This window comes from Microplitis mediator, chromosome 1 (genome assembly GCF_029852145.1).
Source record: "Microplitis mediator isolate UGA2020A chromosome 1, iyMicMedi2.1, whole genome shotgun sequence".
Taxonomy (NCBI): Eukaryota; Metazoa; Arthropoda; class Insecta; order Hymenoptera; family Braconidae; genus Microplitis; species Microplitis mediator.
The window spans coordinates 26,707,103-27,263,044 of NC_079969.1; the positions used below are offsets into that span (position 1 = coordinate 26,707,103).

The following is a 555,942-nucleotide window of genomic DNA, read 5'->3' on the forward strand; positions in this document are numbered from 1 at the left end:
TTGACCCAAGAAATTTTTTGTATTATAAAGTGAAAAACAAACTTTTCTTGGAGTAAGAAAAAATTTTCTCGGAACAAGAAAAAAATTTTTCAGGCGAGAAAAAAATTCTTAAGCCAAGAAAAATTTTTGTCTTCAATTCATAACACAAAATATTTCTTGTGCCAAGAAATTCTTTTTTTTTGTGTAGTCTGGGATTAAAAACAAAAAAAATATGTAAATATACTGATTAAAAATTATCTACTATTTATCTAGGCTGAAAAATCAGAGGTCATGCATCTGCTCGCGTAAAAAAAATATTAGTGATCTTTGTGTCTTTGAGCTAGAATCAGATGGACTGATAGACATTGTTGAGACGGAAGTGTTACGAGAACTTTTGATAATCGATTGATAATTTTTTTTTTATCGCGAGGAAAAAATAAATGGAATGAAGAGTGTAAAATGTAATTTACTGTTGTTTTATCTTTTGTCTTTGCATATGTTTTATTTAGCAATAACATCCTCGGGCAATAAATTCTTCACGCATTATTTAAATGTCATGACATCTAATAAATATAATCTTTAAGTCTCTACGGTTTTTTTTTTGTTCGCATGTGAAAAAAATAAAATTGAAATGGAGGATTTTATTTATAGATAGATGCGTAATATTCCCGAGTAAAACATTGTCCGTGTTTTCTATCGACAATTGAGTTATTCGAGCAACAAAGGTGAATCTATATAAAAAGGTCTTGCACATATGAGCGAACGTGTAGTATATACACCTACGGTATAAGCGGGATTTGGAGTATTTGAGCGCACAAACACAAAGAAATAGACTCGGTAATCGTCGGCGGAACTCGTGGGTACTCGGCCGTGGTCGCGCGCAACCACTTGGTGCTCTGCGATCGAGCAACCCGGCACGACTTTTCCATTAGCGAATTTTCCTTTAATAAAAAATTCCCTGAATTACGGTGGGAAAAATTTGAAAATTTGAATGCATGTTGACGGTGATGGTGACGATGATGACGATTGTCAGGTTTTTGGATCTTTGAGGTGGAAAAAGTACCCTTGGAGTGTTAAGCTCGGCGCGCGGTTATCCACGATTAATTACGAAAACGCACGAATCGGCTCGCGGCTCACGAACGCGGGGCGAGAGAGTCGCTCGTGGTACGCTCGAGGGAACGGTCGGAGTCGCGAAACCTCTCGTTTTTTGAATAAAATAAATAAATGTCGATTATAAAAATCACTAATTTATAATTGGATGATGGAAAAACCTTTGAGGTAGTGATTAAAAGTGTTTTTAAAGTGAAGTGCAATAAAAACTAGTGACTAAGTGACCCGAGTGCGAACAATTATGTTAATGACAGTGTTAGATTTATGTGAAAGGTTAAGTGTTATCGAAGGTGCGTGCAATAAATGTCAGTAGCTTATAATATTATTAAGTATTGTTGCTGTACGCGTGACATTATTTGGAGGGAAAATTTTGTATTCGTAGGCGGAGCCTCCAGCACGGGGACACGTGACACGGAAACTGTCACGCCGCCCTTGCCTCTTTCCCCTACTTCTTTGACATCAACAACAACAACATCTACTACTACTACTACTACTACTACTACTACTACTACTACTATTACTTCCACATTTACTACTACTGGTACACTCTATCATCACTCTTCTACCTCACTCTGTCCCGTCAGTTCCCTCTTTGCCACCCTCCTGGACAGAGACCCCACTCCGACGAACGAAAACGACCGAGTGAGTCGTCGCGTCTCTCCGGAATCACCGCAGCGTCACATAAAATGCGACCACGGGACTCCGAACCCCTTTGTCACCTCCGTCGCAGCCGAGCCAGCTTTTAATAAAATATTTTATTCGGACAAAAACAAATTTATTTAAATCAGGAAATGCGACAGGCACAGATTGGCCTCGATTGCAGGCCAGACTCACTAGCGTCCTTGGAAAACAAAGAGGGAGACGTAAAAATAAAACAAGAAGTGATAGATGTCGCGGAAATAAGTCCTGGAGTGAGGATCAAACAGGAACTGGGGGTCTCGAGAATAAAGACTGAGGAGGAAAATTACAATGAGCTCAATGGTTACAATGCAGTAGCTCCAGAGCCGAAGCACTTCGATAGAAAAGGAGACGAGAGCATTGGGAATTTTGGCCGCGTACCAGGTCAGTACCCGGTGATGCAGCATCCGGCTTATCGAGCCGTCGGCGGACCGGGACCGCCAAATAGTTTTGGTTTTCCCCATTTCTTTCCTAATTCGCTGACTTCTTCCTCGGTCCCCACGTCGCTTCACTCGTTCCTCGATCCAGCGCAGACCCAAAACCTTTCTTCGGCAACAGATCACGAAAAACACCTCAGCGAGATGAACAAGCTCCAGTACAACAGTCACAAGTCCAATTATCTGTATCATCAGCAGCGTCAAGACAAATTGAAGGACCTAAATGAGTCACTCAATCGCGAGTACCGGAACTATCACGAGCATCAGAAATTGCTCGAAATGTACCCGCCGTTTCGTGCACCTCCCGAGCTCTCCCATTTCATCCAACAGCAGCAACAACATCAGCAGCATCATAATAACATGAGAAGTTTGTATTCGGGTAAACATTCGAGGAAGTGGAACAACAATTTAGCCACGAGATTACTGCAGCCGACATCCGTGAGTTTGGAAAATTGTAAACTTTATTATTTATTTTTTCTTTGCTTACTCTAACGCACATCAAAGTCTAGAACCAACTCTAGAGTCAAAAGCTAAGTTGGGTAATTTTTATTATAGTTAACACGAAATTTTAACGTCTGTTTACTTGGCACAGTAGAATTTTTACTTGTAAGTATTTAAAACCGCCGACAGTTTGAATTATTCAGTGAAGTCGTAACACAAAAATTAAACTATGAAATGCGCGTATGCTACAGCCATTTATTATTATTCTTCGGTAGTAAGTTTAAGTGCACGCGGACAATTCAAAAGGTTATTCTGGAATTTACGAACTTTAAACGGTCTTGTCTTGGAGCTGGTGGCTGCATACAATGCAATATATTTATATACATTTTCTGGGCTTCTGCACAAGAGAGTTAAGGCCTCAGAAAAGTCTCTCTGAGCAAGTATGCAGTAGCAGCAGAGCAGTCCAGTCATTTAATGTTATTCTCCATCTTAGTATCAGCTCTTGCATGGGAACGCTGTCCGTCGAACTGAACCGTTACGTCGTAATACGCGGCCGAACGATCTCTCGCATTTCTGCGTTATTTATTCCACGAAATGGTTTCACTGTGAAATCGCGTCCACTGCGTACAGAAGAAATACCTAAGCAAAGAGAAACAATAATAATCACGAGTGCAAAACCTCCAGATGACGTTCTGTCCATATAAATTTTCCCGTAATAACAGGCTCTGGTCTTTGCATCTCCAGCTCCAGCTCCAGCTCCACACTTGGCTTCGTCGGTCTCTTCTTGTACTTTTTAAAGCTTAAAATTTAAAACCGTAACGACTGTCACTGAATTTAGTGCCCGAAACACACCTGTACGTCAAGATAACGTCACTGACTCGCGACTTCTAGACACCGAGCGAGTCCAATAAGGCGATGAATCGAACGCCGATGTGCATTCAGGTGCTCTTCAGCACCTACAAGGCACATATAACTACACATACATGAGTACACATAATTTTTTATGGTTTATTTTGTTTATCGGTCTCGTCCTTCCCTAAGAGGGAACATAAATTTTCGTTGCATCCGTGATGCCGGGATAAGTCAATGGCATCCCGTCCAATTTGGAAGGCCGCTCGGATCTCCAGGTGATTCATTTGCCTTCGATGAAATCACTTATTCCAACACATCCCGTTTCGCTCTCAGCCTTTTCTCTATGTGTCGCACTTGTAAATTTATATAAACTGATTAATGGCATCATCGGGTCTTTTTATTCATAATTCATAATTCATCACAACTCTCGTCTATGATTATCTATCCTACATACAAACATTCATACTATTTTATTTTTACTTAACCGTTCAACGACCTCGTCCATCGGTCATTATTTATCACTGATTTACTACTTAAATAAATTTTATTTATAAAAGAACTAAATTTATTCAGATTTTTTTTGAATTATTGAGAGGTTTGATGAGAATTAAATGACGAAGATTAATAAAATCCATTTTTCTGTCCTGACAATGGGACGATGATCACACGACGTAGTTTATATTTTATATGTATGTGTAGGTATATATATGTTAGCACACGCCCCCTGGCATCACATGATATGAGTTTAGTTTAGAACCGCTCGCCAGATGCGTGGCATCGACATATAAAACTTTTGTTGAGTTGAAGGTTTTTCTACCTGAGGGGCGCCCAATAGAGCACACATGTCATGTTCGAGGGCGCGAGTCCCTGATCTCACTAAAAAAACCATTTTATGCCCCAGCAATCCTACGCCGAACTGACCCAACTAATAACCTTCATAATGTAATTGTGTTTAAGTGTATCAATTTTTTGAGTACACAAACTCTGATTGTGTTTTTTATTAAAAATAAAAACCCAGAGAAGACAAATAAAAAAATACTCATCGTTTATTTCCACGAGGAATTACACAGAAAAAAGGATTTCTTACTCTAAGAAAATTTTTTCTCACTGTTGCAGCAACAAGATTTTTCCTGTGAAATCAATAGAATAAGGAACAAATTTTGTGTACTAATTTTTTTTGTCCGTATAATAAAATTTCAAAATTTATAAAAAGATTCAAATTTTGAACGAAAATTTCAACTTCGGAAAAAAATTCTAATTTTAAAATTTGAATTTTTTTCCAAACTTTGAATTTTTTTACAAATTTTTAAATTTCATTATACGGACAAAAAAAAATTAGTACATGAAACTTGTTCCTTATCCTATTGAAATTTCAAAATTTGAAAAACAATTCAGTTTGGAAAAAAATCCAAATTTTTATTCGAATTTTTTTTTTTTTTCAAAGTTGAAATTTTCGTTTAAAATTTGAATGTTTTTAAAAATTAAAAAATTTTATTATACTAACCAAAAAAATCTGTACGTGAAACTTGTTTTTTATCCTATTTATTCCACAGGAAAATCCTATGGCTGCAACAGAATTTTGTCCTGCGCAGCGCCTATTTATTTTTTTCTTGCATCCAAAGAAAATTTTTGTTTTCAATTTATGATGCAAAAAATTTTTTTGGGGCGAATAAAATTTTTTTTGCGCCAAGAAATCCATTGTTTCTGTGTACATATACATTTAGTTTGACGATAGATAAATATATAAAAATGAAATCATAGTTTTCTAATTTATTGCAGACTTTCTAATGCTGTGATTTTAAAACTCATCGCTTCTGTATACGGAAGGCATAATTTTTTCCACATCGTAAAGTCCTCTAACAATCTCGCTGGCTCTAGAACTGAAGTATTAACAATCAACTAAATGGAAAAATAAAAAAAAGAGGATCAATAATTTACACCTGCGCGATATTATTTTATTTTATTTAATATACGACGGAATTGCGATGATATTTTTTTCTATTCCACGGGACCTCGATGAGTTGGAAATTTAAATACTTTGTAAACTAATGAATGCATGAGTGATGTCATCGGTGTCATTGGGTATTATTTCCGCGTCGGTGGGTTTGAAACGTGTCATAATATGTATAATTCTTTACACTCTGCGTAAAACGTTACAGATTGCATATCGGGTGGAAAATTATACATGAGTAACGATGACAGTTGTGATAATTAATATTAAATGCGTTGAGTTTTACCTGCCACAGTTACATATGCCGAGCATATATTGATATTAATATTGATATTCATATAAATAAATGTATATATATTGCGTTATGTAAATGAGGAATGTTTACATCAACTCATTAGTTATTTACGATTCAAATGCTTTACTATTTTAGATTATATTTTATTATCTCTTTAAAATATATATACTCATTTAGTACAATAACTAGACATTAAAAGTACGTTATTGCTAAATGAGACTGATAATGAACTGGTCTAATTGATTTTCAAAGATTTATTCTGATATAAATGTCAAAAAATCTGATTGAAAATTGTCATGCAAATTTTTTACGTCGCTCTGTTTTTACGTTCGGTTATCAAAAAATTTTATTAAATTAATTTATTATTTTTTTTTAATTCACTAAATTAGTCTGAGTCATAGAAAGTCGTCTGCGTTCTATACCCGACCAAAATATGTGTAAAATTTGAATTTTTCAGATAAAATATTTTGTCACTTAGAAGAAAATTCTAGACCTAATTTCGTGCACAGAAAAAAAGAATTTCTTAGTACAAGAAATTTTTGATTGTCCCAAAAAAATTTTTACTTGCCTCAAGAAATTTTTTGAATTATAAATTGAAGACTTAAAATTTCCTGGAGCGAGAGTAAATTTTTTTAGAGCAACAAAAAATTTTTTGAACCGAGAAATTTTTTCTTGTCTTAAGAAAAATTTTGTTTTCAATTTATAAAACAAAAAATTTCTTGCGCCAAGAAAATATTTTTTTCTGTCTATTTGAATTATTTAATAAAAAATGTCTCGAGTGCCGGATAAATTTTTTCCACGCGTAATTTCGCGGTATCGTTGTTGGTATTGAGCTGTTCTAATAATTTATTTACTAAAAAAAATTTGTACCCAATAGAATAATTTTTTATTCAGATATTTTTTGAACTGTAATTGATGCTCTCATTTCATCACAAAAGTCCGAGGTGTTGAAATTTGTAAGGAAATAATATCCGGAAGCTTGTGGTTCTTAAAAAATTTCCAAATGTCGGTGACACGTGGCACATGGGTAACGCAAAAAATACAATAAATGAAAGCACAATATATACAATTGTAAAAATCGACAAAGGGACAAAAGATAGTTGAGAGAAATTTTTCACACAGTTTCCTTAGTAGCATATATTCGGGGCAAGCGGGCTCGAAAAGTGTCGGACTATTTATAAAAGTGATGCCTACATATTTATGCGTATTGTGTATTCGAGGATACGAGGACGCGTGCGCACGAAAACCACGGGCTAAAAAACCGCACAGTAATTATTCATTCTTCAGTTATCTCTTTTTTATTTTTAGTATTTTTTATCTTTTCCACTCTAGCGTGACGCACGTTACTCTCTGTCATCGGTTTTTTCCTCAACAAGGGTAGACCCGTTTTTAGTCCATCCTGCGGTCACCATTAAATTTTTTCCCTCTACATTTTCTCCCGTCTTCTTACTTTTCGAAAAAAGTATTAAAAAAAATATAAATAACATAATCGAGTAGACTAAAGTCGATTACAACGTCATATACAAAGGAACAAGACTCGACTGGCTGGTGTTTTACGACCGCTGACACCTTACCGACCTGCACTACACAGCTCCGAGGTTCGACATTGCACCCTCACTCACCAGCACCAGTACCAGCACCAGCACCAGCACCAGCACCAGTACCAGGATCAACATCAAGCTCGCTCGCCTTTCTTTATCACTTTCATTCTCTCTCAAAACCCTCTATTTCATTCTCCTGCCTCCGCTCGCGTTCTTTCCGTCCATATACTGCTAAACCAAAGTATATATAATATTCTCCCGGTGATATTACGACCGTGAATATTAAAGTAATTGATGCCTCCATAAAACAGTGAACAGCACCTTCGATGTCTCAGCAGCAACACACTCACACTCAACACTCACATACTCGCGCTTACAAAATATCCTTTACTATCGTTCTCCCAGCGAGACTTACATCCACTTGGAAAATATATACCCACAACACACTCATTTATACAGATTATTTAAAAAGACATTCTTGCCGCAATATTCCGCGCATATAAACCTCCATCTCCATGTCATTCGGCCCCAAATGATCCCGGCTGTTATAAAAACTCGCTACTGTCTGTAACAATAATTTAAATTTAATTTGCGGGTACATAAGCTTCGTAATACTTTCGCCGCTTTGATTATCGCCGTACGCAACCAGTTGTGCTGATATTTATCAGCAGAGTCACAAATAATTTAAATGGATTGATGGGAGTGAAGAAATAACAAAGACAACCTCGGACACGGGATAGGTAACGGCTCGGGCTCAGTTCGGGCTCGGGCTCGGACTTGGACTCGGGTACGACGAGCTGGTGTGCAGGGTACAGTGGGAATAGCGTGTAACGATGTATCAAGCTGTTGCGCCCCCGGCGTGTCCGGCAACATCGGAAAGAGCCAGCCTGAAAATGTGTTGCATTGTATATACAAGTGAGGGAGAGACCCCGAGCAAGGGAGTAAGAGGGAGAGGGAGCTAAAGATATCCTCGGCTTTGTGAGAAGACCGACAGAGCCTCTGCATCATACCTTTACACGCTCCCAATGGGCAAACGAGCGACGGTAATGCTGGTTTGAGAATCCAGTCCTGTTGCCTCGACCCCTGGACACTATTAATTTTATCCACATGTATCCCGACTATACATATATAATATGACTTTGCTTGCTCGTACTCTTGGACTCTGCAGCTCCGATATCTACAGTGTCTCAATAATATTATATCCTCGATGTTGTTATATACAAGCGGTAAGGAGAATAACCACTCGAGAGTTAAAGTATTCCTCTCGATTGAATCATCTCGTACTGCTGAGATTCACAGACGTTATGGCTCCTGTGAATACACTCTTCTCCTCTTGAATTTTTAACTGAGTGCGCTGAGGTGAGCTCGCTCCTAAGTCTGGTTTCTATTCCACGCTGTCGAGTGTTTTTTCGAGAGAAAGAGGGAGAGCCAAGAGGGGATAGAATTTCTCGGAGAAACGGTTGCGGATGTAACCCGAGCGGGTCTTAGGGCACCTTGGAAAGGGTTGAAGCTGGGCAGGGGAGGACAGATAGCGAAGGGCTGGAAAGTATCCAGCGGACTCTAGAGCAGCAAGGCACAACCCTTGCCCGGGGGTCCTGTGAGACACTGGAACGCTCTGAGAAAGGGTAGTTGGGTAGTATCTGTTGTCATGGTCCCTGTGATGCTCCATTATTGATTAAAGATGGCTGAGCGTGCTCTCAAACTCTCGTACACTTTGTGCTCTCACTCTCTTACCGGATGGCTGCTCCATCCGCCTTCCAGCCTGTATACGCCACCGCTCTCCTCTCTCTCCTTGTCCTTGTCTTTGTCTTTATCTTTATCTACATCGGCGACGCCATTTTAATATGCGCAATTATAATGTGTACCGTCGACGGAAAACCCACCGCTACTGCCATCAGCACCCTTGGGTTCATGACGAAACTTTCCCTTCAAAGCCCTCTCACTCGGCATCATCATCACCAGCAGCAACCGTATCACCCTAATGCTCTTTGGGCTCTTTGTTTGTTTGCCGAGTCGTCAGGGAAGCCGCGTAATCGACGAGTTAATTAGGACGCGTTTGCCGTTTTAATTGGCTCATTGTAAACACTCACTGGCTCTGACTCTGATTTCTTTCAGAATATTTTAAATTAAATTAATAAATCGCCGCCGATCCGCAATAAAAATAATAAATATCCAGTGTCGAGTATTTAATTAAACCGTTATAGTTACCCAGGCAAGATAATATCTGTAACCTGGGTAAATATATGCAAGCAATAGAGTCTGACGTCCATGTATTTATTTAGGCTCGATGGTGGGCAGAGGCACGAGCCAGCCAAACGGGAGGGGTAACAACGTGAAAAGCTATCTACACCATTCTACACCCAGTCTGCTATAGAATATATACATAGACATGGACATATATATATCTATATATATGTATATAGCCTAAGACTGTATAATACCACCGAGAACATTATAACAGCAAACACTATATATAGGTATATAAAAGGGTCGTGGGGTGGGAAATATCGCTGACGACAGCTCGTTAGCACCGAGGCACTACAATGGCGTCGCGACGCCGATACCCGATAACCCATAGTGGGCGTCCCTCTTCCCTCTTGCTTTGTTATTCATCACATCACATAATCAAAATGTTTGAAGCTGGGTTCGGGTCGTAGTTCTGCCAGCTGATGCGTGTGGTCCGCGAAAATCAGATATCGTGTAACGAGCATCGATGGATTTGTAATACGGCTTTCATACCTCGGTCATACCCAATGTCCAATTAAATATTATTCCGACAAATCTGTTAATCCTGACTTGACTACGAGTTCAAATCTCAATATACTTTTTAGTGATTTCATAATAATAGTCGGTTTTAGTTGACTGAAAGGTTAATTGTCAAGGTGATAATTTCGTTAATTAATTAGCCGTCAGATTCTGTTGGCCGATTGCGTCATAGTTTGTTGGATTGGTGAAGTTAAGGTCTTTTGTCGAGCGACACTGGTCTTTGGTATGTAATGTTAATTTATTGTTATTATTGTGGACTGAAGAGAGTAATTAACGGTGACGTCATCTCCTGAGAAGCTGTAGCCAGAATCAAAGTGGCTATCGCGAGAGCAGAGGTCGATTACTTTCTAGGTAAAGACTGGTTTAAAGACAGGTTTAGAGGCGCTCGTAATGAGCGATAGCGCTCGTTACTCCTTACTGGACGTTCTAATCACGACCAAGGATTGCCTAAATCATTTAGATCATTCTTTTGTGAACTAGCCTAGGCTATTTTTCTAAAATCAGTAAAGTAATAATATTTTCTATTTGCATTAGATTGTGATGACAAACAACGTAATGAACAGAAAGACTACAAATCAAGCAGTGATGAAGATGAAAATGAAGATTTAAATATATAAATAACATCCTAAGAAAAATGTAAATGTAACTAATATTATTCTAAAAGCTACACTATATGCAAAATATTCATTGTTTTTGAACTGTAGTTTTAATTTAACAATAAACATGCGTCATAATAAAGTGAAGAATTTATATTTTGTAGAAATATATATATGTAGAAAAAAGTAAATGAAATGGTATGGGGCTAAAGAAGGTTGTATGAGGCTCAAAAATTTCACCCTCATATCGTCCTCACTATGGTATTTTGTCCGATAACTACTACATTGAGGGTCACATGAGGAGCAAAATTTGTATGTGATTTCATCCTCATTCGACCCGACACAACCTCACCAAAGTTGGTTATTTGAGGTTGAAATGGGGGCCAAAATTTCGACTCGGGCTTCGTCTGTAATAAAATAAAAAAAACATTTTTTTAATCACGGTAATACGGAGACGCAGACATGACTTTTAACTCTGATGGGTGGAAAATAAGTCTCAAGTCTGCGTAGTGGGACGATTCGGACGCGGAATCGATCGTCCACGGAAGAGCCGAGTGACGTCGCGACAAAGAAAACCCGGTGGCGAAACTAATGCGCGTAAGCAGCTTGAATTGTTTGGAATTTAAGAGCATGAGGCGTTTGTTTGTTATTTATATAAATATGTCGGGTATAGAATAGAGTATAGGGTCTTAAAGAAATGAATAAGTGATATGAGTGAATAGTGTGCGGTAGGTGAGGGCATTTCTGTTACGGCCACTTTGTCTCCATTTGCTATTATACTGTACACAACACATGATCGCTGTCGCATGTAATTACGCGGACGACAGTGGAACAACATGGAGAACTTGCTAGACACACGATGGCGTGTCGCACGCGTCAAACTTTCCTGTATAATGTGTAATACGTTAATAAAGAGACATTTTACACGTTATGTTTAGATGTCATGCTCCGCTAATTTTTTTTTGTCTATTTAAAAGGCAAACGTCTTAAACTATATAATTATTTATTTTTTATACATACATTTTTTTTTAATAAAAAATGAGGCTTGTGGGAGGTTTATTTAAGTTTTTAAAGCTGCCCTCAAAATTACTGTGTGACCATTAGTTGCTGAGGTATCGATAATCAAAGACAAAAAGATCCTTTTTTATTTGAAGGCTGATATCTCAGCAGCAAATTGTCGTATAAGAAAACAAAAAGAAAGCAAATTGTAGCTGAATAAATCTCCTAAATGAGCCATTAATTGATTTTTCTCAAAAAAATTTTCCTGGCCCCGTAGACCCAAAAAACAAAACCAAAAAATTTTGTCTCGAGCTATTTCTTATGATTCCGCAAAACCCGTGGCTCCAAAAATTATTTTGCTGGAAGATCTTCAAACTAGAGATTTCAAGTTTCAATTTGCTTTTTTTGTTTTTTCGATACAATCATTTTTCACGAAAATACAGCCTTCCAAAAATCATTGAAAAATTTTGAAAATTTTCTTGTTCCTTTAATTTTTTGGATGTGTATTTAAACATTTTTTTTCCGTCTCATTTTACTCTGCCTTCACCTATCATTAAAAAAATATACAACAGGGTGTAAAATGACCCTAGATCATGACTTAAAAAAACATTCAAAAAATTTCATAGGAAAAAAAACAATAGCCCAATTCATAAGTTAACTAGACACAAACCAGAGACAAAATTAGTGTTGAATTTTTTTCTCATGCCAGTCAAACTCCGAAACCCAATACCCGAGTGAATGACTCTAGTGTCACCAGGATTATTTTAAAATAATACAAGAAATATCATAAACTCATATGATAGCTGATCAAAAGGTCTTTTATATTATTTTCTCACTCGTGTATCGAGAGTTAAAAGTCTATTCTTTTTCACTCGGGTCTTCGCTTATAAGCTCAGGAAACTCTTAGAGTCATGTGCATGTATGCAGTCAGAGAAAGAATAAAGTGGAGAGCAAGACCACACGCCTCGAGCGAGCCATCCATCTTAAAGAGTCTCATATTCATGCAGTGACACTAATGCTCTTCTATAGTACGGATCTGCATCAGATTCTCCTTTATATTAGCGAGTCCTTTAAATGTCCCTTTACGAGCATAAGCCCAAGTGCCCTGTTGACATGCCGACTATTTTCTCATCAGCTAATTTATTATCTCCTCCATCTCTCACCAGTTGTATACATTTTATTATCTCCTCATGATCAACATTATTATCCTTGTACACAGCTCTGGGATCTTCACAATCTTGTAATTGATTTTTTTTTTTTATTTTACTTATTTATTTATTCACTAGATTATATTTTTTATTCAAATTGCAGGTGGGCTCGTGGTTCGCGCGCCCAGAAACTCCAATAAACTCATCCTCGTCTCCAGCCTTGGCCGCATCCTCGCTGAGAAATCACGTCGATCTGACGAAAGCCGCAGAGCCGCCAATTAATGGACGAAGTATCCACGGACAAATACCAACAATTTGCACAGTGAGTTATTATAATATATATATTTTTTTTTTCATAAATTTAAATTCATAAAAATTAAATTACGCATACATAAATAATTATCTGATTCAAAAAAAAAAAAAAAAAAAAAACTATATTATTATATTTAAATCTGAAAGGAAAAGACAAGTTCGCTTTTAAATTAAATAATGAGGATTTTATTTTATGACGATGCCGTGTTGTCTCCTCCAGGTGACACCGTAAATTTGTGTCACGAAATACCGTCGAATTGCCGCCACGTAAATTCTCAAATTTATACATCCACACATTTTTATATATATGTATATATATGTGTATAAAGAATTGAAAAAAAAGTGAATACGTCGTACGTAGAAAACATGAGGCGAGTGGGAATCGTGAACATGCCGCGGGCCTGTAATTTTATTTCTTTATCGAGGGGACGTGGTCGGGGCTTCACACTTTACAGTCACGCCATTGCCATTCGATGTTAAAACGTCGCCGGACAACCGTCCAAAATAAGAATAAAAAAAAAACACGAAAATAAACCGAGTCCAAAAAGGGTATCATAATAATAATGATGATGATGATTCAGAGCTCAATTGATATGAGCTATCGAGAAAGTTTTATCGTACCGCGGAAATTCAAGGCGTGAAAGTTTCGAGCCTATGACTATTGACACGACATCAAATGTATACGTATATTAGTAACAGGGTCGATATTCAATTTGCAATTTTGTCGCAATAACGTTTGCTTTTGACGTTATCGTCATATCCAAGGCCAAAGTTATTTAAATCTACCCGGGTCAAAAATAAAACTTGATTCAGACTCGCTTCACTTTATTTTCTTTTGAAGTTATCGATTTGCCGACGATTTTGTGATAAGATCTCGACTTTTTCGACTTAAATTAAATTTTTTTCATCTTAGTTTCAACTTATTTCAACTTATTTGTATTTTTTGATCTTAGTTTGAACTTTTTCGTCTTTGTTTCGAGCACGATAGTCATTCGCCTTACTTTCGCCTTAATATATAAAAATTTTTTCACCGTAGTTTTGATTTTTCGCCTTATAATTTCAGTCGAATAAGTCTAAACCAAGTCAATTTCGACTTGATCTTGACTTTTTTGTCTTGAAATTTCAGTCGAATAAGTCAAAACCAAGACAATTTCGATTTGATTTTAACTTTTTCGTCTTAAATCATGACTAAGTAAGCCAGTTAAGTCTAAACCAAGGCGAAAACTCAATGTATTTCATATCTCCGTAAAAAAAAGTGGAGTTTGTCTTATAAAAAACAGCTCCAAATTTCGACTTAGTAAGCTAAGTCTAAATCAAGTTTTATTTTTGACCCGGGAATCTATTTAAAAAATTTATTTTCATTGTATTTGTCTTTGTCTTGGCTGTATAATTAAATTAATAGTACATTAACCTCAGCTAAAAAACATAAATTTAATTGAGCATGTAGACTGAAGGCTGGACACTAGACTAGGAATTGACCGTCTCGGTACTGATTTCACGGATTCTTTATTTTCTCTTCCTCGTATTAAATCCTCAATCCAGCACAATGCTCATGCCAAGAGTACTCTAGTATAGAGTACTCTTACAACTCGCGGACCCATAAATGAATTAACTAACCACGTGCCTGAGTAGGTTAATAACTTTGCCCATATCAACAGCTCTTAGTGTTTTCACCATGGGCTAGGTGATGGTGGTCACTCCCGCTCTCTCCTCACATGAACACGTAAACCTCAACGTGCTGGTGATGGATAAAGACCGTGACTGCCAGGACGATCGCGAGTGATCAACGGCTAATGATGATGAACGCGGTATCCACAAAACGAATCCAGGCAAAGTGCCAGTAAACTCCGAGTACACATAACGGTCTCCTTAATACCCCATACTACTTGTTCTCTTTATTCGATACCGGGGAAAAGGCATCAGGAAATACTCGGATGATAAAATAATTTCGAGTCTCTCGTTTGGCAATTCTGAGGATGTATTCAAAACTTCAGCACCGCGGATTGAAAGGACGCGAGTGTGTATACCGAGGATTAAATTATATTTTTTATTCACCGATCGAATTAATAATCCGGCTATTCAACGGCGAGACGTATTCGAGTCAAAGCAAAGCTAAAATACCAGACAGATGAGCAAAAGACCTGAACGCTATGCCACCATCATCATCATCATCATAATCGCGCTCTCATTGATCGGTTCTCTCTCAGTCTCTCCGACTCTCTGGCGACTGAGGCAGATGAATTTGCACGTACCTCGTGTTATTATGAATTATATATTATGTATTACCTTGTTTATTTGTATATACATATATATAGATGAATGTTTTTTAGTGTGAATGGTTGTCGAGTAAGACAAGCAAGCTCGTTATTAGCCGTCGAGTCTCGCAATGCCGAGTAGGCTGAGAAGAAGCTGATAAAAAATGGAAGTCGATTCATCGAGTTGAACGTTAACGACTGCTCTTACGGTTATGCTGGACAAAAAGGACGATCTATCAAATTGTCACTGGGCTTTCTATTTCATAGTACCGCGCCTTGCCCAATAGCCATCAGTAATCTACTACAACGACCTGAATGCTTGTTGCTGTTGCTGTTGATGTTGTTGATGTTGTAGATCTTTGAGCACGGGATTTTATATTTTATTTTTATTTATATTCAGATTTTTTTTATGTATGTATGTTTGTATGTTGTCGAGTATGTAGCGTATTACTTGGACCGCCAACGTCGCGGTGACCGTGTATAAGCAGAGAGAAAGACCGTATTTTACTCTCGGCTACCAGATGCTATACACTCCGACAAAACGGGAGACAATCTCCAGCATTCGTTTATATTACGTTGGTTGGTTGGTTCGTTATTCGGAGTTAATAATGCCACGTGCCTACTTTCAAGATTAAGGAATTACTGTGTTTGACCAAGAAGAAAATAACCGAGCCACTAAACAACCAATTGGTCATTTCATCCGAGGGAATATTTTACTGGGGCTAAGACTAATAAGTATCTGCGTATGTGTGAGTGAGTGTGTGCTTGGGCGAATAGATGGACGGTTGTGTTGAATTTTAAGTCGTTTCCTTTTCCTCAATACGATTACTAGGCTGTCGTCATTACACCCTGAAAATAATGTACCAGAGGCAGAGCCACCGGTTACCAGCTGTTGGCTCCGGGACAATTGAGCGGTCAAATCTTCGTCAACTTGATGGGGTTATTATAGATATTAAGCTTAATGCCTGTTTACAGTGTTTAATAGCAATGACGTCGTGACAGAGGACTATTATTCAAAACAATATTTTTATGGGATTCTAAAAAAATATTTTTGTTTTTTTATTTTTAATAGTAAAATTGAATTATTGTTTTGGTAGCTTTCAAATGCTGGGAGTCAGTGGAATTGTTGTAGATAAATGAAAACAAAAATACCATCTGGCAGCTAGAGTAGTAAATATTTCTCAAAAAACGGAAATTGGTATTTTTATTTTTTTTATTTTTCTTCGAAGGTTTAGTCAAATTTTTTTTTAATATTGACGTCAGGATACAACTCAATTAATTTTTTTAACCCGTCAGTTTTTCGGTATACTTTACGCTCGTGATGAGAGTTTAACTCACGCTCAACGCTTATGTGCGTAGGCACCAAACAAATTTTAAGCAAGAAAATATTTTTCATAAATTACTTTATGTATTATAAGAATAATAAAAAATAAATAAATGATAATTGTAATTTATTTACGATTAATAAACGTAATTTAAACTTTAACGAATTCAACCGAATAACTCCGCACACCGCAGACTGCCGGAGGTATACGAGCAGTCACGAGAGTAACCGAACATAGAATTTTTTTACTTACGCCTTGACGCCCGTGATGAGGAAAATGCTCACGTTTTTTGAGCATAAAAAAAAATTTTTACAATTTCTATGGCAACCAAAAAAATTTTTTTTAAGTGGAATCTGAAAATATATGAAACTATTCAAAGATAGAAAAAAATTTCAACTATTCCATTTGAAAAAAAAAGTTGTTCATGTTCAAAATCGAGCGTGAGCAAAATGCTCATAACGGAAGTGCTGACGAATTAAAAGAAGATTTTTCTTCAAATTATAACTCAAAGAAAATGAGTTTGAATGCAGCAGAAATCAGACAAATTTAAAATTATAAATAAATAGAGTAAATAATTAAAAAAATAATATTTGCAAAAAATGGACTCATTAGTTTCAAAATTTTTTAAATGCGTATTATTTAAAAATTTTATTTTATTAATTATTTACTCTATTTATTAATAATTAAAAATTTGTTTAATGTCCGCTTCATTCACACTCATATAAAAAATCATATTTTTGACTTTGATAGCCAATAACATGAATTAGCTGTCATAAAAAAATTAAAAATATTGTGAAGCTTTCAAATATTCAAATTTCTGTATTCTAATTTTTTATTCATAATTGAAAAACTCTAAGCATTACTCAATTTTTTATTACGACTGAAACCATAAAAAGAATTTTCTATTTCAATAAAAAAGTTTAATGATCAATAATTTATTTGATCGGTAGTTGAATCATAAATGAAAAAAACTAACATAAATTATCCAAATCAATACATAAATAATAATTATGATGCCTCAGAATAATAAGAATATTCTTGCGTGAAAGTAGATCGATTACATATACGATCAGTACGGCGTGAGAATGTAAACGTTGTATAGATCGACGAGTGCCGGATGAACCTGGATCTCGAGAGATCACTGACAATTATCGTTAACAATTATCCAACTATTAATTACAAATTGATTGACGTCGGCAGTAAGGTGGATTTTATAACCGATCCACAGCATCGCCGTGCATTATCATTTATCACATAGTACAGAACGAGATGCCTGTACCGATGGCAATAAAAAAAATAAAACAAAAAATATAAATTAACGAGTCACGCGATGGGAATTGAATCTTTTGCAATCGGGTATTTTCCGTGTGTCAAAACCCCGCGTTCCGTTGATACTCCTGTTAACTTTTTTTCACCTTTTGTTTTATTATCATTATTACTTTATATTTATTATTTTTTTTTTTTATTGTGTATCCCTTGACACAAAAGAGCTGCGAAAAAGTAACGCAACGTATTACCAGTGAGTACGGAGCGAAAACATCTGCGCCCTTAATTATTTTACGGATTTAGTAGATCGTTATGGCTTGTAAAATTACTGGCAATTTCACGCCTCTAAACTTATTTTATCCCCACAACCTATCGGTTTCCATCGCATCGCATCACATCACACCGGCTTCCTTCAACGCGGCTTATTCAACTCTTTAGTCCTCGTTCTCGCTCTCGGTCTTCCCTCTTGTCCTTCTCCTTCTCACTAAAAGAGCGACTGGCCATGGGCACACTGAGGCCCGAACTCAAACTCAAACTCAAACCCAAACCCAAGCCCTTATTGGGCCCGGGCAAATTAATGGGCACCTTGTTTACGACTGGATCCGACCGCGGTCTGCACGGTGGACATGGAATCGCGTCGCGAATCCACTTGAGGACGACTGATAATAAGATTTAGCAGTAAGATGGATCGAGGCCTTACCTCGGAACGACCCAACTTGAACTTGTTTCGGTGAAACTTTTTATTTTATTAACTCAGTCGGGTTGTAAGACATTTTAGCATCCGCGGTCGTACAATAACCGACCGTTATCCGTAAGTATTCTTTAGGCCTCTTCGCGATTATTAGTTCCACCTTTTCTCTGCTTCTCTTGCATTAGTATATAGGCAGAATAAAGTATTAAGTGTATACTGTGTACAAGAGTTCGTCTCACTACCGTAAGCGATATAACGAGGGCCCTCTCGACCCAGGTAGCCGATGACTACTCGTTCGTTTCACGCCCGATTTCATTTTTCATCTTACATATCCTCACTCCTCACTATTTATCTCCACGAGATCCATACCCACTACATCATATTATGCACGGTATTATTTTTTAATTACTTTTACAATCTATTATTTATTTTTAAAAAACTATCGATTGACTGCAGGCGATTCTTCGGACTTCCTGGTGATCAAATTTTATAGAGTAGACTAGTGATGTCAGGCTGAGAAATTATCGGACAGTTGACGTCAATTGACCACCGGTCATTTTTTAAATTTAATGCCGAAAAATCACCGAAATTTTTTGACGTCAATTGACAATAAATTGTCATCATTTTTTTTCACCTGGAATTTAGTCGCCCAATCAATCGATGACAGTTTCAAAATATATTTTTATACTTTATGACTCGAACAATTTTTGATCCTTACAAATTTTGATCTCTGGAGGTCAAAACTCCTCATAATTATTTTTTCAACAGCAAGTAATTAAAAAATAAAAGCTAAAATCTCGAGTAAAGACAATGAGACTACTGGATACATTAAACGTGCAAGTTGTATATAAGAATCACTGTAATTTAATAAATTGCGCTAGCTCCCGGGGCAAATTGTAGCATAATCATTCATTAGTAGGTCGTGACTCGGCGTCGAGTACTCGCCGGGATCGTGATGCTTACCGACACATCGATGGCCCCGACTTTTCTACCCAGTCTTTTCATCATCATCATCCTCATCCTCATCACCATCACCATCATCATTATCATCATCGTCAGAACAAGTCCGCAATAGTTTATATGTGTCTCATTCATCGTATGCGCATTATTTTTTTAATCATAAAAATGTCCATAATAAATAATAGGATCAGCGAGTACGCGGAGTCGCTCGGTTATTGCTCACCATAGAAATCCAAAGGGTCAACGATAATTTACCTTTTATTAATCAGTAATTAAAATTGCCAATAAGCGATTACATTGATCGAAGTTTATGATAGTTTAGCCAATAATTCTGATGCTTACGAAACGTTGCTGCTGATTTCTGTTGCGATGCCTCAGTCCACTGGATACCGAGTACTCAGTACCAGGTACGTAGTGTTATGATGTCTGTTTTGAAACGAGAGTATTTAATTCTGAAATATGCAAAGCAGAGCAGAGGAGGCATCGCCAGCATCAGGATCAACTTGGCTGGATCACGTATCTGTAGATTACGATGATGACGGTTGTAATGGAGGCTTATGCAGCGTAGATCGATTAAATCTCGATCGAAAATAAATACTGCGAACTCTGTAAGCACGGGCTCGCAATTAACTCCGCTAATTTACCCGCAATTAGCCGCTACGGGGTAATGAAGTTATCGCTTTGGGATTCGTGTCCCCGATTACACGGCATTTACTTGAAATCGCGTGTGTCCCGCTAAGAGGTAAAGAGTAAATGCATGTGTACTTTGCTTAACGTTACGTACAGTGTTACTACAGCACGACGATGACAAAGCGTGTACTTAAAAAGTAAAAAAAAGATTTTAAAAATTGGAATAATGTAATATAAGGGATAGCACGGTGTCGTTAGGTGGGTGATTAACGGCACACGCTTCTTACCTAACGGCTTATCTCAATTGTTAACATGAAAAGTTGTTACTGAGTGTCACGCCTCTGTGTTTGTTCGATAAAATACTATATACTCGGCTCTTTTACACATTTGTTACCTTGTTTATTTTATTTTCTTTAAAAAAAAAAAAAAAATCGTTTAAATACTCCTATTTACTTGCTTGTTAACTGTTTTATTTTCTGTTTTTTATGTTTTTTTTTAATTTAAAAATTTAATGAACTTTTTAGTAGAACAGTACTAAAGTTAATTTTAATTGTAATTTATTTACTGCTGTAATGCAGACGTTAAAAATAAATAAAACATTTTGGCATTGACTTAAAATTTTTAAAAAAGTCATTGGAAGAGTAAATTTTTTTTTTCATTAAATATCCATTAAAAAATTTTATGATCAATAATGAAATGGAGTAAATTTTATGATACTGAAGTTAGCAGACGTCTAATAATTTTTTGATTTTTTTTTAGACGACAAAATCATAAAAAAAAAATTGCACCTGTAGTTTTTTAAATTTTCTACATGTGCATATTTTTATTTTATTTTTCTGCAATTGATTTGTTGAAAAACAAAAATTAAAAAATTTTTAAATATCTGCTAACTTCAGGATCATTAAATTTTTAAATCATTTTTGATTTTTTTTTTTTTCAATTTAAATTCCTCATATTTTTAAAAGTAAGAATGAAACTTTGAAAGTAAATTAAATGAAAAAAATTTAAATTGGCTTCGGTAAATCTCATTGACAATCAATGAAATAAATCATAGAGTAATTTTTCATCGTAATATCAGAGTAGAATAAAATAATTAATTAAACTCGATCACATTGTTGCTGACTTCACCCACCTCGGTATCCCTTGCACAATAAAATATCTCTTTGTGCAGCACCAGAGCTAACCGATGCCAGCAATAGTCTATAGATATTTTAAGTACAGCAAACAAACATGTGCCTTGGGGTCACTTCTAATCAAACTCCTAACGAGTGATCGCCCACATGGGCGTGGTGCTGACTTGCTCCTCGACGCACCTTTGATAACAATAATCCCAGCTCGAAATGTAACGCTCCACTCGGACACTAAACGAACGAGCCTCTACTCTCTACTCTCCTCAAAAAAAAAAAAAAAAAAAAATATATATTTATATATAATAAACAAAAAAAATATCGCCGGGAGTAATTCATTCCCCGCGTCCACGCATAAATATCGCACATCCATACATCCATGGATCCTCACACACAAACGTCCATATAAAGACTCGATATGTGATTTATCATTCTCGCGCGATCGCCATCGTCCGCGAACAAAGAATAATAACAACAGCACTAAGTAACAATACAGGAAAAATAATAAAAAACAGCAACAATTTCTCACCAAGGGATCGATAATTTATTCATTTTTAATTCCGCCTCAATTCTCATATTTGCTGTTATTTTTATTGTTTTATTACAAAAATTGGCAGCACTAAGTACAAGTATTTATCGCGTTGCATGGATCCCGCGATATCGAGTTAAAACGGTACTGGAACCTACGCGATTCCGCGTGAGCTCGTCACGATGCTAAAAAACTCGATGATCTTTCAAGCTCGCGAGTCCTTACCTTACATTAGCCCGCAATAGTTTCATTCGTGCTGGGAGTTTGTTACAGCCCTCGGGGATTTACATCAGCAGGTGTACCAGAACTATGTATGTATAAGTAATATATATATATAAATATATATTACTGAGTTTACCCCGAACCGCGGAGGCGTGGCTCCTCCAGTAAAGAAAATAAATCGGACAGCTACGAACCGTGAAACCGCGGAACTATGAGACCTTTTGTCTATTTTATAGTGACTCGAGCCCCATCTACAGCTCAGCTAACGATTATGTTGATCGCTGTCATAGCAGTTACAAATGTGCGTTGATCTTATGTATATATATATATGCAGATACAGATAGATATGAATAATAACCCGTGGATTTAAAATATAATTAGAGGCAAAGGCATACAGATATTTATTATTTATAAGCCTTTTAAATATTATGCAACGGCCACATCATATTGTCGAACCACACAGAGAGTTGAGATTATATCTTTACGATTACTGATTACTGATCGCGTGGGAATTACTCTATCGGTTACCTTTCGACTCGCGAATGCCGGGAAAAATTTCGTCGAAAATATAAAAATAAATAGACATGAGGAAGTGAGGGACTAGGAAGAGACGCGGTGCAGATGGACGAGAGTCTGGGCTGGGTTAATTGCAGTCAGAGTCGGAGCACGCAATTAGGTGCCGGCTTGGACATCTGGGCTGATTTCAGGGAGGGGAGAGAGAGTTAGAGGATTTATGCAAAGAAAGATTGAGAGAAACGAGTCTGAGGCTCTTCCGCGGCTCGTCGGGGATAATTACCACATTGGAATCGACCGTCATACGTTGCCTTGTATCGAGACTTGCTCATCAGGTAAAATGTAGACTGCCGAGCATGCGTGTCCACTTAGCGAGCTCACCGGTTTTCACTTTTTATTTATTTTTTAACTTTTATCACCTCAGTCCCAACTTCTTTGTCTGCTCGTCATTTTCGACTTGAGATTTATGACCCTACATAATTCTATCATATATGTGTATGTATATAGTATCCTTTTTTGTATCGTAGAGGGAGAAAAGAATTTTTTTTAATAAAAATTTTGTTTCTAAATATTTTCAAAATTCTGACATCTTAAAATTAATTGATGATGATTTAAAAAAAAAATTCAAAATGTGTAGAATGGCCGATTTTTAGGTCACTAACTTAACGACAAATTTTGAAAGGAATTATTTTTTTTTTTTTTCTATTAAAATTTAAAATTTCCGGGACTTAGTTTTTATTTATTTACCCAAGTATTTTAAGTATTTTGTTAAATTTAGTTTAGTGTTTGCTCAACTACTTAGATCGTAAACCGAAATCGGTGAACTAAACGGAAGGAGAATTTTTCGTCGCCGGTGCAATTAACACCTCAGCGGCATGGCGCGCATACCTTTTGCCCCCTCATTCTCAATTTTCCTGAATCGATTTTTCCTAAAAAAAAAATCTCTCAGAGAGCTCGGAAACATTATTACTTGTAAATTTTTGAGTTCTTCGAGCTCAAAAATTTGTTAGGCCGGTAAAACATACCTTCACTGAAAAATTATAATTTTTGTCCGACGATATCTTTGGATAGTATGAACCGATTTGAAAGTTCTTGGTGGCAATTGAAAGGGATCAACAAGACTTAAAACTGATTACATTTTGAGGTGAATCGGGCAAGTGGTTTATAAATTATACGCAAAAAACCAAAAACAAAAAAAAATTTTCAATTTGTATTCTTCGAATAATTCGTAAACTACATGACCGATCTCCCCCAAAATCTAGTCAATTCTAAGTTTTGGTTAGCCCTTTCGATTGTCACCAAGTAGGTTCAAATCGGTTAATTCGTTCCAAAAATATCGTCGGACAAAAAAAGTTTACACACACTCACATCCACCCGGAAATAGTCAGAATAGCTTCCTAGGACCTCAAAACGTCGACATCTGATGAAAACTCGAAACCAATAACTTCCCATTTTTTGAAAATTTGAAATTCTTAGCGGGAAATTTAAAAAATAAAAATAATTTACGACAATAATAATAAATAAATAAAAAATAACAACAGTTTAAATACAAAACTCATGTGTGATCACGCGACGTAGTATCGTTCAAGTTTTTTTTATAAAACCACCCTGTCCTCCATCCTCACACTGGCAACATATTAGCGGTGGGAGCTCACCAGCTGGGGATTCACGATAGTCAAAATCGACTCATGCGTCATGTATATAATACATCACGTGCACTCTTATCAATCCACGTGTCGACATTGTTCATACGTTTTTAAATAATTGTACATAAATTTACAGTCACACGCAAATAAACGGTATCCATTTTTTTTATTTATCTTTTTTTTTTTATTACTGTTGTAATAAGCGGGGCAAAAAATTCGATAATCGGATTGAAATTAATGAGTCGTTATTCGAAATTATTAAAAATAAAATGAATGGCGAGTGGAAAACAATTGATCAGTTAATAATTAACGTCGACATTGGCCTCATCGTAAGGTAATGTCTCAATTAACCATGAGAAAATAATCTTACAATCTTAAGGCGTAAACTCTGCGTTATAAAGCAACACACGTCGCTATACTACGAGAAATAATATAATATATAATATTAAAGGTACGATGCGTTTTAATGTATCGCGTAGGCAAACCCCTAGAAGGGCGATCCTTAGATCCAATAAGACAAGACCGATGAGACAGCTGTGGGTGGACGTAGATTGCGAGCTGCCATCGCCTTCAAACCAGTCTCAGGCTAAAAAAATTAAATGAGAATAAATTTTATTTTTTTATACATATATTAACAAAAAGAGACGTGGAACGCAAAATGGGGTCAAATGGACCGTTTCAAAATTTGCCTCCAACCAAAAATTATTCATTTCCAATTTCTCATCTTTTTTTTGTAAATTAAGTGGGTCCATTTTTACCTCCCATTTTATTTAATTAAAATTTTTGAGAGGATTTTTCCGGCGAAACTATCAGTCGTATCAAAAAATATCATAGAAACATTTTTGTAGATAATTTTATTCCTTACAAATTGTTACGAATAAAGTTTTTCGAAATTCTGCGTTGTTTTCAAGTTGTATCCATTTCAATGTCAAGCTCTTGAAAAAATAAGATTTCTGATTAATTTTAAGAGCTTGACATCGAAATGAAAATAAATTGAAAACAATGCGGAATTTCGAAAAATTTTATTCGTAATAATTTGTAAGGAATAAAATTACCTACAAAAAAGTTTCTATGACATTTTGTAATAAGACTGATAGTTTCGCCGGAAAAGTGAAAAGATCTCAAAATTTACTATAAATTTGACTTGAAACTTAAATAACTTTTGAACAGTGGGATTTATCAAAAAATGATAAGAGACTTTTTTTGTAGAGCGTTCAATTTCCTACACAAAGTTTCATTGCGCATAGAAATCCGTTGAGTGGTCTGTAAGCTAGAAAATTCTAAAAAAAAAAAAAAATTTTTCCTATGTTATTTAAATGGAAAATAGACAAATGGATTGAGGCAAACCTTAATATTATTATTAAGAGCTCGGATTTGCACCAAAATCTTTATTTTCAGGTATACTTTCAATTTTTGAATACAAAAAAAAAATTTGTTTTTTCTGAAACACCCTAGTATTCACCCTCCATCTTATTCAAAATATATATAAATATATGAAAAAAATTCAAATAAAATTAAAGCCTGCGATCGCGACAATGGGCCGGTTAAACTTCTGACCTCCATTACGTCACAGATATACTTGGATAAAAATAATAACTCGTCAGTAAATAATTACTAATAATTAATAACGCAAAGGATATATATATATACAAGTCCGTACTTGAAACAATACAATTAACTCGACGTATTTTTGAAGCCATCTTTGTTCAATCGGCAGTTATGATTCATAGATTAATACACGCTGTAGCTTCTCCACAAGAACACGGGCAGGAATATAAATATAAATATAAATATGAATACGAATATGAATACTTAAATTAATAGCCTGTCGACGCTCGCATGCGCAAATAAATACATCTATAAATATGAATATAAATTAGCAGTGCACTTGTTTGCGACGGTCTTTATAATTAACCAGAATCAAACGAGTCACTTTATTTATATGCGCAGGTACATTATAAAAAAGAACCAAAAACGACACAAGTGTTCGATGAAAACGAATACAACCGGAACAAAAAACCTTCATATATGTTCGTACGTCTAAATTGAAATAAATATATAATATTATTACGGTTTGTTAAATTGAATTGAAAAGACGATTGGGAGAGCGAGATCGGCCAAGTGTGCGATTCGTCGAAATCAAACCGCGGCTATTACTTATCTGCGATCTTCTATTAACCTTTAGTAACAAAACGCCGTTGTGAGTGTGACGCAATAATAGTAAAGCTTGAGAATTACTCGTAGGTAACTAGTACTAGTTAAGTAAAAGCAATTCTACATACATACATACATCCATACGTTGATAGTAAATTAGTGGTGGTACAGATACAGATGGTAGAGTACAAGAGCTAAAACTAAACGAGAATGAGATCTAAAGTCTGTGGGATCGATCAGCTGTTTCACGTAATTACACATACCTATCTCAACGGATTGTGATTTATTGTTTACTCGATTGCTCTACACGCTTGCTGGCAATGGCTCGCGCTAAACAAAACAATGCTATCATGTTTGGTGAGGCGATGAGTAATTATATATGATTGAGAGCGAAAGCCTTTTAATACGCTGACTAAATATATATATACATATATCTTCATACACAATACCTTACATACATATTTTTATTTACCTGGCTATCATGATCTACTTGGAATTAAAATTCACTTCGCGTTCCACGTGTTGACTCTAATAATAATAATGATAAATTATTTAAATAAAAAACCATACACAAGAGGTAGATAATTAAAAATATGTCGTACAAGCAAATTAGTTGGGCAGTTATTGCTGGTGGTTGCTGAGAGTATTGATATTAACGCAGGTGCTCACCTTCGTATCATATCATATTATATATAAAAATGTGTAATGGTTTGTTTAAATTGAATTTCTTGAGTCTATTATGCTGGTGATTGAAAATGTGTGTTAAAAAAACGGTACGACATGTGCCGAACGGTATATCTTTGGTGGGTTACTGCTGTTTTACAGCGACATGCCGTCATATAGTAATGACGATCATAAAACAAGTATTTTATATACATTTATATATATGACAATTTATACAAGAGCATGAACATTTAATACCAATTACCGTGACATCCGGATCCCTGACTCGTCATGCCGATTTACGAGCTGACTCTAGAACCGGAGACCCAATTCGAGTGCTGAGAGCTCACGAATTTACGATCTTGTGATTCTGTCGAGCTACGATTTTTCCCAGGTGTATCGAGGGCTTTTACTGTGGGAAGTAAGTCGCAGGTTACTGGTTACTGTGACTAGTGTCTTTTACTCACATATTAATTTATCTAGACTCAGAGCTGAAAGTGATCGATAGGCAACTTAAGACATTCGCCGCACGCCCGTATAATTTATTTTTCACGGTTCTAATTACTTTGTAAAACTGCTCTGATGACAGTTATTTAGATAATTATGGGTCACTTCAGTTATTATTTGCTGTAATAATTTAGTGATCGGTTTGGTAGCAGGAGTGGGATGCGTGACGATAGGGCGTATCGGTCTCGTTTGGTTTCCGTGGCACTTTGGCACCTGCAGCTGCGTTATAAAACGTCATCGGAGCATAATGTGTGTAAAGAAGCGATGAGAAATAAAAGTGAATTTTAAAAAATGCAGCAGACAAAGTAGCAGCCAGCATCAACACTACGCACCTGTCATCTTTCACGCCCTAAGAATAACAATTGCGGTTGACCCAGGATAGTTCTGCCGGACGGTGCTCGATTCCTTGGCAACTAAATTCTCTACATAACACTCTCTCAATATTTTAAATTATTAAAATAAGTGTGACTACTGATGACTCATGAAAAAAATAGATCGCTGAGATATTTATTTATTTATTCACACTACAAATGTCTCTGGCCAGAGTTAGGTCCTTGAGAAATCTCGCGGGTAGGTCTTTATTGAAAAAAATAAAAAAAAGAAGAAGAAGAAGCTTGTGGCTATTCTTTTTCTTCTAGTATTTACACTGCAAACCCTAAATAAAGATACCACCATAGTGTTTTGTCGACTTATGTTGGTTTTGATGGCTGCCGTTGGTGTATATCCCGGGCGATGGCGAATCTGCGCGACCTGGAGGTGAGAAAATCAACTTCTGTCCTCTTGTCTGTCTTGTGGATTGGGCCCAGGCGTGAGACACTGTGGATTCCGTCATGAGGATTTTATTTGTGGAGCAAACAGAAAAAGGTCAAGGCGATACAAAGAATTCGCCCGGAGCTGGATGATGTTTTAATATTTTAATATTTGCCCTCTGGCATTTCTTTCAATGGAAGACAAAAATTGTGTTAACTGGCAACTGTTTACATCAATCTGTTTGACTTAGATTCTTGGATTCTTTTCAATACGTTTACATATTTATTATATATAATATTGAGTGAAAGCTAAAGGCTGACTAGATATGGCGGGTGGATGACAAATCCGAGTGAGCATCTGTCTAAAATTATTTACCCGGGGATGGAAGGGCTTCGGCGAAGGTGTGCGCTGCTATTGATAATATCTCCATGTCAGTGGAGTCCGAGTATCCTGGACTTTTGACTGCATCAGTCTGCAGTGAAGAGCTCCTAGCATATTCCAGTTAGCAGACGCAGGAGTGTGAGCGAGAGAGATTAGCCGGTGTAGATGTGTAGGACGTCGTTGTCGAGGTATTAACGATCCAGCAGTGTCACTGGTGTGCTGAGAGGAGAGTCAGCCTGCTACCAAGTACTGTCGAGTAGCCACTCGAAAGAGCTGGGTGGGCTAATTAGTGAGGTTGCCTAGCAACCAGATATATGCACAGTACACCGATTTATACGAGACGCCATTTCTGTATATCACTCGACCTCTAAACTCGATTGCCCATTCAACAACACAATTACACCATAAATCTATTTTATTTTATTTCAATTAGGGGAAGGGGGGAGGGGGCAAAACGGGATAGGCCGGCAAAATGGGATACCCTCAAAATTTCGTCAAAATTTTGTTTTTCTCGAAAAACTTTCGAAAATGGTCAAAAATGACATCTAGTATCATTTTACACTATTAAAAGCTAAAAAAAACATTTTTATATTTTTTGCGAAAAGTATAATATTGGCGCCAATTTCAAATTTTGAAAAGAAATAACAAGGAAAAACTTCGTTAAAAATATGTTGAAATAAATTTTATTACTTACATCAATTTAGAAAGACATTATTACATCAATTTTATTCACTTGAAAAAAAAAAAACAAATTTACTTTTTTTTGGGGTATCCCATTTTGCCCGCAAAAAATAAAATTTTTTTTTCTGATGGCAGTCCAAAATTCGTTATATTTATTTCAAATAGAATCAAAATGAAGCCAATTTACGATATTTATGTCCCTAAAAACTAAATTTTTTGTTAAGTATCCCGTTTTGCCCCCCCCCCCCCCCTTCCCCTATTAGTGTCTCGGAGATTTTTTTTTCGGCTTGAATAGCTCAGATTTTTAGGCCCAGAGGAAGTGGAAACGTCATTTTACTGACAGACTTTTTGAAATTGCTACGACTTATCATTGTGGCTAACGAGTTCTCAACCTTCTTCACACAATCTGTCGAGTTTTTTTTCTAAATGTCTAATAATTGTTTTTTTTATCCAAGTCCTGAGTTTTTTTTATTTATCTCCTGATTCACGAAAATTTTTGGAACTCTGAAAGGTGACGGTCTAAATTTATGAACTTCCATCAACTTGAGGGTTCACTACGTCAGACTTTTCGATATCAGACTCATCTCCCAACTCATAAAAATTTTCCTAATTTTCCGTATTTCGAACTTTGAAGCCCGAGGCTCAGTTGTATTTCGCATTTCTGCACCTGACTAAAAATACCCTTAAAAAATTCAGTGTTGCCTCGAATAATTGATATTCAAAACTACAAAATATCTAGATCATTAAGCGTCTAAAAAAATTCCCCGTTAACTGAAACGTCCTTTCAAGGTTTCAATGCCACCAAAATCGCCGAAAAACCAAAAATATTTGGAAGTATTTTTTTTTTGAATAAAAAAGTAAAACCACAGTACGCTATATGACCAGGCAGATATCTCCCTGTCACCCTTTTGAAGACACAAAAAATAAAAAAGGGGCGAAAATGAGAACGAGAAGCAATCGTCTGTAATTTGTGTCCCAAACCGCCTTATATTCACTATAACTCGAGACCCCGAAATCATTGACGATACGTTCATTGTTATTTCATCGTACCACTTGTTATTCACAGCACTTTGTGGTCCTTGATCTTTAGATTCTTACATATTTTTTTATTTATTTATTATTGCTATCAAATGACGATGCAACGCCCAGACCAGAGACCAAAGAATAGGTGACTTGGAGACTCGAAAGAACTGTTGATGGACGTGTCACGGACATGTTTCAGAATCCAATCCCTTTTTTATAACGTCATCTTCAGTGGCACTTGAAAAGATACCTTTGAGAATATCACGATACTTTATTTCTATTAAAAAATACCTGAATAGTCGGTGTCACTCTGGTCTCTTGATGCTGACTCTTACTCTTACTCTTACTCTTCACTCTCACATATTTTATATATCAGAGTCAACTGCTATTCTATTCAGCCTACGATTTATTATTTAAACCAACAATATTTTTATTACGTTATATATTAATGATGTTTGTCATTACCGTCTGTTTGTCTTTTGTCATTTATACGCAAGTGTGTCAGATTTTATTAAACTGATATTCAAAAGCTAACATATCTAGTCATCTTAGTTAGTCTTGGTATATATATTTATTTTGTTAAGGTCATTTTAGATTTATTGTCGTGATTAAATGTCATTCAGTTTGTTTTGTTGCATTAAATGCTACAAAGGTGATATGACAATTTAACCATTTGACAATCGGCTTTCGTAATAAGGTCAAGTATTTTTTGAATGCTTATTTTGAAATTTTTTTTCAATTACCTTGACTTTTCTTACAGTTGTCATAGAATAATAAATTTCGTTATTAATTTTCATTTCGAAATAATTCATGCTGTTAAATTTCAAATTTATATTCGACTATTTCGTAGTCGAAAAAAAATTCCCGGGTCAAAAATAAAAATTGATTCCGGCTCGCTTCACCTTATTTTCTTTTGAAGTTATGGATTTGCCGACGATTTTTCGATAAGATCTCGACTCTTTCGAGTTAAATTAAATTTTTTTAAACTTTTTGACCCGGGTCGAAAAATTAGATCTGATTTTAGTTTAACTGGGCTGCATTTGGACTATTTGAACTAGTTGATCTATTTTTAAATTTTAATAAAAATTCTAAGCGGTTTTTGACCTAAAGACAATCGAAAGACTAAACAAAATAACACGCAGAAAAAGTCTAATTTTGATCTGAATAAAAGTAAAATAAGGCAAAATATTTTGAGAAACAAGTCTGATTCTGATCTAGAGGCGACCAAAACTAGACTAAAAATGATTGAAAACACTGGAAATAGTCTAAATAAGGAACAGTACGGGCAAAATTTGATTAAATTTTCCATGTTAATTAAATAAAAATAAAAAGTAGAATTTAATAGAAATGACTCAAATTTTCATTTTATTTAAAAACGATCAAATTTTTCGACTCAGGGAACTTTTTTCATCTAAATTTCAACTTATTTGTATTTTTTGATTTTGGTTTGATGTTATTTGTCTTCACTTCGAGCACGATAGTCATTCACTTTACTTTTGACTTACTAAATCAAATTGAAAAAAAGTTCATTATTCGCCTTATAATACATTCAAATTATTTCACCTTAGTTTTGACTTTTTCGCCTTATAATTTACGTCGAATAAGTCTAAGCCAAGTCAATTTCGACTTGATTTCAACTTTTTCGTCTTAAATCGTGACTAAGTAAGCCAGTTAAGTCTAAACCGAGGCGAAATCTCAATGTATTTCATATCTCCGTGAAGAAAAATCGAGTTTGTCTTGTGAAAAACGGCTTCAAATTTTGACTTGGTAAACTGTTTTATTTTTGGCCCGGGTTTTGATCAAAATTTAAATAAAAATCTTAACAAAATTATGATCCTGAAGTCAACAAACAGTTAAAAATTTTTGGATTTTTTTTCAATAACTCAGTTACATAAAAAAAAAATATGCACATGTAGAAAATTTAAAAAACTATACGTGTAATATTTTTTTTTATAATTTGTTGTTTTTAAAAAAAATCAAACGTCGGCTAACTTCAGTATCATAACAAAATTTCTATTTTAACAATGCAGTTATTTATTTATCGAGTAAAGATTTTGTTAATGTAAAAATCTAATTAAAAAGTGATTTATATAAAATAAATATTTCAAAAAATTTTTATATTTAACGATCTGCTATGTAGTTATTATATTAACAGCATGTGCTTACAGTGTGTTAATAAAAAGCAAAGGTAAAGCAGAATCCAGCCGATGGTGAATAAGAGTAGAGGAAGAGTAGAGGAATGTAAATGTAAGATGACTGGCCAGATGATTCCACATGTCGAGAGACACGATTAGAATAATCATAAAGAGGTAGATAGTGATTTAAAACGTTTAGAATAACAACTCGTTCTGTTTACCATAATGGGCACATAGTGGCGAAAAGATACCGGAGTCGAAAAATCCTCTGCTGAGGACTGAGAGACTAAACGAGAGGGAGGAGACTCGACCGAAGAGATTAAAGAAAGAGAGTCTGAGTTATTTAGCGACGCTGGGATCTCGCGTCCTTTCGCTAATGTCAACAGATTAGCCCCGGTAATGCTGAAATTACAACGTTCCCGGTCCTCACCAGCATCAGATACACTAAATTGTCTTCCTCTAAACTCTTTTTATTTCACTTTCTATCTCTTTTAATACACGGATATTATCTACACTCATCGTTGTCGTCATTCTCGTTTCCTCCGTCCCAGTCGCTTATATCGTAATACTCGTAATCGCGAACGAGAGCCTCGAAAACGGATTTTCGGTAATTCTAGGGTTAGAATCAAGCATTATATATCTATATCTATATACATATATATATTTATATACTCTCTTAGCCCTCTCGTCCAGACACACGAGAGGTCAAACGGGATTTACCCCATCATAGCGAGATTACACGAATTATTTTTGCGCGCAAAAAAATAAGGACGCGGATTTATGCCGGTTAATTTATAAAACTAAATTCAAATTAAAGGTTTTGATAAAATTTTCGAGTCAGTGTGACAATTAAAATTTTTTTTTTTATTATCAAATTTAATTTAAAAAAAAAATTGAAACTGGTTATTTTTGTAAATTGGACGTCAGAGACAGAAATTATTAGCTGGTTGATTCAGGACTAAAGTTCCAAAGGGTAATAACCCTCTTCTGCTTCCCTAGACATTCTTTATGCTGATTGGTTCCCTACTCTGGTGACTGCATCAACCGAAATTCGCAATGAATATAAATTCTCAGGTATAACAATTGAAAACAAAACAATGAACTAGTTGATAAAATTTATGAACAATAACAAATAGTTATTGTGTGTAACTAAATGAATAATTACTTTTATGATAAATTTTCAAATTATTTAATGATCTAACTTCTGCGGGTATGTAAAATAATATAAACTTATAGAAAGCATTATTCGTGATGTAATCAATGTTTCGGTGTTTATAACTTTGTTTTCATCTGCGAGAATAAATTAAAACAATTTCGTTATCGCGTAAAATGTTTGGCAATAGTTGAATCTAACCACTTGACCGTAAGAATTTTCACAAGTTAATTATTTAAATACGAGCATTTATTAGTTAAATTTTATCCCAGCAAATAATTCAACTAAAGTTGACTCCAACTAATTTTCATATGAAATTTTTTCAATCAATTTTCTATAAAAATATTGATACATTCGAATTAACCGGAAATTTTCTAATTATTCGTCACTTTTCGTGTTGTTTGAAAGTTTTCGAATAACTCGTCAATTATTTGAAAATTTTTTGGTTATTCGATTCGAATCTGAAAATTTGGATCAGCTCTCAAATATTTGATTTTTATTTAAAGATGAGCTTCATTTTTTAAAATAATTATCTCGCAAATTAGTGTCTGAATACTATTTTTTTCTATTTACCCATACAAAAAAAAAGAATCGGCCTATTACTGGGTCGTGAATGGCTGCCAATTTTCACGCATCGGCCGAAAATCGGCTAAATATCGGATGATAACAGTATGCCAAGCATGGCAGTCGCAAGCATTGGCCAATTGTGGGAACCACTCGATCAAACTGTTGGCCAACGAACGGCGGTTAATTGTGCACCGTTTTTATATGCAAAAAGATGGCTGCCAATGATTCACCATGCACGGGCCAGTATAGTTAGCCATTTATTGGCCAATCATTGCAAACCAGGCATCGGCCGATCTATGGGAAAATTTCGAAGCTCGGCGACTTTGAATGAAAAAGTATCACGATTTTAAGTCGTTCAAAAAAAAAATCCAAATTTTCGATTCAAGGCTCGAATAGTTTGATTCGATTCGATCCGAATAATTCCTAAGTTCATTTATCAATACTGTAGCCACTTGACGAAATTCATCAATCTCAAAAAAACACAAAATTCGGAAATCGATGAAAGAATGATAAGTCGTATGAATGACAAAGAAGACAGAATATCTCTAGGGAACGTCAAGGAGGTCGATCCATTGTCGACGTATCTACATATATATTCATATTCCCCTTAAAATAGTCTCTACATTTAATGCATAATCTATTACAGGCTTTTAACAATGCCAACCACAGCGACTCTACATCATATCAGGGCTCTCAGGGAATTACCATCTACCCTCATATTTCACAGATGTTTTTACGTCTGCGCACTATTTTTCGTTACACTAAAAGTATCTTCTTACTAATTAAGACATAAAACCACGACGTGCAAACTACAATCTTCCTCTTCCTTTCCCCCCGTCCTTTCTTTTTTAACTCGAGTCCCATAAAATATCTTTATTAAATAAATTTCCTAACTAAAAATTCCATAACTACGTCATCAGAGCCCAGAAAAAAATCCCCAGTCACTTTCCGTAATGCGATCTTTCCTTTTTATTCACTTATGTATGAACAGGGATCGCATCAGTAAAAGTTGGAGCATCACCGTACAACTATTAATCTATTGGCGGCACTCCAAGGCTATTGCACTTCCTATTCGATGATATACATATTCAGCATAGAGAGTACACACCATTATAGACCGAACACCGCTAACCGGAACGGGTAATTGCGCGAAAGAGCTTTCTCCCTCATTTAATCGATCAGAAAAAAAAACCTACGCTCTTTCCGTCTTCTGTATACTTCCGGTTTGTCAAATAGAAAAAAAACAGAGACAGTCAAACAAAAAAATTTTTACAAGACTCCGGTTTTCATAATTTATATAAATCATCAGAGCAATTGACCACTCGGGCAACGGGATTTAATGTCCATTAGCAGTTGGATCACATAATTGTATCAGATATCACGTAATTTTTTATTGCACCGTTAGCGCTGTTTCTGCAGAAACTTTAGCATTTTCCTCTTCTCTTTCTCTGACTAGTGGCAAGCTGAGTCACTTACTCTTGTGTTTGTACACAGCACGTCCGGTCGATCGTGCCAGTACATTCAACCCTTTTTATCAGAAACCCCCGAGTGGGGATGGGCTATGGGGTGAGCAGTAGCTCTCGGTCAGCCCCCAGTTGTTTGAAAGCTGACGGGATTGCTCGCTAAAGAACAATGGCGTATTCTTCCTTCTTAACGAGCTTCTATTCCATTCAACCAGCATTTAAATATCTTTAAGAAGTTCAAATGAAAATATGTACATTGTCAAAAGAGCGGTGTTAAAAATGGACTCATTTTAACTCCGCCCGGTGTTAAAATAAAATTACACCGGTGGAGGAGGAGTAATTCACCGGTGTTAAAGAAACCGGTGTTGAATCGGGGTAACCGATGTAAAAGCGGAGTAAAATCGGTGTAAAAGCGGGGTTAACGGTGTAAAATCGAGTAAAAATGGTGTAAAAGCGGGGTTAATGGTGTAAAAACGAAGTAATATCGGTGTAAAAGCGGGGTAACCGGTGTAAAAGCGGAGTAATACCGGTGTAAAAGCGGGGTTAACGGTGTAAAGGCGGGGTTAACGGTGTAAAAACGGGGTTAACGGTGTAAAAACGGAGTAAAATCGGTGTAAAGGCGGGGTAACCGGTGTAAATCGGAGTAAAAGCGGGTTAGCGGTGGAAAAGAGGGGTTATCGGTGTAAAAATGGGGTTAACGGTGTAAAAACGGAGTAAAATCGGTGTAAAGGCGGGGTAACCGGTGTAAAAGCGGGGTTAACGGTGTAAAAACGGAGTAATATCGGTGTAGAAGCGGGGTAACCGGTGTAAAAGCGGAGTAATACCGGTGTAAAAGCAGGGTAAACTGCGTCCGCTTGGAGTATTAATTTTAAAGATTATAAAACACCAAAAATGTCAGTTCTTTATGAAAATTAATAAAAAATATCATTTGTTTACAAGTATAGTGATCGAGTAAGTAAAAATATTCACAAAGTAAAATATTTTAACACCGGTAAAGAATATTTACACCGTCGGCGGTGTTATTTTAACACCGGCAATTTTTTTTAACACCGGTACAGAATATTTACACCGGTAGCGGCGTTATTTTCACACCGCTTTCGGTGTTGAAATTTAACACCGCCGATTTTAACACCTACACCGTTTGGACTTACTCCGGTGATTTTTTACAGTGTATTTATCATTATCACAGATAATATTTACTATCAAGTCATCTTTAAAAATAATAAACGATGAGCTTTCGGTAAATAATTATTTTGGACAATATTGATTTTTATTTGAAAGAAAAAAGCTGGTAAACTAGTCACGTTCGATTAACTTATGGGTAGATTTTGTGGACTAAGGGATCAACTTTAAGTACACTGTCTTCCCAAAGTTAAGTCCCATGGGAAGTCAATCAAGACGTCTATCGTGCTTTTGTGTCTGGTCCAGAGACCTGATGGACTGGACGTCATTCACGCTCCAAAAGTTAACTTGATAGATCTATTAATTACCCATCTCTGTAAATCAATTATATGCAAGATAAAAGTTAACTCGTTAACGTTATTTGATTAAAGTAACGATTTATTTTTTATTTTTCCATAATAATTACTAACATGCGTAATCTAATTAAAATAAACAGAGAATGTATTCCATTATCATCCCAGGTAAAATATTTAAATAGATACGTGTAAAATTTTATCAGGGAATAAAATTGAAACACGGTCGCAATTAATAGGATTCATGAACAAAAATCCTCAGAATGTACATACTTTCATACATTATTTGGTCGTAAAAAATTTTTGAAATTCACTGGGTCCATGGTAACAGCAACAGCTATCACAACAATAGCGATAACAATAATAATAATGATAATAGCAACAGTAGAAGAGAGAGGTTGATACACACACGATACACATGACGAAGCGTCGTCGCATACCGGCGCAATTTAATACAGGAGTATGGAATGAAACAACGCGGGCTTAATAACGAGGCACGAGCTGGTAAAAGTGGAATGAGAATCGCGACGACGACGGCAAGTCGATGGGGGTTGCTACTGTACAGAAGAGCCGTGATAGGAGCGAGAGCACTCGGGACTCGGATGGCGGAGGCTCGAGTTCGGGGGATGAAGCTATGAGACCAAGAGCAAGAGACGGAGGAGTCAGAGGTAGAGGCTCGACGATTGGCATTTAATTAGCGGCCGGATGACCGCCGCCTCTGGATCAATACGCCGCCCCCGGGGCCAGAGTGTGCAGGAGGCAGCAGCTTCTCTCAACCCTCTTCCCACCTCTTCCTTCTCCTACAACTTTTGCTTCTCATCCTCACCCGCAGTTGCTGCTTCTCTATCATAAAATTTGCTTTTTTAACAGTGTCGATTACTTTAACCCTTTGACTTCTTTATACTTCTTTCAAGTATTTATTTAACTTATTATTTATCATTCATTAGCATACTTTTTTTTACCATTCAAATAAACGTTTATTTTTCATTGACTTTTAGATTCAAAGTGAGGGAAATAATTTTTAAATTTTTAAAATAATTTGTGAAAAAAAATATTTTAATTGAGTGGCGAGAATTTTTTTATATCAATCAGGAGTCGGGAGTCAGGAGTCAGGAGTAAATTTAAAATTAGATGCTGTCGATGGTGAAATACAAGTTGAGGATAAAAAAAAACCAAGCGAACGTAACCGAATGGATTTTTGCTTGGCTGCACCTACCAAACCCTTTTCCCGTTCCACTGTTATACGCTACTACCACTTTTCTATACTCCACTACCCTCGTCGAGTGTTTTCTCGGTGCGCGTCCATTGCCGCGGACGTGGACTTGGACATGGACATGGACGTTGAGCGGCACACCAGCGTACAGAGTACACTGTACAGAGAAAAGAGAAAAAAGAAGACAGAAGATAGAGGATAGAGAGCATGCCAACCCTTGTAGAGAGCCTTCATGAACTGAACCTTCTGACCGGACCCCCGCGTGCCTGAAATATCCGGAAGCACTCGTGTAAAATAAATGGAGAGAGGCATGTTATAAAGCGACTTTTTCCTCCAGGATTTTTCATTTACTTTTTTTATTTTTTCATTTTTCCTGCAGACTGCTGCTGGTACTTTTTATTTTTTGCTGCATCGCAACATCCTTTGAGAATGCCAGTAGAATGCTACGGCCATTATATATAAATACGCAGACATATACGTCGACTGTTAGCTCGCGAGTTCCTTTGAAATTTAACTCAATTTTTTTCAATCAATTTTTCAGTCTTTGTTTATTCCGGATAACATTTAAGAGGCAAAAAATCCCTTTGGGTTTTTTCAGCTCCGGCGGGGGTTGCCCGGCAACGCTCAGAGAGTTGTTTTTTAAACAATGAGTGGGCATGAAATACGCGACTCGTTAACAATGTTCGCACTTGTTCCCGCCGGGGCTCTTTCTAGGTACAGTGTGCTGGTGCTGGTTGGATGGCTACTCTTGTTTCGTACTCGTATTCGGTAGATTCTTATATATTCCGGCTGCTCTCACATCATCTTGTTCTCGAGTCCGACTGGCGCGTATTTTCTCCACCCACCGAGTCTCGATCCGAGGCCCGCGGAGAAGTGGAGGGCCTTTCGGCGACCGCGACCTTTCACCCGAGATCCTGCAGAGATATTTTATTCCGTTGGATTTTTTACGACCCGATATATCACACATCGAGCGATTTCACCCTCTTTCTCTCTCTCGGACTCTCACTCTCAACCGTCCTTTTATTATCTTTATCGTATTCCTTTTTATACATATCCACGCCCCCTTCGTCTGTTGAGTTTCTTCCAATAATTTTTTAAATTTATAATTCACTTAAATTTATTATTATCCGTAAACTTTTTTTAAATAAAACAAATTCATTATTCATTTTATTATTTTTTTTTAATTTCCAATAGTCGTTAATAAAGTTTTTATTAAATAATTTTAAAAAAATGCTGCCAATGACTCATAAAAATAAATTTTACGGTAAAAGTGATACCAATCAGCCTAAACTCTTTTGAATAATTTAAAATATTTACCGAGAAAAAATGTCCCGTGTTAAGAAGCCATCAGCGGGTTACGTAAATCGCCTGGTAAACTTTTCCCTGAACTAAACTTAAACCGTCCATACATTACTATTTCCCACATCAGCAGTGTAGTCACCTGCACCCTCAAGTCCTCACAGCGAGTTCTCATAAATACCACCCCCGAGTCATCCCATTACTCTATTACGGGTGGAAATAACGGCCGCGAATCGACCCGAGCAAGGTGTGTCCATTACACGATGAAGAGTCAGCCTAGACAATAATATAAAAAACTATCGGTATATATATAAGACATCGACATATATATATATCTTACACGAAGGGATCGAGGTTCATCTGCTGTCGTCGACAACGACCCAATCGGAAATTGACGTCGCGCCCTTCCTTCCTTCCTTATAGTTACTGTAATATACTTACCGTAATAGTCACGAGACATTAATAAACTTCTATTCTAACGATACCTTTTTTATTAAATTACATTTTTCATTCCACTGATCTAGGTCCCTGTGAAAAAAAGGCCTTTAATCTCCCTCACGCTGTGAACGTCATAAAAACTTTCATTTCATTTTAAATTTTCTTTATACACTCGTGTCTTGCGATGACGATCTCTCGGATCATCCAGGATTGTGTTTATTCTCATGGAAGTCTCAACCCTTAGTTACCCCGGAAGCCTAAAAAGATTTAAACTTTATACTTTTTCTCCCACTGACTTTTTTTTACCGCAACCAGGACGACTCGGGCATCAGCACGAAAGGAAGACACTAAAAATTAACCTCAGCATACATTTATATAAGAGGAAAGCGGGAAAAAGCAATTTTCCTTCCGCCAAAGCGGTCATTTCCCACCGGACAAGTTCAACAAAATTTTACCTAAATAATTTAGAATTACGGGTTTACTTTTTTTACTCATACATTTTTTATTATCACTAACAAGTTTGTCTTCATTTCTTTTATACACAGAAAAAAAAAGTTATCTTGAGTCAAGAAAATATTTTTGAAGACAAATGTTTTCGGGAACCAAGTCAAGATTTTCTTGAGCCAAGAGAATTTGTCTTGGTTAAAAAAATTCGTCTTAGTCGGAAATTTCTACTTTATCTGAGAAAATTTAGGTCTCCAAAAAAATTTTTTTGAATCAAGAATATTTACCTTCAGTCGAGAATTTTTTTTTCTGTGTATGAGGGCACGACAGACCCCCCAAAAAATTTTGAAAAAACAAAAACTTGTACCCAGTGTTCAAAAGCGACAGAAAATAATTACCGCCTTAGAGGGGGGGGGGGGTCGTACCCCGGTTTCCCCTACTGCAGTTTGAAAGAATTTAAAAAAAAAGATCTGAAATTTTCGAGTTCCCATTTCGCCCAAACTTTCCCTTCGCAGAAATCAATGGCGAGCAATTCGGTCCATTTAACGATGTATACTTTTTTGGGCATGCTCGTTTTACATGCCAGGGAATTTCACGGTACACGGGTCAGACAATCGCGGGGGCGCCAGAACGATATTATTTCGTCGGCCTCTTACTCTTACAACCGGCCGTCGAGATCCGAGGCGCGAGAAAGAAAGAGTAGATGTCCGTCATAACGCACGAGAGCGAGCGCACGGGCGATAAAAAAAATAAAGGCTCGGGTTAACGTAAGCCATGACTTAGTGGTCCTGCGGGTGTCGTCCGTCAACAGCCCTCACCGGAACCTTTCTTACATTACATATACCCGCGATATTTTGTCGCCTCAAGATATATTTATCGCCACTTTCACGTCCCCCCTTTCATACAACACATATACCACATAAATATATACAACACCGACAACATGATATAAGAATCACACGTTATTTCTTCTATATATGTATATGTGTATGCACGTCGCCGCTCAACGTGTGCCCACGTTATTATCGTCCTCGTTTTTCACCCGCAGAACGACGCCGCGTGCCGTACAACAAGCCGTTAAAATAATCCCGCTCATACAGGCATTAAAAAAAATACTTATATAGAGACGTAGCTTAGCAGTTATGTTGAAATAGCGACAAGTTAATTCCAGTACATTTAAACTCGTCGCCAGAGCCGACCCGTAATGGCGAAATACATCACCCAAATTGCCATTGTGGTTGCGACAATGTGCTAAACGTTTCCATCCACATATATACATATATATATTTCAAAATTTACTTTTTCCCCCTTTTTAAAGCCACTCGAAGCCGTTAACGTTTAAGTACTACTTTATTCTGTGTTGACTTATTCCGCGGATTCTTAAATATATTTAGAGCAATACATATATGCATACAAATATATATATATATGAGTGTTTAACAGCCAGTACTCCTCGGGTTCACCCAAGTCGCGGAGTCTTGATACAAAAATATATTTAAATGTTTATAGATGTATAAATATAAATGTATGTATATATATCTATGCATATATTTATCTGGATCAAACATAATAACACGATTGAGTGTTGAAGTTTATGATATGTAGAGCTGGGGATATTATTTTGTATCTGGTTTATAATGCGGTGGACCTGGAACACTACAAACGATTATTAGTTCGATCGTGGGTGTGGCAATGGCGCACCTAAATCCCGTAGCTCATTAATAGCTTGTTCGTACGTCCGTACGCTCGTTGGATATCGTCCACCCGCGGTACATCCACACACGATCGGAGCTTTATACTTGAGGTTTAATTTCGCCCGTATTAATTTGCCCCGACGAGCACGTGAGCTTTCTCCCTCATATATATACAATATGTGCTGTATAAATCTGTGTGTGTGTTGGAAGTGTGCACTGACTCCAGCAAGCATCATCAGCGCAGATTAATGGCGTTTATTAAACACGAACGTACACACGTAGGACTAATCCGTGGAACCATGCGGCTCGAAACTAGTAACGTATTCCGAGATTTTCTATTGATGATGCTGTTACTGCTCGTGTTTGTTGATCCTCGCTGTTGTTGCACCTGTATCAATTCAATATGCGGATCCGATAGGCCGAGGTCTAATTTTACTGGGGCGTATGCATAGACCGCTCTAGCACATTAATTTAACGGTGTGAGAAAACTACTTGAAATATTTACGATAATGTTATTCAAAACCTCGACTCTATACTCTTTGGATTTCATAAATTTTCCCTGACCGTTTCATTAATTATGTGTGATTTTATAATCATAATTATTTAAACAAGAGGATCATTATTTATTACTTAATAATTCGTGTTTTACTATTTTTTATTTTTATCAACTTTATTAGCCATCGATTTATAAATTTTATTGGGATCGGAGCCCTGATTAAACAACTGAATTCGATCGAATTAAACAGAATTGAATTTTTAATTCTATTTAATTCAGATAAATTCTGTTAATTCGGTACCTAACTTAAAAATGAATTCTGTCTAATTCGGCATGAAAACCAGAATTTGTTAAAATTAAAACGAGTTTAAATAATTCTATTCGGTTTAATTCGAAAGTAATTCTCCAATTTCTGGTTCTGAATCCGAATTAAACTGAATTAAAACGAATTTGAAATTTTTAAATCGCTTTTATTCTGTTTAATTCAAATTCAAATTTTCAATTCAGTTTAATTGCGTTTTGCATAATTCGACAGAATATAACAGAATTAAAATTTTTAATTCGCTCGAATTCAGTTGTTTAATCAGGGAGGCTCTGATAATATAGAGAACTGAAATTTTTATTTTTGATTTTTTAGGTTACTCCAAATTAAAAAATCGGTCTATCAGTTGACCCTGCGGGCCAGCCCTAAAACTTCCCGCTATTTTCGAGTTCAAGAACCTCGAAAACATTATAGTGAATACATTTTCGAGCTCTTTGAGCTCCAAAATACGTTTGTATGCTGTTGTTTTCGAAAAAAAACGTTTTTCACCATTTTTTCTCCAACGATATCTCTCAAACGAATTGACCGATTGAGACGGTTAAGGTGGCAATCAACGTGTTTTATCAAGTTCTAAAGCTGATCAAATTTTGAATCCGATTTATCTAGTCGTTTTTGAGATATTTCAGAAAAAATAAAAAAAAAGTTTTTTTTTTAATTCTTTCGACAACGGTTTCTCTTGAACGAATGAACTGATTTTGATGGTTGAGGTGACATTCGACGCGGCTTATAAATCTTTAGAGCCCAGTCGATTTTGGAATCATCCCATCGAGCACATTAAAAGTTATCCAAAAAAAACATTTTTGAAAAAATTGTATTTTTGGAATATCTCTGAACGAGCCCTACCGATCAAGCTAAATTTCTCTCAGCTTCAAGATATTGACAAGCCGCGTCGAATGACACCTTAAAGTTCAAAATCGGTTCATCCGTTCAAAAGATACAGGTATTTATATACATACGTACGTACGTACATACATACATACATACATTCACTCGGACATCATCGTGAAATTAGTCAGAATAGCTTCCTAGGACCTCAAAACGTCGACATCTGATGAAAATTCGATTTTCGTAAATCGGACCGAAACCAATAACTTCCCGAATTTTTGAAAATTTTCAATTTTCTTAGCGGGAAGTTAAAAATTATTTCATAAATTTTGGGTAAAAAATTTGTCAGATATTTTTTGTTCATTTTATTTCCAGATGAACATTTGTCCAACTATTTATTATTTTTGTAGTTCACAACCAAAGACACCAATCACTATTTTCACCCTCTGGTATTTTATACTATAAAAACAAAATATGTAAAGCGATAATAAACGAAATATCTCCTTAGAATTCCCAAGGGGTTAATTTCAATTTTACGAGGGCGATATTCGGTTCCTTAAAATCCGTTTTCCTCTGGGTCTTATAACCCCGGTCACTAATTTTCAGGATGACCACACCCCATTACTGCCTCCCAGCATCGCACACATATATAAAGATATATATAAAATAATATATACAATCCGATAAAACTGACAATTTTTCTTATTGCAGTCCATCAGATGCACGCTGACCGGCTGCACCTGCGACTCGTTCACTCCCGGGAAGCGTCACCTCCGCTACTGCGACAAGTGTCACCACGGCTGGGTCCTCCACGGTAAGAATTCAATACTATACTACACTATATCCACTGAATTACACAAAATTATCTCCAGCCCTGCCCGCCATAAATTAACAAAAAATAGAGGTCTTTGTTTCGAAATGTCGGCATAGCTCATCCTAGTCCTCGGGGACGGAATTCAATTTTCTACGGATGACCAGTGGCACCCGCACCCCTCGACCCTTACAGCCCGTCCTTAAAGTATGCTTTATACTTTATACTATTATATTATACCCCATACCTCATATATATTTATGTATCCACCATTCACCGTCATACATTTAAACTAAACTCCGCGCAACCTGGACCTGGACCTCTATTTTTTATATGCGCTCGTAAGTTTTACAGCCGATCGAATAAGATCTAGGTGTATATATTGTCGATTCAAATTGTATAATATCACATTCGCTGCACTCGTGTGTTGCCGAGAATTCACCACAACTGTGTGTTGAATTCGTAAGCCAGTGGAGGTGAAAGAATAAAAAAGCGGGATAATATTGAGGAGTCGCGTTTAAAATTCCGTCTGCTTGACCCGATAGATTGGAACCACTACTTCAACTGTGGTATGGAATACATATCAATTTTACTGGGTTGTCTCCTGGGATTTTTCTTTGGCCCTCTCATGATTATTATATCCATACATAAGTACATACACATATATATAGACGTATATTTTTTTGTTCTCCCATGTCCTCGAATGAAGGATTCGCTACTTATCTCCACGCACTTATTTATAGTTGACGCTACTTAAAATGTCACTCATGTCAAAAGTTTATTTATTTTCATCGACTCGGGCACGATACCGAGATACGGAATCATCAGAGGCTTTTATTTGGCCAGAGCCCGAATTGAGAGTGAACGCTGACAATAGGGTTTTATATATTTTTTTTTTAAATTGTAATGAGCTGCCAAAGAATGAATTATGTCCCGTCCAACTGGCATCGGGTCCTTGACGGGCGAAACCCCATCACGGCACCCTCGTACGTCTGTGTGAGCTCGGATAAATGTGAAGCATATAGATGAGAGTGAGTAGAGTGAGAGAATGAGTAAGAGACTACCCGTTACACCCCACATCATGAATATATTTACATTGATCGTCTGGGCATTTTTCATTTGCCATCTCGCGCTCATGCATGTCTATATTGTATTTTATATAAATATATATATACATATACATACATATATATATATGCTTGTAGATGAAGCGTGTCTATATCCCTCGATATTTTATTTATCGTTCCTCCAGTTACTTTAGAAGAAAAATCAGCCTCAGGGTCCAGTCGTGCAGCTTTCAGCCTCGAGAGATCTTAAGAGTGTTCATATGAGTGATGAAGTCTCTGTTCTTAATGATTTTTTTTTTTTTTTTATTATAAATTTATAATACGTAAATTATTCACAGTATTTATTTATCTATCTAATAAATTATAATCAGTAGATAAAATTAAAAAAAAAATTCTATAGATTTTTTGGGTAAAAAATATGAATGAATATTTATTAAAATAATTACAAGGCAATGGGATATTGAGTTTAATAAAAAAATTAAGGATTGATGGATTAAAAATCTAAAGCATCTGCGCAGCTCCATCTGTACAAAGGGCAGCTGGTCTGAATGCCGACACCCCTGGCGACGGGTTGAATTTCGGTGTAGAGAAGACAAAAATACTAGCGGGTATCTTATTATTTATTATTATATATTTTAGAGGTTTATAAATCAGAAGAGGCGTTACCGAAGTGACAACCTCACTCCCTAAGCTAATAAACGGCGGGGTGATGGGTGGGTGGTGGAGGAAAAAATGAGCCCGAGCTTTCCCGAGGCTCAGTAAGTAGTAAGAGCACCTCGGGCGACGGTTTTAAATCGACAGGGGGTGCATTAAAGGCCCGGGTTTTTAAAACTTTTTCTTCGAAGACTATTTGTTCTAATATGGAACTAATGCTAATGACGATATATCATATAAATGCGGTTATGTGGATGTAGGTGGGATATGATTTTCTCTTGTTCGTGAAACTCAGTCCCTTCGAACCAAAGAAAGTCCCTCCGTTGCTAATGCGTCGATTCATCTTGTCACTTTATTAAGACTTATTCTTTACAACTTTTTAAGACGGCATTGATTATGTGGCGCTCGACGGTCTCTCTGATAGGTCGATAGATCGTTATTTAATTATGTAGAAAGTCAATAGATTTTTATTTTTATTTTTTATTGACCATTCGTTGAAAAGTAATCAGGAAAAAAATGAAACTCTGTTATTTTTGTTCAATTTAACAGATAAATTTTTGTTTAAAAAAAAGTAAATTTTGTGGTATGTAATTTTTAGTAAAAAAATAGAATATAATTTTTCACGAGATAGATGTTTGTAAAAAAAAGTAAATTGGACAATTTTCGGTTATTAATTTTTTTTACAAAAATAATAACGTGAGGTCTCAATATGTAGTTTTAGTTTTTAGGAAGCGCGTAATTCGAACGACATTAAATCGAACCGCAATTTAAACCGTTGAAAGAGCTGTTCTGGTGCGGTTTAGCTCGGCTTAGCCAGCAGCATGAGAATGACGTCAGATTAAAAATAGACGTGGATATATAAGCTAACACACTGCTAACATAATACCGTGAATCCGTGCAAGCACATATCGCAGCGAGGTTGGTGGGCCGGGCTGTAAACAGTGAGGCGCCGCGGCGCTTTACGACGCCACGCGTCTGTTCCCCTTCTTAATCTGCTGAATCTGTTTAACGCTTTTCCGTCATTATCCTATCACTCTTTTAATTTTTTTCTCTTTTTTAACTTCCCGCTAAGAAAATTGTAAATTTTCAAAAATTCGAGAAGTTATTGGTTTCTTGAAGCCGTAAAAATTTGAACTTAATCGGTAGGGTGCGTTCAGAGATATTTCAAAAATAAAATTTTTTCAAAAACGTTTTATTTGGATAACTTTTAATTTGCTCGATGGATTGATTCTAAAATCTAATCAGCTCTAAAACTCTATAAGCCGCGTCGAATGCCACCTTAACCATCAAAATCGGTTCATTCGTTCAAGAGAAACCGTTGACGAAAGAATTCAAAAAAATTTTTTTTTTTGGTTTTTTCGAAATTTCTCAAAAACAACTCGATAAATCGATTTCAAAATTTGATCAGCTTTGGAACTTGATAAAACACGTCGATTGCCGCCTCAACCATCAAAATCGGCTAATTCGTTCGCGAGATATCGTGAGAGGAAGAAATGCTAAAAAATGGTTTTTTACAAAACAATGGCATACAAAAGTATTTGCGAGCTCAAAGAGCTCGAAAATGTATTCACAATAATGTTTTCGAGCTCAACGAGCTCGAAAACAGCGGGAAGTTTTGGGGCTGGCCCGCAGGGTCAACTTACAGACCAATTTTTTTTTATCAATTACCGACCAGCGGAAATCAAAAGTGAACATGATCTTTTTTGCGCGACGGGACAGACGAGGTCCGGTGCCGGTACTTGACTATTTCGCAATTTTCTCGAGTACGATTAAACATTGATGAGAAGGCTGATACAGATTAATGTTTGTCCGGAGATCGATTCGACGCTAGAAAAGATATTTGTCCCTTCCAGGACCTTGCGATCCCAAAGAACGGGGGGAGAGACACTAGAGGATAGATTTGATGAAGAAAAAAATAAAATGAAAATCTTTTTGCCACCTCACACTGATTTTAACCCCCGTTATCTATCTTCATCTACACTCGAGTCTAGTGTCTGTATTAACTGGCATCTTAAATAAATGTCCAAGTCGATGTATATGACAAACGGTGTCGCCATGAGGGTGATAACGTCCCCTGAGAATTTATTTAATTTTTACTTACTCTTATTCTATTTATATATTTACTATATATTTTTCCGATAACGACTTCTTTGGAGAAAAAAAAATTTTCTCCAAAATTTCAATTTTTTTTCTCGTACCATAACCTAGTAATTAAAATTCAAAAAAGCTCTCAAAATATTTTTCTTTACACAGAAAAAAAGGATTTCTTGGCACAAGAATTTTTTACTCATCCCAAGAAAATTTTTGCAGTATGAATTGAAAACAGAAATTTTCTTAAGGCGAAAATAAAATTTCTCAAAGCAAGAAGAAACTTTTTGAGTCAATAAATTTTTTCTCGTCCCAAGACAATTTTTGTGTTCAATTTATGATACAAAAAAACTCTTGCGCCAAAAAATCCTCTTTTTCTGTGTACTCCAAAAAAAAAAAACGTGTTATTGCAGGCAAAATTTCTACTTTTTCTTCGTTCATAAATTGCATAAAATTACTCATTAAAAAAAAATTAATTCTCTACTCCTATTTAAAAACCGATTTCTTACTACATCTTTACTGTAATTAAATGATGTACTTAATATAAAAACTGATAGCTTTTTTTTTAATATTTATTGTATGATAAATGAGTAATAGTCAGTAGTGATTGACATAAAGAACTATAAAACGTAATGTAATAATATAGATACATAAATAATGTGAGTTGAAAGTGCGGGTATTTTCAATAGATATATATATAAAAACGGTAATTAATTACCAACAAAACCACAGCGATCAGAGTACCGACACACCGTGTAATAATCGGTAATTACTCAGGTTAATTAAATAATCCCAGTATATATATACATATATATATTTATAAATATAAATCCCAGCGATGATCAAACTATATGGGTGGGCTTGTTTATAATCATCATCCTCTTGCTCTCATATTTTTCACCGTAATCACTGCTCCAGAATAAATGACGTGAAAATGTTTTCATGAACATATGTTAGCTGTAATGCACACCAATATATTTATACATATATGTAGAGTCTACATACAAGAGCCATCAGACTAACTCTTGTATCCCGTTCTGGCCAGCACTTGTATCAACTATTACCGCAGTATTTTATCACCGCCGGAATTTAGCGAGTCCTCACACGTGACTTGTCTAGCTACTCTCGGTCTCAGACTTTTCGTATACATCACCTACGAATAAACGGACGTCCATTTCGCCTGCTGTTATTTTACCAGACCGGAAAATGGTTATTTATTTTCCGTACGTGATACTAAATAAAAACTCGGATAAATCTTTGATTGCTGCAGGTAAATTTTTAAATCCACCATTTGAATGTGTCTATACCTGCTATAAAGAATATATGACCCGTGGTCTTTTGTGTCCAATAAAAAACCAAAGGTCGGAAGGTTGGTTTTTTTTTTTTGAAAACCACAATGTGGTCGTAAAGCAATAAAATAAATTTTAATTAATGTGTCGTCTTGTATTGTATATAGTTGATTGACAGTTTTGTGACCACGACAAAGTGCCGACTTTGTTAAATTATTTTTACGTCTTATTTAAAACTCCGCGTCTTTACTTTTTTATTTACTTGAATTTTAAATTTATTTTTATCAATCAAAAATTTGTTAATTAAAAAAAAAAAAAAATAAAAATATGCACATGTAGAAAATTAAAAAAACTATAAGTGCAATTTTTTCAAATATTTTTTTTCTAATAATTTGTCGTTTTTGAAAAAATCTAAAAATTATTAGACATAAATTTAACTGGTAATTATTTTTTTATAATTTAAAAATTAAAAAAAAATCTTAAATAAACAATTATACATGTCCAGTGAGAAGAAATAATTAGATAAAGCTTTAATTGCAACAGGCTCATTGTGCCTTGAGCATAAAAAGCTCGTCTGTCTCCGAGGTGCAGTTCAAAACGCGTATTTACATCTCTCATGGGAGACAAAGGGACGTGAATGGGGTCCAGATCGCTCTTTCCACCTTTGGTACACCCAGTAAAAGAGCTGCGAGGGCTCTGAGGAAGGACCTGATGGCTAGAACCCCTTCGTAACAGTTTACCATTCCCTCCGGTCGTCTTAAAAGAAAGGGTTAATTAAAAACAACAAAAGCTATCCGCGCCATTAGCGCCCGTTTGTATGCGAGCCAATTACACTATTTTTTTATTTTTCTTAAACCTATTCCAAGAAAGCCGTTTACACCCACCAACAATTTCTGTGCAGCAAATTTACTAATTTTTTTTTCTTCTATAATTAATCCACGACAAATTCACATAATTTTAATATATCTCTCAACTTATATTCTCTGCAATATATTTATTTGCACAGAGAAAAGTAATAAGTGCCGGTCTGTATTTCGAGCATAATGAAATGGAGAGAAAGAAATAATAATGATTTGCATATTTACATTCTCGTAGTCGACATCGCAATCTAATTGGATCGCAGACGGGAGTTTATAAACCGTGGCTTATACCCTGTATTTCGTGACTCGCGATATCATCGTCTTGTATACCTAATACTCGTCCACATCAACAGCAACAGCAACAGCAAAATTTCTAATAGCCCAAGTCCATACAAACCTAGTGTCCGTCTATCCTTCTAAAGCTGATACGGCGACGGGCTACCAACTAAACACGAATATACAAATACAAATACCTATTTTGCCGTCAGCCATATATATATTTATATATATATACTTTTTAGTCCTCCACTCGCGGTTATGTCCGTAAAGGTATATTATTTATTTAAATTATCTTACTATTACCCTATCGTATAATTATATTAACTCGAGCACGCGGACCCTTTTGCCCATTTTCCCCCACTAAATAATAAAATACTAACTCACAACTATTTATTATAGGCGACTGAAATAAGCCAGTCGAATAGAAGGTTACAAAAAAAAATATAAAATATATTTTTTAATTTAAAGACGTTCATCCATGAGACTTGATAGTAGATCAAAATTTTTATTTTTTAGTTTTGATAAGTTCAAGTATATACCAATTTTTCCTATAAATTTGGAAGCTCGTTATGGATCATTTTGAAAAGTTATTAACGATTGAAAATTAAATTTTTAACATACAGTCTTATGGCAGAACAGATTTTTTTTTTGTTTTAAATTTTATACTTAAATCATTTAAGTATAGATACCATAATAAATATTGTTTTAAAACCCTAGTCGAAAAATAGAACCTTGTTTGAACCTCTATAGTGCAAAAATGGAAATAAGCGCAACATAGAGGTTCAAATGAGGTTCTAGAATACGTTTATTTGCAGCCGCAATTCGAGGTTAAAATCGAAGTTCATTTTTTCGACCCGGGAATATTCTTTGAAATATATAGTTTAGAGATTTGTTATAAAAAATTAGTGTTATCGAATGATTTAATTAATTATTAATTTTTTAAACTGAGATACTGAAAATAATTTAGATGAACTTTCCACCATATTGAAAACTGGCAACAGCGCACTGCACCGAAAGCTACACATCCACATATACACACATTGAAAGTGTCAAAATATTACATAGGTTATAATCAGAGCTGTAAGAAACAAGTATACAATCTCCAAAAAATAATTTTAATAACGTTGAATGAAATATATCGTCAGCTTAGATAGTTCCGTTACTAAAAAGTTGATAATGAGTTAATTCATAATCCAAAAGAATTCTTTAATTTGTCAACAAAATGACATTACTTAGACTCTACAGGGTATATGTGCCCGGGTCAAAATATGAACTTCAATTTCAACCTCGAATTGCGGCTGCAAATAAACGTATTCTAGAACCTTATTTGAACCTCAATGTTGCGCTTATTTCCGTTGTTGCACTATAGAGGTTCAAACGAGGTTCTATTTTTTGACTAGGGCGTGTTTGCCAGCTGATGAGAGAGGCGTTGTTGCCAAATTTATTTAGCTGTTAAAATTGAGTCAAATCAGTCATCAATTTAAATTTACTGATATTTGCAAATAAGTACTTGAAAAATATTTGATATACATTAATAAAATTGATAAATCATTGTAATATTTTTAATATAAATTGAAAATTTTTTCAAGTGCTAAATAAATTTCATCAAAATTTAGTAATCATTTGACTCTAGCGTAGCGAATGAAAGTCCTTAAAACCGGGAATTTTGAAAAAATTAAGCGAACTTTTAAATAATGAATGCGAAAGAACAACCTCGGCTGTTGGAAATCAGTCACGGAGAAGTTTTAAAATAAAAAAAAGTAGAGGAATTAAAGTCAAAGGGTACCGTGTGTGCGTATGTGTGCATGTGTGTGTGGAATACATCGGCGACGACACTGACCCGATAGACGCTGTCCAGAATATCTCGACAAGCGGTTGATACGACGGTTTAATTACCGTCGGGTTGCGGAACGAGCTCGCCGGTAAATCTCTTTGATGATTCATAAAACCTCAAAACGCAATCGCATCGCGACGTACGTTCTTGCTCTTGACGTTGTTGCTTTATCGTAACTTGTACTCGCATTTTACACTATTACGCTATTAGTTACTGCAGTTATCAGCAGTATTTATTATCAATCACAAATAATTACCATGCTTATTAAAACATTTTTTTAATTATTTAATTTATAGTTCTGCCCTAGTAGAAATGTTCAATTTTTTACTCGATTAAGTCTAGTATCTGGCTAGCGTTCATATCTAGTAACTGGCCAGCAATCTTATCCAGTAACTGGCTAGTGAAACTAGGTAAAAACTGGAAGTTGCGCCACCTATAACTGAATCGTAAACATTGGTCACACTGATGTTCTACTTATACTAGTGTATGTGTATGTTTATTTTTTCACTTTAACCTGTAAGTTGAATAATATTTAGTAAACATCAAGAAACAATACAAATAATTAACAAAAAATAAAAATTGTGTCTTTCAAAATAAAAATAATCGGTAATATATTTTAAAAAATGGATGAAGTTAAAAAAATCGACACAATAAACGAATTACGGTTGTGGGCAATCAAAACAAATACTCCAGATTGTCATCTGGACGAATTATTAAAAATTTTACGAGGAGTTATCCCAGATTTGCCAATGTGTGCAAAAACATTTCTAAATAAATGCAGTGTATCATTTGAAAAAAATAAATATCATTTTTATTGTTTTATGTTATGAATGTTTCTCGTTTTATATTTAAAAATATAATATAATAAATTAATAAATAAATTTTATAACTTTTCCGTGTATTATTATTATTATTATTATTATTATTATTATTATTATTATTATTATTATTATTATTGTTGTTGTTGTTGTTGTTGTTGTTGTTGTTGTTGTTGTTGTTGTTGTTGTTGTTGTTGTTGTTGTTGTTGTTGTTGTTGTTGTTGTTGTTGTTGTTATTATTATAATTTTTAATTGTAATAAAATCAATATTTAAACTCAATAACCTCAAGATCAACAAGAGTCGCCATGTTTTATTTGCTATCTAGTAAAACTGGCCAGTTACTAGACAGTTACTGGATATTATACTAGCCAGTTCCTAGCTTAAGTCTAGTTAAACTAGCCAGTTACTGGCCAGATACTTGATAACGTTTCTACTAGGGTGGTCAGCAATCGCTTCCTACTGACGGAGAATTTCAGGCCAAGGTCAATTAATTAAAATTTATTATTCAAGTTCAAGTTTTCTAATTAACAGTTTTTTTTTGTTCTCTGAAATTTGGCTTTGGTAAAAAAAAAAAATTCGGTGACCGTGTAGTTTTTTCTCGTACGTAAAGACGATCGGAACGAGCGACGTTATCTCCCCCGCAAATATATATTAATGCGCGGTGATATATCAGGCAGCGGTCGCCAGGGACAAAACCTTAAATATTGTATAAGTTGGTCCACGTTTTCCACTGGGACTAAATCTCAGTGATAGATCGTCTACCGCTGACTGTCATAACAACTCACAAATGTTTTTCTTAATAATATACCAACACATATCACTAATAATTTATATATAACTTTATCAACATTTATATAGAATAAGATATTTTTTCACTCCACTCGCAGTTTTTCCTCAGAAGATAGAAAAAAAAATTATCTTGTTAACCTTTCGTTACTCGCGTCCACTCGCCCGACGATTTTCATCGCGCGGCGAGCACTGTGCCGCCCATGCTAAAGGAAATGCGACGTTGCCAAATTATAATGCTATAATAAATTTCTTGTGACAGACACTTGAAATCTACGACATTTAGCGCCTATAGCCGGCAGCTAAAAATATTAGATAAGATACAGCTGGTAAAAAAGATACCTAATCGTTCTAATAGTGACGTCATCATCGGATCAAAAAATATTTTTTGGTTACATGTGCGATAGCTAACGACCAAAAAATATAGAAGTAACTTAACGAGCCATCTTGTGACAAAATTTATCATCATTTTAATTCGTCCACTTACTGACTTTTCTCTAATTTTCAATAAATACTCAAAACAATCTTACCAAATTAATAAACGCGGATTTATAACCTGCCATTTATAGGCACTAAATGTAGTAAATTTCAAATATCTGTCACAAAAACTAATGTATTTATCTAGTACAATCGAGTCTAAGACGCTCGCACTCGATAGATAAACTACTAATTTCTCACAGTAACAACAGTAAGTTTGGCAACGTGGTCACAAAAATTGAATCGACGATTTAACTCGCATAATGAGCGCTGTGCCGCTTTTTTACATTCTTGTAATACATAAATATACTTTTTTTATATTTAAAATGTATATTTATCAATTATAATCATATTTAACAAAAATATAGATTTCAAAAAGAGAATTGGTTAAGTATAAAGTCACAAATACCCATACAGTAATTTTTATTGCAATTTTAGTCAAAAAGGCGGCGTCACGCTCATAGCGCGAGTAACGAAAGGTTAATGTAAAAAAAAAATAAAAATGTAATTACCCAGCCCTTTTGGTACTAGTATATGATCAAACAGGGAGCACTGGAATACTTATATACTCCATAGCCGTCGTCGGGGACGCCTTGATCTTAATTTGCCGCGGGACAAATTTAGCGGTACGCGTTATTGGATTCGTTCTGATAATTCTCTAGTAAATCATCGCGGATGAAGTAGACACGAGTAAGCAAACTCCTCGCTCCCTTCCTTTCTGTTAACCTACAGGTTATGTATAATATAAGATAAACGTTAGAGGGTTTTGAATATAACCTGGCCTCTAATTTTCGCCTAGTCTCTGTGGAGTCGTGGATTATGCACGACCTAAAGGGTTGATATTCTCGCGGGACGTGTGCGTCGACGTGACACTACTTGGCCTTTGTACATATTTCTCTACTCTATATGTATACATATATAAGTAAAGTTAACTCTGATAGAATATATACCGTATAATATTAGACACTTTAGACTTTAGCTCACAGCTTCCCTATGAACGCAGCCCTCATCTTAATCTTTAGATTCGATAGTGAATTTTTTCGTCCCAAGCCATTGAACCGTCTGTTAAGTTATATATTTATATATGTATGTACGGTAAATAAGCATGAGAAATATCGGTAAATACGAGAAATTTCGTGGAAAAGATAAACGCAGGAGATGATACGACTCATGTGAGTGAGAATGCGATTTAATGAAGGAGGTTATCGACATGACAACCGGCCTATGACATCGATCAGTCTATGTCAAGCCGTTATATTATCGTTAAACATTAAACATTAATTATTATTGCTTTCTTGACATATTCATTATCATTAATGCCTTTATAAAACATCATCACTCATTACTCGATGTTTTTATTTTTTTACAAGATATCCTCGTTATTAAATTGTCAAGACAAAGTACAAGTCAATTTATTGATTATTTTGTAATTTATAAATTATTGTTTTATTATTAATATTATTTATTAATAATTATTTTCATAAGCAGGTTGGTTTAATGGGTTTTTATAAATAATGCGGGTGTTGATAAAATTAAAGCGCGACTGATGCAACGGAAATTTAACGGTTTTAAATCTAAACATCGAGTCGCCAATAGTGTAAACTATTACTGACAAAATCCAGGAGCTGGCTAAAATACTGGAAATACTTAAAAATAATTTTAGATTATTTTTTTTTTACGTTAAATTTATTTTTGAAATTCAAATTTTATTTTTTTCTTATGCGTTGTGCTATTTGTGGCACAAGTTTTTTTTGACAACGAAAAAAAAATTGAAAAATAAATCATTTTTTATTTATTATTTTTTTTCATCAATTTGTTAAATTATCAGGCTCTGATAATTTTTTTTAATAACCTACATTTGTATAGATAAGATAAAAAAATTGTTCTGAAAAATTCCATTAAGAATATTTTTTATTATTAAAAATATCGAGACTCAAAATTCAAAATTGTCAAAAATTATAAAATTTAAATTTTTCAAAAAACAAGACTCTAGCGAATACTGGGCATAAATTCTAAAATGCGTAGAAAGGGTTTAGAGAAATAAAATTTAACAAGTCTATTTTTTATGACCAAAAACATGCAGAGTAATTATTAATAATGACCAAAAATGTATATAAATTCTGGGTGATTATATTAAGAATTCTAATGAAGATTGACCTCGGTGGCTCATATATTCTCATTGCTTGTAACTTAGTGGGCAGTTATATATATATGTATATATATATATACAGTGTATATGTTATATATGTTATGAATGGAGCCCAGTGATCGCGTTGAATGCGTGCGAAGCGTGCGTGAGGTTAGTTACGCACCGCTTGCCGTGCCCCCAGGGGTGTTTCGTCGGCATGTAGTCCACACGTTGATGAGTCGATAGACTTGGAGAGACCCGAGCCAAATAATAATCAAGTACATTTACGAGCCAAAAATTATCAACTTACAAAACCTCATCAGTTGCTGAGAAAATTTTTGAGAATCGGGCTCGCGGCGGGAATTTTCGTATGGACTTTGACATTCAGACGGGATTTTTTTTTGACAAAGATGTTCAGTTTGAGATGATACGAGATCTTAAAAGCACACATATAATGTATATAAAGGACCGCTTTGGACTTTGGGCGGACAAAGCTCCGGTTGTCTCGGTCCTACGGCACACGAGACGCCGCAAATCGGCTTTTGATTATTTTTTTTTTTTAAGGTCATCGAGTCGAGGACTCGCACGTGCTGGTTCGAGATAAGACGAATCGGCTAAAATCAGACGCTAATTTTTAAATTTGTTTTTTTTTTTTTTTTTTATATTCAATTGAAGTCGGGATCTTGAATCGTTAATTAAATGAAGCTTTGTAATAATATATATTTGATATTTGAGAGCAATGAGAGTTTATTTTAGAGATTATTTTGTCGATTCTCGTTCTATTCGTTTTTCCATGTCTCGAACCCGTTAAAAGTTTGTTAACGATTGCCCGATAAAATTTCTGAATAGCCTCGTTGAGACTCTCGCTGACTCCTCTGACTCAGACTTCTCGTTTGTACTTTTTAGTTTTCTCAGAGGAATCGAATGTTAAATAATTAGTTATGAAATTTAATTAGATTTCCCAGAGAAACTTTCAAGTACTTTTTTTTTTCATATATTCCAAAAAAAATTTTTCTGCTCACTAATGGTTTTATAATTAGCGATGAATTTATGTCTCGACATCTGGAGACGGGAGAAACGGGTTCCATGTGTCGGGGCGTTTAGCGAAGAATTTAAAAATTTTTTTCGGTCGCATTTTGATTACAAAATATATCACACCCATTCCAGTTAACGAAAACAAACGCAACTTCTCAGTACACATTTTTGCGATTGCTCTATTAATAATTCTCATAAAATACATCTTTTTTTGGTATTTTTATATTTTATTTTTTTTACGTCTTCGGATCTCATAAACACCATTTATCATCAGTCCGTATCGTTTTCTCGGGATAGATACCGCTTATGCGTGATATTGATGATGATGCGTTCACGAGTTTAACGAGACTAAGATTTTAAAGTCTAAGAAAAATTTTTTTTTCTTAATTTCGATAAAAAAATTTTCTACATAAATTTTTTTCGGGTTTTACTATCGAGGAATTTAAAGAAAAAAAAAATATTTTTGGCTAAAGCGGGTCTCCAACTATTGAAATTTATGACAAAAATTTGATTAATTACATTAATTAGTTTAATGAATTAAGAATTAATTTTTTTAATGGGTTACAAAAAGGAAAATGTTCTAAAATTGTAGAGTTAAAATTGAGTCAGCCTTGAAAGGGTAAAAAAAAAAAATTAACCTGGAATATTAAATTTTTAAATATTGTTACTGTTAATTGTGGCTCGACTCTCGTTTTTCTCGAACAAAAGACCTCTTGGACAATTAGCATCCAGTAATTAGCACACTTGGATTAGCGGTAGACAAAGTCTGCTCTTGATCTTTTTTATTTAAATTTTTATGTATACTTTTGAATTCTTCTTCGCGTCTTCGCGTCTCTTCACAGCACGTGCTAACAGCAGGACGCGCTCTCATACTTGCATACACTCATAATCCGTAAACAAAACATGAAAAAAAAAAAAAGGAAAAGAAATAACAAAATTAACGCCGGCTCGATGATATTTACGAGTTAAGGTTAACAAAAACACGACAGCGAAATAGGCGCGACGATATCCGGTCAATTTCACTTTCACGCACGACATCATCAGACATGCAGCGTTTTTGGAAAAAAAACTTCTTTTATTTTCTACCGCTGGCTGGTCCACAGACTTGTCGCCAAATCTTTCGAGACTCGTCTCTCCTCACAGGGGGTCGAATTTTATTGCCATTTTTTGAAATACGGCCGATCAAAATTATGCTAGACGATAAAAATTTTTTTGTTTATTTATAAATTATAAATATAGTTTTTTAATTTATTTATTATCACGAAATAATTATAATTGTATTTTTTAAAACGATACTAATTGATGTAAGAGAACACGCGACACAATTATATCCGAATTTATAATACGATATCGTTTTACACGCGTGCGGATATAGACCGCGCGGTATGGGACGTATGATTACAGCCTTTTATCGTTAATATGCAAATACCGTCGGTCGATTTAATGATATCTTAATTGAACTAGTCGTTATAGACTCACCTATTTAAACTTTACCCTAAATTTTTTTTAAATTTTATTAAATTTAAAAACATAAAAACTTTTCTTCATTTTCATTCTAAAAGAAAAAATCTGAAAAATATTGAATAGGGGAGGAGGGGGTAAAGTGGGCCCCTGGGGGCAAAGCAGGCCCCTTAAAATTTTCAAAACTTCAAAATACATGGGGGCAAAGTGGGTCCCTCAAAATTTTCTATACGCTAATAAATTCGGACGGATAATAATAATAAGCTTATCGAAATTCCTTATATAATGAGGGCTAAAATGGACCACCAAAACTGTTCATTAAGGGGATACGCTACCGGACCTCTTTCTCACACTCAGAAACATAAACGGGACTGTCTTTGTTGCACTCGTAGAGTAAATGAGAATTTTAAAACAATTTTTCTCGGAGACGAATTAGAATTTTTGAAAATACGAAATTTCTAGATATTTGTTAAGGCTTTAAAAAACGCTGAAGATTCTCTATTTTAGATTTCTAGTGTTTGTCCGTAAATTAAATTGAATTGAAAATCGGTTACCGTTACCCCTTAAATATAATTTATTAAGAAAGTTAAAGATAATAAAATTACGTTTTAAAGTTATATCGCAGCAGACTATTAATATGACTTTTATATTATCAAAATACAATTGTTTTTAGTTATTTGCAAATATCAAACGCGTAAAGAATAAAAAATATCAAATCCCAAAATTTTTTGGAGGGCCCACTTTGCCCCTAATTTTCGATTTTAAAATTTTAATGTACGCAGCATAATGAAGTGAAAATAAGTATCAAGGGTCTAAAAAGAAGTAAACGCTCTTAAGGGGCCCACTTTGCCCCCCTCTCCCATACATTTTTGTAATAAAACAAAATTTGTTTCAACTTTGGAATATCTCTAAGTATTCAAAAATCATACATTACAATTTATAGAGAATTTTTTAAAAATTTTTTGAAAAATTTCGGATCAATTCTACCCTCGCGTAATTGCAATTGATTGAAGTCTAATAACGTGACTCGAAATACCCGAGTAATTTATTTTCAATAGAATGCGCTCTCATTAATGAAGCTGAGGTTATCGATAAAAAAAAAATAAAACAATCTAACGAAAATAAAAAGTGATGACCAGAAAAGTGGGATTGAAAAACGGGATTTGGTACACCAGTTATGATGAAGCTGGTCCGGCTTCCCGCGGGGGCGGCGGCTTTGACCCGGTAATGGCGCGCCGAGAAGAATGGGAAATGTCACCAGGGGGCGAACTCTCTTTCTATTACTCTACATCACAAATACAATCATCTCTTTCTCGTTTACTCTCAAGAGTCAGTGCACATTATTTTTATACACATGCCTATACACACACACGCGTACAAGACTAAGACTCACCGCGGAGTCAACGTATATTTTATATTTCTGTTACCTACGTAACAGACAGACGCCACGGGGTCGTATAGAGCGAGCTTAGAGTCTCGCGATGTTATTAGTCCTCTACATTCTACTATACGTCCACTGAGGTTTCTATAACCACAATAATAACAGCCATATAATTATAACAACATTCAACACACAATATACATACACAGATATATTTTTGAATGATCAAATAAAATATACCGCAATTTCAATTTAAAATCATGATTTCGGTAAATTGGTACAGTGTTAAAATAAATAATTTATTCTGTTGTTAGATTGTGATCAAATGATGCTTTAAATCAATGATTTAATATTTAAATCCCGGACAAATCGACAAGGCCATGTAGATCTTTATCATGACTGTAAACACGCGTCTAAAAAAGACATTAGATTAAATAAGTGTGTCTCTATATATATATGTATATATTAGACTGGGCCAAAAAAATCGACTATTTTTTTTTTTTAACGATACTGTGAAAATATTATTTGGGATGACAAAAAAAAATTATTGTGAAAATTTGAGCCCTTAATTTTGATATTAAGAGGTGTATCATTGCAATTTTCGATTTTTTTTAAATGAGCGGGTTTTTGTCTCATAACTCTCAATCCATCGAGATAAACAAAATCGACTCGGATACATTTTTTTAAGGAAATTTGATGCTCTACAAAAAAAATCTGATTGAAATTTTTCGTCAGATGAACCGTTTCCTTATAGTCATGCTTTGAACGTTGGTATGATTTTAAAATTTGATTGTTCAACTTTGGAATTTTGTAATTCATGTAAAAATAAGTTTCCGGAAAAAGACAATGAATTTTCTTGAAGGAAATTGAATGCTCTACAAAAAAAGTCTCTTAACAATTTTCGCTAAATTCACTCCTTCAAAAGTTATTCAAGATTATTGAAGTCGTTTTAAATAACTTCAACCTTGAATAACTTTTGAAGGAGTGAATTTAGCGAAAATTGTTAAGAGACTTTTTTTGTAGAGCATTCAATTTCCTTCAAGAATATTCATTGTCTTTTTCCGGAAACTTATTTTTACATGAATTACAAAATTCCAAAGTTGAACAATCAAATTTTAAAATCATACCAACGTTCAAAGCATGATTATAAGGAAACGGTTCATCTGACGAAAAATTTCAATCAGACTTTTTTTGTAGAACATCAAATTTCCTTCAAAAAATGTATCCGAGTCGATTTCGTTTATCTCGATGGATTGAGAGTTATGAGACAAAAACCCGCTCATTTAAAAAAAATCGAAAATTGCAATGATACACCTCTTAATATCAAAATTAAGGGCTCAAATTTTCACAATAATTTTTTTTTTGTCATTCCAAATAATATTTCCACAGTATCGTTAAAAAAAAAAAATAGTCGATTTTTTTGGCCCAGTCTAGTATATATATATATATTTGTACGTTGATTGTGAAAGAGGTTTTAATAGTCGAGAAATGATTGCTTATATTTACGTTTTTAAAATTCTGGTCTCAATGGTTCTGCTCTGGCGAGTAATTGGGGGAAGGAAACTCGTGTTTTCTCGAGATGATATTTAATGTTGACGAGAAAGGACAGAACTGATGAGTCTATACCTGGATATATTGCCGAGGATGATGAGTATTGGTCTTTATCTTGTGGAAAATAAAAAAGACCCGAGACAATGAGACCGACTGAGGTAAAGTCCTTTCTCCCATCGATGAGACGCGATGGACAAATGGTCCGTCGACTTTGAATAATCGATCTGCCACAATAGACCGAGAGGAGTTTCAAAAAATATTCTATTGTTTATCCTCGGATCAATCTCTTTCATTTATTTTAAGATTTTTTTAAATTTTCGGACCGCAAAATAATTACTGGGTGCGGAAGCCGAGTGCCAAGTTGCGTTTTCGGAGGTGAAAGAATATTTCATGGGAAATTTTTTTTAATTACTTTAAACGTTTTTTTTTTTTTTTTCCATTTATTTTCTTTCAGAATTCAGTAATTTATTTGTCTCATTTCAAGTTTTGTTAATTTTTTTCCTGGGTTTGTTGTTTGTTATTAAAAAAAAGTTATCCAATTAAGATAGCGTGTAAAGGAAGATAATTGCGCTGAGGACCAATTATATCATCGGATAATAATTTAAAAACACAGGTTACCGCACAGTAAATAGTCTACTTTTTTTTCCCATGAGTTATGGCCGTAAATGACCACAGAATTTTTTTTGCTGCCCAAAAAGTTTTTTCCCATAGACCTAGTGTAGGCGCAAATTAAAAAAAGATGAAGACTAGCGAGAGCTGAAAAAAGGTTAGAGAAAGATGAAACAAAGGAGAGAAAAAATATATGCAGGCGTGCTCTAAAAGCCAATCAAAGAATGACAGTCTTGGGACTGGGGATCCGCCTTGTAACCTTCAAAGGACTATTGCCAGAGGGCTGACTAGGTCGTCTGTATAATATATATGGTAAACCACATATACATACACATACATATGTATTTATGTACCTATCTGTATCTATATCTATATCTATAGCTGTAGCTGTATCTATAGTCATGTTGTAGGCTACTCCATATTGATGAGTGACCTACCAACCGGATCCCCGCGCAATTCTTTAACTCTCTTACGAAAATCAATGTAACTATTGTTGTATCGTTAAATGTTTGTTACGAAAATTTTGTGAAATCGATTTCCTAACTAAGAAAACAACAATGAGAATAATAATAATAGATAAGATTATTATTAAGAGAATAATTAAAATTTGTGACAGCTGGAAATTAATAATCAGTGGGACTACTGATTAAAAGTAGACGCTATCGATTGCGTCGGTGGCAATTATTGATAGTATCAGTTATAATTACTGATCAAAAATCAGTTGCGATTAGTGACGAAATCGGTAATTGAAGCGGATTTTTAGTCAGTAGTAATCACCGACCAATTGCGACACGGAAAAAAACAATTTGAAAATTAGTGTTGGAAATTGTGACCCGGAACCTGGGTGTCAAATGGGAAATTTGGACATTCCAAATAATAAATTTTATAATACGTGTCAATTTTTTAAGTATCCGTTACACGCAGAGAATTTTACGGTTTTTTTTGCATCAAAAATTTATAGAAAAATTACTATGTCATAGTAACATGAGGACAGTATGGAATCATTGTACAAATTACTGATACTGTAGAAATTTTTAAAATACATCGAACAGAATTTACAAGGTGAATTGTAATTTTGACAAAGCAACAGATAAAATTTATACCAACTGCATAGTAAAATTTATTAGGTTAAATCAGAATATTTAGTATGCAGTTGGTATAAATTTTATCTGTTGCTTTGTCAAAATTACAATGCACCTTGTAAATTCTGTTCGATGTATTTTTTAAATTTCTACAGTATCGGAAATGTGTACAATAATTTCATACTGTCCTTATGTTACTATGACTAGTAATTTTTCTATAAATTTTTTATGCAAACCGTAAAATTCTCTGCGTGTACGATTTTTGAAGTTCCAATAGTAATTTTTCTTGCATAGACAATAAATTTTCATACTTGTCCTGTAATTATTCACGTTTTAATTATAAATGAAAAAATTACTAGTTAGAATGATAGTATTTTCTGATCACTTTATCATTATATTACTTGTCGTTTTCAATGTAGAGGAAGGGGGGGGGGGGGGGGCAAAAGGGAGTACCCCCAAAATTTTATAAAAAAAACTTGTATTTTTTAAATATTCCAAAATCACTTTTGTAAATATAATTGAGCATTATTTTGAATATTTTTTGTTAAACTTTTTCAAAAATCGAGTGTCAGTCGAAAAATGTTAATGGCTTGTTGTATGATAAAAACCAATAAAATTTTTTTTTTCTTCCTTTACATCCAATAATTGTATATAATGTAATTTTTCTTTATGTAAATTATTTACAAAAAAATTTAATTTAGTCTAATTCATTTCAAATCTTTGTTTATTTACTTTGAAATTTTTGTTTATTTACTTTGAATATCATTAAAAACAAAGATTTAGTGTTTTTGAGTCCTCGAAAACTTGGTATTTCCATAAGTACTCCGTTTTGCCCCTCCCCTATATATAGTTCATTTTGTTCCATGTAGTCACTTATTAATTTTTTTTGCCGTTTTATAGCTTCAAATTGACATCAAAAAACTGAATTTTGCAACACAGAAATAAATAAAAATTTTCGAGTGCGAAATTATGTTTGAAATTTGAGACTATTTTCGATTCATTACTAGACTTCTTGATCGCAGAAGTCAAATTAATTATTTTCAAATATTAGTGAATACAAAAAAATGTGGAAAAACTGATTTTCATAAGTTTTTTGAAAATTTTCATTGTAACAAAGAAATTGTAAGGAAGAAAAATTAAATGAATTTATTTTTCATACTCGAGCAGTTGCGTTATACTGCAGGTGGCTAATAATAATAATAATGAAGTAGATAATAATGATGATGATGATGACGATAATAATAATAAGACGAAACTTTCATTAAGCATCTGTCAACATTGATAGAACCCCAATACTAAGACTAATACACAAGAGCTTCGTCATCCGTCCGGATTTCTTGGCAATCCGCGATGTCATCGCTCGACGATAGTAGCGATCCGTAACTTGTACGTCATCATCATCCTAGTCGATATATATTTCCTTTGTCTACGCGTCTCGTGTCATCGTTCGCGGGCGTGACGGAAGTATTGGTAAAGCGATGTGTAATGCAATGCAGTAGAGCTCCATCAGTGATAAAGAACTGCATTAAATATATATTTATTATGTTGGCCGGAGAAAATAATAATTGTAATGAAATAAAAGGAGGAAAATGAGAGAAGAGAGAACGGAAAGAATGAGGGTCGTGTCGCTGAAATCAAAGTCAGCAATAAATCGCGTGATAGAGACACAAAGGATACTGTGTGGATTATAATATACATATATGTTTGTAATCCCGAGAAAGCAAATTTAAATTATATTTAAATTACAATTATCTACCATATCTGCTGATGATTAAAAAATAGAGGAAAATTTAATGACATCAATTTACCATTTTAATTGTCCTTGAGCTAAATAATTTTTTTTTACCCAGTACCGCTACACTGTAAAATATTCGCGGAGTGAATGCGGATTAAATCCGGAGAGAATGCGGAGTGAATAAATTTTTAATTATTTACTCCCCTCGGAGTGAAATTCACTCCGCAGGGAAGTTTTCGCGGAGTAGATAATTTTTTATTAATTTAATCCCTCCGGAGTAAAATTCACTCCGGAGCGGAGTTTTGAAAATATGATTAATAAAATATAACTCCACTCAATAAAATCGAAGTAAAAATTCGCGTATTACATTATTGATCAGCTGATACACACATACATATTTAGGCACACACGCGCACTCGCACACATTTGCACACACATTGTTTAGCAGTTTAATATAAATCAATATAAATTTATTTAAGTATTAAAACTCCGGACCGGAGTGAATTGGGAGTGAAATAAAATCCACGTCACTCCGAGATCACTCCGCTAAAAAAAAACTCCCAATTCACTCCGCATGCGGAGTGATTTTTTTTAAAACTCCGGAACTTCGCGTGGCGGAGTGAATTCGGATTTTATTTCACTCCCAATTCACTCCGGATTTTTTACAGTGTATTTGCTCCTAATTTAAATAATTAAAAAAAAATATTCCATTAAATTTTATCAGTAATTAAATATTTATCAATTAGCGAAAATTATGTAACAAATATTTTTTTAAATAACGAGTGCGGTATTAATTATTCGTAAATGAAACGAATTTAAAAAATTAATTAATACAAAATAATTGAATAATATATATCGGTATAATAATAACAATATGCAAATAAATATTATATATCAATTATCAATTTCTCGTTAATGAATAACAATAATTATTAAAACAATCAATGAACACGCTAAGCAGATAAATAAACGACTAGAGGATTCGAATTTAAAAAACCGCGGGACTGATACACGCAAATGGTTCCGAGTATTATAATATTAAATATCTCATGGGAGTTTATCAGCCCCCGGGGTTATCGCGTAAAGACAAAACTAACGGCATGTTCTCGTACGATCGTCAACCGGCTGTCGTGTCATCGTTTATCGTTTTATGACCAGCTAATTAGCGTCCCCGGGGTTTATTAGCCCGTTAGTGCACTCACCGCCACACGGAATGTCTTACACGCACTTGTATTTAATCCACACATTCAAATTTTCATCTACATTACGCTACACCGCACACATTGCCGCGATCGAGCTCAATCGAGAATGTCTCCTATAAAATAAAATTAATAATCACGTCTAAATAATTACATACAGAAGTAAAAATCATTGGTCATTAAGGCTCGTTTTTCTTTCCTCAAGTACCAGGAAAAATAAATAATAATAGTCTTGTCTTGATGACATTTTGAGTGGCATTAAATATTTTAAATTCCTCAACTCGCCTCTTCCTTGACGATTGATCTCCGTCTACTAATCATTTTATCATTTTTCCCAAGACAAAGACTCGTCTCAGACCGAGGCCTCGTCCAATAAATAAAAAAACTCCACTCTTAATTCCTCACTCACATGTTTATAAATCTGTACACATTTATAGTGAGTTTAGAGACTCTAGAGATAAATGCTAAGAATCATCTGACATAATATTCCGTCACAATTGTACAGCGCCTTGAAAAAAGGTAATTTCTTATAACTTATAACACACGGACACAATGCTCCGGTGATTGTAGTGTAGGAGAGAAGCTGCCCGGATGACGAATCTCTGGCCTCACCTCGTGAAAGTCACAACAGTGTTTGTTACCAGTCGGTTATACATGTTATATTAGATATGACGACGCTGTGTATCCTTTTATTATTATTATTATTATTATTATTGTTTCTCATCATAATTCTCGTCTCTTGACGCCAGCAGCCAGCAGCCTTCCATCAAGTTTCATAAACTAATGTTGGCTCATCAAACGCCCGGGACTTGGACTTGCCTGGACTTCTTAACTTATATTCTATACTGATGGCATGCTATATGTTTATGAGACTATGGATAGTGGCCCTCAAAACACCGCATTTGTTATACTGTCGAGTTCGTTTCACTCTCTCCCGTTACCACTCATTCCTACTCTGCCCGTCTCTGTATATTCATGAGAAGAAAAATAAAAAATATTAAATACATATGATAGGAGGATGCACCTAAAAAAAATATATATACATATATACAATAAAAAAAATATGAGAGGATAAATCAAAACTAACCAGCCTCTTTTGGAACCCTCAATTCATATCATATATGACGGGGACTGGGACCCGTCTAAGTCAAAGTCTGGGGATCTACGTCTAAGGGCTTGGGTTTGATCACTGAAAGGGTTCGCTGATGAGGGAATGAACCTTCGGGCCCAAACTTGATAAGTAGGGGAGGGAGGGGCAAACGGGGTACTTAAGGAAATACCAAGTTTTCGAGGACTCAAATACGCTAAATCTTTTTTTTTAATCCCGAGTCGAAATTTAGAGCCCATTTAGAGCCTTCTAAAGTCGGACCTATTTCGGACTTGGAGGCTTTAAATAGAGTCTGTTTCTATGTTAAATTAGGTCCGATTTTGGTTCCCGAGGTGCTACAAATTTCCGTTTTCGGTACTTGCGGGCTCAATCTAGGACCTGATGAAAATTAAAATTAGGTCCGATTTAGAGCCTGTAAGCCCTGGTTTATTGTAATAATAATAATATTAATAATAATCATCATAAATTATTCAATTATAATGAATCGAAATTTATTACGGGACTAATATTGTCGGACTTGAAGGCTCAAAATCGGAGCTCTGCGTGAATGTTAGGACCTCCGGGTTCAAAATCGGAGCTACAGGACTACAGGGCTCTAAATCGGATCTATTTAAGGCTAGAGGGACCTATATAGGCTCTAAATTTCGACGGGATGATATTCAAAGTAAATAGAAGAAATTTTCAGTTACCGTTAAAAAAAAAAAATTTTTCATTTCTGCGGGCAAAGTGGGGTACCCCCTAAAAAAGGTAAAAAAAAAATTTCTGGATTTTAAACGAATTTGATTAAGTTGAATTTTTTTGTAAGTAATTTACATGAAGAAAAATTATATTTTACATGTTTATTAGATACAAAAAAAGAAAAAAAATTTTTTAATAGTTTTTATCATAAAACAAACGTCATTAATATTTTTCAACTGACAATTGATTTTTGAAAAAGTTTACCAAAAAAAATTAAAAGTAACGCTTAATTACATTTACAGAAGTGATTTTGGAATGTTTAAAAACCATTTAAAATATTAAATTTTTTTTTTATCAAATTTTGGGGGTACCCCCTTTTGCCCCCCTGTCCCCTATTTGAGAGCGACCGCCGGAAAATAAAAGTAAAGTAAAAGGTGACCCGTTTTCGACGGTGATTATGATTACTAATTACTGTTATTACTTAAGGAAGGCGACAGCAGGACAATTTTTCGAGATGGGTGGACCGATGAGCTCGCATCCGGTTGGGTTTCACTGTCGTAATTACAAGGAAGTGCTTTGCGGGAGACGCGTTACGCGCGAGCGGCGTCGGATATGTTAAATTAATTATTGAAATTAAACTGAGGAAGAGTACGGAGAGAATAAAGAAATGGGTTTATAAGTATCTGCGAGCGTCCGGTAGCAATTTATTCATCGCGAGCGCAAAGTGCCAAGTGCATTGAAAAACCGACACACGGTAATCTGCATTAATTTGAATAAATAACCGATCAATAACCAATAATAAGCTCGCCGGCTATCTTGTGATGATAAAATCCTTTATGGAGGTTTTATAGATGATGTAGATTGGAGAATATGCGGGATGTAGGTCGCAGTTGTTGGCGTGATCGTGATAGTAATGTTTGTTTGAATCGAGATGACTGAAGAATTGAGATATAAAGCCGTCGAGCCAATGGAGCTCGGGAATTTCTCGTCAACGAATAACACGAAGACTCAATTTCACTGGTTAATATTTTTCATCTTGAGTTTGAGTTTAAAGTCTGATGATTCGTGCTGGTGTCCTTTTGCTGGAGAGCGCAGACGTGCTCAGAGGCCTCAAAAAACCAATTTGTGACCATCAGACGATTGGTAATAAGCTCGAGTAAATTTGCTTGAGTATTTCTGCGGTCATTGGATCGTCTGTCGTCAGCATCAGATGAATTCCTACAAGAGTAGCCGGAGAATTAGTGCCAGTAATAGTAGTAGTGGGCATTATATAGTTGGGAATCTGACTCCTGGGTACGCATAACCCTACAAGAGTAAATTGAAAAAATACAGAGCAGAGAGTTTAAAACGAAAAGATCGGGCTTCTTCATTTGCCCGATGAGTGTGTGGAGAAAAAAGGGCAACAGCGATTTCGAATGAGATGGAATGAGATAAGTCGGCGATAAGTTTCATCTGAGATGTGCTACTCACTCGTGGATCGAGCGAGAGGGGACGATCCCCGAGACCGAGAAGAAGATGATGATGATGAATAATAAGGGGAATAGGACGAGCAGCTTCTATATTATAAACAGCCATCCGAACGTGTTGTAATCTTCTCGAGACAATAGCGGCCTTCAACGATTGGTTCGTCCCGACTGCTGTATCTACGGCTTCTGCAAAAAGACCAGGGGCCGATAATAGGGCCGCAGTCGTCGCCATATTGATGCTTTGATGCTCATCATCTTCCCGGTGTCCGATGGCTTATTTTTTATCCCTCCATATTTTTATTTGAACTTTCATTCCCGGCAGAATATATCTGCCGGTACCTCCCCAACTTACGTCCGGCTGGTCCGAATCCTTGGGAAGATTGAATTCCTGGAACAATTTAATCGGAATTAGTACCACGAAAAGTGACATTAAATTCTGGGCGATCACTGATTTTGACACTGCCCGAAAGGGTGATAATAAAAAGGAGAATACGCGAGTGTTGTGATTCACGAGTGTCTTCCGAGAAGCTAGAGGGCTAATTGGCCAGGAGAGCCTGGCACACGAATCCAGGAGAGGATAAGACCATAAACTGTCGCCCGCGATCGAATACGCGCGACGAGGCACTCTCTTTTCGCATCATCTACATCACGTCTTGCCTCGAGCCACTTTAACCTGATGCCGCTTTTTTACTCTCTTTATTCCTCTTCCTCTCACACATTCGTCTGTATATTTATTATATATATAGCCACGTATAAACGTATGTATATATGGCATACATGGTCTAATACCGCGGCAGTTTTACAAGTCCCCAACGCGCATGAGTCGCCCCGGGGCCTTTGGTCCCAAACCGCTCGACGAGAAAGACAGACTCGCCGGGACCCGTGTACGAATTTACATTTAGAAAATATAATGAAGCAGCGTGAAGCAACCATTAGTCGTTGGGAGATGACAGACGGTTTCGGACCCCTGCAGGTCCTTTTCACCCCTCCTTCTTCCCACTTCTTTCTCTCCTTCGTTTATTCCTCTCTTACTCTGTTCTAGAGTATTTTAAATACAGACTACAAGGATTCGCGAATAATTGCCTTAGCTCTGTAATTTCTATCATAGACTTTATTTATTTTTACTGTAAAATGAATTCGCGGATTTCCTGCTCGGGTCCCATAAAAATAAAAAAACGTGAACCAGGTAATAAAAATAATTGTCACATATATATTATATTTATTGCTGTGAGATTCCTTTGTCCGTCAGTGGATTCTTGTACCCTTTCATATTATCTGGTCCTCGTGTCTCTAATACCAGAAATCCGTCCATCCATCTCTTATGGCAAGTAGGCGTGTCTTTAAATTATTGTAATTATTTAAAAGCTAGTGATGAGCGAGACAGAGAGTACGAGGAACCGTAATTAACGCAACGACCGAGCAGGACATCTTGACAGATCTAAATTCTTGGTAATGATTTAAAATTGCTGACGTTAAAGTCCAGAGGATCAATTACCCTATACCAGAGTTGAGTTAAGAGTTACCTATTTTTTGTCCACCGGTTCTAAATCGTAGTGACTGAGCCCAATAAAAAAACGTGGGAAATTTTTTTACTTGCGCTGGAATTTTTATTTACTCTTATTAATAAATATTTTTCTTACTTTTTTTTTTTTTTTTTATCGTCATTACTGTTATTGCTGCTGAGGCGGTTAATTTTCCATCATTACTGTCATAATACTTAGGATGGTGTGTTTTAAAAAGGATCGATAGTCTGCTCTCGAGCAGATAATAGCCGTCGATCGGTAATTAAATCAGAGAGTTATTCCCGTCACGCGCCGCGCAATTATAATTAAGGATTTATTAGCGGGTCCGTGGCCGGCCTGCGGGCGAACCGACCACAGAAACGCCCCCCGTCCGCCTCGTCCTGCTCCTACGGATGTGGTCCTAACACACATAACAGTTAACAGGGCCACAACAGCTTAAAGACCGGCAACAAGAATAACTGAGCCGAAGATTTCGATCCTACTCATTGTCTTATTTTTGTTTCACCCCTTCCTCTCCTCGTCTTCTCAACCCCCGAGCCCTTTTACCTCTCGAGGAGACCCCGAAGTTGTACCAGAAACAAATTAAAAACTGTCCCAGTGACCGTAAATAAAAATACGAGTAAAATAAAAATATCCGACCCACGTCTCCTCTTGTTTATCGTCGTTCCCACACTGGTGCCGAGCTGCCCGAGAACAATTTGCCGAGTAAATGCTCCAAAAAATTTATTCCCCGTCGTAAATCAACCGGACAAAGCAAAAAAACATACAATAATAATAAATAAGAAGCAGATGAAGAATAAAAATAATCCAATCGATAGGAAGGATTTTAATAAAGCGCCTACACTAGGCCCTCGTTCAGGTTTGTGGCCAGAACACCCGGTAGATCGCGGTCTTTTTAGTGGAACAAGATATAGTGGGTCCTGGCGCCGCCGCGCGGTTCAAAATATAATGACACCGCACGGGGCCTGGGGACTGAGCTGCTGCGGCGGGGATCTCTGAGGGCCTTGTTCTCCCTCCACCCCACGGTCTCGCATCACTCGGTCGTCGTGGGGAACTTTTAATTACAAGCTGATGACCGAGCCAAACCCGAAAATATTGTCTTCGGGGTCGTGTTCCGTGTGTTCCTGGGATCCGATGCATTATGGCCCTCTCTCTCTCACCAAGGATCCAAACCGGTGATCCCAATCGTTTATTATACTTTCATTTTATTTTTATTAATACAATCTATATAAATATTTTTTTATTTATAACAATATTTTTCCTTTTCTCAGCGACTACACGCGGCCAGTCTGATCGCATATAAATGCGCCTTAATTAACATGATTTCATATTTTTTTAAATAATTAATCGATAACAACTTAGACCGTCTCCACATGCATAAATTATTTTTAAAACACGGCCATAATTATTTGCATCATTGATTTACTTTTTGTTCAAAATCTTACTACGTCCCCTATTTGCATCATATCAGAATCTTCTCTCTCCTTCTTATATTTTCTTCCGTCTCTGTCTCTCCTCTCCTCAACTTGAGCCCATCAATGCACCAGCATTTCACGCGTCCGATTCCTGTTCGGAAATAACTACCACCGGGACACGCACCTGGTACGCGACTTCTCTCATTACTATCTCGAACAGTTAGGCCAGCGATCAATCGTGATTCGCGATTCATGATGTGTTGATGTTTTGTGTTTGATGTCTATAGAGCCTTCTCTTTATCAGAAAATACACCTAGTTAACCTGAGTAACATAAACCGAACGCGGTGCGATTAAATCGTTTCTATTTAAAGGATCATCGCACGCTTATTCGCTCAAACTCACCGTCAACTATTTGGTTTAAACCTTTTAATGTAAGCACACAAAGGAGGTGAGTGGGCGCGTCTTGTTCTTACACTCATATATATATACATATATTGATACCGCGGATCGTGATGGGCTCTACTCTATCCGCTACCAATTGTACCAACTTCGAGGGGTGATAATGACGATAGGGATGGCGTCGGCAAGTCGGTTAATATCCGACTTGAAATCGTTCTGTAAATTATCGCAGCAACTGCGTGCAGCCTTAGAGCCGCCTTGGCTTAGATTATTTTCACGAATTGCCGCAATTATTCCCGAGTAATTATCGAGGACTTTGGTGATGGATTCTTGTTTAATCTGCGATCTGTTTAGGCCTCTGTCTATACATACACATTAGGGTGCTTCATTTCGGAGCCAGATTTTTTTTTTTAAGTGCTTGTGGAAAAAACCATAGTTCAACACAAAAAAAAAATTTTCGCGCAAGAAAAAAAATTGTATGTCGATTACAGACCTAGCTCATTGAAAAATTCGATTTTCCCATTTAAATAACATGAGCTAAAAGCAAAGTTGGAAATCTTTTTACTTTTCCGGTGAAACTATCAGACTTATCACAAAATTTTACGAGGTCTTTTTTATTGAAAATTTTATTCTCTACAAATTATTATCAGCAAAATTTTTTCAAATTCCGCATTGTTTTCTAGTTATTTTCATTTTAATTTCAGCTTTTAAAAAAGTGGTTCTGATCGATTTCCAAAGCTCGACATTGAAATGACAATAACTAGAAAACAATGCGGAATTTGAAAAAATTTTGCTGATAATAATTTGTAGAGAATAAAATTGTCAACAAAAAAGACCTCTTAAAATTTTGTGATAAGTCTGATAGTTTCAACGGAAAAGTAAAAAGATCTCCAACTTTGCTTCTAGCTCTAATAACGTTTGAATCAATGGATTTATCGAAAAATGATAAGAAACCTTTTTTATAGATCGTTCAATTTCCTACAACAATATGTATTAGTTTATTCGATCTATTGATTTGTTAACGAGGTTAAAAATACTTAAAGCTAAAAACAAAAATTTCTCATGTTATTTAAATGGGAAAATCGAATTTTTCAATGAGCTAGGTCTGTAATCGACATACAATTTTTTTTCTTGCGCGAAAATTTTTTTTTCGTGTTGAACTATGGTTTTTTCCACAAGCACTTAAAAAAAAATCTGGCTCCGAAATGAAGCACCCTAATACACATATATATGAATATTTATCAGAACCCATAGATGTATATTGCTGTTGTTTGTATAGACGGTGGGTATAAAAAGGATTACGTAAGCGCAAGATTGCCGGTGGGTTTGCCCGCAGGCACCGATCAACGCGACTCGATCGTGATTTTCACAATAATTATTTAACCGAAACGCGGCAGCCGGGCGATCGGTCTCTAGCTATCGTTTTAATGCCGATCACGAGAAGACACTAAATCCTTCAGACTTATTTATTTTATTTAACTTTTGCTCAAACATCTGGATCCATATTTTTCCTACCGATCTATCGTCACGATGTTGCGGACTGTTGCTGTCTGCAGAGGTTTTTTTTTTTAATTGACCCAAAGGAATGCCGGATAAATTGGTGTCTCTGCTGGCGGAGCATCGCGGGAATGTATAGAGATGACGGTAAAACGCTCGTAAAATCAATTGAGCCGACAAGAAAACGTTTGTTAGTAATAAGAAGCTGTTACGCTTTGAGAAGTATTCATTGTTATTATGTTATTATATATATAGAGACGATGTTTTCCGGGTGGGCACTTAAAAGCAGTGACGTGCAACACAATTGGACGTCGCAATTACAGAAGCCGACGATTAGGATCCCGTTTTCTTAGGATAATTCGGCGGTGAGTCTCTGCGAGAGCGTATTAAAAAATGTATCATAATTATAATAATGATAATAATAATGGTAAGACTTGTTGCTGTCTCATTGGTTTTCTCGAGCATTTGATGCCGAGGACTACACATAACACACAAGTTTATACACTAGTTTATACACAACACACTAGCCGGTTTAGATCTTTCACTTGGTTTTAATGCAGAGAACTACAACCCGCGGGTGGGCTCAACGTGTAATCTCATTCGTTCGCGACTACACGTATGCCCTAGAAGCATTAAAGTCTCGACGTCATCCCCGACGCGATTTCCAGCAGTCCCGAGACTCATCGAGAGAAAACAAAGAAAGCATCATCATCAGGCAACCATCTCAAGTGCACACGTGGAAGAGGACCGAGAAATAAAACCCGGCGACTGCGAGGCTGGAGAGAAAAGGATACGTAAAACGTGTGTGTGTGTGAATGTGCATGAGTATGGTGGATGTATGGAGAAATAATATAAAGGTGAAAAGAGAGAATAGAAGCGAGGTATAAGAGTGAATGTACGTTGGATTATTGCGAAGGATGGGAGTAAGAAGGGATATGTATCGTGAGACACAAGGGAGACGAATAAGACTGCATATGAGCCTGGACCCGAGAAGAAGATGCTAAAGAAAGAGTTGAATATAAGAGGCCGGGAGCTATGCGTGCTCCGCCCCGCCCACGCTTTCAGAGACCCAGGACTCAACTTGTCCACCTTCTTCGCGAGTGCAGCCCAGGGCAAGAGTACCACCGACCACCCTGCTTTTCGTATACTCTACAAATTCTCCTTCAGGGGTAATATGTATATCAAGTTGGGTAAAAAAGACCGAAAGAGAGAGGGAGAGAAAGGATCGGTCCCCTTGATTACCGATTCGGCGTCGTCACCCAAACGACCACGACGACAAAGATCCCTCTGAAGCCTAAAATTCCCAGCCAAGTAAGCAGACTTATCAGCCAGAATCTTGCATTCAAAATTTACACTATATCTGATTGTACTCCGGGATCAGTGGTTAAATCGGAGTGCCCTGGAATGCATATTCCAGGTCGTAATGCCCCAGCTCATCAAGATGATGATGATCCGACCTCGCCTCCTCCTTTTGACTCCACCGGTACCCACGCGTGGTGCCCACGGGACCCGGAGGCGCCATCTTCTGGAACTTATTCAGGTATACACACCTCTATGATCCCTCTTGTTGGGCATCCAAACCGAGTCGTGGTCTCAACTCTACTCTGATGATGCTCGGGTGCTTGTATTGTAGCTAAAGACTGGATACGATACTGGGCACAAAACCCCGGGAGGCTGGTTCGCTGAGAGACCGTGTTCCATGTACTGTTCCATGTACCGGTGGAAGATGAGTGTGTAACTGAAGACAGACGGGGTGCATGAGCTGAAGACAGCTCATAAGCCATCAGCGACCGGGGAATGCATAATATCAACGCAAAAAGGCAACACTTACATTATGCATGCCACAGATCGAGAGCTATCGCAGCCTTCCCAACACACTCTCACTCGGTTTGCTTTCAGTTGTAACGTTTTTCGAGATGGGAGAGTGGGTTAGACCGTGACTGTACTGCGATGATGGAGTGAGCGAGTCTGAAACAGAAGAAAGGGCTACCAGCAGTGGCCATTCAGTTAATTCAACTACAAAACCCGGACGTAGTCCTCTACTCAGCAACGCAAACACAAAACTACTCGGGATAGAGAAAGTACCACTGACGAGTTAGTAAATAATTTTATTCTACCCAAGGCCAAATGGTCAAATGTCAAACCGAGTCATTGGCTGTTTTAATAATAAACCTAAAAATAATTAAGAGAGATATAGAGAGTAAGTATTGTTTGATAAGTGATATGAATTTAAAATGCCCGGGTTTTGATTACGTCAAAACGTCACGAAAGTAGAGGGTTGGTTCTATTGTGTGCCTTACAAAACGAGAGGAAGAGGGTGAGCCGCCCTGGGCGTACGTCCTTTTCTGAGCGATGCTGCTGTTATTACTGGTCCTGGGTGCTGGGTGCTAACCAGAAAGTGCGAGGGTAAAAGAAAGAGCCTTTTGTCTTTCAATCGTCCGGGCAAATGAGCCGCGAGATTGGCCAGCTAGAGAAAGAGTCTGCCAGGTGGAAACTGCCGGCGTGTGTTGTTAGGGTACGTGAATTAGTCCTTTGTCCTAGCCATTATACATATACATATATACCCAGAAACGTATACATATATATATACAAAGTATAATAGACTCTCACAGCATCACGATTGGCTTTTTCAGTCCTGTCCCTTTTGACTGTGTATTTCTCACTGAAAATAATAGTCGACACGTATCAATCAAAACCCAATGGCGTCATTTGTAAACGAGAGATACTAAAATAAATGATAAATTTTATCATAACTTTTTTTATGAGTTGATTGATGAACCGGGTTCGGCGACCAACAGCACAAAGGCCGTCCTTGCCCGTGGGATGGGTGCCCAATAAAATAATTTCAACGGCGTCTCCCCAGGTGGCGCGCGGTCTCAATTCTCACAGTCGTATCACTTTATTATAAATAATGTCATACACGGCGAGCGGTGATGCGATCTCTCATTAAAATAATAATAACAACAATTGGCAAACAAGTTTTGTTGATAATTTAAATATCCTCATAAATGCCCGAGTCTTGTACACAAGACGTGTTCAAAACCAAGTGGGTGTATATTCATGGAAATATGTGTTAGCAGACGCACTTGTAGTCTTCGGATACATCCGAGATAATCCCCAAGCAATTGAGGAGTCTCGAGAGGACTCCTCGTCTTCATCTCTATCTGCATCTCTACATTTATAATTATATATACATTATATATATACACATACATCGAATAAGTATGTTTACGTTTGTCTTGTCGTTCGGAGCGATGGTAATAAGAAAGGGGGAAATAAGAAGCTGATGCTGATGCTGATGGTAACACAAGTTAACGCAGTATACAAAGAACGTTTTATAGTCTGCCGGACGTAGTTTAAATTATTTTTCCCTCGTCACGGCTTGTCGTTAATGGCGACAAAACAGTACAAAGCCTGCTCTTGTTGATTCCAAACCGAACAGGGCCCACGTCTCGAGAGATTACTCATTTATGGATTTTGTTTAAAAATATGCGCACACATATTTTTTTTCCTGAGCCAGTGTGGACTGCGAACTAAGCTATAAACTAACTACGGACTTAGGCATTGCTTATATATTGATGTTCTAAAGTAAAAGTTGTGAGTATAGTTCTGCGCTGGCGGTCACATAGAGCTATATTGATGTAAGTAGCGATGTTATTCCTGGATGCCGATCACTTGAGGTTTGTTTATGCTGAGTGGGACAGAAATACAAAAGTGTCGCGACTAAAACCCGACATGAGACGTGGACCATATGGCGGAAAAAGGTTGCAGCTCTTGTTACTCTACAGCAATACTGGCACCAGTTAATGCAAGACAAGGCAAGCCAACACGTTTTACGAGAATATCAAACTCTATTTTAGACGTTTTTCGGTACTGAGCAACGACACATGACTGGTTTATGCCGGTTGCTTGGTGACAAAGTTGTCGGGTTTTCTTGGAACATAACTTTCTATGATGACGACTATGATGGCGATAGTTGGATGCCTGTAGTGTATAAGAGACGACATTGATGACGAGCAGAGACACCCGGACTTCCTTGAACATTAACTGAACCACATTTTAGATAAAGGTCTCTTTGAAAGGTCTCCGTATGATACTAAAAAAATAAAGAAGACAGTCTTTGATGGGACTAAAAATAGTTGGTTTATTTTTCCCATCGTAAAATTGACTTAAATAAAAATATCCACAATTAATAAATAATGAAATAACAAAGGCCTTGAATTTGAAATGCGAAAAGTAATTGATACACTGTAAAAAATCACCGGGGTAAGTCCAAGCGGTGTAGGTGTTAAAATTATCGGTGTTAAATTTACCCCCGAAAGCGGTGTTAAAATAACGCTGCCACCGGTGTAAATATTTTGTACCGGTGTTAAAATAACGCCACCACCGGTGTAAATATTCTGTACCGGTGTTAAAATAACGCCAGCACTGGTGTAAATATTTTGTACTGGTGTTAAAATAACGCCGCCACCGGTGTAAATATTCTAGACCGGTGTTAAAATAACGCCGCCGCCGGTGTAGATATTCTTTACCGGTGTTAATATATTTTATTTTGTGAATATTTTTACTTACTCGATCACTATACTTGTTAATAAATGATATTCTTTATCAATTTTCATAAAGAACTGACATTTTTTGGGTTTTATAATCTTTAAAGTTAATACTCCAAGCTGACGCAATTTACCCCGCTTTTACACCTATTACCCCGCCTTTACACCGGCATTACTCCGTTTTTACATCTATTACCCCGCTTTTACACCGGCATTACTCCGCTTTTACACCTATTACCCCGCTTTTACACCGGTATTACTCCGCTTTTACACCGGCATTACTCCGCTTTAACACCGGTATTTTTAACACCGGTGTATTACTCCTCCTACACCGGTGTAATTTCTTTTTACACCGGACGGAGTTAAAACGAGTTCATTTTTAACACCGCTCTTTTCACAGTGTATACTAAAGGCTGTTTAATTTAAAAATAAATTGGTCACTAAATCGAGCAGCTGTCGCACTAGACGATATTCCCATGGACTCGATGTGTGGCTTTTAAATTACACCGATCACATCGGCTAGTCTGGTTTGCAAACTACAATCGTCTTGTCAGAGATTGGCCCGTCCGAATGTGCTGCACGAGGTTAACATAATATATGGTATATATTTGGGATGGGGGATCGGTGATCGTGCGACAGAACCGATCGTTATCCAAAGTGTCGCCTGGCGGGCTTGCGTGCAAGAATGCAACAGAATATATTCTTCCCAGCGATACGATGGGACTTTTATTCTCATGACCACGACCATTACGGCTCGATGTCACCGATCAGGTAAACAGAGTAATTTCTTAAAGAAAGTCCGCCGTAAGTGTATTCCACAAAAAGGGCGACGGATAATAAGATCCAGATCAATTGGGGCGACCACGCCGACAATGAGTCTCTGTGCATTTTACATCTCACGTCTCACATTATATATTTACATTCATATGAAAATATATAAATTTATATTCTACTAAAAGAAGCCTCGCGCAATTTAGGGCGCACTTACTCTTTGTGAGCTGCTCCAGTTTGCGGCTAGAGGCGAGAAAATGACTGCACTCGCATTGACACTGGGTGTCGGATAAAATTGATGACCCCGACCACATTCTCTTTCAAAAAGAACAAACCCCTTCCTGTTGTGTCGAAACGTTCCAGTCACACGTCCGACCAGATAAAAGAAAATAAAGAGGAGGATATTGTGTGTATATTTTAAACTTTATTTAACTTTCCATACTCTAATAATGCCTTCGATATTTTCTGAAGACGCAGGCCTCGGCCACATAAACATGGAGCCGATGTTACGCAAGCTAACATCGGATTGAGGGTGAGAAAAATTTAAAAAAACATTCGCAGAAAGGAAGTAAACATATCTTATTCCCAACACCTCTAGCAAAGAGAGAGTGGGGCCACGTGCGTTTCGGGCCAACTGGACCGCATCGTAACTGCAGACGAAAAGTCATCTGGCGCGTCCATCAATTTTCACCTAAAATTTCATCATCCCCATAACATATATTCCATCCAACCTCACCCACATCCTCATCCTCATCCTTTCCTCTGAAAATCCCACAGTTTTTTTTTTTTTTTTATTGTTGGAAACAAAATAATACAGAATATTATAAACAAAACATGACTTGAATTTTGTACGCGTTCTGCAAATAGACAATAGAAAAATCAACAATTTATCATCAGGGTCCAAAGTTTTTGATCTGTCGATAATTATTTAAGAAAGAAAGGAAGAAAAAAAAAAGATTGACTTTTAGAAACAAGAGGCGCCTGCGGTCACTCGAAAACAATCGCATTCCCTTGACGGCATTACATTACGGTGTAGCCGTCGTTTAGCCACGTAATTTTTCGTCGGCCATCAACAACATCTGAGTAGATATCTTGTCTCGAGTGGTATCTCGAATATTGAAGGCGTGGCAGTCAGTCACACCTTTAGACGGGCGAGGCGCGATTTTCACGGGACCTTTTCGGCCTTTCTCTCCGCGGGTGCGGGTGCGGTTTTGTTTTTGCAGGAAAAATGAAACGTCATCTTATGGATGAGGACACACCAGTCACCCGACTGCCAGCCACCGAAACAATAAAACCACTCCGAGAATCCAGCCCATGGGAATTCGGGCCCAGCAAAGCTGAACCCAGGCCCGGAGCCAAACCAGACGCCAGCCTTCAGGTTTAAAGAACTTTTTAACTACAACTCGTGTGATATTTTTTATTATACATACTTTTTTTCTAACGCCAAAGCTCGTTAACGGGCTCAATCAGTTGCGATGACGCATCAACTATTTCGACGGCACATCACAAAAGGTGGGCCTTCGTCACATTTTATTTTTTGTGCTCCTATGTATTATAGTTAAGAGCACTGTGTAGTAATTGACAAAAAATAAATATATATTATATATACACAGTATAATAATAAAACATACATATATATAAATATATAAATATACAAGGATGCTGGGTCGCAAAAATCCGTATATGAAAAATCTACAGTGGCCTAGATCCGAGCGATTCTCTCCGGTCGTTTTTATTTCAAAGGAATCATAATTTCAGTCCACATATATAATATATATATTATATTCTATTCGAGCACATATATGTACATGTGTTGTGCGCACGGTTTACTTACAAAAGGTTGCTGGCAGTGTTGTAGCTCTTATGAGACTAAAAACGACAAAAGATATATAAGAACATTGTGCGGAAGGGGGGGGGGAAGAAGGGGGAGCGGGAGCCAGTGAAGATGATACAAAATATTAATATCTCAACGTCCCTCATAACTCACGGGCGGTTGGATCTGTTACGCACGCTCGACGTACCATCCCGAGGGAAAACCTCGGGATAAGCGGCCAGGATACGCAATGTATGAGACACGTATAAGGAGAGCTGGCAAATAAAAAGATAAAAAGATAAATAAGGATAGTCGGATGTGCTGGTGGTGTCTTTGTACTCGTCCGCGGGCTCACGAGGACCTTCTATATATGGGCATTGTCCCGGCGAATTACAAGGGAGCATGTGTTTAGACCCACGTGAATGCACATTTACTCGATCGTCTACTGCTTCTTCTCTGGATGAGGACTCCTTCTTCTAGGCCGATGCTTTATCCAATCTCTGGGCTCTGTCAAGAGTATTTGGGCCCCATTATGCTGACATAACTCGTCAAAAATATTGTGATTGGTCGGCATTGAATATGACGTACCTGGACCTAAATATGACGTTACCCAAGTAGTAGGCCAGATCGTCGAGAAAATATATATTATATATAAATATATAAATGGGTATGGGGGACGGTTTGCTTCGAGAACGGGCCTCTTACTAGTCTAGTATGATGAATTATAAATAAAAGAAGAAAACCGACCGGGTTTCAAAATAATGGACAATATTACTGGGGATGAGAGCCGAGAATACGTTTGCTAAACACTACATTCAATTATTATATTATATTATATATATATTTTTTTATGGATTACGGATACAGGAAAAGCTGGTGAACAAAAATAAGGAAATATGATATAATTTTAGTGACAGCGCTGACATGTCCGATCCAGTTGTTATTTTTTTTAGTATAAATATTTTTATGATTTGTCGGTTTAAAATGAAATTTGAAAATAAAAAAAAAAACAAGACGTCATTTGAGGAAGTTGAGATGACGGAAAGAAGAGAACCGAGAGATGAGAGTAAATTTATGAATTACGTCGTTGTCTTATTGGGAGAGTGAGTAGTCTGTGATCGAAGAAGGGGTCGGAGGTCTTTTGAGCATAATTGGGTTCCATCCTCGACATGCCACCCGCAGCCCCCGCGCTCTTTACGCGTAATTGGCCAATCGTCTCGATTGGCCCGAGTTACTTTGTCTGGTCCAGGATAATGCGGACGCACACCTTAAAACATTATTATTTTTGTTTATTTATCTTTGATTTTAAAAATCTTTTGTGTCTTTTTTAATCCCGTTGAGAAAATAAATAAGCCAGATTCAAAAGACTGGATGCTCAATTGAGAAATTAAGAGAAGCTGTTATTGTGCCGAGTACCCGGTATCTAGTCGGGTGGTTGGAAAGCAGCACAAGTAGACAGAATATATGTATTATGTTGTAGCGAGACTGTGTGCAGGTCTTTGGCAGACCGCGAGTCAAACTCCCGCGGAGTATCTAACGACCCCGGAATTGCTCTGGCCTCTGCTCTCATCCAGCCCCTCCTCCCCTCCAGCCTTATCCTTTATCTCCGCGCTTTAGGGTTGCCGCGATGATGTTGCAAATTTAATCATCTGCATACTTGCCGATTACACAGACCACCGATCACAGAGGTCGTGGATGCAGGATTCCCAAACCCTCCGCTTCCGCCGCCGCCGGCATAAACTCTGCTCTAAACTCTTGGCTGCTATGCCAATCGAATCTCATCGCCGATTGCCGTCGACAATTTTTATAATTAAATTTAGGGGAAGGGGGGGGGGCAAAAAGGGGTAGGGTAGGCAAAAGGGGGTACCCCCAAAATTTTATAAAAAAAAATTCAATATTTTAAATGGTTTTTAAACATTCAAAAATCACTTCTGTAAATATAATTAAGCGTTACTTTGAATTTTTTTTGATAAACTTTTTCAAAAATCAATTGTCAGTTGAAAAATATTAATGACGTTTGTTTTATGATAAAGACTATTAAAAATTTTTTTCTTCTTTTGTCTCCAATAAACATGTAAAATATTATTTTTCTTCTTGTAAATTACTTAAAAAAAATTCAACACGGAAAGAAAATTATGGGAAGTTTTGCTATGCATTATGTGAATGGTTCTCATAATGGTATGGGAATGGTTCCCATATTGGTATAGGAACTATTCCTATAATATTATGGGAACTGTTCCCATAATGTTATGGGAACCATCCCTATAATATCATAAAATTTTTTTTTTGCACAATAGTGTAGAAATTTCCCAAAATTTGAATTTTCTTGGATGTTTTGTGCTGACAAAAAATTCTTGTTAAAAATTTTAATGTTTTTTTGCCGAATACGATTTTTTTTTTCAATGTTTGAATTTATGTTTAATAATATTTCTGTGTATTGTAGAAGTGATTACCACACTTCTTTAAATTAATTTTTTCATGATAATATGGGAACCATTCCCATACTATTATAGGAACTATTCCTATAATTATGGGAAACATTCCTATAATTATAGGAACCGCTCCCATAATTTATGGTCGTAATTTCTATGATGGTGTAGGAAAAAATTTCACAAAATTATGGGAACCGCTGCCATAATTTTCTTTCCGTGAACTTAATCAAATTCGTTTAAAATCCATAAATTTTTTTTTTACCTTTTTTAGGGGGTACCCCACTTTGCCCGCAGAAATTAAAATTTTTTTTTTTCAACGGTAACTGAAAATTTCTTTTATTTACTTTGAATATAATTAAAAAAAAAAGATTTAGCGTATTTGAATCCTCGAAAACTTGGTATTTCCTTAAGTACCCCCTTTTGCCCCTCCCTCCCCTGCAAACGACAATTTTTTAAACAAATTTTCTTACTGACAGCGGAGCTTCCGATCCATCAAATAAATTCAGAGTAAAAAAATATTCGCCTAGTATAGATTGAATTGAAAATTTAAAAATTAATCTGTCAAGTGGAAATTTCTGGAGCATTTTAAAACCAGGCTCAAAGTGACACGTGGCCTTGGGTCTCGTGTCTCGCCCCATTTGACATCGGATACATTTCGATAGAATAACTATAACTATAACTGTACGGACATATGCACACGAGCCCCTGGAGTAAACCAGAGGCATGTGTATGTGTAGCGTTCCCCGAGGCTGACATAGCAGTTGAGTTATCACATCATTGGCAAGCGCCACCAGCAGATATGCGCAGTTCGCCGCGATATATCTCTGATCACAATCGACAGAAGCATTCCCGGGTAATTGGTTTTTTACGTAATGCTAAGCAGAATCGTTTAGACGTATTTGCTTTTCCGTTGACCCTCTGTACATATCACACGGGTCCAGGGGCTGACTGATGCCGGGCTTCAAAGCCGAGGAATTAATCCGCGTGCTTTTTGACCCGAGCTACCTACCGGACTGCTGATGCCAGAGCACTGACGTCTCTGCTCGAGTCAATCGTTTCCAGAAACCCAAAGGGGTTTAACTTTTTTCCTTCCCGGCATAATAATAATAATAATAACCGTAACAATAACAATAGTAATGACAATAATGATAATGATAATCACTTGGTAGATGAAAGTATAAGAGCCAGCAAGAGAATAAAGAAACGTCCATGGAGGCAAAAGCGTACGATAAAATTCTATTGTGTCGCCCGAGAGCGTTTAAGCTGCCTATCTTCGCTCCCCAATTTTTTATCTTTCACCCCACGGCGTTATTTCGCCCTCTGAGGAAATCGGCTCTGCTCCCCGGGACCGTCACCGCTATCACAACTCCCGTGTTCTTTTTTTTATACTTGTCGCGCGATCCTTTATTAGCCTCGTCCTCGACTCGGGACGAGGGCGGATATTTTTTTCCTCGGCTTTGACATCAGCGCGACTTTTTTCCCACCCTGTCCCTGTCCACTTGTTGCATGCCTCGTCACCCCAGTTGTTTTTTTGGTTGTAGTGCTGTAAAAAAGTGAATTTGTCACGGTGTCATTTACTGGCTCATTGGAACGGTGAATAAAAAATTTATTGATGTCTTATGAGAATGTTGTTTATATTTTTTCGATGGTAATTGCTGATAAATAAATAAATGAGTCAAGATGAACCGTGCAATTTTGCGTGGCATCCTTTGTTTTCGTGGCACAACTCCTTGAATTCGCTGATGGAGCTCAGGAATGATAATAATCGCGATCTATTACTGGCAACCGAAAACGACGGACTCGAAAAATTCCACTTAGCGTACGTCTTTCTCACTCGGGTCGCGATATTTTGGCGTCTCTCTCTCCGTTATGAGGCTTTTGGGCCGGCCCGGACCTCTGGATCACGGCTCGGACAGCGTATATCAAAACCACAAACCACAGCCCGATATAATGAGATTTAAATTACTGTGAGACTGTGACAAAGGTGTCCGCATATATTTCTACGTTTGTTACGTGCCCTTTATTACGTTTCGGGCAATCATATACTGTTATTTCCTTATATTGGATAGACTGGGGTAACATGGGCATCCCACAGAATGTAATCGGGTGAAGGGGAACAAAATGGGCCTCGAAATTTTTAAATCTAAAATTAGTTTCATATTTTATCTGGAATAATTTCGTTTAAATTTTCTAATGAAGAAATTTTTTTTTTTTTTCAGGGGAGGGTGGGGCAGAGCGGCCCCCCTAAGCCAATTATTATTTTTTGTGACTTTCAACCATAAGATCACTTTACTTTTGTCCTATTTCGAACAAATTTATGGACTTTTTGCCAAAATTCTGAAAAAAAAAATTTTTTTTTGTGAGGCAGAGCGACCCCCCTCCAAAAAGTAATAAAAAATTTTTTTTTTCGTTTTTTTTTTTTTAAATTGTTTTCATCATTAAGAATGTATTTCTTTCTCTTGACAACTATTTTTGGTTTTATATTACTCGAAAAAATTTTTTAAGGTGTAATAAATCGTTCACTCTCGATTACCTTAATTACTAATTGTTATTTAACAAAAAAAAAAAAAAACAATTCTATAGTTTTACTTTATATCAAAAATTTATCAACTAAAAAAACAATTTTATTTTTATAAATTTTTAGTGACCAAATTTGCCTCTTACATAGAGAAACGGCCAAAAAATATGAAAAAATAATTTTTTCGGAAGTTTCGGCTGGTCCATTTTGTCCCAAATGTCATGCGTAGGGGTAAAAATGCGCAAACATATCGGATTTATAGTAATTAGTCGAAAAAAAAAATTTTTTTTTTTATCAAAATTTCAGGGGGGCCGCTCTGCCCCACCCTCCCCTACGGTCATATTTCTCCATATTCAATTTTTTTCGAGGTCTATATTCTGTTGTATGTAAATTTACGGTTTTAATTAATTATATTTACTAAAAAATGTCTCTAATTAATGCCAGTAGAGTTAGCAGACATTTAAAATTAAAATAAATTTTTTTAACAGATACATAATAAAAAAAAAATATTTCTAAAAAAATGCACTTGTAGAAAATTTAATAAACTATACGTGCAATTTTTCAAAATATTTTTTTTATATTTATTTTTTTGTTAAAAAAAATTCAAATATCGTTAAATGTCTGCTCACTTTATTGTCATCTCTAATTAACCAGCAATTAACTATTTAAAAAAAAAAAAAAATTAATTTACTGTTTACTTAACAAGAAAAAAATGAACCTCGTCCACAATAACGAGAGTTAATTTATACTTTGTCGCGCAAAAGACCAGAAGCCGAATGAATCACGCGACAATATCAATTGCCGGTCAGAAAATAACACAAAAGATATGCGATCATGCGACATGTTTACTCATGATACTTATTGTCACCCGTCGTCACTCATGACGAAGACTTGAGACAGAAGTCCGGACACTCGAGTAGCAAATAAAAAAGTTAAATAATGAACTAACTCAAAGTGAGTGTGTCACGCGACTTGTCTTTACCCGCGATTAATCGGCGTTCCAGCAGCCAGTAACCAGCCACCAGCCACCAGCTAGCATTGAATCTCGTGTATTTCGTCACGTCAAGTTTGATCGATCGCCGCTACTTAAACGTCTTGGCTCGTAGTCGTTAAATAAAAATAACAATTTCGTGACTGTTTTAGTCCGTATCCGGATCTCAAGGAGGCATTACACGGATAAGATTCTTTGTTCGGTAGCTTCTGAAGCAGTCGTCTTTCTTATTCGAGTGTCATGAGAATAAAAAATAATATAAAACTGGACAAAGTACACTTGTCACGGCACTCTCGCTTATACTCGCTCGGTTCCTGGATTAATCACCGGGTCTCGTGACCGTCAAAATCTTACGCTTCGTCTTCCTCTTTGTCCGTAGCTTCTGTTACTTTTTTTTTATCTCCTTACATCAGATCTAAACGATTAAATATTTTTTTTAATATAATAGAAATAAAAAAAAAAAAAAAAAAAAAATGCTCACATTGTATTCAAAATTATTACATAAATATCCAGGGTTTATTTTCGTAATTAATAATTTGTATGAGATTTGAAAAATGTGGCAACATGTTTTCGAGTATTTTTTGACGCTGCAGGAAGTCCTGAGATTTGTCGTCTGTTGACGCGGAAAAATAGCCGTAAAGTTTGCATGGGATTTTTTGTCCCAAGGGTCTGACTGTGGCTCGGTCTCGGCCTCGAAAAACTGTCAGCGTGTCACCTGTCTCAGGTAAAGCGACAGAGATACAGTAGATGGGAGCATAATGTAAGATGTAAGAAGTGGACGATCACTGCGGGGTACGATCCACTGCCTAATAACACGACCGACCAGGACAATATATAAATATATAGGACCGAGTATTGTGGTGACGTTTCGTTCCACCCTGACCGCAGAAACGACCTGCCTCTATTGTACCGGCGATTTCGAATCTCTCGACTTTTCGGCTTTTCGACGACAACTCCCTCTCGGTCAGTACTCTCTGGCTGTTGTAGTTCTATAGTTATTGTTGTGCCGAGTGACATTGAGGTAAATACAGATTTGGAGCAGAGATCAGACGGGATAAAAGAGAAAAGAAAGAAAATAAAAGCTACATGACAATATCTTTTTACATCATCTTAAGTACCAATTATTGTGTTATGTTAAAGGTCTGAGTGGTTTAAAGTAATCACGACTTGCAATAATAATAATATTTTTAACAAAATTCAAAGGTTTAAATTCACCTGAATTTTTTTATTTATTTATTATTTTCTCTTCAAATTTTTTTCACTAAAAATTTGCTTTGACATCCAGATAGAATCCAAAAATACACAGACCCCATGCCACACTGAAAATAGAATTTTTGGACCCGGTGTAGTGTAAATAACTCGGTGTAAAAATTTCGGTGTGAAAATGACACAAAATATCGTGTTAAATTTAGGCGTGAATTAAAAATTTTTACACCGTCAAGTGTGTAAATGTGTAATTTATCACACTGTAAAAAGAGCGGTGTTAAAAATGGACTCATTTTAACTCCGCCCGGTGTAAAAATGAAATTACACCGGTGTAGGAGGAGTAATACACTGGTGTTAAAAATACCGGTGTTAAAGCGGGGTAACCGGTGTAAAAGCAGAGTAAAACCGGTGTAAAAGCGGAGTAATACCGGTGTAAAAGCGGGGTAACAGGTGTAAAAACGGAGTAATGCCGCTTTCGGGGGTAAATTTAACACCGATAATTTTAACACCTACACCGCTTGGACTTACCCCGGTGATTTTTTACAGTGCATAATTTTGCGTTATTGTTGCTCGTTAATCAAAATTACGAGTACCACGGAATGGTGTAAAAAAGTAGATTACACCGTGTTAAAATTACACGGATGGAAAATTTACACCGAGAGAATTTTACGCCGTTATTTAACACTCCACGGCTGTGTAAAGTTCTCCTGGTCCATTTTTACACCGAAATTTTTTCCAGTGCATTATTAGTAAATCTGCAATTATTAATGAGCAATCATTTAAAATTTTTTTACTTTCCTCAATTATAAATTAAAAGCAAAAGATAACCCGCAATCAAGATCACTCTCCCGTAAAATGAATAAATCCCAAAAAAATGAATTTTCTGATAAAATTAATTAAAATTTTTTTATGTTGCAGGTAAGCTACGACAAAGACGAGGGTAACGAGGTATTTATAAACTAAGTCGACAAATTAATTTATCCGTTCAGGTTACACTCGGTTAACATTTAACACACGTACTTTTTACATGTGTGTTATGTGGAGCCGACACCGATCGGGTGAAAAATCACACTCGGTATGCCTGAGTCACGCCTAGCCTTTATAAACCTCAGAAACGTATATAATATCTGAGAGCGACTAATTATCCCGCGTTGGTTAATGCATTCGCTTATCTCGTCCGGATAACTATGCGTTATCTGATTTTCACTCTACTCTTCTCACTACACAGTACCGTACTCTACCCTACACTATTGGCAGTTTGCTACGGCGCTTCTCTTTCACTTCTCACTATCCTACACAACCATACAAAAAAAAAAAAATATATATATAATATATATAACGATCTTAAGATCTTTGGGGGCACTCGCCGCGCGCCACTGAGCATCCTGCCAGATAAGACACCCGATACCCGCGATCCTATTCACCGTGTAACCGACTACTAGGTGAAACCTCTTAAAAAAAGTTCCTCAGAAAATGACATAACAAAAAAAAAATTAAAAGCATTTTTAAAAAAAATTAATACGGAAAATTATTCATTTTTTTTAATAAATAAAGTATCGAATGTTAAAATAAAGTGATTAATGTGCACGTATAAGTATAGACAAAAGTTAATGATTTCTCTAGTATACATAATGTATGAACGGAAGGTCATCAAGTAATTGAATTAACGTGATCACACTTTAATAGCAACCGTTTCTCGGTTTTTACCGCGCATACATTGTAAATAATACATATGTAATCTATACAGTTGGTTATTCACCAGCTATACATTACGTACATGCACATATATCTCTTAAAATATAGCTTTACATGTGATTTATTTATTGCGCTCTAGAGAAAGTGCTAAGGATACTTGGATTAATTATCAATTCGAATCTTTCAATTAAAAGTTAACGCTCCCGCTAAAAATTCAAAAATTGTTGAGAAAATGAATTTTTAAAGGTCAAAATATTTTCTATCAACAAAAACTCAAATTCTAGATAAAGATTTTTTTTCAAACTCATATTGAAGTGTCTTTATTTGAAAAAAAATTCTTTACATGGGTAAAAAAAAGTGGGCGATCGGTAGTAGATTTTAAATTAAAAATATAAAATGTCATATATTTTTAAATTCTCACTGTTGGCTAAAAAAATAGCGTTGACTAATAACCTAGTGAGAATGATTGCGGATGCAAATGAAGGTCATCATTGAGCGTAATTGTGTCTATTCAATGGCAATAATTACTATTGTTCAGGCAGGAGTAACACAACACGACATATTATCGTCGCTAGTGATGCTTGTTAATGTCTCCTGTTTTATGTAAATTGCTGTCGTGTAAAAAGTCGCATTAAAATACAAACATTGCATTTATATTATCATCGGAATAAATTCCCGTGAATGCTATTAACTTTAATTTCAACGATATCTGCTTATTTAAATAAATTCTCAGTGTTCCGAGAAAAATCTTCCATAATTTATGAATTTTTTATTTATTTTTTTATTGTCGGTTTTTTTATTTTTGTCCCGAAGGATTTAATCCAGCGGTTTTGAAATACTTTGTAGTGGCATAGACACAGGATCGATAGCGCGATCGTGGGGATGAAGATATTTATGAGGAGGCGACAGACAGAAACGATTTTCGGGGGTGCACTCTGACGGGGCGTTAAGAGAGTAGCAGAGTCATCCCCGGGCCGGTTTTGATGCTACGAGGATCAGAGTGAGTTGAGGATACTGTAGTCGGGCTCGAATGGATCCCAGAATTACCATGACAAAGAGACGCTGGGACGCGGTTCGTACGCTTCAGATGTGATGGTTATACACGACTCACAAGTCGACGAGATATCACGGGGGACGTGGTATCGTGGCACCCGGGAGAAACGAGCTAAAGAGGGAGTGAAGAGGGATGCTGCTGCTCCTGCTTCTGCTGGTGCTCGTTCCTGTAACTGCTCACTGCCGCCTCTCAATTCAAATGCGATGGGCGTATGCTATGCTAATATTCCGATTCACCGGCGTTAATGTATTATCAAACGCTCAGGAGATATGCCGCGAGTACCAAGGTGTCTGCCTTCGTCTATCCCTTGTGGTATTATCTGACTTTCCTCGGATCTACTGTTGACGTCTTCATACTTGTACTTGCTCGAAAACTTGCTGTTATTTTATTTTTTTTTTATTTACTGACTACAACTTTATTAATAATTTTCGGACAAGAAATTTTCTAAAAAAATATTTAAACATGAGTCAGAAAATTATTCAAATTATTTTAATTAGGGGAGGGAGGGGCAAAAGGGGGTACTTGAGAAATACCAAGTTTTCGAGGACTCAAATACGCTAAATCTTTTTTTTTTTAATGATATTCAAAGAAATAGAAGAAATTTTCAGTTACCGTTGAAAAAAAAAATTTTTCATTTCTGCGGGCAAAGTGGGGTACCCCCTAAAAAAAGTAAAAAAAAAAATTTCTGGATTTTAAACGAATTTGATTAAGTTGAATTTTTTTTTAAGTAATTTACATGAAGAAAAATTATATTTTACATGTTTATTGGATACAAAAGAAGAAAAAAAATTTTTAATAGTTTTTATCATAAAACAAACGTCATTAATATTTTTCAACTGACAATTGATTTTTGAAAAAGTTTACCAAAAAAAATTCAAAGTAACGCTTAATTATATTTACAGAAGTGATTTTGGAATGTTCAAAAACCATTAAAATATAAAATTTTGGGGGTACCCCGTTTTGCCTACCCTACCCCCCTTCCCCTACTAATTATAGAGAATTCTGATGCGTCAGCTTTAATTGTCAGTCTGATCCCTACTTTATTTACTTCGTTAATTATTTATATTGTTAATCAGTACCTAGAATTTTTATGAGTGACAACAGACTTCCGGAACGGCTAGAGCTTTAATATCAAAGTAACCTCGCCCTTGTAAGGACGTACTCAGAAAAAAAAAAAATTCTCGACTGAAGGTAAATATTCTTGATTCAAGAAAATTTTTTTGGAGCCCTAAATTTTCTCAGATAAAGTAGAAATCTAAGACGAATTTTTTTTAACAGACAAATTATCTTGGCTCAAAAAAATCTTGACTTGGTTCCCAAAAACGTTTGTCTACAAAAATATTTTCTTGACTCAATTTTTTTTTCTGTGTAGACTAAAACGTTGATAGAAAAAATTTCTTAAAAAGGTCAACCAAGCAACTCTGCAATTAATTTATTCTCAAAGTAATTAAATATTTAGTAAATTACTCGGAATGAATTCATGCTGATAATAAAAAAAAAATTGAATTGCATGTGAAACTTTTTAAATTGTCATCTACATAGCAGTGGGTATTTAAAGTAAATTATCTAATCAAACTGCATGACAGGTTATCTTCACACATGTGTGTAAAGTCCATAGACTAAAGCATTTATTACACATCGAGTCACACTAAATAATTCAGCGACATGTGTCATAGACAAGTGCAAGTGAATACAAGTAGATATCTCTGGGCAAAAGGCGTCGGGACGCCCTAGTAGCGTATATAAGCACCAGACGATGCGAATAAACCCAACAACAGCTCAAGTAAACCCACCACCACCACCACCACACTCTAAACTCTAAACTCTGAATACTGAATACTGAATACTGAACACTGAATACTGAATATAAACGGCAGCACGCTCGCGCGAGCCCGCACAAGGACGCCAACGCTCGTTCGCGTCAAATATAACGTCAACTGTCAACCGGACACGTTCGTGTAGGCGGAAAACACCATACCGTCAACTTATATATGCATGGATAATTGTTTCAAGCTTTTTATTCAATTTTCATTTCATTTCTCCCTATCATCTTCATATTTATAATGGGTATATATAATATGTATATAACATACATTTTTATTATTTTTATACCAACAATTTCCGACCGTGTCTTTATTTTAAATTACGCAGTACACAAAAAAAAAATTTTTTTGGCGCGAAAAATTTTTACTGGGGCAAGAAAATATTTTTTTGGTGAGAAAAAATTTCTTGTGCTGAGAAATTTTTTTTTTCTACGTGTAAAAAATTTTCAGAGTGAACGTGGAGTGAATATGTATATAATATACATTTTTGTTATTTTTATACCAACAATTTCCGACCGTGTTTTTATTTTAAATTACACAGTACACAAAAAAAAGAATTTTTTGGCGCGAAAAATTTTTACTGGGGCAAGAAAATATTTTTTTGGTGAGAAAAAATTTCTTGTGCCGAGAAATTTTTTTTTTTCTACGTGTAAAAAATTTTCAGAGTGAACGTGGAGTAAATATGTATATAATATACATTTTTCTTAATTTTTTACCAACAATTTCCGACCGTGTCTTTATTTTAAATTATACAGTACACAAAAAAAAAATTTTTTTGGCGCAAAAAATTTTTACCGGAAGAAGAAAATATTTTTTGTGGTGAGAAAAAAATTTCTTGTGCTGAGAAATTTTTTTTTTTAAGTGTAAAAAATTTTCAGAGTGAACGTGGAGTGAATTTTTATTCATTTTCCTTTGGAGTAAAATTTACTCCGAAGGGAAGTGAACGCGGAGTAAATGATTTTTTATTATTTTCATACCAAGACAATGTCCGACTGTCTTTATTTAAAATTACACATATATGTATTTTATTTTAAAACTTTTTTATATTTTACTCGCTCGTACGGTCATGGAAATTCCAGAACGGCCATTAAATCTTTAGTGGTTATATTTGTTGAGTGCATGGAAGTTTATGTAAAATTTAAATGTTATGGATAATAGAATAGACAGCCCTCAGTATGTTAATAGGCAAAAAATATAAGAGGATTTCTCTGAATTATTTTTTCTACAGTTTAACAGTTAGACTTAAATTTACTTTGACCACTGATTACTGATTTTGCAGAATTTTTATCTAACACTTTTTGTTACAGTCAGATTTTTTGGTTAAATTACAGTAATTACTATTTTATTTTTTCTGGTAGTCAACATGAAACCGTTTCCTCAAGATATTTTATGTCTTCATTTTTTTTCAGTCCACTACATATATTTATTTTCAAATAAATCCATAGTAATTTAAAAAAAAAATATCAAACTTCCATGAACCCCCATGACAAAAAATTTACAAAATTTTTATTAATTATTTTTATTAAAAAATTTATTAAGTCATTTGACAGTGACAGTTTTTGTTTGGATTTTACCCAATCAGAAATTTAAAAGTGCCGGTAAAATTTATTTAAATAAATATTTAAAAAAAGACGGCAAATATTGTTAATAAAAAAAATGTTATATGACAAAAAAGATATGATATTAAATATAAATCCGACAGTAAAATACTGGCATGGTCTTAAACAATATCTCACGGTCTGATGTGAGTGGGATATCAACGGTAGAGACCAGATACCTCGAATGGCGCAATAACCCATAGAACAGAGCATAATACCCAAGTACTGCCGATCGGTCTTAGGTCGACGCAATTACCGAGCGACATTTATCGTATCATTTCCAATAGTTCGACACCTCTGTTAAATAACGGCACATATACACTTCACCCTTCTCCTCACACCCCTCGCCCTCTTGCCATCCAATCAATTTATTAACCTATCTTTGTACATGGATAAATTAATTGGAGAATCGTGAAGTATTTTCCAGATATTTTTTAATGAGATTGCTCTCATGCTTACAGCCATCAGATCAGATAAACAAGATCTAATAAATATATCTATCATCTGTCTGCATATATACGTTTATATAGATATATTATAAATACATATACGTAATCATCAGGTTGCTATTTTTATCACCAGGACATATTCGGGTCGCGCTTTATGCCAACATAGTCATGAGAAATATTTATACATATATATATATATATATATAGGGGAGACTGGGGTATGACGGCTCTCAAGTCGATATTTTTTTTTATCGCTTTTGAGTACCGGGTTCAAGTTTTTTTCATCTATTTCTAACAAATTATTCATAATTTTGTTATAATTGAAAAAAAAAATTTTTTTGGGTATGACGGACCCCCTCCAAAAAATGGGAAAAACAATTTTACTTGTATTGAAAAATTGTTAAAAAAATTCAAAAATATTTTTATTGAAGAGAAAACTTCTAAATTAAATCAAACTCATAAGTCTATAAGGGATTTTACAGTTTCCGTGGCGCTGCTAAATGACCGTGAATTGTTGTAGAACTCGACGAAATAAGACTTTCTTAAAGAATAAAATTTTTCGATATCTCGCTTAGTTTTTGAGAAAAATGGATTTCGAGAAAAATGCAATTTTAAAAAAAAAAAATTAAATATTTCATGGATCTTAATATCTTTAATTTTTTTGTATTTTTTTCTGGAAAGTGCATTTGAAGACGAAAATTTTGAAAAAAAAACGTCTGAACTAGTCTATTTTTGAAGAAGTTATAGCTATTTTAAAAAAAGTCTTATTTCGTCTTCTACAAGAATTCGCGATCATTTGGTTGCGCCACGGAAACTGTAGACTTCCCAGTCTATAGATTATGGAAAAAAAAAAAAATTTTGTTGACAAATTTTTAAGAAAGTCCGTCGTGCCCCGATGCCCCCTATATACAACTCGGGTAAATATTATATCTATATAAATTTTTTTAAATACTCCAGTTAACTTTCGTGCCACCCCAACTATCACACGTTATTTAATCGCTGCGCGAAAAAAAATTTCATCCCTTCCGCGAACCCGCCCAATCTTAAATCTCCGGGTACTCGTAAATCCGACTTGTGACGTTGTACTACTTGGTTTATGACTTTAAACTCTTTAGCGTCTCACGATCTACGGAAGGAAGTAAACACCGCGAAAACTCGTGTATATCGATCGTTAAATCCATGAAGCCGTAAAAAAAAAAAAAAAAAATTTAACATTTAATATCTTCTATTTTTATTATTATTATTATTATTATTTTTTCTTGTAAAATAAATTATAATAAAATCCAGCGACGTCGGGATCCCGACAATGAGCTGACGTTTAACGAGCCGATAAAATCGGGCGACAAGTGTCACGACAAAAATATGCTGGATAAAAAAATAAGAGAGAGTTTTATTTTTCAAGTTGCCAGAATACAATAGAGGGACAAATCGACACCGCCCGAGGGCGCGTCTCACGGTCGTATATTAAAAACGAGTCTCGAATCTAAACTTTAAAATTATTCTATCTATATTTTTTATTTGTGAGTATGTATTGTATACTCATATATATATAAACATAATATATGTTGGCTGTATTATTAAAGCGAGAGCCTCTGATTAGTCTTTTATCGCATTGGTCACGCTCGTTTCGCTACTGCCTAATAAAATTAAGCTGAAAAAAAAAATGATTACGACAAAAATTATAGTCGACCATCGCGATTAATATTTAAACTTTTATTATTTAAAATTTTCGTGTCAGAGATATTCCAATAGAGATATAGTCTCAAGTGAAAAATGAAATTATGAGATCCCTTTATTTCACATTCACCCTCAACTCAACTCAACTCGGACTCGTTTTACTACGTATTATCCTTCATCCACTTTGCCACCCCCGTTGCTACGGACAAAAGGACATATTCGATTCAGTCTTTCCCTTCCCATCTTCTCTACTCTTAACCACACGTCGCGACTTTGGGATTTAAATTTTTGTCGCTGTCGAAATTTACCGGCAAATCGGATCATCGCTGCTTCCGATCCTTCCACCTTTTTTACTACCATCCACTTCTCATCATCGTTATCCTCGTTAGTGCTCTCATCTTCATTTTATTTCCTACTCTCTTCTGCTTTTTTATTTTTCGCCGATGCCCAATTGAAAAATAACGAGCAATCTAATATATATTTTCATTCATATTTTAAAACTTAATTACCATTCAATTTATTTTTACACTAATTCTTATTCATACGTTAAATAAAAAAATATATACGAGTTGAAAAATTACACCCGCAAGTTCATTGAATTTTTTTATTTATTTAATGAGGTCATTAAAATTTTATTTTCACTCCGTATTTGTTCAGCGGATGTGGGGAAAGAAATCAGATAAATATTTATTTTGTGACACTGATCTTAATCATGGACATGACCACAAATTATTATTATTATTTAATTTTTTCTTTCACTTTAACGACCGAAATTGAAAGAGTAAATAAAAAAAAAAATTTCTTTGTGAAAAATTGAAGAAAATTTATATAGGATACAAAAATTGAAAAATAATTGCGGCGATACTAAAATAAAAAAGGTTTAACGAGCCCTTTGCGATGATCGAGAACTAAATTTGAGGCTCCCTTTTGAGGGAGTTCTGCTGCTGTCGGTTATAGCTCGCGGCTAAAAATGTACACTATGTACTCACACCAATGAACACAGTATCAATTCTGTCAATTGTCAATTCCGGTTGCGTCCTAGTTGTAAAGCCTTTTGAAGTCTCCAACAGAAGTAATTTTATTTCATCAACACTTACCCCCTCCCTCGACCCACTCATCCACGGACGTTAATACGATTTTCAAAAATTCCCGCCCAAAATCATTTAAATATTTTCCATTTTTATTTATTTTTTACACGATAATTCTTAACACTCGAGTTGCCACTGGAGAAGCTCCGAGGGAATTTTGATATGAATTTCGAAGGGTAAAAAATATTCGTATCGAGGGGACCACAATAATGAGTCACTCTCCGGAGCCCGGAACTATCGCTCCCGTTTTTATTTATTATTTTTTATTCTATATTATTTTCTGTCTTCATCATTCTGGTGTATGGACTCGGGGGTTCGAGGCCGGATTACACTCGGATCCGCGTAAATGTGGCTCGTATTGAAAAGAAGAATCAATCCAGCAGATCCGTTCGGTCAACCACTCTAGAGTAATATCCAACCGATTGTCGATTCATTGTGCTCGCGGTTTATCTTTTCATTATTCTGCAAATAAACAGCAACAGCAGCCCAGATTTTTCTTTTAATTTTTCTACCCCTCCCTCCTCTTCCCTCTTCTTATTCTTCCCCTTTCCCCTGGTTTTTTACTAAAATTGCCAACGGACATGTTAACATCGGTATTAATTTTTAAAAATTATCCAAGGGTGCAACCCAAAAAGGCGGGTACATTTCGCATATACACGAATGAACAACCTACCTCGTGAACTCTGCTACCGACTAAACTCACAAAAGGGTTATAGAGAACTACTGAACAGCTCCCCCTTTTCAAGGCATTCAAATGTGATGGGTGATATTCAATGAAATTAAAGAAGCCGAGCAGGCTCTCAAGCCGATCTTCAGTCTTACGTGCGCGAGTCTCTGGTCCACTTCTAAATACAATTTTAAGTCCCAGAATAATTAATTTGTTTTAAACTTAAATATTTTTCCCATCCGATTTAAAAATTTTTTTACCTGTGAACATTTTTTTTTTTTTTTAATTGCGAGGTTGCGTTTGTCACGACTTTGAAATACGGTTTTATCTTGAAAAGATTATTTGATGGCCCATGTGCACTTCCTGTTACTGCATTAAATTGGACAATTGTGACTTGCGTGTACTAAAATCAGTGCCAACTTAATTGCCACCGGTTTTAATTATTTTAAATAATTTTTATTATTTTTAAATTCAAATTAATTTTTTGAAATTGTTTTCACGGTTTCCATTATAAATAATAATAATAATAATAATAATAATAATGGCTGGAGAAATAATAAAAGTACTGAATATAGATAATAGTCTCGAGTCTGGATCGAGTCTTAACGATCGAATCACGCGAGAACCACTCGGCAAGTCCGCGATATCAACGCATCATCTTCATTCGAATATAAGAGTTAAGTCCTCGCCGTAGACTTCTCGGACGAGAGAAGTTGCGATCGATTTTCATCCTGTCGGCTCCTTACTCAGGACTCTCTCCTTCTCACCCGCGGACTCGCGATGTTGCTGCTGTTGGTGCTGCTGCTGGTACTCGGCTATCCGAGTCATATCTTCACACTTAATGTCCGCGTGTTTCTCACGTACGAGCTGAGTGAAATAATTTCCGAGTCAAAAAATCCGCGGTCTAATTAACTAAAAATTCTTTACTTTACTTATTCACTGGAGATTTATAATTATTATTTTTTATTTTTAAAATACGCTCAGCCAAGTTGATATTAATCGAGACACTTGTTGTTAAATTATCATTAACGAGGCGAACAAAAGTAATTAAGGTTTATTGTTACTTTGACGGTTTTTATTTTTGAGAAGATAAAGAGCTGGAGCAAGAGCAGGAACAAGACGTTTGTTGGCGGGGTGCAAAAAAAGAGATAACGGTCGGAGAAATCCGTTCAGTTTTGTTATCCAGTCCTGGCTAATTTGCGTCTACGAAATAATAAACGGCATCGTATCGCTTTTATTTGGCGATGGCTGCTGTTTTGAGGCCGCTGGAATAAGTAAAGACGATTGCCGGGCGTACGGCTGTGCCTGTAAGAGACTTGTGCAGTTCGTGATCGGGATAATTAACGTAGTCGAGGATATAATTTGGGGGCGAATCAGTCGGTTTACGTTTGAAATAGAGAATCGGGAGGAATAAAAGAGTAATAAGGACGGAGTGAGTTACTTTTTTCGTGAGAGAGTGATTGGTCGTAATTTAATTGCATCAACGCGTGTCTTCTACTCGTTTCTTTTCTTTTTTTTTTGAACTTTTTTTGGAATAAAAGTTTCGAGCATGGAATTTATTTGAGTTTTGTTTTTTTGGATTTCGCCAACAACTTTTCGGAGAACCGTGAGAAATCTACTCACCTGGATCCCCGTAAACAAGATATTACGTGTTGAATCCTGTTTATAATCATTTCTGACTGATAGTCGATACTTTTTTTTTGACAATAACGAAATTAGGGACTTTTTGGGAAGCGGATAACAATAGAGTATGGAAAGTTTTTTTAATTTATACTATTGAAGATAAATCGGAATTTGTTGTTCTATAGAAATTTTTTGACTGAACTCGAATTTTTTTTTTGGTTTGCTATTTTCATATTTTTTTTTAATTACTAGGGAACAGAATGGACATGGGCAAAATGAACCGCTGTCAATTTTTATCAAATAATTTTTAAATTTGAAATCAGCTTGAAAATTTCATAATTTCTGTTTCTCTAGAAATTTTTTGACTGAACTCGAATTTTTTTTTTGGTTTGCTATTTTCATATTTTTTTTTAATTACTAGGGAACAGAATGGACATGGGCAAAATGAACCGCTGTCAATTTTTATCAAATAATTTTTAAATTTGAAATCAGCTTGAAAATTTCATAATTTCTGCTTCTCTAGAAATTTTTTGACTGAACTCGATTTTTTTTTTTTGGTTTGCTATTTTCATCTTTTTTTTTAATTACTAGGGAACAGAATGGACATGGGCAAAATGAGCCGCTGTCAATTTTTATCAAATGATTTTTAAATTTGAAATCAGCTTGAAAATTTCATAATTTCTGTTTCTCTAGAAATTTTGTTTGTCACGCGACAGCAGACCGAAAAAAATTTCTAAACTTAAAAAATTTAGAGTTTGAAAAAATTTTTCATAGATATTTCTGCATTTCTGATACTTTTATAAAAGTAAAAATAAAATAATTCTATTGAAGTTAAAAAAATGAAAAAGTCCAAGATATGAAAAGTATGAAACAAGGCGCGCGTCCAAGAGTTTACGAGCGTTGTTGTAATTATCTCCAATAAATATCTCCGCGGCACGAGAACGTATATATCGAAATAAACCGAGACGGAGGTCGAGGGTCACTTTCGTCCTTTTTTATTAAATTTTATTTTTATCTTTATTTCTGTAACTTCTTCCCCTCCCTCCTTCCACGAGCGAGTACTTCATCTTCTTCCTCCCCTGGACTCTTTTTGGTCGCCGTGCTGATAAATTTATAACACCCGAGTACGGGGGGCTCAAAGAGGAATGTGGCTGCTTAATAAGTTTTCCATCGCGTTGACCAGCACAGCACACGCGAGAATATGTATGGGGTATAGAGATACGATATTCGCCCCCTTGGGAGACTCCACCGCAAACGACGAGCTAATTTTGCGATTCGAATCTCGATTAGCTCAGCTTTTAACCTCAACCTTATCTTAATTTCTCATTATTACATTTTAAAGCCACCTTCCCTCGCCTCATTCACTCCCCATATCTCCGTCTCCACCTTCACCCCGCGCCCATCTCCAGTCCGTGTCCATGTCCATCCAAAAAAATCACAATTAACATCAGCAAAAAAATAAATTCATGTAATTAGCATTAAAAAAAAATATGTATTTTAATGTTAATTATTTATTTAATCGGTGGACTGCTTCGTAAGCGAAGCGTACGTGAGATGAATCGTGTGACCTGGCATCCGGCAGCGGAACACTCGAGTCTCGGTTGTCGCGCGTGAAATACGCGTGTCTATTGCGGAAGTCTACACGAACGCATCTGACATCTCGTACGCACACCTCTAAATCTACATATATATGTGGAAATGCGTATCACAGTACATGCATGTTAGTTTAAGTCAAGATTAGGGAGCAGAAAAAAAAAACTAAACCCTTGAAACAGGAGCGCGCGATTAATCGCAACACGACGTCGCGTAATATGTAAAGCGTCTTTGCGACGACAGTTGTGATACAACACTACACTACACACTGGTAGTTACTTGGTGCGTAACTTCTTCCTACGCACTCTGGATTCGCACGAGTGTGTATCTGTGACGTCTACGTGCGCATACGAAACGCAGAAACTCAAGTTGCGGAATAACAGTTAGTTAAGGACGTACCTAAATTGTATATTCAAATGTGTGTGCGTGTGTGTGTATGTATGTATGAACATATGTGGGTTTTGTAGTTAACTGTGAGAGATACTTTTACGCGGATCATGAGAGAAACAACGTGGTGATTAAGGGGAGCTTGTTTAAAAGATAACAGCGTCCCGGAATGTCATTAACTATTATTTTATCATCGCCTCTATGCTGCTTCTTTCTCATTCAATTTACTTTAATTTTTACCACTTATTTATTGCCTCCGGTTAATAATTATTTGTGGTTAATCAACATTTAGATAAAATTGATGAAACAATTAAGAAATTGACCGAATTTTTTTTTACTCGTCATCTTGCCCAGCCCTTGTTGAAGGAAATAAAAAGCAACGGGTTTCCCCGAGTCGAAATTTAGAGCCTATATAGGTCCCTAAAGCCCTAAATAGATCCGATTTAGAGCCCGGTAGTCCTGTAGCTCCGACTTTGAACCCGGAGGTCCTAACATTCACGCAGAGCTCCGATTTTGAGCCTTCAAGTCCGACAATATTAGTCCCGTAATAATAATAGGCCCTAAATCGGACCTAATTTTAATTTTCATCAGGTCCTAGATTGAGCCCGCAAGTACCGAAAACGGAAATTTGTAGCACCTCGGGAACCAAAATCGGACCTAATTTTACATAGAAACAGACTCTATTTAGAGCCTCCAAGTCCGAAATAGGTCCGACTTTAGAAGGCTCTAAATTTCGACTCGGGTCAGTTCAGGAGCTGAAATTTCGAGGCATTGATGTGTGAAAAGTTGCGATCAACAACGTAGACGATGACGAGGATGATGCTAGATATTATACCGTCTAGAGGTCGTGTCCGGTGGACGAAGGGATCGCTTTCACGTCACGATACGACACACAATACAGCTATAGAGAGTAGACTGGACTGCACTAGGATTGCAGCGTGTAAGTGGAGTAGTTGTCCAGGTTGAGACATCGGGCTCCGACACGCTCGACGAATTCGCCCGGACACGTATAAACCAAGAGCCCTCAACTATCCACGGCGGATAGATACAATGGACGATATGCCAGCCGACTAACCTATGCTAATTCGCTTCCTATTTCCCGAATAAGGAGACACCCAACGATTGCGATAGCCTTGTTCGCTACTAAAGTCCCAAGGGGAACTTAAATTGCTCCCAGTGATATACGTCCAATTAAATTTACTCCAGGTAATTACTAAATTTTTTCCATTCCTCCTTTCCTACCCACACCAGCCGGCAACCCACCAGCCTTCCGTTGCCTCTTATTTTATTTTTATTTCATTTTATTATTAAATATATATAAATTTTTTTTATTTCTCTGTGGTTTTATATTTTTTGTCCGATGCACTGTCTCGTATATTTTTTTACCCTCGGGTCACGTAACAAATGAAGAGAACCAGAGACGATGAGGTACCAGATTGTCGCCGCAACAAATTTCGTTCGCTGGTAGCGGTGACTTTTATTCCCGATAATAACAGAGAACGAGAGCCCCAACGCCGGGGCACATCCAAGCTACGTGATCAATTTCGGAGGTCCCTCGAACACATACGAATACGTACTCCTTTCTCTCTTGCTCCCAAGTCCCAGTGTCCGCGAGTGAACCAAAGTAACATCCAACGGGCGTCCACGAGCACACACTCAAACATCAGCGGGTTTCCTACGATAGGTGTACGCTACGATTTTCGGGCATAATTACATACATCCGAATCGTCTGTCCCTTTGCTTCCACGGGCAATCACGGGCCCCATAACTCGGGACCTCTTTGTCATAAAACAAGACATGTCATAAAAAAATTTTTAAGTCACTACTTTATCTGAGGCTTGATACAGGCTCTGGCTGTTATTTAAAAACGTCTGGTAAGGTGGTAAGATGGTACAGTGGTGAAGAGTAAGTCACGGAGGTTTTAATTTTCAGCTGAGTCGGTCAGGAGGCCGATGAGGATCCCGGGGCTCGGGGGCAGGATGCTCTCCAGCGGGAGCGATGATGTTTATAGTGAGGATGCTTCGGCTGCAGAGAAGCAGATGGCTTCGAGACGAGCGTAATTGGCTGGGCATCGAGCGGAGTAGATTATTGCCTTTGGCCCTCAGAGGACGACAAGCCCCTAATGTAAGAAGCGGAATGTGATGATGTTTTTGCTTTGGATTTGGGTTTGGTTAATTTATAAAACCTTTTATGCGCTCATATTCCGTGTTAGTTTTATTGGCTGCTCCTGTCATATCGTGATTTTGGTCAATCATATCCTAGACTATTCCGAAAACTATTTTATACAACAAAAGACAAATTTGCACAATATTTAAATAAAATTGTCTAGGCTGAAATTAGATCAAGTCACGAATGAAAGACTCGGGTCTGAGAAATAAATGTTTTTTTTTTTTTATATTAGTGGGTTTTAAAAGAGGCCATAAAGTCTCGTCTGATTATAGAATTAGGTAATTTAAAAAATCGGAGATGTCTAAGAGCAACACTGACACAGCAACATGTCTCCTGCCAGTCGAGGCTCGAGAAAAGGCGAGGCGAGATGTGCGCTGTACAGCACACATCTTAACTTATATTTTTTTATTGTTCATTTTAATTTGTTTGATTTTTTCGCTGCTCTGATGACGGTACAGCGCACGACGAAGGCCGTTGGATATGAGTCGAGAGCGGGCTGACGCGGATCCGGTCACCTGTCCCTCCGTGAGACCGTGTAAAATGACTTTTACGAGATGAGCGTCAGGCTCGTCCTCATATTCCACCTCTTCGCTCTTTGCTGTACTCTTCATTCTCCGCGTACTCGGCCTGTCCGCAGGAGGTCTCTCTCACGAGGTTTGACCTCACTCGCACATTTCTCTACTTCAGACATCTCCACATCTCTACATAATATATAAATATATATATGGATATACATAAACGTATTTTGCCGCAAAATTAGTAGAGTTAAAGGTGTCTCGTTCGATTCAAACTGACACCAATCTACTCGACTTCATAAAACGTCAGATAAATTTTATTATATATTACATTTATCACATTTTGTAATTTATGATCTAATTACAGTAATAATTTTATAATTTAATTGAGCGAAAAGAAATTAAAAATTTTTGCGGCTCATTTTACCCTACACTGTAAAAAATCCGGAGTGAATTGGGAGTGAAATAAAATCCGAATTCTCTCCGGATTCACTCCGCCACTCGGAGTTCCGGAGTTTTAAAAAAAATCACTCCGCATGCGGAGTGAATTGGGAGTTTTTTTTTAGCGGAGTGATCTCGGAGTGACACGGATTTTATTTCACTCCCAATTCACTCCGGTCCGGAGTTTTAATACTTAAAAAAAATTTATATTGATTTATATTAAACTGCTAAACAATATGTGTGTGTGTGTGTGTGCATGTGTGTGTTTGGGTGTGTGCAGATGTTTGTGTGCGTGTGTGCAAATGTTTACGTGTGTTGGAATGTGTGCGTGTGTGCATATGTGTGCGCACGTGTGTGTGCGAGTGCGCGTGTGTGCCTCAATATGTATGTGTGTATGTGTGTGCATATCAGCTGATCAATAATGTAATATGCGAATTTTTACTTCGATTTTATTGAGTGGAATTATTTTTTATTAATAATATTTTCAAAACTCCGCTCCGGAGTGAATTTCACTCCAGAGGGATTAAATTAATAAAAAATTATTTACTCCGCGAAAACTCCCCTGCGGAGTAAATTTCACTCCGAGGGGAGTGAATAATTAAAAATTCATTCACTCCGCATTCACTCCGGATTTAATCCGCATTCACTCCGCGAATTTTTTACAGTGTACCCAAATTTCTACTAAAAATTCTGAAATTATTTGAATATCAAATTTTTTATTTTCATTTCAATAAAAAAAAATGTGCAAAAAATTTTTAATTGATTTAAAAAAAAGACAATTAATTACACGTTAGAAAAAATTTTTTTTCTATTGAATATTAATTCAAAAAAATCAATATAACCGAGTAATCTTATGAATAATTAATAAGTATCATAATCAGTACCAATTAACTAATTACTTAATAACTCATGTTACTTTAAAATAAACCTTATTATTAATATATTTATATTTTTTTTTTTTTTCTACTTTATGTATAAAATGTAAATATCTTGTTGATTAGCACTGTGCGCAAGTAGATAAATACCAGTTAATATAAATTTATAATAAAACAAAACCATAAGAAAAGAGTACGCGTGAAAATAATTGCCATTTTCTCGGCGTACATATAGATATATATGTATATATATAAAAAAATATTTTAACTCGTTGGTTACACGCACATCGACACGGCTGTGATTAACGCGAACGTCGCGCGTAACTGCGCATACTCGTTATCATTATATCGCGATCATAAACAAGTCAACAAAGTGCAATGTAACTTAACTCGTATCCCCAAGTACTTTTTTTTTTAATACTTTTTTATCCTGAAAAGAAACATTGAGGCAAAAAAAAATATGTTGCATCTCAAAAAGACAATTGAGCAACCCGTCAATAAGATGTATGACTTTTGTTCTGGTCAATATGACTCAGTAACTAAAGTCAGCACTAGGTGCTGTGCGTCATGTGCAACATGTCAGTCTGTCACGGTGAGAATAAAAACCCGCGTCCGGCTTTTACGAGGCCTCCTGGCTTTTTCAGAGCTAAACCTTTCTTACTATCACGATCTCTTGGGTCTGCTCATCTACTCATCCTCTGCTGTGCACTGCAACCACCTAGTGCTTGCATACTAGAGTATGTGCAATGCAACTAATGTGTAATACAAAGTAACAAAAACTCGATACGAAAAAAAAGACAAGACAAGACAATTCTATACTCATACTTATAGTTGCAGTTATAGCTGTTACAGTTAAAAGATATTCTTGACAGGGGCATTAAAGAAAAAGAGCCAGTAGGGAATCGGCATCGTGAAGAAAAAATACAAAGCTGAAAATTAAACTTGCAGCTTGTAGACACTCGACAACAGTGGCTGTTATGTGCTACCGTAAAATAAAATGTATATTGTATAAACATATATGGATATGGATATAACGTCCTGCATGTATATATATGTGTGTGTGTGTGTGTGTGTATGAATACTTGCAAGACTTGCTGAAGTAACTGCTACCTTTTCCCTTACTATATCGACTCTTTTCTCTTTTGGATCTCCATACAATAGCCAGTACGTCGGGCGCCATTACCATAAGCCACTCTATTCAGTACGTTCACACGACGGATATTTTGCAACGTGTCACGCGTTTCTTCCTCTTTGCTCACCATTTTATATGCATAATATTATTTCGTTATTTTTAATTTTAAAAATACTTTCATGCATGAACATTTTTTTCAAACAACTTATTTGAGCGAAAGCTAAATTTTTTTGAATCAAATACTTCAGACCTCGATCCCCGAGTCAAAAAACAAATTCGGATTTAAGACGGAAAGTTCTCAATGAGGTTTTTGAGGATCAATTTAGAATTTTGAGATTGACTACAGTATAAAAAGTTATTTTAGATTAGTCCTCAAAGTAGTAGTTATGACCAATTTTACCATTTTGAGGTCTGAACTGGAATAAAATAATATGGAGTAGAGCCTCAAAATACTCAAAACATACAGGAATAATTTTATCCGCATTTGAATCTGAAAAGTCTCATTCGACGTATTCTCTCCTCTCCCTTTTCTACCTAAAATTTTTCAAAATCCGAAGTGTAACTTTTCATTCGTTGAGAATTTTGAGGTCTTAGTTGTAATTCAAAATCGATAAATTATTCGCATTTACACCTCAAAGTTCTCATTGAGGATTTTGAGTACTGAAGTACACTGTAAAAAAAATTGTTTGAATTTTCGAAGATTGTACATAACGCAATAAACACATACATTTGTGCTTGAAATTAATTCATTACTAATTTCATATAGAATTTAAAATACACGTTTTTGAATTTTCAAATTAACACTTTGGATTTTCGAATACTTTTTTTTGAATTTTCAAATAAGTATTATGAAATTTCAAATAGAATTTTTACAATTCAATATATGTTTTAGAATTTTCAATACTTGCTTTGAAAATTTTAAAATCAAATATAAATTTCAAGTACGTTCATTAAAATTCATATTTTTTTCTTAATTTTGAATACCAGCTTGATTATTAAATTACGTATATTAAATTTAAATCTTTTTTCATTGAAAATACAATTCAAATATCTAGTTATGAAAATTCAATTCCTTTTGTATTGTAATCTTCAAATTATTTTTAACAGTGTAGAGTTACTTTCTGGGCGGCAAATAAATCATCAAAGAAATTGATGCTTTTGAGGACTAAACAAGAATTTGTTTTTTGACTCAGATCGACTTGTAAGAAAATAAATTTTCTGCAATTTATTTGCGAGCAACTTTAAAAAAAAATACTTAAACGACAGTCATTTTGATTGGATTAATAAGTTTACGGCGGCTTTTTGTTAGCAGGAGTCAAAATTATAAACACGTGTGAAGTCTTGAAAACGCGATGGAAAACGCCAACGGCCAAACGTCGCGGTCTTATCACGGAGACTATTAGCGATCACGAATGATTCCCCTCTCATCAGTAATCCCCTTCTGCCCTCAGTACCTCATACTCCCATATATACTTTTACATACATATACATATATATTCTTGTCTACCCACAGCGGGTGAACAAAACTCATTAAACGTCTGTCCGTCGTTACATTAGTTTCGATACTAGCATGTATGCATACACAAAACGTCACGGTCGTCTAGAAACTACATCCAGCACTCATTTTCACTCTTTACATACTTTATATACATACATATATCCATAGGTAATAATCACGTGTGCGTCTTTCCGGCATAATTGCAAAACAAAATCTATAAAATTGTCCTGACTCTTGATTGCCATTAATTACTCGTTTTCTATATCCGCAACAAAAAAAAAAAAAAAATAAATAATGATAATAATGGACCCAAGTTAACACAGTACTTTTTTTGCCTGTTGATATTTCAAAATATTGTACGATAATAAAATAAAAAATAAAAAAAACTCCGTGGGAAAACATTTAACGAGGATAGCAGCCACGAAAGTGAATAAAACAACTTGAATGAGATGTTTGTGCATAAAAATTAAAAACGCGTTTATCCCTCCTCTATCGTCGTCTACCGAGACGTTAAACTATCTCACAATAACAACAAACAGTGAAGAAAAAATATAAAATGAAAATAATAAAAAATAATCCAACTGGCGTCACGCAATCCGGCGACCGGCAGGGTCCATACCTGGCTCCTTCGCGGAAATCTCTTTTAGTTTTTAAACTTGGTACTGAAAAACGAAGCATCCTGACGCTACACTACCGTAATATGTATCCAACCTTTTCCTCAATTCGTCGTCGTTTAGCTCTGGATAATTTCAGCAACAAAAAAACACGATTTGGGTCAGGAGCGATAAAACGCCCGGGCTATAAAATTAAATATATAATAACAATAATAATAAAAATAATATCTCCGTCTTGATACATACTTTTGTTGGCGCACCTGTTTCAAGACTAATTATTTAACGTAACTAAAAAATACACTTAACTCCAGTGATACCGAATTTATTTTAAATAATTTATGCTATAAAAATTTACTCCGATATTCAAAAAAAAATTTAATCAATTATTTATACAAGCAACCGGACACGAGTCTTCAGTTACGGGCACAACAAACTAACGGTCGTGATCGGCAAGCGAAGACAGGTGTAACAAAAAATCCCCGGACAATTAAAACCCTTTCGAAACCCGAAAGCGGTGGGCGGAAATCCTCGGCCTCCCACATAAAATTTAAATCCTCCCAAAATCGATAGCCCTTATTATTAATTTAACGATCGACTGTCGTGCCGTGCATTGTCCGGAGCGTTTAAGTGCTAGATATATATATATATATATATATATATATATATATATATATAAAAATATGTATAAAATATATAGCTAATAATACATATAGATAATACGTGGGACGAGCTCGTAAATATCGAGGACACGCAATAATATAACGGGGGTTGGACTTGACAAGGGTGATGATGGCGAGCCCCTTGTAGATATATATAGCTCTCATATATAGCAACCCCAAGGTCTTTCTAGCCGTTTTACTCGACTATTTTATTTATTTTTTTTTTTATTATTTTCCGACAATATTAAATCGTCGCGGAAGCGTGCGATTGGTCGTCGACCCGAGCTCTCATGTGATGCCGTACATAAATATATATAGACATATATATATATATATATATATATATATATATATGTATTTGTTAATGTATAAGTAAGGGGACCATGTCGAAAAGCAACGGGGGTGAAAGCGAATGAAAGCAAGCCAGCTAAAGAGCTCGAGGACTCTGGAGGCTGTCGTACGAGTTTTATAGTAAATAGGGCACGCGAAGAGACACACGCCCTCTGTATTATATGGAACGCACACCCTACATTCATTATATTTTTTAGGGGGCGCCTCAAGCCCCTGACAAACCGGACACACAAAGGGTTACTAAGCTCACTCGCTCTAAAAATATATTTTTTTTCACTCTATCATGATGGAAAACAGGCAGTCACCGCCGATTCCCATTCATCTGACGGAGTTCACATGACGTGACATGAATGTGAGCTAGAACTTTGTCAATCATATTTTTACATTGTGCTGGCAACAAAGCTCCGAGCATTTTTTGTCCTCAAGATGGCTGATGTCTGTAAGAAGAAATCGAAAAGGTTTCAATAATGGTGGCCCGTTACATATCCACTCGACGCCCCCAGCAATCTTCCCCTAGCTTAGTCCTTGGAAAACACTCCACTCGACTCTGCATACTACAGTCCACTGTACTACACCACGTGAATTAATAAAATCGTGTGGTTTCAAATAAGCATGCACGCGTATATGCCAAGAGGGCTACCAAGAACTTGCCTCGCTAGAAAATATACACATCTATCCATCCATATATACATCCATATATATAAATATATACAGCAAGGGGCACTCTTGGATCTATCTGCCGTAAGTTATAGTGATTAGCGATATTTTATTTCGCATGGGAAACCGGACAGATGAGAAGTTGTTGAGTGGGAGCTCAGAGCTCTTTCATTAGGGTAGACTATTTTCACCCTTGTCGTCGATAGCTCTAGACATACATCTATATATACACGGATAAAACTATAGCACGTGCATTTTCAATATATTTTACGATATGACGTTCATCCCTGGCCTCATGGGTCTGTCACGGTGTTACGTCCAATATTAAATGGCTTAAACTCGAGACCGTGGGCCGACGAGGTAAACAATAGAATCCTCAAAGTTGCCTACTGCAGTTATCTTAAAAAAAAAAATTCAGTGCCTAGGAGATAGTTGATATGTGAATATAGGTAAAATATACTGCACGGATGGACGGACGTCGACAAACCCGTCCTCGTTAGCAGCTGCCAGGCATCCCCCACTTGTTATACAATAAAACCCTCCCGCCTCTTGGTTGATGCTTGTATTGGATGCACACATATGTGTGCTGATGCGCTGGTGTGTGTGCTTATAAGCGGGGGATAGATATAAAGCGAAAGAAAAATGTGATGGGTGGATTAGTGACGTCATGAGCAAAGCACCTGGCAAAGTTGTCAGTTGGACCGCCAATGATCGTACGTTCTCTTTCATGTCAACTTCTACTGGTCGGCCCCTCTTTTGGTGACACTACAAAGACATTTCGACAAAATGGACACGTTGCTCAATATGTCGCAAACTCCTTTTGCTTTAGTTTTTAAGCACTTCTGCAAATATTGTAAAGATAGGAATTGTTTATTTTTTTTTACGACCCTAATAGAGGAATTTTTTTGGTTTCCACGCCTCGGAAGGCTCGAGCTGAGGCAACAACGGGAGTTGAGAGCAGAATGGAATGAGGAAAACGCAAAGAAGGGTCTTATCGGCAAAGCGGTTTGTTTCATTGCAAGTAACGTCACTTTGCCACGCGATCCCTGCAACGCCTTGGACGAGATCGGAGGAGACCGAGGAAGAAACAAAGAGAGATAGGACTTATTTCTCGCGCGTACCAACCCTCGAGGATAATACACCACCTGGCTCTCATTTCCACTGTTTCGGAGAGAAAAAACTCGATGAAATACTGCTCCGATACAGTGAATTATTTTACGAGATAAAAAAGAGGAAGAGAAAAGTTTAGTTTTTTTCATGTCCTTGAACCGAGTTTCTAAAACAGCGAGTAGATTTATGTGGGACGTCGGGGGACTGGAATTCCGGTTTTGTGACGGTTGACATCGAGGACATTTTTTGAAGGATTGGGAGCACGGTTATTTTAGAGCTCAAAGGAGTCTTGAGAAACTTCGGATACGGGACGTAATTAAGACGCGGGAGAAATCTTTTGAAAAGTTGGTTTTCGGAGGTGGAGGGAAGGGAAAAGGGAAGAGGGTTAGAAGATGGGTAGTATATTTGAAAGTATTGGAAGACGAGAAGGAAAGGGGTTTTGTTAACTTGGTTTATGCATAAATTAGTAACGCTAATGGGGCGCCCGGAAAACTGCACTATTGTCTTTGTAAACTTTTGAATTTACTTTGGCTCGTTATACTTGAGGTGATCCGATCACTTTTTAATATTTCATGTTTTTTTTTTTTGAATAATAATGTGATTTATTTTAATTAGTTTTTTTTAATTAGTTCTGATTTTAAAACTTATTAATTGAAAGCTTTTTAAAAATTTTGAATCGAAGATTTAAATGGAATTAAAAATTTGAAATTTGAAAAAAATAAAATTGAGCAAAAATTTTTTTTTTTTTTTTAATAATAATGTGATTTATTTTAATTAGTTTTTTTAATTAATTCTAATTTTGAAAGTTATTAATTGAAAGCTTTTGAAAAATTTTGAATCGAAGATTTGAATAGAATTAAAAATTTGAATTTAGAAAAAAATAAAATATAGTAGAATTGTTTTTTTTTTAATAATAATGTAATTTATTGTAATTAGTTTTTTTTAATTAATTCTGATTTTAAAACTTATTAATTGAAAGCTTTTTAAAAATTTCAAATCGAAGATTTAAATAGAATTAAAAATTTGAATTTTGAAAAAAATAAAATTTTGCTAAATTTTTTTTTTTTTAATAATAATGTGATTTATTTTAATTAGTTTTCTTAAATTAATTCTGATTTTGAAACTTATTAATTGAAAGCTTTTAAAAAATTTTGAATCGAAGATTTGAATAGAATTAAAATTTGAAATTTGAAAAAAATAAAATTGAGCAAAATTTTTTTTATTTTGAATAATAATGTGATTTATTTTAATTAGTTTTTTAAATTAATTCTAATTTTGAAACTTATTAATTGAAAGCTTTTTAAAATTTTTAATCGAAGTTTTGAATAGAATTAAAAATTTGAAATTTGAAAAAAATAAAATTTCGCAAAATTTATCCATAAATAAAAATAAAAAAGAGGAATTACAATTAATTTAGATTTAAAAACCCGCTAATTGTGGGCTATTCAAAAATTAAAGATCAAAGACCTTAAAAAATAAATTTTACTTAAAAATCATTAATTTAAAAATGAAATTAAAAATTTTATATTTTTTAAGTAACTTAAAAAAAAAGTTAATCCATTGATAAATGACGTACAATTTTTAATAACAAAAAAATCTAAAACTTTCGTCTCATATAAATCAGAAAAAAATTTCAAAAAAAAAATTATCCCGCGTTATAATTATTCTGCAATTATCTCTGTAAATTCCGAAGACATTTACTGATGACTCGAGCTCACTCGTCAAAAAACTACAAATATAAAACACGAGCCACTATAATATCCAGACGCACATCAAAAGCCCGTAAAAAAAAGTTTAAAAAATGAATCAAGAAAACAGTTATCAAAAAAAAATGGAACGATAAATTTCGCTGGCAAAATTAAATATGAAAGGATATATGTAGCGTAAAAAAAAAATTAAAAAATAAACGTCTTTATGAGAGATAAAAAATTGTAGCACAAGGATCAAAGGGGTCAGCGAACGCGCGAGTTATTCAGCTGACGTTTAAGCTACACTAGAATTTCTCTTCTCCAATTGAGTCAACGCTCAATCACATCCGGAGAAAGATGATGTATATACTACACAGGATTACTATTATAAATATATGTACATATATATGTATATTGTATATATATGGACAGTTAGCTGTTATAGCTCCAGAGTAAGCACATAGAGCGTGTCGTGTGTTTTACCGCAAGACTCAAGAGGCGAGAAACGCAACCGCACGAATCGGCTGCTGCTCTTGCTGCTAAGTCCTGCAAAGAGAATCCCACTCAGCACGTGATTATTATATGGATAGAGATAAAGATAACGTGGAGAAAGAAATATAATGAGTAGTAGGAATACTCTTGATATCAAAGACTCTAGAGTGTGTGTTGCCTCCTCGAATAAGTCTCTCCTTCCCCCATAATTACCAGAGACTCAACCTTCGCCTCGGCAATTTGTCAAGGCTGTAATATTACTCTCTGTATGCCATTGTATATATGTATCGATCAGCTTACGACCTATACTACTTTAAATGTATCTATGTATTTTTTTTTGTAAATATTTACCCAGTGGATTTTGTCGGAAGATTTAAATTATCGGCGGGAAAATGGAAATTTGAATTTTAAATATTTGCATTCATTTTGTATTTTATTTGTTTGTTTTTTTGTAAGAACTTCTGTAAATATTTGGCGACTGCATGAGTGATAAATATGTGTATTATATATGTGTATATATATATATGATTGCATGAGCAGTGATGACCGAAACGCGAGCACATATCGTGTATCTAGATGAGATCTTGCTCGAAACTGCTGTAAGAATAATAAAGGGGAGATGAGACTTTGTTACTTAGCATCCCGCGGTGCAAACGCGATTCGTTACGAACACTTTTCTGCTCGGTCGCGGGAAAATTTACGTTACACGCAGATCAGATTTTAAATTGCATAAAAACCCTGTCAAATCACTTTGTATACATTTTTTTTATTTAATAAAATTTTAGTAACAACAACAATAAATAAAAAAAAAATTTTCAGTCATTGAATTTTTGAATTTAATATGTAATTAAAAATTTTAATTATTTATTTAATTTTCCTAACATATTTTATTTATAATAAAATATAAATAATTTATTTATATTTTCGAAAGTTTTAAAAATATTTACCGTCATTTTAAAATTTTTATCTGTCGGAAAAAGTATAAAAGAAGATAATCTCAAAAGACAATTTTATGACGAGCTAATTGAAATAACAGAGACATGAATGAACCGAAAACCGTCGCCGCAATCACCAAAAAAAAAAAAAAAAAACCTCAAATAGATTCCGTGGTTACGGGTGTTCTTATATTACATCTATACTGTCACCGGTCACCGCATTGATATTTTTTCGGTAGGTCGACATGCCGACTAGTGACCAGTGACCCAAACCTATACCGCAATATACAACCTCGTGTTTATGGATGTCGCCCATCGTCATCGCAATATTACACAAAAAAAAATGTTAAGAAATAACCATAAGCCCTATCATAAACGTGTTACCACTTTATCTCTGGGTTCTTATTATATATTATTTTAGCTCGTCTCAAAACCTTTTTATTCGCCGCCACGTGGCTCTACCTGCCTCCCACCGTGTAAACAGAAAAAACAATCTATTGTATTTATTGTTCGTCGTCGAAAAAATTTCAGCCTTCAAAAAGTTCAAACTAAAACACGAATTTTCCCTCAGAAATTTTATTCCTGTTATGTGACAGACTGGAGTAGACCGCAGCCCATAAACCAGGACCCAAAACCCATACCGAGACCAGACTAAACCCTAGATCCTAGAGTTTTCGCCACTTGGAGAGACCTTTCAACACTCGTGTATTATCTCATATCTTTACCTATACTATACGTGTTACAACATTTAAGTTACAACTATTATCAGCAGACAATACTCATGCCATGGATGTTGAGGATAAAGATCAAAGTGCATGCGTGCTACACGCGCGTTTGTTATTTTAAATCTACACGCGTACTCACTATAAAATATATATTTATTTATTTATATATTTATACATCTGTATATATATATTTGCGCCTACTCCTATCGTCATCGGATTTAATTAACGCGATTTATGACATTCGACGTCTCGAAACCCACGCGAGTGCATAACTCTTTGTCACTTTATAGCGAGAGGTAGAAAAAAAATAAGTAAATAAATTTATAAAAATAAGGACGTGTGAGTATAGAGAAGCAATTTAAGATGATAAGTGTGAGTTATTATCTATTATTTTAATTGTTCGATTGTTTATGATTATGACAAACCGGGATCGAGTTTGAACTTAAGCGGGAGTTAAGCAAACATATATATTTTAAAATGAAACAATTATATACGATTTATGTATGTGTATAAATATTGTAGATTTGTTTAAATGTCGCAAGCTTTTTAACCTCTGGAGCAAATGATAATAATAATAATAATAATAATAATAAGAAAAACAGAGATACTTATTTAGCCTTTGAATTTGTGCAGACGCGTGCGAGTTTGCGTGCAGAAAATTACGATTGCGTACCAGGAAAGATATCCTCACTTTGTGAGAGACCTCAAGTTGCTTGTGTGATATGGGGTGTGTTTGTGTGTGTGTGCATGTGCAAAGTGATTCGTATCTCCCGCGTCGAGCGAGAGTGCAACTTGACGTTCGATCTCTCTCTCCTCGTATATATACGTCGTTTCCGCGGTGGAGTTGACAGCTTGACAAATTGCTCCTTGATTCACGTTTTCGCTGGAATCAATCATCCAAGGTCTTGGTTGTGCCCTCACTTGCCGTCATGCACTCCAACTCCTTAATAATCTACTGGAAATCTAATCTTGCTTATTTTTTAAGCTTTTATGTTGCCAACAATTATAAATTATTTTTTAACTCTTTATTTTACCGGCGTTTAAATCCGAAAAATTTATTATAACATTAATTTTTTTTTAATTACTCATACTTGTCATCAATAATTAAATTTTTTTTTTAATTAAACAAAAAAATTTCACTAATTATTTTTTTTTACTTTGTTGAGAAAAAAATGATACTGAAGTTAGCAGACGTCTAATAATTTTTGGATTTTATTTTAGACAGTAAATAATAAAAAAAAAAAAAATTGAAAAAATTGCACCTGTAGTTTTTTAAATTTTTTACGTGTGCATATTTTTATTTTTTTTTTTTTTTCTGATGATTTGTTGGAAAAAAAATCAAAAAATTTTTAATTATCTGCTTTAATTATCATGAGAAAAAAATGATCCTGAAGTTAACAGACAATCAGCAATTTTTTTATTTTTATTTTCAATAAATCGATTACAAAAAAAAAAAAAAAAATATATGCACATGAAGAAAATTTCAAAAACTATGAGTGCAATTTTTTTGAATTTTTTTTTTTGTGATTTGTCAAGTTTAAAAAATCTAAAAATTATCAGACGTCGGCTAACTTCAATATCATGAGAAAAACACGATCCTGAAGTTAACAGACATCCTGGTCAAAAATAAAACTTGGTTTAGACTTGGTCGTCTTACTTAGTCACGATTTAAGACGACCAAGTCTAAACCAAGTTTTATTTTTGACCCAGGCGGTTACAAATTTTCGTATTTTTCTTTTCAATAAATAAATTACAAAAAACTAAAAATATACACATGTAGAAAATTTGATAAACTTTAGGTGCAATTTTTCAAAATATTTTTTTTTATAGTTAATCGTTTTTGAAAAAATTCAAAAACTGTCAGTCGTCTGCTAACTTCAGTATCATAAGAAAAACTCGGTTTCAATATTAAATTACTGATTTATTTATCAAAAAAAAAAAATTGCCGTAAAATTAAATAAAATCAGGCAATTTTCAAATCAATGGCAATGAGGTTCAAAAAAAAAAATAATAATGATTGAATATTTATAGTCTGCAGTTTAATAAAAATTTAGTAAATGCATCTCTGATGACGAGGGTATCGCGATACGATTCGGATCTTTCTATAGGCCTATATATCCTGCCGTAAGGATAGATATTATATATCCAAGCGTGTCTGACGACAGGCAAACAAAAGAACCGCGCCGTGGGCACTTTAGTGTTTTCCAAATTTCATATACCAGCAGGCAGCGGCGATTGTCTGCAGCGGGGGGCTAAGGTAGGCCGTCCCTCAAAGACCCACCGACACGCCAAAACCTCCGAGCAAATGATTCGAGAATGATCAACATTAATACCAATACCACCAAAAATTATAAAATAACTATTTTTCCACTAAACTTAAGAACAAACAATTTTAATTGCCGGTTAAACATTCCCACGGTTTTTTAAAAACGCCAATCGCTCGGGATCACGCGATCACAAATTTACGCTACGAGTTTATCTAAACAAAGAAACAGTTGAGATAATCCAATAAAAATTTGTTTCATTTGTTAATTCAGTAATTGACTTTAATTCAATCAATTAAATACAGATATAGATATAGATATAAATATAAATATATCTGTATCTATATCTATTTATTAACTCGGGTGACGTTTTAATGCGAAACACTTGTAAGAATACTCAGCAAATGACGTCATTCTTGTATAGAACTAAAACCCTCGACCCGATAATTATAACTTACGGGTATTAATAGAAATGTCTTTTTTTATTCAATAAAAAAATGTTATATAATTATAAGATGGACCAGGCAAAATATGAAACGCGAAAATTTCGATAAAAAATTTTCCTGTTTATTTTTAAACCGTTAATTTTTCGTAATTATTCATGATACTGAAATTAGCCGACGTCTAATAATTTTTGGATTTTTTAAAAAACGATAAATTATGAAAAAAAAAATAAACTTGTAGTTTTTTAAATTTTCTACATGTGCATATTTTTAGTTTTTTTTTTTCTTAAAATTTAATTGTTAAAAAAAATCAAAAAATATTTAATTGTCTACTAACTTCAGGATCGTAATTATTAGTTAGCAGGCAATTAATAATTTTTGGATTTATTTTTTAACAAATCAATTATAAAAAAATAGAAAATAAAAAAATGCACATGTAGAAAATTTTAAAAACTACAGGTGTAATTTTTTCAAATATTTTTTTTTTTATAATTTATCTGTTAAAAAAGAATCCAAAAATTATTGGAGGTCGGCTAACTGCAGTATCATATTATTCTTACACAGAAAAAAAAGATTTTTAGGCCCAAAAAATTTTTACTCACTCCCAGAAAAATTTTACTTGTCCCAATAAATTTTTTGAACTACGAATTGAAAACGAAAATTTTCTTGGAGCAACAAAAAATTTTTTTTAGCCGAGAAATTTTTTTATTTTCTGTAATTATAAGGAAAATAAAAAAAAATAAAAATTATTGAGGATAAAAAAAAATAAGGATATTATTGACGTCCTTACTGACCATCTCCTCAAAATTATGTTGTCAGCAATTGTCAATTGTCAGTTTAAATTATTATGTATTTATATTTTAAAAACTGGCTTAAGTTAATCTGAACAATAGTTGTTTATCCACCTGCACAAAGCACTGACTTTATGTAAATAAAATAAAGCTATAGCCCTCTATTATTCGTTTCCTTCAGCAGAAACTTATTTTCATTAAATATATTTATTTATTTATCTAAGAGAATAAAGACTATACATAAAATAAATAATAACAGCAACCAGCAGACTGGACACTAAGCCCAAGTCGAACGGCGATTTAAAAAGGCGGCGGCTCAGAAGATTTGCAAAATCTCTTAGTCGCTGTAACCGTCTGGTGGACACGAAAACAACCAGTCATCCATTAATGCTCAATATAAGTTTTGTAATTTCGGTCTCAACTAACTCGGGATATAATTTTCATAATTTACTAAAAAATATTTAAGTGCTCGGAAAGGTTAAACTGATGCGTGAGTCGAGGGTGAAGGTAACATATATTATATAGAAATATAGAAACGAGAGTAAAACATAAAAAAAATACAACAAAGACACAGAATATTCACGGACAATTTAAAGTGGACACAAGCAAGACAATCTTATTGACGGTAACGAGAACAAGTTAAACCCGACATTATCATACCTCGTATCCCGTTGTGAAAATGTCAAGCGGTCATCTCATATTGTGTTGTCATCTCTACTGTCTCTGTCTCTGTCTCCGTTTCTGTTTCAGTATTTGGTCTTTTCTCTTAAATTCGTCCCCTCTCTCTTCCACTCACATTAGTCGTAAGTAATCCAACGTGGCGTCTCCTCAGTATCTTTTTTATCCAATGTCCAAGAAACTCTGACTGTCTCCCAACAGCAGCGGCGAGGATCAAAGAACCGAAGACCGAAAACGTCACGCGACATGATACAGTCGTGTCATCTCGGGACTCTTTCTCACCCTCCCAAAACACATTTAATATTTATTTTTTATATCTATCTTCATTTATACCTGGCTTTAAATATTTAAGATTCCTACGTAATCTCACAGTCGCTTTTTATACGTGACTAATTTTTTATGACGGAAAAAAGATTAATGATTATGTTATAAAAAAAATAAAATAAAATAATATTAGCTGACGAAACTTAAAACTGGCCAGTAAATGTTACCACGGATCCGCTTTTCTCCAAATAAATAAATAAATAAATAAATAAATAAACAAGTACCTCAGCAGCGTAATCTATTGAATAAATATTTAAATCAATATGATATGAGGTAAAGGGCGGGCGGGAATTAGATCGAAAGTACAAGAATCTAGTTATATAATTCGAGTTGAGTGTGTGTTATAATGGTTGTTATTATAGTTTGCCGGAGCTGGATGCCCGAATATGATTTTCCGAGGGCATTGGGACGTGCATAATGTTTTAATGGAGTTTGCGGAGCTGGTGAGAGAGGACGGAGGGTCACAGGGGTACGCAAGCTCCGACAGGGCGCATACCAAGTACACCGACACAGTTTACATACCATTTACTCGCGCCCTTCCCTCGACCTCGCCATCGCCCTGGCCCTCATCTTCTTCACCCTCAGTCGTACCACCGCCCCCTGGTGTTTGCAGTGCTGTACAAACTGACTCGGTGTTACTTACGATCTAAGTCCTGGGTATATAGGAAATACATACCCACACATTTACCTCCGATGTCTTTGTTCAGACTTAAGAGATCCATTTTAGGTATTTAATGTTTATAAATTTAATTACTGGGTAACTGACAATTATAATTATTACAAAAATAATAATAATAATTATGATGGTGGTTAAGCTCAGAAATTTATAAGAGAATTGATAAATCGTTGGAAATTATATAACACGGCTGTAATAAAAATAAATGGCCCTCGGTCTGAGGTGGACAAAAAATGTAACTAATGTGTTTTTTTTTTTTTTTCTTTCTTTTCTTTTATTCTTACGTGATTTCGAGAAATGGGATAATAATTCAGGGGTAGGCTGGGTCACACAAGCCCAAGTGAGAAGGGTCCGTACCCCGTGACGAAAATGTCGGGCTTTTTTTTTTTTTTTTATAAATGATAGTTTTATAATTAGCGGCTTCTTTCCGTAGTTTTTTAAACTCTGATGAGTTTACACGGTCACTTCGGCATGAGTATCGAAAATCTTGAGTACCTATTTATAGATTGTCCGACCGGCAGGTGCATTCAATTGTCTGTACATTTACCAGGAGAATCGCACGCGAAATTGTAAACCGTGACTGGGTTGACGTGGGTATCATTTCTTAGGTCTGTTAAATTTCTATAGACTAGAATTTCTATTGCTCGGCACAATGGTGCATTAAGGACAAAAGACAAATGGCGCCAAGTTTAAATTGGATAGTCCCCAAGGAAAAATTTTAAATTTTAAATAACCCGAAAAAGGACAAATGAGCTTTCTTTTCTTTGGGTCCTTTGGTGACAGATAGCTGGCGTTTGCAGGTTTCCTTTCAATAGACGCCAGTATCATTAGTTTCTATTTTACATTTTTTTTACTGAGCACAAAAGCCACTTTTTTCACAATAGGATTTCAAAAAGTCACCAAAGGCTTGTTTACGTTTCTCTTTATAACGAATTTTATTTTTGAAAATATTGTGCCCGATAGTCGTGTCAATTTAAAAACCGTCAATTAACACAGTTATTTTTTCAATAAATATTCAAAAAATTTTTTCATTAAAAAAAAAAAAATATTTACAAAGTTAATTAAATTAGTGACTGACATGTAACGCAAACCACAAGCTTGTGAAAAATTTTCCATTATATTCTGTATGAAAATATTTTTTATCGTTCACCAAACCTTCATTGAATATAACCGGATTCATCGAAATATCGATGCTGCACCAGTACAGTATGCAGCCAGCCGAGGGGACGGGGGTAAAAAGGGACTGTGTGTACAGGGCGCCAGTAAATCCGATACAGTTTCCCTAGAGCGTCATCTGCGACGACCGTGTTTTTAAAAAACAATAATAAAAAAAAAAAAAATTGGTTAGTTTATTTTTGACTGGAAAATGGCAGCAGTGCATGACGGCTAACTCAATGTATCTGGTAAACAGGAATTCATTGAAACCGAACACTGTGTGCTCTGCATGCACAGGACCCGGGCTTACAAATAAAAAAAAATAAACCGAATAAAAACGTGAAGCAGAGCAAGAGGGAGAGGGAGAGACAGAGGCAGGGAAAACAGTGGGCGAGAGGCAGAGGTAGGGCAATCCGCTAAATGACAGAGGGTGAACAAGCATACGTCGGTTATAATCCTGTTTGTTTATTACACGACCAGAGAAACAGAATTTCGCCACCACATACGCTGTTGTATTTTTTAATCCCACATTCGACTGTTACCCACATACCCGTACTTCATGACTTGTGACGATTAAATGCAGATAAATATCAAGGAGTAAAAATAAAAAGTTATGCATATATATGTATATTAGGGTGGGTTGAAAAAAAAACTTTTTTTTTGTTTTTCTTAGCATGGGATAGAATTTGTACCTTATAAAAAAAAATTTTTCAAGAAAAAAAAAAATTTTTTACTCAACATTTTGAGGTGACCCACTCGTTTTTTAAATAAATAATTGATTAAACGAGTTCCAACGAAAAAAATTTTTTTTGTCCAAAATCGTGGAAAATATCTAATAATTGTCGAATGTGATTTTTTTTACTTCACTTTAATTTTAATTCAAAAGAAAATGCTTTTCATTTTTGAATTTTTTACTTAAATTACAAAAATAATAGGAAAAAAATTTTTTCAACTCCTGACTTTCAATTAGCTTTCAAGGGGACACCCTACAGATTCTAGAACACCATGTAATTTTTTTTCGTTGGGACTACCCCGTTTGATCAATTATTTATTTTAAAAACGAGTGGGCCACCTCAAAATGTTGAGTAAAAAAATTTTTTATTCTTAAAAATTTTTTTTTATAAGGTACAAATTCTACCCCCATGCTAAGAAAAAAAAAAAAATTTTTTTTCAACCCACCCTAATATATATATAGCTCACAATGAAACCTTTTATTTATAATGTAATTATATTTATATTATTTTTCGTCGACAACAAAACGCGGCGAGGTGGCACACAAGATGGTCATCGGGGTTTAATTAAATCGAAAAAATGTTCAAGTCATTAATGACAAGTGGCGCCCAATCGGGATGACTGCATGATTTCTATTCAACTCGGACTTATTGCGTCTCCGTCTGACTTGGTAATGAAGAACATAAAGGACGTAGTCTTTGGGGCTTTGGCGATGCGTCAAAGGGAGACAAAGCGTCGAGTCGAGGTGAGAGGTGGAGAAGTTTCAGCTACAAGAGAGATAAATATATATCTATATCTGTATATATTATTTGGGAAGATCTCCCGTTGAGGATCGTATACATTATGACAATAAGAGCGGCCACTAGAGACGTTCTCGCTCGTGTTAGACACGCCGGCTCTCGGGTATCGATCGAGCAACGCACGAGAAATAATGACGAGACAGAGACTGAGTAGATGAGATGAAATGAGACGAGGCTGGACCGAGAAAGATACACTGCCGAGAGAGAAGTCGTAAACTCGTTTTTTCGACGTCTCCGTCCGAATATATTGCTGATGGATATGTGATGCCTTCTTATTCTGGCTCTATCTCTGATTTCGACTCTACTTTAAACTTTCTCATCGTCCTCACACACTCACACGTCACATAAATATTATCTGTAGCATGTGATCCACAAATAGTCACGCCGAGGCTACCGTAACTAAATAAAATTATTAATAAATAAATAAATACTAATAAGGAACACAAGTTTCGCGGAACGCGGATCCTGGGAGGATAAAATCGCGGCTGGCAAAAAGCGTGACCACTATCACGGGAAAGCGCTTTCTTCATTATCATTTACTGTGTGATCATTAGTCAAGGCCGTTTAGATGCCATTTATCAAACCTCTAAACCTCGAAAATCATTTCGTGTACACACATGGACTGACTACATTTAATTACATACCATAAAAAAAAAAAAAAAACAATAAAATAAAATAATAAATAAAAAAAAAAAATAGCCATTGGATAGATCGGTGTAAAGTGTAGCAGGTGACTGGGTAGTGGGGATGCGAACGACAGTCCGCATCCCCACTGCGGGGGTGGAGGTCGGGTGGGGGAATCGCGATTTCAGTAGTAGTAGTAAGTAATAGTATCTAGTAGTACGACTACTACTACATTACGGGAAAGAGAAAGAAAATAGTAAAGTATCTCTATATAGATGATGATCGCGACGGCGACGGCGCTCGCGATTTACCACCAGCACTAGTCTGTCTTTATTTGATACATTGAATTTGCCATTAGCAAGTTGGCAAGTAGGGGTATCGTGAAAGTGAGACAGGTATTAGTTGTAGTGGGGGATCTGAGCCGTGACACTCGTCCATGGTAGAGTACACCAGGACGAAATGACGAGATGAGAGTATATTAAACCCCACCAGACACGCGTTTATGTATTTATATATACATATATATATATAAATATAGTTGTTAATTTGGTGTGTGAGTATGTAGAGATGAACAGCAGCAGAAAAACATTAGCTTACTTTTGGTTGTTTACGTGTGTTGCAGCGCTCGCGCGACTGTCAAGCCTCCAGCCGACTCCTCTTAGTCCAAGCAGTGGTGCAGCGGCAGCAGCAGTAAGAGGCACCGACGTCAGTGGAGGGGATGTCGCCACCAGCCCACGATGTCATGGTAGGGAGGACAAAAGCGCCGGAGGGAGGGTAGAAGTACGCGACGGCGAGCGTGGAGGTGGAAGCGGCGACTCCGGTGGTGACGGTGACGTCGGTGGTGGTGGCGATCGCGGTGCCCATGGTGGGGACACCGCTCGCGAGGTCGCGGAGAAGGAGGAGAGTCCACCGGCTTCAGAGACTGTCGAGCCGACGGCCGTGTTTGACGTCGCATCCCTCGTCCTTTACGGCTCACGCGCGCTACCCATTCGACTTAAGATTTTGCTCGATCAGTTGTTTAACCAGTTGCCTCACGCGAAAGTGACACGACTTCTAGCCGCTTTCGGCTGGACACACGAGGATTACTCCAGAGGATACATACTGCAGGTGAGTGTCTTGTGCTTTCATTAATTAATCATTATACAAATTAATCAATTAATTAACCAACACCAACACCAACGACACTCACACTTAACACAACTAACACGTGCGCACATTTTTTTTTTTTTTTTAATCAACAATCGGACGTACTTGTTATCAAACACGAGATTAGACTGACCTCATGCGACACTCGCTCTAGTAAACATGTCACACTCATACATTATAAAATCAAAGACACTTTTACTCAAGCTGCGATAATTGTGATCATAAAAAAAAATAATTGATTATAAAATTAAAATATTTATAAAAGTGATTGTATGTGTCGTGGATCAGAATGACAGGTGCGAGTTATCGATTACACAAACGTGTGACAATTGTAAAGACAGACGTATACAAAACGGAGCATTGTCAAGTACTGTCAGTCGTGATTGTGACACGTTGTTAATTTATTTGTTTGAAATATTTAAAGTTGTCAGTTGTCAATTGACGGGTTCAAGTTTAATTACAATTTATAAATAATTGTACTATCGAAATATAATTAAATGATACGGCATCCGGTGATCGTCACGTCAAGATCGTTACTCAAAAGTACTCGAAATAAAATAACGTATGTAGATATTTATACATTGTGGGTGAACTCTAAAAATAAAGTTCATATATGTATATATATTATATTTGTTATTGCCACAGATAGAGTAAGAGCGACTTATTTATCTAGCCATACGTCATTGACATCAGAGAAATGTCACATATTTAAATACTAGTGATAAAAAATCCGTGGTCCAACTTGTGATTTCGTTATATACAATATATATGTAGACATCACATTAGTAACTGACGTATCAATATGATAGCGGCTTTAAAAAAAAATATCAGTGCTGATGAGTGACAAAAATCAAGACACCGACGGAGTAGTGAGTGATAAAAAATTGTGATTCAAATTTTTTTACTCCGAAAATATTCAACGAGTGTTTTATGTTCAATCATATCAATGATTGGGTAAAATACGGAGACAGTAAAATTAAACGCGGAACTCATTTCGGCCGCGTCCGACTCGCGGGTAATCGGTTACGGTTTGATCGAGATGGACTCCGATGCAGTAAACTCACATTTTTATGTATATATACATATATATAGAGATTGAGAGATGTAGAGAGAAAGTATATAAATAATAAGTAAAGATATATATAAATATATGAAGGATAAAGTTGATTGCGTGCGTGAAACTCGGTTCGAAAAATTTCGCACGGGGATACTCGGAAGAGCGAGTCGAAGGTGACCAGTGATTATTAATGTCTCTCAGTACTTTTTCTTATATTCTTATCTCGATATTATTATCATACACATCTAGACTCCGAGATGAGAGCCAGCAAAAGAGTTTAAGTCCAAGTAGAGAGGATTCGCGTAGAAAATGGGGAGTATCCATGTAAACTGAATTGCGCCGACGTTAGCGTGAAATTAAAAGTATGGAAAACCGGTTTCTCGCGGTATAATGCTTGAGTTGTGTATACGGTTTATACAAAAATATATATGTATATGTATGTATGGTACATGGAAAAGATAGTCTTTTAAACTCTCGTGTGAGTCTTTTAACTCCGCGATAGTCGGTTAAGTCCGCGGATATGTTATACCTGTGCCAGATGATTCTCGGCGGTCTTGCAAAAATTAACTCGCTATTTTTGTTATTATTATCCACTAGTACCGCAATAATTGTGACCGTTTATTGAGATCTTATTAAGCTGCAATTTACTTATAAAATATTATTTTAATCACCGACTTTTGTTGCTGCAAACGTTTTGTAAAAAAAATTTATTTATTTCCCATCATATATTTATTTATTTAAGTAAATTATTGTCTTCGAGTCGTTTATGTCGAATTAATGTCCGATAAAAAAAAAAAAAATGTTCATACGGCAGTTTATCAAGTTTTATGTTTCAATTCTTATCAATTACGTATCGTAAATTTATGTCATTTTTTATGTAAACAAAAAAATGATGATCGAGTAAAAAAATTTGAATTAACGAGATCTGAATCATTTCCTTGGGCAACGAAAACGAGTTTCGGTAACCATCGCTGTCAATCGATTTTTATAAAAAATTAAAAAAACGTCATCTATCATTTCCCGTACTTTGTATATGTATGTATATATATATATGAGAGCAAAATAAATCCTAGAATCTGAAGCTTAAATATTTTAAAATAACATACTATTATTTTTTTGTCCCGCGAAAGATAAACCCGTGGGCAAATTATACGTGTCTGTAAAATAATTTAAAAATCGACTAGACGTCAATGCATGAGAAATAAAACTCAATAACCTTTGAGTCATTCTGATATAAACTAACCGCGACACGCGGAATGCTAATCGATAGCTCCTTTATTTTTTTATCATTATCATTATTTTTTTTTTATAATAATTATAATTTTTTACGTTATTTAACAGTCGAGGATCATTAAATCGATTTTCCGTCCTCGCTCACCCAGTCATTACACAAACCGATTACTCTTTACCTTCGACGTAAAAAATTAAAGACACTGCTGTGGTAATCAGCGTTGATAAATTTATCCGCTTAAAATATTGTTAGTTTACAGCAAATCCTGCTTATAATTACATGTACGAAATTAAAGTCCAACTGTATTTGCAAACATTGTCGACAAAAAGTTGCCCGCGGCGCGGGTTTAAAAAATGACATTTCATATGTAAATTGTCGTGAAGCAGTTGAACAGCATGGGAAAGTAATACCGATACTCAAAAAGCTGCTGTGCATGTTTATGTCTCATATATGTATATATATGTATACAATATTTAACTTTTTTATTTTTAATACAACCTTCCTCATTGAAAGATCGCCTGCGGACTGTCAAATTATAGTTAACTTATGGTAATACTCTGATATTACTCAAGTAGTTGCCGCCACGAATCGGTTGCTACACATACGATTCAAAAAACAACAAAAAAGTAAATAAATAAATAAAATAAAAACGTCGACAATCATTATGACGTCCTCATATTATAATGATAATAAATGTGAGATTCACACAAAAGACATAAAAAATTTTTTGCTAAATATTCATGGCGGAAGTACTTGAAATTATTCTGTCAATTTAACTAAAACCGTTTGCATAATGATATTATAGAGGAAAAAATAATAATTGTTGTTGTTGTTTAATTTTGTTGGCTCATTAGTATGCATATTTTATCACTCGGAGACAAAATTAATTACAGACAAAGAATAGTGGGTAAAAAATAGAAAATAGGAGGTCGTGCAGTAGCTGCAATCCAATTTAAAAGCGGATACAATCCGCCTTGAGATCTTCACGATTTCTACACACGAATAAGACAGCGCCGCGGAGCGTGAAATCATATGCGCTGTCCAGTCACGGATGGCACCTTCTTCGATACCCGTTCTGTGGATAGAACCGCGTAAGTCTTTTAAACTCCTCCGCCTAGTGTAGTCTCGTCGTCTACTCAACTCACATGTCACCGATCGTAATCACACTTACTCCTTACTCCTACTCATTACATATTTTTATAAGCCTTACTAATAAATTCTACACATATATATAAATATATATGTATTGAGAGAGAGAGAGACAAAGGTACGAGTTCAAGTATTGAGCGAACGGTGGCGCCAGTTACCGCGAGTCTATACGACAACTCGAGTCGCAGGTGGAGGCGGACGTCCTCGAGAAGTGGGAGACCCGTAGGCCGCGACTCGCATGTGCAGTCACATATTACAAGACAACACTAATAAAGAAAAAAAAAAAAAATTTTAATCCAACGAATCAAACACTTGATATGAAAGTATCTAACACGCGATATTTATACACATCCGCAAATTAAAAAAAAAATTAATAAATAAAAATACTACGTACGGTTGATTATAATTATAAATTAATGGAGTTAAGGTATTAATAAAAAATATTTTCGTCTTTAGAGATCTCACGGTAACCTGTCGACACGCGACCCGAATTCCACGTCGCGCGTGACGAGAGTGCGAGTAATATGGAGTAGCAAATAATAACTAGACCTAATGTAATTGTAACATACCAGTACATGTATGTATGTATGTATGTATGTATGTATGAGCACAGAGTAGAGTAGAGTAAAGAGTGTGTGTTGAAGAAGAGTAGATTATTAAAATAAAAATATGGGAGTGAGAGAAAAGGTGTGCTCTGGTTCGCGTGCGAGGATTAAAATTCGGTCTCACGGTCTCAGGCACGCGGTAGCCTTTTATTTAGCATTCTCATCAGACAATTTAGCTTACAGCTTACAGAGTAGGCTAGATCCTTTTACGTAACACGAGGTTTAGTCATTACTGCTCCTCTATCTCCAGCATGAGCATCTGAGTTTTATTAACGCGCTCACACGTCACGCATCGACTTTAATCACTCATATTCATATAAATATCATACATACATATGGCTCAACTATCATTTTTGTCTGGCATAATCACCAAAACCGATACACCGTTTCTCCTGTTCTCAGTCTCATATCGCGGAATAGAGAATCGATTACGCGGAGGCCGAGTTTGAGCGCTCAGATTATGGCCTGTGATTAAATGTTTAGGATTAAAATTAACTTAATGGACGGTATGACGTATAGCGTTACGACGCCTTGGAAGATGTTGGAGCAGGTATGTACTTAAATCCTGCGCACTGACTCGGTACCGGGACTTGAGATACTACCGTGTGTGTCCGTGAGGGAACATGCTCAGATGACCTATGCCACCGAGATCTAGCTTTTTATCATTTTACATCCTTTTTTTTATTATTTTTACTATTTACTGGCACTATCATTATTATTATTATCATTACACTGAATGCACGGATTGCATTCTCGAGCGAGGCACTTGAACACATGCTTCCGTGAGCTTAATTCCCGATGATCATGATGGACGCTAACGGACCGTGACGAATTTCCACGTAGCCCTGGTTCATAGGTTACACACGGAAGAGAGAGCTAAGGTATCATATGATACGTCGACGTATATATTTAGTATTATATATATATATGTAGACGAGAAGTAGTGGTGGTGGTGAGTGGAAAAGAGGAACACGAGTGGCCACACCGGGCGGTCTTCTCTTAACACGTTGAAGAAAATATACAAGAGACGTATGAGCGTCGCGGCGTCCTGCGTTACCTCCGTCTTGTCGGCATAAGTAAATAAACAATCTCACGATGTGTGTAGATATTTGTGTGGGGAGTGAATGAGAGGGAAGGAAAGAAGAGATAGAGAGGACGGGAGAAAGACAAACTGACAGAAATTTGTATACACCGTCACCCTAAATTTATAAGAAACGGATTTCGCGAGAGCTTATGTATATATATTACTGTTAATTTCGAAATAGGATTATTTTAATCCAATGACGAGTTTAGTTTACTCAAAGTGTCCTATTTTATTTCTAAATAAATAAATCCATTACCAAAATATCTTGTAAAAATAATTTATAAATTTTACTTTGATTATTATTAATTTAGTTTTTTTATTTTTTGTTGATTGCAGGACTCGCAGAACGGCCCACTGCTGGACCGATGGAGTATCTGTTCAGCTGAGGAGGAGCCGCTGGTGCTACAGCAGTTCCTGAGATTTCCCGAGACGCGGCCTCTAGTGCAGCAGCTACTGCTGGCTGCTGGAACAACTTCGTCTACGGATGCTATGTCACCGAGTAGACGACCGTCACCGCCGACTATGCCATTAGCACACTTGCCACCATCGATGCACTTATTACACTGCCGATTACCGCATCCTGGTTCACGATTAGCGCCCTCGCTGCCACCAACAACTTCATCTCATCTCTCCATGTCGCCGTCCGCACAGACAAAACACTTTACGCCAGCATCAACCGCATCTTCATCAGCTGCCAACACTCCGGGCAACAATTGCATCACCACATCGCCGCCTCGCAGCATCGAGTCTTCGCATTTGGCTTCGCCTCTAAACAGACTCCAGAACATGCAGCCCTTCGATTTGCGTGAATTTGGTGGCCTCGGATTGGCGGGATTCCCGCCGTTGGGTCCACCACCTCTAGATCAGCTGATGCAGGCCAGAAAATCACTGCGTCCGCACCCACAGAGTCCACACAGTCCGCCGCATCATTCTACTGCTCAACTGAGGCCTCCGATGCCAGTAGCGCCGATCTCCACTACTGCTCTGGCATTCGGTCATCCTCTAGCTGTTGCGGGATCATCTGGAGCTCTGCCTCCAAACTTCCCAGTCAATTTTTCTCATCACGCGATGGGAAAACTCAACACCGTGTTAACGGGACAAGCTAGTGCTGATGTATTCAGCGGCGGTGAGAAGAGCATCAGTGAAGTCGGCTCCGAGACAGAAGACGACGATGAGAACTCCGGCAGCGCATTGAATTTAAGTAGAAAAGATTCTGGAAGACATGACAAGCGATCCAGACCTACAGTATCTATGCAAGGAACTCCGGCTCTCAGCAGACCCCAGGGAGTTCCTGGCAGAAAATCACAATCTCCTGGCAAACGCAGCCAGTGGGGAACTACGTCAAACTTACCCCCAAACCTGGGCACGCCTTTCATAAACCCTGCAACGGGTAAAAAACGTGTCCAGTGCAATGTATGTTTGAAGACTTTCTGTGACAAAGGAGCACTAAAGATTCACTTCAGTGCAGTCCATCTACGAGAGATGCATCAGTGCACCGTCAAAGGCTGCAATACTAAATTCAGCTCGCGACGATCACGAAACCGTCACAGCGCAAATCCAAATCCTAAACTACACTCGCCTCATTTGCGTCGCAAGATCTCTCCGCACGACGGCCGCTCATCAATGGCCCACGCTCTGGTGCTGCCGCAACAAATAGGGCTGCCCGTGCCGGCGAGTGGACTGAACCATCTTCCCTTCGGTTCATTTCCTCTGCTGACTCCGCCACCAGATCTTCGGTCACCCGCGTCGCTGTGCGCGCTAGACTTCAAACACCTGGATCTGTCGTCGACCCAAAGCCAAGTTATGTCTTACGACGAGGCGATTCATCAGCGAATGATAACCACCACTGCAGCCACGACCATCCCGTCGACTGGCCCCTTCTCGGCGTTCTCAAACACCATCACCACCAGCACACACAATAATATGAGAGGGTCATCCAGCACTGCAAGTACTACTGGCGGCGCGTCACCGTCATCACAAGCGCCGTCAATAATACTCGAGGGCGAAGAAGACGAAGACGATGAAGAGGGCATTGTGATTGTTGGAGATGAAATGGACTCAATGGACGCCACAATGGTCGGTCGTTCATCGCGAAACGAGGACGACCGAGAATCGACAACTCAACCATTCAATCTGGCAACAAAACGACCGAAACTATCAATCGGCGAAGCAGGCGATGAAGATCTCGTTAGTAATGCTGACAGTGTAGATGACACCGACTCAATGGGTGCTACTGATCACCACTCAGTGTCTTTCAACAACAACGGCCCTCATTTCCAGCATCAACATCAGCAGCAGCCACAGCAACAACAACAGCAGCAGCAGCAGCAACCCAATGCCGCTGCAGCTGCGGCATTCAATAATCGTGGAGTGAGAAAAAGAAAGTCTCAGCATCCAACGAGGTGCGCAATGCCCACAGAAATACACTCGTCCTCGACTGACGGGGATTCTTCAAACGACGCGGTCTTTCAAGACCAACCAGAAGACATGTCAATGTCCCGACTGGAGGCCGAGCAGCAACGCAAGGCCTCGCTCTCACCAAGCATCTCCAATGCCACCGACAATGAGTCGACTCAAGTGGCCGATATCAAGGAGGTGAAACAAGAGAGAACCTCCGAGACTGATAACAATCTAGACGATCAACATCAACAGCAAGACGAACCGAGAGACTTGAGTTCACGAGCCAGCAGTGTGAGGTCACCAAAAAGATCTCACTCACCTGAACCTAAACGTGAGCCTCGTTCTCCATCAGCGTCGCCGACTGCAGCAGACGAGTCTGAGTCTGCTCAGTCAAAGTCCAGGCGCTTGAGCAGCGAACCCGATGATCCAAAAGACGAGAAAGACTTGAGCGGCACCACAGCCGAGTCCACCAGCTCTCACACCACCAGCATCGCCCCTGTCCAGGTCAAGGAGGAGCGCTGCGAAGAGTCAAACGCCGAGGGGTCCAGAGCAACAACCGATCCTGAGGAGGAGGACGACGACGATGTTGAGGATGAGTCGAAGGACGAGAGCCGTCTTAAAAGAGAAGGTGAGCGTCCCGATGTATCCTCCCGTGCCCCGAGCTCGGTCGACAGCTACCCGACTGCTAACGACGAACTCTCCCTCGACTCCTCGAATGCTTTGCGTCAACTCGAGTCCTTGTCGCAGGGTCGCATGATGATGATGGGTCCATACACCGCCGGTTCTGGGAGCCATCAGCACCAGCAGCACCACCACCAGCAGCAGCATCATCAGCGAGGTTCAACATCGAGGCCTGGCCGCATCTCCACCAGCCCTATCAACATCAGCAGCCTCTCTACCAACATCACCACCAGCAGCAGTCCGCCATTGATGATGCAGCAGGACAACAACAGCAACATGGACAATTACTCTCGTGGCTCGCGCTCGTCCAGCGCCTCGCCCTCCACAGCGGCTACGGATACGGACAATAGTCTCATCACGTACGCAAGGTACGAAAACGGTGGGTTTGTTAGTACCCAAGAGGTACCATTAGACAGGGACAATCCTCGGAGGTGCACTGCCTGTGGCAAGGTCTTCCAGAACCACTTTGGTGTTAAAACTCACTACCAAAACGTCCATCTGAAGCTGATGCACCGCTGCAGCGTGGACGGCTGCAACGCGGCCTTCCCGTCCAAGCGCTCTCGCGACCGACACTCTGCTAACCTGAACCTCCACCGCAAGCTCCTGTCCACGTCATCCAGTCCGCCGACTTCTTCAAGTCTGCCACCGAGCCTGTCACCGCGCATGGACGAGCAGATGAGCCCGCTCCTGCACAACGACTTCCTTGCGCGACTGTACGCCGACGCGAGCATCAGTAGTCTAGGCGGCTATGGTCTCCCCTCAGCAGTTGATCTCGCCGCGAGAATTCCACCGCCACACCTTCTGATGCCGCCGCACTTGAGCCCTTTTCCCGGGCTCTCGTCCTTCGCTAGCCACCTCGCGGGCCTCAACGGTCTCACGCACCAGCACCTCAGCCAACTCAACCAGCTAAGGCTCAATCAAGAGCCTCGCAGTCCTTCGAAATCGCTGTCATCACCCGCCACCTCTCCGATCGGCTCCTCGGACGATAGATCCACAGAGGAGGCCGTCAGGTGCACGATAGCCGGATGTGATCGCGTCTTTGGATCCCGTGCAGTACGAGATGCTCACTCCCGAGATCCTCAAGCTCACCGAGACCTCCCAGTTATATCGACGAGTGCCAGTGGCTCGTGACCAACGTCCGCGTATCCGCTCGCGATCTCCCGCCGCGGCTACGAGCAACCTTACCCGTAATCCCGAAATCTGACGTGGCGAATTCAATATATATATAAATATAAATATATATCTACATATATATATAAATATCCTTAAACACTGTGGGATGGACTGGATCTACTCGTTCTCACTCACACCCCGCGCACAAGATCGCAGCCCGATTACGATACATCAAAACCATTTGTATTTTTTTATTATCTTACTTTATAACTTATGTATTATTATTATTATTATTTTTTTTTTTTTTGACCTTTTTTCGTAAACTTTTACTCAGTCTTATCGTACTTTAATGTTCTCCGTACGTACTCGATTCGAAATAACGATACGCGGAGTTGTGTTTCATCACCCCACGTTACAACAAACTCAAGCGTGATTAATAAAAATATATATAAATATATATATAGTGTTTTAAATACTTGAAACTATCTTTAATGAAATAATAATAACAATAATAATAAATGTTTTAAGATGAAGTAGCGAGAGATATTTATTGTATTAATTCCGAGAATCGGAATTATTGAGATAAGAATTTTATCATCGTTGTGATTACGTACACTAGTGTACGCTAATATATATAATCATGCTTAGCAATACTCTGTATATACTTAATCAATGAATATTATTAATTATTAATTATTAATTAACATAATCGCGAAAAGTTCTCATTAAAGTATCTCGCGGTTTTTGTAAAGAGTCCGGAAAAAATGGCAGCTAAGATTTTAAAAAAATAAATAATAAAGAGAGTGGGTATTATTGCAATGAGATTTAAAAGTTTTAAGAGACTGGTGCCACTTCTCTGGTGTAGATTAATTTAATAAATGAATAATTAATTAATTAAGTGACCGAGGAAAATTATATAGATAATTATTTATTTGTTTTCTTTAGGGATCATAATTAAAATATGATCTGCGTATAACAGGCGGCCAGTAGCGGGCACTGCCGCACTAATAATAATAATTATTAATTAATAGATAAAAAAATATAATAATACACTTCCTACTGATAAAAAATTCAGTCATGATCTTAAAAAAATTTAACACTAGATAAAAAAAAAATTATCCTGAAATTAACAGACTAACAATTTTGGGATTTTTTTTTGCAACAAATCGATGATAAAAAAAAAAAATATGCGCATGTAGAAAATAGAAAAAAATACAAGTGCAATTTTTTAAAATATTTTTTTTTTTATAATTTATCGTTTTTTAAAAATTTTAAAAGTTATTGGACGTCGGCTGACTCACGATTCTGAAGTTGACAGACTTAGAATTTTGGGATTTTTTTTTTCAACAGATCAATTCCAAAAAAAAAAAAAAAAAAAAAAAATGCACATGTAGAAAATTGAAAAAACTATATGTGCAATTTTTTAAAATATTTTTTTTTTTATAATTTATCGTTTTTTTCAAATTCCAAAAATTATTGGACGTCGGCTGACTCACGATCCTGAAGTTGACATGATACTGAAGTTAGCAGACGTCTAATAATTTTTTGATATTTTTTAGACGATAAAACATAAAAAAAAAAATATTTGACAAAATTGCACCTGTGGTTTTTTAAATTTTCTACATGTGCATATTTTTATTGGATTTTTTTGAAATTTATTTGTTGAAATACGAAAATTCAAAAATTTTTAAATGTCTGCTAACTTCAGTATCATGAAGTTGACAGACTTAGAATTTTGGGATTTTTTTTTTAACAAATTAATTACACAAAAAAAAAAAAAAAAAAAAATTGCACATGTAGGAAATGGAAAAAACTATATGTGAAATTTTTTTAAATATTTTTTTTTTATAATCTACTGTTTAAAAAAAATCCAAAAATTATTAAACGTCGGATAATTTCAGTATTATAAAAAAAGGCGTGTAATAATTACTCGATATTTTAAGTAAACTCTCGCGATCAAAACTAATTACACTCTTTGCACTGCCTGTCAAAATATATCACCAGTTTTTTTTAAATTTTCAAAAAAAAAATGTCGCCTTTGAATTTAAATAAAAAAAAATAAATAAATAAATAAAAAAGCTTCTGCAGTTCGCTATATTTTTCCTCGACTGTATATATGTTGGTTAATTTTATTATAAATAATAAGTTATTGAAATAAGATGAAATTATTTTTTATTTAAATTAAATGGTTTTTTTGCTATTAATGTGTTCGCAAATAAGTTGTTTATTTTTGTGGATTTAGGATTAAGTTTTAGATTTGATTATTTAGATATCGAAGAGTATGGTATATATAGATATATATATCCATATATATGTAATTTAAAAGTTATGATATTATAATATAATATAACGTGTACTCTAGATGAAGAAATTATGCGAGACGATAATTTAACCATTGTAATTATGTATAAACCAAACGCTATGATGTATATTATAGATCAATTATAATTATAAAAATAAACAAAATCACTCATCATTATTAAAATAAAAATATCTATACGGAAAATTATATTTGTGTTATTACTTTACTCTCATTTTTATTATTATCTTTACTCATTTAGTTTATTAGCTATAAGTTAATTATAATATTTTATTTTTAGTAATTAAAATTTTTTTAAGAATTTTAATTAAAGTTTTTTTTTTACCGGAATCATTAGAAAGGTAATTATTATTATTATTATTATTATTATTATTATTATTATTATTATTATTAATTATCAGATATTTTTAAATTTTTAAATTTTAAAGTAAATCTGAGATAAAAATTAAATAAATTTTATATATGAATAATTTGCTAATTATGATAATTGAAATTAAAAAATAAGTGTCATTCAGATGATTAGTAGAGCAATTTAATTAACGCTTAGATCTGACTTGATAATGAGACTGAATAAATTAGGATACAAAATTTAATTATAAATAAAATTGTAAGTGTTTATTCATTGAAGTCATTTTTTTAATTAACAAAAAAAAATATCGGTAGCGAAATGGAGTATTAGGAATTTTAATAAAAAATTTAAAATTTATAATCAGTTTAAAAATTTAGTTGTTAAAAATTCTATTAAAGTTTCTATAAAATATATGTTATATATTGGGGGTAAAAATAAAAGCTTAGAAAAATGCAAAATTTTTTTTGGAGCCCATCTTGCCATTTGCAATGACTGGGTCATATTATTACGTATTATAAAATAATTATCTGCCGGTTAAAAAGTCAAAAAATGAATAGACATTTTTACATGGCCCGTTTTTCCCTTTATTTTTTTAAATCATAAATTTCTCAAAAGTCAAAACAGAGCTAAACATTATTTTTGACATGAATACTTAAAAAAAAAAAAAAAAAAAAAATAAACTAAATGGGAGAGCACAAGTCTGAGAGTCTGTTCCCGTCCAGCAAAAGTTGTCTCACTGTATCACATATCCACAACGCAGACTCAGGTGCCCCGCCCACGCTCTTGTTCCCTCGGTACCGACTAAAATTCTCAACTCGGTATACGAAATGAGAAACGGCCGGTCGTTTATCAGAAAAATCTCTCGCGTCTGCTAGTCTACAGCGAACCGCCTACCGATCCGTCCTCATACGTGATATTCCAAATTCCCATTTAGTTTCTCCACATAGACCGCAACCGAGAGCATCTAATCACAATCTTAGCTTTCAAATAGACATCACCAGCCATCACAACCAAAAAATTCTCCATGCCCTAGTCGCCACCGTCTCCGTCTCTCCCTCTCTCCCTCTCTCCCTCTAGTCCATCACAGACATGGACATAATTTGTTCCCAGTAATTACACGTAACTCGATAGCACCACACAGCCAACCCGAGTCTCAGTGCACCAGCACACTTACATTCACACCAGCAAGTAAAGTACCAAGAAAAATATTCCACAGCCGGCCTTTGATCGCTCCAGAGCTCCAACAAGGATGAGATTAGCACCTAGCATTTGATTTTACACGACCTGCTACAAGTAGTAGTACAAACTACGGCATACATGGACTGCACTAGTGGTACCACTAAGTACTGAGCCAACTTCTAATGTAACGAGTAACAAGTAACAAGTAACGAGTTACGAGTAACGAACGACCCGGACGCGTGATAATAACAGGTGTGCAGTAACCAGCTACACATTACATCGCAGTTAAAAAAAAATCTAAGTTAGTCGTTTATAATTTTTTTAATCCATACGAAAACACCGGATTAATAGATACAAATAGCCCGATCGTCAATATTCTGTAATCGATAGTTGCAATTATTTATGTTTTTAAATTGTTGTTTATTACCGCTCTTAAAATACATAACGCTAGTAAACATTTTTGCTCTTACTTTTATTTTAATACAGCAGGTGGTAGCGTGGGAGCGGGAAAAATAATTATTTTAAATTACTAGGCCATTTTTTTTATGCGATGACAAATATTTATATTACTATTGACCCGAGTTAATTTGCCGGGAAAGATAATGGCGGGTAATAAATCCTTAAAATTTTAAAATAAAATTTAAAGGGGATTTTGTGTATTAAAAATTTTAAATTAAAAAATTAATGACATTATGTGGGCAAGATTTTTTTTTGTCACTGTCCTTGTGGACGGACGGAATGAGAATGTGTGTAAGGCGCGTCAGTTGGTTGAAAATTAGAAGGGCCTAATGACGGGGGAGGCGTGTCCGAGCTATAAAGAATACGTGGGCTATAAAAGTACATCACGCATCGAGACACGAGCCTGCAATAAGTCTGGGTGAATTTAATGCTGAATTCGCGGTGCTGAGGTAGACTTACTGAGCTCCACGTACCTGACCCTAGACTCGGGGCCTTCAGCATCGGCGGCAGAAATCCTATCGACATCAATATCCGTTTGGATAAACAACTAACGGCTAACAACATAAACAAAGTGCTGGAGTTTTTTTAAATATTATTATTTTTCACACACGGGAATAAGGGCTTCGGAGTATCCAGTCCATAAAATCTTACTGTCACGCGATAAGGGTTAATGGAGCATCTTAAAACTCGGGTATAATCTCACTCACAGCACTCGGCAATATATTTATTGACTTAAATTTTTAATGCCCAGATATAATTAAAGACAACCTGTTTAAGTCATAAATTTATTTTTGAAGGAAATTCATTTTTATTTTAATTACGCAGAAAAAAAAGAATTTCTTGGCGTAAGAAATAATTTACCCTATGAATTGAAAATTTAGTGCAGTAAAAAATTTTTTGTCGCTTTAAGAAAATTTTTTTTTCAACTCATGATTCAAGAAAATTTTTTTGGAAACCTGAATTTTCTCAGATAAAGTAAACTTTCTCCGACCAAGAAGAATTTTTTTTAACCAAGACAAATTCTCTTGACTCAAGAAAATCTTAACTTGGTTCCCGAAAACGTTTGTCTTCCAAAATATTTTCTTGACTCAAGATTTTTATTTTTTTTCGACTAATTACTATGAATCCAATATGTTCGCGCATTTTTACCACTACGCATGACATTTGGGGCAAAATGAACAAGCCCAAAATTTCGAAAAAGTGATTTTTTCATATTTTTATCGTCAAATTAAAAAAAAATTATTATAATTCCACATTTCTAGCCCTACGCATAACACCTGGGGCAAAATGGACCAGCCGAAACTTCCGAAAAAATTATTTTTTCATATTTTTCGGCCGTTTCTCAATGTAAGAGGCAAATTTGGTCACTAAAAATTTATAAAAATAAAATTTTTTTTTTTAGTTGATAAATTTTTGAAATAAAGTAAAACTATAGAATTGTTTTTTTTTTTTATTAAATAACAATTAGTAATTAAGCTAATCGAGGGTGAATGATTTACTACACCTAAAAAAATTTTTTTCGAGTAATATATAACCAAAAATAGTTGTCAAGAGAAAGAAATACATCCTTAATGATGAAAACAATTTAAAAAAAAAAAAAACGAAAAAAAAAAATTTTTTATCATTTTTTGGCGGGGCCGCTTTGCCCCACAAAAAAAAAATTTTTTTTCAGAATTTTGGCAAAATGTCCATAAATTTGTTCGAAATAGGACAAAAGTAAAGTGATCTTATGGTTGAAAGTCACAAGAAGTAATAATTGGCTTAGGGGGGCCGCTTTGCCCCACCCTCCCCTACATTAATAATCTTTTTTTTTTAGATAAATAAAATTTTTAATTTGAAAAATTTTCTAATATAAGAACTAGATATGATACTTTACTGACTGAGCAATAGTATAATTGAATAATTATAAGTAACACACGATTGCAACTGCTACAAAATGGTCGCCTAAGGGCTGCTAGTAATAATAGAGCTGGTGAAAAATAAAATGACTTGGCCACTTAATTCGTCCAATCGTTGATCTGTATAAGCGTGAATATCGGCTGGGTATCTGATGTTAGTCCTCAGAGGTCTAAACGATAAACATCTTACGGCAATTTTGACATCGCACACATGTCGCACATCCGGTTGCCAGAACTCCGAAACAAAACAACTTAAAATATGAGGATTCGGCGCCACCGACCTACACTCTGATTCTTATCAACTTTTTACATCTGTTTTATCGTCAGCTTCATCTAGCGAATGTTTTTAGGATACTTTGGTTGTTGCTTCTGTTGAGCTGGTACTGTTTTACGGTTGCCTATCTACTCTAATTACCTGCACGACCGTCACGCTGATATGACTATCTGATTATTATACCGTGTCGGTACACGCCCTCATACAAGAGGCCAATCACTGTTTTGTATAAAACGCGAAATATGGTGGGTTTAAATCACGCTAACATTTAAGATTTCAAATACGTTTAATTAAATTTTTTTTTGTTGCGATATAAATAAATATAGACAGAAAAAAAAAAATTCTTGGAGCAAGAATTTTTTTGTATTATAAATTAAAAACAAAAATTTTCTTGAGACAAGAAAAAATTTCTCGGTTCAAAAAATTTTTTCTTGCTCTAAAAAAATTTATTCTCGCTCCAAGAAATTTCAAGTTTTCAATTTATAATTCAAAAAATTTCTTGAGGAGAGTAAAAATTTTTTTGGGACAAATAAAAATTTCTTACACTAAGAAATCCTTTTTTTCTGTGTACACTTATAAAATTTATTAAAATATTTACACCATAAAAATTTTTATTTTACGGTGCAAAATTTAAAAAAAATTTCTACGGATGTGGTAAAAAAATTTGTGTCAAAATCAGAACAAATCGAGTGTAAAAAAATTTTAATTAATTTAATTCTTGTAGAATTTTGAAAAATATCAAAATTTTGATTTTTGAAATAAAAATTAATGAATATTTGCTGTCAAATATTATTTTAAAAAATCCGATGTCAAGTAAAAAAGGATTTAGTAACAAACAAATTTTGATTTTTGAGGTTTTCCGGTGACGTCAGGTGTAGCGATGACAAGAGGACACAATAGATTACAAAAAAAATAAGAGGACAAAGCAAGTGGTTGTTATTACATTATATTGATCTCTTTGTTGTTATTTAGGATTTCGTTGTTCAGTAGTCAATAGTAATTCGCCGAAGCCAAATAAGCGGACGTGACAACTTTTCAAGGGCGAATTTTGGCTGCGACCGAACCACGACAAACACGCCCCGTCACCCGTAAACAGACACGCAAGGATCCGCGTCGATTACTATTCGGCTATTGCTATTCGATTTTATTTCTCAACACACGTTTTTACACAGACCAAAGACTAAAAAACACGATGACACCTGCCTTCGAAGACTCGCAGCAATCATCGAGATCGAGACAAAGGGAAGCAAAGACAAGCTATTTCGACAATTGAGTTCTAGACAATTCCGGCACCTGTTTCTACCTCGAGTCCTTCAGATTCGAAGTCTCCTCTAGTCTCAAAGTTTCCTCGATATTACAAATGCCCAAGGACTAAATAAAAATAAAGCAGTTTCATTTCGAGGATCGCATCAAGATTTCTTACGTCAAAGGTCGAGAGATTAAATGCTTGATTTAATTTTATTCCCTCGCTATCATCATCGGCTACAAATTGAACCTTCAATCGGTTTAAAACATCGCCCATGAATTTATGTACCCGACACAATCATTTCTTATCGTCCATCTTTAATCCATTTCCATCTACTTCTACTTCTCTCACTTCCACTTCCACTTCTGCTATAAATTTTAATAAAAAAATGAATCAGTTTTGAAAAAAAACTCAAATATTTTACTGCTGGCAAAAATTTAATGTCTCTGTAATTTTTTGAGTCACACGAAGTCTAGCACAAAAGAACCACAGCCTCGGGAATTTCTCTCACACACGAACAAAAATAAAAGCGAAAGCAAAAGCTAAAGGGAAAATAAAATAATAGATCCTCGCCTTATTTCCTTGGTCATAAAACGATCATCATCCTCTTTCGTCCTTGTCTTATGTGGCAAAATTGGAAAAGTACACCTATATAAAACCCAATGAACATCAACAACAACAACAACAACAACAACAATAACAACCAGCAGAAAGCGAAAGGAAATAAACCTCATGGCCTCCCGTAAATGCTCGAGTTTTAAATTCTCCAGCTTCAATACTCTTCTTCACTTGACCAAAGATGTAAACAAAAATAAAAATATAAAGTAATAAAAACTATAGAGATAAAAAATAAAAATGGGTGAAGAACAAGAAGAGAACTAGAGACAACTGCCGATGGCGTCTCTAACTATTTTAATATCCACAACCCCCACCAGAAGGGACAGAGGTTTGGAGCAAAATTTTTTGCGCCAAAAAATTTTTTCTAGTTCTAAAAAATTTTATTTTTCAATTCATGTTCAAATATTATATTTTTTGTGACAGGCACTTAAAATCTACGACATTTAGCGCCTATAGCCGGCAGCTAAAAATATTAGATAAGATACAGCTGGTAAAAAAGATACCTAATCGTTCTAATAGTGACGTCATCATCGGATCAAAAAATATTTTTTGGTTACATGTGCTATAGCAAACGACCAAAAAATATCGAAGTAACTTAACGAGCCATCTTGTGACAAAATTTATTATCATTTTAATTCGTGAACTTACCGACTTCTCTCTAATTTTCAACAAATACTCAAAACAATCTTACCAAATAAATTAACACGGATTTATAAACTGCCATTTATAGGCACTAAATGTAGTAAATTTCAAATATCTGTCACAAAAACTAATGTATTTATCTAGTACAATCGAGTCTAAGACGCTCGTGTGTTGAAGCCTAAAATTTGTATGATTTTGTTTACTCTAGACTTTGATGGCCTGTTAGTATACGAAATATCAAGTTTACAAATTCGACTCCCAAGACTTTCTTTTAAGAAATTTAGTGCCCTACAAGAATATTCTAGAGCTGAATTTTTGTCTCCAATGGTTCGAAAGTTATAATATTTTTAATCAAAAAAAATTTTTTTGCACGTTATTTAAATGGGAAATTTGGGCTCCCTGCCTTTATAAATCCGGAATAATTTCTCATGCAAAAATTTCTCAGCAATAATTACTCAAACAAAAATTGATCCGTCACAAAAATTTCTCGCTATATATTATTTGCCTTGAAATTCTTCAAGAAAATATGCCTTGAGAAATATTGCTGAGAAATTTTGTCGCAAGAAATTATTGCATGAGAAGAAAAAGACGGTCGCCGGAAATTTGAAATGGCTACCGACGCCTTTTAAAATTGAGCTAAAAATTTGGCCCAATGGGAGAATTTTTTTCTCGATATATAGGTCCTTTTTAAGACATAAATTCGATAGTTTGGTTTTTTTTGGCTCACCCTAATATATAAATGTATGAAAAAAAATTTTTTTGCATTGAAAGTTGATTATATAGAAAATAAAAAAGCCGTTAAAGTTTAACTCGCGGAATGTCACTGAATGATGGACCAGGGGATCGGCCCGCGGTAAGTAATTCTTCGGCAATTACATAATTACTCGTGCGGTTTGTGAGATGCCAATGGTAGTAGTAACATAATGGGTTTGGTTTGTTGCTATGTATATATATATAAATATATAGCGATATGATGCGAGCAGAGAGCAGAGGCTACGTTAATATAATGTAAGAAGTGAGCCGCGACTTGGTCGTTACGATATTTACTACTACATAATGGCTGCTGTTGCCCCCCTTGCCCTGAGGAAATCCACGACTCGACTCGACTCGGGACTCAACTTGGGACTCTGGGTTCACTTGCATTGTAACAGCTACGGCCACGGCAATTGCACTAAGGAAAACAAGTGACCAATAAAAGAAAGAAACGAGGAGAGAGAGAAGGAACGAGAGAGGGTAATAAAAAATAAAGGAGCGGGGCTGGTGTACTAGTGAAGGTCGGACCCGCAGGTGAATCCGTCTATATATGTGCCATGGACCCGTTTTTGATACGTCTTAAAATCAAACGACCGATAAACATCTGCCTTTTTTATTTCACACCCTTTTTTTATTAATGTAATTTTACGGAGTTAATTAATTTTAATGCTATGAAAATAAGTAATGATTCAAAAAAATTAATTTTTAATTTATATATCGCTGTATCATGCATGCTAAATCATGCATTAACGACATGACGGCTAATAATCTTGATTAAAAAGTTTGTTAATTGTTTTTTATTTTTCTTGGGTAAATAACTTTTATATAAATTTCATATATTATTTTGTATAAAAATATAATTACAGAGAAACGAGGATGAAAAATTATCTCCGCAAGTGCCGATAATTTAATTTAAAAATTAATTACTTTCTGACAACAACTTTGACAATATTTTTATTCAGTAAATATTCAAAAAATTTTTGCAGATATTTGCGATCTATAAGAATAAAAAAAATTAAGTCCAAAAACTAAAAAGTCGGGAGTTTTTTTTCAGCTGTCATTTTGAATTGATGTGAATTTTATTCAACTTCAAATCCACTCCAATCCAGAGTTTTGATGTCAAAATAAAATCTCTGAATAAATTTCACTCGAATTTAATTCGTGTCCACTTCGAAAATTTTTCACAATGACGAGATCTATGGATCTGAATATCCATTGACAACGACGCAGATCTATACAATTTAGAAATCAGATCCCGCGAAATTTAAATTTTTTTTCTGAAGACGTGAAAATTCAAAATTTCCCGCAATTTAAAAAAATAGATAATTTTTAGTTTAATAGATGTTTGAACTCTCTAAACATGAATTCCCATACAAAAAAAAAATCAGCCCATTACTGGGTCGTGAATGGCTGCCAGTTTTCAAGCATCGGCCGAAGGTCGGCTAAAAATCCGATGATAACAGTATGCCAAGTATGGCAGTCGGTCAAAGCTTGATATCAAGAGCTCTCGATCAAACCGTTGGCCAACGAACGGCGGTTAATTGTGCACCGTTTTTACAAGCACAAAGACGGCTGCCAATGATTCACCATGCACGGGCCAGTATCGTTAGCCAATCATTGCAAACCAGGCATCGGCCGATCTATGGAAAAATTTCGAAGCTCGGCGACTTTGTATGGGTTAATGAAAATAAGTGAATATTCACTAATTCAAAGTCCAAACCGAACCACTAATTTCAAAAAGTGGTTCGGTCGGCACTCAGAATTATCGAATATTCACTTATTTCACTTATTCATGTTTAGAGAGAAAGAATGCGAGTAAAAGATCTTGTTAGCACATTTATTATCTTGAGCGATTTGTAAGTTCACATATACCCGGGGGAATAGATGACGATAGTAAATGTATGTGGTATGTAGTATATAATAGTATATAGTATAGATTATTATGAAAGAATAAACGACGAAGGAGGATCTTGAGCGATAGAAAGAGCCGCTCGTAGGCGCACATATCGTTACGGCGCGTTAACGCCGATAGGCAATTAGTGACTCTCTCATTGTTGGGTGATGTCAGTCGCACATGATTACGGTATAGGTGGTTCTGGTTAGAAGTATCGCGTATTCTAAACAACCTTAAGGATCCCAGGCTTTGTGTGTAATAATAAAAGACGCGAATAAGTAAAAGATAAATAAATAAAAAAGTGAAACGACGGTAGGAGGAGTCGAAAGAAAGGTCTGGAAATAAAAATAAATGAAGAAAATAAGACAAGTGGGCAAGGTATATATACTGCAGTGGTCTCTTATTCTCCGCAGAGGAATCTTCTAACGATAACTCTTGGCGTGGACGAGTATAAGGCATAACCAAAAGTATATAAGGCACTGCAAATATCGTGCAAAGTGCACCACGGACGCATCACAGTCTGCGTGACCTGTGTTTAAGGTAGTCGGGGGCCGTTTGGGCCGGGCCCATCCACAAACACCATCCCGGCCTACTCTTCTTCTCTCGCGCTCTGCCCCGATCTCAGGGTAACAGCGTAAACTTTTAATTCTTTTCTTTTCTTTTATTATTATTTTGATCCAGGAGATGAGGCGGCATTGCCTCCCGCGTGCCAGATCAGCTCACGCAAACGTGAGAACCGCGGGATTTTTCGGTGATGCTACAAATCCCTCCTGCCTCCCTTACTATAAATATATACAGATGTGAATGTGTGGTATGAGTAATTTCATCACGATTAAATAAGATAATTCTTGTCGATTATTTCATTTTTTATTTATCGCGCACTTCAAACGCCGAGACCTTGCCTTCAATATTCACTGATTCGCTTCTTCAAAATCATACCCCACTTTTCCTATTCCTCTTTATTTATAAAGAACACTCGCTGGTAAATGTCTAGTGCGATTTAACTTAAGCTTTACTAGCATCCGGGAAATTTAGGAAAAGTACAGAATTTTTCAGTAATGATTTACGATCCTGAAGTTAGCAGATAATTAAAAATTTTTGGATTTTTTTTTGAACAATTAAATTTGAAGAAAAAAAAAAAGTAAAAATATGCACATGTAGAAAATTTAGAAGACTACAAGTGCAATTTTTTTAAATATTTTTTTTTTCATAACTTATCGTTTTTGAAAAATCCAAAAATTATTAGACGTCGGCTAATTTCAGTATCATAATAATTTGATGACAGGACTAAATTTCACGTCAAAAAAATATCCATGCACAGAAAAAAATAATTTCCTGGCGCAAGAAATTTTTTGTATTATAAATTGAAAACAAAAATTTTCTTGAGACAAGAAAAAATTTCTCGGTTCAAAAATTTTTTCTTGCTCAAAAAAAATTTATTCTCGCTCCAAGAAATTTTAAGTTTTCAATTTATAATTCAAAAAATTTCTTGAGGCAAGTAAAAATTTTTTTGGGACAATTAAAAATTTCTTACACTGAGAAATCCTTTTTTCTGTGTGAGACATGAGACATAAAATTAATGACCGAAATTTTGCCGCGGATATTTAGGGGGAAAATTTCTAAAGTACAGAATTTTCCACAAATAATTTTTCCTATACAATAAATAAAATTTCTAAAACCGATAAATCAGAAGTTTCTGTAAATCAATCAACTGATTGATTGAACTGTTTAATTAAATAAATAAAATTAATTTATATATTTTAATAACAGCTTAGAATGTTTGAAAAAGCACTCAAGATATCTCGCGCCATTATTTGAATTATTAATGAACGATGACTATTAAAGTCAATTTGATAAGGAAAAATAAAAATTAGAGTGCATATACATATCATCAAACGATATATTACTTACTCATGGTGAATTTTGACCTTGCAGACGATACGTTGAGTAGATGCACGTATGATGAACGCCTGCACGTGCAAAACATAACGCCTCTGATGATTCTTTGCTGGATGATGCTGCGGTGCCGGGTATAGAGTCGCGAGATCTCTATTGGATACATACATATATAAATAAATATATATAGATATATATATTCAGGATGTATAGATATATAGTATTACAACTACTATATACTTCTCTCCTCGCAGCTTCCTCTATCGGTCATCGGTAATAAATTTTGAAATAAATTGCAGCCGCGAGGGCAGCCCGGCGACCCGCGAGATCCTCAAAGCAAACAACAATAATAATTATTCGATACGGGCAATAACTTAGAAGAGGCCTGCCTCTTTTTCCTTCTCACATGTTGACTCTGCCCGTGCAATATCCACTGCAGAGCAAGACGAGAGAAATAAAATAATAATAAAAGTTAAAAGTTTAAGTTTAAAAAATAAAAATGAATATAAAGAAAGAAATTGTTCGAGCATGTAATATCTATAATGGCCACGGTGTTCTACCCGAGTGACCTGTCAGCTCCATCTGAATTAATGGCACCTGAGATTTCACGAGAAATGGACTCAAGTCGCTAGCGCACTTCTCTCTAAAGCATCCACTGTCTTGATGTACCCACCATGCGCATCCAATCTACTCTACGTTTTAAAGCGTTACGTACAAACGCGTTATACTCTACTGTCTATAAATACTTTTTTTATTTCATTTTATTTATTTATGTTTATACGTCTTGTAGGCTGAGACCAAGACCAATACTCAGACTTGAGCTCCTAGTGCGGGTATTCGGAAAAACTATCAGACTCGTGAGCCACGATTTGCCATTACCACCAACTCGATTAGTACTACTAGAAAATTTTTAATTCGTGCAGCATGAACACATTAATTAATCCTTTTCAGCGTATCCAGTATCTATGACTTGAGTAAATGACCTCGTATATTAACTGTGCCTTCAACAAATATTCATTTATTTTACACGGAGATATTATATTCTGGGTTTAAATGCTATGGTGTCATAGTAAAGCCGGACACCTGCACTGTAAAAAATCGGGAGTAAATCCGGATTTTATTTAAACTCCGTCACTTGGAGTTTCGAAGGTTTTACAAAAAATCATCCCGAGTAAAAAAACAAATTCGGATTTAAGTCTCAAAGTTCTCAATGAGGTTTTTGAGGATCAATTTAGAATTTCAAGATTGACAACAGTATAGAAAGTTATCGTAGTTTAGTTACGACCAATTTCACCACTTTGAGGACTAAACTGGAATAACAGAATCTGGATTAGAGGCTCAAAATACTCAAAACATGAAGGAATAATTTTATCCCCATTTGAACCTCAAAAGTCTCATTCGACGTATTCTCTCCCCTCCCTTTTCTATTTAAAATTTTTCAAAGTCCGAAATATGACTTTTTATTCGTCGAGGATTTTGAGGTCTTACACGGAAAGAAATTTTCTTTAAAAATGACCGTTAAATTCACTGTAATCGTGGGACATAATGCAGCGCTTTTTATTTATTACCATTTTTGAAATAAAAATTGTAAAAAAATTTATTTATATTGTGGTAGACTTCATAAAATCTACCGAAAACCGAACAAAATTTACAGTAGACTACGGCAAAATTTGTTGAAAAAAAGTTTAAAATTATCTCACTTACCGACAATTGTTTAGGTCGTGCTATTCGTCCCACGATTATAGTGAATTTAACTGTAATTTTTAAAGAAAATTTCTTTCCGTGTACTTATAATTCAAAATCGATGAATTATTCGCATTTAGACCTCATAGTTCTAATTGAGAATTTTGAGTAACTAAAGTAGAGTTACTTTCTGGGCGGCAAATAAAACATCAAAGGAATTATGATCCTGAAGTTAGCAGACAATTAACAATTTTTGGGTTTTTTTTTTACCAAACCAATATCGAAAAAAAGAAAAAAACTGAAAATATGCGCATGTAGAAAATTAAAAAACCTACAGGTGCAATTTTTTATTTTGATCGTTTATTATTTTAAAAAAAATCAAAAAATTATTAGACGTCCGCTAACTTCACAATCATAAGGAATTGAGACTTTTGAGGACTAAACTAGAATTTTTTTTTGACTCGGGCACTCCGCATATGCAGTAAATCAGAGTGATTTCGGAGTGATCTGGATTTCACTCTGATTCGGAGCTTTAATATTAAAATTTAACTCCGAGGGAATCAAATAAATAAACAGTCACCCGTTTTTTTTACATCATTTCAAATTTTTAATTCACAGAAAACAAATATTTGTTTAATAAATTGTAATTAAAAATTTGTAAATACACATTTATCTTTTTCACTAACGAGACTAAAAATAATTTAAAAAAAAAAAATGTATTCTTGTGACAAAAGCACGAGACGCCGGCGCTAATTTATCATTCAAAAAAAATATTAAAATAAGCATTGTAGCCGAAGACGTATTATGGTAATAATAGTGGAACTTGGACTAGGGATCGATGAGATCCTCCCGCAGCTAATTAAAAATTCGCCGATGGAATATATTATGAGGAGTAAAACCCCAAATGTATATTTATTTCTATCATTATTATTATCGGTGTGATGGTGGTGGTTTTTATATATATATGCATGAAGTATAGAGACGAATGTATAAGCAAAAGCATGACAACGATGAGGACGACGCCCACCAGCGGGCGATTTGACACTTCATTATTCGCCCGGCCCCGAAACCCAACAACCCATCATTAAAATGAGATTAGTCCGGTAATCGTAAACGAGAGGAAGACCCAGCGATGAATTCAATAGCTTTACCTGGGCTCTATACCCGTTAATATATAGATATATATACATATGCATCAGGCGAGTGTTGGTTAACGATGGACAAAAATAATTTATCAATTTAATAAAACAAGTAAGGGAGGGTGGGGCAGAGCGGACCCCTAAGCCAATTTTTAATTTTTGTGGCTTTCAACCATAATTTCCCTCTACTTTTGTCCTATTTCGAAAAAATTTATGGACATTTTGCCAAAATTCTGAAATAAAAAAATTTTTTTGTGGGGCAGAGCGGCCCCCCTCCAAAAAATGATAAAAAAATTTTTTTTAAAATTGTTTTCATCATTAAAAATGTATTTCTTTCTCTTGATAACTATTTTTGGTTTTATATTACTCGAAAAAAATTTTTTAAGGTGTAATAAATCGTTCACTCTCGATTACCTTAATTACTAATTGTTATTTAATAAAAAAAAAAAACAATTCTATAGTTTTACTTTATTTCAAAAATTAATCAACTAAAAAAAATTTTATTTTTATAAATTTTTAGTGACCAAATTTGCCTCTTACACAGAGAAACGGCCGAAAAATATGAAAAAATAATTTTTTCGGAAGTTTTGGCTGGTCCATTTTGCCCCAGGTGTTATGCGTAGGGTTAGACATGTGTAATTATAACAATTTTTTTTTAATTTGACGATAAAAATATAAAAAAATCACTTTTTCAAAATTTTGGGCTTGTTCATTTTGCCCCAAATGTCATGCGTAGGGGTAAAAATGCGCAAACATATCGGATTTATAGTAATTAGTCGAAAAAAAAAAAAATTTTTTTTTGATCAAAATTTCAGGGGGCCGCTCTGCCCCACCCTCCCCTAAATCTAATTTCGGGTATGAATTATTTAGGAAATATAAAAATCCCGCGGTCTCGGGTCTTAGTCTGCTCTTGGCCTCTGGTCTTTGGATAAAATATTTGAATATAATGCGAGTGAAATATAATGGACAGATATAGGAAATGATTTTCATGCGGCATTAAGTACGAGATGTTGAAGGAGACAGGCTAAGAAGCATGTGTTGGAGTTTGAGATACATAAAGGCCTTTATCACTCGCGCCGATGAACATCGGGATCGGTACGTATTCTGTGAAATCTCGCGAAAAGGAACGAGGGTGACGGTTTCATCCCTTTTAACCTCGGCAATGGGGAATTTAAAGTTTCTCTTGACAACATATCTACACATCCATGTCTACACAGCCCCTGCATACGTAATTCTGGTACGCAGACCCTCGGTAATGCTCCCACTGTCCGGCTTACCGAGGATAAGTGTCATGGTCAAGTATGGATATTTTTAAAGGCTAAAAAACCAAAAGTACTGCAGTGCTTGAGGTATTACTTTTGTTTTTATATTTTTAAAGACAATGTTGATATGTAAGTATCCATGGGCAAATTCAAATTCGAGTGTCTTTAAATTTTTAACGATTCAAAATCATGGTGCGCAATACAGTGAGTGCGGCGTATAAAATATCTGACAGCTTGTGCTGCGCAAGTAGTTTAATTTTTTTACTTTCCGAAAATGAGAGTTTACGGCCTTCCATGGCCGCGAGTTGAATGTTCCTTTGTCTCTTTATGGCTCGAAAGTGGCCTAAGCGTATATATTTATATATATATATATACAACTCTGGTACGGCAACTCGTCAAGGGGTCGCTGATGTGAGACGCAAAATGACCAAGAACAAGACGAAGAAGGTGTAGAGGAGAGAATGATGAAAAAAGATAGCTCCGGGGCTTAAGGACCTTTAGGCGCCCCGAGACCATGCACAATATATATATATATATATATATATATATATATATATATATATATATATATATATAAATATAAAGTTGAACGCTTGCTCGCGGGGATAATAACGAGTTTTAAGGTTTCTCTACTGTCATCTTATCCACGGACAGTCATAAAAATTCACCCCTTTTTTGCTTCGTCGCCTCGGCAAAGTCGAAAAAATTTCGGTAAAAGTATCAACATATATTTTTACATGTTCATTTATATATTAATCTGTGCTCCATATATCTTAATTCTCATTATCTAGCCTAACAATAATTGAGATCTAAAATTAGATCAATATAAATCGAATTTTTTCCAAATTTTGGCTCTCAAAATTTCTAGATCAAAATTTCGAAATTAGAATTTTTGACAGTTTCGGTCTGCGTCGACCAAACAGAAAAAAATACTCAAATTCACGTCAATCTTTTGAGATCTAAAATTAGATCAACATAAATCAAATTTTTTCCAAATTTTGGCTCGCAAAATCTCTAGATCAAAATTTCGAAATTAGAATTTTTGACAGTTTCGGTCTGCGTCGACCAAACAGGAAAAAATACTCAGATTCACGTAAATTTGAGATCTAAAATTAAATCAACATAAATCAAATTTTTTCCAAATTTTGGCTCGCAAAATCTTTAGATCAAAATTTCGAAACTACAATTTTTGACAGTTTCGGTCTGTGTTGACCAAACAGAAAAAAATACTCAGATTCACGTAAATCTTTTGAGATCTAAAATTAAATCAACATAAATCAAATTTTTTCCAAATTTTGGCTCGCAAATTCTTCAGATCGAAATTACAATTTTTGATATTTTTGACCTGCGCTGCAAACAGAAAAAAATTACTCAGATTCATGTAAATCATTTGAAAACAAAAATTTTTTTCTCATAAATTTCTAAAATCTCTCGAAAAAACTTTAAATTTTGTAGTTTGATAACTTGAGTTGTTTCTCAGTCCAGATAAATTCTTACAGATCTAAACAATAAAAAAAATAGATCTAAATAGAACCCAAAATTTCGGTCTCCACAGAACTGGAAATAATTTCCCAGACTAAAAAATTTATAAGCGTTGTAAATAAACTAATAAATGCCCGGAATCTTTGTGAATAAAATGTAGATAAAATAGGATATAGAATCCCGAAGCTAGGATGGATATTCGAGTGTTTAAATTCTATTCAACTGCGACGCATTACCAGATTGGCTCTCACGCGGTTAGTATTCACCGGTCCTTTACATTCATGAAGCTTTTATGCGGCTGATTTGACTACGCTCTTCCTCTATAAAAATGTATACATATATATTCACGGCTCCGCGATTTGATTTGCATTGATTGAAGTGCACGGTTTTGCGGCAGCGCTATTTCTATGCCCAATAAAAGTTACACTATTTCTTTGGCTTTTACGAGAAAGCACAAGCATTCAGCTACTCGCTGATGCACTTTGGCTACGTAAATATACTAAATAAACATAAACACAGCGCACATTACCCAATGTACATGTTAACAGATGTACACACGAAAAAAAAAGTAAATTGGAAGGTTAAATGTGTGGCTGTGATCATTGAACTCAATCTCATCAAGCACAAGAGCTAGATACTGATACTAAAATACACCAGAGTCAATTAATAATTGTACTAGGTTAATTAATTAATGTCTGGATGAAGAAAAAGTATCAATGCTCGAACTCCTCACTTAAGATTTATTATTTAACAGTAAATATTAATTTACTTTTTATTAATTAATTAATTATCATTTTTTATTTTTCAAATTAAAGAAAGGAATCGTTTTTTGGCATTGAACCTCGTATTCATTCTTCAACTCCACTAGCTCTGAGTACTCGCGTAAAATATTTCTTATCAATCTTGACCTTTTCATTAAAATTTTGATCCTCTGATCATGAAATTTTTCGGGTCGCGACCCGCTTTCCAAATTCCCCGTCGATTCCAACTCCAACTTACCCGCATTCATCTGCGTGATTTTTTTATCCAGTCGCTGGTTGTCTTTTCTCACGGCCTGGACTTTAGCTTCGATCTCTCGGACCCTCACCAGAGCCTGCTTCAAAAATTTATCGTGGGTATTTTTAATCGCCGCGAGTTCCCTCGCGAGCTGCTGAGGAGTTTTGTCGTCTTTCAAACCCTCGAACATCCTTCTCAGCAGCACCCTCGTGTCCTTGGTGACAACGAAGGTCTTGACATCCCGAAGCTCGGAGAAAAAATCGTCCATCCTCATACGCAGAACTTTGTGCTCCCACTCCTTCATAACTAGGCCGCGATTGAAACTTGTGACCTTCTGCAAAATTTTTAATTTATATTCAGCGGCCGCGATGACTTTTTTAATGACCTCCTCTACTCGCTTACGCGGAATTAGGTCTGAATTTTTAGCGTCTTCTCTGCTGGCACACAAATCAATCTCCACTTGCCTCATTTCCATTACTAATTGAATTTCGATATCTAAATCAAATTCTATCAGTTTATCTCGCAGTCGTCGCACTTTATCCTCCAGCTTGCCCACGTCTTCTTCCAGCCTACGTACTTTTATTTTATTATTACTGACACCTACCTCAATCTCACTTATCTCAATTGAATTAGCACGCAACCTTAATTCTATTTCTACTTTCTTCCTCTTAAACCCAACAAAATAATTCCAATGCTCAGGTGAAATAAATTCCGGTAAATCTTCTGGTTCTTCCATCAATTCAATCCTCTTTAAATAATCCACGCAATCGTCTTCAAATAAATATTCAAATTTCTCACCTCTCACACACTTTCCAAGCTCGCGTAAGTCATTAGCACTCGCCCGCGCTGGAAACTGTGACTTCAAATATTTTTTCAAAGCTTCGAAAATTAACTTCCCATATTTTCCCACCAATTCCTTTCGCGCCTTTTCCAAAAAATTTTTTTCTTCATCTTCGATAATTCGCCTCTTGTCCTTTAGTTCAAAAATGAATTTCTGAAGCTTTGAATTGTTTTCAAAAATAGTTTCAATAGCCGCCTTTTTATCGTCAATTAATTTTTCAATTCTCTGAATCTCATCCTGCATTTGAAATTTTTTAGCAAAAGAAATAAACCCGCGGTAACGAAGTAAATTAATCTGGCAAATAGCCGCGTCGATTTTTATTTTAACTTCAAAAAAATCATGGCAGCGTTTATTGAAATCGCTTATTGTCTCTTTCATAGCTTTCGCAGTGTTCTGAAAATCGTTTTCCAAAATCCTGCGGTACTTTTCCCGCTGAAAATTCAATTCAAACACTTGTTTTTCGTATTTTTCAACAGCCAATACATCTTGGACGTCATATTGCTCAGGACTCTTCACTTCCATACATCTAGGTCGCGTTATTTCCTTTATGAAAAGATCCTCCCAGCGCATATCAACGCCGTCCATCATCGCCATCGTCTTCTCACGAAACTCATCAGTCAACTCCTTCAATCTGATTCTCTCAGCTTCTGCATCTGCATTAACATTTACATACTCCTGCTTATCCTCATCCATTCCCACTTCACTTCTAACTTCCTCGAGTCCTCCCAGTCTAATGACCGACTCAGGATTTTCTTCCCCCCTCCACTGGTATTCAAAATCATCAACCAAAAGGGTTTTGTCAAACATCAGTTTCATCTCCGTGCTTATGAACTTCAACTTCCCCTTTAGTTCTTCGATTTTAGAAACGACTTTCCGTTTGTCATCGAAAATCTTCCCGAACATGTCGTTGAAATAGTCTTCGAGTCTCCGAATATCTTGCAGAAGACATTTATTGACGAATGAAAACTCCTCAAGACAGTAATTGTCAAACTGGGAATGCTGAAAGTGAGTCTGAATAAATCTGTAGGTCGTTGTCCCCTGAGTGGCTCGTTCTTCTCTGAGCCTCAGCTCTTGGTCTTCAAGTTCGTCGTCATCAATCATCAGACTCTCTATGACTGATTTCTCATCTTTACTACTCTTGTATGTACTTTTCACAAGAGAATAGTGTTTTGATTCACGGCCGACACTATTTATCCGGGTATTAACGTTCATTTTTACACTTTCTTCGAGCTCATCAATCCACTCAAGCACTCCTTCGTCCGCGGGATCCTCAATTGACGGATAATTTGTTATCTCAGTGTCACTAAACGAGAAAACTGACTTGGGTTTAACTTTGTGTGGATCCCAAAAGTTCATTTTAATCCACTTGGACACTTTGTCCATTGCGTCGCATTCAAATTTGAATTTCAGCCTCAGATCTTCGCGCTCTTCTTTACCGGCTTTGATCTTTTGCTCCCTCGGAAATCGCGCGAGATCAAAAGACCCAATAGGCAATCGTTCTATTTCCTTGGAGTTCTGATTCTCATCCAACATCTTCTGGATTTTATTTTTCAATTCCATCAACTCGCTCTTGATTTCAATTTTTCTTTCCCTGCACTCCAGCTCCTCTTTTAATTTTTCCCGCTCACTGTTCCACTCTTCCCAGGTCTGATTACTGTCCACAGGAATTTTTATGCCCTCTTGCGACAGCAGTTGATATATCCCAGGATTCAAAGAAAAATAATCATCAAAATTTGTATTATTTTTAGTTTTATAACTCGAAGTAACGGGAGATTTTAAACATACCAGAGAACCATCACGTCCTAAGGCAATTACCGAGTCCACAGAGACGCTACAAATTGCTCTAGACACTCCCAGATCCTTTCTGTGGTGTGACAATAAAATAATATACTTGGAATAATCTTGTTCACTAAAAATAGTTATCATCCCATCAGAGCCAGCTGCAGTTACACAAAAACGATTGCCGTCTAGTTTTAAGTGTCTCAGCTGATGCTCCGTCACCAAAAAATCAACTAAACACAGTCTGGACCCTTCCAACCTAAATACATTTATTTCCCGTGATAAATACGGAGTAGCTATCAGCTTCAACTCGTTGCCAACAAAATTCAAAGCCTGGTAGGACTTTGGCAGCTCAATTAATTCCTCGAAGCCTCCGGGGACTCTGTGGATCATCAGACAGTGTCCTGTCTCAGCTTGGGAGGAGGTCAGGATCAGAGCAATTATTTTGATGTCTCCAGTGACCTTATCGGCAAAGCAGTTGATGTCTATGACTCGTTGGTTTATTTTTAAACAGGCGACATTCGACGGATTCTCACCAATGGAGACGCAGAAGCAGTTACCGGAGGCTTCAGCAGCCACGACATGTCTTCCGCAGGCGGAAAATTTGATCAAGTCTAGGCGCTGTCTCTGCAGATGGTACTTGAATAGCAAAGAAGGACGGTCGGGAATAGGGACAGCAACGAGAACAAGTTCTCCAGCGTCAGAAGTCATGGCTACGAGCGGAAAATCTGGGTGGGACTTGAGATTAGTAACGAGGCCGCTTATTTCTAGAGTAAGGCTGCCTACTGCACTGCCGTCTGTCAAACTAATGATTGATAGGCGATTATTGTCAATGAGAGCTGCGTGGTGACCCCACGGATAAATCAAGTCGACGAACTGATAAATTCCGCCGTAGTATAATTTTACATGAGTCGTTAACTCTTTGTCATTCAAATCCAATTGCATCAAGTAGCCTTCGGTGGTGAAATAAAATAATTTTTGACTGTCAGCTGGGTGGGAAAGAAGGATGTGGGGTTTCAAGTTGGACTTGAGGTACTGCTGCCGCTGCCAAACGTTCTGCTGATTTTTTTTGTATAATCTCATTTGGCAGAAGGTCGTTTTGAGCATAAGTCCGCCTTGAAACCAGCAGACGGAGGGAACTTCGTACACTGAACAGATTCCGCAGTGTTGGGAGAGTACGACACGATTTATTCCTGCTTTGTTGGAGATGTAGACATGTCCGTGTCTGTCTACGATTGCCAGCTCAGCATCTGGTGACCAGTCGACGTAAACTGGGACAGTTTTACTAGGCAGGATTACTTCTTCTTCGGTCATTACTATTTTTGAACCAGATATCAGTTTCCACACGAATAATTTCCCAGAGTCTCCTAATTGGGCTATGGAAATTGATGGAGATTCAGAAACTCGTATCATCTGGCTCTTGAAGTCCCTGATCGGAGTTTCAGTTTCGTATAATTTTTCTCCGGTTCTCCAGGCCCAGATGACCAGCGAATAAGTGGGGGAAGATGTTAGAGATACTAAATAATCTGCAGCAAATGCAGTTGATAGATAAGCAAGCTCTGTACCTTCTTGGCACTTGGCCAACAACTTCATCTCTGGATACTTGTAGACAAGTATTCTAGGCCTCGAGCATCTCTCGGCGAATGCCAGTATCTGAAGAGAAACTTTTCCGGCGATAGAACAAACCCCATCGGCCTCTGAGCACAAATAAACGGTCTCTCGGTTCCTCTCAACGTCATAGAAGACCAGGTGAACCCCCGAGCACCAGACGAGGACTTGTGTATCGACCCAAACGGCTTGAGAAATCTCTCCACCTCGTATCCAAGCAGATGTCCAGTCTCCATGTCTAGTCTCAGTCATTATAAGTTAAATTTATAAATAAAGAATATTAAAAAAAAGGCCACGTGGCCAACTTCACATTATTTAAAAACTGACACTTGAAGGTTGGAGACGAAGACTAATGATGGATACGCGGTTACAGTTGGTCCCAGTGAGTATTTAAGAGACAGGGCGCCAGAGAGTGGGCAGTGGGTAGTGGAGGATCTGAGAGCTGAGACAAAGCCGATTGGGTTCGCTCTCAAAGTCTATCTTCTTGATGGCGGCTCATGGGGACCCCCAGTAGAGCCCCGTGATGAGGTCAACCAGCAGGGGGTAGTCGTGTGGTGAGAGGCCCGATCAAAAAACACCACGTTATCTTTACGCGTGATACAAACCGGCAAGTGGTTGACTGCTCACCTATAACCTATCTTTTCTTCTTCTCCTCGATCTTCACCGTCTCTTCCATCTTGGTCTTGGTCTTGGTCTTGGTCTGGTTCCTCTTCGTGTCGTGGTCCTCTTAGGCTCGGCATTATCAACGGACATCGATAAAGTAACGCCCGCTGTGAGATGAATATTTGCAGTGAGACACGTGGATTGCGCTGAATTTATGATTGTGTGTATACGTTGTTATTATTGATTCACAGAAAATTAATTGAGCCATTTATAGTATTGCAGCAACATATTATAATCATCATCGTCTTCTTGTACGCGTTGTTTTTGTTCTTGTTCTGGTTCTTCATATTCATTTAATACTTCTTAAAAGTATTAAACTCTCAAGTTATACTTTTATTTGATAAGTTTTTTACTCTTATTTAGCTGTCCATAGTCGTTGGATTCCACGAGTGTGGGAATCAGCTTGAAAGACGCGACGTGGTAGCATTTAATCAGAGCTTACCAAGAGTATAGAGGTATATGGTTCGGTTAGTTTTTTCAGCGAGAGAAGTTGCTTGGAAATTGGCGCCAAATTAGTAAGGAGACGAGCGAACAGAGTGAGGGAGCGAGTATAAATGAGAGAGAAAAAGTAAAAGAGAGGCGAGGCATCGCGCGTTCTCCGCCTTGGGCTGCGTGACGCGAGACATTAAAAGTAACCTCTGCTCTCTTCATGGCGCCCCCCTTGATTCTCTTCCCTACATCCTCTTAGTCTTGGTCTTGGTCTTGGTCTTGGTCTTGTTCTTGTTGTTGGCCGCATCCCAATCCTTCATTGCCGAGAACCGCGACCGACATCGCTGGCTTAGAACCCAGCAAAAGAAACAAGAGCAGCCTCCTCTTTCTACCATCAGTAATCACGATATCCGCAGCAAAGAGTAAAATAAAAGCACAATAATCACAGCATCGTGTATGCAATTACCCTGTGTGTCTTCTAACTCGATTTATAACCGGGCCAATGAGGTGTCTCTGGTTTATAGAAATTTAATCACAGATACCAATCAGCCAATCATTATTTATGAATGAATCAATGAAAGAATCAAGTGTATCAAGAGCTGAATCATCTGCCGGTGAAAGTGTGCAGCCGCGTTCCTGTTGGTGTTGATGTTGATGTTGATGTTGCTGTTGCTGTTGTTTGGTATCGGGCTCAACTGGCAATAAAAAAAAAGATAAAATAAATAAAATACTATTTCATTCCTTGCTCTACGTCATGGTTCTCACAAGAAATAGTTGCCCAGCACGCCAGCAGTAGGAGCAATAGCAGCAGCTGCATTTTCGAACGTTGCATGTGTCCTGAATTGCCCGGAGATTATAGATGCGTCCCGGCGATCACAGACAAACGTTTATATCTCGCTAAACGCCAAATTACTCTCGGGCTTTGGCTGATGGTCTACATAGTACCCGAGTCCAGGCCTCAAGAAACGCTATAAAAAATAATAACACGCTACGGTCTCGAGTCTTGCAGCCGTAGATATGTATGGGATAGCTGCAGCTATCGTCTTATTATATAAGCGTCTCTTCTCTATATTGCTTGTATTTAGGAAAAGAAAGCAGAAGCTCCAATCACCACCACCGCCACCAGCTCTCAAATAAAACGGGATCGAGCACCAGCTGTCCGCTGAAATCGTTCACTCAAAATTGTCTTATTCTAAATCTGTTGCTAGGAAATAGCAATAGCCCACGAGTTTCCACGAATTTCATTAAATCTCTCACGTGAGTAGTCGTGAGGAAGGTCATTGCCGACAGTCTAGCATCACATCAATAGCATTCAGTTCGCATGGGAACTAAACGAGCCCATTTACTAGGGGATAAATTCCATTTATCAATATATATATATATATATACAACAATAGTCATTAATAACAGCCTAATGAGGATTAACCCCTGGTTGATGAGCGCATGATGAAAGTGTCCATCACTTTCATTTATTTATTATCTTTTTATGTTTTATTGTCTGAGACGTTGCAATTGTTGCTGTTGTTCTTGTAGTAATTATTATTGTTGTTGTTGTAAGTGTAAATAAAAGTGCAGCACAGGCTCGATTTCACGGGAACAAATGGGGGAGAAAGAGACAGAGGAGAGACAGACCGGCAAATCGCGTGGACTATAATTAAATGAGAACCTCTGGTTACGAACGCAGGAACGCCCACGCCATGCATCAAGCATCATGACGTAGATAGGTAACGCTGGCTGCAGATGGAGAAGAAGATGGTCCTCGGAGATATACCCATTCCCGGTTCCAAGCCTTACTTAGGGTCAGCTATCTCGCGCGACCCATCTCCGCCTATCCAATCACACACTCACACACTCAGACTCCACACTTACGTGCACTTAAACTCGTACTCACACGTGTCTTTTTAACGTGTCTTGTGTTCTGTGTGCATATAATGCACCCCGCGCGTTATATGGCACGCAAGCGATAATGCAGTGTCCCAATTATCCTCCAACACGACAGCCCATACCGTGAGAGTACTTTTTCAGCTCCTCCCAACTCCCTCCTTAACATTTTCACGTCTTGTCACTTGCTGTACACTGTACACTTACATACTACTCATATCATGTACTGCCTTCTACGCTCTACGCTTATATATTTTTTAATGCAACTGGACACCCGTGACCTTATGACGACAATTAACGTACACGCGATATTAAATTTCTCATATAATAAATATTATTTTAATACACTTAGTATACATATATATTTGTATATTATTATTTATATTTTATGAAAATTATCGTGTCTTTTGATTGCAGTGCAATACTCTGGTATCTTGATGACGGTGAGAACACATCGACGTCGACGTCAATTTTAATGCTAATGTTGATGCACTTTTACGACGGGTTTAATTATAAATAAAAGTTTGAGTTAAACTTTAAATTTATATGCCGGATAATTTTGTTAAGAGTTTGTCGCGACGCCATCCAATTATCCTGACTCGCGATGGTGGAAAACCACGCCTTTGTCCCCGCGGTCGGCCAATCCACGCTGTCGCGCGTTTGTCCCCCCGGCCAGAACGACATTCCAAGTTGGATCTCGATACCTCTCACTCCCTCGTACTCACTCCCTGCTAGAGAGCTCTCGAGGCTGGATCTCGATGAGAACGGAATGAGAGATAGCTGAGGAAATGTCATCATCCGATTTTTTTACCCTCTTATATTTTTTTTATTTATATTTATTATTATTATTATTATTATTAAATAATTAACTTTACGTTAATTACATCATGCTCCGGAAATTGAGTTTCTTATCTGATTTATCCCATCAGAGATGCATGTTTTCGGCGGACAAAAAAGCTCATTGATCATTTAGGGACGTCGGGTCTTAAATCCTCATCTATACTAATCATCATCACAATCCGATTGTTATCTGCTTAAAAAGTGTTGTGTCTGACTCTTCTGCTTGATCTACTTGCCCGTCGAAATAATTTAAAATTTAAATTATTTTTTTTAAAACTAAACACCAGCGCAACTACAAAAACTCTACGTGATTAGAAATAATAATAATGAGAAGTTTTAGGGCAGGTGTGGCAGCAGGAAGTGAGTGGAAAAAATAAAAAAAGGGATTCAAACACCAGCCTTGAAGGGCGTAGAAGAGGGTGTAGTCGAGTGTCACCACGAGTTGGTTGGTGACACGTAATCGAGAGAAGGGATCGCGGACGGTGACAAACCGTGAGGACTCCCAGGGTGTTTCGACGAATCAGCAGCGTCTTCGTGGGAGGACAAGAGGACAAATCGAGGGCGCAAGCGCCCGCGAACTGGACACGCTGCGACACATCGATCCACTACGGGCTCTTTCTCCTCCACCTCAACCTCTTTCCTCTATTTTTTTATCTCGAAAAATTTCCATATTCCGCTTGCCGACATCTCAATTTACCTGTACTGTGCTGTGCCTCAACATTCGCTTTAGTTTTGGCATTTTGCTTTCCCTTTAGATTTACATTCACAATGAACCCAGTGGAAAAAATAATCAGAGTCGGTAATAAATCCAGACAGGAGTAATCCCGTTGACAAAGCTGTTATTAGAGTATTTATGAGTTAAAGATTGAGGACACGGGTGCTATTCTAGGTTCACACGCCCAGCTATCGATTGCCGGGCGAGAGAGACAGCCGCTGTAAGGAAGGAAGCGAGAGCGGGGAAAAGGTGGGCACGACATCAAGCTTGCTTGCGCGTCTCACGGAGGACAAGAGGGTGGTGATATATTGCCAGGAGTAACCTACCAGTCATCCCTCACCTCTCGTGCAGCCTTAGACCGACGGGCTCTCGAACCACCCCCGGTTTTTATCCCCAAGTGAAGGAGATCTATCTCCATAATAACCAACAGTTTCCCACACGTTTCATCAGAAACATCAGCATCATTCCGACATCCTTTCTTCCTTCCTTTCTCTCCTTTTACCAAAAATGACGTTAATATCCAGCTTTATGTCCACTTCCTCTAGTACTTTCCTTTCTCATACCGACCTTGCAAGGCTGGTTATTAAATTCCTCAGCTTCCTAGAATGCTGCTCCTCTCGTGCTACGCCACAACAGAGAAATCCACGGGTCAGAAGTACCAGCACCGGCAGCAGGCTCATCTCCACCTGGTTCTCACGCCACGGGATTCGTGCAGCACTAAGCCGTCTACTGCGACCACACACATCAGTTGGCTCTCTCGCTGTTTTACTTGCTTGTAAACATAAACATACACATCCACGTCCATATACATCCACAGAGGGTGCAATCTTCGCTGACAGGAGTCAGGGATTCAGCGTAATTTTTGCTGCTGCTGCTGCTGCTTCACTAAGACCGAGTGAGGATAGAAAAGAAGAAAGAAGAAGAAGAAGAAGAAGAACCGAACCAATGGCGTGTCACGGATATGGCGTGCCAAGTTGTAGCTTGGAGATTCCAGCAAAGCAGGAAAGATGTGTCCCTTAAGACCAAGGAGAAGATATGCCTCAGCAATGTTAGTAATATCTACATTTCGAATTTCACGCGAGCATCGGCAGCAGTACTACTGCGAATAAGGAGCTTCTTGACGTTCCCACGGATCGTATGGTTGATGATGCGTCTCCTATCTTCTCTTGTCTCCACACACCCCTTCCCACGCCCCATTTCACTCTCATTCTCATTCTTATCCTCTTTATCCTCCTCCTCCTCCTCCTCTTGTTTATGATGATTCTCGTCCATTCAGTCCCACGAAGACCCCCTCGAGTTCTACGAAATCCGCCACGTACTTGTTAAAAAAATTCTGCGGTTATTAAATAGCACGCTTTCATTTTTAACGATATTAACATACGTGGGTTGTTATTTTGTGTTACCCCAGGCCTCATCATCGTCGAACCGGGAATCAGCGTTAGCGCTAAAGCTTTTTGAATTTAAATTTACGGATGAAGATGAAAATAATGAAAATCCCGCAGCTGCTGCCACTGCCAGTTTTTGCCCGAGTTTTTGAAAATATAATTATTTTAAAATTATAATATATAATAGATATATACCGGCAAAAATAAAATGAGACGATATAGAGATAGCGACGTCGGTGAACAGATTAAGCTTAGGAACGAGAGATTTATGGAAGTACCAGAGTAACAAGCAACTTTTTCCGATCCTCGTCCAGGCCTTCAGTTAGGCTCGGGGGCGGGATTAGCATAAGACAGCAGCTGCAGAATTTTATATTAATCCAGCTAGGTGCCGACAGGTTTCTGTCCTGGTCATTAAACCCAAAACTTTATTATTCCCTGGTTATTTTTTATTTATTTTTTTAAACTATTTACATTTTATTTACTTTTTTCCCCGCGAGTCGAGATAAAGTTGATAGAGGAACTAAAGTGGAAGTAGGTGGTGGTGTCGGGTCACAAGGGCGAGGACCCAGGGACGAGGACGAGGACGAGACGAGTAAAGAGGTAGAGAAAGATCTGGACGGCGCTGCTGGAGACGTTCAATACTCTGTAGCAGCGACGCTGAGCCAACGCCATTGGCTACCATTTTCTCTCCAGTATATATGTACATCTGTAAATATATATGTACATATATATATGTATAATATAAATGTGTGCTGAGTCCTTGTATATATATAGAGTGGAGATACCGAGTTCCAACTCCTACTCAGTATACTCTACTTTGCTCTCTTGTACCTGAGCACTCTCTCGACGTTACTGCTCTTCAGGCCAGTCCTTACCCGCGCTGCATGTCGGGACAACCGAGAGCCTTCGCAACAAAACCATCCAGAGCAACCGTCTTTCTCATCCACTCGAACCCGGCAACTGCTCTCTCGTCTTCCCAGAGCTCCCGGAGAATACTCACCCTCGGCAAACTCTCCTCCACCCTTCACCCTTCACCCATTCCACGCGCTCCAACTCAACTTCTAACTCCCAACTCCTATGGACGCCGGAAGTTCCGGAGACTGCAGGTACGACTGCAGATCAAGCGTAATTGGACGACGAGCTTTACCCGTTAGGAGTTTCGGATGCCGGAAAAGCATGTAAAATACCCTTGTTGTTTGATCACAATGTATGAGAAATACAAGAGCGACCTAGAGATTTGAGAAACCATCAAACTCTTTCGCCTCTCTCTCTCTCCCGCTATCAAACGAGCTATCAACCTTCAACTCTGAATCAAATATCCGGCTCCTACAAATTTATGATGAAAACTATGAGATTTTAGTCAATATCAACTTACTAATCAATTTACTGTTATATGCAAACCTCATCAATACTTTTTCCTAAAGTTAACGGACCATTGACAATTTTCGGAGTTTCTTTTAATGCATAAATAACGAAAAAAAAATAAAAAGAAAAAAATGCGCATGTAGAAAATTAGAAAAACTACAAGTGCAATTTTTTAAAATATTTTTTTTTTTTAATTTACCGACTAAAAAAAAATCCAAAAGTTATAAGATGTCAGTTAACTTCAGGATCATTAAACTCAAATCTAAAAATGATCCTGAAGTTAGCAGACAATTCAAAATTTTTGGATTTTTTTTTTAAAATTAAATTTGAAGAAAAAAAAAAACTAAAAATATGCACATGTAGAAAATTTAAAAAACTACAGGTGCAATTTTTTCAAATATATTTTTTCTTCTGGTTTATCGTCTAAAAAAAAATCAAAAAATTATCAGACGTCTGCTAACTTCAGTATCATATCTAAAATGATACTAGTGAGCCGACGTCTAACAATTTTTAAATTCTTTTAAAAACGATAAATGTAAAAAAAAAAATATTTTAAAAAATTGCACTTATAGTTTTTTAAATTTTCTACATGTGCATTTTTTTATTTTTTTTTTTTTTTTAATTTAATAGCTGAAAAAAAATTTCAAAAATTTTTAATTGTCTGCTGACTGCAGGATCATGATCTGAAATACGACCCTGCTGTTTCTAATATTTAAAAATATCAAATTATCATATAAATATAATTCGAAGCATCGGGTGGACTGATTTGAGCGATGGTCATTATCTGGTGATCATCAAAACTCCGTGACAAAATCTTACTCGTTACCCTGCTGACCTGGACCTCGCTGGTAATTTTTATTTATCAAACTCCAGCATATTTATGTAGACCAAACTGTTACAAGTCATCGAGCATGAAGAATTTCGTGAAAGTAAATGCAGTCGCTCTTGACCATTACTTTAAATATCGACAAAATAAAAGCGTCAAAGCTGTCAGTGGCCTTCGGTGTCGACCTTCGTCACATCAAACAACAAACGTCAGCTTCGGCCTAAAAATTATCATCATTATTAATTATTGCTCACAATCACCTGATCCTATCACTGCCTCATTATCACATAAATAAAAAAAAAAAATAATTTACATACGTAATTTCTATAAAAATTTATTTTGTTGTTCAACAATTAAGATACTTTTCATATATATAATTCATAATTTGTAGATACTTATTAATAAATTATCAAAATAGACGTAACGAAAAATCGAGGCACTGTCGGATATCAAAATTTATATTTATATATTTATAAAAACTTATTCGTTACTATATTATACTACTGAATAATATTAATAAAATAATTTCAACGGTATTTAATAAGCGGATAATAAAAGCGATATAAAAAAAGGCTTAGTGGTGAGGTCGGAGAAAACGCACCAGAGTATCAATCTCACAGGATTGTTGAAAAGGAAGAACGAGTGTAAAAGCCATAGCCATGAGAAAGGGCGAGACTGCTTTTGCCTTTATCTTTATCTTTGATTTTGCTTCCCCCTCCCTTTGATTGTCGGCCCCGCGCACCGCGTCGCGCCTCGATTTATTACTCGATTATCGTGTACGATAATAATCGCATTGATTCCCACCAATGCCACAGTATGCTGCAGTTGTTATGCCAAATGCAGAAGTAATAGTAGCAAATAGTATAAACTAAGTAGTAGTAGTAGTAGTAGTAGTAGTAGTAGTAGTAGTAGAAGTAGTGGTAGCAGTGGCAAGGAACGAGTCATCGGTTTCTATTGCAGTCTCACACGCAACGTGTTAAGATTCAAAAGTTTCGCTTAGATCTCAACTCACGGCACGGCATTCAACAATTCTAATTTTTTATACAACTGAGACTATTATTATACCGAAGACGGGAGTTTACTCTTTCGCATCATCGACAACGCTAACGATCGCAACATCATCATTTTTATCATCTGTTTTGCTATTTTTATCAGCAGTACTGAGATTACTCGAGACTTTAGCAGTTTCGCTGGGTTGACTCGGCGCTGATTCACTTTTCCTGGGACTCTGAGATGAGTCGTCGATGGTGATGGGCTTGTCAGCGCAACCGGCTTGTGAAGCTGCTGGAAGAGTCGCTCTAGCGTTTACTTTAGAGAAAGCGGTGATGATGGAAGATGGAGATGGAGATGAAGATGAAGAAGAAGCCTTGGGAAACTGCTCGCCCCTTGCGACGGAAATCAGAGCCACCCTCTTTGGTGGTTTGTTCGTCGGAGGAGCAACCGAAGGCTTCGGACTCGGCACAGGCTTCGCAGACAGTTGCCTCTTCATCTCCTCCTGAGTTATTTTCTTGGTAAACTGGGTAATCAAGGGAGTACTCTTCTTCTCCTTCTCTTTGTCTTTATCTTTATCTTTATCTTTATCTTTATCCTTGTCCTTGTCCTTGTCCTTATCCTTCTCACGATCTAAATCCTTATCGATTTTATCAGACTGCTCGGCCGCTTCATTAACTTTCTTACGTTTGGGTGTCAAAATATACTTCCAGGTGTTCGGGATCGTCAATTCTTCAGTGAGATATTTTTTCCTCGTGTTTTCAGGAACGTACCAGCAAGTCTTCAAGTGCATCGGACCCTCTTCTGGGCAAGACATCCGTTTAGCCAACTCCCGGATCTTCTTGCCGACGGAGATTTTCGACAGACGTCGCTCATCGTTCGGATACTTTCGGTTCCAGTATGTGATAAATTCTTTTATCAAGAAAACGCGAGCGTTAACGTTCCCGTGTATAAGACGAATCAGGTCCGGCAGAGCGTCTTCCGGTACTGACGTCTTCTTGGCACCAGCTGAGCTGGACTTTTTATTTGACACCGACTCGTCGCAGTCATCAGACAGCTCTGCTTCTGCGGTGCTCTGTAAAATAACTGGAGTTTCCCGCACCCATATTTGCCGCGCAGTTAAAAAATTAACCAGCTTCGGTGGAGCTAAAATTTAAAATATTTTTATCAGTATTTCAATTCCTTCATTAAAAGTAAACCTCCAAAAATACTCACTGTTTTCAGGATAAGAATTAAGAGGACCCAGCCAAATACAACCAATGACTCGAGGTTTTATTTTAGAAGTTTTTTCACTCCTTTCTTCCTCGAATCGCTCACCGAGAATTTTTAGTTTAAATTTCTGTGACTCCTCAGACTAAATAAATTAAAATAAAATATAGTAATTTATTTAATTTTCTATAATTAATTAATTAATTAATTAAAATAATTTACCATGTGTTCTTCTTCTTCGCCGTCGGCTTTAGCTTCTTCGTCGGACAAGTATCCATGGGGTACCATAAACTCATTGTCGACATCGTACTCATTGTCATCAGGGTCTTCTTCCTTCTCGTCATCAGAACCGCGCAGCGATTCACCCGGTTCCTCTTCTTCCCATTCGTCATCCGAATCCACTTCATAATCGAAGCACTGCAATGAGACAAAAATCCATCAGTACGAGTGTCAGTAAGTAAAAAAAAAATGGAAAATCCAGGAGCGCAACTCACTCGCTCATTCAAAAAAAAAAATTAATAATAAATATGGCAGCTAAATTTTTTTGATGAATTGACAATTTTTTTTTCCAAATATTATTTTAAAAATGACAAATTGAACAAATTTGGACGAGTGTGAATGTTTTTTTAAGTGAATGAATCAGCTGGGACAGAGTGAGTATTAGTACGCAGAAAAAAAAATATTTCTTGACACAAAAAATTTTTTTCAAGACAAAAAATTTCTGATCCTGAAGTTAGCAGTCAATTAAAAATTTTCTGATTTTTTTTTTAACAAATAAATTACGAAAAAAAAAAATAAAATAAAAATATGCACATGTAGAAAATTAAAAAAGCTACAGGTGGAATTTTTTATAATTAATGATTTTTGAAAAATTCAAAAATTATTAGTCGGCAAACTTCAGTATCATAAAAATTTTTATGAGTGTGAATGTAGCAGACATCAGACAAATTTAAAATTGTAAATAAATAGAGTAAATAATTAAAAAAAAATATTTACAAAAAATGCACTCATTAATTTTTGAATTTCTTAAATACGTATTTTTTTTTAATTCCCAAAATTAATTGTTTACTCAATTTATTTAATTTTAAATTTGACTGATGTCTGCCACATTCACGCTCATAAATTTTTTGTCTTAATTTCACAATGAAAAATTTCAGCGCCAATAAATTTTTTTCTGTGTAAAAGGCATCTCATGCTCGCAATAGAGTTGCGGAAAAAAAATGTAAAATAAAAATAAAATATAATTATTCAATGTCAGTTTAAATATAGCGAGATTTAATTTAAATGAAATGTGGTGACAATGAATAAGCAGGACGTCGGTCACTATCAGGCACTTCCTCGAGTCGAGTGATATCACTCTCTCTCGAGCGGCTTACATTATTATGTGCACTATAGTCGAGACTAGAAACAAACTCTTTATAGTTAATTCCTCTATTCAATCATTAGTCACACAAGAGAACCCAAGAGTACGGGGTCGCGATCCGTCGGACCTCATCTGCATCGTTCCACTCTTTTATACTCGTCCGCGACTCACGATAATCCATTAACTATCCGCTAAATTAATGTGAGGTTCTACAAAAGTATAACAAGATCAATGAGATCTCCGATAAATTAGCGGCCAAAAAAATGATAACAACTATCACCTTGCTCGCGGAATCGTGTAGAAAAATTTTCAAGGGCCGCGTATCAGTTCAGTATCAGCCCGACAGGAAGAAAGATTTGATAAATATATAAAAAAATAATTAAACAAAACATTTAAGTGAGCGAGTGAACAAGCAAGTTCGCGGTGGGTCTCTGTCTCTCATGAATCAACGTCGATTTGATCAGTACGCGGGCATCAATTACGAAGATGCTCGCCGAGTTATTTATTTATTATCATCATCGGGCGCGAACCCCACAATCTTACCATCTTACGATCGATTGATTCGACGGACCCCCTGCGTCACGTTAACTCACTAAAATTTTTATACAATACCAGTGATATTATTTACTCGAGCAGCTCACGGCAGCGTAAGTATTTTATTTTATTTCATTTATTTAATTACTTGCTTGCTGTGGAACTTTAAATAAATCGTTGACGCATTAAACAGCCTACAGCTTTCCGGTACTCGAAAAATTTTATCTTATCGCTTCGTGACAGGATTCTTCCTCACTAGATGAGACTCTCTTCGCACTCTCTTTTATATTTAAATATCCGACTACCAGCATCTGGGCACAAGTGTCATACCCTTAGCACACACTTCCATATATATATTTATGAGTGTCTCTTCTCAACACATTAAACTCATCTGAAGCAAACCAGGATACTGATAAAAAATCGTGTTAAATCTAACGATTAAAGGTGATAAATTATTAACGACATGTGTAATACTCACACCACGACCGCTACTTATATTAATATGAGTAAACTATTTAGTACTGATACTAATACTAATGCTGGGTACACTGACTAGGAAGACGGGCCATGTGTAATGATCTGTTTTATGCCCAATCGAGATGATATATCGAGTTCCGCAGCGAGCACGCAAGATTACGCTCGGACTAATCGCCCAGAATTTATCCCCCAATCGCGATAAATCTCGAGTGCGTGTACTGGGGACGTCATTACTATTACGCTGCGGCGAGGCACAATCGACTAATGGATAATGCTCCCAGGGCTAATCCAGTTCCGCCTACCATTTATCTACTAAATAAACAACTTAAAAATCCCCATGTAAATTAAACCAACAACAACAACAACAACAGCGACGACGACGACGGTCTCGATATAAAAACCTGGCGGCTTTATCAGATATAAATCATTATTCATTTACTCCGGGCATGGCAAATAAAATAAACGAAACTGAATAAAAGTACGGGATTATAAATTCGATAGAATCAATCACACGTCTGATATTATTAATACCGGTGATTATATTTACTCAGATGCTTTTACTCGACGATGATTTGTCGTTTGGTAATAGAAAAATTATCAGGTTTGTTGTTGTTTTTTTTATGTGTAAGCGACTTGAGAGTTGGACTGTAATGTTTAATCAATCATGTCATATGTGAGATAGAAATACGATCGATCGATAATCGATTGCGTCTGGTTATGTGTGATGTTAATGTAAGTCGTTATTATAACGAGTTGAGTTTAGTTGTCTCGGTATGGATGATGATCATCATTATTGTTGTTATTATTGTTATTATGATGATGATGATGATGATGCGAGCAGCATGCGCGCGTGATAAAACCCCGAAGCGATTTAGAACTGCATATGCGGCATTGAACGCACGTGGATGCTGATACGTGCGTGAGGCAACATATATTTATATATTTAATAGAAAAGCGTCATCAATTGAGCACAAGCAAGATTAATTATTTATTGACTCATTTAATCTTTAGAATTATAGAAAAAATTATTCAAATGATTTAAACTTCCCGCGGAAATTTAAAATTTTTAAAATTAGGAAGTTGGTTTCGGTCCGATTTTAGAAAATCGAGTTCTCAGATCTCGATGTTTTGAGATCCTAGGAAAATTTTCTGACCATTTCCGGATGGACATCCGTCCGTATGTGAGCTCGAAGACCAATAGTAAAATTTTTGAGTTCCCTGAGCTCAAAAAATAGCGGGAAGTTTTGGAGTTGGCCCACAGGATCGACCGTTTTTCAAATTTTTCTATCAGATACCGATGCTCCAAAAAAACGTCTAATTTTTTGCAGTAACTCTCAGCGGTGACGTAACACAATGAAACAGGAGGGAGATTTGTAAATGGAAAATCCATCGCATGTTAACGCTGTTCCGATGGCGTACTTGGATAAGGAATGAGTGACTCTCGAGTTTAACGCGATCGGTTTCAATTTCACAAGCCTAATGTGTGTAAAATAAAATATCGTTACAATATATTTAACAGATAAATTAAAATCCCATGTGTGTGTTTCTCTTCATGATAATTTTCCATTTAATATACTTGTGTATATTTATTTATCAAAGTCTGTTTTATTTTAATTTTTTCTCCCTCTACCTCTAATTGTAGATAAAGAATAATTCAAAGTTGTAAATATCGTGCGGTTTGATAATTCGATTCTCTGGATCGTGATACTTGAACTTAACCGTTGTCTGTCTCTATACTCTGTTGTGCCGAATAATGCGGATGTTGAAGAGCACTCACGCAATTTCCGCGTGCTTAAATATCGCACAAATCTATTCCAATTATTTGGAGATGGTTAGTAGACATGCTGATGCTTTGCCAGCGATATTAATCCTACTCAACGCTCGGCACATTGTCCGAGGTCATGCTTTTATTTAACTCAATTCTTTACCGCCAATTCCCGTAATTTTCAAATCATTCCCGAAAATTGACGTTTTATTTACGGATCTCGAGCCATAAATAACTTAACAAATATTAAGTGCTGGTTGTCGCACAAAAAACAAATAAATTCGAGCCATGTGTTGCTCAATGTCGCATTTAATTGATCAGAAATAACTTATTGTGCCGTCCAGCCGCAACTTGTACCCAGATCCCGACAATGATCTAGGCGTCTGGATTGCGGAGCGTCGATCGATGGATCCCCGGGGAACCACCGGCGAGCCGTCACCGAGTGGCACAGAGCTCAGATATCAGAGCCTCGCGACGCCGTACCACTCTCGCACACGCTGTCCGATCAACCGAAAGCTAGTTATTATTTTGTCCCATATCTTGGTCTCTTATCAGAGTCCTCTTGTTCGACCATCCAGCACACAAATGTATTATCTCTGGTCTCTCTCCACTGGCCAGATCAACTAAAATAATTCTCGCACGCGTTGGCGTTTTAAATCCAAGTGGAGGGATCATTATCACCGACTCTTCGCACTCGCTCTTCACCTTCTTCTAAATGTCGCTACATGCTCTGGATCAGTTCCGGACAGTCATTCGTCCATAACGGTCTATCTTTTGACAACAACCAGTGACTATTCAATTAAATTTCCTTCAATAAATTAAACCACGAGCCAAATTACTCGTTAATTTGCTAAAATAATTATTTACTGTAATTAAAAAATTTAAATCATAGACCGCAGCTTAAAAATTAAACCGGTAGTTTAAAAAAAAATAATATAATTAAAAGTTGAGATGATTGAAGACGCGACAATGTTTGATGTGAGTACACGTGGCCGAAGGTCAAGGATTAATTACTATTCAGTCATATAAGTCATGTTGTAAATTATTGGTCAGTGGTCTTATCGACTGGTTAAATTATATAAACTATTTGTTAACGATTATAGTAGCCGCTGTAGTAATGAGAGTAGTAAAGCATTTGATAATTTAAATGATAATTAAAACTAAACGAAACGCGAGCATCCAGAGGTCATCTTCTTACAGATAGCGAGTACAAGTTAAGAAAGATTGTAACTAACACGAAACAATTTGCCATCGAGTGCATATAAATATATATTTATGAGTAGTCATAACGCGTCGCCGGGGGTTACAGGCTGAGTTAGTACCCGGGATGACTTGCCGGAAGACAGGGCATGAGTAGGATTTTAAAACTAGCGATATTAGATTGACTACATGAGCGTGATAGCTGATACGAGAGACAAACTCGTAGTTTTAGATAGATAGATAGTAAAAGTCGCGTGTGCGATGCTTTTGTTTAGCGTGCCTTGTCAACATGCCTGATTGAAACGTCCGGGAGAAATTGAAATTGCATTGGGGGAACCAGATAAGAATCTTTTAGGTGCGCCAGAGGTGTAATGCATGTGCGACGAGGACACGAGATATCATCAAACTGTACAGTCATTATTCATCCGCTGATTTATTTATTTGTCATTTTTTTATAGCCTCGACTTGTAGTCATCCTGCAAGATTGCTAATTTATTTATTTATTTTTTTATTTATTTTTCTTTTCAGAAAATGACAGATGAATTACTTTTCTCGGTGCTGGGGTTGAAGATGGATGAGACGGGAGAAATAGCGCCCACGACTCTGCCTTGCGACTACGAGATTCCTTGCAGTCTTGAGAACTCGGACTTCATGGACCTGAGCAGTTTTACCAGCCCGGCTGCTGATAGCTTGGAGTGTTACACGGACTTGAACTCTAGCTATCAGACAGAAGCCTGGAGTGATTACACGCCGACAAGTGTCTCCGAGGCGTCGCCGTGTCTGAGCGAGCTCAGCGAGTTGGACTGCGAGCTGGACTGGTGTCTAGACAAGACCTGGAACTCGGGGTTGCCTGAGAGAACTCCGATGTGCACGCCGGGGTGCGAGAGATTCCTTCACTTGCCGCCGCCGAAAGTCACCACCGAGTCGCCGGCGAGTTTACAACACGACGAGCCGCTGCTGGTGCTGGGAATTGATCTCAGATCACTGGAGAACAGCATGGATTTAAACAATAATCCGTTCGATGGCAACATGATGTACTCGACTTCAGCCAATGCAGCTTTGGCGACTCATGATTACACTAATCGTAGCATGGAGACCAATGACGATCGCTGTTTTCCTTGTACTTATCAAGGATGTTTGAAAGTAAGGACATAAAATTATTTTTAAATTTACCAGTGACCAGTGGAATTTACTAAATTTTTTTTTCAGGTTTACGCCAAAGCTTCACATCTGAAAGCGCACTTGAGACGTCACACAGGCGAGAAACCTTTCGCCTGCACTTGGGCAGGCTGCGGCTGGAGATTCAGTAGATCGGACGAGTTGGCCCGACACCGGAGATCTCATTCAGGGGTGAAACCTTACCCCTGCGAGATGTGTTCCAAGAGATTTGCGAGGAGCGACCACTTGGCTAAGCACCGCAAGGTCCATAGAAAAAACGCGTACACTTTTCCTGGCGGCAGAGGCTACCGAGGGAACAAGATCAACGTCCAAGTTTGATGAGTCAACTCCCAAGACGGCAGACGAGCCTCCTCAGTATACATTTAATTATTAATTAATGATAAGATACTATTTTTAAAACAATATATAATAATATTGTAGGCTTAATCTTTGACTAATTGCAACTAATCGACAGCTGATTGTTTTTGTATTTTAAATTCAGTTTTTAGTTATTAATTAATTTTAGTTATCGGCTGGAGAATTAATGGGTTTTATGACCCGAATTTTCGCCGGCGCACTTACTATTTTAATACTATTGTATACTTGTATTGATAATTATTATGTTTGGTAATTAATGTTGGTAAATAAATAAATACTTAATTTTACTCACCGAGTCTTTGGCGAATGGTCGCCGGGGAGTTACCGAGTTGCTTTTTTTTCTCCAAGTACCCCAATAAGGCGGCCGACGGTTTTCGCTGAAGAAAAGTAATTTTATCCGGTGCTTTTCGACCGGAGGAACTTCATCAATGCAATTTAAATTATCGTCATCTTCCTCTGTTTGAAAATAAGAAAATTATAAATATGAATGATTTAAAAAATATAATAAATTGAATACAACAAAATAAATACCAAGAATAGTGACATCATCTCTGGCTTCAAAGGGCCAAGTTTTACCGGATCTGCGTATTTTAGTTCTATCACTTTTTATTTCATGTAAATACAGTTTCTCTATCGTGGGATCCTCCAGTTTGTCAAAAAACGATTTCTCATCATCGGTCAGAGTCCTCCGAGAAATAGGAGCGACTTTCATGTAAGCTTTCACTTCAAAAGGCTCAAAATTACAAGCGCCGACATCAGTTTCCTCGACTGTGGACTTCGCCTCCTGTTTCTTGGCAACGAAAAAGCTGGCGAACGTCGACGCAGCTTTTTGTTTCTTGCGCTCAGCTTCCAACTTCTCTTCCTCCTTCTTACGTTTCTCCTCTTCCTTAGCTTCCTCCCGCTTGCGCTTGTCCTCCTCCTTGGCTTTTTCCTTCCGTTCCTTTTCTTTCTGCTTCTGCTCGATCTCCATCTGCTTCTTCAACTCCTTCTGCTCTTTCTCCTTCCTCTTCAACTCTTTCTCAGCTTCTTTCTTCTCACGCCTCAGCATTCTCGCCTCATTCCTCTCTTTCTTTTTCTCAGCTTTCAACTTTTCTCTCTCCTCGCGCTTCTTTTCGCTCTCCATTTTTCTGAACAACTGCTTCGGGGTCAAAGCCTTGCGTTTTTTGGCCAATTGCTCAGTAGATTTATTCGTCGGCGTCCTGTTGCCTTTTTCCGAGTCCTTCTTATCGTCTTCATCATCCGATTTCTTATCATCATCTGATTTCTTGTCATCCTCATCCTCGGAGGTCGTTGTCTCCGACTCGGTATCACTGTTATCCAGAGTATCAATCGATTTATCATCAGCTTCTTTGTCTTTATTTGAACACGAACCCGGTTCATCATCAGCTGTCGAGATGTCCATCACATCAGCACTCGAATCCTCTTCCTTCGCTTCCTTCTCCTCTTCCGCTGGCAATTCCACTCCAACTTCATCAGCTGATTCATTATCACCAGTGTCTTTATCTTTCACGGCATCATCGCACCTATTGAGCACAACGACAGCTTCTGGATCCAGTCTTACCCGTTTTTCAGGTTTATCAGACTCTGCACTGTCTTTGGAAGTAACTTCTGATGATTTCTGTAGATACTTCAGCAAAGTGTTTGGTTTCATGACACCTCTGTCATCGTCACCGCGTTTTTTAGGATTGATAACGGTGTCAGTATCATCAAGATCATCAAGATCAATAACTTCGGCAGTGTCATTGTGTTTATTATTCTTGTCATCAGTTTCAAAGTCACTGACCTTTGATACCGTGTTTTCTTTTCTTGCTATTTTTGGCCCTTTGTCAGATTTGCAGTTACTGGGTGATGGTGATGACAATTTACGCTTTTTATTGTTTGATTTAAAACTGTTTGGAGTATCCGGTGAGGACAATATTTGAAATGGTAACCGTGCTATTAAAAAAAATAATAATTATAATTATTATATTAATTAATTAATAAATAAAACAGGTGTCATAAATAATAACAATTATTTTAATTACCTTGGACTAATTTTTTCGGCTTCGGAGGAATTACTTTAGTGACAGTACAGACTTCAGATATTTCTTTAGTGTCATCCATCTTCATATAAATTTATGGAGCTGGAAATTTCGGAATACCAGAGGATTAAAAAAAATAAAACAGCAAAGCCAGAGCATAACCTCTTAGTTGCTGGAGAATTTTATATGGATACTTACCTTTGATGCCAGTAATTGTCTTACGAATTAATAACAGTATCACATAACATTTAGTTAAAATAATAAATAAGTTATTTTTGTTAAAAATAATATTTAATTGATATCATGATTAATAGCCGATTGACAGAGTAATTAAATTCGCGAACACTCGGTCTTTGTAATAAAATCCGCGGGAAAATTACCTGGAGTGGGGGAAATTATTTTTATTCCACGGAGTTTGGTTTTTTAGGCAGGGTAGTCTGTGACATGATTTTGTTCTCAAAGAGGCTTCACTAGGTGGAAATACTGACAAATTCTTCAACTGTCTCTCTCTTACCGACTTTATTCTTAAATTTGCATTCAAATTTTAAAAATTTTAACTTTTACCTGATTTGAAATTTAAAATTTTTTGATGGAATATTTTCTGTCCGTGTGTCCGTATTACCCCTTGGTAAGTTAAAAAAAAAATTTAGTCTGTTTCTTCACTTGTAATTTTAATTTATGGAGAAAATAAAATGGCGGCAGAATATGATAGAAAAATATTTGAAATATTAAATAAAAAAAAAAACACTTGAGTGTTTAAACAAACCTTGGCGGGGAAATAATGTGCAGAAGGGTGTCCTAATACACTTGGAGATTTGAATTAAATTGCTCCGAGTGTATTGCAGCTAAAAAACGTCACTTAACTGCTATTTCCCCACCAGACGATGCCAGATGATTTTGCTCAGGAACTTGGAAGTTGTCAGCATCAGCATCAGCAACACTTTACACTAGCACTGAACACTTAACACTTTACACTAACACTCAACACTTAACTACACCATAATAGTCACTTTGTACAATTTAAATAAATTTTACAATCACTGCACAATTTTACACAACTTGACTGCAATATTGAGTTTCAATTCAAACGTAAAGAAGGATCTGGACTACTACTGACGTCGATGATACTGACTGCCGCTATCGAACCGTCAGTTGATTACAACGCAATCGATTTTGCGATTCATTCGACCGCCCCACTCTAGCAAAAATTTGAACGTTAAAGCGACGCGCAGTAGCGCCAACGGCGCGAAATTTCAAAATTGAAATTTAATAATTGTATTAAAATTTATTTATGTCAATAATTATATTAATTTGACTAAAAAATATGGTCTACATTTTTATTTTTTTCATCAATAGTTTGTTAATTATTCTCACTACTTGCGCGGTAAATTTAAATATTCGAAAAATAAATTATTAGAAATTGGAGAAAAATTAAAATTCGTAAGTCAAAGTAAAATGGCGGCAGAATATGATAGAAAAATATTTTTAAAAAAACACGCAAATGTTTGAACAAACCTTGGCGGGGAAATAATGTGCAGAAGGGTGTCCTCCCAAGTGGCCAAATGTTAACTTTTTCGTATCGAAAAAGTTAACAAAAAAAATGTTAACATTTATATTGAGATGTAAAAAGGCAAATTTTTATCAACAAATATCACTACTAATGTCCAGCAAAATGTTAACTTTTTTCTGTCTCAAAAAGATAACTTTTTGGTAACAAATTGTTAACTATTTATTGACATTTTCATAACTTAATGTTGACATTTTTCAACTTTTTGTTAACAAATCACAATGTGTTTTTGGTTACCAAAAACATAACAAATTGTTAACTTTTTATTGGTAACAAGTTGATGGAAAAAAGTTGACTTTAATTTAACAAATCAGTCTTATTTTAGTTGATTTAATGTTAACAATTTTAAGGATCATTAGAGGTTAGGGGTAGTATAAACCGCGGGAAATTTGAAAATTTACAAATAAACAAACATAAATTCTAAAAATATTCTATCATGAAATGAAATATTTATTTTTTCTTGTTTATATACATATATTAAACAAGAAAAAATAAATATTTCATTTCATGATAGAATATTTTTAGAATTGTGTTTATATTTATTTGTAAATTGTAATCACTCGCAGTTTATTGTGACAAATATACAATTTTTTATAATTGGAATGCTTAAATTTATTAACAATTTCTTTACAACATTCATAGGTTTTATATTAATAACAATAATAGTAATAATAATTGTGAGCTTAATATCAAGACTAGTTGTTGTGACTAGCGCACTGGTGACACTAACTTATAGTTTTATTTTTATCTGATAAGCTTACTTTTATGTTTTGAGATCATTAATTTAGGCTTAGAGAACAGAAAACTCTTTATACTATTAAAAAAAAGTTTTTTGAAAACAACTTGTAAATATAAAGATCGTAACTACAAATTATTTGGCAACTTTTTGCTTTTTGACAGAACCATTTGTAGGATCGGTATTCTTATTGGCTCGGTCACTACCGCGTTGAAACCAGGCTTTCATTTGATGTTCAACATCAGGTTTTGTAACGTTCAAAGTGCTTAATAAAATTTCTAAAAAAGAAAAAAAACGAAGAAAAATTAATGAACATAATAATTTAAATACAGCATTTATTTATAGCTTGTTTGGTTGTAAATTATTTTACTTTGACAGTAGAAAGATCAATCAAAGGCTTCAAAAAGCAAGTTATTGCTAGAACTTGAAGAGTAGATACCTTGCTTAAAAAATCTCATAGAATCCAATAGATTCTCATGAATTCCTAGAGAGATTTTATAAGAATAAATTTGTTCTATGAGAAGTGCTATAGTTAAGTATAGGGCCTTATACTTACAGCTATGAGAATCTATCGGATTTTTTAAGCAGGATAGTTAATCTTACAATATTATTTATCGCTCTATTACCACTAATAATTTCTACGAAGAAACATGCTGAGATTTTAATCTCACTGTGTAATCCGGACCATGTCACTTGTTTTGCCAACTCATCAGAAATGAATGATTCCAATGCAAAACGAGTGGCTTTTTGTACATTGCGACCACCAGCTTTCCGTATCATGTCTTTCTGTAATATTTTTATGATAGTTATTCAAAAATTATGAAATATCAACAGCTAATTAGTACTTACAAATTCATTTTGCATAGAAACATTGTTCTTGAGACTATGATTGAAGTTTGCGTAAAAGTTCGTCAGTCGCTTCACGTGTGATTTTATGTTTAACATGCCACTCTTTTATGAACTCAGTAAGAATCGAATCATTATCACCACTAGCAACTTGATTGTTCACATGGAAATTAAGTAACTAATACTCTGATCGGGTTACTGGTTGATCAAAAAAGTTAAGCCCATCAATCAATGGCAAAGGCTCATCATTAGCTTGATCGACAGCTCCTGAAAAACGGCTAGGATCATCTGAAACGTCTGAATCGCGGCTACTGTTATCGTCGTCATGGTCGTTGTCGTTATTGTTATTGTTGTAAATATTAATGTTAGTGTTATTATTATTATTATTATTTAAGTTAGATAACAAATATTCCAGTGCAAGTATTTGTTGCGTACGTCGTTTTAGTTGTCGTGGTCCAAGCAAATCAAGCGGTTTTCGTATCCGCTGTCGAAAATTTTCCATACTTATATATAAAATTTTACCTTTTATGAACCGTTGAGTATTGTTAATCAATAGCTATAAATTATATTATAAATTATTTCACAGTAATTAAAAGACAAAATAATATTAGGTTATGTTGTTCACATCACACTCGAGCGTTTATATATATATATATATATCCGAAATGGCGGCTTGTACAGCGTTTACCGCCTTTTTTGTGGTTGAAAACATCTAAATGTCAACAAATTGATAACAAAATGAAATACTATAATATTAGCAAAATGTTAACCCAAAATTGTTAGTAAAATGTTAACAATAAAATGCTATCTTTTGAATAATACTAAAAAGTCAACATATATGTAACATTTTAGCGATGATAAATTATCAACATTAAATTGGTAACTTTTATTTATCTCTAAAAAGTCACCATTTATAACTACATTTTATGGTAACATTTTGCTAACATTTTCATATTATATTTTGTTAACATTTTTATGTTAACTTTAAGACAACTTTTAAAAGTTATCTTTTTCAAAAGTACTTTTTGTTACCATTTTGATAACATTTAGAAATAGCAAAAAGTTGACTTGGAATAGATAACTAAAAGCCAACAAAAAGCTGAGCTGGCCACTTGGGCTAATACACTTGGAGATTTAATTTAAATTGCTCTAAGTGTATTTCAGCTAAAAAACGTCACTTGACTGCTATTTCCCACCAGATGATGCCAGATGATTTATGATACTGAAGTTAGCAAACGTCAAATAATTTTTGGAATTTAAAAAAAATGATAAATTATAAAAAAAAAAATATTTTGAAAAATTGCACTTGTAGATTTTTTTATTTTCTACATGTGCATTTTTTTTTTTTTTTTTTTTTTTTTGCAATTGATTTGGTGAAAAAAAAATCCAAAAATTGTTGATTGTCTGCTAACTTCTCGATCATGATGATTTTGCTCAGGAGCTAGGAAGTTATCAGCATCGGTCATCAGCAACACTTTACACTAGCACTCGACACTTAACTACACCATAGACACTTGCACAATTTAAATAAATTTTACAATCACTGCACAATTTTACACAACTCAACTGCAATACTGTGTTTCAATTCGAACGTTAAGAAGTTATGATAATATGATCCTGAAGTTAGCAGACAAAAATTTTAGGATTTCAATTTGAATGATCAAATTTGAAGAAAAAAAGAAACTGAAAAAATGCACATGTAGAAAATTAAAAAGACTAGAAGTGCAATTTTTTTTAAATATTTTTTTTTATAATTTATCGTTTTTCAAAAAATCCAAAAATTATTAGACGTCGACTAACTTCAGTATCATTATGATCATACTAATTTTACTATAGAGTTCTAGTTTATTGACTGAAGTTATCTCTCCCTTTTTTTTTTCGGGCATTTTATAACTTTGACGAATCGTCACTTGTTCCGTGAAAAGAATCGATATTCAAATAGTCGAATCGCTCAAATGAATAGATCGATTCTTCACAGAATCGATCTTTAACCGTACATCCTAGTTGACACGACAAGCGAGTGCTTGTATTGGTGCTGGTGTTGGTGAGCAGACAAGTAAGACTGAGACAGACCTCTAGCTCCAGAAGATAGTGATGTGGAACAATGTGGTGTAGCAACATAACTGTAGTGAAAACTAGTCGTAAAAAAAATAACAACATGATAAATAATAAATTAATATATAAATTAGTGCCGAAATTTTTATTTATCACAATTATTTTTCATGCAATATCTCCATCTACGTCTGTAATATCAAACAAACGGCTGTGCTACGACCCTGAGTGCTCTGGTAATGCAAGAAGCCGTACTTTAATCTCTGTTAAAATTTAAATTTAAATATTTCTTTTTTTTACTCAACAATTTTTTATTTCAGTGCCAATTTCCTTGGGCAAGACGGTGGTGGTCTACAACTCCAATGACCCCGATATTTTATCCTTCGGTCCCAATGAAGATGTCACAGTATTCAGTAAAAGTGCTGGTACCCGTCAAGATTTATGGGGTGTCCAAGTAATTACTTTATTTTCTTTAATTTAATTAATTTATGTTTTATATATATTTTATATGTATTTTTAAATCAATAGATTAATGGACGTAGAGGATACGCTCCGACGAAATTCATAAAAGAAAAAAAAATACTTAAGAAAGATTTGGAACATGAAGTGCCTACGGGAGTATCTCTGCCGGAAGTTAAATCATCAGGACATCAAGGAAATGGAGATGTGATTAAGGACTCGGTGATAAATAGTAATCCTAACCAAGAGATACGTGATTCTGCTGAGTCAATGTCGCCGGTCATTGATAAAGTCTCGCCGTCTTTTGAAGTTATTGATGGGACGACATTTAATTTCCAAGATGACAGATCAGCTGAGAGCTTTGCTACGAAAATTATTGAGTCTGCGGATAAGGAACAGCCTGTACTGACAGTTCATCCCAATTTGATGACCACGCAAGTCGGTTTGGACGACAGGTTGACTTTGGAGACCGCGGTGCGGGAAAGCGGCCAAGAGAAGGGGAAAATTATAAATGACAACCAGAATGATAGGGAAGAAAAAGCAGATAATGTTGAGAATAATTTAAATACGAGGGGCGATAGACCGCATGTGGAAAATAACCCGGGAAATTTTGAAAAGAAAGAACCTGTGGTTCAGAATAATGGAGATGCTAGAGATGGAAACAGGATGGAGAATAATAATGGAGACAACAAAGCAGGAGAATCTAAAGCTCAGGAAAATATCAGCAAAGATTTAGCTACTGATGAACCACGAGCTGAACGAAAGCATGTTGAGGAAAAAAATGGTGGTAGGGAACAAGTTGGAGTGTCTACTGATGAAGCTACGAATGGAGAGGACAAGAAAAGTGAACCTGCGGATACTTTAACTCAAGTTTTTAATAAAGTTTCGTCCTTGTTTGAGAGTTTTACTGAGTCTTCGGACTCGGTGCCGGAAGAAATACCTCCGACTGTTGCACCAAAGACTTTTGGTTCTGTTTCTGCAGCAGAACAAGCTGTTACTGAAAAAATGGATAATGTTGAAGCTCCGTCGACCCCTCAAGGACTTTCGGTAGGACCTGAACATCAGTCAGGTGCTCGAAACAGTCGGACGGAGTTGAATAATTTTTTTGGAAATAAAGAAAACCGGGTGGAGGCAAATATTCAAGTGGAGAAACGGGAAAATAATGCAGAGATGAATGGAAATTCTGGAAATAAAGAAAGCAAAGAGTTGAATAATCAATTGAGAAATGAACAAAATAAAGTAGAGCCGAATAATGTTCCAGCAAATCAAGAAAATCGGGTGGAGATGAATAATAATTCTAGAAATGAAGAAAATAAAGAAGTAAATAATAATTTTAGAAAGGAGAACAATCAAGTAGAGTCGAATAATGGACCGAAAAATCAAGAAAATCGGGTGGAGATGAATAATAATTCTAGAAATGAAGAAAATAAAGAAGTAAATAATAATTTTAGAAAGGAGAACAATCAAGTAGAGTCGAATAATGGACCGAAAAATCAAGAAAATCGGGTGGAGATGAATAATAATTCTAGAAATGAAGAAAATAAAGAAGTGAATAATAATTTTATCAAGGAAAACAATCAAGTAGAATCAAATAATGGACCGAAAAATCAAGAAAATCGGGTAGAGATGAACAGCAATTTTAGAACTGAAGCAAATAAAGAGATAAATAATAATTTTATCAAGGAAAAAAATCAATTAGACTTGAATAATGTTCCAAGAAATGAAGAAAATCGGGTGGAGATGAATAATGACTCTAGAAAGGAAGAAAATAAAGACTTGAATAAAAATTTCCGAAGTGAAACAAATCAAGACTCGAATAATCTTTCAAGAAATCCAGACAACCGGGTAGAGATGACAAATAATTCTGGGAATGGAGAGAGTAGACAGATGATTAATAATTTTGGAAATGAAAAAAATAAAGTAGAGTCGAATACTGTTGCGAAGAATCAAGAAAACCGGGTAGAGATAAATAATCATTCTAGAAATGAAGAAAGTAAAGAGACAAATAACAATCTCGGAAATGAAAAAATTGTTGAATCAAATAATCTTCCAAGAAGTCAAGAAAATCGGGTAGAAATGAATCACAATAATTCCGGAAATGAAGAAAATAAAGAGCGGAATAATAATTTTGAGAATCAAGAAAATAGAGTAGAGTCTAATAATTTTTCAGGAAATAAAGAAAATTTAGTAGAATCAGAAGTTTCTCCCATGACTCAAGAATTTCCTACCACGACTTTTACGCCAGAGATTCCTGAAGAGAAAATTAATGAACCAGTAACTCCGGGACACCATAGTGATATTACATCGAACGATAATAAAAATAATGAGAACAGTCATGTCGAAAATATTAACAGCCCAGAAAATCTTAGTGATCATCAAGAATTAAATGGTCAGCCTGGCATCTCTAAACAGGATGAAATTACAGGCTCGAGCCCCGAATCAACAGTCGATCAGCCCTCGAGCTTCAATGGATTTCCGTCAAGCGAAAATTTGTTGAATGTTGAGAATGTTGAGATTCACTCTCCCACCGATCGTGAGTAGTCAGACATCTATTTTATTTTACTTTTCCCTGATAGTTAAGCTGAGAATTTTAATGACCCACTGCTGCAATTTGTCGCCAAGCTGAGCTAAAATTGGCACTTCCATAAGTTGACAACTGGACGTCAACTTGCTGAGAAAGTCGGCAAAAGTTGACGTTCTATTAGTCGCCTTAAATTTTCACAGAGTTGATGACAGGTTCCGGCAGTAGATTGCCGCCAAGTTTCTGGGAAAGTTGGTGTCAACTTGAAGTCAAGTTATAAAGGCCGAAGTTATCGTCAACTTGATCGCAGCATTGACACCAACTCTCTGACTATAAAGTTTTGCTATCAGGGTTACTTTCAATAAAAAATATTCACAAATAATTTTTATTTGCAACAGAATCTGCTGAAATCACAGAATCCGTAGAAAATAAGTCAGAAGAAATCGAATTTACGAAGGAAGTTTACGAGGAATTGATAACCACCACCAGTCCACCAGAAGAAATTCAAAATATTCCAGAATATACGAATCCCTCAATTGATTCAGAGGAAGAACAAGACGAAGAAGAAGAAATAGACACGGCAAATATTGAAGACTCGAAACCAGGTATTAAAAAATATACTAATTTATTTAAAATAAATATTTAATTTGAAATTTCGATTACAGACATGTCTTCAGATGTTTGCCATGTCGATGGAGATTGCGATCAACTTGAAAATCAAAATCTTTCTTCAGAAGTATTATCATTATCTCAGTCAACATTAATTTCTTTTCTGTTTATTATTCTAATTAATAATTTTATGTTCAGGATCCCGCCGAAGAATATTCGATACTCAGTTCCTTCGGAACTCAAAACTACTGGGAAACTTTATCCTATTTAGCTTTGACGGCCTTTACCACTTTGCTCTTTTCCCTCGGATACTTTTACATCGAAGTGAGTTAATTATTTATAATAATAAAAATAAAAATTTCTAATTTTACAAAAATTACAGAATTCCAGACGCGATGGACAATTGATTGCTAAAATAAATAAACTGGAAAAAGAATTATTGATATCCACAAAAGAAAATTCAGTCCTAGATGATTCATTAAAATCAACTAAAACTAGAGTAAGTTAATTATTTATTTTAATTCAATAAATTTAATGAATGATAATAATAATAATAAAAATAAATTAATAGCTGGGTTCAATCGAAGACGAGTCATTTGGTTCCAATGAAATGGTTACGTCTCTAAAATCCGAATTAGAAGCAGCCAATGTAATTATTTTAATTTACAAAGTAAAATTTACTGTTAATTAAATCATTTTTAATTAATAAATTAAACAGAACACCAAGATGGAGTTGGAGATGCAAATATCAACTTTAGAAAAAGATTTAGAAAGCGCAACAGAAGCTGGCCTAGAATTAGAACGAATGTTAAGAGAAGTACTCGCTTCAAATAGCCAAGAAAATCCGCTGACTAAATCCATCGAAGATTTGCAGACTCGTTTGAATACTCAGCAGACTCTCAATGAGTCTTTGAAAAACGCGCTTTTGCTTAAAACTCAAGAGGTAAATTTTTTTTTTTTAATTTGAATAATTATGTATATTTATTTTAACATTTCTCGCCGCAGCATGAATTTGATAAAGCGGAGGTGACTAATAGACTTTTTATTTCTTTATACATTTATTTATTTATGTATTTATTTATTTGAGAAATTTGGTAATTTATTTATTGACTAGTAAAATATTTATTTATCATAGAATGAGTCTCTGATTATTGAGGTTGCCGGTATGGCTAAAAAATATGAGCAAGTGGAGGTTGATTTTACTCGAGTGAGTGGACAATTGCAGGAAGTAACTGAAATTAAGAATATGATTGAAGAAAAGATGACGAATAAAATGAAAGAAATTGAAAAAAAATTATCTGATGTAAGTGATATTTTTTTATGTTATAATTAGAGCCAGGATTTTTACTTTGATTTAAAAATAACAATTAATTATTAATGCTGTCAAATTTTTGATATTACGGCGGAAGTATTGGTCGTATCAAAAAATTTTTCAAATAAAAGTTGTTCAAAATTTAATTTTATAAAAAAAATGTCTCTTATAATTTGTTCTTAGGACCAATAAGAAAGCCGTAATTTTAAAATTAAGATTTTCGTAATTAACAGAAATTTGAATTACTCATTATGAATCTTAATTTTGGAATCACGGTGCAAATATTGATCGTATAAAAAAATTTTTCAAATAAAAGTTGTTCAAAATTTAATTTTATAAAAAAAATGTCTCTTATAATTTTTTCTTAGGACCAATAAGAAAGCCGTAATTTCAAAATTAAGATTTTCGTAATTAACACAAATTTGAATCACGCATTATGAATCTTAATTTTGGAATCACGGTGAAAATATTGGTCGTATCAAAAAATTTTTCAAATAAAAGTTGTTCAAAATTTAATTTTATAAAAAAAATGTCTCTTATAATTTTTTCTTAGGACCCATAAGAAAGCCGTAATTTCAAAATTAAGATTTTCGTAATTAACAGAAATTTGAATCACTCATTATGAATCTTAATTTTGGAATCACGGTGAAAATATTGGTCGTATCAAAAAATCGTACGATAGATTTTTTTTGTAAAATTAAATTTCCAACAACTTTTGTTTGAAAACTTTTATGATAAAACCAATATTTTCGCCGTAACATCAAACATTAGAACCATTCATTTCAAAATTAAGGCAAAAATCTTGTCCTTAGTTACAATTTATATCAATTAATTAATTAATTATCGTTTAATTGACAGGTATCAGCAGAAAAAGTGGCCCTTCATAAAAAATTAAAAAGAAAAGAAGTGGAATTAAAAGATTTACTGCAAGTGGTAAAACAATCTAACACTGGTAACATCGATCTTTCAAAATTGTCAGACATATCGCGGATTAAAGCAGAAGCTGATTTGTTGAAAGAAGAAAGAGATGAATTGAAAGCTAAATTGAGTGATGTAGAAGGCGCTCATCAGTTACTTGAAGGTAAGTCATTTATTTAAATTAATTGTTGCTAATTATTGTGGTGAAGAAGGCGGTAGAGTAATCTAAAATATTTTTTGTACGTAGAGCATGTGAAGATAATTAACGAAGAAGTTGTGTCATTAAGCGAGCAATGCAAAGTTGCGATGAAGGAAAAAGCTGAGGCTGAAACTCGTTTGGAAGTACTCAGTAAATTCTTTAATGAGAAAGAAGCCGAGCGGCAGAAAGAAGAGTCGATGTGGTTGCAGCAGCAGGGAGAAGTCTCAATTGGTGTTGAGAAATTACAGATGATGCAGAGCGAAATTCAAAATTACAAGTTAATATTTTTCTATCAATAATTTTAACTTTAACTGCAACAGAAATTTTTATATTTAATTTTTTTTAGACAACAAATAGAGGCACTAAAACGTGAGATATTGGATCAGGAAAAAGAATATAAAAAGCAAATTGCGGATTTAGAGGCTAAATCTCATGAAAACTGGGTTGGTATTTTATTTATAGAGCGATAATTTATGATAAATTTATTTATTAATATCAATCTTAGGTACGCGCGCGTCAAAATGAACGTCGTCTTGAAGAATCAAAAGCCGAAGCTGGACAGCTGCGTAACAGACTAACGCTCTTAGAGAAGAACTTCAGTGACACTGATTCCGACATAAAAACACATCGTAAGTATAAATATATTTTTGTATTTAAAAGATTTTCAGTTTGTAAATTTGCAATTTATTTTAAATTACTGATTAATGCATGACCTGTTGAACGTTTCGTTCCTTAATTTATTTATTTAAAAAAAAAGTAACCGGTACGTATAAAGATGAAATACAAAGCAGATTACTAAAGATAATTCTCAAACAGGGATGGAAACAAACGGGGAGACGGCGACGTCACCGCAATTATTCTTAGGAGCCGAGTCATCAAGCTCGCCGATAATGTTTGGGGGTCCATCGAGTATTCCGCCGCCTCCTTACTTACACGGACCGCCACCTTTGCCACCGTTTATGCACACAATGCCCATGCTGCCAGGATATGACGTAGGGCAACGACCGCCGCCACTCGGTGGCCGTCTATCCTCACCTCCGCCAATGCCACCAGGGCCTCTGCCACCAGGTCCACCTTTGCCACCCAACACCAGTAACAGTAGGTTCAACCATTCAGGTTCCTCGCCGCCATCACCACCAATATCACCCGGTCTTCCATTACCTCATCATCCTCATTCTTCTCATTCTCTACCTCCAGGTCACTATCGTCCCACTCAGCCGCCACCGCCACCGCCGGTTTCCTTTTCCAGTGATCGAATACCGCCGGTACCTCTGCCTTCGATGTTGCCGCCACCAGGACCAGGAGTTCCCCTGCCAAGTCCGTCTTGGAACGACGACAAAATGCCACCTCGTAATAATAATGTCGGGAGTTTTCATCCCTTTCAACGTGACCACCGCGAATTAAATAACAAAAATTTGAGTAACGATAAACGCCAGTCAAGCTTTGATCAGCATCGTGACAAGTACTCATGATAAGAGACTAAATATTTCTACGATTTTCCTTTGATAATAAAAAAATTATTTATAAAAATAATATATACGCAATTATATCTTAATTAATTAATTAATTATCTTCACATGGCGTTTACTTTTTCTGGTTATTTTTTTACTTTATCTCTGCCGCACGACAAGGACGCAAACGTTTTTCTAAAGTCAGGCAGTTTTGGAGTACTATGGAGGGACATAATAACAACTCCCATGCTATTCACACTATTATTGACAACGAGAATTTAAATGAGTAGCAGGTTAATAAATAATTGATATCTTGATTGTTTATCTTTATCTTTATCTTTATTTTTAGAATAAATGTATGTAGTGTTAATTTATTAAAGAAGTTGGTAATTTAATCAAAGGTGTAATTTAGTGGGTAAATTTGTAATTGGTTTGTAAATTATGTACTTGTTTTCGTTGTATAAAATATTTAATTATTTTATATTTGCTGTAGGTTCCTTTAAATGCTGCATAGTCTGGGTGCAACATAATGGATACCATAAATATTTTTTAATTGTAATTGTCATTGTAATAATTCCAGTAGATAGTTAAGACATTAAAAATAAATAAAAATCTTTGTAAGAAATTATATATCAATTTCAGGTGCTCGGCACCTTCCGTAAATGCAAAAATATTGAGTGTGAATGTAGCGGATATGAAACAGTATAAATTTTGAATAAATTTAAGTAACGAAATTTAAAAAATGCGCGTTCTAATTTATCAATTATCCGAGTACGCATTTTTTAGTTTTCATTCTTTTCTTAAATTTTATTTATTCAAAGTTTAAAAAATTTGAATTGTCAGGCAAATTCACGCTCATAAAATATTATTTTATTGTTAATTTATATAATTGTCTAAATTTTTTCTTAGCACGATGAAGAAAAATATTTTATTGTGTGACGAGAGATGAAACGAGACGATTTCAGATTAAGTTTGTGGACTGGAGCCGAAGGCGAGTGCTGCCATCACAAAATTTAAAGGATTCTGAAGCCAGCAGACAATTAAAAATTTTTGAATTTTTTTTCTGCAAATTAATTACAAAAAAAATTTCAAACTGTAGCAATTATTTGATTTATTTTTTTTTTATAATTTATCGTTTTGAAAAAAATAAAAAAATTATTAGACGTCGGTTAACTTCAATGTCCTGATTTGAAATCGTATTTCATCACTAGTCACACAATATACTATTTTATAATTACCTGCATTGAAATTTAGTCTGAAGTAGGACACGACAGCTCATTTTTCTGCCCAATAAAAAAAAAACTGATTATTTGAAACCCGGTAAATTACCTCAGTTTAAAATTAATTAATTAAATTCACTAAATAAAAACTTTATTGAGCTCGTGGTTTCAAGGCAGGTGATAATAAAAATACTAAAATTGATTTTAATAAATAAATGACCGATTGTTGATGATAATTTGTGTATGATAAAATAATAATAATATATATTATTTGTTATTGTTATACAAATAAAAAAAAATAATTCAATTTTGTAATTATGTATTTTAGAAAAATTTTTCTCGGTATAAGGAATGCAATAAATGTATATTTATACAATATTTATATGAATTATAATTAATTAATTAATTAATTTACATTTAAATCGAAAATCTTTAACGATATTTTTAATAATTTTTAAATTTATCTAGTGGCAGTGCTTGTAAAAAAAAAAGAAAACAATAACTATGCCAAGAAAATAACGAAAAATATAAAGAAAAATACAAGCACTCCGAATATCTTAATCATTAGCCAACGATTGTTGGTGACCGATTGAAAGTATTTGAGGATCTCGGTGTGAGCGGCCTCAACATTTAATTCCGTGTCCTCGATGTTGGTGTCTATCCTGAATTAATGCATTAATTAGTTTATTTATTACAGTAGACATTATTGACAAAAACTATGTACCTGAAGTTCGGAACGTTTTTCGTGAAACGAAAATCAAAATCAAAATGAAAAATAAGAAATCTACTGGATCCAGAGTTTTGAAATGTTTCGTACATGCGCTAGTATGTCAGCCGAAAATTTCAGGCCACCCCCGACTACTTCTTAAGCAGTCAAATTATATAAACTTTTAATTTTCGTTGCGCGAAAAACGTTCCGATCTTCAGGTAGATTAAAAACTTTCAATACCTTTCGACCATCTCTTCTTGTTCTTTGACCATGTGAGCCAGTTGCTGAAATATTCCGCCGAGTTCAACGATTGTTGACTCAATATTCTGCATAGTTTCTGCTCTAGACATCACATAGGAATCCTAGAACATAATTTACCGTCTGTTTATCAAATCAATTATTTCATCAACCCGCAGATGTCGACAAAATTTCATAATTAAAATCAATAAACTAATTAAGAAAATCATTAGACTGTTATTTGATTCGGAAGTCCACAGACAATTAATAATTTTCGTATTTTTAAATTTCCCGCTATAGTAATTTGAAATTTAAAAAAAGGAAGTTATTGGTTTCAGTCTGATTTTCGGAAATTTAGTTTTTGTTTTTAATTCATCGCTTTTAAAAAAATAAAAAAATTATTAGACGTCGGCTAACTTGAGCGTCATACTATTTTTATGAATTATAAAATAAAAACAAACCGTATCATCTCTCATTGCTTGTTGCATCATCATTTGACCCATAGGTTCAATATTTACACTGACAGTATTGCTTCTATTATCCTGTTCTTCAAGGAGCAGTGAGCTCTGATGTCCACCAGTTAATGGTAACTTTGTATTTACACGGCCTTGGGTAAATTGCTGTCTTCTATTTTGCTCTTCTCTCATATTCTAAAAATTAATTACCAATAAAATTAGTGTACCTGAAGATTGGAACGTTTTCTGCACAACGAAAAAAAAAAAAAATTGGAAAGTAAAAAATCTACTGAATAACTAGATTTTAGAAATTTTGCGCATATAAATGCTGGTATGTCAGCCGAAAATCTTCGGCCAACCCCAACTTCTGGAACCACCTCTTAAGCAGACAAATTACATGAATTTTTTTCATTTTCGTTGCGCGATAAACGTTCTGATCTTCACTTACATTAAAATTAATTATTTAATCCATTAGTACTAAAATATGAGTGTCAATGTAGCAGACATTAGAGAAATTTTAAATTATTAATAAACAGAGTAAATAATAAATGAAATAAAATTTATAAAAAATTCGCATATAAAAAATTTTGAAATTAAGTGCATTTTTTATAAATATTTTTTTTTTAATTATTTACTCCGTTTATTTGTAATTTTAAATTTTTCTGATGTCTGCTACATTCACATTCATCTAAAAAAAAGTTTTACAGTTAATTGATAATTGATAATTTATGATACATACTTCAGATCGTACTTCAAGTACATTCTTAAAGTGATTAGACATATTAGCAAGCTTTGACTGGAGTGTAACGACCACTGATGAAGAATGTGATGCTATGTGATGACTCTTAGATGACGATTCTCTCTGCTGCTTGCTCAGTTCCTGGAGCTGTCCGATTTGTTTATTCAAACTACTCAAGTCTGTCTTGATGATATTTGTCAGCTCGTCTATTTCCAACTGTCTGTCATCGAAAATCGACTTTTTCTTTGCCACTGCAGCGAAAATTACCTCGTTAATTTAACAAAAAAAGTAAATTAAATTATGATACTAAAGTTAGCCGACGTCTAATAACTTTTGGATTTTCTTTTAGACGGTAAATTATAAAAAAAAAAAATTGAAAAAAATTGCACTTGTAGTCTTTTCAATTTTCTATATGTGCATATTTTTATTTTTTTTTTTCTTCAAATTTCACTGTTAAAAAAAAATCAAAAAATTTATAATTATCTGCTAACTTTAGGATCGTAATTAAATTCCCTGATTAAACAACAGAATTCGATCGAATTAAACAGAATTCAATTTTTAAATCTGTTTAATTCAGATAAATTCTGTTAATTCGGTACCTAACTTAAAAATGAATTCTGTTTAATTCGGCAGGAAAACCAGAATTTGTCCAAATTAAAACGAATTTAAATAATTCTATTCGGTTTTATTCTGATTAATTCGAAAATAATTCATGATCCTGAAGTTAGCAGACAATTAAAAATTTTAGGATTTCAATTTGAATGATCAAATTTGAAGAAGAAAAAAAACTGAAAAAATGCACATGTAGAAAATTAAAAAGCCTAGAAGTGCATTTTTTTTTAAATATTTTTTTTTTTATAATTTGTCGTTTTTCAAAAAATCCAAAAATTATGAGACGTCGGCTAACTTCAGTATCATAAATAATTCTCCGATTTCTGGTTCTGAATCCGAATTAAACTGAACTAAAACGAATTTGAAATTTTTAAATCGTTTTTATTCTGTTTAATTCAAATTCAAATTTTCAATTCAGTTTAATTCTGTTTTGCAAAATTCGACAGAATACAACAGAATTAAAATTTTTAATTCGGTCGAATTTAATTGTTTAATCAGACTTCCCCACTTACGTATTGCGAGTTTCTCTAGTTTGGCATAAGTGCTGGCGATATTTTTTCCAATATTTTTGGCGATCATCATAAACTGGGAGTAGCTCTGAAAATGTTTGCCCTGAGACGGACTCCTGGCAGACGTTCTCGTCATGGTTCTGCCCTGCATCGTCTTGATGGCATTCGCAAACTCATTGCTCCTGTCACGGGACGTCATGATTGGAATATAATTATAATTTGAATTTGAATTTGAATTCTCTTTATTGTCACTGTCTATTTGCCAGTTCTCTGTCTTCCCATTTCCTGATACCTGCCCGTAAAATGTCCCACCAAATTTACGTTGATCGGTAGATGATGTCAATGGAGCATCGTCTAGGTCTCCAGTAACTCGTCTCCTTCGTGCTGACATTTCATGCTCAGTAACCTACAAGTCAATCGTAGGAATTAGATTAAAAAATAACGTACTGCGTATTATCAATTAAAAAGATTTTGATTGCTATTGGAAAGTGACACATCATCATCGTCATTAGGTTAGACGTTGATATTTATCTGGATTAAAATTTATACATTTATGTTTATGTGCTTATAATAATTTGTTATTAAAAATGCTGTCGAATTACTTGTAAGAGACATCAGTTGTTGGAATGAAATGTCTGGTATTTGGGTCAAACTTGATATGATAACAGCTGCTGATGTCAGCTCGCTAACTCTCCATGATGACAGTTCTCTCTCAACTCCATCTTATTTTTTTAGTTCCTATTTATTGGCATTGATGGCGCCACGATTTTTTCAAATAGTCGGCATTTAAATTAAAAATTTAATGACTGTGGTGATAAATAATTGCGATGGTTGTCACGAAGGGCCAGTTTTTCAAACCGAGTTTATTTTTATCCGGGTTTTAATTAATATTGCTAGTATATTAATAATATATAGATATACCAGCAATGATAATTAAACTCGGATTAAAAATAAACTCGGTTTGAAAAACTGGCCCTAAAGTTTGTGGCAGCACTAGATGTCTTGTCTGATTCTGTTTTTCTGTTTCTAATTTGCAGAGTATCAGCTGAAATGAAATCACGTTGAAAGTTTGAGGTTGGAGATAGGACATCAAGTTTGGTAATAATTGTTTACTGTCAATCGTTAATTTAAATAAAAATAATTGTTTTTATTAAAATTAAACAAAAGAAGAATTGATAGAATAGAAGATTTGAAAAAAAAATTCGCGGGCTTTAAGTGAAATTTGAAACTGAGGTTAATTTTGGAAATGGAGGACAGTTTCAAAGAGTTTGCTAATGATGTTAACATCATTAGACAATTGAAAAATTTTAATGAAGCTATTGTTAATATTGAGAAAGTTTTAAAGATGACGGAGGATCCAACTTTGTATGAAAAATTGACAACCGAAGAAAAAATAAAATATAATACACTGATGTCATTTAATTTGAATAGTTTGTTTTGGATGCACTTGAGAGTACAAGGTTTGTTTTTTTATTTCATTCAAGTCCTAGTTGATATGAATCCTAGTGAACTGAATTAGACACTTGTCATTTTTAAAATTTAAATTATTTTCCCATAAAATTATGAGTGTAAATGTAGCAGACATAAGACAGTTTTTGAATTACATATAAAAAAATTAAACAATTAAATTGATATGATAAAAAAAAATGCATGTACTGATTTTAGAATTTTCTACAAGCCCATTTTTTAATTTTTTTGTTTAAAAAATTTTATTTTAAAATTTTAAAAATTTTCTGATGTCTGCCAACTTCACTGTCATCATAAAATTTCATTCGGATTTTAAATCTGAATGAGATTTTTTGATACCAGGAATTCATATTTTTTTTATAAATAAGTGGACTACCTACATGGTGTAATTTTTTATTGATAAATTTTTTTAGGTGCTGAGCCAGGAGTTCACGAAATAAGAAATGAAAATGACAGATTGAAAAAAGTTATGGGAAGAGCGCAAGAATTATTTAATTCTAAAACACCAGGACCTCGTATTGATGTTGATGCTGCCAAAAGATTTATCAGAAGTAGTTTATGGACACCTAATAATAATGATATTGGTATTGATGAATCTGCACCTACACAAGATGACCTTGATGACGATGATTTTGAAGTTGTGTCTTAAAATTTACTTGTAGACTTTTTTTACATTTAATATTTACTATATGTATGATACTATGATTTGTTGATAATTACATTTAATAAAGTATTTAATTACTACATTATGTAAACTTGATTATAATTTTAATTATTTGAATAATCACCTGGAATTACTATTAAATTTATAATAATTAATTTTTCAAAAACTGAACGTCAGCTGTCACTAAAAATTTGTTCCATTCGAATGAGTGTGAATGTAGCAGACATCACAAATTTAAAATTATAAATAAATCGAGTAAATAATTAATAAAATAAAATTTTTAAAAAATGCGCATTTTTTAAATATAAAAATTAATAAGTGCATTTTTTATAAATATTATTTTTTAAATTATTTACCCTATTTATTTATAATTTTTAATTTGTCTGATGTCTGCTACATTCATACTCGTCTATTCGATTGTAATTTTTCTTTAATAAAAATTTAATAGTGACAGCAAATTTTTTTCGATTAAATTAAAATACAGTATTGCAGTTAATTCGCAGAATTGTCCATAAAATTTATTGTTCGTTATTATAGTTTAATTAAAAGAGGCAGTGTTTGTAAAATTCAAATTGTGCAAAGTGTTTGTGGTGTCGTTAAGTGTTCAGGAGGAACCCTTCTGCATATTACTTCCTCACGAAGGTTCGTTCAAACACTTGCGTGTTTTTTTTTAATTTTTTACATAATTTTTTAATGATGCTGAAATTGGCTGACGTCAAATAAATTTTGAATTTTTTTAAAAATGATAAACTTGAAAAAAAAAAATTGCACTTATAGTTTTTTTAATTTTCTACATGTGCATATTTTTAGTTTTTTTTTTCTTCAAATTTAATTGCTTAAAAAAAAAAATTCAAAAATTTTTAATTGTCTGCTAACTTCAGGATCGAAATTTTCTATCATATTCTGCTGCCATTTTATTTTGACCTACGATTTTTAGTTTTCTCCAATTTCTAATAATTTATTTTTCAAATATTTAAATTTACCGCGCAAGTAATAAGAATAATTAATACGGGTGCATTTAGTTAGCCAACGTCGAATAATTTAAGGATTTTTTTTAAAAGCGACAAATTATAAAAATAAAAAATTTCAAAAATGCCACCTATACTTTTTTTGATTTCCTACATGAGCATATTTTTAGTTCAGTTTTTTTTTTTATTGATTCAGTGCAAAAAAAAATCAGAAAATTTTGAATTGTCTGTCAACTTCAGGATCATAATTTTGAAGTACACCCGAAATTTTTATTATCGATACTTGTAAGATAGTGATAAAAAATATTTATTGGTAAAGAAATTTATGATCCTGAAGTTAGCAGATAATTAAAAATTTTCGGATTTTTTTTTTAACAAATCAATCAGAAAAAAAAATAAAAATAAAAATATGCACATGTAGAGAATTTAAAAAACTACAGGTGCAATTTTTTCAAATTTTTTTTTTCTTATAATTTACTCTCTAAAATAAAATCCAAAAATTATTAGACGTCTGCTAACTTCAGTATCATGAGAAATTTTTGAGTCTAACGAGTAAGTAAAATTATTTTTATGTTTCTTTAAAAGATGGCTGTAGTTGCGAAGTCTTATCAAACATCAAGAAAAGAGAACATATGATATTTTTTTTTGTTTAAGTTGAAAGACTTGGAGTTGCATGAATTGGATTGGAGTTTTTCTGGAACAATAAAGAAAGGAAAGAACGTAACAGTAAGTGCGTAAGAGCACGTAGTCCCCCATGACAAGCACCAGTAGGAACATGCCAAAAAATTTGGCGACAAGTTTAAAAAAAGTTTTAAATCAATAGAATTTATCAGTCAATAAAATAATTTACTGCTACCAAGATTTCTTGATCGTAAATTTCACGCCACAGTTTGGAAAACAAAAATTTCTATAATTAATTTTGTCGTGAGTATTTTTAAATTTTCATTAATGAACTAAATTATTTGTTTAGTTCAATATGACACCTGACATTTTTTGATTTTTTTATTCTTGCGAACAAATTGCTGATTATTTAAAAAAAAATGTCGACACTAAAATTGATATTAAATTGATTTATGTGTAAATAAAAAAATGATGAAATGTCTGATGACTCCTGTCATAATTTATTTATTTCTCAGGTTTAATAAAAAAATAAAAATGATGTCCATACAAAGTCGGTACCTGGTAATCAGCAAAAATATATTTTGCACTCAATTTGCAAGATCGCGTTACAATTATCCCAATAAATTCAATAATAAGAATAACAGTAATAATAATATTCGTCGGGAACAAGTGATTCCAGTCCGGGAGTTCAAAAATTTCGGTCATGGTATCAACCGAGATTTATCTAAAGCCAGAACAATTTTCCTGGGAATTCTTTTATTCTCGTTGACTGGATTTTTTATCAACTGGAAGCAGTGAGTTTTGATGCCTGTTTAGTCACTCTAGCAAATCGATTTCAGACCAATACTTTTTAAGATTTAAAATTTATTTAATTTTTTTGTCCAGAGTTAAAGCTCCCGCCGTCAATACAAAAAAATATTCAAATCTATCAAATTATTTACGACTGAAAGTTTAATTTAAATTACAGGTGTGCCGTCAACTGATCCCAACAATTTTATACCACAAGTGATCCCTACCAATTGATCCCACCGACATCTGATCCCATCAACAATTGATTTTTATCAACAATTAATTACATGATTTAATTTTTTATATTTGCTACAGTGAATTTTTATTACGCATGTCATAGTAATTAATTAATAATTAATTATTTTATGTATTTATCAGTGGGATCAGTTGTCTGTGGGATCAATTATCGTGTGATTACTTGTCTGGGATCAGTTGTCATGGAACTTAAATTACAATCGACCTCATTATCGTCTGAAATCGTTTTGTTTCATTCCCTGGCACACAATAAAAATTTGAATTTTCAAAGACCATATTTTCAAAAATTAATATCACAAATATTTAAATTTAAGACTCTTCAAGAATATTAAAAAATCAATCACAGTCGATGCCGCCGAAATGTTGATGGAAGAAAACGAAGACAAAAATAATACATCCGTCGAGCAATCGGAGTCAGAGCCCAAGAAGAAGAAGAAGAAACAAAAAATAGGATTCCGCGATCGCAAGGTAATTTTTACTTTTTTTGAATCTCATTATTTTTTTTGTTATTTAACTCTACTCAATATATTTTTAATTAATTAACAATCACTAATAAATTGTAAATAAACGCTGGTAATTAATTAATTATCGTATTTAATTTATGAAAAAAATGGTAAATTTATTAAGAGAGTTGAGAATTTATTTTTCAGATAATAGAGTACGAAAATAGAATGCGAGCATATTCAACACCAGATAAAATATTTCGTTATTTTGCGACAGTAAAGATTACGAGTTTGGAAGGTACTGATATCTACATGACACCCGACGATTTTTTAAGAGCCATTACACCTGGCATGCAACAACCAGACGGTAAAATAATAAATAAAAAACGCTAACACGTTTATTAAAATAAAATCTATCGGCAATTACCTGAAACTTGAAATCTTTAACTAACCATCTGATCCTAATTGCAATAATTTTTTATACCTTACAAGTATTTTACTGCGTGCCAATTTGTGTGGGTGCCTGGGCTAGAGTAATTTTTTTTTTACCCTAAATTAATTGCTAGTACTTTATATTTGCATGCGACTAACAAATTGGACCGCGACTTAAATATCAAGATTATTGAATACGAAAATCGTATACGTCATTACTCAACTCCCGACAAAGTATTTCGTTACTTTGCAACTCTTCAAGCCTATATTAATGACACTCATCATGAGGTTTTTATGACGCCCGATGACTTCTTGAGAGCAATGACTCCTGGTGTTAAACAACCTGACGGTAATTTTTTATCTTCCCCAGTTTATTTTCGTCTCATGCTTTTTTGCTTTTTATTTACATTCATTTATTTATTCTCCCCTCCCATTTTGATTATTTATTCATTTTTTAATTGTGCATTTATTTTTTTAGTACCAAGCGAAATTACAAATAAAAATATCGATTGTAAAAAAAAATTTATATTTTTGTCTGGATTATTGTCTTGGTACTTTTTTACTTTTCATAAATAAATAAATAAAAATAAATTTTGTTTTAGGTTTGGGATTAGATCAATACAAGCGGTTTGACCCGAAGGTAAATGAGTTATTAATTAATAAAATTAATTATTTAATAATTGACGTTGATTAATTTTTTTTAGAACGTCCATAATAAATTGGAATTAGAATTAGATGAAAATAGTATCTTCTACAAACTTGGTAGCGCTGGGTTAATAAGTTTTTCAGATTACATTTTTTTACTGACTGTTCTTTCAAGTAAGTATTTAAGATCATTGATATTTTTGAATTCAATGAGCTATTGAGGTATCGGCAGTGTTGCAATTCTACTCACAACATTTCTACTCAAGGGAAAACAATTTTACTCAGCCTCAACCTTCTCACAGTTTTTTTTATTCAGGTTTAACTCTACTCACTTATATCTTTACTCGAGTTCAAATAGACTCAGTGACAACTTTACTCAGCTACTACTCTACTCACAAAGAATTGATATTTTATCGATAGGCTAAAATATGTCGCGTTACAAATGCCATAAGGGCGTACCAATAAATTTTTTTCGGGAATCGACGGAGTTATGCCTGAAACGGGAAGAAATGCAAAAAAAAATTTGGTATGCCCTTATGGCACCCAGGGTACCCACAAGGGCGTACAAAAAAAATTTTTTTTTTGGGAAACAACGTATTTTAAATTGAAATGCATAGAAATTATGAAAAATTTTTTTTTTAATTTGAAATTAACTTTGATCATTTTATTTGTGATTGAGAGTGATCATTTTGAATAAAAGTAGGTTTTTTGATTTTTAAAACGAGTTTTAACAAATGATTGTCTCAAATAATTCTTTATTAACTTCAAAATTTAAAATTATCCATAAAAATTTTTTCATCATTTCTATGCATTTAAAGTAAAAATACGTTTCCCGAAAAATTTTTTTTTTGGTACGCCCTTATGGCTCCCGGTAGGTACCTTGGGTACCATAAGGGCATACCAAAATTGTTTTTTGCATTTCTGCCCGTTTCAGGCATAACTACGTCGATTCCCGGAAAATTTTGTTATACGCCCTTATAGCTTTTCAAGGGTATTTTTTTCGGGATACACCCTTATGACATCAGTAACGCGATGTGAGTAGAGTTGAAGCTGAGTAAAAATATAACTGAGTAGAGTTGTAGCTACTTCCTTGAGTATGAGATCGGCTGCCCAATTTCAAAACACAGTAACTCACAAATTTTAAAAAATCGACTTCTTAGTATTTTTAGTTCCAGTGGAGTCTAGTGAACATGATTCGATGCATATTTCGAAAATTTTATTTTTGTCAGTTACTGTGTTTTGAAATTGGGCAGCCGCAGCTGTTGTGAGTGAAATTGAAACACGGCAAGATATCGGCGATAATTAATAATTAATAAATTATAGCATCTAGAAGACATTTCGAAATCGCATTTCGTATGTTCGACTTCAATGGCGACGGAGACGTTGACTCTGACGAGTTCAGCAAAGTCGCGACTCTGATAAGACAGCAAACGAGTATCGGAAATCGTCACCGCGATCATGCCAACACTGGAAATACTTTCAAAGGCGTGAATTCTGCATTGACAACATACTTTTTCGGATCTAACATGGATCAGAAATTGACTATTGAAAAGTTTCTCGACTTTCAGGAACAATTGCAAAAAGAAATTTTGAGTCTTGAGGTAAATTTCATTACGTGATTCATTTTTTTCATTTAGACATCAGTTTAAATTTATTTAATTGATTTCAGTTTGAGCGCCGGAATCCTGATGCCAATGGCAACATCACGGAGACGGATTTCACTGAACTACTGTTAGCTTACGCGGGTTATCCGGAAAATAAAAGAATCAAAATGATTAAGAGAGTCAAAAAACAATTCAAAGATAATCCACAGGGAGTTAACAAAGAAGACTACTTGAAATTTTTCCACTTTTTAAATAACATCAATGACGTTGACACGGCCTTGACATTTTATCATATCGCCGGTGCGTCAATAGATCAAGCGACTTTGAAACATGTCGCGCGTACTGTAGCACACGTTGAGTTGAGTGATCATGTTATTCAAGTTGTCTATACTATTTTTGATGAAAATTGTAAGCAATCTTTCTATCGATTTATCAATTAATTATTTCATTAAGAAAATTCTTAGGCAGCCCCCCTTCCACTTTTAAAAAATATTTGATCACTTCCAACTGTCAACTGGATTTTAATTTTTCTAATTAATTAAAAAAACATTAAAACCTTAATTGATACAGGACAATTTTGCATGATACTGAAGTTAGCAGATGTCTAATAATTTTTTGATTTTTTTTTAGACGATAAATAATAAAAAAAAAAATATTTGAAAAAATTGCACCCATAGTTTTTTAAATTTTCTACATCTGTATTTTTTTAGTTTTTAGTTTTTTGTAATTTCTCTAAAGAAAAAAAAAATTCGAAAATTACTAATTGTCTGCTAACTTCATAATTTTGGCCAGATACAGATTTGATAAAAAAATTACTTGCAGTTGTTATCAATTAGGAGTCAAATGAAATTTGGACAGTAAATTTTAGCGAAAAAAATTTAAAATTTGAAATTATGTAAAATATTGACATGAATATTTTACTTAAATTTCTTTTAATTTCCAATTAATATCAACTGAGTAATTTTTTTTAAAATCTACATCTGGGCAAAATTTAAATTTGTCTTTTTTTCAATTAATTCTTTAATTAATTAATAAAATTTTAATACGGTTATGAAAGTTCCAGTTCTAGTTCACTGAATTTTTTTAAAAAATGTGGAGCTGGGGTATTGTCTAAGAATGCAATTAAATTTATATCCATAAATTTCTTGTTTTTTTTTTAGTGGATGGGCAGTTAAGTAACCGCGAGTTTGTAGCAGTGATGAAAAATCGTGTATTGAGAGGCTTAGAAAAACCCAAGGACACTGGATTTGTAAAATTAATGCAGTCTATGATGAAATGCGCTAAGAATAGTTACTCATTTGATAAATAAATTTAATTATTTATTTATTTATCTATAAATTAATTACTAATACATTTATTACTGTTTTCTGTATATATCTCAACGTGTGATATTCGTATTAATATTTAACTGTCTTAAATAAATATAAATTACAATAGAAATAAAAAAAGTGGATTTATTTTTTTACTTTATTTACTTTCTTTAGTGAAAGTTTGATTGTTTGAGCGTAACAGAAAGTTTAATTGAGCAAATATATAAATATATGACAAACATTTAGCTCTTAGTATCAATTGAATTGATTTTAAGATAAACGTCACTTGGTAATTTAATAATGAATTTATTATTTTTATTATCTATTCCCGCGTACGTTAATATTTTGACAAGTGTGCAGGCTGGTTCGCTACGTAAGACGAAAAGTAATTAAATAATTATTTATTACGTCAATTAAATTTATTTGTGTTCAATATTTACGTATAAATTTAAATTTTTGTTTGTAGACTCGAATAAATATAATTCAGGTCAGGGCAATAGTCAGACACCAGCAAATGATTTTTATAATAATCAAAATTATTTCCAGTAAGTGATAAATTTACTTTTTTTTTTTTTTTTTTTAGAGCAACCGCGGGAATAAATTTGTTGATTATATTTAATATTTATATTTATAGAGACATATTTATGGAGCATTCAAAGCCGCTGGAATTAGAATTCGGTCATGTGTTTGAGACTCCTAGTAAGTGGGAGCAGAGATTTGAAAAAAATGACATTGAAAATAAAAGATTTCAAGGCAAAGTAAGAATATTTATTTTTTGATTCTTCAGCACCCGCGCTGTTTTTTCTTTTTTTTTTTCTTTTTATTTTTTCACCCATCGAGACTAGTTTTGACCGAGATCGCGGTCTAAGAAAATCCATAGAAACTCAGGACTTGTCGATGTACAAGAAAATTTTGAATTCAAAATTTGGATTCCCCATTTTTTTGTTTGATTTAAAATCTACGGTCAGTAAGCAAGAAAATCTGTCATCAGGATCTAGATCATTAATACATTTGTGTAATCCGCCCACATTTTCTATTAGAAGTTTAAAATTTTCCCGCGATTACGAATGCGCTGAAACGCGCGACTTTTATCACGCGGTTATTAATTTTGTTTTACGATTTACGATTTTCTGACGCAGGTGCTGAAGACTAGTATATTTAATTATATTTTTTATAAAAATATGATATATATTTTATGGATTTTAGGTACGATGGGGCAATAATGAGGGCAGTTATGGCGAACATTATTGGGATCTCAATCACAGAAAATAATAAGATGTGTCATTGCTTAATGACGTCAGCTTTTATGTCAATTTATATGACCAAATAAAGCGTTAGATTGTAATAGCACTGGTAGTTTAGTGGTAGAATACTCGACTACATCTAATGTGAGTGACCCAGGTTCGATTCCTGGCCGGTGCAAAGTTATTTTTTTCTTATTAATTAAATTCTGTTGTGATGTTATATTATAAATGATCTAAAATGTCAATTAGATCAATAGCACTGGTAGTTTAGTGGTAGAATACTCGTCCACACATCTAATGTGAGTGACCCAGGTTCGATTCCTGGCCGGTGCAAATTTATTTTTTTCTTATTAATTAAATTCTGTTGTCATGTTATATTATAAATGATCTATAATGTCAATTAGATCAATAGCACTGGTAGTTTAGTGGTAGAATACTCGTCCACACATCTAATGTGAGTGACCCAGGTTCGATTCCTGGCCGGTGCAAATTTATTTTTTTCTCATTAATTAAATTCTGTTGTCATGTTATATTATAAATGATCTAAAATGTCAATTAGATCAATAGCACTGGTAGTTTAGTGGTAGAATACTCGACTACATCTAATGTGAGTGACCCAGGTTCGATTCCTGGCCGGTGCAAATTTATTTTTTTCTTATTAATTAAATTCTGTTGTCATGTTATATTATAAATGATCTATAATGTCAATTAGATCAATAGCACTGGTAGTTTAGTGGTAGAATACTCGACTACATCTAATGTGAGTGACCCAGGTTCGATTCCTGGCCGGTGCAAATTTATTTTTTTCTTATTAATTAAATTCTGTTGTCATGTTATGTTATAAAGGATCTAGAATGCTAATTCTTTCAATAGCACTGGTAGTTTAGTGGTAGAATACTCATTTATTTCTATCCGAGTGACCCAGGTTCGATTCCTGGCCGGTGTGAAATATCACTGGTAGTTAAGTGGAAGAATACTCACCTACTATTTTAATAACCGAGTGACCCAGGTTCGATTCCTGGCCGGTGCAAATTTATTTTTTTCTTATTAATTAAATTCTGTTGTGATGTTATAGTATAAATGATCTAGAATGTCGGTGCGTTCAATAGCACTGAAGTTAGCACACAATTAAAAATTTTTTAATTATTTTTTTTAAACAAATCAACTACAAAAATAAAAAATAAAAAATAGGCACATGTAGAAAATTTAAAAGAATACAAGTGCAATTTTTCAAAATACTTTTTTTTATAATTTGTCGTTCTAAAAAAACTACAAAAATTATTAGATGTCAGCTAACTTCAGTATCATGTAGAATATTCTTCTAGTTTTTCTAAACCAAGAGACCCAGGTTCGATTCCTGGGCTGTGTAAAATATCACTGGTAGTTAAGTGGGAGAATCCTCGTATAGTTTTTTGAACTGAAGGAAAGACCCAGGTTCGATTCCTGGCCGGTGCAAATCAATTCATTACTTTTTGTTGCAGTCCTAATGCTATACATTTGTATGTGTCTGTGTATATTTATATATGCATCATATGTCTAGTTTACTTTTCAAAGAAGGGGCTCGATACGTCAGAATTTACAGAAAATTTCTGCTCTTCCGAAGACTAACTGACGCGTTAATGGATTCGATTATGATCATATTCGAGTTAAGCTATTAATTAAATATATGTCAAGTAGTGCTGGTAGTTCAACGGTAGAATACTCGCCTACATTTGTAAAGAGTGATCCAGGTTCGACTCCTGGCCGGTGCAAATATTTTTTTGTTTTTTTTAACTTCTTAAAAAAGTATTGCAGGCGCACTTTGAAAAACTCAATTAGAAAATTACAAAATATATTTTGTTTTAAATAATATTAATTAATACAACAAATAAATAATAATTTTTGAAAATTTAAGTCAACACTAAAGTTCTTTCCTTTGACCTCCAGTTAAATCAATCATCGAATCAACATGTAGAACTGGGTTATTGGGTAATAATTTGCACCTTAATAATGAATGGAGATTACTCAGTTTAAATTCGGCTCCTCGTAGTCCCTGGTGACATTAATTAGTATAAATTTACTGTATCGTAATTAAATTATTTAAATAAAATAAGTTACTCACTTGTCTCAATTCCTTCTCGACTTCGGGGTTTGTCTTCTTTAGTTTTTTCCTCGCTGAAAATTCCGACAGACTAAAGCCAATTAGTCTTTTCAAAATCTGCATAAAAAAAGTCAATTAAAATTCTATTTCCATCATAAAAAATATGTGATATTATTAATACTGAAAAAATAATTACCGAAGGTGCAAAAGCAACACTAATACTCCCGGTATTATCAGAAACAACTCCTTCCAAGTACCAATCAGAATTCCTTTTCTCAAGCTGCTTAAGCGACACGATGGTGCCTTTTATTTTTTTATCCATTTCCTTACTAACAGGCATTATTTTTTCAATGTCTTTTATCAAGTCATAGTTATCTATTGCAGCAGGACTTGATTTTTTTTCATCAGATAATTTTTTTTCAAAAAAGTTTGTGATTTTTCGTTCGTTTTTCGGATTCGTCTTGGGCGTTTCTTTCCTGGCAGCCTTTGGCGGGTTTTTTGATGGCGTAGCAAACGGTTTCTGCAACAAGATTGAAAAAATTAATTAATTAATTAATTAATTAAACAATACCTTGAATAATTTTTACCTCAACACTTACGGCAACTTTTTGATTTGAAGGACTGACTTTATCATTTTTCATTGGAGATCGACTTACTACGCTACCGGAAAATAACGGAACTGGTTGAGTTTTATCAGTTATTTTAACAGCAGTTTCGCTACTTCCTGTGGCTTTACTACCAAAAGTGTTTGAAGATTTTAAATTGAAAGTACTTTTGGTATTAACAGTCGCATTACTTTTAGTACTATTAGTAACTGTGCTACTTTTCGCATTAGCAGACGTATTCTCTTTGATTTTATGGCTCGTCTCTTCTTTGATATCCATATAATCCATCTCAAAGTCGTCGAAATCTAAATCAGTTGGAAAATCATCGATAGACGATAACCGTTCAACTTTTTTTGCTGAATTTATTTTCGTATTTTCTGGTTCGGCAGCTGGAGTCTCACTACTGCCGACGACATTCAAATTCGTTTCATCAATTCCGATGAACTCATCGTCGAAATCATCAGCGAAATCATTTTCAACCTCTGGAATTGTATCGAAAGCAACAGGAAGACTGTCCAGCATGACACTCTCTCTTCTTTTGGATCCGCTGCTCGGATTGCTTGGAGTTTTGCTTGTCGAAGAAGGCTTGGCATCATTTTTACTGCCATACTTTTTTTCGATCTCCTCAAGTGCGTCGATGTCGATGTCCATGCACTCGTCGAGTGATTTAAGTTCATTATCACCATCATCTTTTGGCTTATCGTTGTACGGATCTGGATTTTCTTCAACTTTTCTGCATTCAAAATAATTATTCATAAAAAAAAATCAAAGATCATTAAAAATTACGGATGGAATAAATAATTTTTGTAATAAAATTCTTACAGAGCACGTGCTAGGACATTTTCAGTTGCGTTTTTAATCAACAGAGCTTCTATTTCACCACCGACATGAGAGCAGTTGTTACTTTCCAACATAATTACTGATCTGCGGCAGACAACCGGTCCCTTGATCATTATTTTGTATCCCGGCAGAATGTGATCCTGTAGAAAATTTTATTTTTAAAAATTCTATCAAAAAAATTGAGCACCTGTAATTTTTATCTAGAAATAAATCAAAAGAACCTTGAGAAAAGGTATAGGCTTGTGTTCTATGGCAGTGACATCTTGGATCCCATCAGTCAGGTACAGATTCATCATCCTCTTGGTCTTGGGCTCCCATGTAGGATTTCTTTCGTTCTCGGTCACTTCGATATTTTCACTAGAAACTTTACGAATCTTCTCCAGTTGTTTGTATTTAGATGTTGATATGTCGTACCCTTTCTCGACCTGTCAGAGCAAATAAAATTAATTTGTTTTTTATAGTCTAGATTCTAGGTGGCCATGATTATTTTTTATTAGAATTCAAGATAAAAAAAAATTACCTGCAAAATATAAACTCCAGGCAATGATGTGACTTTTTGCTGAGCAAGATTTTTTGGTAAACATCCCCGCTGGTTATTTATTTCTCGCAAATCGCTTAAAATCCATTGATCCTTGACAAATTTTACGATTTCTGCTTGGACTGCCTGTTTTTAATTCATAAAATAATATGATACTGAAGTTAGCAGACGTCTAATAATTTTTCGATTTTTTTTTAAGCAATAAATTATAAAAAAAAAAATATTTGAAAAAATTGCACCTGCAGTTTTCTAAATTTTCTACATGTGCATATTTTTATTTTATTTTTTTGCAATTGATTTGTTGAAAAACAAAAATTCAAAAGTTTTTAAATGTCTGCTAACTTCAGGATCATAAAATAATTATATATAAATAACTGATACTTGAAATACCATACGTCTGATAAATTTTAAATAAATAAATACATTAATAAAAATAATGAAATTTAAAAAAATGCGCGTACTGATTTTTTAAATATTCAAATACGAAATTTTAAAATTTTAATTCCACTGACATTTTAATTATTTATTCAAAAATTAAAAAAATTTAAAAGTTTCAATTTAAAAAGATAAAAAAATGACATTTTAAAAAACTTCAAGTCTACTCTTTTCATTTTCATGAATAAATTTAACCTTAAAATGAACTTTCAAATAAATTGATCACTGAGTAATTGATTGTTATCATTAAGTAAATAAATTAATGACTTACTTGTGGATTTACTTCTGTTGTATAATAATCAACACAGTCTTTTAACCAACAATCATTCATCATATAATGCTCGGCATGTAATTGGATTCTCACATTATCAAAATTAAAAGGCATTTTTATATTTATTGTACGCAAATATTCTCATTTATATTAATTATTAAATAAGATTAAAAGTTTGAATTTGAGTAAAAAATATAATTATGGTTTTTACACTGAAGCGCAACAACAATCACATGCTTTTAGTTGTTTGTAAACACGGATAAAAAAAAAAACAAAAGCGCGCCATTTTTAAAATTAAGGGCTTACCCTCTCCCTTCTGAAGCAACGAATGTAAATATATATAGGGTGCATTCGGAAATGCTCTAGCTCTCTAACTCTAGCCAAGTGTTGTCATAAAATGAGAGCTAGATCATTTTCGAATACACCCTAATTAATATAATTATTAAAACAAACAATTTTTAATAAATTGATTAAATTTCAATTTTGAAATTTCGCGCCAAGTTGCCGCTACTGCGCGTCGCTGTATTCGACGTTTAAATTTTTGCAAGGGGGCGGTCGATGAATCGCAAAATCGATTGCTTTGTAATCAACTGACGGTTCGATAGCGGCAGTTAGTAAAATCGAAAATGGCAGCAGTAGTCCAGATCCTTCTTTACGTTTGAATTGAAACTCAATATTGCAGTCAAGTTGTGTAAAATTGTGCAGTGATTGTAAAATTTATTTCAATTGTGCAAAGTGTCTATGGTGTAGTTAAGTGTCGAGTGCTAGTGTAAAGTGTTAAGTGTTCAGTACTAGTGTAAAGTGTTGCGAGTTGCTAATGCTGATGACTTCCAAGTTCCTGAGCAAAATCATCTGGCATCGTCTGGTGGGAAATAGCAGTTAAGTGACGTTTTTTAGCTGCAATACACTTGGAGCAATTTAATTCAAATCTTCAAGTGTATTCGGACACCCTTCTGCATATTATTTCCCCGCCAAGGTTTGTTCAAACATTTGCGTGTTTTTTTAAAAATATTTTTCTATCATATTCTGCCGCCATTTTATTTAGACTTAAAAATTCTAACGATCCTGAAGTTAACAGACAGTTACTAATTTTCGGATTTTTTTTTTCAACAAATAAATTTAAAAAAAAAAAAACTAAAAAAATACACATGTAGAAAATTTAATAAACTATAGGTACAATTTTTCAAAATATTTTTTTTTTATAGTTAATCGTTTTTGAAAAAATTCAAAAACTGTCAGACGTCTGCTAACTTCAGTATCATAACGATCCTGAAGTTAGCAGACCATAAAAATTTTTTTGACTTTTTTTTAACAATTAAATTTGAAGAAAAAAAAAAACTAAAAATATGCACATGTAGGAAATTTAAAAGACTACAAGTGCAATTTTTTAAAATATTTTTTTTTTCATAATTTCTCGCTTAAAAAAAATCAAAAAATTATTAGACGTCGACTAATTTCAGTATAATATCATAAATTTTAATTTTTCTGCAGCTTCTAATAATTTATTGTTCAAATATTTAAATTTACCGCGCTAGTAATAAAAATAACTAATAAAGGGGATTAAAATCTATTCTCCTACCGATTTTCAAACCGATCCATCGATTGTTGGATTTTTTAGACCCATTCAAGCCACCGGACTTGCGGTTTTTCAAATTCTCCGAGGTCTGAGGCTCCTGTAGCTGCCCCTCCGCATTTTAAATCCCGATATAATTTTTTTTCGATGCATGGAAAATAAGGAATTCGGGAATCGGGTAATGGTTTGATTAAAATTTGAAATTTAGTTTAAATTTTTTATTTAATAAATTTATAATTACATTAAAAAAAAAGATAACTGGTAAAAAATAAAATTACACATTCAGATAATAAAACAAAGTACAAAATATAAAAAATAAAATTTTAGTGCATGCACTAATTAACAAAAAAAAATAGTAACATACAAGTGTATAATAAAAATTAACAATTGGATAATTGTTATTATTTATTTTATTATTATTATTATATTTAATTATAATTACTTATTATTTAAAGATAAACGTTATTGATATAATGATAAACTGTTGACGTGACACATTCATTTGGATATAATTATAAATTTTAAATTTAAAACAATTAATTAGTATCGTTAGTGTATTTATTACACGAATCAATTAAACAATTTTTTGATTTTTGTAATTAAAATTAACGTTGCATTATTAAAAGTCGTACATAAAAAGTTAAAAATAAAATATAAAGAGTGAGATATATCATCGATAATTGATAAAAATGTCGATTAAAAAAACAGAGAGCGTAGTATCAAAAATAAAGACACATTATGTTAATAATAATTATTAACGGTAATTATAATAATAATTAACTAAAAAAAGTAATAAATCTTTTACATATCACCATCATTCAAATAGTATGTGACAAATATTAACAGTTTATATTTATTGTGTTTTAGGTATTGTATTGTATTGTATTATATTTATTTTTATTATTATTTTTTTTTGGTTCTTCATAATTATTATACTCGCATTTAATTTTTTAGTAAAAATTATCGTGGAAGTTTCGTATTGAAATGACATCTAGTGAGTTTTTTAATTTTTACCAATGGTTAAAATTTTAATTAAATTAGAGCTAACGGTAATTGTTCTTATTCATTCTCTGAAAAGTTAACGGAACAATTTTTGTTCTATGGTAAAAGATCTAGTACCCAATCAGGGAACTAGTACCTGATCTAGGAATTAGTACCTGATCTGAGAATTAAAAACTGATCAGGGAACTAGTACCCGATCACTCCATGTATTTGTATGTCTGTACTCAGTAAAATTCAGTATATATAGATTAGGGAGCTTCATTTGAAATGAACATTTTTTTTTTTTAGCGGACACAAGAAAATTTTGTTGCTTATGTTGAGAGAAAAATTCCCTGAAAACTTCAGCTATTAATTTTAATTTTAAATACTTTCTATCGAGCATCAAAGTTTTCTCATTTAAAAAGCATGTAAATCGAATAATTTTTTTTTTAAATTACTATAACTTAGCCCGATTTTAGGCTATCGTTTTGAAACCAGTTTTTATTTGTAGAGTAATTGTTGCTTTTCAAAAGTGTATGAAACGGTTTTGGTCTAACTTGATCCATGTCGATTGTATCAGCTCCGAAAGTCAATTTTTCACTTTTTTCATTTATTTTTGTTAATAGTGAAGAAACGGCTCATCTTACAAAAAATATGCATAGGACCAATCTTTTAGGAAATTTTGTCCTCTACAAAATTGCTCATGATACTTATATTGCTAAAGTGCACTGTTCATGAGATACATGCATTTTAACATTTTACAGTAAAAAAGATTAGTACTATAGTAAGCTTACAATTTTTTTTACTGTAAAATGTTAAAATGCATGTATCTCATGAACAGTGCACTTTAGCAATATAAATGTCATAAGCACTTTTGTAGAAGACAAAATTTCCTAAAAGATTGGTCCTATGCATATTTTTTTTAAGATGAGCCGTTTCTTCACTATTAACAAAAATAAATGAAAAAAGTGAAAAATTGACTTTCGGAGCTGATACAATCGACATGGATCAAGTTAGACCAAATCCGTTTCATACACTTTTAAAAAGCAACAATTACTCTACAAATAAAAACTGGTTTCAAAACGATAGCTTAAAATCGGGCTAAGTTATAGTAATTTTAAAAAAAAGTTATTCGATTTACATGCTTTTTAAATGGGAAAACTTTGATGCTCGATAGAAAGTATTTAAAATTAAAATTAATAGCTGAAATTTTCAGGGAATTTTTCTCTCAACATAAACAACAAAATTTTCTTGTGTCCTCTAAAAAAAAAAAAATGTTCGTTTCAAATGAAGCACCCTAATATAGATGTACATATACATGAGTGATCGGGTATTAGTTCCCTCATCGGGTAGTAGGTCTCTTACTTTACTTGTAGAGTAATAGAAAATTTAAAAACAATTTTTTGCAGAGATGACGGATTACAATTTTTGAAAATACAAAATTTTTAACTCTCTGCTAAAGTTCTATAATAGTATATTACGGTTACCTGACCGTTGATCCAAAGACGATTGATCCTCGACATTTGATCCTCGACAATTGATCCTTGCGACGATTGATCCGCCGACAAAATATACTCACAAACATATAAATGTGAAAAATTACGCCCTTTTTTCACTAATTTTGTGTGCGTGTAACAAAAAATATACTCACACACAAATTTTTCACATTTATATGTGTGTGAGTATATTTTATCGGCGGATCAATCGTCGCAAGGATCAATTGTCGGGGATCAGTTGTCTTTGGGTCATCGGTCGTGTCACCGTATATTACACACCTAGGAAAGTAAAGTAAGAAATGTCTCAGATCACATGTAATTTTTATTCAGCTTCGACTCGGTCAACAAACATGTGATCTGAGGCTTTCTTATTTACTTCCCGAGGTGTGTATACTCTTTTTCTCCTCGACGGAGGCGGAAAGCGGCAACTTGGTTTTGCACAGCGGGACGAAAGTTGACGCTTTTCGCCCGAAGGCGAGAAAAATGTTTGAGATTTTCCATTTTTGAGCTTTCAATTTTTATCTGTCCTCTTTATCTGATTAAAAGCTCTAATGGAGACAAATTCAGTCAATTGGTTCTAATCGAAACGCTTACGCCGCACCCTAAGTCCCAATTGAATTAATTAGAGTTTTTACTCTAAAAGTATTTTAAATTGAATCAAAAATTGTTTACCGTCACCTCTGAAGGTTACTCAGAAAAAAAATACTCATATGATCATACATGATTTCCTATATCATATAAAATTAAATATTATCAGATATGAGCAAATTTATTAAAGAATCAGATATTTTCTTCCGCAGTAAAAATGTGGATGGTAAAAATTTGACACTAGATGTCCTCAGTAACTTTAAATCTTTTACTAAAAAATAACCAGCGTGTACTAAAATCGATGATTACAATTGATAAATTAATACTGTATTGCATTTGGTATTCGTCAGTTACTTAATTTAAAATAATTGTTTACTATACGTAATTATTTATCTGTTAATTACAACAAAATAAATCGAAATAAAAATCTTTAGTTTGGAACACGATTTAACATTTAATTCACAGTTTCATTGGTAACTCGAGATATCTACTGGCATTATTACTATTATTGTTATTATAAATTATAATTATTCAATAATTATAATAAAAAATAACTAGTAAATATTTAATTAATAATCAACAACTTAATTTTTTAAAATGGCTTACGATTATCGAGGAAATTATTTTCAAAAAAATTAATAAGTAAAATTCTATATATAATAATAATATATCTAATTATTAAAGATTATTAATAATTAATAATTATCCATAAGTAAGATCTATGATATTCCGTTTGATGGTGATTTTTTTTTATCAGACGAGTTTATTGTTTCGAACATTATAATAATAATTTAATTATTATTCATTTATTTATAATAATAATAATTCATGTTCGTGATTATTATATATTATTATTATTATATTGTTATAATTAAATATCTATATTCACATTCATCGACTTTTTGTGCGCAAAATTTAATACCGAGTTTGATTATTATTATTATTATTATTATTATTTACTTTTAATAAAGTCTCAATCATAAATACAATTATCCAATTACCCACTCGGTAATTCATTTTTTACTTAAATTTTAAGTAATCGTTTACAATCACGACTGGTCATATTTACTAAATTATATGTGATAATTAAAATATAAGTCATTTTTATACGGAAGCTTTACTTTGGAAAAATCTGACTTTAATAAAACGAGACGATTTCAGACGAGGGTAAGATTATTTGACTGAAACCAAACAAATCCTCAGTATATTTTTTTTAACCCTAATCCGGTGTCGCTGTTTTCAGTAACCGTAAACGTTGAACATGGGTCATTAGCGGCCGCCGCTTATTTAACTCTGTTATTCTGTAAAGAAAATCTGAATAAATATGATCCTGAAGTTAGCAAACAATTAAGAATTTTCGAATTTTTTCAACTTCCCGCTAAGAAAATTGAACATTTTCAAAAATTCGGGAAGTTAATGGGCTGAAAATCGGGCTCGAAAATGTATTCACAACCATGTTTTCGAGCCCAAAGAGCTCGACAATAGCAGGAAATTTTAGGGCTGGCCCGCAGGGTCAACCGATAGACCGATTTTTTTTTTTTTTATTATTGATCACTGATCAGTTAACCTTCTTTAGCAAAAAATTGTCTATAAATAAGTCTATTGAATTAACTGAATCTTTCGTCGATTTTTTTTTATCATGTAAAGTAATTTACGAGCCCATAAGACGATAAAAAGAAACTAATTTTTTTGTTTTTGGAACACCCAAATGTATATATATGTATAGAAAATTTTCATTCACAGACCAAGAAGAATACGAACGAAAAACTAATCGTCATCGACATGCCGGATCTCGACAGACGAGAAGTGGAGGCGTCTCGGCCAAGTGGATTTCCATCTGCTGCTGCGAATGTGTCAAAGAACTCCGAGCTCAGTTATTCGAGGCTCGTTCAGAAAATATTGAACTGAAAAGACGGGAAGCTGCGTGCAAAAGCTTCATCGCTGAGCTGGAAAAGGAAATGAAAGCACTACAAAACTACAGGATTGGAAAAACAACGACCAGTACGTCTACAATATTGATAAACAAGACAATCTGTTTTCAACAGATCATCAATCGGCCCTAGCGACTGACGCCTTTAAATCAACTATGGAAAGTTGTCGGTGAATCTCTACCAAATAATTCAATCTATTTTTTGGTAGCGTGCGCAAAGTCACCTCATGAAAATCGGACTATCAGGTCAACATTCGACTTTCTATGCCTCTGCCAATACATAGTTATATACCATTCACATGATTTTAATTATTACGTAGAGAATCGATAAAGTTTTAATTAGAATTATTTTTTTTTTAAAGTTCAAGTTTTATTTCAAAGATAAATTATTTATTGAACCATTAACATTAAATGTTAATGTCTTGATGTAATATAGGACGTACTATATTTCAATTCAAAAATGTAATTATAACTTAATCTAATGACAAGAGAACGGATGCCGAAAGTGTTTTTCACTTTAGAATTTAACAGTTCTGAGATATATATCTTGCCAGGGACACTGCAAGGGGCTGGGCGCGATCTCGTGGCGAGCGTCGAACTACTCCCGCTGCTCATTGGCCCAACTACCTTGGAATTAGTTCCAGTCAACGACGCTCGTGGTTTTAAAGATTTTGACGGAAGTCAACACATGAAACGTTTAAATAATTCCGTCGCATTTTTTCAGCAAATCGATTACAAAAAAATATAAACTAAAAATATGCACATGTAGAAAATTTTGAAAACTACAGGTGCCATTTTTTTTTTTATAATTTACCGTCTAAAAGAAAATCCAAAAATTATTAGACGTCGGCAAACTTCAGTATCATGAATAAATTCGTAGATTTTCTTTGGACTTCTAATTATGAAATAGAGATGTTGCCAGCTCCGAAAATCCCTTTTTCAATAAACATTTTCATCAAAATTCGGAGGTATGTCGGCTGTTTACAGTAGAATATTTCGACACAAACGACCCATGTTCTACCGATTAGAGTTAATTACTTACATTTAATTTTGAATTTAAATGTCTCGAGACCGACGAAATTAAAGGATTTGTAACCAATGCCGGTAAATTTATGATTGAAATAAAATTACACTTAAAAAATCGGGAGTGAATTCAGAGTGATAACGGATTTTATTTAAATTCGAATTCACTCCGTCACAGAGTTACGGAGTTTGAAAAAAAATTACTCCGCATACGGACTGAAGGGGGAGTTTATTTTTCTCTTTTATTTAAATTCGCATTTACTCCAGATTTAATCCACGTTCACTCCGCAAATTTTTAGTGTATGATTTCAAACCTGATCTTCGTCTGAAATCGGCTCATCTCCACCGATTAAGGAACATTGAAACTAATTTCAATGCAGGTAAAAAGAAGGCTGACTTATATGACCAGTTGTGATACCAGACTATTACCCAATTTCTGATATTTGTAAGAAAAAAAAATAATCTTACACGTCCTTTAATATTAATATTTGTCATTTAAATCCGTCAATTTAGCAGTCATGAAATGTCAATTTTAATTAATAATTATTAATAATTAATTATATGCATGTATATCTCGTTAATACTTACAGTATAATAATCAGGTTGACAAAAACATCGCACAGTAAATTTGAGACAAAAAAAAGTTATATAATTAAGACTTTTTTTAGTTAACTTTTAATCATTATCGGAAGATTCTGTTGAACTTTCTGGCATAGAACTAAACCAATTACCTCGGCCGCCAGTGCTCCTAAAAATTAATAACGAATAAAGTTTCATAAAAAAAAGTCAGCTATACTTTTTTACGTCGCCGCTCATTAAATATCAATTAATTAAATTTCCCCGTGTCAAATGCATTGACTTAAAAATCAATCACCCCGATAATAGATTTAATTAATTAATAATTTAATAATTACCTAGTACGCTGGCGAGTACTCGTTGGCAGTGTCAATGAAGTCCTGTAATACTGAGGTGTAATACTTGCGGCAGTTTCTTCAGGTCTTCTGTGAAGTGTCATCGTTTCATGTGGCGACGTCACTAGTTCATCCTCATTATCTAGATAATACCGCGAACCAGTTGCACTTTTACAATTTTCGCACTCACTACGATAGTCGTCAGTGTCGTCGTGCAACGTTGGAAGGACTTGGGAGCTACATGTACACGTTACCGAATCAAAACTACCGTCTTGTTCAGCGCTATTGCTAAACATTAATGATGGCTGAAAAAAATGACAATTATCAATTTTTTTATTCATAAAAAATTTCAAATTTAAATGACTTACCGCCTTATCACGAGCAGGCGTAGTAAAATTATTTTTAGCCTCCGAGGAGGGTTCAGCAGCAAGTCGCTGCTGGTTATCACGTGTCTCTATATGTCCATTGTTTATTAGTGATAAATTGTTGTCATTACTACTGCTAGCACTAGTGCAATTACCGGCATTAGCACTAGCACTAGCACTAGCATTGACATTGACATTAGTGTTAACGTTTGCAGGATTTAATGAAGACGTTGTAGGTCTAGGAATGTGTTCCGTCGATTTAGCATCTTTTGTGGTACTGCTGGTATTTATCGGCAAGACTGTCGGCTGCTGATGATTAACAAAATCACGTCTTAATTTAGCATTACTTGTAGTTAAGGTACGCGGAATAGTACGATGCGTTGATATAGTGTTTGGATTTGGCACTGTCGCTGAAATGGTAAACGCACTTCCTTGTCGAGGTAACGCTGAGTGGCGCAGAGACTCGCGGTAGCTTTGTAAGTGCGTCGGCTCATGAGTACTATGAGTATTATGAGTACTGTGTGTACTGTGAGTAACACTGGAATGTTCTGGTGAACGCTGCTGATTTGTCATGGACACTGGCACCGGTACTGGGACAGTATTTTCATAAATATTTGTCTCGACACTAAAATTTGTTACCGCGGAGCCGCTGTAGTAGCCAGCAGATATATTTTCATCTGCGGGCGGAAGTAATTGCTGGTGACACGGGTGCTGGCTGGGGTTCATTTGTCTCGCGTTGACAGAAGACGATGGACTTGTTGCGTTGTACGCCACGGGAGCTGGTGCACTTGCTGGCAAATTATTTTGCGTCGGAATGGCCGCAGACATCGAGTGGTGCTGGGTTGTGAGGTACGAGTTTGGAAGATTCAATGATGACAAAGCGTTCGGGTTCATTGTCAGCAGAGCCTGCTCGGCACGTGCGGCTGCCACAGCTTCTTCGTAAGGCGGCGGAGCTTCTCCACGTGGAAAATAATTACCCGGGGGTTTCCAGAGCGAGTAACCACCCCCGCAAGCCATTTCGTCCATTTGCATTCCATGTGGCAGCCCTCCACGTTCAAGGTAACCCATGCTTCCAAGACTACGCTGCTCTTCCGTTAGCTCTCGGTTCTGTCTGCCTGCTATGCAAACTTATTTATTGACAAAAATACATAATTAACATTTAATTGTTAGTAATTAATTAGTGTTTGTGTTAATTACCAGTATGAGAAATTAAAACAGAAATTACTAGGGCATTGTACAGTAAAAGAAAATGCTGACTGTCGTTAGGACAAGACCGTAGGTTTTGAAAGAGGAAAAATTTTTGGTAGTTATCTGTAAGTATTTCTCATACATGCCCCAGAGCAAGCGATAAAATCTTTATCCTCTTTACTCACCTCGTATTTTTCTCTGTCGCAATCGATGGATAAGAAAAAAGAGGAGACTCAGGGAGAGAATAGCCGTGATGCAGCTAGCAACCAGCCTCAAACCTAGATCATAACTGGCACTCGAGTCACCATTATTACCCTCTATTCCATCTGTCTTGTCATTCGTCACTGACGACAAAGTGTCATCCAAGCAGATAAACTCGCAGCAAGGTGTTCCAATTCTGAACGACTTGCAGTCCTGCTTAGGTATCGATTTCTATTGAACGTAATACAAATAAATAAATACTTATTTAATGTTACTCATTACGCTTATCACCAGCCAGACAATTGTCTGCCCATGGAACTCAACCAAACAAAAGTAGACTGGTTGTTTATTTAAATACCTGCGACAGCCGACAAATGACAGCTTTGCACCACTTGGGATTCCCATTATCGCATACGCAAAGTGTACAAGGCTCTGGAATGTAATAAAATCCACTGTCATAAGTCTGACCCTGCAGATCTTTGCAGACTCCTCCTCCTCCTTCGACTTCATCTGAAAATTATCAAATTTTTAAAAATTCATTCCTACACAAATTCCTGAAGTTAGCAGACAATTAAAAATTTTTGAATTCTTTTTTTTTACATTTAATTTAAAAAATAAAAAAATGCACATGTAGAGAATTTAAAAATCTGTATGTGCAATTTTCCGAAATATTTTTTTTTTAAATTCAAAAATTATTAGACGTCAGTTAATTTCCGTATCATACAAAAATTTATGATTCTGAAGTTAGCAGACAATTAAAAATTTTTGGATTTTTTTTTTACATTTAATTTAAAAAAAAAAAAACTAAAAAAATGCACATGTAGAAAATTTAAAAAATTACAAGTGCAATTTTTTTAAAAATTCAAAAATTATTAGACGTCAGCTAATTTCAGTATCATGCAAAAATTTACGATTCTGAAGTTGACAGACAATTAAAAATTTTTTGATTTTTTTTTTTACATTTAAATTAAAAAAAAAAAAAACTAAAAAAATGCACATGTAGAAAATTTAAAAAACTACAAGTGGAATTTTTTTAAAAATTCAAAAATTATTAGACGTCAGCTAATTTCACTGTCACACAAAAGTTTATGATTTTGAAGTTGAGGGACAATTAAAAATTTTTGATTTTTTTTTTTACATTTAATTTAAAAAAAAAAATTAAAAAATGTACATGTAGAAAATTAAAAAAACTACAAGTGCAATTTTTTAAAATAATTTTTTTTAAAATTCAAAAATTATTAGACGTTAGCTAACGTCAGTATCATAAAAGTTTAAATAATTTATGATAAAAATTTACCGTAAAGATGTAAAATTACGAATATAGAATAACCAAATAGGTTACATCCTTTAAATCTCATTCTCACGTCGTTATCTCATGATAGTCATAAACTTTTATTTGAATAATAACACCCTGACATCGAGTTGCTTTATTTCCAGCAGAGTTCTGTCATCATTGACAGCTGCACTACTTGCTGTTGATTTACTTTACATGAAGAAACATGAGATAAAAAATAATTTCGGCAGCACATTAACATTAACAATCACTTCTCACTGGCCATTCACATATCAATCGGTTTTATTTAGTGAGTTCAGAAACGCATTAACATCTCGACTGCTCCATTGATGTTATTGATGAAATTCACTAAAACTATTTCAGATAATTATTTTTATTATCTGTAATATTTGTTAATTATTAAATTTTTTTTATGAGTAAATTTAGATCACAGTGCAACAATAATAAGTGGCTTAAAATATATAATAATAATCGATTTATAAATGCGCGGATAAATATATGAGTTAAGTCTAGTAGCTGAGTGCTAGCAGCAGATTATAATAGAACCAGCACAGCCCTACTTCTATTCCTTCCTTCATTCTGTGCTGTCCTATGTATATATATGTATATCATATATATGTGTGCGTGTGTGTGTGCCCCAGTCTTGTTTACACAATCTCACACATTGAGTCCGTAAATTCGTGTGAGTTTCTGACGTCATGAGCCAATAACCAATAGTATGATTTTTGAATTTTGCCGCTAGATAGCGCGCGAAAGTTTGAATTTTAAAAACCCCGCGTTTTAATGGTGATTCTTTTTTTAGTAAAATTAATTTTTTTTAATTAATTTTGAATACTTTTTAATGAAATTAACAAAAAATAATTGATTTCTTATGGATTTAATAAAATGAAATAAAAATAAAATATTTGAAATTTTGAATAAATTGAAAAAGTACAGAGAAAAAAATTTTATCATGACAACTAAATTTTAGTGAGGACAAGAAAATGATTTGATTGCCCATTGCCAATCATATATTTGGTTGTTTTAACTGAATATTTTATAATCCACCAACAAAACAAATTATTAGAAACTATAAAATATTTAGTAAAGATAATTACGCGTTTTGTAACAAGCATAAAATCAAATTGATTACCTGTAGAATTTATAAAGTAGTCATAGTGAAATATATGAGTGATCATTATAGAGAATGAGCTATTATTAATAATTAAATATTATTTTAAAATGACAGAATATTTATTTAAGAGTTAAATGAATGCATATTTAGAAAAATAATTTATTTCCTTCACGTACTTTTTTTCATACTATGGCAAAAATTGTTCAGGAAAAACATTGATATTAAGCATTAATGTTATATTGTAATACAGGATAGCTCTATATTACTGTCAAAAATTTACAGCGGACAACCCGTCCCATACAGTTTCAGTTCAGTTTCAAAATTCTCTTTATTTCTGATTAGGTTGAATAAAAAAAGCTGTTAGTTTTGCTGTTATCTTATTTAAGACTTTTACAAAAATTAATATATAAGTTTCGTTTATATTTTGTTTTATACTTGTAGTTTGTACTTTTTATTTGTGGAAAAATTTGAAAAATAAACCACTTTATCATTTTTGCCGTCCCATTTATTTCATTTCATTTTCATTTTTAAATCTCTTTATTTGTCAGCTTAATGATTAACATACAAGTTTTACAATTGTGATTGCATATTGGTGTTCCCAATTATGAAAATTTTACACTTTGAGTTTATTTATCATGGTATATAACTTATACATATAATTGTATTATTTTGTTTTTTATGAAGTTGAAGGAAAAAGTTGAAAAAACCTTATTAGAATTTACCATCCCATTCACGCTTTAAGTTAGAAATATAATAACTCTGAAATAAGTTTCTTACCAGGGACACTACAACTGGTGGGCGCGATCTAGTGGCGAGCAACGAACTACTCCCGCTTCTGCTGCCTAACACCATAACTTTTAAATCAATAATCATTAGGTTCAAAAATATATTTAATTTTCCGAAGAGAAATTTTTTCTCAGTGTAAAAATTAATTATGAGTAAAAAATTTATGATACCGAAGTTAGCTGACGTCTAATAATTTTTGGATTTTTTTTTAAATCATAAATCACAAAAAAAAAAAAATATTAAAAAAAACTGCTTTTATAGTTTTTTAAATTTTCTAAATGTGCGTATTTTTATTTTTTGAAGTGAAAAATTCGAAAATTTTTAATTGTCTGTTAACTTCAAGATCATAAAAATTTAATGGCGGATAAAATAAATTTAAAATTTAAAAAATAATTTGATTTGTAAAATTAAAATTAACGCATTAATTTCTCATAAAAAAGAAATTGAAGTGTCAATAGATGAATAGTAAAAATAATCAACTCTAACCTTTTCAAAGTTGTCATGAGTTGAATTTATTATTGTCATTATTTTTTTTTGGTTGAAAAATTATATAAAAATTATACAGTATGGAGAATGAAGAAGAAGCGGAAATAAAAAAGGAATCTCTGGAAGAAGAAGTACAGAAAGGAATAATCGATGAAAAATCTAATAATAAAGTATCAAAATTAGCGTCTGACAGTTTGCGATCTAAAAATAAATCTAGAAGAGTGATACCACGTGAGTGCTTGGACAGAGAAGACTGGATAAATTTATTGGCGACTCCGCGGTACTAACTAATTAATTTTCAATATTTCCTCATTAACTATTCACCAAAATAAAAAATTTTCAGGCGCATACGCACTCCCCCTTGCGTGAAAAACGAAAAAAAACGCGTTACTCTAGTGCGAGATAAATTATCAGAACCGCCTCGTCATCGGATAATTTCTACTCTGCAAGACCGCGGAAAAATTTTACCAGCTCCGTTAATTGATCGTCTGATAAACATTTTGGAGTTCGAAGATTCTCTAAGCCCAGAGTAATTAATTCCAGCTTCCTACTGTAGTATAAAATAAATAAATAAATTAATTAATCAATCAATCAATCAATCAACGATTTTTCAGACAAGCAGAAGAATTATTTTTCGATACGACCAAGAAGAAGAAGAAGAATAAATTAAAAACAATAGTGTGTCGCGGCAAAGCGATAAAAGCAGTAGCAGACAGCAGTGAAGACTTTGATAGAGATGCTGTTCTCTGTCAATATAAATTAGCAGAAGCATTAGTGCGAAGTATTCTTCAATGGGAATGCCCGTTACCCCGCGAAGAATTCAAAGACATCGCGGATGTTATGTTCCAACGTTTAAAAGGCGTTATCACTAACGGCACACACTCGGCCTTGGATGAGGACGAGAAAGTGTATCAACAAATGCGAATTATTTCCGAGATCGTGGGCTGCTGGGTCGCGGGAGTCCTCATCGAAGTCGCTCAGAATAACGAACAGCTGCTCAAGGAAGAGTGCGAAGAAAGGAAAAAGGCCGCGGAAGAAGACTCTTATGATGACGACAGCGATAATGTTATCGATGAATATTCAACGGACTCTACTCTGAATTCCGCCCACCAATAAATTACTTACTATTATATTAACTATTTACTCACTACAGATCATTATCTTTTTTTTTTTATTTCATGTAGTGAAAGTCGGGTATATCATTTCTCTCTTGATTTAAAAAAAAAAAAAAAAAATTTAATTATTAATTTTGTTTTTGCTGCGGTAACAGGCTTTCTAGTCTATAATCCACTTAAATTTAAATATTCGCGATATCTGTAGTGTGAATTTAAAAATAAAAGTCGGTGACAGTCTTTGGTATCCACGCTCTCGTTTCCTCATTCGATCGGTATAATATATTATAACGCAAACGTAAAAACGTGTAACGGAATATCTGGTTTCATGTTGTGGAGAAAGCGACAATCATTTTATACATTTAACCACTCATACTGCCGGAAGATATCATTAATACTCTGTACCTATACAATATTTTTACCATCAATAAATTATAATAAAATTTATATTTTATTGACAATAAATAAAATAGTATTCTAAAGAAATGAAAAGTTTTATTTTATTACTAAATTTTACTATTTAATTAAAAAGTCATTTTTTTTATCATTATTACTTTTAGTATCTTATCAAGTATAATTAAAAATAGATAATGAGCTAAATACAAATATATATGAGTATGTTAGTATGGAGCTTAAAGTGAAGCAAAAAGCAGGTATCGAACAACCTAGTTCAGATGTTTATGCCCAAAGCAATATCATAAGTGTGCCAAAGAAAGAGCGGCATGGAAGTATGAGGTAGAGGTAAAAGTTGATGGTGGATATGGAAGTAAAGGTAGAGGTAGAGGTAGAGGTAGAGGAAGTTGGTATGATCGGTGAACTGGGAGTTGTATACTCGGTACTGATTATAAGAGAAAGAAAGAAAGTGCGAGGTATAACGGAGAGAAATTGTAGAGATAGTTTTTAGTCGGTGATACCGCGACCGCTGGTGGGGTTCCATTCCCGCGGAGGTCTACTGCTCGTAGTCTCTGGCCATGACATTGCGCGCGCGCGAACCGCCAACTCCACTTACCTTATCCACCTCGTCCACGAGTAGTGAAAACGTATTGACAGTCTAGCTCTGTTTATTTCCTAGTTGACCATAGTCTTCCTCATTTAAATTAAATGTTTTTAAATTTATTCCGTCAACTTTAAATATTTATTTTAAATTATGTTACGAATATGCTGTGATAATATTTAATCAATAGTTTAAATAGTTTTTTTTTTTTTATCAATGAATCTGCTCTAAGGTAAATATTAAATAAATAAATCATTTTACTAGATAATTAAATTTTTCATCCGCGGATTATTTAAAAATTAATTTTCGTTTATGTAACGCACGTAAATTCATTCAATGATAAGACAATTGTTATATAATTTATATATATTTAGATTAAATAATAAAATTACACAACTAAAAATAAACTTACATTTCTTTTTTTATTGTAACGCATTAATGAGTGTAATTACAAAATTTTTATTTTAGAAATTTCTATACATTTATATACACTAATGAAAAAAATTAAAGGAGCAGAAAATTTTTTAAATTTTTTAGTGATTTTTGTAAGGCTGTAACTTGGTGAAAAATAATCGTATCGAGATTTTAAAAAAAGTTTTTTATAGCTTAAAATCTCTAGTTTTGGTGAATTTTTTTCAAAATTTTTTAAAAGCTCCAGTTATTGCGCAAACATGAGAAATACCGTGAGACAAAAAATTTCTAAATTTTTTTTTTTTTTTCCGAAGAGCCCACGGACCGCGGAAAAATTCTTTCAACTGAACAAATGCATAGCTCGTTTAGCAAATTTATTCAGCTTCAATTTGGTTTTTTTTTTAACCTCGTAGAACGATTTGTCGCAGAGATATCAGCCTTCAAACAGAAAATGATCCTTTTGACTTTGATCATCGATATTTCAGGTACCAACGATCGCACAGAAAGTTGAAGGGCGGCGTTGAAAATTTGAATAAATTCCCTATAAGACCCTGTCATCATTTTTTGGAAAAAAAATTTTTTTTATTTTTAACATCCATTAGAATTAAGTACAAAAAAATGACTTTTTTAGTAAATCAACCGCTACTCTGCAAATATCGATAAAAAAAATAATGTTGCCAGGGACTTTTTTAGCTTAATGTACCTCCAAGACCCCTGTAAATTTTTGCGCAATCATGTTTGCGCAATAACTGGAGCTTTTAAAAAATTTTGAAAAAAATCCACCAAAACTAGAGATTTTAAACTATAAAATGCTTTTTTTAAAATCTCGATACGATTATTTTTCACCAAGTTACAGCCTTCCAAAAATCACTAAAAAATTCATAAAATTTTTCTGCTCCTTTAATTTTTTGCATTAGTGTATTATATATATATATATTGGTTTTGTATGACGGATGACTACTTATCATTCATTTATAACAATAGATTCTTTTATAAAACAATAAAACCCTTCCGCTGATTATTCTAGAAATTGAATGCTAATTTAAATTATACAATAAATTGTGGTGGGAGTTCATTAATAAACATCAAATCACGTTAAATGTACAGCACCGTTATCATTACAGTATCAAAGTTCTACGGTAGTAGATCACTTTAACCAGGTGTTTAAATATTTATTTTTAAAATTTACTCGACTGTTTATTAAATAATTAATTAATTTATTGTTAATTATTTAATTAAATTTAACAGGATGGCATTGACCTGCTGGGAAAAACTGGCATTAGCGGCACTAGCTGCAGTAGGATTACGTATATTACTTCGGCTATCAGTATTTACGTGGAAAAAAATAATAGCACCGAGTCTTGGCCGCGGAATAAACGTCGCGACTCAAGGAAAATGGGCAGTAATCACTGGTGCGACTGATGGTCTTGGTAAAGCTTACGCACAAGCACTTGCAGCTAAAGGCCTGGACATTGTTTTGATATCCAGAACACAAGCGAAATTAGAAGACGTTGCTAAAGAAATCCGCACGAGCTATGGGGTGGAAACGCGGGTTCTCGAAGCCGATCTCACTGAAGGCCAGCCCGTGTACACAAAAATCGCAAAATTAATCGAAGGCCTTGAGGTAATTTTTTGTAAATGTTAAAATTTACATATGACAATAAAAGAACTTTTTTTTAACAGGTAGGAGTGCTGGTAAATAATGCGGGAATGAGTTACGACCATCCGGAATTATTTACAAATATTACGGAAGAAACTATCACGAACATTTTACAATTAAATGTGGCGGCGACTACCGCTATTGCCCGAGCGGTACTTCCGGGCATGATGGAACGCCGTAAAGGTGTAATTATAAATATAAGTTCTACGGCAGCAGCTATTCCGAGTCCTTATTTGTCTGTTTACGCTGCGAGTAAAGCGTTTGTTGATAAATTAAGTGCCGACTTGGCGGTCGAAGCCGCGCCGCGTAATGTTACGGTCCAATGTGTTCTTCCGGGTCCAGTTGCTACTAAAATGTCCAAGATAAAGTATGTCAGATATTTTTTTGTGTAATATTTTACCCAGGGAAAAATAACCGGGTAATTTATATTTACGGTTATTTTGCCCGCCGGTTATTTTACTACAGATGGAAATTACACGGAGAAATGATTCTTGTTGTCTATTCTATTGCTATGCTATGGTGTCATTGCAAATCCGGACCATGTTGGTCACCTACACAGAAAAAAAGAATTTCTTGGCGCAAGAAATATTTTGTATTATGAATTGAAGACAAAAATTTTTCTTGGCTCAAGAATTTTTTTCTCGCCTAAAAAATTTTTTTCTTGTTCCGAGAAAATTTTTTCTTACCCCAAAAAATGTTTTGTTTTCACTTTATAATACAAAAAATTTCTTGGGTCAAGTAAAAATTTTCTTAGAACAAGAAAAAATTTTTTGCGCCAAGAAATCCTTTTTTTCTGTGTACGGAAATAAACACATGCGAAAATTACTATGGCCACAGTAATTTTCACCTCAAACGCGGGTTCAAATCCCAGTGAAGTCGAAATAATTTTTCACACACAGTGTGAGGTCTTTTGGTTTTAAGATTTGTCCCGGCCGACCTTTGAATTTGATTTGGTTTAAAAAGAGATTTTGAATTCGACAAAATTGGCGGGAAATGGGATTGCCTGAGACCCAATAGCATTTCAAACAAGAATAATTTATCCGTCGCAGTTTAAATTATTTTTCACCATACCCGCATCGAAAGTTTAAATTCCTGCCCTGCTCATAGAAAAGGAAATCGTTCTTTTCATATACGAGCAAAAATTTAAACTTTCAGCTGCGGGTCTGTAAAAAATCTTATACACACCAGAAGGTAGGACCAATTCGCGTGTTTTCCACCCTGCATACACGGGTCAGAATGTCCTACTTTCCTCCCTAGGTGTATAATATACTAATTAATAATTCTAATTAACAGAAAAGCCTCATGGATGGCACCGACACCGGAAAAATTCGTCGAAGCCTGTTTGAAAACAGTCGGAATAGAGTCAAGAACGACTGGATATCCGCCTCATTGTTTAATTATCGGAACAATAAATGCCTTGCGATGTGTTTGTGAGAAAGGTGCTATTTGGCTGGTATCAAGGACAATGTTAAACGTTCGCGGTCGCGCGCTGAAGAAAAAAAAACAGGAACAAGACTCCAGTACACACGAACATATAACTGATTTACCATCCAGACGAGAAATTCCGGTTGAGTGATATTTTAATCATTCGTTTTTTTCTGTTTTACTATTAACTTTTACTATTAATAAAATATATCTTGTTATATAGTTGTATGGGTTCGTTTTTTTAGCAAACTTTACCATCTTTATTTAATACTTAATCACTTATCATCATTGTCATTGTCATTAATAATTTATAACTTATTACTTATCGCTACTTACAACTCGCTACTTAACTAACCCGATTATTTTTTAGCTGATTTATATTTTTTTTTGTACTTTGTTGCAGTGTGTCGTATTAAATGCAGGCGAGTGAACATATATCATTGAATATTCATACATAATAGTGCCAAAGGTCGACGACGTGCTATATTATTCATTAGCTTCATATGTATAATGCATATAATCATACGTCATTGATTTGCTTATTTGAATTTATTATTTTTTTATTTTTTTTAAACACATTGTTTCATTCATTCAATTAATATAAATATTTTTATACTGTTACATAACTATTGTTCTTATTTTAATTGTTAGTTAATAGTAATAGAAATAATAATAATATTTAAAGAACAAGGAAACTTATTTACCGCTGTGTAAAACTGGTTTGTTTATATAAATTAATTAATACAGACGTTATATATGATAATAATTTTTTTCTTTATATAGTGGAAGACAGGATGCGTTGTGGCAGGGTCTAATTTTATTAAGTATTATGTTACGAAGGTAAATTAATAATGGAGGATAATTATAGATCGATAGTTATGATAAATCATGATCTAAGTCGAGGGAAAAAATTAATGACGGCTGATGGTCAGCAACAGATATTTATTTTAATTAAATCAATACATTTTTTGAAATCACCATGAGCGTTTTTTTATGATGTGTGTTAGACTTTTGTAGGCTCTTTCTTTGATGAGCAAGGAACTTTTTCGTCACCGTAGGCCTGAAATATCGGATATTTTTTAACTTTGAGATTTATTTAAATTTTACACTAAAAAATCGGGAGTGAAATCGGATTTTATTTGAATCCAAAGTCACTCAGTCACTTGGAGTTTTGGAATTTAAAAAAAATGACTCCGCATACGGAGTAAAGGGAGAATTTTTTTCAGGAGTGGTCTGGATTTTATTTAAATCCGGGTTCACTCCGATTCGGAGTTTTAGAATTAAAATAAACTCCGCTTCAGAGTAAATTTCACTCCTAGAGGAGTAAATAAATAAACAGTCATCCACTCCGGATTTAATCCGCGTTCACTCCGTAATTTTTTAAAGTGAATTATGCTGTCGACTAAAATTGGAACAAGAAGTTGAGTCACCACCCTGATTAAACAACTGAATTCGAGCGAATTAAAAATTTTAATTCTGTTATATTCTGTCGAATTCTGCAAAACAGAATTCAACTGAATTGAAAATTTGAATTTGAATTAAACAGAATAAAACCGATTTAAAAATTTCAAATTCGTTTTAATTCAGTTTAATTCGGATTCAGGACCAGAAATCGGAGAATTATTTTCGAATTAAACCGAATAGAATTATTTAAATTTGTTTTAATTTGGACAAATTCTGTTTTTCCTGCCGAATGAGACAGAATTCATTTTTAAGTTAGGTACCGAATTAACAGAATTTATCTGAATTAAATAGAATTAAAAATTTAATTCTGTTTATTTCGATCGAATTCAGTTGTTTAATCAGGGCAAAAAATTACCATACTGTACTATCCCTGGTGGAAATTTTTCGGACTTTTCGCTGAAAAACTTTGAAAAAGTTTTTAGAACTTTAGAATTGAGTTTTTCAGAGAAAATTCCGAAAAATTTCCACCAGGGATAATTATTATTGTGAGCCTTTGAAAATTTTTAATTCTCTACTATAAAACCTATTTTAGACAAATAGTTTAAATTTCCACTACAATTTATCAATAAGTTTTAACTTTATGACATTTTAATACCGCGGCGTACTAATAATTTGACGACTCAATTTCCTGTTTCAAGCTTCGTCGACAACATAATAAAAATACGTATATCTAAAAATATTAACTTTTTTCATTGAAGATGCACGACGACGTCTACTAGAAGGCGTCATAAATTTCCCTGCCATGTCTTGTACGGTTTTGTAGAAATTTTGCGCCATTTCAGGAGCTTTGGCAAACAGTTCTTTTCCAGCATTCATAAAACCTTCAGCTACTTTTTTCATAGCGGACGCTGCTTGGTCAAAACCAGGTATTTGTCGGGTCATCTAATTAATTCATTTATTTATTTATTTATTAAGTAAGTTTCGTTTAAATGCACGGGGCAGCTGAATAAATAAATAATAAAACTTACGCGGTGTAATTCCACTTGAGACCGAGCATCGACAGACTAAAAAATATTAAGTTTTGTAACATTTGACATAACAGTAAATTTACCACTTTTATTTTTTTTCGCGCGAAAATTCAAAAATTTGAATTTATTAAGAAATTACAGTTTCAAAATTTACAATTATCGTTTATGTAATCTCATATATATAATATATAATTTATATTTGCGGTTATTCAGTCGACCGGTAATTTTACCACCGGGTTAGTCGTGTTACCACGAAAATGTAAATATATATGAAATACAAAAAGTAAATGAAATAAAAAAATTTAACCTGGATTTCATTAAAAGAAGGGACAGCACGACGACTTCTATTAGAGTGACCTCCCATTTTCTCATGGATTTTCTTGCCCATTTCATGAGCTTTTGCTGCCATATCCTTTCCATGATTCATCCCATTTTCACTCATGTTTTTCATAGCCGACATTCCTTGATCCATACCAGGTCCTTTGCCAGACCTTTCGAACGCTTGGCGAGTTATCTAATAAATTAATCAATTAATTAATTAATAAATTAAATAAATAGTTAATTTGATAATCAATCAATAAAATTTTTCTTACACGATGCAAAACAGATTCAGTGTACTGAGCATTGACAAGCTAAAAAAAATCGGTATTAAAATTTAAAAATATCTACAAGTTAAAAAGTCTATTGAAAAGCGAATCCTACCAGTCCACTGCAGAAAATGATAAATAGCACCGACATATTTGTGGAATTCATTTTGTCACACAAAAATGAAGACTTTGGTCCCTCTGGGCTTACTGTGGTATCTTTTGGCCTGAACTTGTCATTTTATATGAAGCTACAAGTCCAATTAAAATATAACGTGAAGATAATCGGGTGTTTCTGAATGGCAAAAGATTTTCATCAAAATTATTTATTTTTAGATCCAGGAAATGATAATTTATTATTCTTATTTATTGTAACGAATACAATAATTTATTTTTTGTTAAATATATATAAATAATTACCTTAATTACCTAGTTTCTAGATTTAATTATTTAATATATATAATTATGTAACAAATTATGGATCATTATTTTGAGTAATTAAAATGTATACAAATTAGTGTATATTTTTTGTTACATAACTATGGTAATTTTTTAGTAATGAGATATTTAAATTAATAATTTTTAGAATTTGAATTAAAAATTATTTTTCGTGTAATAAAATTAATAATTAATGCGGACATATTATTTGTACTGTGATACTTTTTTTAAAATAATTATTAGATCCTATAAATATGTAAGGATTTTTTAATTAAACAAAAAATTCATAAATAATTAATTACTTATATTTAAATTAATAATTTTTTGAATTTGAATTTGAATTAAAAATTATTTTTCGTGTAATAAAATTGAAAATTAATACGGACATATTTGTACTGTGATACTTTTTTTTAAAAAATAATTAGATTCTATAAATATGTTAAGATTTTTTAATTAAACAAAAAATTCATAAATAATTAATTACTTACATTTAAATTCATAATTTTTAGAATTTGAATTAAAAATTATTTTTCGTATAATAAAATTAATAATTAATGCGGACATATTTGTACTGTGATACTTTTTTAAAAATAATAATTAGATCCTATAAATATGCAAGGATTTTTTAATTAAACAAAAAATTCATAAATAATTAATTACTTATATTTAAATTAATAATTTTTTGAATTTGAATTTGAATTAAAAATTATTTTTCGTGTAATAAAATTGAAAATTAATACGGACATATTTGTACTGTGATACTTTTTTTAAAAAAATAATTAGATTCTATAAATATGTTAAGATTTTTTAATTAAACAAAAAATTCATAAATAATTAATTACTTACATTTAAATTCATAATTTTTAGAATTTGAATTAAAAATTATTTTTCGTATAATAAAATTAATAATTAATGCGGACATATTTGTACTGTGATACTTTTTTAAAAATAATAATTAGATCCTATAAATATGCAAGGATTTTTTAATTAAACAAAAAATTCATAAATAATTAATTACTTATATTTAAATTAATAATTTTTTGAATTTGAATTTGAATTAAAAATTATTTTTCGTGTAATATAATTGAAAATTAATACGGACATATTTGTACTGTGATACTTTTTTTAAAAAAATAATTAGATTCTATAAATATGTTAAGATTTTTTAATTAAACAAAAAATTCATAAATAATTAATTACTTACATTTAAATTCATAATTTTTAGAATTTGAATTAAAAATTATTTTTCGTATAATAAAATTAATAATTAATGCGGACATATTTGTACTGTGATACTTTTTTTTAAAAAATAATTAGATTCTATAAATATGTTAAGATTTTTTAATTAAACAAAAAATTCATAAATAATTAATTACTTACATTTAAATTCATAATTTTTAGAATTTGAATTAAAAATTATTTTTCGTATAATAAAATTAATAATTAATGCGGACATATTTGTACTGTGATACTTTTTTAAAAATAATAATTAGATCCTATAAATATGCAAGGATTTTTTAATTAAACAAAAAATTCATAAATAATTAATTACTTATATTTAAATTAATAATTTTTTGAATTTGAATTTGAATTAAAAATTATTTTTCGTGTAATAAAATTGAAAATTAATACGGACATATTTGTACTGTGATACTTTTTTTAAAAAAATAATTAGATTCTATAAATATGTTAAGATTTTTTAATTAAACAAAAAATTCATAAATAATTAATTACTTACATTTAAATTCATAATTTTTAGAATTTGAATTAAAAATTATTTTTCGTATAATAAAATTAATAATTAATGCGGACATATTTGTACTGTGATACTTTTTTAAAAATAATAATTAGATCCTATAAATATGCAAGGATTTTTTAATTAAACAAAAAATTCATAAATAATTAATTACTTATATTTAAATTCATAATTTTTAGAATTTGAATTAAAAATTATTTTTCGTGCAATAAAATTAATAATTAATGCGGACATATTTGTACTGTGATACTTTTTTTGAAATAATAATTAGATCCTATAAATATGTAAGAATTTTTTAATTAAACAAAAAATTCAAAAATAATTAATTACTTATATTTAAATTCATAATTTTTAGAATTTGAATTAAAAATTATTTTTCGTGCAATAAAATTAATAATTAATGCGGACATATTTGTACTGTGATACTTTTTTTGAAATAATAATTAGATCCTATAAATACGTAAGGATTTTTTAATTAAACAAAAAATTCATAAATAATTAATTACTTATATTTAAATTCATAATTTTTAGAATTTGAATTAAAAATTATTTTTCGTGCAATAAAATTAATAATTAATGCGGACATATTTGTACTGTGATACTTTTTTTGAAATAATAATTAGATCCTATAAATATGTAAGAATTTTTTAATTAAACAAAAAATTCAAAAATAATTAATTACTTATATTTAAATTCATAATTTTTAATTCGACAGCCGGTAAAATAAATTTCTAAATTAGCATCCAAATGGTAAAATGTTTTATACAAAAAAAAAGTCTGAACTTTGTTTCTGGCAATAAAAATATAAATAAAATATTATGATAAGATTATTTATTTTTCTGTTTTATAAATTAAGTAATTAAATTATTTATAAAAAACAAAATGGCTTCTGGTATATTGAGAACTCCTAGAATAATAAATGTACAGCCAACAAAAAAACACACTGCCAGTTTATTTATTTTCCATGGCTCTGGTAATTACTTAATTCAATGATTTTTTTTTTTTTTTTATTATATATATTTATTTTGTTAATACCAATAAATTATTTTATTTTTTTTTAGGAAGTACTGGGAAGGATATGAAGGAGTGGATAGACATATTGACTAGGGACGAATTTAAATTTCCTCATATTAAAATTATTTACCCAACCGCACCAGCTGCACCTTACACACCATTAGGGGGAATGGTGATAATTTATTATTATCATTATTAATAATATAAAATAAAAATAGGAATTGGTTCAATTGAATTTATTTTTAGCTGAGTAATGTCTGGTTCGATCGTAATCAAGTGAATATTAAAGCGCCCGAAAATAAAGAATCAATTGATGCGATAGCTAAAGCAACATCAGAACTGATAAATGATGAAATAAAAAACGGTATCCCGGAGAGCAGGATTGTCGTGAGCGGATTTTCGATGGGTGGTGCCTTGGCGATGTACATGGCGTATAATTACCGACCATCGCTGGCTGGTTGTGTTGCTATGTCATCATTTCTTAATGAAAATTCACTAGTCTACGAGGTATTTTTGACTTGGTGACCCGAGTAGCACAATTGGCTGTGACATCTATAGAATAGAGAAATATGATCCTGGAGTTAGAAGACAATTAGCAATTTTTGATTTTTTTTTCAACAGATAAATTTGAAAAAAAAATAAACTGAAAATATGCACATGTAGAAAATTAAAAAAACTATGAGTGCATTTTTCGAAATTTTTTTTATTTTATAGTTTGTCGTTTTTAAGAAAAACCAAAAATTATTAGACGTCGATTAACTTCAGGATCATGACAGAAGTTGAGGCTGTTTTTTTATGATCCTGAAGTTAGCAGACAATTAAAAATTTTTTGATTTTTTTTTGAACAATTAAATTTGAAGAAGAAAAAAAATTAAAAATATGCACATGTAGAAAATTTTAAAAACTATAGGTGCGATTTTTTAGTTTTTTATTTTCTTCAAATTTAATTGTTCAAAAAAAAATCAAAAAATTTTTAGATGTCTACTAACTTCAGAATCATGTTTTTTTGACATTGATCAGAAATTTTGTCTGTATTAAAAGACTTGACACAAGTGACGACAAAAAGTAAATTATTAATAAGTCATCTAAAGAATTTTTTAACTGCAATGATTTTTTGTAAGACGGGAAAAAGAAGACAAATTTCCTGTGAGTCCGACACAGAAAAGAAAATTTCTTGGCACAAGAAAAATTTTTCATTACGAAGTGAAAATAAAAATTTTCCTTTTTAATTTATAATGAAAATTTTTCTTGGGGCGGGAAAAATTTTTTGCACCAAGAAATCATTTTTTTCTGGGCAGGATCAACATCTGTATGTCTTATTTACATAAAAAAAATGGCTTTGAAACAATAAAAAAAATTTATTGACCTTTTAAAAGACATCTTAGTCTCTGTGCTACTTGGGAACTTAGTAATCCATTTACCAGATGATTAATTAATTAATAAATTTATTTATTTATTTTACAGGCTTTGAAAAATAATATCAAAACACCTCCGCTGTTACAATTTCATGGACAGGATGATTCACTTGTGCCTTTTTCATGGGGAGAAAAAACTCATAATAATTTAAAAAAATTAAATGTCAATTGTAAATTAATACCAGTACCTAATATTGAACACGAAATAGTTAAGTCTGAAATAGAACAATTTAAAGAATGGATTTTAAAAATTATTCCTGATGTATAATTTGTGATTAATTTTTTTCAAATATTTTTATTATTAAAATTAGTAATAAATATTTTTTAATTATTTTACAATCAATGTATAAATATTTTTAAAAAATCCCCCAATTGACACATAAATATTCGGCCCTAAAATTAATTTTTTAAATTTAAGATCGATAATAAATTTTTACAAGTTTTATAAAATATTTTTTTATCAATAAATCTGGGGCATTTTATACGAGCACTTAAAGTTAAATAGAGCAAAGTGTCAATAATTGGTACCTTGTAAATAATAATTAAGTTCCCTACTCTACATATATTTTGTTCTCTGCATAAATGTCCGCATAATTAAAACAATCAATAGTCAAAATCTTATACAAATTTTATTCTTATAATTTTTGAATCCGCCTCGCCCTTGAACCAAGAGAAGATTTAATTATTTTTAGAATAAATAAAAACTATTAATAGCAAAAATAAAAAATAACATCCAGCAAATCTTATTATTCATAACTAAAACCCAAACTCGATTAATTAATAAATTTATTAAAATACTAATTTACGTAATGGCACCGAGCCTCTAAATATTTAGTAAATTTAAAATTAATTTATTTTAAAGTCCATCCAACTTCACCGTGATCGTGACTTGAAATCCATCGCGTAAAACAATGACGTCATTCCTCTAGTAGACCTGCATATATATAAGAATATACATATATAATAAACCAGCTCAAGTCCTTTTTAATCAATTTAATTTGAACTTTTGTCGTTCGCCAGGATGCCGATCAATCTGTGGCTGTTACTCCCATCCGTCTTTCCTCAGATTTATGTCCTCGGAAAAATTAACGTTTTCCCAACAACGAGAGGTCACGCTAAAAAAAAAATCCACAGCCAGGGTACGACAGGGTAAAAGTAAGACGACCCCAGACAAAATTACGTAGTTGGCGTTGCGCATTGGCGCAGTTGGTCTACACCCCCGACACACATCCTCGTGGGGGCTCGTGCTCTACGTGGGGGCTATACCTTTCACTTTTTTATCTTTATCGCGCCCTCGCAGTCGACATTAGTTTTGATCTCGCATTATAAGACTCAATCCTTCGTCCAAGTGAAGTTTTCATTCATAAATTTAACTTTCCGTACTTAGACTTCATACGTAAAATCAACTTTACTTTAAAATAAACAACTGTTTGTTCAAACAAGTTATGAAGCTCCAAAATATGATATGTGATAAATTTAAATTCGCTTGTATCCGCGATTCCAAGTTACTCACTGGTATTTTCTTTGTACCGAGAGACTCAAACTACCGTAAACAATTTTGTATGTTATGGTTTTAATTACTTTTATGTCAGTAATTTAATTTTTTTAGTGGAGAAAAATTATTTATTAATAAATAAAATATTTTTTAAATTAAACTTCATTAAATGTCAGTCTTAAAATAACTAAACAGTTAATACTGTACGTTTATCTTTTAAATTTATTCGTTGACGAGGAAAATCAATATAGAGTATGTGTTAAAAATGGATCAAATAAACTCAACTAACGCGCGGAATATTTTTAAATCGCTATAAATTTGTTAATATTATTATTATTGAATAGATAATCTGTGATATTTAAAAGTGAACAAAGTGATAAACGTAATATTTTATTGAGCAACTATAAATTTCTATTGTATTTTATTTAATTGTATTGAGTAATGATGTGATAAAAAATTACTTATTCCAGTTGAATTAACGGGACAATCTATTGCTTTTGTTACAAATTATAGATATTTTTAAATCTGGATATTTAACTCGCTATCAGTTTAACTGTTGGTTTTATTTATTTATTGTAATAAATTACGGACGGTAATTAATTAATTTATTAATTAATGTTGTTTGTAGTCAGATGAATTACTGAGTGAAAAAAAATATTTTGAATGACTCGTCCGTCAAATAATTTTCAGTACCCTAAAATAAAGCGTAAGTTTTTATTAATTATTAATTAGCAATTTAATTAATTATCAAAAATATACGGAAATATTAAGTCAATAACTTTTGAATTTTTTTTAAAACGATAAGTTGTGGAAAAAAAAATATTTTAAAAAATTCCACCTGTAGTTTTTTTAATTTTCTACATGTGCATTTTTTTTTTTTTTTTTTTTTGTAATTTATTTGTTGAAAAAAAAAATCCAAAAATTTTTTAATTGTGTTTACTTCAGAATCATGAATTTTGCCGACGTCTAATAATTTTTGAATTTTTTTTAAAACGATGTTATAGAAAAAAAAATATTTCAAAAAATTCTACCTGTAGTTTTTTAAATTTTCTACATGTGCATTTTTTTTTTTTTTTTTTTTTGTAATTTATTTGTTGAAAAAAAAAATCCAAAAATTTTTAATTGTGTTGACTTCAGAATCATGCATTTGGCCGACGTCTAATAATTTTTGAATTTTTTTTAAAACGATAAGTTATAAAAAAAAAATATTTGAAAAAATTCCACCTGTAGTTTTTTAAATTTTCTACATGTGAATTTTTTTTTTTTGTCATTTATTTGTTGAAAAAAAAAATCAAAAAATTTCAAATTGTGTTTACTCCAGAATTATGAATTTGGCCGACGTCTAATAATTTTTGAATTTTTTTTAAAACGATAAGTTATAAAAAAAAAATATTTCAAAAAATTCCACCTGTAGTTTTTTAAGTTTTCTACATGTGCATTTTTTTTTTTTTTTTTTTTGTAATTTATTTGTTGAAAAAAAAAATTCAAAACTTTTTAATTGTATTGACTTGAGGATGATTGAGATTTTAAATGAAATTTATTTAAATTAAAAAAAAAAATTGGAGGAATAAAAAATAAAACTTTCTCTGGTGGATTAACACCCATGTGATTTCAAAAGCAAACACAACATTCACATTCGCACATCGATTTAAAAAGTATGTGACACATGTGGAAAAGAAAGTGAAGGACTTTTGAAGCGTTGACCAGTGAAAATATCCGTTGAATAACAATTTATATGATAATTATTACGTAAAATTATTATGATGGCTTGTATACAAGTCATTTTATTAAGTAACTCCTTAATTTATTTAAGGAAAAGATTTATAGAACCAAAGATTGAGTGGCGCAATAGCTAATGAATTTTTTTTTTATTTAAAGGAGAAATGACCGGTGACACGGGATTTGGTCTTGGGGTCGGAGTGGCAAGTGGCTCAGGACTTGCTGCAGCACAACAAGGTCAGGGTGTTGCAGCCTTGCTGGTGATGCTGGCCGTTCTCTGCTTTATATTTGCGTACTGCTGCTGGGGCGCGCCTTTCTGCCGATCTCTCTGTCGCAGGCACTGCTGCTGTCGACTGGAGGATCCGGAGCTTGACCCGCGGTTTGGTAACAGCGATCAAGCGATGGTTGCTACTCCGACAATTATTTTGTTACCTCACGGTAGAATGCTGGTTGTTGATGGAAATATTTTTAGTCAATTTCAAGCTGATACTACTGGTAAAATTTATTATTATTAACGCGGAGCAGATGACTGTCTATTTATTTAATCCCCTCACAGTGAAATTCACCTCAAGGGGAGTTGATTTTTATTTTAAAACTCCGAATCGGAGTGAATGCGGATTTAAATAAAATCCGTGATCACTCCGAATTCACTCCCGATTTTTTACACTGTATTGTAATTATTATTATTATTATTGTAGCCGAAAAATTTCATAGTAAATCAAGTACTCTGACTACCATCCAATCAAGATTTGGACTAGAACCAAAAATTTTATTAATCAATATGATACTGAAGTTAGCCGACGTTTAATAACTTTTGGATTTTCTTTGAGATGGTAAATTATAAAAAAAAAAAAATTTGAAAAAATTGCATCTGTAGTTTTTTAAATTTTCTACATGTGCATTTTTTTAGTTTTTGTTTTTTTTTGTAATTTATCTGTTGAAAAAAAAAATCCGAAAATTTTTAATTGTCTGCTAACTTCAGGATCATTAATCAATAGACAAATATTTTTCAAAAATTCGTTTAAAAAAAAACGCAATTTAATTTTTCTTTCTATAAATTAACTCCGGAAAATTTAATTTTGAATTTTTAAAAAAATTTAATCTTTAGACTTTATAAAAATTAACGATACTGAAGTTAGCCGACGTTTAATAACTTTAGGATTTTTTTTTAGATGTTAAATTATAATAAAAAAAAATTTGAAAAAATTGCACCTGTAGTTTTTTTAATTTTCTACATGTGGATTTTTTTAGTTTTTATTTTTTTGTAATTGATTTGTTGAAAAAAAAATCCGAAAATTGTCAGCTGTCTGCTAACTTCAGGATCATTAATCAATAGACAAAAATTTTTCAAAAATTGGTATTAAAAAAAACCCAATTTAAATTTTCTTTCTATAAATTAACTCCGGAAAACTTAATTTTGAATTTTGAAAAAAATTTAATCTTTAGACTTTATAAAAACTAACGATACTGAAGTTAGCCGACGTTTAATAACTTTAGGATTTTTTTTTAAATGATAAATTATAAAAAAAAATATTTGAAAAAATTGCACTTATAATTTTTAAAATTTTCTATATGTGCATATTTTTAGTTTTTTTTTTTTTTTATAATTTATCGTTTGGAAAAAAATTCCAAAAATTATGAGATGTCCGTTAACTTATGATCCTGAAGTTAGCAGACATTTAAAAATTTTTGAATTTTCGTTTTTCAATAAATCAACTGCAAAAAAATAATATAAAAATATGCAAATGTAGAAAATTTTAAAAACTACAGGTGCAATTTTTTCAAATAATTTTTTAAAATTTTTTATCGTCTAAAAAAAAATCCAAAAATTATTAGACGTCTGCTAACTTCAGTATCATGTTAACTTCAGGATCATAAAAATTACTTAGATTTTAATTAACTTTCGCTTACTGTCAATAGTCAATAATTTATCGCAGCTTAAAAATTACTTAAATTTTTTTTTCAGGCCTAGACCTAGTGGAATTGGGTGAAAATGTCTTAAGAGCACAACGTAACTCTCGATACGTAAATCGTCATCATTTGTCGCACAATAGCCAAGGGAGTATGTTAGAAATGGACGCGGAAACTCCAAGTAAAGACAGCATTGGATCTGTCGGGTGTTTTCCACCGCCGACATATGAAAGTATTTACGGTAAAGAGGAAGGCGATATGCCGCCATCATACTCAGACATTATTTTACACAGGTATTTTAAAATAATCCAAAACAAAACCAACATCTTCCATAATATAAATCCTACTACATAAAAAAAATTTTAAACTGCCCACAGATTTGCGAATCTCCCTTACGAAATAGATTTGCAAGATTACTGCAACGACAAAGAAGAAATAGAAATGCGTAGTCTCGATAATTGCTCACATATCATAACGAATCCAATGAACACTGTGACTTATCATCCTTACGCAACGATAACGTCATTTTCAAGTCAAAATTATTCCCGTAATCTTACGATAAATAATAATTCAAGGCACAATCAACCCGGGACAACGACCGACAGTTTTTACATTGAAAACGAACTAAATAATATTTACACGATAAACAGTAACATAAATAATAACAATCAACAAAATGAAAACATAAATAATAATAGTAACCCGACCAATGATAGAAATTTTTACGTAATGACCAATGGAAATCTCTATCGTCAAAACGCATCACGTGGATTTATTTCAAATGAAGAATTGCACAGACACTTCAGTGATACTAATAATTTAAGCAATTTAAGTGTCGCATTGTCCAGTGAGACTGTTGACACTCGAGCGCAGACTGCGATCGTTGATGTCAATGCTACTGAAAGGCGGGCTGCTGATGAAACCGCTAGTGGAGTAGACAATTTAAATAATTCAAATTCTAACTCTAACTCTAACTCTAATTCTAATCCTAATCATAATTCAAATTCTAATCAAGTTGTCAATGTAATTAGTGATAACGTTAATCCAAATGCACGCAATCATCCTGAGAATGGAGCTAGAGCTAATCAGAGACGTGATAGACACCGTGATATTGATATGGACGAAGAGAATAATAATTTTGTAACACTTGCTGATATTCGTGAAAGCCGCGTGTGATTTGTAATTATAAACTGTAATAAATAATAATAATAATTGTAATGTATGATAATAAATATTGCTTTTGATAGCAGCACTCTGTAATATTTTCGAAGCCTTTTGTACCTTAGATCGGAAAAAAATGTTAAGTAAAAACTCTACTGGATCTACCCTGATAGAAAAGTTGGCGTCAAACTAACAGCCGCAATTAGACGTTAAGTTGGTAATCCATAAGTTGACGGAAAGTTGCTTTCAATTTTCTCAGAAACCTGCTTTCGAAGGGCAGCTTTTCCCTGGCGTAAACTTTTTCAAAAAGTTGGCGGCAACTTGTAGCCAAGTTGGTCGCAAACTTTTTGACGAGCAACTCGTGCTATCAGAGTAGATTTCTTAAATTTTTCCCATGAGTCCTAGTATGTCAGCCGAAAATTACATGATAATGAAGTTAGCCGACGTCTAATAATTTTTGGATTTTCGTTTAGATGGTAAATTATAAAAAAAAAAAAAAATTGGAAAAATTGCACCTGTAGTTTTTTAAATTTTCTACATGTGCATTTTTTTAGTTTTTATTTTTTTGTAATTGATTTGTTGAAAAAAAAATCCTAAAATTTTTAATTGTCTGCTAACTTCAGGATCATGAAAATTACAGCTGCCCCAATTACCCCTAAGTTACCTTTCAGCAGAAAAATTGCTAATTTTTTTTCATTTTTGTTGCGTGAAAAACGTTACGATCCTCAGGTAAATCCTCAAGTGTATGATAATTAAATATTAAGTTTAGAGATTAATTTTTTTGGTAAATAATTAAAATAAATTTTATTATAAATAAGTCATTAAATATTTACATGCGCTGGCGATTAAGTCGTTATACTTTTGGTACCACCCATAAGATGGTCTAAAAATGAATTTTTGTCAATACTCTCGAGGACTTTTTCTTGCTTACGCATCAGTGGACCAGCATCTTCTAGCTTTTGTTCTATTTCCATTTGCTGTTTGTACACGATATTAAATAACTGGACTACGCCTCTGTAAAATTATTTATTTTAATAATTAGGCGCTCATTAATTTAGTAATTTAAATAAATATCAATAATTACTTGGTGGCGATCTTCTGCAAAGTCCTTTCGCGCCCGCGACTTAGCACTGATGGCTTAACTCTGAGGGAAAGATGTTTAGATTTTTTTTCTTTCTTTTCTGGATCTTCTATAGATTTTTTTACTTCGCTTTTGTCGTCAGTCTTAGCATCGGCACCAGCATCAGCCTCGGTCGCAGATTCTTTTGGTTTTATCTCGTTTAGTTTTTTTGCACGTGACAGCACCAGAGTTTTCTTCTTCTTGGGTTTGTTTGTTTTTAATATTTTACGGAAGACATCAGCCAAGGCTGGATTTCCGTTGAATTTTGAACCTGCCTCCTTTGATTCTGTCTCACTGTCACCCATTTCAGAATCTTCACGCTCGCTGTCATCGGAGGAATTTTCTGGGCTCATTTCTTCAACGCTCATTTTTGGATCTTTGAATAAATTTTTTTATTAATTAATATTTATATTTTATTAATTACTGGGCTGTATAAATTATATAAATATATAAAATTAGATGATGCTAAAAGTAGCTGACTTTTGACAATTTTATGATCCTGAAATTGAAAGACAATCAAAAAATTTTTGTATTTTTATTTCAACAAATCAATTAATAAAAAAACTAAAAATATAGACGTTTAGAAAATTCAAAAAACTATAGGTGCAATTTTTTTATAATTTATCGTTTTGAAAAATAACAAAAAAATCATTAAACGTCAGTTAATTTCAGTATCATTTTTATGAGTGTGAATGTAGCAGACAGACAAATTTAAAATTATTAATAAGTAGAATAAATAATTAATAAAATAAAATTTTTAAAAAATGCGCATTTAAAAAATTTTGAATTCGTCTGATGTCTGGTACATCCACTCATAAAATTTTAGTGTTTTTAATTACCAAGTTGTCAGACAAATTTTAAAAAAATATACACCAGATAATTTTTGAAAATTATTTCCGCGCATTTTTTTAAATTTTTGCCTGTCAGTATTTAATTTGTTTATTGAAAACGAATAAATTTTTTTACTGCTGCTTTCAGGATCATAAAATTAGAGGTTATTTAAATTTATAACAATTAAATTTCTAAGTTGTAATACTTACAGTAAAATTATTTGAATTTTTAATTTAACTAATTATTTTTAAATCAAATTTATAATTTAAAAAACGATATATTATTTTTAATTGCAAAGTATAATGACAACCACGTGAGTGATGAAAGTAAATAAACTAATTTATATTTCAGGTTAAGTCAACAGTCAACAAGTAATAATATTTCTTTATGGTGGCGCGAGTTTACAATTTTAAAATCCCTCCCCCCTCCAGACAAATTTCAAATTATACCCAGGCGGCACAAAAAAAAATTGTTAACTTTATGTTAACAATTAGTTACACTATACAAAATTGTTGCCTTAAATTTAACAAAAAGTCAACAATTTTTTTTTGTGCCGCCTGGGTAAATAAAGAGAGTAAATAATCAAAAAAATGTTGGAAAATCCAAAAATGCACACCTCAATCACTCATTTTATTTTTAATCATTACTTTTATTTTATAATTAATTTTACAATCGAAACTGATTTACGTAAATCAAGTACTTGATAGAAAAAGTTTATAAGTAATTTACGAATTGATAGATTTGACAAATTAATCAATTCAGTAAAAACTCAGGCAAGTTTCTATCGAAGTCATCCCAAGTCCAATTCAAAGACATATTAAATTAATTTTATAATTGATACTGATTTACTAGACGAAAAGTTTGAGTAAATTCATGATGAAAGTCATCTAAATTTATTATGAACGAAAATTTTTTTTACACGGGCATGACATCATGATTTTTGATAGACTTTTTATATAATTTCTATAGAATTCGTCGTAAGTAATAAAGTAAATCTGTATCATCGGGAATTTCTTCAATGGAAACCTGAATATTTGGGATCTGGATCATCAATACATCGGGATCTATTTAATAAGCACTCGCTCAAATGCGCGGTAAAATTTTACGGATTTAATTCCGAGCAGATGGCGCCGTATCTTGACATATATTTGTAAACACTGACCACGTGAGACTGAAAGCTAAATAAAAATAAACCTACTAGGTTAATTTCACACTTATTTTCATAAAAAAACATTAAAAACAAGTTAAATTACTCACTACAATAACTTTTGTCTCAACAGATTCAAAAAATAAATTACTTACTAATTTAAAAAGTAATATTGATTTTAAAAAACTAAATACCATCAACATGTACGTATTCAAACCCTTTGTTTTGACTGAAGTAAATTACCAGGGCAGGATAAAACCATCAGCAAGAAGATGGCCAAATATTGTTAACAATGACAAGTATTTGTATCTGTACTGCGGCACGACGCGGGTCGAGAACGACGACAAAGAAAAAGACTCGGGTGATGGCTTTGATGATTCTGACGGTGACCTGAGTGACGAAGAATCTTTCAGCACCGAGTACACAGTAAAGTATCTCCAGGACATGTGGGAATTAAACCTGGCCACAGAGACTTGGAGATGTCTTCCTGACAGAAGTTATCCCAGTGATGAGGAGAACATTATCGGAGTAGGACTGAACGAGTCGACGATGGTCGCGACCACGCAGGGGGTAAACAACGAGAACAATGTCTACGTTTATGACTTAGTTGACAGTACCAAGGACGTCAAAATCAAACTGACCCAAGAGTGGCCTAGTAGATTGTTCTGCTTCAATCTTATCAGTCACGATAATTATTTTTACACTGTCGCCTACGGGGAGTATGGAATCAACGTCTTCAAACTGGACTATGGAACCGGAAGCTGGACGAGAATCGACCGTCAATGTTTGAACAGTTTTACTGAAGTTCTGCCGTTCGGCGAATTCAATACTGCGTTTGATGGAAAGATTTTTGTTTTCATAGTTGACGACTGGCGGCAAGATCACAGGAAACCTATCAAGGTTTTTATTTTATTGATTTAGTTAATTAATTGAAAGATTGTTTTATAATTTTACGTGATTTTATTTGCAGAAAACGGTGGCTTTTGATTTGGAGAAGAGACAGTGGGAGGATATTGAGACCGTTGGAGATGATGATGGGAAAAATTACCCGGAATTTAGGACTGGATTTAATTTGTGCCAGTATACGGACCCGGATAGTGCAGAGGTCAATGTAATTCTCACTGGAGGTGTAGCGGATACTAAATACTATGATGATGTTTGGCGGCTTAATTTGCACACGCTCCAGTGGACATGTTTGAATAAATTTGGATCTGTTCTTCCAATACCGATTACTGATCACGCGGCGACTATTACTGATAGTGGTAAACTGTACGTGTTTGGTGGGATAACTGGAACTCAAGATGATAAGGTTCATTTATTTTTATATTGTCATTAATAAAATATATACTGTGAAAAATCGGGAGTGAATTCGGAGTAATTACGGATTTTATTTAAATCAAAATTCCCTCTGTCACTCAGAGTTTCAGAGTTTGAAAAAAAATGACTCCGCATATGGAGTAAATTGGGAGTTTGTCTTCTCATCAGAGTGATTTTGGAGTGAACTTGATTTTATTTAACTCCGCATTTACTCCAATTCGGAGTTTCAATATTGAAATAAACTCTCCTTTGGAGTAAATTTCACTATGACAGTAAAGTTAGCAGACATTTGAAATTCAAATAAATTTTTTTAATAGATAAATAATAAAAAAAAATATTTCTAAAAAAATGCACATGTAGAAAATTCGATGAACTATACGTGCAATTTTTACTCTGAATAGATAAAATAAATAGACAGTCATCCATTTCGCATTGACTCCAGACTTAATCCACGTTCACTTCGCAAATTTTTTTACAAAGTACACTGCGAAAAATCGCAAGTGAATTACAAGATACTGAAGTTAGCCGACGTCTAATAATTTTTGGATTTTTTTTTAAACAATAAATTACAAAAAAAAATATATTTAAAAAAATTGCACCTGTAGTTTTTTAATTTTCTACATGTGCATATTTTTAGTTTTTAGTTTTTTTTTTTTTTAATTGATTTGTTAAAAAAAAATCCGAAAATTACTAATTGTCTGCTAACTTCAGGGTCATAGTGATTACAGATTTTATTTAAATCCACATTCACTTCATTACTCGAAGTCACGGAGTTTTAAAAAAATCGCTCCGCATACGGAGTAAAAGGGGAGTGATCACTCCCCAAATTTTGTTACCGTGTATATTTACAGCAATGCGTTTTTTTTATTTTTCAGTTCACTAGAGTCGATGCTCTCTACTCAACCTGGCTGAGGATCCCAAGACTGACAGACATCTGCTGGGAAGCTGTAATTTATTACTACCGCGACCTGAGCACTAAATCAGACGAAGAATTTAAAAAAATGGGTTTGCCTCCAAAATTTGTAAAATCCAAAATAGAATAAATAATACGATACTGAAGTTAGCCGACGTCTAATAATTTTTGGATTTCCTTAAAAACAATAAATTTGAAACAACAAGAAATTTCAAAAAATTGCACCTATAGTTTATTAAATTTTCTACATGTGCATATTTTTATATTTATTTTTTTTTTTAAATTAAGTCGTTGAAACAAAAATTCGAAAATTATCAACTGTCTGCTAACTTCAGGATCATATAAATAATAATAGATCTGTAAGTACAAGAGTACATATTTTTGCAAGTACTGTAAGAAAGTTTTTTTTATAACGATGTAAATATTTTATTGATAAATCAAGTGCTATATTTATCAATACTTAAGTTTAAATAATTAAATCAATAGATTTAATATTTATAGATCTGTGCTCATACAATAGTTTCGCTATCGGGTTTGTACAAATTAGTAATCAAAAATTAAGTTATGGTTTTTTTGTTTATGATATATTTAAGTATAATTACAATATGGGCAAATATATAACATTATCTTAGAGACTCAGTTACAATTAATATTAAATTTAAATTTATTAATTACTTGGTAAATAATTAATAAAATTTTGTACGATAATTCGTAATTATTGTCGTCTATTTTTATTAATAAACTTATTAATGACCTTTAATTAACTCTACTGTATGCAGAAATACCATTTTTTTATAAATAATATTCAAAAACAAATGGCGCGAATTTTGAATTTTAAAACCCCGCCGTTTTAATAATCAGCGAACTTCACGTTTATTTATTGTGATCAATATGGGCCAGGATTAAAGTGTCAAAATAAATATATTTATATGCATATATATATATAAAAATATATTAATAACAAATATAAATAGTAAAATAAAATGTATGCCTTCAAACCGTTTGTGTTAACGGAATGCGACAGTCCAAGTGAAACTAAACCGACACCCAGAACATTTCCGACGATATTTTGCAATGAAAAATATCTGTACTCATTCAGCGGGTACAAGTATACGTTAAATAGATACACCGCCACTGATTATGACGACGCGAGAATAATTAAAGAAATTTGGAAATACAATTTGGCAACAAGGAAATGGAGCTGCTTACCAGAGCAGCGATTTTTGCCCAGCAACAACGAAATAATTCTCGGCATGACATTCAAATCAGACAGACTTATCGTAATTTCTTGGAACAAGTGCCAGTCAAAAGGTTACCTGTACACTCACAATTTAAAAAACGAACACGAGGTAGAAAAAATGACCACCAAGGGCCCACTGCCCAAGCGATTCTTCTCCCATAATTTTATAAGCCACGGGTCTTATTTGTACACCATCGGGAATGATCGTGGGTTGGGAGTCTTCAGGATAGACCCGGAGACTGGGATATGGGAAAAGTTGTCTCCGGAAAATGGCGATGACTTCCCTGGGTATTATGATGACATCGAGCTGGCTTATGATGGCATCAAAATTTATGTGATATTTGTAAAAATACGAGGGGAAAAAATCCGCGAACTCAAGGTATCAGTTTATATTCTGTACTCAATTAATTCTCTGTCAAAAAATCCATGTGGGATTGCATGGAAACCATAGGAATCCATAGAGGAAAGTATGGATTTATGTAAGAATCCATAGAAATTAATACAGGAGTCTATGGATTTATATAAGAATCCATGTAGGAAACTGGGTATCTAGATTCTCATATGGGAAATCCACAGGAAACTGCGGGTACCTGGATTTTCATGTAGAAACTTGACATAGAAATTTGGATGCATGGATTTCTTACTGAGAAGTTTATACAGGAATCTGTGTTCTTATAGAATCCGGGATATCTGGATTTCTATGTCTGTCTATTGATATGGGTACCCTATCTAAAAACTCCCATAGAATCCACTCAACTGCGACAAAAACCGCATAGAATCCTATAGACCGTATTGGTTTCTATGCGGTTTTTGTCGCAGTTGAGTGGATTCTATGGGAATTTTTGGATAGGGTATGTAAATCTATGCTATGAAAATCCCCATATGCTATTGGGACCCAGATAAGAATCTAGGCTGGATTCCCATATAGATTTTTTAAATAGGGTTTAAAATAAATAATTTTACCAAAGTAATTAATTAATTAAAATTTTCAGACAATACAGGCCTATGACATTGAACAGAATCGCTGGTATATTTTGGACACCACTGGAGATCCTGATAATGAGAAACTCTTTCCTGATATCAGGATTAATTTTGGAATCGCTCATATCGTAGATCTGGAAAGGAGAGACACAAATATTGTTATTTCTGGAGGAACGATGGACAAGAGAATTTATAATGACATTTGGCGGCTGAGTTTATCTACTCTGCAGTGGACTTGTCTGAATAAATTTGGGTCCATTCTACCCCAAGCTATTTGCGAGCACGACGCGACCACTTCCCTTGATGGCAAGATGTACGTTTTCGGTGGAAGGACCAAGAAAAAAAATAACAGAGTAATTGATACTTTATTCTATCATTCTATATCAATTGTATTAATAAAATGTATACGTTTTTTTTAGTTAAGTGAAGTAAATAATCTTTACTCCACTTGGTTGCGGATACCAAAACTCGCGGACATCTGCTGGGAAGCTGTTAATTTTTATTACAGAGATTTAAATTCAAAAACTGACGAAGAATTGTTTGAACTCGGATTGCCTATTAAATTTGTGAAGTCTAGATGCCAGTGAATTTATTATTTTGTATATAAAAACTAGGGGTGTGCGGATAGTTCGAAATTACGAACTTTATTCGTATCGATTCGAACTATTTGATAAAAATCCGAATCGAATAATTCAAATTATTTTTAAATTTACGAATACAAAAGTTTAAGAATAATTTCAAATTTTTTTTCTGCAATGATTTAAAATTGGAATATTTTTTCTCACAATTCAAATTTTTACCAGAGGTAAATAAATTTGATACAAATTATTTTTATTTACTTTAGAAAAAGTAACTGACGTCTCTATTAAATGAAAATTGAATTTTGAAAGTTGATTAAAATTTTCACGATTAGAAAAGTTACAAATAATTCGAAAATTTGCAGAAAAGTCGAAAATTGATGATCCCGAAAATGGCAGACAATTTACAATTTTTGAATTATTTTTTCTACTAATTAATTATGAAAAAAAAAAAGCTAAAAAATGCGCGTGTAGAAAATTTAAAAATCTATAAGTGCAATTATTTGAAATATTTTTTTTTATAATTTGTCGTTTTTTAAAAATTCAAAAATTAGTAGACGGCCAAATTCAGTATCATGAAAATTGACGTAATTCAAAAATTTTCCATGGTTCGATTTTATTTAATTATTCGATTCGAATGATCCTGGAGTTAGCAGACGATTAACAATTTTTGAATTTTTTTTTCAACAGATCAACTATAAAAAAAAATAAAAATAAAAATATGCACATGTAGAAAATTTAAAAAACTACAGGCGCATTTTTTCCAAATATTTTTTTTTTAAATTCATCGTCTTAAAAAAAAACCAAAACCTATCAAACGTCGACTAACTTCAGTATAATTTCGAAAACACCCCCAGTAAAAATCCAACTGTTTTGTAAAATAGACTAAAAAAAAATATATATATATTTATTTTTATGGATTTTAATAAAATATTTATTACTAATATATGTCTGTTTATATATAAACATAATTATAGTGAACAATAAAAAGTTTTTTAGTAAAAAAAGTTTAATAATTATGACAGTAAAGTTGGCGGACATCAGAAAATTTTTAAAATTTTAAAATAAAATTTTTTAAACAAAAAAATGGGCTTGTAGAAAATTCTAAAATCAGTCCATGCATTTTTTTTATCATATCAATTTAATTGTCTAATTTTTTAAATTGTAATTCAAAATGATCCTGAAGTTAACAGACAATTTAAAATTTTTGGATTTCTTTTTTCAACAAACAAATTACAAAAAGCAAAAAATAAAAAAATGCACACATAGAAAATTGAAAAAACTACAGGTGCAATTTTTTCAAATATTTTTTGTTTTAGATTTTACCGTTTAAAAAAAAATCAGAAGATTATTAGACGGCGGCTAACTTCAGTATCACAATTTAAAAATTGTCTTATGTCTGCTACATTTCACTCATTAAATATTTTGAAAAAACATTCAAATTAAAAATCCCACCCTGCAGATACTCGACTAACTTCATGTGTGTTATCATCATATGATCCACGTGCAGACAAGTGTTGGTACAAGAAAGTAAATAGTGAAAAATATATCCGACAATTATATAGATTTTTAGAAATATAATGTACGTTTTCAAGCCCTTTGTTTTGACTGAATGCTCAAATCCATCTAGTGCAGCTAAACCTTCTCCTAGAACCTTCCCGACGATATTCACCGACGAGAAATATCTCTACTCATTTAGTGGTTATAAGTACATAGTAAACAGATTCACAATCACGGACTACGACAACCCGCGAATAATAAAAGAAATCTGGAAGTACAATTTGTCCACCGGAGTGTGGTCATGTCTGCCAGAGCAACGGTACTTGCCGACAAACAGCGAAATAATTCTTGGCATGACATTCAAGTCTGACAAATTAATCGTCGCTACTTGGAACGAGAACCAGTCAAAGGGTTACCTGTACACCCATCATCTCAAGGACGAAAATCGAGTGGTTAAAATAAAAGCCAAAGGACCGATACCTGAACGCTCGATCATTCATAATTTTGTAAATCACGGCTCATATTTATATACTATTGGCAATAATCATAATTTAAGTGTCTACAGAATTGATCCGGAGACCGGGATATGGGAGAAGCTGTGTCCCGAAAACGGCAATGACTTTCCTGGGTACTATGAAGATGTCGAGCTGGCCTATGATGGGAAAAAGATTTACGTTTTGTTTGTAAAATTGTACGAAGAGAGAATCCGGGAGCTTAAGGTATCACTTTATTTTTTTTCACTTGATAAATTTAAATTACAGGCAATTATATAGAAGCGGGCTGCCTGGTTTTGATAAGCGGAAATTTAAAGATTTTTTATTGTGGTAACAGTAGCAAATATTTACCGAGCTCCAATTGAGGACCAGACACTTAAATGTCAATAAAAATTAAGGAATTGCTGAATTTAATTCATGAAGAATTTATAACGAGGTAGGAGACCCAGTACCTGATCACTCATGTATTTTTATATATATATTTACTAAATATAAATATACAAATATATGGAGTGATCGAGTACTAGTTCACTGATCAGGCACTGGGTCTTTTACCTCAATTTCATATTTTTCATGAATTAAATTCGAAATTTCTTAATTTTTAAAGACTTTAAGTGTCTGGTCGTTAACTGGAGCTCGGTCATTATTTGGTACTGCTGCCCCATATGTCGGCGGATTGAAGATATTTTTGCTTGATTAGATTTTGCTTACATATAAGTGATTTATAAATTTATACACTAAGTATCAAATATTCTAATTTGAATTTTATCATTGAAATTTTAAAGTCAGGCAGCCGTACACAGAAAAAAATAATTTCTCGCCTCAAAAATTTTTTCCTGGTACAAGAAAATTTTTCTTTTCAATTCAAATGCCAAAAAATGATTTTTTTTCTGTGTACACTGCGACATAATTTTCTGATTTTTCTCTGTATGGATTTCTAAGCCAACCACAAAAACTTGAGGCTCGGCAGTACAGCCGAATTTCCGGATTTTATATTTCTAATTAGAATAACATTTTAAATATTTACGGAACACGAATGATTAAAATTTTCCGAGGAACTTCGTCTCCGGCAGCCGAAAAAAATCAATTGAACCCGTGGAAAAATTTTATAGATACTGGAAATTTAAGTACACGGAACTGAAAAATCTGCAGCCCCTTCTGTATAACTGCCAAGATAAATAATTTTACAAAAGTACTTTACTAATTTATTTAAATTTCCAGACAATCCAGGCCTACGACATTGAGCAAAATCGCTGGTACATTTTATCAACCACCGGAGACCCAGATAATGACAAACCTTTTCCAGATATCAGGACCAATTTCGGTAATTCATTGTACGTTGATCCCGAAACCAAGGAAGTGAGTGTAATTATATCTGGAGGAAATATGAACCATACGATTTATAATGACATTTGGCGACTGAATCTCCGTACACTTCAGTGGACATGTTTGAATAAACTGGGATCCACTCTTCCGCAAGCTATTTGCGAACATGATGCGCTGGTATCACTCACTGGGAAAATGTATGTCTTTGGTGGACGGATTAAAAACACAAATGACAGAGTAATATTTTATTTACTAACTACTGACTGTTTTTTATGAGTTATTGAATTGATTACTTATTTAGTTAATTATGAATGTGGTTTTTTACAGTTGATTGAAGTTAATAATCTTTACTCTTCTTGGCTGAGGATACCGAAACTCGCAGACATATGTTGGGATGCTGTTAATTATTATTACAGAGACTTGAATACTAAGACAGATGAAGAATTATTTGAACTTGGACTACCCGTTAATTTCGTTAAGTCCAGATGCCAGTAAATTAATTATCATAATAAAAATAATAATAATAATAATAATAATAATAATAATAATAATAATAATAATAATAATAATAATAATAATAATAATAATAATAATAATAATAATAATAATAATAATAATAATAATAATAATAATAATAATAATAATACTCGTAATTATTTTTAAAAATAATTTTTATTTAAAGCAATTGTACAAAAGTATTTTAAAATTAATCAGTTATGATTATTTTATACATTTTCAGTTTTACATTTTTATATAAGTGTAGAAAAATTTTAAATCTTCACTTAATATAACAATTTAAAAAATTTATTCAATCTATTTGACATTCAAATTATTACTTTTTTCTGTGACGTTCCCGCTGATTTCATATTTTTACAATTATCTGGTCATTCCGTTGGAAAAATTTTATCCAGCAGATTCCACGAACTTCATCGCAGCCCAAGACGAAACTCATTACGATGCATGAGACTCGGGCCACGTGATGATCACCAGAGTAACCTGAGTGCGACATTTAATTTTTATATTTCATTGCACTGTTGATGAAAATACAGACCAGCCAGTCAGCCAATGGAGATCTTAGGCTCTGGACGTATGTTTGGAGACCCGTTGGCTCCTTAAAAAACCTCCAAAACAATTATAATTTTTACAGCAGGAAGCAACAGGGGTCGGAGAGACCCCTCAGCAGTAGGGTGGGCCGAAAATCCGCTTTTGAAAAATTTTCATTATTAATACCAAAAATATTTTTCTTTGTACAAAAAAAAAATTTTTCGGAAAACAAAAAAAAATTTTAGGTCGATATCAAGCTCGCCAAATCCCGCTAAAGTTAGAAGTTGTTTAAAATTTTTTTTCCAATACGTTTTGATCGGAAATTTAATTCTCTACAAAAAAGGTCCTATAATAAAATTACGTAAAGTTAATAGTTACTGAAATAATTGCAATTTTGCTCAAAAAAATGAAATTTTTCAAGATATTACTTTTTCAGGGTAAAAAATAAATTATATCATAAAAATTTCATAGGAAATTCAATTTTCAACAAAACAGACTTAATAAAAATTTATTCAAAGTTGATAGTTACAAATATAATAGCGATTGTTGGTGAAAGCCACCAAATAACGAGAAACTGACTATCTAAACATAAAACTGCCATAATTCTGATTAACTATAAATTTCAAGTTTTTACCACAAGGCCAATTTTGTAAGAAATTTGATTTTCCATGAAATTTATCTGATAAAATTCATACTTTACCCTGAAAAAGTGATAATATTTTGAAAAATTATATTTTTTAGAACAAAATTGCAATTATCTCAGTAACTATCAACTTTACGTAATTTTATTATAGGACCTTTTTTGTAGAGAATTAAATTTCCGATCAAAATTTGTTGGAAAAAAAATTTTAAACTTCTAACTTTAGCGGGATTTGGCGAGCCTAAGATATCGACCTACAATTTTTTTTGTTTTCCGAAAAATTTTTTTTTTTGTACAAAGAAAAATTTTTTTGGTATTAACAATGAAAATTCAAAAAGCGGATTTTCAGCCCACCCTACTCAGCAGCCTGGTAATCAAAATCTGTTGGACATAGTACAACATTGACACTTATATATTTACTCTTACACACATACATTCGTACACATTTATCCCTAGCGGATCCGAATTACGGTAAATACAATGATTTACCGTAATTTGCCGTAATTTACGGTGCCTAGCAAAATTACCGCAAATTACGGTAATCTACGGCAAATTACGGTAAAATGCCGTAATTTACGGCGAAATGCCGCAAATTTACGGCAAATTTGCGGTGAAGCTGCGGTAAATTTGCGGCAATGTTGCGGTGAAAGTACGATAGTTTACGGTAAAAAGGCCGCATTTTCGCCGTAAAGTTGTGGTAACAGTGCAGTACTTTACCGTAGAAGTTTTGTAAAATTGCAGTATTTCACCATCTAATTGCGGTAAATTTGCTGTATTTTACTGTAATGTGAAGCATTTCACTGGAATGTCTGTTGATAATCGGATATTTGACTGTAAACAACTGTCTTTACTTGACACTTCGGTACCGTGTCTTTAAGATTTGGTATTGTGTAGTGCTGGATATTATTCAAATCCCTAGCAGATCCGAATTACGGTAAATTGCTGTAATTTACCGTAATTCGGATCTGCTAGGGATATTTACACCTATCATACACACACAATATAGTACACATCATACATTACATTCATATATTATATTCCTACTGTAATTATTAAGTTAGTTCTGTTCAATAAACTGTCTAGCGTAGACGTGTTCTCTTTCATTTTCAAAGTCACGTATCAACGCCTACCTATTCATTTTTACCACCAAAATCATTAGTTTGTAATTTGCAGAATGTAAGACTTCTATTCTATCAAGCAAAAAATAGCAGTTCCATTTTTAATCCAATGGATACTCGATAAATCACTTGATAAATTTACATCCATGATATTATTAGATAAATTACCATCCTGATCAATCAAATCGCGTTCACTAGTCGACTTATAAAGTGGACATGCATACGAACCATCCAATAATTTTTCTTCCCTAATTTTCGGTGTCCACCGAATAACATCAATGCAATATAGTGATTGTTTCGGATTACTATCAACTAATTTCTTGTTAACTTGATCCCAGCGCGCGCCCGATAAATATAAGCTACAAAAATCCAAAAATTTATCATCCTGCGCAATCGAGTCTTGCGAAGTCAAAATTTCGAATCCGAAATCTAAATCACCAGCGGGTATTTTTAATTTTCTTGCGAACATACATCCTGCCGCAGAAATTAATCTCTTGGGAAATTCAAACGCGCCGAGCCAAAGTTCCCTACAGTTTCCTTCTATCGTTTTTTTGAAAAATTCAAAACGTCTGTTAAGATTTTTAATGAATTGCGGCAACGATTTTCTGTGATTTTTACTATTCCCCAAATAAAACCACGAACAGGGAACAAGATTGTTAATTAATTTTGAATAATCTTCGTTAATTAATAACGATTTGTTTATACAGTTAATTGTTTTATTGTAAATTACAATTTCTTCTATAAAAACGGCGTTCAAAAATTCTAAATCCCAGTTTTTTTCCCGCGCTAGCACAATATCCAGCAACGCAGGGATTTTTTCTCGAATTTTTTCAATTACGTCATCCTGCGAAGTTTCATTATCGACTTGTTCGTTTAGTTGTAAAATACAACCAAAAAAATCATTAACAATAAAAGTGTCTCTTCTAATTTCCGCGTTTACGTCAACGCCAAAAACTTCCGCGGGCGTGTAATTTTTTAATTTATTTATATGCTTAACAAAATCCTGATATTCGCAGCGATTCGGTATAATGTAGTCCGTAAAAAATGAGTAATTAACTTCATTTACAATCTTATCATTACAAAAGTCATCAAATATCGTAATCAAATATTTTTTGTCAAAATCATCCAAAATTTTACCCCCGTAATTACAATCGCACACAATATACTTCAGTGCTTCGAAAGGTACATAGTCATTGTCGTTCAAAAATGTCTGCAATTGTTTAACAGAAATCGATAAATCGCAGTGACAAAAATCGTAATTTACATTCCAACCCTGCAGTCCAAAATAATTTCGCTCTCGTACCGCGGCGTGGAAGAACGAGAATGAATAGATTAATTTTGAAAAAATTTTGTCTTTTCCAGGACATCCGTTAAAAAAATTCGTGTTCAATGGATCGGAATTGTAAGAATTGATCAAAGTTTGTTTCAAATTTACTGGCGCGTCGTAAGTTATTTTAACAGCATCCTGGAGAATATCGATTGGGAATCGATCAGTGGGGAAACTCGATAACCAAAGCCGGAACTCAAGATCGGTATTCGTTGTGTCCAATTTTTCGCGTATTTTTTCCAACTGCGGCATCCAATCTATCGCTAGATGACAGTTTTGTAAAAATATCCAGCCCCCGTTTCTCTGCGCTTCGGATATCAATTTTTGAACTCGACTTTCTTGATTCGCGCCTAGAGAAACTGTAGTCAGTTTCGTCGAGTATCCGGATTTGGTTCCAAATTCTTTTATTAATTTCATAGGTTCCAAGTAAGAGGGCAAAATAAATATCAGAGGAATGAAATAACTGGATTCTAAGTATGATTGATATAAATTTATCGATGATTGCGTCACCAAAACTCCTTTTCCTACTGAAGAAATCAATTTTGATATTTTGATTACTGTTCTATCTGGCCGTATAATTTTAAAAATAATCAATTTTTGGAATTCCGTGCATTGATCTTCCCAAGGAAATGGAAGCAAACTATTTTCAGGATTTCTCTCGTCAAAAAATGCTTTCCAAGATGACTGATTGTCTTGAATACTTACTGGGAGATTTTTGAAAACCTCTAGAGTCTTAGATAATTTTATTATTTCTTCCCAAGATTTTTCGGGTAAGGAAAACATTTTCTTATCCTGAAAATCGTCAACATTCACTGGAGTTGATATAAAAAATTCAAATTCTTCTTTCGAAATTCGTTGGCTGTCTTCCAGAATTTTCAAATAAAGTAAAAAAGAATAAACCAGTTTATGTTTTTCAAAAAGCGCGCTTAGAACACTAGAGTGAAGAGTTTTCGTGAAAGATGTCTTCAAATATTCGATTCGTTTTTTAAGATCAACGCTTCTGTTTGAATTGGCAATTGATTTTATGAACAATTGTGTGAACCAACTGAGAGAAAATTTGTACATACAGTTCAAGTTCGGCAGAGCTGACAATGTGTTGTATAATGTCGCGCAGTAGTACGTGAATTGGTAATAATTTGTGCGAAAACTGTCGATTTCATTTTTTGCCGCCAAAACGGCTTCTTCTTTTTCCCGAATTTGAACAGATAAATTTTTAGAAGAGTCTAGAACTTGAATAGCTGCTTCATCTTCTAGAATATTAACTGTAGAAGTAGAAAGAGTTGTCAAAATATTTTCTTCTTCTTCTTTGAGAACTTTTTTGTTAGAGGCACTTTGTATCAACAAAAGATTGAATTTTTCTTGAAGCTCTGGTCGTTCTCGCGAGATTACGATATCTAGAAGACTTTCCTGAAGAGCATCGTCGGGTAACAGAAAATTAATCACGGTTGTTTTTCGGAAGACATAGGGATCAAAGTTTGGATTGTGAAGCCTCGTTGTCAGGTAGAGCCGGAAGTTTGAATTGTAATTAATCACTTCATTATTTATTTCTTGATGCAGTTGATCGTTTATTTTGTATATGTTTTGTGATAAAATACACTCGAGAGAAGCTATGAAGTCTTCTTCGATGTTTTCTAAAAGCACTGGCTGACCCAATTCAATGCTTTTTTGAATTTCGATCAAAAAATCTGCGCTGACTAATTTAAGAATTTTTATTTTATTTTCTTTTTCCATTTCTCTGATCCAAAAATTTGCTTGATTTTGTGGGTCGATGAACAGACATGGCTGCAAAGATTTTTTTGCAATCACGGCATTTTCCACGGGAAAGCGATTTTTCGGCAGACCGTAGAAATGCCAATTGCTGACAGTAATTTCAGATTCCGCAACCTTAATAAAATTAAATTCACTTGAGCATGAAATTTTCAAATTTTCAATGTAAATCTTCCACGCCCGTAAATTGTTATCACGGTAAGCTGGATGATAGGGGGCAAGATAAGCGATGATACCAGTCATCAAAAGCAAGTCTCCGGATAAATTATCGTAGTACATCTTGAGACAATCAGCCGCCGCCATCCACTTGTTTTTTTCACCTCCAAGACTTCTGATCAGAGCTTCCGCCTTCCTGAGCTTCTGCTCGCAAAGTTCAACCTCGTTTTCCAGCTCCAACTTTTTCGCCAAAGTCGCTCGCAGGCTGTCATTGAGTGCCGTCAATTTGTCGTTCAAAGCCGCCAAAGTTTTCTGCTTCTTTTTCAAAAATTCCTGGGCTTCATTGCACTCTCGTTCAGCAGTAGCTAATTTCTCTTTTTTCGGCGCCACTACCTTAGCAACCTCATCGTAAGACACCATCGCGCGTACCCACTTGCAAAGTCCTTCAGCAGCACTGGACGCTTTCGCCACAATATGCGGCATGAAACTTTTGTCAGTCATGTAAGTTTTTTTGACAACTTGCATCAGAGCCGGCGGTATGTTGTCTTTCTCATAGTCTTTCAAATTCTGTAGAAAATTCATGTCGCCTAGAACTCGTTTGCTGGGTCCCCAGAAATCCATAGACTTTCTACCAGTGATAGGATCGATTACTCGTTCGGCTGGGACTCCTAACATCACGCAAACAGCAGCCATCACGAGCTTCACAGTATCTGGTGGATTCTTCATAGCCTTTACCAAAGTTATATCAGTCGGTTTCAAAGTATTAAGAGCAGCGATCGCGTCTTCGAGGATGGGAATGGCCACTGCCAGTTCAGCTTCACACTCCGATTTCAATGTAGCTGCTACTTTAGCGGCTTTGTTAGCTATTTCTTCATCTCGCGTGACTTGGATGGTGGCATTTTCCACGCTCACATTTTCCGTTTCAATTTCCAGCATCGTTTCTTCAGTTTGTCGAGCTGACCATTCGAGTTGTGGCCGCAACACCGTCAAGTTGGCTTTCATTTGAGTCACTTCCTGAGCTGCTAACTGTAACTTCTTCAAACCACCTAGATAACGATCCTTGGACTCCATCAATTCTTGCTGTTTTTTGGCCATAAGCTTCGCAAAGAGCTTCATCATATGTATAAACGCCGAAGGACTTACGTGAGTCGATCGACCCAATTCATTTCGGTATTTAACGCTGATCTGTTTAGACTCGTCATACAAATATTTACTGGCAGTAATTATATTTTCTTTGACACTACTGTCGATCTTTAGATCCTCGATGAACGCATGGCCGAGTTGAACGAACGCGTCGAGAGGCCAAGGCATGAAACAGTCGACGAAGCAGCAGTTTAATAAATTTGGAAATGACTTTAGTTGCTGACGTAAATTCTTATCGGACATGTTGTAGTACAAAATGAAGTGCAATTTTTCACGGCATTGATTGAAAAAATAGTCCATGACTTCTGTAGTCGCGATCTCAAGATTCCGATCGCCTTTTTGGGCGGGCAGTCGAGCAATCTCGATGATACTCTGTCTCTCCTCAGCAGAAATCAAATCTGGAATCTCTCCGGTACTCATCAGACTGCTGATGTCTTCTAGGTATTTATCCTGAACAAATCTACCGACTACAAAATATGTAGAGTCTTTTCCACAGCCTCCGGAAGTCTTCAGAACCTTCTTCAAATCATTTCTCCATTTACTTAAACTGTAATAAGGATTCACGGTGAGTTCATGGAAATTCTGCTTCTCTATGAAGGCTGCCAATTGAGTTAGAGATTTTCTTCCAGAACCGCCGGTGCAAAGCATCAATAAATGGCCGCCGGGTATCGCCAAAACGCGGCAAACTCTTACCAAATGTTCCAATACATCGGATAAAATTAAAATGTCCAGCTTTTTATCAAACTTCTGATTGAATTCATTCAGATAGTAAGCGACTTTATTTTTCAATGCATCTTTGGATGTTATTTCTTCATACCGACGGCTCGAAGGCTCTTTGTCTGCGTCCATAAAGTTAACAAAAATAAGACTTTTGAAACTCTTACGAGTCAATCGATCATTTTGCTTTGGCAAATGGTCAAAAACTGACTCGAAAGTGTCTTTGAAATTATCTTTCACTGCTTCCTTGATCTTCAAAAACAACCAATCGCTGTCTTCTGTATTAGTAATGCGATCTCCAAAAACCCTAAGGGACTCATGAACCCACAATCTAATTAAAGTTATTTTAGTTTCTGCAGATTCTTTATGAATGAGACTGCATCCACTGACTACCTTCGAGATATCTCGGAGATTAAATTGATGCACTAGATCAGAGGGTACCAATTTACGTTGCATTAAATGATTGTAGACATAAATAGTCGCATTAATCATACCATTAACGCTCCCAATAACGTCCGCGGAAAATTGATTCTTTTTAAAATTGAACAGCAGAGTGTTAGTGAACACTCGAAAAATATTTTCTTTGGTTGGAGAACGCATTGTGTATAAATTAAAGTGTCTCAAAAACCTCGAACACAAATTTTGACGTTCATGTCTCAGCGTCAGTGCACACAAAAATATGACTCTGTCGACAAATACTTTATCAGGTTTTTCTAAGCTGTACCAGTAGCCGTGATCGATGTACTGTCTGATCAAATCCAGCAGAGAGTGTCCTGGATAATTTTCTCCAACGATTATGTTCAAATCATCAACGAAATTAATGCAGAATTTGTTTTTCGGCGGTGCGTAATGCCCTTCTTTAATTTTATTAATTTTGAGCAGAAAAATTCGCTGAGCAGCTTGAGCTGTTATTGTTGATGGGAAATTGAAAGCATTTGTTAGATATTCTGTGTTGGATAATTTATTTTTCAGTAGTAATTTAATGCATGATGTTTTCCCAGTCGATTGGTCGCCACTTATGACAAAAGGTATCCGATGCTTGATGTGATTTTTGAAAATATTTATATGCTTGATTATGTCTACTGTTGGAACGACCGTAAATCCAAAGCCACAGGTTTCTATATTGACGTTTTCAGTTTTCAAAATATCGCTCCAAGTTTTCCAGAGCCCAGTGCCTTTGAATATGTAGGTGTTGTCTTGAATCATCCCTTCGATGGGCAATGAAATTTCGAACTGTTTTATTTCCTCAGGACGGGGATACAAGTCATTATTAGTCCACATCGATAAGCAGAATTCATTGAAAGCTCGTTGAGAGTCTGAAGACAAGCAGCTTCCGACGCTCCAAACTATCGCGAGAATCAAAGCAACTTGAGACCAGATTCCAAAATGATCTTTTTCTGTTTCTTCTGAGTTTTCGATAGCGTCTTTCAGATACATGCCCACTAATTTTAATGTCGAGTGTATGACGTGGATTCTACTGACGTTGATTGTAAATTTGCATGTCTGGTAAGCGAAATCCAGAAATGCGTCCAGAGACCAGTTGAGCAGGGTCATAAAAAATGAGCTATGATTGGCTGGAAATTTTTGGCTTAGAAGCCACGAAGTTGCGTGAGGTTTCCAGCCAACTGACTGAGGTTCCACGTAAATTATTCCACATCGTGATAAAACAGCCGGAGATGCTTGTTCTAGATTATCGGTTTCAAAAATAACAGAAATCGATCTAGTCAACTGAATCTTTTCTCCTGAAGGAAGTAAGAGAATTTTGTTGTCATCCAAAAGAGTACTCAAATTTTCCATCCACGCAGAATTAACCGGTCCGTCGAATATCAACCATTTTCTTACCAACTCTTCATCCTTTACGTACTCACGAAGCAATGAAGTACAGACTCCATCGTTCCACTTCATAGTCTTATCATCCAAATGTCCAAAAAGATTGTCCAGAGTCATAGAATTCTGGTTTATTGAATTGACAACCACATCGACTCCAATTTCGTGTTTTTCAATCTTCAAAAGCGCCAAACATTTTGCTAATGCACGTAGAATTGTCGTCTTTCCGCCGAGAGATTCACCGACGACTACGAAGGCATGTCTCATGTACATCATTTCGAAAATTTGGATTATCTTGAGCTGAAATATTTCGTGGACATGAAGAGCTTCTGTTTGGGCAACTTGGTCAAGAGCTTTCATCAAAGGGCCGTAATTTGGCGGTGGTAGTGAAGTAGGAAAAATGTCTTGAAGAAATTTTTGGAAAATGGTGATGTCTTTTTCTAATAACATGGGTAAAGTGACATCTATCAATGATCTAAGTATCAAAAAATCTTCACTTTCTTCTGGGAATTCAAATTTCAAACCAACAGCTGTCTTTATAATTGCATTTACCGCTCGATAACCGAAATTATATCGTCTACCAGGTGACAGTTGATCCGTGCAAAGTTTCAAAATCTGCTGGATTTTAGTGACCAGATTTTTTGGATCTTCAAATCCAGCAGCAAACAGATTTATTTCACACACTTTATCAATATCTGATCGAGTAAATGCTACAGTCCGAAAGATAACTTTTAAATTGTCGGGTAAATTATTGTATGATGGACACTGCCCTGGATTTATGGTGATCGCTATAAATCCGCCGGGGCGTAAAGGCAAATGGGTGCCTTCAAAATAAACGGATCCAACTTCAGAAGATATCATTCGAGAAATCGAATACATTTGATCTAATGCTGGTGATAAGATCGATAACGCCGCGGCATTTATGTCTTTGAAGCAAACCCACGCCCCGCATGCAATCAATCCTTTAAATATTTTGTAGAGCCTATCAAAAGTGAGTTCCTTTGTGCAGTTTATCAACTGAAACTGCGTTGCTAGAGCTCGTGATAAACTTTTTATCGTCTGGACTTTTCCCGTTGCGGCGGAGCCGACGAGTGCACCGAAAAAGTGGTGACGATCTGCTTCGAAAATAGTGCGGTAGCATCTGTCAGTTAGGGGAGTATTGATAAGAGACGGATAGTCAGTAGTACAAAATTCATACCCGTAATTTTTTGATGCGTTCACCATATGGACTTTGATATTTTCTTGCCAGTAGAATCTCATTTGAACGATCCAATAGAAATCCGTTTCTTTGATTGTCTTGGTGTCGATCAGTTGCTGGACTATTTCTTTTTGGTTACAGAAAATTGTGATAAGAGACATTAGTATTAATCTTTGCCTTCTGTTTGCGAGGTTTTTCAAATCTGCAATTGTACTTGCGATCAAAATATTTTGGTCATCAAAAATTTTATGCAATTTTGTGGGAGTGAAGTCGAGGAAGCATTCTTGAATATTTGAAGTCCAAAATAATTTTGCGAGACACTCAGTAATCATCGCAGGTGACTTCAATTTCGTGAGAGCCATCATGTCGATAGGAAATAAATTATTGACAATTTCTTGCCGTACTGAATCTGTTATTTTTGATTCAACAGACTGTAGCCAGTTTTCGGAACTAGACTCTTTTGGGATGCAGGAAATTCTTTCTTTCAAAAGTAACTCTTCTCTATGATCACTTAAAATTGACACGATTTCGTTACTTCTGTTTACTTTAACATCTTTTATCCCTTGAAAACATTTCTGCATCAATAATTTGATTCTTTCAAAATGACTTTTGTTAAATAGTATCTTTACTATTTCATTATTGGACAAAAAGAAAAACCGCGGGAAAATTAATCTCACGTTATCCAAATGCCTCGAAATCGCTTCGTTAATAATTTCAATTTTTTCCGAAGCTACTATCAACTCCTCATAATACTTCGTAGACTTTCCAATATTTTTGAAAGTGGGTCTGTCCAAAATACTGTCTCTGATCGTGTTCAATGTCTCACCAACTTCAAAGTACAAGTCTGCCTTCAACAGTTTGGTGGCCGACTCATTAGCAAAAATAGGTGACAGAATAAAACATTCGTCCTGAAGTTCATTCCACTTTTGAATGACATCCCGAACACGCATCAATGACTGATAAAAATCCACAACTGCTTCTGCAATCGGTTTTACAAAATACGAACCCTTCATCTCTTGGATCATCACCAAATGTTCCTCAAGTCGTATCTGAATTTCCTGATAGTTAACAAAAATCAATTTATTACTAGCGTCACTTTCTATTACAAAACTGATCCCATCCCATTCGCAAGTCATCATTTCCAATTGCTTTTGCAGTGACAGCTCTTTATTCGCGCTGATACTAATCACCTGGTACTTATCAATATCTTTCATCAAATCTAGTGCGATTATTTTTCGTAAAGTTGTTCCAGCATTTGGGGTAAAGTCTTCGCCGTAAATTGACGACATTTCGGCCCAGTGCCTTCGAGCCAAAGCAGGATTGCACATACAATTTACTAAAGGGACATATTGTTTGAATTCTTTTACGTGTTCCAATGCTTGGAAGCACAATTTGAGCGGCGCTGGCTGTTGCATTGGATCCGGATCGTCAATGACACCCGAAAATCTGAACGGTTTATTAGAAGTCATGTCTTGTTTTATTTTCGTCTTCATTGATCTATTCAACTCCGTAAATTGGTCTAAATAATAAAACGTTATACTGCTAACTTCTTCCGCATTTATGTACTCAAAAGGTCCGTCGATCCATACAGAATTGTGTCTTCTCCACTGATGTATCATCCGAATCAAAGAATAGAATGGCAAAATAATATCTTTCATTTCGTCAACTTTTGGAAAAGCAGTTTCGGGAAATTTGAACAGTTTTTCTTCATTATTTATTGACGATATTTTCTCATCTATGTCGCGAATTTTTATCACAAGAATTTCCAAATATTCGATGTATTCATGGACGCGTTTTGCGTCATCCATGTCGTCAAGAATAACGAACTCAGGAAGAATACTATCGACTTCGATATTCAACGAATTTATTGTTTTTTGCAGCTCGTCTTCTAACTCGCTCTTCATTGCTTCGCACAATGTATTGCTTTGATTGAAAATTGACTCTATTAATGACAACCAGTTTATAGTTTTCTTATTCAGCTCAATGTGTTCTTCCCTCAAGCTCGTGATTTGCAAAAGCGCACTCAGCATTTCTACGGATTCAAAGATTTTATCTTCCAATTTTTCAACGGTAATTTTTGAAGCCATGCCCATATTCTCTGTCAGTTCAAAAAGTGCTTTTGTATTGTTTGGGACATCGAGAGCTTTGCTTTCCAAAATTTCAAACTCCTGACAAATAGACGCATTGAATTGCCAATGATACGAGACCAGTTTATTTACCAAAATGCCATTTATTTCTGAAATTATCTCTTTCAAAGTTTCTTTAGCCTTTAATTGACTCAATCGCCCGATTTCATAATGAACGTACGAGTTCATCGCGTTTGCTTTCTGCAAGTATTCATTGAAAACTCGTACTTTGTCGCAGTAAAAATTGAAATCATTGTCCTGCGATACCAATTTAATTATATTCGCTCTTGTTTCTCCAGCACAAACGAAATTAAATTCGTCGTTAACTTTTTTGAAGAATTTGCTCAGCGGCTCAAAGAGATCAATTATTACGAGACTCAAATGGTCGTGAGATTTTTTTATAAACCAATCGGGAACTTTGACATCAATGTAATTTTCTTCAGGATTTGAATTTACGCTGCAGTTGAATGGCAACAAATTTCGGGCGATATTTTCGATGTCTGTGATAATTTGATGGTAAATTCTGGCGACTTCTTCGATCGACGGGTCAATCAACAGACGGCCATTTCTACAAACGAGTTGGAAATTTATCTGCGGACAACTGCGAGTATCTTTGATTGTCTTTATGATGTGTTCGATTGTTTGCATGACTGTGTACAAAATTTGCTGGACAAATAAATTAGTAATGCAGCTCATAAACTGAGGAATTTTCTTAGCGGAAATATTTTTCAACATTTTTGGATTCGATACCGATTTTATCACTTCTTTGTAGTACTCGTGTTTTATTTTTAGTGATCCGCTTCTTATATTTTTCGCGACCATGTCACTGAAATCTGATATTTCCAACAAACCGAGGCTTCGATAGTCAGCTAGATTTACAATAGTAGGAAGTAATGATGAGCGCGCGGTTACGATAACAAATTTTATTAAACTGTGAGATAAAAAATAATTTTTCATAAGAGATTCGCGGTTTTTTTTAAACGATAATTTTCTGGAATTGTCTGCGCTTTGGTATTCATTGGTGGCAACTTCTGGCTGCTCTTTTGAATCGCTTACGACGATAGATTCTATTGCGAAAGTTTGCATATCAGCAAGATAAATTTCTTTTACTTCGTGCAACAAATTTTTGAGGAGTTGCGGATAACGCAGACGGTATTGAGCTGAGATCAGAGCTAAAATGTTGAGTTCCCATTGGGTAGAAAGCCCGCTGACGGGAATTTCTTCCGCCCAGTCGCGTAATTTTGTTATATAAAAAGACTTTGGCAACTTTGGTTTAAATACTGCTTCTTGTTGGTAATTTTTATTTTTAGCAGACGATGTTTTGTTACGTCTTCGTTCGGAAATGTATTTTTTTATTACATTTGTTTCTTCGATTAAATTTAATGAAGGTACTGGTGTTAATTGTAGATCCGTTGGTTTGTAATCCGAAAAAATGTGAAAATCGTTGGCCTCGTCGCCCATTACCGCTGAAAAATATAAAAGTAAAATAGATTGAAATTTTATTTTTACCGCAAATTGTCGTTTTTATCCGATAAAGTCAAATTAGATCTACTTTCATTTCAATCCATTTTCTTATTCATGTAGACCAGACCTAAAATTTTTTTTCTATACAAATTTCGAAATACTTTTGTGATATGAGCTGTTTTTAAATGATGTAACTCATCTCGAGCCACCTGAAAATTTTTTACGACGACGACGGATTGATTTTACTTATTTTTGAAATTTTGAAATCTATTTTTGAATTTTTGAAATCTAGCCCATTACTAGCTGATTTTTAGCGAGATTTAGATCATTATCAGATTTTTGAGGGCTTACGGGTACTTATTCAAAAAAAATAGATAAATCTAGCCCATTCTTAGCTGGCTTCTAGCCAAAAGTGGCCCATTATTAGACTTATAAGGGCTTACGTGTACCTATTCAAAAAAAATAGATAAATCTAGCCTATTCTTAGCTGGCTTCTAGCCAAAAGTGGCCCATTATTAGACTTATGAGCGTTTACTTGTACCTATTCTAAAAAATAGATAAATCTAGCCCATTCTTAGCTGGTTTCTAGCGAAAAGTAGACGAATCTAGCCCATTACTAGTTGACTTTTAGCCAGATTTAGACCATTATTAGATTTTTAAGGGCTCACGTACCTATTAAAAAAAAAGTCGACGAATTTTGCCCAATACTAGTTAAATTTTAATGATAATGAAGTTAGCCGACGTCCAATAATATTTGGATTTTTTTTTAAACAATAAATTAAAAAAAAAAAATATTTGAAAAAATTGCACCTATAGTTTATTAAATTTTCTACACGTGCATATTTTTAGTTTTTTTTTTTTTCAAATTAAGTTGTTCAAACACAAATTCAAAAATTTTCAACTGTCTGCTAACTTCAGGATCATGACTTTTAACCAGATTTAGACCATTATTAGCGGATGATCTAGAATGCGGATGATCTAGAATAGATTTTCAGTCAATCGATCGCCGTAAAAACAAATAGATTTCGTCTGTGTGCCTGAGAGGAGAAATTTCGAACTGAGTTAACTTTTGCCGCCACAAAGCCATCTATTTATCGAATTCAAAACTACTTTGTATGTTCGATAACAGTTTCGACCTATCGACCCGACCCCCACTTTACTCCGGTCGATATTTTCCACTTCTACTTTTCAACCCACATATTTATTTTCATACGAATTTATAATTCCAACCTAAAAATTCAAAGACGTATAAAATAAAATCATTCAACTTCAAGAAATTAATAAAAACTGTTTGTTTATTCATTCCATGTTTTTTTATTACCAATTTTAAAAAATTATAATCAACAATGAGTAATATTTACATCCTAGAACCTCCGTCTACTGGCAAAGTGAGTAATTTTCCAGAGTTAATATTTTAAAAATACTCTAATTAATTTTATTGATTCGTAAATTATTTTTCAAGGTACTTTTGAAAACTAGTGTCGGCGATGTCGACATCGAACTATGGACCAAAGAGGCACCGAAAGCCTGCAGGAATTTCATCCAACTTTGCATGGAAGGATATTACAATGGAACGATTTTCCACCGACTTGTCAAGGGTTTTATTGTCCAAGGAGGCGACCCCACTGGTACAGGTGAAGGCGGCGAAAGTATTTACGGTCATCCATTCAAAGTAATCTATTCAATTATTTCATTTTTCTCGATCTAGTCTAGTCTTTGAAAACTGATGTGTGTTTTGTCATTTTCCAGGATGAGTTTCATACCCGGCTACGGTTCTGTCGCCGCGGTTTGGTCGCGATGGCAAACGCTGGCAAAGACGACAATGGCTCACAATTTTTTATTACACTTGGAGCGACACCGGAGTTACAAAATAAACACACGATATTTGGTAAAGTCACTGGGGAAACGATCTATAATATTTTGAAATTAGAAGAAGCTGAAGTCGATCACGTAAATATTTTTATTTGTTTACTTATTAATTAATTAATTTTTAAAACTGAAACCTTTAATTATTAATGATACTGAAGTTAGCAGACGTCTAATAATTTTTTGATTTTTTTTAGACGATAAACCAGAAGAAAAAAAATATTTGGAAAAATTGCACCTGTAGTTTTTTAAATTTTCTACATATGCATATTTTTAGTTTTTTTTTCTTCAAATTTAATTGTTTAAAAATAAATCCAAAAATTTTGAATTGTCTGCTGACTTCAGGATCATTAATTATTATGAGAGTGAATGTAGCAGACATGAGACAATTTATAAATTTGAATTAAAATAATGAAATGTAAAAAAATTGCGCGTACAGATTTGGCTTTTATCTATACATGTATTTTTTTATTTTTACTCCACTTACATTTTATTCATTGATTGTAAAATTTAAAAAATGGACAATTGTCTGCTATAATCACATTTATTAATTATTGAGGGCATTCTCAGACAGTGACTCCTAATTTTTAAAAATATGTGATTATTCTGAACTGTCATTGGTATTAAAATTTTATTAGTTGGTTAAAAAAAAAATTTAAGAATTAATTGAAAAAAGTTCAAGTTGGAATTTCGCTATGATCCTGAAGTTAACAGACAATTTAAAATTTTCAGATTTTTTTTAAACAAATCAATTAAAAAAAAAAATAAAAAAATCCACATGTAGAAAATTTAAAAAACTACATGATACTGAAGTTATCAGATGTCTAATAATTTTTGGATTTTATTTTAGACAGTAAATTATAAGAAAAAAAAAATTTGAAAAAATTGCACCTGTAGTTTTTTAAATTCTCTACATGTGCATATTTTTATTTTTGTTTTTTTTTTTCTGATTGATTTGTTGAAAATAATCCCGAAAATTTTTAATTATCTGCCAACTTCAGGATCATAAAAACTACAGGTGCATTTTTTAAAAATTTATTGTTTAAAAAAAAATCCAAAAAATTTCTGACAGTTGACATTAATTAGGAGTTTCATAAAATTTGTAAAATAAATTTCAGTAAAGTCTTCATTTCAATTTCGTAATTCGAATTTTTAAATTTGGTAACCGAACATTTCAAAAAATTTTTTTTGACTCCTAATTTATAAAAACTGTGAGTAATTTTCTTAAATTATTTTTTTACTTAAGGTATTAATTTATTTTAATTAATTGATAGAATTTTAATACGGATATGACAGTCAGGTCATTGAAAATTTTTAAAAAGTGGCCGGCACTCTAAGAAAAGACTTGAGAGCCAGTTTTTATTTTCAAAATTCTCAGTTTCCTTTAATTTATTCCATAATATTTTTTTTTTAGGATGACAGGCCAACGTATCCACAAAAAATAATAAAAAGTGAAGTTTTATTGAATCCATTCAAAGATATTGTACCCCGAGTATTAAATACTGTTGAAGATAAACCAGCCAAAGAATCAAAACCCAAAGTATCTGGTGTCAAGTAAGTTTTTGATAAAAAATTTCCTGTTTAAAATTACTAATAAATTTTTTTTCTCACTCAAGGAATTTTAAATTACTATCTTTCGGCGAAGAAGCTGAAGAAGATGAAGAAGAGTTCACTGTTTTAAATAAACAATTCGGTGGAAAAAGTAAATCCGCTCATGACCATTTGGATGATCCGAAGTTGAGTTCTTCTGTTACCGTCGAACCAGCGGGACCGCCGAGTAAAAAGAGGAAAGAAGATCGCAGCAGCGATTGGGAGAGTAGTGACGATGAAGCTAACGAAGAAGATCGTTCTAAAGCTCAAGAAAAAGCCCAGTAATTATTTTTATTTTTTTTCTTCATCTGCTGCTCAGTTGGTTCATTTTTTTTTTTTAATTGACCGATTTTTTATTTTTTTACAGAGAAATGAAAAAGAGGATCATTGAGAAGTTGAAGGAAAAAAAAGAAGAGAAAAAATTGAGTGACAAAAAGAAAAAGGAAGTGAGTTATGAAGAAGCTGATAAAGAATCCAGCGAGGAAGAATATTATCTAGGGAAGGAACGTTTTGATGAACGTAAAAAGCAGGCGTACGTATTTTTTTTTTTTTAGTAATTAATTAATTAATTTAGTATGAAGTTTTTCTATCGATTATTGATTTAAAATTAATAAGTGTTCGTTTACAGAGATGCGATTAAAAAAGAAATACGAGACTTGAAACGCGGCGTGCAGCGCGAAAAAAAAGATAAAGAGACTAAAGAGCAAGAAAAGTTGGCCGAGGAAGAAAAGAAAGCGAACAAAGGAAAACTAATTGAAGAATTTGTCGAGATTCCGAAGTACAAAGAGGCGTCGAAGAAAATTTCATTGACTGGAGCGTCGCGGGACAGTTTTACCGTCCAGATGTTGAACAAATTCCGTAGTAAGTTACACACCGTCAAGGAATCGACCTCCGATGGCAGCACTAGTGACAGCAAAACGACCAAACCCAGAGTCGACGATGATGACGATGATGATGATGAGTCATGGATGACCCAGACCCTGGTCTGCGAGGACAAGAATCCGACTCTAGCCAAAGACGCCAACACCAAAAACGACGACTGGTTCGAAATTTACGACCCGCGGAACCCGCTGAATAAACGCAGAAGAGGTGAAAATTCTGATGGGAAAAAGGGCCAAGGGCGCCATCACTATCGAATATAATTATTATATTTTTATATTTAATTACCGCTTGTATATTTGTGAATATATGTAATAAATTTTTTCTGCTAGTATTTAAAATTATATATTTTGTATTTTTCACAGACGTTAATTTTAATTAGTAATTAATTATAAATTTAATTTTACTCTAAACTTTTTTTTAATTTTATCAAAAAATTTTTATTGTCACGCCAGAGTTCATAATTAAGACTACAATTTTTAATTAAATTGTTTAATTTTGACATTTAATTTTTTTTTTTATTCAAATTAATAAAGAAAATTTATGATACTAAAGTTAGCCGACGTCCAAAAATTTTTGGATTTTTTTTAAACGATAAATTATTAAAAAAAAAAAAATTTCAAAAAATTGCACCGATAGTTTATTAAATTTTCTACACGTGTATATTTTTATTTTTATTTTTTTTTTAAATTAAGTCGTTGAAAAAAAAATTCAAAAATTTTTAACTGTCTGCTAACTTCAGAATCATGAATTTAGCCGACGTCTAATAATTTTTGGATTTTTTTTAAACGATAAATTATTAAAAAAAAAATATTTGAAAAAATTACACCTATAGTTTATTAAATTTTCTACACGTGCATATTTTTATTTTTTTTTTAAATTAAGTCGTTGAAAAAAAAAATCGAAAATTTTTAACTGTCAGCTAATTTCAGGATCATGAGAATTTTATTTGCAGTAAATTTTTTTTTTTTAAAAACCGGGAGTCAAAAATTCTTATCACCCGATACAATTTTAGTTCATAACTCCCGGAAGGAAAATAAATTACTCCCAAACTGCTATTGTAAAAAAAAAAAATTGAATAGTCTAATTCGGCGGCTTACTCTCTATGTAAAAGCCAATTAAGTAATACAATAAAATTATAATCGAGATAAATTATTTAATAGCAAAGATGCTCTAAGATCTCATGGCACACATAATAAATTGATAAGGTACCGATATAAAGAGACATTAAACAAATTAAATAAAAGATAGACGCATTAAATCCGACAGTCAGTACGTTGACAGCAACTGTCGCGGATCATATTTATTTATATTTTTCTCAACACAATCAAGTACCCAGTACATAAAAAAAAACAACACTTGTTACTTTAAAAAATAGTAGATAAAAAAAATAAAGTCGCTACTAATTTATATATTTTTTAATGATAATTTATTTCTTTTATCATATCGTTGAGTCATCGATTGATATCACAGCTCATTTGAATTCTAATGATACATGTCTTTGTATGTCTCAACTTCTGGGCACACGGCCAGAAGAATAAATTAATAACGCACTTGCTTATATAATTATTTATATTTATATATATTTATAAACAATTGTGAAAACTTTTGCGCATATAATTTTTCATATTTATTAAGACTGTGATTTTTTATTTGTTGTTTAAATACTTCGCAGTGTATCAGGTGATTTTCGGTGATAAAAATGTCAACAGTTCCATTAAAATTAGACATGTACGGTAAGAAAATATATTTTAATTATTAATTGTTTATATTTATTTTTTATTAATAAAAAAAATTTAATAATCTTCATAATTTTTTTATCGAACTATTAGTTAATTATTTTTTTTTTATTATTTAAATTTGATAAGATAACATTTGACATTCAAAATAATATTTATATAAATAATTAGTATTAATTTTATTTGTTTATGAAAATTAAATAATTAATTTGCTGTTAAGAATTCAAATAATTGCGAATTAATGAATTATTTATGTGGAATTTAATTAGAATTAAATTGTCAGTAGAAAATTTTCCGCTGCATATTTTTTTAATCAACGTCTAGATGTCTGGATGTATATCTTTTATCGTAAGATATGAGAAGTAATGTGGAATATAAATATAATTGATTATTTATCTAGATGAAGATTCACGGCCCCGGGACTGGGACCCGAAGAAAACGGAATGTCGGGGCCCGTTGAAAATCGCACGCTTGTGTATCTTAGGAATTTTTCTGCCCGCGGTTTTGGTCGCGGGTCCGGTTTATTTGCGGTATCGCGTGTATTCTGAACAACTGTACCCGCTGGCTGCTTCTGATCAGAGGTTGATTGACGCACGTGTCTCGACTACTTGGTGTCAGGTGGGTTTTTTAATAATTTCACTTTTAAACTGATAAATTAATGTCTGATTGTTGGGTTAAAGAAAAGTTTTATTGACTTGCAGTTTAATTTTAATTACCAACAAAAAATATGATCAGGATTTTGAATTGAATCTGAATTTTTTTGTACCAAAGTTTAAGAAATTTGAAATTTTTCGCGGGAAAAATCTATACGCTGAAAAATTAGGAGTGATTTTGAATTTTAATTTAATTCGAAGTCATTCCGTCACTTGGAGTTACGGAGGTTAAAAAAAATCACTCCCCCTACGGAGTAAAGGGGGAGTTTGTTTTTCCCTGGGTTCAATTTTACTCCGGATTAACTCCGCTAATTATTTACAGAGTAATTTTTCTCAGTGTATATTAGGGTGATTGTTAAAAATTAAATTTTCTCAGGCGGCCATAAAAAGCTTCTTTTTAATGAAAAAATACGTGGGGAATTTGGTTTTTTTATTTTAAGTAAAAAGAACACGTGCCGCAGGATGATCATAATTTTTTGATACAATCGCGGTTTTTTTTAAATATCTCATAAAATATGCAGATTAAAGGAAAAAGTCATAGGAACAATTGTGTAGGAAATTAAATTCTTGACAAAAAAGGTCATGTTTATTTTTTTTATAAAATGAGTATTTATGAAGATATTTTAAAAAAACTTTTTTAGATCTTATCAATTGAGCATTTTAAGGATTACGAATGTTAAAAATAACATTTTTTCTTAAATATAGACAACTTCGTAACTCGTAACATATCAATCAATGTTTGTTGTAGTTTCTACATCTATATACTTAGAAAAATGTTATTTTCAAAATTCGTAATCCTTAAAATGCTCAATTGATAAGATTTAAAAACGTTTTTTTTAAATATCTTCATAAATACACATTTTATAAAAAAAATGAACATGACCTTTTTTATCAAAAATTTAATTTCCTACAAAATTGTTCCTATGATTTTTTCCTTTAATCTGCATATTTCATGAGATATTTAAAAAAAACCGCGATTGTATCAAAAAATTGTGATCATCCTGCGGCCCGTGTTCTTTTTACTTAAAAAGAAAAAACCAAATTCCCCAGGTATGTTTTCACTAAAAAGAAGCTTTTTATGGGCCGCCTGAGAAAATTTAATTTTTAACGACCACCCTAGTGTATTTAAAATTAATAAATAAAATTGTTTAATTTATCGAATAAAAAATTCCACTCCATAAATTAGCTGATATGATTATTATTTATTATAGAGACAAGTTGTTAAAGTAAATACGACATTCAATGCATATTTGATTAACGGTGAACCCAAGATTAAAGTTGAAACGACACCAGTCTCTATGACGAGACATTTGGTCTTGGAAGATGATATGAAAGAATACTGGGGCTTTTATCTTTTGCGTGGGAGCAGTGTCACTGTTTCTACTTGTGTAAGGTATTTTATTTATTTAGCTAATTTATTTTTTTTTAAATTCACTAACAGCCATTCAAATTAATGATCTTGAAGTCACCCGACAATTAGTAATTTTCCGATTTTTTTTCAACAAATCAATTACAAAAAAAACAAAAACAAAAAAATGCACATGTAGCAAATTTAAAAAACTACAGGTGCGTTTTTTTCAAATATTTCTTTTTTATAATTAACTATTTTTAAAAAAATTCAAAAACTATTAGACGTTGGCTAACTTCAGTATCATTTTAAATTAACGTCCATTAAGTCAAAATTAAAAAAATTTTCGGAGTGAGCCGAAGCGAATGACTGTCAATTTAATCCCCTTGGAGTAAAATTTACTTTTAATATTAACTCCGAATCGGAGTTAATGCGGATTTTTAAAAATCGTTTACTCCGAAATCACAAATAAAATTAACGAATGCTTTAATTAATTAATTAAAAATTTTAAAGCGTAAATTTAATTGATAAGAATTATAATAAAAATTAATTGACTTATTTTGCTGATTGATAATTATTTTAGATGGCCCGGAGCATCGCTGACAATAATCCGCGGTCATAAACACTTACATGAGTGCGCATTTATCGGTGACAATAGTAGTGAAGAGTTGGAAGAATTATTAGAGATAGCTGAGGAAAAAGGAATATTAAACGGCACCGGCTTATCGCAGCTTAAAAACGTAAGATTTACTGTTTAATCCACCTTATAAAGTACTCGAGATAACACCAAACTATTTTATCTTCTAATTACGTTGATAGCGATAACTATTTTCATTATGTTTTACTATTTCACGTCTTATGTAATTTTTTTTAGAACGCTCGGAGTAATTTACCAAAAAATATGAAGCGCGTGCAGCCGGGGGTCCACTTCCATCACCAAAAAAATACACTCTACAGTGCTACGAATATCGCGAATCATTACAACAGCCATGAACTTGACGCTCCGGCGATGCGGGAAATTTTGAAAAATCTTTTTGCCAAAACTTTGGAGACCAAAAACAAACAAAAGTCCAATCCGCATCATCACTACGAAGGAGTTTACAGAGACAGCGTTAATATCGACAGACCGCCAGTTAGTTTCGACAATTTTTCCTGGATTTCCGAGCAACTGAAGTCTTTGGAGAAGATGACCGAGAGCCCGGTGTTGGAAAACGTTAAAACCACGACGGAGTTACCGGAAACCGGAGATGAATTTGTGGAGAAAAAAGTAAACGGTGAGCAAACTTCGACGGAAGTTTTCAAAGATATTTTAGAAAAAATAAATTCACTAGGCGACCGCGGGAAAAGTATCATTGGGAAACTGATAGCGACATTGGATGAGTCGAAAAATAAAACGCGCGACTGGACCAAAGTTTTGCACAACGCGATTCAAAATTCGACGATAAATCCCGCGGTGAAGAAGCGTCTCAAGCGGCAATTGGTCTTGTCTTCCCCATTGCAAGAGGCTCTGAATGCTGAAGCCGACGCCGAAGACGCGGCAGTTGAAGAAGAAGACTTGAATCCCGACGGAATCGCCGAAGACCGGGGTTCGGTAAACGAGTCGACGTTAAACGACCGCAGCAATTCGGAATTCTGGAGCTCCTTCAGCAGCTCCGAGGAACGTTTACTAGACTGCAAAGGCCTGATCCTAAATCTCCCCCTGACTCCCCATCATTTCTGTTCGCCCAAATACGAGAGCCAGCACTCGGCAGCGTCGATGGCCAACGCCGTTACCTATCGCGTTCCCATTGACGGCTACTACTTTTTCGTCTTCAGTTCTGAAAACGAAGTGCAGTCCAATTACATCCGCATACAATTTGATTTGCTGAAGACGGCCTACAATACGTCCCAGCCGATTTTCGAGTGCAAAAATTCAACCCAGGAATGCGCGTTGCCGTTCAATTTCTTCAGCTGGGAACGGACCGTTTTGGAGCTTCCCGTCACGAGCAACGATTCTCAGTGGAATGAAGAGTACGTCGTCGTATCTCAGTGCGAGCCACGTACTGCTATTTATCTTGTTTGCATGATAACAGTACCACTACTTATTCTTTTATTTGCATTTCATTAATTCTATAAATAAAATTTAAAAAAAAATTCTTGCCGTCAGTTTAAAAACGGGGAAAAGTTTACAACAAAAGACTAGATATCAGTATTTTACTCTCATTTTGTTATCAATACCTCAAAGGCGCGTGATAATTAATATTGTAAATAAATAATAATAATAATAATTATAGTGATAATGTACCTGTAAGACTGTTAAGCTGTGCTAAGTTTATTGTTTTTGATTCTTTTAATAATAATGATAATAATGATAAGAAGAAGAAGAAGAAGAAGAAGAATTAGTTGTTACGGTATTAAATTCACAGGAACCACTAAAACAAAAGTCGTGATTTCTTAATTGATAAATCTTAATTACTTAAATTTAAAAACCTCTTTAAGTATAAAGGATAACAGTTTTTGTGTTTAATTAATATCCGTGCTGGAGGTGAATCCGTTTCGTTTAATCCATAATATTTTTCGCTGGCAACGCTCCCCCGAACCACCAACTGAACTATACTTTGCTTTACTACAGTAATAATAACAACTGTAGACCCTACGGATACATTTGACCTCCTGATACTGTGTATATTCTACACTAATGCAATAATCACGGTATATGTATATATATGTATAAATGTAGTTATTACTGTAGATGTAGGTCCACAGCAAGTGAAAGATCGAAGGGCGGAGCATCCCTTATCAGTGAGAAACACTCCTCAGTTGATCCTTTAACAATTACTGTAAAAAACACAATTACTTTATTGTAATAAATAAATAAATTTTTTAAAAATATTTGTTGGTAATTCTGTAATAATTAAGATTTTTTTTTATTTTTATTATTTTAATACAGGGTAAAAAATCGGGAGTAATCACTCCGGACGGATTTTATTTAAGTCCGGATTTACTCCGTCACTCGGAGTTTTTGAAAAAATCATTCCGCATATAGAGTAAAGGGGAAGTTTTTTTTTCTAGGAGTGATTTTGGAGTGAACTAGATTTTATTTAAAGGTGACCGACCAAATGAACTTTGAAAATTGAACTTGAAAATTTGAACTTTTATGAATTATGAAAAATTATGAAAAAAAAATTATTTTTGATGAAAGAAATACTAAATTATTCAAAGTTCAAACTTTCTTGATTCAGAACTCTAATTTGAAATAATTCAAACACGCTCCGGAACAATTCAAAGTTGTCAAAATTGACTATATATAGATATACACTTCAGCATGGATTGAATTATTCCAAATTAGATTTCTGAATCAGGGTTACCAAAGTTCTAATCGCCAAAGTTTAAATTTACCAAAGTTCAAATTTGCAAAAGTTCAAAGTGTAAAAGTTCAAATTTTCGAAGTTCATTAGGTATAGAACCTATTTAAATGCATTTACTCCGATTTGAAGTTTTTATATTAAAATTAGTTCTTCTTGGAGTGAATTTTACGCCAAGGAGATTAAAGAAATACAGGCTTCGACTTCGCATTTACTCTGGATTTAATTCGCGTTGACTACGCAAATTTCTTACAGCGTATTGATAATTAATTAATTATGTGTACGCTGTCGAAAATTATCAGAGGGAATGCGGAGCGGATGACTGTATTTTTTTAATCCTCTCAGAGTGAAATTTACTCCGAATAGGCTTAATTTTATATTGAAACTCCGGTTTGGTGTGAAATCAACCCCTACAAGGAGTTTATTTTAATCTTCAAATTCTGGATCGAATGCGGATTTAAATAAAATGCAGATCACTCCTGGAAAAATAAACTCCCTTTTACTCCGTACTGGAAGTGATTTTTTTTACTCCATAACTCCGAGTGACGGAGAAAATTAGAATTTAAATAAAATCCGTAATCACTCTGAATTAACTCCCGATTTTTTACAGCGTGGATGTGAATGTTGATTTAGATGTTTTGTAATTTAAAAAAATGAAATGATTGTCAATAATAAGACAAACACTTGTGATGGGATTAATATGGTGTGGCTGGTGTGTTGCGATAAGGAAAATTGATTTCACCCTCACTTCTCACCCAAATGTATATGTATATGGGGATGAATGTTGAATTGCGTTGACGTTCATGGGACACTGCGCAAACTGGGTTTTGTTACGCCTCTTTTTTATTGACACACCCTTTTAAATTATTTTTTAAATTATTTACTACTGCAAATAATTCTTAACTTCGTCATAAAAAATAAAAAATATCAAGTACTTAATTAAATTAATCAGTTGAGAAAAATTTTACTGAGTTCAAATTTCTGGCGGCAGAAATTTATGAAATTTGAATTTTTGTAAATAAATATACTGACATTATTTTCCCACAGTTAAGATTATTAATATAACAGCTAATTTAAGTCAACACAAACTAAGTCAAATATCTTATTCATCGTCACGTGTGTGGGAAACCACAGTACCCTCAAAAAATCCCCAAGGGCCACCACGCAGACCGCGGACCCTTTGCAGAAAAACGATTAAAAAAAACTTCATTCGGACTTTATTTCCACGCACGTATTTTTTTTATCGACTACTGGATAATATAAATATCGATCAGATCTATTATGCGATCAGAAAGGTGATATAGATTGAAGTAAGTGTATGGTGTGACCTTATTCCAGTGTGGACCCCTGGAAACGGCCCCAGTGGTGACGGCACGCGCCAATTGAGCAGAGATTAGCCCGCAAAAGGGTGCCGGTATAAAAAAGTGTTTTATATGACTTATTAGTCATATTAAATATTTATTACGTCCGTATAACTTATCACCGGGCATTTTTTACTAGAAAAATTTATCTGACGTTGATTGACGTCTCTTATCAGCGCATGTGTACTCAAGATTATTTTTAATTTTTTTCTTGAATATTTTCATTCTTCTGAACCCTCGAGACAAAGAGTAGAGATTTTGGGAATACCGAAGATTTTACTTGAAGATTTGGGTAAAATTTTGTACATATGTTGCATTGTCTAGATTTTAGAAGGAAGTCGAGGTTGGTGTTGATGAGTCAGGACGGGAAAACTGAGTGTCCTGGAATTTTTTGTAATCCGGAAATAATATAAAAAAAATTACTTAAGCCGAAGCAGATGTTGGAAATTTATTTTGAATTCCATATGATTTTGGCACTAGGTTGCTATTGCAGCAAAATATAAGACAATTTTCACTGTTAACCCAATGGCTGTCTATTATAAATTGAAGTTAATTACAAAGGAACAAACTTCCAGTCATACACGAGTATTTTAAAAAGTCACTAGGAGATAGAATTTTGAAAAATTTTTTTCTTTGTCACTTGAAGTATGAGTTTCAAAAAATTATTTTTGTCGTTTAGTTTTTCAAAAATTAATTTTTTAACTCACGTAAAAATTCAATTTTAAATTTATGACGCCACTAGTTTATATAAAAGTAAAAATTTTTTTTAAATTCCCCACAATATTTTGAATAAAAATTTCATAAAATTAAATCTATTCAAAATTTATGACGTCACTAGTTTATGTAAAAGTAAAAATTTTTTAAAAATTCCCCACAATATTTTGAATAAAAATTGAACAAAATAAAATCTATTAAAAATTTATGACGTCACTAGTTTATGTAAAAGTAAAAATTTTCTAAAAATTCCTCACAATATTTTTAATAAAAATTTCATAAAATTAAATCTATTCAAAATTTATGACGTCACTAGTTTATGTAAAAGTAAAAATTTCTTAAAAATACCCCACAATATTTTGAGTAAAAATTTAACAAAATAAAATCTGTTAAAAATTTATGACATCACTAGTTTACGTGAAAGCAAAAATTTTTTAAAAATTCCTCACAATATTTTCAATAAAAATTTAACAAAATAAAACCCATTCAAAATTTATGACGTCACTAGTTTATGAAAAAGTAAAAATTTTCTAAAAATTCCTCACAATATTTTTAATAAAAATTGAAGTCAAAAAAATGATTTATAAATTATCAAAATAAATGACTAAAATAATTGAAATTAATAAAAAAATCTCTATGACAATTTCTCACGCAGCTTTTGCTGGTAATTACGGTCGAATGAGCACCGATGACACTCCCTAATAAAATCCGTAGTTGCCTATACAAACTTGTCACAATAACTAAAAAGCCACACGTGACTAGTTGGCCACTTGACAATCATCATAGGGAACTAAAACGAGATCATCTAGTCCTTAACAAAAACTATCTCGTCACTTTATATTGATACACTATAAATAAATCCACTATTTATTATTCTCGACTTTTTTTATTCATTATACTACCAGGATCATTATTCTGTATCACTAATACAGCTTTGATTGCTCCAACAAAAACACCGCAAAATTTAACAATGGGGTGAATGTGTCAGTCGACAGGGATGCTGTATGGAGCATGGGATGTCCCAGTAGCTCCACCCACGTCTGCTCCGCCTCGCTAAATTAAATTTAAACTCACTGCCGGCCAGTGCTTTTCGATTAGTGAAATCACGACATTCGTCACGACACGTCGTCTTTTAAATTTTATATTTTATCACTTAATTTTTGAAGTCGCGATACAGCGAATTTAAATTCCCCAACTATTGGAAAATATCATTACGTATTCAAATATTTTTTTTTAATGGTAAGTGTTGAAAATATATAAAAATATGAGTTTAAGTATTAGTGTAAGCATTGATAATAAATTATTAAAATGATTAAAAAATAAATGATATCTGAACAAAGTGTGTATTTATAGTTGTGAACAAAGTGCTGGATGTTGGCTGGCATATCTGACGAATGTCAGGGACAATTTAGTCAGGGTGTGATATCAACTTCCTCTTTAACGCAATGTAGGCTAATTTGTTTAGTGATTATCGACAAGAGAATCCTTCGAGAGAAAAAAATTTTTTTTTATTATATTATAATTATAAAATAGAAGTGATATAAAAATAGTGACGGTGTATAGATGTATATATTTTTTTTATAATTAAACTGATAAAATAATTTATAATTAGCCGATGCTGACGTACGGTACGAATAATGGAGCGACAGATGCTGAGGATAGATCACCAGCTACGTCACTCATTTCTGGAGACGGCGAGCTCGTCGATGACTCGGGAGATTCTCCAGGAACTACCAGAGACACTGAGGAAGAGGCCATGCTATCTGATGAATTTTATTCTCATGATACTGACGATGAGGAGGACCCGCTTAGGAAGAGAAAAGAATCTTTGTCTGTATGTTATATTTGTTTTTTTTTTTTATACTAAATAAATATATGATAAATATTTATTTAATCGGGTTCCGTGGGCCATTTTATGACCCTGAAGTTGACAGACAATTTTTGGAATTTTTTTTTCGACGAATCGATTACAAAAAAAAAAAACTAAAAAAATGCACATGTAGAAAATTCAAAAAACTATGGGTGCATTTTTTTCAAATATTTTTTTTTTTATAATTTATCATTTAAAAATCAATCCAAAAAATTATTAGACGTTGTCTAACTTCGGTATCATAATTTTGAATTTTTTTTCTCCAGTTTAATTAAAATAAAAAAAAAAACTAAAAAAATACACGAATAGAAAATTTCAAAAACTATGGGTGCAATTTTTTCAAATATTTTTTTTTTTATAATTTATCATTTAAAAATCAATCCAAAAAATTATTAGACGTTGTCTGACTTCAGTATCATAATTTTGAATTTTTTTTCTCCAATTTAATTAAAAAACAAAAACTAAAAATATCCATATGTAGAAAATTCCAAAAACTATGGGTGCATTTTTTTCAAATATTTTTTTTTTATAATTTATCATTTAAAAATCAATCCAAAAAATTATTAGATGTTGTCTAACTTCAGTATCGTAATTTTGAATTTTTTTTCTCCAATTTAATTAAAAAAAAAACTAAAAATATCCATATGTAGAAAATTCCAAAAACTATGGGTGCATTTTTTTCAAATATTTTTTTTTCTATAATTTCTTGTTTAAAAAAAAATCCAAAGATTATTAGACGTTGTCTAATTTCAGTATCGTAATTTTGAATTTTTTTTCTCCAATTTAATTAAAAAAAAAACTAAAAATATCCATATGTAGAAAATTCAAAGAACTACAGGTGCATTTTTTTCAAATATTTTTTTTTTATAATTTTTTGTTTGAAAAAAAATCCAAAGATTAATAGGCGTTGCTAACTTCAGTATCATAATTTTGATTTTTTTTTCTCCAATTAAGTTAAAAAAAAAAAAAAACTCAAAATATCCGTATGTAGAAAATTAAAAAAACTACGTCGCATTTTTTTCAAATATTTTTTTTTTTATTATTTGTCGTTTGAAAAAAAATCCAAAGATTATTAGCCCGGCTAACTTCAGTTTCATGCCATTTTCCGTCAGTAAAAATAATTTTTTTTTTGTGTAAAATTTTGAAAAAATTTTTTTAGTTTGATGGTTTATGTGGTGGCCGTCATTTAAGTTCTCCGACGGGTCAAATTGGCACGGGAGTCAGAAAATTATTTACAAACAGTCGGGAGCGTTGGCGACAGCAAAATGTTAGCGGTGCGTTTGCCGAGTTACGTAAATTGGTGCCAACACATCCGCCGGAAAAAAAATTATCGAAAAACGAAATTTTGAGGATGGCCATAAGGTAAATTTTTATAGATTTTTATAAGAAGAAATTGAGTAATTAAAAAATAAAATAATTATTTTCCAGGTACATAAGGCTGCTGACAAACGTTCTAGAGTGGCAGAAAACCCAAGAGCGCAATGGAACACTTCATAACCACGTGAAAATAAAATGCGAGCCAAATTTAAATCATTACCAACTGAAAACTCAGATATTGAAAGAAGAAAAGTCGGAAATAACCCGTCGATTTGACCGTTCGCGGGTTCAATCCCACTGTGATAAAAATGGCAATGATTTGTTGATGATCGCGCCTCTGGTCGCGCCCAATGTCCCCCTCAAACACGCGGCCTCGCAGAATCAAATAAATAATCAGTCGCATCCCAACCACAACCACAACCACAACCACAGTCGCAGGCTGTTCCAAAAACACAATACTCTTATCGTTACAAATGTTATGTCCAACGGTAACTCGTCATCGACGGCACCGTTGGTTTCCATAAATAACAACGTCCGAAGTCCCAACAAACGTTTCAAAGTCGAGCGGGACGAGGAGGAAGGAAGCGTCAAGTCGCCAAGGAATAAAAGGTCTAAAGTCTTCAAAGACTGCAAGAACTCTGAATGAATTGTTTTATTTTAATTATATATATTTATTATTAATTAATTAATAATTTGTTATTTATATTGCATCCGTTTAATTGTGCAATTTAATACAGATACTGTAGCTTCCGCTCAGTGTACATGTACATACATAGTAATTTTTTATTTTAAATTTAATTTATTTATTTATATATTTATATATTTAATATACTTAATTATGTAAGATAAACTTTGTACCTAGTGCTCTTGCGCTTGGATCTCAACATCATCAACTTGGACGGTAGATCATCGTTGATTTCGTCGTTAGGTGGGACCGGAGTTGCCGGTCGTTCCTCGCCCTGACTCATCGCCCGTCTCGGTGGTAATTCGATTATTTTCTCCGAGGATTTTGTTTCGACACTCGGGCACTTGCCGATACTGACGTAACTTGCGTCGCTCGTGCGCTTGGAAATTACTTCTGCGTAACTTGATCTCGAGCTTCGGGATTTGGTGCTCACACTGACGTCGGAATCTCTTTTCTTGCTGCAATTATTGTTAGAAGAGACGGTATTTATATTTGAGGAAAGATTGCCGATGGTTGATTTCTCCACATGCCAGCTGTGGCGATTTCTCGTTTCATGATCATCTGAAACTGTTCTTCTTTCCGGGGCAATCGGTTTGTGTTCGGGTGTGAAATCTTCGCTGAACCTCAGCCGTTCATGCAAACGCTTCATTTTCACATCTGAATTGTCTTCATCGAGGATTTCGTTTTCGCAATTTTGCCTCCGGATTTTCGGCCGAGTCGTTCTGTCGTTGAACTCAAGGTCTTGGCTGTTGCGACGCACGACTTCGGTATGTTTGTCATGTTTGTCATCTTCGCTGCTGTTGCTGATCCAGGTGTAAGCATTTGAAGCGTCGGAGGCTCTTTTCGGCCACTCGTTTTCAGTTTTGAAGTCGTAGAGCTCGCGAATACGTTGGCTGATTCGCGCTATTTTGTCAATGGGGTCCAGTTTCTTGGGCAGCTCGTTAAGAAATTCATTTTCGTTCTCGCTTTTAGAGTTTTCTGAATGAAATTTACGCACTGGCCACTTGGGGGTCTCTTGCAGCTGCATCGAAGCTTTGCGCTCGACGGACAAACTTTGCCGAGGCAAACTAGAGGGCAGTTGGTATTTAGCAAAAGTCATCCATTTGCTGGCAGCATTTTTGGCCAGTCTATTGGCAATTTTTGGCGGATCTGAGGGATCGCTGATTTTAGGAATCGGTACCCAACGAAAAGACAAAATTTTTTCATGACCTACTTCGGTATTTCGACGGTCAATCCGCCGATCTCTTGAATCGACGTCAGAGCTCATGCTTCTGCAAGTCGTTTTAATTACGCGCGTTTCTTCTTCGAAACTCGGCATGCGACGACATTCGACGTTGGGAGACAATTTTTTCGGAGAGGCTGGCTCTGGCCAGGCGGGGTCCAACTTATCATTGGCAGCTGGACTCAACTTTTCTGCTTGCGACTTACGTTCGGCTGAAGGACTCCGCGAACTTGACCGCGATCTGGGAAGCCAGCGAGATGGGTTCAGTTTGGAAGAATCGGCACCCTCGGTGTTGCGACGTTCTCCGATTCGCTCGGCGTACTTTCGTAGACGATCGACATCTGCGCTGCGGCTTCGTTGACTGCGGGGTGAACGAGATGGTCTCCGTTGACCGGCGCCCAGTGGGCCCATCCTGTCCTAAGCGAGGTGAAGTTTAACGTAGTCCGATATGTGCAAGAGACCGTGCTCTGGTGACGCGATGTGCAAACTCGTTCCGCAGATACGGGAATTTATCATGGGGTTGTGCAGTTCGGAGATTTGGCTGCTGCATGCCGCTGCTGGGTCACCACTCGCTGCTAAATATCCGCTCCAAAATTCATTACCCGGGAATGCGTTTCCGTCCCATGCGTATGTTACTACCAGAAGTTTGTCTGCGTCCGTCGAACGGACTAGTTTACTGTGTGGTTCTCTTAATGCAAAATGTATTCTAATATCTGTTAAAAAAAAATTTGTTGATTATTTTAAATGATTACCGACTACTGAATAATTAGGGGAAAGGAAAGGAAAAAATTATCTCTCTAAAATTTTTCCAAAATTGGATTTCAAGCTGCGAAATAAATTTTTCAAAATTGTTTTCTAAGGAGGTAAGATAGATCAGGGGCACTTTGGGTCACTCAAAATTTAAATAAAATTTCAATCAGTTCTCAAAAATTTTAGTCTCATAAATTTAAAGTAATTTCGCTCAAAAAAAGTGGCGGCAATTTTTAAAAATTACAAAATTATAAATTTATTACGAACCTCCTAAATAATCACCATTGCCAGCACCGCCACATTTTTGTTGACTAAAATAAGCGAACATAATATCCGATACATATTTTAATTTTCTATTCATTTTTTTCAATGCTATTTCGAATGTTTTCAAAAAATACATTTCTTGATCGTGCATTATTCTCCAGACACCTAGAATTAATTAACAACTTTGCTAATAAATACTTTTCACATTAAAAAAAATAATGATTATTGATTGGGAGTAAAATCACCTAGACCAAAGCCAACGACGTGGAGAAATGCAGTAGTATTTTGTTTCTCAGCCCGAGTGTTAGCTTCCAACAGAATTATTTCGACTGACAGCAGAGTTCGCTTCATATAATTTTCTACGTCAAAAATTGTCTGGTTCGTCAAAGAAATATAGCGTTTGTTTTCTCTGGACCTAATTCGTCTCACAGCTTGCTCGTAAAGAGGGTGATAGTCCTCACCGTAAAACCGCGACCAGAGGGTGCGCAGTTCTCGTATTTCCGGTACTCCGTCCACAGAAGGCCCGTAACTAGTTCCAATAAACAAATAAATAAAAACGACGGTAATTGTTTCGAAGTGGGGTCAACCACATTTTTGGCCATAAAAAATCAAAAATTTTTTTCACAAATTTTGTGTGTGCACGATTATAAAAATATACCATCTTTCCAATTATTAGTATTTTTTTTTTTTTTCAAAGTGAATTCTCAAATCCGCCGTGAAATAGAACAATTTCAAAAAAAAAAACATTTGAAAATATTGATTTTTCGATTTTTTATCATCGAAATTGTGATCGATCTTATTTTCGATTATTTAAAAAAAATTTTTTTTTTCTAAAATTCATAAAAAATTCTGTAATTGCCCTATCATAAAAAATTTTTTTTTCAAAATATTCAGTTTTTTATGTTTTTTAAGAAAAAAAATACTAGCAAGCTCAAAAAAATGTTACCACAAAAATTTCGATGAATATGATGAAAAACATGAATTTTTTATACTTTAAAATCGGAAAAACTCATCGAAATCTGAAGAATTTCGAATTTATGATGGTGAATTCTTAAATCCGCCGTGAAATAGAACAATTCAAAAAAAAAAAAACGATTCGAAAATATTGATTTTTCGATTTTTTATGGCCAAAAATGTGGTTGACCCCACTTGTAAATAATTACCAAAATGACAAAGTAAACAAGTAATTAAATTACCCATTGTCCATATTATTTTGCAACGGAGTGATGACGATATCCTGAAACTCCATAAGACGCGATCGCTCGAATCTGGATCCAATCACCCCCATGATAACTCCCCTCGGTTGGAATCCGTCCGGATCATTGCAGACGACTCCGCGGTTTTCGCGGGCTCCGTTATTTATGAACTCAGTGTGCGAGGACACGGCCATCATGGCCGACAATTTTATTTCGTCATAAGACAGACATTTTGACAGAACAAGCGGTTCCTTTTCTTGATCAGTGCCGACAAATTCCCAGCCGCCTTCGCCAGTTTTTTTGTCTATCAATTTCCATCTGTCATCGGAACCGTAAAATGCCACCGCGCGTTTCTCCAACAGCCTCTGGGTAAATTGTATCAGGCCCATATTTTTGTACACTGATTTCTCAACAGCAGTCCCATGTTCCCGTTTGTATTTCAACCAGCCAGCTATCAAAGGAAGCATGGCCTCATGGATTATTGGATACGCCGAGTTTGAATTGAGCTGAAAAAAAAATTAATCGATAAATTATAATTGTAAAAAATATATATAATATATAAAAGACTTTTACCTCAAGTATGTCAGCTTTAATTCCCCTTTCTTTTAAAAACGAACACCTGACAGTCTTTATTGGAAACTGAATCGGAAATATTTCACTTCGCTTCATTAAAGTCGACAGAGTTACTGGCGGTGGCATACAAACATGCAGGCAATTGTTAACTAATTCTTTGGTGTCGTCATCAAAGGGAACTCCATTAGGAGATCCCAGAGTATTTTCCCAGGATATTTCTGGCGGCTCCATTATAATCGGGATCTTAGGGTCGTCAATTCGCAAATGCTTCTGCAATTTTAAATTTAATCATTTTTGGTATTGAATTTGCGTTAAAAATAAAAGCTACTTATGGAGAAGGATTCTATCAACTACAGATAATCTATTAATAACTAAACTGTTTAATTACACCAAGGACGTACGGGCCTTTGATAGTTGAGCATGAAATTGTCTAAAGAGTGGAAAATGCAACCGTTCACCCACAAACGCTTAACGTGTACTACGTTATTATTTATGACTTAGTAGTAAGTAGTAAGTAGTAAGTAGTAATAATACAGTATTGATATATTTATATATATTAATAAACACAACTGAATAAATAAATCTGCTTAAATAAAAATAATTAATAATTAATTACACAAATGGATTTTTAAATTTAAAAAAAAAATCGCAATTTTCTATTTTATTTTTCACTTTTATTTTTTTTAGTAAAATAATTTGTCAACTCACCCGACGAAAGCAACAAGCGAATATGGACATCACTTATTTTTATATTTAATATTTAATATTTATATTAATGATGTTAATTAAGTAATTAAATTACTTGGTATTAATTTGGTAGATTATATATTTTAATTTGAGTAGACCGTAATTATTTTGTTGGTGATTAAATAATTTAGTTGATTGATAACTGACAGGAGAATGAGCTTTCGAACGCCGCGGTTTCGACTGACGCTCGCGGAGCAGAATTTCGCGAGTGCGCAGAAGGGTCAAGTAAAAAAGTTGTTATCGACATTCAATAGTTTTCTTTTGTAAAAAGTAATTGAAGATTTTAATTGTACATTTTTGAGTTCGTAAACTCACTCGATGTAATAAATTTTGATTTATTTCAATTTTTTTGAAAATCTTTTTCTACTTGACCTCGACTGCATACGCGCCGGTAAAGTCGATCCCTTAATGACCGTTCGCAAAAAATACCAGCATCGGGTTCGAACACTGGACCTTAGTCACTTTTTAAAAATTTAAAATTCACTGACGAAATTATGCGCGTTTTTGAAAAATGAAAATAAAAAAAAAATGAAAAATTATTTTATTTATACATAAGATTTTTTTTTAATCGATTGTTGGTGAGAGTTCGACTGATAGTAACCGCCCACCTCTTAATCAGTTGATAAAATTTTTTTATTTCCTGTAATTTAACGCGTAATTAAATTTCATTACATAAGAAAATTTTTTTGAATTTAATTAAAAATTCCATTGGTTTGAAATAAAAAAATAATTTTCTGTAACAAAATACAAAAATTAGATTGCAAATAATAATTATAAAAAACTTACGTATGTTTTTTAATTGCAAAATCAATTAAATGGAATTAAAAAACTAAAATAACTTTTAGATAAAAAAATAAATTTACTTGGGTTAAAATTTTTTTAAAACTTGAGCGTAAATTATTTTGAACTAGATGTTGATTTATTGACTGCGTGTTTCACACTGCAGTTGCGATTATGAGTCATCACTTAATTTTTCAAGGAATTCATATATATATTTATCTACATATATAAACAAGTTTATTTTCATTTAATGTATGGAAATTACTCGGCATCGGAAATTCAGATTTTCTTATAATTACCTCATATCATAAATATTCTGACTAAACATTCGCTGATAAAATGCAGCAGCACTTTTACTTATTTTTTTTTATAAATTTTCTGATGCCTGTATTCGAATAATATTTTTTTACTAATTAAAGTAATGAAAAATGATGGTAATTTAAATGAAAGAAGGCAGTACTTTGCAGAGTACAGTGTAGTAGAAAATATTTATATATTTCCCATGAGAAAACCGAAGTAAAGTAGGTAGGTCGTGTCTGACCGAGAGAATGGTATGCGGACCATCTTCATCCAGAGAAGACGTAGTGTAGAGTGCACATAAAAAAGTCCCTCTCTCTCGAAAAATTACCAGGAACGTAAAAGCGGGCCGCTATTAGGCCCTCCCTACTCGCTTAATATTCAAGGGAGATAATAACATTTGCCTGAAACTATTATATGATTAACGGTACTCGTAACAGAATCACTGGCTCACAAGCTAAGTACACAATATACCCAACGTTCATACAGTCGGTCATACATACAAACACACACGCAAACTTATCAACCCGAAGGCTCAATGTTTTATTTAGCGTTTTCTGAAACTTTTAAGTCGCGAAATCTCTTACGAGTATTTTATACTTAACTTGACACTTATCACATCTTGAGCATCGAAATTTGTACCAACGATTTTGGTATAAAAATACCGGCTTAGGAGACGACAAAGTTGCTGAGGAAATTTTTGAAACTTTTTTTATGTATGGAAAAACGGAAGTCATGTGAATTTTATTTACTGAATTTACTCCGACCCAAGCTATGGAGTTTGAAAAAAATACTTCGTGTATATTTACTGCTGTAAGATGGACAGCGGAGGTTAATTTGATATTTGAAATTTCGGGCGCCGAAAATTTTAACCCGCGTTCACTCTGATGGAAATTTTGAAGTTTGAAAAATTTTCCAATGGAGTAAATTTTGTTCTGAGAGTAAATTGATGAGGATTTTATTTACTGAATTTACTCCGGCTCAGAGTTATGGAGTTTGAAAAAATTACCCCGCGTATATTTACTGCTGTAAGATGGACAACGGAGGTGAATTTGATATTTGAAATTTCCGACGTCAGAAAACGGAAAATAATCAAGGAAATGGATAGCAAAGTTTCTATCCATTCCATACTTCAAAACAGTTTATTTCTGATTCTTTTTTTTTAATATTAATTTTTTTTTTTTTTGGAGTGAACAGAACTTTTTTTTTTACTTAAGTAATTTTTATTTTAAACCGCGTTCACTCTGATCGAAATTTCAAAGTTTAAAAAAATTTATTTTGGAGTAAATTTTGTTCTGAGAGTAAATAATTAAATCATTAAGTCCGCAAATTTTTTGCAGAAAAATTTATAATATATATAATTATTATAATCGTCCTTGGACTTAATTTAAAAAAAAGTAAAAGTATCAAAATTCATCCATCGATTAGACAATTTAATTATTTATTATTTACCTAAAAAAATTAATTAAAAGTAAAAGTATAAGAATTAATTAATTCCCTATTTTAAATAAATTTTTACTTATAATTTATTCCATGCAAATTTCATATCAATTATTAAAATTAATTAATTAATTTTGAATAAATTATAGATCAATGAAATTTTTCTCGTAGTATAAGTAAAATTTAATAACTGAATTTTTTTAAAATATGCAGAGGATGGTATTAAAAATAATAAATAGCACGATGATTAGTCATATAAATAAACAATGATAGTTAATATCAAAAGTGAAGGGAATCAGATAGATATATTATTACACCAGCAAGGTTCCCGCAGCATACCCGCAGCATAAGTCAATCATAATTCTTTCCACCATAAATAAAACCTGTACGAGGAAGTCTTGTGTGTAGAGTTGAGTCAGTAGGCCTAAAGTCTTCCGGTCTATCATAACAAACCGGGGTTCAGGTCTCGTGAACACGTACCTGAGGTGGTCTCACCATCGAGGCTCCTTTCAAACTCGTTTGTATACCGTTTCAGTCTTCGGCAAGGTGTGGTTCTCCAAGTCTTGTTCAGGACAATGTAAACTGCGTCAATCAGTGTCGGGTTTTCGCGGTCTTGTAAAAAACAAAATTTCGAATTTTTCGCCCGAACTAAATCCGCGACTCAGTAAAAAAAAAAATAAAAATTACGTCTAAGACGCGGGTCGCGTCTTGTAAAAATCTCGGAGACTTCAACGTCCACTATCTGTTTTATCGGCAGTATAAACATTTAATTTAAAATTTAAATTGTTGTAAAAATAAATATTAGCTTACACGAGTCTTTAGACTGATGATAATCAACGTGTTTGCTTGAAGATAATGCACACTGTGGCCAAGTATTAGTAGTTTAATAACTTGTGTGTGACTAATGACTTGAACAGTTGGCTTTAGTGACAGCTCACGAATAACTTAAACTCTTAAGAAAGTTGTTACTCCGTAAAACGTATTATTTTTAATTCAAATTATTGTCTGCGAGCCAGTAAACGTCGAGATGAATTACCGTAAGTTTAATTAATTATTTAGTGTAAACCAAATCGGATTTTTTTTCGATAATTGACAGCTTGATGTCATTGTTGTTCGCTTTGGTTTTTTTTTTAAATAAATAAACACGTTGTTAAAAATATTCGAGCATTAATAATTAATGGTGATTACTATGATTACACAAGTGAGGATCAGACAACTGGGAAAAAAAGTTCAATGTACTGTTTCGCGTGCATGCGCGTATTCCTCGTGGTGAAGAGTCGATATATATTTTTATGGTTGTTATATATACATATATTTATTTATTTATATTTGTGTTCGTATGGACAAATATGAGGGAAATAATTTAATATGGAATTAAAAACTTATTTGCTGAATTTAATCCTTAATTTTTTGTATCAAAGTTTCATAAAAATCCGTTTGATGCAGTTTTATTTTTTTTAAAATTATGTAATTTATATAAAATGAAAATATTTTAGTCACCAGGGATTTTTTGGTTGATAATAAAAGTTAATTAATTATTTTTTTGTGGGATAATGAGTAGTGAGTAAGCGGGAGAATAAATGGGGAAATTTAAAAAAATTACTCGTCTCCGGTGACAAAATTTCTCATGAAATCATGACGATTTATATAATTATACATTTATATATAATATATATATATATATATATATGTACAATTATATTAGAAACGTTTGATATGTTGTGAGATATACGTATTTATTTTTTTTATGTAGAAGTAGTGGTGCTATTATATGTATATATATTTCCATATGAGTATATTATAAATATATATATAGATATATACTTGTTAAAAAAACCTTGTACTCGTTTTTTGCTAACAATGTGAATAAGTTCGTTGAAATGTCAAGTGGTTAATTTTTTTCCTTTTTTTACATTTTAACAGTCATCAGGATAATTTTTTTTTACTTTTAAAGTAATTTGATTCATACTAATGACACAATTTTTTGCTATATAATAATTTTGAAAATAAATATATACTTATTTTTTTTAATAAAATTATTATTAAAAATTTTTTTCATAAAGTATTAAAAAAATTTAATAATATGTTGCAGACCTCATTATTGAGGGAATATAAAAAAATTTTTTGTAAAGTCCATTATTAAAAAAAAATAAATAATGAATTTTCATATATATAGAAAATATTTAATCTTTATTGCATTAATTATTATTATTTTTCTAACACATAATAATGAAATTTACTTTAAATGTGATGGAGTAATTTAATTTTCCATGTTATGAATAATTAAGCTCGAAGCTAGACGAGAGAATAAATACCAAAAATATATATATATAAACACTAATGTACAGATACATATATGTAGCGTTATTTAAATTCAATAAAATTCAAAGATTTATATATGAAAATAAAGTTGAGGATGATCAGCGTCTTGTCGTCGTACTGTAAAAAATCACGTCTCCTCATCTGAAGTAAATCGTTTGGAAAATAAAGTTAAACTTACTCTCAATATTCCACTAAATTTATCTCAGTACATCGCATAATAATAAGCATATAATAGTAAAACCTACAAATATATATTTCAGATTGATTTAGTACACAGAAAATAAATTTCTTTATGCAAAAAAATTTTTGCTCGCACGAAAAAAATTTTTGCGAGTTTGGATTCGAAATAAAAATTTTCTTATGGCGAGAAAAAGTTTCCCGGAGTCAAGAAAAAATTTTTTGTGCACTCAGAAAATTAAGTAATTGTGTTTATTATGGTAAACGTTTTTCAATGCAAAGATAGTTAGTGTTATAATTTTTTTAAATAGAATAAATAATTATTGGATGATAACTTCTGCAATAAATTTCGTAACAGTTACTATCAGAATGGTAATATTTACTATCATGATGATAATATTTACTTCTGCAATAAATTTCGTAACAGTTACTATCAGAATGGTAATATTTACTATCAGAATGGTAACAATTACCATCAGGATGATAACAGTTACTATCAGGATGGTAATATTTACTATCATGATGATAATATTTACTTCTGCAATAAATTTCGTAACAGTTACTATCAGGATGGTAATATTTACTATCATGATGATAATATTTACTTCTGCAATAAATTTCGTAACAGTTACTATCAGAATGGTAATATTTACTATCAGGATGGTAACAATTACCATCAGGATGATAACAGTTACTATCAGGATGGTAATATTTATTATCAGAATGGTAATATTTACTATCAGAATGGTAATATTTACTATCAGGATAATAACAGTTACTATCAGGATGGTAATATTTACCATCAGAATGATAACAGTTACTATCGAGATGGTAATACTTACTACCATGATGATAGTATTTACCTGCAATAAATTTCGTAACAGTTACTATCAGGATGGTAACAATTATAATTTCTGATGGTAACTGTTACCATCCGAATCATAAATATAACTATTTAGAACAATAATAATAATTAACTCTAGTAAACATACAGGATCGTAACAATTATTATAAATATGGTAAATATTACAATCTAGATAATTTATACAATTATCTAGATAATATTCACTACTATCAGATTAATGGTAGAAATTTTACCATAACTAGATAGTAGTTTCTATTATTTAATTTTCTGAGTGTAGCAACAAATTTTTCCTTGTTATAAAAAAATTTTTGTTTTCATTTCACACTGGAAAAAATTTCTTGCGCCAAGAAATTATTTTTTCTGTGTATTTAAAATTCGGCTTTAAATTATTTTTAAGATTTAAATTAATCTGCTTACGTTATTTCAATCGTTATTATTATGACATTCCATTCAAAAATATTCAATTTCATATATATAATATAATAATAAAATAAAAACATATTTCATAACATTATTTCAAAAAAATAAAATTTTTGTCACGTGACTTTTATTTAATTTTACATTCCGTGTAAATGGAAAATTTCATTAAAAATTCATAAATATTATTTTCTCTGTTGATTAAAATAAAAAAAAAAAATACAACAGCGACACATTGCATGAATAGTGAATTGCAAGAGAAATAAATGCGCTGAAAGAAAACGCGAAAGACACGATAGCCTGCCGCTGCTGCTTTCACTGGCAGCGTCGCCAAGTGATTTCCTAATTCGCGCATTCCTAAACTTGAGCCTCAACAATTAACGTACATACTTTTACTGTATGAAAATGAGGATTTCATTCATTTCATTCATTAAACTTATGTTCAATTACATATTTATATATATGCGCGTTCGTGAGAGGAGTTATCAAATTATTAATAATAATTATTCATTATAATTTTAATCATTACTCTTTTTTTTTACATTCAATTGTCATTGAATTCAGGTCAAAATATATGTCTAACAAGGTCATACTTTTTAAATTTAGATTAACACTGTACTTATGCGCACGTATGACAAGGATAGAAATTATAATGTAAGAGAGAATTGTGTCACTTTTCAAGGCTCTTACTTCTAATTTATACTGAAATGTTAATAAAAAAAGTTCATTTAAATACTATGTGATAGTTTTGTTATACTTATATATTTAATTAGTGTCGAGTTATAAATTTTCTTTTTTTTCCTGCACTTGCGTTAGAGTCGAGTGTCTCAATTAAGATTTATATTAATGATTAATATTTCGGCTCTTAGATTTTATTTACTGATTAAATCTGACGACTTTTTTTGGTTCGAGATCGTGATTTGAATAATTATTATGAAATTATTGAAACATTGATAAAAATATAATTGAGTCATTTCTTTATTGTATGAATATTTATGTAACTTGAATATGATTATTATTGTTCATACATTTTTATTAACATCGATTGCGTTATTTATATTTTTACATTCGAGAGAATTTCATAAATTTTAATTTTTATTGAGTAATTTTTTTGTAACAAATTTCGATAGTTAAATTTTTCGGACAGGCGTAGGTTATTATCAATGTCAAAAATTGATAAGTAGTTAGTGATAGTGATAGTGATCGCTAATGTCGTTTGACATTGACGTCAATGAGTAATAAGTTGGAATTTATTGTGATAAGCTTTTGGTTCCCGCACGGAAAAAATATATGTCCGTATATATTCGGACAAATTTGAATATATGCCACATATATGAGACATATATTCCGTTTTGCCCATATATATATGGATATACTTTTTTCATATGGGTTATGAGGAAAAATTTTTTAGACAAAATTTTAAATTCAAAAATGATGATTTTTTGTTGAAATAATATCGGAAAATTCTTGTCACATAAATTTTTTTTTAAAATTATGAGCAAAGTAAATTCTTGAAACAAGAAACAGTTTGTTGTTAAAAGTATTTTTTTTAGTTCAGTGTAGTTCGGAATGTAGAGCAACTAATTACGAGGCAAACAAGATTCTGTGCATTGAAATTAGTTGATTAGTATTTGAGTTATCATGTAAATTTTTTTTTTAAATAAAAGTTTTTTTAGGAACTACTTCTGAGTCAACGGAATTTTTTTTTTTATCAAAAGCCCGCGGAAAATAATTTAAATTTACAAAAACTAAATTTGTACACTGTAAAAAATTTGCGCAGTGAATGCGGATTAATTTTTAATTATTCACTCTCCTCGGGGTGAAATTCACTCCGGAGGGGAGTTTTAAAGATATTATTAATAAAACATAACTCCACTAAGTAAAATCGAAATAAAACTTCGCGTATTACAGTACTGATCAACCGATACGCACACACACGCACACGCACACGCACACACCCGAAAACACACACGAACACATTCACATAAATGCACACACCCAAACACACACACGCACACTCGCACGGCGCACTCACGCACGCACACACATCCACAGATACCCGCACACACAGACACTCGCACTCGCACACACACGCTGTTTAACAGTTTAATATAAATTAATTTAAATGTTAAAACTCCGGACCGGAGTGAATTCGGAGTGAAATAAAATCCGCATCACTCTGAAATCACTCCGCTAAAAAAAAACTCCCAATTCACTCCGCATGCGGAGTGATTTTTTTTAAAACTCCGGAACTCCGAGTGGCGGAGTGAATCCGGAGTGAATTCGGATTTTATTTCACTCCCAATTCACTCCATATTTTTTACAGTGTAACATAATGAATTTTTTAAATATATCTAAAGATACTTTTATCCCACTATTAAAATGAAAATTTTACTTTACACTTTTTCATTAATTAAAATAAAGAATTAAATGTCCAAAAATGGAGCAGTGCCCACAAATGGTACCTCTACCCTATAATAATTGTGATGCAGCATAATAATTTTTTACAAGAGCATAATAAATTTTTGGATGCTTCACTTCCTGTTTCAAGTTTGGTCGACAGCATAATAAAAATTGATAGGTTTCGAGCCAACATTTTTGCCGTGTATTCCTGAAAATTTAATAACAAGTAGATTTAATTAGACTTAAATATTTATTCCGCGGTCTTTTATGAATTTTTATTAAAAATAAAAATTAGCATAATTATTTTTTTATTTAATCAGGTCCATAATTTTTTTTCAGTAATTTTAAAGCTAATCTTAGTATGTATGGCCACAAAAATCCTCGGATTACCTGATGGCGCGCCGTTAAAAGCATGCTTCGACTTAATTCCGCACCACAGTACGACAAGTAGTCTGGCGTCATATCCGCCTTACGAAATACGAGCCATTGCAGGACAACACAGGATCCACATGACCCTTGGAAGTCCCCAGGGCTTTGCATTTCAAGGATTCATTATTAACGCCCGAGATGTTGAGACCGGTGAATTAGTCGGTGAATTTATAGATTTGCCGAGTACTGTCCAAGCGCTCCAATGCACTCCCGGCATAAACGTAAGTAACGAATCCCTTTATAAAATAATACCAGAGCCCGGACCCTTATCATTAATCAACTTTCCAATACCGGCGAATACTGAATAATAAATGGAAATATTTACAGAACACGGTGACCCATAAAGACAAAGTGGAAAAGCGTAATTTGGAGCTCGATTGGATAACGCCTGAGGATTATGAAGGAACAGTTATTTTCAAGTATGTTAAAATGTCTTATGAAAATTACTGTTTAATTATTTATTTAATAAAAAAAGTAAATCACGATTGTACAGTGATAATAACAATTTTTTTTTACTGCAGTTCCACTTTTCTCCAAGATTACGCAACATACTGGGTCGGCGTGGAATCACCGCGAATAACAGTTTTAAGAGATTCTATCCAAGTGATGACGACAATACCACCACCAACAACCGAAAGGACAACTACGACACCGTATTATGAGCTTGATACCCAGCAATCGGTTGGTATAATTTATCCATTTATTCTCCCCCTTTTTCATCACATTATTCATTGTAATAAATGATAAACTAACATTTATTTGTCTTGACACAATCTCATAAATTATTTACAAATAAAAACATCCAGCTAAAAATTATCCTATTGGCAGGGAGCGCAACGAAAACGACATCTGATGGCTACAAAAAATCATGCTCGAGAATTATAAAAGATATATAAAATCAGTGTAAAAAATAAAAATTCGTTATAAAATGAAAATATAATAATTTATAATGATATAAATAAAAAAGTGTAATTGTATTTTTGATAGAGAAAATTAAATTGAATATATTTCGATAAAAAAATTAAGTAGGGGAGGGTGGGGCAGAGCGGCCCCCTAAGCCAATTATTATTTTTTGTGGCTTTCAACCATACGATCACTTTACTTTTGTCCTATTTCGAACAAATTTATGGACATTTTGCCAAAATTCTGAAAAAATTTTTTTTTTTTTTGTGGGGCAGAGCGGCCCCCTTCAAAAAGTGATAAAAAAATTTTTTTTTTCGTTTTTTTTTTTTTTAAATTGTTTTCATCATTAATAATGTATTTCTTTCTGTTGACAACTATTTTTGGTTTTATATTACTCGAAAAAAATTTTTTAAAGCGTAAAAAATCGTTCACTCTCGATTACCTTAATTACTAATTGTTATTTAATAAAAAAAAAAATCAATTCTATAATTTTACTTTATTTCAAAAATTTATCAACTAAAAAAAAAAATTTAATTTTTATAAATTTTTAGTGACCAAATTTGCCTCTTACATAGAGAAACGGCCGAAAAATAGAAAAAAATAATTTTTTCGGAAGTTTCGGCTGGTCCATTTTGCCCCAGGTGTTATGCGTAGGGCTAGAAATGTGGAATTATAATAATTTTTTTTTAATTTGACGATAAAAATATGAAAAAATCACTTTTTCAAAATTTTGGGCTTTTCCATTTTGCCCCAAATGTCATGCGTAGGGGTAAAAATGCGCAAACATATCGGATTTATAGTAATTAGTAGAAAAAAAAAAAATTTTTTTTTTGGTCAAAATTTCAGGGGGGCCGCTCTGCCCCATGGGGGCCGTTCTGCCCCACCCTCCCCTTGTTGTACAGGGAATCACCGTATAGCGCGAGTAACGAAGGGTTAAAAAATAATTTTTAGGCAATGATAAAAATCATTATCCAAACCGGATTTGAATCAATAAATTATAAAATATTGTTTTAACCTCAAACGATGAGCAAAGGTAAACATTAACGACACAATAACTATTATGAACTATTTTTAAACTTAATTTTTACGTGTTTATATTCAAAGAGAGCATGATTTAACGAAATTGTATCCACAGCGAGCGCTGCGATCGTTTCAGTCGTCCCCACCATATACTAGGCTCCCTGCCAATAAAATATTTAATATTTTGAATACAAATTTTTTGTTTGATTTAAAATTTTCAGTATATTTTTTGTAGCCAGGGTAAAATGGGCAATGAAATTTTTAATTTCCCGCACTAGGAACCTGACCGAGTTGCCTCATACTTTTTTAAAAATTACTTTCAAAAAAATAAAATTTTTGCTCGGGTTAAAGTTTCCAGTAAATTTTTTTGTAGCCAGGGTAAAATGGGCGATGAAATTTTAAATTTCCCGCACTAGGGCCTGACCGTCTTGCCTCTTCCTTTTTAAATACTTTTAAACAAATAAAATTTTTTGTTCGATTTAAAATTTTCAGTAAATTTTTTTTGTAGTCGGGGTAAAATGGGCAATGAAATTTTAAATTCCCCGCAATAGCAGCCTGACCGACTTACCCCGTACTTTTTTAAAAATTATTTTTAAACAAATAAAATTTTTTGTTCGGCTTCAAATTTTCAGTAAACTATTTTTTGTAGCCAGGGTAAAATGGGCAATGAAGTTTTAAATTTCCCGCACTATTAGTCTGACCGACTTGCCCCGTATTTTTTAAAAAATTGTTTTTTAACAAAAACAAAATTTTTTTTTTCAAAAATCTAGGTCCGTTCTGCCCTATCTTCCTTAATTTTGTAAGACAATAAAAATATAGAAGAAAGTATAAAAGGATTTAATGTCACGGTACAAACAGCAAAGGTCTATTGTAATTTATTGAATAACATTGTAGACTCGTAAAGGAATAATTTCGTCATTGAACCAAAACATGACTTTCTTAAATCCATTTATAAGTATATATATTTATATATAATACTAAATACTACTCAATGTCAGTCTTCCAAGGCCTTCTCCTTAAACTGACAATCGCGCCCATTCACGTGAATAATCGCGTGAGAAAATTTAAAACTGATTTCTTACCGTATTTACTTTAATTTCTCGTGCTTCCCTTGTTATCCTGCGGAAAAAAAAACAATAAAAATAAAAATAAAAATAACATCATAGTTGTAGTTGGAGTAAATTGACTTACATCATTTATAAACTCGTCCAACATTGACATTAAAATTAATAGCCGGTACTTTTTTTATTTGCTCGTTCATTTTTTTTCCTCTCGGTTAATATTTTTATTGTTATTTTGCTTTTATATAGACTGAGTCAACAAAACGACATCCAATATACGAGGGCTGTGGTTCGACGAAAAATTGCTTTGGTAGTTCCGACAGATGTATCGAAGAAGGACTATGCAATGCTGTTGTTACGGTTGAAGTCAAAGGAGAAAAATATATTTTTGAATTATTGGGCATGTCTTCGAAATACGTTGCCGTTGGTTTATCTGATGATCCTAAAATGGTAATACATTTTTATATAAGGGCGTTTAAAAAAAAACAAGAATTTTTTTTTCTCGGAACTAGGTTCAAAAATTTCGTTTCGATCCCAAAATAAGCCTCTGAAAATATGAGCCATTAATATTAATATTAAGGTTGTCCGCATCCCACTTTTCGATTTCCCATAAGAATAATAGAGGAAAAAAATTTTTTTTCTTCTGATTTTTGAAACTAATGAACCGTAAATTTCATTGTAATGCCCATCAAAAATTTTGTAGAGAATTGAACGCTCTACAAAAAAGTCTCTTATCATTTTTTGAGAAATCCAATTGTTCGAAAGTTATTGGAGCTGGAAGTCAAATCTGCAATAAATTTCGAGATCTTTTTACTTTTCCAGCAAAACTATCAGACTTATCAAAAAATGTCATAGCACCTTTTTTGTAGACAATTTTATTTCCTACAAATTATTTTTAATAAAGTTCATTCAAATTCCGCATTGTTTTCTAGTTATTTTCATTTTAACGTTAAGTTCTCAAAATTGATTAGAAGACTATTTTTGTGAGCTTGGCATTAAAATGAAAATAACTAGAAAACGATGCGGAATTTGAAGAAACTTTATTGAAAATAATTTGTAGAGAATCAAATTGTCTACAAAAAAGGTTCTATGACATTTTTTGATAAGTCTGATAGTTTTGCTGGAAAAGTAAAAACATCCCCTGATTGAACAACTGAATTCGATCGAATTAAACAGAATTAAATTTTTAATTCTATTTAATTCAGATAAATTCTGTTAATTCGGTACCTAACTTAAAAATGAATTCTGTCTAATTCGGCAGGAAAACCAGAATCTGTCCAAATTAAAACGAATTTAAATAATTCTATTCGGTTTAATTCTGATTAATTCTCCAATTTCTGGTTCTGAATCCGAATTAAACCGAATTTGAAATTTTTAAATCGGTTTTATTCTGTTTAATTCGAATTCAAATTTTCAATTCAGTTGAATTCTGTTTTGCAGAATTCGACAGAATATAACAGAATTAAAATTTTTAATTCGGTCGAATTCAATTGTTTAATCGAGATCTCGAAATTTACTGTAGATTTGACTTCCAGCTCCAATAACTTTCGAACAGATGGATTTATCAAAAAATGATGAGAGACTTTTTTCCGCAGCATGGTGTGAGTAATTTGGTGTTAAACTTCACTCCCAAGGAAGTGTATTTTAATACTAAAACTTCGAATCGGAGTGAATGCGGATTTAACTAAAATTCGAAATCACTCCCGATTATTAGACTGTATATTTTTTAAATTCTAAATGAATGCAAATAAAATAATAAAATAAATTAAAGGGAGAAGACAGCGTAGTAGAGTGTACTGATGAAAACGGACGTGTGGAAATACACATGTCCTGGAACAATGGGAAGACTAATTCAAGAATAGCTACACCATCAGGAACATTATCTCTCCTAAATAGATCAATCGTAAATGGCGCGCTTTACTGCAAGTTCACCAGAGATAGAACAACTTTAGTACAGGGACGTGAGTTTGATTTGGCGAACAGAGCTTACTGTCTGCTTCTCGCATCAGGAACTTCACTTAAATGTAAATACAATCAAACTAGTCCTAGTATACTTCTATATACATATACATACATATATATGTATGCTACTTCAATCAATTATACTAAAGTAAGCTCCCAAGTCTAATCAGTCAATAATAATTATCAGACGTCTCGTTTGATTTTAATTGCAGCAAATGGTGTAGGATTCCATGATCTCGAGTATCGTGGCTCGGATAAACCAATAAAATTAGCTGACATACGTGAAATTGTTGCATCGAGTGATTTACTTATACGAATTCACGGCGCTCTGATGATTGCATCCTGGATTGGTACCGCGTCCATCGGGATTCTTATGGCGCGTTATTACAAACAGACGTGGCTGCGGTCACCACTTTGTGGCAAAGACCAATGGTTTGCTGTAAGTATTCATACCCAGAAAAAAATAATTTATTCTAAGTCCCAACTATTCCTTCTAGTCTGGGCCACGTTGGCCACCCAACGGAAGTTGGATTAAACACATAGAAAAATTTATTGCCATAGTAATTTGTCCATGCGTTCATTTCATCTTCCATTAGGTGGCTAACATGGCCCGGGTTTACTATGACAGCATTAAAAAAAATAATTTATCACTTTAGTGGCATAGATTCTTCATGATCCTGACCTGGTCAATGACAATAGCAGCCTTCGTGATAATATTCGTCGAACTCGGTACCTGGAGCACAGAAACGCTTCATGCATCTCTGGGACTCGCTACAACTGTATTAGCATTCGTCCAACCATTTATGGCTGCTTTGAGGCCGCATCCCGGTACACCTAGACGACCACTTTTTAATTGGGCCCATTGGTTTATTGGCAATGCTGCTCATATTTGTGCCGGTAACTTTACTAAATTTATTTACTACACGGAAAGATTGGAACCCGTCTGGTTACTTTTCTGTACCCGACTCAGTACGGTGCTGGAAAATGCTGGAAATGCTCGATTGTGGTGCAGTATCACAGTGATTACTGTGCGGGACCTGACTGAATCGTGTGCGCATATCACTCTGTCAGGTTCCGCACAGTACTACACCACAACCGCACACAAAAAAAAAATTCTCGACTGAAGGTAAATATTCTTGATTCAAGAAAATTTTTTTGGAGACCTAAATTTTGTCAGATAAAGTAGAAATCTTCTTCAACCAAGACGAATTCTCTTGGCTCAAGAAAATCTTGACTTGGTTCCCGAAAACGTTTGTCTTCAAAAATATTTTCTTGACTCAAGATATCTGTTTTTTCTGTGCGAGCATTTTCTTTCAGCATCGTACTGATTTAGGTGCTGAACAGTAACCAGTTGGGTTCTAATCTTTCCGTGTATCCACTCCCTTATCAATTACAATCTTATTTACTTACTTATATATTTTTTTCACAGTAATTGCGCTGTTCTTTGCGGTGAGACTGAACAAAGCCAAACTTCCAGACTGGGTGGACTGGGTTCTTACGGCCTACGTTGTTTTCCACGTCCTCACGCACATTATACTCTCGGTAAAGGGAATTTATAAATTTATAATTAAATCTGACGACAGTAACACGTGTAATGACACTAATTGCTCAGTCTTGTGCGAAATAACTCGGTGGCATTTAGTCACGTGAAGGCACGCGTGAAATAGTCTTTGATGTAACGTAGTATTTTTGAAATTAATACGATAGATTTGGTGTCACTTGAGGTTCCATGCCTTTGCACAATAATATTTTATCGTGGACGTTTATGTAATTGATTGATAATGATAATAATTTAAATCAATAAGTAGGCTGGTTAACGATAAGATGTGTCATTAAGGAGCTTGGGTTATTTAAGCCGCCTTTTTTCTCGGACAATCAATAAATTTTTTTTTTACAGTTTGCCGGTTGTGCTGCGGACAGACAAGATAATCAGAGTATCAATGCTTTTCCAATGAAGGACATGCATGTCAGAGGGTCTATAGGTCATACTGATTTAAAAAGAGATGCGCCTGTAAGTTTTATTCATTAAAATTAATTCATTATTTTTTTTTTTATTTTTTTTTTCTTTAAAATTGAACGCAATATAAATTTTTTATGCAGAGTAAAGTGAGAAAAATAGACCCGGTAGAATTTTTTATCATTTTTATGGGGCAAATTGGGTCATATAAAATGGAAAAATTTAAAATAAATTGAAAAATTATCCAGGAATAATTTTATGGAAATTTTGCTTGTAAAGTTTACGAATTTACGATCCTGAAGTTAGCAGACAATTAAAAATTTTTTGATTTTTTTGGAACAATTAAATTTGAAGAAAAAAAAAAAACTAAAAAAATGCACATATAGAAAATTTAAAAAACTATAAGTGCTACTTTTTGAAATATTTTTTTTTTTTAATAATTTACTGTCTAAAATAAAATCCAAAAATTATTAAACGTCAGTTAACTTTAGCATCATAAATTAAATTATAAGACTGAAGTTTTTTTTATAATTTCTCGCTTAGAAAAAATTCAAAAATTATTAGACGTCGGCCAAACTCATGATTCTGAAGTTAGTAGACAATTAACAATTTTCGGATTATTTTCCAACCGATCAATTAAAAAAAAAAAAAAATAAAAAAATGCACATGTAGAAAATTTAAAAAACTACAGGTGCATTTGTTTCAAATATTTTTTTTTTTATAATTTATTGTTTAAAAAAAAGTCCAAAATTTATTAGACGTCGGCCAAATTCATGATTCTGAAATTAGTAGACAATTAACAATTTTTGGATTATTTTTCAACAGATCAATTAAAAAAAAAAAAAACTAAAAAAATGCATATGTAGAAAATTTAAAAAACTATAAGTGCAATTTTTTGAAATAATTTTTTTTTTTATAATTTCTCGTTTAAAAAAAATCCAAAAATTATTAGACGTCGGCTAACTTAAGTATTATTACGAATTTTTTTTTTCTTAATAAATTTAATTTTTGGTAAAATATTTTAAATATTGAAAATAAAAAAATTTTTGAGATGACCCATTTTGCCCACCATTTTTTTTTAGACCGTAAAAATTGAAAAAAATTTTGCGTATTTCCCAGAATTTTTTTCGTTGGCTCATTTTGCCTTTTTCTCATAATTATTTACTGAGTAATGAAACAATAATTTATAAATAATAATAATAATTATTAATTACAGTTGGGTGGATTAAGAAAATTAGTATTCGGTGTTTACTTTGTAATAATTGCCGTATTTGCCGCAGCATTGATAGTAATCACCGTAATGGCGCCTATCGGAGAATCATGGGACAAATTTACTCGAACAATATCTACATATTAAGCTCCACCATCCCCATAAACACCGACTCAACTGAGTAATTAATCTGTAGTAGAGTAAAGAAAAGTAATTAAAATAAAATATTAAAACTAAGTAAAGCATTTATGACAGCAACAATACGACAAGCCATTTGGGATAATTCTGAAAGCTGTAAATTAGGGAGTTCTGGTGGCTCTCGGATAACAGGAGCTACCCTATCGAGTTGCATTCGCAACTAGCGTGAAACATGTGATTATCGGAGCTTTGGCTGGCGAACGCCCAAGAACTTGGTTTCCTTCCGTCCTTCCTGCAGTAGGCTCCGTCCTCTCACTCAGTCTCAGTGTCTACCACATAGTCCTCCCATCCTCGGTCCCGCAACTAGTACCAGTACTCCATACGATGCATACTGCTAATCGAAATTACCCTTCTAGTCGCTTGACTACGCGAGTACAACCCATCCATTGTGCCTACAATCTATACATATATACCTTCGACAAATATATTTATTGGTCATATCGAAAATAAAGAAGAATACACTGAGAAAAAATAACTTTGAAGTATTGAATTTTCTGTTGATAAAAAATTGTGCTGTTGGAAATTTCTAATCTGATATATTTTTAGTACAAAAAATTTAAGATTTCATTCAAAATTATTTTCTTAATCGAAGTCATCTTAATACATCCGAATTCACTCCATCACTCGGAATTCCGAAATCAAAAAAAAAAAATCACTCTGGATACGGAGTAAAGGGGGAGTTTGTTTTACCAGGAGTGATTTTGGAGTGAACTAGATTTTATTTGAATCTACATTGACTCTAAATTGGAGTTTCAATAATAAAATAAACTACGATCCTGAAATTTGCATACAATTATTAATTTTTGGATTTTTTTTTTCAACAGATCAATTAAAAAAAAAAAAAAAAAAAATGCACATGTAGAAAATGTAAAAAACTACAGGTGTATTTTTTCAAATATTTTTTTTTTAATAATTTATTGTATAAAAAAATATTCAAAAATTATTAGACGTCGGCCAAATTCATGATTTTGAATGAGACTTAAGTTAGCCGACGTCTAATAATTTTTGGATTTTTTTTAAGCGAGAAATTATAAAAAAAAAAAATATTTCAAAAAATTGTACTTATAGCTTTTTAAATTTTCTACATGTGCATTTTTTAGTTTTTTTTTTTTCTTCAAATTTAATTGTTAAAAAAAAATCAAAAAATTTTTAATTGTCTGCTAACTTCAGGATCGTTGATTCTGAAGTTAGTAGACAATTAACAATTTTCGGATTATTTTTCAACAGATCAATTAAAAAAAAAAAAAACTAAAAAAATGCACATGTAGAAAATTTAAAAAACTACAGGTGCATTTTTTTCAAATTTTTTTTTTTTAATAATTTATCGTTTAAAAAAAATCCAAAAATTATTAGATGTCGGCTAAATTCATGATTCTGAAGTTAGTAGACAATTAAATATTTTCGGATTATTTTTCAACAGATAAATTAAAAAAAAAAAAAAATAAAAAAATGCACATGTAGAAAATTTAAAAAACTACAGGTGCATCTTTTTCAAATATTTTTTTTTTTATAATTTACTGTTTAAAAAAAATCATAAATAAATTTCCCTTCGGAGTGAATTTCACTCTGAGGGAATTAAATGAATAGACTCCGAATTTAATTCACCTTCACTCCGAAAATTTTTACAGCGTCAAAAAAATTATTCTTCAACTTAAATAAAATTTAAAAAAACATTTTCATTGACTTGCTTAAGAAAAATCATTTTTACAAGTTATTTTTTCCAGTGTAATCCGAAAATAATTATTTTGTTATCTTCCTTCTTGTGTACTATTTTATTTATTACGTGTGCTATATTTATATGGATACACTACCATATATATTCGAATATATATTATCGTGTTATCTGCTACGAAAATGTGGACTTGCAGAAATACACGATACTGTTATAAAAAAAAATATTATTAATTATTAATTTAACACTATCGTTAATTAGATTTAGGAATTGTTTAAATTTTTTCCAGTATTAGAAATACTTAACTAGTTTTTTTATTTTGTTACGATAAATCCGAGTGGCTCGGTAATAATTAAGTAAATTTTGTTTATAAAAATAAATTATTATTATATTATTATTGTTATTAAATAATCGCGTTCACTTGGTTAGATTTAATTGGCGTAAAAAATAATTTAATTAAACGAGTAAACAGATGCATTCTAGTAAAACAAAATTAATTATAAGAAATTACAGAGATAAAAAACTTTTTTTCTTTAAAAACACTAGAATGAATAATTAATTTATGTATAATTAAAAATAAAATTTTTCCGGTCCCTAAAAAAAATTGTAAAAAAAAAATCGATTTTATTTCCGCATTTATATTTAATTAGTAATTAATTTTTTTAATAAACAAATGTATAAATATTGTGAAGTTAATAAAAAAAATTAACCCATGCAAAATTTTTTTTTTTTAATTTATATTTTATTTTGTTCAAAAAATAATTAAATTGATTTGGAGGTCAAGGAACTTGGAGTAAAAAAAATCAAAATAAAAACGTAAAACTCAACAGAGTAAACTCTTATCCCTGTCTGACCATTGAGAGATATTTGGTCGCGGACGATAGTGAATGTGCGCATAAAAAAAGATGGCTGCCGATCGAAGAGACGCAAAGGCGTCTGTTATGCGACGCGTACGCTGAGCTGTACTACTATGCAGCACCAGCACAACTACACCCCCAGGGCGAACATTAATATCAGACTGTAGTAAAACCGAGGGTAACTTTACTCGGGGTTACTGTTAAACGTGAGCTTGTGAGAGTATCAGAGTATGGCGGCGCCACATTCGAGCATCCCCTCAGTTCGATTGAAGACACCGGCCGGCTTCGACGTCAGCCTCTGTCCCGCGGTCTTCATATCGCGCTTTTTTACCTCCATCGTACTCTACAGGCTACGCAACTTTACATGCAACACAAGTGCCCTCGAGTAACCCGTGTACAGATAAATAAGTCGAGTATGATTAGACACCCCCGAGTCCTACTGATTATATCACCCGCTGATTCAAGTGTTACACAATCGGCGACGTAACTTTACTGTGCTGTGCTACGTGTGTTTCATATATTTATTTATATATTTATTAGTTTGGTAGTTGGCTCAATATATTTTTCGTATGTTGATAATAGTAATAATAATGGGGAGAGATTTAGTGGGAATTAAAAAGTTATGAGAAAGCTTTATGATGTTTTAAATGTCAGCATAATTAATGAGAATATTAAAACAACAGGGGACGTTGTTAATGAACACGAGCTTTGATAAATAGTGGGTGGGTGGAATTAAGGGTGGGTAGACGGGATACATTGTTATTCCCTCGGCGTGATCAGTCGTGAATTGAAGGCTTTAAATATCAAGTGTTGATGAGTGAGGAAAAAAAATATATAAATATATATATATGTAATTTTATTTATATATAAATAAAATGCTGAGGAAGCTGATAGTATTTACACCAAAGCTTATGGAATCAGTCGGTTATTTAAATTAGATTTATTTAGAGTCGTGACTTATAATTAAATTAAATATTTTAAATAGAGTTGCTTTGGAATAATAATTAATTTAACTCATTTACCTGGTGTTGGATTTTTTAAAAGTAATTTTTTTAATTTTTATTATTATTATTTTGTAGAATATAATTTTTATTGAGGAAATTGAAGTTCGAAATTAGGAGTGAAAATTAATTTTGTTGAAAAAATAATTATAAAAAAAAATCAGTATTAGAAAAATTAAAAATTGCACCGTAAAGAATCGGGAGTGAATTCGGAGTGATTACAAATTTTATTTAAATCCAAATTCATTCTGTCACTCGGAGTTTTGGAGTAAAAAAAAATCACCTCTTACGATCCTGAAGTTAGCAGTTATAAATTTTTGGATTTATTTTTCTTAATGAATTAATTACAAAAAAAAAAAATTAAAAAAATACACATGTAGAAAATTTAATAAACTATAGGTGCAATTTTTCAAAATATTTTTTTTTATAGTTAATCGTTTTTAAAAAAATTCAAAAACTGTCAGACGTCTGCTAACTCCAGTATCATCTTCTCTTACAGAGTAAATAGATAGTTTTTTTTTTTTATGAGTTATTTTGGAGTGAACTAGATTTTATTTAAATCCGCATTGACTCCAATTTGGAGTTCAAATATTTAAATAAACCCTCCGGAGTAAATTTAACTCCAAAGGAACTAAATAAAAAAATTAAAACACACAGTCATCCACTCCTGATTTAATCCCCATTGACTCTGCAATTTTTTACAGTACGGGTAATTAATGAGTTAAACAAAACTTGTAAATAAAAGTTAAAACAAAACTTTATCAATCACCAGCTGATCGTTTTTTGTTTAAAAATTTCCTGAATTAGATTGCAGAAAGTTAGATTGAGTTTGTAATATTTTTTGCTACAAATTTTTGATACCTATTGATATTTAGTTGCCCATTTCGCGTGATTATTTTCCCGTGAAAAAGTTATACCCACTCGACAATATGCACGATAATACGGGCCGCGATCCGAAAATCTAGCGGGTATGTTTCAGGTCACGCAAAGAACCCCAACTAAAAATAAAATAATAAAGATAAAAAAATTTCTTTCGCCAATAAAGAGTTGGTTTATAAGACGAAATAAGTTTGCTAACTTGTCCGTATTTTTTTCTATACCCGACTGCTCAATTGCTGAACCCGCCCGTATTTTATTTCATTTAATGCCTGACAAATGGAAACCTGTATAGCGTACACTTGAATTGGAAAATGTTTTTGTTAAATCCTGAGTAGGTATATATAGATCGTGACATATACACATATATATGCATACACACATTGAGCATTGAGTATATTTCGCACACCTCTCAATTGAGAACACTCACACACATGCACACAAAACGTTTAATCGCAGGGAAACATACTTCTCTTATAATGCGTCCGCGTCAGACTTGTACCAGCTCTCAGTTATTCAAAGTAGAACAATTGAAATTAATTGTCAATTGTCTTTAAATCATTTGTCAATTATCTAAAAGCTTTCTCATTAATTAATGTAATAATAATAATGATAATTAATAATTTAAGTTAAATTAAGTAATGCAATAGTTAATACTCAAACGAATTATTTTTTTGTCCAGCAGTGAATGAGTTTTTAAAAGTGGACATAAAAAAGTGAGTGAAGCAATTCGGCCGGGAGATGTTGGAGTGAATAACGAGTATATCAATCAAGTGTCCGACGGTTTAGCAGTGAGAGTGTATGTTGAACGATGGCTGTAAAACAGTGCTATTACTTAATCGTGACTGTTGGATTGGCCGCAGTGGTTATCTCGCAAAATCCAATTGACGAACGGACCACCTTCGAAGCTGCGTTCCAGGGTAAATTTCATTTATTTTACTATTGGTTAAGTACTCAGGTATATTTAATAAAGGTGGCTGGTAAGGCTACAAATCAACGGGTTTTAATAGATGTAGATTTATGGTTGTGGTGACAATGCGGGTATTGTTATCAGTGTAAGTGCGTCGTAATAACACCCCAATATGCTATATAGGGATGACTAGAGTCTACTCCTACTACACTCACTATTACTTTTACTCCTACTACTACTACTACTACTACTTCTACTACTACTACTGCTGCTGCTGCCTTGACTAATAATAATAATACTAGTGTCACTGCTCTGTTGTTGTTGTTAGCATGTATATGTATATTCATATATGAAAAGGGATGCGTACATTTACTCAGCAATAATGTTAATGGCAAATGCCACACTGCGTTGTCAGGTTCACTTTGTCTCTTTGCTTTTACCAACTCACTAATGGCCAAGGTAACAATTAATAGGACTGCTTACAATAGTGGCGAGGTAGGAAAAAGAAAAAAAAAATTGTAAAATGAAATTTAATGGACGTTGACTTGAGTGGAAAAAAAAGTTTTGGGAAAATGATTAGCTTCCAGCCCGTTGTGAGCAACCCCTATCGCGCTTTTCGTTACGACTTTAACCCCACTCTGTCGGTGAAGACGCTCGTTATAGGCATTGGTCATATTTTTAACTTCCCGCTAAGAAAATTGTTAATTTTCAAAAATTCGGGAGGTTATTGTTTTCACCCCGATTTTCGAAAATCAAGTTTTCATCAGATGTTGACGTTTTGAGGTCCTAGGAAGCTATTTTGACTATTTTCAGAAGGATGTCCGAGTGTCTGTATGTATATGTGTGTGTGTGTGTGTGTGTGTGTGTGTATGGATGTAAACTCGTATTATCTTTTTAATGAATTGACCGATTGAGATGGTTGAGGTGGCAATCGAAAGAGTTTGTTGGCCGTCAACTTTTCTGAAAATTTAAAATCGATCGATCAAATAGACTCTAAGATATAGAAGGAATACAAAAAAAAAAAAAAAAATGTTTTTTCAGTTTTTTTCAAATTTTTCAGAAATGGCTCGATCGATCGATTCCAAAATCTACTCGGCACTAGAATTCAATAAAACGCGTCGATTGCCGCCTCAACCATCTCAATCGGTTTATTCGTTCGAGAGAAATCGATCGAGAAAGAAATTGTGAAAAACGGTTTTCTTCTATTATCTTCAAAGGGATTCATCCGATCAATTCCAAAATTTAATCAGCTCTAGAACTAAATAAAACGCGTCGATTCCCGCCTCAACCATCGAAATCGGTTAATTCGTTCGCAAGATATTGTGGGAGAAAGAAATGCTAAAAAACGGTTTTCTCGAAAACAATGGCATACAAAATGTATTCACGACAAAGTTTTTGAGCTCAAGGAGCTCGAAAACAGCGGAACGTTTTAGGGCTGGCCCGCAGGGTCAACCGATAGACAGATTTTTTAAAATAAAATAGTAAATTATTGGACTTTTTAATGCAATTTAAATCGTTGCTTATAACGAGCGAGTTGGAAAATTCATATATATTGGATTTTTTCAGAGATTTTTAACGACAGCCTCTGATGGTTCCTTATAACGAGCTTGTATGGCTGCGAACTAAAAACCAAAAGCTAGTGGTTCATTTTTTCAATTTTTCAATTTTTTCGTAGGAAATAAATATCGCGATCGTAAAAATAAAAATTTCAGTTTTTTTATTCTGAAAATAAATATATTAATTAAAGTAAAAGGTAAAATAAACGGCGAAGCTCATGTGCGGACACGGAAAAAAATTTCAAAAATGTACGAGGTTGTAAACTTAAATATCGTAACTTTTTTCAATTTACTTTTCATCAAATAACAAATCCCAATCTAACGAACTGGCTTTCATACGATATAATTATCGTTCATTTTGTCGAGTCAATATGTATATATATATATTTTTTTTTTTATTCGATCACACATTTTTCTTCCTCTATTTGCCTCCCGTTAAATAGAAGAGAAAATTTTTTCCATTTAAGCTAAAAGGTGAATGTAATAGGTCACAGGTCTGACCTTTTTGTCATAAGCTTTGAAATACAATATTTATTATTTTTTTTTTATTTAAAAAAAGGTCATTTGTTGTGCACAAAGAAATATTCGTGTTGGTTTGAGTGTTAGTAAAATAACGCGAAATTACAGAAATGCTGGGGTAGGAAGTGGACGATGGTAGAGACGTTAAGTTGTTCCGGTATGCGTTATATGCACTCTTCACTATTTACTCGAGAGCTTTGAGTACTTTTTTTTATAAATATTTTTTTTTCTTTATTTTTTATTTATACACCGACTTCGCGTATTTTTCGAGTAAATAGATTTTTTTTCTCTTATATAAATGTAAATAATACTATTCCCGAAGAAGTATATAAATCTTATTGAATTTCACGCCAATTAAATTAATTTCAGTACTTGAATTTTTTTTGGCATTGAAAAGTTGTCAGTATTTATATAATTGGATTCCGGAGGATATATTTTCCCAGGAATATATTATATCACATGAATATAATATATATAAAAGAATTCACAGAATACATTTTTTTCGGTAGAAAAATATTGTGGATTTTTTTTTGCAATTTAAAAAAATTAATTATAAAAAAAAATTTCTGTTTAATAAAAAAAAAGTTAAACAGTTTGGATAAATATATGACTGGCTCTTAATTAAAAGGTTTGTTTGGAAATATGAAATTGCGTGATGTAAAAAGTAACCGTAAAAATGGCCACGGAAAATGGGTTTATGATAATTTAAATGACTTTCTTTTAGGTCTTTGTGTTTAAATTTTAAATAAATTTTCCTGATGAGTTTCCAGAATTTTTTTGTGAATTATTATTTCATTTTATGACTGAGTTAAGTCTTGTTTAAACTTTCGGACAAAATAATAAATCGTGCGCATTAATTATTTTATACAACTCAAGTTCGTGCTTTGAACACAGCTTTTCAAAGAAAATACTTTCTCGAGATGGAAAACTTGCTGCTTCGTATCATCAACTTTTCATGTTATTTTTTATTTATATATTTGTTTATTAACGTGATAATGACTATTATTATTTTTATTTATGAAAACTGTAATAATTAAACATATTAAATATGATAGCCGCCTAATTTTGAAAATTCATCGCAATGGGCGATTTTAATTTATGAGGTCGCGTTTTTTTGGAAATCAACAAACGGGTGTGACATTTTTTTACTCAAAAAATTCTTTATATAATGAGATTGTTGTTCTTATATGATATTATTGATGTTTGAAATACGTTCAGTAAATATCAAGTAGAATATAAGATATGAAAACTTATGGCCTGTCATATTTTTAGTCGAGGAAATAAATTCTTATATAGGGTCGGGAAAATAGGGAGCCTACACTGAAAAAAATAATCGCTAGCTGCTAGCGATTTTTTTCTTTAGCAGCTAGCGATTTTTAATCGTTAGCTGCAAGCGATTATTTCGCTAGCTGCTAGCGATTTTTTCTTTAGCAGCTAGCGATTAAAAATCGCTTGCTGGAAGCGATTATTTCGCTAGCTGCTAGCGATTTTTTCTTTAGCAGCTAGCGATTAAAAATCGCTTGCTGGAAGCGATTATTTCGCTAGCTGCTAGCAATTTTTTCTTTAGCAGGTAGCGATTAAAAATCGCTTGCTGGAAGCGATTTTTTCGCTAGCTGGAAGCGATTTTTTCGTTAGCAGGTAGCGATTAAAAATCGCTTGCTGGAAGCGATTTTTTCTTTGGCAGGGAGCGATTAAAAATACTGTTTTTATCATTGAAATAAATATATAAATATACATATTCATATATATTTATACATATATATAAATATATATATATATATTTATATTTATATATATTTATATATATATATATATATGTATATATATATATATTTATATTTATATATATATATATGAATATATAAATATATATATATATATATATATATATATATATATATATATATATATATTTATATATTTATATATATGTATAAATATATATGAATATGTATATTTATAGATTTATTTCAATGATAAAAACAGTATTTTTAATGGCTCCCTGCCAAAGAAAAAATCGCTTCCAGCAAGCGATTTTTAATCGCTACCTGCTAAAGAAAAAATCGCTACCTGCTAGCGAATAAATCGCTTCCAGCAAGCGATTTTTAATCGCTATCTGCTAAAGAAAAAATCGCTTCCAGCAAGCGATTTTTAATCGCTAGCTGCTAAAGAAAAAATCGCTTCCAGCTAGCGAAATAATCGCTTCCAGCAAGCGATTTTTAATCGCTAGCTGCTAAAGAAAAAATCGCTAGCAGCTAGCGAAATAATCGCTTGCAGCTAACGATTAAAAATCGCTAGCTGCTAAAGAAAAAATCGCTAGCCGCTAGCGAAATAATCGCTTGCAGCTAACGATTAAAAATCGCTAGCTGCTAAAGAAAAAATCGCTAGCCGCTAGCGAAATAATCGCTTGCAGCTAACGATTAAAAATCGCTAGCTGCTATAGAAAAAAATCGCTTGCAGCTAGCGATTATTTTTTTCAGTGTAAAAAAAAAACATTTTTTTGACTAAATCTTTTACTTTTCGCGGATATTAGAAATTTCCGATCGCCATTAAATTTTTTTTGGCGCGAAATGGCGCAGTTTGAAAAGTTTAAAATTTTTATTTATATTAAACGAATATGATGTGTAAATTTATGAGTTTCAAGGCAATTTATAAATGAAACCATAAAAAAAAATTGCAAAAATAAATTAGGAGTTAATTTGCAAAATTTGAATTTTTAATTTTAATGGCCGCAGATAAAAAAATTTTCAAAAAAACTAAATTAAAAATTTTTTATTGATGCTCATTTTGTATTCCAGTTTACATATGTAACATATATTTAAATTAAAAAGTTAAATATTTATGAAAACAGAACAGGAAAATTTGAAAATGTAATGACATTCGTAAAACAATAATGTACTTTTCATCGCGTTAGTAAATATTAAAACTAGACGTGTATAAATGCACATAAACTTTCCTAACTGTAGAAAATGATTTAAATTTTAAAATATCCACGCTATTTCTTTGTGAATATTTCACTCACACCTTTACCGTTACAACTATTTTTTACATTTACCATTTCCACATAAAAACTCTAAAGAATTTTCATGTCACGGATTTCGCTGATCCAATTTGATATCGAATTTTTCCATCGGCCTTTTTTTATTTATTATTATTCATTTTTTTTATAAAAAATCGCGAGTGTAATAAATGATACGAGTACATGTTTCGTACGATGAATAAAAAATATCTAAACGTCAAAATTTACGGTAAAAACCGGCGGTAAATTTAGTTGCGGCAGAGCTTTTTATGCATAATAGATAAACTACGCAAATAGTAGAGCTCATCTGTACATGTAATTTGAATACTAGTCAGTATTTACAGCATCGCGATGGTAATCGAGTCTATTTAACAGAAATAAATATGTCTGCGAATTGAATTAAACAGATTATTGGCAGATGGCAGATCAATAAATTTGTTTCGTGTCTTATTTAACTTTAATCCATTAAAAGATAATTTAATTATTATTTACAGAATACTTAATCAATGTCAGTAAATATAATAAATTTATTGAAATATGGAATTTAATTATTGTTAATTATTAATTAATTATCACATTCAAAATTTATGATTGTGAGAACACTTTTTTTTTTTTTTTTTTACTACCCTTTAAAAGGGAAGGGAAATTTCCTCTCATTATTTGAAAATAAAAAATATAAAAAATAAAATTTTTAATGTGATTTTTTTTCTATTTTTCATTAGAAGCTTTTTAATATATTTTTTGTATTTTTTAGCGAGTTCAACTCTTGAGAAAAAAAATAACAAATGTAGAGTGAAGTAGATCAAAGGAAGAGTGTGTTTAATGTTTAGAAGAGATAAAAGAATAAAATGAAAATTAAATAGTAAAAAAGTTTAAAAAAATTCATTGATCTTTTTTCGTCTTCGTTTTTATGTCAATAAGTATACATATATATATGTATATATTTTTTTTTAATTCCTAGTGAATTTGAGCTTAAAACCTACTCGAGGTTTTAAGCTCAAAATTTTGAAAATCATAAAAATTCGAATTTTTAAAAAAATTTGATACGGTACTTTTAGGGGAGGAGGGGGAAAAGTGGACCGCTTAAAATTTTCAAAAATTCAAAAAATATGGGGCAAAGTGGGCCCCTCAAAATTTTCTATACGCCAATAAATTTGGGCGGATAATAAGTTTTCGGATCAAATCCGAAATTTTGTCCCATACGAAAAAAATATATATCCGGATATATCCGGGCAATTCTGCATATATGAAACATATATTTATATATATGTTACATATTCCAGATTTGCCTGGTTATATATTTTTTTCGTATGGGATTGGAGGGCCCACTTTGCCCCTAATTTCGATTTCGTAAAAAAAATGAATGATATTACAATTATTTTCCTGAAGGGGCCCACTCTTCCCCCCTCTCCCCTACTGCATAAAAAATAAAATATCTAAAGATTTTTGAATAAAATAGAAATTTTATGTCACTCAAAAACGATATTTTCTGAGTTTTCCAATTTTCCATTTCTAATACAGAATTTTTTTTTCATAATTTAAAATGATATGAAAAAAGGAAAATAGTAGATTTTTTTGAACCACCGCCCAATGGAATTTTAACTCATCCCAAGAAATTTTTCGCATAATGAAAAGAAAACAAAAATTTTCTAGGGGTAATAAGAAATTTGTCCGGCTACGAAATTTTTCTCGTCCGCTGAAATTTTATTTTTCAATTCAGAAGCAAAAATTGTTTTGCGCTCAAATGTCCTTTATTTTTTGTGTGTGTATACAAACAAGCCAAAGAAAGGGTAAAAATTTAAAAGGGATTTTTGTCAAGTGGAGAATCGTATATAACGAGTTTATTCTATTTTATTGCTAGCTTTTCCCATTGTTCATGCATTATAAAAGAAGACAAGATAAAACAGATTGTCACAGAAAAAAGATGCTTACCTATTTTCTCGTTTCATAAGATATACATCTTGCTTTCATTCGCACACCCTCGACTACTCCTTCAAATAGAAATAATATTCGTCCTATATTTCATTTATTGTGCATATATATCTCTCGAGACATAAATTTATTCATTCGTACATATAATATGTGCATGTGTTCATATATAAATATTTTCTTCATAAATGTTAAACAGTTGTTTAGAAGAATTGACAAAATTCAGCTCCAAAATTATAATAGAAAATTCTATAGAAAATCTAGACCAAGGTCTCGGTATGGAAACTATTCCTATATATTACGGGAACCATCGTTACACGGAAAGAAATTTTCTTTAAAAATTACCGTTAAATTCACTGTAATCGTGGGACATTATGCAGCGCTTTTATTTATTACCACTTTTGAAATAAAAATTACGAAAAAATTTATTTAGTTTGTGGTAGACTTCATAAAATTTACCGAAAACCGAATAAGACTACGGTAAAATTTGTTCAAAAAAAGTTAAAAATTATCTCACTTACCGACAAATGTTTCGGTCATGTCATTCATCCCACGATTACAGTGAATTTAACGGTAATTTTTAAAGAAAATTTCTTTCCGTGTAATACTAGGGGTGCAATTCCCATACCATCATGGGAACAATTCCCATAATGTATAGCAGAAGTTTCCATACCCATACAAAGTTGCCAAGCTTCGAAATTTTCCCATAGATCGGCCGATGCCTGGTTTACAATGATTGGCCAATCAATGGCTAACTATACTGGCCCGTGCATGGTAAATCATTGGCAGCGACTTTTTGCTTATAAAAACGGCGCACAATTAACCGCCGTTCGTTGACCAACGGTTTGATACCAAGCTTTGGCTGATGATTGATTGCCACGATTGGCCAATGCTTGGCATACCGTTATCATCCGATATTTAGCCGGTCTTCGGCCGATGCTCGAAAATTGGCAGCCATTCATGACCCAGTAATGGGCCGATTCTTTTTTTTTGTATGGGTAATTTTATTTCCGTGTAGTTAAATTTAATTTCTGAATCTTGAAGTTCATTTTTTTGAGTTAAATTATGAGGAAAAAATATTTATTTCTTTACTGTTGCAATTATAATGGTACACTTTTCAAATACAAAAAGTGCGGACAACAATTTCCAATAGTTTTTAAAAAGTGTCCAGGTTCTGTAGTTAAATTGCTTGGGGCTATAGGCCAGAAATACGTGAGAAACTTGCGCACTCAAATCGCAATCGATATTTAAGGCCAGTAGGTGATAAAAACAGATTGAAAAATTTAATAAAATGTATTGAAGGATAATATAGACTTTTTTTATTCATATATATATATTTGATTTAAAATGTGAGTTGGAAAAAAGTTTAAAGATATGAAATACTTGATGTGACTTTCAAAAGAATAAAAGATTTTATGACTGAGTTTTTCTCTGATAAATTTTCAAAAGGTCACATTTTGAAATTTTTGAAATTTTTATACTATAAAACTCAAAAGATAAAATTTTTCGTTAATTAATTTTTGAGTATGCGATAAAAATAAAATTTTCCATAAAAAAAATAAACATTTTACATTGACTACTTTATGTATAATAAAAAGTACTTACATGAAAAAAAACTCATACATTTTTATTAAAAATTTAAATAAAAAAAATATTTAGATTTTAATAATCATTTAAGTTTACTTACTACAAACGTTTAATATTTAAATTATTTTTCATGTATGAAGAGAGTTGCTGATATAAAATATTTCGAATGAATAATTAATGCACATATATATTTATATATATTTACATATGAACTAATATTTAAAAATTCTATAGAAAACGGATTTGGAGAAAAAAGTTCAAATAAAAATTCTAGTTTATTACTATCGATTTTGTTTGTTTTTTTTTTAGACATGTCATGTTTTACTAGTAATTTAATTGTCCGCATGAAACGTCTTTTAAAAATATCTCGGGACATTTAATATTGATGACTAGAACGATAACAAGATATCGTGTCGAGTAATTTATTTTTTAAAAGCCTTGAAAAGTTTAAACATGCAAACAAAATGCGATTTAAACAAAATTTCGCTGATTTATCACAAATCTCGTCACTTGATCCTTTAAATCAAAATTTTTTATTTTACCCCCTCCCCTCTATTTATGAAATTATTGGAATGATAGAACTATTTATCATACCCGATATTAAATACGTCCTCGTTAAATTATTTACTGCAATAATTATTTTGGTTGGTCATTAAATGTGTGTTCATACCCATCATTGATTGGTTTTGTCAGCTTACATATATTTATGGATAAAAATTCGAATTATTAAAGAGATTAATTATATTATCGATTTATGATGCTTCCAATTGTTTGCGTAGAGTATTATCAATTATTATTTACCGATTAATGGAGCCATTATCCGTCGATTGAAAATAAATATCTAAATTTACGGGATGAAAAAAATTTATTGTCAAGCCTGATGGAGATTTGGCATTTTTTTTTAAATTAACGGGGAACAAATTTCGAAATTAGTTACTATGGAAATTATAATCTGGAGTCTTCTTACGACAGGCCATGACTTGGACATCGATGCAGTATATGAGTAGCTTTATATCAATGATTTAGCGAATTTAAGGCAAGTTAACATTTCGTTCTTCTACAAGGTAATCAATGGGTACATTGACTCCCCAAAAATACTTGAACGCTTTGAATTTACCTGCCCCGAAATGGGCCTACGATATAGCCGGCTGCTAAATACTACAAAATCCTCCAAAAACTATGTCCGTTTTGGGCCTATCAACAGAATATCTAATTCGGTCAATGCTATCTGCTCGGATGCGAACTTCTTTGGTCGTCCCTACCCACCCGGGTCACAATATCTAGCCTTAATCTAGCCTCATCAAGCCCAAGTAAGCCTCAATTCAGCCTCACTGAGTAAAAAAACGCATTTTGAGCCTCAAATGATGTTCAAAAAGCATCAATGAGCCTCAAACAATGCTCAAAGAGCTTCAATGAGCCTCAAATGGTTATCAAGGAGCCTCAAATAATACTAATCGAATTTAAATTACATTTTCGAGTAGTAGCCTTGATTAAACAACCAAATTCGACCAAATTAAAAATTTTAATTCTGTTATATTCTGTCGAATTCTGCAAAACAGAATTAAACTGAATTGAAAATTTGAATTTGAATTGAACAGAATAAAACCGATTTAAAAATTTCAAATTCGTTTTAGTTCAGTTTAATTCGGATTCAGGACCAGAAATTGGAGATTTATTTTCGAATTAATCAGAATTAAACCGAATAGAATTATTTAAATTCGTTTTAATTTTGACAAATTCTGGTTTTCCTGCCGAATTAGACAGAATTCATTTTTAAGTCAGGTACCGAATTAACAGAATTTATCTGAATTAAATAGAATTAAAAATTCAATTCTGTTTAATTCGATCGGGTTCAGTTGTTTAATCAGGGAGGTTTATTTGAGGCTCATCGAGGCTTCTTGAGGATCTTTGAGAATCATTCGAGGCTCATTGAGACTTTTTGAACATCATTTGAGTCTAAAAATGCTTTCTTTACTCAGTGAGGCTGGATTGAGGCTTACTTGGGTTTGATGAAGCTAGATTGAGGCTAGATATTTTGACCCGGACCTTTCGAACGTCTGTCAAAAAGCTGGTTTACGAGCCCCTTCACGTGCAATCTTTTTGTCTTCATTATTTTTGTATATCTATATTACAATCCATCGCTTAAAGCGTTCTTCCGCCTGTTCCTCTTCTTTCATATCGTATGTAAATTGTTATCGTACATTGCCGATTGGCGTTCAATAAATAAATAAATAAATTTGGATTGAAAGCTAATTCTCTTGAGTATTGAGATCTAATTAACCCGAAATTAATAAATTATCAGACTTGAATTGAAAACTATTAGACTTGATTTCAAAAATTTATATTTCAAACTGTAAATGATCTACTGTAACCTGAAGATTTATGATCAATGTAGACTTGGAAAAAAAAATTGTATTGGTCTAATTTGATCTTGTTAGATCCCAATTATTTTTTTCCAGGTCGTCGCGGGAATAAGAATATTAAAAAACGATGATAGTTGTAGAATCGTTGAATTATAAAGAATTGGTACGTGAGATTTGATAAATCTAGGTTTCAGGTAGATGCAGTTCGATTCGGTATTTCAGCATTTCCTGTCGCGGGAAACGCCGGAGGGAAATCTCGGAATGGAAGCTCGGATAAAACGCTCTGAGACTCGGAGACAAAATTATATTAAAAAGTAACAGTAAGAGAATCAGTTGACGTCACATGATACAATAGCTCCGGAATTCATTTTAATTCCATTTACTTTACAACTATATTTTTAATCTCTAACTTTACTTTATTTGTTTACCATTACACCATTTTTTCCCCAATTAAATAATCATTTTTTATTTTTTTATTACAATTTGCAATAAATTCTCGTACTATAAATGCAAATCAAATTCAAGTTATAAATAAATTTTCCATAGAAATAAATTTTCCACAGTCGGGGAATAAAAAAAAAATTTTCGCGACACTTTTTCTGAATAAAATAAAAGAGAAACGGTAATGAGTGGTGTACGCGTCTAGAATTGCTGAATAGTTTTGTATGCCTTTGATGTAATATTCGCACAGGTATCACCCCAGGATATATGATATAGGGCATTACGTACATTTCTGCAAGCATTCATCCATATACATCCACACAGACACATACATAAAAATATATACATATATATCCTCATTCCCTTTCGCGCTTTATCTTGCTTGCTGATTCAATGTTATCTGGAACGTGAGTTTTGTCAATGAATCGGATATCTATTCAACTCTTATGAAGTCACACGTGATTGCTGGGTAAATCAATAGTACATACATATCAAAGTTTCGTATTATTTAGTATACACAACTTTTAAATAATAATTATCCGCGTAATTAGTGACAGATATCATACCAGACGTCATTTATGCTGTCTATACCCAAGTATCAATTTACCGAATTCCCTAATAATTTATTTATCAGTTAATAAATCAACAATTACTCTCTATATATTTTTATCGAAAACAGAACCCATTAGTTACTAATTATAATTATTAGTATTTATTATGAATTATTCGGAATGTTCACGTTAATTATGCAATTTAACGCTCATTAATTTCGGATATTTATTAAAAATTAAATTATTACACGGAGAAAAATTTACGGTAATGATTACAATATATTATGGGAATGATTCCATGTCGTATGGTAACAAGTTTTTTTAAATGTCGGTTATAGGAATGGCACTCATAAAAATTACGGTAATTTTTACTGATATAAGTTTTATTCCTATACGAGATCTGAATAGTTCTTATAAAATTATGGTAATTATTCTTATGTCATTACAGTAATCGTTACCATGCTACACGCTGAAAAAAAATGCTAACTATCACCATCTTGTAATAGGGAATGATTATCATGCCTTTATGTTATCGATTTGATTCTCATATAGTAATGATTAGTATTGCCGATAGTAATAGTTACCATCTAGATAGTAGTATTTCTTATGTCTGAAAAATTTTTTAATTTTGCCTTCTCAGATAGTAATGATTATCATCACGGATAAGAATGGTTACCATTTAGATAAGAATGATTACCATCTCCGATAGTAATAGTTAACATAAAAGCATGATAATGATTATCACATACAGATGGTAATCATTCCTTATTACAAGATGGTTATAGTTGGCATTTTTTTTTCAGCGTGTACTATGATAACCTTTACCAGATACTATGGTAAACTTTACCATAGAGTAGGGTAAAATTTATCAGAATTTATGGTAACGTTTACCATCGTAGTATGGGAATGATTACTATAGTAGTATAGTAACGATTACCAATCATATCATGGAAATATTTCACATATATTATGGAAGAGTTTACATGATGTATAGGATTTATCCCCATACATACCTAGGAACTATTCCAATATAGATGTAGGATTTAGTACTGTGCAATTATGGGAACTATTCCCATGAGTATCATAATCATTACACGCTGAAAAAAATCGTAATACTTGCCATCTTAACGGAGTAACTATTCCTATCCTTATATTTTAATGATTCTTATTCTTTTACGTTAACTTTTTCTATCGGAGATGGTAAGCATTCTTATCTACATAGTAACCATTCTTATCCGTGATGATAATCATTACTATCTTAGAAGGCAAAATCAAAAATTTCTCAGACATAAGAAATATTACTATCGACATGGTAACTATTATTATCGGCAATAGTAAATATTACCACACGAGAAACGAATAGTTAACATAAAAGCATGATCATGATTATCATATCCAGATGGTAATCATTCCCTATTGCAAGATGGTAATAGTTAACATTTTTTTTTTCAGCGTGTACTATATGATACAGGAACATTTACCCTAATTATGGATTGCTTACTAGAAATGATGGGCGTATATCCCATAATCCCAAGTAATTATTACCGTAACGTTACCACAAGTTTCTCTCCGTGTAATTGTTTTTAATTTAAAAAAAAAGTATGTTGGAAATTAATGTAATTTTTAATAAAAGTTAGTAAAGCATAAAACACTGCGGATCATTAGAATCTATTGCAGTATATTTTATAAAAAGTTAAAGTATGTACATAAAAAAAAAATATTTACGCGCGGGGTGAAATTTAAAATTCTATTAATACATAAATTATTCATTTATAATTTCCATAGTCGTATTAATGTTCGTTTTTCTCTTTTGCTTACGCATTGTTAGTTTTAATTTTAATTACATTTTTCGGTTTTTATTTTCTACCCCCTCATGGCAAACACCGGTAAGTATGGAAAGTAAACATAGGCGCCGCGCTGTTAGCTTCTACTGGTGTATTATACGCGGTAGCGGTCAAAGTACTTGCAAGTGCACCCGCTGCAGTCGAAAGACTCAAAAGTTGGGGGTTTTAAAAATAAAAACTCGTGTAACACTTGTTGAGTTTTAAGACAAAAACTTTTTGGTATTTAAATATTCGCTATTTTATTTTTGAATAAATTTTATATTTATAATTTAGTTGTTTTTTTATTTTTTATTTAAATTCAAAAGTTTTGCAAACTACAGCTGAGTTTTATTTTATAGACAATTGGGCGCGCAATCAAAATGGTTACGGTTGAGTTTTTTTGGCGGATCGAACCTTTTGTTTTTCTGTTTTATTCTTTTATGGGAAAATGTTTCGGGAATATTGTCAAAAAAAATTCGAACCGGAAGTCTAAAAAGTTTAGGTTCTACGGCCATTTAACTGGTACGCGTGGGTGGAAGTCAATGGAACAATAAAAACGCGGGATTTTTCGTAGAACGAGTTTTTTTGAACGAGTAAAAAATTCAATTATCAATCGCTTTACAAAACTCGTTTGACATTTTACTTTTTATTAGACTTTATTCTACCCCATTTACAATTATTAGCTCAGTCTTGTTATAAATTTGAAAAAATTTGTATTTGAAATCTGAGCAGATTTTCGATACAAAAAAAAAAAGGCCATTCGGCATCCGAAATGGAAGTAGATTTCTATATATACATATAATTTAATAATCACCCATCAAAAATTTTCAAAGATATAAACAATGGCATTATGACCATAACACATGAGTCAATTATGTAATTTTGAACCCTTATTAAAAGTGGAACAATTATCGTAAAACAAAAAATAAAAAAAGGAAAACATAGCTTTGTCTATCGGCTATCAAGTTCTTTTTACATAATGAGGATAGATATATCCGTTAAAAAGTTATTTACGAAAAACGCTGAAAAAGTAGGATTTTCCGTTATTTTTGGAATTTCAAATGTCCACCATTTCTAATGTTCAAGGTACGGTTACAAGGAAACGGCTCGTTTTACGTCAATTTACTAAGAGACATTTTTTGTAGGGAATTCAATTTCCTGTAAGAATATATATTGCTCAAATTTTTCAGATAGATAGTTTACAAGTTTTGGGTAAAAAATAAAATGTTTGTTAAAAAACTAATAGTAGTAACGATACACCTCTTAATATCAATATTAAGGGCTCAAACTTGCACAACAATTTTTTTTGGTCATCAGGAATAATATTTTCACAGTATCAAAAAAAAATAGTCAATTTTTTTGGCCTAGTCTATATATACATACATATATAAATTTTTGAACCAACGGTATTTTTGGAACTTACTCGATGAATTATGATAGATTATGGCAAAATTCTTCGAAAATTCCACCATGAGGACAAATGCAAAAGATTTCTATGAAATCTACCAAAAATGAAAATGAATAATTTGCTATCAAGAAAATAAAAAAAAAGAATTTGAATTTATTTTTTTAAAGTTTTGCAATAATGTTGAGTGAAACATGTAAATCCTCAAGCAAATCCTAAGCGTTAGTCGACTCTGTGATTCACGGATTAACATTGGAGGCTTTCAAAACAAATACTCATTCCAGTCACCCTCTAGACAGCTGCGCTAGGAATAGAGTAGAGGACGCTTCGACTCAATGGACAGTTGACTAGAACGATTTAGGTGCTTTTCCTTTAGTGAGATGCTTGTTCTGTCACTGCTATATATATATATATATATATATATAGCAAAGTAGTATTTGAGGTTCTTATATTTCTGTGGGACGACGATGTGTCCCAGTCGGAGGGTTGCTATAGAAACCCACCCCTATTTCTTTAGCTGGCTCAGCGATTCTCAACCTCTTCAACTGTAATCATTTGTCCCGACAGATGTAAAAAGTACAAAAAATATAATTAATAATAACTACAGCACAAATAAATAAATCACAAAAAAACCATTCATTCCATCGCTAATGAGATTTTTTTTCCATTGACCCAGTTCGATGATAGATTCTTTTTAAAATTAATTTCGTGTTATCTAAGGTAAAAATCTATATAGTGTACAAACGAGAGACGGGTGATAAAAAGGAAAATAAAAAGTTGTTGGAGAGTAATCAGAGCGAATCGATTGATATTGGAGTCTTATGTTCATCAAGCAAAAACTTCTATCTTTAGATTTATTTTATTTATAATAAAAGAATGAGATTAAAAGTTATATTTAACAACAAAGTATCCGCGATTTAAAGAGTTGATGGGTAAAAAAAATAATATAGGGGAGGGTGGGGCAGAACGGCCCCCCTGGGGCAGAGCAGCCCCCCTGAAATTTTGATCAAAAAAAATTTTTTTTTTTCGCCTAATTACTATAAATCTTGATATGTTTGCGCATTTTTAGCCCTACGCATGATAATTGGGGCAAAATGTACAAGCCCAAAATTTTGAAAAAGTGATTTTTTCATATTATTATCGTCAAATTAAAAAAAAATTATTATAATTCCACATTTCTAGCCCTACGCATAACACCTGGGGCCAAATGGACCAGCCGAAACTTCCGAAAAAATTGTTTTTTCATATTTTTCGGCCGTTTTTCTATGTAAGAGGCAAATTTGGTCACTAAAAGTATATAAAAAAAAATATTTTTTTTTTTTCGTTGATAAATTTTTGAAATAAAGTAAAACTATAGAATTGTTTTTTTTTTTTATTAAATAACAATTAGTAATTAAAGTAGTCGAGAGTGAACGATTTATTACACCTTAAAAAATTTTTTTCGAGTAATATAAAACCAAAAATAGTTGTCAAGAGAAAGAAATACATCTTTAATGATGGAAACAATTTAAAAAAAAAAAACGAAAAAAAAATGTTTTATCATTTTTGGAGGGGGGCCGCTCTGCCCCACAAAAAAAAATTTTTTTTCCAGAATTTTGGCAAAATGTCCATAAATTTGTTCGAAATAGGACAAAAGTAAAGTGTTCTTATGGTTGAAAGCCACAAAAAGTAATAATTGGCTTAGGGGGGCCGCTCTGCCCACCCTCCCCTACTGAACAAAAGCGATTGAATAGTTTATTTGGTGTATTGTAAAAATATTTTGTTGATTTTGCATTTTAGTTGCGGAAAATTTGTTTGAAAATTTCTGCCGGGAAATTGAAGCATTCAAATGCCTGGAAATCTTTTCCGCTTGAGTATCACGGCTATGGAATTATATGTTCATACATGTATACATACATATATATGTATATATATATATATATATAGATAGATAACCAACGTGACAGGTCGTACGACCGACATGACCACAATGTGAAATTGTATTGCGCGAGTTAAAAAACGTTGGATGTTACACTAAAATTTATTGTCAGTACATGTTATATTTATTTTTAACAATTAACACATAACCAAGTGATAATTAATATTTATAATAACGTGTTAACTTTAGAAATAAATTAATTTCCACGTCATAGTTGAAAAAAAAATTAATAATTTAAGCTCTCGCCATTTATTTATTCAGCCAATTACTCACATTATACTATTTGTCAAAAAAATATGTGGGTAAATAATAATATAAAAATATTTAAAAAATAATCCAACGTGATTTATTGCAGGAAGATGCGGTCACAATTCACCCTGCGAGCAGCTGTGTTACGAACTTCACGATGGGATGTATGAGTGTGATTGCAAAGATGGATTTATCCTTCACAAAAATGGATACAGTTGTGCAAGTAAGTTATTTCATACTATTTTTTTCGTAATATTTAATATAAAAAGCTGAATAATGTCTTTTTTTATTAAATTTAGTTTATTTGATAAAATAATAATAATTGAAGTGTAGAAATATAATTAATTTAATTAATTAATTATACAGACATGTGACAATTATAAATTGTTTATCAAATAAACCTCGGCCACTCGAGTAATTCAAGAGCCCGACATCCATTTATTCATCGTCCTCGGTCTGGGTCCCGGTGCGTCAATTTGAAAGTCGAATATGACTGTTAGCAACCAAGCAACCATAGCTCTCTATGAAAACTTTATTGAGGAGTCCATTAAATAACAGATACAGAAGTCCTTAGAAATTCGAAATTTATCTCATTACATTAGCACAAGTGCCACATGAAAGTTTATCAAAAAGTGTAGACGGATAGACAGAGAGTGGGAGAATAAATAAAAAAAATTTGAAAACCGCCTGACCCTGCGGACCAGCCCAAAAACTTCCCCCTGTTTTTGAGCTCAGGGAACTCGGAAACATTATTAAGTAAATTTTTGAGCTGTTCGAGCTCAAAATTTGTTAGGCCGGTAAAACATAGCTTCACTGAAAAATTATAATTTTTGTCTGACGATATCTTTGGAGGAATGAATCGATTTGAAGTTCTTGGTGGCAATCGAAAGGGCTCAACAAGACTTAAAAATGATTACCGTTTGAGACGTATTGGGCAAGTGGTTTATAAGTTATACGCAAAAAACCAAAAACAAAAGAAAATTTGTATTCTTGTTCTTCGTATAACTCGTAAACTACATGACCGCCCAAGTCGAAAAACAAATTCGGATTCAAGTCTCAAAGTTCTCAATGAGGTTTTGAAGATCAATTTAGAATTTTAAGATTGACAACAGTAGAAAGTTATCCTAGTTTAGTTCTCAAAGTAGTAGTTATGACCCATTTGACCACTTTGAGGACTAAACTGGAATAACATAATCTGGATTAGAGCCTCAAAATACTCAAAACATACAGGAATAATTTATTCACATTTGAACCTCAAAAGTCTCATTCGTATTCTCTGCCCTCCCTTTTTTATCCAAAATTTTTCAAAGTCCGAAGTATAACTTTTCATTCAAGGATTTTGAGGTCAGTTATAATTCAAAATCGATAAATTATTCGTATTTGGACCTCATAGTTCTAATTGAGGATTTTGAATACTAGAGTTACTTTCTGGGCGGCAAATAGAACATCAAAAGAATTGAGGCTTTTGAGGACTAAACTAGAATTTGTTTTTTGACTCAGGTGATCTACCCCAAAATCTAATCAATTCTAAGTTTTGGTGAGCCCTTTCGATTGCCACCAAGTACGTTCAAATCGGTTGATTCGTTCCAAAGATATCGTCGGACAAAAAAAGCTTACACACACACACACATACACACGGTCCATCCGGGAATAGTCAGAATAGCTTTCTAGGACCTCAAAACGTCGAAATCTGATGAAAACTCGATTTTCAAAAATCGGACCGAAACCAATAACTTCCTTTTTTTAAATTTTAAATTTTCTTAGCGGGAAGTTAAAAAAGCTCTTACCACTATAAGAAATTTAAGTAATAGAGTGTTATTAAATTGTCTCGTAAGGTCTATTTTATCTGAGGACTTTCAATTTTTATTATCTAAAGTTCGGGGTAAAATGTCAAGAGGAAAAAATATGAGAAACACTTCTTAAACACTTTCGATCTCTCCCTCTCTCTCCGTCTATCTACACAACATATTGGATTTTTTTGTTATTCTCGAGGTGTCGAGATAGCCGCTTATCACATACAGACACACATGCACAACACGTACATATTGTAGATACTTCGAGTTCCGGGTTAAAAAATTTTATAACTCAAGTATCAACTATATAAAGCGAAATGTATTTTTGCTAGTTCAATAGTTTACTTTTTTATATATATATCAAATAATTTTATCTACGTCCATATTTACGTGTGTGTGGGTGTGTGGGTGGGTGAGTGCCAATGGCAATGGACGACAATTTTAACGTAATAGAGCATGAGAGTTTTCAGTCACGACAGATGGTCCTTTATCAATTGTCATGAATCTCTGTGTACATACACATATATAAATATATATACATAGCATATATGAAGTGACAAATGATATCGTAGAATCGTAATAGCCATCTCGAAACTGAGATCCCTATGCACACTAGTGTTCCATGATAAGTCTCATTATAAATCTGTCATATATTTATCTGCATTTATTATTATTATCAGTAATTACTAAAATTTATGTTGAATTCTTGTATAAAAGAACGCGTTTCAAAAATCGTCACCGTGTTGAAGACAGCGTGAAACTTCGAGAAGACAATTTTAAACTTTCTTAAACTTACTGAAGTTCATTGAATTTTAATAATATTGGAAAATATTTTGACTTTATGCATAATTTTTATAACAGCGTCTCCGAAAACTTGTTTTGAATTTTGTCTGATCGAGTACACAAGTTTACTTATTAATTTTTAATCTAGATATTGGGTCACATGAATTTCAAATCAAGCGACTTCACAGTTTTAGAATTTTGAAATTTAAAGTTGTCAACAAAGTTTTTCATATTTATCGTATGTAGGATTAACGAAAAATAAATTTACTTTATTTCCAGTAGTAAGGATTCAAAAATTCGTCTTCAAAAAAAATTAAATTAAGTTCTATAAAAAAATACCTCGGACCGGAATCGAACCGGCGACCTTCCGCTTCACGGGTGATTACTTCGATCCTTTAGAATCCAATAAAATTATTCGTAGAAAATGTCAGGATTTTCTTTACCGGATTCAATGACTTCTTATCAATTATTTTGAAATTACAAATTAAAATTTACTATCCAAAATTACAAAATTTTGAAAATAATGACAATTGATCCAAATCTCAAAATTGATTTACAAAATAATTGCCTAAAATATTTGTAATATGATTGAATATGCAATTGAAACTGGACAGTATGAAATATAATTATTGAAGTAGACGTCAAAATATCTTATATATTTGAAGCCTTAGAGAAATAGCTAGCGATAACGTATATATCTCTTGTATAATTAAAACGAGGTGGATTGGTGGAAGTGAGAAAACAGAAGCTTATAAACGAATGGTATTTAATTAGAGAAACCGCTAAATTGTGTTAGTGATAAATGTTGTATGACTTAAGTATATATATATATATATATATCTATATATGTGTGTAAGAGATAATAAATGTAAGGGAATAAGGCGGATTGAAGTTAATCTAGTTGACACTAAGACATATGTACAACTTACCCTCTGTTAATTAATTAACTTAGCTTACATTTGTTGACAATGGCTCTCATAACTATTGTAGTTAATTGAGACACAATATTTTTAACAGAAATTTGAATAAAAAGCCCGTTAGTTTTAGGGGAAATCGCTTACTTCCCTATCTGAAACTCCAATCTCCTTTTAATGTTATACTACTCCGGGGAGATGTTTAAATAGTTAATAATACGACGACTTAATTTATACTATAAGATGTAAAGTAAATTTTTGAATTTTATGTGATCAAATTTACCGGCTTGGCTACTTAGTATTATTGATGATGCAATTGGAATTAGCTTTTTAAGTGAAAGTAATTAATTTCAGTTTTTCTTTACCAATTTATAAACGTTCGGCAGTAAATCTTCCCTACAATCGCCACTTGGAGGATAATTCATTGGATTTACAGTTAGATCATTGTTTCTCAATGGATTTATAATACATGCCTATAAATTCTCACTTGTTGGTTTTACACTTGCGGAAACGACCGGTCCAATAAATGTTCTATTTTATCACATAAATACCGTTTTTTAAAATCGCTCAGAACTTTTTTGGAAAATGTGTAGCTGAAGATCGAAACGTTTTTTGTGGAACGAAAATAAAAAACAAAACGAAAAGTAAAAAATCTAGTGAATCTATTTTTGTAATGTCTCACATACAAGCTAGTATGTCAGCTGAAAATTGCAGGCCACTCCTAACTACCCTTTAAGCAGTCAAATTACATAAATTTTTCATTTCCGGTACATAGAAAATTTGAAATTTTTAGAAATTTTTACCAAAATTTTTTTGTCGCTTGTTCATCGAAATTACGTCATATTTTTTTTTACTAAATTTATAAATTTGGCAGGAGTAAAAAAAATATTTTTCACTTTTTTGGAGACACCCAATTTTGTCCAAAAATGAAAAAATAATTTTTGCTGCGAATAGAAAATTCGATTTATTTTTTTAAATTCAAAAACCGATAATTAAAAATCGTATTGATGACACTGATTAATTTTTTCATGAAATATTTTCCAAAAAATTGGAAAAATTTTTATCGAATCTTCTAAGCCGTTTTCAAGCCACCCAATACGGAACGGCTTCCAAAAAACACAAAAACATCTTACAGTAACAGATCAGCTGTATATTATAAGAAGTGAATCGACTGAGACTGACACTGACAATATTTAATTAAAATTTGAAAATAAAAATAATTTATAATTAATTTTTTCAACGAGCTGATGACAGACGAAATTAAACATATTATAAAACAAGCCACTTTATATTCCGTTTGTGTGTAAATGCAATCACACATACACTTGTGATCACGTTGTGTTGACGATTGTTAATTGGACTGGTGGATGAACTGAGTAATTAAAATACTAAATTGAATATACACATACATATATACAATATATATAAATTCAAATTTTTGGAAAATTATAAAATCCATAATAAGTTTACATTCATTATGGAAATTTTTATTACTTTGTTCAACCAACAAGTTCATTTAGAAACTCAGGGTAAAATGTGACACCAAAGGAAAAATTTTTATGTACCAGACCCAGAGTTGGGGGCAAATCGATCACGACGTGCAGTGATTTCTATATAAATTAGAACCAAATTTTTTTTATTGATTCAAATTACCCGGTCAATTTTTTCACTAAAAATTTTGACTGCGCTACCGGAAGTGGCCAATTCGCTCTAGGATTTCTGTTACCGTAAATGTTTACAAACAGAGAAACAATTTTCATTAAAGTGGTGTTTCATTTTCCCCTGGCTCTCCCTTCTACTATTATATACATATATATTTTGATGCATAATGTATAGATGCTAAGTTATATAGACACAATATTACAGAGTATTAAACTATCAGTACATTTGTCAAGTACTCGATTGTCTGAAAAGTTTAGGTAGCTATCAAGTCTTGAAATTTCTAAAGTCATCCAAGTTTCAAATTTATGTATCAACCGATTTTGCTTCCATCATAGATACATATATATATAGATACATATTCTCTTACATAAGACTTTACGATACCATCATTGTGTTTCCCTGATATATAACTTTATACCAAAAACTTTAGCCCACACTCTGAAACTTAATACTTGTTCCCTTTCTTTACATCTTCACAGTATGAATGTAGATTTTATTTTATTTTTCCCGCCTTATCTCTAATAAACTTCAAGGATCGTTAACTCGATATTTTAATAACAATCACGCTGTCAAAAAAAAAGATGAAATACCCCCCCAAAAAAAAAAAAAAAAATAATTATAATAATTAAGAATAGGAATTTTTTCATCAAACCCTTAATTTTTTCATCCCCAGATTTATTATCACGCGTCTCTTCCGGATTTGCTGCAATTTTTCCCAACTTATTCTGCGTCATAATTAAAGCCGTAACAACAGACTGAAAATTTATAATTTAATATTTACGGAGGCGGAATAATTTTTTTTTTTTTATCAACAATTTGTTGAACTTTTTTTTAGTGAATTAAATTAATTTTTTTTTTACAATAATTGATTGTAAGGCAAATATACATATATGTATATGTATGTATATGGTATTGAAATATATAGATACTGATTTATTCAGAGGTAGTATCGTTCAGTTGTGGTTACTGGGTGCTATCGATTTGCCAAGAGTGACGCGGATTCAACCCCGTGTACACCCTCTCGAGTCACCTTCTGCAGTTACGTGTGCGTTCTTGCGCAACCGTAACATCCAATCTCTCGGTCTCTGTACCATCATTCTATTCGTTTTAATATACGTATGTATATATCTAGCCATCTATCCATATATATATCATCTCTCATCTCCACATCGCACTCTATATAACCGCACATATGCGTGCGCAAATATCCCATGAATCGTTCGCTCTAATTTCCGCTTAACGGAAACTCATCGGTGGGATACTATTCATTTCTCATGTTTAATTCGTTATTGTGGGATTTTTAAATATTATATTTAACTTATTTATTCAATTAATATTTCAAAGTACTCGGACAAGATTATTTCATTTACTAGTTGGATATTTATAATCCTATAATCTATTTATTCTAACGATTGATAATATTTTTAAATTCATTATTCAGAAGAGATATTTTTTTTTTTTTTGGATTTATCGTATACTATAAAAAATCGGGAATAAATTCGAAGTGATTACGGATTTTATTTAAATCCAAATTCACTCCTTAGCTCGGAGTTTCGGAGTTTTTACAAAAAATTACTCCGCACTGAAAAAAAGAATCAGTAGCAGCTACCGATTATTTTTCAGTAGCCGCTCCTAATTATTTCAGTAGCTGCTACCGATTATTTCAGTAGCTGCTACCGATTATTTTTCGGTAGCCGCTACCAATTATTTCAGTAGCTGCTACCGATTATTTCAGTAGCTGCTACCGATTATTTCAGTAGCTGCTACCGATTATTTTAGTAGCTGCTACCGATTATTTCAGTAGCTGCTACCGATTATTTCAGTAGCTGCTACCGATTATTTCAGTAGCTGCTACCGACTATTTCAGTAGCTGCTACCGATTACCAATCGGTAACGGCTACCAAAAGAATCGGTAGCTGTTACCGGTTACTTCGGTAGCAGTTACCGATTGAAAATGTGTGTGTGTGTGTGTGTGTGTGTGTGTGTGTGTGTGTGTGTGTGTGTGTGTGTGTGTGTGTGTGTGTGTGTGTGTGTATGTGTGTGTGTGTATGTGTGTGTGTGTGTGTGTGTGTGTGTGTACGTAACTGATACCAAAAAAATCGGGAATAGCTACCGAATTAATCGGTAACAGCTACCGATTGAAATCTCTAGCAGCTACCGAAGAAAAATCGGTAAATGCTACCGAAATTATCGGTAGCGGCTACTGATTGCCAATCGGTAGCTGCTACCGATTATTTTTTTCAGTGCATGTACGGAGTAAATGGGAAATTAGTTTTTCTAGGGGTGTTTTAAGGGTAAACTGGATTTTATTTGAGTTCGCATTCACTCCGATTCGGAGTTTTAATATTAAAATAAAATCGGAGTAAATTTTACTCCGAGGGGATGAAATAAATAAACAGACATCTGCGCATTTACTCCGAACACAATCCGCGTTCTCTCCTCAAATTTTTACGAGTGTTCATTATTATTTAATTAATATCGTAAATTATAAAATATTAAATTTCTCTCGTTAATATTTAGACGATTAATTAATAAAATTTAAAAAATTAATCAATAAAAATTTAATTTAATTAACGAAGAAAAAAAATTGTTTTCGGGTATAATTAAAACCAAGTATTTTATTTCTAATTAAAATCATTTAATAAAAAATTACGTAATGAAATTTTTAGTTTTTAAATTTTTTAAATAAATTGTAGAAATATTTTTTTTGAAATGCAAAAAGTTGTGTAATTAATTTACCATATATTTGAATATCGTCATTGTTTGTCAAACAGTGTCGAGCTCTGTAAATGCAATGGATTTTTTAATTAAACTCGTCAATTTAAAAAAACAGAAAAAATAAAATTTATTTAAAATAATTATTATTTTTGAATTTAATTGAGAATTATTTGTTGAACTAATTGATCGATTTGTATAAAATCCATCGTAATTGAAAGAGTTCATCGAGACAGATCTCATTAAATTTCATATCCAATCAGACTTAGTCGCGCTATTCAAAGACCAAAAGAAAAATCATTATTTTTTAAAATTATAATAGTCCAGCTTATGATCCTTCGACCAAATGAACCGATTACGGTTTTTTTGAAACTTTAAAGTCAATAAAAAAACTGCTGACTTAATTTTCAAAATTAGTCTGGTCTAAAAAAAATTTTCAAATTAAAAATTACTCAGATTTCTATCCGTCATCTTTACAAAACTCAAAAAATTAAATACACTGGTCACAAAAATTAAGGATATAAAAAAAATTCCAAATTTTTGAGTGAATTTCATTATGCTGTAACTCGGTGAAAAAGCCCATGGACTTTTTCGAAGACGAGCAAAATTTTGGAAATTTTTTTTGCGTCAGTTTTCTTATGATTTCTCTGGAACCGTTTATGATAAAAAAATTTAAAGCCCGATCTGAAAACTAGAAACTTGAGGCTATAATTTGCTTCTTTTATTTTTAATCTACGACCATTTTTCACCGAGTTACAGTACGTTGAAAATCCCTCAAAAATTTGGAATTTGTTTTCTATCCTTTAATTTTTGTGACCAGTGTATTTAATTAAAAATAATAAAAGAAAATTTTCTCTACAATTTAATGAAATTTTTCCCTAAATAGTTTATTCACATCGATCCTTTTTTTTCAATTCCAAATCTATTTATCTAAATGACCACGCAATATTTTCCTTAACCACATGCTCTATATATATATACATATATACTTAAATTCTATTCATTACTATTTTCACCCCCGACATTTAATCAATAAGATTAATCGTAAGTTCCTTTTCAGGTTTTTCTAAAAAACCGACGATGAAGTCGTTTAGCTGTAGATCCGTAACCGGTCGCCAGTTCCCGGTTACCGGGTAAATAGAAAAACAATTTTAAAGAAACACTGTGGTCAGTATACTGAGTATAAAAGTACATATACGAGTGTCTTTCACCTCAATTCAGCTCCGATACAACGGACCTGTGCACTACCGATGCATTTCACTTCCGCACAACGACAACAAACGCGTATATGTAACAATAGAACAATACAACTACCGTATCTTTTATCACCCTAGCCAGTCTGCAGGGGTAGTATCGCGAGACCACTTTTGTGTTGTGAATAAAAAATAGACGAGTGCACTTTCTTTACAAATACTCTAAAACCCCTTAGACTCTCTCGAGGATGCGTTACGGAAAAAAATATGTTTTAAAAAAAATAATACAAAATATACTCAAATATATATATTTGGAAATCGGGGACAAAATGGCCATACAAAAAAAAATTTTGTTCGGGGTCTAGAGACGAGGGACTCGTGCAAGTCCCCCCCCCCCATACGAAAAATATATATATCCGGGCAAATCTGGAATATGTTGCATATATGCAACATATATGTAAATATATGTCTCATATATGCAGATTTACCAGGATATCCCATACAAAGTCGCCGTTAGTGAAAAAAATGCCGTAGATCGGCCGATGTCTGACTGCCGTCACTCGGCCAAGCATTGGCAAATAGTAATGGCCCAAACCTGGTTAATTACCGGCAGCCGTTTAATTTTTTAAACGACGCTGCCGATGGCTGGCCGATGAATGGCTGCTTACGACTGGCCGATTATCGGTTCGCAACGTTGGGCCACTGTTGGTGAATCAGTGTTCCATGATGATTGTTGTTGAAGTAGACTGAATAAGTAGATCATATTAAAGTATCAGCTCAACATTAGTAGGTTCGTCCAGTAGCCAGTGTTCAGACCCAGCAATCAGAAGGACGGCAGTTCGCGCCCAGAGCCCGGCAGAATTTTCACCAAGTTTTTTTCACATCATTTTCCTCCCTTAGATAATTAAAACGTTAATGATCATGAATTCTACTAGGATAATAATAATAAATTTTTTTTAATTAAATTTATTCGTTTCCTGGAAGCCTGGGCCAGGTCTGGCAACCAGGCTTGGCCCGAGATTATCATTCCAGGCTTCTACCAAGGCTGGGCCAAGACTGGCTTACAAGCCTGGCCCAAGGTTCTACAAAGTTGGGCCAAGTCTGGGCCAAGCCTGGGCCCGTGGTACTTTCCTCTCTGGGTAGTTTAAACGTTAATGATCATGAATTCTACTAGGATAATAAAAATAAAATTTTTTAATAATTAAATCTATTTGCTTGCTTGGCTGATTGCTGGCTACCATTAATCGGCCGATAGTCGAGCGCCATTAATGGGCCGAGGTTATCATCCCGACTATAAGCCGTTTATCGGCCAATGAAAATTTCCATTGCTGAGCCATTAATCGACATTCTTGGCCTAGTAATGGCCCAATCTAGGGCCAATTTCCAAACTTTGTATGGGATATCCGGATATATATTTTTTTCGTACGGGCCAGAAATGCAGTTTTCAAAATTTTGATGGGAAATTTTTTTAAGCGGTTCATTTTACCCGGAATTTTAGTGTAATTTAGAGAGGCTTGATCGAAGAAAATTTAAATAACAAAGATCTGGAAAAAATTTAACGACGGATCATTTCACCCCAGTGTCTACTTTAGCTCTGGGCTCCCTTGTAAATTTTTTTGTCAAAGTTAAAAGATGAACAAAATTTACTTAACTTTTCTTATTGCCACTGCCGCGTTGGTATTCTTATTCTTTTTAACAGTAAGAGACACTACTTTGTCGCAAGTAAAAGGCAAAATGGGCAATTTGCCGTAAAATCGTTCGTTGAGAGAATCTCTCGCCACTCGGAATTTAATGAGCCTGTCTCCGGGTTTAGTTCTGCTAACTTAGGGGACGAACAACCCCTCATCCTCTTTTTCTTTACATCAATAACTAAGAGACGATAATTTAAATGCGTTTATCCAAGGATTTACTAATTATAAATTTCATTTATTTTTATCACTCATTACAATAAATAATTAATTAATTAATTAATATTTTATTTATTACAGAATTAAATTCGACGTCACCATCGGCGACTGATTCACGCGATCCGTTCGATGACACCGACAGCGATGAAGAAACGGAAATAACAATCGATGGAAAAGAAAATATTTACTATATGCCAGACTCATTGTTTACAGTACGTTTGGAATCACTGAGAGAAAAATTGAATCTAACAGACAGAAAAAACCCTCAAGATTTATCTAATGAAATTCCGAATGATCCAATTAGTTTTCCAACATCAGAGGTAACTAATTTAGAATTTACAAATAAATATTCAACATTGGTCTTATTTTTTAACACAGGTTTCAATTTTAAAAATCAGGAGTGAATCCGGAGTGAGTACGGATTTTATTTAAGTCCGCATTCACTCCGATTCAAAGTTTTAAAAAGAAAATTAACTTCCCTTCGGAGTCAGAGTGGCCACGGACCGGGAATATCGGGAATTATCAGGGAATTGAATGCAACCGGGAAATATCATGGAAATGTCAGGGAATTTCAAAAAGTATCCGGGAATTAAATTGTAACAGTCCAAAATTTAAAAAATTTTAAATTATACACTACACTGTAAAAAATTCGCGGAGTGAATGCGGATTAAATCCGGAGTGAATGCGGAGTGAATGAATTTTTAATTATTCACTCCCCTCGGTGTGAAATTCACTCCGCAGGGGAGTTTTCGCGGAGTAGATAATTTTTTATTAATTTAATCCCTCCGGAGTGAAATTCACTCCGGAGCGGAGTTTTGAAAATGCTATTAATAAAAATAACTCCACTCAATAAAATTGAAGTAAAAATTCGCGTATTACATTATTGATCAGCTGATATGCACACACATACGCACATACATATTTAGGCACACACGCGCACTCGCACACACACGCACGCACAAATTTGCACACAAGCACACAATCGAACACACACGCACACATTTGTACACACACGCACACATTTTCACACACGCACACACGCACAAATTTGCACACACGCACACATTTGCACAGACGCAAAAATTTGCACACACGCACACATTTGCACACAAGCACACATTTGCACACATGCACACATTTTCGCACACGCACAAATTTGCACACACGCACACATTTGTACACACACGCACACATTTTCACACACGCACAAATTTGCACACACGCACACATTTGCACACAAGCACACAATCGAACACACACGCACACATTTGTACACACACGCACACATTTTCACACACGCACACACGCACAAATTTGCACACACGCACACATTTGCACACACGCACACATTTGCACACAAGCACACATTTGCACACACGCACGAATTTGCACACAAGCACACATTTGCACACACGCACACATTTGCACACAAGCACACATTTGCACACACGCACACATTTGCACAGACGCAAAAATTTGCACACACGCACACATTTGCACACAAGCACACATTTGCACACATGCACACATTTTCGCACACGCACAAATTTGCACACACGCACACATTTGTACACACACGCACACATTTTCACACACGCACAAATTTGCACACACGCACACATTTGCACACAAGCACACAATCGAACACACACGCACACATGTGTACACACACGCACACATTTTCACACACGCACACACGCACAAATTTGCACACACGCACACATTTGCACACACGCACACATTTGCACACAAGCACACATTTGCACACACGCACGAATTTGCACACAAGCACACATTTGCACACACGCACACATTTGCACACAAGCACACATTTGCACACACGCACACATTTGCACACAAGCACACATTTGCACACACGCACGAATTTGCACACATGCACACATTTGCACACACGCACACAAACACCTGCACACACCCAAACACACACATGCACGCAAACACACACTCGTACACACACACACACACACATTGTTTAGCAGTTTAATATAAATTAGTATAAATTTATTTAAGTATTAAAACTCCGGACAGGAGTGAATTGGGAGTGAAATAAAATCCGCGTCACTCCGAGATCACTCCGCTAAAAAAAACTCCCAATTCACTCCGCATGTGGAGTGATTTTTTTCAAAACTCCGGAACTCCGAGTGGCGGAGTGAATGCGGAATGAATTCGGATTTAATTTCACTCCGAATTCACTCCGGATTCACTCCGGATTTTTTACAGTGTAGTTACAAAAATTAAGGGATATTAAAAAAATTTCAAATTTAAAAGTGATTTTCAACAAATTGTAACTCGAAGGAAAATGGTCATACGACAAAAACAAAAAAGGCAAATTGTGGCGTCAAGTGTCTAGTTTTCTGATCTGGTCTTTAAATTTTTTTATTATGTGCGGTTCCGGAGTAATCCTGAGAAAACTATCGAAAAAGAAATTTACCAAATTTTTGCTCGTCTTAAAAACGGTCTTCGAGCTTCAATAAATTTTTTTCGATAATTATCATTGATTTTTGATTGCTCCGGAACCGCGCATAATAAAAAATTTAAAGACCCAGATCAGAAAACTTGCACTTGAAGCTACAGCTTGACTTTTTGTTTTTATTGTGCGACCATTTTCCTTCGAGTTACAAACTGTTGCAAAATTACTAAAAAATTTGAAATTTTTTTAATATCCCTTAATTTTTGTAACCAATATATTTTGAATTTATTTAAATCATAAAATTTCTTATTAAATATTTTAACTTATACATTTTTGACTTCAAATAATCAAAAGTAGGCAATATTAATTTATTTTATTTCTCTTTTTTCTAGTTTCTCGCATGATTTAATTATCAAATTGAATTATCAAAAATTAAAATATAATAAAAACTTTGAATATCTAAATGATACAAATAAAATTTCTAAATCGAGGAAAAATGTGGAAAACTTTCCTGGAAAACCGGGAAATATCAGGGAATTTTGAAATCATTTCTCTGTGGCCACCCTGGGAGTAAATTTGACTCCGAACCAGAGTTTCAGTATGAAAATATTCTCCCCTTTATTTCAGACCGATCCAAAAAATTCAACCCGGACCGTTTTCTAATACAGACACGATATTTCTTACTGCGTATTTATATAAATATTTAAAAAAAAATTTTAGTTAATTAAACTTTGCTTTGCATTAAGTCTCAGTATTGAATTTAAAAATGAATTTAATTCTCGAGATAAATTATTAAACCGTAAGTAAAATGAAATGTAAAGAAAATTAGTTTTCTATGTAAAATATAAAATTCAGCGCTCGTATAAAAAGTTTAAATAAAAAAAATAATTATTTTAAGTTTTAATCTGAAATGTCGTTACGTTACAGAGCCCAAACTTGGAGCAGAAAGTTCCGGTAACAACGGAAAACGTTGTGACAACGGAGCCAGCTTGTTCTCTGGACTGTGGAGCTGCGGGAAATTGTTACGTCGAGCAATTTCGTAACGACGAGGAAGACGATGGGAATGGAGACGATGTTGCTCGTATTGACGACACGAGACCAAGGCGGAGCTCTTACAAACAAAGATGTCAGTGTCCACTCGGCAGAACCGGGGATCGATGTCAAAACGGTTTGTTGATATTTCATACGTAGTTATAAATTGTCATTTTATATGTAATGTCCATTGGAACGGAAGGTTTTTAATTAATTAGCACCCGTGCATCAAAGCCAATAAATTAATTAAATCAAATCAAATATTAATACATCGGATTGCGAGTTTTAATATCGCGAGTAATTAATTTAATTTATTGGAATAACTATCGAGTTTCGATAGTAAAAAAAAATTAACATAATTTTGTGGCGATTATCGATTGAGCAAAAAAACCCGCGGGAGAATTTATTGAAGCCAAATAAATCCAATTGGGTATTAAAGGAAAAAAAAAATATAAATAACGAAAAAAAGTAAATTTGAGAAAGGAATAGATAACGAGGATCTTTTCATTTTTCCGCTATAAATTCTCTAAGGACTATTAAATGAGAGGATCAAATCGATTTGAGAGACACTACAAGGAAGCATTAAAAATAAAAAAAGAGACGTCAAATTATTGGAAAACGATTCACGCTACCGATACGCTGGTTCTTTAATTTCTGTCCACTCTACTTCTGATCATTTGTTTCAAGGATTTAGCTCTTGGGTCACTTTCGTTTTTTTTTTTTTTAATACAATTATACGTGTATACATGTCCTTTATATTCTCTGTACAGATAAACTTTTATTTTATTTTATTTTAGTAACTAAATAATCTCAAGTTAGTTTTAATTTTGAAAACTTTGTCTTTGGCTTTTAGTTTTTTTTTGTCTGAGACTTTTGTACGGCTCGGGAGTTTTGTATGCCTGTTTTTCTTCTCAGTTAATATAACGATGTAAGTTTGCCTTAGGGTACGCACGTGCCTAACGAGCAAACAACTTTATCGTACGAGAGGTGTGAAGCTGCGTGGTCAAGTGATAAAAGTATACACCAAGTTACGGCATGGGGATTAAGAGATACACGCATTGTCTAAATAAATTAAAACCATAAATATCTGAATTAGCTAACGGTCAGAATATTACTTTTATTATTCAATTGTGTCGACAATTAGCCACGTGCTTGACAGTTTCAAAATTAATGACTTCAATTCTATTGCAAGTTAAAGGAAAAAAGAGGCGTGGAAAGTTCTTGTGGAAAATTTCATAAAAATTTATTTCAGATATTAAATTTTAAAAATCGAAACGAAGAAATGTTAAAAAATTAAATTTTTTTACGAGACTTTACTCAGAAAAATTTCAAATCTGTACTTCGTTTTGCTCCGATACGTGCGACGAGCCCTGAGTCTAAATTTTCTACCGAATTTCTTTAGAATTTTTTAGACGGCGATCCGGATCAAAATTAAGCCTCCGTTAAATATTTGGAGGCCTCGGGGTATCAGACAAGTCTTCTGGAAGAACACTAGCACGCATAAAAGTAAAGGAAAAATTTTCTTTTTCTACTCTCTTAAATATGAAATAGCGAAATTAGTGACTATTCACTACTTGCTAGTGAAAAGTATATCACTAATTCAAACAGTGGTATGCTTTTCACTAGCAATAAGTGACTATTCACTGCCAAATAGTGATTTTCACTAATTCGTTTTTAGAGACTAAGTACCGAGCCCTGAGTCTAGATTTCCTATCGAATTTCTACACGGTAAGAAATATTTTGCGAATATCACTATGCCAATATGGGCGTGAACGCCATACTGTATGGTATCGAAGATTTTTATAGGTTATAAAATTGTATGCATAGATGATTCAACCATTGCGGGAATAGTAACATTGGCAATAGTTGTCACGGACGCCGCAATCTCAGTATGGCCGTCGAGCCAATACTGCGTTACCGTATCCACAATGCTTCTGGCCGATAAACCTAGTCTAACGACATCTATATATTTTTGGTGGTAATACGATAGTATACACTGATTGACACGCCAGAAATTATGGCGGGAAAAACTAGTAGCATTGTGCCCTCGGCATTGTATATGGGTCTCAGGGCCATGCTGTTTTACCATGGCTGCTATGCATACATGTGAGCAATACGATAGCTCTAGTACTATACAGTATAGTAAATAACGCCATACTTCTGGGACTCGTTACAATACTGTCTTGGAATATTTCACATGCCAGCATAGTGTTGAACGCCATGCATTTCTTACCGTGTATAGAATTTCTTAGACGGCGATCCTGATTAAAATAAAGGCATCAGTTGAATGATTGAAGGAATGAAAAGTATAAGAAATATGAAAAACAGATTTTAGAAAATCTGACCGAATAACTTCCCTGTTTCGAAAATTTTCAATTTTCATCGCGGGAAGTTCAAAATCAGGATCATAACTCAGAAATTAACTTGTAGCAAAAAAAGAATTATAAAACCCGTGAAAACAAAAATATTATGTCAAATTTTTTTTAGCCGTTAAAGGTTTATGAGGCAATCCACCATGAACCCTCTCAAGCCATTAAATATCCTCGCATTCTCCTTACAGAACTATACACTAGACGTACTGTTCTCAGTTAAAGTCTACTACTCTAGCTTTCACATAACATTACATCACCAGAGGGAAAATACTACAGGGTCACATATAAACACGCCGAGAGAGCGTGAGGTCTTTTGGAAGACTTATAACTCCAGTAGAGGGTGCACGATATAAAAAAAGAAAATAAAAAAAAAAAGTCATAGGACAAAACATCGACTTTTTCACTCGACATTCACACACACTACCCGCCCTTTACGAGTATTACGTGTCGCTGTAATGTAAAACAACACACGTGTCTCATCTATCCTGCATAACACGTCTCCAGAATATCAACGTCCCACGATTATGAACATTTGTATTGGCAGCTAGACATTTTCTCAAGCAAAAAAACTATAATAAGATGAATAAAAAATACATATTGTTAGATATGTAAGTTAAATTTATTTAAGACACGATTTTATTTACATACAAAACACGAGTTACTGTATTTTTATACTTCTTAGCATCAAGTATAGTCACGTAAACCATAAAGGGCATCCTCTAAATGACCTATAACTTAACGTACGAGCACTCAAGACTCGAGACCAAGGGCTCCTTGTTCAATTCTCCACATGTAAAGTGATACTGGGTAGCAAAGGGTTCAGAACTATCATATTTCCCAATTGTTGTTACAAAGGGGCTGCTCTTGTACTCTGCACTGTATATCCCAAAGTCGTTACACATTAACTCGGTTAATTGTAACGGCCGTATTTCATCCCGAGTTATAAAAGTTTAATTTTGTCCTTATTATCATTAAATATTTATATTTTTGTGTATAAAATAAAAATGGTTGGAAGATAAGTTCAGGCAACCGGTAGGAATATAATTTATGAATAATTTAAAATATGATACTTAAAATAAAATGGAGCTGAAGCGAAATGATTTAAGTATCATAATTTATGTTATTAAATATTTATTAGTATTAAATATTTTAGAACATTGATATTTTTAGAGAAAAGGACATTCGGACACGATGGCCAAAAATAATTACAGTCCAGTCGCGTTATAAGTCCGCTCGTTATAAGTGTGAGTTACGGTGTTCAACTGCTGAGCAGAAGTGGGGGACAGGAATTCTTAGAATTACATTCCCCTACACCCCTGTAGGCGGACTTATAACGCGATTCGCGTAAAATTAAAAATTTTTATTTCAAAAAATAAATTTGCCTTTAAAATTTTCTAGTCCCATTTTACCTCGGATACTAATTTTGCTCCTAAATCCTCAATAAATTCTAAATGACGAAAGAATGACAAATAAATTTTTTTTTATTTGTCAAATTTTGAAAGCTGGGCCATCTTGCCCCAGGTAGTTCGTATTGATCTGAAACTTGAAGAAATGTATCAAATATATGATATTATCTATAAAAATTCTCAATTGTATGAAAATCGACGATGAAAAATTTTTTTTTATTTGCCAAATTTTGGAGGCTGGGCCATCTTGCCCCAGGTAGTTCGTATCAATCTGAAACTTGAAGAAATGTGTCAAATATATGACAATATGTATAAAAATTCTCAATTGTATGAAAATCGACGATGAAAAATTTTTTTTTAAACAAATTTTGAAAGTGAGCCATTGTGTCCCCAGCTATTGAGCCCAGGTCTACACTAATAAACTGACCGACGATAAGAAGTAAAAGTGAATTTATGTTTTAATGAAATTACTGAAAGCATTTTCTTAAAATAAAACAATCAAAAATACTCCGGTCAGTGAAAATTGTCTGATTTATTTTTGGAAAATAATATTAATACAAACTGATTATTTATTCAAAAGATTGCCGGGCTAAGTTTTGATCGGCTGCTTTAGTAATAATTCAGACATTTTCGATTCGCTGTTGTGATTTGTGGTATTTTATAAATGTAAACTCGATTCATAATTATAAGAAATTTTTTTGAAGATTTAATGCATTCAAATTTACTCCATTATTTTTAAAAAAATATCTTTGTATAGAAATTTAATTTACACTCCTAAAATAACGATTTTCTGTCAAAAGTGCGGATGTAATATATCACCGTCAGTAGAAAATTTCCTAACTCACTTTCTTTAAATTTTATGGGAGAGACAACGAAAAGTCATAAAATAATTTGTTTCCCCCGACGCAAAATTTGAAAATGCATTATACGATAATATTAATATTTTTTTTCCAAAAAAATTTTCTTTCCATGTGCAAAAAAAATGTTTTCCCTATTCTACCAGCTATCAATCTCAAATTTTTTGTAACGAGCTCAAATATTATTTATCACAGCATTTTCTAACAGAAAAAGCCGTGGGATGATAAGAATACCGAATCGGCCCTAGAAAGGTATCGGGCTCATAATTTCAGGAAATGTTGGTACTCATAAGATACTTCGATGCTGCAAGTTTCAGATCTTTATCTATTACAGTTTCTGAATAAATCGAAAAATACTGAAAATCAGTAAAAATTGCTGATATTATTTTTCTTGGAAGCTCATCATGCCCCAAAACATATCCGGTATTTAGATCAATCGATTCACAAGGTGCTGAGAATAAAAATTTTTCCTGATTTTCAGTATTTGTCGATTTATTCAGAAACGGTAATAGATAAAGATCTGAAACTTGCAGCATCGAAGTATCTTACGAGGACCAAAATTTCCTGAAATTATGAGCTGATACCTTTCTGGGGCTGATTCGGTATTCTTATCGTCCCATAGCCTTTGAAAAAATTCATTTTGTCAAAAATACGGAGATTTTTTTTTACCAAAAACGCCCGAGTCAATATTTAAATCGTAGATAATCTAAACGTAAATAAGACTTGCGTAATCGTAAATCGTAGATATAACCTTTCAAAACGTAGGATAAAAAAATTAAACCTTAGAGTTTTCTGTCGCAAGTCCCCAAAATATTTTTTTAAAGATTCTGAAAATTCTTATTTGTGGTTTCCTGGCTACTAGACATGTTTTTTTTTTCACATGAAATGTTTTCGATACGGTTTAATTTTTTTATTCTACGTTTTGAAAGGTTGTGTCTACGATTTACGTTTTTGTACGTCAACTAAGTCTTTAATACGTTTTCACGGCCATTTACGTCTTCAAAGGTTGAATGTACGTTTTTAACGTCTAGTACGTCCAGTTTACGATTCAAATTTCGACTCGGGCACCGATATGAATATGAAACAATTAATTAACTTTAAAAAATAATAAAAATTTAAAACCGTCTGATTCGAAATTCGTTTAGCTTTGATAAAATATTCTCGGGTAGGCGAATTGTATTTTTTTTTTGGCTAGAAGCATATTCGAGATTAACTGAAATTCGTATTAAAAGCCGTCTACCAAAGCGGAAGTAATCTTACCCTTGAGTCAGCAATTTTTACATCAAATCTATGAGTTTGCTATTATATTAAATAATTAATTTAGCTTTCAAATAAAACACAATAAAATTTGACACGTAATTTTTAGTGAGAGCTACAAACCCTCTTGTCTCTCCCCTGCCACAGAAAAACAAATAACGTTTTTCTAATTATCCAGTCGGCGAACCGAATTTATCGGAATAAAATAAAGGCTAGAATACTGTTTATTATTAATTCTCATCAGGAAAGACATTGAATCTTAGGGGTTTCTCGTACAATACATTACTGCGGTGTATTTATAGCCTGTAGTATACAAGTACAATAGAGTCTAGGAAAAGCTTTCGAAATCGCGTGACTGTAAATGTAGTACCAGCAAGTCGGCTGCAAAAGTATTGACGAAGCAATTATCGTTTGGGTGTGTACACCGTTTTACGAGCAATGTCTTTGGGGAATAGCAAACTCGTTTCTTGGCAACAACCCCCGACGCCCAATAATTATTCCGCGCCCTTACTCGCCGTGTTTTATGTGTCTTTATACCTAAAAAAAAAAAAAAACTCCCCCTTCCACACAAATACCTACACGCATATATTTCTCGTTGCCCTGCCAATTAATATACAGACTCATTAGACTTCTTCAAAAAAAGTTAAACGTCAAATGTCATTTCAAAAGTTGACTTTACACAATTTCTTTGTAATAAAGAAAAAAAAAAACTCCCCCTTCCACACAAATAGGAAAAGGGGGGCAAAAGGGGGTAGGTAGGCAAAACGGGGTACCCCCAAAATTTGATAAAAAAAAATTTTGTATTTTAAATGGTTTTTAAACATTCCAAAATATGATACTGAAGTTAGCAGACGTCCAATAATTATTGGATTTTTTTTTAGACGATAAACCATAAAAAAAAAAATATTTGAAAAATTGCACCTGCAGTTTTATAAATTTTCTACATGTGCATATTTTTATTTTATTTTTTTGCAATTGATTTGTTGAAAAACAAAAATTCAAAAATTTTTAAATGTCTGCTAACTTCAGGATCATTCCAAAATCACTTCTGTGAATATAATTAAGCGTTACTTTGAATTTTTTTTGGTAAACTTTTTCAAAAATCAATTGTCAGTTGAAAAATATTAATGACGTTTGTTTTATGATAAAAACTATTAAAAATTTTTTTTCTTCTTTTGTATCCAATAAACATGTAAAATATAATTTTTCTTCATGTAAATTACTAACAAAAAAATTAAACTTAATCAAATTCGTTTAAAATCCAGAAATTTTTTTTTTTTACTTTTTTTAGGGGGTACCCCACTAGACTCATTAGACTTCTCCAAAAAAAAATTAAACGTCAAACGTCATTTCAAAAGTTGACCTTACACAATTTCTTTCTACTAAAAAAAAAAAAAAAGTTCTTACTAGAAATTGAAATGAAATGGAATTTTTTCCTTTAAAGTTAAATACGTCAGAAAATATTGTATTCCTTTGACGATAAAAAGGTACATATATATTATATATATATATTTTTATTATTTTTTTATTGAATATAATCCGGTGAGTTATATGGGCAAGTAAAGCACAATATGGACCTTTTTATATCTCCTTTGGCTATTTCACTAGTTGTACGTCACACAATAGAATTTTCCGCATGGTCAAACATCGCTTGACGGAAGAGTATCGATTGACCGGGTACCAACTAGTCGCCGTCGTAGACGTAGTTGTAGTCATAGTCGTAGTCGTCAATGTGCCACAGGTGCATACGAATTAGTGTTATGTCGGCGGCCTCGATGTGTATCGCCAAGAATATTCAACAGATAAAAAAACTACTGGTAAAAAAATTATTTTTTAGTACTCAGCTGTAAAAAAGCCGGAGTACATAATGATAAAAATTTTTTAGCGATCGCGAAGCTAGATATAGACTCGTGGGTCGGGGGCTGTAAGCTACGAGCTGTACTAGGAGCTATTAGCATAGGAGTCAGGAATATACGACACGTTCTGAGAACTGGCGGGTATGTGCCGAGAACGAGAACGAGAACGAGAACGAGAACGAGAACGAGAACGAGCAAGCCAGTAGCTGTATATAACTACCGACCGGTTTGTCATGCTAAAGTAGAGACTCAGAGACCTGCTAGTGATCCCTCTGGCTTTACTTAATTTGCATAAAAGCTCGCGGGCTGCATGACGATCGATAGTTTAATGCGAGTGCAAGAAAGAGCTTTGTGAGAAGTCAATCAAAGGGGATGTTTCGAGCAGCGATACCGAAACCAACTTGCAGTAGTTCGTTAAGTACCGAACCTTTGACTCCTCTCTCTTACTCCCTCTCAGCCGAACTCTCGAGATATATATTTGCTTGCTTGAATAATTCATTAAAACGTTTAACGTAATTTACCGTCAATTAATTTATATTATTCATCAACAGTAATTAACTTTCTTAGAATAAATTATTACAAAAAATTTTTTCGGCGAGCTGGCATTCGAATAAATAGTATTTTTTTTTAATGCCAAGGACTCGAGGAGGAATCTCGGTAATTTTATTTTGACATAAAGCGATGTATAAATGAATAAAAGAATTCGAGTACTAAGCATTTTATGAAATTTTTTTATTCATTCGTGTACGAGAGCCGAAAGTACTCGAGAACCGGCAAATATTTTAGCATTGCCCCCGAGCCGAGTAGTCACCGGATGTATATTTCGAGTGGTTAAAAAGAGGCCTGAAAAAATGGGAATTGAAGATGATGGGTATGGTAGGGTAAAAAAGATGTGAGGCTGAGCTTGGAAGGAGAAACTGTCGGGCTAGAGAAAGTACAGAAGAAGAAGAAGAAGAAGAAGAAGAAGAAGAAGAAGCAGATGATGATGATGATGATGATGATGATGAAGAAGAGCGACTGGGGTTAAGCACCGTCTTTGCAAGCTAAGTACGTAACTAGAAATGCAGATTCAGTGTGGGTGGACTTGACTCTGATGGTCGGCTAAAAAAGAATGGAGTGAAACTAAAAAAGATTGGCTGAAATCCAACCGAGGAAAACTATCTAACCAGCAATGCTGGGAACGTATGCCGGATCCTGATTATTTGTCCTCACGTTACAAACTTTCATTTAAACTTTTAATTGTGCTTTATCACGGTTACATTAATCAACGCTTATAATTACACCGAACTTCAAGGCTTCGCAGTGTATACTGATAATTTGGCATGTAAATTAGCTGATAAAAGTCCCGGTGATAATAATAAAATTATTATTGTTAGCGGGTATTATGTTTCTTTGAAGAAAGTTGTGTACTCGGAATTACATTAGAGAAGCCATTGACTGGTAGCGTAAGCGCCTTGGAAAGTTGCCGGATTGACGCTCAAGGAATTTCCAAACACTTTTCGGAATCCGGAAAGCCCGAGCGGATTTTATAGCGACTCAGCAGACTAGTGCACTTTACTACTGATTTAACAGTCTACTAGTCTGCACAACAGATTGTCTAGAGAAATTCTTGCGACCAAAATTCCCGATCCAGTAAAATATTATACAGAAAACAAATCGATAGTTAAAACTAAAAGTTTATTTTCATTATTTTTTTATCCCATTGATTTATAGTCTGGAGTCTCGAGTCTCCGGCGTGTACTTTCTCGTACCGACCCTCGTCTTGCTCTTCGTTTTCGATACCTCCGAGTGATTGATACGACGTCCGTGCGGGATTTTCGCACCCTACGTTTTTTTTTACTCGAATAACTTTTAAAAACTTATACTTCTATACGGATTTAATTTGAAAACATTTTGAATTTATGAATTAGTAATAAAAAATGGTTAAATTATTATTATTAATATTATTATTTTAATAAAAATTTTTTCAGAAGCAGAAGTTAAGTCACCGAGATTTACGGGACACGGGTGGCTGGCGTTTCCAGCTTTGAAGGCTGCTTATAAGCACATTCAGCTAGACCTAGAATTCAGGCCGGAAGCTTGGGATGGAATTCTTATACTCACTGGCGAACGTGATGATCTACAGGGTGATTTTATGGCACTTATACTTCATCACGGTTTCATTGAGTTCAGGTAATTTACTATATGTTATTCTTGTCATTGTTTTATAAAATCAAAGAGTTTGGGTTTTAAGAGTAGAAAATCACTCAGGCAGGCGGTGATCATTTCTGCCCCCCACCATGCCCAATTTTGTCAGAGTTAGCCGAGTTTAAATAGTGAATTTGACACAACGAATTTTCCCAAAATTGATTCCGCTGATTTGGTAACTTTGTGGATATCAACAATTAGTATAAATAACTATAAAAACTCTAAAAATTGTAAGACAGCGCTTTTAAGTTGGTACGGAAAAACTGAGTCGGCTGACAAAATTTAGTCCCATACAAAAGCATTGAGTGATCACCGCCTGCACTCAGGGTCGAGAACACGTGTGAGTTAATGGTTCGTTTGAAATCTGGATGATTACAAATGGAGAAGACCTTTTTTAGAGTCACCATTTTGTCTCGAAGCGGCCTCTTGGCCTCTCCGAGTTCACTTTGCCCAGAGTCTCTTTATTTCCCCATACAAAGTCGCCGAGCTTCGAAATTTTCCCATAGATCGGCTGATGCCTGGTTTGCAATGATTGGCCAATAAATGACTACCTACACTGGCCCGTGCATGGTGAATCATTGGCAGCCGTCTTTTTGCTTATAAAAATGGCGCACAATTAACCGCCGTTCGTTGACCAACGGTTTGATACCAAGCTTTGGCCGATGATTGATTGCCACGATTGGCCAATGCTTGGCATACCGTTATCATCCGATATTTAGCCGATCTTCGGCCGATGCTTGAAAATTGACAGCCATTCAGGACCCAAGAATGGGCCGATTTTTTTTTGTATGGGCCCTGAGATGCAAAAAGTGTGAGGCTCACAAATATGGACTCGTGGTGGTTGTGGTTAGACAATGGGGTCAAGTAGGTGAGTTTTTCGAACTTCCGGTTAACGTCCATATGGTCACTTGATTATATTGTTCGACTAAGGTATCATCTAGGGGTTAGATGGGGATATTTGCGCGTGTACCTGAAAGGGTGAGGAAACAGACCCCGGAAAATGGGGTAAGCATTTGAATAACTGGCCACCAGTTAGCTTCGTTACATTAATTGATTATTGTTATTGTTTTAATTAATTAGAAAACACGGAATTTAATACAGTTCAAATTGATTTTATTAGAACGTTATTATTAAATGTAACACAAGCTTTGTATTTCACGATATATATAAATGTAAATTATAAATTGTATATATATATATAAAGATGTATGGAGTTATGTAGTTATATAGTTATATATATATATATATATATATATACGAACACGATCTCATGAGAGATACTCAGTTGATCTCGACGGGAAAACCAATTTGAGTTTGTAACAAGTTCGTTTCGGAAATACGAAACTACTAGAATGCCATCAGGATAATGGCACTTACATTTACGAAAATTAAAACTCTTATATTTAGTTTCTACTAGTTATTTCATAATAATAATAATATTATTAACTGCCATGACGTTTTTTTTTTTTTTAGTGATTTATATAGAGCGTGAAATAGAAATTGATGTCTGAAATCAATAAAAAAAAAAGTAGTGATAGTTATATAGGAATTTTTTCATATATTTTAAGCCTCTATTTTTCAAGGAGACATACTTTAAGCTTATATCGGATTTTTAGCCAATTAAATTATTGAAAATGTATTAGGAAAATTATTATCATCTATTGATCGTGAGCTTTAATTTAATACCCAATGTAGAATTGTAGAAAAAAATTTTAACTGGGAACAAATCCCAATAGAAATTTTAACATAGAAATCGGGATTTTCGTGGGCTTTGGAAAAATTTATTTCGTTTCTATGCCGCGTTTCATGGTTGGTTAAATATTTAAAAAGATTTTGACTTTTATTGAAATTGAGGGACTGACAGCGGTCTTATAAATGTTTCATTACGGGCACTCTAAGAGTACAACACCATAAATACCGACGGAAATTTTCTTGGTTTTGATAAGAAATTTCTATAATTTACCGGGAGTTTTTTTTAACTTTTTTTACCGAAGTAGAGTAATCGCGGGAATTTTCAAAATTTTGGCAAGAAATTTCTGTTATTTGCTGTGAGTTTAATAACTTTTTACCGAAGTAGAGTAATTACAGAAATTTTCCGAGTTTCTATTCAAAACAATCTATTATAACCACAATGAGAAAAAATTTCTCTTCGAACAATTAAATCGGTTTTGTTAAATTCTGTTAAACTAATATTTATTTGGGACAACTAAATTTTATTACGTCAACATAATCTATTTGTAATTTTTAATAAATGATTTAATAGACTCTATTTAATTAAAATTAATATTTCTCTCTCTAAAATAATAAAATCATTTGGTAAAGTTAAGAAAATATTTATTTAATAGACGACTAAATTATTTTATAGTGCCATCAAACTCAAATATCAAAGCAAAATATTATTACATTAACTCTACTAAATATTACTTGGACACAGAAATATATATTTATTTAGAATAAATATATATTTGTTCGAGGTTAATAAATACATATTTAAACCTAATGATTATTAAGTTAAAAAGTGAGCAATTCATTTAATTAAAATAGATAACAGAGTGAAATTGTCATTAATTAGTAACGAATTTGAATTAAATAAATTTTTAGTTGTAAATAGATTTCAATTAATAATAAAAATGATTTGAAATATTTTAATTTAAATTGAATGAGAAAATAATATATATATATAAGTATGAAATAAAAAAAAATTTTTTTTTTTTTACCTAAAATGAACTTTTTATTTTTGTACATATCGAGAATAAGTATTCAATGTCTTAATGTAATACAAGATATATTACCATCAAAAAAGACTGTAGTCACTCTGTTGAATAACAGACGTGTAATCGACCCGTGAATGCTTCAAGTTGGGAATATAAAAACTTGAAATAAGTTTCTTACTAGGGACACTACAAATGGTGGGCGCGATCTAGTGGCGAGCGCCGAACTACTCCCGCTGCTGTTTGCTCGCATGAAGACTTAGACTAAGAGAAAAATTATTTGGGAGAAAAGATAAATATAGTGGAGAGGAAGTTATGGTGCTAGGCAGCAGCGGGAGTAGTTCGACGCTCGCCACTAGATCGCGCCCACAATTTATAGTGTCCCTGGTAGGACACTTATTTCAGAGGTATTATATTCGCAGATAAATTAGCAGAGTGATGCTAACCATCTTTTGAGAATTTTCCTGAACAATTTTTCCTGAGCATTTTAAAATAATATTTAATTATTATCAATAACTCATTCTCTAAGGCTCGCTAATATATTTCATAATGACTAGTTATGTGTTCGTCATCTATCTGTTTGTCATTTAATTTAAACCCGTCTAATGCGTTGTTTTCTTCGTAGTTACTATTTTTACGCCGATAGCTAACATCTCCAATTGTTGAAGATGTATGTTAACTTTATTGAATGGTGGCTGTTCATCAGCCGATCCGCATGGCAACGGCTGGTTCTTCTCTTTTTCTGCTACCATTCAAAGAATTCCTTAACACTTTTATTTCCCCTATTGGTTGCTTACGTAGTACAGCAGTGATTCATTAGCGGCTCTCTTAGGATCTTGGTGGTAAATATTGAAGGCAACTCTGGTTGCTCTTGGCGAGTCAGGCATGATTCGCTTATTATCAACCGCAAAAAATAAAATAAAAACAATAATGATTCAAGTTTTTAATTGAAAATGAAGACGATTTAATTTCTATTGCCGCAGAACGATGAAAGATTTAAAATAACTTATTTGATTGATAGTTGACAAAACAAAATTTTCATAACATTAATATTACAATTGTCACATTCTGTTCTATATATGTATGTATTGGACCTATATCTATAATTAAATATTTATGGGTTTCATATCATTGAAGTCTAATCAGATCTAATAAAACATAGATATATATATATATATATATATATAACTATTACGAATATTGAAATTTCGTTGCTTGTATTGTAAATACAAACTTCAAATTTTCCAGTTTTTATCGTAATAAATTTCGATCAATTCTATTTCTATAAATTTTAAAACTTTCGTATAAAAAATAAGTTATCTATTTCATTAAATTTTTTTTATGAAAGTCGAATTCGATAAGAAATCACAACTTACATGTGCAGAAAATTTTCAGTTGATCAAAATTCTCGACCAAAAAAATCAAGTATTTAAATTCTCATATTTGCATTACTTTCTTAATCCCCATCTCTGGCACTCCCTTAAATGTTTTATTAATACTAATCAATGATTTTATTTATGAGATTATAAATTATTCATAACAATAAAAAGAGACTATCCATTTACATATTACTAATCAATATAAGTAAACTCTTTGATCATTAAAATTCATTATTCCAAAGTAAAATTAAAGTAAAAGGTGAATTTAATATTGAACACAAAAAGCAGTGTTAGTTATTGAAATCCCCTCCCCTCATCTTTACAATATTTCCAATTAAAAATTCCACTTGTAATTATTTATTAATCAATGAAAAATTAATTTAATTAAATTCACTTTGCAATCTTTCTTAAGTAATTAAATTAAAATTATGTTAATATTAATTAATAATACACAAAATAATTTATCTTTCACTCGAAAGATGTTAAAATAAAATCTAAAACGCGAAGATACATTAATAAAAGTAATGAAAATAAACACAAGTAAAATTAAAATAAATAAAAAAAGTTGACATTAAAAAGTCGTTTGACCCAGCGATAATAATTACTAAATTTTTTTAAAACTTTTTATCCAGCTTCCGGCGAGGATTAAAAGGCCCCGCCTGGAAACTCATATTTCAGTTCTTTCTACCGTAAACTGAGAGCCCATGACTTTTCGTGATATCTGAGTATTAGCTCAGCACCTACGCGGATAAAAATAGTCAACTAAATCCCTGCAGAATCTTAAACTTAAGCTTCAGTTGATATTTAATTAAAGTACTGACAATAAATTACATAAGTTATGTTTTTTTTTAAATGCAGATTTGATTGTGGCAGCGGAGTCGGGATTGTAAGGAGCGCAGAGACAGTAAAGTTGAATGAATGGAACACCCTGAATGTATATAGACACCGCTGGGATGCTTGGATTCAACTAAATGGAGGCAAACGTGTCCAAGGAAGATCTAAGGTACACAATTATACACATAAACTTGTATATATATAGTGGATAATTATAGAAGGCAAACAAAATCATGTACGCCCGGCAATCAAAGACAAACATGTCAAAACAGAATTTGCAAACAATCGTAATTATTATTATTATTATTGTGGTAATAATAGTCATAATAAGATTCGAACAATTTGGAGCAAGGTCTAGACTATTTAAATCCGTGACAGTTGAATCCACTTGTATAGTTATGCTCAGTTGTTGTTGGTCATACTAATTATGCTGGTAGACCATGTGGTTCTATCTACTAATTGCATCTCACCGCATTACTCTACGAGAAATATCTAATAACATATTTTATATTTTTACGTATGTTTATAATTATTTTTTTTTAAATACACAAGATACTGACAAATACGTAATTACCATTTAAAATTAAGTCAGAAATTAAGACTGTTGTGTACACATTCCGAAAAGTAACCAATTCTTCAGTCATGCTCACCGTAAATTAAGCATTTAATGCCCGAAAAAGCTCAATCTGGCCGAAATTACGCCGAAACAATACAATTTTATTGTAAGAAGCCTAAATTTGGCCGAAATCACAGAAAACTATAGAATTTTAGTGGAAAAGGCCGAAAATTTGGCCAAAAACACAACGAAATTTTATTGTTTTTAATAAACAGGCTGAAAATTGGCCGCTAAGTTAAGTCTGCAAATTTTCGGCGACAGTATTTTTTTTTGATAAAATTATAGACCTTGGAAAAATTTTAAACTGTAGAACATAAAATTTACAAGTTTTCGGCTATTTTTAGGTCGTCGGCTAAATTTCGGCAATAGTCAAATTCTGAAATGCAGTTTGCTGTCGCAGGAAATTTTTCCGAATGTATTCACATCGAATCGTCCATATAATTTATATAATGCAATAAATTGACATCAGTAGAATACTTTCAAGACGAGAGGTTATGATTTACGTGATCGATAAATGGATTTATTTACGTGTGGATTTATATGCAGAAAAATAAAATTTAAATCCGTGTTTCTAGTCATGTCCATTGGTCCGTTCGCCCGTACGTTAACACGATAAAAGCTGTCATTCGCAATATATTAACCTGATTCCTTTTCAATAAGTTTCGATTCATGGTTGAAAGGAGCTCCCGTTAAAATCGATGGCCAAGTCGCCATTCGAAAGACGTCTACAATTAATGAATTTTATCAAATTTATTGTTTTAAATCTTAGAAATAACCTTCTAAGCTCATCACTAATCCCAGTAGTCTAGTAGTTCCATAAATTACCACTAGGTGGCCACAGCTTCTTTTAATTGCCCGCATGTGGTTTGAATTAATTTGGAAATGTATTCAGAAAATTTTTGTCGTTAATAAATCAGTAGATTTTTTTTTTAAATGAATAATTTTTTAGAAACGTCATGAAAATATTTATTGATTGGGAGTGACAGTTAATTTAGAAAAAAAAAGTTTGAATTCAATAATTGAGAGACATAAAAGGTAGATTACTAACTAATAAATAATCCATCCGACTATGGCTTAATACATCACTCACACTTTGACATATTCACCCAAGATAAATGACCATACTGTCCGGCATATATATATGTACCTATATATATAATATATGAAAAAGCCGTGTATAAGTGGGCTGCATGAGCGTGAGTTGAGTGTGTGCCGCACCTGTGTGAGCCACACCCTACAAAGTATAATCCAATCTTTTATGGTCGGCGATCCATACGAGAACTCCAGCAAACACCAAGGCTTAGTTTTTTTTTTTTTTTCATAATTTTATTTAAAGTAAAAAAAATTTTCCTTACAAAGTATTTGTTTTTAATCACGTATCCATTTATACTAAATCAATTAAAACTTGAGATAAAATTTTAAAACAAAATAAAAGTATCCCAGAGCTTTCAGAGTTAAAGTTTTTTAAAATAAAAATAACAACAATAATTTTAATCAGCACACGTGTCTGCACAAACGGACTCGCTGGTGTAAATTTCATAACTTTTCAAGTCACATTAATTGTGATATGTGGTCGTGAATTAACCATAGTACAGAAAGTAGGATTAAAAGAATGTCCCGTGAGAATAAGCAGAGCGCGAATTACAATAGTGGGATGAAATGGAAAATATATAAAATAAAATATATAATAATAGTTAGATAAAATCTTGTGGACGTGTAATTAAACATGCGGTTCTGAAGATCTTTAATAGAGTGAATATATGTATACAGGCGGTTGAGCTTGACGGCGAGATAATGGCCTTAAAAGTTGACAAGAGCGGTGGCAAATGGGTCCTGATGCAAACCCACTTAAGCCCGAGTACCATTAAGCACCCGGTGTCCCTATCACCGACAGGGCGTGCGGTAATTAGCACGGACCCAAACGACTTATTCTTCTCTTGCTTTTTTTTTTTTTTTCATTAATATTCAGGGCGTTTTATTATACGATTGGTCAGACTCACATTCAACAATTCCTTTTATTTCTTCTCAACATTCTCTTCATCACGGCCTTAACTTATCTCTACATCTTCTCTATTCTAGTTTTTTCACCCAATTTATACTCCTCAAAACTTAAAACTTTACCACCCTTTAAATTAAATTAAACTTATGAATTTTAATCTTGCGTCTACAGAATTACGATGCTGATGGTCGCTCTTCATCACTTTTCTTAATTATCCGCAATTATTATTTCCTCAGCGATGTCACTAAATTTTATTGAAATTATGGTAATTTTTTACAAGTATTATTATTTATCTCTCCGCTTAATTTTCTTTTTTTTTTTTTTTAAATTTCTTGTACAAATTCTTGGCCGTTGTTACGAAATCAATGACAAGAAAAGGATTAACGTCAGCAAATATCATTGTCTCTTATAAAACTAGTTTACCCACAGCCAAGTCCGACCTGACAACTACAGAAAATGCGAATCCACGGGTACAGAGAGCTTGTGCTGGTGGTGGTACACTCATTGAATAAGAGAATGGGAATAGAGTAAGAGAGAAATTTAACAAAAGACAGCAGTTTCCGGTAACGCAATTGAGTTCCTCTTGAACATTCAACATTATTCTCAAAAGTATACGTCAAGAATTTATGCAACTGTATATAGATATATACCTACACATATATATATAATAAATATATACCTTTATCTATAATAAAATCTCATGCGGGCATTGAAATTTTCCATAAGTTATCTTTGGCATTCAAAGCTTGACTTTCAATGAAAATTCACTCAATTGAATTTTGTCAACGAATGTTTTGAAAGTATTAATTCTGTACTAAATATAATTAAATTTACGGCAGTAAGTTTATTATTCGAAGTGTGTGAATAGTCAAAACTTTCGAGTTATTCGTGTCGAATCGAATCGAACGATTCGATTCGAATAGTTTGAAAAATTTATTTTGAACGAAAATATTTCAATACCCATACGAAAAAAATATATATACGGGCAAATCTGGAATATGTCGCATATATGCAACATATATATAAATACATGTCTCATATATGCAGATATATCCGGATATATATTTTTTAGGTCTTCGTTATCCATAACAAATTTTTTAAAATTAATTTACTAAAAAATATACTGCATTTGACTAAACAATGTATGATTTTGAAAAATATATCAATTGGACTATTACTAGAGCGGCAACTTTTTAAATAATATAATATATTCGTCCCCTTTCTGGGTAAACCTCATAACTACATTTTTTTCATAATTAAAATTATGAGTGAAAAACATTCTTTATATAGTACTGCTATTGCGTAAAAAAAGCTTCAAATTTTGATCATTATAACAGAACGTTCAAGAGACTTTTGAATTTTAATATTTTCATTAACGCACGTGTAACAGAATAGATGTTTTGAACAATTTTTGAAAAAATCATAATTCTGCAGTTACGAGATTTACCCAAAAAGGGGACGATATGGGGTTCAGAAAATCGTGTTCACTTTCGAAATTTTTCGGGCTTTTTTTCCAATGCTTCAAATTTTCATCAGAGGTAAATAGAATTCATATATAAGGCTCATATAAGTCTACGAGATATCTTTTGGTTAAAAAAAACTGATCTGTTAAATAAAAATTGAATATTTGAACGCTGATCCAATTCCCTGCAAAATAGAAATTTAAAAAGTCACGAATAATGAGAAAATTTTCGAATGATCTGAATTTGAATTCCGAATTGAATCGCACATTTTTGAAAAGTTAAATTTCTTTAGCAATCGCTAATCAGGATCGGGATAAATCGGCGGTAAAAACAAAGGGAATTTATCTATATATATGTATAAGTTTTAAAATCGACTTAGTGACAGTTTCAAGAGTGCAGACAGTAAAACTAGCAGTGAAGATTTATATCAGTTCGAATGAGAATGTCAGTGAAGCGTTAAAACTATCCTTTTCTTAGCCATCTCGTAAATTGTCTTTACTCCATCACTACTCCTAACTCAACTCCAAAAACCATGTCCCAGGTCTCAGGTGATCCGCATCTCCTATAACTCTCCTTCTTTCTCTCTCTCTCTCTTTCTTTCTCTTCCTCTTTATATCTTTAGCTATCTATCCATTCTATTATCCGTCTACTAAATCGAATTGTCACTAACAACGGCCAACGAAAAATAATCGTTTATCCTTCTCCGAGATAACTTAAATTACCTCAATATTTTTTTTCGTAACACCACAATATTACTTAATTATATTTTGTCATTAAGTGTTTGGGATTGTTGTAATTGCTAATGGCTCAAATTCGAGTTATATTAGTTAGTATACAATCCAATTTGTAAATTCACTTACATAAATATATATGACATTCATTTCCATTTTTGTTCCTGAATGTTTGCTAAATTCGTTAACAACTTCTAGACTTTTTGAATCATTTTATTATACTTTTATAAATTTGTTTGAGAATTTAATAATCGTGGGTAAAAAAATTTCGAGCCAAAATAATAAAATTTTTTTCTTGGCCAAAAAAACCAAAAATAGGCCGACTCAATTTATCAGCCAATTTTCGACCTCTTCTAATAAAATTATTTTTTTTTCGAAATAATTTATATACTAATTCATACTTTTACAATTACATTGAAGCAGTTTTTACTTCCTGGCATTTATTTATACAAAATCTTTTTCAAAATTTTCTTCAATCAAAATTTTGTAGTTTTTTTTTCTTCAAATACAAGTCCAAAAAAATCAGAAGCATATTCAGGATCAAGAAATCAAATTTTTTCCTGAACAAAATTTGGTACCGACATTAGGGCGTTTAAAAAAAAAACAAAAGTTTTTTTTTTCTCAGAACCAGGCTCAAAAGTTTCATTTAGATGCCGAAATAGGCCTCTGAAAATATGAGCCCTTAATATTAATATTAAGGTTTTCCGCATTGCACTTTTCGATTTCCCATAAGAATAACACAGGAGAAAAATTTTTATTCACTTTCCGCTAAGAAAATCGATCCTACGGAAAATTTTACTTTCGAGTTCAAGCCCATTCAAGAATGGGTGAACATTGGTGAACATGGGTGAACATTGGTGAACATGGGTGAACATTGGGAAACATTGGTGAACATTGGTGAACATTGGGGAACATTGGTGAACATTGGCGAACATTGGGGAACATTGGGGAACATTGGGGAACATTGGTGAACATTGGTGAACATTGGTGAACATTGGGGAACATTGGGGAACATTGGGGAACATTGGGGAACATTGGTGAACATTGGTGAACATTGGGGAACATTGGGGAACATTGGGGAACATTGGTGAACATTGGTGAACATTGGTGAACATTGGTGAACATTGGGGAACATTGGGGAACATGGGTAAACATGCATTGTCTATGACACATTGTTTATTATTCACAGCAATGTGTTCGAGCTCAAAGAGTCAACCGATCGACGGATTTTTTCTTCTGATTTTTGAAACCAATGAACCATAAATTGCATTGTAATGTCCATCAAATATTTTTGTGCAGAATTGAACGTTCTACAAAAAAAGTCTCTTATCATTTTTTAATAAATCCATCTGTTCGAAAGTTATTGGAGCTGGAATTCAAATCTACAGTAAATTTCGAGACCTTTACTTTTCCAGCAAAACTATCAGACTTATCAAAAAATGTCGTAGGATCTTTTTTGTAGACAATTTTACTCCCTACAAATTATTTTCAATAAAATTTATTCAAATTCCGCATAGTTTTCTAGTTATTTTAATTTTAACGTTAAGTTCTCAAAATCGATTGGAAGACTATTTTTATGAGCTTGGCATCAAAATGAAAATAACGCCCTAACCGAGATAAAAAAAATTATTAACTGGATCAAAAATCGTTTACTAATAATGATAACAACAAACTATAATGGATCGGGTAATTACAATTACACAGTAATGTAACATACATTATAAATGTTTAATAAGTTTGAGTGCATCAATTTAATCAACACGGAAGGCACGCAATCGAGACATTGCATAATATATGTATATATATCACCACATATGCACGTATACTTACATATACCCATATATATACAAAGTCAAAAGCACACGCACTAATTCATAGATATATATTTACCAGTCATCGTATTTACGTGACTCCTGGAACAGCCCTCTACAAATTCACATGCTCGAAATGTACACATCCCAAATATACCTTCAGATAGGGCATATATACACAGTTATACGAACATATATCAGACGTAGAGTAGGTACATGTGCATTTATAGGTGGCAGACATGTATAATATAGAATAGGTCCGGGTTGCCGGTAGCAACCCTAGCCACAGTCTCAACTGCTGGCATATCTCAACTGCTACCATAGCACAAGTAATCTACTCACCATGTAAATTTCTGTCAGCAACCAGTGTGGCTGCATTTTACATGACAACTCTTGTCTTCAAGTACAAACCCGTAGCTGTATTAATTAATTCCCGTTTATTTATGTAAATAAATCCGATTTATGATTCGCAGTTCGTCTACTTAGAGACCCGCAAAGATCTACTTTCTTATAAATATATAAATGTATAAATACATATTTATGTGTACTGTATATTTTGTCTTTAATTAAATATTTCATTTATTTTCCAACTGAAATTCTCTGAATCCTTCGTAGGATTTTGTTTTTCTCAATCGCTGCAGCTTTAAAAATTATCTTTTGAATCCTTTTTCAGGGTTTATTCTCCAGAATAACATTCCAAGAGCCGCTGTTTGTCGGTGGCCCTGGTAACACAACCGGTCTGGATCGACTTCCGGTCAGGACGGGATTCAAAGGATGCATAAGGCATCTAGAGGCCAATGAACACCGTTATCGTTTTCCTCTTGCGCCTCAGGGAGATGCTGCTAATGGCTTTGACGTTGGTTTGTATACATATATATATATAAACATATATATTTACAAAGCTTGTATACAAAGACTGCATTTTAAATTTGATTTTCTCAAACCAGAGTTATGTATAGTTATAGTGATAAATATGAAGATTAATTAAATAAAATATTAGTGAATATTTAAATCGTGAATCAATTCGCGCCTTGTAAAAAACTTATCACTTATCACTATTAAATTTGTATAAGTATTTGAGTAGCATAAAGAAAATTTTTTTGAATATCGATATAATGTCGACAACGCGAGTTTAAATATTTGAACTCCGCAGTAGGTGACATATTTTTAGAATATAATTCTTTTATTTTTAAGCTCTGCGCCAGTTATTTTATCTAATTTGAATTGACATTTAATCGATATTATTAATTTGAACACTCGATTTAATTTAAACTAAAAATAAAAGATAAATCTTAACCCAGTTTTTTTTTTTATTGGGAAAATTATTGTGAATATTCGAATTATTTTTTAAACTTTTGAATTTTCAAAAAGTTCAAAATTTTATTTAATTTTAAACGTCATTATTAGGGCCATTTTTGCGTTAATTTAAAAATAATTAATAATTAGTGGTGGGAAATTTTTTATATTACGGGGAAAATATTGGTCTTATGAAAAAAGTTTTTAAACAAAAGTTGTAGGAAATTTAATTTTCTAAAAAAAAATGTCTCTTATAATTTTTTCTTAGGACTAATAAGAAAGCCGTAATTTCATAATTAAGATTTTCATAATTAATCAAATTTTGAATCATTCATTATGAATCTTAATTTTGAAATTACGGTAAAAATATTGGTCTTATGAATAAAGTTTTTGAACAAAAGTTGTAGGAAATTTAATTTTCTAAAAAAAATGTCTCTTATAATTTTTTCTTAGGGCTAATAAGAAAGCCGTAATTTCATAATTAAGATTTTTATGATTAACCAAATTTTGAATCATTCATTATGAATCTTAATTTTTAAATTACGGTAAAAATATTGATCGTAAAAGAAAATCATAAGAGACATTTTTTTAATAAAATTAAATTTCCTACAACTTTTGTTCGAAAATTTTTTTAATAAGACCGATATTTTTCCCGTAATATCAAAAATTTGAACTATTCATTTCAAAAATAAGGCAAAAATCTCGTGCCTAGTCATTATATATTATTATTATTTTTGCATGTGTGTTTTAAAAGTGTCAGGTGTTTTTTGACACCTTGATTTACACAGAGCCGATTATTATTATTATTATTTTGTATTTATTTATTTACGCGGCTAAATTCAAAAGAACAAATAAAAAATAAGTACATTATCCTCTGAAAAGCCCATTGATTTGGTATATACAGTAAAATAACAACAATAATAACGTAATATCAGGAAAAGAAAGTTGGAGGGCAGGAGCCAACCACCATACCGAGGTCATAGAGCTGAGTTCATATCGATCCAACGAAAGCTCCACCAAAGCACGGTTTTAAGTTTCCGTAGCTGCGAACACTCGATTAATATTTTTTTTTCTTTGATCTACCCTCTGCTGCAGATCAATAATAATAATAATAATAATAATAATAATAATAATAATAATAATACTAATAATATATAATATTAAAATTGAACTCTAAATAAAAATCAATCAAGCGAAAAAAATGAAATCATATTTTACCTATAGCTCAAAATATTTTTATTAGTATCATCAAAACATAATCAATTTTTTTAGTAAACGCGGAATTAAATTTACTCATAAGTGTTTTATTTCGCGGGGTAAAATTTTTTTTTAAACTCCGAGTCATATAAAAGACAAATTTTTTATTTTTCACAGTATGCGTGATAATGGACTGCAAAAAATTTGGAGTTAATTCGGACCGATTACGAATTTTATTTAAATCCAAATTCACTCCATAGCTCAGAGTTTCAGAGTTCTTACAAAAAAGCACTCCCCATACGGAGTAAATAGGGAACTTGTCTTCCCTGATTAAAAACTCCAATTGAAACCAAAGAATTCCAATTGATTCCGATTGAAATTCGATAGACTTTCGATCAGAATCCATTGGTTTCAATCGGAGTTTTAAATTAGGGTTTTCATCGGAGTAATTTCGGAGGTATTTGGATTTCATTTAAATCCGCATTCACTCCAATTCGTAGTTAATTTCACTCCGAAGAGTTGAACAAATAAACAGTCATCCGCTCGGGATTTAATCCGCGTTCACTCCCCAAATTTTTTACAGTGCGTTATTTATGTGAATCTGATGCTCGATAGATGACAGTGATATACTATAATAGTAATAATAATTATCATTGTCAATACGGAGGTATGCATACGTGATTTGTCATTGTTATAGAGGAATGCACAGCTGACAGATGCAGTAAGGTCCCATGTTCCCACGGGGGTAAATGTCTCACCACTGGTGGAGACACGGCAGTTTGTCTCTGTCCTCTTGGTTACACCGGCGATCTCTGTGAAACCCGTGTCGATTTACAGGTAATTATAGCCCACAGACTATTAATATATATATATAACTAAATTCACTTTCAATAATTAATATTTACTATATACAATCACTTACAATCAATATAAAGTAATTTTAGTCGCAAGCAATCTTAAAACGTCTAGACTACAGACAATCTAATATTCAAAACCAATCGGGATTTAATTATTTCCTATGGTTTAAGAAAATATTCGCTGTCCTGTGTAAAAAAAATATACAAACATTAATATTATTAATTAATAATTAGAGCATTACGTGCGTTTATGTTATAGAGTCAAATATTTGCTTTTATAATATATACAAAACTATGTACTTACTTGACTTTATATATTTAATATGAAATATATATGAAGCTGTCGTAAAGTTTCAACAGTATATCAGCGTGTCGTATAAATAAATTATTTTATTTAATTTTAAATTTCGTAGCAAGTTAATTAAAATATTTAAAACTCTAGTTTATTTTATTGCCGCTAATTAAAATTTTTTAATTATTTAATTATCTTAATTTATATATATATATACGTATATATATAGTTTTTTAGTTATAGAAAAAAAGATCGATTGGGACAAAAAAAATTTTACTCTTCCTAAGAAAATTTTTCATTTGAAATGAAAATAAAAAATTTTCTTGAAATAAAAAATTTTTTCCCGTTATAAAAATTTTTTTTTCTGTGACTTATTTTTGATACAAATAATAATTATTATTATTCTGTGAATTTTAAGAATTTAAAAATATAAGCGGATTAAAATATGAAAATCTTGAGTGAACTGCGACATTATTTTTTTTTTTTCTACAATTGTTTTACGTAAAATAATTGAAATTAAATTCCGTGCTACAGAATTTAAATTTCTGAAGGTAAAACTGAGAAAGAAGAAATTTGTTGAATAATTATAAAAAAATTATAATGAGGGTTTAAAAAGGTCATGAAGTTTCGGAAGGTCATGAGCAGTTTCATACAGTTGGGAAACACTCATTAGTAATAATCCAGTGAACTAAATTTGTACTTTGTTAAATTATCCCAAAACTATAACGATAAATTATAGATTTATATTAATTCAAGTACATTAAATATTGATATCAGTTATTTATATATTAATAAGAAGCTTTTATTGATTTTATTATTATAAATTTATGTTACTGTAAGAGCGGATATTTATTTCCAGACAAAAGTTTCGTTTTTGAATCATATATATTTGAAACCGGAAGTTTAGTGTCTGGATATAACTTTTATCACAATTTTCTAAAATCTGTGGTTTTAAAACTGGGACACACGCTCAGTGAGGAACTAACGGACCAAATTAAATATCCGAGAGCTCAGTTTTTTTTCAGATTCAAACCCTTTGTCAAATGAATACGAATATTCATATTTACCGATTTGAATTTTTTGAGCAAAGCAAAAAAATAATTCATAAAAGCAACACTTTTTTTGACAGCCTGACTGTAAAAATTCAATTTTTTTCTTTGATAATTACAAATATATATTGACACAAAAACATACAAAAGACCTATAATTTTTCCCAGATCAATGGCAGTCGTATTTCCGATTGCACTCGATATTTTCCGAATGTCCTCTAAACAAAATACAAACCATACAAAAACAACAAGATAATTAACTGTCCAGTAAAAAAATTCTAAAAATCTCTACTCAAACGAGAATACTTTTCCAGTGTTAAACCGAGCGCTTGAAATTTTCGGGCTTCAGTCAATAATATCTTGAAATTCTTCTGTAAATTTGTAAAGTCCCATTGAAATTGAACTACACTCAGAAAATTAAGTAATTGTGTTTATTATGCTAAATTTTAAATTCCAATCATCTCGAATAATTGAAATGTTTTTCAATCCAAAAAGAGTTAGTGTTATAATTTTTTTAAATAGAATTAATAATTATTGGACGATAACATCTGCATTAAATTTCGTAACAGTTACGATCAGGATGGTAACAATTATAATTTCTGATGGTAACCCGAGTCGAAATATTAGACGTAAGTTGAACGTTCTTAACGTTTCAAATGTAAATTGAAAGATCTTAACGTTTTAAACGTAAAGTGAACGTTTTGAAAGTAAATTGAACGATTGTTTTGTATTTTGGTTCATAAAAAATTGGTAATTTCATGAGTTATGACTGTAGTTTAATGATAAAATTAATTAATTTATTTCAATATTTGTAATCAAAATTTTCATAACCTTGATATCATAATATATGAACAGGTATAAATATATAATGTTAAAGATAGAAGTATGAAACTGAAAAAAATTTTTTTTCAAAATACGAATTTTTTATTTAAGAGCCAGAAAGGCGGACGACAAAATTTTACGGAATTGACGTGATTATAATCCAGGAGTGCAAAATCGATGAAAAAAATTTTTCGGTATACTTATGTTTTCTTATTGTAAGTCTAAATAGGTTTTAGTTACGTTTTCGATTTATGATACTCCAATCTACGTTTTGAATAAGTTGAAAGTTGTCAAATTGAGTTTTTAATGTCCAAAACGTTCAATTTACGTTCAAAACGTTAAGAACGTTCAATTCACGTCTAATATTTCGACTCGGGAACTGTTACCATCTGGATTATAAATATAACTATTTAGAATAATAATAATAATTAACTCTAGTTAACATATAGGATTGTAACAATTATTATAAATGGTTCCATGCGTTTTGAGCACCTGACAAAATATCCCCGACAAAATATCTCTGGACAAAATATCCCCAGTTTTGTTTCAGTTTTTTTGGCTTTTTTTACTATTTTTGCTTTCTTTTCATAGGGATATTTATGGGGACAAAATATCCCCCATAATATTATTATGTAATAGTTGCCACTTTCACTATTTTTGCTTTCTTTTCATGGGGATATTTTGTCCAGAGATATTTTGTCGGGGATATTTTGTCAGGTGCTCAAAACGTCTGATACCATTATAAATATGGTGAATATTACAATCTAGATGATTTATACAATCATCTATATAATATTCACTACTATCGGATTGATGGTAGAAATTTTACCATAACTAGATAATAGTTTCTATTATTTAATTTTCTGAGTGCAAGTCATACAGAAACAACAACATAATTAATTGTCCAGTAAAAAAATTACAAAAATTTCTACTCAAACGAGAACAATTCCAGTGTTAAACCGAGCTCTAGAAATTTTCGGGCTTCAGTCAATAATATCTTGAAATTCTTCTGTAAATTTGTTAAGTCCCATTGAAATTAAACTAGGGTAAATGTGGGTATTACTGCGGTTTTTTAGATAGGTCTAACTTTAAAAAGGGTTTTATGGTAATCATTGCACGAAATCAGTGATATTTTTTTTTTATACTGAAATTTAACTAATTTTGAACATAAAAAACATCAAATTATGCAATAAATCAATTGTTTATTTAAATAATCAGTGATTTAAAAAAAAGTTCAGTAGCATGTATTACTGCGGGTCTGAAAACAGCGTACCCCTATTACTGCGTGCCAATTACTGCGAACGACCCAATTACTGCGTGTCTATTACTGCGGATAGCTCAAGATGGTCAAGAGTTGAGAATTTGTTAAAAATTTGGAAGAAAAACATTAGAGAAACAATTATAAGTGTATTAAAATAAGTAAAAACTATCTTTATTTCAAAAAATAAATATTACAACTAAACACAGCACTTTTAAATTACACTACTAAAATTGACCAGCATAGTTTTATAGCTACGATAAAATCATTTGTCTATTATACTAATTATTATTAATTTGTTTTTGTAATTCAAGTTCTGCAGCTTCAAGCTCAGCAATTTTCTTCTTTATTTCCGCAGCTTTTAATTTTTTCAGCAACCCTTCTTCTTTTAACTTTTGTTTCTCCTCCGCTTCTTTAATTTTTTGTTGCTGTTTTTCAAATTTTTCCTCGCATTTTTCATTCCTTTCGATTTTATGTTTTTTTTTCTTACTAACATTCGTTTTATTATTAATTTTACCCATTTTTTCATCTACCACTTGATCACACTTTAACACACGTTATATTTTTGTAGGTTAGGATGTAAATATTTTCAGTCGCAGTAATAGGGACAAACCTGTACAACTAGAGGCGCTTCAATTACTGCGGAATTTTTTAAAAAACCGCAGTAATACATACACTATCGATTTTTAAGTACTAATTACTGCGGCAGTAATTAAAAAAAAAATTATTAATAAAAATCATGTTTTATTGAATTTTTGATATTAAATAAGTATTATCTTACTCCTACATAAAATAAATAAGCACAATAAAATTATATATTTATAATAAAAGGCCTATTCGTGTCACTGCTTTTGCCACAGAAACTCACAAAGTAGGCATAAATTCATATCTTTACCACGTGTCAATTTTAATTAGTTAAAAATAAATTGAATTAACAATTTTATTTATAAAACAATTGATCCATCTTATCTTTAAAGGTATAAGTTATTAGTAATAATTTATTTAAGCTTCAAGAACTAATATATCATTTATTTATTATCAAATTAAAAATATCCGCAGTATTACCCACAACCGCAGTAATACCCACATTTACCCTAGTAATAATTTTGATACTTCCAAATCCCCATTTGCCCGGGATCTATTTTACTGCTCGTTTCACAGTATCATAAATTAATTCCCTTTGGAAGCATAAATTACAAATAATTTCGTTTGAAAATATTAATAGCTACTAAATTAGTAGTAAAACATTATTAACAGGTACCATCATTCAATGGGTCATCATATTTACGGTATCCAGGGCTGGGAGATAGTTCCCTGTCATGGCTCGAGTTGTCAATAATACTAAAGCCCATGACGCAGGACGGTGTAATCCTTTACAATGGACACCACAGCGATGCCACGGGGGATTTCATCGCTCTCTACCTTTCATCTGGTCACGTGGAATTCACTTTTGACTTGGGAACTGGTCCAGCAACGCTGAGGTACTCAACGAGACAGCTAAAATAAAATACTAAAAACAAAACTCACCAGAGCAAACACTCATCAGTACTTTTTTATTACGATCCCGTGTTCTCTCCAGTTCCGTTGTTCCGTAGTAGTCGTTAGTCTTCGAACGGAGTAGTCTATTGGCGATAGGATTCGTTCAATCGATCAAATGAACCGTGAATAATTCATGTTTAAAGTTAAAAATGAATTGATAACAAAGCGGACAATTGGCAGAGCCAATCGATGGTAATCTCGTAAGTCTTGAGTTTATAGTCGGCTGCGAAGTCGGTTCTACAGAATAACCAGCCACTGGCAGTACCAGCAACGTCTAGGCGTCCAATCAAATATAATCTACTGGTATATTGAGCATAATAATTGATACTCGGGATAGGAAACTCGTACTATTGGAAATACCACATCTGGTTTACCCTAAACCTGCATTGGCATATATATCAATTGCATTTGTATATGTTATATATGCTCGGCAATACGAGAAATGTCTCTGTACTCTGTAGCATATATATTCCGGTTCAATTCATTCGGGATTTAGTCACACGTAAGATATTCCGATAGCCATTATTTACATTCTTTGATGCTTTTTTTAAATATTTTACATATTTATATATATTTATATGTACACAAGGGAACCGGGAAAAATAAGACGTCATTTAAGAGACAAAAAAAAATTTGGTTAAAATTGCGGAGTTACGGTTTGTAAAAAAAATGGGGTAAGTTGATCAGTCTGGAGCCGGTCTATGAAAAAACAATATATGGTTAAAATATATAAAATCATATATGTTTGCAACAAAAAAATATATGATATATTATAAAAATCATACAGAGATTTTGGCCGATTAAAATTATATACAGTAGTAAATATATGTATTCCATATATGTAACTTATATGTTTTTTATATTAAGCTATGTATACATTTACATTTACCTTATAATATATTGTATTGATATATTTCCTTTCATATTCAAAAAATATAAAATTTTTAGATGAAATGAAATATATGGTAGGATAGAATTTATATTATATATGGCACCATATGTTTTCTTTGTTATATTTAAGCATATATTTTATTCGGTGTATGTATATGTATATGGGTATATTTCGTATATGATAGAAATATATATTTTCATATATGATAAAAATATATTTTTTGTATATGATTGACATATATATTTTATATATGCTAAACATATACGGACTCGTATATGATCAATGTTATATTTTTTAATATAAAAAAAAATATATCAGAAAATTATTATTATAGTTAAATTGGCCACATATATTTTCTGATATTTATCATATATTTTGACCAATATGTTATTTTCATACGGGTAAAGACGAGAAACGAAAAATTTGCCGCATTGCCGGACTGATACTTTTTTTGGAATAAATTTTTTATCTTAAAATGGCGTTCCGTGGTACCGCGATTCCCTCATTTTGTAAGAAATTTTGTGCAGGATTTTGAGATAATTTATGATATTTGAAAAAACAATAAATTTTGGAATGATGGGAAAAGAAATTCGGTGATAAAATAAATCAATACGCGCGTTCGGATGGCCGGGAATAATTTCATTGAATCTGATCGAGCGGACAAAGTGCAATTACACATATGATGATCAATTTAAAATCAATACAGTTGTATCCGTCATTTGTATAGACGAGATTGGAATCGCGCATTAAATTCCATGGCGAGGTGCCAATTCGTCCACTTGATATCCATTTGTCCCAACTCGTATAATCCCAGTAAAATTATAATAAAAAAGTGAGAGACATAAAACAAAATGGCAAGAGTACAGTGGACGGTTTTGTTTGTAAAACAAAATATAAAAAGGGTAGAAAAAAAAATAAAAAACAATTGGCATTTGCAGAAGTGAATCACCGGTACAACTCGGTGAGTGGCTTGAGATTCGTGTCTCAAGAACAGGAAGACTGGCTTCTCTAGAGGTTGAGAATGAACCAGCGCAAGAGATCTTGGCCCCTGGGGCTTTCACTCAGCTCTCGCTCCCATTAAATCTCTACCTGGGAGGAGCACCGTCTCCTGAAATGTTCACACCTAAAATGAAAACGGCAGCCAGCTTCGTTGGATGTATTCAAACTGTTGTTCTTAATCATCGCGAGGTATTTATTTTGATTTAATATAAATCTTCAAACAACCGCTAACTACTCAGCTTCAAATTGGAGACAAAAATCGCTTAGACTCTAGGGTATTTCCCAATAAAAATCATATTATTGTTCATACAATTTCTTTAAATTATTTTTATCACCTTTTTATGCCGACATTAAAAAAAATTGAAGGGTCAAATCTCCAATTCAAAGTATTTTTAATATTTCTATTGCCAAAAATTTTTTACAAACTCACGTCATTAATAAGAGACATAAAAATTCTAGTTATTTTGATTAAAAAAAAAATTATAATTAAACTGAATTACATTTTTAAAAATTATTTTAATTAATTATATTCACAAAATAAATATGACAGTAAAGTTAGCGAACATCTGAAAATTAAAAAAACTTTTTAAATAATAAATTAAAATATTTATAAAATAAAAATAAAAAAATGCATGTCTAGACAATTCAAAATTCAGTACATGCATTTTTTTAAATTTTATTATTCTAATTATTTAATTTTTTTATATGTAATTAAAAAATTGTCGTAGGTCTGCTATATTTTCACTCATAAAATCAATCAGTAGATCAAATGCTAATTTATTTTTAAAAAATGAGTTACTAAATTTTATACACAAAAAAAAAAGGATTTCTTGGTGCAAAAAATTTTTTCTCTCCCCAAGAAATTTTTTGGATTGCGAATTGAAAAAAAAAAATTTTTTTGGCGCGCAAAAAAATTAATTGCGCCAAAATTCCTATTTTTCTTTGTAGAGCAGCCACAAATATTTGTATTCTATTAATTGTTGTTATTAATAAAATAATAAACAATTTTAAAAACGAAATTTGATTTTATAAAGGTCGGTATCCTCGCCGAAGCACTTGGTGGAGTGAACGTGGGTAATTGCGGTCATGCATGTGAAGCCCGTCCATGCGGCGATGCTGAGTGCCGACCTTTGAGAGAGAGATTCACGTGCAGATGTCACCCAGGTACGCCACATCCATGCCCAGCTCCAGAAGAATTTATATCATCACCCCCTGAGCCCTCCCTGCCCGCAAGTACCAGCGCTTCTCTGATGCTACTCAGTAAATTCGAAAGAAGTGTCCCCAGCTTCACTGGAACAGACAGCTATCTTCATTACAGTGATGCTGATACCATGAAGAGGTAATTAATCACCAGCTATTAGATGTCCTGTTAATTATCGTACCCAGTATATTTCTTCCCTACAAATAATTGTTTCATTTTTTCCCGAGTTATTGTTGAAAAAAGTTTTAAATTTATTTACAAATTGTGGGATTAATTAGTTACTTATTAAATACAACACCACGACCGCTTCTGAAAACCTACCCGCTGAATTTTAAATTCTTTTCATAATTATTTCAAACTCGCTAACCGTTTAATAATAAATCAATTTCACCTCACGGTTTTACTTTTAAGTACAAAGTTTTAAGCGTTTAATTTTTATTAATTTTATCTACTTTGTGGTTAATTTATTTATCAAATATCAAATTACCCATGAACAAAATTTATTTTTTTTTAATAAATAATTAAAAATTTTTAATTGATTTTATGTCAATTACTTTAACAAACTTAAAAATTTGGAGTAAATACGGATTGTTTTTAAACCCCCCTGGTGGAAATTTTTGGGAATTTTCTCTGAAAAAGTCTTCAGAACTTTGGAACTGAGTTTTTCAGAGAAAATTCCCAAAAATTTCCACCAAGGTCAAGTTCACTCTGACTCGAAATTCCGAAGTTTTAAAAAAAATTATCCGCATACGGAATTTTTTTACTACGGAGTGATTTTGGAGTGACGTGGATTTTATCTCAATTCGAATCTACTCTGATGCAAAATTTGAATATTAAAATACCCCCCAGTATCAAATTACCCATGAACAAAATTCAATTTTTTTTTTTAATAAATAATTAAAAATTTTTAACTGATTTTATGTGAATTTCTTTAACAAAATAAAAATTTAGAGTAAATACGAATTTTTTTAAACCCGAATTCACTCCGACTCGAAATTCTGAAGTTTCAAAAAAATTCTCCGCATACGGAATTTTTTTTCCTGCGGAGTGATTTTGGAGTGACGTGAATTTTATCTCAATTCGCATTTACTCTGATGCAAAATTTGAATATTAAAATACCCCCCAGTATCAAATTACCCATAAACAAAATTCATTTTTTTTTTTAATAAATAATTAAAAATTTTTAATTGATTTTATGTGAATTTTTTTAACAAAAAAAAATTCGGAGTAAATACGAATTTTTTTGAACCCGAATTCACTCCGACTCGAAATTCTGAAGTTTCAAAAAAAATTCTCCGCATACGGAATTTTTTTCTACGGAATGATTTTGGAGTGACGTGAATTTTATCTCAATTCGCATCTACTCCGATGCAAAATTTGAATATCAAAATACCCCTCCCCCTTTTGAAGTGAATTTCTCTCCCGGGGTTAAAAAAAATCATTCACTTTGAAGTCACTCCGAATTGAATAGGCGTTTACTCTAAAATTTTTCACAGTGTAAAGTATTGACACAAACTAATAAATAAAAATGTTAACAGGATAATAAGTTATCGAGTAGACATAAACATGAGATTTAGAACAAGTAGCAGTAATGGGTTGTTACTGTGGAGTGGAAGGCAATCAGATCCTCAAGAACAGCGTGACGAAAACGAGGACTTTCTTGCGCTTGGTTTGAATCAGGGTTATCTTACCCTGGCCTATAATCTTGGCTCGGGGGAGGCTGTACTGAGATACAATCTTACTAGATTGGATGACGATCTGTGGCACCGCATTAGAGCCGTAAGGTAAATACTTTAACTGAACTACAAGTATCGAGATCTCGGTCTCGAGCTTACAAGCTTTACAAAAACTACCTTTTCATTTTAAGACACGACATTGTCCTTTCAATTTTATTAAGATCAGAAATAATCCCAGTGAACTTGAATTATTTTTTTGCACAGACTTATAGTCAATAATACGAAGTTACTCGATTTGAGTTTTAAAAAGTAGCTTTTTTATTTCAACAAAAAATTCAGCTTTAAAAAACTTGAAATTATAAAAAAAAAACTACAGTAAGTAAATATATTTTGTTTGGTAAAGAAGTTTATAATACTTTTTTTTATTTAAATCCAATAAAATCACTCACTTGCCAAAGTTTTCACATTAAATAAATCCTTAAATAACAATTTTGTAAAAGATTACATGCGTCACAAAAAAGTCTTATAGAATAAATAGATAAATTTAAAGTTTCGAAAGTTTGAAAATTTTTAATTTCATACCAAAAGACAATAAGTAATTCTATTAAACTATTAATTATTTTACTGCGGACAAAGTGAGTTACGAACCCGAAAATTTCTTTACTATCTCAGTTTTAGAAAATTTTGAAATCCAATAAAATATCAAAAAATTCAAGAATTATTTTTAACACTCGGAAAAATTCAAAAACTGTCTGTGATATTTCATAATTTTTCGAAACATTTCAACTTTTTCGTTCAAAAAATTATGGAATTTCTAAAATTTCAAAAAATAAAAACAATTTTCTGAATCCTGGTGGAAATTTTTCGGAATTTTCTCTGAAAAACTCAGATCTAAAGTTCTAAAGACTTTTTCAGTTTTTCAGAAAAATCTCTTAGGGAAATCTCGAAAATTCTGCAATTTTGTCTCTGAAAAATTCGAAAAAAAATCTGAAACTGTCTGATATAATTCAGAAAATTATAAAAATGCCCGAAATATTAAAAAAAAAATTTCCATCTTTCGAAAAATAAAAAATTGAATAAAAAAAAAGTCCCTGCTTGAATACCAAAAAGAAAATTCAGTCCAACTTGAGAAATCTATTTCCATCGGCAGTATTTCTATTGAATTTTATAAATTTTTCTTAAGAATTTATATTAAATCTTGCCCCAGTTTATAAAGGAATAATCAATAAAAAAAAGGCGGTGATCTTTAAATTATTAAATGTAATTACAGCAGAGTATCGAGCTCATTTTTATTTAAAGAACAAACGGCGTTTATTACTAATTACTCGGTTTTCTGGCTCGATACCGTATAATTGCTTATAATTTTAATGAACTTGATTACGCTTCGAAAAATTTAAATCAATTTTTCCGAGCTTCAGTCGCTAACTGCATCAATTCGAAACTATATTACACCCATATAATTAAATATACAAATATATGTCCATAAATACTTATCTATCACTTCACACCAGAATCTAGAATTATTATTTTCACCCCATCAATAGAACAGATAAAATATGTCACGATTATTTTAACCAATTGATGCATAAAATTAAATAATTCATATATTTATTATATTTCGATAGAGTTTATATATTTATAAAATAATTCGGATTCGCGGCATTAAAAATTTACTTATGTTATAAAAATCTCTTCACTTCGAAAACACAACATCGATCGTCTGAACGTAAATATTTTATAACTTTTTTTTTCTGTGCATTTACATCCGCTTTTTTCGCGATAAATACACTGAAAAAATAATATTTACCTTGTTCTCGTTTACGAGATTAAAAGCGATTGGAAAACAAAAATACATTTTAAAAAAAAAGAATTTTGTTATTAAATTGTAACAAAATATTTTGTTTTATTGATATTGAATTTATTTTTCAATCAACCAGATTTAAATTCAAATTAAAATGTTTTTATTTTTCCCAATTACTTGACCACATTTCCGGTTCAATTTTATTTGTATATTTTTTTTTTTTTTTTTTATAAATAAATAAATGATTGATAATTTTTTAGAAATGAACAATGGGCGTCATTAGTCGTGGATAGTGGAACAGGTGTATCAGCCTCATCACCAGGACAATTGAGGGAATTAAATACCGATACTGGTCTCTACATAGGTAATTAAAATATTTAAATTACCTTGAATAATTAATATTTATTCTCCCGACAAATTTTACTCAGCAATAAACTTGTTTATTTTTTTATCTCATCTGTATTTTTTTATCTATATTTTAAAAGCCTTCGATTAAAAGCAGTTACGGAAATGAAACAAAAAAGTAGACTATCAATTTTTAAAAAAAAAATTTAGCTAAATTTTTTGTATAACATCCGTTTTAAATGCAGTCAGTGAAGTTGTAACTAATCGAATGTCATAGCAAGCTGTAAATCAGAGATACTCGGACGACATTTTCAAGCACTTCCGATAAATTTACGGGTTGAATATATATATAGATATATACATATGACGCACACTCGTTCATAAATTTTTTTTCCTTGGCTACTTGCCCGATTCGCTATCAAAAAAACTAGTCACACTAGTTTTTACCTGGTAATTAATGTCTCGATAAAAAATATAAAAGATCATTTCTTTTATTAAATGGTTTATATATTAAGATAATGGATTAAAATTAAAAATCGAACTACTCCCGCTGCTGTTGTTCGCATCAAAACTTAAACTAAGAGAAAAATTATTTGGGAGGAAAGATAAAAATTTGGCAAATCCAAAAGTGCACGACTCGTAATGCTCATTTATTATGAAATAATAAATAACAATAAAAAAATGGCGGGAAGTGCAAATAAATTTAAAATATATACAATTCTCTATCATTAAAACTTGTTATATTTTTTTTTTTTTTCATTATATTAGTATTTTTTTATAATTATAAAAGAACTTATTCAAAATATCTCGATTAATAACAAAAAAAAATATATGTAAATAAAAATAAAAATAAAAAAAAATTGAATTGAAATAATTCAGGCCTACCAATTAGCAAAAAAAACAGCTGTTTTAGGACGGTAATGCGCAAGCGCCCCTGGTGAAATAAATGTAGGTATAATGTATAGATATATCACCATCCATGTTAATTTTACATAGATGTATATAGATATAGTTATACAGCCTTTTTTGTTCTTTTATTAATTGTAATTAAACGACACTGAGTTACCTAGTCAATCGCAATAGGGGACCTACAAATCGTTCAAAGAATTTAAAAAAAAAAAAATTTGATTCAATTACTGGATTTTTTCGCAAGTAATCATATATACGGGATCCGTACTTGACGGACAGGAAATTTTTGGAAACTATTTTGATGTTTTTTTCCGTTTTTATTGAACTAAATAAATTTTTGAAAAGTATGGAACTAATCTCCATTAAATTATCTTTAGAGTAATATGCAAAATATCTTAATTCCGTGAACTAACAAGGGTATAATAACTGAAATAGTCGCCGAAGTGAGGTGAAAAAAATTTTTCGATCGTAAAGCACGAGTCGTGCAATATGGAGAAGGAAATTATGGTGATAGGCTGCAGCAGCGGGAGTAGTTCGGTGCTCGCCACTAGATCGCGCCCACAATTTGTTGTGTTCCTGGTAAGACACTTATTTTAGAGGTATTATATTTCCAATTTGAAGCATTTATTTATGGGTTACCCATAACTAATCTAACTCGACAATGTCAACAGTACTGTATTTTTCATTACAACGATTATATTCATATTCTTTTTCTATTATGAAACAAATAATTCAATACATTTTCCGGCGTTACATATCTTACAATGATTGTAAGCCGATTTTATGTTACTAAAATTTTGAAGTTGCAATCGGGGCAGTCGTATAATGATTCCCTGACATTTTTTCTTATGATCAGCAATATTTGTGATCTTGGCATTTTCAATATTGCTGTATTTTTGTGTCTTGTCAACCCAGATAATACCAACTTATATATTAATATTTACCACAGATGGTCTTTGTTGTTCGTTGACAAATAAATATTATATTGCCATTAGCAAACTTGACAGTAAAACAATTAAGTACACGAGATTTTCGTTAGTTCAAATATAAACCCCGTGAATATTGATTTCCTATGAAGATGGTGTTTCACTAGTATCTTTATATAAATGGAAGTATTGGCATAGTTCTTACCTGGTAATTAATGTCTCGATAAAAAATATAAAAGATCATTTCTTTTATTAAATGAGTTATATATTAAGATAAAAATTACTGGTTCAAATTTTCATGACTCAGTAAAACGGAATCGTCACTTAAATCTATTATTGGAGAATATCTTCATAAATTAATTTAATATTTCCTGAGCTTTCAATAGTCAGGCTGTAAAAATTAGGGAGTGAACTCGGAGATTTTCCGGATTTTATTCAAATCCGAATTCACTCCATCACTCGGAGTTCCGGAGTTTAAAAAAAAAAAATTCTGTATACGGAGTAAATGGGGAGTTTGCTTCAGGGGAGAGACTTTGGAGTGAACTGGATTTTATTTAAATTCGCATTCGCTCCGAACCGTAGTTTTAATATCAAAATTTACTTCCCGTTAGAGAGGCAAATTATGAAAAAATTTTAATTCATGTATAATAATATGATGATTTTCTTTTAATTAAAGGAGGAGCGCCAGACGTAGTGAGAACAACCGACGGCCGATATACTAGAGGAATCGTTGGGTGTATCAGTGATCTAGTGCTGGATTCGGATTTCTCGGTGGTTCTCTCATCGCCTGAGCAGGCAACCAACACGCACTCGTGCATCCCCTGAGCCTACCGCAGGACCACGGATGTCCAAGTTCGTAAGCACGGAGCGTGAAACCGCGACAGGAAAATTCATGGACTTGGAGTTGATAGTGTACAAGTCCCTTAGGCCAATCCATACACCGTCAAGACTTGCTCTCGTCCACCGATTTATCTATCCCTTATTTTTATTTTTATTTTTATTTTATCACAACTTTACCTCACCACCTAATGGTAAACTCATGTACTTTATTTATTTTTTATTTTTTAATATAAAAAAAAATGTATATCAGTAAATTAATTAAGGCGACAAATATGTAAATATAAATGTAAAGCTTTTTAAGCACCAAATTTATTTAATAATTAATTACTACGGTGTAAAGACAGTCATTGGTGGTCCAGGATTAAAATCTAGGTCATTTTTATTTAATTAACTGAAGTAAATGTACCGGGAAATTTTTATTTACTCATTTTTTATCAAATGTATAAAACACATTCGTCGTAATTACTGTGATAGATTTATTATTTCAAATAGAGAATCATTTTTTTTAAAATTATTAATTTATAAATTAATTAATAAACTAATTGATTGATTGACTAATTAAACTATACCTCGACTACCATTAAATATAAAGCGAGTCTAATAATATTGAATAGTATAGTATAGATATATAAATAATTAGTGCGGCTAATTGGGCCTAAATGAAAGAGGATAAAATGAAAAAAAAAAATAAAATAAAATAAAACCCCTTTGTGTCAATTTTTAAATTAAAATTCTGGAAATAAATTTAAAATCCATTTTAAATAAACGTATACTTATGCACGACAGCACTTAACTATTGTGAATAATAGTAACAACAAAAATTGTGCACGTGCTTTACTTAAATTTCACGAGTGATTAATTAAAAATAATAATAATAATACTAGAAAAAAAAAAAATATGAAATGAAATTTAAAAAAATAATTCAAGCCGGTAATTTTTATACGAGACAGAGCGCTCGTAATTTACTTTTATAAAAAAAAAAATTTATAGTAAATATTAAATATTTAAAATAAATGAATGAGTAAAACGTATATAACTTTTTCACATTTTTTAAAACGGCTCGTAGTGAGCTTAGATGTGAAATGCACAGTGTATACGTCCATATACATTAACAGTAACGTAACTACATATATGTGTATGTATATACATTTCTAGATGTATATCATATATTTCAGCTTGATAAAAAATTTACCAGGTGACCTCTTTCTAGAACTTTCAAGATCGTTAAGTGGTCGTAACTACAGGGTGATATGGTTATTTAAAATATATATATCTTATATACTTATTACATTTGAATCGTAATAAATACAGGTAAAAAATCGGGAGTGAATTCGGAGTGATTACGGATTTTATTTTAATCCGAATTCGATCGGAGTTTCGGAGTTTTAGAAAAAATCACTTCGCATTAGGGTGGGTTGAAAAAAAAACTTTTTTTTTTGTTTTTCTTAGCATGGGGGTAGAATTTGTACCTTATAAAAAAAAAAATTTTTAAGAAAAAAAAAATTTTTTTACTCAACATTTTGAGGTGGCCCAATCGTTTTTAAAATAAATAATTGATCAAACGGGGTATTCCCAACGAAAAAAATTACATGGTGTTCTAGAATCTGTAGGGTGTCCCCTTGAAAGCTAATTGAAATTCAGGAGTTGAAAAAATTTTTTTTCTATTATTTTTGTAATTTAAGTAAAAAATTCAAAAATGAAAAGCATTTTCTTTCGAATTAAAATGAAAGTGAAGTAAAAAAAAATCACATTCGACAATTATTAAATGTTTTCCACGATTTTAGACAAAAAAAAATTTTTTTCGTTGGAACTACCCCGTTTAATCAATTATTTATTTTAAAAACGAGTGGGCCACCTCAAAATGTTGAGTAAAAAAATTTTATTTTTCTTGAAAATTTTTTTTTTTATAAGGTACAAATTCTACCCCATGCTAAGAAAAACAAAAAAAAAGTTTTTTTTCAACCCACCTTACTTCGCATATGGAGTGAAAAGAAATTTTTTTTAAATTGAGTGATTTCGGGGTGATGTGGATTTAATTTTAATCCGCATCTACTCCGATCTGGAATTTTAATATTGAAATTAACTCCTCTTTTAACCCTCCGTCCGCCACCATGTATTTAATATTACGGTGTTGCCAAGTATGATAACTATGATTTTGAAAAATTAAAACCACACAAGCTTATACGACTAAATTTTTTTTTAATTTTTTAACAAAATAAAAATTTTGTATTAAATAAAAATATTGAAGAAAGAGATGAATTAAATGAACTGGAAATGAGTCGTCGGTGGTAACTGGCAACACTGCGCAGAAAATTCGAAAAAATTCAACTCCCGAGTTTACTCGCGTCAGCGGCACATCACCGCGTTTCTCAGGTTTTCTAACAAAAAAAATAATTTTTTAAATATTTTAAGTACAGTAGAAGAACTCGTAAAATTTCAAAAGACTAGGAAATTTTTTTATCTTCTTAAATAATCTTCTAATAAAAATCGCGGCGCTGCGCTCATAGCGCGACGGACGAAGGGTTAAGTCAATTTCACTCCGGAGGAAAAAAATAAAAAATCATCCGCTCCGCATTCACTCCGGATTTGATCCGCATTCACTCTACAAATTTTTCACAATCCAAATCTACTGACGTAGTATACGTTTTAATTAAATGCGACTACTCATTGCATTAAAATAAATTAAAATTGTTTATTAGACAAATTTGACATTTTCTTTCAATTTTAAAAAATTATTAATCATCCAGGCTTCAGTTTCTTAGACTTTTTTATATTTACGGAGGGGGTAAAAATCTACACTTTACTTTACGCAATTTTTTTTTTTTTTTTTTTTTTTTTCAACAAATGGGAAGTCCAAAAAATTCATTAAAAATACCAGGATTTCGTTTTACGAAAATTCCGGGAGGCTGGCGAATAATTTACTGTTAATTTAAATAAATGAGTTAATGATAATTATAATAATAATTATTATTATAGTAGTAATAATTTTGCAATAATAAATAATTGGGTATATCAAAGGTTTAAAACCAATCACGTCATATCTAGAAAAAAATGAGAGACTCAAGACAAAAATTCGAGGGATATTAAATATATATAATAATAAGTAGATGAAATTCTCTATTTACTGAGGCGACAAATGTTATTTTACATGCTTTAATTATATATATAAATATATATATATATATATATATATTAACACCAATACACAAATACACTTACACATTTCGTCAACGTAGAAGCAATCGGCTATAGTCAATTTTGTACAAGCTGTTATTTTTCTTGAAACTATATAATTATAAATATAAAATATATATATGAAAATAAATTATATTAGAAAAATTACTTAGAATAATTTTGACTACTGACTAGAATTTCATTCAATTTATAAAACTCAAAATATTCATTACTTTCAATTTTTTTTATTGTCTTCGGGCTAGAGACCGACTATGGAATTAATTTGAACAGAAGCAATAATTATTTATATTAATCACTTTTAATTGATATGGAGTTTTATTTTTATTATTAAGAATATGAATGATAAAAGTAAAGAAAGCGTAAATTAATCTAAATAATTATAAACAGAATAAATGCGTTAGTTAAAGAGTTCATATATATATCGTGTGATATATGAGCAAAAATGTCGCTTATAAATTTAAAAAAAAAAATCCTCTGTAAATTATCCCTAGATAAATTTCCCATACATTTTTCGCACTAAGAATTTAAAAAAAAAAAAAAGGGATTAGGTAATTGAGGAAGACTTGCTATTTAATGAGCTTGCGTGATTAACTCTAATTGTTGTATAATAATTAGTAGAGAAACATGTTTTTGCACTTACTATAACAATTGGCAGATGTCTAATTAATAATCACGCGCTCTTTGAATTATTTATTATTTATTGATAATTAGTTATTAGTGATTGCTCTATTTCTTTTATGTATCTAAAGATCGGAATATTTTTCGCAACAAAAATTATTTTAAAATAAGTGACCCCTCTTTACATCTCAGTCAAAAATATATCAAGCGAAATATCTCAGTCACTAATATCTCAATGTAAAAATATAGTTACGTAACAACACATCCGCGGACAAAATATCTGCGACAAAATATCCGCGGAAAAAATATCTGATGAATAAAATATCTATGGACAGAATATCCTGAAAATAAACATACCAAAGATATGAATTCATCAGATCAAAATTTTCATAGTTAAAATTTTATGTGTTTGCAATTACGAAAATGTACCCACACATTAAATGGTGTGAAAGATAGCGCCTTTTTTTCAGGAATTTTTTGTGTGTGTAGTAAAATAACTACGGATATTTTGTCTACAGATTTTTTGTCCGCGTGTATTTTGTTGCACGGATATTTTGTCAATGGATATTTTTTTGCGGATATTTTTTCCACGGATATCTAAACGTGTCACCAAAAATATATATTTTGACTGAGATATTTTCGACTGAGTTGTTGGCACACTGATAAAAATAAATATTTGGTACAACTAAATATGATAGTTGATTCAAATAATTTAATAATTTAAATGAAATATATCATTTACTTGTGGCAAGTAAATTATATATTTCTAGTAAAAATACTAAATTTGTGACATGGCTCAACTAAAACTTATTTGCAGCAACTGGATATTTCTTTACTTCAAATAAATCACTTATTTCATGCAATAAATTATATCTTTCTCACAATTAAATATATATTTGGCCATATAAATATACGATATCTTTGGTTCAAATAAATATTTCTTTCAGTACATGGAATGTTTTTGCTTTTTTTTTCAAAACGTCATTTCTGAGATAAAATGAGGAGCCAAAAAAAATTTATGTAATTTGACTGCTTAAGGGTGAGCCCGCAAAATCTAGATCCAGTAGATTCCCTGATGAAACAACTGAATTCGATTGAATTAAACAGAATTAAATTTTTAATTCTATTTAATTCAGATAAATTCTGTTAATTCGGTACCTAACTTAAAAATGAATCTTGTCTCATTCGGCAGGAAAACCAGAATTTGTCCAAATAAAAACGAATTTAAATAATTCTATTCGGTTTAATTCTGATTAATTCGAAAATAATTCTCCAATTTCTGGTTCTAATTCCGAATTAAACTGAATTGAAACGAATTTGAAATTTTTAAATCGGTTCGATTCTATTTAATTCAAATTCAAATTTTCAATCCAGTTGAATTCTGTTCAGAAAAATTCGACAGAATATAACAGAATTAAAATTTTAAATTCTATTTAATTCCGATAAATTCTGTTAATTCGGTACCTAACTTAAAAATGAATTCTGTCTAATTCGGCAGGAAAACCAGAATTTGTCAAAATTAAAACGAATTTAAATAATTCTATTCGGTTTAATTCTGATTAATTCAAAATAATTCTCCAATTTCTGGTTTTGAATCCGAATTAAACTGAATAAAAATGAATTTGAAATTTTTAAATCAGTTTTATTCTGTTCAATTCAAATTCAAATTTTCAATTCAGTTGAATTCTGTTTTGCAGAATTCGAAAGAATATAATAGAATTAAAATTTTTAATTATATTTAATTCAGATAAATTCTGTTAATTCGGTACCTAACTTAAAAATGAATTCTGTCTAATTCGGCAGGAAAACCAGAATTTGTCCAAATTAAAACGAATTTAAATAATTTTATTCGGTTTAATTCTCATTAATTCGAAAATAATTCTCCAATTTCTGGTTTTGAATCCGAATTAAACTGAATTAAAACGAATTTGAAATTTTTAAATCGGTTTTCTTCTGTTTAATTCAAATTCAAATTTTCAATTCAGTTGAATTTTGTTTTGCAGAATTCGACAGAATATAACAGAATTAAAATTTTTAATTCGGTCGAATTCAGTTATTTAATCAGGGTTTTCTATACTTTTCATTTAGTATTTCACTTTTCTCCCGCGAAAAAAGTTTCGATCTTCAGATACATTTTCTTTTACCGTCTGCGGACTCGACGCTTTACTCGAAATTTTTCTGTCATATATTTAATTAATAAATAAATAAATATTAATTTTCAAAGAGCTGCGTCTACTAAAGGCTGAATGGAAAATGATAATTGATCATAATTTGATAATAAAATCTATAGCTAATTATAATTTACCCGAAATAAAAAAATAGTATATTGATATATAAATAAATGAGATATAAATAAATATATAAATATATAAATAAATAAATTGAATATATAAAAAAATTGAAACATGATAGAAAAATATATATATATATATAAATTATATATTATATTGAACATAATGCTATAAATATATGAATATAAATATAATAAACAAACTATTTCTATTATGTCCGTCTGCAAAGTCTATTAGAAAGAGTCTATCCTGTCTATATAACTAATCACCCGTCCTAAAAAACATTCCCCTATATAAATATGTATATATATTTATGTTTTAATGTGTGGGTATGACTAATGATTATGAAATGCGTGTGCATATTAATAATAATATTAATTGATAAACAAAAATAAATTTATGGAACAAAAAAAAAAAATTAAAATAATAAAGGCAACAAGTTGCCGTTTTCATGACTCACTAGTTCATGTGCATATCAAATTTTTTAGTAATTTTTTGCATCTATGTTATTATTGATAAGATTTGTTTTTTGTATCGAGGGTAGTTGGTTTTAAACTGCACACTTATTGTATGCACGACCACCGGAACCTGGTTCTACATATTATTTATACATGCGTGGATTTAAGCCATCGAACACACACATGTTTCATTATCCATCAAAAAATAACTGAGTAAATATATATTATTATAAGATATGGGCGTATTTATGTACGCAATTAACAAAATAAAATAATAATAATAATAATAATAATAATATTAATATTAATAATAATGATAATAATAATAATGTCTCGTATGTAAACATATGGGGGTGTGTGTTTCTGCCTATGTTGTCAAAATGCATCAATAAAGACAAGATTTTATAAATTAACATGATTGTTTTTCTTTTGAATAATTTTTATTTTATATGTGTCCTTTTATTATTATTAATATTATTCTCATTATTTTTTAAATAATTTTTTTCCCTTAAGGGGATACGCTACCGGACCTTTTTCTCACACTCTGAAAAATAAACGGGACCATCTTTGTTGCACTCGTAGAGTAAATGAGACTTTTAAAAAAATTTTTCTCCGAGACGAATTAGAATTTTTGAAAATACGAAATTTCTAGCCCTCTGTAAAGGTTTTAAAAAACGCTAAAGATTCTCTATTTTAGGTTTCTAGAGTTTGTTCGTGAATTAAATTGAATCGAAAATCGGTTACCGTTACCCCTTAAAAAATAGCTAATTGGTTTTTTTAATTATTCAAAAATAGTTATTTATTTGCCATGTAGTGAATTTTTGTCGAACTATCAATTAAAAAATTTGAAATCTGGGTAAAAAGAATCTGTGTTAACAGATTTCTGGGTTATAGAATTTATGGGTGATAGAAATTCTGTGTTAAAGAATTCTGTGTAAAAGAATCCTGGGTATAGATCTAGGTAATCGAATTATGGGTCATTGATGTGTACCCTCAAATTCTAGTCATTTTTATGTATAAATTTGCTTACCTTCTGAAATGGTAAGAACGAACATTACCGAGTGATTTTTTTTAGTATCCCTGATAACCAGTTGAGGTCAATTTCAGGTAAACCAATACATTGTATGTATTGTTTGACCTAAAATTGAGCTCCCCTGATAATCAGTTGAGCTCAATTTTACGTAAACCAATCTAAGTTATATACTATTTGACGTAAAATTGAGCTCAACTGGTTATCGGGGTAAATAAAAACTTATCTCCAAGGGGTAGTCGATGAATCGTAAAATCGATTGCTTTATATTAACTGACGGTTCGATAGCGGCAGTCAGTATCATCGACAATAGCAGCAGCAGTCCAGATCCTTCGTTACGTTTGAGTTAAAACACAGTATTGCAGTTACGTTGTGTAATTATACATAAAGTTTGCTGCTCATGGTTATTGTTTAATTAAAGGTAGAAAGACTGAAATTTCGGGATTTTGATTAGGCTGAAAGTTATTCCTGATTTTAGTGAACTATCTCAAGGAAGTAATCGGAATTCAGAAGTTGAGGTCATCGCTGATAGTAGCTGTCACCTGAATGGCTTATTCAAAATGCATCGATGTTATAGTCTTATTGTTGAACTTTCCCTCATGATGAGCTCTATATTTACAAAACGTTTCCTTAAAAATTATTTACGAAAATCTTATCCACTTATTTTAAAATGAAATGTATTGAACTACAATAAACACTACTTTTGCTATGAAAAAATTTTTATTTAAATGTTTCTATTAGTTATTCACTAAAACTTTATTTTTTTTGAGTAATATTAAACTATTAAAATTTCTCATCGTCTTTTATATGATTAGTACTTATGCTAATAGAATGGCAGTAAAGGTAAGTAAGGGATTATACAATGATTATACTTTGATACTGTCATTTAATTTATTAAATTGACATAGAAATTATTATCTATAAATAATCTTTATATTAACTCTATGTTGTAGTTTTTCGACTGTACACATTTATTTGTTATTTATGTTAACATATATGTTTTTCACTAAACATTTAGTTCAATAAAATGATATGAAAAGTGATTCAATTTTTACTGATAAATATAACAAATTTATCACGGAATCTGAATTAATTTCGAATCACAGTATTAATGCCCAAGTTTAAACAAAATTTTATATTTCTCAGAGAATTATTTAATAATTAAGTATTTAATAAATAAAAAAATATACAAATAAATCCATAAATATATAACTGTTTTGATAATAACAATAATAATAATTAGCGTATAGAGTAAAAAAGGATCTATCAAAATCAACATATATAGTGTTTATACATTATAATGTTCACTACTATTTTCCACAACCCACGGCGGAGTGTGGTGTGTGCAAAATAGCCGTTAAAACGCTTAACCAATGGTCACATGACGCAAAATTAATACTTCTAATAATTGTACAGCTTGGTATCACTCGCACGTGATAGCAAATAAATGTAAATAAATATAAATAATAATGTTGTGCACACAAATATAATTTTACCACAAATTATAATTAGATAATACGCATAAATAATTTAATACTTTAATCATTGGTAACTATTTACCGCAAATAATAAATAAGCGCTGATAATAATAACAAATAGTTACAGCAAAACAATGAATTCTCACAAATAGTATTTTCGCACTAAATCACCAGTGATTACAAATAATAATCCAATAATTGTAAATAATCAACGCAAATAATAAGAAATGATCACAAATAATAATCCAATAATTGTAAATAATCAACGCAAATAATAAGAAATGATCACAAATAATAATCCAATAATTGTAAATAATCAACGCAAATAATAAGAAATGATCACAAATAATAATCACATCAATGTAAATATTTATCACAAATAATAATTGATCACTGATGATAATATTAAATATTTAACGCAAAAATAATAAAGAATCACTAATGATGTATAAAAAATTGTAAAATATTTAACTCAAAATAATAAAGAATGCTCGCAAATAATAATCACATACGTGTAGATATTTACCGCAAAAATAATAAATAAAACAAACAATAATGTCACAGTAAATCCCAAGTGTTCACAGATAATAATTGAAGATTCGTAAATATCTACCGCAAATAACATAACACCGCTGGGACACGCAAGTACGCAAGTATTTATACAAACAAAAAAAATATTCTTAACTGAAGGTAAATATTCTTGATTCAAGAAAATTTTTTTGGAGACCTAAATTTTCTCAGATAAAGTAGAAATCTTCTCCAACCAAGACGAATTCTTTTGGCTCAAGAAAATCTTGACTTGGTTCCCGAAAACTTTTGTCTTCAAAAATATTTTCTTGATATACTACATGACATTTTAACGTGGTAAACGATCACGACGCCGGTATTGTAGTTTTTTAGGTACGGGGAGATGAGGCGTACACTTATGGTGGTGGAATAATGCCAAATTTTTGGCGCCGAAACTCTCCCCGCACCTAGTGCAAATGTGTACTACGCCTTTGCATGCTCTCTGATGATAAGCAATGTGCCTGATTCCAGCAATGGGCAATTTACACTTTTTGCAATACAGACGATTGTTGCAATGCTTTTCCAGCACATGTACTTTCAAATTGCTGACACGCTCGTCTGTATTGCAAATAGTGCAGTGATACTTTCCGTTGCCGATGTCGATGATTATTTGTTCCCACTGGAAAGCAGAAAATGTGGCCCTATCGGCGACTTGAAAGTAACTTTTGTCTATTTCAAAAGCAGGTACTTTCAAGCCCCGAATACCCATCGCGGTATTAGCTGGGTCCTCAAATTCTGCTTTCCAATCATGGTTCTCCAAATAACCTTCGACATCAGCAGCATCACCCCCATCATCACCACCATCATTACTACCATCATCACCACCTCCATCTCCACCACCGTCTCCACCATCATCACCACCATCATTACCACCATTGCCTTCATCACCACCATTGCCTTCATCAGAGTTACTGGCTCTACGATCATCATTCCCGGCGTCGTCATCGTTACCAGCGCGTGCGTCGTTACCAGCGCGTGCGTCGTTATCAGAGCGTGCGTCGTTACCAGCGCGTGCGTCGTTATCAGCGCGTGCGTCATCAGCGCGTGCGTCGTTACCAGCGCGTGCGTCGATACCAGCGCGTGCGTCGTTGTCATCTTCTTCTTCATCTCCATCACTTCCAGGTAAATTAGCAGCCGCGGTACTACCATGACTAGCCCTGTCATTGTCACTGTCAATGTGGTCATCAGCGTCAGTTCGTTCGTTTGTGTCAGTTTCGTGGTCAGTATTATTTTCATCATCGCTAGCCCCATTACTACTGTCTGGTACGTCGCTGTTTTGTTCGTGACTGTCAGGATGACTATGTGCACTACTTGAAGAACTTCTTCGCGCCACCACAGAAATCGAGGAACGGCGATTACTGCGCCTCCTTAGCTCATCAATTTGAAACTGAAGATTTCTTGCATTCGCAGTTTGCTCCTGAAGATTTCTTTCAGTTTCAAGTTGTTGTTGCTTCAGCTCATCAAATAATCGTTTTACTTCAGCCCGGTCATCATTCAACTGAATGATGATCTGCTGAAGTCCATTCCTCGTTTCGATCAGCTCAGCAACTTGCTGAGACAAATCAACATTTTGTTGAGTTAATTCAACATGTTGTTGAGTTAACTCAACATTTTGTTGAGTTAACGCAACATTCTGCCGAGTTAACTCCGCAATCCGTTCATTTGCTTCAGCATAGTTTTTTTTAACTGCGTCCAGCTCTGCTTTCAGTTTATCATTCAATGAACGTAACTGATCAACAGGCGAACGCCGAAAACTTAGCTGAACGGGAGCCGCGAGAGAAGTTCCCGCCATAGAAGCCGAAGCTAGGGGAGCTCGAGAACTTCCCAGCACATAGTCATCAGGTACATCTTTTATCTTAGCAAGGAAATAGAAGATTTCCTTGCTGTTTCTATCGGTTAGGGGACCAGCGGCACAAGCAATTAAAAAAACGTTTTTAAATTCCGTCGAGTTTACTATTCTGTCGGCCATTGGCGTAAACAGGTGGCTACCACCACAAGTATTATTTCGAGTTGAAATAATGTCATTGAATGAGTTCAGTGTTTTCATTATAAATGTAGAATTTAATTTTAATCTGTCCATTTCGTCTTTCGAATAACCTTGTCCGTCAAGTGCCGTCCTGTTTTCAGTCCCCGGCATGTCTATGATAGTAACACGGCTTTCTTCATTTTGTTCATCGAACTGGAAAAATAAATAAGGAACATTGATAAAAGTCTTATAATGACTTCTTAAAGGTGTCATTTTTAAGAACTCTAAATTAAGAGTTCTTGAAGACTTCATAAATAAGACGTCAGTTTTGTGACGTCTAAATGTATTCTTTTTTTAACTTTTTTGAAGTCAAAATTAGGAACTCCTTAAGACGTCATGGTAAGTTCATTCTGAAGTCTTATTTGCGGAGTCAGAAAAAAGAACTCTTTGAGAACTCTTTGAGAACTTTTAAAGATGTCTTACTGAGTTCGCTAGGTGGCGCATTCGACATCTTGAGAACTTCTTAAAGACTTCTTTAACGTGTTTTTAAGACGTCCAAATCATAAATAGGAACTCATTCAGAACTCATCAAGACGTCATTTTGCTATCTGGGTTTTGATTCAGTTGAAATGTCTTAAGTAATAAAAGATATATCTTTAAAATATAAAATAAGGTAAAGTACCCAGTAGTTGAACAGGTTTCAAAGTAAAACGTATTTGACCCTACTTTTAATATATAAAGTTGTAATTATTGGTTCAAATTAATGATTTTCATGAGAATATCAACAATTTTGAATTGATTGAAGCGCAAAATAACGCAGATAATTGAATATTTATATTTTGACAACGTTTTTAAAATATACTATGAAAGGAGTAGTAGTTGAACAATGAACTCTGACGAGCCGCAGTAGTTGAACACTTCGGGAGTAGTAGCTGAACTAATAAAATATATGGCAATAGACACACCAAAATTTTTCAACATTTTATTGAAATATCAAAAGAATTATTATATATTATTGAATAATATTAAAAATAATACTCTGAATACGTAATATGATGATTTAAAAATGAGAAATATTTGTATTTAATTTGTTAATTACATTTTTTATTACTAATAAATTAATTATTATGAACTAAAAACAACACAAAAAATGAACTGTTACCTGAATTAAAAATCATAAATACTTTTATTTATTTGTTATAAATATAATTTTTTTATTACAAGGACAGAACAAGAATTTAAACTTTTAGATCTGAATAGTTTCTTGTTTAATTTTTTGTTTTTTGTAAAGTTGTTAAATCGTGAAATTTTATGGAATTAACAAACTTTATTGTAAATTTTACTAATTGTAACGGATTATTTTTTATTAACAGATAAATGTTATTCGCAATTTTCATCTTAACTATATGTTGTGAACTTTTTTTGGTTAGAAAATGATAAAAATTTATTTTGATCAAACAGATACGTTTTCACACGAAATCACTTAAAATTATTACACTAATTGTTGATGAATCACTCATAATTTATTTTCGTACATCTTTTTTAAAAATCAACAATTAAATTAAATTATTTGTTATTGCACTAGAATAAATTTTACGCTGTTCACCTACTGCTGCCATAAAAATAACACGGGCCCAATACTTGAACATGTAACGCTATGTCGTTCAATTTTTGGGTACCGCTTTGAACATTAGGAGGTATAGTTAGACGTTAAAATTTAATATAAAAATTTTAGTTTATGTCTTTGCAAAAAATATATAGTATTTAGAAAAGACTATTTTATTGGGTAATATAAATTTTTTTACTTAAAATGATGATATACCGTTTTTTTACTGATTGTTCGGCTTACGGTATAGTATCTTTTTCATAAAAAAAATAGCATCTATCGGCTATTCTCGACATGTCAACTTTAAAGTTGAAAAATATATAATTTTTTTGAGTTATAATCGAAAAAACTTACAGTTATCAATTACTGTATCATTGAATAATTATAACATGCGCATATTACTCATAATATATATACGGATTTTGTATAACAACAATTCTAAAAGTCTGTTCAACTACTGGTCACAGTTTTAGAAAAGTTCAAGTACTGGGTACTTTACCTTAGTAGTAAAATTTGAAGATTATTTTATTGACTATAAAATGAAACTGATGGAATTAGATTATGATGTGAAAGACATAAATTATCGGAGATTGAAATCGAAATTCGTAATTTTCTCAACTTTTTGCAAACATTCAAAGTCACCAAATTATCGAGAAAAATAATCGGGCCGTTAAGTTTAAGGACAAAAATTAAAGCTTATTTGACAAGCTTTAACTTTCCGTTACACGCGCTTTTTCTAGTGTCTCACTCGTATTCACGCCAACTCTATTAGGTTGAGAAGTGTTGTGCGGGGAATCGCCGTATAGCGCGAATAACGAAGGGTTAAGATACTTTTTACAAAAATTGTCTATGACTCATAGTTTAAAAGTTATCTCAACTTTAACATTAAAAAACTGATTTATTAGAAAAATCGCGAAAATTTCTAACAGCCATAACTTCTAAAATACTAGACCGATTTAGCCCATCTTTGAACCTGATCAAGATAATCGCTCATAGCATAAGAGTGGTAAATTTCGTTGAGGTCTGATAAGAATTGTAGGCGCTATCGTGATGACAAGGCTGGTTATATTACGCATTTATATATATATATATACATGCATGTATAAATTTTTTAACGAACGGTTTTTTTGAACTCTACTCAACATATTATGATAGGTTATGACAAAATTCCTTGAAAAATCGAACATGAGGACGAATACAATACCTAAATTTTTAAAAAAATCTACCTAAAACAGTATTTTAACAGTATTCTATTTCGCAAAAATGAATACTTAAAAAAATTGATATATGACTTACCAAAGTGATAGAGATAAAGCTCCGGGATGACTTGGAATTCCAGCCGGTCTTGGCCGTTGCCCTTCTTTCAATAATGGTAGGCAAATTCTCCAAAGTAGACACCGCCAGATTTTGGACTGGGCGTTGAAACCAGTCGCCGCCAAGGACGAGGTCCCGGTACAAATTGTCTCGATATTCCATGACCCTTATGATAAAAATTTAAAAAATTATTCATATATATCTGTATATATGAGGGTGCTGAAAACATTAATTTTTTTTCAGATTTTCTTCCATTTTTGCGTTAGTTAGTAAGTAAATGTAAAGAAATATCAAAAAAAAATATTTCCAGAAAACGAAAAAAAGAAAAGCCATTCGGCAGCCGAAATAGAAGGTAAATTTTCCAATTAATCTATATAAAAGACCACGAATAGTCCTGAGAAAAATTTATTTTTTGAGTTTAGACCGATACAAGGATGGGTGGACATGGGTGGAGATGCCAATATGTAATTTTATGAAGAGTAGCCCGTAACTCTTGCCCTGTTGGGAATAACCTAACACAATATAAATGTTTTTTGTTCCTTATAGTGTCCTGCAGTAGGAAAGACCACGAATAGTCCTGAGAAAAATTTATTTTTTGAGTTTAGACCGATACAAGGATGGGTGGACATGGGTGGAGATGCCAATATGTAATTTTATGAAGAGTAGCCCGTAACTCTTGCCCTGTTGGGAATAACCTAACACAATATAAATGTTTTTTGTTCCTTATAGTGTCCTGCAGTAGGAAAGACCACGAATAGTCCTGAGAAAAATTTATTTTTTGAGTTTAGACCGATACAAGGATGGGTGGACATGGGTGGAGATGCCAATATGTAATTTTATGAAGAGTAGCCCGTAACTCTTGCCCTGTTGGGAATAACCCAACACAATATAAATGTTTTTTGTTCCTTATAGTGTCCTGCAGGAGAAAAGACCACGAATAGTCCTGAGAAAAATTTATTTTTTGAGTTTAGACCGATACAACGATGGGTGGACATGGGTGGAGATGCCAATATGTAATTTTATGAAGAGTAGCCCGTAACTCTTGCCCTGTTGGGAATAACCCAACACAATATAAATGTTTTTTGTTCCTTATAGTGTCCTGCAGGAGAAAAGACCACGAATAGTCCTGAGAAAAATTTATTTTTTGAGTTTAGACCGATACAAGGATGGGTGGACATGGGTGGAGATGCCAATATGTAATTTTATGAAGAGTAGCCCGTAACTCTTGCCCTGTTGGGAATAACCCAACACAATATAAATGTTTTTTGTTCCTTATAGTGTCCTGCAGGAGAAAAGACCACGAATAGTCCTGAGAAAAATTTATTTTTTGAGTTTAGACCGATACAACGATGGGTGGACATGGGTGGAGATGCCAATATGTAATTTTATGAAGAGTAGCCCGTAACTCTTGCCCTGTTGGGAATAACCCAACACAATATAAATGTTTTTTGTTCCTTATAGTGTCCTGCAGGAGAAAAGACCACGAATAGTCCTGAGAAAAATTTATTTTTTGAGTTTAGACCGATACAAGGATGGGTGGACATGGGTGGAGATGCCAATATGTAATTTTATGAAGAGTAGCCCGTAACTCTTGCCCTGTTGGGAATAACCCAACACAATATAAATGTTTTTTGTTCCTTATAGTGTCCTGCAGGAGAAAAGACCACGAATAGTCCTGAGAAAAATTTATTTTTTGAGTTTAGACCGATACAAGGATGGGTGGACATGGGTGGAGATGCCAATATGTAATTTTATGAAGAGTAGCCCGTAACTCTTGCCCTGTTGGGAATAACCCAACACAATATAAATGTTTTTTGTTCCTTATAGTGTCCTGCAGGAGAAAAGACCACGAATAGTCCTGAGAAAAATTTATTTTTTGAGTTTAGACCGATACACGGATGGGTGGACATGGGTGGAGATGCCAATATGTAATTTTATGAAGAGTAGCCCGTAACTCTTGCCCTGTTGGGAATAACCCAACACAATATAAATGTTTTTTGTTCCTTATAGTGTCCTGCAGTAGGAAAGACCACGAATAGTCCTGAGAAAAATTTATTTTTTGAGTTTAGACCGATACAAGGATGGGTGGACATGGGTGGAGATGCCAATATGTAATTTTATGAAGAGTAGCCCGTAACTCTTGCCCTGTTGGGAATAACCCAACACAATATAAATGTTTTTTGTTCCTTATAGTGTCCTGCAGTAGGAAAGACCACGAATAGTCCTGAGAAAAATTTATTTTTTGAGTTTAGACCGATACAAGGATGGGTGGACATGGGTGGAGATGCCAATATGTAATTTTATGAAGAGTAGCCCGTAACTCTTGCCCTGTTGGGAATAACCTAACACAATATAAATGTTTTTTGTTCCTTATAGTGTCCTGCAGTAGGAAAGACCACGAATAGTCCTGAGAAAAATTTATTTTTTGAGTTTAGACCGATACAAGGATGGGTGGACATGGGTGGAGATGCCAATATGTAATTTTATGAAGAGTAGCCCGTAACTCTTGCCCTGTTGGGAATAACCCAACACAATATAAATGTTTTTTGTTCCTTATAGTGTCCTGCAGGAGAAAAGACCACGAATAGTCCTGAGAAAAATTTATTTTTTGAGTTTAGACCGATACAAGGATGGGTGGACATGGGTGGAGATGCCAATATGTAATTTTATGAAGAGTAGCCCGTAACTCTTGCCCTGTTGGGAATAACCCAACACAATATAAATGTTTTTTGTTCCTTATAGTGTCCTGCAGGAGAAAAGACCACGAATAGTCCTGAGAAAAATTTATTTTTTGAGTTTAGACCGATACAAGGATGGGTGGACATGGGTGGAGATGCCAATATGTAATTTTATGAAGAGTAGCCCGTAACTCTTGCCCTGTTGGGAATAACCCAACACAATATAAATGTTTTTTGTTCCTTATAGTGTCCTGCAGTAGGAAAGACCACGAATAGTCCTGAGAAAAATTTATTTTTTGAGTTTAGACCGATACAAGGATGGGTGGACATGGGTGGAGATGCCAATATGTAATTTTATGAAGAGTAGCCCGTAACTCTTGCCCTGTTGGGAATAACCCAACACAATATAAATGTTTTTTGTTCCTTATAGTGTCCTGCAGTAGGAAAGACCACGAATAGTCCTGAGAAAAATTTATTTTTTGAGTTTAGACCGATACAAGGATGGGTGGACATGGGTGGAGATGCCAATATGTAATTTTATGAAGAGTAGCCCGTAACTCTTGCCCTGTTGGGAATAACCTAACACAATATAAATGTTTTTTGTTCCTTATAGTGTCCTGCAGTAGGAAAGACCACGAATAGTCCTGAGAAAAATTTATTTTTTGAGTTTAGACCGATACAAGGATGGGTGGACATGGGTGGAGATGCCAATATGTAATTTTATGAAGAGTAGCCCGTAACTCTTGCCCTGTTGGGAATAACCCAACACAATATAAATGTTTTTTGTTCCTTATAGTGTCCTGCAGGAGAAAAGACCACGAATAGTCCTGAGAAAAATTTATTTTTTGAGTTTAGACCGATACAAGGATGGGTGGACATGGGTGGAGATGCCAATATGTAATTTTATGAAGAGTAGCCCGTAACTCTTGCCCTGTTGGGAATAACCCAACACAATATAAATGTTTTTTGTTCCTTATAGTGTCCTGCAGGAGAAAAGACCACGAATAGTCCTGAGAAAAATTTATTTTTTGAGTTTAGACCGATACACGGATGGGTGGACATGGGTGGAGATGCCAATATGTAATTTTATGAAGAGTAGCCCGTAACTCTTGCCCTGTTGGGAATAACCCAACACAATATAAATGTTTTTTGTTCCTTATAGTGTCCTGCAGTAGGAAAGACCACGAATAGTCCTGAGAAAAATTTATTTTTTGAGTTTAGACCGATACAAGGATGGGTGGACATGGGTGGAGATGCCAATATGTAATTTTATGAAGAGTAGCCCGTAACTCTTGCCCTGTTGGGAATAACCCAACACAATATAAATGTTTTTTGTTCCTTATAGTGTCCTGCAGTAGGAAAGACCACGAATAGTCCTGAGAAAAATTTATTTTTTGAGTTTAGACCGATACAAGGATGGGTGGACATGGGTGGAGATGCCAATATGTAATTTTATGAAGAGTAGCCCGTAACTCTTGCCCTGTTGGGAATAACCTAACACAATATAAATGTTTTTTGTTCCTTATAGTGTCCTGCAGTAGGAAAGACCACGAATAGTCCTGAGAAAAATTTATTTTTTGAGTTTAGACCGATACAAGGATGGGTGGACATGGGTGGAGATGCCAATATGTAATTTTATGAAGAGTAGCCCGTAACTCTTGCCCTGTTGGGAATAACCCAACACAATATAAATGTTTTTTGTTCCTTATAGTGTCCTGCAGGAGAAAAGACCACGAATAGTCCTGAGAAAAATTTATTTTTTGAGTTTAGACCGATACAAGGATGGGTGGACATGGGTGGAGATGCCAATATGTAATTTTATGAAGAGTAGCCCGTAACTCTTGCCCTGTTGGGAATAACCCAACACAATATAAATGTTTTTTGTTCCTTATAGTGTCCTGCAGGAGAAAAGACCACGAATAGTCCTGAGAAAAATTTATTTTTTGAGTTTAGACCGATACACGGATGGGTGGACATGGGTGGAGATGCCAATATGTAATTTTATGAAGAGTAGCCCGTAACTCTTGCCCTGTTGGGAATAACCCAACACAATATAAATGTTTTTTGTTCCTTATAGTGTCCTGCAGTAGGAAAGACCACGAATAGTCCTGAGAAAAATTTATTTTTTGAGTTTAGACCGATACAAGGATGGGTGGACATGGGTGGAGATGCCAATATGTAATTTTATGAAGAGTAGCCCGTAACTCTTGCCCTGTTGGGAATAACCCAACACAATATAAATGTTTTTTGTTCCTTATAGTGTCCTGCAGTAGGAAAGACCACGAATAGTCCTGAGAAAAATTTATTTTTTGAGTTTAGACCGATACAAGGATGGGTGGACATGGGTGGAGATGCCAATATGTAATTTTATGAAGAGTAGCCCGTAACTCTTGCCCTGTTGGGAATAACCCAACACAATATAAATGTTTTTTGTTCCTTATAGTGTCCTGCAGTAGGAAAGACCACGAATAGTCCTGAGAAAAATTTATTTTTTGAGTTTAGACCGATACAAGGATGGGTGGACATGGGTGGAGATGCCAATATGTAATTTTATGAAGAGTAGCCCGTAACTCTTGCCCTGTTGGGAATAACCTAACACAATATAAATGTTTTTTGTTCCTTATAGTGTCCTGCAGTAGGAAAGACCACGAATAGTCCTGAGAAAAATTTATTTTTTGAGTTTAGACCGATACAAGGATGGGTGGACATGGGTGGAGATGCCAATATGTAATTTTATGAAGAGTAGCCCGTAACTCTTGCCCTGTTGGGAATAACCCAACACAATATAAATGTTTTTTGTTCCTTATAGTGTCCTGCAGGAGAAAAGACCACGAATAGTCCTGAGAAAAATTTATTTTTTGAGTTTAGACCGATACAAGGATGGGTGGACATGGGTGGAGATGCCAATATGTAATTTTATGAAGAGTAGCCCGTAACTCTTGCCCTGTTGGGAATAACCCAACACAATATAAATGTTTTTTGTTCCTTATAGTGTCCTGCAGGAGAAAAGACCACGAATAGTCCTGAGAAAAATTTATTTTTTGAGTTTAGACCGATACACGGATGGGTGGACATGGGTGGAGATGCCAATATGTAATTTTATGAAGAGTAGCCCGTAACTCTTGCCCTGTTGGGAATAACCCAACACAATATAAATGTTTTTTGTTCCTTATAGTGTCCTGCAGTAGGAAAGACCACGAATAGTCCTGAGAAAAATTTATTTTTTGAGTTTAGACCGATACAAGGATGGGTGGACATGGGTGGAGATGCCAATATGTAATTTTATGAAGAGTAGCCCGTAACTCTTGCCCTGTTGGGAATAACCCAACACAATATAAATGTTTTTTGTTCCTTATAGTGTCCTGCAGTAGGAAAGACCACGAATAGTCCTGAGAAAAATTTATTTTTTGAGTTTAGACCGATACAAGGATGGGTGGACATGGGTGGAGATGCCAATATGTAATTTTATGAAGAGTAGCCCGTAACTCTTGCCCTGTTGGGAATAACCCAACACAATATAAATGTTTTTTGTTCCTTATAGTGTCCTGCAGTAGGAAAGACCACGAATAGTCCTGAGAAAAATTTATTTTTTGAGTTTAGACCGATACAAGGATGGGTGGACATGGGTGGAGATGCCAATATGTAATTTTATGAAGAGTAGCCCGTAACTCTTGCCCTGTTGGGAATAACCTAACACAATATAAATGTTTTTTGTTCCTTATAGTGTCCTGCAGTAGGAAAGACCACGAATAGTCCTGAGAAAAATTTATTTTTTGAGTTTAGACCGATACAAGGATGGGTGGACATGGGTGGAGATGCCAATATGTAATTTTATGAAGAGTAGCCCGTAACTCTTGCCCTGTTGGGAATAACCCAACACAATATAAATGTTTTTTGTTCCTTATAGTGTCCTGCAGGAGAAAAGACCACGAATAGTCCTGAGAAAAATTTATTTTTTGAGTTTAGACCGATACAACGATGGGTGGACATGGGTGGAGATGCCAATATGTAATTTTATGAAGAGTAGCCCGTAACTCTTGCCCTGTTGGGAATAACCCAACACAATATAAATGTTTTTTGTTCCTTATAGTGTCCTGCAGGAGAAAAGACCACGAATAGTCCTGAGAAAAATTTATTTTTTGAGTTTAGACCGATACAAGGATGGGTGGACATGGGTGGAGATGCCAATATGTAATTTTATGAAGAGTAGCCCGTAACTCTTGCCCTGTTGGGAATAACCCAACACAATATAAATGTTTTTTGTTCCTTATAGTGTCCTGCAGGAGAAAAGACCACGAATAGTCCTGAGAAAAATTTATTTTTTGAGTTTAGACCGATACAACGATGGGTGGACATGGGTGGAGATGCCAATATGTAATTTTATGAAGAGTAGCCCGTAACTCTTGCCCTGTTGGGAATAACCCAACACAATATAAATGTTTTTTGTTCCTTATAGTGTCCTGCAGGAGAAAAGACCACGAATAGTCCTGAGAAAAATTTATTTTTTGAGTTTAGACCGATACAAGGATGGGTGGACATGGGTGGAGATGCCAATATGTAATTTTATGAAGAGTAGCCCGTAACTCTTGCCCTGTTGGGAATAACCCAACACAATATAAATGTTTTTTGTTCCTTATAGTGTCCTGCAGGAGAAAAGACCACGAATAGTCCTGAGAAAAATTTATTTTTTGAGTTTAGACCGATACACGGATGGGTGGACATGGGTGGAGATGCCAATATGTAATTTTATGAAGAGTAGCCCGTAACTCTTGCCCTGTTGGGAATAACCCAACACAATATAAATGTTTTTTGTTCCTTATAGTGTCCTGCAGTAGGAAAGACCACGAATAGTCCTGAGAAAAATTTATTTTTTGAGTTTAGACCGATACAAGGATGGGTGGACATGGGTGGAGATGCCAATATGTAATTTTATGAAGAGTAGCCCGTAACTCTTGCCCTGTTGGGAATAACCCAACACAATATAAATGTTTTTTGTTCCTTATAGTGTCCTGCAGTAGGAAAGACCACGAATAGTCCTGAGAAAAATTTATTTTTTGAGTTTAGACCGATACAAGGATGGGTGGACATGGGTGGAGATGCCAATATGTAATTTTATGAAGAGTAGCCCGTAACTCTTGCCCTGTTGGGAATAACCTAACACAATATAAATGTTTTTTGTTCCTTATAGTGTCCTGCAGTAGGAAAGACCACGAATAGTCCTGAGAAAAATTTATTTTTTGAGTTTAGACCGATACAAGGATGGGTGGACATGGGTGGAGATGCCAATATGTAATTTTATGAAGAGTAGCCCGTAACTCTTGCCCTGTTGGGAATAACCCAACACAATATAAATGTTTTTTGTTCCTTATAGTGTCCTGCAGGAGAAAAGACCACGAATAGTCCTGAGAAAAATTTATTTTTTGAGTTTAGACCGATACAACGATGGGTGGACATGGGTGGAGATGCCAATATGTAATTTTATGAAGAGTAGCCCGTAACTCTTGCCCTGTTGGGAATAACCCAACACAATATAAATGTTTTTTGTTCCTTATAGTGTCCTGCAGGAGAAAAGACCACGAATAGTCCTGAGAAAAATTTATTTTTTGAGTTTAGACCGATACAAGGATGGGTGGACATGGGTGGAGATGCCAATATGTAATTTTATGAAGAGTAGCCCGTAACTCTTGCCCTGTTGGGAATAACCCAACACAATATAAATGTTTTTTGTTCCTTATAGTGTCCTGCAGGAGAAAAGACCACGAATAGTCCTGAGAAAAATTTATTTTTTGAGTTTAGACCGATACAACGATGGGTGGACATGGGTGGAGATGCCAATATGTAATTTTATGAAGAGTAGCCCGTAACTCTTGCCCTGTTGGGAATAACCCAACACAATATAAATGTTTTTTGTTCCTTATAGTGTCCTGCAGGAGAAAAGACCACGAATAGTCCTGAGAAAAATTTATTTTTTGAGTTTAGACCGATACAAGGATGGGTGGACATGGGTGGAGATGCCAATATGTAATTTTATGAAGAGTAGCCCGTAACTCTTGCCCTGTTGGGAATAACCCAACACAATATAAATGTTTTTTGTTCCTTATAGTGTCCTGCAGGAGAAAAGACCACGAATAGTCCTGAGAAAAATTTATTTTTTGAGTTTAGACCGATACAAGGATGGGTGGACATGGGTGGAGATGCCAATATGTAATTTTATGAAGAGTAGCCCGTAACTCTTGCCCTGTTGGGAATAACCCAACACAATATAAATGTTTTTTGTTCCTTATAGTGTCCTGCAGGAGAAAAGACCACGAATAGTCCTGAGAAAAATTTATTTTTTGAGTTTAGACCGATACACGGATGGGTGGACATGGGTGGAGATGCCAATATGTAATTTTATGAAGAGTAGCCCGTAACTCTTGCCCTGTTGGGAATAACCCAACACAATATAAATGTTTTTTGTTCCTTATAGTGTCCTGCAGTAGGAAAGACCACGAATAGTCCTGAGAAAAATTTATTTTTTGAGTTTAGACCGATACAAGGATGGGTGGACATGGGTGGAGATGCCAATATGTAATTTTATGAAGAGTAGCCCGTAACTCTTGCCCTGTTGGGAATAACCCAACACAATATAAATGTTTTTTGTTCCTTATAGTGTCCTGCAGTAGGAAAGACCACGAATAGTCCTGAGAAAAATTTATTTTTTGAGTTTAGACCGATACAAGGATGGGTGGACATGGGTGGAGATGCCAATATGTAATTTTATGAAGAGTAGCCCGTAACTCTTGCCCTGTTGGGAATAACCCAACACAATATAAATGTTTTTTGTTCCTTATAGTGTCCTGCAGTAGGAAAGACCACGAATAGTCCTGAGAAAAATTTATTTTTTGAGTTTAGACCGATACAAGGATGGGTGGACATGGGTGGAGATGCCAATATGTAATTTTATGAAGAGTAGCCCGTAACTCTTGCCCTGTTGGGAATAACCCAACACAATATAAATGTTTTTTGTTCCTTATAGTGTCCTGCAGGAGAAAAGACCACGAATAGTCCTGAGAAAAATTTATTTTTTGAGTTTAGACCGATACACGGATGGGTGGACATGGGTGGAGATGCCAATATGTAATTTTATGAAGAGTAGCCCGTAACTCTTGCCCTGTTGGGAATAACCCAACACAATATAAATGTTTTTTGTTCCTTATAGTGTCCTGCAGTAGGAAAGACCACGAATAGTCCTGAGAAAAATTTATTTTTTGAGTTTAGACCGATACAAGGATGGGTGGACATGGGTGGAGATGCCAATATGTAATTTTATGAAGAGTAGCCCGTAACTCTTGCCCTGTTGGGAATAACCCAACACAATATAAATGTTTTTTGTTCCTTATAGTGTCCTGCAGGAGAAAAGACCACGAATAGTCCTGAGAAAAATTTATTTTTTGAGTTTAGACCGATACAAGGATGGGTGGACATGGGTGGAGATGCCAATATGTAATTTTATGAAGAGTAGCCCGTAACTCTTGCCCTGTTGGGAATAACCCAACACAATATAAATGTTTTTTGTTCCTTATAGTGTCCTGCAGGAGAAAAGACCACGAATAGTCCTGAGAAAAATTTATTTTTTGAGTTTAGACCGATACAAGGATGGGTGGACATGGGTGGAGATGCCAATATGTAATTTTATGAAGAGTAGCCCGTAACTCTTGCCCTGTTGGGAATAACCCAACACAATATAAATGTTTTTTGTTCCTTATAGTGTCCTGCAGGAGAAAAGACCACGAATAGTCCTGAGAAAAATTGATTTTTTGAGTTTAGACCGATACAAGGATGGGTGGACATGGGTGGAGATGCCAATATGTAATTTTATGAAGAGTAGCCCGTAACTCTTGCCCTGTTGGGAATAACCCAACACAATATAAATGTTTTTTGTTCCTTATAGTGTCCTGCAGTAGGAAAGACCACGAATAGTCCTGAGAAAAATTTATTTTTTGAGTTTAGACCGATACAAGGATGGGTGGACATGGGTGGAGATGCCAATATGTAATTTTATGAAGAGTAGCCCGTAACTCTTGCCCTGTTGGGAATAACCCAACACAATATAAATGTTTTTTGTTCCTTATAGTGTCCTGCAGGAGAAAAGACCACGAATAGTCCTGAGAAAAATTTATTTTTTGAGTTTAGACCGATACAAGGATGGGTGGACATGGGTGGAGATGCCAATATGTAATTTTATGAAGAGTAGCCCGTAACTCTTGCCCTGTTGGGAATAACCCAACACAATATAAATGTTTTTTGTTCCTTATAGTGTCCTGCAGGAGAAAAGACCACGAATAGTCCTGAGAAAAATTTATTTTTTGAGTTTAGACCGATACAAGGATGGGTGGACATGGGTGGAGATGCCAATATGTAATTTTATGAAGAGTAGCCCGTAACTCTTGCCCTGTTGGGAATAACCCAACACAATATAAATGTTTTTTGTTCCTTATAGTGTCCTGCAGGAGAAAAGACCACGAATAGTCCTGAGAAAAATTTATTTTTTGAGTTTAGACCGATACAAGGATGGGTGGACATGGGTGGAGATGCCAATATGTAATTTTATGAAGAGTAGCCCGTAACTCTTGCCCTGTTGGGAATAACCCAACACAATATAAATGTTTTTTGTTCCTTATAGTGTCCTGCAGGAGAAAAGACCACGAATAGTCCTGAGAAAAATTTATTTTTTGAGTTTAGACCGATACAAGGATGGGTGGACATGGGTGGAGATGCCAATATGTAATTTTATGAAGAGTAGCCCGTAACTCTTGCCCTGTTGGGAATAACCCAACACAATATAAATGTTTTTTGTTCCTTATAGTGTCCTGCAGGAGAAAAGACCACGAATAGTCCTGAGAAAAATTGATTTTTTGAGTTTAGACCGATACAAGGATGGGTGGACATGGGTGGAGATGCCAATATGTAATTTTATGAAGAGTAGCCCGTAACTCTTGCCCTGTTGGGAATAACCCAACACAATATAAATGTTTTTTGTTCCTTATAGTGTCCTGCAGGAGAAAAGACCACGAATAGTCCTGAGAAAAATTTATTTTTTGAGTTTAGACCGATACAAGGATGGGTGGACATGGGTGGAGATGCCAATATGTAATTTTATGAAGAGTAGCCCGTAACTCTTGCCCTGTTGGGAATAACCCAAAACAATATGAATGTTTTTTGTTCCTTATAGTGTCCTGCAGGAGAAAAGACCACGAATAGTCCTGAGAAAAATTTATTTTTTGAGTTTAGACCGATACAAGGATGGGTGGACATGGGTGGAGATGCCAATATGTAATTTTATGAAGAGTAGCCCGTAACTCTTGCCCTGTTGGGAATAACCCAACACAATATAAATGTTTTTTGTTCCTTATAGTGTCCTGCAGGAGAAAAGACCACGAATAGTCCTGAGAAAAATTTATTTTTTGAGTTTAGACCGATACAAGGATGGGTGGACATGGGTGGAGATGCCAATATGTAATTTTATGAAGAGTAGCCCGTAACTCTTGCCCTGTTGGGAATAACCTAACACAATATAAATGTTTTTTGTTCCTTATAGTGTCCTGCAGTAGGAAAGACCACGAATAGTCCTGAGAAAAATTTATTTTTTGAGTTTAGACCGATACAAGGATGGGTGGACATGGGTGGAGATGCCAATATGTAATTTTATGAAGAGTAGCCCGTAACTCTTGCCCTGTTGGGAATAACCTAACACAATATAAATGTTTTTTGTTCCTTATAGTGTCCTGCAGTAGGAAAGACCACGAATAGTCCTGAGAAAAATTTATTTTTTGAGTTTAGACCGATACAAGGATGGGTGGACATGGGTGGAGATGCCAATATGTAATTTTATGAAGAGTAGCCCGTAACTCTTGCCCTGTTGGGAATAACCCAACACAATATAAATGTTTTTTGTTCCTTATAGTGTCCTGCAGTAGGAAAGACCACGAATAGTCCTGAGAAAAATTTATTTTTTGAGTTTAGACCGATACAAGGATGGGTGGACATGGGTGGAGATGCCAATATGTAATTTTATGAAGAGTAGCCCGTAACTCTTGCCCTGTTGGGAATAACCCAACACAATATAAATGTTTTTTGTTCCTTATAGTGTCCTGCAGGAGAAAAGACCACGAATAGTCCTGAGAAAAATTTATTTTTTGAGTTTAGACCGATACAACGATGGGTGGACATGGGTGGAGATGCCAATATGTAATTTTATGAAGAGTAGCCCGTAACTCTTGCCCTATTGGGAATAACCCAACACAATATAAATGTTTTTTGTTCCTTATAGTGTCCTGCAGGAGAAAAGACCACGAATAGTCCTGAGAAAAATTTATTTTTTGAGTTTAGACCGATACAAGGATGGGTGGACATGGGTGGAGATGCCAATATGTAATTTTATGAAGAGTAGCCCGTAACTCTTGCCCTGTTGGGAATAACCCAACACAATGTAAATGTTTTTTGTTCCTTATAGTGTCCTGCAGGAGAAAAGACCACGAATAGTCCTGAGAAAAATTTATTTTTTGAGTTTAGACCGATACAAGGATGGGTGGACATGGGTGGAGATGCCAATATGTAATTTTATGAAGAGTAGCCCGTAACTCTTGCCCTGTTGGGAATAACCCAACACAATATAAATGTTTTTTGTTCCTTATAGTGTCCTGCAGGAGAAAAGACCACGAATAGTCCTGAGAAAAATTTATTTTTTGAGTTTAGACCGATACACGGATGGGTGGACATGGGTGGAGATGCCAATATGTAATTTTATGAAGAGTAGCCCGTAACTCTTGCCCTGTTGGGAATAACCCAACACAATATAAATGTTTTTTGTTCCTTATAGTGTCCTGCAGTAGGAAAGACCACGAATAGTCCTGAGAAAAATTTATTTTTTGAGTTTAGACCGATACAAGGATGGGTGGACATGGGTGGAGATGCCAATATGTAATTTTATGAAGAGTAGCCCGTAACTCTTGCCCTGTTGGGAATAACCCAACACAATATAAATGTTTTTTGTTCCTTATAGTGTCCTGCAGTAGGAAAGACCACGAATAGTCCTGAGAAAAATTTATTTTTTGAGTTTAGACCGATACAAGGATGGGTGGACATGGGTGGAGATGCCAATATGTAATTTTATGAAGAGTAGCCCGTAACTCTTGCCCTGTTGGGAATAACCCAACACAATATAAATGTTTTTTGTTCCTTATAGTGTCCTGCAGGAGAAAAGACCACGAATAGTCCTGAGAAAAATTGATTTTTTGAGTTTAGACCGATACAAGGATGGGTGGACATGGGTGGAGATGCCAATATGTAATTTTATGAAGAGTAGCCCGTAACTCTTGCCCTGTTGGGAATAACCCAACACAATATAAATGTTTTTTGTTCCTTATAGTGTCCTGCAGTAGGAAAGACCACGAATAGTCCTGAGAAAAATTTATTTTTTGAGTTTAGACCGATACAAGGATGGGTGGACATGGGTGGAGATGCCAATATGTAATTTTATGAAGAGTAGCCCGTAACTCTTGCCCTGTTGGGAATAACCCAACACAATATAAATGTTTTTTGTTCCTTATAGTGTCCTGCAGGAGAAAAGACCACGAATAGTCCTGAGAAAAATTTATTTTTTGAGTTTAGACCGATACAAGGATGGGTGGACATGGGTGGAGATGCCAATATGTAATTTTATGAAGAGTAGCCCGTAACTCTTGCCCTGTTGGGAATAACCCAACACAATATAAATGTTTTTTGTTCCTTATAGTGTCCTGCAGGAGAAAAGACCACGAATAGTCCTGAGAAAAATTGATTTTTTGAGTTTAGACCGATACAAGGATGGGTGGACATGGGTGGAGATGCCAATATGTAATTTTATGAAGAGTAGCCCGTAACTCTTGCCCTGTTGGGAATAACCCAACACAATATAAATGTTTTTTGTTCCTTATAGTGTCCTGCAGTAGGAAAGACCACGAATAGTCCTGAGAAAAATTTATTTTTTGAGTTTAGACCGATACAAGGATGGGTGGACATGGGTGGAGATGCCAATATGTAATTTTATGAAGAGTAGCCCGTAACTCTTGCCCTGTTGGGAATAACCCAACACAATATGAATGTTTTTTGTTCCTTATAGTGTCCTGCAGTAGAAAAGACCACGAATAGTCCTGAGAACAATTTATTTTTTGAGTTTAGACCGATACAAGGATGGGTGGACATGGGTGGAGATGCCAATATGTAATTTTATGAAGAGTAGCCCGTAACTCTTGCCCTGTTGGGAATAACCCAACACAATATAAATGTTTTTTGTTCCTGATAGTGTCCTGCAGGAGAAAAGACCACGAATAGTCCTGAGAACAATTTATTTTTTGAGTTTAGACCGATACAAGGATGGGTGGACATGGGTGGAGATGCCAATATGTAATTTTATGAAGAGTAGCCCGTAACTCTTGCCCTGTTGGGAATAACCCAACACAATATAAATGTTTTTTGTTCCTTATAGCGTCCTGCAGTAGAAAAGACCATCAGGGACACGGGTGGACATGGGTGGAGATGCCAATATGTAATTTTATGAAGAGTAGCCCGTAACTCTTGCCCTGTTGGGAATAACCCAACACAATATAAATGTTTTTTGTTCCTGATAGTGTCCTGCAGGAGAAAAGACCACGAATAGTCCTGAGAACAATTTATTTTTTGAGTTTAGACCAATACAAGGATGGGTGGACACGGGTGGACATGGGTGGAGATGCCAATATGTAATTTTATGAAGAGTAGCCCGTAACTCTTGCCCTGTTGGGAATAACCCAACACAATATAAATGTTTTTTGTTCCTGATAGTGTCCTGCAGGAGAAAAGACCACGAATAGTCCTGAGAACAATTTATTTTTTGAGTTTAGACCAATACAAGGATGGGTGGACACGGGTGGACATGGGTGGAGATGCCAATATGTAATTTTATGAAGAGTAGCCCGTAACTCTTGCCCTGTTGGGAATAACCCAACACAATATAAATGTTTTTTGTTCCTTATAGTGTCCCGCAGAAGAAAAGACCACGAATAGTCTTGAGAACAATTTATTTTTTGAGTTTAGACCAATACAAGGATGGGTGGACACGGGTGGACATGGGTGGAGATGCCAATATGTAATTTTATGAAGAGTAGCCCGTAACTCTTGCCCTGTTGGGAATAACCCAACACAATATAAATGTTTTTTGTTCCTTATAGTGTCCTGCAGTAGGAAAGACCACGAATAGTCCTGAGAAAAATTTATTTTTTGAGTTTAGACCGATACAAGGATGGGTGGACATGGGTGGAGATGCCAATATGTAATTTTATGAAGAGTAGCCCGTAACTCTTGCCCTGTTGGGAATAACCCAACACAATATAAATGTTTTTTGTTCCTTATAGTGTCCTGCAGTAGGAAAGACCACGAATAGTCCTGAGAAAAATTTATTTTTTGAGTTTAGACCGATACAAGGATGGGTGGACATGGGTGGAGATGCCAATATGTAATTTTATGAAGAGTAGCCCGTAACTCTTGCCCTGTTGGGAATAACCCAACACAATATAAATGTTTTTTGTTCCTTATAGTGTCCTGCAGTAGGAAAGACCACGAATAGTCCTGAGAAAAATTTATTTTTTGAGTTTAGACCAATACAAGGATGGGTGGACATGGGTGGAGATGCCAATATGTAATTTTATGAAGAGTAGCCCGTAACTCTTGCCCTGTTGGGAATAACCCAACACAATATAAATGTTTTTTGTTCCTTATAGTGTCCTGCAGTAGGAAAGACCACGAATAGTCCTGAGAAAAATTTATTTTTTGAGTTTAGACCAATACAAGGATGGGTGGACATGGGTGGAGATGCCAATATGTAATTTTATGAAGAGTAGCCCGTAACTCTTGCCCTGTTGGGAATAACCCAACACAATATAAATGGTTTTTGTTCCTTATAGTGTCCTGCAGTAGGAAAGACCACGAATAGTCCTGAGAAAAATTTATTTTTTGAGTTTAGACCAATACAAGGATGGGTGGACATGGGTGGAGATGCCAATATGTAATTTTATGAAGAGTAGCCCGTAACTCTTGCCCTGTTGGGAATAACCCAACACAATATAAATGTTTTTTGTTCCTTATAGTGTCCTGCAGTAGGAAAGACCACGAATAGTCCTGAGAAAAATTTATTTTTTGAGTTTAGACCAATACAAGGATGGGTGGACATGGGTGGAGATGCCAATATGTAATTTTATGAAGAGTAGCCCGTAACTCTTGCCCTGTTGGGAATAACCCAACACAATATAAATGTTTTTTGTTCCTTATAGTGTCCTGCAGTAGGAAAGACCACGAATAGTCCTGAGAAAAATTTATTTTTTGAGTTTAGACCAATACAAGGATGGGTGGACATGGGTGGAGATGCCAATATGTAATTTTATGAAGAGTAGCCCGTAACTCTTGCCCTGTTGGGAATAACCCAACACAATATAAATGTTTTTTGTTCCTTATAGTGTCCTGCAGTAGGAAAGACCACGAATAGTCCTGAGAAAAATTTATTTTTTGAGTTTAGACCAATACAAGGATGGGTGGACATGGGTGGAGATGCCAATATGTAATTTTATGAAGAGTAGCCCGTAACTCTTGCCCTGTTGGGAATAACCCAACACAATATAAATGTTTTTTGTTCCTTATAGTGTCCTGCAGTAGGAAAGACCACGAATAGTCCTGAGAAAAATTTATTTTTTGAGTTTAGACCAATACAAGGATGGGTGGACATGGGTGGAGATGCCAATATGTAATTTTATGAAGAGTAGCCCGTAACTCTTGCCCTGTTGGGAATAACCCAACACAATATAAATGTTTTTTGTTCCTTATAGTGTCCTGCAGTAGGAAAGACCACGAATAGTCCTGAGAAAAATTTATTTTTTGAGTTTAGACCAATACAAGGATGGGTGGACATGGGTGGAGATGCCAATATGTAATTTTATGAAGAGTAGCCCGTAACTCTTGCCCTGTTGGGAATAACCCAACACAATATAAATGTTTTTTGTTCCTTATAGTGTCCTGCAGTAGGAAAGACCACGAATAGTCCTGAGAAAAATTTATTTTTTGAGTTTAGACCAATACAAGGATGGGTGGACATGGGTGGAGATGCCAATATGTAATTTTATGAAGAGTAGCCCGTAACTCTTGCCCTGTTGGGAATAACCCAACACAATATAAATGTTTTTTGTTCCTTATAGTGTCCTGCAGTAGAAAAGACCACGAATAGTCCTGAGAAAAATTTATTTTTTGAGTTTAGACCAATACAAGGATGGGTGGACATGGGTGGAGATGCCAATATGTAATTTTATGAAGAGTAGCCCGTAACTCTTGCCCTGTTGGGAATAACCCAACACAATATAAATGTTTTTTGTTCCTTATAGTGTCCTGCAGTAGAAAAGACCACGAATAGTCCTGAGAAAAATTTATTTTTTGAGTTTAGACCAATACAAGGATGGGTGGACATGGGTGGAGATGCCAATATGTAATTTTATGAAGAGTAGCCCGTAACTCTTGCCCTGTTGGGAATAACCCAACACAATATAAATGTTTTTTGTTCCTTATAGTGTCCCGCAGTAGAAAAGACCACGAATAGTCCTGAGAAAAATTTATTTTTTGAGTTTAGACCGATACAAGGATGGGTGGACATGGGTGGAGATGCCAATATGTAATTTTATGAAGAGTAGCCCGTAACTCTTGCCCTGTTGGGAATAACCCAACACAATATAAATGTTTTTTGTTCCTTATAGTGTCCTGCAGTAGAAAAGACCACGAATAGTCCTGAGAAAAATTTATTTTTTGAGTTTAGACCAATACAAGGATGGGTGGACATGGGTGGAGATGCCAATATGTAATTTTATGAAGAGTAGCCCGTAACTCTTGCCCTGTTGGGAATAACCCAACACAATATAAATGTTTTTTGTTCCTTATAGTGTCCTGCAGTAGAAAAGACCACGAATAGTCCTGAGAAAAATTTATTTTTTGAGTTTAGACCAATACAAGGATGGGTGGACATGGGTGGAGATGCCAATATGTAATTTTATGAAGAGTAGCCCGTAACTCTTGCCCTGTTGGGAATAACCCAACACAATATAAATGTTTTTTGTTCCTTATAGTGTCCTGCAGTAGGAAAGACCACGAATAGTCCTGAGAAAAATTTATTTTTTGAGTTTAGACCAATACAAGGATGGGTGGACATGGGTGGAGATGCCAATATGTAATTTTATGAAGAGTAGCCCGTAACTCTTGCCCTGTTGGGAATAACCCAACACAATATAAATGTTTTTTGTTCCTTATAGTGTCCTGCAGTAGAAAAGACCACGAATAGTCCTGAGAAAAATTTATTTTTTGAGTTTAGACCAATACAAGGATGGGTGGACATGGGTGGAGATGCCAATATGTAATTTTATGAAGAGTAGCCCGTAACTCTTGCCCTGTTGGGAATAACCCAACACAATATAAATGTTTTTTGTTCCTTATAGTGTCCTGCAGTAGGAAAGACCACGAATAGTCCTGAGAAAAATTTATTTTTTGAGTTTAGACCAATACAAGGATGGGTGGACATGGGTGGAGATGCCAATATGTAATTTTATGAAGAGTAGCCCGTAACTCTTGCCCTGTTGGGAATAACCCAACACAATATAAATGTTTTTTGTTCCTTATAGTGTCCTGCAGTAGGAAAGACCACGAATAGTCCTGAGAAAAATTTATTTTTTGAGTTTAGACCAATACAAGGATGGGTGGACATGGGTGGAGATGCCAATATGTAATTTTATGAAGAGTAGCCCGTAACTCTTGCCCTGTTGGGAATAACCCAACACAATATAAATGTTTTTTGTTCCTTATAGTGTCCTGCAGTAGGAAAGACCACGAATAGTCCTGAGAAAAATTTATTTTTTGAGTTTAGACCAATACAAGGATGGGTGGACATGGGTGGAGATGCCAATATGTAATTTTATGAAGAGTAGCCCGTAACTCTTGCCCTGTTGGGAATAACCCAACACAATATAAATGTTTTTTGTTTCTTATAGTGTCCCGCAGGAGAAAAGACCACGAATAGTCCTGAGAACAATTTATTTTTTGAGTTTAGACCAATACAAGGATGGGTGGACATGGGTGGACATGGGTGGAGATGCCAATATGTAATTTTATGAAGAGTAGCCCGTAACTCTTGCCCTGTTGGGAATAACCCAACACAATATAAATGTTTTTTGTTCCTTATAGTGTCCTGCAGGAGAAAAGACCACGAATAGTCCTGAGAAAAATTTATTTTTTGAGTTTAGACCGATACAAGGATGGGTGGACATGGGTGGAGATGGGTGGAGATGCCACTATGTGATCTTATGAAGAGTAGCCCGTAAGTCTTGCCCTGTTGGGAATAACCTAACACAATATAAATGTTTTTTGTTCCTTATAGTGTCCTGCAGTAGAAAAGACCACGAATAGTCCTAAGAAAAATTTATTTTTTGAGTTTAGGCCCATACAAGGATGGGTGGGCATGGGTGGACATGGGTGGAGATGCCAATATGTAATTTCATGAAGAGTAGCCCGTAACTATTTTCGTGTTCGGAATAACCTAACACAATACATATGTCTTTTGTTCCTGATGGTGTCCTGTAGTAGGAAAAACCCAAAGAAGTTCTGAGAAAAATTTATTTTTTGAGTTCAGATCCATATGAGGATAGGTGAGAGCTCGACCAGGATGAAATTTCTTAGAACAAATTAACATTGAAATGCAAATGAGTAAAGTGCTTTCAGGAATTCAGAAAACTTTGTATAGAAAATAAGTTGTTGAAAGTGAAATAATCTATAAGAAAGGTCCTATAACATTTCAAGATAAGTCCGATAGTTTAGCCGAAAAAGTCAAACAATAATAAAATTATTACCATTGAAATTAAAGCCCTTATTATTAATATTAAAATTTTTCTCATTTTGATTTTCTATTTTCTATTCAAATAACTTATATAGGAAAAAAAAAAATGAATTATAGTTTGAAATTTTATACCTAGTCAATGTCTCATTGTATAGATAAGTTCAGGTTATATTTTCGTAAGAAACTAGTCGCTGTACACAAAAATTCTCTTATCCTTTTTTGACCATTTCCTCTGTTTAAAAGTTATTTGAGATTGAAGTTAAATTTATAGTAAATTTACTTTTAACTTTTCCGTCGAAACTTAGACTTATCACGAAATGTCAAATATTTTTTTTTTGAGACAATTTTATTTCCTACAAATTATCTCAGACAAAATTTTCTTCAAATTTTGCATGAATTTTCAGATATTTCCATTGTTTAGTCAAGCTTTCAAAAAAATAGTGAACTGGAAGATTTTAAGAACTTGACATTAAAATGACAATAACTAGAAAACAATGCGAAATTTTAACACACTTTATTTAAAATAATTTGTGACCAATAAAATCATCTACAAAGAAGATCTGATATCTATGTAACTTCTTGCTTGTTCGAATGACGGAAAAAAAATCAGTCAATGTTTTTTGGTAGAGAATTAAATTTCGTTCAATAATGTGTAATTTAAAATTCCGAAAAGATATTTTTGAGAATGGAGCTAGGGAGGATTTTCTTTTATCTAATAGAAGCTTATGAGATAATTGGTCTCGTGTGGATGTGTCAGACCATATTTAATTGTATACATTAGAACTTGAATTTCTTATTAACATAGGGTGATAGAACGGAATAAACAGAACGCGAGTAAGTAATCTTTTACAGTACAACAATTTTTTTCAAAACAATTTAGCCACCAGAAAAAATGAGAGGGTGATTTCACAATGAAATTGAGTTGCTACGAAATATAAATTTTGAGACTCTTTAACTATTTTGTAATTAAATACGTTCACTGTAAATTAGTCAGTTTAACTATTAAATAATGACAAAAAATACGTTTTGATAGCCGTGATTATAATTACTTATAAATTTCGTAGAACTTTAGTTCGAGTACGAAAGAGCAATATACACGGAAAGAATGAACTATATAAATTGAAAAACGACAAGCAATAGAATGATAAAGTGATCAGTACACACTATCATTCTAAATAGTAATTTTCTTATTTATAATTAAAAGGTAAATAATTACAGGATAAATATTACAATTTACTGTCTATGCAAGAAAAATTAATAGTTGAACTTTAGAAATCGTAACTTAAACAAAAAATTTATGACACGTATGGTAAAATTTATTGTTTGGAATGTTTAAATTCCTCATATTGATATCCAGTTTCCGCGTTATAATTTCAAACACTAATTTTTAAGGTTAATTTTTGTCTGTGTAACTTACTCAACTCCGACGGTCACTTCTGCCCCAAACCATTCATACGCCAGGCCCCGAAACTGAACTCCTGGTCGCCCGAAGACCGTCGCAGATTTGCCGGACGGGCTTCTCCCATATAATAAAATGAGAGGAGCAACTCCCTCCTTCTTCTCTTCATTAATCGCGGCCATAGTTGCCTCTGGTGAGGTGGTCACTGCGTCCACATTCAAGACGATATTTCGCCATTTGACTTTTTTGTCTGAAATTTTCACCGCTGTTGCATCCTTAGCCGTAAAACCATTTTCAAACGTCTGAAAGACGATTTTCAGAACTCTGAAAAAGTAACATAAAAATTAAAATTATTACCACGTTTACATGTATTGCTGTCGATTGGTAATATCGACATATTATTGATTTTGTCAATCCAAAGCGGACTGAAAAAATCCATTTCTTTGTAACACTAGTTGAGAGAAAAATCCCCCTTACGATAGAATAGAAATTCGTTAAGAAAAAAAATGCTGTTGATTGGGGGTATCGACATTTTATTAATTTTTCGATCGGCTTTGGACAGAAAAAATCTATTTGTTGATAACACACCAGTTAAGAAAAAAAAGGTCTCCCTACAATGAGATAAAAATTCGTCAAAAGAAGATGCTGTCGATTGGTGGAATCGACATTTTATCGATTGTTCCGATCGATTTTGGGGTGTGTGTCCGAATATGTGTGTGCGTGTGTGTGTTCGGGTGTGTACGTGTGTGCAAATGTGTTCGTGTGTGTCCAAATATGTGTGTGCGTATCAATTGATACATCTCCATCCATGATGTGCATCTTTGGCTAAAAATTATTACGGGGAGTTTTTTAAACCACAAATTTTTAACACAAAGTATTTGTAATTATTGAGTTTTTAAATTTAAAATTACGAATAATTGAAATTACTTTAATTTCTTTACTTAATGCAAATTAATAATTTTAACTTTGAAAAAATTATAATTATAATTATTTTAAGTCATTTGTTATTATGGCTATTATTGTTGTTATTATTGTTATATTACAAGCTAACTTTATATCGTTCAAAATAATATTTATTTTGTATTTATTAAAATTTTTTATATTTATTTTTTTTAGTACAATCTACTATATAATTTTCCACCTTTCAAATGTGGTATCACACATATATTTCGCAACCGTTAAAAATTTTAATTATTTGCTTATAAAAACTTTCCGTATTCTCTCTGTGCTTTTGGAGGATGATTTAATGCGATCGACAGATGCCGTTTTCATCGCGCACCCTGCCAATATTTATCTATCCTGGACATAACATGCTCGCTTTGCTCGCCTTCATTCTTTCAAAAGTCCCGCCACTATCTCAGTCGACCAATCGACAACCGAATAAAATAGTCACAGAAGTGACGTAAAACGATACGACATCCGGTCATCAACTTTTTAGAAGAGGATGTCATTCATATAGATGTAAGGGGCATCCGTTAACTCGGAAATTCCAAGAAATTTCTGCTTCTCCGTAAACTAGCCGTCCGAGCTCGACTGTACTCCGACTTTATTTTGTGGAGTTATTTTTTATTAATAATATGTTCAAAACTCCTCTCCGGAGTGAATTTCACTCCGGAGTAATTAAATTAATAAAAAAATATCTACTCCGCGAAAACTCCCCTGCGGAGTGAATTTCACTCCAATGGAAGTGAATAATTAAAAATTCATTCACTCCGCATTCACTTTACGAATTTTTTACAGAGTAACATGATTTATTTACATTTAAACTTTAAATTTTAATATTTAAATTAAGATTGTTATAATTTATTCTATAAAATCATGAAATTACTGTTTGAAATGATATTGAATTGTGACCACATTCTAAATTTTTAGTTATCAATTGTCAATTTTTATAATTCATTTTTTTGCGTGTTAACTTTAAGAGAAATATTTTCATTAGTTGAAGTAGAGTTTTAATTTTGGAAAAAAAAAAAAATTTTTTTTTCAAAGAATGAAAAACTTACTGATTGTCTGTTGCTGTCGCCATTTTGAATGTCGCCAAAAAAATTACTCAAAATTAATGCACAAAATTAATGCACAAAATCAATGCACAAAATCAATGCAGAAAATCAATGCACAAAATCAATGCAGAAAATCAATGCACAAAATCAATGCACAAAATCAATGCACAAAATTAATGCACAAAATCAATGCACAAAACCAATGCACAAAATCAATGCACAAAACCAATGCACAAAATCAATGCACAAAATCAATGCACAAAATCAATGAACAAAATCAATGCACAAAATCAAATTTCAAAAAACAAAAAATTGTTACAATAATTACTGCTGTATGATTGATCAATAGAAAGATTTGTGATCCAACATGGCCGACGCAATCATTTCCAATAATAAAATTTGACCAATCATCTTATTGAAGCTTAGGAACAATCGTTCGCATGTGACGCGATCAATAAAAAATTGCGATATTGTTTCGAATTTTATACAATAGATGGGAGGGCTCTTTTAGAAGATCAATGACACGCAATTTTCCTATCCAATTTTTTCGATAATTAAGATTTTAAACCTCAAACAGATATTTCTTAACGTTCTTCTAAATCTTTACAAAAGGTGAGGCAATTATTTTTTTGTAATTTATAATTTGTTTCCGAAAACGATTTATTTATAATTCCTTTAATCGTATAAGTGCAAAGATATCGCGCTTCCTTATTTGAAATCTACAGGTGTTTAAGCTTTTCAAAGAGATTCGTGCCTTCAATTTTTGGCGCGAAATTTTCTAAATTCAAATGTAATTTATTCTTAAGTGATTTTTATGATTATTCATGCTCATTTATTATATATCAATCAATATTCTTGATTAATTAGCTATTTGCACGGGTAAACTTTTGTAATTAATTATAAATAATTAATAATTAAGATTCCAAGCCGTATTAATTTTTTGTGACCAATTCAGGAAAGAGTTCATCAAATATTAATAAACGCTTTATTAAACATTAGGAAACGCGTTCATAAAATGTTAGTAATCAGTTTATCAACTATTAATTAACGGTATATCAAATTTTGATAGATTCGAAAAGATATAGTCCACATTAAGGAAAAAAATGATTATGTATAGTAATATATAGTTATAATAGTGTGGAATTATATTATATTACATCGTATAAATTACGACTATAAAACGTAGCTGATAAAAATCCATGTATAATGTATAAATTTAATTATATTAAGTTGATATATCTTTATTTATAATTCGATGTCGATGTCCCGTTTGATTATTTGTTCTATTCGTTCATCTGACTGTCAATTGCCATAACCTCAAAGATGAAAATGAGGTAATAATGTTACTGACAGTTTTCAATAATATAAATTTATTAAAAAATTTTTTTAAAACAACATTGTATCATTCAGCTCTTTTTGTTGTGTGCTAATTTTGGTTTTAATTAAATTCTTATTTTTTGATTAGAGAATGAAAGGAGTACTGTCAACGGCAATACGTGATGCATGTATTCTAATTGCTGATGGACCTGATGCACTAGAATATTGTCTAGTTGTTTAATGTCGTCATTGGCTACTAAATAAAAAAGACATTTCCTTGGTCTTTGAGTACCAGCAACATGACACTTTTCGAGCAGAGATCTGGCACAAGATATTACGTTAGTATCTCCAACTAATTTCTGCTCCAAGATCAGCCCACGAAACTGTATCAACATGTCTTAAGCAAGATGTTTTCAATATTCTTGCAGAATTTTTAAACTACAATATAACACTAAGTTCTTTTTATAAGTCGTACACAAGACTTGTAATGTGAAACTTTATATCTGTGTCTGCAGCAATATTCATAGTAATATAAAGAAGTCGACAGCCAGTGTACTGGTGACCAGGTTCGGGCAAGATTGCTAGAAGATTGTCTTGTGTACGTTATCTTGGGTGTCCATGTGGTATCTATTAAAAAATTATTGTGATCAGTATCAATCAGCAACTTGTGACAGGAAACTTTGTTGGTAATTTTTTCATCATTCGATTTTTTACTGGTGATTGTACATTTTATCTCAAGAAGAGATCCATTAGATATTATTGCGGTTTTTAAATTTTTATTAATATCTTATTTTATACGTAGTATAAACTACATTGTCTTGCTTGCCTTTAAAATCATTAAGACTTATTTAAACATACTTTTAAATCTTTTTTGTTAATCTTCGTTAAATTACTTTTTTTGTAAGGTGAAGTATCCATTGATTAAACCATTGTAATCTAAATTGTTTGTTCTTTTTACCACGAGCTGATATACAATTTTTTTTCTTTATTGAGCGACTCACTTTTATTTCGGCTGAAAGGTTTTTTCTTTTAAGTCAAGTAGTTGCTATTTTATTAAATGAACTTTCAGTAAACATTAGATTTGTTATTTTTATTGCTTTTCTTTCAAGAAATCTTTCGATTGCCAATATCTCTCGCTATCATTTTATTTGAATAAGTTTTATATTTTGTCTTATGATTTTATTTTTTTATAGCCGGTGGTTCTACTGAAAATTTTTATTTTTCATCTTAATGCTGGTGACTTATAATTTTAAAAAATAAATATCCATTATTTTTAAAATTGATGAGTGGGGCAGTAGAAGAGTACAGCGATTTATTATTTTTAATCTTCTCAGCTGATGCTAGAGCATTAAACTATTGAGATAATTATCTCAAAAAGAAAATACAGGTAAATTTTTTTTTTAAATCAATTGTATTTATTGGTTTTATATTAATTACAATATTTGCTTTACAGATTTTTATAAGATATCGACTGGAATCATTTTACAATATACATTTTATTAATTTAAAATTAATTTGGATACTTGAGTTAAATATTATAACAGGGTTAAATATTATCTAGACAAAAAATATTAACGTGAGACAAGAGCACACTAATCATTGATTCGATAGAGAACGAGGTTGAAATTTAAATTATTTTTCCTATATTAGCATAGCAACTATTACTATGTAGACATTAGAACTTTTCCTATATCAACATAGAGAAATTCTTTATAGAAATATATGAAAGAATATTATGTTACACGGAGAAAAATGGAAACAAAAAATGTACGAATTTTTATTATGCTGTCAACCAAACTTTAAACAGGAAGTTGTGGCGTCAAAAAATTATTATGCTGCACTATAATTATTATTGTGAGACTCTAAAAATTTTTTATCTTCTACTATAATTCCCAATTTATAAAAATAATATTAATTATATATAATTTGTCAATAATTTTTAAGTGTATAATATTTTTTGTAGTGTGACATAACAATTGTTTGGCAACTCAACTACCTGTTTCAAGTATAACAAAAATTCGTAGATTTCGTAGGTCCATTTATCTCCGTTTACATGAGAATTTTTCCTATAATAAATAGAAAATAAGAATAAATAGAATAGTTAACACTAAAATTTTTCCGATTTCAAACATAGGAATTATTGCTATGTTAACATAGGAAAAATTCTTATGTAAAAAAAAGTTATAAAAGAATAAGATTTTCTTTTTATTTTCTATATAGTTGAGGCAATTGTATTTTTTAGTAACAAAATAGCTAAACAAAAATACGTATACGAGATAGATTATGGATGAGACAAATCATGTACTTTTAGATTACTGAAATAATCGGTAATATGGTGATCAAACCTATTACTATTAGCCTATGTTATCCCTGGCGGTTTTGAATCACCCTGGAAACAGCCTGGAAACATCCTGGGAGTGGAAACACGGTGCAATCACGGTGGATCCAGGGTGGTAACACGGTGGGTTTGTGCCATTTTATCACCGTGTATACACCGTGGAATCAGGGTGGGTACACCGTGTAACCACCCCGGAATCAGGGTGGGTACATCGTGTAACCACCGTGATTCCACCCTGATTCCAGGGTGATTCAAAACCGCCAGGGACAAGGGAATTATTTCTATGGTAAAATTTAAATTTGCCTATGTTACATAGTAAAAATTATTATGCTAACAAAGGAAATATTGCTATGTAACATAGAAAAATTATGTACTTATTTTTTTTCTCTGTGTATTTTACAAACTATTTTATCGAAATTTTCAAGTGTTCAAAACTGGCCCCAAAGTGGCTAAAAACAGTAAATTTACGTTATGAACCATTACCATATATAACTTCAATAATTCAGATACACATTAAATAAAATTTAATCTCAACTTGTAAATTTTTAAAACACAAATTTTTTTAAAATTCATTATTTCAATTAACTTTATAAGATATCAGAATCTCATAAATTTATAGTAGACCGTATTGATAAATTGAATATAGAAACGAAATAGAAAATTTAAAAGATGGTTAGTCTTAAAGGTCTCATCATTTACAAGTCGTTAATTTTAACGGAAACGTGTAAATTTTATCAATACCTTTTTTTATTTTTTTTTTTTTTTCTTTAATAATTAATTTCAAATTTTATAAAAATACGATAAAATTTACAGTACATAGTAACTCTGTATTAACCCTTTCCCGAAAGTTTGAATCGTGTGAGTAACAGTTTAATCGTAGTAGTGCATGCATGCGTCCCCTTCTACTATTTTTTCTGCCCCTTCTCTTCTCAACAGGCTGACGCTCTCTCGCTTTAAGACGAAGACGTACGATTCAAATTGAGAGTAGGGACTCAAGGTCAACCGGGAAAGGGTTAAATTTACATTATCTGTAAAAAAAATCATCATGAATTTTTTTTGACACTAATCTTCACATCTTTGATCCTGTGACAACATTATTCCGAAATTAAGTAAAATAACTATATGAATAATTTTTTTACTCTTTATGAAGACACTGGAAAGGTTGGGGCTTCTCTGTGGCCAGAAGCTCTGAGGTTCTTATACCTGCTAGTATAGTCAGTCATGACCATTCTTCAACATCATTTTAAATATCTGATATATTTTCCCTCTCAACATAAAACTATAAATTCTACCTGAGGCAAACGTAAATCCGACAACGCCGCAGTGAACTCAATGATTCATTAAATCTCTTCTTACTGACAAATAAACTCCAGCGTTGCCACTTTTTCCTTTGCCAGATGTTCAAGTGACAAACTGATTGTAAGCTATTTAAATTATCTACTTTTAAAAAACCTCAAGGAACTTTATCGAAACATTTATTTAATTTAAATTTTATTAATTTACTAAATTTATTTGTTTAGATTCTAAGACCCAGAGAAAATATTATTTTTAGCGGAAATCAAAAAAATTTTTTTTAAATATTTAAAACAAATTACTTACTATTTTTTTTATTATTATTTCGTTCATGTCTCTTAAATTTTCATTAGCACTAGTAATTATTGTGTTCGATTTCATTATTATATTAATTAATAAAGCAAATAATAAAATTTTAAGGCTTTCAATTATAAATAATTAATTATTTAATTATTTAAAGTGAAAATCGGATATAAATTTAATAAAAAAATAATTTTATTTTATTTATAAATTTATAGTTTTACTGTCGACTGAGTCGGATCGATGTCAATTCGGAACTGAACTTAGTTTGTTCAATTGTGCTACGTTCCAGTATGCTCGGTATAACTTGATGCGTGCGCAAATCAAAGGGGGTTTTTATCATCTGTCTCCCATTCACTAACTTAAACTTTAACAAAAATATCTTAGTAATAGTCTAGGAGATGACAGTAAAGTTAGCAGACATTTTAAATTTAAATAAATTTTTTTAAATAGATAAATCATTTAAAAAATATATTTTCAAAAAAATGCACATGTAGAAAATTTAATAAACTATATGTGCAATTTTTCAAAATATTTTTTTTAATATTTATTTTTTTGTTAGAAAGAATCAAAATGTTGTTAAATGTCTGCTAACTTTATTGTCATGTCTGGGAGCTGTATGCATTACCTTTCCGTATATATTATGAGCTCCTGTGCTAAATTACGATTTTTTTTTTATATATTTTGACCCATAAAATCTGAATATTGCGATATTTTCTTGAAAAACTCCGGAATTCAATTATTTAAAATTATTTTTTTGAGGATCAGATATTCCTTTTTAGATATTTTGAGCAATTGAAAAACGAAAGTTGCTCTTATGAAATTTCGCTGATCTCAATAGTTTTTGAGTTGTGAAGTTTTTAAAATCGAAAAAATTCGATATTATTTCATCTAATATATGGGTCATTCCACCAAATAAAATTTTTTTCGGAGTGTGATCTCCCCGAATTTTGTTCATATTTTGTGGAGTGATTCTCTACATCAGAATAAAGATTCCCTGAAGAGTAGAGCTTTTAATATTAAGTACTTTCGTAGTAATGATTTTTTTTTTTTAACTTTTTCATTAATTTTTTTCCATAGTAAAAATATTGTCTATAAAAAAAAAACAAGCATTACATTATTTTATATAAAAAATTCTCAGCTTTTCGATACAAATATTCATTTTTCATTATAAGTTATGGAAGAGCCTCAAAACTTTAATTGAAGGGAACATAGTGATTTTTCTAGCTTTGCGACAATTTTTACTTCAAATTTGATATTTTTTTCCGAAAGTTGAGAATTTTTTTTACAAAAAATATGTCATTTTGGTGATGAGATTATTTTTTTGTTTGAACATAAATAAATTATAAAATCATAATAATTAATTTTACGATTTTTTTTTTCAACGGTAAAACATATTCGTAGAAATTTTCCAAGTTTCGACATTTGAATTTATCCGAGTGCTTCGCGCATCCATCGGATGATTAAATAGTTTACTATCTCTGACATGATACAGAAAAGAGTATTCTTTTGGTTCAATCATTGTTCGTTCTGACGACTCCTTTAATTCTGAAAAATAATTAATGTTATGGTTTTTTGTTATTTAAAAATTTCGATTCGTATTTTTTTACTTAACAAATGATTGAAATAATCACTCAACCATGGCGTCTTTATAAAGACTTAGATTATACATATATGTATACGTTGAAATTTTAGACCTAAAAATAGTAACGAAAGCACTTACAGATTTACAATCAAGAAATTAAAAAAAAAAATTATTTCTTCCGGAATTATTTCTTGTTTAATTTTTCGTCAAATCTCCATCAACTTCGGACTTTTCCGTTTTTTACGCGAATTTCTTTAAAACTGATAAATCATAAAAACAAAAAATATTTTTAAAAATCGCACTAATAGTTTTTTAAATTTTCTACATGTGCATTTTTTAAAAATCATTTACTCTATTTATTAATAATTTTAAATTCAAATTTCGCGCGCGAATCCATTGCTTTGTAACAGCTGACGGTTTGATAGCGGCAGTCAGTATTATCGAAAATGGCAGCAACAGTCCAGATCCTTTTTTACGTTTGTATTAAAACTGAGTTTTAATTCAAACGTCTGCTATAGCAGACATCAGACGAATTTAAAATTACTAATAATAGAGTAAATAATTGATCAAATAAATTTTTTAAAAAATGCGCATTTAAAAAAATTTTGAAATTAATAAGTGCATTTTTTAAAAATATTTTGCACACCTCAAGCGCGAAAGCGCTGCAGATGCTTTATTGACATTTAAATTTATCTACTACTAATAAGTAGTTATTTCCCCTGAGCCATGTGATGACGTGATGACTCAAGTGCTTATTAAACTTCAACTTTTGCTAAGTCCGCAGCGTAAGTTCGAACCCAATGCTCGAAATCGACGAGTTACGTCTTTCTACTCGATTCTAAATAAAATTTCGAATAAATTTATATATTTATGGAAAGCCGTAAAAAGGACGGTGGCGATTTGGTTTTCATCCAGGTCATAAAGTTCTAGGCTACTTAAAGATCTCTGGTTCAAATCCAGGCTGCAGCTATTTTTTATTTTTTTTTTTACTAAAAATTACGCACTGATTTTTTTTTTGTTCGCCACAAATTTGCAAGTAACTCAATAAAAAATTATGATGAACAACGCAGCGGATTTTTGACAATATTAAATTTTTAAATAAATAAATTGAATACTTACAGCGCGAAATTACTTTTTTTTAGCTAAAGGTGTTTTTTTTTCTCCAAATGAACAAAAAAAAACTTCGTTTTTTTATGATCCTGAAGTTAGCAGACAATTAGCAATTTTCGGATTTTTGTTCCACCAAATCAATTACGAAAAAATGAAAAATAAAAAAATGCACATGCAGAAAATTTAAAAAACTACAGGTGCAATTTTTTCAAATATTTTTTTTTTTATAATTCGATGTTTAAAAAATAATCAAAAAATTATTAGACGTCGGCTAATTTCAGTATCATGTTTTTTTAAAGTTTCCAGTTTTCTATTAGAGCTGCTGTTCATACACCAAACCGTAATTTTTCTCGTTCTCTTTTTTCCGCGCAACTTCGCTGTAAGTTATTTCTTACCACAGCCTGAATATGCGCTCACTTCAAAGACCACAGCATCCACCCACATATCGACCGCGCGTTCAAAACCTTATAAAATACCTATGCCACATCTAGTGACTTTGAAATCCCTGAAGTTTGAACCATCTCCGTTATCCTGCATCGCACTGTCTGTCAAAGTACCTCTATACTATATATGTATATATGTAGAATTTTAACAAGTGTCTAGTCAAGAACGTACTCTATCTACTAGCAATGCATTTGTCGGTATTTTTTTGTATTGCACCACTGAAATTTCGTGAGTAGTCCACGCCGTCTGACTAAATTAAATTTAACTGCTTAGTTGATTTGAAATATATATGCTGTACAAACAACGCATATATTTATATATAATATGACATAAAAAAAATTGTTTAACATAATTATTGAATTACATAATGATTGTAAATAAAAAATCGGCATCTAAATATTCTAGAGTGTTCAATAATTAATTATTTAAATACAACAAAACGTGTGTAACATTACCGCCGCCATTGCGCATTCTAATATAATTACGCAAGTACTGTGTTATTAAAAAGTCAACAATGGCTAGTTATGTCACAATGGGTTCAACACGACAGTCTGAGTAAGTGTTATCTAAGAAATTTTTAAAATTAATTTTATTATTATTTTCAATTAATTCAAAAAAAAATTTCAAACAAACGTTCATGTATTTATTTATTTATCAAATGGGCTTTAATTTTTTTAACCCGGGGTCTTGACATTCTCGTGTTTATTGATCAGGACGAGACCATTTTATATTTATTTTTTTATTTTTATTCATTTATTTTATATGGAAAATTTAATTAACAAAATTAGAGGTCAGTTTTCAAAAATTCGAAAAAAAAAAATAAATACAAGAATAAAATCCACGTGACTTAGAATCGTGTCAGTGATGAACATGCGCGCGTTTTTTTTTCAACTTTTATATGGATATTTTTTTTTAAATTTTATTTTTAAAATATTCCAATAGATATAATTAATTTTTGATTTTTTTAGTGAAACAATGGAGGATGATAATGATGATAAAGATGATACGAAGAGGTAAGTAATTATTTTGAAATTTAATTTAAATGGCTTCCGGGTTTAATTGACGATTTTTTTTTTTATTGATTGGGTGGTTTGTTATTTTTATTTTTATTTTGTAGTTAAAAGTTAAATTAATTTCTGTGGGAATTTATTTTCAGGAAGTCACGAAATTTGAGTGAAAAGAAAAGACGAGATCAGTTTAATATGCTGGTCAATGAGCTGGGTAGTATGGTCAGTACCAATACACGTAAAATGGATAAATCGACGGTTTTAAAATCAACAATATTATTTTTAAAAAATCATAATGGTAATTATTCATCTGCTATTATCATGACTGTTATTACAATTATTTATCAAACTATTTTAGTTTATTTTTGTCTTTAAATTCTCTATTAGAAATCTATACCAATATCTCTTCATTAAATTGAATCCTTAGATGCCTTGACGAAATATTTTTATAACAAAAACTACAAGAAAAAATTTAACTGATCAAAAAGATGAAGTTCAAAAACTGCCCCATTACTCCTCCATGAAAAAAATTATTTAAAAAAATATATGTTAAAATATATCAATATAAGGAAGCCTGGGGCACGACGGCCTCCTTAAGCCGGTTATTTTTTTTTTTGTGGCTTTTATCCATCAAATTCGTTTTTTTCCGTCTATTTCGGAAGAATCAGTCGAAATTTTGCAAAATATAAAAAAAAAAATTTTTTTTTTTAATTTTTTTGGGAAGGGAGCGTCGTGCCCCAGGAAAAAAAATTTGTTTCGTTACAATTTTTTTTTCGAGTGGTCCAATGTGCCCCACACATCACATGTTGACCTAAAATATGATAAAAACATCATAGAGGTCATAACTTGACGAAAATAAAAAAAAAAAGTTTACCTAATTTTTGAGGGGGGCCTTCGTGCCCCAGGTTCCCCTATAAAAAATATGTAAAAAAAATATATTTTTTATATATTTAAAATATATACGAAAATCGGCCAAAAGTTAGCTATTGAAAATATATTTTTTTTACATCTTATATATTTTATGTATTTCAACATATATTTTTTTTATAAATTTTTTTCATGGGGGCTAGAATATATTTTTATATAAAATAAAAAAAAATTACAGAAATTGCCGTACGTTCACGAGCCCACGAGATCCAAGAAGACTGGAAGCCGTCATTCCTCTCAAACGAAGAGTTCACTCACCTGATACTCGAAGCATTGGACGGATTTATAATGATATTTTCATCAAACGGTCGCATTTACTACGCATCCGAAAGTGTGAGCTCGCTTCTGGGCTACCTGCCTAGTGAGCTGACCAACTCAAGCATCTACGAGATAACTTACGAAGAAGACCAGTCGCTTCTTTACAACATTCTCCTTAACCCCAGCCCGGTCCTCGACCACCACCAAATAAAAGAAGAGCACCAGGTCTCCTTTACCTGCCACATAAAACGCGGAAGCCTCGACCTCCAAGAAGAGCCGACCTATGAACGGGTTCGTTTCGTCGGTTACTTCCGTTCGAACTCAGACATCGAGTCCCTTTTGCCCAGCAATCGTTACTCCTCGAGCACCAGCGACTCTAAAGTCATTTTCGTCGGCACCGGACGTCTACTTACCCCCCATTTAATTCAATACATGTCACTAGTGGACAGTACCAAGCTAGAATTTACCTCACGCCACAGTCTCGAGTGGAAGTTTTTGTTTCTAGACCATCGGGCGCCTCCAATAATCGGGTACCTGCCCTTCGAAGTTCTCGGCACTTCCGGCTACGATTATTACCACGTCGATGATCTGGACAAAGTCGTCTCTTGCCACGAGTCTCTGATGAAAAAAGGCGAAGGGACTTCATGTCACTACCGTTTTTTAACGAAAGGCCAGCAGTGGATTTGGCTTCAAACCCGATTCTACATTGACTACAATCAATGGAACTCAAAACCTGAGTTCATTGTCTGTACCCACAAAGTTGTGAGCTACACTGAAGTACTTAAACAATTGAAAAAACTAAAAGATGGGCCTAATCAAGAGACAACTGAATCAATAGCTGCAGCAGTGATGACACCTTCTGCAACAAAACAAACACGTTCATCATGGTCACCAAAATCTGGCCGCACTAAAATCACTTCACAAAATATTTACCGAGGTACTGAAGCAGATACTTCGTCTTTGTCAATTAGTCCACAAAGCTTACGACAATCTGTGTCGGCGACACAAAGTCCTAAATCTAAAATACTAGCAAATGCTGTGAAATCTGGCCCAGGACTTAATGGACAAAGACTCGGACTAAATGGACAAGGAACGATAGTTAATGGACAAGTAACATCTAGTAGACAGGAACCAGGAGTTTGTGGCCAAGCTCCAGAGTCTAATGAACAAAATCTTGGCTCTGGTGGACAAGGTCTTGGATCTAGTGGACAAGTGCCAAGATCTAATGGACTAGGGCCAGAGCTTAGTGGACAGGGGCCAGGTCCTAGTGGTCAAATATCTAGACCAGGAAGACAATTAGCTATTGAATTAGTCCCCGATGAAATTTGTAATAATTATATTGAACCAAATTATACGGATCCAATAATATCTGCAGTTCCATCTACAAATTTTTTATCACCAGCACCACCAGTTACCGTAACATTACCCAGTACGATGATCGTTAATCCTCAGTCAATAACAACAGCAATTTCACAAAATCAAATGCAGTCGGAGTTGCAGCGAAAGCATGAAGAGTTACAGCAACTGATAGTGCATCAGCAAGAAGAACTGAGACGTGTTTCCGAACAATTATTGATAGCGCGTTATGGTATTTTATCACCGCTTATAAATACCAATTTGCCCCAATACAACGGGGCTGCTGGGATTGGTAGTGTCGGGAGTGTCAGTGTGACCGGTGCGTGCCAAGGTAATGAAGAAAGAACTGAACTTACTAGTGTCAATGATGTGAGCATCAATATTTTGCCAGTACCAGTTAGTATCCCAGTACCGGTTAGTGTCCCGGTACCCATTTTACCCATGCCCACTTTCCCCCGTTCCCCGACAGTGATCCCGGTCGCGCCGATAGTTATTCCGGCCCAGGTTACTGACAACACAGCGACTGTGCCATTTATTAACCAGAGACTTCTCCAGGAGCCGAGACACGAAGGGATCCAACATTCCCAGCAGGCCCAGGGACGAGGACTGACTGATGCTGGGGAAATGATCAATTACTCAATTGGCCAACAAGATATTATTTACAACAATGCCGAGGCTAGAAATACCCACAGATCGATGATTAATCAATAGCTGGTTAATTAATTAAATTTATGTGGCCAAATAATTTTTTTATGTCGGTATGAAAAGGTTGATAATTATCGTGGCCTTAATGAGTGGAGATAAAAAATTTTAAATGAGATTTATTAATATTATTTTACACATATATAGACAATACTTAAATAAATTTAACAAGTAGTTAATTAAATTTTGTGCTGATTAATTTTAAATTACTGTTAATTATCCCATCGATGAACTAGAAATTGATGGAAAAAAATTTTTTTTAAGTATTTAATAAGTCGGGAAAAGTAATTTAGGTCTTCAGAATTAGATTTTACGGTTACGTGCGTTAATATCCCCGCACAAAATATCCCCGGACATAATATCCCTGCGACAAAATATCCTAGGAACAATATATCTCTGTGACGAACTATAAAAAAAAAATAGTTTTATTATTAGATTCGGTCCATTGCGGAAATTTCAGGGATGGCCTGCAAGGTCTATTGCTTTCTCTTTGCCTATTTAAGCATATAAATAAAAAATTTTCAATTAATTAAAAACATTAGTAGAGAACATTAATTAGCTTATTATCGTGCTGTGCCCTTTTTTCGCGGATTTTGTGTGTGTTTATTTGGAAATAGGCCAACACATAAGCTTGTTATCGTGCTGGGCCCCAAACACGTCACACCCCGAGATTGGGATTTTTCTTCCATCACGATAAAAACTATTGGATGGCATTCCAATACAATTCTTTAAATTTTAAATTTCAAATTCTAACAATAATATATTTACATTGAAACTTATTTATTAATATGATTTTTGAAAGAAATTTTGAACTATTGTGATATTTTGTCGGGTGATATTTTGTCGAGATATTAACGCGTGTCACCAGATTTTACATTAACTTTGGATATAATTTTTTTTTTATTTCGATCTCTGTAGATCTCTGCACTAAAAATCGGGAGTGAATTCGGAGTGGGTACGAATTTTATTTAAATCCGAATTCACTCCGTATTTAATCCGCGTTCACTTTGAAAATTTTTTACAGTCTGAAGATCGAGATAAATTTTAAATTTTAATTTTGAAATTTATGAAAAAAATTTTCAAAAAAATTGATCTCTGGATCTGATAAGATCTAAATTTTTTTTTTGAAGACGAAAGAGAATCGCTTGACTTATAATTAAAAATAAAATAAATTGGGACCAAAGTATGTGTAATTTTTTTTGAAAATTTACTTATACTTTTTTTAGGATAAAATGATAAATATTTTATGATAACTTGTAACGGCATAGAGATGAATTCCATAATTAGTACAAATCTTTATATATTTAATATGATCTCTGACTATTAGAATAATTTAAAAATATATATGTAATATATACATAAGTGTAAATATATATATTTGTATAAGTATTTATATATTTTAAAATTTATACGGTACTCATATTTAAAATGTTATTGATAACAAAATATTTTTCTTGCGCTTAAGAATATTTATGAAGAAAAAAATATTTTTTTGTAAATAATTCATGTGTTAATTAATTTAATTATATAATTATTACTATTGATAAATATATAAATGTATATATACGAAAAATAAATTTATAAACAAAGTATTAATAAAATCGTTTATTTATTTCGCTATATCACCAACGAATGACTTATATAATAATCATAATTATAAAAAAATTTTTAACTATAGATGATTACGATGAAACTTAATCAATAATTTTAATTAAATGCAAGTTAAAATTATTAATTTTTCAATTTTTTAAACGCGTCCATCAATATTTCCATCTCTTGATTTACATTAATAATTAACTCCTCGATCTGATATTTGCTGTCAATTATGTTGATACTCTGAGTGTATGGGTCGTATCTTACTCCAAACTTTTTGGGTATCGTTTGTGCGAATTTCCTTTAAAAAAATTAAAAAAATTAAATTATAAATTATTTTTTATTTATGTACAGATAAAAAAAAAGTATGGCTGATATTGATCGAATATTTTAATTTTATTTCTGTATTGGAAAAACTAAAATATTTAAAAAATAAAATTCATTTGAAATTTAAAAAATCAAAAGTTCAAAAAAATACCCGCCAATTTTTGAATCTCTAGTCATTTACTAATAAATTCAATTGCCCCCCCCCCCTATGCTTTTAAAAAAAAACTTTTTATTTACTTCACACATAAAATCGAAGTTAGCCGACGTCTAATAATTTTTGAATTTTTTTTAAACAATTAATTTAAAAAAAAAAATATTTGAAAAAATTGCACCTATAGATTTTTGAATTTCCTAGATGTGCATTTTTTTAGTTTTTTTTTTTTTTGTAATTGATCTCTTGAAAAATAATCTGAAAATTGTTAATTGTCTGCTAATTTCAGGATCATGAATTCGGCTGACGTCTAATAATTTTTGAATTTTTTTTTAAACAATAAATTACAAAAAAAAAAATATTTGAAAAAATTGCACCTATAGATTTTTGAATTTCCTAGATGTGCATTTTTTTAGTTTTTTTTTTTTTTTGTAATTGATCTGTTGAAAAATAATCCAAAAATTGTTAATTGTCTACTAACTTCAGAATCCTGAATTTGGCCGACGTCTAATAATTTTTGAATTTTTTTTAAACAATAAATTACCAAAAAAAAAATATTTGAAAAAATTGCACCTATAGATTTTTGAATTTCCTACATGTGCATTTTTTTAGTTTTTTTTTTTTTTTTTGTAATTGATCTGTGGAAAAATAATCCGAAAATTGTTAATTGTCTACTAACTTCAGAATCATGAATTTGGCAGACGTCTAATAATTTTTGAATTTTTTTTTAAACAATAAATTACCGAAAAAAAAATATTTGAAAAAATTGCACCTATAGATTTTTAAATTTTCTACATGTGCATTTTTTTAGTTTTTTTTTTTTTTGTGATATATCTGTTGAAAAATAATCCGAAAATTTTTGATTGCCTACTAACTTCAAAATCATACTCCATACGCGATTTTTTTTTTTTTTTTCAAAACTCCAGAACTTGTGACGGAGATAATTCAGATAAAAATAAAAAATCCATATTCTCTCCTGATTTTTTCGCGTATACTTACAATATTTTTTCTTTTCCATCCTCGAAGTCTTCAGCGACATAGTAAACAGGCTGGTACTCGGTTATCGGATATTTCTGTAATACAGTTTTCGCTGGATCAAAAGCTCTAAGCTCTGGTTTCCCACTGAGGGCATACTCGAGCTCGCCAAAGGACGACAAAAGTCCTGCTCCGTAAGCTTTCAGTTCCCCTTGTTGTCGACACAATCCGAACTCAACCGTGAACCAGAAACACTATAAACAAAGTTAATAACGCAAATATTTACTGCAAATATTGTTTACAACATTGTTTCAAAGAAAACTGAATTATCACACAGTTCAAAGATCAATCGATAAATCATCATCAATTGTCTGTTCAAAGGCATGATAACAATAATAAAAATAATAAAAAATACGATGGCAACTTTGTTGATATCTCGAGCAGTAATAATGATAACAACAAATAGAGAGAAACGAAATAATCGATAACGTACAGTGGCAAGTTTTTCAATGTACTCATCTGGGGCTCCCAGAGATGCCAATCCAATAACTTGAGAAAATTGAGCAAATGCCGGATCAGCGAGCATCGGCGCGTGACCTAGAACTTCATGACAGACATCAGGCTCCGGAGTATACAATGGCTTACTGCTGTGTCTGATATATTGGGTACTATGGAACACTCTGAATGCTAGTCCGGCTAGAAAGTCACGTGAAGACAATAATCCAGCTACTGGTCGTAAAATAAATCCGGTGCAATCTATATTTCAAAAAAAAACAACAATAACAACAATAGCAAACATTAATGAATTCGTGATATATAAATATGTATAGGGTGGTCGTTAAAAATTAAATATTCTTAGGCGGCCCATAAAAAGCTTCTTTGTAGTGAAAAAATACGTGGGGAATTTGGTTTTTTCATTTAAAGTAAAAAGAACACGTGCCGCAGGACGATCAAAGTTCATTTTTCGATACCATCGCGGTTTTTTTAAAATATCTCATGAAATATGCAGATTAAAGGAAAAAATCATAGGAACAATTTTGTAGGAAATTAAATTCTTGACAAAAAAGGTCTTATTCATTTTTTTTATAAAATGTATATTTATGAAGATATTTTTAAAAAACTTTTTTAGATCTTATCAATCCTTAAAATGCTCAAATCACTTCAATACGGAGTAGGGTGGAAGTTAAAAATTAAATATTCTTAGGCGGCCCATAAAAAGCTTCTTTTTAGTGAAAAAATACCTGGGGAATTTGGTTTTTTCGTTTGAAGTAAAAAGAACACGTGCCGCGGAACGATCAAAGTTCATTTTTCGATACAATCGCGGTTTTTTTAAATATCTCATGAAATATGCCGATTAAAGGAAAAAATTATAGGAACAATTTTGTAGGAAATTAAATTCTTGACAAAAAAGGTCCTATTCATTTTTTTTATAAAATGTGTATTTATGAAGATATTTTAAAAAAACTTTAGATCTGATGAATTGGGCGTTTTAAGGATTACAAATTTTGAAAATAACTTTTTTCTAAGTATACAGAAACTATAACAAACATTAAGGATTGATATCTTACGAGTTGATGTGTAAGAAGTTGTCTATATTTAAGGGCACACGTTATTTTTAACATTCGTTATCCTTAAAATGTCCAATTGATAAGACCTAAAAAAGTTTTTTTAAAATATCTTCATAAATACACGTTTTATAAAAAAAATGAAGATGACCTTTTTTGTCAAGAATTTAATTTCCTACAAAATTGTTTCTATGATTTTTTCCTTTAATCTGCATATTTCATGAGATATTTAAAAAAACCGCGATTGTATCGAAAAATGAACTTTGATCGTTCCGCGGCACGTGTTCTTTTTACTTCAAACGAAAAAACCAAATTCCCCAGGTATTTTTTCACTAAAAAGAAGCTTTTTATGGAGCGTCTGAGAAAATTTAATTTTTAACGACCACCCTAATGTATATGACTATTAAAAACTTTAAGCAGTGGTTTTGCAGTCATGAATTGTCAAGGCAGAATAAAATTCGCGATTATTTTCATGGCGAAAAAAAAAATCATGGGCATTTTAAATTTATTGTACGTCGGCAGGGGAGTGTCAGAAAAACCTGCTGGGATTTAGACACTGGGTATTTAGGTTTTATAATTTTATTTTAAATATTTTCAGTTACTTTATAAGACAGATTATTTTTTTAAAATATTTTTTCAAGCTTAGGTCCATAAATATAAAGTTATTAAACTTGTGAATAAATAACAACATGACTTAAAATTACGATGGTTAAAAAAAAGTATTTTTAAGGTGTGTTGTTATTATTTTCCTGGGTAATAAAAGCTGTAGATTATTTTATTCCTGCAGTAGATGTTTTAAGATTATAGAAATTAAAGCGCCACGCGGTTGCTCGTACACCGATTCAGATTTATTTAGTCTCTACTTGGGTAATTAGTTAGCAAAGAGTAGACAAAACGTTCATATAAATATTTATAAATTATAAAACCTTCAAAGGAAGGAAGTCAACAAATATTTAAACAAATTTTTTTGTGAGGAGAAATACCTCGAGCCTAAATAAAATAATAAAATAAATTACTGTCTGATAAAATACATAAAATAAAAAATAAAAGGTTATTATGCTCAACAAAAGTTAAATTTATTATTCTAAAATTTGGGTCCAAACTCTAGTTCCAGCCCTTGCCCAATCATGCAACCCATCGCGTTCACTTGGAATCCCGAGTCGAAATATTAAAACCCCATGTGAGCCTTGTAGAGCCTGAACCTTTTGATGTATTTGCCGCCTCGATTTTAAAACCTTTTGCAACCTAACTCGCCTGAAATTCGGGTAAGGAGGAGTGAATTTGGAACTTTTAAAAATGAGACAGATTAGAACTTCGAATGGAACTTTTTTGGAACGTTAGTAATTTTAATGATAAAAAAAAGTTTTTATGAGCAAATTTACAGTCAAAAAAGGAGGTTCTTGGAACTTTTTTGGAATGCCTATTTTAGTCCATAAAAAAGTCAAAAGTGGTGATTCTGGAACTTTTTTGGAATATCCATATAAAATTCCAAAAACGTCCTCTTTTGACTCCAAATTTACTCATAAGAACTTTTTTTTTGCCATCAAAATTATTAACGTTCCAAAAAAGTTCCATTCCAAATTCTAATCTGTCTCATTTTTAGAAGTTCCACATGCGGAACTTTTTTGGAACGAATTTTTTTTACACGAGAACAAAAGTGAAATTTATTATTCTAAAATTTGGGTCCAAGCTCTAGTTCCAGCCCTTGCCCAATCATAGATCCCATCGCGTTCACTTGGAATCCCGAGTCGAAATATTAAAACCTTATATGAGCCTTGTAGAGCCTGAACCTTTTGATGTGGGTATTTGCCGCCTCGATTTTAAACCCTGTTGCAACCTAACTCGCCTGAAATTCGGGTCAGGAGAAGTGAACTAGGGTTTAGTTCGATTTAAAACTCTGTTTCATCCTAGTACGCCTTAAATAAATTCGAAAAATAATGAACCAGGGTTTAATTTGAAATTTAAGACTCTGTTTCAACCTAACTCGTCTGAAAACGAACGTATGTAGGCGCTACTGGACTGAAATAGGGTTTAATTTAAATGGAGTTCTATCTTCTAAAACCCATCTCACCCTGACGTTCAAACTAAAAACTATACTAGGTTGAAACAGAGTTTAAGTTAAAAAAAATTTCGACTTGGAAATAATTGAAAGATTTCCCAGTTTATAAGAAAAATATAATTGAATAAATTACCTTTCAAAAAACTAGATATGTCTTGAAGCTGGGGTATGTTATCTTCCCGGTATCCACAATTTTCAATCAACAACGGAAACACATGATTATGTTCACGACACGCATATTTTGGATACAACTCAGTCAGTTTATTAAAGACAACTCCCCATGTTGCTGTTTCTTCTTGCGTGTAATCAACGCGCGGAATTTTTTCTCCACTGTAATTATTAATGAGAAAAGTTATTTATGAAGACAAGTATAATTCTCACTTTATTAATATTCAAATTTCGTATTTTCATTTACATATCGTGTGCATGTAATTAATGGATACCAACCAGCTTATTAATTATTGTGAAGTAAATAATTACGTATCATAAATACATGTATATGTATGTAGAAAAATAAAACTTACTGTTTGTAGTTGAAGGCTATGTCTGCAAAATACTTTCTCCGTGATCGGTAAACAGGATCTGTAAAACCGGGATGATCTGCATCTAATTCAGCTCCATAAGTCAATATTTGATTTGCGAATTTATCGAGATCGCGGATTCTTCGCGGAAACCAGGGCACTGAATCCATATTATTCTTATGATTCCTTCAATAAAAAAAGTTTAATCAGCATCACAGTAATCTTCTCGGTTAAAAAATATAAAAAATTATATTGAACATCGCAATTTCAACATTTTTAAATTCAAATTGCTTTTCATCATTTTCTTTTTTCCAATAAATTTTCATGAGAAATTTAATCTCGTTAATTAATTTATTAATTAATTATTGGAATCGCTTATAAATTAGGAAACGGAAGTTGGCCGACATCTGATAATTTTTGGATTTTTTTTTAACAATAGATCATTAAAAAAAAAAAATTTGAAAAAATTGCACCTATAGTCTTTTAAATTTTCTGCATGTGCATTTTTTTAGTTTTTTTTTTTTTTGTAATTCTCCAGTGAAAAAAAAATCCAAAAATTTCCGATTGTCTGTTAACGTCTGGATCATTAAATTAGGAAACAGAAGTTGGAAGATATCTGATAGTTTTTGGATTTTTTTTAAACATTAAATCATTAAAAAATAAAATATTTGAAAAAATTGCACCTGTAATCTTTTAAATTTTCTACATGTGCATATTTTTAGTTTTTTTTTTTTTTTGTAATTCTCTATTAAAAAAAAAATCAAAAAATTTCCGATTGTCTGTTAACGTCTGGATCATTAAAGTAGGAAACGGAAGTTGGCTGACATCTGAAAATTTTGTGGATTTTTTTTAAACAATAAATCATTAAAAAAAAAAATATTTGAAAAAATTGCACCTATAGTCTTTTAAATTTTCTACATCTGCATATTTTTAGTTTTTTTTTGTAATCCTCCAGTAAAAAAAAATCCAAAAATTTCTGATTGTCTGTTAACTTCTGGATCATTAAATTAGGAAACAGAAGTTGGCCGACTTCTGATAATTTTTGGATTTTTTTTAAACATTAAATCATTAAAAAAAAATATTTGAAAAAATTGCACCTGTAGTCTTTTAAATTTTCTACATGTGCATTTTTTTAGTTTTTTTTTTTTTTTGTAACTCTCCAGTGAAAAAAAAATCCGAAAATTTCCGATTGTCTGTTAACTTCTGGATCATTAAAAATTTCTTAAGTCAATAAATTTAAAAAAATATTTATTTTAAATTTTAAATAAAAAATTTATTGTTTATTTTTTTTTTTTTTTTGTTCTTACAAATACCTCGATATGATGGAAAAATAACCGGACTGTGCCTTAACAGCTTCGATAGCGGCCCCAAGATTTCCCCCAGGTGTACATTCGACCACAAATTCATATCCGTTAACTTTACGCACAGAGCTGCGCGACTCGATGTACGACAAGTTAACTTTATGTTCCTGTAAAATATTTATAATTAATAATAAACAAATGAAACCCATCTGTGAAAAAATAAATAAACGTACAGCCCAACCCAAGTGTGAGAATAAACATGAAAATATTAAATTGCATGCAATCAAAAAAATGTTAAATAACCCGCGAGTTCTTGCTGAATATTTGAAATTAAACATAAAAAAATTTTAATTAGTAAAAAAATTCAATAGAACGGAATTGAAATAAAATAAAATACATATTGAAAAAGTGGAGTAAAAAACGCCGTGGGGCTTAAACTCGCAGATGATGTATAGAATATATAAAAATAAATATATAAATAAAATGGGTGTAGAAAAAAATATGAAAATAAAGTGTACATTAAATATATATTGAGAGAAGTACATACACTAAATATCTGTAAATATTTCCCAAGAGCTCCGACTTCGTCTTCTTCTTTTGGTGAAAATATTAAACACGTACTGCGAGATGAATCTCGCCCTTCTTTTATGTAGTTGCCTCCTTCCATTAGTTTTGGCTGGAAATTCAATTATTATTATCGTTATTTAATTTTTTTTATTATAAACATCATTACAGTGTAATTACAGTCATCCGCTTCGCATTTACTCCGCGTTCGCTCCGATAATTTTTTAAAGTATATATATATATCTGTATTTTTTAATCGTAACCCATATTCATTCACCCTTTTTACAGTCATACATATTTATTGACAATTTTTATATATAAAAAATTATCTGCATGACAAATTATCTCATTAGATCACCCAATTTTAAATTTATTTTCGGGGTTAATGCGATTATTTAAAAAATAATTGTCAATATTTCCATCCAATGCAGTAATTAAGTTATAAATAAAATTTTTCGTTATATTGCGATGTGAGTTGATTCTAGTTTTAGTCGAATTGCTCTGTTAATTGACGAATTTGTGCCTTTGTACGATCTCAGATTTTTTTAGGCGAAAGTTAATTCAATTTAAATTTCGCGCCAAAAAATGATTTTTCTTCCCCATAAATATATTTAAATGATATTGTTAGTTGTGATTTATTTTTGTTTAGAAAAAGGAAATCTGACCCATTCAAGTCAAGTACAAAAAAAATTAAAGTCAAAATTTTTATTGTTGAAATGATTTAAATAATTTTGTGACGGTTATTATATTCATCAAAAATTCGATAAACAAATTAATTTTTGATGTCATTAGATTATTTATTTCACGCTGAAAAATCGACGGTGGTTAGAGTCGATTTAGGGTTTAGACCCAGGGTTTGGTTAAATTGGGTTAGAAATCCACGAGTTCAGTTCTTTAGAGCATGGGTTCGATCCCGATGCTGTGCAGACCCACCAAGTGACTGATTACGAGTAAAATTTAAATCTCTGATTCAATATTAAATTTTTTTTAACTTCCTCTAAGAAAATTGAAAAATTCTTTTTATGAAAATGTGTCCCCTTTTGTAAATTCCACTACTTATTTAAGATTAAAAACCAAAAAAAAAGTGAACGGCAAAAGATATGAGATTTCACAGCGAGAAAATTCTCGAAAACTCTTCTTCGGTATTTTAAAGTCTACACCCCGAGATGCTTTTACTCAGGCAGTTATTTTGCTACTTATTATTATTTTTCGTTGTTACTGTTATCGTTAGAGCCCCTCTTTTAAATTCATAAATGTTGTGTTTCATAATAATTATTTCTTACTTCAATAATATCTACAGACATCATTACTTCTAGAGAGTTTAAAAAATAAAATCCAAAGTTAATAACAAATTATCACTCACAACTTTTTTCTTAACAACTTATACTTAAAAAAAAAAATTCTCGCTATAGAATAACAATAATGTATCAAGAATAATATTTAAACTAATCTTGTAATCATGTTTCACCAGCTAATTTATAGATCGATATCCCTTCCATTATTATATTTACCCACTCTTACAACGTCACTCTTTTCCCACTTGTTAAACTTTTTTTCTAAACTATTTATTTAAACATATCCAGTTGACTTTCATCAGCTCTTTTCGACATCGAGATCAAGAGATTGATGTGTAATATATATATATATTACTTTAAACATAACATCTGTCATTTTTCATTACCATAAATATACGCTCGATAAGGAAAACTCAATCAAGGTTAACATATTTTCTATATGTATTTTTCCATCAACAGAAAATTAACATCATCATCTAAGACTGGGAATTACTAATTATTCACTTATTTATTTATTTGGAAAAAAATAATTATCCGTATTACCCGGTTTTACATGATTTCGTAATTTTACCTAAAGTGATTATGTGACCTTCATATTTTTTCTTATCTTTTTTAGTGAAATCTGCTGATGTAATTTTACAGTTATATTAAATCAGAAAAATTAACTTTACCAGTATGGAAGTTTCTTTAGAAATTTTTTTTTTTATTTAAATAATTTATCACTTATTTTTATTACACTGTAAAAAAATTGGGAAGAGAACACGGATTAAATCTGGAGTGAATTCGGACCGGATGACTTTCTTTTTTTGATCCTCTCGGAGTAAAATTTACTTTGAAGGGGACTATTTTAATATGAAACTTCAAATTGATGTGAAATTTACTCCGAAAGGGAGTATTTTAATATTAAAATCTGAATGAAAGTGAAATTTACTCCAAAGAGGAGTTTATTTTAATACGAAACTCTAAACCGAAGTGAAATTTACTCCGAAGAGGAATTTATTTTAATATAAAACTCTGAATCAGAGTGAAGTTTACTCCGAAGGGGAATTTATTTTAACATAAAACTCCAAATTGAAATGAAATTTACTCCGAAGGGGAGTATTTTAATATTAAAACTCTGAATCACAGTGAAATTTACTCCGAAGGGGAGTTTATTTTAACAGGAAACTCGATATCAAAGTAAAATTTACTCCGAAAGGAAATTTATTTCAATATGAAAATTGAAATTGAAGTGAAATTTACTCCGAACATGAGTATTTTAATATTAAAATCTGAATGAAAGTGAAATTTACTCCGAAGAGGAGTATTTTAATATGAAACTCCAAATCGGAGTGTATGCGGATTAAAATAAAATCCAAATTACTCCAATTAAATGACAAACTCTCTATTTACTCCATATGCGGAGCGATTTTTTGTAAAAACTCCGAGCGACGGAGTGAAGTTGAATTCAAATCAAATCCGTAATCACTTCAAGTTTACTTCCGATTTTTTACACAGTATAAATATAAAAAAATAATAATGATAAGTACTTATTTATTGATTTCAATGTCAGTAAACAAAAAAAAAATATGTAATTGATTTTCCTTATACAGAAAAAATAATAAAAAAATTTTAAATAATTCATAATAATTTTCCTTCAAGGAAATGATAATGATATAAATTTATTTAAAAAAATACGGATAAATAAACATAATTTTATTGTGTAACAGTAAAATTCATCGAATAGATAATTAATTCCGTCGTATTATAAATAATAAACAACATCAAGAAATAATAGAAAAAAATAATTGATAAACTCACTTTATCAGGTGGTGAACTACTGAGTAATTCTTCACCATCCCCATTATCTTTAGCACGAATAATATTTTTTCCCTTACTCGCGTTCATTTTCACAAATGAAATTTAAACCAACAAAAAAAATGAAATTTTTCGGTAGTAATTAAAAAAAATGGGTAACGTGTAACTGATGCCAAGTCAATAACAACTGATCCCATTCATCAGGCAGTCAATTTATTTTATTCATAACGAAACACAAGAGCTCATTGTCAAAACTTGCGAAATTTGATATTATATCTTTTTTATAAATATAGTAATAATATGTTGCGTTATAAGGTTAAAGATATATTATTAAAGTTATCAAGTTTAATAAAACAAACATTTTTTGTTATTTAATTCCGCGGCTTGACAATTTATTAAATAAAAGCAAAAAAAAAGCTCTTGATAAAAAATTTTTTAATTAAAAAAAATAATCTGGATGAGTGTATGAGTATATTTTCAACATTTAACATCTCAAAAAAAAGGAAATATATATATATATATGTATGTATTTTTTTAAATATTTAATGAACGCAAGGGCTGTGTTGTCAGAAGATGAGAAGTGGAGCAGAAGGAGAAGCTGTTGTTGACCAGGAAGTGGATGTTGCCAGATACGATGATGCTGCTGGAGAAGGGACTTGATATGAGCATTGAGCAGGCGCCTGGAATACCAACAAATATCTTCCTATATATATACATATATATATTGTAATCTCGGTGCTGGAGAAATATCTCGAGATTCTAAACTGTTCAGAGCCACGCGAGTGGCCGCGCGATACGTTTCGCGAATACTTGATACTAATATATATTATTATATATATATATATGTATTATATATATTCTTGAAAAATAATTTCTAATCGTGTTCAAAAAAATAAAATGGTTGAAAAAAATCCACTTGGTATTTTGAGGATTAATTTATTATTATTGTTTATTATACTAGTTTTTTCCATCACGTGTGGTAAGTTGGTTTTTTAATTGTTAATTAATAAAATAATTAAATTTTTGTGAGTAATTGGGTCTTAAATAAATATTTTTATGACCACTGTTTAATGGTACTGAAGTTAGCAGGCAATTATTAATATTTGGATTATTTTTCAACTGCTCATTTACGAAAAAAAAAAAAAACTAAAAAAATGCACAGGTAGAAAATTTAAAAAACTACAGGTGCAATTTTTTCACATATTTTTTTTTTTATAATTTAATGGTTAAAAAAAATTCAAAAGTAATTAGACGCCGGTCAAATTCATGATTCTGAAATTAGTAGACAATTAACAATTTTCGAATTATTTGTCAATAGATAAATTACAAAAAAAAAAAAACTAAAAAAATGCACAGGTAGAAAATTAAAAAAACTACAGGTGCAATTTTTTTAAATATTTTTTTTTCATAATTTATTGATTAAAAAAAAAAATCAAAAGTAATTAGACGCCGGTCAAATTCATGATTCTGAAATTAGTAGACAATTAACAATTTTCGGATTATTTTTCAACAGATCAATTACAAAAAAAAAAAAAAAAACTAAAAAAATGCACATGTAGGAAATTCAAAAATCTATAGATGTAATTTTTTTAAATATTTTTTTTTTGTAATTTATTGTTTAAAAAAAAATCCAAAATTAGACGTCGGCTAACTTCAGTATCATACAAATTTAAAATTATAAATAAATCAGGGAAAATAATTAATAAAATAAAATTTTGAAAAAATGCGCATTTAAAAAATTGAAAAAATAAAAAGTGCATTTTTTATAAATAATTTTTTTTTAATTATTTACTCTATTTATTGATAGTTTTAAATTTGTTTGATGTCTGCTACATTCACACTCATCAACTGTTTATAAAAAAATTATTTGTGATTAATTAATATGTGTCATGATATTTTTTTATTAAATAATTGATAAATATAAAGTTTATAAATTACATAATAGTGGATTTTATTTATTTAATTTCGGAGATAATTAAAAAAATAATTGATAAAAAATTTTTCGATTAAATTAATAGTTAAATTATTAATAGAAAATTTATTACAATTTATCACAGTATAAATTTAATTATACGTAAATTAAAAAATTAATTGACTAATTATTTTTACAGAAAATTATTTATCAATATTTTTTTATTATGATAATTTAATTAACTATTAATAAATAATTAACTGTAAGATAATTCAATTAAGTGGTACAAAAAAATTGATAAATATTTTTTTATTTAAGTATTTAATTTATTGAATATATGAGAACATAAATTTTATTGAATAACTGATAGAAAAAAATGTTTTATTGCGTATTTAAAAAAATAAAATACTGTGATTAATAAATTGCATAATTATAAAAAATATTAAAAAAGATTTCGAAAGTCTAGTATCGATACACTAAAAAAATCGACGGGGTAAGTCCAAGCGGTGTAGGTGTTAAAATCAGCGGTGTTAAATTTCAACACCGAAAGCGGTGTCAAAATAACGCCGCTGCTGGTGTAAATATTCTGTACCGATGTTCAAAAAAATTCCCTGGTGTTAAAATAACACCGCCACCGGTGTAAATATTCTCGACTGGTGTTAAAGTAACGCCGCTACCGGTGTAAATATTCTAGACCGGTGTTAAAATAACACCGCTGCTGGTGTAAATATTCTGTACCGATGTTCAAAAAAATTCCCTGGTGTTAAAATAACACCGCCACCGGTGTAAATATTCTCGACTGGTGTTAAAGTAACGCAGCTACCGATGTAAATATTCTAGACCAGTGTTAAAATAACATCGCTGCTGGTGTAAATATTCTGTACCGATGTTTAAAAAAATTCCCTGGTGTTAAAATAACACCGCCACTAGTGTAAATATTCTCGACTGGTGTTAAAGTAACGCAGCTACTGGTGTAAATATTCTAGACTGGTGTGAAAATTACGCCGCTGACGGTGTAAATATTCAGTACCGGTGTTAAAAAAAATTCCCCGGTGTTAAAATAACGCCGCCACCGGTGTAAATATTCTAGACTGGTGTTAAAATAACACCGCCACCGGTGTAAATAATCTAAGCGGACGCAGTTTACCCCGCTTTTACAATGGTTTAACACCGCCGAATTACGCCTCCTACACCTGTGTAATTTCATTTTAACACCAGGCGGAGTTAAAATGAGTCCATTTTTAACACCGCTCTTTTTACAGTGTAGATTGTATTTAATTCGAGTAATTAAATTGATTGAGTCTAAAAATAAAAGAATTCTTTCCCAAGTTGAATTGAATGGTTCATCAATTAATTTAATTCAACTTGCAAAAGTTTAAACTTGACAATTAAACTCAACAAAAGATAGTTTAGTTTTAGTTTTTAAAAAATTTTTTTAGTTACCCAAAAAAATGAAAAAAAAACAAAAGGTTTTTAATGAAGTTCGGAGGATTATTGTAGAGGAATAAAATGAGTGAGTTTAGTCTTTGTCATTAAAGTTAAAATGGACTCGGGTCATTGTCAAAAAGTCCACTGAGTATCGTCGTGTAGTGTGTGAATGTGTGGGCGGGAGGAAGGACAAGAGTCGCAATAAGGGATGAGAGGGAGAAGAATAAGAGAAGGGTTGGAAAGCCAGAGTGAGATGCACTTGGCGTGAAACGACCACTTTATATCAAGTTTACACGTGCAGCGGTGCATCACCAATGTCCGGTGCAGAAGCACCTTTAGCTTCGCTTAAACATATTCTAAATTCTAAAGTATCGGGCAACGTCTGTATAACGTTCGCCCATTATTGAATATACAAAAAACTCCATTTGTATTTCAATGGACATTTTATTTGTGCTGGAGCCTTTTCTTGGATAAACTCGAAGCACCTTTTTTTGGATGGGAAAATAAAAAATAACTAAAGATTATTTTAAAATAAAAATATGAATAAAATAAAAACCGAGCATTTATATATATAGTTTTTGCTTGAATATTAAAATTTAAAAACGAGTCAAAGCATACAAATGACAAAGAATACGTTTTATAGACTGAATATATTATAATATATCCATATAAATATGGAATTTATATTGTGATAGTAAATATCGATGAAAATAATATTTAATTAACGAAATTATTTTTTTTTTGTATAAACAGTGAAGGAAAATAGGCAGGGTATAAAAACAATAAACATAAAAGTATTTAAATTTAAATATTTTTATTTTAATGAGGGTTTCAAGACCTTGATACTTTCTACTGAAATTTTATTTTTAAAAAATAAATGAGGTAGAAATTTATTTTTTAGGTTGTTATTAATTCAAAATTTTTTCGAACAAAATTCAAAATACATTTTTCCACTTCTTAGTCCTGATTATTCTTTAAAAAATTTTTTAGCTGCTATTATTTACTCTGTTATTAATTATGTCCAGTGATAAAAACATTGGCAATATTACCCGAGGAAAATGAATCATGTGTGACCACGTATGAAAATTGGTCATATATGATCATATATGATCCTAAAATTTATTTGCGACAACTAAATTATTTAATAGTGCCAACAAACCCAAATATTAAAACAAAGTTTCATTATATTAACTCTAATAAATATTACTTAGACACAAAAAATATATTCATTTAGAATAAATATATATATTTATTCGAAGTTAAAAAATATATATTTGAACCTAATAAATATTTACCATCAGAAAAGGCAGTTGTCACTATGCTAGCCAACAGCAGCGGGAGTAGTTCGGTGCTCGCCGCTAGATCGCGCCCACCAGTTGTAGTGTCCCTGGTAAGACAGTTACTGCAGAGGTATTATATCCCAAGAGAGATTTTGTCAATTCGATGTCAGTTTCATATTCTGAGATATGTTATATCATGACATTAATGATTAATAATAATGTTTTCCTGAACAATTTTTTTCACAGTACAAAATAAAGTACTGTTATGTTTTGGATAATTTTTGATGTATTTAATTAATTTCATTCATTGTAATAAATCTAGAAAGTCTCACAATAATGTTTTTAAATGTAAAAAACCAAAAAACAAATAAACGTTTCTTCGACAAAAATTGTTATAAAAAAACAAAACATGTTAAAAGATTATCGACTTTTTTTTTTTACGAAAAAATATCTACTTCCTTTGTCTGCGAACACTGTTATATGATTGATTAATGTCACCATTAGTTATTTTTATCCTTATTCGAAAACAGTCAATGACGACAGTACCTAATCTAAGCATCTCAAAACCAAAAATGAATATTTCGAAAAATTGATAAATGACTAACCAAAGACATGGCGATGAAGGTCCGCGACATGTTGTCTTTGAGACCGGTCTTGGCCGTTGATTTGTTTTAACAAAATTTCTGTAAGTTCGGCTAAACTCGATATTGCTAAATTTTCGATGCGCCGTTGTTGCCATTGTGTTTTGTTTTTTATCCTGGTCATTATTCACCTGAGTAATGATTTGCTGAAGTCCATTCCTCTATTCGATCAGCTCAGAAACTTGTTGAGACAAATCAACATTCCGCAATCTGTTTATTTGCCTCAGCATACTCTATTTCAAATGATAACTTTTTTATTTAATGATTGTAGCTGATTAACAGGTAAACGCTGAAAGCTTCGCTGGATGAGAGTCGCGAGAGAATTTCTCGCCATAGAAGCCGAAGCTATGGGAGTTCGAAAACTGCCCAGCACATAATCATCCAGTACACCTTTAATCTTAGCAAGTAAATAGAAGATTTCCTTGCTGCTTTCATCGTTTAAGGGACCAGCGGCATAAACAATTAAAAAAATGTTAAATTCTGTCGAGTTTACTATTCTGTCGGCTTTTTTGATCGGGGCCTTCGTGCCCCAGGTTCTCTTACTCATTTCCAAATTCTTTAAATGCGTATTTTGTAAATGTTATTCCATTTGAATGCATTGCATGTAATTCACTCATTTCAAAACTTTTAATACTGACAATTGTCAGCTACTTTCACACTCATTCATATATGGGCATATGTGATTTATTTTTCACGGGTACGCAACGATTTTGATAAAAAAATTTTAATTAAAAAAAAAAATGTAGTTTTTTTTTTTTACATAAATTTCAAAGTACTCAATTCTATTGAAACTCACCTTTCACCAGTAATTGTGATTGATAAAGCTACAATATATCTGACCGTGTGGTTTCGAAACCATCAGTTTTAATGTTACGACAGCTGCTAGTTTACTCCAGTAATTTTAACAACCGATTTGATGCACAACAATTTGTACATTATTCGTTATTCAGCATTGTTATTAAGAGCAGCTATTTTTTTACGTCAAGTAAATACTCAGCATAAGTGAAACTAATATTTTTCATTTTAAAATCCATGGCAAAATTACACTGTAAAAAAATCGGGCGTAAATTCGGAGCGGTTTGATTTTATTTAACTCTAGATTTAATCCGCTTCTACTCCGTAAATTTTTTAGGGGGTGGTATTAAAATATTAATATCAGTATTAAAAGAAAATGAATCTGTTGACGTTGTTTATATTTATGTAATTGTAATTGTGATCAAAGATTTGTGTACGTTTACACATGACAGAATTAAACCGAAACCTCAAAGAGAATGATGATGGAAAATGGAATCGAGAAGACGAAGGCAATTTCTAAATCCACCGGAACAATCTAAACTAGAATACTACTATATAATAGTAGTACATATATATATATGTATATATGTATATATATTTCACAGTATATAAGGGATATATAGAGTTGTAGTTGTAGTTATCACCTCCGGAGAATAAATATCGGAGATTGAATCGTGGATTACAAGTACTGTCGTTAACTCAACTGAAAGCGCTCACTTGAATAAAATTACTTTCCTACTGGACTAAGATCACGTAACACAATTGATCTACATAATATATTTCAGCATTCATTAATTTATCTCACTGAATTAAATACAAAAATAAATATTATATTTTTTATAGGATAATTATTTAAATATTTACACTCTAAAATTTTTTTTGACCCGGTGTAGTGTAAATGGCTCGGTGTTAAAATTACACATTATTCGGTGTTAAATTTAGACGGTGTGAATTTACACCGCTAAACATGTAGATGTATAATTCATGATAATTTTGCGTTAAGAAAATTAATGAGTGTGAATGTAGCAGACATCAGACAAATTTAAAACTATAAATCAACAGAGTAAATAATTTTTAAAAAATATTTATAAAAAATGCACTTATTAATTTTGAAATTTTTTAAATGCGCATTTTTTTTTAATTTAATTTTATTAATTATGTACTTTATTCATTAATAATTTTGAATTTGTCTGATGTCTGCTATATCTCACTCATGAAAATTGATCATGAAAATATTTAAATGTTAAAAATACTATTTAATATCTATATAAAATTAAACATTAATCAAAATTACGAGTAACACGGAATGATGTAAAAAAAGTAGATTACACCGTGGAAAATTTACACCGTTATTTCACACTACACGGCCGTGTAAAGTTCTCCGGGTCCATTTTTACACCAAAATTTTTTAAATTGTACACGGTAAAAAATCACCGGGATAAATCCGATCGGTGTAGGTGTTAAAATTGGCGGTGTTAAATTTTAACCCCGAAAGCGGTATGAAAATAAAGACGCTGTCAGTGTAAATATTATTTACCGGTGTTAAAATCAAATTTTCCAGTGTTAAAAGATTTTACTTTGAGAATGTGTGCACACAAAAAAAGGAATTCTTGGGTCAAGAAGAAAATCGTTTCCAAAAATAAATTCTTAAATTAAAATATCCTCTTTTCTTGTTTGAAAAAATTTTCTCTTGGTAAAAAATTTTTTTTTTTTTAATTAGAGTATATAAAGCTCTTCAATAAAGAAATTCAATTTTGATTTAAAAATATAAATTTTTGCTTTAAATGTTTTTAGTTTCTCCGAACAAGAAAACAACTTGGTTGGCTCAAGAAAATTTAGCTCTTGGTTTTAGAAGATACCAACTCATTCTAAAAACATCGTTCTCTCGAATGTAGTCGATATCGATTCATTTCGATACATCGAGTTTTTAAACGGAGGCACATTTAACTTACTCCAAGTAAAAATTAATTTATTTAAAGATTTGATAACATTTAGTTCAAAATAAATGTAGACTTCATCTTAGAACGATTAATTTTAGATTTAAAAAATAAAAAACTCATTTTAAAACTAAATTATACATCAATGTAAATAAAAAATACTTTTATTTTAAAATATAATAAATAAGTTCAATTTCAAATTAATTGTTTTTATTAAAAATTCAATTCTCAGAATATATACAATTAATTATCAAAATAAATTTTGATTCTTTATTACAATAAGAAATTTTTTTTGTTTATGAAAATAAATTAAAGGTTATGTTATTTATCCTGGCTTCATTGACACTATGAACTGCATGATACCACACTAAAAAGGAAACAATTTTATATGAACTTAGGATTAGAAATGAAAACAAACTTGATTATCTGATATATGATTAAAAACAGCATAAATAAAAATTAACTTACTTTTTTCGCGATTGAAACGACACCCTTTAACTTAACTTAAATCAGGAAATAACACCAGATATAATGACTAATAACTACAATAACTCACATTTTTACCGAACACTTCAATTCAAAACAATTTATGTATATGAATTAGTTAATTGTATAATTAATAAACTAATACTATTAGAATATTGGTGTGTAATATATAATTGCACATATACGGCGCCAGCGCTGAACAGACTCGTTTCATTTTTTTGGGATCTTCGGGCGTCTACGTGTATACACAAAGTAGTGTCCGAAGTAGAGAAGCTGCATAGACCCGAGTGCTCCTGTTATCCGAATGCTGCTATGGAAAAAAACCAAGAGCTTGATTTTCTTGACTTGAATTTTTTTTATTTTTGTTTCAAGCAATAGCCACTAGTTGGTTTAAGAAATCTGACTCCTTACGTAGAGAAGTTAAATTTCATAGAATAAAATATTCAATATACATGAATGAAGAAATTCAAAATATTAATTCAAAAAACAATTTACTTTCTTAAAATATTTTTTCTTTTTGAACTAAAATCATATATTTTTAACTTAAAACTTTAACCCATTTGAGTCGAAAAAATAACTTTTTGAATCAAAATAATCAAAATTAAGAAAAAATTTTCTTCAACCAAGATTTATTCCATTTTCCTAAATATTCTCTTGACTCAAGATAATTCTCTTTGAACCAAGATAACCTTTCGGTCAGTGTGCATGTGTGCGCTCGCGTGCGTGTGCACGCGTGTGTTTGCGCGTGTTTGAGTGCAGGTGTGTGTCAAGATATTTTTTGCATTTTGTAAGCTTCCCAAAGCTAATACTCTGAGCGAACGCAGTTTACACCGGTATTTTAACACCACCGAATTACACCTCCTACACTGGTGTAATTTCACTTTAACACCGCTTATTTTTCAGTTTACACGTAATTTTAAGAATGAATTTTAAATATAAGAGGAGTATAAAAAAATTATTGATCGTTAAATAGAATAATGAAGTCTATTTTATGAAAATCTGGTGTAAGAAAATATTCATGACGTGTTATGACCTCGTAATTTATTTCTCTACTTTAATGTTCTTTTTTTTTTTTTTATAATTTATTTGAGGGTGAGGGTGAGGATGAGGATTGAAAAAAGTTTATAAGACGGTCTCTATTGAATTAAAATGAAAAGTTTTCTTAATTGTTCTGATTGTATATAAAAGAATTTGATAAGATCGTTTATTTGAATGGTAAAAGTCTTTTCAATTAAAATTAAAGTTTATTAAAACCGTTAAGAGCAAAGAGACTGATAATTTATTTTTACTATTTGTTTGTTTTCATTTTTGTTGTTGAAAAAAAAAAAAGTAAAATGCGTTGAGATTTAATAATGGCACTTGATAGCGTGAAACGGAATACTTTTAAGAGAACTTTAAATCCATAATGAATTTTTAATTAACAAATAAAAGTTAATGAATAATAAAATTAACCAGATATTTTTTTTTTTAGTTGCTTATATTTAAATGTCATTAGAACAGCTGTTTCTTAATTCAACTTTAATTACGAAAAATAATTTAAAAAATTTAAAAATAGTCGGGTAATAAATTTAAACTTAATGGTTTTATTGAAATACTTTAAATTTTTAATTAATCTTTGGGAAGTATTTAAGTTTGTGAAATTCTCTAGTGTACAGAAAATATAATCCTATGATTTAGACGCTTTCAAATGAATTGTCAGTTTGTTTTCGGAGGGTCTAGAGCTGTAATAAGTTCTCGAAATTAGTAACGAGCTTGAAGTATCCTTTGAGGGTACATTCCTCTGAGCGTAAAAAATCAAGAATTCAAAGAATTCTTTGTTGACTAAACTAAAAAAAATACTCACATTGTTAATTGATTTTACGTGAAAAATTTATTATCATTTCATAACACAAATTTTGTGTCAACTAATTTTTAAAATTCTCATTAAATACCAAATACAATTGCGGTAAAAAAATTCGAAATTTTAATTTTAAAATTAATGAATACAAAGGCTTGGCAAAATGGAATACTCTTGAAAAAATGAAAATAAAAGTGTCAAAAAAAAAATTTCGGTAAAAATCACTTCAATATATCTCATATTAATGGAAAATAATTGTAATTAATACACTGTAAAAAATTAGCGGAGTAAATCCGGAGTAAATACGAAGTGGATGACTGTTTATTTCTTTAATTCCCTCGAGGTAAAATTTACTCCGAAAGGAAATTTATTTTGATATTAAAACTTCAAATGGGAGTGAATGCGGACTTAAATAAAATCCAAATCACTCCGATAAAAAGACAAACTCCCCATTTACTCCGTATTCAGAGTGATTTTTTTTCAAACTCCGAAACTCCGATCGGTGAAGTGAATTCGGATTTAAATAAAATTCATAACTACTCCGGACTCACTCCAAATTTTTTACAGTGTAAATTACAGTCACAAATAATTTTTTTTTTAATTTTCAAATACTTCATTTTTTTCCCGCCAAATTTTTTTTAGTAATTGACATTTAACTTAAAGTGAATACAGTTGACTTAGCAAGTGATTTAGTCAGTGTTTAAAATCACACAATCAATAGACCACATTTGTTAACTTAGTACATTTGAATTGTGCAAAGCTAATGTGTCGATCTTTCCGGTGTAGTTCCAAAACCACTCTCAAATGTTATATATCCATATATATAGTATTTCAGTATACTAGCCTCATGTGGTTTATCGATTTATTCAACATTGTAAGCAGCCTCCTCAGAGACCTGCCATCAGTGCGATCCTCCAATAAAACATTATACTTTATTCCACATCTTAACACACATAAATATATAACCCTCTAAGTATACTTTGATCAAAAAATTAAAGAAAGTACAGATACAAGTTTAATTACCTGTCAAATAATTTAAAATATTTTATTCGCTTATCAAGTTATTTGGTAAAAACTAAAGGGACGTAAAAATGTAATTCTTGGTAAAATAATAAAAAATAAAAATAGTTTATGTTCAGACGCATGAAAAGCTCCAATGAGATAACAGGAACACGGATAAACGACTTAGTTCTCATGTGGAAAAAAGATCTTGATGGAAAAGTTCCATTATGTGTTGTCAACCTATTATTTTTATTATTTTCGAGATAAATTACATATACTTCTTTTTTTCGTGCCCTTTTTTTATTTAACTCCGTCTGACACATTTATTTTGTTTCACTATTATCATTATAAATTTTTTATTTTTAGTAAAAAGACAGAGGTGCGCACATAACTCGAGGAATTATTGAAGCTAAATTTGGTAACTTTTGCCCTTTTTTTACCCAATCCCAGAGAATATATTGGAAAAACATAATTTAAAAGTAAACGATACACTGCACTCGTTATTTTAGAATATAAGTCGATAAGCCCAAATGTTTTCCGATCTCTACTACTGTTACAGTTACCAGCACTCTGCTACTCATGATTGACTGCCCGAATAGACACATGTCTATCGCTCCTATCACTTTTTTATTTCTCCCCAAAAAACATTTGTTACTTTTTTTTATCCGAACGACAAGAGTCTGATAAAAATATTCCGCGCCTTTTTTTCGGCAAAAAAATGGATAGATTTTTTTAAGGCTGTTACTTTTGAAGGTACAATTTTTTTTTTTTTTAAGAATTTTGATAATAATCTTTTTCTAGACATCGAGTTTACAAATACATAAAAACGATCGTCATTATTGAGTAATTGCTAAACCACCAACATCACTGTCAACTTCAAAAGACAGTTCAACCAAATAGATTTCGGCTGTGGTGTTTCTGTTTCACCAATTCCTTAAACGAGCACCGAGTTTTCTTAGACACCGGATTTTAAGTTGTGGAGAGACTATGGTGAATACCAAATGATAGAAATCGGCACCGAACTATCTGAAGTTCATGGTTGAATCCGATCACTTCGTAAGTTCAAAAAATACGAATCACGGGTTCAGTAAAAAAACCCAAGCTTCCGATGATTAAAAGTCTTTTCACATGCTGATACGCTTCTCGTACGCTGATGCAACCGAGAGTAAGAACTGCAAAGAGCTCAAAAGAAAGTGCAAATAACTTTAAACAATTATCAATCATAAGCTGATTTACTGTGAGCAACTAGAGTTGAAGAACTATAATTTAAAATGAGAACGAGGAAAATTAAAGCCACGACTTCACAATTTTTTTTTTTGGTTTTCACCTTGTAATAACAGTGTACTTTTTCTGTTGTTGAATACAAGTTTGTCCATTTTGCTGCCAATGAACAGCGAAAAAATTCATACATATATGCTGCACGGTCGGAATATAATAACTCTGAAATAAGTTTCTTACTAGGGACACTACAACTGGTGGGCGCGATCTAGCGGCGAGCACTGAACTACTCCCGCTGCTGCTTCTTAACACCATAACTTTTAAATCAATAATCATTAGGTTCAAATATATATTTATTAACCTTGAACAAATATATATATTTATTCTAAATGAATATATTTTTTTGTGTCTAAGTAATATTTATTAGAGTTAATATAATAATATTTGGATTTGTTGGCACTATAAAATAGTTTAGTTGTCCATTAAATAAATATTTTCTTAACTTTACTAAATGATTTTATTATCTTAAAGAGAGAAATATTAATGTCAACCAAATAGAGTCTATTAAATCTTTTGTTAAAAATGACTAATAAATTTTAGTTTAACAGAATTTAACAAAACTAATTTAATTGTCCGAAGAGAAATTTTTTTTCAGTGTAAGTTTGTTAATTTAATTAATTAAAATTTTGTATTTCAAAATTGCCGTAAAATCTTTACTAACTATCGGACATGTGGTAATTGACAAGTTATTAAATTGTTCAGAAGTTATTATTTTTTTAAAAGTAACAAAGTGCGAAGCAAAAAAAAGTACTGGGGTAAAATGAGATCTTCAAAAATTTGAATTAATTTTTTTTGACAAAAATAATTAATCGAAATTTTGTACCTGCATAATTATGTTTCTAAAAATGTTTTAAATTAACACACGAATTTTTTCTGAAAAGTTTAAAAAAAAATTTAATGACATGACAATTTGTCGCATTTCATTTTAACAAAAAAAAAAAAATAAAAAACTGTATTCAGGATAAAAATATATTTTCTTCAAGTTTCCCATTTTACCCGGCCTTTATTTAAGTTAATAGCAAATTTTTTGACGTTAAATATAAAAAGTCTTTTAAGTTGAATGTACCCCCACTTAAAATTTTTTTTTCATGTAGCAGTCGGTCTTTTTAAAATAAGTAATTGAAATAAAAATATTTTTACGTTAAAGTAAATCCTGACTAAATAAAATGATGTCAAGTAACGTAAAAAAAAGACACAAATAAAATAAAAAAAAAGGTCGCTGACTGAAAGAGGATAAACTTAACCACTATATTTTTTTTACAGCATTAAAATGCTTAAAAAGTCATGCTTTTAACAGAGCTTAAAACTATTCGTCGAAAGTTTATCCTTAGGACGGCGTGTGTTAAAGAGGAAACCCGTTTTAGAAGAAAAATTGCCTCGTTAGTAAAAAGAAAATCCTGAAAAAAAATAACACTAAGAAAAGAGAAGAGTAAAAGAAAGGGAGTAAAAAAATAATACTTTGTTAGTAAAAAGAGATTACGTGTCTTTTATAATTCAAAAAGTATTTGTAATTTAGCCTACGCCGACGTCGCCTATTATTCACGGCAAGCTTTCGGCAATTGCTAAACTTTTTAATTATATTGATCTTTGTCTGAAAACCGACGTAATAAAATTACACCGTGACACAGTTAATCTCTGAAAGGATCTTTTTTAAATCTGCATTGCATCAGAAAATTAACTTGCGTATGAAATCGAGTAATACTAAGTTCCGTTTCAACTTTAACAAGAGCTAAAGTGAATAAACTCTTGTATATATCTATATATATATATATATATATATTAAGTATAAAAGGTGTTTTACGTCATCATGACAGCCCTTATAGAAAGCAATGGTTATATTACTGAGATTCTATTCTCTTCAATCGAACGGACTTGAGAAACTTAAACTTGTAACTTCCGGAATGTAAGAAAACTTGTACGAGGAACGATGAGAGCAAGATGGAGAAGATGGAGAAGATGGAGACCAAGAACAAGACCGAGAACAAGATGGAGAAAGAGAGGACTAGGAGGAAGAAGTGAATGCAGAACCAGAATAAGTAAAATAAGAGGAAGTAAATGAAGAAGGAAAACTTTGGAATTGTTGTCAGCAGGATCTTGACTACCCCTAGACATTTTTTATTTTTATTTTCAATGCTTCTCGTTACTAACAGCGATCACTTAAGAATAAGTAGCATAAAAATAACTTTAAATTCATTTTTTTATTTTACAGGTTTTACTCAGCAGCCCAAGTATCGGGATCGCGAGAGCATTTCTAGTCAGAAGTTTAAGCGCCTTGAAGATTTCGATGAACCGACGTAAACTATATTTTTTTAATACTTATATACTTTTGGGTTTTATTGTTATTACGTGCCTGTGTGTTATTATTTTTTGTTTTTATTATTATTGATGTTATCAGTTATTGTTTTTATGTTTTAAAAATACAAATAAATTTTTTTTTTTAAGTCATTTTTCGTCTCCTTTATTATTTTGAAAAATGGGGTACAGTAGAGTTACTTCAGCAAATTCACTGTAAAAAATCACCGGGGTAAGTCCAAGCGGTGTAGGTGCACTGAAAAAAATAATTGGTAGCAGCTACCGATTGGTAATCGATAGCCACTACCGAGTATTTTTCGGTAACCGCTACCGATTATTTCCGTACCAGTTACCGAAATAATCGGTAGCTGCTCACGATTAATTTTCGGTAACAGCTACCGATTATTTGGTAACAGCTACCGATTATTTCGCTACCAGTTACCGACATAATTGGTAGCTGCTCTCGAGTAATTTTCGGTAACAGCTACCGATTATTTCGGTATCAGTCACCTAAGTTTCGGTAACAGCTACCGATTATTTTTCGGTAGCTGCTACCAATTATTTCGCTACCAGTTACCGAAATAATTTGTAGCTGCTCTCGATTAATTTTCGGTAACAGCTACCGATTATTTCGGTAGCCGTTACTGATTGGAATCAGTACCAGCGACCGAAAAAAATAGCGGCTACCGAAATAATCAGTAGCGGTTACCGAAAATTAGGTAAATGATACCGAAATAATCGGTAGCGGCGAAAATAACACCATACCCAGTGTAAATATTCTTTACCGGTGTTAAAATAAATTTTCCGGTGTTAAAATATTTTTACTTTGGAAATGTGTGCATATGTGTGTGCGTGCGTGTTTGAGTGCGTTTGCACTAACTAATACTCTGAGCGGACGCAATTTACCCTGCTATTCCACCGGTATTTTAACACCGCCGAATTACTCCTCCTACACCGAAATTTCATTTTAACACCGGGCAGAGTTAAAATGAGTCCATTTTTAACACCGCTCTTTTTACAGTCTACTTAAAAATATTTTTTACAAAATTTCTGAGGTACCCCATTGTGCCCCGGATACCTCATAGAGTTCTTACCCCTCCTATTAAAATTACTTATTAATTACTCTCATTTATAAAATAATTAATATTAACACTAATAATAAATTTTAGCTGGAAATTAATTCTGTCAGATGAAAAAAAACTAAAATTAAAAAATGACACAAACAAATATACAGATTTGGTAATAAAAAACTATACAGTAACACCGAGAATAATAACAACAAATGATACCATTAAATTAAGTGAGTACTCGAATCCCAGTATTTAATAAAAAAATCCTGAAGTAAATTAAAAAATCTAAAAAAAATTCCCAGTGTCGAGTGCTGCGCGCGGTAGCATTAAAAGAAAATCTAAAACGAGAAGTCACAAAAAATCACGGGGAAAAATACGTCGTCTGAAAAAGGGCAGGAAGAAAATGAAAGCTGATGAATTGAAAGGGGAAAATTACCAGGAGATTTTCAAATCCGTGGATATTAAAAATTACGAGGACGAAAATTTCGAGCAGCAGCTGCTCAAGGATTTGCACGAGCGAGTTATTAAATCCAGGGGTTCAATAATTTATAATCAGAGTCAACTCAACAATAATAATAATTATTTAATTAAAAAAAAAAATTTTTTTGAAAATAACGATGCCTCAAATATCGGGAATTTAAATGGAGGCGACTTATCATGTATGCAAGGCGATTTTATTCCAGCGCCACTTGTTCCTCATGCTCTAATAAAATATGTTAAGTAAGTTGATTAATTAATAATTCATAAAATATAATAAATAATTTATAAACAACAACAAAAACAAAAGGTCGTCGAAACCACACCAGGAATATCTCGAGGCAAATTATGAGTGTATTGAAGGTTTTGTATTGTCGTCAAACACAACGCGACTGTTGTGCAAAAATCGACAATGGGTTGGAGCCGCAGTGCCTTCATGTACACCCAAGAATAATAACCACCGTGAAATATGTTCTCGTTCATCTTGCGATCAGATTTGCAAGCAAGTTAACAATAAACCGACTTGTTTTTGTTACGAGGGCTTTTATCTCGAGGACAATAAGTGCATTGGTATGCAAAAAAAAGAGCTTAACTTAATTTTACTGTAAATAATAAATCCCAATTAAAAAATATTTTTTTGTTTGTTTAAATATTCAGACATCAATGAATGCGCCGACACGAACGGTGGCTGTCAGTATAAATGTGTAAACACGCCGGGCAGCTATCGATGCGAGTGTCCAAAGGGAATGAAATATGCACAAGACAAGTCTAGATGCGAAGGTAAAAATAATTGTTATGTGATGTGATGGTTTATTATTTATAGGAAAATTGTTACACTAAAAAATTTTTGGAGTGAACGCGAAATGAATCCGAAGTTGATGGTTTTTTTTATTTAATTCGCTGGGAGTGAATTTCACCCCGAAGGGGAGTTTCGGAAAATATTAATTACTAATACGTAGTGAGCTTATGTCTGAAATTTTGACATTTGTATTGAGTACGGAAATAATTACGAGCTCCTTTGCCATATATTCGCGCGAAATGATTTTTAAAAATTACAGCAGCTGATAATAAAACTTTCACTGAGTTACAAACTGTCATATGACTTACGCGACCATACCTCAAGATGACATTTCATATTGTATCGAAATATAAAATTCCCATAAAAACTATGTCCCATAAACTAAGGGCGTATAAAAATTTCTTTTTTTCAGAAATTGATGAAATTATGATCTATAAGCTGTGCTGTTAGATCGTGTGATATTTTTACCCCTTCCCGAGGTGAAATAGCATGGAGTGTAATGGCAGGAGGGGGTAAAAATATCACACGATCTGACAGCACTGTCTATAAGTATAATAGAGACAACAAAATTTTTTTTTTAAAAATCAAATTTTTTTTATGTGCCCTTATGGCTCCCGAGGTTGGTACTGGGAGCCATGAGGGCGTATAAAAAAAATTTAGTTTCCGGAACCTGTGACCTTAAAGTATAAAAATGATAAAAAACGTTCGAACTTGGGAAAAATTTTTCCGTTGGTTGAAAAGAATTTTAATTAAAAAAAACAAAATTTTTTTTTCTAAGTATGAAAAAGAAAAAAATTTTGAAATTTTTTTTTTTCAGTATCATACTTTTAGAACATAATCATGTCGATTCCCGAAAAATAAAATTTTTTATACGCCCTTATGGCATCTGTAACGCGATGTATATAAAGTTCCTATTAAATATAAATTTATTTAAGTATTAAAAATCCGGAGCGAAGTGAATGCAGATTTAAATAAAATCCGCGTCACTCCGAAATCACTCCGCCCATAAAAAAATCCGTATTCACTCCGGAACTCCGAGTGAGGGAGTGAAATAAAATCCGTATTGACTCCCGATTTTTACAGAGTGTATTGATATATAAGATTATTTATTATTAAAGATGTGAATGAATGCTCGGAGAATAATGGGCGAGGGCCGTGTCAAGATATCTGTCAAAACTTGGAGCCTGGATATTTGTGTGGGTGCGATGGGTTACCGGGTACGAGCCTTTCAGCTGACAATCATACGTGTCTAAACACAAGTCCTTGTGCTATAAACAATGCAGGATGCTCTCACACTTGTCTTTCAACTGTTGGACGTGTTTTTTGTCTCTGTCCGGATGGATTTATGTTGCAAGATGACTGGAAAACTTGCCAAGGTTTATTATTTATTGCTCTGGTAATTTAATTGTAGGTTTAGATTGAGATTGAGACGAAGAGGGGGATATTTGTTGCAGATATTGACGAGTGCGCTGTCCCAGATTTGCAGAATGAAGTTTGCAAGTTCGGGTGTGTTAACACCCCGGGTTCTTACCATTGTGTTGAGCAGGGTCTGGTTAATGATCAGCCTGGCGATAAAGTTGATTCATGTCCCAAAGGGTATCACCCGTCGACGAGATCAACTTGTGTTGGTAAATTTATTTGCTTATTTTTTTTTGTTTGTAGATTGGTTGTAAAATATTTTTACCAAAAATTCATCATTCAAAATTATGACAATTTTTTATTTTTCATTTTAATTTTTTGCCGGGGAAAAAAATTTTTTGTGCGGTAGGGGCAAAATGGATCCCCAAATTTTTTTTAACTGCAGATAAAGTAACACAGACATCATGGAGTAATTTAGGCATCATGGGAGTCGTATTGATTTTTTTTGGGAGCCATTTTAAAAATTTTTTGTACACTGAAAAAAATAATCGGTAGCAGCTACCGATTGGTAATCAGTAGCCACTACCGATTATTTTTCGGTAGCCGCTATCGATTATTTCAGTACCAGTTACCGAAATAATTGGTAGCTGCTCTCGATTAATTTTCGGTAACAGCTACCGATTATTTCGCTACCAGTTACCGAAATGATTGGTAGCTGCTCTCGATTAATTTTCGGTAACAGCTACCGATTATTTCGGTAGCCGCTACCGATTATTCGGTAACAGCTACCGATTATTTCGCTACTAGTTACCGAAATAATTGGTAGCTGCTCTCGATTAATTTTCGGTAACAGCTACCGATTATTTCGGTAGCCGCTACCGATTGAAATCTGTAGCAGCTACCGAAGAAAAATCGGTAACTGCTACTGAAAATTAGGTAACTGATACCGAAATAATCGGTAGCGGCTACCGAAATAATTGGTAGCGGCTACCGAAAAATAATCGGTAGTGGCTACCGATTGCCAATAGGTAGCTGCTACCGATTATTTTTTTCAGTGTATAGTTAATTTAATTATAAATAAATTTGAAATTCTCACAATAGATCGATATTTATTGTCTATTTATTAAAAAAAAAAAATAAAAGAAATTTTTCCACAACAAGAAATGATTTATGATGTAATAATAGAGAGTATAGAGTTTTGTTGAAAGAAATTGAAGAAAGATTATTGTAGCTGATGGTTAGAGGACTAAGCGTCGAATGTAATAATGGGGAAGAAAAATCAGTTGTGTGGAAAAAGCTTTGTCAGAAAATTCACTTTTTATTTTATTTAACTTTATTCTTTTTCGTTCGCGAGTCTACCAGCGATTACAGTGACAGTAACAGTTTGTATTGAAAGGGATTCAATTGAAAGCTCTCTAAATAACAAAATAAATAAATAAAAATAAAATAAAGGCTTTTAATTTTGTAGTCCGGGAAAATAAAATAAAATGTATAGGATGTAAATGAAAAATGAAATTAACGTTAAACCCTTTGTTTAGATGTAAACGAGCTTGGGTGAAAAAATTTAATTAACGCTTAAATCTTTTGTTTAGATGTAAACGAGTGCGAGGATAACAACGGAGGGTGCAGCGAGGTGTGTGAAAACACAAATGGCAGTTATTTTTGCGCCTGCAACGGTGATGAAAGGATTTTATCGCCTGATGGAAAATCTTGCACGGGTAAGTGGACGACAGGTTATTACCTACACAAATTATTTTAATTGAGTTTCGGTAATAACTCTATTTAACAGATTCTCTTTCAAATACACTCTACTCTACCCATGTACCAAATAATTAAACACCGTTTTCATTATTTTATAACTTTATTGTGTCCGTTAAATTTATTAACTGTAAAAAAACCGGAGTAAATTCAGAGCGAATACTTTGGAATTTTAGAAAAATCACTCCGCATTAGGATGGTCGTTAACAATTAAAATTTCTCAGGCGGCCCATAAAAAGCTTCTTTTTAGTGAAAAAATTCCTGGGGAATTTGTTTTTTTTTTTTTTTTTTTTTTTTGTAAGTAAAAAGAACACGTGCCGCAGGATAATCACAATTTTTTGATACAATCGCGGTTTTTTTTTAATATCTCATGAAAGATGCAGATTAGAGGAAAAAATCATAGGAACAATTTTGTAGGAAATTAAATTCTTGACAAAAAAGGTGCTATTCATTTTTTTTATAAAATGTGTATTTATGAAGATATTTTAAAAAACGTTTTGGGATCTTATCAATTGAGCATTTTAAGGATTACGAATGTTAAAAATAACGTGTGTTCTTAAATACAGACAACTTCGTAACTCGTAACATATCAATCAATGCTTGTTGTAGTTTTTATATCTATATACTTAGAAAAACTTTATTTTCAAAATTTGTAATCCTTAAAACGCTCAATTCATCAGATCTAAAAAGTTTTTTTAAAATATCTTTATAAATACACATTTTATTAAAAAAATGAACATGACCTTTTTTGTCAAAAATTTAATTTCCTACAAAAATGTTTCTATGATCTTTTCCTTTAATCTGCATATTTTATGAGATATTTAAAAAAAACCGCGATTGTATCGAAAAATGAACTTGGATTGTTCTGCGGCACGTTTTCTTTTCACTTAAAAAGAAAAATCCAAATTCCCCAGGTATTTTTTCACTAAAGAGAAGCTTTTTATGGGCCGCCTGAGAAATTTTAATTTTTAACGACCACTCCGCATAAAGAGTAAAGGGAGAGTTTATTTTTCCAGGAGTTATTTCGGATTGATTTAGATTTTATTTAAATCCGCAGTCACTCCAATCCGAACTTTGAATATTAAAATCAACTCCGTTTCGAAGTGAATTTTACTCCGTAATTTTTTTGCAGCGTATAATTATTCAGCTATCAGATAAAAAATTTTCAGTCAACCAAAAATTTTAATTTATCATTTTTTCATAAAAAAAAATTTGTATATAAATTTTTATGTCCCTAGTGAATAAATAAAATTCAAAACGCTGTAACTTTTATTCAAATTGACGTATCGAAAATAAAAAGAACCTAATTTTTTTATTTATCAATTTTTTTTTCCATAAAAATTTTTTGGGTAAAATCTGCTGATTAAAATTTAAAGCTAGAGCTTAACTGTGAAATGAGTTTTTCATGTACGATTATTTCCCGCTGAGAAGTGATAATTTTTTATAAAAAGTCGGTTCTTTGTTTTATCGATCAATAAAACACTCAAATTGCAAAAAACTGTAATTTTATTGCCAATGAAAATTTAATAGACCCGAGAAAATCTCGTGTTGACTTTTTTTTTAAGATATAAATGAAGTATCATGCTCGTCTTTGGATGTACCAAAAAGGGGCACATTAATCTGCTCGCGTCAGTCATCTCGTAGTGTGTGGTCAGCAAACAAAGCACTTAATAATCTGCCTGGTACTAAATGCTCCTTGAGATGTCCACCAGGGTATTATATCCTCGGAGAATACGAGCTCACGTGTCGTGAAAATGGAAACTGGGACGGCATTAAAACCGGCCAGTGCACTAGTAAGCATCTATTTCTCACTACACTGAAAACTACTTCATTCAATTACCGTCCACCCAACCCCCTCTTTTAGTTACTCAATTACCAAAAAAACTACCGACCACCGGGATTTTTTTTTACAATAATTATCACCCACTAATTAAGTAAAGGCCGGGAACGACCGCGTATTAGATCCGGGAGTAAAAAAACTAAAGTTTAAAATTTTTTTAGTAATTTTTTTTTTTTGCCTTTGATGCTAAAAAAAATTTATTAAATTTTTAGCCAAATCGGCGCAGTCAGTCGTGAAAAATTTTTTTTGCTCGGAAATTAATTGAACTAGCGGCGGAAAATATTGAGGGTCTTAATTTTTAATACCCGACATATATATATTTACAAATAAAAAAATCGGTTTGTCAGTTGACCCTGCCGGCCAGCCCCAAAACTTCTCGCTGTTTTCGAGCTCAAGAACCTCGAAAACATTATTGTGAATAAATTTTCGAGCTCGAAAATACGTTTGTATGCTGTTGTTTTCGAAAAAAAACGTTTTTTACCATTTTTTCTCCAACGAATTGACCGATTGAGACGTTTGAGGTGGCAATCAACGCGTTTTATCAAGTTCTAAAGCTGATCGAATTTTGAATTCGACTTATCGAGTCGTTTTTGAGATATTTCAAAAAAACAAAAAAAATTTTTTTTTTTTTAATTCTTTCGACAACGGTTTCTCTTGAACGAATGAACCAATTTTGATGGTTGAGGTGACATTCGACGCGGCTTATAAAGCTCTAGAGCCCAGTCCATTTTGGAATCAATCCATCGAGCTCATTAAAAGTTATCCAAAAAAAACATTTTTGAAAAAATTGTATTTTTGGAATATCTCTGAACGAGCCTTACCGATCAAGCTCAATTTCTCACAGCTTCAAGATATTGACAAGCCGCGTCGAATGACACCTTAAAGTTCAAAATCGGTTTATCCGTTCAAAAGATACAGGTACTTACATACGTACGTACATACGTACATACATACACTCGGACATCATCTTGAAATTAGTCAGAATAAATTCCTAGGATCTCAAAACGTCGACATCTGATGGAAATTCGATTTTCGTAAATCGGACCGAAACCAATAACTTCCCGAATTTTTGAAAATTTACAATTTTCTTAGCGGGAAATTAAAAAAATGTGCTGTTCCTAATAATGAAAAAAAAATTTAGGATGTCCGACAGACATAAGAATAATAGAAGAGGAAATTTTTCTCAAAATAAACAAACCAACGACAAGTATTGTATTGACCCAAGAATTAAAACCACTGGAGCAGCGGCGTATGCGTTTGTCCGTAAACTTGGACCGCGGACTCCACAAAATTATTTTCTTCAAAAATCCCTCATCTCCATCTTCAAGTTCTGCGTCAATTAATAAGCAATTAAACTGCACAATCCACACTAATATCAAAGGTAAAACTTTACGTAATTAACTTTGGTAATATCTATTAATTAAACATTTAATTAAAACATTCCATCTCTATACAATTTAATTCAGCTCAACTTGATTTCAAACCGCTTAAAATTTCACTTTCTCTCTCTCTCTCTTTCTCACAAATTGAATTTACAAAATTTCTATATTTAAATATTTTATTATTTAAGACGGCGAGTCACCAAAAATTTACAACTGTCCAAATAATAATAATAGTCCACTAATTAAATGGAGTAAAGAAGTATTTGCTGACAGTATTGAAATCACTTATATTAATAATGAGGTAAAGTATATTTTATGTTTTATATTTACTACTGCTACGGAAATTAATATTGATAATGAAAGAAAAAAAATAATTTATGTAACGGAAATTACAAGCGATAATTTAAATGTAAAAGTAAAATAGACTAAGAATGTCAGTTTTATCGACGTAAAAAAACTTTCTTGTTTATTGTAAGGTGTACCCTATACAAAATGGTGTACATGAAGAGTTAATTAACTGGAATCGAAATATTGGATGCGGGTATGAGTATTTTAGATCTACGAATTAGAAAAAAAAAAAATATTTCGTTAAAATTACGAAATTATCGACCCTAGAAATTTTTAGGTGAGACCCATTGGGCCCTTATTGGGCAGTCCCAGTTGGGCCCCAATAGGGAAATCCCCAAGAGACCCCACAGGTCCCACACAGAACCCAGGTGGGAAATACTGACCATAAATTATTTTATTTTTGTTTGGGATTTCCCAATTGGGTCCTGTTTGGGCCCTCATAAGGAGTTCCCTATTGGGAATGCCCCATTGGGACCCAAAGAGGCCCAGATACATACAGTGGGCGATCCCAAAGTAATTTCTAGTCGGGGTTAAAAATGAATTAAAGAAAACATTACAGTTATTTTTATTATAACTCTAAAATTAAAATAACTCGAAAATAATGCGGAATTTTGAAAAACTTTATCCGAGGTAATTTGTAGAAAATAAAATTGTCTACAAAAAAGATTTTATAACATTTTGTGATAAGTCTGATAGTTTCGCCGGAAAAGTAAAAAGTTCTCAAAATTTACTATTAATTTGACTTCAAACTCCAATAACTTTTGAACAGATAAATTTATCAAAAAATGATAAGACACTTTTTTTGTAGCGTGATAAATTCCCTAAAAAATAAATCCTGAATTTATCTGTACAACACGCCATTGCTGAGGTATAAATTTTTTTTTCCATGTTATTTCAATGGGAAATAAAAAATCCCGATACGCGACCTCAATATTAATATGAAGATCTCTAATTTTAACAGGCATCTTATTTTACCTGCCTGCAAATATAGAAGCTGTGCGTTGGAAAGACCTTAAAATGACACCCTGATATATTTATATATGGTAATTTATGTTTATGAGAATGAATGTTCAGATCGATAATTTGCTGACGGAGTTATTTAATAATGCTCTCGTTAACTAGAATGGCATTTGTGTTGTGTCGTGATATATATCCATAAATTATTTGATAAGATATATATGAATGTATAGGTACATCGAGTAATAGATGTCGGAAATTAATGAGCATTTCTCTAATGCCCGCAGAGTCTTGATGAAAGGTCCTTTGATGTCGACTGGAATACCACTTACAAGCCAATTGACGAGGATACTTGGTCATCTAATTGCACCTTTACTGTTATTATTAACGAAGATTAAATTATTTCCTCTTGTTTTTTTACTGTTAAGGAAATTTAATTAATAGTGAGGTAAATGGCTCGCTTACTTACCTTTCAAGATCATAAATGTGTTAGTTTAATAAGTATGGTAATTTGGTTACAATAATTGAGGGTTGGATTTTTTTTTTTATAGTAGAGTGATTTTGACACGAAGAATTAGCAGACTAGTTTAGTTTTATTTTAAGGAAATGACGTTTCAAATTTTTTAATGGAAGTTTATGTCAGCAGAGATATTAATATTCATGCGAAGCCGAATTTTGAACTGTCAGAAAAATTTTTATTTTTATATTTATAGGGAAATTGAAATTTCCAATATTGTAAAGTAGAAGTATCAAAAATAAAATTTTTTTTTATTTTTTAGAATCTCGAATTGTTTGAAAATAATTGTGATAAATTACAATTCATAATAATCACAAATTGAACCCCGCTTTTCATATATATTTATATATATAAAGGCGGTCTTAAAGAAACTGACAAATTTTGTTTCCTCATTTAAAATTTTTAAATTTTCGGGATTGTGAGAATTATTTTCAAAAAATTTTCATAATTAAAAACTTTGAAAATTTTCCGAGTATGATACTTTGAATACTTGCGATTAATTTTTTCATATAAATATTTAACTACTTGCCAATTATTCAAATGTAAAATTTTCAATTTGGAAAAATAATTTTCAATTTGAAACATTAGTAAAATAATATTTGGCGGTAAAATTTTACCATTACCGTTTGTTTCCATGCAGGAATTTTTTGTAACAAAAAAAAATTTTCCCATAAAGAAAATTACAATTTTTGAATATTTGAAAATTTTCAAATTTTCGGGATTATGAGAATTGTTTTCAAAAAATTGTCATAATTGAAAAATTTTCACTGGTCGAAAGAAAAATTTGAAAATTTTCCGAGTATACTTTGAAAACATGCAATTAATTTTTTCATACAAATCTTTAACTACTTGCCAATTATTCAAATGTCAAATTTTCAGTTATGAAAAATAATTTTCAATTTGAAACATTAGTAAAATAATATTTGGCGGTAAAATTTTACCATCACCGTTTATTTTCCATGCAGAGATTTTTTGTAACAAAGAAAAATTTCTCATAAAAAAAATTACAATTTTTGAATATTCAAAAATTTCCAAAATTTTTCCGTGACCTCTAAAAGTCCCAAAATTTTTTTGAGCCGAAAACCCAAAGTTAAAAATTCTTAATAGTCTCAAAAAAATATTTTTAATTAATGATCCTGAAGTTAGCAGACAATTAAAAATTTTTTGATTTTTTTTTGAACAATTAAATTTGAAGAAAAAAAAATCTAAAAATATGCACATGTAGAAAATTTAAAAAACTACAGGTGCAATTTTTTGAAATATTTTTTTTCTTCTGGTTTATCGTCTAAAAATAAATAAAAAAATTATTAGACGTCTGCTAACTTCAGTATCATTTTTAATTCCCACAATTAATTAATGAAAGATTAAAATTTTGGAAATGACAAAGGCCATTTACTTTATAAAAAAAAAAATAAATTGTAAGGCAGAATATTGCTTACCTAAACACGTGATATAGACGCAACACTCTGTCCTGTCGAGCGAGAAATTAATCACGAATTAATCTGCGGTATCAGCGATCACAGAACGCAATTAGCAACAGGTGTAATTGATTAAATTCAAGCTCGACATCCGATAGATTGTAGTAAAATATAAGACAAAATTTATAGAACAAGAGAAGAAAAATGAATGAATGAACCAACGAACGATAAATAAAAAATAATTGTCATGTTCCGTCTCATTCCTTTCGCTCTTCAATTTACGATCGACTTTTATATTTTTAATTGCTACCAAGTAATTATTTTATTGCTCGCTAATTATTTTATCTCACGTCGAGATGAAGATTGCAGCCGACGAAATCTGAAGAAAAGAAATATATAAAATTTTTTATTTTCAATTAAAAAATATAAATGAAGCGAATGAGGGAATACTCGGTACTTAGTCTTCAATGTACTAGACAGCTCGAATGAGCTAATTGGTAATTAGCGAAGCTATTTCGTTAATTAGGAAACTCTGACAGTATTAACGTCATTCGATTGACTGATTCTCAGCATCAATTATTAACCGACGTCCAAATGGATAATTTCGAGTATCGAATGCCCAATTCCGTTTCATCTTTTTTATTTTTTTATTTTTATTATTGTAATTAACTGACATTTATTTATTAATATTGTAATTAATGTTTATTAATAAATAATAATAGTAATAGATTTTAGAGTATTTAAAATATGTAATGCTTTATAAATAAGTATGTAAAATAAATCGATAAAAAAAATTTTAAGATAAAAATAAAATAGATTCTTGGTCAAAAAAAAAAAATTTACTAGCTCAATTGAATTTCCTCGCCCACACATGTAATCCAATAATTCGTTGACGTCCACAAAAAAAAGTACGTCAGCAAAAAAATAGACTTGAGTACTCGTGTGGTTATTGCTCTCGATTTCGTCTTTCTATTTTTATCTCTTACTTTTTTTGGACTCTCCAGCATTAATATCCCTGGTCCGATCATTTATTACTTATAAATAAAATTATATATATATAAAAAAAAATCCTTTCCTCTAGAGAAAATAAAATAACACATAAATATAAATATATATGAAATAAGACTGAGTTGCAAAAAATAAGAGTGGGCGGACTAAATTAATTTATTAGTCCTAGCTTCGGAAGACGATAACGGATAAACTAACGGCCGCATCAAAAAAATTCATTTGACTTTTTTGTAGGAAATTTTATGCTCGACAAAAAATTCTAATGTAAAATTGCCGTGGGATTATTAGTTTCGCAGTTGCAGGCAAAAGTTTTAGTAGACAGTCAAAATCAATGTGCATTTAGGATCAATCGTTTGACGATAACTTTTTAACTGATAGACTGGGGGTAATTTTGCTGAGGACCTTTTTTGTAGAGCATAAAATTTGCAACAAAAAACTATCAGACTTTTTTTTTGTAGCACTGATAGTTCAGCCGTGCCGAGCGATTAAAGACTACATGCAAAAAAAAAAGGTTTTAATTTCAAAAATTTTATTAAAATTTTACTATTTTTTGTTTTTAAATTTAGTAACTTTCAGTACTGAATATTTGCCAGATCTTGATCTTAAAAAGGGTTTCTTCTGCGACAAATCTTGACTTACTAATTTATCAGGTTTCATTTTTCTGCTGACCGATTTTTTCCCTTTATTTTTAATTTTACTTTTACCCCCACTATCATCCCCATTTAAATTATCACTGACAGAATGTTTTAGCTCCAACGGGGGATTTTTGTCTTCCCCTTTGGCCTGACAGTCGACACTAAACGGATCCAGCATGTCAGCCGTGTCAAAAGTCAAATCAATAATGCTCTCAAGGACCGGCAGCACGGGGTCTGATTTCTTTCGATAAATCTGCGGGTTCGCGGATCTCGGTCTTCTCATCCGCGTCGGAGTTGTAGGAGTTTTACTTTTATTTTTCATCTCTTCAGAATTATCATCCGACCATACTTTACCTGAGATATCAGGAACTTCCCAAGCGAATCCGCCACCCGATGAGCGCGGTCTCGAGTTAACTTTTGGCGTCAGATGTTTAAAAGCTCTTGTGAGCACTCCACTAGACGTGTTGGGTCGCGAACGTTTTTCAATTTCTCTTTGCCCTCCATATCCGATTCCACTCCCACTTCCAGCCCCACCCCCAACCCCAACCCGAGCTCCAACTCCCGTGACAGTTCCAGTCACAGTCGCAGTTCCTGTCACACCTGAACTCCCGTAGTAACTTTGCGAACTCAATACATCACTTACTGCCGCCAAACATTTTTCTACTTCCACATCCTTCTTTACTTTTTCTTCTACTTCTTCATTTAAACTGCATTCGAAATCTTTCCCATTCTTACTCCCACCCCCACCCTCAACCTCGCATCCATTTCCTCTAAGATTTAATGTATCCCCCAAATTATTTTCCGAGTCGACGTTCAATTGAATTGTCATTGAACTTATTTTCCTCTCGAAATTTTCCAACTCGACCTCCGAATTATTCAAATTACGACCGACTCCATTGTTCTCCTCGATAATCAACGAGTCATATTGCCCGCCATTATCATTATCACCTTTAATTAAATGTTTATCCGAACTAATTTCCTTAAAATTATCAACTCCCGCCTTTATTTCCCGCCTTTGCTTGCGTGGCTTCTTAACTTTCCCTTCATTCAAATTCTTGGCGATTTTTCCCGCGCTGGATTTCGAATCTTCCCGCGGACTCGAATCACCGTCGGCACTTTTACCTTTGAACGGACTCATAGGCCGCGAATTAAACTCATTCGAATCAATTTTAAATTTGAATACTTTTACGTTGTCATTTGACGACTTGTCTTTTTTTATTCGATGGATTTTCATTTGTCGCGGGCTCGGAAGTCGCTCCTTGAGCTCGCTGTCATCTAAATCATTATTTAAATTACAATTGACGTTACTGATAAAAAGAGTCTCAGTGGATTTATCAGCAGACTCGTGCCTCCGAGCCCCTTTCCTCAGAAAATGATCCCGCGGATGAATGATCGTGACCAATTGGTCCCGTTTTTCTTGATACGGATCCGCGGGTTCGGGAATGAGTTCAAAAAAACTGTGATTATATTTTTCGCTCAACCGTAAGTCCGTTTGAGAGTCGATTGAACTGAGATGCAGGGAATTGAGGACAACATTTCCGGGTGCCTGGTTACCGTAATGTTGTTTTAAATTTGTCTCTATCAATTTGTGTCTGTAGTAACCGTAGTCGTATGCGACTGAAATAGGATAGTCTGTAGAATTATTACTGTGGTGATAAGAAGGATTTATGTCCATAGTAAAAGTATTTAAATATGAATTTTTAATGTCCGGTGATGAGTTTACATGACGCAGGGGGTAGCGGCTCAGGCTTTCATTGGATCCTGATGTTGATGACGATATCGGCTCGTGGATGTGACGTCGGGGGTTGTAGAGATCAAAGGAAGCGAGTGGCTCTTCTACATAACCCTGATTTAAATATATTTTATTATTATTATTGTTATTATTATTATTATTATTATTATTTGATACGTACGAGAAAGTACTGGAGCCGGGTGATCAAAGGGATTGATAAGAGGAGAGCTATTGTGATAGCGAGAATTATTTCAAGGAGAAACGGGGGTGAAGACTGAAGTGTCAAAACTATTTGCTTTGGTACTGAGTTCAACATCACGGTGATTTATATATTTATACTGTGATAAATTTTGTGATAAAGGGAATACTGACTTCATTATGATCGATGCATTTAATTTGTAATTAATTTTTTTTTTAGGCAGAAAGTTATGGATGAGGTTACAGATAATTTATTTATTTGACTGAATATTGTCTTTTGTTTTTTGTTTTTTTTTTATGAATTTACAAAACGGGTAATTATAATTTTTAAATAATGAATTGATCGGCAAATTTGAAGTCTGGTGATATTTTTATCGGTAAAAAAATAAATATGGACTTTTTAGTCAATAAATCGGTATGTATATGTAACATATATTTTTTTATTCAGGGAAAAATTAAAACCAGTTTCCTATACTGTGAAAATTCGAGTGAATTCGGAATTTTATTTCAATCCACATTCTCTCTAATTTGGAGTAAATTTCACTCCGAGGGAATTGAATAAATAAACAGTAGGGTGGTCGTAAAAAATTAAATTTTCTCAGGCGGCCCATAGAAAGCTTTTATTTAGTGAAAAAATACCTGGGGAATTTGGTTTTTTCATTTTAAGTAAAAATAACACGTGCCGCAGGATGATCACAATTTTTTGATACAATCGCGGTTTTTTTTTAATATCTCATGAAATATGCAGATTAGAGGAAAAAATCATAGGAACAATTTTGTAGGAAATTAAATTCTTGACAAAAAAGGTCATATTCATTTTGTTTATTAAATGTGTATTTATGAAGATATTTTGAAAAAACTTTTTTAAATCTTGTAATCCTTAAAACGCTCAATTCATCAGATCTAAAAAAGTTTTTTCAAAATATCTTTATAAATATACATTTTATAAAGAAAATGAATATGACCTTTTTTGTCAAGAATTTAATTTCCTACAAAATTGTTCCTATGATTTTTTCCTTTAATCTGCATATTTCATGAGATATTTAAAAAAAACGCGATTGTATCAAAAAATTGTGATCATCCTGCGGCACGTTTTCATTTTACTTAAAAAAAAAAAAAAAACCAAATTCCCCAGGTATTTTTTCACTCAAAAGAAGCTTTTTATGGGCCGCCTGAGAAATTTTAATTTTTAACCACCACCCTAATAAAATCATCCAGTTCGCAATAATTCCAAATTTACTCTGCGTTCTCTAAAATTCTTTACAGCGCATGAGCCATAAGATCAAATTTCCAAATTACATTCCATAAAAAAAAAAAATTCAGGAAATATTTTTGAATCCGTCAGTTCCTGAAAAAAAACATCTGTTAAAAAAAATAATTATCTAGATATTTTTAATTTTTTTTATTAGTTTATTCTGACATTTTTAGGATGTATGGACAATTATTACATAATTTTCATATAATGAGAGATTTATTTATTTTTATTTCAATAATTTATTTATTATTCTTAGTGGTACTTTGTAAGATTCGACTTGTGTTTTAATTCAACATTTAATCATTTTATTTATTTAGTTTTTTTTTTCTTTTTCTTACTCCTCTTTTAAAATTCTTACACTCACTCTTTCACAAGATAATTAAAACAAATGTCATTAAAATGAGTTATAAAATAATAAACATCATCATCATTATCATCATCATCATGAAGTAATAAATGAATTAATTAAATACGTGCGCTCATGATTTATCAATAATCAATTAAACATTTATCTTTAATATTATGATCATTATATTATTATCATTAATCATTAATCATTAATCATTAATCATTAATCATTACAATTACAATTACGATATAACGCTATAATTTTTTTTATATCATCATTTTTTTTTCATTTTTCATTTTTATTTTTTTTTTAAATATTAATATTATAATTATTTTAATTACTGATTTAATTGTAGTTTTTTTTCATTCATTAATGATAGAAATTACGTTATAATGCAGTGTATGTATGGCGAATATTCACAAAAAAAAAACATTTTTAAACTTTACCGCGAAAAATTTGACACCGCGTGAGACGTAAGTCTTTGTCGTTATTATTAATTATAATTAATTTGATTAATTACGTACACAAAAAAAAAAAAATAATGAGACCGCGGAATGTTAATTAAAAAAAAATTGCAAAAAAAATATAATTAGTAAGCTGCCTATTTAGAGTAATTAAAAATAAATAGATATTTATATTACGGAATGCTGGAATATAAATTAAAAATGGAAGCATATAATTAGTATATAAAATAGCAAATTTAAAAAAAAATTTTTTTTTTTATTCAAAGAATTTTTAAATTAATTGTCAATTAATTTGCGCACAATTTGAGTATCACGCAATTGTGCGATTGAATAATAAAATTTTTTTTATTTAATTAGAGGGAATTAATTAATTAATTAATTTAAAAAAAAGGCGTGTGCGTTAATGGATGCGTGTCGTAATAACAATTTAATGTGACTAGAAACACGAAATGGATAATTATTTAAATTAATAAAAAATAATTGTTGTTGATTAATATTTATTTTGTTAGTGTCTTATTTTTATATGACAATTATAATTAACAATTAAAATTAATAATACTAAGAGTTTTTAGATAAAAAAAAATATATATTTAAATTAAACTTTTTAAAGATCCTGAAGTTAACAGACAATTAGTTATTTTTGAATTTTTTTTTCAAGAATCAAATCCAAAAAACGAAAAACTAAAAAATCCACATGTTGGAAATTTAAAAAACTACAGGTGCAATTTTTTCAAATATTTTTTTTTTTATAATTTATATAAAAAAAAAAAATCCAAAAATGATTAAAGGTCGGTTAACTTTAGTATCGTAACTTTTTTTTATGAGTGTAGCAGACAGACAGATTTAAAATTGTAAATAAATAGAGTAAATAATTAAAAAAAGAAATTTCGAAAAAATACACTAATTAATTTTTTAATTTATTAAATGCGCATTTTTTTTTATTTTAGTTTATTAATTATTTAGTCTGTTTAGTAATAATTTCAAATTTGTATGATACTGCAGTTAGCTGACGTTTAATTTTGGATTTCTTTATTTTTACTAAATTATAAAAAAAAAATATTTAAAAAATTGCACCTGTAGTTTTTTAAATTTCCTACATGTGCATTTTTTTTAGTTTTTTTTTTTTTTTTTTTGTAATTGATCTGTTGAAAAAAAATCCAAAAATTACTAATCGTCTGCTACATTCACTCATTTTTTTTAAAAGAATGTTTATAGTGAAATGCATTTTTCTTTATTAACTCAAGTAAAAATATTGCGACCCTATTTCGGGACAACAGAATTTCATACTCGAAATTCAAAAAAATTTAATTCAATATTTGAAACCATTAATAAAAATTTGTGACCTATGGCACGTAAATAATCAATGAGTGTCAATGTAACAGACATCAGACGAATTTAAAATTACAAATAATTAAAAAAATAAAATTTCAAAAAAATGCACTTATTAATTTTTTAATTTTTTAAATGGGCATTTTTAAAAAAATTTATTTTGTTAATTATTTAGTCTGTTTATTAATAATCGAAAATTTGTCCGATACTGCAGTTAGCTGACGTTTAATTTTGGATTTTTTTTTTTTTTTCACTATATTATAAAAAAAAAAAATATTTGAAAAAATTGCACCTGTAGTTTTTTAAATTTCCTACATGTGCATTTCTATATTTTTTTTTTTTTGTAATTACTAATTGTCTGCTACATTTATACTCATTTTTTTAAAGAATGTTTGTAGTGAAATGCATTTTTTTTTCTTTATCAACTCAAGTAAAAATATTGTGACCCTATTTTGGGACAAAAGAAATTTTATACTCGAAATTTAATTTAATATTTGAAATTATTAATAAAAATTTGTGACCTATGGCACGTAAATTATCAATGAGCGTAAATGCGGCAGACATCAGACGAATTTAAAATTCCAAATAATTAAAAAAATAAAATTTCGAAAAAATTCACTTATTAGTTTTTTAATTTTTCAAATGCGCATTTTTTAAAATTTTATTTTATTAATTATTTACTCTATTAATTAATTGAAAATTTGGCTGATGGCTGCTACATTGACACTCATAATCATCAACTTCTCAGACATTAATATAAATAATAATAATAATAATAAACTTAATGCTACAAATTTTTTTATAGTAAAAATATTTGTCTGATTGCAATTAAAAATAAGAATAATGGTAACGTATATTAATTAATAGAATAAATTAAAAATAATTCATCAGTAGAATGGTAACTTGAAAAAAATAATTAGACTAGATAGAAATTGTAAGCATTGGCGTAACGTAAATCTCAAAACCTCATATATATTTATATTAATGAAGACCAAAGGTCGCCTATTAATTAAAAAAAAATTCCAAGGCTTAATTATAGATCACCCTAAGAATTTATAAATAAAAAACTTGTTATTTATATCGCAAATTCCCTTTATAAATTTGAAATCGAGTGACGATTCGCCTTCGATCTCTATAAAATTTAAAAAAAGCGCGGGATAAATCGACGATTCATCAGACTTACGACTCGCGACCGCGATTATTTTAAAAAATCAACCCTCGGAAAATAAATAATTATTATTATACTCTTAATAATAATTGTTTAAAATTCTTCTCCACCGATCTAGCAAATGATGGCACATTTACATCTCACACTTAAATAACCACTCATACATTTTACAATTTAAACTAGTGTAATTAATTATATATTTTTTCTCATGTATACAGAGACATCACTTACTCAATTTTTTTTTTTAATATTAATTAATTAATTAATTATATATTTATATATTTATATATATTTATATATAAGTAAATAACGCAATGATCGGTAGATTCTTACAAATATATTTTTATACTTCGCCTGTAATAATTATTTGGAAACAACGTAGTTTTTTTTTCCTGTCTGATATTTTTTGGTATTCATTAAAATCCACATTTTTTTATTTAAATTTTTTTTTACCCACCATTTTATCCGCGACGTTTACGCGTCTATTTATTATTTTAATTGTTAATTATTTTAATTACGGATCCATTATAATTAGACAAAGGCATGGATCAAAATCTTCCATTTAAATGCAGGCTTATTATTTTTAAATAATTTTTTTTTTTCGAGATACCGCAGTGGTCATAATTTCGGTAACTCGGCAAGCGTGGCAGTTTTTTCTATTCAAATTTTTAAAAAATATATGATTCTGAAGTTAACCGACGTCTAATAATTTTTGGAATTTTTCAAAACCATAAATTATAAAAAAAAATATTTGAAAAAATTGCGCCTGTAGTTTTTTAAATTTTCTACATGTGTATTTTTTTTTTTTAATTTTTGTAATTAACTAGTCGAAAATAAAATCCAAAAATTTTTGTCTGCTAAATTCAGGATCAAAAAAAATATGATCCGAAAGTTAACAGAATTATTTTTGAATTTTTTTTTAAGAATCAAATCCAAAAAACGAAAAAATAAAAAAATGCACGGGTAGGAAATTTAAAAAACTAGAAGTGCAATTTTTTCAAATATTTTTTTTTTTATAATTTAGTGAAAAAAAAGAAATCCAAAAATTATTAGTCGGTTAACTTTAGTATCATAAAATATAAATAATAAATAAATTAAATTAATTTATTAATAAATTAATTAAATTAATAATTTATTAAAACTTTAGCCCGCACTTAGTACTCATAATAATTCAGTTCGTTTCCGTTTTAATAATTTAAGTTAGTGCATTTTTATAATTGTGCTTTTCAACCGTAAGTTTAACCGACATTCGAGTTTATTATTTGTACGTTTATTCAATTAATTTAATTTAGATTTAAATAAAGTTAATAAAGCCTTTATCAATGAATATAATTCATATTAATAATAATAATAATAATAATAATAATTCCATGCGCATTGGCACGTTTTTTTTCATTCTTTTATCACGTTGGTTCAAAAAAATAATTAATAATCAATTAATTAAATTTACTAGAGAAAATTTGTGCATTGTGTGCGTTAATTGTATAAATAAGTAGTAAAAAAAAAATCTGTGCTTTTTTTTTGTGTATTCGGCACTGAAATTGGAGTTTCAATGCCTACTCAGACCGAAAATTTCATCCCTGGTAGAAATCATCAAATTTCTGCCGCTAAATTTAAATCTTTTATTCGGTCGCGTGAAAATCCAATTTTTTTTACAGTAAACCTCAGAATAATCATAATTATAATTAGTGTCCTTAATTAAAAACTTGGATTGAAACCAAATGAATTCCTTAGAAAAATTCAAAAAAATTTCAATCGTAATTTTCAAGGAAAATGCGCTATCGGTTTTAAAATTTCTCTTTTAACCGACTCTAGATTTTGAGCTCAGTTTCATTGCGGAATAATTATAATTAGTGTCTTTAATTAAACTTGGACTGGAATTGACTAAATCCCTTCAAAAATTCCCAAGAGTTTCAACCGGAAAATGCGCTTGGTCTGAAATTTTTTCTCTTAACCGACTCTAGATTTTAAACTCAGTTTAATTGCAGGACAATTATAATTATAATTAGTGTCCTTAATTAAAAACTTGGATTGAAACCAAATGAATCCCTTTGAAAAATTCAAAAAAATTTCAACCGGAAAATGCGCTATCGGTTTTAAAATTTCTCTTTTAACCGACTCTAGATTTTGAACTCAGTTTCATTGCAGAACAATCATAATTATAATTAGTTTCCTTAATTAAAAACTTGGATTGAAACCAAATGAATCCCTTTGAAAAATTCAAAAGATTTCAACCGGAAAATGCGCTATCGGTTTTAAAATTTCTCTTTTAACCGACTCTAGATTTTAAACTCAGTTTCATTGCAGAACAATCATAATTATAATTAGTTTCCTTAATTAAAAACTTGGATTGAAACCAAATGAATCCCTTTGAAAAATTCAAAAGATTTCAACCGGAAAATGCGCTATCGGTTTTAAAATTTCTCTTTTAACCGACTCTAGATTTCCAACTCAGTTTCATTGCAGGTAATTTGAAAAAAATAGAAATTAAAAAAATTTATGTAAAAATTAACAAAAATCGCGTGTAAAATCGGTCAGCAATTTTCTTTATGCGTGATACTAATCAGTGTTAATTTCCTAGATTCTAACCTCAAATTTTTCGTCTCAAATTCTATTTGCCACAAAAATTACCCACTAATTTTAACAGAAAATTCTGTTAAATTTACACACATGTTAAATATTCAACTAAAAATTTTTTACTCGTGGCGCGCAATGAAACGAATTCAAATTCGGTGGCAGCAGTCGCCTTCGGCTCAAGCCAACCTCGCCCGTAAAAAATCGTGTGGTTTCATTCCTCAGCACACAATTTTATATTTTATTATTAAAAATCATTAAGGAATAGAACAAAGCATCAGTACAAGTACATAAAATATTAAATAAAAATAAAAATAGTAAATGACAAGAGATAAATAAATAAAACTCGATGTCGGCGTGCCCTTGGTATTAATTAATTAGCGTTTGTTCGACGCGGATAACAAACTTATCCATCACGATTGGATCAAGGCGTGTTTATTATTATTATTATTATTAATTAAATAAATTTATTTTATTTATTCCGTATAAAGCGACGGTAAAACTCGGCTTCGATAAATAAAATATTTAATGCGATTGTCCTGTATGTTTTTTTTTATAAAATAAAAATATAAATTAAAATTTTAATTTAAAGCATTTTAAGTCCTTGTTAAATCTTTCATTTTTTTTTCTTTATTGTTAATATTATTATTTATTTTTATTTACTGAGAATTAGAAGCACGAGTTACACGTGCGATACTGATTGCAAGTAATTAAGATAATTACTCACGTGATGACAATTAATCGATTAGCACGCAGATGAACCGTAGCTGCTAGACGATCGATGTTTTTTTTTTTAAACATACGTCTGTATTTTTTTCGCGCTTACTGTTTTATAACCAAATAATAGTGATAGTAATAGTTCATTATTATTATTAATAATAGTTATGGTAATAATAATAATAATAATAATAATAATAATAATAATAAATTTCTAATAAAGACCGCAACCACGAAGATTATTGGCGATAATTACGTCTGTTACTGCGTCAAACACAAATTGAATGTTGTTTGTGTCCGTAGCGCAGGTCATGTGGCAGTAGATCTCCTTTGTGGTCGACTTATTTTTCGCTTCAAATTGCGCCTGAATGTACGCCGCAGCTTCACTGTACTCTTGAGCTCCTGTTTATTTAATAAAATTAATTATAAATTTTGTTTTCAGTATACCAGCAACGGAACTTAGTGTTCCAGTGTCTCTACAGCCATTGGAAAATGCCCCATACGGAAAAAGTATATATCCGTATATATTCGGGAAAATCTGAATATATATTTTTTTCGGTTCCATGCGTTTTGAGCACCTGACAAAATATCCCCCACAAAATATCCCCAGTTTTGTGTCAGTTTTTTTCGCTTTTTTCACTATTTTTGCTTTCTTTTCATGGGGATATTTTGTCCGCAGATATTTTGTCGGGGATATTTTGTCAGGTGCTCAAAACGCCTGATACCATTTTTTTCGTACGGGGCCGCGAATTAATACACAGAAAAATAGTAAATTACACACTTAGGGAGAAAAGTAGGGCATTCTAACCCGCGTGTAATTGCCTGGCTTAGTTGAAGGCGAGTCCTAATTTTCTACGGGTGTGCATACAATTTTTCACCAGATCTACACCTGAAAGTTCAAATTTTTGTCTCTGCTTATGGAAATAATGGCGCATGCGCTAATTTTTATCATTAGTTTTCTTATAAAAGGAAAGAATGACTTTTTTCTGTCTAAACAGGACAAGAATTCAAACTTTCGGTGCAGGTATGGTGAAAAATTGTATACGCCCTGATTTAAAATACTTATTGAAAAGTATTGAAAAAGATGAGAATTGAATACTTTTGAATAAATCCTATCCCACAAGGTTTTCATCTGGACATAAAATTAATAATTTTCAATTATATGGAATCTAAAAATAATATAATAATTTCTAAACTTCCGAAGAATTGAAAAAGATTCGAATAAATTGACAGTTTTCAATCTTTCTGAATCCTTCTCAACACCAAAATAGTTACAAATTTTGGATCGAGTGTAGGATTGAAAAGAATTGACAGAAATTGAGAATTTCCAGTCTTTCTGAATCTTTCTCAATACTAAAATAGTTTCTTATTTCAAATTATGACTTGAATTGAAATAAATTAAAATGAATTCACATTTTCGAATCTTTTTGAATCTTTTTCAATAGAAAAATAGTTTCCACTCCACTTGGGAATTGGAAGGTATTGAAATGATGAAAGATTGAATTCTTTTCAATACTTTTGAATTCCATTATAAGAATTAGAAAGTATTCAAATTATCGAAATTTCAATTCCATTTAATATTTTTCAAAATCTCCGTATGGATTGAAAAAAATTGAAATTATTTTCAATACTTTTCAATGAGTATTTTTAATCAGGACGGTCGGAATGTCTTACTTTCCTCCTTAAGTGTGTAATCTACTAATTCTTCGCGCAGACTGAAGACATTCAAAATTTAAGCTCTGATTCTTGTCATTTGTTTAGTAGTAATTTCAGAGTATTAATTTTATTTACGTAAATGACAGTTCTGACTTAGAAATTAATGTGAATAATAAATAGTATTTATAGCTTCTGCTTAATTATAAATTACAAATGACAATTTACGCTTACGTAAATTAACTTCTGACACTAAAACTTTAAGCTCCAATGCAGGTGATAAGGAAAAATATTTTGTGTAACTCGGAATGAAAGACAATTTCAGACTGCGGGTGATGTCAGCCTTCACCCTGGTCTGAAATCGTCTTGTTTCATCCCTTGTCACACAATTTACTATTAAATAATTTCAAAAAAATATATAACGAGTAGAAGTAAACTCACCGTTGTATTCGGGGAAGCAGATAGTAAGCGATGACTTACGGATCTTTTCTTCAAACAAATCTTTTTTATTCAAAAATAAAATAATCGAAGTGTCCGTGAACCATTTGTTGTTGCATATTGAGTCGAATAATTTAAGACTCTCTTGCATCCGATTCTAAAATCAATATTACAGATAAAACATTTAACTTTAAATATATATTTTTCGATTACGTAAATATTTATGTAACTGAGATAATGTTTATTAGTTTAAAACTGCGCGGCTAAAAATGGATTTGTTTTCTTTTTTTTTATCGCTATTTATAATAGTCTGCAGTCATTAATTGTCAAGGCTGAATAAAATTCGCGATTATTTTCATGGCGAAAAAAAAAATTTGCTCATAAAAACTTTTTTTTTACCATCAAAATTACTAACGTTCCAAAAAAGTTCCATTTGAAGTTCTAATCTGTCTCATGTTTAGTTCCACATGCGGAACTTTTTTGGAACGAATTTTTTTTACACGAGAACAAAAGTGAAATTTATTATTCTAAAATTTGGGTCCAAGATCTAGTTCCAGCCCTTGCCCAATCATGCAACCCATCGCGTCCACTTGGAATCAATCTCCCAACTCTTTACTGCCCACCCTCTCTAATTGCAATTCGTCAGGCCTATTAAGTTTTAAAGTTACCAGCAGAGCATCTCGATCATAAATAATTGATAATAAATATCTCGACAAGCCGTTAAAGTCACGTAACACCCGAATAAACGGTTAGCTATCATGTCGACTGACAAAGCCCACACTTTACTCGATGTTAAATTGGCTCATAAATATAAAAGCTGAATGAAAATGGCCTATTAGAGCCGTACAACCGACTTAGACTTAAACTGCTACACCTAATCCTGTCAATTGATACATTGACACCTCGTTACGTCGATTTTATACGTCATAATATAATATGAATGAAAGTCTTCCCACACGATCTGACCCGTCTAATTGATCCCTTCATTACGATTCATTCTACTCACTCTCCTACGAGCTGTCTCACCACACACTTAAATACTCCCCACTATTTTTATTACCATAATTAACTATAAATAATTACTAAAAACTCGACATTCCACCTCATTAATTTATAATTATCTCCCTGATTAAACAACTGAATTCGAGCGAATTAAAAATTTTAATTCTGTTATATTCTGTCGAATTTTTCTGAACAGAATTCAATTGAATTGAAAATTTGAATTTGAATTAAACAGAATAAAAGCGATTTTAAAATTTCAATTCGTTTTAATTCAGTTTAATACGGATTCAAAACCAAAAATTGGAGAATTATTTTCGAATTAATCAGAATTAAACCGAATAGAATTATTCAAATTCGTTTTAATTCGGACAAATTCTGGTTTTCCTGCCGAATTAACAGAATTTATCTGAATTAAATAGAATTAAAAATTTTAACTCTGTTATATTCTGTCGAATTCTGCAAAACAGAATTCATCTGAATTTAAAATTTGAATTTGAATTAAACAGAATAAAAGCGATATAAAAATTTCAAATTCGTTTTAATTCAGTTTAATTCGGATTCAGAACCAAAAATTGGAGAATTATTTTGGAATTAATCAAAATTAAACCGAATAGAATTATTCAAATTCGTTTTAATTTGGACAAATTCTGGTTTTCCTGCCGAATTAACAGAATTTATCTGAATTAAATAGAATTAAAAATTTAATTCTGTTTAATTCGATCGAATTCAGTTGTTTAATCAGGGCTATTACGATAAATTATTCCATAGATAAAATTATGTTCCGTGGGCAGTAAAAAGTTTGGGCTTCAAAATATAAATTTTTTTTTCTGTTCAAGTATGAGATACATCGGAAAAGTGTCTCATTATCTATAGGCTATAGTATACAGATAATCTGCACATATATTTATATAAATTTAAAAAAAACAGTAGAGTAAATCCAGAGACGTTTGCAACCTAGTTTTTTTAAACTATAAAAGAGACTATGGCTGTTGTCTCTAGACAATGACGTACATAAATTCTCATTACTAAAAATATTTATAAATATATCGCGTTACTAATTCCAAAAAGACATACATTTATCCAAAAAATTAAAGGAACGAGAAAATTTTGTAAATTTTTTAGTGATTGTTAGAGGCTGTTTCGTGAAAAATTATCGTATCGAAAAAGTAAAAAAAGAAAATTGAAGCTTGAAATCTCTAGTTTGAAGATCTTCCAGCAAAATATTTTTTTGAGCTACGGTTTTTGCGGAATCATAAGAAATAGCTCGAGACAAAATTGTTCTAAATTTTTCGGGTCTATGGGGCCGGGAAAATTTTTTTCAGAAAAATCAATTCATGGCCCGTTTAGGAAATTTATTCGGCTACTTGTTTCTTTGTACAGCAATTTGCTGCTGAGATATCAGCCTTCAAATGAAAAAGGATCTTTTTGTACGTTTGTATTTTAATACGCCTTAGATTTAGTCACTGAGTTTAAATCCAAAAGGGCATATAATTTTTTTTTTACTGCCGATCGCTTTGTAAATTTATTTTAAGGTAAGAGACCCAGTACCCGATCAAAGAATTAGTACCCGATGACTCATGTATTTGTATACATATTCATTAAATATATTTATACAAAAACATGAAGTGATTTACTAGTTCCCTGGTCGAGTACTAGATCTTTTACCTTCTGGCTAAAATTAAAAAAAAAAAAAAAATTATACTCCCTTTTGGTTTTAAACTCAGTGACTAAACCTAAGGCATAAAAAATGTCCTTCCGAAATTAGTGGCGCGATATTTTATTAATTAAATGAATGAATTATTAATTATTAATGTAAATAAATTACCGTAGTCTCATCTTCATGTAAAACTTGATCATATTCAGACATTGCCACACAGAAGATAATTGCCGTGACGTCTTCAAAGCAGTGTATCCATTTTTTACGCTCACTTCGCTGACCGCCCACATCAAATAATCTGGAGACAAAATAATAACACATATTATATATAAGCCTACAAACTAACTTGCATATCTAACAAATTTATTAAGTAACCAATTATTCTATTTAACATTTCACCGCTCATACTCTCATATATACTATTTATAACATATATACTGTGTAAAATTAAAACACACTTTTTACGCTCGTACTTTATTCTATACGAAAAATTATTTTAATTGTTCAATTAAAATAATTAATTCATTTAATTAGTGGGTTCAATAATTTATTATCAATCAGCAGATTAATGGTTGCAATTAAAAATTCAATTTTATTTAAAATAGTGAAAATATTTAAATGAAATCATAAATTGTTGCATCAAAAATAAATTTTTTAGTGTCGGAAAAGTTTTAATGAAAGATCTGAGGTACCAATAAGTCACTCGGTATGAATATTTATATTTATATAGAATATGTATATAAAGAAGCACTTGAAAGAATGAACTTACTTAAAGTTGAGGTTCTTGAAAGAAAAGTGTACTTCAACTATTCCCGTTGTTTTGACTCGGGTCCTCAGAATATCTTGCTCCGTTGGCTGATAGTCTTTGGCTCCTAGTCGATCCAAGTCGTCCAAGAAGCTGCAATAAATCATATTTTTAATTACTCTTATAAAATAATTAAACTCTCTCTCCAGCTCAAGCCTAAAAAAAATCATGTACCTGAAGATCTAAACGTTTTTCGTGAAAAAAAATAAAAACCAAAACGAAAGTTAAAATTCTGCTGGATCTAAATTTTTTAAATGTCTCGCATACGCGCTAATATGTCAGCTGGAAATTGCAGGCCACTCCTAACACCCCTTCAGCAGTCAAATTACATAAATTTTTAATTTTCATTGCGTGAAAAACGTTCCGTTCTTCAGATACATAAAAAATCCATATTTACAAAAGCAACGACTGAGTAAGTGAAAGTAAATCGATAAGAGTAAGTCTTCAATCAAGTGTTACAGCTCCCATATCAATGAGTCAAAAAGCTAACAAACATTTTCTAAGACGATCTCGATCTTTCACGATCTGGATGACGTCTATGGCAGCCTCCAGTTGCTTTGCTGCCCAACCCCCAGGTAATTTATTCTGTTCCCAGTCCCCAGTTCCCGGTTCCTGGTTCCTATTCTCATTTTTTTTCATCATCATCATAAATACCAGGATCTAAAAATCAGCCCAAAATAAAAACCTTCAGGTCAAGCCCGGAATTGAAAGCAAAGGCAAAGGGTAGGGCGGCGCCAGCATCAGTAACTTCACCACCACGTGACACGGGCGTGGCGTGACGTCATTCCAGATCAATACAACAGACTCCTATCCACTGTGCTCAACTGCTCGACTCAACTCTTAACTTATCTATCTATACATACATATATATATCCACGCTCTACATTTCTACATGCAATATTATACCATCCATCTCTTTCCTTTATACTTGATCCCAATGCCGTTCCGGCATCTCATCTTCATCTCTATCATCTCTACCCGATAGATATATAATACCCAGACCCAAACCCACCTACGCTTGACATCCACCTACGCTTCCTACTGCCACAACTAGTGTAACGTTCTGTTAAGTTACTAGTATACTAGCAACAGCAACAGCAATATCACTTTGCATCTCGACTGTACGTTTCTCACTCGAAGAAAATTAAATGTCGCACGGGATTTACCCTACTCTGGAGCTACACCTATCGGCTTCAAGGGAACGCGGCCAACCGAATCCCTTGATAGACTCCTGCTACAACTCGACATTTATATATATTTATATATTTATATATGTACTTAAGACTAGTTTTGTTTTTTTAAATGATACTAAGGTTAGCAGACGTCTAATAATTTTTGGATTTTTTTAAGACGGTAAATTTGAAAAAAAAAAAAATTGCACATGTAGTTTTTAAAATTTTCTACATATGCAAATTTTTTTGCAATTGATTTGTTGAAAAAAAAATAAAAAAATTTTTAATTGTCTGATAACTTCAGGATCATTTTTTTAAAACTGACATACATGGAGTTCATGGACCAAATTTCGCAAACACACATGACCTTCATGTATTAAAAAAAAAAATGTGATTTAAAAAAAGGACGTACTATTTAGCGGAATCGTTCAATTGATACTCATTACTTCTGCCAAAACATTCTTGCACACCGGCATCAGCCCACAGCCTCTTCATAGCAGCTAATAATTCTTCGCTAAATGGTTCTGTGTCTTCCATTCGTTGGATGACGTCAAATACCATTTTACCATCAGTCTGAAAAAAAAAAAAATAAATAAATAAATAAATATTATTTTTCCTCGCTATTTGATAAGTCGAGTTTATTATTTTTAAACTTAATCTCTTATGACTCCGTCGCTGTGACTTTAAGTGTACGTGTGTACATACTTGGTATGTTATAATATATGTATGTGTATATATATTTAATAGAATTGAATGCTTCATTCATAAGTTAAGATAATCGTCGAAGCGTGGCAAACCACATCCACAACGGGACTCAATGTCTTAGCGCCGCAATGAGTAATCATTGTAATGTTTTTTTTTTTTTTTTTTTTTTTTTAATGTGAGATTAAGTAAAAAAACTCGCTCATTTATTTCAATACCAATATTATTATTAATGCCAGCACTTTTTTTTGGGACTCAAGTAGTTTTTTTTGGGCTTAAGTTTGTTAAGTAAAATTGATATCAAGTGTGTAATTTATTTTAAAGTGATAATTATAATTAAATATCATTATTATTATTTAAGAAAAAATTGCATCTGTAGTTTTTTAAATTTCCTACATGTGGATTTTTTTATTTTTTTGGATTTGGTGAGTTGAAAAAAAAATCCGGAAATTGTTAATTGTCTGTTAACTTCAGGATTTTTAAGTTAGCTGAGGTCCAATAATCTTTGGATTTCTTTTTAAAAGATAAATTTATAAAAAAAAAATATTTGAAAAAAATGCACCTCTAGTTTTTTAAATTTCCTAGAAGTGCATTTTTTTATTTTTTGTTTTTTTTGGATTTGATGCATTGAAAAAAAAATCTGAAAATTGTTAATTGTCTGTTAACTTCAGGATATTAAATTTAGCCGTCCAATGATGTTTTGATTTTTTTTTTTAACAATAAATTTATGAAAAAAAATATTTGAAAAAATTGAACCTTTAGTTTTTTAAATTTCCTAGATGTGTATTTTTTTATTTTTTATTTTTTTGGATTTGGTGCGTTGAAAAAAAAATCCCAAAATTTTTAATTGTCTGTTAACTTTAGGATATTAAAGTTAGCCGAGGTCCAATAATCTTTGAATTTTTTTTTAAAGGATAAATTTATAAAAAAAAAATATTTGAAAAAATTGCACCTCTAGTTTTTTAAATTTCCTACATGTGCATTTTTTTATTTTTTATTTTTTTGGATTTTATGCGTTGAAAAAAAATCATAAAATTTTGAATTGTCTGTTAACTTTAAGATATTAAAGTGAGTCGAGGGCCAATGATGTTTTGATTTTTTTTTTAAACATAAATTTATAAAAAAAAATATTTGAAAAAATTGCACCTCTAGTTTTTTAAATTCCCTACATGTGCATTTTTTAATTTTTAATTTTTTTTGATTTGATTTGTTGAAAAAAAAATATTTATGAGTGTGAATGTAGTAGACGTCAGACAAATTTTCAATTATAAATAAATCGAGTAAAAAATAAATAAAATAAAATTTTGAAAAAATGCACATTTCAAAAATCAAAAAATTACCAAGTGCATTTTTTATAAAAATTTCTTTTTTAATTATTTACTCTATTTATTTATAATCATAAATTCGTCTGTCTGCTACTCACTCATTATTATTTACTTATACTGTAAGCAGTTAATTTACAAAATATAAAAGGGCACAACTTTAAAACGGTCGAAGACCTCGGCAACCTCGACCGTGTACTTGCTAAAGTTAATTATTTCACCTGTTGCAATCTCGCGCTTTTATTCAACTAAAATTTATCAACTAAATCAGTATACAAAAAAAATACGTGAAATTACCTGTCGTTCATTTGATGAAAAATTAATTTCCAAATTTGGCATTGCTCTTAAAATAGCAACTAATGATTGTATCGTATTGCTGTACACAACAGGCCTGTACTGCTTGAAGTCTTCCGGTGTAAATCCACTCTCGTGAATGATTCTATTAATAATTTACATATATATTTTAATATCTTCATTAATTCCATACTAATTATTTTATTAACATGAGTATTGAAAATTTTTAAAAAATAGACAAGATCACGTCATAAATTTTAATCATTAATGATGATTTTAATCATCATGTATGTTTTAAAAATTTATATGAATAAAAAGAGAAGTGACGTAAAAAGTCGCGTATAGAAAATAGCGATAATTTAAAACAATAAAGTTTGTCGAAAAATATTATGTCGCGTGTTTTTACAAGCATGCTTCACTACAACTGCTCACACTAGACCTCAAGTGTTAGTCTATGTGTCTAGTTATATATATGCTGGAATATAACGTGTTAATATCGATCTCTTGTTTTATATTCGCGGCTGTAATATAAGTAGAGGATGAGTCCGCAACAGTTTGTTCGTTAAATCCAAACTCTTTGTTATCAAATGTCTATTTTTCAGCTTAAGCTCTTATCAAAATTAATCAATACTCATATTAATTAATATATTTATCTAACATACTTCATCTGTTTCACGATCGTACTTTTTCCAGACTCTCCAGCTCCTGAAAAATAAAATAACTCATTAGTAAGACAGTTTAAAGTTTTGGAATCCGAGGAAAAAATTCAAATATTAATGGAGTAAAAAATTTCATTGCTACTAGAATTTATTTTATAGGCGGATATGACGTACACTGAGAGAAAAGTCGATAGTCATTTTAACTAAAAAGACTTTAACTATTTAAAATTAGTTACTGGTACTAATGCGTTAGTAAGGCTAACTATTCAGTAGTTGCTCAAACTAAAAAAAAATTAATTAAAGCAACTAAAATTTTTCAGTCTCCGAAAATTGTTGTTTTAACTAAAAAAATTTAGTTGATAGTATATGAATTTTAAAATTAACTATAACTTAATTTTTTTAGTGTATGTAAATAAAAATTGTTTTTATTATAACTGCTGATTTAAAGTTAAAATAAAATAGTTGTTATAAATATAAATCTAGTTAATAGAACTAAAATTTTCAAGTTACTCCAATTGAGTTAAATGTAGGCAGGAAATGGATTTTTAATTTTTTTTCAAAACTTAATGATTGAGTAAATAAATGTTTTTAAATCGCCAAAAAGTTTTTATCAAAAACTTTTTCTCGAACATATTTTTTTTGCAAGATTATTTTTTTCTAATAAAATTATTTTTCAAAGAATTTTTTTTTCCAAAAAATTTGTTATCTTAATTTTTTTAGAAAACTTTAGTTGTTAAAAATATTTTGAAAATAGAAATACATATTTATATCAATTATTTAAGATAAATTGGAATACTTAAACTGAACTGTCGTACATAAATTTTCGATTTAAGCATAAAAATATGTTGACTTGAGAAAAAAAATTTTGATTCAAGATAAAAATTGTAAGATAATTATTTACTTGGTGCAAGAAGATTTTTCTTGAATCAAGAACATTTTTACTTGATTTGAGTTAACTTTTTTCGATGTAGTTATAATTCGCAAAAATATCGGATAATTTTAAAAACCATTTAGGATCAATATTAATAGCTGACAAAAGTTTTTCCTTTAGCTAATAAGGTTCTTCATTTGTACGTTATCAAAACCTAAATGCGTCTTTCAAATTTTAGTTTGTCTACACTGTAAAATATTATTGGACTCGGTGTAGTGTAAATGTCTGTGTAAAAATTGTGGTGTGAAAATTACACTAAATATTGTATTAAATTTAAGCGGTGTGAATTAGAAATTTTTCCTCTGTCAAGCGTGTAAATGTGTAATTTATGTTTAAATTTTGCGTTTAAGGCAAATAATCATAAAAAAATTAAAATGTTCAAAACACGAGTTAATATTTAAATAAAATTGCTTAAACCAAGAGAAAAATTTCTTGAGAGAAAACATATGTATGGAGGAGAGGAAAGTCACCGATACCAGACAGCAGTAGCGGGAGTAGTTCGATGCTCGCCACGAGATCGCGCCCAGCCGCTGTGTAGTGTCCCTGGCAAGATATATATCTCAGAACTGTTAAATTCCAAGGTTAAAAACAATTTCGGCATCAGTACAACTCTGTCATTTGACAAAGCGATACTTACATTTTTGGATTGTATTATAGTTTATCCTATATTACATCAAGACATTAATATTTATTATTAATGGTTCAATAAATAATTTATCTTTAAAATTTAACTTGAACTTTCAAAAAAAAATTAATTCTAATCAAAACTCTATAGAGTCTCTACTTAATAATTAAAACCATGTGAATGGTATATTTTTGCGAAAAAAAAATTATTTAATTAATGGATTTAACTAAAAAATATTCATTGAATTAACTAAAAAAACATTGTAATGATACTTGATATTTTTGTTTGCTTTAATGAAAGAGTTATAGATGAATTAACTACCTAAGTTCAGTTTAAAAAATTAAAAATTATTAATTGAATACAAGTTTAAAAATCAGTTACATTGACTATTTATATAGTTAATTGAACTAAAAAATATTTAACATAACTATTTAGAGATATTTATAATAACTATCTATTGGTGTTGTAGTAACTCCGAAAAAATAGTTAAAGCGCTATTTAACTGTCATTTTATAGTTAGATTTACTGGATTTTTCTCTCAGTGTAGAAGCGGAACTTGCTTTCCTGCTCACCGCAGTCTCCCTTTTTTTTTATTTAAAAAAGCTCTCGGTTAAGTTGCCTTCTATAATAGACTCGCAATTCGCAATTCTCATTCTCATTCTCAGTCATATTTTACATTAAACTTAACTCTGGTTACTCCAATACTCGATTGAAAATCCGCGTGTCATAAATAGTAAATAAATTTCATTTATTTATTTATATAAAAAAAAAAAATAAATAAATAAAAATAAATTTAAACCTGAGTAATAAAAATTCAAACACGTAAAAATTAAATATAAAATATATATAAGATTTATCGGTATTGTCATATATTTTTACCGGCGACCTTCATAAATTTTAATTTATAATAAAATATATGATAAAAATTTCAAATCTCGATTTTACTGACGTCTGAGAAAAGAGAAAAATTTTTTAACGCAAATTTATTAATTAACAATTAATTAAATTAATTAATTAGTGATTTAAAATGAAATGATTTTTTTAAATATTTGAAGAAATTAACGGAAGTTAATTGAGTTTTGAAAAATAAATAGTGTACTTAATAATTTAAAATAATAATAAATATACTGAGAGACAACGTCGACGTCAACTACGTCAACGTAAACGTCGACACATGCTAACAACATGTTATGTATTTAAGTTGAGAATTTTTTTCCCTTTTTTTAAACAGTCTATACAATTCCCACATAATGGCTTCATACTTTTCAATACCTATAGTAATAATAACAATAAAAAAAATCGTCCTAAATAGATCATTAAAAAAACGGCCATTAAAATTTTAGCTATTGTATGAAATTTTTAAAAATGAGGTAAAAGACCTAATACTCGTATTTATAAATAATCCCATATTCTAGTTCCCGGCCGCGAGTTAGGTCTTTTATTTGGATTCCTTTTTATAAACGATAGATTGTAAAAAAAAATATTTTAAAAAATTGCACTTGTGGTTTTTTAAATTTTCTACATGTGCATTTTTTTATTTTAGTGATTTTTTGAAAAAAAAATCCCAAAACTGTTAATTGTCTTTTAACTTCTGGATCATTTACCACGATACTGACTAGCCGACGTCTATAAATTTTTGGATCTTTTTTTAAACAATAAATTACAAAAAAAAAAATATTTAAAAAAATTGCACTAATAGATTTTTAAATTTTCTACATGTGCATTTTTTTATTTTGTTAATTTTTTGAAAAAAAAATCCAAAAACTGTTTATTGTCTTCTAACTTCTGGATCATTTACCACGATACTGACTAGCCGACGTCTATAAATTTTTGGATCTTTTTTTAAACAATAAATTACAAAAAAAAAAATATTTAAAAAAATTGCACTAATAGATTTTTAAATTTTCTACATGTGCATTTTTTTATTTTGTTAATTTTTTGAAAAAAAAATCCGAAAACTGTTAATTGTCTTCCAACATCATTATCATTTATCACGATACTGGTTAGCTGACGTCTATAAATTTTTGGATTTTTGTTATCAATGACAGATTAAAAAAAAAAAATATTTAAAAAAATTGCATTTGTAGTTTTTTAAATTTTCTACGTGTGCATTTTTTTATTTTGTTGATTTTTTGAAAAAAAAATCTGAAAACGGTTGACTGTCTTCTAACTTCAGAATCATGAATTCAACCGACGTCTAATAATTTTTGGATTTTTTTTATCACCGATAAATTACAAAAAAAAAAGTTTGAAAAAAATGCACTTGTAGTTTTTAAAATTTCCTACAAGTGCATTTTTTCATTTTTTTTTTTTTAAATCCCAAGATCGTTAACTGTCCGTTAACTTCAGGATGACCTTTAATCTAAAATAATAATAAATAAAATAAAAAATACCAAGAAGTAGAAGTTTGATGTCCTTGGCAGCTTGCAATCCATCTTCCTTAAGATTTTTTTCGATCTGTTTGCTGCGGGCCAAAGCGGCCCGCTCTTCCGCAGACATGGCACAGCCCATTTTACTACACGTTGCTTTCACAAACGCCACCCCCGTCTCTTTTTATTTTCACCCCTATCGCGGGACGGCAGAGCCCCCGCCACTACGTACTCCTAGTAACACCACACCAACACCACTCTTTTATTTTATTATATATTATTCTATATATCTATTATTATATATATTTAATATATATATATATACAATATAATAAAGAATACACAATCGCGCACGCACCTACGACACCTACGTGACGTCTCTCCCTCTCTTTTCTTCCTACTCCCGTTACACCCGTACTTCTTACTACCCTATTCAATATATACTTATATATATGTATCAATATATATGTCGTGCACCTGATTCACAGAAAAACTTCTTCAAATAATCATTTAGTCACCCTTATATTTTTATTGATCTGCAACAAAAAAATGACAATTAATTTACCACCCGAATTTCTTATAAAAAAAAATTGTAAGTGGGGTAAGTGGGCGCAAAAAACGTATAGGTACCTGTTGCAAATAAAATATGTATGTATATATATAAGATGTGGTGTAATAAAATAATTTATTGTGTCAAATGTTAAAAATGTGGATTTAAACGTCTGCGTACTGTGAAATGACCTCTTGTATTCGGTATAAAAAAAAGTTAAATAAAAAAAGACGGTAATGGACAAAAATATAAGAAAGAAAGAAAGAGAAATGGTATTTAGTGCGCATGAATGCAGTCAGAGCGACAGTAGAACCAAGCGGAAGAAAATAAAAGAAATATATCTATAGATATATAAGCGTCCAAATTTTGCTTTTTTTTTTTTTTTACTTCAATTGAAAATTCGCGATGACGTTTAATTGTGATACCGAATTCAGACTGATAATTTTTGAATCTGTTTTAAAACGCAAATTGTAAAAAAAAAAATATTTGAAAAAAATCCACCTATAGTTTTTTGAATTTTCTACATGTGCATTTTTTTTATTTTTTTTTTTTGTAATTCCTTTGGTAAGAAACGAAATTCAAAAATTTTTGCTAACTTCAGGATCATGTTTAATTGTGATACTGAAGTTACCCGACGTTTTTGGATTTTTTTCAAAATAATAAATTTCGAAAAAATTGCACCTGTAGTTTTTGAAATTTTCTACATGTGCATTTTTTTAGTTTTTTTTTTTTGAATTTATTTGTACAAAAAAACGTCAATTTCAGGGTGACATTTAATTAGTAATTAACCGCTGGCTTAATTAGCAAAATTTAATTGTAAAATTACTGATTGATAACTCACTTGATAAAATCATTGGCAAGTTGGATTGGTCCGCGAAACCCGATTCAAATGAATGTCACGTCAATATTTAAATACGCGATACATTTGCACGTTAGCACACACTGCACTCGTTTGAATAATTAATTATTTAATAGTAATAATTATTATTTTAATTGGTAATTTTTTATATATATATATATATATATATATTTATTTAAATATGAGGGGTAGTTTTAAACTCGGTGGTTAGTGTGTTGTATTTGATCGATAATTCAGAGGAAACTCCGGACCGGCACAGCCCCTCGACGTTTTCTCTCTGTCACCACTCGCTTAAATATCTCCCGAGTTTAAATGTTACTTAAAAATAATTTATTATATATTTAACTGGGGTAATGTATAAAAAATAATATCAATAGTATAAATATAAATAAAATATAACTCACTACCGAACAGTTTTACAATAAACTAAAACTCCTCACACCGTTTCCCCACACCCGCGATTAATTTATCCATTTAAATATTAAAGGTAAAAAGTCACCCCCTATTACTCGCGAGCCGTCCACGAGTACGACGGGTGTAGATGGATTTTTTTATTTAAACTTTCCTTTGACACTCACGAGATTCTGACGAAGATCAAGATCAGGATTTATTATTATTGTTATTTAATTGCCGCTTATTAATTTGAATTTGAATTTAAATTTAAATTTAAATTTTAATTTTAATTTTAATTATTTTAAATTTATAAGAGTTGCGGGGAAACGGATAGGATATGATACAATAGGAGAGATAAAAAATCGACTCGTGAACTTTTGACAGCAGCAGTAGCAGCAACACCAGCAGCTAGTGCTAGACGCGTATATTCACTGGAGATTTCACGACTGGAGCGACCTCTCGCCCCGCCCCACCCAGATCTTTTTTACTTACACCCACATGCACACCACCTACACATATATTTATATATATATATATATATATAGATATTTAAAATTTCATAAGTATATTTAAACTCATACATGCGCTGAGCTTTGAAAACTGATATATGTAGTAACAGATGCGCATACACTGAAATATAAATATATGTGTGTATATATATATATATATATATAAATATATCATATATGGGGAGACATGGATGTATGTGTGCGCAGATGTTCATAAAACTACGAGGGGTCTGTGTGTATGAATAAAACCGATAGTATGGTAAATATATGTGTGTGTGTGTGTGTGTGTGTGTGTGTGAGTGTGCGCTTGTGTGCAAAGAGTGTGTGTCATCCCGACAACGCGGCGACATCGATCGATCCCCAGCCAACCCCTGTGACTAACCATCTCATGTTAGATTGGTGAACTCAATTCACTTGATACTATATATATATATATATATATATTTATGTGGATGTATATAAATGTATGTGGTTGTGTGTGAATATAGAATTTATAAGGATGGATGTATGGAGAATGAATATCAGCGCCACTTATTTTTAACCCTGCGCGGGAATTTAAAATTTGAAATTTAAATTTCCCGCCAGATTTATAAGAATTTTTTATTATTGAAATTTAACGAAAGAAATGGGTTTTTGATATGAAAATAGGGTAGATTTGAAGAGAATTAATATTTATTTATTTTTTAATTAACTATCTAATTGATAATTATTTTTATGTACAATGTATATAAATATATAAATAGTTTAATAATTAAATATGGCATTAACAATTTTTTATAACTTAACTGTAATATAAATATATAATGATTATTATTATTGTGTTTATATAAATATAAATATGTTTTACATTAGATCATATTTTAATTATGACTGTAGAAATAAATTAGTAATGCAAATTATTATTTATTTAATAAGTAAAATAAATAAATAAATAATTATTATTTTTTTTTAAATTACACCTGAGCTTCTTCGCCACATTGTGACCGCAGTAATTAACTAGAAATAATTATTTTAGTAAATATGACAAGTGATCTATACAATCCCATACTAATTTTTATAACAACAAAGTAAATAATTAATTAATGGATTAGTTAATCACGTATTGGTAAAGTAGTTTAGCTTAAATCTAATATTTACATTGAAGGATTTATCATGTACTCTTGACTCTGTCTGTCATAATCTGATACCTTAGCATTCTTTTGGTCATTTATTTTATTATCATCACTTTCTTCTGATTCTAAGTCATTGTTATCTTTTCTGTAAGAAAAAAAATAAATTTTAAATTTTAATTTTACCGCCACCTCATTTTCATTAAAAAAAATTTTCTACAAAAAATAATTTGATTATTCTGTAAGCAAAAAATTTAAACGCAAAATAATAATTTTTTGAATTTCGCGGTATCTGCGTTAATTCTTATAAACTTATAAATTAAAAATTTTAATTTTACCGCCACCTCATTTTCAGCCAAAAAATTTTCTATAAAAAAAAAATTTAATTATTCTGTAAGCAAAAAATCCAAACGCAAAATAAATTTTTTTGAATTTCGCGGTATCTGCGTTAATTCTTATAAACTATAAATTTTTAATTTCAATTTGACCGCCACCTCATTTTCGGCCAAAAAAATTTAATTTTTCTGTAAGCAAAAAATCCAAACGCAAAATAAAAATTTTTTTTTAAATTTCGCGGTATTTGCATTAATTCTTAAACTTATAAATTTTAAATTTCAAATTTATCGCCACCTCATTTTCTGCCAAAAAAATTTTCTATAAAAAAAAAATTTTAATTATTCCGTAAGCAAAAAATCCAAACGCAAAACCAAAATTTTGCTTTTAAATTTCGCGGTATCTGCGTTAATTCTTATAAATTTAAAATTTAAATTTCAAATTTACCGCCACCTCATTTTCGGCCAAAAAAATTTTCTATAAAAAAAATTTTATTATTCCGGAAGCAAAAGATCCAAACGCAAAACCAAAATTTTGTTTTTAAATTTCGCGGTATCTGCGTTAATTCTTATAAATTTAAAATTTAAATTTTACCGCCACCTCATTTTCGGCCAAAAAAATTTAATTATTCCGTAAGCAAAAAATCCAAATGCAAAATAAAAATTTTTTTTTTTAATTTCTCGGTATCTGCGTTAATTCTTATAAACTCTGTAACTAATTGACTAATTTTTTTTTTTTTTAATTAACTCAACAAAAGTTTGTTCTATAACCCGATTAATAAATCAATTTAAAAATCCCTCTCACTTAAATTAATTTACTAAATTTATCTTCTTACTCTACTGTCGGATGCGAGCAACTCCGCGTGTGATAATTAAAAATAAATTAATAAACTTACGGTTCCTAAAATAAAATATTTTTCTTGAAAATTTGCCAAGTATTTAATTAAATAAAAGTGGATTAATTGAAACAAACGAAATTAATTGAAGAAAAAACAAAATTTCGATGTAATGATAAAATAGTTCTTAGGTGGCCTTTAATTTTTGAAAGTTAGTTAATTAATTAAACAGTAATATACTTACGTATATCGATTTGTCGAGGGTAAAAATAATGACTTTGGACAATTTTTGTAATACGGCCAGCACTCGCCGTGGATTTTTCCACGATTTTCAGCTTCGACGTACTCGTTAAGTAAATTTGCAAATGGTGACTTGCTTGCCCTATTAATAAATATTTTGTATTTTTAATTAATTGTAAAATACACGAGTAATTAAATGAATGATAAAAATAATTACGTGAAAAAGAGCTTGAGCATTTCTCCAATAAGTCCAAAATTACTGAGCGGATGGCCTTGAACTTCGCAAATAGCGCGAAGCAAACAAGCTTTTCCATCCATACCCAGCGTACTCAGCATTTCCTCAGCAGTTATGTATAGTAATGCACGTTCTCCGCCATGAAATGCATTTTTAGGCGGTGCTTCCTCTAAATCACGTTTATGTAATCGTCGTTTTATGAAGGAGGCGATAAAATCAGCCATCATCATACCGGCTCTTCTACTTTCCATTCCTCTGCCAAACACTGGCGGCAATGCGCCATAAGGATTTTCATTGTCTGTCAATCCCAGTTTATCGAAATCAACTGTAATTAGAATTTTTAAAATATATATATTAGACTGGGTCAAAAAAATCTACTATTTTTTTTTTTCGATGCTGTGAAAATATTATTCCTGATGACCAAAAAAAAATCCTTTACAGGTTGAAATGGTTTTGACTCAACTTCAACCTTGAATAACTTTCGAAGGAGTGAATTTAGCAAAAAATGTTAAGAGACCTTTTTTGTAGGGCATTAAATTTCCTTCAAGAATATGTATTATGACTAATAAGAATTTTGATATTTCTAGTAGTTACAAAAATCCAAAATAGAAACAAAGAATTTGAAAAACAAATCAATGATGTTTAAGGCAGGGTTACAAGGAAACGGCTCGTTTTACGTCAATTTACTAAGAGAGATTTTTTGTAGGGAATTCAATTTCCTTTAAGAATATACATTGCTCAAATTTTTCAGATAGATGTTTTACGAGTTTTGGGTAAAAAATGGAATTTCTGTCAAAAAACTAATAGTCGTAACGATACACCTCTTAATATCAATATTAAGGGCTCAAACTTGCGAAATAATTTTTTTTTGGTTATCAGGAATAATATTTTCATAGTATCGAAAAAAAAAAAAAAATAATCGATTTTTTTGGCCAAGTCTAATATACGTATATATATATTTATATATAAGTAACTGTTCATTATTAATTATTAGTCATTTGTCACTGCTGATAAATTAATGGCCATTAATAAATAATAATTGTCAATTAAAATTTTTTAGTTAATTTAAAATATTGATAAAAATTATTGCTAATTAACTTTATAGTTAAGTTCAAATTTATTATTAATAAAGACTGCGGTTTAAAAATTGAGAAATTTTTATTAGAATATTTTTTTTTTTTTTTTTGGTGATAAAGAAATGATTAGACGGTAATTAGAAATGACGTTTTGTCAAAATTTTGAAATTTGAGTATTTTTATTAATTTTTTTCAATGGTTCAAAACGATCCTGAAGTTAGTAGACAATTAAAAATTTTCGGATTTTATTTTGAACAATGAAATTTGAAGAAAAAAATAAACTGAAAAAATGCACATGTAGAAAATTAAAAAGACTATAAGTGCAATTTTTTTAAATATTTTTTTTTTTATAATTTATTTTTTTTTTATATCCAAAAATTATTAGACGTTGGCTAACTTTAGTATCGTGTTTCAAAATAAAAAAAAAATTACAAAACTGTCAAATAAATATTTTTTGCCCGAAAATTTTTGAAATTTTTGACAGATGAAAAATTATTACACGTCGGCTAATTTCGGTATCATGTTTCAAAATAAAAAAAAAATTACAAAATTGTCAAATAAATATTTTTTGGTCGGAAATTTTTGAAATTTTTGACAGATAAAAAATTATTACACGTCGGCTAAATTCAGTATCATGTTTCAAAATAAGAAAAAAAATACAAAACTGTCAAATAAATATTTTTTGGTCGGAAATTTTTGAAATTTTTGACAGATGAAAAGTTATTAGACGTCAGCTAACTTCAGTATCGTGTTTCAAAATAAAAAAAACTGTCAAATAAATATTTTTTGGTCGGAAATTTGTGAAATTTTTGACAGATGAAAAATTATTAGACGTCGGCTAACTTCAGTATCATGTTTCAAAATAAAAAAACTGTTAAATAAATATTTTTTGGTCGGAAATTTTTGACATGAAAAATTATTTAATTAGAAAAAAAAAATGCGTACTAGTAAAAGGAAGACTGATGGTCATATTGCTGAGAAATCCATGTGGAGGATAACGTACGAACGGTAGTGCCAGTGTGGGAGTGATGGTCATTATTGTCCCAGGAGGCAGAGCTATCCTGCCGTCATTGGTGATCCAAAATACTCGTTTCTGTCGATGATGGGGTTCATTTGCGCTATCGGAATTTCCATTCACTCGGCAACCCGTCAGCAGCGCTATCAATATCAATCTTAACATGATTCTGTGAACGATAACCACACATATATATAAATATATAGATATAAATACAATCCTCGTAAAAAGATAATTTGCATTAAATAAAGCTTAAAAGAATGTGATGTAAGATAAGTAATAAATATATAAAATAAAACAGGTTGTCTTCATGAGGTTGGTGGGTCGAGTCGTACGCGCCATAGTAATGATACACATGATACTCATGATCTTGTCACTATGATGATGATGGTCCACTAGCTGAGGGTCTACCGGTAATATGGTACTTGCTCGGATGACCAGTTTTATTTTTTTTATCCTATCGTATCATTTCAACGTAACAGTATATATATATATACATATATATAAACTGTAAAAGTTCGTTACATATGGAATGTTCATCAATGAAAAAAATACCGACATTTATACACGTGACCTTTAATTTAAATTTAAATTTTATATTTCAACTCAATTAATTTTTTTTTTTAATTAATTAATTATTTTTAAAATTAAAAAATAATAAATTATTTAAAAAAAAAAATTATTTTTGAAATAGTACCAGATATTGACCAAGTGCCATTTAATGACCGGGTACCTAAATCCTAAAAATGGAAAAATTGATGAGTGTGAATGTGGCGGACATCAGACGAATTTAAAATTTCAAATAATTAAAAACATAAAATTTAAAAAAAAATGCACTTAATTTCAAAATTTTTTAAATGTGCATTTTTCAAAAATTTTATTTTATTAATTATTTATAATTTTATATGTATCTGATGTCTGCTACATTCATACTCATCAATTTTATGAATGATCCTGAAGTTAGCAGAGATTTCAAAATTTTTGAATTTTCGTTTTTCTATAAATCAACTGCAAAAAAATAATATAAAAATATGCACATGTAGAAAATTTTAAAAACTACAGGTGCGATTTTTTCAAATATTTTTTTTTAATGTTTTATCGTCTAAAAAAAAAATCCAAAAATTATTAGACGTCTGCTAACTTCAGTATCATATTTTATGATACTGAAGTTAGCAGACAATTGATAATTTTTGGATTTTTTTTTTAAAAATCAATTACGAAAAAATAAAAAATAAAAATATGCACATGCAGAAAATTTTGAAAACTACAGGTGCAATTTTTCCGGATATTTTTTTAAAAATAATCTATCGTTTGAAAAAAAATTCAAAAATTATTAGACGTCGGCTAACTTCAGTATCATCATATTTTATGATACTAAAGTTAACCGACTAATAATTTTTGGATTTCTTTTTTTTCACTAAATTATAAAAAAAAAAATATTTGAAAAAATTGCACCTGTAGTTTTTTAAATTTCCTACCCGTGGATTTTTTTATTTTTTCGTTTTTTGGATTTGATTCTTAAAAAAAAAAATTCAAAAATAATCGTCTGTTAACTTTCTGATCATTCAATTTTTCCATTTTTCGGATTTAGGTACCCGGTCATTAAATGGAACTCGGTCAATATTTGGTACTGTTACCCTAGATAGGATATTATTGATAAGGTTCCATGACAACTGATCCCCGACAAGTAATCACACGATAATTGATCCCACTGAAGTTCATAAAATAATTAATTACTGACGAGTAATTAAAATTCACTGTAGTAAATAATAATTGTTGGGATCAGTTGTCGGCACACCATAGTAAGGATTTGTTGAATAACTAAAAAAAAAAAAAAAAAAAATAATTTATAAGATGAATTGACTGCATCCCGCAACGGCACTGTAAGATTTTTCCGATCCGTTACTACAGAGTACAGGCCAGTCCGGCGTTTTCAGAAAATTAGCCATGTGATATAACACGTAACCGTTAGTTGCTGCCGCGACTGGTTGTTAATAGCTGTTGAATATCATGTTGAATTTTTATATCACGTATCACGTGAATATCGCAAACAATTTACCCACTTTTTAAAATATAAATAATCCCGAGTTTTTATTGCATTTAAATTTTGACACCAAACGAAATCTTGATATTTTTAAATCTTAGTATCCCTCGATTACCTGGTAAACTAGTTTTTTGTTTAAAAAAAAAAAATTATACGTGATTGTAAATTCGGTAACTCGTGAACGCGACCTATTTCATAATATTTAAGTTCGGTATTTTTTTTTTATTGTCTACAATTAATAACTGAGGTACGTAATTTTTTTAATGAGCGACGAAGGCCAAGAAAATTGGAGACTCGAATTTAATAAAATGCAAATAAGATCCGTTAGGCTTTTAATTTATTCGAGATTCCATTATACAATTGGGAGCGACATTTGGTATTCTCAAGTGCAACGGCACTGTCTTGGGTCTGTACGATCGAAAAAAGAAATAAAAAATAAGAGAAATATAAATGGATGAATTAATGAATAAATAAATATTTTTTTTAGCGGACGGTAATAATGGAGGAAATTTAAATTATTTAAATAGTCTAGGTGCTGCTGACAATTGGGTATTTGCTGTAAATTAATCAACGAGGTTGAAATTATAAATAAGTACGACAATTGAATGTAATTATAGTGAGTCAATTGCTTTAAGAATACTGATTAATGTCCCATTTTATTTAGTTTATTTACATTACTATCCCATGTATTTGTATGCAGTGTCAAGTACTTGTTTTTTTTATAAACAGTTTTGTAATTCGTATGAAAATTTTATCAGCTGCATTCGAAATTATGGTCAATCATTTTTTATTTTAATTATTATTGGAAAGTTTTGGATTGGAAATTTTAGTTTTTGATTTTTATTAAAAATTTTTAGATCGGTAATTTTGGTTTTTTATTTTTATCTGAAATTATTATCAATAATTTTTTTATATTATTATTGTAAATTTTTGGAATGGAAATTTTGGTTTTTTATTTTTGTCTGAAATTATTATCAATAATTTTTTTATTTGAATTATGATTTGAAATTTTAATTCTTAATTTTTATTCGAAATTTTTTGATCGGAAATTTTGGATTTTAATTTTTGTCTGAAATTATTATCAATAATTTTTTATTTTAATTATTATTGTAAATTTTTGGAATGGAAATTTTGGTTTTTAATTTTTATCTGAAATTATTATTAATAAATTTTTTATTTGAATTATTATTCGAAATTTTACTTTTTAATTTTTATCCGAAATTTTTGGATCGGAAATTTTGGATTTTAATTTTTATCTGAAATTATTATTAATAATTTTTGATTTCAATTATTACTAAAAATTTTGGGATTGGAAATTTTGCTTTTTAATTTTTGTCTGAAATTATTATCAATAATTTTTTATTTTAATTATTATTGTAAATTTTTGAAATAGAAATTTTGGTTTTTAATTTTTATCTGAAATTATTATTAATAATTTTTGATTTCAATTATTACTAAAAATTTTGGGGTTGGAAATTTTGCTTTTTTACTTTTATCTGAAATTATTAAAAATTTTTGGATCCGAAAATTTTTTTTTTATTTTTATCCGAAATTATTATCAATAATTTTTTTTTTAATACGTGTCCTAATTTTTAAATGAGTTTTTATTACATACATTAAATAATAAATACTAAAATATGTAATTAATTATTGAGAATTAATTTCCAATGTTTTACGGAATAATTTAACAATTTATATTTTGAATTTTTATTATTTTTTTTTTTTTAAAGCAGAAATGTCAATTAAAAATTTCTTATATATTCTCAAATATCTAAAAAATTCATTTTCAAAATTCCACTTCAAAAATCCAATTCTTTCCCACAATTTTTACCGATCGTTTTTCCAAAATTTTCATAAATAAATTAATCAATTTCACTGCTTATTTTTTTTTGTATCAACAAAATTTTGATCCTCGCAATAAAAAAAATAAAAAACTAGTTACGGATCTACGGATCTGATACTCAAAGTCAATGTGCTTCTAATAAGTACAGGGCGTAGAAAGTTACAAACACTCTCGATGCGCTTATAATTAATTAATTCATTTCCTCGCACGTAAATCATTCTTACATATAATATAAACATATATATAGACATAGAAGTATATGAAAGTAACCGAAAGTCGATGGGACATTCAATCGGATAAAAATTACTCAGGTCATTTACCTACTAACCGATTAAAAAAAATTTGTCGCCTACACGTTATTCAAATTTTCCCCACGACAACAAATAAAATAAAAAATTAATTAACAAACTGTACTAATATTTATTCAATTGAGACAATTAAATCTTAATTAATTGACTTACATAAAAAATAACAGTAAAAATGACTTAATCTTGATTACGTATTAATAGGATTCAAATAAAATTATTTACTCTCCGTGTATTATTATTTTTTTTCAACGCCTCGATGCATTTACAACCTTTACAGCATCGTTAGAAAAAAAAAAAACTATCAAATGATAAATGTAAATGCTACAAATTCTTGACCCAGTGACTCTTTTACAATCGATTATTTTAGCTAACGGACCTAACATCCATATCAATCATTTATTTTTTTGTTACAGTTCCAAATAAATAAAAACTTTGAACTTGATAACATAAAAAAATATATATATATGAGTTATAAATTGAACGCTAAATAAAACTTTTTTGGCAAAGTTATAAGACACTAGCCCGGCATAAAACAGGTCACTATAATTCATTGAAACGTGCTCAGCAAACAGATCAATTTAATGTTATTATTATATTGGATAATTCACAGAAATTTTTTTGCTTAAATTTAATACGTATAAATTTTATGAACCGTTAATTTTAAATTCTGATGTAATTTTATTTTAAAAATTTCTTATATAATCATATGGTTCCACGAACAAATTTTGAAATTTGGACATTATTAATTTGAACCGTACGATTTTTTATAGACAAATTTTGAGCTTGTAATAAAATCATAGATTTTTTTAATGGACATATATTATAGCTGTCAAAATTATTATATTAATTTTTTACCAAATTTCTTATATAATCATACGGTTCCACGAACAAATTTCGAAATTTGGACATTATTAATTTGAACTGTACGGTTTTTGATAGAAAAATTTTGAGCTTCCAATAAAATTATAGATTTTTTTGAGGGACAAATATCATAACTGTCAAAATTATTATATCGATATTTTACCAAATTTCTTACATGATCATATGGTTTCATTAACAAATTTCGAAATTCGGACATTATTAATTTGAACTGTACGGTTCTTAGTAGCAAAATTTTGAGCTTTCAATAAAGCGATAATCTTTTTTAGTAGACAAATATTACAACTGTCAAAATTATTATATTAATTTTTTACCAAATTTCTTGTATGATCATATGGCTCCACGAACAAATTTCAAAATTTGGACATTATTAATTTGAACTGTACGGTTTTTTATAGACAAATTCCGAGCTTCTAATAAAATCATAGATTTTGTTAATGGACAAATATTACCTATCAAAATTATTATATTAATTTACAATCATTATTCTCATATTTGACCATTCACATAAATTATTTTTGCCAAAATTTACATCGTGTAAATTTTTGAAGCCGTTAATTATAAAATTCTTATGTAATTTTCTCTCCAACAAAATTTTATATAAAGTTTATAGTATAATCATATGATTCCAAACCGAACAAATTTCGAAATTTGACTCGTAGGATTTCGTACTTTACGGTCTTCTTCAAAAAATTTTTGAACTTGCAATAAAATTATATTTTTTTCATGGACATTACAACTGTCAAAGTGATTATAATAATTTTTTTATTATTGATATTAATACACGTTCAAAAAAATGTGTAATAAATGGCGCTAAAATTTGAATTCAAAAAATTAAAATTTACTAAAATTATCAAGTTTATTGTACTCAGTCACCGACTACCTTTCAAAATTCTTATATATATATCTATATATATAAAAAATTATATATGAAATTTCTCAGATGTTTTCCTTAAAAAAAATCCTCGTAACTGTAAAATAAATCAAAGATTGACTGATGAAAGATTAAGATTAAAAATCAATAATTTCGATAGACAATAAAAAATAAAAATAATAACAAAATTAATAAGGATAATAAAGAAACAAAGTATATGATTAACGGTGATAGGAAGTAGACAGAAGCTGTGTATTGCATCTTAACATGATGACTATGCCGGTAAATTATTTTCTCGCCACTGCCAGAGGATGTAATGCAAAATAACATTTAATAATACACTTACATACTTCAAGTATTATATATACATATATATATAAACATGAATAAATTACAAATGACCTTGACGCAGGTCACAATCAATCAAAAATTCATTTTTAAATTAACAAAATATTACATCAGTTAAATTAATAAAAATATTTTTAACGGATTATTTAATTTATTTAAAAAAAATGTCAATAATTTAAAGGCAAAATGAACTTACCGGTAATATTTGTAAGGCGTAAAGAAACGTATAAAAATTAGCGCAGTGACTATGACGGTGTAATTTTATTTTTTTACACGCTAGTTAACAAAACTATGGCATAGTTATTTTTTTTTTAATTAACTAATCACACTTCCTTATTAACTTTTTTTTTTTAATTTATTTAAATTAACCCGCGGTTACTTTGGCGCCAAAATTGTAATTTTTTAAAACTGGTGTTTAATTTATTTGATTTTTTTTTTACGAACAAGTGTAAAAAAAAATTTTTTGTCGGGTGGACGGACAATTGAGTACTGGGTACTGGGTACTGGTTACTTGGGGATATACATTTTAGCGGGTGGATTTGAATTTAAAAAATTTGAAAATAATAATAATGAGATTGAAGCGGCGGTGACGAGTGTAACTGGAAGACTGACCGCATCTGATTCATGTTCACGTTACTATCTTACCCCACTGGATCTCCCCCTTCTCTTTTTACCTTTTAAGTATTAAGTATATATATATATATATATATATATATATATATGTATATATTTTTATGTGTGATCGTGACTACCTTGTAAGGTGTAATAAAGTCATGTTTTATTGATAATTTTTTTTATTGCCAGTGACTGGAATAAAAAATAAAAGCAAATTTAATTTTTTTTTGGAAATCAAAATTTGATTTAAGATAAAATTTTTGGAGTTCAATGTTCTCATTTATTAGTTTAGAAAAAAACTGAGGTGGTGTCGATTTATTAAATTGAAAAAGGAAAAATTAAATGACAATTATGTTGAGGTAAACTTTCACTAAATAAATTTAAAATAATCTGTCACTTTTACCCACGTGGAGCCCTTGACTATAAATTTTAAGTTTTAGAATATCAAGAGGACGTTTGACACTGGATTTAAAATTTTTTGTTAATTTATTATTTTTATAATTATATTTTCAACAAGACAGTTGTGGGTAATTTTATTTTTTTTTTCTGGGATAATTTATGGGATTATTTTTAATTTCTTTTTAATAGGGTCAGTTGTCATGAAAATTTTAATTTCGAAATTATGCTTACTAATTCCTAGCGCCTTAACTACTGGGTCTACGTACAAAGTGATAAGGACCTTTTTTGTAGAGAATTGAATTTCCTAAAAATTGATACTCATAAATTTTTACCGTATCTTTGATAGTTTCTTCAGAATTTCAAATTATAATTCAAAAAATATTCAAGTTACATTTTCTAAAGAAGTCAAATAGGAATTTTATCTTTGAAAATTCCTAGCGCCTTAACTACTGTCTCTACGTACAAAGTGATAAGGACCTTTTTTGTAGAGAATTAAATTTCCTAAAAATTCATACTCATAAATTTTTACCGTATCTTTGAAAGTTTCTTCAGAATTTCAAATTATAATTTATAAAAATAATCAAGTGACATTTTCTATAAAAATTAAACAGGAATTTTATCTTTGAAAATTTCTAGAGCCTTAACTACCGTGTCTACGTACAAAGTGATAAGGACCTTTTTTGTAGAGGATTGAATTTCCTAAAAATTCGTACTCATAAATTTTTACCGTATCTTTGATAGTTTCTTCAGAATTTCAAATTATAATTCAAAAAATAATCAAGTTACATTTTCTATCAAAATTAAACAGGAATTTTATCTTTGAAAATTTCTAGAGCCTTAACTACCGTGTCTACGTACAAAGTGATAAGGACCTTTTTTGTAGAGGATTGAATTTCCTAAAAATTCGTACTCATAAATTTTTACCGTATCTTTAATAGTTTCATCAGAATTTCAAATTATAATTTAAAAAATAATCAAGTTGCATTTTCTATAAAAGTCAAATAGGAATTTTATCTTTGAAAATTTCTAGCGCCTCAACTACTGTCTCTACGTACCAACTGCTAAGGACCTTTTTTCTAGAGAATTAAATTTCCTACAAAAAAGGTCTCATACATTTTTTCCATATCTCTAATACTTCGCCCAAAATTTCCACATCTAGATGACAGTAAAATGTAACAAATTTCTCATGGTCAATTCCCAAAAAAATTAAACTCCAATCACTCCAATCTCTCCTACCACTTAATTACAAAATAAAAAAAACTAGATATAAATAAAAAAAAGTCAGTTTTCACTCCATAAATGTTTTTTATTAAACTAAAATTATTAATTACGTCACATCTTAACATTAAAAAAAATTCATCGCAGGATACATAACAGTTTGCGTATAAGAAAAATAATAATAATAGTAAATAAGAAAAAGAAACAAATTATCATCAACTTAAATTGTAAAAATTAAATAATGATGTCAATAATCATTATTACTAATTAACTTTATTCCAAAAATTATTCTCTCCTCTTTTCCTTCTCCATACTCTCATACTCTCATACATTTATATGGCATCATAATCATTATAATAATAAATCAATTATTGTCTACATAACTTATTAATAATTATAATTATAATTACAGTTAAAATTAAAATTACTATAATTATAATCAAAAATTATGTTTTCATACATCTAATTAATCAGTAATTGAGCGCAGTTCCGTAAAACGCATACGTCGTCCTTTATTTTTATCATTATTATTAATTATTGCGTTTTTTTTCGACACATTAATTAATTAATTAATAAAAAAAACTGCATTGTTTAATGCATTGCAATTTAACGTGAGCATTTTTTCGTTTAAACATTTTTTCAAAACCTCAGTTTTGTCACGATAAAATAATGCGTTAATTAATAATTAATCATAAATATTTTTTTTTTTAATTTTTATATAAAAAAAAAATTACGTATAAAAGGCATCGGCAAATTTAATTGACTTGTTAATTATTGCTATTAATATTTTAATTAAATTTTCGACAGAGCATTTTGGTAATTATTTAATTAATTATACGACTAAAGGCACCGCGCATTTTATTTTTATTTTTTTACTTAATTATTAAATTTAATTCTAATTATCGGAGTAAATTGGAAGCTCTAATTTTAAATTCTATATAAAAAAAAAGAAAAAAAAATAGACTTAGAAATTCTAATACAAATCCCACTGCCTAATTAATTGTCCGTCGACTTACGTTAATATCACTGTACAGTTTTATTTAATTAATTAATCAATTAATTAATTAATTAAAAAAAAAAAATAAAAATAAAACTGAGGACTTAAAAAATATTTATAAAATATTAAAATTAATTATAACTTATTTATTAATTAAAATAATGATAATTAATAATTAATAATTAATTGTTTATAAATTATAATTAAGTATTAAGATATTAATTATTAAGACACTTCGGACCTGTGGCAGTGAGTCTGGTTGTCTGCTAAGAATTAAATCTATAGCTATTATTTTTCATACATATATACACATATATCTCATACTTTCACTCATATTTTCCATTATTTATTTTATGTATACGAATAATTAACAATATTTTATTTAAACTTGCCCAATAATTAACAGTAACGGAAAAAAAATAATTTTGTTAATTCAATTCGCCTTTTATTTCAAAGTCCCGCTTTTTGGCGCGAATTTTAAATATTATTTATTTATCATTTAATGGCAACGTTTTATTATAAGTATACGATAATATTTATAATGAAAAAAAAAAACATATTTCTCACTCGTAGACACAACTGATAAATATTCCAATCCATCAAACACATCAGGTACTAAATTTTATCTAAATTATTTTTTTAATTTTATTTTAGACACTAGTATTTTTTTTTTCGCTAAAAATTTCAAATTTTTCAATGAGTATTTAAATTTTTTGAATACTAATGAAATTTAAATTTTACTGCTGGTACCTGAACTTTTTTTTTCAGATTTAATAAATAAAATACCAGTGTCTGAAATTTACAACTTTTAAATAAATTTTTTTTGGCGCCTTTTTATTTAAAGTGATACCAGCACCTGATAATGTTACATTTCAATTATCAATAAATTTATTACATATAATTTTTTTTTTTTTCTTTTTTTTAATTTATTTTTCCTTAACTCATTCCCATTCTTACATATTTATTATTCATGTATTTGCTTTATCAGTAAAATAATTAAGCGCCAAACTTATCGAGTATTAAATATTTTTAAAAATTATATGGTAATTTTTTAAATTTGTACATTGAATCAATCAGTTTTTTTTTCTGTATTAATTATTCATACGGATGAAAAAAAAAATAATCACTAGTTTTTTTTTTATAAATGTGGAAATCTACATAATTATTTATTGTGTAATTATTTGTTATATTTTTAAGTCTTTGGTGTTTGTACCTATTTTTTATTCCATGATATTTTTATTTATTTTAATGATCAAGCTTACATATTTTTTTTAAATTAATTAATCATTAATTATTTATGATCCTGAAGCTCGCGACGGTCATGAAACTGCCAGACAATTTAAAATTTTTGAATTTTTTTTTCTACTAATTAATTGCGAAAAAAAAAAAATGAAAAAAATGCACATGTAGAAAATTAAAAAATCTATTAGTGCAATTTTTTGAAATATTTTTTTTTTTTATATTTTGTCGTTTTTTTTAAATTCAAAAATTAGTAGTCGGCCAAATTCAGTTTCGAGACAATTAAAAATTTTTGGATTTTTTTTTCAGAAAATTAGTTACAGAAAAAAAAAAAATAAAAAAATGCACGTGTAGAAAATTAAAAAAACTACAAGTGCAATTTTTTTAATTATTTTTTTTTTTGTAATTTCTGGGCTTAAAAAAAATCCAAACTATTAGACGTCTGTTAACTTCAGTATCATAATTATTTATATCGATTTTTTTTTAAATCCAAATACTTTTGTATCAAAATTTTTTTTATCAAATTTTTCAATTTGTTTTTTTTTTTTTTTTTTTTTCTTACGTTTCTTAATTACGAAATAATAAGGAAGTAATGTTATAAAAAAAGAGTAATTTTAATTATAATTCTTATTAATTAATTAATTAATTACGAAAATCCTTAACTAGGTCGTGTACTTATATTTTAATATTTATACTAATGATAATAATAATAATAATAATAATATAAATCGTTGATTATTGTAATGGAAGAAAAAATACGAAATCGGGGGTAAGGTACAAGGAAGTTTTTTTTTTTTAATTGAGCATATTTTCGATTTTTAATTGCGAGTTACGTTTAAAAAATTGATTATGATTATAAATATATAAATATTGCAATGACTGTATTTTCATTTCCGGTCCTTATACAGGATAATTGTTGTAATATTTTGTGGAATAGTAAAAAAAAATTTTTTTTTAAATTTGCACATTATTTTGAAAATTTTTCACGTGTGCGTATTTTTTATTTTTTGATTGATTTGAAAAAGACCCGAAAATTATTAATCGTCTGTTAATCAGGGGTAGAAAAAAAATGTATGGGTTTATAATTGAGGCATAGATAGTATAGAAATTTTGAAATTTTGTTTATTGGGTAAAACAGTAATTTATTTGAGTAATACTGTGTAGATTTTATTGATATGTCAATCTATATCAATAAATTTCCGTGTGAGCGAAATTTAATTTTTGGAACTGGAAAATTTTGAGAAATACAAATATTTTTATTTTTTAAAACTTGATGTGAACGTAAATTATTTTTTTATTTTACTGATGGTCAAAATTTTAGCAAGTTGTCATTTTGACTTTTATACCAACAAATTTTTATATTTTTGTATAAAAAAAAAAAAACAAAAACTGAATACTAGTCACAATTTTTTCATATTAAAGTCGAAATTTTTCCACATCAAAATTTTATTTTTTACTTCAACTTTTTAATTTTTTTAAATTTTACTGGTCGATCAAAATTTCAAAAGTTTTAATTTTGACTTTTATATGACCAAATTTTTATATATTTTTATAAAAAAAAAAATTGAACTGAACACTAAAGTCAAAATTTGTTCATACAAAAGTCGAAATTTTAAATCATCTTTTTTATTTTTAAATTTTACAGGTCGATAAAAATTTCAAAAGTTTTAATTTTGATTTTTATATGACCAAATTTTTATGTATTTTTATAAAAAAAAAAAATTGAACTGAACACTAAAGTCAAAATTTGTTCATACAAAAGTCGAAATTTGTCATCATGAAAATTTAAATCATCTTTTTTATTTTTAAATTTTACTGGTCGATCAAAATTTCAGAAATTTTTAATTTTGATTTTTATTTGACCAAATTTTTATAAAAAAAAAATTAACCGAACACTAAAGTCAAAATTTGTTCACCTAAAATTTTAAATCCATTTTTTTTCTCTCATTTTCCAGCCGCTCAATTTAACACCAGATAAAATTCATAAGTTTTACCCGCGAAATATTTTTAAATTTTTTTCACACGGAAGTGATTCTAAAATAAAATGAAAAATTCACGACTGCCGTTTCTGCTCCCGAATATTAATTACTTCTACTACTCAAAACCTCCCGTCTCTGCCTCAACCATTAAACGCCAATGTTTAAATTTTTTTACTATCTACCATTTCTATAAAAAAAAAATTCCACAAAATATATCATAGTCATTACAACATATATTTAAACAGAATCCATCAAAGTAGAAAAATAAAAATAATTATAAATTAAAACCACCGAAATAATCGTCGAGGTAAAAATAAAAAACCTCAACTTAAATTTCTATTAAAAAATAAAAAAAAATCTGAATCATGAACCAAAAGTTTTAAACGTCTCGCCTCACACTAGTGTAAACATCACAAAACTATAAATAATAATAAAAAAAAAAAAAGTTATCGCTATTTTAAACACGAATATTTAATGCGATTGCGAATTAAAAAAAAACGTACTGACAAAATAACGTTTATAAACGCTAAAAAAAAAAGTCATACCTTATACTTGATAATAATTATAATTACAATTATAATTATAATCATAATCAATTGTTCATATAATTATAGTGATAAGAGCCGTGTATTACATTATACTATTTAAATTTACACACGTGCAAAGACATTTTTTTTTTGCTATATATATTTATATCTTTGCTGACTTATTGATTTACCTCCAGTACTTATATAAATATATATATAACGTCGTGTTTTAAGATAATATAATAATAGTGTATCAATTTAAAAACATTTAGGCACGTTAACGAGGACCGTGACTAAGTTACGATAGTCTAATTGACGCACAAAAGGCACACGTATCGTTAAATCGTGACTGATTATACATTTTTTATTTCTTTCTTTAATAATCATTATTGTTCTCTGTCCATTTTGAACTATATATCATTTTTTTTATGTGTAGTCATTTTAATAATAATAATGTACCTGAAAATCGGAACGTTTTCCGCGGGAAAAAATTAAAAAATTTAAATTATTTTGAGTATCTGAAGAAAATAAAAAAAAAATGAAGTAAAGAATTTACTGGGTATAGATTTTGAAAATGTTTCGTATGTCCTAGTATGTCAACTGAAAATTGCAACGGCCCGATTTACCCCCCACTTTTAAGCAGTAAAATTGTGATCCTGAAATTAGCTGACGTCAAATAATTTTTAGATTTTTTAAAAAACGATAGACTATGAAAAAAAAAATTAAAAAAAAAATTGCACTTGTGTTTTGAATTTTCTACATGTGCATATTTTTAGTTTTTTTTTTTTTCAAATTTAATTGTTCAAAAAAAATCCGAAAATTGTTAATTGTCTGCTAACTTCAGTATTCTGTAAAATTATGACCCTGAAGTTGACAGACAATTAACAATTTTTGGATTTTTATTTTCAATTCGATTGCAAAAAAAAAAAAAAAAAAAATGCACATGTAGGAAATTTAAAGAACTATAAGTGCAAATTTTTTAAATATTTTTTTTTTCGAAATTTATTGTTTAAAAAAAAATCAAAAAATTATTAAACGTCGGCTAACTTCAGTATCATGTTAAATTTTTTTCATTTTCATTGAGTGAAAAATGTTACGATCTTCAGGTACATGTAATTTTACTGCTTAGGGGTAATTCGGGTGACATATCCGGACTTGAAAAAAATTTAAGAAATCTAGACCCAGTAGAAATTTATGATAAATTTTAAATAGCAAATAATTAAATTACAGCGAGAGTTGGATTTGAACCCGCCTCAAAAATTTTTCGCGCGAAAATTAAAAAATTTAAATGGAGTCAAATGGATGACTAGATTTCCGACATTTTTCGCACGTAGATGCTGGTACGTCATCCGAAAATCAGGCCAACCTCAACCTCCAGAACTGTCAATCAGTTCCGATCTTGAGGTACATTAATAATAACAATCAATTAATAAATGAGAGAACAATTTAAAAATCGGTAAAAAAAAATCGGTTATTGAGTAATAAAAAAAAACTGAATAGTGAATGACGTTAGCGGTTGATTTAAAAAAAGTAAATAATAAATAAATAAATATGAATTTATTTACATATTATTGGATCAGTCGTCAGGGAGATATCTATCTTCGATCCTATCAAGAGCGATTGCCGTCTCAACAAGTACCATCAATCCCTGCAAGTTACTATTATGGAGACGGGCGAAATTAAATGGGATTGTAGTGCGATAGTTACTGTTACTAATTACAACTGTAGTGGTTGGTGTAGGCGGCACATCATTGTTCATTGTCTGCATAATAGTGCAAGTACTGCGTTCACTTGTACTGCTGGTGCTGCTTACGCTGCTACTACTGCTCATGCAGTTCTCCGACTCTGGTACTTCCGATATCGCGGGTAAATGCTGCCGCGGTGCGCTCCAGTACGCCGATTTACTGACCGTCTCTTCACTAAAAAAAAATAGTTCATATATTAATTTGCTGGCGATATCACGAAATCAGTATTGGGCAATTGAGAATAGAAAAAAAAAATTATGTATACATGATAAAAAAAAGTGTTTAAAGTCAAATAAAAGATAGTTGGCGCCCGGTGTATCAAAAATAATAATCACTCTTATCGCAACTATTACGCAATTGGTTAAAACATTTTTTTTATCTTCAAAGATACAGTATTAAGTAATTGTAATTTTTTGTAATTAATGTTAATGTATAAATTAGAATTATTTTAAAAATAGTTTGGATCCTTACCCTCTTCTTGCGGGATGATTTATTGCTTCGTCGTAATTCAATTCAGTTGACGGCTCGACTTTTGTTTCTGAATATTGCGGATACACGATAACACTTGACCATTTTGACGAACGTTCTTCTTCACTGTGACAACTACTTTCGTAACCAATCAGACTGTCTTCTTCACTTCTGTAATAAAAAATAATAAATTAATGTATGAATATATAATTATTATTTAAATAAGTGTTGATTAAGTGTTGAGGTGACAGCTGTCTATCTTGAGGCGACTAATTAATATAATAATTTGAAATAATTTGCTGGAGTTTGTATGGAGTAATTTAACGATCGGTATCTGTGGAAAATATCCATGGGCGAATGTAAAATAATTTAGGCAAAAAATTATGTTGTTATTATTATTGGTAAGTTAATTGGGGGCATTAAAAAAGCTCACCTGTACATAACGCGATCCTCGTAATCACGACCGTGGGTACGTGGTGCAGAGGCACTGTCGGGGATTGTCGTGTCCCATTCGGCATTCGCGTTGGGGCTCAATCCAGCCGCCTGCTGATCATTTCCACCTGGCATCTTTTTGCCGCGACGAGAAATTGTGAACTTCAGAGGATCATGACCCTCACGTCTTATCATTTCCGGAAGAATACGACGCCTGGCATTTATAAACCAGTTACACACCTGTATATAATCATTATTGTTATTATTTTACTTATAAATATATGACGATTTCATTTATATATTGTCATTTTATTTATTCTTTGTAATGACAATTTATAAAATTTTTTTTTTAACTTTAAATTAATTTTGTAATTTTTTAAAATTTTGATTTTAATTTTTTGTATGAAATTCAGACGTGGATACATTTTAAAAAAAATTTTTTCAACTTTAAATTAATTTTCTAATTTTTTAAAATTTTGATTTTGATTTTTTGCATGAAATTCAGACTTGGATACATTTAAAAAAAAAATTTTTTCAACTTTAAATTAATTTTGTAATTTTTTTTAACTTTTAATTTTGATTATTTGCATGAAATTCAGACTTGAATCCATTTAAAAAATTTTTTTCAACTTTTAATTAATTTTGTAATTTTTAAAAAATTTTAATTTTGATTTTTTGTATGAAATTCAGACTTGGATCCATTTTTTACAAAAATTTTTTTAACTTTAAATTAATTTTGTAATTTTTTTTTTTAATTTTGATTTTTTGCATGAAATTCAAACTTGGATACATTTAAAAAAATTATTTTCAACTTTAAATTAATTTTGTAATTTTTTAAAATTTTGATTTTGATTTTTTGCAGGAAATTCAGACTTGGATGCATTTTTAAAAAATTTTTTTTCAACTTTAAATTAATTTTGTAATTTTTTAAAATTTTGATTTTTTGCATGAAATTCAGAGTCGGATACATTTTAAAAAAAAATTTTTTTAACTTTAAATTAATTTTGTAATTTTTTAAAATTTTGATTTTTTGCATGAAATTCAGACTCGGATACATTTAAAAAAAAAATTTTTTCAACTTTAAATTAATTTTGTAATTTTTTAAAATTTTGATTTTTTGCATGAAATTCAGACTCGGATACATTTAAAAAAAAAATTTTTTCAACTTTAAATTAATTTTATAATATTTTAAAATTTTGATTTTTTGCATGAAATTCAGACTTGGATGCCTTTTAAAAAAAATTTTGTTCAACTTTAAATTAATTTTAAAATTTTTTTAAATTTTAATTTTGATTTTTTGCATGAAATCCAAACTTGGATTCATTTTAAAAAAAAAATTTTTCAACTTTAAATTAATTTTGTAATTTTTTTAAATTTTAATTTTGATTTTTTGCATGAAATTCAGACATGGATAAGTTTAAAAAAATTTTTTTTGATTAATTTATGATAAAATAAAATTATAATAAGCGCCAGTATTAATTAATTAAATATTTGCATTAAAAAAAAAAAAATAACTTACCTGAAGATTTGTCAATTTAGCTTCTTGACTAAGATAAGTTTTTTCAGTCTCATTTGGATAAGCATTAAAACGATGCTCAAATAACCATCTCTTCAATATTTTAACAGATTGTTTAGGTAAATTCCCACGACGTTTACGTATTCCGTGTGACTCTACGTGTATTGATATTCTCTGGTTTTTACGAGCTAATGAGGAGGAGCGCTCGTGATCTACATCCGATCCACTTTGATCGTCATCGGTGCTGCCGGATGATTGGAACCGTCCTCTCGCTGCAACAAATAAATAACAGTTGTTTAATATAAATGACGTAATTATTATAGTTGTATATTAAGTAATTAATCATCTGGTTTTTTTGTATATAGAGATTGCGAATCGGTCTGTCAGTTAGGCAACAGCATGCCAATCGCATTTGATATCAGGTCAACAGAACTGTCGGATCGATAGTTCAAAGCTCCCTATTTTTATTGCAACATATATATAAATATACATATTAATATATATTAGAGTAACTTTTTTTATTTTTATTTTCAATGCTACGGAAAAAATTTTCAGTAAACGCGAATTAAATCCGGAGTGGATGACTGTGGGTTTATTTAATTCCCTTGGAGTAAAATTGACTCCGGAGTTTATTTTAATATTCAAACTCCGAATCAGAGGGAATGAGGATTTAAATAAAATCTAGTTCTCAAAAATTACTTATGGAAAAACAAACTCCCCCTTAACTCCGTAACGGAAATGATTTTTTTTTAAACTCCGAAACTCTGAGTGAATTCAAATTCAAATTAAAATTCATAATTACTCCGATTTCTCTATCGATTTACACTGCAAATTATGCGAAGAAAATTCAAAAAATGTGCAATTTTTTCTGATCTCAAAATTGTAAAAAAAAAAATTTACGACTATTTTCAAAAAGTAACAAAAAAAATTATGACTCCGAAGCTAGCAGGCAAATAAAAATTTTCAAATTTGTCTCCAACGAATTGTTTACAAGAAAAAAAAAAACCAAAAAAATGCACATGTAGAAAATTTTAAAAACTAGAGGTGGAATTTTTTCAAATATTTTTTTTTGTGATTTATCATTTTGAAAAAAAAATCCAAAAATTATTAGACGCCGGCTAACTACAGTATCATCAATTAAACTTAGAAAATTAATTAATCATAATTAAAAAAAAAAAAAACTAAAAATATGCACATATAGAAAATTAAAAAAACTAGAGGTGGAATTTTTTCAAATATTTTTTTTTGTGATTTATCATTTTGAAAAAAAAATCCAAAAATTATTAGACGCCGGCTAACTACAGTATCATCAATTAAACTTAGAAAATTAATTAATCATAATTAAAAAAAAAAAAAACTAAAAATATGCACATATAGAAAATTAAAAAAACTAGAGGTGGAATTTTTTCAAATATTTTTTTTTGTGATTTATCATTTTGAAAAAAAAATCCAAAAATTATTAGACGCCGGCTAACTACAGTATCATCAATTAAACTTAGAAAATTATTTAATCATAATTAAAAAAAAAAAAAACTAAAAATATGCACATATAGAAAATTAAAAAAACTAGAGGTGGAATTTTTTCAAATATTTTTTTTTGTGATTTATCATTTTGAAAAAAAAATCCAAAAATTATTAGACATCGGCTCACTTCAGTATCATAAAAAAATACGATATTTGGATCAAAAACTAAAAACTTTTTTTTTCACAAGCCGAAGATTTTTCAGTTACACAATCTGACAAATAGTTTAGCCGAAAAAAAGGTGTAAACCCGATAATTTTTGTTGAAAATTTGAAAAGTTATTTAAATATGAATCACCGAACAAAGGCAATAAAAAAAAACGACTACTCCAATATATAAGTACGATAATGGCAGTATTAACTATGTCTGTAATAAAAATTCTTAGACTATTGGTTCAGCTAAATAAATACGTGAGAAAATATTGCCTGAGGTTAACTATTAAACAAAAATTAATAGTTTTTTTTATTATTTAAAAGTCTTTAAAATTAATATCTATATAAATCTCCTAATGTATTTTATATTACTTACACAGTTAAGTACTCAAAGTACACAATCATTACGACATATTTAAAATTAGACATTAAGAATAAGTAATTTTTGATATATTTAAAATTAGATGCCCAGATAAAGTTTTCCAAGAATAAGTAATATATACATATATATATTTAAATTATAAACTTTGACAATGAAAATTTGAATATAAATTTTTAACTTTCGGTATTTCGGATACAGATGAATAGAATTTGTAATCAAGGTTTGAATAAATTACCGTTTACCTGCTTCATCAAAAATTTACTCAACCATTTATACACCTTCCTAATACTCATATATATGTTTTTCTATTTCTATTCATTTTAATAGTGGAGCAACTAAATAAAGAATATTCTACGCCCTTGTGATCTTTTATTCCTTTCTCAGTACCCGAAATTCTTTATCTCCCGAAAAAATAAGAAAAAAAAACTACCATAGGGGAACTAAAAATCTTAAGGACTCTAAGGACCCATATATGTGTAATGCTATATATATTTTTTCTCCAAATATACTTTCTCTTGATCTACTTAGTAAATACACCCGAGCATATTTTTTTCCTCACAATAAAATAAAATATGATCCTGTTAGCAATTGAAAATTTTCAAATTTTTTTTTCAGCGATTTAATTTAAAAAAAAAAATAAATAAAAAAATACACATGTAGGAAATTTAAAAAACTAGAGGTGCAATTTTTTTAATTTATCAATTTTTCGAAAATTCCAAATTTAATAGACGACTAACTTCAGTATCAATAAAATGTGATCCTGAAATTAGCAATTGAAAATTTTCAAATTTTGTTTTCAGCGATTTAATTTAAAAAAAAAAAAAACTAAAAAAATACACATGTAGAAAATTTAATAAACTATCGGTGCATTTTTTTTAATTTATCGATTTTTCGAAAATTCCAAATTTAATAGACGACTAACTTCAGTATCAATAAAATTTGATCCTAAAGTTAGCAATTGAAAATTTTCAAATTTTGTTTTCAACGATTTAATTAAAAAAAAAAAAAAAACTAAAAAAATACACATGTAGAAAATTTAAAAATCTATAAGTGCAATTTTTTTGATTTATCGATTTTTCAAAAATTCAAAACTTACTAGACAGCTAACTACAGTATCAATAAAATGTAGTCCTGAAGTTAGCGATTGAAAATTTTCAAATTTTGTTTTCAACGATTTAATTAAAAAAAAAAAAAACTAAAAAAATACACATGTAGAAAATTAAAAAAACTATAAGTGCAATTTTTTTAATTTATCGATTTTTCAAAAATTCAAAATTTAATAGACGACAAACTTCAGTATCAATAAAACATATTCAAATTTTCGCGCGTTGTAAATAATAATCAATTTAAAAAAAACCTAAAAGTTAATTAATAAAAAAAAAAATTCTTTTTTTTAACGATTGAAATTGCAGCAGATGTAACGGCACGTGTACCGGATATTAAACTCCATTTTTATAAGCGTATTTATTTATTTACAAAATACTGTTATTAAATACCCGATAATTATTTAATAATAATATTTATCTCATTCATAAACTAAATGTTTTTTTCTTTAATAAAATAAAATTACAAGTTGTAAATTTAAAATGTTATGGTGATGGGAATGAAACTATGGATCAATTAAAATGGTAATTCGAATGAAGAAAATATTGCGGAACAGCCGGAACCGGGAGTTCTTGACATTTGACCTGATTAGAAGCCATTTCCTAAACTTTACAATATTTAAAAAAAAAAAAAATATATATATATATATATGGCTTTATTTATGCGATTGATAAATAAATAATTAAATGTTATCAATTATTGTAAGTGTTGATAGTGATAGCGATAGTGATATCGATAGTGAAGTGACAGAGATAGGGGCGGGGATAAATTTTAATTAAATGGAAAAAGCTTGGAGCTGTAAAATGTATTTAAAATAAAAAAGTATATGGTGGTGAATAAATTTACATTAGATATTGTCTTTCGTAACACAAAAAAAAAAAAAAAAAAAAATGACGGAGCCCGGTCTGGATGGTAAGGTAGCAGAGACCTTGGTTCACATACACGTGGGTCTGTGACGTTTCTCGCGAGTTAACTTTTTAGTTTTGTATAATATTTTACTTTTTTATTAATATGCGACTCTATAGACGATGATCGAGGCCAGACTTTCGGGTATCGCTAATAAAAATCCAAATGTCTGACACCTTTTTAATAATTTAATATTTACTCAATTTTGTTTAAAAAAAACTATATATATGGATGTGTATCTGTATATATTTAAGAAGCAATTGATAATTTTTTTAATCTATATTCTACACGTGTACGTTATTATCAGATATAAATATTTGCAACTGTCTCCAAAATAAGATAAATTATATAAAAAATAAATAAATAAATAAATAAATATAATTAATAAAAGTATTTGAGATTTAAAAAGTTCGAGAGTTTATCAACTCGGATAAAAAATTTATCGTCCTGCTATAGACGTCTCTCTAAAACGATCTAGCTAAAAGTCTAAAGTTTTTGGCAACTATCCCAAGTGTCATTACACTCTTTTGAATTTATTTTCATTTTTTAATTCCATGACTCAATATATAATTAAATTTATTCTGAGTGTTTCTTCATATCAGTTATAAAAAAACTCACAGAAATAACTTTTCATTTTTTTAATTAATAAATAATTTATGATACTGAAGTTAGCAGATGTCTAATAATTTTTGGATTTTTTTTTAGACGATAAATAATAAAAAAAAAAATATTAAAAAAAAATGCACTCATAGTTTTTTAAATTTTTTACATGTGTATTTTTTTAGTTTTTTTTTTTTGTAATTTCTTTGGTGAAAAAAAAAATCCGAAAATTACTAATTGTCTGCTAACTTCAGTATCATGATAATTTTTTTAAATTTGAATTAAAAAAAAAATTTATTTTAAAAAATCTAAATAAATAACATCAAGATATTGTTTTGGGTGTCACGTGTTTCCGGCACGTCTTTCATCACAATCTACATACTGTTAGCCATTGGTGTGACAACAGACAGACATCAGTAGACATCAGTTGGGTAGACACGAGTGGAGTCTGAATGTCTGTGTTATAAATACCTGGATGTCCAGCGACAATAATGTCAGTCTTGGGTCGTATTGAGATGAGATACGAGACTAGACTCGGAAAATTAAAATTAATACTGAGACGGACTCATTAGACCCGGACCCAGAAAATTAAAATTAATACTGAGGCAGACTCATTAGACCCAGACAGTCGTTGGAGCCAGGGGCTGATTATTTTTTCCAGGGTGTATGCTAATGTTTCCGCGGGTAGATAAATATATATATGAGTTTTGCGACTAGAGGTTCGCGAGCTGTAAGTTTGCTTACTCAGTGACCAACATAGACAGATAATGTCGCAAAGTTAGAACACTGGTAGAAGATAGAGTTAGAAATTACACGGTACCAAAATAAACCCACGTTGCCGCTCGTTGTTCCGTATTTAGTCCGGGATATATGGAGATCAGTGGATAGACGTGTTGTATACTAGTTGCGTCGGCAATAAGTGTTTTAGTATGTACCATTATATATATATATATATATACTATATCTAAAGCCACACACACATAAATATAAATATATATATAATACTGGTTTAGTATCATTACCGACAAAGCTTGACACCTAATACTCCGTAACCGCGGGCTGTCAATTTTAACGATTTGTTCAATGTCATATTTTTTATTACACCTATTATCACGATTTATGTTCCTTGATTTATATTTTTTATCAATTAAAACTAATTAAAAGTATACTTGGAAACTATGATTTTTTTTTAAAATCGGAGTAGACGTCAGTTCTAAACATAATCGGCCCATTTAACCCCTTATAAAAAAAAACTTATCAAAATTTCGAAGATACTGAAGTTAGCAGATGTCTAATAATTTTTGAATTTTTTTTTAGATGATAAAACATTAAAAAAAATATTTGAAAAAATTGCACTTGTAGTTTTTTAAATTTTCTACATGCGCATATTTTTATATTATTTTTTTGCAATTGATTTATTGAAAAACGAAAATTCAAAAATTTTTAAATGTCTGCTAACTTCAGGATCATCAAAATTTCGAGCTGCCTAAAACCAATGGGTCATTTTTAAATTTTTTAAAAAATGAAATAAATTGTCAATGAAATTTGAACGGTCAGTCAATGGTCAATTTGGTTAATTAGTGGAGTTTTAAAAATAAATATATTAATGAAAATAATATGACTTGGAGACGGTTTTTATGTACGATGCCAGGAAGTTCCTCGAGCATCAGACGGCGCCTGTGTGCGAAAAATTACGTAAGGTCCAGTAACCCTCCGGGGTAATTTTAGTCACTAAGCTAAAGCTGTAAGCTCTTCTAAGCAACTTGCTAGCGCGACCGGGCAAAGCGGCTAAACCACATATATATTTATATATATATATATATATATATATGTACATACATACATATGCTGACTGACACACAGCTAAATCATCATACTGTAGAATAAGTAACACGTTTGTTGTCTACAGTCGGCATCACCAGCAAAAGCCAGTTACATCCGTCATATTCACGAGTGTCGCGTTTCGACTGACCTAAATGTTGCGTGCGAACTGTCAACGATCAATAATATATATACCACTCATTTATAGACATATATACCAGTACAAATAATAATATACATATTTGACAATAAAACTATCCGTCTCCACCTGAATCAACTTGATCACTTTTATCATCTCAGATCGATACAAAATTTAACTTTAAAAAAATTTTTTTTTTTTTTTTATCTGTCAAGGTAAAGCTCAAATAATCCTATCCCAATGGAGATAAAAAAACTTTTCTCATTTCAAATAAAATTTATTTATTTTTTAATTAATTGTAATAATAATCTAATCGGCTGTCTATTTCCTGGGCCATTATCGCGTTAAAATATTAAAAAAAAAGAAAAAAATTTACTGGTAATATTTAAGCGAGATAAAAAGTAATTAAATGTAAAAAAATGTGGGAACAAAAATTTTTTCTATTTTTGTTGCACAAATAAACGCAATGTCGAATATGTAATAAGGCGCATTTGTGAATACATATGTATATGTATATGTATATGTATATGTTTGTTAAAAGGTAATAAGAGACAAAAGTGACGTTGGGAATGACAGGGCGATAATCGAGCCTCCAGAATTATTATCGTTTACTACTTATCAAACGTAATACAATAAGTGGCGGGAAAAATTTTTTTGCGCGTACATATGCACTTAAATACTCGGTAAATTTATTTATATTTACGAGGATAAATATATATGTCAAGTTATGACTCTTTATTGTTATTATTTATAAAATATCTAACTGTACTTTAAGCTCGTCTTATCTTATTTAAATAATTTGAATTAAATTGGCGCGTGATACTAATTTTTTTAAATATTTATTTATTTGTTACTAATATATATATGTGTAATAAAAATCGAGATGCAAGTCAATAACTTCCGTAGTAAACTTGGTAATTAATGGCAAAAGTAAAAATTATTGACGATCTTGAAGTTAGCAGACAGTTAAAAATTTTTGGGTTTTTTTTTAACAATTAAATTTGAAGAAAAATGAAAACTAAAAAAATGCACATGTAGAAAATTTTAAATACTACAGGTGCAATTTTTTCAAATTTTTTTTTTTTAAATTTACCGCCTAAAAGAAAATTCAAAAATTATTAGACGGCTAACTTCAGTTAGCAGACAATTTAAAATTTTCGGATTTTTTTTTGACAAAACAATTATAAAAAAAATGAAAAATAAAAAAATGCACATGTAGAAAATTTAAAAAACTATAGGTGCAATTTTTTCAAATTTTTTAAATTTACCGCCTAAAGGAAAATCCAAAAATTATTAGACGGGTAACTTCAGTTAGCAGACAATTAAAAATTTTTGAGTTTTTTTTTAACAATTAAATTTGAAGAAAAAAAAAATTTGAAAAAATTGCACATGTAGAAATTTTTAAATACTACCGGTGCAATTTTTTCAAATTTTTTTTTTTTTAATTTACCGCCTAAAGGAAAATTCAAAAATTATTAGACGGCTAACTTCAGTTAGCAGACAATTTAAAATTTTCGGATTTTTTTTTTGACAAAACAATTATAAAAAAATGAAAAACAAAAAAATGCACATGTAGAAAATTAAAAAAACTACAGGTGCAATTTTTTCAAACTTTTTTTTTTTTTAAATTTACCGCCTAAAGGAAAATTTAAAAATTATTAGACGGCTAATTTCAGTTAGCAGATAATTAAAAATTTTTGAGTTTTTTTTGGACCATTAAATTTGAAGAAAAAAAAAACAAAAAATGCACATGTAAAAAATTTAAAAAACTACAGGTGCAATTTTTTCAAATTTTTTTTTTTTTAAATTTACCGCCTAAAAGAAACTTCAAAAATTATTAGACGGCTAACTTCAGTTAGCAGACAATTTAAAATTTCGGATTTTTTTTTTAATAAAACAATTATAAAAAAATGAAAAATAAAAAAATGCACATGTAGAAAATTTAAAAAACTACAAGTGCAATTTTTAAAACAATTTTTTTTTTTACCATCGTTTCTAAAAAATCCCCAAAATTATTAGACCTTCCTAACTTCAGTATAAAAATTATTGAATGATCTCGTACTCGTAACGCAACAATTAAAAATTTCTGGCATCGCAACAAGACGTATTTTAAAACTATTACACTTTTCAAAGCAACATATCATATATATAAATAAGAAAATCACGAGACCCTCATCCTGTGCCGTCCGAGTCACAAGACAAAATTATGTCACGTTAAAAAAAACTAAATAATCAGTTAATTATTTCTGAACAATAGATCCGATAAAACATTAATTAATTTTACTACTTTATTATTTTATCCAAAGCGTCATTAAGTGGAATGCTGTGTCTTGGAGCCATATTATCCATCAAAGACCTCGAGAAAGTAATTGAACTCAGTTGACTTAATAATCGCCGCTTACTCACTACACTCGTACTTTATTTTGTACACTACAGTATGTAATTCACTGTCGTAAATATTTGATAATCAATAACTTATATTATTTCAAAATCCCTAATCTCCATTTAATCCTCAATTTATTTTCAACAACCAAATAAACGTCACATTAAATCCGATTCTTTTCTCATAAAAAATTATTTCTACTCCAAAGTGTTACTGTAATTAATATAAAGATAAAATCTTGTTTAATAACAAAGCCAACAAAGTACAATAAAAAAAACATATATACATATATATATATATATACCAATGAAAACGATTCTACTGACACGTATACACTAACCTCCTTGACATCTGCTTGCGCACGCGGTTAATGTTTTGCATTGAATATAACGCGGATGACATTACAACCTTAAATGTGAATGGATATGCGCTATATACATTAATCATTCGACTATTACTCTTTCTCTTAATGGACTTGCTCGATAATAATATATATAAACATAAATAATAATAATATCACTTTATCTAAGTAATAACTGATAAAATTATTTTGTAATCTAATAGTTTCATTTGAAATTATTTAATTACCTATTAAAATCACGAGTTAATTAATATTTCATAAGCTATATATATACATATATATATATATATATGTCTGTAAGTGATAAATTACTTTAATGACAAATGATAAACATGTGCATCGATACATGTGTCTCTACACATGTACATTAAACAATATGGGTAAAGAGTTTTTAAAAATCTCAATCAACATGTGTAACTCATATATATATATGTACATGCACATAATGACAAGTTTTGAAATTTGAATTTTCTCATGCGGCGTCAGTGGCATCACCACGTGGCGGACGTCTGGATTTTGCCGCTGTCGGTTCTCGGTTTTGTACGGGGTCTACATCACCGCTCACACGGTTTACACATACGTGACAAATATATATATGTATGTATATATGTAAACCTACACTTGTCTCAGAGCAGAGCGTATAAGCGGCGTTATATATATAAGCGATAGGAGGAATCCAAGGAGGAATAGAACGCGGTTTTCACCACGCGGTCACGCGTTTCTCGGATCACATCGCGACTACTCTAAATTCAAACCTCACATCCTTATCGTCTACTTCTATTTCTATATCTATTTGCGCTAAAATAACATCATCTACATTCTTCATACTTTATTTATATACCTTTTTTTTTATTTTGTTTTGACTTGGACATTTTATTTTTAAACTCTAATTATCACAGACAAATTTATCGCAAATGTCACAATGACATTTGTCAAAACAATTATTTATTCGAAAATTTATATATATATATATATTTTTGTTGACAATTAAGATTATAAATTCCTGATATTTTTTGCGCGGAAGTGACTGCATACGAGTAATAAAAAAAAATATTTTGGAGGGAATTTTTTTTTTCTTGACGTTCCCTCAGACTTTTTGTCCAAATAAAAGATAAAATAAAATAAATGTATATGTATTTATATAACAAGTGTGAAATATAAAAGATTACACATCTAACGCGACCTCCATGGGCAATTAATTATCCGAGGACATGAAAACGTTTATGATTTTCAGTAAAAAAAAAAATTACTCAATATGATAAATTATTAAATTGTAAATGTATGAAAAAGTGTATGATAAAAATTCCATGGGTGCCGCGGACGAGCAAATAAATTAAACATGGGGACGAGAGTTGTCTAAGTCGCGGTCTCAAGAACCTTCGACTTTGTGCTCATGTTCGATATGAGTGCGAGAGTAAATTCAAGTCAAGTAAAGTCAAGTCGAGTATCGGGTAAAATATATGAAGCATTTTTACATGGAGTTTAATAGTTTTGCATTAGAGTCAATGCTCACTGGAATATAATAACGGAGTAAGGGGAGTTTATTAGTAAACATCAGCAAGTGTTTTATAATAATATATAATAGTAGAGGTATTATGTGTAAAAGTGTTGCCTAATCCCGTCACACGATCCTATCGCTGTTACCATCTACATCCATATCCATATCTACAAAAGCGTTTATTTCGTTCCACGGACTTTGTCCGGTATCCAGGAATTATCCAGCTTTTTTATTTGTTATCCAACTTAACTATTTTATTATTATATTTATTATTACATTCCGTCATCGAACGTAAGATAAAACGCTCCCCATAATGTCCATAAGAGATAACGCAAATGACAATAATTCTTTTAATTAAATCAGAGAGATACCGAAGTTAACTGACGTCTATACATTTTTGGATTTATTTTTAATGATAAATTATTGAAAAAAAAAATATTTTGAAAAATTGTACATATAGATTTTGAAATTTTCTACATGTGTATTTTTTAAATTTTTTTTTTTTTTGTAATTGATGTGTAGAAAAAAAATTCGAAAATACTAACCAGGATCATAAGTTTACTAACGTCTATACATTTTCGGATATTTTTTAAACGATAAATTATTGAAAAAAAAATATTTTGAAAAATTGTACATATAGATTTTGAAATTTTCTACATATGTATTTTTTTAGTTTTTTTTTTTTTGTAATTGATGTGTAGAAAAAAAATCCGAAAATACTAACTTCAGGATTATAAGTTAACTGACGTCTATAAATTTTTGGATTTATTTTAAACGATAAATTATTGAAAAAAAAAATATTTTGAAAAATTGCACATATAGATTTTGAAATTTTCTACATGTGCATTTTTTTAGTTTTTTTTTTTTTGTAATTGACGCGTAGAAAAAAAAATCCGAAAATACTAACTTTAGGATCATAAGTTAACTGACGTCTAATAATTTTTGGATTTATTTTAAATGATAAATTATTGAAAAAAAAATATTCTGAAAAATTCCACATATAGATTTTTCAATTTTCTACATGTGTATTTTTTTAGTTTTTTTTTTTTTGTAATTTATGTGTCGAAAAAAAATTCTAAAATTATTAATTATCTACTGACTTCAGGATCATAAGAGCCGACGTCTGTAAATTTTTGAATTTCTTTTACAAACGACAGATAAAAAAAAAAAATATTTTGAAAAATTGCACATCTAGATTTTTAAATTTTCTACAAGTGTATTTTTTTTTTTTTTTTTTTTCTAATTGATTTGTTTTAAAAAAATCCGGAAATTGTTAATTGTCTTCTAACTCCAGGATCATTAAATCCGATACAATTTTTTTCCCCCTCTACCGCGACTCGACTGATAAAATACCAGATACCGGCAAATCTTTAGACATCATACCCAATATCCATAATAAAAAATTACTCGACTCGTATCGTCTCAACGGGAAATTCGGGATAAAAAAAAGCATCATGACAGCTGCGCGCGGGATGTGCGCACTTGAAAAAGGAAGCTGCTAAATGAGTGGGGGCTCACGCACACAGTTTCGCGAGTCGTCAACATATACCTGCACTTTTTCCAGACGCCAGTATATATATATTAAAAAAATTAAAAAAAATAAAAGTAAAAACAGCCGTCATTTGTCAAAAAAATGACAGTCTAAATTTAAAACAAAAAATATAAATCCTTAAGTTTAAAAATTCAAATTTCTATAATTAGCCGCCAAAACTTGCGAGCCGACAATGACAATTACTAATTATTAATATATGAATATATATATGTAAATATAAAAAATATTAATTGACATACCTCTTCTGTCCGCCGTTATCCTCTGGTCGTCGCTAACAGCTGCAGACGACAACATCGTTGATTGAAGAACAAGAACAAGAATAAAAAAAACAAAAAAAAATGATTGTGTTCTTGTAAACCTCTTGCGAGAATTGCCAACCGAATTTAGTCCCACCAACACTCTTGTCTTTGCCGTGAATTTACGAAATCGTGACCGTTCTTTGTGTCAGGTAGACAGCAGCTCTCAAGGCCGCTTTCTGGGCCTCCACAACCACTTTTAAAAATCACAAAAAACTATTTTTTATCAATAATAATTACTATTAATATTTATAATAATACTATTATTATTTAAAAACCGCGGTAACCTCGAACGCGCGGCCGGTCTCACGTGCTGTCACTTTGAATTCTCACGAAAGTATATTTATTTAAATAATTTAAAACCAATAAATATTATCAGCCGGGAAAATTCAAATTATTTAAATATTTAAACTCACTGACAGCTTTTCAAATTTTTTAAAAAAATTAATAACTTTGTTCACTTTGACACGGCAACACGCGGGTAAAATGACGGCGTCGTAGCAGTTGATCTGAGTGACGCTGGATTTGACACACCGCACTTTAGCAACTATCGAGTTTAATATATATTGATTTATATAAATAAATATATATATAAATGAATAAATTGTTTGATATTTATTGTAGTAATAACTGTTGAGTTTGAATGTAAGGTTCGACGATGTGACGCGCAACTGAGGTCCCAACGAAATAAACCAAAGTCGAAATGTCGGAGGTTGCGCTGATGCGAATGCCGAAATGCGACTGAAGCTGAGTCTGAGTGAGGTAGCAGTAGCACGCCGACGCCGGTTGACAGGACAGGACGACGCTGAATTCACAAGCCCCCCACTCCTCGACAGCCGTAATGACAGTAGAAGTTATCCCTACCAATTGGAGCAGCCATTGCCTGTTGGCGGGAAAATTTATCCTATGACAGCTGCCCGGTCGCACTTACACTAAAACTCTGCTGACCATGTCACCCCACTCCTGTTCTATGGTTAATGAGTATGGGTATGTCTGGGTAAGTAGACATGACATTATCAGGTAATGACATTGTCTCGCAATGGGTACTTGTAAATGTGCAGCTTCATTAAGGAACAAAAGACCTAGACTGACCTAAGGTAAGGGTCGATGTTTTTCCCAAATTCAATTCAACCCGACACTTTAATTTAGAAGCTACTAAAAATTGGTTTGAAATCCAAAAATTCATGGCCCATTTTTCCCGTTTATTTGTACCCTCTTAACATGACGAGTCGTAATATTAGACGTAAATTGAACGTTTTGGACATTAAAAACTCAATTTGACAGCTTTTAACTTTTTCAAAACGTAGATTGGAGTATCATAAATCGAAAACGTAACTAAAACCTACTTAGACTATGATCCTAAAGTTAGCAGACATTTAAAAATTTTTGAATTTTCGTATTTAAATAAATCAATTGTAAAAAAATAAAATAAAAATATGCACATGTAGAAAATTTAAAAAACTACCGGTGCAATTTTTTCAAATTTTTTTTTTTTTATCTTCTATCATATAAAAAAAAATCCAAAAATTATTAGACGTCTGCTAACTTCAGTATCACACTTAGACTTACAATAAGAAAACATAAGCATACTGAAAAATTTTTTTCTTCGATTTTGTACTCCTGGATTATAATCACGTCAATTCCGTAAAATTTTGTCGTCCGCCTTTCTGGCTCTTAAATAAAAAATATGCTCCTGAAGTTAGCCGACGTCTAATAATTTTTGAATTTTTTTTTTAAATAGTAAATCATAAAAAAAAATACTTGAAAAAATTGCACCTACAGTTTTTTAAATTTCCTACATGTGGATTTTTTTAGTTTTTTTTTTTTTTGTAATTTCTTTGGTGAAAAAAAAATCCAAAAATTCTTAATTGTCTGTTAACTTCTGGATCATTAAAAAATGTATGATACTGAAATTAGTATGGGTATGTCTGGGTAAGTAGACATCACATTATCAGGTAATGACATTGTCTTGCAATGGGTACTTGTAAATGTGCAGCTTCATTAAGGAACAAAAGACCTAGACTGACCTAAGGTAAGGGTCGTGTTTTTCCCAAATTCAATTCAACCCGACACTTTAATTTAGAAGCTTAGTTCTTATTCTGGGCATAATTATCTCAACAAACGGCCCGGATGTGAGAATATGACGTAGGGATTGTAATGACAAGAGCTTAAAATTTGAGAACGATAAACCACTTAAAGCTGCAGTAATTTACGGCTAGAAATTTATCGTAATGCCTTCATTTATTTCAAATTAAAAGATTCCTATTTTGTTTCTTTCAAAATTAAGCATCGACGTTTATATTTATGGTCTTTAGACAAATGTATAGTGAATTTTAAGTATATACATATGTATAAAAGTATGACGTCAGTAGATGGGAAATTTTCAAAAGCTTAGGAGATTACTTTGTAGATGTACTTTTGAAAATGTCTGGATCTGTACTTGGGATTACGGATTTGTGTAGGTATTATTTAAATAATGGGCATGTAGAATAATATATGGCTAGACAGTGCAATTACTGACAATGTAGTTGACAATATTACAATGTTGATAATTTGTGACTATAGACAATCCAAGATCGATAAATTTATTACTGAGAAGACATTTAAATAAAATGACATTTCTGTTATTATTTTTGAAATCAATTGTGATGTAATTATGGTAGTAAAATTAATGATAATTGTTATGATTAATTATAAATAATTGTTGAATACAAATTCCGCGGAAGCTTGAATATAATTAAAATAAATTATAATTATTGATAATTATTATGATACTTAAAGTAGCCGGCGTCTGATAACTTTTGAATTTTTTTTTCAATGATAAATTATTAAAAAAAGAATATTTCAAAAAATTGCACCTGCAGTTTTTTAAATTTATTACATGTGCATATTTTTATTTTTTTGATTTGTTGAAAGAAAAGTCAAAAATTTTTTGATTGATAATTTTTGGATCGTAATTTTATGATATTAAAGTTAGCCGGCGTCTGATAAATTTTGGAATTTAAAAAAAATGATAAATTATTAGAAAAAAAAATATTTCGAAAAATTGCACCTGTAGTTTTTTTAATTTTCTACGTGTGCATATGTTGATTTTTTTGATTCGTTGAAAGAAAAGTCAAAAATTTTTGGATTGATAATTTTTGGATCGTAATTTTATGATATTAAAGTTAGCCGGCGCTTGATAAATTTTGGAATTTAAAAAAAATGATAAATTATTAAAGAAAAAGATATTTCAAAAAATTGCACCAGTAGTTTTTTGAATTTTCTACGTGTGCATTTTTTTATTTTTTTGATTTGTTGAAAGAAAAATCAAAAATTTTTTGATTGTCTGGTAATTTTTGGATCGTAATCTTATGATACTGAAGTTAACCGGCGTCTAATAAATTTTGGAATTTAAAAAAAAAGATAAATTATTAAAAAAAAAAAATATTTCAAAAAATTGCACCTGTAGTTTTTTGAATTTTCTACGTGTGCATTTTTTTATTTTTTTGATTTGTTGAAAGAAAAATCAAAAATTTTTTGATTGTCTGGTAATTTTTGGATCGTAATCTTATGATACTGAAGTTAACCGGCGTCTAATAAATTTTGGAATTTAAAAAAAAAGATAAATTATTGAAAAAAAAATATTACAAAAAATTGCACCTGTAGTTTTTAAAATTTTCTACATGTGCATATTTTCATTTTTTTGATTCGTTGAAAGAAAAGTCAAAAATTTTTTGATTGATAATTTTTGGATCGTAATTTTATGATATTAAAGTTAGCCGGCGCTTGATAAATTTTGGAATTTAAAAAAAATGATAAATTATTAAAGAAAAAGATATTTCAAAAAATTGCACCTGTAGTTTTTTTAATTTTCTACGTGTGCATATTTTGATTTTTTTGATTCGTTGAAAGAAAAGTCAAAAATTTTTTGATTGATAATTTTTGGATCGTAATTTTATGATATTAAAGTTAGCCGGCGCTTGATAAATTTTGGAATTTAAAAAAAAAGATAAATTATTAAAAAAAAAAAATATTACAAAAAATTGCACCTGTAGTTTTTTGAATTTTCTACGTGTGCATTTTTTTATTTGTTGAAAGAAAAGTCAAAAATTTGTTGATTGGTAATTTTTGGATCGTAATTTTATGATACTGAAGTTAACCGGCGTCTGATGAATTTTGAAACTAAATAAAAATGATAAATTATTAGAAAAAAAAATATTTCAAAAAATTGCACCCGAAGTTTTTCAAATTTTCTACATGTGCATATTTTTATTTTTTTAATTCGTTGAAAGAAAATTCAAAAATTATTAATTCTCTGTTAACTTTAGGATCATATAATTATCAATGAGTGTAAATGTAGCAGACATCAGTTAAATTTAAAATTATTAATAAATAGAGTAAATAATTAATAAAATAAAATTTTTAAAAAATGCTTCTTTAAAAAATTTTCAAACTAATAAGTGCATTTTTTCAAATTTTATTTTTTAAATTATTTACTCCATTTATTAATAATTTAAAATTTGCCTGATGCCTGCTCCCACACTCATTAATTATTAAAATAATTGATTAGCGATTACCTAATTTGAAATTTAGATTTAGGGAAACTATTAATAAGGGAGCGATAGACTTTTGACCGTTTCGCAATCGGTTGCGTAACCAAACAGAGATATGCTAAATGGGTAATAACCCCTTCCTTATATTTATTCATACATCAAGAAGTACACATTTAGCAATGCGTTAAAAAAATATAATATATGGTGACATCCTAAAGAGTACGTTAATATTTAGCCCTCGGGCGAAGCTGCGAGGGTCTGCATTCCCAACTTCCCGTCTTAAGAATTTTCTTCTCTGTGGGGATCTATCACATGTTTTACGCTAAAAAACATAACACACATATATATGTCTTCAGAAAAAAGATAAATAAAGAGGAAATCGTAAACTTTCTCATCTTCTCTCATCTCAAGTCATCTTATCTATTAATTTTTTTTCTCAAAATTAACTGCTGTCTATTTTACTTGAGTAAGATGAGTAAAACTCATGTCCGTTTTAATGTCGATTATGTCCTTGTAGTGCACAAAGCCGTAACGTAATTTACACGCAACCCAATACTCGTCTTTGTGAATACATATACATATAGATTTATATTAAAAAAATTTATATATGTACATGTGTGGATTGAATCGTCTAGTCTCTAGTCTGTCCAACACCAGTACAATCCCGCGTGCGCTGGAAAGTAGCGTTTTATGAATGGAGCAACGCCCACGAAGCGCCGGAAGCCACTTGTTTTCCACGTTAGTCCTCTTATAGTATATATATATATATATATATATAAATATATAAGTACCGACAAGAAGCTTTACATCGAATACAAACTAGCTCTGATCTGTTAACATAAACTCTTTTTATTATCATGATTATATATATATATATATGTATTTTTTAATCTCACGTACTCCACGTTGGCATTAACATATTTTTAAAAAGAATTTTTATTAGTAGGGGAAGGGGGGGGGGGGCAAAACGAGATAGGCCGGCAAAATGGGATACCCTCAAAATTTCGTCAAAATTTTTTTTTCTCGAAAAACTTTCGAAAATGGTCAAAAATGACATCTAGTATCATCTTACACTATTGAAAGCTAAAAAAAAAACATTTTTATATTTTTTGCGAAAAGTATAATATTGGCGCCAATTTCAAATTTTGAAAATAAATAACAAGGAAAAACTTCTTTAAAAATATGTTGAGAGTAAATTTTATTACTTACATCAATTTTATTCACTTGAAAAAAAAAAAAAAAAAAAATTTACTTTTTTTTGGGGTATCCCATTTTGCCCGCAGAAAATAAAAATTTTTTTTTCTGATGGCAGTAAAATTCGTTATATTTATTTTAAATGGAGTCAAAATGAAGCCAATTTACGATATGTATGTCCCTAAAAACTAAATTTTTCGTTAAGTATCCCGTTTTGTCCCCCCTTCCCCTAATAGCAATTATTATTATTATTATTATTATTTTATATTGTCTAAGCAGATATCACGTGCGACGTAACGTCATGTAACAACGACGACCTGTTCGGTCCTTGATTGTGTATGAAGAAATTGAGGTTACTAAGGTCACAACATCGACATCCGGACGATACATAATAATAATAATATATGTTGTGTAGGTATAGTACATATAAATAAAAAATAATAAAAATAATTCTAGCAAATTCGTTTTATAAATTCAACTACAATCATACCAATTATTTTAATTCGTGTCCTACATAAGTTTATTATTATCGCATCCTCTTACGTTAGTTGTGAGGAAATTTATGTATAATAAATAATAAATAATAAATAAATACATATATAAGTACATATATAAATGTATGGATTCGATGGGGAAAAAAATAGAAATGATAAAAATATATATATAGAGTGAGAGAAATAAAATTGAGTTAATGATTAAGAGTTTAAAAATTAAAAGGTTGGGTTTATCGTAGGTCGGCAATCGACTTGACCTTATAAAAAACCTTTGCTTTTAAATGTTTAAACATTAACTATTTATATTTACATTTAAATATATATATTTGTATTTATATATATATTTAGATGGAACTGTTATCTTAATGACGTAGATTATCATGTTGATACTGTAACAGTTTTACGAAAAATAAAAAAATTACGTATATCTATATATGTATATATATATATGTAATAAATTATCTAAGAAATTTTTAAAATTTCATTTTTTTTGAGTGCTGTAGTTATCTGATAGTACACAATACTCATCAACATCTTCAACGCAGGCAAATATTGTACGTGTGTTATAACTTGTAAGACACACATCACTTCGTGTTTCGAATGATGAATATTGAATTTTTTTAATACGCAGGTCATTACTCTTTGATATCGTTTTATCATAACTTATAGCTACATAGCAATTTTTGGACGTCTGTTAATTTAATGTACATATGTTTTTTTTTTGTATGGAGATAGAAGGGGAAGGGGAAGGGATTAGAGAGAATTTTATAGAAAATTTATGAATGATTTTATTTTTTTTATTTTTATTTAGATTAAATATGTTGCGATATGATAGGATCATTCGACTCTGATTTTTAGAGGTGGGAAAATATGAAATAGTTTTTTTTTAAATTTTATTATCTTATCATCACGTTGCTGTCGTGGGATCGTATATTTCATATATTAATTTAGTACAAGACGTAGCAGAAACGTGAGTATCTTGACGATAAGATGATATACTTACCCTCTGACAAAAAAATTTAGTTTATTTTTTTTTTTTAGTATCAATATATGAATGGTTCGATACTATGACTTTAGTATGAAGATTTCGTATCATAAATTGTGAATAAAAATAATCAGGCGAAGGGGCAGGATGGGTCATTTGCTAAAAATTTACTTGATTTTTATTTCTTAGCCGCTGAATTAGTTTTTGAATATGACCTAGTTATTAAAAAAAAAACATGTGCGTAGAAAAAAAATGAATTTATTTTCTACTAAAAATTGGCTTAAAATCCAAAAATTCATGGCCCATTTTTCCCGTTTATTTGTACCCTCTTAACATGTCGAGTCAAAATATTAGATGTAAATTGAACGTTTTGGACATTAAAAACTCGATTTGACAGCTTTCAAGTTATTCAAAACGTAGATTGGAGTGTACCATAAATCGAAAACGTAACTAAAACCTATTTAGACTTACGATAAGAAAACGTAAGCATACCGAAAAATTTTTTTCATCGATTTTGTACTCCTAGATTATAATCACGTCAATTCCGTAAATTGAAAAAAAATTTTTTTCAGTTTCATACTTCTATCTCTAACACTATATATTTATACCTGTTCATTAGAGTGAGCCAAAAAAACCAACATATCGAATTTACGCCTTAAAAAGGACTTATATATCGAGAAAAAAATTCTTTCATTGGGCAAAATTTTTAGCTGAATTTTAAAAGGTGTCGGTAGTCATTTAAAATTTCCCATTTAAATAACATGCAAAAAATTTTTTTTGATTAAAAATATTATAACTTTTGAACCGTGTGAGATAAAAATTCGGCTCTAGAATATTCTTGTATGGCATTAAATTTTTTTAAAAAAAGTCCTGGAAGTCAAATTGTTAAACTTGATATTCTGTTTACTCTAGACTTTGATAGCCTGCTAGTATACGAAATATCAAGTTTAAAAATTCGACTCCCAGGTCTTTCTTTTAAGAAATTAAATGCCCTACAAGAATATTCTAGAGCCGAATTTTTGACTCACATGGTTCAAAAGTTATAATATTTTTAATCAAAAAGAATTTTTTTTGCATGTTATTTAAATGGGAAATTTTAAATGGCTACCGACACCTTTTAAAATTCAGCTAAAAATTTTGCCCAATGAAAGAATTTTTTTCTCGATATATAGGTCCTTTTTAAGACGTAAATTCGATATGTTGGTTTTTTTGGCTCACCCTACTGTTCATATATTATGATATCAAGGTTATGAAAATTGTGATTACAAATATTGAAATAAATTAATTAATTTTATCATTAAACTAAAATCATAAATCATGAAATTACCAATTTTTTATGAACCAAAATACAAAACAATCGTTCAATTTACTTTCAAAACGTTAAAAACGTTCACTTTACGTTTAAAACGTTAAGAACGTTCAACTTACGTCCAATATTTCGACTCGGATTTTAAGAAAATTTCAAATTCTTGTTCTATTTTTCTAAAAAAAATTTAATTTGCAGAAAAAATCAATCGAATATTTAATGCCCGCAATAAAATTACAAAATCCATTTTTATTAAAAATAAAAATAAATATTGGCACCATGACCTCACGACACAATAAAAGTGAAACCGTAATTACCATATAGCAAAAAAAAAAAAATTCCCATAAATGTAAATAATAGCGATCGATTATTAAATTATTTTTAATCACTTAAAATAAGAGTGTCATGACCTCATCTGAAAAAATTTTTTCTCGTTATCAGTGGCGTTGAAACGTGACGTCTCAAGTAATAGCCGTTTATGCAACCTACCGTGTAGTACCTGAGACAAAGCAACAATTGGTTACAAGTAAAAAAAAACTAAAGTAAAAGAAACAGGTAAATAAATATGACAATAGTATATAATGAGAAAAGGTATTGAATTAAATGAAATGGCGCCGGTGTCTTGGCATCAGAAATTGTTGAATGTGCATCTATACTAGTGTCTCTAGCCTGCAGGCCTCGTCGTCGTCGTCTAAGTTTAGCATTAAAGCAAAAGCATTCGTTAAGACGAAGACGAATTGCATGTGTGTAAGTCTACATACATATACATATACATATATATACATATATATGTAATATGCTATGCCGCACCTCTTTCATTTAATTCTTTTTGTATGGTCGGTAACCGCGACCTGCATTACGCACTCGACGAGCACGTACTTACGTTTCGTTGTACAAAAGTACACTACTAAAATACATACACACATATATACATATTTATGTACAAAAACAATGTACATGTAGTAACGCAAGATGAAGGAACAAAAATAGTTGCAACCTGCAAACTCTTGCCAATACAATTCATCCAAATGACTCATGTTTGGTCTGCTCGTAAACTAAAAACATTTTTATCTTTCACGACTTGCCGATTACTTTTTATTATTATTTGAAATTTTTTAAACATATTTTCTTACATATGTTAAATAGTACACAACTGTTTACTACTTGATACCCGACAATAAAGCAAAACATAAATAAATATTTAAAAAAAAAGGCGGCATTATTATGGTTAATATTTTTTAGCGAGAGTTTAATTAGTAGGTGAATACTAATTAGGCTTTAGAAAATAATTTCTTTCAGCAAATTGTGAGTTGCATATGGGGAGAGTTTGCGTGCTTGTTAGTCCATTCGCGTCAAGTGGTTACACTGAGTGTCGAGTATTTTTATTCACTCTTACCACTTTACTAATGGTAACAAGGACGAAAAAAATTTATCAAGAGATTAGTACTGACTCTCGAGCAAAGAGAAATTATTTATATAGTATTTATATATTTATAAGTATATATTTTACTATCCTGTACTAGTTATCAACCAAACATTTGCCTTTGACTTTTAACTTTTAACTTAGCGCTTGTCAATGAGATCAAAGGTCATTATTATTTTTTTTGCAAGCACTTTCTAATCATCGGCATAAAAACGCTTAATTTTTTAGGTATGACCGTCTTAGAACACTTGTAATGTCTGACAGACGTCAAATATTAAATAAATTCAATTTTTAAAAACCGCGGGAATTTCAAATTTTTAAATTCCCGCGGTTTTTAAAAATTCAAATTTTTTTTACTAAAATCGCCTATTGGGTATCGAATTAAAGCTCAAGATCGATAGATTTTTATAGCAGGGGTTTAAAAAAAGTACAAAAATTAAGGATGAGTCGGTGATTTTTTTTTTCCTTTAAATTTTCAATAGACCGGGAAGAAATAAAATGAGTAAATATTTAAATTGCATAATTATGAGAACTATAGAAACTCGAAATATCCTCGGATTTTACGACAGTAATAAAAATAATTGTATATATAAAAAACAAAAATAAAAAAAAGTATCTATATTTTGTTTATCTTTCAACTGTTTTTTATAGCAAATATTTTTTTATGAACTAATATTGTCGTTCGAGTTATCGTAAGTTCTCACAACGTTTACACAATGACAAGCCCAAGTAATATGCCATGTATATTTATATTTATATATTTATATATGAGCTCGACGGGCAAACGAACCCTTATGAGATATCGTCGTCAAGTGTACCTGAACATTTGCGTCGAGATATTTATTTTTATTTGTATATATGTTTGTAATGTTAACGGAAACATAAACCCATGGATACTGTATACTGAAAAAAAAAAAAAAACATTATAAATACGCGATATAATTTTTTATTTGTACTCAACCTACTGAAATTTACAGAAATCAGTACAAGTTCACTTAGAGCATAAAAAGTGAAAGCGAGATATTAACACGTTTACACGAAGATAAAAATAATATGAATAAATATATGTAATACGTTGAAACCTTATCGGAAAAAAGAAAACAGGAATAATTGCTGTTCGAACGAGGATTTATTTAATTTTCAAATAGTAACGCGGCGCTTTAGAAACGAAACTGTAAAAATTAGTTTGGTGCCGCGCAGTAAGTTTTACATTTTAAGTATGAAACATAACAGTTTGAAAATGTATTAAAATTACTTTCTCACTCGGTAATATTTGATGAAAATTATCAAAGTATAGGGGCGGGAGGGGCAAAAGAGGGTACTTAAGGAAATACCAAGTTTTCGAGGACTCAAATACGCTAAATCTTTTTTTTTTAATGATATTCAAAGTAAATAGAAGAAATTTTCAGTTACTGCCCGTGTAAAAAAAATTCGTTCCAAAAAGATTCCAAAAAAGTTCCGCATGTGGAACTTCTAAACATGAGACAGATTAGAACTTCGAATGGAACTTTTTTGGAATATTAGTAATTTTAAAAGTAAAAAAAAAGTTTTTATGATCAAATTTAGAGTCAAAAAAGGACGTTTTCGGAATTTTATATGGACTTTCCAAATAAGCTCCAGAATCACCACATTTGACTTTTTTATGGACTAAAAAAGGCGTTTCAAAAACTTTCCAAAATCACTACTTTTGCATCTTTTGAAGACTAAAGACATTCTAGAAATATGCCAAAATAGTTCAAAAATCACTACTTTTGAATTTTTTATATAACAAAAAAAAAGTCTATGATAACTTCCAAAAAAGTTCCAAGAACGTCCTTTTTTGACTCTAAATTTGCTCATAAAAATTTTTTTTTTACTATCAAAATTACGAACGTTCCAAAAAAGTTCCATTCGAAGTTCTAATCTGTCTCACTTTTAGAAGTTCCACATGCGGAACTTTTTTGGAATCTTTTTGGAACGATTTTTTTTACACGGGTGTTGAAAAAAAAAAATTTTCATTTCTGCGGGGAAAGTGGGGTACCCCCTAAAAAAGGTAAAAAAAAAATTTCTGGATTTTAAACGAATTTGATTAAGTTTAATTTTTTTGTAAGTAATTTACATGAAGAAAAATTATATTTTACATGTTTATTGGGTACAAAAGAAGAAAAAAAATTTTTAATAGTTTTTATCATAAAACAAACGTCATTAATATTTTTCAACTGACAATTGATTTTTGAAAAAGTTTACCAAAAAAACCCGAGTCGAAATTTAGAGCCTATATAGGTCCCTATAGCCCTAAATAGATCCGATTTAGAGCCCTGTAGTCCTGTAGCTCCGACTTTGAACCCGGAGGTCCTAACATTCACTGAGAGGTCCGATTTTGAGCCTTCAAGTCCGACAATATTAGTCCCGTAATAAATTTGGATTCATTATAATTGAATAATTTATGATGATTATTATTAATATTATTATTATTACAATAAACCAGGGCTTACAGGCCCTAAATCGGACCTAATTTTAATTTTCATCAGGTCCTAGATTGAGCCCGCAAGTGCCGAAAACGGAAATTTGTAGCACCTCAGGGACCAAAATCGGACCTAATTTAATATAGAAACAGACTCTATTCAGAGTCTCCAAGTCCGAAATAGGTCCGACTTTAGAAGGCTCTAAATGGGCTCTAAATTTCGACTCGGGAAATTCAAAGTAGCGCTTAATTATATTTACAGAAGTGATTTTGGAATGTTTAAAAACCATTTAAAATATCAAATTTTTTTTTATCAAATTTTGGGGGTACCCCGTTTTGCCTACCCTACCCCCTTTCGCCCCCCCCTTCCCCTATATAATCATAAATAAACAGAATTTAGTCGTTCTTTTCTGTTAATTAATTATGAGATACCACGAAATTTTAAGTATTTTCTATGAAAATAAATTATTATGTACGTCCATTTTACCCCGATTTTAGTCGTAATTGTCGTTAGTCTTATAGCGAGGTTTCGGCGCGAAATTTTTACTGAGTTGTTGGTGAGGGAAGCGTTTCAAGCGAGTTTCAATAAATTGAGGGGAAGAGTCTTATAACGAGGTTTTACTGTAATTATTATTACCGGGAAAAATGTTATCACTATTCTAGATAGTTAAAATTAAAATTTTGTACTGAAGATAGAATCATTAAAATCTCTCCGTGTGGTGATAAAAAATTTTAATCATAGAATTAAATGATATTAAAAATAGCGAACACGTGATATTTATTGCGCACGTGGAATATTTTTAAAAAGTACAACGATGATTTACGTAAAAAAATCACTGAATTTTTTTCATGCCTTGTTGTTAATATTCAATTTGAAAATATATCATTTGTTTAGTTAATACCGAATAATATCGAATGTTTGCTATTTTATGTATCGTACACAGAAAAAAAAATTTCTTGGCGTAAGAAATATAACGTATTATTAAATGAAGAAAATATTTTTCTTAGAACTAGAAAAAATTTTTTGTTGCAATAAATTATTTCTTGCCTCAAGAAAATTTTTTTTCTCCCCAAGAAAAACCACGTTTTCAATTTATTTTCTAAAAAATTTCTTAGGGCAAATAAAAATTTTCTTGGGGCGAGTAAAAATATTTCGCGCCAAGAAATCATTTTTTTGTGTATAATTATTACCACAGAAATTAAGCTTTAAAAAAAAAACTTATTTTTGAATCGACAACTATTAAAATCAATATAAAATAATAAAAAAAAAAATAAATTATTAATAAGGAGAATTGTATAAAAAATTTATTTACTTACCAAAAATAATCATTCAATTATTAACACACAATACTGGATAACTTTACACTTTACTAGAAACACCACGTGGTACAATAATTTCACCTGAAACGGACTCGAAATAGAAGACTTAATACTGTATCCTTTACTATTCAGGCATGGGTCTCGGCTAAGTGCAACGTACACTTACATATACTATTGCAAAAGTTTTTGCCGGTAATTTAGCAGAATTGATATTTTCGCACATTCAAATAATTGGGCGGTACGGTTTAAAATTTCAATATGTAAAATGTAAAACTTGCAAATTCAAATGCAATTAATTTCATGGAATTGAAACATATATTTTGAATTTTCAATCCCTGGTTAAGAATTCCGATGGTGTCCGATTGAGTATAATCGTCATGAATCGGTCTCCATCGGAAAAAGTGCATAAAAATAAAAATATTATTTCCCGATTGAATCCCATTCAAAATTTTTAATCGAAATGAATCGGTTCCAATCGGAAAATAATATTTTTATTTTGTTATTATTTTCCGATTGAAACCGATTCATTCCGATAAAAAATTGAATGGGTAGAATTGGAAAATAATATATTTTTCGGAAATTTCCGATTGAATCCTATTGGAGTTAATCGGATTTCTCAATCAGGGATCATTAATAAATGGTTGTCAAACTGCAAAAGTTATAAAAGTAAATTTTTAAATTTATGAAACTTATTAACGATATTTTAAAATGTAGTTTTACTACCCGAGTCGAAATATTAGACGTAAGTTGAACATTCTTAACGTTTTAAACGAGAATTGAACGTTTTGAAAGTAAATTGAACGATTTTTTTGTATTTTAGTTCGTAAAAAATTGGTAATTTTATGAGTTATGATTTTAGTTTAATTATAAAATTAATTAATTTATTTCAATATTTGTAATCACAATTTTCATAACCTTGATATCATAATATATGAAAAGATATAATAGTGTTAAAGATAAAAGTATGAAACTGAAAAAATTTTTTTTCAAAATACGAATTTTTGATTTAAGAGCCAGAAAGGCGGACGATAAAATTTTAGGGAATTGACGTGATTATAATCCAGGAGTACAAAATCGTTGAAAAAAAATTTTTTGGTATGCTTATGTTTTCTTATTGTAAGTCTAAATAGGTTTTAGTTACGTTTTCGATTTATGATACTCCAATCTACGTTTTGAATAAGTCGAAAGCTGTCAAATTGAGTTTTTAATGTCCAAAACAATCAATTTACGTTCAAAACGTTCAAATTACGTTTAAAACGTTAAGAACGTTCAATTTACGTCTAATTCTTTGACTCGGGTATTTTTACATTTTAAATAGTAAAAGTTCGTGATTGCTAAGGCATTAATGTTACATGTATATCTATACAGTAAAATTGAATCGTCATGAATCGTTTCTTTTAATCAGGGTTAATATAGAAATTTCAAAAATTACTTGTAATTTACTAATTACTAATTTTCTACATTAAGGTTCATAATTGATTGCCCGCACGGTAAATCTTATCGAACCACTCAACAAAATTTCTTATTTGGTACTGTAATTTTTACATAATGGCTAAACGGTAATTATTACAATTTTAAAGAGGAATAAATGATTTTTAACGAAAACTACTTTCTGTGAGCAAAAGTTAATAATTATTACATTTTATTGTGTTCGATTTACATTTTCAAACTGTAATTATTACCGCTTAATTTCCAACTAATTTTTTACTGCACAAAATTTAAAAATTACAGTATAAATTTCATCTTTTGTAATTTCAAATATGACGGGCTTATTTTACATTTTATTCTGTAGATTCCAGTTTTCTTTTTTCCGTTTGTAAACCGGAAGCAATAATTTCTTTCAGTCTTAATACAGTAATTTATATGAATGTTTTTTTTTTTTTTTTATAAATTAAAAATGTCGTATAATTAAAGGCGGATTTTAGTCCCAACAGGCGGGAGGCGGGAAGGGGGCGAATATAAAAGTTTGAGTACGAAAGCGGCGTCGCGTAGAATATTTTTTTTTGGACGACTAGATAAAACAATCGGGACGGAAATCAAAGGTCATGGCATTCCTGATCGGTCAGGACAATTTTAGCTAACGGCCTGCTCGTCATTCGACGTGCTTAAAACTTGCTCTAACACTCACTCAGACTTGAGACAGATTTTTAAAAAATATAATAAAAAGTTTAGCAAAAATACGTCGCGTCAATCAGAAAATAGATCACTTCATCTTACCCGCGTTTATCGCGTTATTTCAGGCATTTAGGTATTAAATTTAGTGATAATGATATTATATATATACATATATATATACATATTATCTCACTCGGTTATTATTATTATTTTTTCTACCTACATCAAACATCTAAACTCATATTTATCGTATTACCATCTGTCAGCATGTCGCTCGTAATATAATTCCACTTATAATTATTATTATTATTTTTATTTTTATTCTTTTATTTATAAAAATAGTAATCTGACTAGTCAATGAAAT

The 555,942-nt window shown here is 32.3% G+C and overlaps 37 protein-coding genes and 2 long non-coding RNA genes across 84 annotated transcripts; 21 read left to right on the forward strand and 18 right to left on the reverse strand.

The window, feature by feature from the left end:
- The first annotated feature begins 1,152 nt into the window (after positions 1-1,152).
- On the forward strand, positions 1,153-138,431 carry LOC130665941 (uncharacterized). Of its 2 annotated transcripts, XM_057466577.1 has the most exons (6): positions 1,153-2,642; positions 12,957-13,115; positions 44,664-44,766; positions 126,090-126,574; positions 132,076-134,767; positions 134,887-135,311. In XM_057466577.1, exons 1-6 carry the CDS (start codon positions 1,881-1,883, stop codon positions 135,168-135,170), a joined length of 4,485 nt encoding a protein of 1,494 aa, XP_057322560.1. In that variant the 5' UTR covers positions 1,153-1,880; the 3' UTR covers positions 135,171-135,311. The 2 variants fall into 2 exon arrangements, with proteins under 2 accessions (XP_057322560.1, XP_057322556.1); XM_057466573.1 differs by having other exon boundaries at positions 132,076-138,431.
- Positions 138,432-155,817: 17,386 nt separating this feature from the next.
- On the reverse strand, positions 155,818-160,503 carry LOC130673462 (cilia- and flagella-associated protein 43-like). Its single transcript, XM_057478481.1, has one exon. It carries the CDS (start codon positions 160,501-160,503, stop codon positions 155,818-155,820), a length of 4,686 nt encoding a protein of 1,561 aa, XP_057334464.1.
- Positions 160,504-168,681: 8,178 nt separating this feature from the next.
- LOC130662922 (chromatin assembly factor 1 subunit A-like) lies at positions 168,682-179,841 on the reverse strand. Its single transcript, XM_057461897.1, has 7 exons — positions 179,649-179,841; positions 179,454-179,552; positions 177,961-179,364; positions 177,722-177,885; positions 170,777-170,971; positions 170,561-170,699; positions 168,682-170,491 (listed from the first exon to the last, which is right to left on the reverse strand). The coding sequence occupies exons 2-7, from the start codon at positions 179,536-179,538 to the stop codon at positions 169,434-169,436; spliced, it is 3,045 nt and encodes a 1,014-aa protein (XP_057317880.1). The 5' UTR covers positions 179,539-179,552; positions 179,649-179,841; the 3' UTR covers positions 168,682-169,433.
- On the forward strand, positions 171,964-177,719 carry LOC130662928 (Krueppel-like factor 16). 5 transcript variants are annotated; one of them, XM_057461935.1, is made up of 3 exons: positions 171,964-172,564; positions 176,422-177,036; positions 177,103-177,717. In XM_057461935.1, the coding sequence occupies exons 2-3, from the start codon at positions 176,425-176,427 to the stop codon at positions 177,388-177,390; spliced, it is 900 nt and encodes a 299-aa protein (XP_057317918.1). In that variant the 5' UTR covers positions 171,964-172,564; positions 176,422-176,424; the 3' UTR covers positions 177,391-177,717. The 5 variants fall into 5 exon arrangements, with proteins under 5 accessions (XP_057317918.1, XP_057317893.1, XP_057317910.1 ...); XM_057461910.1 differs by lacking the exon at positions 171,964-172,564 and adding an exon at positions 174,667-174,759 and having other exon boundaries at positions 177,103-177,719; XM_057461927.1 differs by lacking the exon at positions 171,964-172,564 and adding an exon at positions 175,311-175,671 and having other exon boundaries at positions 177,103-177,718.
- Positions 179,842-181,604: 1,763 nt separating the features above from the next.
- Positions 181,605-183,417, reverse strand: LOC130662957 (uncharacterized). Of its 4 annotated transcripts, none has more exons than XM_057461962.1 (4): positions 183,122-183,417; positions 182,603-182,866; positions 182,380-182,539; positions 181,605-182,031 (listed from the first exon to the last, which is right to left on the reverse strand). In XM_057461962.1, the coding sequence occupies exons 2-4, from the start codon at positions 182,696-182,698 to the stop codon at positions 181,889-181,891; spliced, it is 399 nt and encodes a 132-aa protein (XP_057317945.1). In that variant the 5' UTR covers positions 182,699-182,866; positions 183,122-183,417; the 3' UTR covers positions 181,605-181,888. The 4 variants fall into 4 exon arrangements, with proteins under 4 accessions (XP_057317945.1, XP_057317961.1, XP_057317952.1 ...); XM_057461978.1 differs by having other exon boundaries at positions 182,603-182,877; XM_057461969.1 differs by having other exon boundaries at positions 182,603-182,896.
- A 1,209-nt stretch (positions 183,418-184,626) lies between these two features.
- Positions 184,627-193,718, forward strand: LOC130678203 (transport and Golgi organization protein 1). 5 transcript variants are annotated; one of them, XM_057485278.1, is made up of 17 exons: positions 184,627-184,887; positions 184,972-185,105; positions 185,180-187,643; positions 188,030-188,236; positions 188,297-188,367; positions 188,439-188,564; positions 188,623-188,739; positions 188,812-188,889; positions 188,959-189,183; positions 189,246-189,266; positions 189,376-189,543; positions 190,411-190,633; positions 190,718-190,946; positions 191,016-191,112; positions 191,175-191,298; positions 192,301-192,413; positions 192,614-193,718. In XM_057485278.1, the coding sequence occupies exons 1-16, from the start codon at positions 184,704-184,706 to the stop codon at positions 192,408-192,410; spliced, it is 4,578 nt and encodes a 1,525-aa protein (XP_057341261.1). In that variant the 5' UTR covers positions 184,627-184,703; the 3' UTR covers positions 192,411-192,413; positions 192,614-193,718. The 5 variants fall into 5 exon arrangements, with proteins under 5 accessions (XP_057341261.1, XP_057341260.1, XP_057341259.1 ...); XM_057485276.1 differs by lacking the exon at positions 192,614-193,718 and adding an exon at positions 191,486-191,767 and having other exon boundaries at positions 184,628-184,887; positions 191,867-192,463; XM_057485277.1 differs by lacking the exon at positions 192,614-193,718 and having other exon boundaries at positions 192,301-192,463.
- On the reverse strand, positions 193,669-197,361 carry LOC130678204 (syntaxin-5). The gene is made up of 6 exons (XM_057485279.1): positions 197,204-197,361; positions 196,605-197,007; positions 195,481-195,731; positions 194,748-194,936; positions 194,290-194,411; positions 193,669-194,002 (listed from the first exon to the last, which is right to left on the reverse strand). Exons 2-6 carry the CDS (start codon positions 196,990-196,992, stop codon positions 193,843-193,845), a joined length of 1,110 nt encoding a protein of 369 aa, XP_057341262.1. The 5' UTR covers positions 196,993-197,007; positions 197,204-197,361; the 3' UTR covers positions 193,669-193,842.
- A 193-nt stretch (positions 197,362-197,554) lies between these two features.
- On the forward strand, positions 197,555-198,780 carry LOC130678206 (nuclear nucleic acid-binding protein C1D). The gene is made up of 2 exons (XM_057485280.1): positions 197,555-198,061; positions 198,482-198,780. The coding sequence occupies exons 1-2, from the start codon at positions 197,848-197,850 to the stop codon at positions 198,715-198,717; spliced, it is 450 nt and encodes a 149-aa protein (XP_057341263.1). The 5' UTR covers positions 197,555-197,847; the 3' UTR covers positions 198,718-198,780.
- A 1,584-nt stretch (positions 198,781-200,364) lies between these two features.
- Positions 200,365-205,937, forward strand: LOC130678207 (calcium uptake protein 1 homolog, mitochondrial). 3 transcript variants are annotated; one of them, XM_057485281.1, is made up of 9 exons: positions 200,365-200,624; positions 200,837-201,115; positions 201,680-201,833; positions 202,427-202,589; positions 202,843-202,880; positions 202,945-203,059; positions 204,209-204,486; positions 204,555-204,897; positions 205,650-205,937. In XM_057485281.1, the coding sequence occupies exons 2-9, from the start codon at positions 200,856-200,858 to the stop codon at positions 205,796-205,798; spliced, it is 1,500 nt and encodes a 499-aa protein (XP_057341264.1). In that variant the 5' UTR covers positions 200,365-200,624; positions 200,837-200,855; the 3' UTR covers positions 205,799-205,937. The 3 variants fall into 3 exon arrangements, with proteins under 3 accessions (XP_057341264.1, XP_057341266.1, XP_057341265.1); XM_057485283.1 differs by lacking the exon at positions 202,427-202,589 and adding an exon at positions 202,016-202,106 and having other exon boundaries at positions 200,367-200,624; XM_057485282.1 differs by lacking the exon at positions 202,427-202,589 and adding an exon at positions 202,016-202,175 and having other exon boundaries at positions 200,368-200,624.
- Positions 205,938-206,243: 306 nt separating this feature from the next.
- Positions 206,244-207,255, forward strand: LOC130673470 (uncharacterized; the record flags this gene model as incomplete). Its single annotated transcript, XM_057478491.1, has 3 exons — positions 206,244-206,344; positions 206,434-206,557; positions 207,006-207,255. Coding segments are annotated over 3 exons (291 nt in total), but the record flags the coding sequence as incomplete, so codon positions are not given.
- A 1,602-nt stretch (positions 207,256-208,857) lies between these two features.
- LOC130678208 (recQ-mediated genome instability protein 1-like) lies at positions 208,858-212,088 on the reverse strand. Of its 2 annotated transcripts, none has more exons than XM_057485285.1 (8): positions 211,813-212,088; positions 211,089-211,232; positions 210,790-210,993; positions 210,551-210,708; positions 209,711-210,461; positions 209,320-209,643; positions 209,145-209,240; positions 208,858-209,075 (listed from the first exon to the last, which is right to left on the reverse strand). In XM_057485285.1, exons 1-8 carry the CDS (start codon positions 211,924-211,926, stop codon positions 208,944-208,946), a joined length of 1,923 nt encoding a protein of 640 aa, XP_057341268.1. In that variant the 5' UTR covers positions 211,927-212,088; the 3' UTR covers positions 208,858-208,943. The 2 variants fall into 2 exon arrangements, with proteins under 2 accessions (XP_057341268.1, XP_057341269.1); XM_057485286.1 differs by having other exon boundaries at positions 209,723-210,461; positions 211,813-212,086.
- Positions 212,089-219,723: 7,635 nt separating this feature from the next.
- On the reverse strand, positions 219,724-224,174 carry LOC130667615 (uncharacterized). Of its 3 annotated transcripts, none has more exons than XM_057469325.1 (6): positions 223,366-224,174; positions 222,427-222,578; positions 222,053-222,299; positions 220,683-221,806; positions 220,318-220,619; positions 219,724-220,151 (listed from the first exon to the last, which is right to left on the reverse strand). In XM_057469325.1, the coding sequence occupies exons 1-6, from the start codon at positions 223,424-223,426 to the stop codon at positions 220,079-220,081; spliced, it is 1,959 nt and encodes a 652-aa protein (XP_057325308.1). In that variant the 5' UTR covers positions 223,427-224,174; the 3' UTR covers positions 219,724-220,078. The 3 variants fall into 3 exon arrangements, with proteins under 3 accessions (XP_057325308.1, XP_057325316.1, XP_057325325.1); XM_057469333.1 differs by having other exon boundaries at positions 220,683-221,797; positions 223,366-224,173; XM_057469342.1 differs by having other exon boundaries at positions 220,683-221,794; positions 223,366-224,172.
- Positions 224,175-225,644: 1,470 nt separating this feature from the next.
- LOC130667564 (uncharacterized) lies at positions 225,645-227,264 on the forward strand. Its single transcript, XM_057469224.1, has 3 exons — positions 225,645-226,028; positions 226,092-226,277; positions 226,363-227,264. Exons 1-3 carry the CDS (start codon positions 225,829-225,831, stop codon positions 226,862-226,864), a joined length of 888 nt encoding a protein of 295 aa, XP_057325207.1. The 5' UTR covers positions 225,645-225,828; the 3' UTR covers positions 226,865-227,264.
- Positions 227,265-227,840: 576 nt separating this feature from the next.
- LOC130669158 (very-long-chain 3-oxoacyl-CoA reductase) lies at positions 227,841-231,910 on the forward strand. 2 transcript variants are annotated; one of them, XM_057471905.1, is made up of 6 exons: positions 227,841-228,086; positions 229,293-229,425; positions 229,514-229,889; positions 229,949-230,292; positions 231,219-231,492; positions 231,754-231,910. In XM_057471905.1, the coding sequence occupies exons 3-6, from the start codon at positions 229,515-229,517 to the stop codon at positions 231,778-231,780; spliced, it is 1,020 nt and encodes a 339-aa protein (XP_057327888.1). In that variant the 5' UTR covers positions 227,841-228,086; positions 229,293-229,425; position 229,514; the 3' UTR covers positions 231,781-231,910. The 2 variants fall into 2 exon arrangements, with proteins under 2 accessions (XP_057327888.1, XP_057327899.1); XM_057471916.1 differs by lacking the exon at positions 229,293-229,425.
- Positions 231,911-232,272: 362 nt separating this feature from the next.
- Positions 232,273-234,604, reverse strand: LOC130669164 (uncharacterized). The gene is made up of 6 exons (XM_057471929.1): positions 234,485-234,604; positions 234,376-234,414; positions 234,090-234,296; positions 233,783-233,818; positions 233,499-233,696; positions 232,273-232,410 (listed from the first exon to the last, which is right to left on the reverse strand). The coding sequence occupies exons 1-6, from the start codon at positions 234,533-234,535 to the stop codon at positions 232,354-232,356; spliced, it is 588 nt and encodes a 195-aa protein (XP_057327912.1). The 5' UTR covers positions 234,536-234,604; the 3' UTR covers positions 232,273-232,353.
- Positions 234,605-237,318: 2,714 nt separating this feature from the next.
- On the forward strand, positions 237,319-239,328 carry LOC130671187 (lysophospholipase-like protein 1). The gene is made up of 4 exons (XM_057474922.1): positions 237,319-237,533; positions 237,622-237,746; positions 237,821-238,081; positions 239,039-239,328. Exons 1-4 carry the CDS (start codon positions 237,443-237,445, stop codon positions 239,255-239,257), a joined length of 696 nt encoding a protein of 231 aa, XP_057330905.1. The 5' UTR covers positions 237,319-237,442; the 3' UTR covers positions 239,258-239,328.
- A 758-nt stretch (positions 239,329-240,086) lies between these two features.
- Positions 240,087-245,364, forward strand: LOC130671151 (probable serine/threonine-protein kinase DDB_G0283337). 6 transcript variants are annotated; one of them, XM_057474896.1, is made up of 5 exons: positions 240,087-240,804; positions 241,113-241,190; positions 242,363-242,698; positions 244,170-244,407; positions 244,492-245,364. In XM_057474896.1, exons 2-5 carry the CDS (start codon positions 241,148-241,150, stop codon positions 245,288-245,290), a joined length of 1,416 nt encoding a protein of 471 aa, XP_057330879.1. In that variant the 5' UTR covers positions 240,087-240,804; positions 241,113-241,147; the 3' UTR covers positions 245,291-245,364. The 6 variants fall into 6 exon arrangements, with proteins under 6 accessions (XP_057330879.1, XP_057330887.1, XP_057330865.1 ...); XM_057474904.1 differs by having other exon boundaries at positions 240,087-240,549; positions 241,117-241,190; XM_057474882.1 differs by having other exon boundaries at positions 240,088-241,039.
- Positions 245,365-246,068: 704 nt separating this feature from the next.
- Positions 246,069-247,583, reverse strand: LOC130666006 (RRP15-like protein). Its single transcript, XM_057466640.1, has 3 exons — positions 247,436-247,583; positions 246,360-246,771; positions 246,069-246,289 (listed from the first exon to the last, which is right to left on the reverse strand). The coding sequence occupies exons 2-3, from the start codon at positions 246,761-246,763 to the stop codon at positions 246,121-246,123; spliced, it is 573 nt and encodes a 190-aa protein (XP_057322623.1). The 5' UTR covers positions 246,764-246,771; positions 247,436-247,583; the 3' UTR covers positions 246,069-246,120.
- A 744-nt stretch (positions 247,584-248,327) lies between these two features.
- LOC130671691 (kelch domain-containing protein 10 homolog) lies at positions 248,328-254,348 on the forward strand. 2 transcript variants are annotated; one of them, XM_057475746.1, is made up of 6 exons: positions 248,328-248,427; positions 248,507-249,273; positions 249,344-249,682; positions 250,566-252,222; positions 252,836-253,177; positions 253,244-254,348. In XM_057475746.1, the coding sequence occupies exons 2-4, from the start codon at positions 248,575-248,577 to the stop codon at positions 250,731-250,733; spliced, it is 1,206 nt and encodes a 401-aa protein (XP_057331729.1). In that variant the 5' UTR covers positions 248,328-248,427; positions 248,507-248,574; the 3' UTR covers positions 250,734-252,222; positions 252,836-253,177; positions 253,244-254,348. The 2 variants fall into 2 exon arrangements, with proteins under 2 accessions (XP_057331729.1, XP_057331739.1); XM_057475756.1 differs by having other exon boundaries at positions 248,377-249,273; positions 252,836-253,137.
- Positions 251,587-253,411, forward strand: LOC130673479 (kelch domain-containing protein 10 homolog). The gene is made up of 3 exons (XM_057478502.1): positions 251,587-252,222; positions 252,836-253,177; positions 253,244-253,411. The coding sequence occupies exons 1-3, from the start codon at positions 251,587-251,589 to the stop codon at positions 253,409-253,411; spliced, it is 1,146 nt and encodes a 381-aa protein (XP_057334485.1).
- Positions 254,349-254,866: 518 nt separating the features above from the next.
- LOC130674843 (kelch domain-containing protein 10 homolog) lies at positions 254,867-257,416 on the forward strand. Its single transcript, XM_057480274.1, has 3 exons — positions 254,867-255,621; positions 256,618-256,959; positions 257,050-257,416. The coding sequence occupies exons 1-3, from the start codon at positions 254,983-254,985 to the stop codon at positions 257,215-257,217; spliced, it is 1,149 nt and encodes a 382-aa protein (XP_057336257.1). The 5' UTR covers positions 254,867-254,982; the 3' UTR covers positions 257,218-257,416.
- A 2,035-nt stretch (positions 257,417-259,451) lies between these two features.
- LOC130673489 (dynein axonemal heavy chain 7-like) lies at positions 259,452-270,710 on the reverse strand. The gene has a single exon (XM_057478511.1). It carries the CDS (start codon positions 270,605-270,607, stop codon positions 259,592-259,594), a length of 11,016 nt encoding a protein of 3,671 aa, XP_057334494.1. The 5' UTR covers positions 270,608-270,710; the 3' UTR covers positions 259,452-259,591.
- Positions 270,711-272,451: 1,741 nt separating this feature from the next.
- LOC130673565 (spliceosome-associated protein CWC27 homolog) lies at positions 272,452-275,947 on the forward strand. Its single transcript, XM_057478620.1, has 7 exons — positions 272,452-272,637; positions 272,712-272,921; positions 272,999-273,199; positions 274,530-274,669; positions 274,732-274,986; positions 275,073-275,237; positions 275,334-275,947. The coding sequence occupies exons 1-7, from the start codon at positions 272,596-272,598 to the stop codon at positions 275,845-275,847; spliced, it is 1,527 nt and encodes a 508-aa protein (XP_057334603.1). The 5' UTR covers positions 272,452-272,595; the 3' UTR covers positions 275,848-275,947.
- A 591-nt stretch (positions 275,948-276,538) lies between these two features.
- LOC130672404 (uncharacterized) lies at positions 276,539-281,991 on the forward strand. The gene is made up of 5 exons (XM_057476977.1): positions 276,539-277,320; positions 277,724-277,941; positions 279,188-279,369; positions 279,908-280,064; positions 280,199-281,991. The coding sequence occupies exons 1-5, from the start codon at positions 277,287-277,289 to the stop codon at positions 281,429-281,431; spliced, it is 1,824 nt and encodes a 607-aa protein (XP_057332960.1). The 5' UTR covers positions 276,539-277,286; the 3' UTR covers positions 281,432-281,991.
- Positions 281,992-285,660: 3,669 nt separating this feature from the next.
- On the forward strand, positions 285,661-288,694 carry LOC130670910 (uncharacterized). Its single transcript, XM_057474539.1, has 4 exons — positions 285,661-285,982; positions 286,356-286,577; positions 287,773-287,975; positions 288,042-288,694. Exons 1-4 carry the CDS (start codon positions 285,980-285,982, stop codon positions 288,574-288,576), a joined length of 963 nt encoding a protein of 320 aa, XP_057330522.1. The 5' UTR covers positions 285,661-285,979; the 3' UTR covers positions 288,577-288,694.
- LOC130670886 (uncharacterized) lies at positions 288,578-290,248 on the reverse strand. The gene has a single exon (XM_057474498.1). It carries the CDS (start codon positions 290,246-290,248, stop codon positions 288,767-288,769), a length of 1,482 nt encoding a protein of 493 aa, XP_057330481.1. The 3' UTR covers positions 288,578-288,766.
- Positions 290,249-290,254: 6 nt separating this feature from the next.
- LOC130670852 (uncharacterized) lies at positions 290,255-296,466 on the reverse strand. 7 transcript variants are annotated; one of them, XM_057474444.1, is made up of 7 exons: positions 293,329-293,651; positions 293,022-293,203; positions 292,621-292,890; positions 292,048-292,553; positions 291,097-291,380; positions 290,855-291,016; positions 290,255-290,550 (listed from the first exon to the last, which is right to left on the reverse strand). In XM_057474444.1, exons 2-7 carry the CDS (start codon positions 293,040-293,042, stop codon positions 290,255-290,257), a joined length of 1,539 nt encoding a protein of 512 aa, XP_057330427.1. In that variant the 5' UTR covers positions 293,043-293,203; positions 293,329-293,651. The 7 variants fall into 7 exon arrangements, with proteins under 7 accessions (XP_057330427.1, XP_057330453.1, XP_057330437.1 ...); XM_057474470.1 differs by having other exon boundaries at positions 292,998-293,203; positions 293,329-293,635; XM_057474454.1 differs by lacking the exons at positions 293,022-293,203; positions 293,329-293,651 and adding an exon at positions 296,365-296,466.
- LOC130670843 (putative ferric-chelate reductase 1 homolog) lies at positions 296,444-311,761 on the forward strand. Its single transcript, XM_057474422.1, has 11 exons — positions 296,444-296,921; positions 302,408-302,718; positions 302,825-302,916; positions 303,019-303,178; positions 305,731-305,931; positions 307,253-307,505; positions 307,656-307,882; positions 308,100-308,340; positions 308,873-308,985; positions 309,341-309,454; positions 310,617-311,761. Exons 1-11 carry the CDS (start codon positions 296,912-296,914, stop codon positions 310,755-310,757), a joined length of 1,863 nt encoding a protein of 620 aa, XP_057330405.1. The 5' UTR covers positions 296,444-296,911; the 3' UTR covers positions 310,758-311,761.
- On the reverse strand, positions 300,648-305,749 carry LOC130670932 (uncharacterized). Its single transcript, XR_008990456.1, has 3 exons — positions 305,612-305,749; positions 305,503-305,539; positions 300,648-302,276 (listed from the first exon to the last, which is right to left on the reverse strand). It is a non-coding gene; the product is annotated as an uncharacterized LOC130670932 (long non-coding RNA).
- Positions 311,762-313,569: 1,808 nt separating the features above from the next.
- On the forward strand, positions 313,570-392,004 carry LOC130670782 (pikachurin). Of its 5 annotated transcripts, none has more exons than XM_057474320.1 (15): positions 313,570-313,904; positions 315,897-316,134; positions 333,591-333,707; positions 344,533-344,771; positions 347,810-348,050; positions 357,633-357,834; positions 362,798-362,942; positions 370,067-370,253; positions 372,584-372,723; positions 377,422-377,645; positions 379,534-379,783; positions 380,629-380,933; positions 382,334-382,579; positions 384,533-384,636; positions 387,129-392,004. In XM_057474320.1, the coding sequence occupies exons 2-15, from the start codon at positions 316,026-316,028 to the stop codon at positions 387,275-387,277; spliced, it is 2,658 nt and encodes an 885-aa protein (XP_057330303.1). In that variant the 5' UTR covers positions 313,570-313,904; positions 315,897-316,025; the 3' UTR covers positions 387,278-392,004. The 5 variants fall into 5 exon arrangements, with proteins under 5 accessions (XP_057330303.1, XP_057330295.1, XP_057330322.1 ...); XM_057474312.1 differs by having other exon boundaries at positions 315,900-316,134; XM_057474339.1 differs by having other exon boundaries at positions 313,570-313,881; positions 315,900-316,134.
- A 3,849-nt stretch (positions 392,005-395,853) lies between these two features.
- LOC130670805 (uncharacterized) lies at positions 395,854-431,293 on the reverse strand. 2 transcript variants are annotated; one of them, XM_057474361.1, is made up of 4 exons: positions 431,061-431,293; positions 423,825-424,130; positions 401,798-401,981; positions 395,854-399,108 (listed from the first exon to the last, which is right to left on the reverse strand). In XM_057474361.1, the coding sequence occupies exons 2-4, from the start codon at positions 423,986-423,988 to the stop codon at positions 397,219-397,221; spliced, it is 2,238 nt and encodes a 745-aa protein (XP_057330344.1). In that variant the 5' UTR covers positions 423,989-424,130; positions 431,061-431,293; the 3' UTR covers positions 395,854-397,218. The 2 variants fall into 2 exon arrangements, with proteins under 2 accessions (XP_057330344.1, XP_057330336.1); XM_057474353.1 differs by lacking the exon at positions 431,061-431,293 and adding an exon at positions 425,810-426,055.
- On the forward strand, positions 426,307-431,110 carry LOC130670919 (uncharacterized). 5 transcript variants are annotated; one of them, XR_008990450.1, is made up of 5 exons: positions 426,798-427,140; positions 427,272-427,809; positions 428,317-428,510; positions 428,577-430,880; positions 430,982-431,110. It is a non-coding gene; the product is annotated as an uncharacterized LOC130670919 (long non-coding RNA). The 5 variants fall into 5 exon arrangements; XR_008990454.1 differs by having other exon boundaries at positions 426,814-427,140; positions 428,577-428,742; positions 430,612-431,090; XR_008990451.1 differs by having other exon boundaries at positions 426,824-427,140; positions 427,272-427,461; positions 427,552-427,809; positions 428,577-431,094.
- Positions 431,294-434,315: 3,022 nt separating the features above from the next.
- On the forward strand, positions 434,316-439,888 carry LOC130670818 (circadian locomoter output cycles protein kaput-like). The gene is made up of 4 exons (XM_057474371.1): positions 434,316-434,748; positions 435,162-435,206; positions 435,350-435,498; positions 436,306-439,888. Exons 1-4 carry the CDS (start codon positions 434,708-434,710, stop codon positions 438,450-438,452), a joined length of 2,382 nt encoding a protein of 793 aa, XP_057330354.1. The 5' UTR covers positions 434,316-434,707; the 3' UTR covers positions 438,453-439,888.
- Positions 439,889-440,134: 246 nt separating this feature from the next.
- Positions 440,135-450,746, reverse strand: LOC130670893 (protein henna). 3 transcript variants are annotated; one of them, XM_057474510.1, is made up of 8 exons: positions 450,595-450,746; positions 447,483-447,611; positions 446,948-447,102; positions 445,638-445,820; positions 445,247-445,443; positions 441,983-442,245; positions 441,514-441,743; positions 440,135-440,337 (listed from the first exon to the last, which is right to left on the reverse strand). In XM_057474510.1, the coding sequence occupies exons 1-8, from the start codon at positions 450,679-450,681 to the stop codon at positions 440,175-440,177; spliced, it is 1,407 nt and encodes a 468-aa protein (XP_057330493.1). In that variant the 5' UTR covers positions 450,682-450,746; the 3' UTR covers positions 440,135-440,174. The 3 variants fall into 3 exon arrangements, with proteins under 3 accessions (XP_057330493.1, XP_057330501.1, XP_057330509.1); XM_057474518.1 differs by lacking the exon at positions 450,595-450,746 and adding an exon at positions 448,783-448,942; XM_057474526.1 differs by lacking the exon at positions 450,595-450,746 and adding an exon at positions 448,863-448,881.
- Positions 450,747-451,129: 383 nt separating this feature from the next.
- Positions 451,130-476,392, forward strand: LOC130670825 (signal peptide, CUB and EGF-like domain-containing protein 3). 3 transcript variants are annotated; one of them, XR_008990434.1, is made up of 14 exons: positions 451,130-451,570; positions 465,397-465,481; positions 466,649-466,779; positions 466,852-467,269; positions 467,337-467,596; positions 467,684-467,806; positions 468,944-469,201; positions 469,280-469,453; positions 470,777-470,902; positions 472,508-472,735; positions 473,924-474,163; positions 474,353-474,465; positions 475,757-475,917; positions 476,021-476,392. XR_008990434.1 is itself a non-coding variant. In XM_057474384.1 (13 exons), the coding sequence occupies exons 1-13, from the start codon at positions 451,489-451,491 to the stop codon at positions 475,865-475,867; spliced, it is 2,349 nt and encodes a 782-aa protein (XP_057330367.1). In that variant the 5' UTR covers positions 451,131-451,488; the 3' UTR covers positions 475,868-476,392. The 3 variants fall into 3 exon arrangements, 2 of the variants coding, with proteins under 2 accessions (XP_057330367.1, XP_057330379.1); XM_057474384.1 differs by having other exon boundaries at positions 451,131-451,570; positions 475,757-476,392; XM_057474396.1 differs by lacking the exon at positions 465,397-465,481 and having other exon boundaries at positions 451,136-451,570; positions 475,757-476,392.
- Positions 476,393-478,429: 2,037 nt separating this feature from the next.
- On the reverse strand, positions 478,430-481,244 carry LOC130670837 (uncharacterized). Its single transcript, XM_057474409.1, has 2 exons — positions 480,961-481,244; positions 478,430-480,893 (listed from the first exon to the last, which is right to left on the reverse strand). The coding sequence occupies exons 1-2, from the start codon at positions 481,093-481,095 to the stop codon at positions 478,956-478,958; spliced, it is 2,073 nt and encodes a 690-aa protein (XP_057330392.1). The 5' UTR covers positions 481,096-481,244; the 3' UTR covers positions 478,430-478,955.
- A 7,442-nt stretch (positions 481,245-488,686) lies between these two features.
- LOC130665908 (guanine nucleotide-binding protein G(o) subunit alpha) lies at positions 488,687-504,696 on the reverse strand. Of its 3 annotated transcripts, none has more exons than XM_057466539.1 (10): positions 503,854-504,696; positions 502,821-502,998; positions 502,487-502,696; positions 498,541-498,583; positions 497,882-498,023; positions 495,973-496,133; positions 494,353-494,481; positions 493,752-493,881; positions 490,928-491,081; positions 488,687-489,235 (listed from the first exon to the last, which is right to left on the reverse strand). In XM_057466539.1, exons 3-10 carry the CDS (start codon positions 502,602-502,604, stop codon positions 489,048-489,050), a joined length of 1,065 nt encoding a protein of 354 aa, XP_057322522.1. In that variant the 5' UTR covers positions 502,605-502,696; positions 502,821-502,998; positions 503,854-504,696; the 3' UTR covers positions 488,687-489,047. The 3 variants fall into 3 exon arrangements, with proteins under 3 accessions (XP_057322522.1, XP_057322526.1, XP_057322531.1); XM_057466543.1 differs by having other exon boundaries at positions 502,487-502,744; XM_057466548.1 differs by having other exon boundaries at positions 502,487-502,998; positions 504,276-504,696.
- An 806-nt stretch (positions 504,697-505,502) lies between these two features.
- On the reverse strand, positions 505,503-516,531 carry LOC130674948 (uncharacterized). The gene is made up of 5 exons (XM_057480399.1): positions 516,109-516,531; positions 509,547-509,785; positions 507,508-507,850; positions 507,295-507,432; positions 505,503-506,030 (listed from the first exon to the last, which is right to left on the reverse strand). Exons 2-5 carry the CDS (start codon positions 509,779-509,781, stop codon positions 505,907-505,909), a joined length of 840 nt encoding a protein of 279 aa, XP_057336382.1. The 5' UTR covers positions 509,782-509,785; positions 516,109-516,531; the 3' UTR covers positions 505,503-505,906.
- A 5,466-nt stretch (positions 516,532-521,997) lies between these two features.
- On the reverse strand, positions 521,998-540,531 carry LOC130671098 (homeobox protein TGIF2LX-like). Its single transcript, XM_057474800.1, has 5 exons — positions 539,707-540,531; positions 527,051-527,319; positions 525,533-525,771; positions 525,103-525,270; positions 521,998-524,805 (listed from the first exon to the last, which is right to left on the reverse strand). The coding sequence occupies exons 1-5, from the start codon at positions 539,759-539,761 to the stop codon at positions 524,463-524,465; spliced, it is 1,074 nt and encodes a 357-aa protein (XP_057330783.1). The 5' UTR covers positions 539,762-540,531; the 3' UTR covers positions 521,998-524,462.
- Between the last annotated feature and the right edge of the window lie 15,411 nt (positions 540,532-555,942).

What these genes read in the sequence shown, in the direction of transcription:
- LOC130665941 (XM_057466573.1), top strand. Translation starts at nt 1,881, where the DNA reads ATGCGACAGGCACAGATTGGCCTCGATTGCAGGCCAGACTCACTAGCG. An exon ending in GATTACTGCAGCCGACATCC is followed by an intron (nt 2,643 to 12,956) that starts GTGAGTTTGGAA and finishes TTCAAATTGCAG; the next exon opens with GTGGGCTCGTGGTTCGCGCG. An exon ending in AAATACCAACAATTTGCACA is followed by an intron (nt 13,116 to 44,663) that starts GTGAGTTATTAT and finishes TTCTTATTGCAG; the next exon opens with TCCATCAGATGCACGCTGAC.
- LOC130673462 (XM_057478481.1), bottom strand. Translation starts at nt 160,503, where the DNA reads ATGACTGAGACTAGACATGGAGACTGGACATCTGCTTGGATACGAGGT.
- LOC130662928 (XM_057461910.1), top strand. Translation starts at nt 174,682, where the DNA reads ATGCGGATGTTGAAGAGCACTCACGCAATTTCCGCGTGCTTAAATATC. An exon ending in ATTCCAATTATTTGGAGATG is followed by an intron (nt 174,760 to 176,421) that starts GTTAGTAGACAT and finishes TTTTCTTTTCAG; the next exon opens with AAAATGACAGATGAATTACT. An exon ending in CTTATCAAGGATGTTTGAAA is followed by an intron (nt 177,037 to 177,102) that starts GTAAGGACATAA and finishes TTTTTTTTTCAG; the next exon opens with GTTTACGCCAAAGCTTCACA.
- LOC130662922 (XM_057461897.1), bottom strand. Translation starts at nt 179,538, where the DNA reads ATGAAGATGGATGACACTAAAGAAATATCTGAAGTCTGTACTGTCACT. An exon ending in GCCGAAAAAATTAGTCCAAG is followed by an intron (nt 179,365 to 179,453) that starts GTAATTAAAATA and finishes TTTTTTTAATAG; the next exon opens with CACGGTTACCATTTCAAATA. An exon ending in GCGAAGAAGAAGAACACATG is followed by an intron (nt 170,700 to 170,776) that starts GTAAATTATTTT and finishes TAATTTATTTAG; the next exon opens with TCTGAGGAGTCACAGAAATT.
- LOC130662957 (XM_057461962.1), bottom strand. Translation starts at nt 182,698, where the DNA reads ATGTTAAACATAAAATCACACGTGAAGCGACTGACGAACTTTTACGCA. An exon ending in TTTCTATGCAAAATGAATTT is followed by an intron (nt 182,540 to 182,602) that starts GTAAGTACTAAT and finishes AAAATATTACAG; the next exon opens with AAAGACATGATACGGAAAGC. An exon ending in CTTCGTAGAAATTATTAGTG is followed by an intron (nt 182,032 to 182,379) that starts GTAATAGAGCGA and finishes TTTCTTTTTTAG; the next exon opens with AAATTTTATTAAGCACTTTG.
- LOC130678203 (XM_057485274.1), top strand. Translation starts at nt 184,704, where the DNA reads ATGTGGTGTAGCAACATAACTGTAGTGAAAACTAGTCGTAAAAAAAAT. An exon ending in AGCGAAATTCAAAATTACAA is followed by an intron (nt 190,947 to 191,015) that starts GTTAATATTTTT and finishes AATTTTTTTTAG; the next exon opens with ACAACAAATAGAGGCACTAA. An exon ending in TTCCGACATAAAAACACATC is followed by an intron (nt 191,299 to 191,485) that starts GTAAGTATAAAT and finishes ATTCTCAAACAG; the next exon opens with GGATGGAAACAAACGGGGAG.
- LOC130678204 (XM_057485279.1), bottom strand. Translation starts at nt 196,992, where the DNA reads ATGTCAGCACGAAGGAGACGAGTTACTGGAGACCTAGACGATGCTCCA. An exon ending in ACTAGAGAAACTCGCAATAC is followed by an intron (nt 195,732 to 196,604) that starts GTAAGTGGGGAA and finishes TTTTCGCTGCAG; the next exon opens with TGGCAAAGAAAAAGTCGATT. An exon ending in AAGCAATGAGAGATGATACG is followed by an intron (nt 194,412 to 194,747) that starts GTTTGTTTTTAT and finishes ATTATGTTCTAG; the next exon opens with GATTCCTATGTGATGTCTAG.
- LOC130678206 (XM_057485280.1), top strand. Translation starts at nt 197,848, where the DNA reads ATGGAGGACAGTTTCAAAGAGTTTGCTAATGATGTTAACATCATTAGA. An exon ending in GATGCACTTGAGAGTACAAG is followed by an intron (nt 198,062 to 198,481) that starts GTTTGTTTTTTT and finishes AAATTTTTTTAG; the next exon opens with GTGCTGAGCCAGGAGTTCAC.
- LOC130678207 (XM_057485281.1), top strand. Translation starts at nt 200,856, where the DNA reads ATGATGTCCATACAAAGTCGGTACCTGGTAATCAGCAAAAATATATTT. An exon ending in TTTTTTATCAACTGGAAGCA is followed by an intron (nt 201,116 to 201,679) that starts GTGAGTTTTGAT and finishes TTTAAATTTAAG; the next exon opens with ACTCTTCAAGAATATTAAAA. An exon ending in ACAAGCGGTTTGACCCGAAG is followed by an intron (nt 202,881 to 202,944) that starts GTAAATGAGTTA and finishes AATTTTTTTTAG; the next exon opens with AACGTCCATAATAAATTGGA.
- LOC130678208 (XM_057485285.1), bottom strand. Translation starts at nt 211,926, where the DNA reads ATGCCTTTTAATTTTGATAATGTGAGAATCCAATTACATGCCGAGCAT. An exon ending in CTGGAGTTTATATTTTGCAG is followed by an intron (nt 210,994 to 211,088) that starts GTAATTTTTTTT and finishes TTGCTCTGACAG; the next exon opens with GTCGAGAAAGGGTACGACAT. An exon ending in TCGAGAAGGAATTGAGACAA is followed by an intron (nt 209,076 to 209,144) that starts GTGAGTAACTTA and finishes TAATGTCACCAG; the next exon opens with GGACTACGAGGAGCCGAATT.
- LOC130667615 (XM_057469325.1), bottom strand. Translation starts at nt 223,426, where the DNA reads ATGAGATTTAAAGGATGTAACCTATTTGGTTATTCTATATTCGTAATT. An exon ending in GCGACAGAGAAAAATACGAG is followed by an intron (nt 221,807 to 222,052) that starts GTGAGTAAAGAG and finishes TCAATAAATAAG; the next exon opens with TTTGCATAGCAGGCAGACAG. An exon ending in AGTACTCGCCAGCGTACTAG is followed by an intron (nt 220,152 to 220,317) that starts GTAATTATTAAA and finishes ATTAATTTTTAG; the next exon opens with GAGCACTGGCGGCCGAGGTA.
- LOC130667564 (XM_057469224.1), top strand. Translation starts at nt 225,829, where the DNA reads ATGGAGAATGAAGAAGAAGCGGAAATAAAAAAGGAATCTCTGGAAGAA. An exon ending in AATTTATTGGCGACTCCGCG is followed by an intron (nt 226,029 to 226,091) that starts GTACTAACTAAT and finishes AAAAATTTTCAG; the next exon opens with GCGCATACGCACTCCCCCTT. An exon ending in GAAGATTCTCTAAGCCCAGA is followed by an intron (nt 226,278 to 226,362) that starts GTAATTAATTCC and finishes ACGATTTTTCAG; the next exon opens with ACAAGCAGAAGAATTATTTT.
- LOC130669158 (XM_057471905.1), top strand. Translation starts at nt 229,515, where the DNA reads ATGGCATTGACCTGCTGGGAAAAACTGGCATTAGCGGCACTAGCTGCA. An exon ending in ACTAAAATGTCCAAGATAAA is followed by an intron (nt 230,293 to 231,218) that starts GTATGTCAGATA and finishes TCTAATTAACAG; the next exon opens with AAAAGCCTCATGGATGGCAC. An exon ending in CATCCAGACGAGAAATTCCG is followed by an intron (nt 231,493 to 231,753) that starts GTTGAGTGATAT and finishes ACTTTGTTGCAG; the next exon opens with TGTGTCGTATTAAATGCAGG.
- LOC130669164 (XM_057471929.1), bottom strand. Translation starts at nt 234,535, where the DNA reads ATGAATTCCACAAATATGTCGGTGCTATTTATCATTTTCTGCAGTGGA. An exon ending in CTGAATCTGTTTTGCATCGT is followed by an intron (nt 234,297 to 234,375) that starts GTAAGAAAAATT and finishes TTAATTTATTAG; the next exon opens with ATAACTCGCCAAGCGTTCGA. An exon ending in GTGCATCTTCAATGAAAAAA is followed by an intron (nt 232,411 to 233,498) that starts GTTAATATTTTT and finishes CCGATATTTCAG; the next exon opens with GCCTACGGTGACGAAAAAGT.
- LOC130671187 (XM_057474922.1), top strand. Translation starts at nt 237,443, where the DNA reads ATGGCTTCTGGTATATTGAGAACTCCTAGAATAATAAATGTACAGCCA. An exon ending in ATTTATTTTCCATGGCTCTG is followed by an intron (nt 237,534 to 237,621) that starts GTAATTACTTAA and finishes ATTTTTTTTTAG; the next exon opens with GAAGTACTGGGAAGGATATG. An exon ending in AAAATTCACTAGTCTACGAG is followed by an intron (nt 238,082 to 239,038) that starts GTATTTTTGACT and finishes TTTATTTTACAG; the next exon opens with GCTTTGAAAAATAATATCAA.
- LOC130671151 (XM_057474896.1), top strand. Translation starts at nt 241,148, where the DNA reads ATGACTCGTCCGTCAAATAATTTTCAGTACCCTAAAATAAAGC. An exon ending in TCAGTACCCTAAAATAAAGC is followed by an intron (nt 241,191 to 242,362) that starts GTAAGTTTTTAT and finishes TTTTATTTAAAG; the next exon opens with GAGAAATGACCGGTGACACG. An exon ending in ATTTCAAGCTGATACTACTG is followed by an intron (nt 242,699 to 244,169) that starts GTAAAATTTATT and finishes TTTTTTTTTCAG; the next exon opens with GCCTAGACCTAGTGGAATTG.
- LOC130666006 (XM_057466640.1), bottom strand. Translation starts at nt 246,763, where the DNA reads ATGAGCGTTGAAGAAATGAGCCCAGAAAATTCCTCCGATGACAGCGAG. An exon ending in TTGCAGAAGATCGCCACCAA is followed by an intron (nt 246,290 to 246,359) that starts GTAATTATTGAT and finishes ATAATTTTACAG; the next exon opens with AGGCGTAGTCCAGTTATTTA.
- LOC130671691 (XM_057475746.1), top strand. Translation starts at nt 248,575, where the DNA reads ATGTACGTATTCAAACCCTTTGTTTTGACTGAAGTAAATTACCAGGGC. An exon ending in ATCACAGGAAACCTATCAAG is followed by an intron (nt 249,274 to 249,343) that starts GTTTTTATTTTA and finishes TTTTATTTGCAG; the next exon opens with AAAACGGTGGCTTTTGATTT. An exon ending in CTGGAACTCAAGATGATAAG is followed by an intron (nt 249,683 to 250,565) that starts GTTCATTTATTT and finishes TTTATTTTTCAG; the next exon opens with TTCACTAGAGTCGATGCTCT.
- LOC130673479 (XM_057478502.1), top strand. Translation starts at nt 251,587, where the DNA reads ATGTATGCCTTCAAACCGTTTGTGTTAACGGAATGCGACAGTCCAAGT. An exon ending in AAAAAATCCGCGAACTCAAG is followed by an intron (nt 252,223 to 252,835) that starts GTATCAGTTTAT and finishes TAAAATTTTCAG; the next exon opens with ACAATACAGGCCTATGACAT. An exon ending in CCAAGAAAAAAAATAACAGA is followed by an intron (nt 253,178 to 253,243) that starts GTAATTGATACT and finishes CGTTTTTTTTAG; the next exon opens with TTAAGTGAAGTAAATAATCT.
- LOC130674843 (XM_057480274.1), top strand. Translation starts at nt 254,983, where the DNA reads ATGTACGTTTTCAAGCCCTTTGTTTTGACTGAATGCTCAAATCCATCT. An exon ending in AGAGAATCCGGGAGCTTAAG is followed by an intron (nt 255,622 to 256,617) that starts GTATCACTTTAT and finishes TTAAATTTCCAG; the next exon opens with ACAATCCAGGCCTACGACAT. An exon ending in TTAAAAACACAAATGACAGA is followed by an intron (nt 256,960 to 257,049) that starts GTAATATTTTAT and finishes GGTTTTTTACAG; the next exon opens with TTGATTGAAGTTAATAATCT.
- LOC130673489 (XM_057478511.1), bottom strand. Translation starts at nt 270,607, where the DNA reads ATGGTCGCGAAAAATATAAGAAGCGGATCACTAAAAATAAAACACGAG.
- LOC130673565 (XM_057478620.1), top strand. Translation starts at nt 272,596, where the DNA reads ATGAGTAATATTTACATCCTAGAACCTCCGTCTACTGGCAAA. An exon ending in AAGAAGCTGAAGTCGATCAC is followed by an intron (nt 273,200 to 274,529) that starts GTAAATATTTTT and finishes TTTTTTTTTTAG; the next exon opens with GATGACAGGCCAACGTATCC. An exon ending in CCCAAAGTATCTGGTGTCAA is followed by an intron (nt 274,670 to 274,731) that starts GTAAGTTTTTGA and finishes TTCTCACTCAAG; the next exon opens with GAATTTTAAATTACTATCTT.
- LOC130672404 (XM_057476977.1), top strand. Translation starts at nt 277,287, where the DNA reads ATGTCAACAGTTCCATTAAAATTAGACATGTACG. An exon ending in ATTAAAATTAGACATGTACG is followed by an intron (nt 277,321 to 277,723) that starts GTAAGAAAATAT and finishes TTATTTATCTAG; the next exon opens with ATGAAGATTCACGGCCCCGG. An exon ending in ACTGTTTCTACTTGTGTAAG is followed by an intron (nt 279,370 to 279,907) that starts GTATTTTATTTA and finishes TAATTATTTTAG; the next exon opens with ATGGCCCGGAGCATCGCTGA.
- LOC130670910 (XM_057474539.1), top strand. An exon ending in AGAGAAAAGAATCTTTGTCT is followed by an intron (nt 286,578 to 287,772) that starts GTATGTTATATT and finishes AAATTTTTTTAG; the next exon opens with TTTGATGGTTTATGTGGTGG. An exon ending in ATTTTGAGGATGGCCATAAG is followed by an intron (nt 287,976 to 288,041) that starts GTAAATTTTTAT and finishes ATTATTTTCCAG; the next exon opens with GTACATAAGGCTGCTGACAA.
- LOC130670886 (XM_057474498.1), bottom strand. Translation starts at nt 290,248, where the DNA reads ATGGGCCCACTGGGCGCCGGTCAACGGAGACCATCTCGTTCACCCCGC.
- LOC130670852 (XM_057474434.1), bottom strand. Translation starts at nt 293,358, where the DNA reads ATGTCCATATTCGCTTGTTGCTTTCGTCGG. An exon ending in TCGCTTGTTGCTTTCGTCGG is followed by an intron (nt 292,891 to 293,328) that starts GTGAGTTGACAA and finishes TTAAAATTGCAG; the next exon opens with AAGCATTTGCGAATTGACGA. An exon ending in CAAAATAATATGGACAATGG is followed by an intron (nt 291,381 to 292,047) that starts GTAATTTAATTA and finishes TATTGGAACTAG; the next exon opens with TTACGGGCCTTCTGTGGACG.
- LOC130670843 (XM_057474422.1), top strand. An exon ending in ATCAGGAACTTCACTTAAAT is followed by an intron (nt 307,506 to 307,655) that starts GTAAATACAATC and finishes TTTTAATTGCAG; the next exon opens with CAAATGGTGTAGGATTCCAT. An exon ending in TCACGCACATTATACTCTCG is followed by an intron (nt 308,986 to 309,340) that starts GTAAAGGGAATT and finishes TTTTTTTTACAG; the next exon opens with TTTGCCGGTTGTGCTGCGGA.
- LOC130670782 (XM_057474320.1), top strand. Translation starts at nt 316,026, where the DNA reads ATGGCTGTAAAACAGTGCTATTACTTAATCGTGACTGTTGGATTGGCC. An exon ending in CGGGGATCGATGTCAAAACG is followed by an intron (nt 348,051 to 357,632) that starts GTTTGTTGATAT and finishes AAATTTTTTCAG; the next exon opens with AAGCAGAAGTTAAGTCACCG. An exon ending in GATGCTGATACCATGAAGAG is followed by an intron (nt 380,934 to 382,333) that starts GTAATTAATCAC and finishes AAATGTTAACAG; the next exon opens with GATAATAAGTTATCGAGTAG.
- LOC130670805 (XM_057474353.1), bottom strand. Translation starts at nt 425,832, where the DNA reads ATGGCGACAGCAACAGACAATCA. An exon ending in GCGACAGCAACAGACAATCA is followed by an intron (nt 424,131 to 425,809) that starts GTAAGTTTTTCA and finishes TTACTTTTTCAG; the next exon opens with AGTTCTGAAAATCGTCTTTC. An exon ending in GAAGTGACCGTCGGAGTTGA is followed by an intron (nt 401,982 to 423,824) that starts GTAAGTTACACA and finishes TTTTATCATAAG; the next exon opens with GGTCATGGAATATCGAGACA.
- LOC130670818 (XM_057474371.1), top strand. Translation starts at nt 434,708, where the DNA reads ATGGCTAGTTATGTCACAATGGGTTCAACACGACAGTCTGA. An exon ending in GGTTCAACACGACAGTCTGA is followed by an intron (nt 434,749 to 435,161) that starts GTAAGTGTTATC and finishes TGATTTTTTTAG; the next exon opens with TGAAACAATGGAGGATGATA. An exon ending in ATTTTTAAAAAATCATAATG is followed by an intron (nt 435,499 to 436,305) that starts GTAATTATTCAT and finishes AAAAAATTACAG; the next exon opens with AAATTGCCGTACGTTCACGA.
- LOC130670893 (XM_057474510.1), bottom strand. Translation starts at nt 450,681, where the DNA reads ATGAACGCGAGTAAGGGAAAAAATATTATTCGTGCTAAAGATAATGGG. An exon ending in AATATTTACAGATATTTAGT is followed by an intron (nt 447,103 to 447,482) that starts GTATGTACTTCT and finishes AATATTTTACAG; the next exon opens with GAACATAAAGTTAACTTGTC. An exon ending in GATGGAAAAGAAAAAATATT is followed by an intron (nt 440,338 to 441,513) that starts GTAAGTATACGC and finishes ATTTTTTTAAAG; the next exon opens with GAAATTCGCACAAACGATAC.
- LOC130670825 (XM_057474384.1), top strand. Translation starts at nt 451,489, where the DNA reads ATGGTTGAAAAAAATCCACTTGGTATTTTGAGGATTAATTTATTATTA. An exon ending in AGTTTTTTCCATCACGTGTG is followed by an intron (nt 451,571 to 465,396) that starts GTAAGTTGGTTT and finishes TTTATTTTACAG; the next exon opens with GTTTTACTCAGCAGCCCAAG. An exon ending in AAATGATACCATTAAATTAA is followed by an intron (nt 466,780 to 466,851) that starts GTGAGTACTCGA and finishes AAAAATTCCCAG; the next exon opens with TGTCGAGTGCTGCGCGCGGT.
- LOC130670837 (XM_057474409.1), bottom strand. Translation starts at nt 481,095, where the DNA reads ATGTTGAACTCAGTACCAAAGCAAATAGTTTTGACACTTCAGTCTTCA. An exon ending in CCCGGCTCCAGTACTTTCTC is followed by an intron (nt 480,894 to 480,960) that starts GTACGTATCAAA and finishes TATTTAAATCAG; the next exon opens with GGTTATGTAGAAGAGCCACT.
- LOC130665908 (XM_057466548.1), bottom strand. Translation starts at nt 502,604, where the DNA reads ATGGGCTGTGCCATGTCTGCGGAAGAGCGGGCCGCTTTGGCCCGCAGC. An exon ending in ACGATCGTGAAACAGATGAA is followed by an intron (nt 498,024 to 498,540) that starts GTATGTTAGATA and finishes AATTATTAATAG; the next exon opens with AATCATTCACGAGAGTGGAT. An exon ending in TACATGAAGATGAGACTACG is followed by an intron (nt 491,082 to 493,751) that starts GTAATTTATTTA and finishes TATTGATTTTAG; the next exon opens with AATCGGATGCAAGAGAGTCT.
- LOC130674948 (XM_057480399.1), bottom strand. Translation starts at nt 509,781, where the DNA reads ATGTTAAGATTGATATTGATAGCGCTGCTGACGGGTTGCCGAGTGAAT. An exon ending in CATCAGTCTTCCTTTTACTA is followed by an intron (nt 507,851 to 509,546) that starts GTACGCATTTTT and finishes TTCTAATTACAG; the next exon opens with TTGATTTCGATAAACTGGGA. An exon ending in ATGCTCAAGCTCTTTTTCAC is followed by an intron (nt 507,433 to 507,507) that starts GTAATTATTTTT and finishes ATTTATTAATAG; the next exon opens with GGCAAGCAAGTCACCATTTG.
- LOC130671098 (XM_057474800.1), bottom strand. Translation starts at nt 539,761, where the DNA reads ATGTTGTCGTCTGCAGCTGTTAGCGACGACCAGAGGATAACGGCGGAC. An exon ending in GAGGATCGCGTTATGTACAG is followed by an intron (nt 525,271 to 525,532) that starts GTGAGCTTTTTT and finishes TTTTTATTACAG; the next exon opens with AAGTGAAGAAGACAGTCTGA. An exon ending in AATCATCCCGCAAGAAGAGG is followed by an intron (nt 524,806 to 525,102) that starts GTAAGGATCCAA and finishes ATTTTTTTTTAG; the next exon opens with TGAAGAGACGGTCAGTAAAT.